The sequence below is a fragment of the Schistocerca gregaria genome, unplaced genomic scaffold, assembly GCF_023897955.1.
Source record: "Schistocerca gregaria isolate iqSchGreg1 unplaced genomic scaffold, iqSchGreg1.2 ptg000077l, whole genome shotgun sequence".
Classification (NCBI taxonomy): domain Eukaryota; kingdom Metazoa; phylum Arthropoda; class Insecta; order Orthoptera; family Acrididae; genus Schistocerca; species Schistocerca gregaria.
The window spans coordinates 6,130,569-6,707,284 of NW_026061710.1; positions in this window are offsets into that span (position 1 = coordinate 6,130,569).

The window sequence follows — 576,716 nt, forward strand, 5'->3', positions numbered from 1 at the left end:
ATGTCTGTGTTTCATCAACACTCTGATAAACCCCAGATTACAGAAAGCCTCCAGATGTGCATCGGAAACTACTACTGGTCTTCCAGGGAACGATCAAAGCGTACACTGTTACAGACATTACTCCCATGGAGGAAAGTGCGCATGGAGACTGTTGTATTCAATCCCGATGGAATTTCTGTGTTTCATCAAAACTCTGATAGTCCACAGATTACAGGATGCCACCTGATGTGCATCGGAAACTACTACTGGTCTTTCAGGGAACGATCAAAGCGTACACTGTTACAGACATTACTCCTATGGAGGAAAGTGCGCATGGTGACTGTTGTATTCAATCCCGATGCAATTTCTGTGTTTCATCAACACTCTGATAGTCCACAGATTACAGAATGCCTCCAGATGTGCATAGGAAATTACTCCTGGTCTTCCAGGGCACGATCAAAGCGTAGACTGTTTGAGAATTACTCCCACGGAGGAAAGAGGGAATGTTGACCGTTGTATTCAATCCCGATGCAATTTCTGTGTTTCAGCAACACTCTGATAGTCCACAGATAAAAGAGTGCCTCCAGATGTGCATCGGAAACTAGTACTGGTTTTCCAGAGAACGATCAAATCGTAGACTGTTTGAGACATTATTCCCATGGAGGAAAGTGCGCATGGTGACTGTCGTATTCAATCCCGATGCAATTTCAGTGTTTCATCAACACTCCGTTAGTCCACAGATTTCAGAATGCCTCCAGATGTGCATCGGAAACTACTTCTGGTCTTCCAGGGACGATCAAAGCGTAAAATGTTTGAGACACTACTCTCATAGAGAAAAGTGCGCATGGTGACTGTTGTATTCAATCCCGATGGAATTTCTGTAATTCATCAACATTCTGATAGTCCACAGATTACAGAATGCCACCTGATGTGCATCGGAAAATACTACTGGTCTTCCAGGGAACGATCAAAGCGTAGACTGTTTGAGACATACCTCCCGTGGAGGAAACTGCGAATGGTGACTGTTCTGTTCAATCCCGGTGCAATTTCTGTGTTTCATCAACACTCTGATAGTCCACAGATTACAGAATGCCACCAGATGTGCATCGGAAACTACTACTGGTCTTCCAGGGAACGATCAAAGCTTATACTGTTTGAGAATTACTCCTTTGGAGGGAAGTGAACATGATGTCTGTTGTATTCAATCCCTATTCAATTTCTGTATGTATTCAACACTCTGATAGTCCACAGATTACAGAATGCCTCCTGATGTGCATCAGAAACTACTACTGGTCTTCCAGGGAACGATCAAAACGTAGACTGTTTGAGACATTACTCCCGTGGAAAGCAGTGCGCATTGTGACTGTTGTATACAATCCCGATGCAATTTCTGTGTTTCATTAACACCCTGTTAGTCCACACATTACAGAATGCCACGAGATGTGCATCGGAAACTACTACTGGTCTTCCAGGGAACGATCAAAGCGTAGACTGTTTGAGACGTACCTCCCTTGGAGGAAAGGGCGCATGGTGAATGTTGTATACAATCCCGATGCAATTTCTGTGTTTCATCAACACTCTGATAGTCCACAGATTACAGAAAGCCTCAAGACGTGCATCGGAAACTACTACTGGTCTTGCAGGGAACGATCAAAGCGTAGACTGTTACAGACATAACTCCTATGGAGGAAAGTGCGCATGTTGACTGTTGTATTCAATCCCGATGCAATTTCTGTGTTTCATCAACACTCTGATAGTCCACAGATTACAGAATGCCACCAGATGCCCATCGGAAACTACTACTGGTCTTCCAGGGAACGATCAAAGCGTAGAATATTTGAGACATTACTCCAGTGGAGTAAAGTGCGCAAGGTGACTGTTGTATTCAATCCCGATGCAATTTCTGTGTTTCATCAACACTCTGATAGTCCACAAATCACAGAATGCCTCCTGATGTGCATCGGAAACTACTACTGGTCTTCCAGGGAATGATCAAAGCGGAGACTGTATGAGCTTTAATTCCATGGAGGAAAGTGCGCATGGTGACTGTTCTATTCAATCACGATGCAATTTCAGTGTTTCATCAACAATCTGATAGTCCACAGATTACAGAATGCCTCCAGATGTGCATCGGAAACTACTACTGGTCTTCCAGGGCACGATGAAAGCGTAGAGTGCTTGAGAATTACTCCCATGAAGGAAAGTGCACTTGGTGACTGTTGTATTCAATCCCGATGGTATTTCTGTAATTCATCAACACTCTGATAGTCCACAGATTACAGAATGCCACCTGCTGTGCATTAGAAACTACTACTGGTCTTCCAGGGAACGATCAAAGCGTAGACTGTTTGAGACATACCTCCCGTGGAGGAAACTGCGAATGGTGACTGTTGTGTTCAATCCCGATGCAATTTCTGTGTTTCATCAACACTCTGATAGTCCAGAGATTACAGAATGCCACCAGATGTGCATAGGAAACTACTACTGGTCTTCCAGGGAACGATCAAAGCGTATACTGTTTGAGAATTACTCCTTTGGAGGGAAGTGAACATGGTGTCTGTTGTATTCAATCCCGATTCAATTTCTGTATGTATTCAACACTCTGATAGTCCACAGATTACAGAATGCCTCCAGATGTTCATCGGAAACTACTACTGGTCTTCCTGGGAACAATCAAAGCGTAGACTCTTTTAGACATTACTCCAAAGGAGGAAAGTGCGCATGGTGACTGTTGTATTCAATCCCGAAGCAATTTCTGTGTTTCATCAACACTCAGTTAGTCCACAGATTTCAGAATGCCTCCAGATGTGCATCGGAAACTACTTCTGGTCTTCCAAGAAACGATCAAGGCGTAGACTGTTTGAGACACTACTCCCATGGAGGAAAACGCGCATGGTGACAGTTGTATTCATTCCCGATGCAATTTCTGTGTTTCATCAACACTCTGATAGTCCACAGATTACAGAATGCCTCCAGATGTTCATCGGAAACTACTACTGGTCTTCCTGGGAACGATCAAAGCGTAGACTCTTTGAGACATTACTCCAAAGGAGGAAAGTGCGCATGGTGACTGTTGTATTCAATCCCGATGGAATTTCTGTAATTCATCAACATTCTGATAGTCCACAGATTACAGAATGCCACCTGATGTGCGTCGGAAACTACTACTGGTCTTCCAGGGAACGATCAAAGCGTACACTGTTACAGACATTACTCCCATGGTATAAAGTGCGCATGGTGACTTTTGTATTCAATCCCGATGCAATTTCTGTGTTTCATCAACACTCTGATAGTCCACAGATTACAGAATGCCTCCAGATGTGCATAGGAAATTGCTACTGGTCTTCCAGGGCACGATCAAAGCGTAGACTGTTTGAGAATTACTCCCATGGAGGAAAGAGGGAATGGTGACTGTTGTATTCAATCCCGATGCAATTTCTGTGTTTCAGCAACACTCTGATAGTCCACAGATAACAGAGTGCCTCCAGATGTGCATCGGAAACTAGTACTGGTTTTCCAGAGAACGATCAAAGCGTAGACTGTTTGAGACATTATTCCCATGGAGGAAAGTGGGCATGGTGACTGTCGTATTCAATCCCGATGCAATTGCAGTGTTTCATCAACACTCCGTTAGTCCACAGATTTCAGAATGCCTCCAGATGTGCATCGGAAACTACTTCTGGTCTTCCAGGGACGATCAAAGCGTAGAATGTTTGAGACACTACTCTCATAGAGGAAAGTGCGCATGGTGACTGTTGTATTCAATCCCGATGGAATTTCTGTAATTCATCAACACTCTGATAGTCGACAGATTACCGAATGCCACCAGATGTGCATCGGAAACTACTTCTGGTCTTCCAGGGAACGATCAAAGCGTAGACTGTTTGAGACATACCTTCCGTGGAGGAAACTGCGAATGGTGACTGTTGTGTTCAATCCCGATGCAATTTCTGTGTTTCATCAACACTCTGATAGTCCACAGATTACAGAATGCCACCAGATGTGCATCGGAAACTACTACTGGTATTCCAGGGAACGATCAAAGCGTATACTGTTTGAGAATTACTCCTTTGGAGGGAAGTGAACATGGGGTCTGTTGTATTCAATCCCGATTCAATTTCTGTATGTATTCAACACTCTGATAGTCCACAGATTACAGAATGCCTCCTGATGTGCATCGGAAATTACTACTGGTCTTCCAGGGAACGATCAAAACGTAGACTGTTTGAGACATTACTCCCGTGGAAAGCAGTGCGCATTGTGACTGTTGTATTCAATCCCGATGCAATTTCTGTGTTTCATTAACACACTGTTAGTCCACACATTACAGAATGCCACGAGATGTGCATCGGAAACTACTACTGGTCTTCCAGGGAACGATCAAAGCGTAGACTGTTTGAGACGTACCTCCCGTGGAGGAAAGGGCGCATGGTGAATGTTGTATTCAATCCCGATGCAATTTCTGAGTTTCATCAACACTCTGATAGTCCACAGATTACAGAAAGCCTCAAGACGTGCATCGGAAATTACTACTGATATTCCAGGGAACGATCAAAGCGTAGAATGTTTGAGACATTACTCCAGTGGAGGAAAGTGCGCATGGTGACTGTTGTATTCAATCCCGATGCAATTTCTGTGTTTCATCAACACTCTGATAGTCCACAAATCACAGAATGCCTCCTGATGTGCATCGGAAACTACTACTGGTCTTCCAGGGAATGATCAAAGCGGAGACTGTTTGAGCTTTAATTCCATGGAGGAAAGTGCGCATGGTGAATGTTCTATTCAATCCCGATGCAATTTCAGTGTTTCATCAACAATCTGATAGTCCACAGATTACAGAATGCCTCCAGATGAGCATCGGAAACTACTACTGGTTTTCCAGGTATCGATCAAACCGTAGACTATTTGAGAATTACTACCATGCAGGAAAGTGCGCTTGGTGACTGTTGTATTCAATCCCGATGCAATTTCTGTGATTCATTAAGAGTCCGATAGCCAACAGATTACAGAATATCTCCAGATGTGCATCTAAAACTATTACTTGTCTTCCAGGGAATGATCAAAGCGTAGACGGTTTTAGAATTACTCTCATGGATAAAAGTGCGCATAGTGACCGTTGTATCCAATCCCGATGCAATTTCTGTGCTTCATCAACACTCTGATAGTCCACAGATTACAGAATGCCTCCAGATGTGCATCGTAAACCTCTACTGGCCTTCCAGGGCACGATCAAAGCGTAGAGTGTTTGAGAATTACTCCCATGCAGGAAAGTGCACTTGGTGACTGTTGTATTCAATCCCAATGCAGTTTCTGTTTTTCATTAACAGTCTGATAGCCTAAAGATTACAGAATATCTCCAGATGTGCATCGGAAACTACTACTGGCCTTCCAGGGAACGATCAAAGCGTGGACTGTTTGAGACGTACCTCCCATGGAGGAAAGTGCGCATGGTGAATGTTGTATTCAATCCCGATGCAATTTCTGTGTTTCATCAACACTCTGATAGTCCACAGATTACAGAAAGCCTCCAGATGTGCATCAGAAACTACAACTGGCCTTGCAGGGAACGATCAAAGCGTAGACTGTTAAAGACATTACTCCCATGGAGGAAAGTGTGCATGGTGACTGTTGAACTCAATCCCGATGCAATTTCTGTGTTTCATCAACACTCAGATAGTCCACAGATTACAGAATGCCACCATATGTTCATCGGAAACTACTACTGGTCTTCCTCGGAACGATCAAAGCGTAGACTCTTTGAGACATTACTCCCATGGAGGAAAGTGCGCATGGTCACTGTTGTATTCTATCCCGATGCAATTTCTGTGTTTCATCAACACTCAGTTAGCCCACAGATTTCAGAATGCCTCCAGATGTGCATCGGAAACTACTACTGGTCTTCCAGGGAACGATCAAAGCGTAAACTCTATGAGACATACTCCCATTGAGGAAAGTGCGCGTGGTGACTGTTGTATTCAATCCCGAAGAAATTTCTGTGTTTCATTAACAGTCTGATAGACCACAGAGTACAGAATAACTACAGATGTGCATCGGAAACTATTACTGGTTTTCCAGGGAACGATCAAAGCGTAGACTGTTTGAGACATTACTCCCATGTTGGAAAGTGCGCATGGTGACTGTTGTATTCAATCCCGAAGAAATTTCTGTGTTTCATCAACACTCTGATAGTCCACAGATTACAGAATGCCACCAGATGTCCATCGAAAACTACTACTGGTCTTGCAGAGAACGATCAAAACGTAGACTGTTAGTGACATTACTCCCACAGAGGAAAGTGCGCATGGTGAGTATTGTATTCAATCCCGATGCAATTTCAGTGTTCCATCAACACTCTGATAGCCCACAGATTACAGAATGCCACCAGATGTCCATCGAAAACTACTACTGGTCTTGCAGAGAACGATCAAGTCGTAGACTGTTTGAGACATTACTCCCATGGAGGAAAGTACGCATGGTGACTGTTGTATTCAATCCCGATGCAATTTCTGTGTTTCATCAACACTCTGATAAAAGACAGATTACAGATAGCCTCCAGATGTGTATCGGAAACTACTACTGGTCTTACAGGGAACGATCGAATCGTAGACTGTTTGAGACATTACTCCCATGGAGGAAAGTGCGCATGGTGACTGTTGTATTCAATCTCGATGCAATTTCAGTGTTTTATCAACACTCTGATAGTCCACAGATTACGTAAAGCCTCCAGATGTACATCGGAAACCACTACTGGTCTTCCAGGACACGATCAAAGCGTACACTGTTACAGACATTACTCCCATGGAGGAAAGTGCGGATGGTGACTGTTGTGTTCAATCCCGATGCAATTTCTGTGTTTCATCAACACTCTGATAGTCCACAGATTACAGAATGCCACCAGTTGTGCATCGGAAACTACTACTGGTCTTCCAGGGAAGGATCAAAACGTAGACTGTTTGAGACATTACTCCCATGGGGGAAATTGAGAAGGTCACTGTTGTATTCAATCCCGATGCAATTTCAGTGATTCATTAACACTCTGACAGTCCACAGATTACAGAATGCCTCCAGATGTGCATCGGAAACTACTACTGGTCTTCCAGCGAGCGATCAAAGCGTAGACTGTTTGAGACATTACTCCCATGGAGGAAAGTGCGCATGGTGACCGTTGTATTGAATCCCGGTGCAATTTCTATGTTTCATCAACACTCTGGTAGTCCACAGATTACGGAAAGCCTCCAGTTGTGCATCGGAAACTACTACTGGTCTTCCAGGGAACGATCAAAGCGTACACTGTTACAGACATTACACCCATGGAGGAAAGTGCGCATGCTGACTGTTGTATTCAATCCCGATGGAATTTCTGTGTTTCATCAAAACTCTGATAGTCCACAGATTACAAAATATCTCCAGATGTGCATCGGAAACTACTACTGGTTTTCCAGGGAACGATCAAAGCGTAGACTGTGTGAGACACTATTCCCATGGAGGAAGGTGCGCATGGTGACTGGTGTATTTAATCCCGATGCAATTTCTGTGTTTCATCAACACTGTGATAGTCCACAGATTACAGAATGCCTCCAGATGTGCGTAGGAAATTACTACTGGCCATCCAGGGCACGATCAAAGCGTAGACTGTTTGAGAATTACTCCCATGGAGGAAAGAGGGAATGGTGACTGTTGTATTCAATCCCGATGCAATTTCCGTGTTTCAGCAACACTCTGATAGTCCACAGATAACAGAGTGCCTCCAGGTGTGCATCGGAAACTAGTACTGGTTTTCCAGAGAACGATCAAAGCGTAGACTGTTTGAGACATTATTCCCATGGAGGAAAGTGCGCATGGTGACTGTTGTATTCAATTCAGATGGAATTTCTGTAATTCATCAACACTCTGATAGTCTACAGATTACAGAATGCCACCTGATGTGCATCGGAAACTACTACTGGTCTTCCAGGGAACGATCAAAGCGTAAACTGTTTGAGACATACCTCCCGTGGAGGAAACTGCGAATGGTGACTGTTGTGTTCAATCCCGATGCTATTTCTGTGTTTCATCAACACTCTGATCATCCACAGATTACAGAATGCCACCAGTTGTGCATCGGAAACTACTACCGGCCTTCCAGGGAAGGATAAAAGCGTAGACTGTTTGAGACATACCTCCCGTGGAGGAAAGTGCGCATGGTGAATGTTGTATTCAATCCCGATGCAATTTCTGTGTTTCATCAACAGTCTGATAGTCCACAGATTACAGAAAGCCTCAAGACGTGCATCGGAAACTACTACTGGTCTTGCAGGGAACGATCAAAGCGTAGACTGTTAGAGACATTACTCCTATGGAGGAAAGTGCGCATGTTGACTGTTGTATTTAATCCCGATGCAATTTCTGTGTTTCATCAACACTCTGATAGTCCACAGATTACAGAATGCCACCAGATGTCCACCGGAAACTACTACAGGTCTTCCAGGGAACGATCAAAGTTTAGAATGTTTGAGACATTACTCCAGTGGAGGAAAGTGCGCATGGTGACTTTTGTATTCAATCCCGATGGAATATCTGTGTTTTATCAACACTCTGTTAGTCCACATATTACAGAATGCCTCCAGATGTGCATCGGAAACTACTACTGGTCTTGCAGAGAACGATCAAATCGTAGACTGTTTGAGACATTACTCCCATGGAGGAAAGTGCGCATGGTGATGTTGTATTCAATCCCGATGCAATTTCTGTGTTTCATCAACACTCTGATAAACCCCAGATTACAGAAAGCCTTCAGATGTGCATCGAAAACTACTACTGGTCTTGCAGGGAACGTTCAAATCATAGACTGTTTGAGACAATACTCCAATGGAGGAAAGTGCGCATGGTGAATGTTGTATTCAATCCCGATACAATTTCTGTGTTTCATCAACACACTGATAGTCCACAGATTACAGAAAGCCTCCAGATGTGCATCGGAAACTACTACTGGTCTTGCAGAGAACGATCAAATCGTAGACTGTTTGAGACATTACTCCCATGGAGGAAAGTGCGCATGGTGATGTTGTATTCAATCCCGATGCAATTTCTGTGTTTCATCAACACTCTGATAAACCCCAGATTACAGAAAGCCTCCAGATGTGCATCGGAAACAACTACTGGTCTTACAGGGAACGATTAAATCGTAGACTGTTTGAGACATTACTCCCATGGAGGAAAGTGCGCATGGTGACTGTTGTATTCAATCCCGATGCAATTTCTGTGTTTCATCAACACTCTGATAAACCCCAGATTACAGAAAGGCTCCAGATGTGCATCGGAAACTACTACTGGTCGTACAGGGAACGATCAAAACGTAGACTGTTAGTGACATTACTCCCACAGAGGAAAGTGCGCATGGCCAGTATTGTAATCAATCCCGATGCTATTTCAGTGTTCCATCAACACTCTGATAGCCCACAGATTACAAAATCCCACCAGATGTCCATCGAAAACTACTACTGGTCTTGCAGAGAACGATCAAATCGTAGACTGTTTGAGACATTACTCCCATGGAGGAAAGTGCGCATGGTGACTGTTGTATTCAATCCCGATGCAATTTCTATGTTTCATCAACACTCTGATAAACCCCAGATTACAGAAAGCCTCCAGATGTGCATCGGAAACTACTACTGGTCTTACAGGGAACGATCAAATCGTAGACTGTATGAGACATTACCCCCATGGAGGAAAGTGCGCATGGTGACTGTTGTATTCAATCCCGATGCAATTTCTGTGTTTTATCAACACTCTGATAGTGCACAGATTACACAATGCATCCAGATGTGCATCGGAAACTACTACTGGTCTTCCAGGACACGATCAAAGCGTAGACTGTTTGAGACATTACTCCCAAAGCAGGAGAGTGCGCATGGTGACTGTTGTATTCAATCCCGATGCAATTTCTGTGTTTCATCAACAGTCTGATGGTCCACAGATTACAGAATATCTCCAGATGTGCATCGGATACTACTACTGGTCTTCCAGGGAACGATCAAAGCGTAGACTGTTTGAGACATTACTCCTATGGAGGAAAGTGCGCATGGTGACTTTTGTATTCAATCCCGATGCAATTTCTGTGATTCAGCAACACTCTGATGGTCCACAGATTACAGAATATCTCCAGATGTGCATCGGAAACTACTACTGGTCTTCCAGGGAACGATCAAAACGTAGACTGTTTGAGAGATTACTCCCATGGAGGAAAGTGCGCATGGTGACTGTTGTATTCAATCCCGATGCAATTTCTGTGTTTCATCAACACCCTGATAGTCCACAGATTACAGAATGCCTCCAGATGTGCGTCGGAAACTACTAATGGTCTTCCAGGGAACGATCAAAGCGTAGACTCTTTGATACATTACTCCCATGGGGGAAAGTGCGCATGGTGACTGTTGTATTTAATCCCGATTAAATTTCTGTGTTTCATCAACACTCTGATAGTCCACAGCTTACAGAATGCCACCTTATGTGCATAGGAGATTACTACTGGTCTTCCAGGAAACGATCAAAGCGTAGACTGTTTGAGACATACCTCCCCTGGAGGAAAGTGCGCATGGTGACTGTTGTCTTCAATCCCGATGCAATTTCTGTGTTTTATCAACACTCTAATAGTCCACAGATTACAGAATCCCACCATATGTGCATCGGGAACTGCTACTGGTCTTCCAGGGAACGATCAAAAGCGTATACTGTTTGAGAATTACTCCCATGGAGGGAAGTGAACATGGTGACTGTTGTATTGAATCGCGATTCAATTTTTGTATTTCATCAACACTCTGATAGTCCACAGATTACAGAATGCCTCCAGATTTTCATCGGAAACAACTACTGGTCTTCCTGGCAACGATCAAAACGTAGACTGTTTGAGACATTACTCCAAAGGAGGAAAGTGCGTATACTGTCTGTTGTATTCAATCCCGTGCAATTTCTGGGTTTCCTCATCTCTCAGTTAGGCCACAGATTTCAGAATGCCTCCAGATGTGCATGGGAAACTACTACTGGTCTTCCAGGGAACGATCAAAGCGTAAACTGTTTGAGACATTACTCCCAAAGCAGGAAAGTGCGCATGGTGTCTGTTGTATTCAATCCCGATGCAATTTCTGTGTTTCTTCAACAGTCTGATAGTCCACAGTTTACAGAATGCCTCCAGATGTGCATCGGAAACTACTACTGGCCTTCCAGGGAACGATCAAAGCGTAGAATATTTGAGACATTACTCCCATGGAGGAAAGTGCGCATGGTGACTGTTGTATTCAATCCCGATGCAATTTCTGTGTTTCATCAACACCCTGATAGTCCACAGATTACACAATGCATCCAGATGAGCATCGGAAACTACTACTGGTCTTCCAGGGCACGATCAAAGCGTAGACTGTTTGAGACATTACTCCCAAAGCAGGAAAGTGCGCATGGTGTCTGTTGTATTCAATCCCGATGCAATTTCTGTGTTTCTTCAACAGTCTGATAGTCCACAGTTTACAGAATGCCTCCAGATGTGCATCGGAAACTACTACTGGCCTTCCAGGGAACGATCAAAGCGTAGAATATTTGAGACATTACTCCCATGGAGGAAAGTGCGCATGGTGACTGTTGTATTGAATCCCGGTGCAATTTCTGTGTTTCATCAACACTCTGATAGTCCACAGATTACGTAAAGCCTCCAGATGTACATCGGAAACCACTACTGGTCTTCCAGGGAACGATCAAAGCGTACACTGTTACAGACATTACTCCCATGGAGGAAAGTGCGGATGGTGACTGTTGTGTTCAATCCCGATGCAATTTCTGTGTTTCATCAACACTCTGATAGTCCACAGATTACAGAATGCCACCAGTTGTGCATCGGAAACTACTACTGGTCTTCCAGGGAAGGATCAAAACGTAGACTGTTTGAGACATTACTCCCATGGGGGAAAGTGAGAAGGTCACTGTTGTATTCAATCCCGATGCAATTTCAGTGATTCATTAACACTCTGACAGTCCACAGATTACAGAATGCCTCCAGATGTGCATCGGAAACTACTACTGGTCTTCCAGCGAGCGATCAAAGCGTAGACTGTTTGAGACATTACTCCCATGGAGGAAAGTGCGCATGGTGACCGTTGTATTGAATCCCGGTGCAATTTCTATGTTTCATCAACACTCTGGTAGTCCACAGATTACGGAAAGCCTCCAGTTGTGCATCGGAAACTACTACTGGTCTTCCAGGGAACGATCAAAGCGTACACTGTTACAGACTTTACTCCCATGGAGGAAAATGCGCATGGTGACTGTTGTATTCAATCCCGATGGAATTTCTGTGTTTCATCAAAACTCTGATAGTCCACAGATTACAAAATGCCTCCAGATGTGCATCGGAAACTACTACTGGTTTTCCAGGGAACGATCAAAGCGTAGACTGTGTGAGACACTATTCCCATGGAGGAAGGTGCGCATGGTGACTGGTGTATTTAATCCCGATGCAATTTCTGTGTTTCATCAACACTCTGATAGTCCACAGATTACAGAATGCCTCCAGATGTGCGTAGGAAATTACTACTGGCCTTCCAGGGCACGATCAAAGCGTAGACTGTTTGAGAATTACTCCCATGGAGGAAAGAGGGAATGGTGACTGTTGTATTCAATCCCGATGCAATTTCCGTGTTTCAGCAACACTCTGATAGTCCACAGATAACAGAGTGCCTCCAGGTGTGCATCGGAAACTACTACTGGTCTTCCAGGGAAAGATCAAAGCGTAGACTGTTTGAGACATTATTCCCATGGAGGAAAGTGCGCATGGTGACTGTCGTATTCAATCCCGATGCAATTTCAGTGTTTCATCAACACTCCGTTAGTCCACAGATTTCAGAATGCCTCCAGATGTGCATCGGAAACTACTTCTGGTCTTCCATTGACGATCAAAGCGTAGAATGTTTGAGACACTACTCTCATAGAGGAAAGTGCGCATGGTGACTGTTGTATTCAATTCAGATGGAATTTCTGTAATTCATCAACACTCTGATAGTCTACAGATTACAGAATGCCACCTGATGTGCATCGGAAACTACTACTGGTCTTCCAGGGAACGATCAAAGCGTAAACTGTTTGAGACATACCTCCCGTGGAGGAAACTGCGAATGGTGACTGTTGTGTTCAATCCCGATGCTATTTCTGTGTTTCATCAACACTCTGATCATCCACAGATTACAGAATGCCACCAGTTGTGCATCGGAAACTACTACTGGCCTTCCAGGGAAGGATCAAAGCGTAGACTGTTTGAGACATACCTCCCGTGGAGGAAAGTGCGCATGGTGAATGTTGTATTCAATCCCGATGCAATTTCTGTGTTTCATCAATAGTCTGATAGTCCACAGATTACAGAAAGCCTCAAGACGTGCATCGGAAACTACTACTGGTCTTGCAGGGAACGATCAAAGCGTAGACTGTTAGAGACATTACTCCTATGGAGGAAAGTGCGCATGTTGACTGTTGTATTTAATCCCGATGCAATTTCTGTGTTTCATCAACACTCTGATAGTCCACAGATTACAGAATGCCACCAGATGTCCACCGGAAACTACTACAGGTCTTCCAGGGAACGATCAAAGTTTAGAATGTTTGAGAAATTACTCCAGTGGAGGAAAGTGCGCATGGTGACTTTTGTATTCAATCCCGATGGAATATCTGTGTTTTATCAACACTCTGTTAGTCCACATATTACAGAATGCCTCCAGATGTGCATCGGAAACTACTACTGGTCTTCCAGGGCACGATCAAAGCGTAGACTGTTTGAGACATTACTCCCATGGAGGAAAGTGCGCATGGTGACTGTTGTATTCAATCCCGATGCAATTTCTGTGTTTCATCAACACTCTGATAGTCCACAGATTACACAATGCATCCAGATGTGCATCGGAAACTACTACTGGTCTTCCAGGTCACGATCAAAGCGTAGACTGTTTGAGACATTACTCCCAAAGCAGGAAAGTGCGCATGGTGACTGTTGTATTCAATCCCGATGCAATTTCTGTGTTTCATCAACGCTCTGATAGTCCACAGATTACAGAATAGCTCCAGATGTGCATCGCAAACTACTACTGGTCTTCCAGGGCACGATCAAAGCGTAGACTATTTCAGACATTACTCTCAATGCAGGAAAGTGCGCATTGTGTCTGTTGTATTCAATCCCGATGCAATTTCTGTGTTTCATCAACACTCTGATAGTCCACAGATTACAGTATGGCACCAGATGTGCATCGGAAACTACTACTGGTCTTCCAGGGAACGATCATAGCGTATACTGTCTGAGAATTACTTCCATGGAGGGAAGTGAACATGGTGACTGTTGTATTCACTCCCGATGCAATTTCTGTGTTTCATCAACACTCTGATAGTCCACAGATTACAGAATGCCTCCAGGTATTCATCGGAAACTACTACTGGTCTTCCTCGGAACGATCAAAGCGTAGACTCTTTGAGATTTTACTCCCATGGAGGAAAGTGCGCATGGTCACTGTTGTATTCGATCCCGATGCAATTTCTGTGTTTCATCAACACTCAGTTAGCCCACAGATTTCAGAATGCCTCCAGATGTGCATCGGAAACTGCTACTGGTCTTCCAGGGAACGATCAAAGCGTAAACTCCATGAGACATACTCCGATTGATTAAAGTGCGCATGGTGACTGTTGTATTCAATTCCGATGCAATTTCTATGTTTCATCAACACTCTGATAGTCCACAGATTACAGAATGCCTCCAGATGTGCATCGGAAACTATTACTGGTCTTCCAGGAAACGATCAAAACGTAGACTGTTTGAGAGATTACTCCAATGGAGGAAAGTGCGCATGGTGACTGTTGTATTCAATCCCGATGCAATTTCTGTGTTTCATCAACAGTCTGATGGTCCACAGATTACAGAATATCTCCAGATGTGCATCGGATACTACTACTGGTCTTCCAGGGAACGATCAAAGCGTATACTGTTTGAGACATTACTCCCATGGAGGGAAGTGCGCATGGTGACTGTTTAATTCAATCCCGAAGCAATTTCTGTGTTTCATCAACACTCTGATAGTCCACAGATTACAGAAAGCCTCCAGATGTGCATCGGAAACTACTACTGGTCTTGATGGGTACGATCAAAGCGTAGACTGTTAGAGACATTACTCGCATGGAGGAAAGTGCGCATGGTGACTGTTGTATTCAATCCCGATGCAATTTCGGTGTTTCATCAACACTCTGATAAACCCCAGATTGCAGAAAGCCTCCAGATGTGCATCGGAAACTACTACTGGTCTTACAGGGAACGATCAAAACGTAGACTGTTAGTGACATTACTCCCACAGAGGAAAGTGCGCATGGTGAGTATTGTATTCAATCAAGATGCAATTTCAGTGTTCCATCAACACTCTGATAGCCCACAGATTACAGAATGCCACCAGATGTCCATCGAAAACTACTACTGGTCTTGCAGAGAACGATCAAATCGTAGACTGTTTGAGACATTACTCCCATGGAGGAAAGTGCGCATGGTGACTTTTGTATTCAATAACGATGCAATTTCTGTGTTTCACAACACTCTGATAGTCCTCAGATTACAGAATGCCTCCAGATGTGCATCGGAAACTACTAATGGTCTTCCAGGGAACGATCAAAGCGTTGACTCTTTGAGACATTACTCCCTGGGGGGAAAGTGCGCATGGTGACTGTTGTATTCAATCCCGATGCAATTTCTGTGTTTCATCAACAATCTGATAGTCCACAGATTACACAATGCACCCAGATGTGCATCGGGAACTACTACTGGTCTTCCAAGGCACGATCAAACCGTACTGTTTGAGACATTACTCCCAAAGCAGGAAAGTGCGCATGGTGACTGTTGTATTCAATCCCGATGCAATTTCTGTGTTTCATCAACAGTCTGATAGTCCACAGATTACAGAATATCTCCAGATGTGCATCGGATTCTACTACTGGTCTTCCAGGGAACGATCAAAGCGTAGACTGTTTGAGAATTACTCCCATGGAGGAAAGTGCGCATGGTGAGTGTTGTATTCAATCCCGATGCAATTTCTGTGATTCAGCAACACTCTGATAGTCCACAGATTACAGAATATCTCCAGATGTGCATTGGAAACTACTACTGGTCTTCCAGGGAACTATCAAAACGTAGACTGTTTGAGAGATTACTCCCATGGAGGAAAGTGCGCAAGGTGACTGTTGTATTCAATCCCGATGCAGTTTCTGTGTTTCATCAACACTCTGATGGTCCACAGATTACAGAATATCTCCAGATGTGCATCGGATACTACTACTTGTCTTCCAGGGAACGATCAAAGAGTAGACTCTTTGAGACATTACTCCCATGGAGGAAAGTGCGCATGGTGACATTTGTATTCAATCCCGATGCAATTTCTGTGTTTCATCAACACTCTGATAGTACACAGATTACCGAAAGCCTTCAGATGTGCATCGAAAACTATTACTGGTCTTGCAGGGAATGTTCAAATCGTAGACTGTTTGAGACATTACTCCCATGGAGGAATGTGCGCATGGTGACTGTTGTATTCAATCCCGATGCAATTTCTGTGTTTCATCAACACTCTGATAAACCCCAGATTACAGAAAGCCTCCAGATGTGCATCGGAAACTACTACTGGTCCTACAGGGAACGATCAAATCGTAGACTGTCTGAGACATTACTCCCATGGACGAAAGGGCGCATGGTGACTGTTGTATTCAATCCCGATGCAATTTCTGTGTTTTATCAACAGTCTGATAGTCCAGAGATTACAGAATGCCACCAGATGTCCATCGGAAACTACTACTGGTCTTCCAGGGAAAGATCAAAGCGTAGACTGTTTGAGACATTACTCCCGTGGAGGAAAGTGCGCATGGTGACTGTTGTATCAATTCCGATGCAATCCCTGTGTTTCACAACACTCTGATAGTCCACAGATTACAGAATGCCTCCAGATGTGCATCGGAAACTACTAATGGTCTTCCAGGGAACGATCAAATCGTAGACTGTTTGAGACATTACTCCCATGGGGGAAAGTGCGCATGGTGACTCTTGTATTTAATCCCGATTATATTTCTGTGTTTCATCAACACTCTGATAGTCCACAGATTACAGAATGCCACCTAATGTGCATAGGAGACTACTACAGGTCTTCCAGGGAACGATCAAAGCGTAGACTGTTTGAGACATACCTCCCGTGGAGGAAAGTGCGCATGGTGACTGTTGTCTTCAATCCCGATGCAATTTCTGTGTTTCATCAACACTCTGATAGTCCACAGATTACAGAATCCCACCATATGTGCATCGGAAACTGCTACTGGTCTTCCAGGGAACGATCAAAAGCGTATAGTGTTTGTGAATTACTCCCATTCAGGGAAGTGAACATGGTGACTGTTGTATTCAATCGCGATTCAATTTCTGTATTTCATCAACACCCTGATAGTCCACAGATTACAGAATCCCTCCAGATTTTCATCTTGAACAACTACTGGTCTTCCTGGGAACGATCAAAGCGTAGACTGTTTGAGACATTACTCCAAAGGAGGAAAGTGCGAATACTGTCTGTTGTATTCAATCCCGTGCAATTTCTGTGTTTCATCAACTCTCAGTTAGTCCACAGATATCAGAATGCCTCCAGATGTGCATCGGAAACTACTACTGGTCTTCCAGGGAACGATCAAAGCGTAGACTGTTTGAGACACTACTCCCATGGAGGAAAGTGCGCATGGTGACTGTTGTATTCAATCCCGATGCAATTTCTGTGTTTCATCAACACTCTGATAAACCCCAGATTACAGAAAGAATCCAGATGTGCATCGGAAACTACTACTGGTCTTACAGGGAACGATCAAAACGTAGACTGTTAGTGACATTACTCCCACAGAGGAAAGTGCGCATGGTGAGTATTGTATTCAATCCCGATGCAATTTCACTGTTCCATCAACACTCTGATAGCCCGCAGATTACAGACTGCCACCAGATGTCCATCGAAAACTACTACTGGTCTTGCAGAGAACGATCAAATCGTAGACTGTTTGAGACATTACTCCCATGGAGGAAAGTGCGCATGGTGACTGTTGTATTCAATCCCGATGCAATTTCTGTGTTTCATCAACACTCTGATAAACCCCAGATTACAAAAAGCCTCCAGATGTGCATCGGAAACTACTACTGGTCTTACAGGGAACGATCAAATCGTAGACTGTATGAGACATTACTCCCATGGAGGAAAGTGCGCATGGTGACTGTTGTATTCAATCCCGATGCAATTTCTGTGTTTTTAATCAACACTCTGATAGTCCACAGAATACAGAATGCCACCAGATGTCCATCGGAAACTACTACTGGCCTTCCAGGGAAAGATCAAAGCGTAGACTGTTGGAGACATTACTCAGGTGGAGGAAAGTGCGCATGGTGACTTTTGTATTCAATAACGATGCAATTTCTGTGTTTCACAACACTCTGATAGTCCTCAGATTACAGAATGCCTCCAGATGTGCATCGGAAACTACTAATGGTCTTCCAGGGAAAAATCAAAGCGTTGACTCTTTGAGACATTACTCCCGTGGGGGAAAGTGCGCATGGTGACTGTTGTATTCAATCCCGATGCAATTTCTGTGTTTCATCAACAGTCTGATAGTCCACAGATTACAGAATGCCTCCAGATGTGCATCGGAAACTACTACTGGTCTTCCAGGGAACGATCAAAGCGTAGACTGTTTGAGACATTACTCCCATGGAGGAATGCGCCCATGGTGACTGTTGTATTCAATCCCGATGCAATTTCTGTGTTTCATCAACACTCTGATAGTCCACAGATTACACAATGCATCCAGATGTGCATCGGATACTACTACTGGTCTTCCAGGGAACGATCAAAGCGTAGACTCTTTGAGACATTACTCCAATGGAGGAAAGTGCGCATGGTGACATTTGTATTCAATCCCGATGCAATTTCTGTGTTTCATCAACACTCTGATAGTACACATATTACCGAAAGCCTTCAGATGTGCATCGAAAACTACTACTGGTCATGCAGGGAACGTTCAAGTCGTAGACTGTTTGAGACAATACTCCCATGGAGGAAAGTGCGCATGGTGAATATTGTATTCAATCCCGATACAATTTCTGTGTTTCATCAACACACTGATAGTCCACAGATTACAGAAAGCCTCCAGATGTGCATCGGAAACTACTACTGGTCTTGCAGAGAACGATCAAATCGTAGACTGTTTGAGACATTACTCAAATGGAGGAAAGTGCGCATGGTGACTGTTGTATTCAATCCCGATGCAATTTCTGTGTTTCATCAACACTCTGATAAACCCCAGATTACAGAAAGCCTCCAGATGTGCATCGGAAACTACTACTGGTCTTACAGGGAACGATCAAATCGTAGACTGTTTGAGACATTACTCCCATGGACGAAAGGGCGCATGGTGACTGTTGTATTCCATCCCGATGCAATTTCTGTGTTTTATCAACAGTCTGATAGTCCAGAGATTACAGAATGCCACCAGATGTCCATCGGAAACTACTACTGGTCTTCCAGGGAAAGATCAAAGCGTAGACTGTTTGAGACATTACTCCCGTGGAGGAAAGTGCGCATGGTGACTCTTGTATCAATTCCGATGCAATCTCTGTGTTTCACAACACTCTTATAGTCCACAGATTACAGAATGCCTCCAGATGTGCATCGGAAACTACTAATGGTCTTCCAGGGAACGATCAAATCGTAGACTGTTTGAGACATTACTCCCATGGGGGAAAGTGCGCATGGTGACTCTTGTATTTAATCCCGATTATATTTCTGTGTTTCATCAACACTATGATAGTCCACAGATTACAGAATGCCACCTAATGTGCATAGGAGACTACTACAGGTCTTCCAGAGAACGATCAAAGCGTAGACTGTTTGAGACATACCTAACGTGGAGGAAAGTGCGCATGGTGACTGTTGTCTTCAATCCCGATGCAATTTCTGTGTTTCATCATCACTCTGATAGTCCACAGATTACAGAATCCCACCATATGTGCATCGGAAACTGCTACTGGTCTTCCTGGTAACGATCAAAAGCGTATACTGTTTGTGAATTACTCCCATTCAGGGAAGTGAACATGGTGACTGTTGTATTCAATCGCGATTCAATTTCTGTATTTCATCAACACCCTGATAGTCCACAGATTACAGAATGCCTCCAGATTTTCATCTTGAACAACTACTGGTCTTCCTGGGAACGATCAAAGCGTAGACTGTTTGAGACATTACTCCAAAGGAGGAAAGTGCGAATACTGTCAGTTGTATTCAATCCCGTGCAATTTCTATGTTTCATCAACTCTCAGTTAGTCCACAGATATCAGAATGCCTCCAGATGTGCATCGGAAACTACTTCTGGTCTTCCACGGAACGATCAAGGCGTAGACTGTTTTAGACACTACTCCCATGGAGGAATGTGCGCATGGTGACTGTTGTATTCAATCCCGATGCAATTTCTGTGTTTCATCAACACTCTGATAAACCCCAGATTCCAGAAAGAATCCAGATGTGCATCGGAAACTACTACTGGCCTTACAGGGAACGATCAAAACGTAGACTGTTAGTGACATTACTCCCACAGAGGAAAGTGCGCATGGTGAGTATTGTATTCAATCCCGATGCAATTTCACTGTTCCATCAACACTCTGATAGCCCGCAGATTACAGACCGCCACCAGATGTCCATCGAAAACTACTACTGGTCTTGCAGAGAACGATCAAATCGTAGACTGTTTGAGACATTACTCCCATGGAGGAAAGTGCGCATGGTGACTGTTGTATTCAATCCCGATGCAATTTCTGTGTTTCATCAACACTCTGATAAACCTCAGATTACAAATGCCTCCAGATGTGCATCGGAAACTACTACTGGTCTTACAGGGAACGATCAAATCGTAGACTGTATGAGACATTACTCCCATGGAGGAAAGTGCGCATGGTGACTGTTGTATTCAATCCCGATGCAATTTCTGTGTTTTTAATCAACACTCTGATAGTCCACAGAATACAGAATACCACCAGATGTCCATCGGAAACTACTACTGGTCTTCCAGGGAAAGATCAAAGCGTAGACTGTTGGAGACATTACTCCCGTGGAGGAAAGGGCGCATGGTGACTTTTGTATTCAATAACGATGCAATTTCTGTGTTTCACAACACTCTGATAGTCCTCAGATTACAGAATGCCTCCAGATGTGCATCGGAAACTACTAATGGTCTTCCGGGGAAAAATCAAAGCGTTGATTCTTTGAGACATTACTCCCGTGGGGGAAAGTGCGCATGGTGACTGTTGTATTCAATCCCGATGCAATTTCTGTGTTTCATCAACAGTCTGATAGTCCACAGATTACAGAATGCCTCCAGATGTGCATCGGAAACTACTACTGGTCTTCCAGGGAACGATCAAATCGTAGACTGTTTGAGACATTACTCCCATGAAGGAATGCGCGCATGGTGACTGTTCTATTCAATCCCGATGCAATTTCTGTGTTTCATCAACACTCTGATAGTCCACAGACTACACAATGCATCCAGATGTGCATCGGATACTACTACTGGTCTTCCAGGGAACGATCAAAGCGTAGACTCTTTGAGACATTACTCCAATGGAGGAAAGTGCGCATGGTGACATTTGTATTCAATCCCGATGCAATTTCTGTGTTTCATCAACACTCTGATAGTACACAGATTACCGAAAGCCTTCAGATGTGCATCGAAAACTACTACTGGTCTTGCAGGGAACGTTCAAGTCGTAGACTGTTTGAGAAAATACTCCCATGGAGGAAAGTGCGCATGGTGAATGTTGTGTTCAATCCCGATACAATTTCTGTGTTTCATCAACACACTGATAGTCCACAGATTACAGAGAGCCTCCAGATGTGCATCGGAAACTACTACTGGTCTTGCAGAGAACGATCAAATCGTAGACTGTTTGAGACATTACTCAAATGGAGGAAAGTGCGCATGGTGACTGTTGTATTCAATCCCGGTGCAATTTCTGTGTTTCATCAACACTCTTTAAACCCCAGATTACAGAAAGCCTCCAGATGTGAATCGGAAACTACTACTGGTCTTACAGGGAACGATCAAATCGTAGACTGTTTGAGACATTACTCCCATGGAGGAAAGTGCGCATGGTGACTGTTGTATTCAATCCCGATGCAATTTCTGTGTTTTATCAACACTCTGATAGTCCACAGATTACAGAATTCCACCATATGTGCATCGGAAACTGCTACTGGTCTTCCAGGGAACGAACAAAAGCGTATACTGTTTGAGAATTACTCCCATGGAGGGAAGTGAACATGGTGACTGTTGTATTCAATCGCGATTCAATTTCTGTATTTCATCAACACTCTGATAGTCCACAGATTACAGAATGCCTCCAGATTTTCATCGGGAACAACTACTGGTCTTCCTGAGAACGATCAAAGCGTAGACTGTTTGAGACATTACTCCAATGGAGGAAAGTGCGAATACTGTCTGTTTTATTCAATCCCGTGCAATTTCTGTGTTTCATCAACTCTCAGTTAGTCCACAGATTTCAGAATGCCTCCAGATGTGCATCGGAAACTACTTCTGGTCTTCCACGGAACGATCAAGGCGTAGACTGTTTGAGACACTACTCCCATGGAGGAAAGTACCCTTGGTGACTGTTGTATTCAATCCCGACGCAATTTCTGAGTTTCATCAACACTCTGATAATCCACAGATTACAGAATGTCTCCAGACCTGCACCGGAAACTACTACTGGTCTTCCAGGGAAAGATCAAAGCGTAGACTGTTTGAGACATTACTCCCATGGAGGAAAGTGCGCTTGGTGACTGTTGTATTAAATCCCGATGCAATTTCTGTGTTTCATCGACACTCTGATAGTCCACAGATTACACAATGCCTCCAGATGTGCATCGGAAACTACTACTGGTCTTCCAGGGATCGATCAAAGCGTAGACTGTTTGAGACATTACTCCCATGGAGTAAAGTGCGCATGGTGACTGTTGTATTCAATCCCGATGCAATTTCTGTGTTTCATCAACAGCCTGATAGTCCACAGATTACAGAATATCTCCAGATGTGCATCGGAAACTACTACTGGTCTTCCAAGGAACGATCAAACCGTAGACTGTTTGAGACATTACTCCCATGGAGGAAAGTGCGCATGGTGACAGTCGTATTCAATCCCGATGCAATTTCTGTGTTTCATCAACAGTCTGATAGTCCACAGATTACAGAATGCCACCAGATGTGCATCGGAAACTACTACTGGTCTTCCAGGGAACGATCAAAGCGTAAACTGTTTGAGACATTAGTCCCATGGAGGAAAGTGCGCATGGTGACTGTTGTATTCAATCCCGATGCAATTTCTGTGTTTCATCAACACCCTGATAGTCCACAGATTACAGAAAGCCTAAAGATGTGCATCGGAAACTACTACTGGTCTTCCAGGGAACGATGAAAAGCGTATACCGTTTGAGAATTACTCTCATGGATTGAAGTGAACATGGTGACTGTTGTATTCAATCGCGATTCAATTTCTGTATTTCATCAACACTCTGATAGTCCACAGATTACAGAATGCCTCCAGATTTTCATCGGAAACAACTACTGGTCTTCCTGGGAACGATCAAAGCGTAGACTGTTTGAGACATTACTCCAAAGGAGGAAAGTGGGAACGCTGTCTGTTGTATTCAATCCCGGGCAATTTCTGTTTTTCATCAACACTCTGATAGTCCACAGATTACTGAATGCCTCCAGATTTTCATCGGAAACAACTACTGGTCTTCTAGGAACGATCAAAGCGTAGACTGTTTGACACATTATTCCAAAGGAGGAAAGTGAGAATGCTGATTGTTGTATTCAATCCCGATGCAATTTCTGTGTTTCATCAACACTCAGTTACTCCACAGATTTCAGAATGCCTCCAGATGTGCATCGGAAACTACTTCTGGTCGTCCAAGGAACGATCATGGCGTAGTCTGATTGAGACACTACACCCATGGAGGAAAGTGCGCATGGTGACTGTTGTATTCAATCCCGATGCAATTTCTGAGTTTCATCAACACTCTGATACTCCACAGATTACAGAATGTCTCCAGATGTGCATCGGAAACTACTACTGGTCTTCCAGGGATCGATCAAAGCGTAGACTGTTTGAGACATTACTCCTATGGAGGAAAGTGCGCTTGGTGACTGTTGTATTCAATCCCGATGCAATTTCTGTGTTTCATCAACCGTCTGATAGTCCACAGATTACAGAATATCTCCAAATGTGCATCGGATACTACAACTGGTCTTCTAGGGAACGATCAAAGCGTAGACTGTTTGAGACATTACTAATATGGAGGAAAATGCGCATGGTGACTTTTGTATACAATCCCGATGCAATTTCTGTGTTTCATCAACACTCTGATAGTCCACAGATTACAGAAAGCCTCCAGATGTGCATCGGAAACTACTACTGGTCTTGCACGGAACGATCAAATCGTAGGCTGTTTGAGACATTACTCCCATCGAGGAAAGTGCGCATGGTGACTGTTGTATTCAATCCCGATGCAATTTCTGTGTTTCAGCAACACTCAGTTAGTCCACAGATTTCAGAATGTCTCCAGATGTGCATCGGAAACTACTTCTGGTCTTCCAAGGAACGATCAAGGTGTAGACAGTTTGAGAAACTACTCCCATGGAGGAAAGTGCGCATGGTGACTGTTGTTTTCAATCCCGATGCAATTTCTGAGTTTCATCAACACTCTGACACTCCACAGATTACAGAATGTCTCCAGATGTGCATCGAAAACTACTACTGGTCTTCCAGGGAACGATCAAAGCGTAGACTGTTTGAGACATTACTCCCATGTAGGAAAGTGCGCTTGGTGACTGTTATATTCAATCTCGATGCAATTTCTGTGTTTCATCAACACTATAATAGTCCACACATTACAGAATCCCCCCAGATGTGCATCGGAAACTACTACTGGACTTCCTGGGAACGATCAAAGCGTAAATGTTTGAGTCATTACCCCCATGGAGGGAATTGCGCATGGTGACTATTGTATTCAATCCCGATGCAATTTCTGTCTTTCATCAACAGTCTGATAGTCCACAGATTACAGAATGCCTCCAGATGTGCATCGGAAACTACTACTGGTCTTCCAGGGAACGATCAAAGCGTAGACTGTTTGAGACATTACTGCCATGGAGGAAAGAGCGCATGGTGACTGTTGTATTGAATACCGATGCAATTTCTGTGTTTCATCAACACTCTGATAGTCCACAGATTACACATGCATCCAGATGTGCATCGGAAACTACTACTGGTCTTGCAGGGAACCATCAAGGCGTAGACTGTTTGAGACACTACTCCCATGGAGGAAAGTGCGCATGGTGACTTTTGTATTCAATCCCGATGCAATTTGTGAGTTTCATCAACACTCTGATTCTCCACAGATTACAGAATGTCTCCAGATGTGCATCGGAAACTACTACTGGTCTTGCAGGGAACGATCAAATCGTAGACAGTTTGAGACATACTCCCATGGAGGAAAGTGCGCATTGTGACTTTTGTATTCAATCCCGATGCAATTTCTGTGTTTCATCAACACTCTGATAGTCCGCAGATTACAGAATGCCTTTAGATGTGCATCGGAAACTACTACTGGTCTTCCAGGGAACGATCAAAGCGTAGACTGTTTGAGACATTACTCCCATGTAGGAAAGTGCGCTTGGTGACTGTTGTATTCAATCCCGATGCAATTTCTGTGTTTCATCAACACTCTGATAGTCCACACATTACAGAATTCCCCCAGATGTGCATCGGAAACTACTACTGGACTTCCAGGGAACTATCAAAGCGTAAAAGTTTTAGTAATTACTCCCATGGAGGGAATTGCGCATGGTGACTGTTGTATTCAATCCCGATGCAATTTCTGTCTTTCATCAACAGTCTGATAGTCCACAGATTACAGAATGCCTCCAGATGTGCATCGAAAACTACTACTGGTCTTCCAGGGAACGATCAAAGCGTAGACTGTTTGAGACATTACTGCCATGGAGGAAAGAGCGCATTGTGACTGTTGTATTGAATACCGATGCAATTTCTGTGTTTCATCAACACTCTGATAGTCCACAGATTACACAATGCATCCAGATGTGCAACGGAAACTACTACTGGTCTTGCAGGGAACCATCAAATCGTAGACTGTTTGAGAAATTACTCCCATGGAGGAAAGTCCGCATGGTGACTGTTGTATTCAATCACGATGCAATTTCTGAGTTTCATCAACACTCAGTTAGTCCACAGATTTCAGAATGCCTCCAGATGTGCATCGGAAACTACTTCTGGTCTTCCAAGGAACGATCAAGGCGTAGACTGTTTGAGACACTACTCCCATGGAGGAAAGTGCGCATGGTGACTTTAGTATTCAATCCCGATGCAATTTGTGAGTTTCATCAACACTCTGATTCTCCACAGATTACAGAATGTCTCCAGATGTGCATCGGAAACTACTACTGGTCTTGCAGGGAACGATCAAATCGTAGACAGTTTGAGACATACTCCCATGGAGGAAAGTGCGCATGGTGACTGTTGTATTCAATCTCGATGCAATTTCTGTGTTTCATCAACACTCTGATAATCCACAGATTACAGAAAGCCTCCAGATGTTCATCGGAAACTACTACTGGTCTTGCAGGGAACGATCAAATCGTAGACTGTTTGAGAATTACTCCCATGGAGGGAAGTGAACATGGCGACTGTTGTATTCAATCCCGATGCAATTTCTGTGTTTCATAAACACCCTGATAGTCCACAGATTACAGACTGCCTTTAGATGTGCATCGGAAACTACTACTGGTCTTCCAGGGAACGATCAAAGCGTAGGCTGTTTGAGACATTACTCCCATGGAGGGAAGTGCTCTTGGTGACTGTTGTATTTAATCCCGATGCAATTTCTGTGTTTCATCAACAATCTGATAGTCCACAGATTACAGAATATCACCAAATGTGCATCGGATACTACAACTGGTCTTCCAGGGAACGATCAAAGCGTAGACTGTTTGAGACATTACTCCCATGGAGGAAAGTGCGCATGGTGACTTTTGTATTCAATCCCGATGCAATTTCTGTGTTTCATCAACACTCTGATAGTCCACAGATTACAGAAAGCCTCCAGATGTGCATCGGAAACTACTACTGGTCTTGCAGGGAACGATCAAATCGTAGACTGTTTGAGACATTACTCCCATGCAGGAAAGTGCGCATGGTGACTGTTTTATTCAATCCCGATGCAATTTCTGTGTTTCAGCAACACTCAGTTAGTCCACAGATATCAGAATGCCTCCAGATGTGCATCGGAAACTACTTCTGGTCTTCCAAGGAACGATCAAGGCGTAGACTGTTTGAGAAACTACTCCCATGGAGGAAAGTGCGCATGGTGACTGTTGTTTTCAATCCCGATGCAATTTCTGAGTTTCATCAACACTCTGATACTCCACAGATTACAGAATGTCCCCAGATGTGCATCGAAAACTACTACTGGTCTTGCAGGGAACGATCAAATCGTAGACTGTTTGAGACATACTCCCTTGGAGGAAAGTGCGCATGGTGACTTTTGTATTCAATCCCGATGCAATTTCTGTATTTCATCAACACTCTGATAGACCGCAGATTACAGAATGCCTTTAGATGTGCATCGGAAACTACTACTGGTCTTCCAGGGAACGATCAAAGCGTAGACTGTTTGAGACATTACTCCCATGGAGGAATGTGCGCATGCTGCCTGTTTTATACAATCCCGATGCAATTTCCGTATTTCATCAACACTCTGATAGTCCACAGATTACAGAAAGCCTCTAGATGTGCATCGGAAACTACTACTGGTCTTGCAGGGAACGATCAAATCGTAGACTATTTGAGACATTACTCCCATGGAGGAAAGTGCGCATGGTGACTGTTGTATTCAATCCCGATGCAATTTCTGAGTTTCATCAACACTCTGATAAACGCCAGATTACAGAAAGAATCCAGATGTGCATCGGAAACTACTACTGGTCTTACAGGGAACGATCAAAACGTAGACTGTTAGTGACATTACTCCCACAGAGGAAAGTGCGCATGGTGAGTATTGTATTCAATCCCGATGCAATTTCACTGTTCCATCAACACTCTGATAGCCCGCAGATTACAGACTGCCACCAGATGTCCATCGAAAACTACTACTGGTCTTGCAGAGAACGATCAAATCGTAGACTGTTTGAGACATTACTCCCATGGAGGAAAGTGCGCATGGTGACTGTTGTATTCAATCTCGATGCAATTTCTGTGTTTCATCAACACTCTGATAAACCTCAGATTACAAATGCCTCCAGATGTGCATCGGAAACTACTACTGGTCTTACAGGGAACGATCAAATCGTAGACTGTATGAGACATTACTCCCATGGAGGAAAGTGCGCATGGTGACTGTTGTATTCAATCCCGATGCAATTTCTGTGTTTTTAATCAACACTCTGATAGTCCACAGAATACAGAATACCACCAGATGTCCATCGGAAACTACTACTGGTCTTCCAGGGAAAGATCAAAGCGTAGACTGTTGGAGACATTACTCCCGTGGAGGAAAGGGCGCATGGTGACTTTTGTATTCAATAACGATGCAATTTCTGTGTTTCACAACACTCTGATAGTCCTCAGATTACAGAATGCCTCCAGATGTGCATCGGAAACTACTAATGGTCTTCCAGGGAAAAATCAAAGCGTTGACTCTTTGAGACATTACTCCCGTGGGGGAAAGTGCGCATGGTGACTGTTGTATTCAATCCCGATGCAATTTCTGTGTTTCATCAACAGTCTGATAGTCCACAGATTACAGAATGCCTCCAGATGTGCATCGGAAACTACTACTGGTCTTCCAGGGAACGATCAAATCGTAGACTGTTTGAGACATTACTCCCATGAAGGAATGCGCGCATGGTGACTGTTCTATTCAATCCCGATGCAATTTCTGTGTTTCATCAACACTCTGATAGTCCACAGACTACACAATGCATCCAGATGTGCATCGGATACTACTACTGGTCTTCCAGGGAACGATCAAAGCGTAGACTCTTTGAGACATTACTCCAATGGAGGAAAGTGCGCATGGTGACATTTGTATTCAATCCCGATGCAATTTCTGTGTTTCATCAACACTCTGATAGTACACAGATTACCGAAAGCCTTCAGATGTGCATCGAAAACTACTACTGGTCTTGCAGGGAACGTTCAAGTCGTAGACTGTTTGAGACAATACTCCCATGGAGGAAAGTGCGCATGGTGAATGTTGTATTCAATCCCGATACAATTTCTGTGTTTCATCAACACACTGATAGTCCACAGATTACAGAGAGCCTCCAGATGTGCATCGGAAACTACTACTGGTCTTGCAGAGAACGATCAAATCGTAGACTGTTTGAGACATTACTCAAATGGAGGAAAGAGCGCATGGTGACTGTTGTATTCAATCCCGGTGCAATTTCTGTGTTTCATCAACACTCTTTAAACCCCAGATTACAGAAAGCCTCCAGATGTGAATCGGAAACTACTACTGGTCTTACAGGGAACGATCAAATCGTAGACTGTTTGAGACATTACTCCCATGCAGGAAAGTGCGCATGGTGACTGTTGTATTCAATCCCGATGCAATTTCTGTGTTTTATCAACACTCTGATAGTCCACAGATTACAGGATTCCACCATATGTGCATCGGAAACTGCTACTGGTCTTCCAGGGAACGAACAAAAGCGTATACTGTTTGAGAATTACTCCCATGGAGGGAAGTGAACATAGTGACTGTTGTATTCAATCGCGATTCAATTTCTGTATTTCATCAACACTCTGATAGTCCACAGATTACAGAATGCCTCCAGATTTTCATCGGAAACAACTACTGGTCTTCCTGGGAACGATCAAAGCGTAGACTGTTTGAGACATTACTCCAATGGAGGAAAGTGCGAATACTGTCTGTTTTATTCAATCCCGTGCAATTTCTGTGTTTCATCAACTCTCAGTTAGTCCACAGATTTCAGAATGCCGCCAGATGTGCATCGGAAACTACTTCTGGTCTTCCACGGAACGATCAAGGCGTAGACTGTTTGAGACACTACTCCCATGGAGGAAAGTACCCTTGGTGACTGTTGTATTCAATCCCGACGCAATTTCTGAGTTTCATCAACACTCTGATAATCCACAGATTACAGAATGTCTCCAGACCTGCACCGGAAACTACTACTGGTCTTCCAGGGAACGATCAAAGCGTAGACTGTTTGAGACATTACTCCCATGGAGGAAAGTGCGCTTGGTGACTGTTGTATTAAATCCCGATGCAATTTCTGTGTTTCATCGACACTCTGATAGTCCACAGATTACACAATGCCTCCACATGTGCATCGGAAACTACTACTGGTCTTCCAGGGATCGATCAAAGCGTAGACTGTTTGAGACATTACTCCCATGGAGTAAAGTGCGCATGGTGACTGTTGTATTCAATCCCGATGCAATTTCTGTGTTTCATCAACAGCCTGATAGTCCACAGATTACAGAATATCTCCAGATGTGCATCGGAAACTACTACTGGTCTTCCAAGGAACGATCAAACCGTAGACTGTTTGAGACATTACTCCCATGGAGGAAAGTGCGCTTGGTGACTGTTCTATTCAATCCCGATGCAATTTCTGTGTTTCATCAACACTCTGATAGTCCACAGACTACACAATGCATCCAGATGTGCATCGGATACTACTACTGGTCTTCCAGGGAACGATCAAAGCGTAGACTCTTTGAGACATTACTCCAATGGAGGAAAGTGCGCATGGTGACATTTGTATTCAATCCCGATGCAATTTCTGTGTTTCATCAACACTCTGATAGTACACAGATTACCGAAAGCCTTCAGATGTGCATCGAAAACTACTACTGGTCTTGCAGGGAACGTTCAAGTCGTAGACTGTTTGAGAAAATACTCCCATGGAGGAAAGTGCGCATGGTGAATGTTGTATTCAATCCCGATACAATTTCTGTGTTTCATCAACACACTGATAGTCCACAGATTACAGAGAGCCTCCAGATGTGCATCGGAAACTACTACTGGTCTTGCAGAGAACGATCAAATCGTAGACTGTTTGAGACATTACTCAAATGGAGGAAAGTGCGCATGGTGACTGTTGTATTCAATCCCGGTGCAATTTCTGTGTTTCATCAACACTCTTTAAACCCCAGATTACAGAAAGCCTCCAGATGTGAATCGGAAACTACTACTGGTCTTACAGGGAACGATCAAATCGTAGACTGTTTGAGACATTACTCCCATGGAGGAAAGTGCGCATGGTGACTGTTGTATTCAATCCCGATGCAATTTCTGTGTTTTATCAACACTCTGATAGTCCACAGATTACAGAATTCCACCATATGTGCATCGGAAACTGCTACTGGTCTTCCAGGGAACGAACAAAAGCGTATACTGTTTGAGAATTACTCCCATGGAGGGAAGTGAACATGGTGACTGTTGTATTCAATCGCGATTCAATTTCTGTATTTCATCAACACTCTGATAGTCCACAGATTACAGAATGCCTCCAGATTTTCATCGGGAACAACTACTGGTCTTCCTGAGAACGATCAAAGCGTAGACTGTTTGAGACATTACTCCAATGGAGGAAAGTGCGAATACTGTCTGTTTTATTCAATCCCGTGCAATTTCTGTGTTTCATCAACTCTCAGTTAGTCCACAGATTTCAGAATGCCTCCAGATGTGCATCGGAAACTACTTCTGGTCTTCCACGGAACGATCAAGGCGTAGACTGTTTGAGACACTACTCCCATGGAGGAAAGTACCCTTGGTGACTGTTGTATTCAATCCCGACGCAATTTCTGAGTTTCATCAACACTCTGATAATCCACAGATTACAGAATGTCTCCAGACCTGCACCGGAAACTACTACTGGTCTTCCAGGGAAAGATCAAAGCGTAGACTGTTTGAGACATTACTCCCATGGAGGAAAGTGCGCTTGGTGACTGTTGTATTAAATCCCGATGCAATTTCTGTGTTTCATCGACACTCTGATAGTCCACAGATTACACAATGCCTCCAGATGTGCATCGGAAACTACTACTGGTCTTCCAGGGATCGATCAAAGCGTAGACTGTTTGAGACATTACTCCCATGGAGTAAAGTGCGCATGGTGACTGTTGTATTCAATCCCGATGCAATTTCTGTGTTTCATCAACAGCCTGATAGTCCACAGATTACAGAATATCTCCAGATGTGCATCGGAAACTACTACTGGTCTTCCAAGGAACGATCAAACCGTAGACTGTTTGAGACATTACTCCCATGGAGGAAAGTGCGCATGGTGACAGTCGTATTCAATCCCGATGCAATTTCTGTGTTTCATCAACAGTCTGATAGTCCACAGATTACAGAATGCCACCAGATGTGCATCGGAAACTACTACTGGTCTTCCAGGGAACGATCAAAGCGTAAACTGTTTGAGACATTAGTCCCATGGAGGAAAGTGCGCATGGTGACTGTTGTATTCAATCCCGATGCAATTTCTGTGTTTCATCAACACCCTGATAGTCCACAGATTACAGAAAGCCTAAAGATGTGCATCGGAAACTACTACTGGTCTTCCAGGGAACGATGAAAAGCGTATACCGTTTGAGAATTACTCCCATGGATTGAAGTGAACATGGTGACTGTTGTATTCAATCGCGATTCAATTTCTGTATTTCATCAACACTCTGATAGTCCACAGATTACAGAATGCCTCCAGATTTTCATCGGAAACAACTACTGGTCTTCCTGGGAACGATCAAAGCGTAGACTGTTTGAGACATTACTCCAAAGGAGGAAAGTGGGAACGCTGTCTGTTGTATTCAATCCCGGGCAATTTCTGTTTTTCATCAACACTCTGATAGTCCACAGATTACTGAATGCCTCCAGATTTTCATCGGAAACAACTACTGGTCTTCTAGGAACGATCAAAGCGTAGACTGTTTGACACATTATTCCAAAGGAGGAAAGTGAGAATGCTGATTGTTGTATTCAATCCCGATGCAATTTCTGTGTTTCATCAACACTCAGTTACTCCACAGATTTCAGAATGCCTCCAGATGTGCATCGGAAACTACTTCTGGTCGTCCAAGGAACGATCATGGCGTAGTCTGATTGAGACACTACACCCATGGAGGAAAGTGCGCATGGTGACTGTTGTATTCAATCCCGATGCAATTTCTGAGTTTCATCAACACTCTGATACTCCACAGATTACAGAATGTCTCCAGATGTGCATCGGAAACTACTACTGGTCTTCCAGGGATCGATCAAAGCGTAGACTGTTTGAGACATTACTCCTATGGAGGAAAGTGCGCTTGGTGACTGTTGTATTCAATCCCGATGCAATTTCTGTGTTTCATCAACCGTCTGATAGTCCACAGATTACAGAATATCTCCAAATGTGCATCGGATACTACAACTGGTCTTCTAGGGAACGATCAAAGCGTAGACTGTTTGAGACATTACTAATATGGAGGAAAATGCGCATGGTGACTTTTGTATACAATCCCGATGCAATTTCTGTGTTTCATCAACACTCTGATAGTCCACAGATTACAGAAAGCCTCCAGATGTGCATCGGAAACTACTACTGGTCTTGCACGGAACGATCAAATCGTAGGCTGTTTGAGACATTACTCCCATCGAGGAAAGTGCGCATGGTGACTGTTGTATTCAATCCCGATGCAATTTCTGTGTTTCAGCAACACTCAGTTAGTCCACAGATTTCAGAATGTCTCCAGATGTGCATCGGAAACTACTTCTGGTCTTCCAAGGAACGATCAAGGTGTAGACAGTTTGAGAAACTACTCCCATGGAGGAAAGTGCGCATGGTGACTGTTGTTTTCAATCCCGATGCAATTTCTGAGTTTCATCAACACTCTGACACTCCACAGATTACAGAATGTCTCCAGATGTGCATCGAAAACTACTACTGGTCTTCCAGGGAACGATCAAAGCGTAGACTGTTTGAGACATTACTCCCATGTAGGAAAGTGCGCTTGGTGACTGTTATATTCAATCTCGATGCAATTTCTGTGTTTCATCAACACTATAATAGTCCACACATTACAGAATCCCCCCAGATGTGCATCGGAAACTACTACTGGACTTCCTGGGAACGATCAAAGCGTAAATGTTTGAGTCATTACCCCCATGGAGGGAATTGCGCATGGTGACTATTGTATTCAATCCCGATGCAATTTCTGTCTTTCATCAACAGTCTGATAGTCCACAGATTACAGAATGCCTCCAGATGTGCATCGGAAACTACTACTGGTCTTCCAGGGAACGATCAAAGCGTAGACTGTTTGAGACATTACTGCCATGGAGGAAAGAGCGCATGGTGACTGTTGTATTGAATACCGATGCAATTTCTGTGTTTCATCAACACTCTGATAGTCCACAGATTACACATGCATCCAGATGTGCATCGGAAACTACTACTGGTCTTGCAGGGAACCATCAAGGCGTAGACTGTTTGAGACACTACTCCCATGGAGGAAAGTGCGCATGGTGACTTTTGTATTCAATCCCGATGCAATTTGTGAGTTTCATCAACACTCTGATTCTCCACAGATTACAGAATGTCTCCAGATGTGCATCGGAAACTACTACTGGTCTTGCAGGGAACGATCAAATCGTAGACAGTTTGAGACATACTCCCATGGAGGAAAGTGCGCATTGTGACTTTTGTATTCAATCCCGATGCAATTTCTGTGTTTCATCAACACTCTGATAGTCCGCAGATTACAGAATGCCTTTAGATGTGCATCGGAAACTACTACTGGTCTTCCAGGGAACGATCAAAGCGTAGACTGTTTGAGACATTACTCCCATGTAGGAAAGTGCGCTTGGTGACTGTTGTATTCAATCCCGATGCAATTTCTGTGTTTCATCAACACTCTGATAGTCCACACATTACAGAATTCCCCCAGATGTGCATCGGAAACTACTACTGGACTTCCAGGGAACTATCAAAGCGTAAAAGTTTTAGTAATTACTCCCATGGAGGGAATTGCGCATGGTGACTGTTGTATTCAATCCCGATGCAATTTCTGTCTTTCATCAACAGTCTGATAGTCCACAGATTACAGAATGCCTCCAGATGTGCATCGAAAACTACTACTGGTCTTCCAGGGAACGATCAAAGCGTAGACTGTTTGAGACATTACTGCCATGGAGGAAAGAGCGCATTGTGACTGTTGTATTGAATACCGATGCAATTTCTGTGTTTCATCAACACTCTGATAGTCCACAGATTACACAATGCATCCAGATGTGCAACGGAAACTACTACTGGTCTTGCAGGGAACCATCAAATCGTAGACTGTTTGAGAAATTACTCCCATGGAGGAAAGTCCGCATGGTGACTGTTGTATTCAATCACGATGCAATTTCTGAGTTTCATCAACACTCAGTTAGTCCACAGATTTCAGAATGCCTCCAGATGTGCATCGGAAACTACTTCTGGTCTTCCAAGGAACGATCAAGGCGTAGACTGTTTGAGACACTACTCCCATGGAGGAAAGTGCGCATGGTGACTTTAGTATTCAATCCCGATGCAATTTGTGAGTTTCATCAACACTCTGATTCTCCACAGATTACAGAATGTCTCCAGATGTGCATCGGAAACTACTACTGGTCTTGCAGGGAACGATCAAATCGTAGACAGTTTGAGACATACTCCCATGGAGGAAAGTGCGCATGGTGACTGTTGTATTCAATCTCGATGCAATTTCTGTGTTTCATCAACACTCTGATAATCCACAGATTACAGAAAGCCTCCAGATGTTCATCGGAAACTACTACTGGTCTTGCAGGGAACGATCAAATCGTAGACTGTTTGAGAATTACTCCCATGGAGGGAAGTGAACATGGCGACTGTTGTATTCAATCCCGATGCAATTTCTGTGTTTCATAAACACCCTGATAGTCCACAGATTACAGACTGCCTTTAGATGTGCATCGGAAACTACTACTGGTCTTCCAGGGAACGATCAAAGCGTAGGCTGTTTGAGACATTACTCCCATGGAGGGAAGTGCTCTTGGTGACTGTTGTATTTAATCCCGATGCAATTTCTGTGTTTCATCAACAATCTGATAGTCCACAGATTACAGAATATCACCAAATGTGCATCGGATACTACAACTGGTCTTCCAGGGAACGATCAAAGCGTAGACTGTTTGAGACATTACTCCCATGGAGGAAAGTGCGCATGGTGACTTTTGTATTCAATCCCGATGCAATTTCTGTGTTTCATCAACACTCTGATAGTCCACAGATTACAGAAAGCCTCCAGATGTGCATCGGAAACTACTACTGGTCTTGCAGGGAACGATCAAATCGTAGACTGTTTGAGACATTACTCCCATGCAGGAAAGTGCGCATGGTGACTGTTTTATTCAATCCCGATGCAATTTCTGTGTTTCAGCAACACTCAGTTAGTCCACAGATATCAGAATGCCTCCAGATGTGCATCGGAAACTACTTCTGGTCTTCCAAGGAACGATCAAGGCGTAGACTGTTTGAGAAACTACTCCCATGGAGGAAAGTGCGCATGGTGACTGTTGTTTTCAATCCCGATGCAATTTCTGAGTTTCATCAACACTCTGATACTCCACAGATTACAGAATGTCCCCAGATGTGCATCGAAAACTACTACTGGTCTTGCAGGGAACGATCAAATCGTAGACTGTTTGAGACATACTCCCTTGGAGGAAAGTGCGCATGGTGACTTTTGTATTCAATCCCGATGCAATTTCTGTATTTCATCAACACTCTGATAGACCGCAGATTACAGAATGCCTTTAGATGTGCATCGGAAACTACTACTGGTCTTCCAGGGAACGATCAAAGCGTAGACTGTTTGAGACATTACTAACATGGAGGAATGTGCGCATGCTGCCTGTTTTATACAATCCCGATGCAATTTCCGTATTTCATCAACACTCTGATAGTCCACAGATTACAGAAAGCCTCTAGATGTGCATCGGAAACTACTACTGGTCTTGCAGGGAACGATCAAATCGTAGACTATTTGAGACATTACTCCCATGGAGGAAAGTGCGCATGGTGACTGTTGTATTCAATCCCGATGCAATTTCTGAGTTTCATCAACACTCTGATAAACGCCAGATTACAGAAAGAATCCAGATGTGCATCGGAAACTACTACTGGTCTTACAGGGAACGATCAAAACGTAGACTGTTAGTGACATTACTCCCACAGAGGAAAGTGCGCATGGTGAGTATTGTATTCAATCCCGATGCAATTTCACTGTTCCATCAACACTCTGATAGCCCGCAGATTACAGACTGCCACCAGATGTCCATCGAAAACTACTACTGGTCTTGCAGAGAACGATCAAATCGTAGACTGTTTGAGACATTACTCCCATGGAGGAAAGTGCGCATGGTGACTGTTGTATTCAATCTCGATGCAATTTCTGTGTTTCATCAACACTCTGATAAACCTCAGATTACAAATGCCTCCAGATGTGCATCGGAAACTACTACTGGTCTTACAGGGAACGATCAAATCGTAGACTGTATGAGACATTACTCCCATGGAGGAAAGTGCGCATGGTGACTGTTGTATTCAATCCCGATGCAATTTCTGTGTTTTTAATCAACACTCTGATAGTCCACAGAATACAGAATACCACCAGATGTCCATCGGAAACTACTACTGGTCTTCCAGGGAAAGATCAAAGCGTAGACTGTTGGAGACATTACTCCCGTGGAGGAAAGGGCGCATGGTGACTTTTGTATTCAATAACGATGCAATTTCTGTGTTTCACAACACTCTGATAGTCCTCAGATTACAGAATGCCTCCAGATGTGCATCGGAAACTACTAATGGTCTTCCAGGGAAAAATCAAAGCGTTGACTCTTTGAGACATTACTCCCGTGGGGGAAAGTGCGCATGGTGACTGTTGTATTCAATCCCGATGCAATTTCTGTGTTTCATCAACAGTCTGATAGTCCACAGATTACAGAATGCCTCCAGATGTGCATCGGAAACTACTACTGGTCTTCCAGGGAACGATCAAATCGTAGACTGTTTGAGACATTACTCCCATGAAGGAATGCGCGCATGGTGACTGTTCTATTCAATCCCGATGCAATTTCTGTGTTTCATCAACACTCTGATAGTCCACAGACTACACAATGCATCCAGATGTGCATCGGATACTACTACTGGTCTTCCAGGGAACGATCAAAGCGTAGACTCTTTGAGACATTACTCCAATGGAGGAAAGTGCGCATGGTGACATTTGTATTCAATCCCGATGCAATTTCTGTGTTTCATCAACACTCTGATAGTACACAGATTACCGAAAGCCTTCAGATGTGCATCGAAAACTACTACTGGTCTTGCAGGGAACGTTCAAGTCGTAGACTGTTTGAGACAATACTCCCATGGAGGAAAGTGCGCATGGTGAATGTTGTATTCAATCCCGATACAATTTCTGTGTTTCATCAACACACTGATAGTCCACAGATTACAGAGAGCCTCCAGATGTGCATCGGAAACTACTACTGGTCTTGCAGAGAACGATCAAATCGTAGACTGTTTGAGACATTACTCAAATGGAGGAAAGAGCGCATGGTGACTGTTGTATTCAATCCCGGTGCAATTTCTGTGTTTCATCAACACTCTTTAAACCCCAGATTACAGAAAGCCTCCAGATGTGAATCGGAAACTACTACTGGTCTTACAGGGAACGATCAAATCGTAGACTGTTTGAGACATTACTCCCATGCAGGAAAGTGCGCATGGTGACTGTTGTATTCAATCCCGATGCAATTTCTGTGTTTTATCAACACTCTGATAGTCCACAGATTACAGGATTCCACCATATGTGCATCGGAAACTGCTACTGGTCTTCCAGGGAACGAACAAAAGCGTATACTGTTTGAGAATTACTCCCATGGAGGGAAGTGAACATGGTGACTGTTGTATTCAATCGCGATTCAATTTCTGTATTTCATCAACACTCTGATAGTCCACAGATTACAGAATGCCTCCAGATTTTCATCGGAAACAACTACTGGTCTTCCTGGGAACGATCAAAGCGTAGACTGTTTGAGACATTACTCCAATGGAGGAAAGTGCGAATACTGTCTGTTTTATTCAATCCCGTGCAATTTCTGTGTTTCATCAACTCTCAGTTAGTCCACAGATTTCAGAATGCCGCCAGATGTGCATCGGAAACTACTTCTGGTCTTCCACGGAACGATCAAGGCGTAGACTGTTTGAGACACTACTCCCATGGAGGAAAGTACCCTTGGTGACTGTTGTATTCAATCCCGACGCAATTTCTGAGTTTCATCAACACTCTGATAATCCACAGATTACAGAATGTCTCCAGACCTGCACCGGAAACTACTACTGGTCTTCCAGGGAACGATCAAAGCGTAGACTGTTTGAGACATTACTCCCATGGAGGAAAGTGCGCTTGGTGACTGTTGTATTAAATCCCGATGCAATTTCTGTGTTTCATCGACACTCTGATAGTCCACAGATTACACAATGCCTCCACATGTGCATCGGAAACTACTACTGGTCTTCCAGGGATCGATCAAAGCGTAGACTGTTTGAGACATTACTCCCATGGAGTAAAGTGCGCATGGTGACTGTTGTATTCAATCCGGATGCAATTTCTTTGTTTCATCAACAGCCTGATAGTCCACAGATTACAGAATATCTCCAGATGTGCATCGGAAACTACTACTGGTCTTCCAAGGAACGATCAAACCGTAGACTGTTTGAGACATTACTCCCATGGAGGAAAGTGCGCATGGTGACAGTCGTATTCAATCCCGATGCAATATCTGTGTTTCATCAACAGTCTGATAGTCCACAGATTACAGAATGCCACCAGATGTGCATCGGAAACTACTACTGGTCTTCCAGGGAACGATCAAAGCGTAAACTGTTTGAGACATTAGTCCCATGGAGGAAAGTGCGCATGGTGACTGTTGTATTCAATCCCGATGCAATTTCTGTGTTTCATCAACACCCTGATAGTCCACAGATTACAGAAAGCCTCCAGATGTGCATCGGAAACTACTACTGGTCTTCCAGGGAACGATGAAAAGCGTATACCGTTTGAGAATTACTCCCATGGATTGAAGTGAACATGGTGACTGTTGTATTCAATCGCGATTCAATTTCTGTATTTCATCAACACTCTGATAGTCCACAGATTACAGAATGCCTCCAGATTTTCATCGGAAACAACTACTGGTCTTCCTGGGAACGATCCAAGCGTAGACTGTTTGAGACATTACTCCAAAGGAGGAAAGTGTGAACGCTGTCTGTTGTATTCAATCCCGGGCAATTTCTGTTTCTCATCAACACTCTGATAGTCCACAGATTACACAATGCATCCAGATGTCAATCGGAAACTACTACTGGTCTTCCGGGGCACGATCAAAGCGTAAACTGTTTGAGACATTACTCCCATGGAGGAATGTGCGCATGGTGACCGTTGAATTCAATCCCGATGCAATTTCTGTGTTTCATCAACAGCCTGATAGTCCACAGATTACAGAATATCTCCAGATGTGCATCGGAAACTACTACGGGTCTTCCAAGGAACGATCAAAACGTAGACTGTTTGAGACATTACTCCCATGGAGGAAAGTGCGCATGGTGACAGTCGTATTCAATCCCGATGCATTTTCTGTGTTTCATCAACAGTCTGATAGCCCACAGATTACAGAATATCTCCAGATGTGCATTGGATACTACTACTGGTCTTCCAGGGAACGATCAAAGCGTAGACTGTTTGACACATTACTCCCATGGAGGAAAGTGCGCATGGTGACACTTGTATTCAATCCCGATGCAATTTCTGTGTTTCATCAACACTCTGATAGTCCACAGATTACAGAAAGCCTCCAGATGTGCATCGGAAAGTACTACTGGTCTTGCTGGGAACGATCAAATCGTAGACTGTTTGAGACATTACTCCCATGGAGGAAAGTGCGCATGGTGACTGTTGTCTTCAATTACGATTTAATTTCTGTGTTTCATCAACACTCTGATAGTCCACAGATTACAGAATGCCACCATATGTGCATCGGAAACTGCTACTGGTCTTCCAGGGAATGATCAAAAGCGTATACTGTTTGAGAATTACTCCCATGGAGGGAAGTGAACATGGTGACTGTTGTATCCAATCGCGATTCAATTTCTGTATTTCATCAACACTCAGATAGTCCACAGATTACTGAATGCCTCCAGATTTTCATCGGAAACAACTACAGGTCTTCTAGGAACGATCAAAGCGTAGACTGTTTGACACATTATTCCAAAGGAGGAAAGTGAGAATGCTGATTGTTGTATTCAAACCCGATGCAATTTCTGTGTTTCATCAACACTCAGTTACTCCACAGATTTCAGAATGCCTCCAGATGTGCGTCGGAAACTACTTCTGGTCGTCCAAGGAACGATCAAGGCGTAGTCTGATTGAGACACTACACCCATGGAGGAAAGTGCGCATGGTGACTGTTGTATTCAATCCCGATGCAATTTCTGAGTTTCATCAACACTCTGATACTCCACAGATTACAGAATGTCTCCAGATGTGCATCGGAAACTACTACTGGTTTTCCAGGGATCGATCAAAGCGTAGACTGTTTGAGACATTACTCCTATGGAGGAAAGTGCGCTTGGTGATTGTTGTATTCAATCCCGATGCAATTTCTGTGTTTCATCAACAGTCTGATAGTCCACAGGTTACAGAATATCTCCAAATGTGCATCGGATACTACAACTGGTCTTCTAGGGAACGATCAAAGCGTAGACTGTTTGAGACATTACTAATATGGAGGAAAGTGCGCATGGTGACTTTTGTATTCAATCCCGATGCAATTTCTGTGTTTCATCAACACTCTGATAGTACACAGATTACAGAAAGCCTCCAGATGTGCATCGGAAACTACTACTGGTCTTGCACGGAACGATCAAATCGTAGGCTGTTTGAGACATTACTCCCATCGAGGAAAGTGCGCATGGTGACTGTTGTATTCAATCCCGATGCAATTTCTGTATTTCAGCAACACTCAGTTAGTCCACAGATTTCAGAATGTCTCCAGATGTGCATCGGAAACTACTTCTGGTCTTCCAAGGAACGATCAAGGTGTAGACAGTTTGAGAAACTACTCCCATGGAGGAAAGTGCGCATGGTGACTGTTGTTTTCAATCCCGATGCAATTTCTGAGTTTCATCAACACTCTGACACTCCACAGATTACAGAATGTCTCCAGATGTGCATCGAAAACTACTACTGGTCTTCCAGGGAACGATCAAAGCGTAGACTGTTTGAGACATTACTCCCATGTAGGAAAGTGCTCTTGGTGACTGTTATATTCAATCTCGATGCAATTTCTGTGTTTCATCAACACTATAATAGTCCACACATTACAGAATTCCCCCAGATGTGCATCGGAAACTACTACTGGACTTCCTGGGAACGATCAAATCGTAAATGTTTGAGTCATTACCCCCATGGAGGGAATTGCGCATGGTGACTATTGTATTCAATCCCGATGCAATTTCTGTCTTTCATCAACAGTCTGATAGTCCACAGATTACAGAATGCCTCCAGATGTGCATCGGAAACTACTACTGGTCTTCCAGGGAACGATCAAAGCGTAGACTGTTTGAGACATTACTGCCATGGAGGAAAGAGCGCATGGTGACTGTTGTATTGAATACCGATGCAATTTCTGTGTTTCATCAACACTCTGATAGTCCACAGATTACACATGCATCCAGATGTGCATCAGAAACTACTACTGGTCTTGCAGGGAACCATCAAATCGTGGACTGTTTGAGACATTACTCACATGGAGGAAAGTCCGCATGGTGACTGTTGTATTCAATCCCGATGCAATTTCTGAGTTTCATCAACACTCAGTTAGTCCACAGATTTCAGAATGCTTCCAGATGTGCATCGGAAACTACTTCTGGTCTTCCAAGGAACGATCAAGGCGTAGACTGTTTGAGACACTACTCCCATGGAGGAAAGTGCGCATGGTGACTTTTGTATTCAATCCCGATGCAATTTGTGAGTTTCATCAACACTCTGATTCTCCACAGATTACAGAATGTCTCCAGATGTGCATCGGAAACTACTACTGGTCTTGCAGGGAACGATCAAATCGTAGACAGTTTGAGACATACTCCCATGGAGGAAAGTGCGCATTGTGACTTTTGTATTCAATCCCGATGCAATTTCTGTGTTTCATCAACACTCTGATAGTCCGCAGATTACAGAATGCCTTTAGATGTGCATCGGAAACTACTACTGGTCTTCCAGGGAACGATCAAAGCGTAGACTGTTTGAGACATTACTCCCATGTAGGAAAGTGCGCTTGGTGACTGTTGTATTCAATCCCGATGCAATTTCTGTCTTTCATCAACAGTCTGATAGTCCACAGATTACACAATGCATCCAGATGTGCAACGGAAACTACTACTGGTCTTGCAGGGAACCATCAAATCGTAGACAGTTTGAGACATACTCCCATGGAGCAAAGTGCGCATGGTGACTTTTGTATTCAATCCCGATGCAATTTCTGTGTTTCATCAACACTCTGATAGTCCACACATTACAGAATTCCCCCAGATGTGCATCGGAAACTACTACTGGACTTCCAGGGAACTATCAAAGCGTAAATGTTTTAGTAATTACTCCCATGGAGGGAATTGCGCATGGTGACTGTTGTATTCAATCCCGATGCAATTTCTGTCTTTCATCAACAGTCTGATAGTCCACAGATTACAGAATGCCTCCAGATGTGCATCGAAAACTACTACTGGTCTTCCAGGGAACGATCAAAGCGTAGACTGTTTGAGACATTACTGCCATGGAGGAAAGAGCGCATTGTGACTGTTGTATTGAATACCGATGCAATTTCTGTGTTTCATCAACACTCTGATAGTCCACAGATTACACAATGCATCCAGATGTGCAACGGAAACTACTACTGGTCTTGCAGGGAACCATCAAATCGTAGACTGTTTGAGAAATTACTCCCATGGAGGAAAGTCCGCATGGTGACTGTTGTATTCAATCACGATGCAATTTCTGAGTTTCATCAACACTCAGTTAGTCCACAGATTTCAGAATGCCTCCAGATGTGCATCGGAAACTACTTCTGGTCTTCCAAGGAACGATCAAGGCGTAGACTGTTTGAGACACTACTCCCATGGAGGAAAGTGCGCATGGTGACTTTAGTATTCAATCCCGATGCAATTTGTGAGTTTCATCAACACTCTGATTCTCCACAGATTACAGAATGTCTCCAGATGTGCATCGGAAACTACTACTGGTCTTGCAGGGAACGATCAAATCGTAGACAGTTTGAGACATACTCCCATGGAGCAAAGTGCGCATGGTGACTTTTGTATTCAATCCCGATGCAATTTCTGTGTTTCATCAACACTCTGATAGTCCGCAGATTACAGAATGCCTTTAGATGTGCATCGGAAACTACTACTGGTCTTCCAGGGCACGATAAAATCGTAGACTGTTTGTGACATTACTCCCAAAGCAGGATAGTGCGCATGCTGGCTGTTTTATACAATCCCGATGCAATTTCTGTGTTTCATCAACACTCTGATAGTCCACAGATTACAGAAAGCCTCCAGATGTGCATCGGAAACTACTACTGGTCTTGCAGGGAACGATCAAATCGTAGACTGTTTGAGACATTACTCCCATGGAGGAAAGTGCGCATGGTGACTGTTGTATTCAATCCCGATGCAATTTCTGAGTTTCATCAACACTCTGATACTCCACAGAGTACAGAATGTCTCCAGATGTGCATCGGAAACTACTACTGGTCTTGCAGGGAACGATCAAATCGTAGACTGTTTGAGACACTACTCCCATGGAGGAAAGTGCGCATGGTGACTGTTGTATTCAATCTCGATGCAATTTCTGTGTTTCATCAACACTCTGATAATCCACAGATTACAGAAAGCCTCCAGATGTTCATCGGAAACTACTACTGGTCTTGCAGGGAACGATCAAATCGTAGACTGTTTGAGAATTACTCCCATGGAGGGAAGTGAACATGGCGACTGTTGTATTCAATCCCGATGCAATTTCTGTGTTTCATAAACACCCTGATAGTCCACAGATTACAGAATGCCTTTAGATGTGCATCGGAAACTACTACTGGTCTTCCAGGGAACGATCAAAGCGTAGGCTGTTTGAGACATTACTCCCATGGAGGGAAGTGCTCTTGGTGACTGTTGTATTCAATCCCGATGCAATTTCTGTGTTTCATCAACAATCTGATAGTCCACAGATTACAGAATATCACCAAATGTGCATCGGATACTACAACTGGTCTTCCAGGGAACGATCAAAGCGTAGACTGTTTGAGACATTACTCCCATGGAGGAAAGTGCGCATGGTGACTTTTGTATTCAATCCCGATGCAATTTCTGTGTTTCATCAACACTCTGATAGTCCACAGATTACAGAAAGCCTCCAGATGTGCATCGGAAACTACTACTGGTCTTGCAGGGAACGATCAAATCGTAGACTGTTTGAGACATTACTCCCATGCAGGAAAGTGCGCATGGTGACTGTTTTATTCAATCCCGATGCAATTTCTGTGTTTCAGCAACACTCAGTTAGTCCACAGATATCAGAATGCCTCCAGATGTGCATCGGAAACTACTTCTGGTCTTCCAAGTAACGATCAAGGCGTAGATTGTTTGAGAAACTACTCCCATGGAGGAAAGTGCGCATGGTGACTGTTGTTTTCAATCCCGATGCAATTTCTGAGTTTCATCAACACTCTGATACTCCACAGACTACAGAATGTCCCCAGATGTGCATCGAAAACTACTACTGGTCTTGCAGGGAACGATCAAATCGTAGACTGTTTGAGACATACTCCCTTGGAGGAAAGTGCGCATGGTGACTTTTGTATTCAATCCCGATGCAATTTCTGTATTTCATCAACACTCTGATAGACCGCAGATTACAGAATGCCTTTAGATGTGCATCGGAAACTACTACTGGTCTTCCAGGGAACGATCAAAGCGTAGACTGTTTGAGACATTACTCCCATGGAGGAAAGTGCGCATGCTGCCTGTTTTATACAATCCCGATGCAATTTCCGTGTTTCATCAACACTCTGATAGTCCACAGATTACAGAAAGCCTCTAGATGTGCATCGGAAACTACTACTGGTCTTGCAGGGAACGATCAAATCGTAGACTGTTTGAGACATTACTCCCATGGAGGAAAGTGCGCATGGTGACTGTTGTATTCAATCCCGATGCAATTTCTGAGTTTCATCAACACTCTGATACTCCACAGATTACAGAATGTCTCCAGATGTGCATCGGAAACTACTACTGGACTTCCAGGGAACGATCAAAGCGTAAATGTTTGAGTCATTACTCCCATGGAGGGAATTGCGCATGGTGACTGTTGTATTCATTCCCGATGCAATTTCTGTGTTTCATCAACAGCCTGATAGTCCACAGTTTACAGAATATCTCCAGATGTGCATCGGAAACTACTAATGGTCTTCCAGGGAGCGATCAAAACGTAGACTGTTTGAGATATTACTCCCATGGAGGAAAGTGCGCATGGTGACTGTTGTATTCAATCCCGATGCAATTTCTGTGTTTCATCAACACTCTGATAGTCCACAGATTACAGAAAGCCTTCAGATGTGCATCGGAAACTACTACTGGTCTTGCAGGGAAGGATCAAATCGTAGACTGTTTGAGAATTACTCCCATGGAGGGAAGTGAACATGGCGACTGTTGTATTCAATCCCGATGCAATTTCTGTGTTTCATCAACACCCTGATAGTCCACAGATTACAGAATGCCTTTAGATGTGCATCGGAAACTAGTACTGGTCTTCCAGGGAACGATCAAAGCGTAGACTGTTTGAGACATTACTCCCATGGAGGAAAGTGCGCTTGGTGACTGTTGTATTCAATCCCGATGCAATTTCTGTGTTTCATCAACAGTCTGATAGTCCACAGATTACAGAATATCTCCAAATGTGCATCGGATACTACAACTGGTCTTCCAGGGAACGATCAAACCGTAGACTGTTTGAGACATTACTCCCATGGAGGAAAGTGCGCATGGTGACTGTTGTATTCAATCCCGATTCAATTTCTGTGTTTCATCAACAGTCTGATAGTCCACAGATTACAGAATGCCTCCAGATGTGCATCGGAAACTACTACTGGTCTTCCAGGAAACGATCAACGCGTAGACTGTTTGAGACATTACTGCCATGGAGGAAAGAGCGCATGGTGTCTGTTGTATTCAATCCCGAAGCAATTTCTGTGTTTCATCGACACTCTGATATTCCACAGATTACACAATGCATCCAGATGTGCATCGGAAACTACTACTTGTCTTCCAGGGCACGATCAAATCGTAGACTGTTTGAGACATTACTCGCAATGCAGGAAAGTGCGCATGGTGACTGTTGTATTCAATCCCGATGCAATTTCTGTGTTTCATCAACACTCTGAAAGTCCACAGATTACAGAATATCTCCAGATGTGCATCGGATACTACTACTGGTCCTCCAGGGAACGATCAAAGCGTAGACGGTTTGCGACATTACTCCCATAAATTAAAGTGCGCATGCTGGCTGTTTTGTACAATCCCGATGCAATTTCTGTGTTTCATCAACACTCTGAAAGTCCACAGATTACAGAAAGCCTCCAGATGTGCATCGGAAACTACTACTGGTCTTCCAGGAAACGATCAACGCGTAGACTGTTTGAGACATTACTGCCATGGAGGAAAGAGCGCATGGTGTCTGTTGTATTCAATCCCGAAGCAATTTCTGTGTTTCATCGACACTCTGATAGTCCACAGATTACACAATGCATCCAGATGTGCATCGGAAACTACTACTTGTCTTCCAGGGCACGATCAAATCGTAGACTGTTTGAGACATTACTCGCAATGCAGGAAAGTGCGCATGGTGACTGTTGTATTCATTCCCGATGCAATTTCTGTGTTTCATCAACAGCCTGATAGTCCACAGATTACAGAATATCTCCAGATGTGCTTCGGAAACTACTAATGGTCTTCCAGGGAGCGATCAAAACGTAGACTGTTTGAGATATTACTCCCATGGAGGAAAGTGCGCATGGTGACTGTTGTATTCAATCCCGATGCAATTTCTGTGTTTCATCAACACTCTGATAGTCCACAGATTACAGAAAGCCTTCAGATGTGCATCGGAAACTACTACTGGTCTTGCAGGGAACGATCAAATCGTAGACTGTTTGAGAATTACTCCCATGGAGGGAAGTGAACATGGCGACTGTTGTATTCAATCCCGATGCAATTTCTGTGTTTCATCAACACCCTGATAGTCCACAGATTACAGAATGCCTTTAGATGTGCATCGGAAACTAGTACTGGTCTTCCAGGGAACGATCAAAGCGTAGACTGTTTGAGACATTACTCCCATGGAGGAAAGTGCGCTTGGTGACTGTTGTATTCAATCCCGATGCAATTTCTGTGTTTCATCAACAGTCTGATAGTCCACAGATTACAGAATATCTCCAAATGTGCATCGGATACTACAAGTGGTCTTCCAGGGAACGATCAAACCGTAGACTGTTTGAGACATTACTCCCATGGAGGAAAGTGCGCATGGTGACTGTTGTATTCAATCCCGATTCAATTTCTGTGTTTCATCAACAGTCTGATAGTCCACAGATTACAGAATGCCTCCAGATGTGCATCGGAAACTACTACTGGTCTTCCAGGAAACGATCAACGCGTAGACTGTTTGAGACATTACTGCCATGGAGGAAAGAGCGCATGGTGTCTGTTGTATTCAATCCCGAAGCAATTTCTGTGTTTCATCGACACTCTGATATTCCACAGATTACACAATGCATCCAGATGTGCATCGGAAACTACTACTTGTCTTCCAGGGCACGATCAAATCGTAGACTGTTTGAGACATCACTCGCAATGCAGGAAAGTGCGCATGGTGACTGTTGTATTCAATCCCGATGCAATTTCTGTGTTTCATCAACACTCTGAAAGTCCACAGATTACAGAATATCTCCAGATGTGCATCGGATACTACTACTGGTCCTCCAGGGAACGATCAAAGCGTAGACGGTTTGCGACATTACTCCCATAAATTAAAGTGCGCATGCTGGCTGTTTTGTACAATCCCGATGCAATTTCTGTGTTTCATCAACACTCTGAAAGTCCACAGATTACAGAAAGCCTCCAGATGTGCATCGGAAACTACTACTGGTCTTCCAGGAAACGATCAACGCGTAGACTGTTTGAGACATTACTGCCATGGAGGAAAGAGCGCATGGTGTCTGTTGTATTCAATCCCGAAGCAATTTCTGTGTTTCATCGACACTCTGATAGTCCACAGATTACACAATGCATCCAGATGTGCATCGGAAACTACTACTTGTCTTCCAGGGCACGATCAAATCGTAGACTGTTTGAGACATTACTCGCAATGCAGGAAAGTGCGCATGGTGACTGTTGTATTCAATCCCGATGCAATTTCTGTGTTTCATCAACACTCTGAAAGTCCACAGATTACAGAATATCTCCAGATGTGCATCGGATACTACTACTGGTCCTCCAGGGAACGATCAAAGCGTAGACTGTTTGAGACATTACTCCCATGGAGGAAAGTGCGTTTGGTGACTGTTGTATTCAATCCCGATGCAATTTCTGTGTTTCATCGACACTCTGATAGTCCACAGATTACACAATGCCTCCAGATGTGCATCGGAAACTACTACTGGTCTTCCAGGGATCGATCAAAGCGTAGACTGTTTGAGACATTACTCCCATGGAGTAAAGTGCGCATGGTGACTGTTGTATTCAATCCCGATGCAATTTCTGTGTTTCATCAACAGCCTGATAGTCCACAGATTACAGAATATCTCCAGATGTGCATCGGAAACTACTACTGGTCTTCCAAGGAACGATCAAACCGTAGACTGTTTGAGACATTACTCCCATGGAGGAAAGTGCGCATGGTGACAGTCGTATTCAATCCCGATGCAATTTCTGTGTTTCATCAACAGTCTGATAGTCCACAGATTACAGAATGCCACCAGATGTGCATCGGAAACTACTACTGGTCTTCCAGGGAACGATCAAAGCGTAAACTGTTTGAGACATTAGTCCCATGGAGGAAAGTGCGCATGGTGACTGTTGTATTCAATCCCGATGCAATTTCTGTGTTTCATCAACACCCTGATAGTCCACAGATTACAGAAAGCCTCCAGATGTGCATCGGAAACTACTACTGGTCTTCCAGGGAACGATGAAAAGCGTATACCGTTTGAGAATTACTCCCATGGATTGAAGTGAACATGGTGACTGTTGTATTCAATCGCGATTCAATTTCTGTATTTCATCAACACTCTGATAGTCCACAGATTACAGAATGCCTCCAGATTTTCATCGGAAACAACTACTGGTCTTCCTGGGAACGATCAAAGCGTAGACTGTTTGAGACATTACTCCAAAGGAGGAAAGTGGGAACGCTGTCTGTTGTATTCAATCCCGGGCAATTTCTGTTTTTCATCAACACTCTGATAGTCCACAGATTACACAATGCATCCAGATGTCAATCGGAAACTACTACTGGTCTTCCGGGGCACGATCAAAGCGTAAACTGTTTGAGACATTACTCCCATGGAGGAATGTGCGCATGGTGACTGTTGAATTCAATCCCGATGCAATTTCTGTGTTTCATCAACAGCCTGATAGTCCACAGATTACAGAATATCTCCAGATGTGCATCGGAAACTACTACGGGTCTTCCAAGGAACGATCAAAACGTAGACTGTTTGAGACATTACTCCCATGGAGGAAAGTGCGCATGGTGACAGTCGTATTCAATCCCGATGCATTTTCTGTGTTTCATCAACAGTCTGTTAGCCCACAGATTACAGAATATCTCCAGATGTGCATTGGATACTACTACTGGTCTTCCAGGGAACGATCAAAGCGTAGACTGTTTGACACATTACTCCCATGGAGGAAAGTGCGCATGGTGACACTTGTATTCAATCCCGATGCAATTTCTGTGTTTCATCAACACTCTGATAGTCCACAGATTACAGAAAGCCTCCAGATGTGCATCGGAAACTACTACTGGTCTTGCTGGGAACGATCAAATCGTAGACTGTTTGAGACATTACTCCCATGGAGGAAAGTGCGCATGGTGACTGTTGTCTTCAATTACGATGCAATTTTTGTGTTTCATCAACACTCTGATAGTCCACAGATTACAGAATGCCACCATATGTGCATCGGAAACTGCTACTGGTCTTCCAGGGAATGATCAAAAGCGTATACTGTTTGAGAATTACTCCCATGGAGGGAAGTGAACATGGTGACTGTTGTATCCAATCGCGATTCAATTTCTGTATTTCATCAACACTCAGATAGTCCACAGATTACTGAATGCCTCCAGATTTTCATCGGAAACAACTACTGGTCTTCTAGGAACGATCAAAGCGTAGACTGTTTGACACATTATTCCAAAGGAGGAAAGTGAGAATGCTGATTGTTGTATTCAATCCCGATGCAATTTCTGTGTTTCATCAACACTCAGTTACTCCACAGATTTCAGAATGCCTCCAGATGTGCATCGGAAACTACTTCTGGTCGTCCAAGGAACGATCAAGGCGTAGTCTGATTGAGACACTACACCCATGGAGGAAAGTGCGCATGGTGACTGTTGTATTCAATCCCGATGCAATTTCTGAGTTTCATCAACACTCTGATACTCCACAGTTTACAGAATGTCTCCAGATGTGCATCGGAAACTACTACTGGTCTTCCAGGGACGATCAAAGCGTAGACTGTTTGAGACATTACTCCTATGGAGGAAAGTGCGCTTGGTGATTGTTGTATTCAATCCCGATGCAATTTCTGTGTTTCATCAACAGTCTGATAGTCCACAGATTACAGAATATCTCCAAATGTGCATCGGATACTACAACTGGTCTTCTAGGGAACGATCAAAGCGTAGACTGTTTGAGACATTACTCCTATGGAGGAAAGTGCGCATGGTGACTTTTGTATTCAATCCCGATGCAATTTCTGTGTTTCATCAACACTCTGATAGTCCACAGATTACAGAAAGCCTCCAGATGTGCATCGGAAACTACTACTGGTCTTGCACGGAACTATCAAATCGTAGGCTGTTTGAGACATTACTCCCATCGAGGAAAGTGCGCATGGTGACTGTTGTATTCAATCCCGATGCAATTTCTGTGTTTCAGCAACACTCAGTTAGTCCACAGATTTCAGAATGTCTCCAGATGTGCATCGGAAACTACTTCTGGTCTTCCAAGGAACGATAAAGGTGTAGACAGTTTGAGAAACTACTCCCATGGAGGAAAGTGCGCATGGTGACTGTTGTTTTCAATCCCGATGCAATTTCTGAGTTTCATCAACACTCTGACACTCCGCAGATTACAGAATGTCTCCAGATGTGCATCGAAAACTACTACTGGTCTTCCAGGGAACGATCAAAGCGTAGACTGTTTGAGACATTACTCCCATGTAGGAAAGTGCGCTTGGTGACTGTTATATTCAATCTCGATGCAATTTCTGTGTTTCATCAACACTCTAATAGTCCACACATTACAGAATTCCCCCAGATGTGCATCGGAAACTACTACTGGACTTCCTGGGAACGATCAAAGCGTAAATGTTTGAGTCATTACCCCCATGGAGGGAATTGCGCATGGTGACTATTGTATTCAATCCCGATGCAATTTCTGTCTTTCATCAACAGTCTGATAGTCCACAGATTACAGAATGCCTCCAGATGTGCATCGGAAACTACTACTGGTCTTCCAGGGAACGATCAAAGCGTAGACTGTTTGAGACATTACTGCCATGGAGGAAAGAGCGCATGGTGACTGTTGTATTGAATACCGATGCAATTTCTGTGTTTCATCAACACTCTGATAGTCCACAGATTACACATGCATCCAGATGTGCATCGGAAACTACTACTGGTCTCGCAGGGAACCATCAAATCGTGGACTGTTTGAGACATTACTCACATGGAGGAAAGTCCGCATGGTGACTGTTGTATTCAATCCCGATGCAATTTCTGAGTTTCATCAACACTCAGTTAGTCCACAGATTTCAGAATGCTTCCAGATGTGCATCGGAAACTACTTCTGGTCTTCCAAGGAACGATCAAGGCGTAGACTGTTTGAGACACTACTCCCATGGAGGAAAGTGCGCATGGTGACTTTTGTATTCAATCCCGATGCAATTTGTGAGTTTCATCAACACTCTGATTCTCCACAGATTACAGAATGTCTCCAGATGTGCATCGGAAACTACTACTGGTCTTGCAGGGAACGATCAAATCGTAGACAGTTTGAGACATACTCCCATGGAGGAAAGTGCGCATTGTGACTTTTGTATTCAATCCCGATGCAATTTCTGTGTTTCATCAACACTCTGATAGTCCGCAGATTACAGAATGCCTTTAGATGTGCATCGGAAACTACTACTGGTCTTCCAGGGAACGATCAAAGCGTAGACTGTTTGAGACATTACTCCCATGTAGGAAAGTGCGCTTGGTGACTGTTGTATTCAATCCCGATGCAATTTCTGTGTTTCATCAACACTCCGATAGTCCACACATTACAGAATTCCCCCAGATGTGCATCGGAAACTACTACTGGACTTCCAGGGAACTATCAAAGCGTAAATGTTTTAGTAATTACTCCCATGGAGGGAATTGCGCATGGTGACTGTTGTATTCAATCCCGATGCAATTTCTGTCTTTCATCAACAGTCTGATAGTCCACAGATTACAGAATGCCTCCAGATGTGCATCGAAAACTACTACTGGTCTTCCAGGGAACGATCAAAGCGTAGACTGTTTGAGACATTACTGCCATGGAGGAAAGAGCGCATGGTGACTGTTGTATTGAATACCGATGCAATTTCTGTGTTTCATCAACACTCTGATAGTCCACAGATTACACAATGCATCCAGATGTGCAACGGAAACTATTACTGGTCTTGCAGGGAACCATCAAATCGTAGACTGTTTGAGAAATTACTCCCATGGAGGAATGTCCGCATGGTGACTGTTGTATTCAATCACGATGCAATTTCTGAGTTTCATCAACACTCAGTTAGTCCGCAGATTTCAGAATGCCTCCAGATGTGCATCGGAAACTACTTCTGGTCTTCCAAGGAACGATTAAGACGTAGACTGTTTGAGACACTACTCCCATGGAGGAAAGTGCGCATGGTGACTTTTGTATTCAATCCCGATGCAATTTGTGAGTTTCATCAACACTCTGATTCTCCACAGATTACAGAATGTCTCCAGATGTGCATCGGAAACTACTACTGGTCTTGCAGGGAACGATCAAATCGTAGACAGTTTGAGACATTACTCCCATGGAGGAAAGTGCGCATGGTGACTGTTGTATTCAATCCCGATGCAATTTCTGAGTTTCATCAACACTCTGATACTCCACAGATTACAGAATGTCTCCAGATGTGCATCGGAAACTACTACTGGTCTTGCAGGGAACGATCAAATCGTAGACTGTTTGAGACACTACTCCCATGGAGGAAAGTGCGCATGGTGACTGTTGTATTCAATCTCGATGCAATTTCTGTGTTTCATCAACACTCTGATAGTCCACAGATTACAGAAAGCCTCCAGATGTTCATCGGAAACTACTACTGGTCTTGCGGGGAACGATCAAATCGTAGACTGTTTGAGAATTACTCCCATGGAGGGAAGTGAACATGGCGACTGTTGTATTCAATCCCGATGCAATTTCTGTGTTTCATAAACACCCTGATAGTCCACAGATTACAGAATGCCTTTAGATGTGCATCGGAAACTACTACTGGTTTTCCAGGGAACGATCAAAGCGTAGGCTGTTTGAGACATTACTCCCATGGAGGGAAGTGCTCTTGGTGACTGTTGTATTCAATCCCGATGCAATTTCTGTGTTTCATCAACAATCTGATAGTCCACAGATTACAGAATATCACCAAATGTGCATCGGATACTACAACTGGTCTTCCAGGGAACGATCAAAGCGTAGACTGTTTGAGACATTACTCCCATGGAGGAAAGTGCGCATGGTGACTTTTGTATTCAATCCCGATGCAATTTCTGTGTTTCATCAACACTCTGATAGTCCACAGATTACAGAAAGCCTCCAGATGTGCATCGGAATCTACTACTGGTCTTGCAGGGAACGATCAAATCGTAGACTGTTTGAGACATTACTCCCATGGAGGAAAGTGCGCATGGTGACTGTTTTATTCAATCCCGAGGCAATTTCTGTGTTTCAGCAACACTCAGTTAGTCCACAGATATCAGAATGCCTCCAGATGTGCATCGGAAACTACTTCTGGTCTTCCAAGGAACGATCAAGGCGTAGACTGTTTGAGAAACTACTCCCATGGAGGAAAGTTCGCATGGTGACTGTTGTTTTCAATCCCGATGCAATTTCTGAGTTTCATCAACACTCTGATACTCCACAGATTACAGAATGTCCCCAGATGTGCATCGAAAACTACTACTGGTCTTGCAGGGAACGATCAAATCGTAGACTGTTTGAGACATACTCCCTTGGAGGAAAGTGCGCATGGTGACTTTTGTATTCAATCCTGATGCAATTTCTGTATTTCATCAACACTCTGATAGACCGCAGATTACAGAATGCCTTTAGATGTGCATCGGAAACTACTACTGGTCTTCCAGGGAACGATCAAAGCGTAGACTGTTTGAGACATTACTCCCATGGAGGAAAGTGCGCATGCTGCCTGTTTTATACAATCCCGATGCAATTTCCGTGTTTCATCAACACTCTGATAGTCCACAGATTACAGAAAGCCTCTAGATGTGCATCGGAAACTACTACTGGTCTTGCAGGGAACGATCAAATCGTAGACTGTTTGAGACATTACTCCCATGGAGGAAAGTGCGCATGGTGACTGTTGTATTCAATCCCGATGCAATTTCTGAGTTTCATCAACACTCTGATACTCCACAGATTACAGAATGTCTCCAGATGTGTATCGGAAACTACTACTGGACTTCCAGGGAACGATCAAAGCGTAAATGTTTGAGTCATTACTCCCATGGAGGGAATTGCGCATGGTGACTGTTGTATTCATTCCAGATGCAATATCTGTGTTTCATCAACAGCCTGATAGTCCACAGATTACAGAATATCTCCAGATGTGCATCGGAAACTACTAATGGTCTTCCAGGGAGCGATCAAAACGTAGACTGTTTGAGATATTACTCCCATGGAGGAAAGTGCGCATGGTGACTGTTGTATTCAATCCCGATGCAATTTCTGTGTTTCATCAACACTCTGATAGTCCACAGATTACAGAAAGCCTTCAGATGTGCATCGGAAACTACTACTGGTCTTGCAGGGAACGATCAAATCGTAGACTGTTTGAGAATTACTACCATGGAGGGAAGTGAACATGGCGACTGTTGTATTCAATCCCGATGCAATTTCTGTGTTTCATCAACACCCTGATAGTCCACAGATTACAGAATGCCTTTAGATGTGCATCGGAAACTAGTACTGGTCTTCCAGGGAACGATCAAAGCGTAGACTGTTTGAGACATTACTCCCATGGAGGTAAGTGCGCTTGGTGACTGTTGTATTCAATCCCGATGCAATTTCTGTGTTTCATCAACAGTCTGATAGTCCACAGATTACAGAATATCTCCAAATGTGCATCGGATACTACAACTGGTCTTCCAGGGAACGATCAAACCGTAGACTGTTTGAGACATTACTCCCATGGAGGAAAGTGCGCATGGTGACTGTTGTATTCAATCCCGATTCAATTTCTGTGTTTCATCAACAGTCTGATAGTCCACAGATTACAGAATGCCTCCAGATGTGCATCGGAAACTACTACTGGTCTTCCAGGAAACGATCAACGCGTAGACTGTTTGAGACTTTACTGCCATGGAGGAAAGAGCGCATGGTGTCTGTTGTATTCAATCCCGAAGCAATTTCTGTGTTTCATCGACACTCTGATAGTCCACAGATTACACAATGCATCCAGATGTGCATCGGAAACTACTACTTGTCTTCCAGGGCACGATCAAATCGTAGACTGTTTGAGACATTACTCGCAATGCAGGAATGTGCGCATGGTGACTGTTGTATTCAATCCCGATGCAATTTCTGTGTTTCATCAACACTCTGAAAGTCCACAGATTACAGAATATCTCCAGATGTGCATCGGATACTACTACTGGTCCTCCAGGGAACGATCAAAGCGTAGACGGTTTGCGACATTACTCCCATAAATTAAAGTGCGCATGCTGGCTGTTTTGTACAATCCCGATGCAATTTCTGTGTTTCATCAACACTCTGAAAGTCCACAGATTACAGAAAGCCTCCAGATGTGCATCGGAAACTACTAATGGTCTTGCAGGTAACGATCAAAACGTAGTCTGTTTGAGACATTGCTCCCGTGGAGGAAAGTGCGCATGGTGTCTTTTGTATTCAATCCCGATGCAATTTCTGTGTTTCATCAACACTCTGATAGTCCACAGATTACAGAACACCTCCAGATGTGCATCGGAAACTACTACTGGTCTTGCAGGGAACCATCAAATCGTACACTGTTTGAGACATTACTCCCATGGAGGAAAGTCCGCATAGTGACTGTTGTATTCAATCCCGATGCAATTTCTGAGTTTCATCAACACTCAGTTAGTCCGCAGATTTCAGAATGTTTCCAGATGTGCATCGGAAACTACTTCTGGTCTTCCAAGGAACGATCAAGGCGTAGACTGTTTGAGACACTACTCCCATGGAGGAAAGTGCGCATCATGACTTTTGTATTTAATCCCGATGCAATTTGTGAGTTTCATCAACACTCTGATACTCCACAGATTACAGAATGTCTCCAGATGTGCATCGGAAACTACTACTGGTCTTGCAGAGAACGATCAAATCGTAGACTGTTTGAGACATACTCCCATGGAGGAAAGTGCGCATGGTGACTTTTGTATTCAATCCCGATGCAATTTCTGTGTTTCATCAACACTCTGATAGTCCGCAGATTACAGAATGCCTTTAGATTTGCATCGGAAACTACCACTGGTCTTCCAGGGAACGATCAAAGCGTAGACTGTTTGACACATTACTCCCATGTAGGAAAGTGCGCTTGGTGACTGTTGTATTCAATCCCGATGCAATATCTGTGTTTCATCAACACTCTGATAGTCCACACATTACAGAATTAACCCAGATGTGCATCGGAAACTACTACCTGACTTCCAGGGAACGATCAAAGCGTAAATGTTTGAGACATTACTCCCATGGAGGGAATTGCGCATGGTGACTGTTGAATTCAATCCCGATGCAAATTTCTGTGTTTCATCAACAGCCTGATTGTCCACAGATTACAGAATATCTCCAGATGTACATCGGAAACTACTACTGGTCTTCCAGGGAACGATCAAAGCGTAGAATGTTCAGATATTACTCCCATGGAGGGAAGTGCGCATGGTGACTGTTGTATTCGATCCCGATGAAATTTCTGTGTTTCATCAACAGTCTGTTAGTCCACAGATGACAGAATGCCACCACATGTGCATCGGAAACTACTACTGGTCTTCCAGGGAACAATCAAAGCGAAGACTGTTTGAGACATTACTCCCATGGAGGAAAGTGCGCTTGGTGACTGTTGTATTCAATCCCGATGCAATTTCTGTGTTTCATCAACACTCTGATAGTCCACAGATTACAGAATATCTCCAAATGTGCATCGGATACTACAACTGGTCTTCCAGGGAACGATCAAAGCGTAGACTGTTTGAGACATTACTCCCATGGAGGAAAGTGCGCATGGTGACTCTTGTATTCAATCCCGATGCAATTTCTGTGTTTCATCAACACTCTGATAGTCCACAGACTACAGAAAGCCTCCAGATGTGCATCGGAAACTACTACTGGTCTTGCAGGGAACGATCAAATCGTAGACTGTTTGAGACATTACTCCCATGGAGGAAAGTGCGCATGGTGACTCTTGTATTCAATCCCGATTCAATTTCTGAGTTTCATCAACACTCTGATACTCCACAGATTACAGAATGTCTCCAGATGTGCATCGAAAACTACTACTGGTCTTGCAGGGAACGATCAAATCGTAGACTCTTTGAGACATACTCCCTTGGAGGAAAGTGCGCATGGTGACTTTTGTATTCAATCCCGATGCAATTTCTGTATTTCATCAACACTCTGATAGTCCGCAGATTACAGAATGCCTTTAGATGTGCATCGGAAACTACTACTGGTCTTCAAAGGAACGATCAAAGCGTAGACTGTTTGAGACATTACTCCCATGTAGGAAAGTGCGCTTGGTGACTGTTGTATTCAATCCCGATGCAATTTCTGTGTTTCATCAACACTTTGATAGTCCACACATTACAGAATTCCCCCAGATGTGTTTCGGAAACTACTACTGGACTTCCAGGGATCGATCAAAGCGTAGACTGTTTGAGACATTACTCCCATGGAGGAAAGTGCGCATGGTAACTGTTGTATTCAATCACGATGCAATTTCTGTGTTTCATCAACACTCTGATAGTCCACAGATTACAGAAAGGCTCCAGATGTGCATTGGAAACTACTACTGCTCTTGCAGGTAACGATCAAAACGTAGACTGTTAGAGACATTACTCCCACGGAGGAAAGTGCGCATGGTGAGTATTGTATTCGATCCCGATGCAATTTCTGTGTTTCATCAACACTCTGATAGTCCACAGATTACAGAATGCCACCAGATGTCCATCGAAAACTACTACTGGTCTTCCAGGGAACGATCAAAACGTAGACTGTTTGAGACATTGCTCCCGTGGAGGAAAGTGCGCATGGTGACTGTTGTATTCAATCCCGATGCAATTTCTGTGTTTCATCGACACCCTGATAGTCCACAGGTTACAGAATGCCTTTAGATGTGCATCAGAAACTACTAATGGTCTTCCAGGGAACGATCAAAGCGTAGACTGTTTGAGACATTACTCCCATGGAGGAAAGTGACCTTGGTGACTGTTGTATTCAATCCCGATGCAATTTCTGTGTTTCATCAACAGTCTGATAGTCCACTGATTACAGATATCTAAAAACGTGCATCGGATACTACTACTGGTCATCCAGGGAACGATCAAAGCGTACACTGTTTGAGACATTACTTCCATGGATTAAAGTGCGCATGGTGACTTTTGTATTCAATCCCGATGCAATTTCTGTGTTTCACCAACACTCTGATAGTCCACAGAATACAGAATACCTCCAGATGTGCATCGGAAACTACTACTGGTCTTGCAGGGAACCATCAAATCGTAGACTGTTTGAGACATTACTCCCATGGAGGAAAGTCCGCATGGTGACTGTTGTATTCAATCCCGATGCAATTTCTGAGTTTCATCAACACTCAGTTAGTCCACAGATTTCAGAATGCCTCCAGATGTGCATCGGAAACTACTTCTGGTCTTCCAAGGAACGATCAAGGCGTAGACTGTTTGAGACACTACTCCCATGGAGGAAAGAGCGCATGGTGACTTTTGTATTCAATCCCGATGCCATTTGTGAGTTTCATCAACACTCTGATTCTCCACAGATTACAGAATGTCTCCAGATGTGCATCGGAAACTACTACTGGTCTTGCAGGGAACGATCAAATCGTAGACAGTTTGAGACATACTCCCATGGAGGAAAGTGCGCATGGTGACTTTTGTATTCAATCCCGATGCAATTTCTGTGTTTCATCAACACTCTGATAGTCCGCAGATTACAGAATGCCTTTAGATGTGCATCGGAAACTACTACTGGTCTTCCAGGGAACGATCAAAGCGTAGACTGTTTGAGACATTACTCCCATGTAGGAAAGTGCGCATGGTGACTGTTGTATTCAATCCCGATGCAATTTCTGTGTTTCATCAACACTCTGATAGTCCACATATTACAGAATTCCCCCAAATGTGCATCGGAAACTACTACTGGACTTCCAGGGAACGATCAAAGCGTAAATGTTTGAGTAATTACTCCCATGGAGGAAAGTGCGCATGGTGTCTGTTGTATTCAATCCCGATGCAATTTATGTGTTTCATCAACAGTCTGATAGTCCACAGATGACAGAGTGCCACCACATGTGCATCGGAAACTACTACTGGTCTTGCAGGGAACGATCAAATCGTAGACTGTTTGGGACATTACTCCCATGGAGGAAAGTGCGCATGGTGACTGTTGTATTCAACCCCGATGCAATTTCTGTGTTTCAGCAACACTCAGTTAGTCCACAGATTTCAGAATGCCTCCAGATGTGCATCGGAAACTACTTCTGGTCTTCCAAGGAACGATCAAGGCGTAGACTGTTTGAGAAACTACTCCCATGGAGGAAAGTGCGCATGGTGACTGTTGTTTTCAATCCCGATGCAATTTCTGAGTTTCATCAACGCTCTGATACTCCACAGATTACAGAATGTCTCCAGATGTGCATCTAAAACTACTACTGGTCTTGCAGGGAACGATCAAATCGTAGACTGTTTGAGACATACTCCCTTGGAGGAAAGTGCGCATGGTGACTTCTGTGTTCAATCCCGATGCAATTTCTGTATTTCAACAACACTCTGATAGTCCGCAGATTACAGAATGCCTTTAGATGTGCATCGGAAACTACTACTGGTCTTCCAGGGAACGATCAAAGCGTAGACTGTTTGAGACATTACTCCCATGTAGGAAAGTGCCCTTGGTGACTGTTGTATTCAATCCCGATGCAATTTCTGTGTTTCATCAACACTCTAATAGTCCACACATTACAGAATTCCCCCAGATGTGCATCGGAAACTACTACTGGACTTCCAGGGAACGATCAAAGCGTAAATGTTTGAGTCATTACTCCCAAGGAGGGAATTGCACATGGTGACTGTTGTATTCATTGCCGATGCAATTTCTGTGTTTCTTCAACAGCCTGATAGTCCACAGATTACAGAATATCTCCAGATGTGCATTGGAAACTATTACAGGTTTTGCAGGGAACGACCAAAGCGTAGACTGTTTGAGACGTTACTTCCATGGAGGAAAGTGCGCAAGGTGACTGTTGTATTCAATCCCGAAGCATTTTCTGTGTATCATCAACAATCTGATAGTCCACAGAATACAGAATGCCTCCAGATGTGCATCGGAAACTACTACTGGTTTCCAGGGAATGATCGAAGCGTAGACTGTTTGAGAATTACTCCCATGGAGGAAAGTGGGCATGGTGACTGTTGTATTCAATCCCGATGCAATTTCTGCGTTTCAGCAACACTCTGATAGTCCACAGATAACAGAATGCCTCCAGATGTGCATCGGAAACTAGTACTGGTCTTCCAGGGAACGATCAAAGCGTAGACTGTTTGAGACATTACTCCCATGGAGGAAAGTGCGCATGGTGACTCTTGTATTCAATCCCGATGCAATTTCTGTGTTTCATCAACACTCAGTTAGTCCACAGATTTCAGAATGCCTCCAGATGTGCATCGGAAACTACTTCTGGTCTTCCAGGGACGATCAAGGCGTAGAATGTTTGAGACACTACTCTCATGGAGGAAAGTTCGCATGGTGACAGTTGTATTCAATCCCGATGGAATTTCTGTGTTTCATCAACACTCTGATAGTCCACAGATAACAGAATGCCTCCAGATGTGCATCGGAAACTACTACTGGTCTTCCAGGGAACGATCAAAGCGTAAACTCTTTGAGACATTACTCCCATTAAAGGAAGGTGCGCATGGTGACTGTTGTATTCAATCCCGATGCAATTTCTGTGTTTCATCGACACCCTGATAGTCCACAGGTTACAGAATGCCTTTAGATGTGCATCAGAAACTACTAATGGTCTTCCAGGGAACGATCAAAGCGTAGACTGTTTGAGACATTACTCCCATGGAGGAAAGTGCCCTTCGTGACTGTTGTATTCAATCCCGATGCAATTTCTGTGTTTCATCAACAGTCTGATAGTCCACTGATTACAGATATCTAAAAACGTGCATCGGATACTACTACTGGTCTTCCAGGGAACGATCAAAGCGTACACTGTTTGAGACATTACTTCCATGGATTAAAGTGCGCATGGTGACTTTTGTATTCAATCCCGATGCAATTTCTGTGTTTCACCAACACTCTGATAGTCCACAGAATACAGAATACCTCCAGATGTGCATCGGAAGCTACTACTGGTCTTGCAGGGAACCATCAAATCGTAGACTGTTTGAGACATTACTCCCATGGAGGAAAGTCCGCATGGTGACTGTTGTATTCAATCCCGATGCAATTTCTGAGTTTCATCAACACTCAGTTAGTCCACAGATTTCAGAATGCCTCCAGATGTGCATCGGAAACTACTTCTGGTCTTCCAAGGAACGATCAAGGCGTAGACAGATTGAGACACTACTCCCATGGAGGAAAGAGCGCATGGTGACTTTTGTATTCAATCCCGATGCCATTTGTGAGGTTCATCAACACTCTGATTCTCCACAGATTACAGAATGTCTCCAGATGTGCATCGGAAACTACTACTGGTCTTGCAGGGAACGATCAAATCGTAGACAGTTTGAGACATACTCCCATGGAGGAAAGTGCGCATGGTGACTTTTGTATTCAATCCCGATGCAATTTCTGTGTTTCATCAACACTCTGATAGTCCGCAGATTACAGAATGCCTTTAGATGTGCATCGGAAACTACTACTGGTCTTCCAGGGAACGATCAAAGCGTAGACTGTTTGAGACATTACTCCCATGTAGGAAAGTGCGCTTGGTGACTGTTGTATTCAATCCCGATGCAATTTCTGTGTTTCATCAACACTCTGATAGTCCACACATTACAGAATTCCCCCAGATGTGCATCGGAAACTACTACTGGACTTCCAGGGAACGATCAAAGCGTAAATGTTTGAGTAATTACTCCCATGGAGGAAAGTGCGCATGGTGTCTGTTGTATTCAATCCCGATGCAATTTATGTGTTTCATCAACAGTCTGATAGTTCACAGATGACAGAGTGCCACCACATGTGCATCGGAAACTACTACTGGTCTTGCAGGGAACGATCAAATCGTAGACTGTTTGAGACATTACTCCCATGGAGGAAAGTGCGCATGGTGACTGTTGTATTCAACCCCGATGCAATTTCTGTGTTTCAGCAACACTCAGTTAGTCCACAGATTTCAGAATGCTTCCAGATGTGCATCGGAAACTACTTCTGGTCTTCCAAGGAACGATCAAGGCGTAGACTGTTTGAGAAACTACTCCCATGGAGGAAAGTGCGCATGGTGACTGTTGTTTTCAATCCCGATGCAATTTCTGAGTTTCATCAACACTCTGATACTCCACAGATTACAGAATGTCTCCAGATGTGCATCTGAAACTACTACTGGTCTTGCAGGGAACGATCAAATCGTAGACTGTTTGAGACATACTCCCTTGGAGGAAAGTGCGCATGGTGACTTCTGTATTCAATCCCGATGCAATTTCTGTATTTCAACAACACTCTGATAGTCCGCAGATTACAGAATGCCTTTAGATGTGCATCGGAAACTACTACTGGTCTTCCAGGGAACGATCAAAGCGTAGACTGTTTGAGACATTACTCCCATGTAGGAAAGTGCGCATGGTGACTGTTGTATTCAATCCCGATGCAATTTCTGTGTTTCATCAACAGTCTGATAGTCCACAGATTACAGAATGCCTCCAGATGTGCATCGGAAACTACTACTGCTCTTGCAGGTAACGATCAAAGCGTAGACTGTTAGTGACATTACTCCCACGGAGGAAAGTGCGCATGGTGAGTATTGTATTCAATCCCGATGCAATTTCTGTGTTTCATCAACACTCTGATAGTCCACAGATTACAGAATGCCACCAGATGTATATCGAAAACTACTACTGGTCTTCCAGGGAACGATCAAAACGTAGACTGTTTGAGACATTGCTCCCGTGGAGGAAAGTGCGCATGGTGACTGTTGAATTCAATCCCGATGCAGTATCTGTGTTTCATCGACACCCTGATAGTCCACAGATTACAGAATGCCTTTAGATGTGCATCAGAAACTATTAATGGTCTTCCAGGGAACGATCAAATCGTAGACTGTTTGAGACATTACTCCCATGGAGGAAAGTGCGCTTGGTGACTGTTGTATTCAATCCCGATGCAATTTCTGTGTTTCATCAACAGTCTGATAGTCCACTGATTACAGATATCTAAAAACGTGCATCGGATACTACTGCTGGACTTCCAGGGAACGATCAAAGCGTAGACTGTTTGAGACATTACTTCCATGGATTAAAGTGCGCATGGTGACTTTTGTATTCAATCCCGATGCAATTTCTGTGTTTCATCAACACTCTGATAGTCCACAGATTACAGAATACCTCCAGATGTGCATCGGAAACTACTACTGGTCTTGCAGGGAACCATCAAATCGTAGACTGTTTGAGACATTACTTCCATGGAGGAAAGTCCGCATGGTGACTGTTGTATTCAATCCCGATGCAATTTCTGAGTTTCATCAACACTCAGTTAGTCCACAGATTTCAGAATGCCTCCAGATGTGCATCGGAAACTACTTCTGGTCTTCCAAGGAACGATCAATGCGTAGACTATTTGAGACACTACTCACATGGAGGAAAGTGCGCATGGTGACTTTTGTATTCAATCCCGATGCAATTTGTGAGTTTCATCAACACTCTGATACTCCACAGATTACAGAATGTCTCCAGATGTGCATCGGAAACTACTACTGGTCTTGCAGGGAACGATCAAATCGTAGACAGTTTGAGACATACTCCCATGGAGGAAAGTGCGCATGGTGACTTTTGTATTCAATCCCGATGCAATATCTGTGTTTCATCAACACTCTGATAGTCCGCAGATTACAGAATGCCTTTAGATGTGCATCGGAAACTACCACTGGTCTTCCAGGGAACGATCAAAGCGTAGACTGTTTGAGACATTACTCCCATGTAGAAAGTGCGCTTGGTGACTGTTGTATTCAATCCCGATGCAATATCTGTGTGTCATCAACACTCTGATAGTCCACACATTACAGAATTACCCCAGATGTGCATCGGATACTACTACTGGACTTCCAGGGAACGATCAAAGCGTAAATGTTTGAGACATTACTCCCATGGAGGGAATTGCGCATGGTGACTGTTGTATTCAATCCCGATGCAAATTTCTGTGTTTCATCAACAGCCTGATTGTCCACAGATTACGGATTATCTCCAGATGTACATCGGAAACTACTACTGGTCTTCCAGGGAACGATCAAAACGTAGAATGTTTCAGATATTACTCCCATGGAGGAATGTGCGCATGGTGACTGTTGTATTCGATCCCGATGCAATATCTGTGTTTCATCAACAGTCTGTTAGTCCACAGATGACAGAATGCCACCACATGTGCATCGGAAACTACTACTGGTCTTCCAGGGAACGATCAAAGCGTAGACTGTTAGAGACATTACTCCCATGGAGGAAAGTGCGCATGGTGACTGTTATATTCAATCCCGATGCAATTTCTGTGTTTCATCAACAATCTGATAGTCCACAGATTACAGAATGCCTCCAGATGTGCATCGGAAACTACTACTGGTTTCCAGGGAATGATCGAAGCGTAGACTGTTTGAGAATTACTCCCATGGAGGAAAGTGGGCATGGTGACTGTTGTATTCAATCCCGATGCAATTTCTGCGTTTCAGCAACACTCTGATAGTCCACAGATAACAGAATGCCTCCAGATGTGCATCGGAAACTAGTACTGGTCTTCCAGGGAACGTTCAAAGCGTAGACTGTTTGAGACATTACTCCCATGGAGGAAAGTGCGCATGGTGACTGTTGTATTCAATCCCGATGCAATTTCTGTGTTTCATCACCACTCAGTTAGTCCACAGATTTCAGAATGCCTCCAGATGTGCATCGGAAACTACTTCTGGTCTTCCAGGGACGATCAAGGCGTAGAATGTTTGAGACACTACTCTCATGGAGGAAAGTTCGCATGGTGACTGTTGTATTCAATCCCGATGGAATTTCTGTGTTTCATCAACACTCTGATAGTCCACAGATAACAGAATGCCTCCAGATGTGCATCGGTAACTACTACTGGTCTTCCAGGGAACGATCAAAGCGTAAACTCTTTGAGACATTACTCCCATTAAAGGAAGGTGCGCATGGTGACTGTTGTATTCAATCCCGATTCAATTTCTGTGTTTCATCAACAGTCTGATAGTCCACAGATTACAGAATGTCTCCAGATGTGCATCGAAAGCTACTATTGGTCTTCCAGGTAACGATCGAACCGTAGACTGTTTGATACATTACTCCCATGGAGGAAAGTGCGTATGGGGACTTTTGTATTCAATCCCGATGCAATTTCTGTGTTCATCAACACTCTGATAGTCCACAGATTACAGAAAGCCTCCAGAGGTGCATCGGAAACTGCTACTGGTCTAGCAGGGAACGATCAAATCGTAGACTGTTTGAGACATTACTCCCATGGAGGGAAGTGCGCATGGTGACTGTTGTATTCAATCCCGATGCAATTTCTGTGTTTCATCAACACTCTGATAAACCACAGATTGCAGAAAGCCCTCAGATTTGCATCGGAAACTTCTACTGGTCTTGCAGGGAACGATCAAATCGTAGACTGTTTCAGACATTACTCCCATGGAGGAAAGTGCTCATGGTGACTGTTGTTTTCAATCCCGATGCAATTTCTGTGTTTCATCAACACTCTGATAGTCCACAGATTACAGAATATCTCCAGATGTGCATCGGAAACTATTACAGGTTTTGCAGGGAACGATCAAAGAGTAGACTGTTTGAGACGTTACTCCCATGGAGGAAAGTGCGCATGGTGACTGTTGTATTCAATCCCGAAGCATTTTCTGTGTATCATCAACACTCTGATAGTCCACAGATTTCAGAAAGACTCCAGATGTGCATCGGAAACTACTACTGGTCTAGCAGGGAACGATCAAATCGTAGACTGTTTGAGACATTACTCCCATGGAGGGAAGTGCGCATGGTGACTGTTGTATTCAATCCCGATGCAATTTCTGTGTTTCATCAACACTCTGATAAACCACAGATTGCCGAAAGCCTCCAGATGAGCATCGGAAACTACTACTGGTCTTGCATTGAACGATCAAAGCGTAGACTGTTAGAGACATTACTCCCATGGAGGAAAGTGCGCATGGTGACTGTTGTATTTAATCCCGATTAAATTTCTGTGTTTCATCAACACTCTGATAGTCCGCAGATTATTGAATGCCACCAGATGTGCATCGGAAACTAATACTGGTCTTCCAGGGAACGATCAAAGCGTATACTGTCTGAGAATTACTCCCATGGAGGGAAGTGTACATGGTGAATGTTGTATCCAATCACGATACAATTTCTGTATTTCATCAACACTCTGATAGTCCACAGATTACAGAATGCCACCAGATTTTCATCGGAAACAACTACTGGTCTTCCTGGGAACGATCAAAGCGTAGACTGTTTGAGACATTACTCCAAAGAAGGAAAGTGAGCATGGTGACTGTTGTATTCATTCCCGATGCAATATCTGTGTTTCATCAACAGTCTGATAGTCCACACATAACAGAATATATCCAGATGTGCATCGGAAACTACTACTGGTCTTCCAGGGACGATCAAAGCGTAGAATGTTTGAGACACTACTCTCATGGAGGAAAGTGCGCATGGTGATTGTTGTATTCAATCCCGATGGAATTTCTGTGTTTCATCAACACTCCGATAGTCCACAGATAACAGAATGCCTCCAGATGTGCATCGGAAACTACTACTGGTCTTCCAGTGAACGATCAAAGCGTAAACTCTTTGAGACATTACTCCCATTAAAGGATGGTGCGCATAGTGACTGTTGTATTCAATCCCGATTCAATTTCTGTGTTTCATCAACACTCTGATAGTCCGCAGATTACAGAATGTCTCCAGATGTGCATCGGAAGCTACTAGTGGTCTTCCAGGGAACGATCGAACCGTAGACTGTTTGATACATTACTCCCATAGAGGAAAGTGCGCATGGTCACTGTTGTATTCAATCCCGATGCAATTTCTGTGTTTCATCAACACTCTGATAGTCCACAGATTACAGAAAGCCTCCAGATGTGCATCGCAAACTACTACTGGTCTGGCAGGGAACGATCAAATCGTAGAATGTTTGAGACATTACTCCCATGGAGGAAAGTGCCCATGGTGACTGTTGTATTCAATCCCGATGCAATTTCTGTGTTTCATCAACACTCTGATAGACCACAGATTACAGAATGCCACCAGATGTCCATCGGAAACTATTACTCATCTTCCAGGGAACAATCAAAGCGTAGACTGTTTGAGACATTACTCCCGTGGAGGAAGGTGCGCATGGTGACTGTTGTATTCAATCCCGATGCAATTTCTGTGTTTCATCAACACTCTGATAGTCCACAGATTACAGGATGCCTCCAGATGTGCATCGGAAACTACTACTGGTTTCTAGGGAATGATCAAATCGTAGACTGTTTGAGAATTACTCCCATGGAGGAAAGTGCGCATGGTGACTGTTGTATTCAATCCCGATGAAATTTCTGTGTTTCAGCAACACTCTGATAGTCCACAGATAACAGAATGCCTCATGATGTGCATCGGAAACTAGTTCTGGTATTCCAGGGAACGATCAAAGCGTAGAAAGTTTGAGACACTACTCTCATGGAGGAAAGTGCGCATGGTGACTGTTGTATTCAATCCCAATGAAATTTCTGTGTTTCATCAACACTCTGATAGTCCACAGATTACAAAATGCATCCAAATGTGCATCGGAAACTACCACTGGTCTTCCAGGGAACGATCAAAGCGTAGACTGTTTAAGACATTACTCACAATGCAGGAAAGTGCGCATGATGAGTTTTGTATTCAATCCCGATGCAATATCTGTGTTTCATCAACAATCTGATAGTCCACAGATTACAGAATGTCTCCAGATTTGCATCGGAAGCTACTACTTGTCTTCCAGGGAACGATCGATCCGTAGACTGTTTGATACATTACTCCCATAGAGGAAAGAGCGCATGGTCACTGTTGTATTCAATCCCGATGCAATTTCAGTGTTTCATCAACACTCTGATAGTCCACAGATTACAGAATGCCTCCAGATGTGCATCGAAAACAACTACTGGCCTTCCAGGACACGATCAAAGCGTAGACTGTTTGAGACATTACTCCCAATGCAGGAGAGAGCTCATGGTGACAGTTGTATTCAATCCCGATGAAATTTCTGTGTTTCATCCACAGTTTGATAGTCCACAGATTGCAGAATATCTATATATGTGCATCGGAAACTACTACTGGTCTTCCAGGGAACGATCAAAGCGTAGACTGTTTGAGACAATACTCCCATGGAGGGAAGTGCGCATGGTGACTGTTGTATTCAATCCCGATGCAATTTCTGTGTTTCATCAAAACTCTGATAGTCCCCAGATTACAGAAAGCCTGCAGATGTGCATCGGAAACTACTACTGGTCTTGCAGGGAACGATCAAATCGTAGAATGTTTGAGACATTACTCCAATGGAGGAAAGTAAGCATGGTGACTTTTGTATTCAATCACGATGCAATTTCTGTGTTTCATCAACACTCTGATAGACCACAGACTACAGAATGCCACCAGATGTCCATCGGAAACTACTACTGGTCTTCCAGGGAACGATCAAAGCGTAGACTGTTTGAGAATTACTCCCATGCAGGCAAGTCGGCTTGGTGACTGGTGTATTCAATCCCGAAGCAATTTCTGTGTTTCACTAACAGTCTGATAACCCACAGATTACAGAATATCTCCAGATGTGCATCGGAAACTATTACTGGTTTTGCAGGGAACGATCAAAGCGTAGACTGTTTGAGACGTTACTCCCATGGAGGAAAGTGCGCATGGTGACTGTTGTATTCAATCCCGAAGCATTTTCTGTGTATCATCAACACTCTGATAGTCCACAGATTACAGAAAGCCTCCAGATATGCATCGGAGCTACTACTGGTCTTGCAGCGAACGATCAAAGCGTAGACTGTTAGAGATATTACTCCCATGAAGGAAAGTGCGCATGGTGACTGTTATATTCAATCCCGATGCAGTTTCTGTGTTTCATCAACACTCTGATAGTCCACAGATTACAGAATGCCACCACATGTCCATCGGAAACTACTACTGGTCTTCCAAGGAACGATCAAAGAGTAGACTGTTTGGGACATTACTCCCGTGGAGGAAGGTGCGCTTGGTGACTGTTGTATTCAATCCCGATGCAATTTCTGAGTTCATCAACACTCTGATAGTCCACAGATTACAGAATGCCTCCAGATGTGCATCGGAAACTACTACTGGTTTCCAGGGAATGATCGAAGCGTAGACTGTTTGAGAATTACTCCCATGGAGGAAAGTGGGCATGGTGACTGTTGTATTCAATCCCGATGCAATTTCTGCGTTTCACCAACACTCTGATAGTCCACAGATAACAGAATACCTCCAGATGTGCATCGGAAACTAGTACTGGTCGTCCAGGGAACGATCAAAGCGCAGACTGTTTGAGACTTTACTCCCATGGAGGAAAGTGCGCATGGTGACTGTTGTATTCAACCCCAATCAATTTCTGTGTTTCATCAACACTCAGGTAGTCCACAGATTTCAGAATGCCTCCAGATGTGCATCGGAAACTACTTCTGGTCTTCCAGGGACGATCAAGGCGTAAAATGTTTGAGACACTACTCTCATGGAGGAAAGTGCGCATGCTGACTGTTGTATTCAATCCCGATGGAATTTCTGTGTTTCATCAACACTCTGATAGTCCACAGATGACAGAATGCCTCCAGATGTGCATCGGAAACTACTACTGGTCCTCCAGGGAACGATCAAAGCGTAAACTCTTTGAGACATTACTCCCATTAAAGGAAGGTGCGCATGGTGACTGTTGTATTCAATCCCGATTCAATTTCTGTGTTTCATCAACAGTCTGATAGTCCACAGATTACAGAATGTCTCCAGATGTGCATCGAAAGCTACTACTGGTCTTCCAGGTAACGATCGAACCGTAGACTGTTTGATACATTACTCCCATAGAGGAAAGTGCGCATGGTCACTGTTGTATTCAATCCCGATGCAATTTCTGTGTTTCATCAACACTCTGATAGTCCACAGATTACAGAATGACTCCAGATGTGCATCGCAAACTACTACTGGTCTTCCAGGGCACGATCAAAGCGTAGACTTATTGAGACATTACTCCCATGGAGGAAAGTGCGCATGGAGACTGTTGTATTCAATCCCGATCCAATTTCTGTGTTTCATCAACACTCTAACAGTCCGCAGATTACTGAATGCCACCTGATGTGCATCGGAAACTACTACTGGTCTTCCAGGGAACGATCAAAGCGTATACTGTCTGAGAATTACTCCCATGGAGGGATGTGTACATGGTGAATGTTGTATTCAATCACGATTCAATTTCTGTATTTCATCAACACTCTGATAGTCCACAGATTACAGAATGCCACCAGATTTTCATCGGAAACAACTACTGGTCTTCCTGGGAACGATCAAAGCGTAGACTGCTTGAGACATTACTCCAAAGGAGGAAAGTGAGCATGGTGACTGTTGTATTCATTCCCGATGCAATTACTGTGTTTCATCAACAGTCTGATAGTCCACAGATTACAGAATACCTCCAGATGTGCATCGGAAACTACTACTGGTCTGCCAGGGACGATCAAAGCGTAGAATGTTTGAGCCACTACTCTCATGGAGGAAAGTGCGCATGGTGATAGTTGTATTCAATCCCGATGGAATTTCTGTGTTTCATCAACACTCCGATAGTCCACAGATAACAGAATGCCTCCAGATGTGCATCGGAAACTACTACTGGTCTTCCAGTGAACGATCAAAGCGTAAACTCTTTGAGACATTACTCCCATTAAAGGATGGTGCGCATGGTGACTGTTGTATTCAATCCCGATTCAATTTCTGTGTTTCATCAACACTCTGATAGTCCACAGATTATAGAATGTCTCCAGATGTGCATCGGAAGCTACTAGTGGTCTTCCAGGGAACGATCGTACCGTAGACTGTTTGATACATTACTCCCATAGAGGAAAGTGCGCATGGTCACTGTTGTATTCAATCGCGATGCAATTTCTGTGTTTCATCAACACTCTGATAGACCACAGATTACAGAATGCCACCAGATGTCCATCGGAAACTACTACTGATCTTCCAGGGAACAATCAAAGCGTAGACTGTTTGAGACATTACTCCCGTGAAGGAAAGTGAGCATGGTGACTGTTGTATTCAATCCCGATGCATTTTCTGTGTTTCACAACACTCTGATAGTCCACAGATTACAGAATGCCTCCAGATGTGCATCGGAAACTACTACTGGTCTTCCAGGGAATGATCAAATGGTAGACTGTTTGAGAATTACTCCCATTGAGGAAAGTGCGCATGGTGACTGTTGTATTCACTCCCGATGCAATTTCTGTGTTTCATCAACACTCTGATAGTCCACAGATTACAGAATGCCACCAGATGTCCATCGGAATCTACTACTGTTCTTCCAGGGAACGATCAAAGCGTAGACTGATTGAGACATTACTAACAATGCAGGAGAGAGCTCATGATGACTGTTGTATTCAATCCCGGTGACATTTCTGTGTTTCATCCACAGTTTGATAGTCCACAGATTGCAGAATATATATATATGTGCATCGGAACCTACTACTGGTCTTCCAGGGAACGATCAAAGCGTAGACTGATTGAGACATTAATCCCATGGAGGAAAGTGCGCATTGAGACTGTTGTATTCAATCCCGATCCAATTTCTGTGTTTCATCAACACTCTGATAGTCCACACATTACAGAATGCCACCTGATGTGCATCGGAAACTACTACTGGTCTTCCAGGGAACGATCAAAGCGTAGACTGTTTGAGACATTACTCCAAAGGAGGAAAGCGCGCATGGTGACTGTTGTATTCAATCCCGATGGAATTTCTGTGTTTCATCAACACTCTGATAGTCCACAGATGACAGAATGCCTCCAGATGTGCATCGGAAACTACTACTGGTCCTCCAGGGAACGATCAAAGCGTAAACTCTTTGAGACATTACTCCCATTAAAGGAAGGTGCGCATGGTGACTGTTGTATTCAATCCCGATTCAATTTCTGTGTTTCATCAACAGTCTGATAGTCCACAGATTACAGAATGTCTCCAGATGTGCATCGAAAGCTACTACTGGTCTTCCAGGTAACGATCGAACCGTAGACTGTTTGATACATTACTCCCATAGTGGAAAGTGCGCATGGTCACTGTTGTATTCAATCCCGATGCAATTTCTGTGTTTCATCAACACTCTGATAGTCCACAGATTACAGAATGACTCCAGATGTGCATCGCAAACTACTACTGGTCTTCCAGGGCACGATCAAAGCGTAGACTTATTGAGACATTACTCCCATGGAGGAAAGTGCGCATGGAGACTGTTGTATTCAATCCCGATCCAATTTCTGTGTTTCATCAACACTCTAACAGTCCGCAGATTACTGAATGCCACCTGATGTGCATCGGAAACTACTACTGGTCTTCCAGGGAACGATCAAAGCGTATACTGTCTGAGAATTACTCCCATGGAGGGATGTGTACATGGTGAATGTTGTATTCAATCACGATTCAATTTCTGTATTTCATCAACACTCTGATAGTCCACAGATTACAGAATGCCACCAGATTTTCATCGGAAACAACTACTGGTCTTCCTGGGAACGATCAAAGCGTAGACTGCTTGAGACATTACTCCAAAGGAGGAAAGTGAGCATGGTGACTGTTGTATTCATTCCCGATGCAATTTCTGTGTTTCATCAACAGTCTGATAGTCCACAGATTACAGAATACCTCCAGATGTGCATCGGAAACTACTACTGGTCTGCCAGGGACGATCAAAGCGTAGAATGTTTGAGCCACTACTCTCATGGAGGAAAGTGCGCATGGTGATTGTTGTATTCAATCCCGATGGAATTTCTGTGTTTCATCAACACTCCGATAGTCCACAGATAACAGAATGCCTCCAGATGTGCATCGGAAACTACTACTGGTCTTCCAGTGAACGATCAAAGCGTAAACTCTTTGAGACATTACTCCCATTAAAGGATGGTGCGCATGGTGACTGTTGTATTCAATCCCGATTCAATTTCTGTGTTTCATCAACACTCTGATAGTCCACAGATTATAGAATGTCTCCAGATGTGCATCGGAAGCTACTAGTGGTCTTCCAGGGAACGATCGTACCGTAGACTGTTTGATACATTACTCCCATAGAGGAAAGTGCGCATGGTCACTGTTGTATTCAATCGCGATGCAATTTCTGTGTTTCATCAACACCCTGATAGACCACAGATTACAGAATGCCACCAGATGTCCATCGGAAACTACTACTGATCTTCCAGGGAACAATCAAAGCGTAGACTGTTTGAGACATTACTCCCGTGAAGGAAAGTGAGCATGGTGACTGTTGTATTCAATCCCGATGCATTTTCTGTGTTTCACAACACTCTGATAGTCCACAGATTACAGAATGCCTCCAGATGTGCATCGGAAACTACTACTGGTCTTCCAGGGAATGATCAAATGGTAGACTGTTTGAGAATTACTCCCATTGAGGAAAGTGCGCATGGTGACTGTTGTATTCACTCCCGATGCAATTTCTGTGTTTCATCAACACTCTGATAGTCCACAGATTACAGAATGCCACCAGATGTCCATCGGAATCTACTACTGTTCTTCCAGGGAACGATCAAAGCGTAGACTGATTGAGACATTACTCCCATGGAGGAAGGTGCGCATGGTGACTGTTGTATTCAATCCCGATGCAATTTCTGTGTTTCATCAACACTCTGATAGTCCACAGATTACAGAATGCCTCCAGATGTGCATCGGAAACTACTACTGGTTTCTAGGGAATGATCAAATCGTAGACTGTTTGAGAATTACTCCCATGGAGGAAAGTGCGCATGGTGACTGTTGTATTCAATCCCGATGAAACTTCTGTGTTTCTGCAACACTCTGATGGTCCACAGATAACAGAATGCCTCCAGATGTGCATCGGAAACTAGTTCTGGTATTCCAGGGAACGATCAAAGCGTAGAAAGTTTGAGACACTACTCTCTTGGAGGAAAGTGCGCATGGTGACTGTTGTATTCAATCCCAATGGAATTTCTGTGTTTCATCAACACTCTGATAGTCCACAGATTACAAAATGCATCCAAATGTGCATCGGAAACTACTACTGGTCTTCCAGGGAACGATCAAAGCGTAGACTGTTTAAGACATTACTCACAATGCAGGAGAGTGCGCATGATGAGTTTTGTATTCAATCCCGATGCAATATCTGTGTTTCATCAACAATCTGATAGTCCACAGATTACAGAATGTCTCCAGATTTGCATCGGAAGCTACTACTTGTCTTCCAGGGAACGATCGATCCGTAGACTGTTTGATACATTACTCCCATAGAGGAAAGAGCGCATGGTCACTGTTGTATTCAATCCCGATGCAATTTCAGTGTTTCATCAACACTCTGATAGGCCACAGATTACAGAATGCCTCCAGATGTGCATCGAAAACAACTACTGGTCTTCCAGGGCACGATCAAAGCGTAGACTGTTTGAGACATTACTAACAATGCAGGAGAGAGCTCATGATGACTGTTGTATTCAATCCCGATGAAATTTCTGTGTTTCATCCACAGTTTGATAGTCCACAGATTGCAGAATATATATATATGTGCATCGGAACCTACTACTGGTCTTCCAGGGAACGATCAAAGCGTAGACTGATTGAGACATTAATCCCATGGAGGAAGGTGCGCATTGAGACTGTTGTATTCAATCCCGATCCAATTTCTGTGTTTCATCAACACTCTGATAGTCCACACATTACAGAATGCCACCTGATGTGCATCGGAAACTACTACTGGTCTTCCAGGGAACGATCAAAACGTAGACTGTTTGAGACATTACTCCAAAGGAGGAAAGCGCGCATGGTGACTGTTGTATTCAATCCCGATGCAATTTCTGTGTTTCATCAACAGTCTGATAGTCCACAGATTACAGAATATCTCCAGATGTGCATCGGAAACTACTACTGGTCTTCCAGTGTACGATCAAAGCGTAGACTGTTTGAGACATTAATCCCATGGAGGAAAGTGCGCATGGTGACTTTTGTATTCAATCCCGATGCAATTTCTGTGTTTCATCAACACTCCGATAGTCCACAGATAACAGAATGCCTCCAGATGTGCATCGGAAACTACTACTGGTCTTCCAGTGAACGATCAAATCGTAAACTCTTTGAGACATTACTCCCATTAAAGGATGGTGCGCATGGTGACTGTTGTATTCAATCCCGATTCAATTTCTGTGTTTCATCAACACTCTGATAGTCCACAGATTATAGAATGTCTCCAGATGTGCATCGGAAGCTACTAGTGGTCTTCCAGGGAACGATCGTACCGTAGACTGTTTGATACATTACTCCCATACAGGAAAGTGCGCATGGTCACTGTTGTATTGAATCCCGATGCAATTTCTGTGTTTCATCAACACTCTGATAGTCCACAGATTACAGAATGCCTCCAGATGTGCATCGGAAACTACTACTGGTCTTGCATTGAACGATCAAAGCGTAGACTGTTAGAGACATTACTGCCATGGAGGAAAGTGCGCATGGTGACTGTTGTATTTAATCCCGATTAAATTTCTGTGTTTCATCAGCACTCTGATAGTCCACAGATTACTGAATGCCACCTGAAGTGCATCGGAAACTACTACTGGTCTTCCAGGGAACGATCAAAGCGTATACTGTCTGAGAATTACTCCCATGGAGGGAAGTGTACATGGTGAATATTGTATTCAATCACGATTCAATTTCTGTATTTCATCAACCTCTGATAGTCCACAGATTACAGAATGCCACCAGATTTTCATCGGAAACAACTACTGGTATTCCTGGGAACGATCAAAGCATAGACTGTTTGAGACATTACTCCAAAGGAGGAAAGTGAGCATGGTGACAGTTGTATTCAATCCCGATGCAATTTCTGTGTTTCATCAACAGTCTGATATTCCACAGATTACAGAATATCTCCAGATGTGCATCGGAAACTACTACTGGTCTTCCAGGGAGCGATCAAATCGTAGACTGTTTGAGACATTACTCCCATGGAGGAAAGTGCGCATGGTGACTTTTGTATTCAATCCCGATGCAATTTCTGTGTTTCATCAACACTCTGATAGTCCACAGATTACAGAAAGCCTCCAGATGTGCATCGGAAACTACTACTGGTCTTGCAGGGAACGATCAAATCGTAGACTGTTTGAGACATTACTCCATGGAGGACGTGCGCATGGTGACTGTTGTATTCAATCCGGATGCAATTTCTGTGTTTCATCAAATCTCTGATAGTCCCCAGATTACAGAAAGCCTCCAGATGTGCATCGCACACTACTACTGGTCTTGCAGCTAACGATCAAATCGTAGAATGTTTGAGACATTACTCCCATGGAGGAAAGTGCCCATGGTTACTGTTGTATTCAATTCCGATGCAATTTCTGTGTTTCATCAACACTCTGATAGACCACAGATTACAGAATGCCACCAGATGTCCATCGGGAACTACTACTGGTCTTCCAGGGAACAATCAAAGCGTAGACTGTTTGAGACATTACTCCCGTGAAGGAAAGTGCGCATGGTGACTGTTGTATTCAATCCCGATGCAATTTCTGTGTTTCACAACACTCTGATAGTCCACAGATTACAGAATGCCTCCAGATGTGCATCGGAAACTACTACTGGCCTTCCGGGGAATGTTCAAAGGGTAGACTGTTTGAGAATTACTCCCATGGAGGAAAGTGCGCATGGTGACTGTTGTATTCACTCCCGATGCAATTTCTGTGTTTCATCAACACTCTGATAGTCCACAGATTACAGAATGCCTCCAGATGTGCATCGGAAACTACTACTGGTCTTACAGGGCACGATCAAAGCGTAGACTGTTTGAGAATTACTCCCATGCAGGAAAGTGGGCTTGGTGACTGTTGTATTCAATCCCGATGCTATTTCTGTGTTTCATTAACAGTCTGATAGCCCACAGATTACTGAATATCTCCAGATGTGCATCGGAAACTATTACTGGTTTTCCAGGGAACGATCAAAGCGTAGACTGTTTGAGACATTACTCCCATGGAGGAATGTGCGCATGGTGACTGTTGTATTCAATCCCGATGCAATTTCTGTGTATCAACAACACTCTGATTGTCCACAGATTACAGAAAGCCTCCAGATGTGCATCGGAAACTACTACTGGTCTTGCAGGGAACGATCAATGCGTAGACTGTTAGAGACATTACTCCCATGGAGGGAAGTGCGCATGGTGACTGTTATATTCAATCCCGATGAAATTTCTGTGTTTTAGCAACACTCTGATAGTCCACAGATAACAGAATGCCTCCAGATGTGCATCGGAAACTAGTTCTGGTATTCCAGGGAACGATCAAAGCGTAGAAAGTTTGAGACACTACTCTCATGGAGGAAAGTGCGCATGGTGACTGTTGTAAACAATCCCAATGGAATTTCTGTGTTTCATCAACACTCTGATAGTCCACAGATTACAAAATGCATCCAAATGTGCATCGGAAACTACTACTGGTCTTCCAGGGAACGATCAAAGCGTAGACTGTTTAAGACATTACTCACAATGCAGGAAAGTGCGCATGATGAGTTTTGTATTCAATCTCGATGCAATTTCTGTGTTTCATCAACAGTCTGATAGTCCACAGATTACAGAATGCCTCCAGATGTGCATCGAAAACAACTACTGGTCTTCCAGGGCACGATCAAAGCGTAGACTGTTTGAGACATTACTCCCAATGCACGAGAGAGCTCATGGTGACTGTTGTATTCAATCCCGATGCAATTTCTGTGTTTCATCCACAGTTTGATAGTCCACAGATTGCAGAATATCTATAGATGTGCATCGGAAACTACTACTGGTCTTCCAGGGAACGATCAAAGCGTAGACTGATTGAGACATTACTCCCATGGTTTAAAGTGCGCATGGAGACTGTTGTATTCAATCCCGATCAAATTTCTGTGTTTCATCAACACTCTGATAGTCCACAGATTACAGAATGCCACCTGATGTGCATCTGAAACTATTACTGTTCTTCCAGGGAACGATCAATGCGTTTACTGTCTGAGAATTACTCCCATTGAGGGAAGTGTACATGGTGACTGTTGTATTCAATCACGATTCAATTTCTGTATTTCATCAACACTCTGATAGTCCACAGATTACAGAATGCCTCCAGATTTTCATCGGAAACAACTACTGGTCTTCCTGGGAACGATCAAAGCGTAGACTGTTTGAGACATTGCTCCAAAGGAGGAAAGTGCGCATGGTGACTGTTGTATTCAATCCCGATGCAATTTCTGTGTTTCATCAACAGTCCGATAGTCCACAGATTACAGAATATCTCCAGATGTGCATCGGAAACTACTACTGGTCTTCCAGTGAACGATCAAAGCGTAGACTGTTTGAGACCTTAATCCCATGGAGGAAAATGCGCATGGTGACTTTTGTATTCAATCCCGATGCAATTTCTGTGTTTCATCGACACCCTGATAGTCCACAGATTACAGAAAGCCTCCAGATGTGCATCGGAAACTACTACTGGTCTTGCAGGGAACGATCAAATCGTAGACTGTTTGAGACAATACTCCCATGGAGGGAAGTGCGATGGTGACTGTTGTATTCAATCCCGATGCAATTTCTGTGTTTCATCAAAACTCTGATAGTCCCCAGATTACAGAAAGCCTGCAGATGTGCATCGGAAACTACTACTGGTCTTGCAGGGAACGATCAAATCGTAGAATGTTTGAGTCATTACTCCCATGGAGGAAAGTAAGCATGGTGACTGTTGTATTCAATCCCGATGCAATTTCTGTGTTTCATCAACACTCTGATAGACCACAGACTACAGAATGCCACCAGATGTCCATCGGAAACTACTACTGGTCTTCCAGGGAACGATCAAAGCGTAGACTGTTTGAGACATTACTCCCGTGTAGGAAAGTGCGCATGGTGACTGTTGTATTCAAGCCCGATGCAATTTCTGTGTTTCAAAACACTCTGATAGTCCACAGATTACAGAATGCCTCCATATGTGCATCGGAAACTACTACTGGTCTTCCAGGGAATGATCAAAGGGTAGGCTGTTTGTGAATTACTCCCATGGAGGAAGGTGCGCATGGTGACTGTTGTATTCAATCCCGATGCAATTTCTGTGTATCAACAACACTCTGATTGTCCACAGATTACAGAAAGCCTCCAGATGTGCATCGGAAACTACTACTGGTCTTGCAGGGAACGATCAATGTGTAGACTGTTAGAGACATTACTCCCATGGAGGAAAGTGCGCATGGTGACTGTTGTATTCAATCCCGATGAAATTTCTGTGTTTTAGCAACACTCTGATAGTCCACAGATAACAGAATGCCTCCAGATGTGCATCGGAAACTAGTTCTGGTATTCCAGGGAACGATCAAAGCGTAGAAAATTTGAGACACTACTCTCATGGAGGAAAGTGCGCATGGTGACTGTTGTAAACAATCCCAATGGAATTTCTGTGTTTCATCAACACTCTGATAGTCCACAGATTACAAAATGCATCCAAATGTGCATCGGAAACTACTACTGGTCTTCCAGGGAAGGATCAAAGCGTAGACTGTTTAAGACATTACTCACAATGCAGGAAAGTGCGCATGATGAGTTTTGTATTCAATCTCGATGCAATTTCTGTGTTTCATCAACAGTCTGATAGTCCACAGATTACAGAATGCCTCCAGATGTGCATCGAAAACAACTACTGGTCTTCCAGGGCACGATCAAAGCGTAGACTGTTTGAGACATTACTCCCAATGCACGAGAGAGCTCATGGTGACTGTTGTATTCAATCCCGATGCAATTTCTGTGTTTCATCCACAGTTTGATAGTCCACAGATTGCAGAATATCTATAGATGTGCATCGGAAACTACTACTGGTCTTCCAGGGAACGATCAAAGCGTAGACTGATTGAGACATTACTCCCATGGATTAAAGTGCGCATGGAGACTGTTGTATTCAATCCCGATCAAATTTCTGTGTTTCATCAACACTCTGATAGTCCACAGATTACAGAATGCCACCTGATGTGCATCTGAAACTACTACTGGTCTTCCAGGGAACGATCAATGCGTTTACTGTCTGAGAATTACTCCCATTGAGGGAAGTGTACATGGTGACTGTTGTATTCAATCACGATTCAATTTCTGTATTTCATCAACACTCTGATAGTCCACAGATTACAGAATGCCTCCAGATTTTCATCGGAAACAACTACTGGTCTTCCTGGGAACGATCAAAGCGTAGACTGTTTGAGACATTGCTCCAAAGGAGGAAAGTACGCATGGTGACTGTTGTATTCAATCCCGATGCAATTTCTGTGTTTCATCAACAGTCTGATAGTCCACAGATTACAGAATATCTCCAGATGTGCATCGGAAACTACTACTGGTCTTCCAGTGAACGATCAAAGCGTAGACTGTTTGAGACATTAATCCCATGGAGGAAAATGCGCATGGTGACTTTTGTATTCAATCCCGATGCAATTTCTGTGTTTCATCAACACTCTGATAGTCCACAGATTACAGAAAGCCTCCAGATGTGCATCGGAAACTACTACTGGTCTTGCAGGGAACGATCAAATCGTAGACTGTTTGAGACAATACTCCCATGGAGGGAAGTGCGCATGGTGACTGTTGTATTCAATCCCGATGCAATTTCTGTGTTTCATCAAAACTCTGATAGTCCCCAGATTACAGAAAGCCTGCAGATGTGCATCGGAAACTACTACTGGTCTTGCAGGGAACGATCAAATCGTAGAATGTTTGAGTCATTACTCCCATGCAGGAAAGTAAGCATGGTGACTGTTGTATTCAATCCCGATGCAATTTCTGTGTTTCATCAACACTCTGATAGACCACAGACTACAGAATGCCACGAGATGTCCATCGGAAACTACTACTGGTCTTCCAGGGAACGATCAAAGCGTAGACTGTTTGAGACATTACTCCCGTGTAGGAAAGTGCGCATGGTGACTGTTGTATTCAAGCCCGATGCAATTTCTGTGTTTCAAAACACTCTGATAGTCCACAGATTACAGAATGCCTCCATATGTGCATCGGAAACTACTACTGGTCTTCCAGGGAATGATCAAAGGGTAGGCTGTTTGTGAATTACTCCCATGGAGGAAGGTGCGCATGGTGACTGTTGTATTCAATCCCGATGCAATTTCTGTGTTTCATCAACACTCTGATAGTCCACAGATTACAGAATGCCTCCAGATGTGCATCGGAAACTACCACTGGTCTTCCAGGGCACGATCAAAGCGTAGACTGTTTGAGAATTACTCCCATGCAGGAAAGTGGGCTTGGTGACTGTTATATTCAATCCCGATGCAATTTCTGTGTTTCATTAACAGTCTGATAGCCCACAGATTACAGAATATCTCCAGATGTGCATCGGAAACTACTGCTGGTCTTCCATGGAATGATCAAAGCGTAGACTGTTTGAGAATTACTCCCATGGAGGAAAGTGGGCATGGTGACTGCTGTATTCAATCCCGATGCAATTTCTGTGTTTCAGCAACACTCTGATAGTCCACAGATAACAGAATGCCTCCAGATGTGCATCGGAAACTAGTACTGGTCTTCCAGGGAACGATCAAAGCGTAGACTGTTTGAGACATTACTCCCGTGTAGGAAAGTGCGCATGGTGACTGTTTAATTCAAGCCCGATGCAATTTCTGTGTTTCATCAACAGTCTGATAGTCCACAGATTACAGAATATCTCCAGATGTGCATCGGAAACTACTACTGGTCTTCCAGTGAACGATCAAAGCGTAGACTGTTTGAGACATTAATCCCATGGAGGAAAATGGGCATGGTGACTTTTGTATTCAATCCCGATGCAATTTCTGTGTTTCATCAACACTCTGATAGTCCACAGATTACAGAAAGCCTCCAGATGTGCATCGGAAACTACTACTGGTCTTGCAGGGAACGATCAAATCGTAGACTGTTTGAGACAATACTCCCATGGAGGGATGTGCGCATGGTGACTGTTGTATTCAATCCCGATGCAATTTCTGTGTTTCATCAAAACTCTGATAGTCCCCAGATTACAGAAAGCCTGCAGATGTGCATCGGAAACTACTACTGGTCTTGCAGGGAACGATCAAATCGTAGAATGTTTGAGTCATTACTCCCATGCAGGAAAGTAAGCATGGTGACTGTTGTATTCAATCCCGATGCAATTTCTGTGTTTCATCAACACTCTGATAGACCACAGACTACAGAATGCCACGAGATGTCCATCGGAAACTACTACTGGTCTTCCAGGGAACGATCAAAGCGTAGACTGTTTGAGACGTTACTCCCGTGTAGGAAAGTGCGCATGGTGACTGTTGTATTCAAGCCCGATGCAATTTCTGTGTTTCAAAACACTCTGATAGTCCACAGATTACAGAATGCCTCCATATGTGCATCGGAAACTACTACTGGTCTTCCAGGGAATGATCAAAGGGTAGGCTGTTTGTGAATTACTCCCATGGAGGAAGGTGGGCATGGTGACTGTTGTATTCAATCCCGATGCAATTTCTGTGTTTCATCAACACTCTGATAGTCCACAGATTACAGAATGCCTCCAGATGTGCATCGGAAACTACCACTGGTCTTCCAGGGCACGATCAAAGCGTAGACTGTTTGAGAATTACTCCCATGCAGGAAAGTGGGCTTGGTGACTGTTATATTCAATCCCGATGCAATTTCTGTGTTTCATTAACAGTCTGATAGCCCACAGATTACAGAATGCCTCCATATGTGCATCGGAAACTACTACTGGTCTTCCAGGGAATGATCAAAGGGTAGGCTGTTTGTGAATTACTCCCATGGAGGAAGGTGCGCATGGTGACTGTTGTATTCAATCCCGATGCAATTTCTGTGTTTCATTAACACTCTGATAGACCACAGATTACAGAATGCCACCAGATGTCCAACGGGAACTACTACTGGTCTTCCAGATAACGATCAAAGCGTAGACTTTTGAGACATTACTCCCATGAAGGAAAGTGCACATGGTGACTGTTGTATTCAATCCCAATGCAATTTCTGTGTTTCATCAACACTCTGATAGTCCACAGATTACAGAATGCCACCAGATGTGCATCAGAAACTACCACTGGTCTTCCAGGGCACGATCAAAGCGTAGACTGTTTGAGACATTACTCCCATGGAGGAAAGTACGCATGGTGTTTTTTGTATTCAATCCCGATGCAATTTCTGTGTATCATCAACACTCTGATAGTCCATAGATTACAGAAAGCCTCCAGATGTGCATCGGAAACTACCACTGGTCTTCCAGGGCACGATCAAAGCGTAGACTGTTTGAGAATTACTCCCATGCAGGAAAGTGGGCTTGGTGACTGTTATATTCAATCCCGATGCAATTTCTGTGTTTCATTAACAGTCTGATAGCCCACAGATTACAGAATGCCTCCATATGTGCATCGGAAACTACTACTGGTCTTCCAGGGAATGATCAAAGGGTAGGCTGTTTGTGAATTACTCCCATGGAGGAAGGTGCGCATGGTGACTGTTGTATTCAATCCCGATGCAATTTCTGTGTTTCATTAACACTCTGATAGACCACAGATTACAGAATGCCACCAGATGTCCAACGGGAACTACTACTGGTCTTCCAGATAACGATCAAAGCGTAGACTTTTGAGACATTACTCCCATGAAGGAAAGTGCACATGGTGACTGTTGTATTCAATCCCAATGCAATTTCTGTGTTTCATCAACACTCTGATAGTCCACAGATTACAGAATGCCACCAGATGTGCATCAGAAACTACCACTGGTCTTCCAGGGCACGATCAAAGCGTAGACTGTTTGAGACATTACTCCCATGGAGGAAAGTACGCATGGTGTTTTTTGTATTCAATCCCGATGCAATTTCTGTGTATCATCAACACTCTGATAGTCCATAGATTACAGAAAGCCTCCAGATGTGCATCGTAAACTACTACTGGTCTTGCAGGGAACGATCAAATCGTAGACTGTTTGAGACAATACTCCCATGGATGGATGTGCGCATGGTGACTGTTGTATTCAATCCCGATGCAATTTCTGTGTTTCATCAAAACTCTGATAGTCCCCAGATTACAGAAAGCCTGCAGATGTGCAATGGAAACTACTACTGGTCTTGCAGGGAACGATCAAATCGTAGAATGTTTGAGTCATTACTCCCATGCAGGAAAGTAAGCATGGTGACTGTTGTATTCAATCCCGATGCAATTTCTGTGTTTCATCAACACTCTGATAGACCACAGACTACAGAATGCCACGAGATGTCCATCGGAAACTACTACTGGTCTTCCAGGGAACGATCAAAGCGTAGACTGTTTGAGACATTACTCCCGTGTAGGAAAGTGCGCATGGTGACTGTTGTATTCAAGCCCAATGCAATTTCTGTGTTTCAAAACACTCTGATAGTCCACAGATTACAGAATGCCTCCATATGTGCATCGGAAACTACTACTGGTCTTCCAGGGAATGATCAAAGGGTAGGCTGTTTGTGAATTACTCCCATGGAGGAAGGTGCGCATGGTGACTGTTGTATTCAATCCCGATGCAATTTCTGTGTTTCATCAACACTCTGATAGTCCACAGATTACAGAATGCCTCCAGATGTGCATCGGAAACTACCACTGGTCTTCCAGGGCACGATCAAAGCGTAGACTGTTTGAGAATTACTCCCATGCAGGAAAGTGGGCTTGGTGACTGTTATATTCAATCCCGATGCAATTTCTGTGTTTCATTAACAGTCTGATAGCCCACAGATTACAGAATATCTCCAGATGTGCATCGGAAACTACTACTGGTCTTCCATGGAATGATCAAAGCGTAGACTGTTTGAGAATTACTCCCATGGAGGAAAGTGGGCATGGTGACTGCTGTATTCAATCCCGATGCAATTTCTGTGTTTAAGCAACACTCTGATAGTCCACAGATAACAGAATGCCTCCAGATGTGCATCGGAAACTAGTACTGGTCTTCCAGGGAACGATCAAAGCGTAGACTGTTTGAGACATTACTCCCGTGTAGGAAAGTGCGCATGGTGACTGTTTAATTCAAGCCCGATGCAATTTCTGTGTTTCAAAACACTCTGATAGTCCACAGATTACAGAATGCCTCCATATGTGCATCGGAAACTACTACTGGTCTTCCAGGGAATGATCAAAGGGTAGGCTGTTTGTGAATTACTCCCATGGAGGAAGGTGCGCATGGTGACTGTTGTATTCAATCCCGATGCAATTTCTGTGTTTCATTAACACTCTGATAGACCACAGATTACAGAATGCCACCAGATGTCCAACGGGAACTACTACTGGTCTTCCAGATAACGATCAAAGCGTAGACTTTTGAGACATTACTCCCATAAAGGAAAGTGCACATGGTGACTGTTGTATTCAATCCCAATGCAATTTCTGTGTTTCATCAACACTCTGATAGTCCACAGATTACAGAATGCCACCAGATGTGCATCAGAAACTACCACTGGTCTTCCAGGGCACTATCAAAGCGTAGACTGTTTGAGACATTACTCCCATGGAGGAAAGTACGCATGGTGTTTTTTGTATTCAATCCCGATGCAATTTCTGTGTATCATCAACACTCTGATAGTCCATAGATTACAGAAAGCCTCCAGATGTGCATCGTAAACTACTACTGGTCTTGCAGGGAACGATCAAAGCGTAGACTGTTAGAGACATTACTCCCATGTAGGAAAGTGCGCATGATGTTTGTTGTATTCAATCCCGATGCAATTTCTGTGTTTCAACAACACTCTAACAGTCCACAGATTACAGAATGCCACCATATGTCCATCGGAAACTACTACTGTTCTTCCAGGGAACGATCAAAGCGTAGACTGATTGAGACATTACTCCCGTGGAGGAAGGTGCGCATGGTGACTATTGTATTCAATCCCGATGCAAATTCTGTGTTTCATCAACACTCTGATAGTCCACAGATTACAGAATGCCTCCAGATGTGCATCGGAAACTACTACTGGTCTTCCATGGAATGATCAAAGCGTAGACTGTTTGACAATTACTCCGATGGAGGAAAGTGGGCATGGTGACTGTTGTATTCAATCCCGATGCAATATCTGTGTTTCAGCAACACTCAGATAGTCAACAGATAACAGAATGCCTCGAGATGTGCATCGGAACCTAGAACTGGTCTTCCAGAGATCGATCAAAGCGTAGACTGCTTGAGACATTACTCCCGTGGAGGGTAGTGCGCTTGGTGACTGTTGTATTCAATCCCGATGCAATTTCTGTGTTTCATCAACACTCAGTTAGTCCACAGATTTCAGAATGCCTCCAGATGTGCATCGGAAACTACTTCTGGTCTTCCAGGGACGATCAAAGCGTAGAATGTTTGAGATACTACTCTCATGGAGGAATGTGCGCATGGTGACTGCTGTATTCAATCCCGATGGAATATCTGTGTTTCATCAACACTCTGATAGTCCGCAGATAACAGAATGCCTCCAGATGTGCTTCGGAAACGAGTACTGGTCTTCCAGAGAACGATCTAATCGTAGACTGTTTGAGACATTACTCCCGTCGAGGAAAGTGCGCATGGTGACTGTTGTAATCAATCCCGATGCAATTTCTGTGTTTCATCAACACTCTGATAGTCCACAGATAACAGAATGCCTCCAGATGTGCATAGGAAACTACTACTGGTCCTCCAGGGCACGATCAAAGCGTAGACTGTTTGAGAATTACTCCCATGCAGGAAAGTGCACTTGGTGACTGTTGTATTCAATCCCGATGCAATTTCTGTGTTTCATTAACAGTCTGATAGGCCACAGATTACAGAATATCTCCAGATGTGCATCGGAAACTATTACTGGTCTTCCAGGGAACGATCAAAGCGTAGACTGTATGAGACATTACTCCCATGAAGGAAAGTGCGCATGGTGACTGTTGTATTTAATCCCGATGCAATTTCTGTGTTTCATCAACACTCTGATAGTTCACAGATTAGAGAAAGCCTCCAGATGTGCATCGCAAACTACTACTGGTCTTGCAGGGAACGATCAAAGCGTAGACTATTAGAGACATTACTCGCATGGGGGAAAGTGCGCATGGTGACTGTTGTAATCAATCCCGATGCAAATCAACACTCTGATAGTCCACAGATTACAGAATGCCGCCAGATGTGCATTGGAAACTACTACTGGTCTTCCAGGGAACGATCAAATCGTGGACTGTTTGAGACATTACTACCGTGGAGTAAAGTGAACATGGTGACTGTTGTATTCAATCCCGATGAAATTTCTGTGTTTCATCAACACTCTGATAGTCCACAGATTACAGAATGCCTCCAGATGTGCATCGGAAACTACTACTGGTCTTCCAGGGAATTATCAAAGCGTAGACTGTTTGAGAATTACTCCCATGGAGGAAAGTGATCATGGTGACTGTTGTATTCAATCCCGATGCAATTTCTGTGTTTCATCAACACTCTGATAGTCCACAGATAACAGAATGATTCCAGATGTGCATCGGAAACTAGTACTGGTCTTCCAGAGAACGATCTGAGCGTAGACTGTTTGAGACATTACTCCCATGGAGGAAAGTGCGCATGGTGACTGTTGTATTCAATCCCGATCCAATGTCTGTGTTTCATCAAAACTCAATTACTCCACAGATTTCCGAATGCCTCCACATGTGCATCGGAAACTACTACTGGTCTTCCAGGGACGATCAAAGCGTAGAATGTTTGAGACACTGCTCTCATGGAGGAAAGTGCGCATGGTGACTGTTGTATTGAATCCCGATGGAATTTCTGTGTTTCATCTATACTCTGATAGTCCACAGATTACAAAATGCCTCCAGATGTGCATCGGAAAATACTACTGGTCTTCCAGGGAACGATCAAAGCGTAAACACTTTGAGACATTACTCCCATTGAGGAAGGTGCGCATGGTGACTGTTGTATTCAATCCCGATGCAATTTCTGTGTTTCATCAACACTCTTATATTCCACAGATTAAAGAATGTCTCCAGATGTGCATCGGAAACTAGTACTGGTCTTCCAGAGAACGATCAAAGCGTAGACTGTTTGAGACATTACTCCCATGGAGGAAAGTGCGCATGGTGACTGTTGTATTCAATCCCGATCCAATGTCTGTGTTTCACCAACACTCAGTTAGTCCACAGATTTCGGAATGCCTCCACATGTGCATCGGAAACTACTTCTGGTCTTCCAGGGACGATCAAAGCGTAGAATGTTTGAGACACTACTCTCATGGAGGAAAGTGCACATGGTGTCCGTTGTATTGAATCCCGATGGAATTTCTGTGTTTCATCAATACTCTGATAGTCCACAGATTACAAAATGCCTCCAGATGTGCATCGGAAAATACTACTCGTCTTCCAGGGAACGATCAAAGCGTAAACTCTTTGAGACATTACTCCCATCGAGTAAGGTGCGCATGGTGACTGTTGTATTCAATCCCGATGCAATTTCTGTGTTTCATCAACACTCTGATACTCCACAGATTAAAGAATGTCTCCAGATGTGCATCGGAAACTACTAATGGTCTTCCAGGGAACGATCAAAAAGTAGACTGTTTGAGACATTACTCCCAATGCAGGAAAGTGCACATGGTGACTTTTGTATTTAATCCCGATGCAATTTCTGTGTTTCATCAACAGTCTGATAGCCCACAGATTACAGAATGAATCCAGATGTGCATCGGAAACTACTACTGGTCTTCCAGGGAATGATGAAATCGTAGACTCTTTGAGAATTACTCCCATGGAGGTATGTGCTCATGGTGACAGTTGTATTCAATCCCGATGCAATTTCTGTGTTTCATCAACACTCTGATAGTCCACAGATTACAGAATGCCTCCAGATGTGCATCGGAAACTACTACTGGTCTTGCAGGAAACGATCAAATCGTAGAATGTTTGAGACATTACTCCCATGGAGGAAAGTGCGCATGGTGACTGTTGTATTCAATCCCGATGCAATTTCTTTGTTTCATCAACACTCTGATAGACCACAGATTACAGATTGCTACCAGATGTCCATCGGAAACTACTACTGGTCTTCCAGGGAACGATCAAAGCGTAGACTGTTTGAGACATTACTCCCGTGAAGGAAAGTGCGCATGGTGACTGTTGTATTCAATCCCGATGCAATTTCTGTGTTTCACAACACTCTGATAGTCCACAGATTACAGAATGCCTCCAGATGTGCATCAGAAACTACTACTGGTCTTCCAGGGAATGATCAAAGGGTAGACTGTTTGAGAATTACTCCAATGGAGGAAAGTGCGCATGGTGATTGTTGTATTCAATCCCGATGCAATTTCTGTGTTTCATCAACACTCTGATAGTCCACAGATTACAGAATGCCTGGAGATGTGCATCGGAAACTACCACTGGTCTTCCAGGGCACGATCAAAGCGTAGACTTCTTGAGAATTACTACCATGCAGGAAAGTGGGCTTGGTGACTGTTGTATTCAATCCCGATGCAATTTCTGTGTTTCATTAAAAGTCTGATAGCCCACAGACTGCAGAATATCTCCAGATGTGCATCGGAAACTATTACTGGTTTTTAAGGGAACGATCAAAGCGTAAAATGTATGAGACATTACTCCCATGGAGGAAAGTGCGCATAGTGACTGTTGTATTCAATCCCGATGCAATTTCTGTGTATCATCAACACTCTGATAGTCCAAAGATTACAGAAAGCCTCCAGATGTGCATCGGAAACTACTACTGGTCTTGCAGGGAACGATCAAAGCGTAGACTGTTAGACACATTACTCACATGGAGGAAAGTGCGCATGGTGACTGTTGTATTCAATCCCGATGCAATTTCTGTGTTTCATCAACACTCCAACAGTACACAGATTACAGAATGCCACCAGATGTCCATCGGAAACTACTACTGTTCTTCCAGGAAACGATCAAAGTGTAGACTGATTGAGATATTACTCCCGTGGAGGAAGGTGCTCATGGTGACTACTGTATTCAATCCCGATGCAATTTCTGTGTTTCATCAACACTCTGATGGTCCCCAGATTACAGAATGCCTCCAGATGTGCATCGGAAACTACTACTGGTTTCCAGGGAATGATCAAAGCGTAGACTGTTTGCGAATTACTCCCATGGAGGAAAGTGCGCATAGTGACTGTTGTATTCAATCCCGATGCAATTTCTGTGTTTTATCAACACTCTGATAGTCCACAGATTACAGAATGCCACCAGATGTCCATTGGAAACTACTACTGGTCTTCCAGGGAACGAATCAAAGCGTAGACTGTTTGAGACATTACTACCGTGGAGGAAAGTGAACATGGTGACTGTTGTATTCAATCCCGAAGCAATTTCTGTGTTTCATCAACACTCTGATAGTCCACAGAGTACAGAATGCCTCCAGATGTCAATCGGAAACTACTACTTGTCTTCCATGGAACGATCTGAGCGTAGACTGTTTGAGACATTACTCCCATGGAGGAAAGTGCGCATGGTGACTGTTGTATTCAATACCGATCCAATGTCTGTGTTTCATCAAAACTCAATTACTCCACAGATTTCCGAATGCCTCCACATGTGCATCGGAAACTACTACTGGTCTTCCAGGGACGATCAAAGCGTAGAATGTTTGAGACACTGCTCTCATGGAGGAAAGTGCGCATGGTGACTGTTGTATTGAATCCCGATGGAATTTCTGTGTTTCATCTATACTCTGATAGTCCACAGATTACAAAATGCCTCCAGATGTGCATCGGAAAATACTACTGGTCTTCCAGGGAACGATCAAAGCGTAAACACTTTGAGACATTACTACCATTGAGGAAGGTGCGCATGGTGACTGTTGCATACAATCCCGATGCAATTTCTGTGTTTCATCAACACTCTTATATTCCACAGATTAAAGAATGTCTCCAGATGTGCATCGGAAACTAGTACTGGTCTTCCAGAGAACGATCAAAGCGTAGACTGTTTGAGACATTACTCCCATGGAGGAAAGTGCGCATGGTGACTGTTGTATTCAATCCCGATCCAATGTCTGTGTTTCACCAACACTCAGTTAGTCCACAGATTTCGGAATGCCTCCACATGTGCATCGGAAACTACTTCTGGTCTTCCAGGGACGATCAAAGCGTAGAATGTTTGAGACACTACTCTCATGGAGGAAAGTGCACATGGTGTCCGTTGTATTGAATCCCGATGGAATTTCTGTGTTTCATCAATACTCTGATAGTCCACAGATTACAAAATGCCTCCAGATGTGCATCGGAAAATACTACTCGTCTTCCAGGGAACGATCAAAGCGTAAACTCTTTGAGACATTACTCCCATCGAGTAAGGTGCGCATGGTGACTGTTGTATTCAATCCCGATGCAATTTCTGTGTTTCATCAACACTCTCATACTCCACAGATTAAAGAATGCCTCCAGATGTGCATCGGAAACTACTAATGGTCTTCCAGGGAACGATCAAAAAGTAGACTGTTTGAGACATTACTCCCAATGCAGGAAAGTGCACATGGTGACTTTTGTATTTAATCCCGATGCAATTTCTGTGTTTCATCAACAGTCTGATAGCCCACAGATTACAGAATGAATCCAGATGTGCATCGGAAACTACTACTGGTCTTCCAGGGAATGATGAAATCGTAGACTGTTTAAGAATTACTCCCATGGAGGTATGTGCTCATGGTGACAGTTGTATTCAATCCCGATGCAATTTCTGTGTTTCATCAACACTCTGATAGTCCACAGATTACAGAATGCCTCCAGATGTGCATCGGAAACTACTACTGGTCTTGCAGGAAACGATCAAATCGTAGAATGTTTGAGACATTACTCCCATGGAGGAAAGTGCGCATGGTGACTGTTGTATTCAATCCCGATGCAATTTCTTTGTTTCATCAACACTCTGATAGACCACAGATTACAGATTGCTACCAGATGTCCATCGGAAACTACTACTGGTCTTCCAGGGAACGATCAAAGCGTAGACTGTTTGAGACATTACTCCCGTGAAGGAAAGTGCGCATGGTGACTGTTGTATTCAATCCCGATGCAATTTCTGTGTTTCACAACACTCTGATAGTCCACAGATTACAGAATGCCTCCAGATGTGCATCAGAAACTACTACTGGTCTTCCAGGGAATGATCAAAGGGTAGACTGTTTGAGAATTACTCCCATGGAGGAAAGTGCGCATGGTGATTGTTGTATTCAATCCCGATGCAATTTCTGTGTTTCATCAACACTCTGATAGTCCACAGATTACAGAATGCCTGGAGATGTGCATCGGAAACTACCACTGGTCTTCCAGGGCACGATCAAAGCGTAGACTTTTTGAGAATTACTACCATGCAGGAAAGTGGGCTTGGTGACTGTTGTATTCAATCCCGATGCAATTTCTGTGTTTCATTAAAAGTCTGATAGCCCACAGACTGCAGAATATCTCCAGATGTGCATCGGAAACTATTACTGGTTTTTAAGGGAACGATCAAAGCGTAGACTGTATGAGACATTACTCCCATGGAGGAAAGTGAGCATAGTGACTGTTGTATTCAATCCCGATGCAATTTCTGTGTATCATCAACACTCTGATAGTCCAAAGATTACAGAAAGCCTCCAGATGTGCATCCGAAACTACTACTGGTCTTGCAGGGAACGATCAAAGCGTAGACTGTTAGACACATTACTCACATGGAGGAAAGTGCGCATGGTGACTGTTGTATTCAATCCCGATGCAATTTCTGTGTTTCATCAACACTCCAACAGTACACAGATTACAGAATGCCACCAGATGTCCATCGGAAACTACTACTGTTCTTCCAGGAAACGATCAAAGCGTAGACTGATTGAGATATTACTCCCGTGGAGGAAGGTGCTCATGGTGACTACTGTATTCAATCCCGATGCAATTTCTGTGTTTCATCAACACTCTGATGGTCCCCAGATTACAGAATGCCTCCAGATGTGCATCGGAAACTACTACTGGTTTCCAGGGAATGATCAAAGCGTAGACTGTTTGCGAATTACTCCCATGGAGGAAAGTGCGCATGGTGACTGTTGTATTCAATCCCGATGCAATTTCTGTGTTTCATCAACACTCTGATAGTCCACAGATTACAGAATGCCACCAGATGTCCATTGGAAAGTACTACTGGTCTTCCAGGGAACGAATCAAAGCGTAGACTGTTTGAGACATTACTACCGTGGAGGAAAGTGAACATGGTGACTGTTGTATTCAATCCCGATGCAATTTCTGTGTTTCATCAACACTCTGATAGTCCACAGAGTACAGAATGCCTCCAGATGTCAATCGGAAACTACTACTGGTCGTGCAGGGTACGATCAAAGTGTAGAATGTTTGGGAATTACTCCCATGGAGGAAAGTGCGCATGGTGACTGTTGTATTCAATCCCGATGGAATTTCTGTGTTTCATCAACACTCTGATAGTCCACAGATTACAAAATGCCTCCAGATGTGCATCGGAAACTACTACTGGTCTTGCAGGGAACGATCAAAGCGTAGACTGTTAGACACATTACTCACATGGAGGAAAGTGCGCATGGTGACTGTTGTATTTAATCCCGATGCAATTTCTGTGTTTCATCAACACTCCAACAGTACACAGATTACAGAATGCCACCAGATGTCCATCGGAAACTACTACTGGTCTTCCAGGGAACGATCAAAGCGTAGACTGTTTAAGACATTACTCACAATGCAGGAAAGTGCGCATGATGACTTTTGTATTCAATCCCGATGCAATTTCTGTGTTTCATCAACAGTGTGATAGCCCACAGATTACAGAATGAATCCAGATGTGCATCGGAAACTACTACTGGTCTTCCAGGGAATGATGAAATCGTAGACTGTTTGAGAATTACTCCCATGGAGGTATGTGCTCATGGTGACAGTTGTATTCAATCCCGATGCAATTTTTGTGTTTCATCAACACTCTGATAGACCACAGATTACAGAATGCCACCAGATGTCCATCGGAAACTACTACTGGTCTTCCAGGGAACGATCAAAGCGTAGACTGTTTGAGACATTACTCCCATGAAGGAAAGTGTGCATGGTGACTGTTGTATTCAATCCCGATGCAATCTCTGTGTTTCACAACACTCTGATAGTCCACAGATTACAGAATGCCTCCAGATGTGCATCAGAAACTACTACTGGTCTTCCAGGGAATGATCAAAGGGTAGACTGTTTGAGAATTACTCCCATGGAGGAAAGTGCGCATGGTGACTGTTGTATTCAATCCCGATGCAATTTCTGTGTTTCATCAACACTCTGATAGTCCACAGATTACAGAATGCCTGGAGATGTGCATCGGAAACTACCACTGGTCTTCCAGGGCACGATCAAAGCGTAGACTTTTTGAGAATTACTACCATGCAGGAAAGTGGGCTTGGTGACTGTTGTATTCAATCCCGATGCAATTTCTGTGTTTCATTAAAAGTCTGATAGCCCACAGACTGCAGAATATCTCCAGATGTGCATCGGAAACTATTACTGGTTTTTAAGGGAACGATCAAAGCGTAGACTGTATGAGACATTACTCCCATGGAGGAAAGTGCGCATGGTGACTGTTGTATTCAATCCCGATGCAAATTCTGTGTATCATCAACACTCTGATAGTCCACAGATTACAGAAAGCCTCCAGATGTGCATCGGAAACTACTACTGGTCTTGCAGGGAACGATCAAAGCGTAGACTGTTAGACACATTACTCACAATGAGGAAAGTGCGCATGGTGACTGTTGTATTCAATCCCGATGCAATTTCGGTGTTTTTTCAACACTCCAACAGTACACAGATTACAGAATGCCACTAGATGTGCATCGGAAACTACCACTGTTCTTCCAGGGAACGATCAAAGCGTAGACTGATTGAGATATTACTCCAGTGGAGGAAGGTGCTCATGGTGACTACTGTATTCAATCCCGATGCAATTTCTGTGTTTCATCAACACTCTGATGGTCCCCAGATTACTGAATGCCTCCAGATGTGCATCGGAAACTACTACTAGTTGCCTGGGAATGATCAAAGCGTAGACTGTTTGCGAATTACTCCCATGGCGGAAAGTGCGCATGGTGACTGTTGTATTCAATCCCGATGCAAATTCTGTGTTTCATCAACACTCTGATAGTCCACAGATTACAGAATGCCACCAGATATCCATTGGAAACTACTACTGGTCTTCCAGGGAACGAATCAAAGCGTACACTGTTTGAGACATTACTACCGTGGAGGAAAGTGAACATGGTGACTGTTGTATTCAATCCCGATGCAATTTCTGTGTTTCATCAACACTCTGATAGTCCACAGAGTACAGAATGCCTCTAGATGTCAATCGGAAACAACTACTGGTCGTGCAGGGAACGATCAAAGTGTAGACTGTTTGGGAATTACTCCCATGGAGGAAAGTGCGCATGGTGACTGTTGTATTCAATCCCGATGCAATTTCCATGTTTCATCAACACTCTGATAGTCCACAGATAACTGAATGCCTCCAGATGTGCATCGGAAACTAGTTCTGGTATTCCAGGGAACGATCAAAGCGTAGAATGTTTGAGACACTACTCTCATGGAGGAAAGTGCGCATGGTGACTGTTGTATTCAATCCCGATGGAATTTCTGTGTTTCATCAATACTCTGATAGTCCACAGATTACAAAATGCCTCCAGATGTGCATCGGAAACTACTACTGGTCTTCCAGGGAACGATCAAAGCGTAGACTGTTTAAGACATTACTCACAATGCAGGAAAGTGCGCATGATGACTTTTGTATTCAATCCCGATGCAATTTCTGTGTTTCATCAACAGTCTGATAGTCCACTGATTACAGAATGTCTCCAGATTTGCATCGGAAGCTACTACTGGTCTTCCAGGGAACGATCGATCCGTAGACTGTTTGATACATTACTCCCACAGAGGAAAGTGAGCATGGTCACTGTTGTATTCAATCCCGATGCAATTTCTGTGTTTCATCAACACTGTGATAGTCCACAGATAACAGCATGCCTCCAGATGTGCATCGGAAACAACTACTGGTCTTCCAGGGCACGATCAAAGCGTAGACTGTTTGAGACATTACTCCCAATGCAGGAGAGAGCTCATGGTGACTGTTGTATTCAATCCCGATGCAATTTCTGTGTTTCATCCACATTTTGATAGTCCACAGATTGCAGAATATCTATAAATGTGCATCGGAAACTACTACTGGTCGTGCACGGAACGATCAAAGCGTAGACTGTTAGAGACATTACTACCATGGAGGAAAGTGCGCATGCTGACTGTAGTATTCAATCCCGATGCAATTTCTGTGTTTCATCAACACTCTGATAGTCCACGGATTATAGAATGCCACCAGATGTCCATCGGAAACTACTACTGGTCTTCCAGGGAACGATCAAAGCGTAGACTCTTTGAGACATTACTCCCGTGAGGGAAAGTGCGCATGGTGACTGTTGTATTTAATCCCGATTAAATTTCTGTGTTTCATCAACACTCTGATAGTCCACAGATTACAGAATGCCACCTGATGTGCATCGGAAACTACTACTGGTCTTGCAGGGAAAGATCAAAGCGTAGACTGTTTGAGACATACCTCCCGTGGAGGAAAGTGCGCATGGCGACTGTTGTGTTCTATCCCGATGCAATTTCTGTGTTTCATCAACACTCTGATATTCCACAGATTACAGAATGCCACCAGATGTGCATCGGAAACTAGTACTGGTCTTCCAGGGAACGATCAAAGCGTATACTGTCTGAGAATTACTCCCATGGAGGGAAGTGTACATGGTGACTGTTGTATTCAATCACGATGCAATTTCTGTGTTTCATCAACACTCTGATAGTCCACAGCTTACAGAAAGCCCCCAGATGTGCATCGGAAACTACTACTGGTCTTGCAGGGAACGATCAAATCGTAGAATGTTTGAGACATTACTCCAATGGAGGAAGGTGCGCATGGTGACTGTTGTATTCAATCCCGATGCAATTTCTGTGTTTCATCAACACTCTGATAGACCACAGATTACAGAATGCCACCAGATGTGCCTCGGAAACTATTACTGGTTTTCCAGGGAACGATCAAAGCGTAGACTGTTTGAGACATTACTCCCATGGAGGAAAGTGTGCATGGTGACTGTTGTATTCAATACCGATGCAATTTCTGTGTATCATCAACACTCTGATAGTCCACAGATTACAGAAAGCCACCAGATGTAAATCGGAAACTACTACTGGTCTTGCAGGGAACGATCAAATCGTAGAACGTTTGAGACATTACTCCCATGCAGGAAAGTAAGCATGGTGACTGTTGTATTCAATCCCGATGCAATTTCTGTGTTTCATCAACACTCTGATAGACCACAGATTACAGAATGCCACCAGATGTCCATCGGAAACTACTACTGGTCTTCCAGATAACGATAAAAAGCGTAGACTGTTTGAGACATGACTCCCGTTAAGGAAAGTGCGCATGGTGACTGTTGTATTCAATCCCGATGCAATTTCTGTGTTTCATCAACACTCTGATAGTCCACAGATTACAGAATGCCTCCAGATGTGCATCGGAAACTACTACTGGTCTTCAATGGAATGATCAAAGCGTAGACTGTTTGACAATTACTCCCATGGAGGAAAGTGGGCATGGTGACTGTTGTATTCAATCCCGAGTCAATATCTGTGTTTCAGCAACACTCAGATAGTCAACAGATAACAGAATGCCTCCAGATGTGCATCGGAAACTAGTACTGGTCTTCCAGAGAACGATCAAAGCGTAGACTGCTTGAGACATTACTCCTGTGGAGGATAGTGCGCTTGGTGACTGTTGTATTCAATCCTGATGAAATTTCTGTGTTTCATCAACACTCAGTTAGTCCACAGATTTTAGAATGCCTCCAGATGTGCATCGGAAACTACTTCTGGTCTTCCAGGGACGATCAATGCGTAGAATGTTTGAGATACTACTCTCATGGAGGAAAGTGCGCATGGTGACTGCTGTATTCAATCCCGATGGAATTTCTGTGTTTCATCAACACTCTGATAGTCCGCAGATAACAGAATGCCTCCAGATGTGCTTCGGAAACGAGTACTGGTCTTCCAGAGAACGATCTAATCGTAGACTGTATGAGTCATTACTCCCATGGAGGAAAGTGCGCATGGTGACTGTTGTATTCAATCCCCATCCAATGTCTGTGTTTCATCAACACTCAGTTAGTCCACAGATTTCGGAATGCCTCCACATGTGCATCGGAAACTACTTCTGGTCTTCCAGGGACGATCAAAGCGTAGAATGTTTGCGACATTACTCCCATTGAGGAAGGTGCTCATGGTGACTGTTGTATTCAATCCCGATGCAATTTCTGTGTTTCATCAACACTCTGATACTCCACAGATTAAGGAATGTCTCCAGATGTGCATCGGAAACTAGTACTGGTCTTCCAGAGAACGATCAAATCGTAGACTGTTTGAGACATTACTCTCATGGAGGAAAGTGCGCATGGTGACTGTTGTATTCAATCCCGATGGAATTTCTGTGTTTCACCAACACTCTGATAGTCCACAGATTTCAAAATGCCTCCAGATGTGCATCGGAAACTACTACTGGTCTTCCAGGGATCGATCAAAGCGTAGACTTTTTAAGACATTACTCACAATGCAGGAAAGTGCGCATGATGACTTTTGTATTCAATCCCGATGCAATTTTTGTGTTTCATCAACACTCTGATAGTCCAAGGTTACATAATGTCTCCAGATTTGCATCGGAAGCTACTACTGGTCTTCCAGGGAACGATCGATCCGTAGACAGTTTGATACATTACCCCCACAGAGGAAAGTGCGCATGGTCACTGTTGTATTCAATCCCGATGCAATTTCTGTGTTTCATCAACACCCTGATAGTCCACAGATTACAGAATGCCTCCAGATGTGCATTGAAAACAACTACTGGTCTTCCAGGCACGATGAAAGCATAGACTGTTTGAGACATTACTCCCAATGTAGGAGAGAGCTCATGGTGACTGTTGTATTCAATCCCGATGCAATTTCTGTGTTTCATTCACAGTTTGATAGTCCACAGATTGCATAATATCTATGGATATGCATCGGAAACTACTACTGGTCTTGCAGGGAACGATCAAAGCGTAGACTGTTAGAGACGTTACTCCCATGGAGGAAAGTGCGCATGCTGACTGTTGTACTCAATCCCGATGCAATTTCTGTGTTTCATCAACACTCTGATAGTCCACAGATTATAGAATGCCACCAGATGTCCATCGGAAACTACTACTGGTCTTCCAGGCAACGATCAAAGCGTAGACTCTTTGAGACATTACTCCCGTGGGGGAAAGTGCGCATGGTGACTGTTGTATTTAATCCCGATTAAATTTCTGTGTTTCATCAACACTCTGATAGTCCACAGATTACAGAATGCCACCTGATGTGCATCGGAAACTACTACTGGTCTTCCAGGGAACGATCAAAGCGTATACTGTCTGAGAATTACTCCCATGGAGGGAAGTGTACATGGTGACTGTTGTATTCAATCACGATTCAATTTCTGTATTTCATCAACACTCTGATAGTCCACGGATTACAGAATTCCTCCAGATTTTCATCGGAAACAACTACTGGTCTTCCTGGGAACGGTCAAAGCGTAGACTGTTTGAGACATTACTCCAAAGAAGGAAAGTGCGTATGGTGACTGTTGTATTCAATCCCGATGCAATTTCTGTGTTTCATCAACAGTCTGATAGTCCACAGATTACAGAATATCTCCAGATGTGCATCGGAAACTAGTTCTGGTACTCCAGGGAAAGATCAAAGCGTAGACTGTTAGACACATTACTCCCATGGAGGAAAGTGCGCATGGTGACTGTTGTATTCAATCCCGATGCAATTTCTTTGTTTCATCAACACTCTGATAGTCCACAGATTATAGAATGCCACCAGATGTCCATCGGAAACTACTACTGGTCTTCCCGGGACCGATCAAAGCGTAGACTCTTTGAGACATTACTCCCGTGGGGGAAAGTGCGCATGGTGACTGTTGTATTTAATCCCGATTAACTTTCTGTGTTTCATCAACACTCTGATAGTCCACAGATTACAGAATGCCACCTGATGTGCATCGGAAACTACTACTGGTCTTGCAGGGAAAGATTAAAGCGTAGACTGTTTGAGACATACCTCCCGTGGAGGAATGTGCGCATTGCGACTGTTGTGTTCAATCCCGATGCAATTTCAGTGTTTCATCAACACTCTGATAGTCCACAGATTACAGAATGCCTAAAGATGTTCTTCGGAAACTACTACTGGTCTTCCATGGAATGATCAAAGCGTAGACAGTTTGACAATTACTCCCATGGAGGAACGTGGGCATGGTGACTGTTGTATTCAATCCCGATGCAATATCTGTGTTTCAGCAACACTCAGATAGTCAACAGATAACAGAATGCCTCCAGATGTGCATCGGAAACTAGTACTGGTCTTCCAGAGAACGATCAAAGCGTAGACTGCTTGAGACATTACTCCTGTGGTGGATAGAGCGCTTGGTGACTGTTGTATTCAATCCTGATGCAATTTCTGTATTTCATCAACACTCTGATAGTCCACGGATTACAGAATGCCTGAAGATTTTCATCGGAAACAACTACTGGTCTTCCTGGGAACGGTCAAAGCGTAGACTGTTTGAGACATTACTCCAAAGAAGAAAAGTGCGCATGGTGACTGTTGTATTCAATCCCGATGCAATTTCTGTGTTTCATCAACAGTCTGATAGTCCACAGATTACAGAATTTCTCCAGATGTGCATCGGAAACTAGTTCTGGTATTCCAGGGAACGATCAAAGCGTAGACTGTTGGACACATTACTCCCATGGAGGAAAGTGCGCATGGTGACTGTTGTATTCAATCCCGATGCAATTTCTGTGTTTCATCAACACTCTGATAGTCCACAGATTATAGAATGCCACCAGATGTCCATCGGAAACTACTACTGGTCTTCCCGGGAACGATCAAAGCGTAGACTCTTTGAGACATTACTCCCGTGGGGGAAAGTGCGCATGGTGACTGTTGTATTTAATCCCGATTAAATTTCTGTGTTTCATCAACACTCTGATAGTAAACAGATTACTGAATGCCACCTGATGTGCATCGGAAACTACTACTGGTCTTGCAGGGAAAGATCAAAGCGTAGACTGTTTGAGACATACCTCCCGTGGAGGAATGTGCGCATGGCGACTGTTGTGTTCAATCCCGATGCAATTTCTGTGTTTCATCAACACTCTGATAGTCCACAGATTACAGAATGCCTCCAGATGTGCTTCGGAAACTACTACTGGTATTGCAGGGAACGATCAAAGCGTAGACTGTTAGAGACATTAATCCCATGGAGGAAAGTGCGCATGCTGACTGTTGTATTCAATCCCGATGCAATTTCTGTGTTTCATCAACAGTCTGATAGTCCACAGATTACAGAATATCTCCAGATGTGCATCGGAAACTACTACTGGTCTTCCAGGGAACGATCAAAGCGTAGACTGTTTGAGACATTAATCCCATGGAGGAAAGTGCGCATGGTGACTTTTGTATTCAATCCCGATGCAATTTCTGTGTTCCATCAACACACTGATAGTCCACAGATTACAGAATGCCTCCAGATGTGCATCGGAAACTACTACTATTCTTGCAGGGAACGATCAAATCGTAGACTGTTTGAGACATTACTCCCATCGAGGGAAGTGAGCATGGTGACTGTTGTATTCAATCCCGATGCAATTTCTGTGTTTCATCAAAACTCTGATAGTCCCCAGATTACAGAAAGCCGCCAGATGTTCATCGGAAACTACTACTGGTCTTGCAGGGGACGATCAAATCGTAGAATGTTTGAGACATTACTCCCTCGGAGGAAAATACTCATGGTGACTGTTGTATTCAATCCCGAAGCAATTTCTGTGTTTTATCAATACTCTGATAGACCACAGATTACAGAATGCCGCCAGATGTCCATCGGAAACTACTACTGGTCTTCCAGGGAACGATCAAATCGTAGAATGTTTGAGACATTACTCCCGTGAAGGAAAGTGCGCATGGTGACTGTTGTATGCAATCCCGACGCAATTTCTGTGTTTCACAACACTCTGATAGTCCACAGATTACAGAAAGCCTCCAGATGTGCATTGGAAACTACTACTGGTCTTGCAGGGAACGATCAAAGCGTAGACTGTTAGAGACATTACTCCCATGGAGGAAAGTGCGCATGGTGACTGTCGTATTCAATCCCGATGCAATTTCTGTGTTTCATCAACACTCTAACAGTCCACAGATTACAGAATGCCACCAGATGTCCATCGGAAACTACTACTGTTCTTCCAGAGAACGATAAACGCGTAGACTGATTGAGACATTACTAGCGTGGAGGAAGGTGCGCATGGTGACTATTGTATTGAATCCCGATGCCATTTCTGTGTTTCATCAACACTCTGATGTTCCCCAGATTACAGAATGCCTCCAGATGTGCATCGGAAAGTACTACTGGTTTCCAGGGAATGATCAAAGCGTAGACTGTTTAAGAATTACTCCCATGGAGGAAAGTGGGCATGGTGACTGTTGTATTCAATCCCGATGCAATTTCTGTGTTTCAGCAACACTCTCATAGTCCACAGATAACAGAATGCCTCCAGATGTGCATCGGAAACTAGTACTGGTTTCCAGAGAACGATCAAGGCGTAGACTGTTAGAGACATTACTCCCGTGTAGGAAAGTTGCGCTTGGTGACTGTTGTCTTCAATCCCGATGCAATTTCTGTGTTTCATCAACACTCAGTAAGTCCACAGATTTCAGAATGCCTCCAGATGTGCATCGGAAACTACATCTGGTCTTCCAGGGACGATCAAAGCGTAGAATGTTTGAGACACTACTCTCATGGAGGAAAGTGCGCATGGTGACTGCTGTATTCAATCCCGATGGAATTTCTGTGTTTCATCAACACTCTGACAGTCCACAGATAACAGAATGCCTCCAGATGTGCATCGGAAACGAGTACTGGTCTTCCAGAGAACGATCAAAGCGTAGACTGTTTGAGACATTACTCCCGTCGAGGAAAGTGCGCATGGTGACTGTTGTAATCAATCCCGATGCAATTTCTGTGTTTCATCAACACTCTGATAATCCACAGATTACAGAATATCTCCAGATGTGCATCGGAAACTATTACTAATTTTCCAGGGAACGATCAAAGCGTAGACTGTATGAGACATTACTCCCATGGGTGAAAGTGCGCATGGTGACTGTTGTATTCAATCCCGATGCAATTTCTGTGTTTCATCAACACTCTGATAGTCCACAGATTGGAGAAAGCCTCCAGATGTGCATCGGAAACTACTACTGGTCTTGCAGGGAACGATCAAAGCGTAGACTGTTACAGACATTACTCGCATGGAGGAAAGTGGGCATGGTGACTGTTGTAATCAATCCCGATGCAATATCTGTGTTTCATCAACACTCTGATAGTCCACAGATTACAGAATGCCACCAGATGTGCATTGGAAACTACTACTGGTCTTCCAGGGAACAATCAAAGCGTAGACTGTTTGAGACATTACTACCGTGGAGGAAAGTGAACATGGTGACTGTTGTATTGAATCCCGATGAAATTTCTGTAATTCATCAACACTCTGATAGTCCACAGATTACAGAATGCCTCCAGATGTGCATCGGAAACTACTACTGGTCTTCCAGGGAATGATCAAAGCGTAGACTCTTTGAGAATTACGCCAATGGAGGAAAGGGGGCATGGTGACTGTTGTATTCAATCCCGATGCAATTTCTGTGTTTCATCAACACTCTGATAGTCCACAGATAACAGAATGCCTCCAGATGTGCATCAGAAACTAGTACTGGTTTTCCAGAGAACGATCAAAGCGTAGACTGTTTGAGACACTACTCTCATGGAGGAAAGTGCGCATGGTGACTGTTGTATTGAATCCCGATGGAATATCTGTGTTTCATCAATACTCTGATAGTCCACAGATTACAAAATGCCTCCAAATGTGCATCGGAAACTACTACTGGTCTTCCAGTGAACGATCAAAGCGTAAACTCTTTGAGACATTCCTCCCATTGAGGGAGGTGCACATGGTGACTGTTGTATTCAATCCCGATGCAATTACTGTGTTTCATCAACAGTCTGATAGTCCACAGATTACAGAATATCTCCAGATGTGCATCGGAAACTACTACTGGTCTTCCAGGGAACGATCAAAGCGTAGACTCTTTGAGACATTAATCCCATGGAGGAAAGTGCGCATGGTTACTTTTGTATTCAATCCCAATGCAATTTCTGTGTTTCATCAAAACTCTGATAGTCCCCAGATTACAGAAAGCCTCCAGAAGTGCATCGGAAACTACTACTGGTCTTGCAGGGAACGATCAAATCGTAGAATGTTTGAGACATTACTCCCATGGAGGAAAGTGCGCATGGTGAGTGTTGTAATCAATCCTGATGCAATTTCTGTGCTTCATCAACACTCTGATAGACCACAGATTACAGAATATCTCCAGATGTGCATCGGAAACTACTACTGGTCTTCCAGGGAACGATCAAATTGTAGACTGTTTGAGACATTAATCCCATGGAGGAAAGTGCGCATGGTTACTTTTGTATTCAATCCCGATGCAATTTCTGTGTTTCATCATCACTTTGATAGTCCACTGATTACAGAAAGCCTCCAGATGTGCATTGGAAACTACTACTGGTCTTGCAGGGAACGATCAAATCGTAGACTGTTTGAGACATTACTCCCATGGAGGGAAGTGCGCCTGGTGACTGTTGTATTCAATCCCAATGCAATTTCTGTGTTTCATCAATACTCTGATAGTCCACAGATTACAAAATGCCTCCAGATGTGCATCGGAAACTACTACTGGTCTTCCAGGGAACGATCAAAGCGTAAATACTTTGAGACATTACTCCCATTGAGGAAGGTGCACATGGTGACTGTTGTATTCAATCCCGATGCAATTTCTGTGTTTCATCAACAGTCTGATAGTCCACAGATTACAGAATATCTCCAGATGTGCATCGGAAACTACTACTGGTCTTCCAGGGGACGATCAAAGCGTAGACTGTTTGAGACATTACTCCCTCGGAGGAAAATACTCATGGTGACTGTTGTATTCAATCCCGAAGCAATTTCTGTGTTTTATCAATACTCTGATAGACCACAGATTACAGAATGCCGCCAGATGTCCATCGGAAACTACTACTGGTCTTCCAGGGAACGATCAAATCGTAGAATGTTTGAGACATTACTCCCGTGAAGGAAAGTGCGCATGGTGACTGTTGTATGCAATCCCGACGCAATTTCTGTGTTTCACAACACTCTGATAGTCCACAGATTACAGAAAGCCTCCAGATGTGCATTGGAAACTACTACTGGTCTTGCAGGGAACGATCAAAGCGTAGACTGTTAGAGACATTACTCCCATGGAGGAAAGTGCGCATGGTGACTGTCGTATTCAATCCCGATGCAATTTCTGTGTTTCATCAACACTCTAACAGTCCACAGATTACAGAATGCCACCAGATGTCCATCGGAAACTACTACTGTTCTTCCAGAGAACGATAAACGCGTAGACTGATTGAGACATTACTAGCGTGGAGGAAGGTGCGCATGGTGACTATTGTATTGAATCCCGATGCCATTTCTGTGTTTCATCAACACTCTGATGTTCCCCAGATTACAGAATGCCTCCAGATGTGCATCGGAAAGTACTACTGGTTTCCAGGGAATGATCAAAGCGTAGACTGTTTAAGAATTACTCCCATGGAGGAAAGTGGGCATGGTGACTGTTGTATTCAATCCCGATGCAATTTCTGTGTTTCAGCAACACTCTCATAGTCCACAGATAACAGAATGCCTCCAGATGTGCATCGGAAACTAGTACTGGTTTCCAGAGAACGATCAAGGCGTAGACTGTTAGAGACATTACTCCCGTGTAGGAAAGTTGCGCTTGGTGACTGTTGTCTTCAATCCCGATGCAATTTCTGTGTTTCATCAACACTCAGTAAGTCCACAGATTTCAGAATGCCTCCAGATGTGCATCGGAAACTACATCTGGTCTTCCAGGGACGATCAAAGCGTAGAATGTTTGAGACACTACTCTCATGGAGGAAAGTGCGCATGGTGACTGCTGTATTCAATCCCGATGGAATTTCTGTGTTTCATCAACACTCTGACAGTCCACAGATAACAGAATGCCTCCAGATGTGCATCGGAAACGAGTACTGGTCTTCCAGAGAACGATCAAAGCGTAGACTGTTTGAGACATTACTCCCGTCGAGGAAAGTGCGCATGGTGACTGTTGTAATCAATCCCGATGCAATTTCTGTGTTTCATCAACACTCTGATAATCCACAGATTACAGAATATCTCCAGATGTGCATCGGAAACTATTACTAATTTTCCAGGGAACGATCAAAGCGTAGACTGTATGAGACATTACTCCCATGGGTGAAAGTGCGCATGGTGACTGTTGTATTCAATCCCGATGCAATTTCTGTGTTTCATCAACACTCTGATAGTCCACAGATTGGAGAAAGCCTCCAGATGTGCATCGGAAACTACTACTGGTCTAGCAGGGAACGATCAAAGCGTAGACTGTTACAGACATTACTCGCATGGAGGAAAGTGGGCATGGTGACTGTTGTAATCAATCCCGATGCAATATCTGTGTTTCATCAACACTCTGATAGTCCACAGATTACAGAATGCCACCAGATGTGCATTGGAAACTACTACTGGTCTTCCAGGGAACAATCAAAGCGTAGACTGTTTGAGACATTACTACCGTGGAGGAAAGTGAACATGGTGACTGTTGTATTGAATCCCGATGAAATTTCTGTAATTCATCAACACTCTGATAGTCCACAGATTACAGAATGCCTCCAGATGTGCATCGGAAACTACTACTGGTCTTCCAGGGAATGATCAAAGCGTAGACTCTTTGAGAATTACGCCAATGGAGGAAAGGGGGCATGGTGACTGTTGTATTCAATCCCGATGCAATTTCTGTGTTTCATCAACACTCTGATAGTCCACAGATAACAGAATGCCTCCAGATGTGCATCAGAAACTAGTACTGGTTTTCCAGAGAACGATCAAAGCGTAGACTGTTTGAGACACTACTCTCATGGAGGAAAGTGCGCATGGTGACTGTTGTATTGAATCCCGATGGAATATCTGTGTTTCATCAATACTCTGATAGTCCACAGATTACAAAATGCCTCCAAATGTGCATCGGAAACTACTACTGGTCTTCCAGTGAACGATCAAAGCGTAAACTCTTTGAGACATTCCTCCCATTGAGGGAGGTGCACATGGTGACTGTTGTATTCAATCCCGATGCAATTACTGTGTTTCATCAACAGTCTGATAGTCCACAGATTACAGAATATCTCCAGATGTGCATCGGAAACTACTACTGGTCTTCCAGGGAACGATCAAAGCGTAGACTCTTTGAGACATTAATCCCATGGAGGAAAGTGCGCATGGTTACTTTTGTATTCAATCCCAATGCAATTTCTGTGTTTCATCAAAACTCTGATAGTCCCCAGATTACAGAAAGCCTCCAGAAGTGCATCGGAAACTACTACTGGTCTTGCAGGGAACGATCAAATCGTAGAATGTTTGAGACATTACTCCCATGGAGGAAAGTGCGCATGGTGACTGTTGTAATCAATCCTGATGCAATTTCTGTGCTTCATCAACACTCTGATAGACCACAGATTACAGAATATCTCCAGATGTGCATCGGAAACTACTACTGGTCTTCCAGGGAACGATCAAATTGTAGACTGTTTGAGACATTAATCCCATGGAGGAAAGTGCGCATGGTTACTTTTGTATTCAATCCCGACGCAATTTCTGTGTTTCATCATCACTTTGATAGTCCACTGATTACAGAAAGCCTCCAGATGTGCATTGGAAACTACTACTGGTCTTGCAGGGAACGATCAAATCGTAGACTGTTTGAGACATTACTCCCATGGAGGGAAGTGCGCCTGGTGACTGTTGTATTCAATCCCAATGCAATTTCTGTGTTTCATCAATACTCTGATAGTCCACAGATTACAAAATGCCTCCAGATGTGCATCGGAAACTACTACTGGTCTTCCAGGGAACGATCAAAGCGTAAATACTTTGAGACATTACTCCCATTGAGGAAGGTGCACATGGTGACTGTTGTATTCAATCCCGATGCAATTTCTGTGTTTCATCAACAGTCTGATAGTCCACAGATTACAGAATATCTCCAGATGTGCATCGGAAACTACTACTGGTCTTCCAGGGGACGATCAAAGCGTAGACTGTTTGAGACATTAATCACATGGAGGAAAGTATGCATGGTGACTTTTGTATTCAATCCCGATGCAATTTCTGTGTTCCATCAACACACTGATAGTCCACAGATTACAGAATGCCTCCAGAAGTGCATCGGAAACTACTACTGGTCTAGCAGGGAACGATCAAATCGTAGACTGTTTGAGACATTACTCCCATGGAGGGAAGTGCGCATGGTGACTGTTATATTCAATCCCGATGCAATTTCTGTGTTTCATCAAAACTCTGATAGTCCCCAGATTACAGAAAGCCGCCAGATGTTCATCGGAAACTACTACTGGTCTTGCAGGGGACGATCAAATCGTAGAATGTTTGAGACATTACTCCCGTGAAGGAAAGTGCGCATGGTGACTGTTGTATTCAATCCCGATGCAATTTCTGTGTTTCACAACACTCTGATAGTCCACAGATTACAGAAAGCCTCCAGATGTGCATCGGAAACTACTACTGGTCTTGCAGGGAACGATCAAAGCGTAGACTGTTAGAGACATTACTCCCATAGAGGAAAGTGCGCATGGTGACTATTGTATTCAATCCCGATGCAATTTCTGTGTTTCATCAACACTCTAACAGTCCACAGATTACAGAATGCCACCAGATGTCCATCGGAAACTACTACTGTTCTTCCAGAGAACGATCAACGCGTAGACTGATTGAGACATTCCTAGCGTGGAGGAAGGTGCGCATGGTGACTATTGTATTGAATCCCGATGCCATTTCTGTGTTTCATCAACACTCTGATGGTCCCCAGATTACAGAATGCCTCCAGATGTGCATCGGAAAGTAGTACTGGTTTCCAGGGAATGATCAAAGCGTAGACTGTTCGAGAATTACTCCCATGGATTAAAGTGGGCATGGTGACTGTTGTATTCAATCCCGATGCAATTTCTGTGTTTCAGCAACACTCTCATAGTCCACAGATAACTGAATGCCTCCAGATGTGCATCGGAAACTAGTACTGGTCTTCCAGAGAACGATCAAGGCGTAGACTGTTAGAGACATTACTCCCGTGTAGGAAAGTGCGCTTGGTGACTGTTGTCTTCAATACCGATGCAATTTCTGTGTTTCATCAACACTCAGTAAGTCCACAGATTTCAGAATGCCTCCAGATGTGCATCGGAAACTACTTCTGGTCTTCCAGGGACGATCAAAGCGTAGAATGTTTGAGACACTACTCTCATGGAGGAAAGTGCGCATGGTGACTGCTGTATTCAATCCCGATGGAATTTCTGTGTTTCATCAACACTCTGACAGTCCACAGATAACAGAATGCCTCCAGATGTGCATCGGAAACGAGTACTGGTCTTCCAGAGAACGATCAAAGCGTAGACTGTTTGAGACATTACTCCCGTCGAGGAAAGTGCCCTTGGTGACTGTTGTATTCAATCCCGATGCAATTTCTGTGTTTCACTAACAGTCTGATAGGCCACAGATTACAGAATATCTCCAGATGTGCATCGGAAATTATTACTAATTTTCCAGGGAACGATCAAAGCGTAGACTGTATGAGACATTACTCCCATGGGTGAAAGGGCGAATGGTGACTGTTGTATTCAATCCCGATGCAATTTCTGTGTTTCATCAACACTCTGATAGTCCACAGATTAGAGAAAGCCTCCAGATGTGCATCGGAAACTACTACTGGTCTTGCAGGGAACGATCAAAGCGTAGACTGTTACAGACATTACTCGCATGGAGGAAAGTGGGCATGGTGACTGTTGTAATCAATCCCGATGCAATATCTGTGTTTCATCAACACTCTGATAGTCCACAGATTACAGAATGCCACCAGATGTGCATTGGAAACTACTACTGGTCTTCCAGGGAACAATCAAAGCGTAGACTGTTTGAGACATTACTACCGTGGAGGAAAGTGAACATGGTGACTGTTGTATTGAATCCCGATGAAATTTCTGTGTTTCATCAACACTCTGATAGTCCACAGATTACAGAATGCCTCCAGATGTGCATCGGAAACTACTACTGGTCTTCCAGGGAATGATCAAAGCGTAGACTCTTTGAGAATTACGCCAATGGAGGAAAGTGGGCATGGTGACTGTTGTATTCAATCCCGATGCAATTTCTGTGTTTCATCAACACTCTGATAGTCCACAGATAACAGAATGCCTGCAGATGTGCATCAGAAACTAGTACTGGTTTTCCAGAGAACGATCAAAGCGTAGACTGTTTGAGACACTACTCTCATGGAGGAAAGTGCGCATGGTGACTGTTGTATTGAATCCCGATGGAATATCTGTGTTTCATCAATACTCTGATAGTCCACAGATTACAAAATGCCTCCAGATGTGCATCGGAAACTACTACTGGTCTTCCAGTGAACGATCAAAGCGTAAACTCTTTGAGACATTACTCCCATTGAGGAAGGTGCACATGGTGACTGTTGTATTCAATCCCGATGCAATTACTGTGTTTCATCAACAGTCTGATAGTCCATAGATTACAGAATATATCCAGATGTGCATCGGAAACTACTACTGGTCTTCCAGGGAACGATCAAAGCGTAGACTCTTTGAGACATTAATCCCATGGAGGAAAGTGCGCATGGTTACTTTTGTATTCAATCCCGATGCAATTTCTGTGTTTCATCATCACTCTGATAGTCCACTGATTACAGAAAGCCTCCAGATGTGCATTGGAAACTACTACTGGTCTTGCAGGGAACGATCAAATCGTAGACTGTTTGAGACATTACTCCCATGGAGGGAAGTGCGCCTGGTGACAGTTGTATTCAATCCCAAAGCAATTTCTGTGTTTCATCAAAGCTCTGATAGTCCCCAGATTACAGAAAGCCTCCAGAAGTGCATCGGAAACTACTACTGGTCTTGCAGGGAACGATCAAATCGTAGAATGTTTGAGACATTACTCCCATGGAGGAAAGTGCGCATGGTGACTGTTGTAATCAATCCTGATGCAATTTCTGTGCTTCATCAACACTCTGATAGACCACAGATTACAGAATATCTCCAGATGTGCATCGGAAACTACTACTGGTCTTCCAGGGAACGATCAAAGTGTAGACTGTTTGAGACATTAATCCCATGGAGGAAAGTGCGCATGGTTACTTTTGTATTCAATCCCGATGCAATTTCTGTGTTTCATCATCACTTTGATAGTCCACTGATTACAGAAAGCCTCCAGATGTGCATTGGAAACTACTACTGGTCTTGCAGGGAACGATCAAATCGTAGACTGTTTGAGACATTACTCCCATGGAGGGAAGTGCGCATGGTGACTGTTATATTCAATCCCGATGCAATTTCTGTGTTTCATCAAAACTCTGATAGTCCCCAGATTACAGAAAGCCGCCAGATGTTCATCGGAAACTACTACTGGTCTTGCAGGGGACGATCAAATCGTAGAATGTTTGAGACATTACTCCCGTGAAGGAAAGTGCGCATGGTGACTGTTGTATTCAATCCCGATGCAATTTCTGTGTTTCACAACACTCTGATAGTCCACAGATTACAGAAAGCCTCCAGATGTGCATCGGAAACTACTACTGGTCTTGCAGGGAACGATCAAAGCGTAGACTGTTAGAGACATTCCTCCCATAGAGGAAAGTGCGCATGGTGACTGTTGTATTCAATCCCGATGCAATTTCTGTGTTTCATCAACACTCTAACAGTCCACAGATTACAGAATGCCACCAGATGTCCATCGGAAACTACTACTGTTCTTCCAGAGAACGATCAACGCGTAGACTGATTGAGACATTACTAGCGTGGAGGAAGGTGCGCATGGTGACTATTGTATTGAATCCCTATGCCATTTCTGTGTTTCATCAACACTCTGATGGTCCCCAGATTACAGAATGCCTCCAGATGTGCATCGGAATGTAGTACTGGTTTCCAGGGAATGATCAAAGCGTAGACTGTTCGAGAATTACTCCCATGGATTAAAGTGGGCATGGTGACTGTTGTATTCAATCCCGATGCAATTTCTGTGTTTCAGCAACACTCTCATAGTCCACAGATAACAGAATGCCTCCAGATGTGCATCGGAAACTAGTACTGGTCTTCCAGAGAACGATCAAGGCGTAGACTGTTAGAGACATTACTCCCGTGTAGGAAAGTGCGCTTGGTGACTGTTGTCTTCAATACCGATGCAATTTCTGTGTTTCATCAACACTCAGTAAGTCCACAGATTTCAGAATGCCTCCAGATGTGCATCGGAAACTACTTCTGGTCTTCCAGGGACGATCAAAGCGTAGAATGTTTGAGACACTACTCTCATGGAGGAAAGTGCGCATGGTGACTGCTGTATTCAATCCCGATGGAATTTCTGTGTTTCATCAACACCCTGACAGTCCACAGATAACGGAATGCCTCCAGATGTGCATCGGAAACGAGTACTGGTCTTCCAGAGAACGATCAAAGCGTAGACTGTTTGAGACATTACTCCCGTCGAGGAAAGTGCCCTTGGTGACTGTTGTATTCAATCCCGATGCAATTTCTGTGTTTCATTAACGGTCTGATAGGCCACAGATTACAGAATATCCCCAGATGTGCATCGGAAATTATTACTAATTTTCCAGGGAGCGATCAAAGCGTAGACTGTATGAGACATTACTCCCATGGGTGAAAGGGCGCATGGTGACTGTTGTATTCAATCCCGATGCAATTTCTGTGTTTCATCAACACTCTGATAGTCCACAGATTAGAGAAAGCCTCCAGATGTGCGTCGGAAACTACTACTGGTCTTGCAGGGAACGATCAAAGCGTAGACTGTTACAGACATTACTCGCATGGAGGAAAGTGGGCATGGTGATTGTTGTAAACAATCCCGATGAAATATCTGTGTTTCATCAACACTCTGATAGTCCACAGATTACAGAATGCCACCAGATGTGCATTGGAAACTACTACTGGTCTTCCAGGGAACAATCAAAGCGTAGACTGTTTGAGACATTACTACCGTGGAGGAAAGTGAACATGGTGACTGTTGTATTGAATCCCGATGAAATTTCTGTGTTTCATCAACACTCTGATAGTCCACAGATTACAGAATGCCTCCAGATGTGCATCGGAAACTACTACTGGTCTTCCAGGGAATGATCAAAGCGTAGACTCTTTGAGAATTACGCCAATGGAGGAAAGTGGGCATGGTGACTGTTGTATTCAATCCCGATGCAATTTCTGTGTTTCATCAACACTCTGATAGTCCACAGATAACAGAATGCCTGCAGATGTGCATCAGAAACTAGTACTGGTTTTCCAGAGAACGATCAAAGCGTAGACTGTTTGAGACACTACTCTCATGGAGGAAAGTGCGCATGGTGACTGTTGTATTGAATCCCGATGGAATATCTGTGTTTAATCAATACTCTGATAGTCCACAGATTACAAAATGCCTCCAGATGTGCATCGGAAACTACTACTGGTCTTCCAGTGAACGATCAAAGCGTAAACTCTTTGAGACATTACTCCCATTGAGGCAGGTGCACATGGTGACTGTTGTATTCAATCCCGATGCAATTACTGTGTTTCATCAACAGTCTGATAGTCCACAGATTACAGAATATATCCAGATGTGCATCGGAAACTACTACTGGTCTTCCAGGGAACGATCAAAGCGTAGACTCTTTGAGACATTAATCCCATGGAGGAAAGTGCGCATGGTTACTTTTGTATTCAATCCCGATGCAATTTCTGTGTTTCATCATCACTCTGATAGTCCACTGATTACAGAAAGCCTCCAGATGTGCATTGGAAACTACTACTGGTCTTGCAGGGAACGATCAAATCGTAGACTGTTTGAGACATTACTCCCATGGAGGGAAGTGCGCCTGGTGACAGTTGTATTCAATCCCAATGCAATTTCTGTGTTTCATCAAAGCTCTGATAGTCCCCAGATTACAGAAAGCCTCCAGAAGTGCATCGGAAACTACTACTGGTCTTGCAGGGAACGATCAAATCGTAGAATGTTTGAGATATTACTCCCATGGAGGAAAGTGCGCATGGTGACTGTTGTAATCAATCCTGATGCAATTTCTGTGCTTCATCAACACTCTGATAGACCACAGATTACAGAATATCTCCAGATGTGCATCGGAAACTACTACTGGTCTTCCAGGGAACGATCAAAGTGTAGACTGTTTGAGACATTAATCCCATGGAGGAAAGTGCGCATGGTTACTTTTGTATTCAATCCCGATGCAATTTCTGTGCTTCATCATCACTCTGATAGTCCACTGATTACAGAAAGCCTCCAGATGTGCATTGGAAACTACTACTGGTCTTGCAGGGAACGATCAAATCGTAGACTGTTTGAGACATTACTCCCATGGAGGGAAGTGCGCCTGGTGACTGTTGTATTCAATCCCGATGAAATATCTGTGTTTCATCAACACTCTGATAGTCCACAGATTACAGAATGCCTCCAGATGTGCATCGAAAACTAGTACTGGTCTTCCAGGGAATGATCAAAGCGTAGACTCTTTGAGAATTACGCCCATGGAGGAAAGTGGGCATGGTGACTGTTGTATTCAATCCCGATGCAATTTCTGTGTTTCATCAACACTCTAACAGTCCACAGATTACAGAATGCCACTAGATGTGCAATGGAAACTACTACTGGTCTTCCAGGGAACGATCAAAGCGTAGACTGTTTGAGAATTACGCCCATGGAGGAAAGTGGGCATGGTGACTGTTGTATTCAATCCCGATGCCATTTCTGTGTTTCATCAACACTCTGATCGTCCAGAGATAACAGAATTCCTCCAGATGTGCATCAGAAACTACTACTGGTTTTCCAGAGAACGATCAAAGCGTAGACTGTTTGAGACACTACTCTCATGGAGGAAAGTGCGCATGGTGACTGTTGTATTGAATCCCGATGGAATATCTGGGTTTCATCAATACTCTGATAGTCCACAGATTACAACATGCCTCCAGAAGTGCATCGGAACCTACTACTGGTCTTCCAGGGAACGATCAAAGCGTAAACTCTTTGAGACATTACTCCCATTGAGGAAGGTGCACATGGTGACTGTTGTATTCAATCCCGATGCAATTACTGTGTTTCATCAACAGTCTGATAGTCCACAGATTACAGAATATCTCCAGATGTGCATCGGAAACTACTACTGGTCTTCCAGGGAACGATCAAAGCGTAGGCTGTTTGAGACATTAATCCCATGGAGGAAAGTGCGCATGGTTACTTTTGTATTCAATCCCGATGCAATCTCTGTGTTTCATCATCACTCTGATGGTCCACTGATTACAGAAGCCTCCAGATGTGCATTGTAAACTACTACTGGTCTTGCAGGGAACGATCAAATCGTAGACTGTTTGAGACATTACTCCCATGGAGGGAAGTGCGCCTGGTGACTGTTGTATTCAATCCCATTGCAATTTCTGTGTTTCATCAAAACTCTGATAGTCCCCAGATTACAGAAAGCCTCCAAAAGTGCATCGGAAACTAGTACTGGTCTTGCAGGGAACGAACAAATCGTAGCATGTTTGAGACATTACTCCCATGGAGGAAAGTGCGCATGGTGACTGTTGTATTCAATCCTGATGCAATTTCTGTGCTTCATCAACACTCTGATAGTCCACAGATTACAGAATGCCTCCAGATGTGCATCGGAAACTACTGCTGGTCTTCCAGGGAATGATCAAAGGGTAGACTGTTTGAGAATTACTCCCAAGGAGGAAAGTGCGCATGGTGACTGTTCTATTCAATCCCTATGCAATTTCTGTGTTTCATCAACACTTTGATAGTCCACAGATAACAGAATGCCTCCAGATGTGGATCGGAAACGAGTACTGGTCTTCCAGAGAACGATCAAAGCGTAGACTGTTTGAGACATTACTGCCGTCGAGGAAAGTGCGCATGGTGACGGTTGTAATCAATCCCGATGCAATTTCTGTGTTTCATCAACACTCTGATAGTCCACAGATTACACAATGCCTCCAGATGTGCATCGGAAACTACTACTGGTCTTCCAGGGCATGATCAAAGCGTAGACTGTTTGAGAATTACTCCCATGCAGGAAAGTGCCTTTGGTGACTTTTGTATTCAATCCCGATGCAATTTCTGTGTTTCATTAACAGTCTGATAGGCCACAGATTACAGAATATCTCCAGATGTGCTTCGGAAACTATTACTGGTTTTCCAGGGAACGATCAAAGCGTAGACTGTATGAGACATTACTCCCATGGAGGAAAGTGCGCATGGTGACTGTTGTATTCAATCCCGATACAATTTCTGTGTTTCATCAACACTCTGATAGTCCACAGATTAGAGAAAGCCTCCAGACGTGCATCGGAAACTACTACTGGTCTTGCATGGAACGATCAAAGCGTTGACTGTTAGAGACATTACTCGCATGGAGGAAAGTGCGCATGGTGACTGTTGTAATCATTCCCGATGCAATATCTGTGTTTCATCAACACTCTGATAGTCCATAGATTACAGAATGCCACCAGATGTGCATTGGAAACTACTACTGGTCTTCCAGGGAACAATCAAAGCGTAGACTGTTTGAGACATTACTACCGTGGAGGAAAGTGAACATGGTGACTCTTGTATTCAATCCCGATGCAATTTCTGAGTTTCATTAACACTCTGATAGTCCACAGATAACAGAATGCCTCCAGATGTGCATCAGAAACTAGTACTGGTCTTCCAGAGAACGATCAAAGCGTAGACTGTTTGAGACACTACTCTCATGGAGGAAAGTGCGCATGGTGACTGTTGTATTGAATCCCGATGGAATATCTGTGTTTCATCAATACTCTGATAGTCCACAGATTACAAAATGCTTCCAGATGTGCATCGGAAACTACTACTGGTCTTCCAGGGAACGATCAAAGCGTAAACTCTTTGAGACATTACTCCCATTGAGGAAGGTGCACATGGTGACTGTTGTATTCAATCCCGATGCAATTACTGTGTTTCATCAACACTCTAACAGTCCACAGATTACAGAATGCCACCAGATGTGCATTGGAAACTACTACTGGTCTTCCAGGGAACGATCAAAGCGTAGACTGTTTGAGACATTAATCCCATGGAGGAAAGTGCTCATGGTTACTTTTGTATTCAATCCCGATGCAATTTCTGTGTTTCATCATCACTCTGATAGTCCACTGATTACGGAAAGCCTCCAGATGTGCATTGGAAACTACTACTGTTCTTGCAGGGAACGATCAAATCGTAGACTTTTTGAGACATTACTCCCATGGAGGGAAGTGCGCCTGGTGACTGTTGTATTCAATCCCAATGCAATTTCTGTGTTTCATCAAAACGTTGATAGTCCCCAGATTACAGAAAGCCTCCAGAAGTGCATCGGAAACTACTACTGGTCTTGCAGGGAACGATCAAATCGTAGAATGTTTGAGACATTACTCCCATGGAGGAAAGTGCACATGGTGACTGTTGTATTCAATCCTGATGCAATTTCTGTGCTTCATCAACACTCTGATAGACCACAGATTACAGAATATCTCCATATGTGCATCGGAAACTACTACTGGTCTTCCAGGGAACGATCAAAGCGTAGACTGTATGAGACATTAATCCCATGGAGGAAAGTGCGCATGGTTACTTTTGTATTCAATCCCGATGCAATTTCTGTGTTTCATCATCACTCTGATAGTCCACTGATTACAGAAAGCCTCCAGATGTGCATTGGAAACTACTACTGGTCTTGCAGGGAACGATCAAATCGTGGACTGTTTGAGACATTACTCCCATGGAGGGAAGTGCGCCTGGTGACTGTTGTATTCAATCCCGATGCAATTTCTGTGTTTCATTAACACTCTGATAGTCCACAGATAACAGAATGCCTCCAGATGTGCATCAGAAACTAGTACTGGTCTTCCAGAGAACGATCAAAGCGTAGACTGTTTGAGACACTACTCTCATGGAGGAAAGTGCGCAAGGTGACTGTTGTATTGAATCCCGATGGAATATCTGTGTTTCATCAATACTCTGATAGTCCACAGATTACAAAATGCCTCCAGATGTGCATCGGAAAGTACTACTGGTCTTCCAGGGAACGATCAAAGCGTAAACCCTTTGAGACATTACTCCCATTGAGGAAGGTGCACATGGTGACTGTTGTATTCAATCCCGATGCAATTACTGTGTTTCATCAACAGTCTGATAGTCCACAGATTACAGAATATCTCCAGATGTGCATTGGAAACTACTACTGGTCTTCCAGGGAACAATCAAAGCGTAGACTGTTTGAGACATTACTACCGTGGAGGAAAGTGAACATGGTGACTGTTGTATTCAATCCCGATGCAATTTCTGTGTTTCATCATCATTCTGATAGTCCCCAGATTACAGAAAGCCTCCAGAAGTGCATCGGAAACTACTACTGGTCTTGCAGGGAACGATCAAATCGTAGAATGTTTGAGACATTACTCCCATGGAGGAAAGTGAACATGGTGACTGTTGTATTCAATCCTAATGCAATTTCTGTGCTTCATCAACACTCAGATAGACCACAGATTACAGAATGCCACCAGACGTCCATCGGAAACTACTACTGGTCTTCCAGGGAACGATCAAAGCGTAAACTGTTTGAGACATTACTTCCATGAAGGAAAGTGCGCATGGTGAATGTTGTATTCAATGCCGATGCAATTTCTGTGTTTCACAACTCTCTGATAGTCCACAGATTACAGAATGCCTCCAGATGTGCATCGGAAACTACTACTGGTCTTCCAGGGAATGGTCAAAGGGTAGACTGTTTGAGAATTACTCCCAAGGAGGAAAGTGCGCATGGTGACTGTTGTATTCAATCCCGATGCAATTTCTGTGTTTCATTAACAGTCTGATAGCCCACAGATTACAGAATATCTCCAGATGTGCATCGGAAACTATTACTGGTTTTCAAGGGAACGATCAAAGCGTAGAATGTTTGAGACATTACTCCCATGGAGGAAAGTGCGCATGGTGACTGTTGTATTCAATCCCGATGTAATTTCTGTGTTTCATCATCACTCTGATAGTCCACAGATTATAGATAGCCTCCAGATGTGCATTGGAATCTACTACTGGTCTTGCAGGGAACGATCAAATCGTAGACTGTTTGAGACATTACTCCCATAGGGGGAAGTGCGCCTGGTGACTGTTGTATTCAATCCCGATGCAATTTCTGTGTTTCATCAACACTCTGATAGTCCACAGATTACAGAATGCCACCAGATGTGCATTTGAAACTACTACTGGTCTTCCAGGGAACGATCAAAGCGTAGACTGTTTGAGACATTACTACCGTGGAGGAAAGTGAACATGGTGACTGTTGTATTCAATCCCGATGAAATTTCTGTGTTTCATCAACACTGTGATAGTCCACAGATTACAGAATGCCTCCAGATGTGCATCGGAAACTACTACTCGTCTTCCAGGGAATGATCAAAGCGTAGACTCTTTGAGAATTACTCACATGGAGGAAAGTGGGCATGGTGACTGTTGTATTTAATCCCGATCCAATTTCTGTGTTTCATCAACACTCTGATAGTCCACAGATAACAGAATGCCTCCAGATGTGCATAGGAAACTAGTACTGGTCTTCCAGAGAACGATCAAAGCGTAGACTGTTTGAGACATTACTCCCATGGAGGTAAGTGCACATGGTGACTGTTGTATTCAATCCCGATGCAATGACTTTGTTTCATCAACACTCAGTTAGTCCACAGATTGCAGAATGCCTCCAGATGTGCATCGGAAACTACTTCTGGTCTTCCAGGGACGATCAAAGCGTAGAATGTTTGAGATACTACTCTCATGGAGGAAACTGGGCATGGTGACAGTTGTATTGAATAACGATGGAATTTCTGTGTTTCATCAATACTCTGATAGTCCACTGATTACAAAATGCCTCCAGATGTGCATCGGAAACTACTACTGGTCTTCCAGGGAACGATCAAAGCGTAAACTCTTTGAGACATTACTCCCATTGAGGAAGGTGCACATGGTGACTGTTGTATTCAATCCCGATGGAATTTCTGTGTTTCATCAACACTCTGATACTCCACAGAATAAAGAATGTCTCCAGATGTGCATCGGAAACTACTAATGGTCTTCCAGGGAACGATCAAAGCGTAGACTGTTTGAGACATTACTCCCAATGCAAGAAAGTGCGCATGTTGACTTTTGTATTTAATCCCGAGGCAATTTCTGTGTTTCATCAACAGTCTGATAGCCCACAGATTACAGAATGTCTCCAGATGTGCATCGGAAACTACTACTGTTCTCCCAGGGAACGATCAAAGCGTAGACTGATTGAGACATTACTCCCATGGTGGAAGGTGCGCATGGTGACTATTGTATTCAATCCCGATGCAATTTCTGTGTTTCATCAACACTCTGATAGTCCACAGATTACAGAATGCCTCCAGATGTGCATCGGAAACTACTACTGGTGTCCAGGGAATGATCAAAGCGTAGACTGTTTGAGAATTACTCCTATGGAGGAAAGTGCGCATGGTGACTATTGTATTCAATCCCGATGCAATTTCTGTGTTTCATCAACACTCAGATAGTCCACAGATTACAGAATGCCACCAGATGTCCATTGGAAACTACTACAGGTCTTCCAGGGAACGATCAAAGCGTAGACTGTTTGAGACATTACTACCGTGGAGGAAAGTGAACATGGTGACTGTTGTATTCAATCCCGATGCAATTTCTGTGTTTCATCAACAATCTGATAGTGCACAGATTACAGAATGCCTCCAGATGTGCATCGGAAACTACTACTGGTCTTTCATGGAATGATCAAAGCGTAGACTGTTTGAGAATTACTCCCATGGAGGAAAGTGGGCATGGTGACTGTTGTATTCAATCCCGATGCAATTTCTGTGTTTCAGCAACACTCCGATAGTCCACAGATAACAGAATGCCTCCAGATGTGCATCGGAAACTACTACTGGTCTTCCAGAGAACGATCAAAGCATAGTCTGTTTGAGACATTACTACCGTGGAGGAAAGTGCCCTTGGTGACTGTTGTATTCAATCCCGATGCAATTTCTGTGTTTCATCAACACTCAGTTAGTCCACAGATTTCAGAATGCCTCCAGATGTGCATCGGAAACTACTTCTGGTCACCAGAGACGATCATAGCGTAGAATGTTTGAGACACTACTCTCATGGAGGAAAGTACGCATGGTGACTGCTGTATTCTATCCCGATGGAATTTCTGTGTTTCATCAACGCTCTGATAGTCCACAGATAACAGAATGCCTCCAGATGTGCATCGGAAACGAGTACTGGTCTTCCAGAGAACGATCAAAGCGTAGACTGTTTCAGACATTACTCCCGTCGAGGAAAGTGCGCATGGTGCCTGTTGTAATCAATCCCGATGCAATTTCTGTGTTTCATCAACACTCTGATAGTTCACAGATTACAGAATGCCTAGTGATGTGCATCGGAAACTACTACTGGTCTTCCAGGGCACGATCAAATCGTAGACTGTTTGAGAATTACACCCATGCAGGAAAGTGCGCTTGGAGACTGTTGTATTCAATCCCGATGCGATTTCTGTGTTCATTAACAGTCTGATAGGCCACAGATTACAGAATATCTCCAGATGTGCATCGGAAACTATTACTAGTTTTCCAGGGAACGATCAAATCGTAGACTGTATGAGACATTACTCCCATGGAGGAAAGTGCGCATGGTGACTGTTGTATTCAATCCCGATGCAATTTCTGTGTTTCATCAACACTATGATAGTCCACAGATTAGAGAAAGCCTCCAGATGTGCATCGGAAACTACTACTGGTCTTGCAGGGAACGATCAAATCGTAGAATGTTTGAGACATTACTCCCATGAAGGAAAGTGCGCATGGTGACTGTTGTATTCAATCCTGATGCAATTTCTGTGCTTCATCAACACTCTGATAGACCACAGATTACAGAATATCTCCATATGTGCATCGGAAACTACTACTGGTCTTCCAGGGATCGATCAAAGCGTAGACTGTATGAGACATTAATCCCATGGAGGAAAGTGCGCATGGTTACTTTTGTATTCAATCCCGATGCAATTTCTGTGTTTCATCATCACTCTGATAGTCCACTGATTACAAAATGCCTCCAGATGTGCATCGGAAAGTACTACTGGTCTTCCAGGGAACGATCAAAGCGTAAACCCTTTGAGACATTACTCCCATTGAGGAAGGTGCACATGGTGACTGTTGTATTCAATCCCGATGCAATTACTGTGTTTCATCAACAGTCTGATAGTCCACAGATTACAGAATATCTCCAGATGTGCATTGGAAACTACTACTGGTCTTCCAGGGAACAATCAAAGCGTAGACTGTTTGAGACATTACTACCGTGGAGGAAAGTGAACATGGTGACTGTTGTATTCAATCCCGATGCAATTTCTGTGTTTCATCATCATTCTGATAGTCCCCAGATTACAGAAAGCCTCCAGAAGTGCATCGGAAACTACTACTGGTCTTGCAGGGAACGATCAAATCGTAGAATGTTTGAGACATTACTTCCATGAAGGAAAGTGCGCATGGTGACTGTTGTATTCAATGCCGATGCAATTTCTGTGTTTCACAACACTCTGATAGTCCACAGATTACAGAATGCCTCCAGATGTGCATCGGAAACTACTACTGGTCTTCCAGGGAATGGTCAAAGGGTAGACTGTTTGAGAATTACTCCCAAGGAGGAAAGTGCGCATGGTGACTGTTGTATTCAATCCCGATGCAATTTCTGTGTTTCATTAACAGTCTGATAGCCCACAGATTACAGAATATCTCCAGATGTGCATCGGAAACTATTACTGGTTTTCAAGGGAACGATCAAAGCGTAGAATGTTTGAGACATTACTCCCATGGAGGAAAGTGCGCATGGTGACTGTTGTATTCAATCCCGATGCAATTTCTGTGTTTCATCATCACTCTGATAGTCCACAGATTATAGATAGCCTCCAGAAGTGCATTGGAATCTACTACTGGTCTTGCAGGGAACGATCAAATCGTAGACTGTTTGAGACATTACTCCCATGGAGGGAAGTGCGCCTGGTGACTGTTGTATTCAATCCCGATGCAATTTCTGTGTTTCATCAACACTCTGATAGTCCACAGATTACAGAATGCCACCAGATGTGCATTTGAAACTACTACTGGTCTTCCAGGGAACGATCAAAGCGTAGACTGTTTGAGACATTACTACCGTGGAGGAAAGTGAACATGGTGACTGTTGTATTCAATCCCGATGAAATTTCTGTGTTTCATCAACACTGTGATAGTCCACAGATTACAGAATGCCTCCAGATGTGCATCGGAAACTACTACTCGTCATCCAGGGAATGATCAAAGCGTAGACTCTTTGAGAATTACTCACATGGAGGAAAGTGGGCATGGTGACTGTTGTATTTAATCCCGATTCAATTTCTGTGTTTCATCAACACTCTGATAGTCCACAGATAACAGAATGCCTCCAGATGTGCATCGGAAACTAGTACTGATCTTCCAGAGAACGATCAAAGCGTAGACTGTTTGAGACATTACTCCCATGGAGGTAAGTGCTCATGGTGACTGTTGTATTCAATCCCGATGCAATGACTTTGTTTCATCAACACTCAGTTAGTCCACAGATTGCAGAATGCCTCCAGATGTGCATCGGAAACTACTTCTGGTCTTCCAGGGACGATCAAAGCGTAGAATGTTTGAGATACTACTCTCATGGAGGAAACTGGGCATGGTGACAGTTGTATTGAATAACGATAGAATTTCTGTGTTTCATCAATACTCTGATAGTCCACTGATTACAAAATGCCTCCAGATGTGCATCGGAAACTACTACTGGTCTTCCAGGGAACGATCAAATCGTAGACTGTTTGAGAATTACACCCATGCAGGAAAGTGCGCTTGGAGACTGTTGTATTCAATCCCGATGCGATTTCTGTGTTCATTAACAGTCTGATAGGCCACAGATTACAGAATATCTCCAGATGTGCATCGGAAACTATTACTGGTTTTCCAGGGAACGATCAAATCGTAGACTGTATGAGACATTACTCCCATGGAGGAAAGTGCGCATGGTGACTGTTGTATTCAATCCCGATGCAATTTCTGTGTTTCATCAACACTATGATAGTCCACAGATTAGAGAAAGCCTCCAGATGTGCATCGGAAACTACTACTGGTCTTGCAGGGAACGATCAAAGCGTAGACTGTTAGAGAAATTGTTCGCATGGAGGAAAGTGCCCATGGTGACCGTTGTAATCAATCCCGATGCAATATCTGTGTTTCATCAACACTCTGATAGTCCACAGATTACAGAATGCCACCAGATGTGCATTGGAAACTACTACTGGTCTTCCAGGGAACGATCAAAGCGTAGAATGTTTGAGACATTACTACCGTGGAGGAAAGGGAACATGGTTACTGTTGTATATTCAATCCCGATGCAATTTCTGTGTATCATTAAAATTCAGATAGTCCACAGATTAGAGAAAGCCTCCAGATGTGCATCGGAAACTACTACTGGTCTTGCAGGGAACGATCAAAGCGTAGACTCTTTGAGACATTACTCGCATGGAGGAAAGTGCGCATGGTGACTGCTGTGTTCAATCCCGATGCAATTTCTGTGTTTCATCAAGACTCTGATAGTCCACAGATTACAGAATGCCACCAGATGTGCATTGGAAACTACTACTGGTCTTCCAGGGAACGATCAAAGCGTATACTGTTAGAGAAATTGTTCGCATGGAGGAAAGTGCGCATGGTGACCGTTGTAATCAATCCCGATGCAATTTCTGTGTTTCATCAACAGTCTGATAGCCCACAGATTACAGAACGTCTCCAGATGTGCATCGGAAAGTACTACTGGTCTTCCAGGGACCGATCAAAGCGTAGACTCATTGAGACATTACTCCCGTGGTGGAAGGTGTGCATGGTGACTATTGTATTCAATCCCGATGCAATTTCTGTGTTTCATCAACACTCTGATAGTCCACAGATTACAGAATGCCTCCAGATGTGCATCGGAAACTACTACTGGTCTTCCAGGGAACGATCACAGCGTAAACTCTTTGAGACATTACTCCCATTGAGGAAGGTGCGCATGGTGACTGTTGTATTCAATCCCGATGCAATATCTGTGTTTCATCAACACTCCGATACTCCACAGATTAAAGAATGTCTCCAGATGTGCATCGGAAACTACTAATGGTCATCCAGGGAACGATCAAAGCGTAGACTGTTTGAGACATTACTCCCATGGAGGGAAGTGGGCATGGTGACTGTTGTATTCAATCCCGATGCAATTTCTGTGTTTCATCAGCACTCTGATAGTCCACAGATTACAGAATGCCTCCAGATGTGTATCGGAAACTACTACTGGTTTCCAGGGAATGATCAAAGCGTAGACTGTTTGAGAATTACTCCCATGGAGGAAAGTGCGCATGGTGACTGTTGTATTCAATCCCGATGCAATTTCTGTGTTTCATCAACACTCTGATAGTCCACAGATTACTGAATGCCACCAGATGTCCATTGGAAACTACTACTGGTCTTCCAGGGAACGATCAAAGCGTAGACTGTTTGAGACATTACTACCGTGGAGGAAAGTGAACATGGTGACTGTTGTATTCAATCCCGATGCAATTTCTGTGTTTCATCAACACTCTGATAGTCCACAGATTACAGAATGGCACCAGATGTGCATCGGAAACTACTACTGGTCTTCCAGGAAGTGATCAAAGCGTAGACTGTTAGAGTCATTACTCCCATGGAGGAAAGTGAGCATGGTGACTGATGTATTCAATCCCATTGGAATTTCTGTGTTTCATCAACACTCTGATAGTCCACAGATAACAGAATGCCTCCTGATGTGCATCGGAAAAAGTACTGGTCTTCCAGAGAACGAACAAAGCGTAAACTCTTTGAGACATTACTCCCATTGAGGAAGGTGCGCATGGTGACTGTTGTATTCAATCCCGATGCAATTTCTGTGTTTCATCAACACTCCGATACTCCACAGATTAAAGAATGTCTCCAGATGTGCATCGTAAACTACTAATGGTCATCCAGGGAACGATCAAAGCGTAGACTGTTTGAGACATTACTCTCAATGCAGGGAAGTGCGCATGGTGACTGTTGTATTCAATCCCGATGCAATTTCTGTGTTTCATCAGCACTCTGATAGCCCACAGATTACAGAATGACTCAAGATGTGCATCGGAATCTACTACTGGTTTCCAGGGAATGTTCAAAGCGTAGACTGTTTGAGAATTACTCCCATGGAGGAAAGTGCGCATGGTGACTGTTGTATTCAATCCCGATGCAATTTCTGTGTTTCATCAACACTCTGATAGTCCACAGATTACTGAATGCCACCAGATGTCCATTGGAAACTACTACTGGTCTTCCAGGGAACGATCAAAGCGTAGACTGTTTGAGACATTACTACCATGGAGGAAAGTGAACATGGTGACTGTTGTATTCAATCGCGATGCAATTTCTGTGTTTCATCAACACTCTGATAGTCCACAGATTACAGAATGCCTCCAGATGTGCATCGGAAACTACTACTGGTCTTCCATGGAATGATCAAAGCGTAGACTGTTTGAGAATTACTCCCATGCAGGAAAGTGGGCATGGTGACTGTTGTATTCAATCCCGATGCAATTTCTTTGTTTCAGCAACACTCTGATAGTCCACAGATAACAGAATGCCTCCAGATGTGCATCGGAAACTAGTACTGGTCTTCCAGAGATCGATCAAAGCGTAGACTGTTAGAGACATTACTCCCGTGGAGGAAAGTGCGCTTGGTGACTGTTGTATTCAATCCCGATGCAATTTATGTGTTTCATCAACACTCAGTTAGTCCACAGATTTCAAAATGCCTCCAGATGTGCATCGGAAACTACTACTGGACTTCCAGGGCACGATCAAAGCGTAGACTGTTTGAGAATTACTCCCATGCAGGAAAGTGCGCTTGGTGACTGTTGTATGCAATCCCGATGCAATTTCTGTGTTTCATTAACAGTCTGATAGGCCACAGATTACCGAACATCTCCAGATGTGCATCGGAAACTATTACTGGTTTTCCAGGGAACGATCAAAGCGTAGACTGTATGAGACATTAATCCCATGGAGGAAAGTGCGCATGGTGACTGTTGTATTCAATCCCGATGCAATTTCTGTGTATCATTAAAACTCTGATAGTCCACAGATTAGAGAAAGCCTCCAGATGTGAATCGGAAACTACTACTGGTCTTGCAGGGAACGATCAAAGCGTAGATTGTTAGAGACATTACTCGCATGGAGGAAAGTGCGCATGGTGACTGTTGTGTTCAATCCCGATGCAATTTCTGTGTTTCATCAAGACTCTGATAGTCCACAGATTACAGAAAGCCTAGAGATGTGCATTGGAAACTACTACTGGTCTTGCAGGTAAGAATCAAATCTTAGACTGTTAGAGACATTACTCCCATGGAGGAAAGTACACATGGTGACTGTTGTATTCAATCCCGATGCAATGTCTGTGTTTCATCAACACTCAGTTAGTCCACAGATTTCAGAATTCCTCCAGATGTGCATCGGAAACTACTACTGGTCTTCCAGGGAACGATCAAACTGTAGACTGTTTGAAACATAACTCCCATGGAGGAAAGTGCGCATGGTTACTGTTGTATTCAATCCCGATGCAATTTCTGTGTTTCATCAACACTCTGATACTCCACAGATTAAAGAATGTCTCCAGATGTGCATCGGAAACTACTACTGGTCCTCCAGGGCACGATCAAATGGTAGACTGTTTGAGACATTAATCCCAATGCAGGAAAGTGCGCATGGTGACTTTTGTATTTAATCCCGATGCAATATCTGTGTTTCATCACAGTCTGATAGTCCACAGATTACAGAATGTCTCCAGATGTGCATCGGAAACTACTACTGGTCTTCCAGGGAACGATCAAACCGTAGACTGTTTGAAACATTACTCCCATGGAGGAAAGTGCGCATGGTCACTGTTGTATTCAATCCCGATGCAATTTCTGTATTTCATCAACACTCTGAGAGTCCACAGATTAAAGAATGCCAACAGATGTGCATCGGAAACTACTACTGGTCTTAAAGGGAACGATCAAACGTAGACTGTTTGAGACATACCTCCCGTGGAGGAAAGTGCGCATGGTGACTGTTGTATTCAATCCAGATGCAATTTCTGTGTTTCATCAACACTCTGATAGTCCACAGATTACAGAATGGCACCAGATGCGCATCGGAAACTACTACTGGTCTTCCAGGAAGTGATCAAAGCGTAGACTGTTAGAGTCGTTACTCCCATGGAGGAAAGTGAGCATGGTGACTGATGTATTCAATCCCATTGGAATTTCTGTGTTTCATCAACACTCTGATAGTCCACAGATAACAGAATGCCTCCTGATGTGCATCGGAAAAAGTACTGGTCTTCCAGAGAACGATCAAAGCGTAGACTCTTTGAGACATTACTCCCGTGAAGGAAAGTGCGCATGGTGACTGTTGTAATCAATCTGGATGCAATTTCTGTGTTTCATCAACACCCTGATAGTCCACAGATTACAGAATGCCTCCAGTTGTGCATCAAAAACTAGTACTGGTCTTCCAGGGCACGATCAAAGCGTAGACTGTTTGAGAATTACTCCCATGGCGGAAAGTGCGCTTGGTGACAGTTGTATTCAATCCCGATGCAATTCCTGTGTTTCATTAACAGTCTGATAGGCCACAGATTACAGAGTATCTCCAGATGTGCATCGGAAACTATTACTGGTTTTCAAGGGAACGATCAAACGTAGACTGTTTGAGACATACCTCCCGTGGAGGAAAGTACGCATGGTGACTGTTGTATTCAATCCCGATGAAATATCTGTGTTTCATCAATACTCTATTAGTCCACAGATTACAAAATGCCTCCAGATTTGCATCGGGAACTACTACTGGTCTTCCAGGGAACGATCAAAGCGTAAACTCTTTGAGACATTACTCCCATTGAGAAAGGTGCGCATGGTGACTGTTGTATTCAATGCCGATGGAATTTCTGTGTTTCATCAACACTCTGATACTCCACAGATTTAAGAATGTCTCCAGGTGTGCATCGGAAACTACTAATGGTCTTCCAGGGAACGATCAAAGCGTAGACTGTTTGAGACATTACTCCCAATGCAAGAAATTGCGCATGTTGACTTTTGTATTTAGTCCCGAGGCAATTTCTGTGTTTCATCAACAGTCTGATAGCCCACAGATTACAGAATGTCTCCAGATGTGCATCGGAAACTACTACTGGTCTTCCAGGAAACGATCAAAGCGTAGACTGATTGAGACATTAATCCCATGGTGGAAGTTGCGCATGGTGACTATTGAATTCAATCCCGATGCAATTTCTGTGTTTCATCAACACTCTGATAGTCCACAGATTACAGAATGCTTCCAGATGTGCATCGGAAACGAGTACTGGTCTTCCAGAGAACGATCAAAGCGTAGACTGTTTGAGACATTACTCCCGTCGAGGAAAGTGCGCATGGTGACTGTTGTAATCAATCCCGATGCAATTTCTGTGTTTCATCAACACTCAGATAGTCCACAGATTACAGAATGCCCCCACATGTCCATTGGAAACTACTACTGGTCTTCCAGGGATCGATCGAAGCGTAGACTGTTTGAGAATTACTCCCATGCACGAAAGTGCGCTTGGTGACTGTTGTATTCAATCCCGATGCAATTTCTGTGTTTCATTAACAGTCTGATAGTCCACAGATTAGAGAAAGCCTCCAGATGTGCATCGGAAACTACTACTGGTCTTGCAGGGAACGATAAAAGCGTAGACTGTTAGAGACATTACTCGCATGGAGGAAAGTGCGCATCGTGACTGTTGTAATCAATCCCGATGCAATATCTGTGTTTCATCAACACTCTGATAGTCCACAGATTACAGAATGCCACCAGATGTGCATTGGAAACTACTACTGGTCTTCCAGGGAACGATCGAAGCGTAGACTGTTTGAGACATTACTACCGTGGAGGAAAGGGAACATGGTGACTGTTGTATTCAATCCCGATGAAATTTCTGTGTTTCATCAACACTCTGATAGTCCACAGATTACAGAATGCTTCCAGATGTGCATCGGAAACTACTACTGATCTTCCAGGGAATGATCAAAGCGTAGACTGTTTGAGAATTACTCCCATGGAGGAAAGTGGGCATGGTGACTGTTGTATTCAATCCCGATGCAATTTCTGTGTTTCATCAACACTCTGATAGTCCACAGATAACAGAATGCCTCCAGGTGTGCATCGGAATGTAGTACTGGTCTTCCAGAGAACGATCAAAGCGTAGACTGTTTGAGACATTACTCGCATTGAGGAAGGTGCGCATTTTGACTGTTGTATTCAATCCCGATGCAATTTCTGTGTTTCATCAACACTCCGATAGTCCACAGATTAAAGAATGTCTCGAGATGTGCATCGGAAAATTTTAATGATCATCCAGGGAACGATCAAAGCGTAGACTGTTTGAGACATTACTCCCAATGCAGGAAAGTGCGCATGGTGACTGTTGTATTCAATCCCGATGCAATTTCTGTGTTTCATCAGCACTCGGATAGTCCACAGATTACAGAATGCCTCCAGATGTGCATCGGAAACTACTACTGGTCCTCCAGGGAACGATCAAAGCGTAAACTTTTTGAGACATTACTCCCATTGAGGAAGGTGCGCATGGTGACTGTTGTATTCAATCCCGATGCAATTTCTGTGTTTCATCAACACTCTGATAGCCCACAGATTACAGAATGTCTCCAGATGTGCATCGGAAACTAGTACTGGTCTTCCAGAGAACGATCAAAGCGTAGACTGATAGAGACATTACTCCCGTGGAGGAAAGTGCGCTTGGTGACTGTTGTATTTAATCCAGATGCAATTTCTGTGTTTTATTAAAAGTCTGATAGGCCACAGATTACAGAACATCTCCAGATGTGCATCGGAAACTATTACTGGTTTTCCAGGGAACGATCAAAGCGTAGACTGTATGAGACATTACTCCCATGGAGGAAAGTGCGCATGGTCACTGTTGTATTCAATCCCGATGCAATTTCTGTGTATCATTAAAACTCTGATAGTCCACAGATTAGAGAGAGCCTCCAGATGTGCATCGGAAACTACTACTGGTCTTGCAGGGAACGATCAAAGCGTAGAATGTTAGAGACATTACTCGCATGGAGGTAAGTGCGCATGGTGACTGTTGTGTTCAATCCCGATGCAATTTCTGTGTTTCATCAACACTCTGATAGTCCACAGATTACAGAAAGCCTCCAGATGTGCACTGGAAAATACTACTGGTCTTGCAGGTAAGGATCAAATCCTAGACTGTTAGAGACATTACTCCCATGGAGGAAAGTACGCATGGTGACTGTTGTATTCAATCCCGATGCAATTTCTGTGTTTCATCAACACTCTGATAGTATACAGATTACAGAATGTCTCCAGATGTGAATCGGAAACTACTACTGGTCTTCCATGGAATGATCAAAGCGTAGACTGTTTGAGAATTACTCCCATGGAGGGAAGTGGGCATGGTGACTGTTGTATTCAATCCCGATGCAATGTCTGTGTTTCATCAACACTCAGTTAGTCCACAGATTTCAGAATGCCTCCAGATGTGCATCGGATACTACTACTGGTTTCCAGGGAATGATCAAAGCGTAGACTGTTTGAGAATTACTCCCATGGAGGAAAGTGCGCATGGTGACAGTTGTATTCAATCCCGATGCAATTTCTGTGTTTCATCAACACTCTGATAGTCCACAGATTACTGAATGCCACCAGATGTCCATTGGAAACTACTACTGGTCTTCCAGGGAACGATCAAAGCGTAGACTGTTTGAGATATTACTACCGTGGAGGAAAGTGAACATGGTGACTGTTGTATTCAATCCCGATGCAATTTCTGAGTTTCATCAACACTCTGATAGTCCACAGATTACAGAATGAATCCAGATGTGCATCGGAAACTACAACTGGTCTTCCATGGAATGATCAAAGCGTAGACTGTTTGAGAATTACTCTCATGAAGGGAAGTGGGCATGGTGACTGTTGTATTCAATCCCGATGCAATTTCTGTGTTTCAGCAACACTCTGATAGTCCACAGATAACAGAATGCCTCCAGATGTGCATCGGAAACTAGTACTGGTCTTCCAGAGAACGATCAAAGCGTAGACTGTTAGAGACATTACTCGCGTGGAGGTAAGTGCGCTTGGTGACTGTTGTATTCAATCCCGATGCAATTTCTGTGTTTCATCAACACTCAGTTAGTCCACAGATTTCAGAATGCCTCCAGATGTGCATCGGAAACTACTACTGGTCTTCCAGGGCACGATCAAAGCGTAGACTGTTTGAGAATTACTCCCATGCAGGAAAGTGCGCTTGGTGAATGTTGTATTCAATCCCGATGCAATTTCTGTGTTTCATTAACAGTCTGATAGGCCACAGATTACAGAACATCTCCAGATGTGCATCGGAAACTATTACTGGTTTTCCAGGGAACGATCAAAGCGTAGACTGTATGAGACATTACTCCCATGGAGGAAAGTGCGCATGGTGACTGTTGTATTCAATCCCGATGCAATTTCTGTGTATCGTTAAAACTCTGATAGTCCACAGATTAGAGAAAGCCTCCAGATGTGCATCGGAAACTACTACTGGTCTTGCAGGGAAAGATCAAAGCCTAGAATGTTAGAGACATTACTCGCATGGAGGAAAGTTCGCATGGTGACTATTGTGTTCATTCCCGATGCAATTTCTGTGTTTCATCAACACTCTGATAGTCCACAGATTACAGAAAGCCTCCAGATGTGCATTGGAAACTACTACTGGTCTTGCAGGTAAGGATCAAATCGTAGACTGTTAGAGACATTACTCCCATGGAGGAAAGTGCGCATGGTGACTGTTGTATTCAATCCCGATGCAATTGGGGTGTTTCATAAACACTATGATAGTCTACAGATTACAGAATGCCTCCAGATGTGCATCGGAAACTACTACTGGTCTTCCATGGAATGATCAAAGCGTAGACTGTTTGAGAATTACTCCCATGTAGGGAAGTGGGCATGGTGACTGTTGTATTCAATCCCGATGCAATGTCTGTGTTTCATCAACACTCAGTTAGTCCACAGATTTCAGAATGCCTCCAGCTGTGCATCGGAAACTACTAATGGTCTTCCAGGGAACGATCAAACTGTAGACTGTTTGAAACATTACTCCCATGGAGGAAAATGCGCATGGTGACTGTTGTATTCAATCCCGATGCAATTTCTCTGTTTCAGCAACACTCTGATAGTCCACAGATTACAAAATGCCTCCAGATGTGCATCGGAAACTACTACTGGTCTTCCAGTTAAGGATCAATGCGTAAACTCTTTGAGACATTACTCCCATTGAGGAAGGTGCGCATGGTGACTGTTGTATTCAATCCCATTGCAATATCTGTGTTTCATCAACACTCTGATACTCCACAGATTAAAGAATGTCTCCAGATGTGCATCGGAAACTACTACTGGTCTTCCAGGGCACGATCAAAGGGTAGACTGTTTGAGACATTACTCCCAATGCAGGAAAGTGCGCATGGTGACTTTTGTATTTAATCCAGATGCAATATCTGTGTTTCATCACAGTCTGATAGTCCACAGAGTACAGAATGTCTCCAGATGTGCATCGGAAACTACTACTGGTCTTCCAGGGAACGATCAAACCGTAGACTGTTTGAAACATTACTCCCATGGAGGAAAGTGCGCATGGTCACTGTTGTACTCAATCCTGATGCAATTTCTGTGTTTCATCAACACTCTGAGAGTCCACAGATTACAGAATGCCACCAGATGTGCATCGAAAACTACTACTGGTCTTAAAGGGCACGATCAAATGTAGACTGTTTGAGACATACCTCCCGTGGAGGAAAGTGCGCATGGTGACTGTTGTATTCAATCACGATGCAATTTCTGTGTTTCATCAGCACTCTGATACTCCACAGGTTACAGAATGGCACCAGATGTGCATCGGAAACTACTACTGGTCTTCCAGGAAGTGATCAAAGCGTAGACTGTTAGAGACATTACTCAGATGGAGGTAAGAGAGCATGGTGACTGATGTATTCAATGCCGATGCAATTTCTGTGTTTCATCAACACTCTGATACTCCACAGATTACAGAATGTCTCCAGATGAGCACCGGAAACTACTCTTGGTCTTAAAGGGAACGATCAAACGTAGACTGTTTGAGACATACCTCCTGTGGAGGAAAGTGCGCATGGTGACTGTTGTATTCAATCCCGATGCAATTTCTGTGTTTCATCGTCACTCTGATAGTCCACAGATTACAGAATGCCACCAGATGTCCATCGGAAACTACTACTGGTCTTCCAGGGAACGATCAAAGCGTAGAATCTTTGAGACATTACTCACGTGGGGGAAAGTGCGCATGGTGACTGTTGTATTTAATCCCGTTTAAATTTCTGTGTTTCATCAACACTCTGATAGTCCACAGATTACAGAATGCCACCTGAGGTGCATCGGAAACAACTACTGGTCTTCGAGGGAACGATCAAAGCGTAGACTGTTTGCGACATTAGTCCCAATGCAGGAAAGTTCCCATGGTGACTGTTGTATTCAATCCCGATGCAATTTCTGTGTAACATCAACAGTCTGATAGTCCACAGATTACAGATTATCTCCAGATATGCATCGGAAACTACTACTGGTCTTCCAGGGAACGATCAAAGCGTAGACTGTTTGAGACATTACTCCCATGAAGGAAAGTGCGCATGATGACTGTTGTATTCAATCCCGATGCAATTTCTGTGTTTCATCAACACTCTGATAGTCCACAGATTAGAGAAAACCTCCAGATGTGCATCGGAAACTACTACTGGTCTTGGAGGGGAGGATCAAAGCGTAGACTGTTAGAGACATTACTCGCATGGAGGAAAGTGCGCATGGTGACTGTTGTAATCAATCCCGATGCAATATCTGTGTTTCATCAACACTCTGATAGTCCACAGATAACAGAATGCCACCAGATGTGCATTGGAAACTACTACTGGTCTTCCAGGGAACGATCAAAGCGTAGACTGTTTGAGACATTACTACCGTGGAGTAAAGTGAACATGGTGACTGTTGTATTCAATCCCGATGCAATTTCTGTGTTTCATCAACACTCTGATAGTCCACAGATTACAGAATGCCTCCAGATCTGCATCGGAAACTACTACTGGTCTTCAAGTGAATGATCAAAGCATAGACTGTTTGAGAATTACTCCAATGGAGGAAAGTGCGCATGGTGACTCTTGTATTCAATCCCGATGCAATGTCTGTGTTTCGTGAACACTCAGTTAGTCCACAGATTTCAGAATGCCTCCAGATGTGCATCGGAAACTACTACTGGTCTTCCAGGGAATGATCAAAGCGTAGACTGTTTGAGAATTACTCCCATGGAAGGAAGTGGGCATGGTGACTGTTGTATTCAATCCCGATGCAATGTCTGTGTTTCATCAACACTCAGTTAGTCCACAGATTTCAGAATTCCTCCAGATGTGCATCGGAAACTACTACTGGTCTTCCAGGGAACGATCAAACTGTAGACTGTTTGAAACATAACTCCCATGGAAGAAAGTGCGCATGGTCACTGTTGTATTCAATCCCCATGCAATTTCTGTGTTTCATCAACACTCTGATACTCCACAGATTAAAGAATGTCTCCAGATGTGCATCGGAAACTACTACTGGTCTTCCAGGGCACGATCAAATGGTAGACTGTTTGAGACATTAATCCCAATGCAGGAAAGTGCGCATGGTGACTTTTGTATTTAATCCCGATGCAATATCTGTGTTTCATCACAGTCTGATAGTCCACAGATAACAGAATGTCTCCAGATGTGCATCGGAAACTACTACTGGTCTTCCAGGGAACGATCAAACCGTAGACTGTTTGAAACATTACTCCCATGGAGGAAAGTGCGCATGGTCACTGTTGTATTCAATTGCGTTGCAATTTCTGTATTTCATCAACACTCTGAGAGTCTACAGATTAAAGAATGCCACCAGATGTGCATCGGAAACTACTATTGGTCTTAAAGGGAACGATCAAACGTAGACTGTTTGAGACATACCTCCCGTGGAGGAAAGTGCGCATGGTGACTGTTGTATTCAATCCCGATGCAATTTCTGTGTTTCATCAACACTCTGATAGTCCACAGATTACAGAATGGCACCAGATGTGCATCGGAAACTACTACTGGTCTTCCAGGAAGTGATCAAAGCGTAGACTGTTAGAGTCGTTACTCCCATGGAGGAAAGTGAGCATGGTGACTGATGTATTCAATCCCATTGGAATTTCTGTGTTTCATTGCCACTCTGATAGTCCACAGATAACAGAATGCCTCCTGATGTGCATCGGAAAAAGTACTGGTCTTCCAGAGAACGATCAAAGCGTAGACTCTTTGAGACATTACTCCCGTGAAGGAAAGTGCGCATGGTGACTGTTGTAATCAATCTGGATGCAATTTCTGTGTTTCATCAACACCCTGATAGTCCACAGATTACAGAATGCCTCCAGTTGTGCATCGAAAACTAGTACTGGTCTTCCAGGGCACGATCAAAGCGTAGACTGTTTGAGAATTACTCCCATGGCGGAAAGTGCGCTTGGTGACAGTTGTATTCAATCCCGATGCAATTCCTGTGTCTCATTAACAGTCTGATAGGCCACAGATTACAGAGTATCTCCAGATGTGCATCGGAAACTATTACTGGTTTTCAAGGGAACGATCAAACGTAGACTGTTTGAGACATACCTCCCGTGGAGGAAAGTGCGCATGGTGACTGTTGTATTCAATCCCGATGCAATTTCTGTGTTTCATCAATACTCTGATAGTCCACAGATTACAAAATGCCTCCAGATTTGCATCGGGAACTACTACTGGTCTTCCAGGGAACGATCAAAGCGTAAACTCTTTGAGACATTACTCCCATTGAGAAAGGTGCGCATGGTGACTGTTGTATTCAATGCCGATGGAATTTCTGTGTTTCATCAACACTCTGATACTCCACTGATTTAAGAATGTCTCCAGATGTGCATCGGAAACTAGTAATGGTCTTCCAGGGAACGATCAAAGCGTAGACTGTTTGAGACATTACTCCCAATGCAAGAAATTGCGCATGTTGACTTTTGTATTTAATCCCGAGGCAATTTCTGTGTTTCATCAACAGTCTGATAGCCTACAGATTACAGAATGTCTCCAGATGTGCATCGGAAACTACTACTGGTCTTCCAGGGAACGATCAAAGCGTAGAGTGATTGAGACATTACTCCCATGGTGGAAGTTGCGCATGGTGACTATTGTATTCAATCACGATGCAATTTCTGTGTTTCATCAACACTCTGATAGTCCACAGATTACAGAATGCTTCCAGATGTGCATCGGAAACGAGTACTGGTCTTCCAGAGAACGATCAAAGCGTAGACTGTTTGAGACATTACTCCCGTCGAGGAAAGTGCGCATGGTGACTGTTGTAATCAATCCCGATGCAATTTCTGTGTTTCATCAACACTCAGATAGTCCACAGATTACAGAATGCCACCACATGTCCATTGGAAACTACTACTGGTCTTCCAGGGATCGATCGAAGCGTAGACTGTTTGAGAATTACTCCCATGCAGGAAAGTGCGCTTGGTGACTGTTGTATTCAATCCCGATGCAATTTCTGTGTTTCATTAACAGTCTGATAGTCCACAGATTAGAGAAAGCCTCCAGATGTGCATCGGAAACTACTACTGGTCTTGCAGGGAACGATAAAAGCTTAGACTGTTGGAGACATTACTCGCATGGAGGAAAGTGCGCATCGTGACTGTTGTAATCAATCCCGATGCAATATCTGTGTTTCATCAACACTCTGATAGTCCACAGATTACAGAATGCCACCAGATGTGCATTGGAAACTACTACTGGTCTTCCAGGGAACGATCGAAGCGTAGACTGTTTGAGACATTACTACCGTGGAGGAAAGGGAACATGGTGACTGTTGTATTCAATCCCGATGAAATTTCTGTGTTTCATCAACACTCTGATAGTCCACAGATTACAGAATGCTTCCAGATGTGCATCGGAAACTACTACTGGTCTTCCAGGGAATGATCAAAGCGTAGACTGTTTGAGAATTACTTCCATGGAGGAAAGTGGGCATGGTGACTGTTGTATTCAATCCCGATGCAATTTCTGTGTTTCATCAACACTCTGATAGTCCACAGATAACAGAATGCCTCCAGGTGTGCATCGGAATGTAGTACTGGTCTTCCAGAGAACGATCAAAGCGTAGACTGTTTGAGACATTACTCGCATTGAGGAAGGTGCGCATTTTGACTGTTGTATTCAATCCCGATGCAATTTCTGTGTTTCATCAACACTCCGATAGTCCACAGATTAAAGAATGTCTCCAGATGTGCATCGGAAAATTTTAATGGTCATCCAGGAACGATCAAAGCGTAGACTGTTTGAGACATTACTCCCATTGAGGAAGGTGCGCATGGTGACTGTTGTATTCAATCCCGATGCAATTTCTGTGTTTCATCAACACTCTGATAGCCCACAGATTACAGAATGTCTCCAGATGTGCATCGGAAACTAGTACTGGTCTTCCAGAGAACGATCAAAGCGTAGACTGATAGAGACATTACTCCCGTGGAGGAAAGTGCGCTTGGTGACTGTTGTATTTAATCCAGATGCAATTTCTGTGTTTCATTAAAAGTCTGATAGGCCACAGATTACAGAACATCTCCAGATGTGCATCGGAAACTATTACTGGTTTTCCAGGGAACGATCAAAGCGTAGACTGTATGAGACATTACTCCCATGGAGGAAAGTGCGCATGGTCACTGTTGTATTCAATCCCGATGCAATTTCTGTGTATCATTAAATCTCTGATAGTCCACAGATTAGAGAAAGCCACCAGATGTGCATCGGAAACTACTACTGGTCTTGCAGGGAACGATCAAAGCGTAGAATGTTAGAGACATTACTCGCATGGAGGAAAGTGCGCATGGTGACTGTTGTGTTCTATCCCGATGCAATTTCTGTGTTTCATCAACACTCTGATAGTCCACAGATTACAGAAAGCCTCCAGATGTGCATTGGAAACTACTACTGGTCTTGCAGGTAAGGATCAAATCCTAGTCTGTTAGAGACATTACTCCCATGGAGGAAAGTACGCATGGTGACTGTTGTATTCAATCCTGATGCAATTTCTGTGTTTCATCAACACTCTGATAGTCTACAGATTACAGAATGCCTCCAGATGTGAATCGGAAACTACTACTGGTCTTCCATGGAATGATCAAAGCGTAGACTGTTTGAGAATTACTCCCATGGAGGGAAGTGGGCATGGTGACTGTTGTATTCAATCCCGATGCAATGTCTGTGTTTCATCAACACTCAGTTAGTCCACAGATTTCAGAATGCCTCCAGATGTGCATCGGATACTACTACTGGTTTCCAGGGAATGATCAAAGCGTAGACTGTTTGAGAATTACTCCCATGGAGGAAAGTGCGCATGGTGTCTGTTGTATTCAATCCCGATGCAATTTCTGTGTTTCATCAACACTCTGATAGTTCACAGATTAATGAATGCCACCAGATGTCCATTGGAAACTACTACTGGTCTTCCAGGGAACGATCAAAGCGTAGACTGTTTGAGATATTACTACCGTGGAGGAAAGTGAACATGGTGACTGTTGTATTCAATCCCGATGCAATCTCTGAGTTTCATCAACACTCTGATAGTCCACAGATTACAGAATGCCTCCAGATGTGCATCGGAAACTACAACTGGTCTTCCATGGAATGATCAAAGCGTAGACTGTTTGAGAATTACTCTCATGAAGCGAAGTGGGCATGGTGACTGTTGTATTCAATCCCGATGCAATTTCTGTGTTTCAGCAACACTCTGATAGTCCACAGATAACAGAATGCCTCCAGATGTGCATCGGAAACTAGTACTGGTCTTCCAGAGAACGATCAAAGCGTAGACTGTTAGAGACATTACTCCCGTGGAGGTAAGTGCGCTTGGTGACTGTTGTATTCAATCCCGATGCAATTTCTGTGTTTCATCAACACTCAGTTAGTCCACAGATTTCAGAATGCCTCCAGATGTGCATCGGAAACTACTACTGGTCTTCCAGGGCACGATCAAAGCGTAGACTGTTTGAGAATTACTCCCATTCAGAAAAGTGTTCTTGGTGACTGTTGTATTCAATCCCGATGCAATTTCTGTGTTTCATTAACAGTCTGATAGGCCACAGATTACAGAAAGCCTCCAGATGTGCATTGGAAACTACTACAGGTCTTGCAGGTAAGGATCAAGTCGTAGACTGTTAGAGACATTACTCCCATGGAGGAAAGTGCGCATGGTGACTGTTGTATTCAATCCCGATGCAATTTCTGTGTTTCATAAACAATATGATAGTCTACAGATTACAGAATGCCTCCAGATGTGCATCGGAAACTACTACTGGTCTTCCATGGAATGATCAAAGCGTAGACTGTTTGAGAATTACTCCCATGGAGGGAAGTGGGCATGGTGACTGTTGTATTCAATCCCGATGCAATGTCTGTGTTTCATCAACACTCAGTTAGTCCACAGATTTCAGAATGCCTCCAGCTGTGCATCGGAAACTACTAATGGTCTTCCAGGGAACGATCAAAGTGTAGACTGTTTGAAACATTACTCCCATGGAGGAAAATGCGCATGGTCACTGTTGTATTCAATCTCGATGCAATTTCTGTGTTTCATCAACACTCTGATAGTCCACAGATTACAAAATGCCTCCAGATGTGCATCGGAAACTACTACTGGTCTTCCAGTTAAGGATCAATGCGTAAACTCTTTGAGACATTACTCCCATTGAGGAAGGTGCGCATGGTGACTGTTGTATTCAGTCCCATTGCAATATCTGTGTTTCATCAACACTCTGATACTCCACAGATTAAAGAATGTCTCCAGATGTGCATCGGAAACTACTACTGGTCTTCCAGGGCACGATCAAAGGGTAGACTGTTTGAGACATTACTCCCAATGCAGGAAAGTGCGCATGGTGACTTTTGTATTTAATCCAGATGCAATATCTGTGTTTCATCACAGTCTGATAGTCCACAGATTACAGAATGTCTCCAGATGTGCATCGGAAACTACTACTGGTCTTCCAGGGAACGATCAAACCGTAGACTGTTTGAAACATTACTCCCATGGAGGAAAGTGCGCATGGTCACTGTTGTATTCAATCCTGATGCAATTTCTGTATTTCATCAACACTCTGAGAGTCCACAGATTACAGAATGCCACCAGATGTGCATCGAAAACTACTACTGGTCTTCCAGGGAACGATCAAAGCGTAGAATCTTTGAGACATTACTCACGTGGGGGAAAGTGCGCATGGTGACTGTTGTATTCAATCCCGATGCAATTTCTGTGTTTCATCAACACTCTGATGGTCCACAGATTAGAGAAAACCTCCAGATGTGCATCGGAAACTACTACTGGTCTTGGAGGGGAGGATCAAAGCGTAGACTGATAGAGACATTACTCGCATGGAGGAAAGTGCGCATGGTGACTGTTGTAATCAATCCCGATGCAATATCTGTGTTTCATCAACACTCTGATAGTCCACAGATAACAGAATGCCACCAGATGTGCATTGGAAACTACTACTGGTCTTCCAGGGAACGATCAAAGCGTAGAATCTTTGAGACATTACTCACGTGGGGGAAAGTGCGCATGGTGACTGTTGTATTTAATCCCGTTTAAATTTCTGTGTTTCATCTACACTCTGATAGTCCACAGATTACAGAATGCCACCTGAGGTGCATCGGAAACAACTACTGGTCTTCGAGGGAACGATCAAAGCGTAGACTGTTTGCGACATTAGTCCCAATGCAGGAAAGTGCCCATGGTGACTGTTGTATTCAATCCCGATGCAATTTCTGTGTTACATCAACAGTCTGATAGTCCACAGATTACAGATTATCTCCAGATATGCATCGGAAACTACTACTGGTCTTCCAGGGAACGATCAAAGCGTAGACTGTTTGAGACATTACTCCCATGAAGGAAAGTGCGCATGGTGACTGTTGTATTCAATCCCGATGCAATTTCTGTGTTTCATCAACACTCTGATAGTCCACAGATTAGAGAAAACCTCCAGATGTGCATCGGAAACTACTACTGGTCTTGGAGGGGAGGATCAAAGCGTAGACTGTTAGAGACATTACTCGCATGGAGGAAAGTGCGCATGGTGACTGTTGTAATCAATCCCGATGCAATATCTGTGTTTCATCAACACTCTGATAGTCCACAGATAACAGAATGCCACCAGATGTGCATTGGAAACTACCACTGGTCTTCCAGGGAACGATCAAAGCGTAGACTGTTTGAGACATTACTACCGTGGAGTAAAGTGAACATGGTGACTGTTGTATTCAATCCCGATGCAATTTCTGTGTTTCATCAACACTCTGATAGTCCACAGATTACAGAATGCCTCCAGATGTGCATCGGAAACTACTACTGGTCTTCAAGGGAATGATCAAAGCATAGACTGTTTGAGAATTACTCCCATGGAGGAAAGTGCGCATGGTGACTCTTGTATTCAATCCCGATGCAATGTCTGTGTTTCGTGAACACTCAGTTAGTCCACAGATTTCAGAATGCCTCCAGATGTGCATCGGAAACTACTACTGGTCTTCCAGGGAACGATCAAACCGTAGACTGTTTGAAACATTACTCCCATGGAGGAAAGTGCTCATGGTCACTGTTGTATTCAATCCCGATGCACTTTCTGTGTTTCATCAACACTCTGATAGTCCACAGATTACAAAATGCCTCCAGATTTGCATCGGAAACTACTACTGGTCTTCCAGTTAACGATCAAAGCGTAAACTCTCTGAGACATTACTCCCATTGAGGAAGGTGCGCATGGTGACTGTTGTATTCAATCCCGATGCAATTTCTGTTTTTCATCAACAGTCGGATAGTCCACAGATTACAGAATGTCTCCAGATGTGCATCGGAAACTACTACTGGTCTTCCAGGGAACGATCAAACCGTAGACTGTTTGAGACATACCTCCCGTGGAGGAAAGTGCGCATGGTGACTGTTGTATTCAATCCCGATGCAATTTCTGTGTTTCATCAACACTCTGATAGTCCACAGATTACAGAATGGCACCAGATGTGCATCGGAAACTACTACTGGTCTTCCAGGAAGTGATCAAAGCGTAGACTGTTAGAGTCGTTACTCCCATGGAGGAAAGTGAGCATGGTGACTGATGTATTCAATCCCATTGGAATTTCTGTGTTTCATCAACACCCTGATAGTCCACAGATTACAGAATGCCTCCAGTTGTGCATCGAAAACTAGTACTGGTCTTCCAGGGCACGATCAAAGCGTAGACTGTTTGAGAATTACTCCCATGGCGGAAAGTGCGCTTGGTGACAGTTGTATTCAATCCCGATGCAATTCCTGTGTTTCATTAACAGTCTGATAGGCCACAGATTACAGAGTATCTCCAGATGTGCATCGGAAACTATTACTGGTTTTCAAGGGAACGATCAAACGTAGACTGTTTGAGACATACCTCCCGTGGAGGAAAGTGCGCATGGTGACTGTTGTATTCAATCCCGACGCAATTTCTGTGTTTCATCAATACTCTGATAGTCCACAGATTACAAAATGCCTCCAGATTTGCATCGGGAACTACTACTGGTCTTCCAGGGAACGATCAAAGCGTAAACTCTTTGAGACATTACTCCCATTGAGAAAGGTGCGCATGGTGACTGTTGTATTCAATGCCGATGGAATTTCTGTGTTTCATCAACACTCTGATACTCCACAGATTTAAGAATGTCTCCAGATGTGCATCGGAAACTAGTAATGGTCTTCCAGGGAACGATCAAAGCGTAGACTGTTTGAGACATTACTCCCAATGCAAGAAATTGCGCATGTTGACTTTTGTATTTAATCCCGAGGCAATTTCTGTGTTTCATCAACAGTCTGATAGCCCACAGACTACAGAATGTCTCCAGATGTGCATCGGTTACTACTGCTGGTCTTCCAGGGAACGATCAAAGCGTAGAGTGATTGAGACATTACTCCCATGGTGGAAGTAGCGCATGGTGACTATTGTATTCAATCACGATGCAATTTCTGTGTTTCATCAACACTCTGATAGTCCACAGATTACAGAATGCTTCCAGATGTGCATCGGAAACGAGTACTGGTCTTCCAGAGAACGATCAAAGCGTAGACTGTTTGAGACATTACTCCCGTCGAGGAAAGTGCGCATGGTGACTGTTGTAATCAATCCCGATGCAATTTCTGTGTTTCATCAACACTCAGATAGTCCACAGATTACAGAATGCCACCACATGTCCATTGGAAACTACTACTGGTCTTCCAGGGATCGATCGAAGCGTAGACTGTTTGAGAATTACTCCCATGCAGGAAAGTGCGCTTGGTGACTGTTGTATTCAATCCCGATGCAACTTCTGTGTTTCATTAACAGTCTGATAGTCCACAGATTAGAGAAAGCCTCCAGATGTGCATCGGAAACTACTACTGGTCTTGCAGGGAACGATAAAAGCGTAGACTGTTAGAGACATTACTCGCATGGAGGAAAGTGGGCATCGTGACTGTTGTAATCAATCCCGATGCAATATCTGTGTTTCATCAACACTCTGATAGTCCACAGATTACAGAATGCCACCAGATGTGCATTGGAAACTACTACTGGTCTTCCAGGGAACGGTCGAAGCGTAGACTGTTTGAGACATTACTACCGTGGAGGAAAGGGAACATGGTGACTGTTGTATTCAATCCCGATGAAATTTCTGTGTTTCATCAACACTCTGATAGTCCACAGATTACAGAATGCTTCCAGATGTGCATCGGAAACTACTACTGGTCTTCCATTGAATGATCAAAGCGTAGACTGTTTGAGAATTACTTCCATGGAGGAAATTGGGCATGGTGACTGTTGTATTCAATCCCGATGCAATTTCTGTGTTTCATCAACACTCTGATAGTCCACAGATAACAGAATGCCTCCAGGTGTGCATCGGAATGTAGTACTGGTCTTCCAGAGAACGATCAAAGCGTAGACTGTTTGAGACATTACTCGCATTGAGGAAGGTGCGCATTTTGACTGTTGTATTCAATCCCGATGCAATTTCTGTGTTTCATCAACACTCCGATAGTCCACAGATTAAAGAATGTCTCCAGATGTGCATCGGAAAATTTTAATGGTCATCCAGGTAACGATCAAAGCGTAGACTGTTTGAGACATTACTCCCAATGCAGGAAAGTGCGCATGGTGACTGTTGTATTCAATCGCGATGCAATTTCTGTATTTCATCAGCACTCTGATAGTCCACAGATTACAGAATGCCTCCAGATGTGCATCGGAAACTACTACTGGTCCTCCAGGGAACGATTAAAGCGTAAACTTTTTGAGACATTACTCCCATTGAGGAAGGTGCGCATGGTGACTGTTGTATTCAATCCCGATGCAATTTCTGTGTTTCATCAACACTCTGATAGCCCACAGATTACAGAATGTCTCCAGATGTGCATCGGAAACTAGTACTGGTCTTCCAGAGAACGATCAAGGCGTAGACTGATAGAGACATTACTCCCGTGGAGGAAAGTGCGCTTGGTGACTGTTGTATTTAATCCAGATGCAATTTCTGTGTTTCATTAAAAGTCTGATAGGCCACAGATTACAGAACATCTCCAGATGTGCATCGGAAACTATTACTGGTTTTCCAGGGAACGATCAAAGCGTAGACTGTATGAGACATTACTCCCATGGAGGAAAGTGCGCATGGTCACTGTTGTATTCAATCCCGATGCAATTTCTGTGTTTCATCAGCACTCTGATACTCCACAGGTTACAGAATGGCACCAGATGTGCATCGGAAACTACTACTGGTCTTCCAGGAAGTGATCAAAGCGTAGACTGTTAGAGACATTACTCAGATGGAGGTAAGAGAGCATGGTGACTGATGTATTCAATGCCGATGCAATTTCTGTGTTTCATCAACACTCTGATACTCCACAGATTACAGAATGTCTCCAGATGAGCACCGGAAACTACTCTTGGTCTTAAAGGGAACGATCAAACGTAGACTGTTTGAGACATACCTCCTGTGGAGGAAAGTGCGCATGGTGACTGTTGTATTCAATCCCGATGCAATTTCTGTGTTTCATCGTCACTCTGATAGTCCACAGATTACAGAATGCCACCAGATGTCCATCGGAAACTACTACTGGTCTTCCAGGGAACGATCAAAGCGTAGAATCTTTGAGACATTACTCACGTGGGGGAAAGTGCGCATGGTGACTGTTGTATTTAATCCCGTTTAAATTTCTGTGTTTCATCAACACTCTGATAGTCCACAGATTACAGAATGCCACCTGAGGTGCATCGGAAACAACTACTGGTCTTCGAGGGAACGATCAAAGCGTAGACTGTTTGCGACATTAGTCCCAATGCAGGAAAGAGCCCATGGTGACTGTTGTATTCAATCCCGATGCAATTTCTGTGTTACATCAACAGTCTGATAGTCCACAGATTACAGATTATCTCCAGATATGCATCGGAAACTACTACTGGTCTTCCAGGGAACGATCAAAGCGTAGACTGTTTGAGACATTACTCCCATGAAGGAAAGTGCGCATGGTGACTGTTGTATTCAATCCCGATGCAATTTCTGTGTTTCATCAACACTCTGATAGTCCACAGATTAGAGAAAACCTCCAGATGTGCATCGGAAACTACTACTAATCTTGGAGGGGAGGATCAAAGCGTAGACTGTTAGAGACATTACTACCGTGGAGTAAAGTGAACATGGTGACTGTTGTATTCAATCCCGATGCTATTTCTGTGTTTCATCAACACTCTGATAGTCCACAGATTACAGAATGCCTCCAGATGTGCATCGGAAACTACTACTGGTCTTCAAGGGAATGATCAAAGCATAGACTGTTTGAGAATTACTCCCATGGAGGAAAGTGCGCATGGTGACTCTTGTATTCAATCCCGATGCAATGTCTGTGTTTCGTGAACACTCAGTTAGTCCACAGATTTCAGAATGCCTCCAGATGTGCATCGGAAACTACTACTGGTCTTCCAGGGAACGATCAAACCGTAGACTGTTTGAAACATTACTCCCATGGAGGAAAGTGCTCATGGTCACTGTTGTATTCAATCCCGATGCACTTTCTGTGTTTCATCAACACTCTGATAGTCCACAGATTACAAAATGCCTCCAGATTTGCATCGGAAACTACTACTGGTCTTCCAGTTAACGATCAAAGCGTAAACTCTCTGAGACATTACTCCCATTGAGGAAGGTGCGCATGGTGACTGTTGTATTCAATCCCGATGCAATTTCTGTTTTTCATCAACAGTCGGATAGTCCACAGGTTACAGAATGTCTCCAGATGTGCATCGGAAACTACTACTGGTCTTCCAGGGAACGATCAAACCGTAGACTGTTTGAAACATTACTCCCATGGAGGAAAGAGCGCATGGTCACTGTTGTATTCAAACCTGATGCAATTTCTGTGTTTCACCAACACTCTGAGAGTCCACAGATTACAGAATGCCACCAGATGTGCATCGAAAACTACTACTGGTCTTAAAGGGAACGATCAAATGTAAACTGTTTGAGACATACCTCCCGCGGAGGAAAGTGCGCATGGTGACTGTTGTATTCAATCCCGATGCAATTTCTGTGTTTCATCAGCACTCTGATACTCCACAGGTTACAGAATGGCACCAGATGTGCATCGGAAACTACTACTGGTCTTCCAGGAAGTGATCAAAACGTAGACTGTTAGAGACATACTCAGATGGAGGTAAGTGAGCATGGTGACTGATGTATTCAATGCTGATGCAATTTCAGTGTTTCATCAACACTCTGATACTCCACAGATTACAGAATGTCTCCAGATGAGCACCGGAAACTACTCTTGGTCCTAAAGGGAACGATCAAACGTAGACTGTTTGAGACATACCTCCTGTGGAGGAAAGTGCGCATGGTGACTGTTGTATTCAATCCCGATGCAATTTCTGTGTTTCATCGTCACTCTGATAGTCCACAGATTACAGAATGCCACCAGATGTCCATCGGAAACTACTACTGGTCTTCCAGGGAACGATCAAAGCGTAGAATCTTTGAGACATTACTCACGTGGGGGAAAGTGCGCATGGTGACTGTTGTATTTAATCCCGTTTAAATTTCTGTGTTTCATCAACACTCTGATATTCCACAGATTACAGAATGCCACCTGAGGTGCATCGGAAACAACTACTGGTCTTCGAGGGAACGATCAAAGCGTAGACTGTTTGAGACATACCTCCCGTGGAGGAAAGTGCGCATGGTGATAGTTGTGTTCAATCCCGATGCAATTTCTGTGTTTCAACAACAATCTGATAGTCCACTGTTTACAGAATGCCTCCAGATGTGCATCGGAAACTACTACTGGTCTTCCAGGGAGCGATCAAATCGTAGACTGTTTGAGACATTACTCCCGTGGAGGAAGGTGCGCATGGTGGCTGCTGTATTCAATCCCGATGCAATTTATGTGTACCATCAACACTCTGATAGTCCACAGATTACAGAATGCCTCCAGATGTGCTTCGGAAACTACTACTGGTTTCCAGGGAATGAGAAAAGCGTAGACCGTTTGAGAATTACTCCCATGGAAGAAAGTGTGCATGGTGACTGTTGTATTCAATCCCGATGCAATTTCTGTGTTTCATCAACACTCTGATAGTCCACAGCTTACAAAATGCCTCCAGATGTGCTTCGGAAACTACTACTGGTCTTCCAGGGAACGATCAAAGCGAAAACTCTTTGAGACATTACTCCCAATGAGGAAGGTGGGCATGGTGACTGTTGTATTCAATCCCGATGCAATTTCTGTGTTTCACAAACACTCTGATACTATACAGATTACAGAATGCCTCCAGATGTGCATCGGAAACTACTACTGGTCTTCCAGTGAACGATTAAGACGTAGACTGTTTGAAACATTACTCCCATGGAGGAAAGTGCGCTTGGTGACTGTTGTATTCAATCCCGATGCAATTCCTGTGTTTCATCAACACTCTCATAGTCCACGGATTACACAATGCCTCCAGATGTGCATCGGAAACTACTACTGGTCTTCCAGGGCACGATCAAATCGTAGACTGTTTGAGACATTACTCCCAATGCAGGAAAGTGCGCATGGTGACTGTTGTATTCAATCCCGATGCAATTTCTGTGTTTCATCAACACTCTGATAGTCCACAGTTTACAGAATGCCACCAGATGTGCACCGGAAACTACTACTGGTCTTCCATGGAACGATCAAGGCGTAGACTGTTTGAGACATTACTCCCACGGAGGAAAGTGCGCATGGTGACTGTTGTATTCAATCCCGATGCAATTTCTGTGTTTCATCGTCACTCTGATAGTCCACAGATTACAGAATGCCATCAGATGTCCATCGGAAACTACTACTGGTCTTCCAGGGAACGATCAAAGCGTAGACTCTTTGAGACATTACTCCCTTGGGGAAAGTGCGCATGGTGCCTCTTGTATTCAATCCCGATGCAATGTCTGTGTTTCGTGAACACTCAGTTAGTCCACAGATTTCAGAATGCCTCCAGATGTGCATCGGAAACTACTACTGGTCTTCCAGGGAACGATCAAACCGTAGACTGTTTGAAACATTACTCCCATGGAGGAAAGTGCTCACGGTCACTGTTGTATTCATTCCCGATGCACTTTCTGTGTTTCATCAACACTCTGATAGTCCACAGATTACAAAATGCCTCCAGATTTGCATCGGAAACTACTACTGGTCTTCCAGTTAACGATCAAAGCGTAAACTCTCTGAGACATTACTCCCATTGAGGAAGGTGCGCATGGTGACTGTTGTATTCAATCCCGATGCAATTTCTGTTTTTCATCAACAGTCGGATAGTCCACAGATTACAGAATGTCTCCAGATGTGCATCGGAAACTACTACTGGTCTTCCAGGGAACGATCAAACCGTAGACTGTTTGAAACATTACTCCCATGGAGGAAAGAGCGCATGGTCACTGTTGTATTCAAACCTGATGCAATTTCTGTGTTTCAATAACACTCTGAGAGTCCACAGATTACAGAATGCCACCAGATGTGCATCGAAAACTACTACTGGTCTTAAAGGGAACGATCAAATGTAGACTGTTTGAGACATACCTCCCGCGGAGGAAAGTGCGCATGGTGACTGTTCTATTCAATCCCGATGCAATTTCTGTGTTTCATCAGCACTCTGACACTCCACAGGTTACAGAATGGCACCAGATGTGCATCGGAAACTACTACTGGTCTTCCAGGAAGTGATCAAAGCGTAGACTGTTAGAGACATTACTCAGATGGAGGTAAGTGAGCATGGTGACTGATGTATTCAATGCCGATGCAATTTCAGTGTTTCATCAACACTCTGATACTCCACAGATTACAGAATGTCTCCAGATGAGCACCGGAAACTACTCTTGGTCCTAAAGGGAACGATCAAACGTAGACTGTTTGAGACATACCTCCTGTGGAGGAAAGTGCGCATGGTGACTGTTGTATTCAATCCCGATGCAATTTCTGTGTTTCATCGTCACTCTGATAGTCCACAGATTACAGAATGCCACCAGATGTCCATCGGAAACTACTACTGGTCTTCCAGGGAACGATCAAAGCGTAGAATCTTTGAGACATTACTCACGTGGGGGAAAGTGCGCATGGTGACTGTTGTATTTAATCCCGTTTAAATTTCTGTGTTTCATCAACACTCTGATATTCCACAGATTACAGAATGCCACCTGAGGTGCATCGGAAACAACTACTGGTCTTCGAGGGAACGATCAAAGCGTAGACTGTTTGAGACATACCTCCCGTGGAGGAAAGTGCGCATGGTGACAGTTGTGTTCAATCCCGATGCAATTTCTGTGTTTCAACAACAATCTGATAGTCCACTGATTACAGAATGCCTCCAGATGTGCATCGGAAACTACTACTGGTCTTCCAAGGAGCGATCAAATCGTAGACTGTTTGAGACATTACTCCCGTGGAGTAAGGTGCGCATGGTGGCTGCTGTATTCAATCCCGATGCAATTTATGTGTACCATCAACACTCTGATAGTCCACAGATTACAGAATGCCTCCAGATGTGCTTCGGAAACTACTACTGGTCTTCCAGGGAACGATCAAAGCGAAAACTCTTTGAGACATTACTCCCAATGAGGAAGGTGGGCATGGTGACTGTTGTATTCAATCCCGATGCAATTTCTGTGTTTCACAAACACTCTGATACTCCACAGATTACAGAATGCCTCCAGATGTGCATCGGAAACTACTACTGGTCTTCCAGTGAACGATTAAGACGTAGACTGTTTGAAACATTACTCCCATGGAGGAAAGTGCGCTTGGTGACTGTTGTATTCAATCCCGATGCAATTCCTGTGTTTCATCAACACTCTCATAGTCCACAGATTACACAATGCCTCCAGATGTGCATCGGAAACTACTACTGGTCTTCCAGGGCACGATCAAATCGTAGACTGTTTGAGACATTACTCCCAATGCAGGAAAGTGCGCATGGTGACTGTTGTATTCAATCCCGATGCAATTTCTGTGTTTCATCAACACTCTGATAGTCCACAGTTTACAGAATGCCACCAGATGTGCACCGGAAACTACTACTGGTCTTCCATGGAACGATCAAGGCGTAGACTGTTTGAAACATACCTCCCGTGGAGGAAAGTGCGCATGGTGACTGTTGTGTTCAATCCCGATGCAATTTCTGTGTTTCATCAACACCCTGATAGTCCACAGATTACAGAATGCCTCCAGATGTCAATCGGAAACTACTACTGGTCTTCCAGGGAACAATCAAAGCGTAGAATGTTTGAGACATTACTCCCGTGGAGGAAGGTGTGCATGGTGACTGTTGTATTCAATCCCAATGCAATTTATGTGTATCATCAACACTCTGATAGTCCGCAGATTACAGAATGCCTCCAGATGAGCATCGAAACTACTACTGGTTTCCAGGGAATGACCAAAGCGTAGACCGTTTGAGAATTACTCCCATGGAGGAAAGTGCGCATGGTGACTGTTGTTTTCAATCCCGATGCAATTTCTGTGTTTTAGCAACACTCTGATAGTCCACATATAACAGAATGCCTCCATATGTGCATCGGAAACTAGTTCTGGTCTTCCAGGGAACGATCAAAGCGTACAATGTTTGAGACGCTACTCTCATGGAGGAAAGTGCGCATGGTGACTGTTGTATTCAATCCTGATACAATTTCTGTGTTTCATCAACACTCTGCTAGTCCACAGCTTACAAAATGCAACCAGATGTGCTTCGGAAACTACTACTGGTCTTCCAGGGAACGATCAAAGCGTAAACTCTTTGAGACATTACTCCCAATGAGGAAGGTGGGCATGGTGTCTGTTGTATTCAATCCCGATGCAATTTCTGTGTTTCATCAACACTCTGATACTCCGCAGATTACAGAATGCCTCCAGATGTGCATCGGAAACTACTACTGGTCTTCCAGGAAACGATCAAGGCGTAGACTGTTTGAGACATTACTCCCATGGTGGAAAGTGCGCATGGTGATTGTTGTATTCAATCCCGATGCAATTTCTGTGTTTCATCAACACTCTGATAGTCCTCAGATTACAGACTGTCTCCAGATGTGCACCGGAAACTACTACTGGTCTTCAAGGGAACGATCAAACGTAGACTGTTTGAGACATACCTCCTGTGGAGGAAAGTGCGCATGGTGACTGTTGTATTCAATCCCGATGCAATTTCTGTGTTTCATCGTCACTCTGATAACCCACAGATTACAGAATGCCACCAGATGTCCATCGGAAACTACTACTGGTCTTCCAGGGAACGATCAAAGCGTAGACTCTTTGAGACATTACTCCCGTGGGGGAAAGTGCGCATGGTGATTGTTGTATTTAATCCCATTTATATATCTGTGTTTCATCAACACTCTGATAGTCCACAGAATACAGAATGCCACCTGATGTGCATCGGAAACTACTACTGGTCTTCCAGGGAACGATCAAAGCGTAGACTGTTTGAGACAAACCTCCCGTGGCGGAAAGTGGGCATGGTGACTGTTGTGTTCAATCGCGACGCAATTTCTGTGTTTCATCAACAGTCTGATAGTCCACAGATTACAGAATGCCTCCAGATGTGCATCGGATACTACTACTGGTCTTCCAGGGAACGATCAAAGCGTAGACTGTTTGAGACATTACTCACATGGAGGAAACTGCGCATGGTGACTGTTGTATTCAATCCCGATGCAATTTCTGTGTTTCATAAACAGTCTGATAGTCCACGGATTACAAAATGCCTCCAGATGTGCATCGGAAACTACTACTGGTCTTCCAGGGAACGATCAAGGCGTAGACTGTTTGAGACATTACTCCCATGGAGGAAACTGCGCATGGTGACTGTTGTATTCAATCCCGATGCAATTTCTGTGTTTCATCAACACCCTGATAGTCCACAGATTACAGAATGCCTCCAGATGTCAATCGGAAACTACTACTGGTCTTCCAGGGAACAATCAAAGCGTAGACTGTTTGAGACATTACTCCCGTGGAGGAAGGTGTGCATGGTGACTGCTGTATTCAATCCCGATGCAATTTATGTGTATCATCAACACTCTGATAGTCCGCAGATTACAGAATGCCTCCAGATGAGCATCGAAACTACTACGTGTTTCCAGGGAATGACCAAAGCGTAGACCGTTTGATAATTACTCCCATGGAGGGAAGTGCGCATGGTGACTGTTGTATTCAATCCCGATGCAATTTCTGTGTTTCAGCAATACTCTGATAGTCCACATATAACAGAATGCCTCCAGATGTGCATCGGAAACTAGTTCTGGTCTTCCAGGGAACGATCAAAGCGTACAATGTTTGAGACACTACTCTCATGGAGGAAAGTGCGCATGGTGACTGTTGTATTCAATCCCGATGCAATTTCTGTGTTTCATCAACACTCTGATCGTCCACAGATTACACAATGCCTCCAGATGTGCATCGGAAACTAGTACAGGTCTTCCAGGGAACGATTAAAGCGTAGACTGTTTGAGACATTACTCCCATGGAGGAAAGTGCGCATGGTGATTGTTGTATTCAATCCCGATGCAATTTCTGTGTTTCATCAACACTCTGATAGTCCTCAGATTACAGACTGTCTCCAGATGTGCACCGGTAACTGCTACTGGTCTTAAAGGGAACGATCAAACGTAGACTGTTTGAGACATACCTCCTGTGGAGGAAAGTGCGCATGGTGACTGTTGTATTCAATCCCGATGCAATTTCTGTGTTTCATCAACACTCTGATAGTCCACAGATTACAGAAAGCCTCCAGATGTGCATCGGAAACTACTACTGGTCTTCCAGGGAACGATCAAAGCGTAGACTCTTTGAGACATTACTCCCGTGGGGGAAAATGCGCATGGTGATTGTTGTATTTAATCCCATTTAAATATCTGTGTTTCATCAACACTCTGATAGTCCACTGATTACAGAATGCCACCTGATGTGCATCGGAAACTACTACTGGTCTTCCAGGGAACGATCAAAGCGTAGACTGTTTGAGACAAACCTCCCGTGGAGGAAAGTGGGCATGGTGACTGTTGTGTTCAATCGCCACGCAATTTCTGTGTTTCATCAACAGTCTGATAGTCCACAGATTACAGAATGCCTCCAGATGTGCATCGGAAACTACTAGTGGTCTTCCAGGGAACGATCAAGGCGTAGACTGTTTGAGACATTACTCCCATGGAGGAAACTACGCATGGTGACTGTTGTATTCAATCCCGGTGCAATTTCTGTGTTTCATCAACAGTCTGATAGTCCACAGATTACAGAATGCCTCCAGATGTGCATCGGAAACTACTACTGGTCTTCCAGGGAACGATCAAGGCGTAGACTGTTTGAGACATTACTCCCATGGAGGAAACTGCGCATGGTGACTGTTGTATTCAATCCCGATGCAATTTCTGTGTTTCATCAACAGTCTGATAGTCCACAGATTACAGAATGCCTCCTGATGTGCATCGGAAACTACTACTGGTCTTCCAGGGAACGATCAAAGCGTAGACTGTTTGAGACATTACTCCCATGGAGGAAACTGCGCATGGTGACTGTTGTATTCAATCCCGATGCAATTTCTGTGTTTCATCAACACTCTGATAGTCCACAGATTACACAATGCCTCCAGATGTGCATCGGAAACTAGTACTGGTCTTCCAGGGAACGATTAAAGCGTAGACTGTTTGAGACATTACTCCCATGGAGGAAAGTGGGCATGGTGATTGTTCTATTCAATCCCGATGCAATTTCTGTGTTTCATCAACACTCTGATAGTCCACAGATTACAGAAAGCCTCCAGATGTCCATCGGAAACTACTACTGGTCTTCCAGATAACGATCAAAGCGTAGACTCTTTGAGACATTACTCCCATGGAGGAAAGTGCGCATGGTGACTGTAGTATTCAATCCGTATGCAATTTCTGTGTTTCATCAACAGTCTGATAGTCGACAGATTACAAATGCCTCCAGATGTGCAACGGAAACTACTACTGGTCTTCCAGGGGACGGTCAAAGCGTAGACTGTTTGAGACATCACTCCCATGGAGGAAAGTGCGCATGGTGACTGTTGTATTCAATCCCGCTGCAATTTCTGTGTTTCATCAACACTCTTATAGTCCACAGATTACAGAAAGCCTCCAGATGTGCATCGGAAATACTACCGGTCTTGCAGGGAACGATCAAAGCTTAGACTGTTAGAGACATTACTCCCATGGAGGAAAGTGCGCATGGTGACTGTTGTATTCAATCCCGATGCAATTTCTGTGTTTCATCAACACTCTGATAGTCCACAGATTACAGAATGCCACCTGATGTGCATCGGAAACTACTACTGGTCTTCCAGGGAAAGATCAAAGCGTAGACTCTTTGAGACATTACTCCCACGGAGGGAAGTGCGCATGGTGACTGTTGTATTCATTCCCGATGCAATTTGAGTTTCTTCAACACTCTGATAGTCCACAGATTACAGAAAGCCTCCAGATGTGCATCGGAAACTACTACTGGTCTTCCAGGGAACGATCAAACCGTGGACTGTTAGAGACATTACTTCCATGGAGGAAAGTGTGCATGGTGACTGTTGTATTCAATCCCGATGCAATTTCTGTGTTTCAGCAACACTGTGATAGTCCACAGATTTCAGAATGCCTCCAGATGTGCATCGGAAACTACTACTGGTCTTGCAGGGAACGATCAAACCGTGGACTGTTAGAGACATTACTCCCATGGAGGAAAGTGCGTATGGTGACTGTTGTATTCAATCCCGATGCAATTTCTGTGTTTCATCAACACTCTGATAGTCCACAGATTACAGAATGCCTCCAGATGTCCATCGGAAACTACTACTGGTCTTCCAGGGAACGATCAAAGCGTAGACCGTTTGAGAATTACTCCCATGGAGGGAAGTGCGCAAGGTGACTGTTGTATTCAATCCCGATGCAATTTCTGTGTTTCAGCAATACTCTGATAGTCCACATATAACAGAATGCCTCCAGATGTGTTTCGGAAACTAGTTCTGGTCTTCCAGGGAACGATCAAAGCGTACAATGTTTGAGACACTACTCTCATGGAGGAAATTGCGGATGGTGACTGTTGTATTCAATCTCGATACAATTTCTGTGTTTCATCAACACTCTGATAGTCCACAGCTTACAAAATGCAACCAGATGTGCTTCGGAAACTACTACTGGTCTTCCAGGGAACGATCAAAGCGTAAACTCTTTGAGACATTACTCCCAATGAGGAAGGTGGGCATGGTGTCTGTTGTATTCAATCCCGATGCAATTTCTGTGTTTCATCAACACTCTGATACTCCACAGATCACAGTATGCCTCCAGATGTGCATCGGAAACTACTACTGGTCTTCCAGGGAACGATCAAGGCGTAGACTGTTTGAGACATTACTCCCATGGAAGAAACTGCGCATGGTGACTGTTGTATTCAATCCCGATGCAATTTCTGTGTTTCATCAACAGTCTGATAGTCCACAGATTACAGAATGCCTCCAGATGTGCATCGGAAACTACTACTGGTCTTCCAGGGAACGATCAAAGCGTAGACTGTTTGAGACATTACTCCCATGGAGGAAACTGCGCATGGTGACTGTTGTATTCAATCCCGATGCAATTTCTGTGTTTCATCAACACTCTGATAGTCCACAGATTACACAATGCCTCCAGATGTGCATCGGAAACTAGTACTGGTCTTCCAGGGAACGATTAAAGCGTAGACTGTTTGAGACATTACTCCCATGGAGGAAAGTGCGCATGGTGATTGTTGTATTCAATCCCGATGCAATTTCTGTGTTTCATCAACACTCTGATAGTCCTCAGATTACAGACTGTCTCCAGATGTGCACCGGAAACTACTACTGGTCTTAAAGGGAACGATCAAAGGTAGACTGTTTGAGACATACCTCCTGTGGAGGAAAGTGTGCATGGTGACTGTTGTATTCAATCCCGATGCAATTTCTGTGTTTCATCGTCACTCTGATAACTAACAGATTACAGAATGCCACCAGATGTCCATCGGAAACTACTACTGGTCTTCCAGGGAACGATCAAAGCGTAGACTCTTTGAGACATTACTCCCGTGGGGGAAAGTGCGCATGTTGATTGTTGTATTTAATCCCATTTAAATATCTGTGTTTCATCAACACTCTGATAGTCCACAGATTACAGAATGCCACCTGATGTGCATCGGAAACTACTACTGGTCTTCCAGGGAAGGATCAAAGCGTAGACTGTTTGAGACAAACCTCCCGTGGAGGAAAGTGGGCATGGTGACTGTTGTGTTCAATCGCGACGCAATTTCTGTGTTTCATCAACAGTCTGATTGTCCACAGATTACAGAATGCCTCCAGATGTGCATCGGAAACTACTACTGGTCTTCCAGGGAACGATCAAGGCGTAGACTGTTTGAGACATTACTCCCATGGAGGAAACTACGCATGGTGACTGTTGTATTCAATCCCGATGCAATTTCTGTGTTTCATCAACAGTCTGATAGTCCACAGATTACAGAATGCCTCCAGATGTGCATCGGAAACTACTACTGGTCTTCCAGGGAACGATCAAGGCGTAGACTGTTTGAGACATTACTCCCATGGAGGAAACTGCGCATGGTGACTGTTGTATTCAATCCCGATGCAATTTCTGTGTTTCATCAACAGTCTGATAGTCCACAGATTACAGAATGCCTCCAGATGTGCATCGGAAACTACTACTGGTCTTCCAGGGAACGATCAAAGCGTAGACTGTTTGAGACATTACTCCCATGGAGGAAACTGCGCATGGTGACTGTTGTATTCAATCCCGATGCAATTTCTGTGTTTCATCAACACTCTGATAGTCCACAGATTACACAATGCCTCCAGATGTGCATCGGAAACTAGTACTGGTCTTCCAGGGAACGATTAAAGCGTAGACTGTTTGAGACATTACTCCCATGGAGGAAAGTGGGCATGGTGATTGTTGTATTCAATCCCGATGCAATTTCTGTGTTTCATAAACACTCTGATAGTCCACAGATTACAGAAAGCCTCCAGATGTCCATCAGAAACTACTACTGGTCTTGCAGGGAACGATCAAATCGTAGACTGTTTGAGACATTTCTCCCATGGAGGAAAGTGCGCATGGTGACTGTTGTATTCAATCCCGATGCAATTTCTGTGTTTCATCAACACTCTGATAGTCCAGAGATTACAGAAAGCCTCCAGATGTGCATCGGAAACTACTACTGGTCTTCCAGGGAACGATCAAACCGTGGACTGTTAGAGACATTACTCCCATGGAGAAAAGTGCGTATGGTGACAGTTGTATTCAATCTCGAGGCAATTTCTATGTTTCATCAACATTCTGATAGTCCACAGATTACAGAATGCCTCCAGATGTGCTTCGGAAACTACTACTGGTCTTCCAGATAACGATCAAAGCGTAGACTCTTTGAGACATTACTCCCATTGAGGAAGGTGGGCATGGTGACTGTTGTATTCAATCCCGATGCAATTTCTGTGTTTCATCAACAGTCTGATAGTCCACAGATTACAGAATGCCTCCAGATGTGCAACGGAAACTACTACTGGTCTTCCAGGGGACGGTCAAAGCGTAGACTGTTTGAGACATCACTCCCATGGAGGAAAGTGCGCATGGTGACTGTTGTATTCAATCCCGCTGCAATTTCTGTGTTTCATCAACACTCTGATAGTCCACAGATTACAGAATGCCACCTGATGTGCATCGGAAACTACTACTGGTCTTCCAGGGAAAGATCAAAGCGTAGACTCTTTGAGACATTACTCCCACGGAGGAAAGTGCGCATGGTGACTGTTGTATTCATTCCCGATGCAATTTCTGTGTTTCATCAACACTCTGATAGTCCACAGATTACACAATGCCTCCAGATGTGCATCGGAAACTACTACTGGTCTTCCAGGGCAAGATCAAATCGTAGACTGTTTGAGACATTACTCCCAATGCAGGAAAGTGCGCATGGTGACTGTTGTATTCAATCCCGATGCAAGTTCTGTGTTTCATCAACAGTCTGATAGTCCACAGATTGCAGAATGCCTCCAGATGTGCATCGCAAACTAGTTCTGGTTTCCAGGGAATGACAAAAGCGTAGACCGTTTAGAATTACTCCCATGGAGGAAAGTGCGTATGGTGACTGTTGTATTCAATCTCGATGCAATTTCTATGTTTCATCAACACTCTGATAGTCCACAGATTACAGAATGCCTCCACATGTGCATCGGAAACTACTACTGGTCTTCCAGATAACGATCAAATTGTAGACTGTTTGAGACAAACCTCCCGTGGAGGAAAGTGCGCATGGTGACTGTTGTGTTCAATCGCGATGCAATTTCTGTGTTTCAACAACACTCTGATAGTATACAGATTACAGAATATCTCCAGATGTGCATCGGAAACTACTACTGGTCTTCCAGGGAAAGATCAAAGCGTAGACTCTTTGAGACATTACTCCCAAGGAGGAAAGTGCACATGGTGACTCTTGTATTCAATCCCGATGCAATTTCTGTGTTTCATCAACACTCTGATAGTCCACAGATTACAGAATGCCTCCAGATGTCCATCGGAAACTACTACTGGTCTTCCAGGGAACGATCAAAGCGTAGACTGTTTGAGACATTACTCCCGTGGAGGAAGGTGCGCATGGTGACTGCTGTATTCAATCCCGATGCAATTTCTGTGTATCATCAACACTCTGACAGTCCACAGATAACAGAATGCCTCCAGATGTGCATCGGAAACTACTACAGGTTTCCAGGGAATGACAAAAGCGTAGACCGTTTGAGAATTACTCCCATGGAGGAAAGTGCGCATGGTGACTGTTGTATTCAATGCCGATGCACTTTCTGTGTTTCCGCAACACTCTGATAGTCCACAGATAACATAATGCCTCCAGATGTGCATCGGAAACTAGTTGTGGTCTTCCAGGGAACGATCAAAGCGTAGAATATTTGAGACGCTACTCTCATGGAGGAAAGTGCACATGGTGACTGTTGTATTCAATCCCGACACAATTTCTATGTTTCATCAACACTCTGATAGTCCACAGATTACAAAATGCCTCCAGATGTGCATCGGAAACTACTACTGGTCTTCCAGGGAACGATCAAAGCGTAAACTCTTTGAGACATTACTCCCATTGAGGAAGGTGGGCATGGTGACTGTTGTATTCATTCCCGATGCAATTTCTGTGTTTCATCAACACTCCGATACTCCACACAGTACAGAATGTCTCCAGATGTGCATCGGAAACTACTACTGGTCTTCCAGGGAACGATCAAAGCGTAGACTGTTTCAGACATTACTCCCATGGAGGAAAGTGCGCATGGTGACTGTTGTATTCAATCCCGATGCAATTTCTGTGTTTCATCAACAGTCTGATACTCCACAGATTGCAGAATGCCTCCAGATGTGCATCGGAAACTACTACTGGTCTTCCAGGGAACGATCAAAGCGTAGACTGTTAGAGACATTACTCCCATGGAGAAAAGTGCGCATGGTGACTGTTGTATTCAATTCCGATGCAATTTCTATGTTTCATCAACACTCTGATAGTCCACAGATTACAGAATGCCTCCAGATGTGCATCGGAAGCTACAACAGGTCTTCCAGGGAACGATCAAAGCGTAGACTGTTTGAGACATTACTCCCATGGAGGAAAGTGCGCTTTTGACTGTTGTTTTCAATCCCGATGCAATTTCTGTGTTTCATCAACACTCTGATAGTCCACAGATTACACAATGCCTCCAGATGTGCATCGGAAACTACTACTGGTCTTCCAGGGCAAGATCAAATCGTAGACTGTTTGAGACATTACTCCCAATGCAGGAAAGTGCGCATGGTGACTGTTGTATTCAATCCCGATGCAATTTCTGTGTTTCATCGACAGTCTGATAGTCCACAGATTACAGAATATCTCCAGATGTGCATCGGAAACTACTACTGGTCTTCCAGGGAACGATCAAAGCATAGACTGTTTGAGACATTACTCCCATGGAGGAAAGTGCGCATGGTGACTGTTGTATTCAATCCCGAAGCAATTTCTGTGTTTCATCAACACTGTTATAGTCAACAGATTACAGAAAGCCTCCAGATGTGCATCGGAAACTACTACTGGTCTTGCAGGGGACGATCAAAGCTTAGACTGTTAGAGACATTACTCCCATGGAGGAAAGTGCGCATGGTGACTGTTGTATTCAATCCCGATGCAATTTCTGTGTTTCATCAATACTCTGATAGTCCACAGATTACAGAATGCCACCAGATGTCCATCGGAAACTACTACTGGTCTTCCAGAGAACGATCAAAGCGTAGACTGTTTGAGACATTACTCCCGTGGAGGAAGGTGCGCATGGTGACTGTTGTATTCAATCCCGATGCAATATCTGTGTTTCATCAACACCCTGATAGTCGACAGATTACAGAATGCCTCCAGATTTGCATCGGAAACTACTACTGGTTTCCAGGGAATGATCAAAGCGTAGACTGTTTGAGATTTACTCCCATGGAGGAAAGTGCGCATGGTGACAGTTGTATTCAATCCCGATGCAATTTCTATGTTTCATTAACACTCTGATTGTCCACAGATTACAGAATGCCTCCAGATGTGCATCGGAAACTACTACTGGTCTTCCATGGAACGATCAAAGCGTAGACTGATTGAGACATTACTCCCATGGAGGAAAGTGTGCTTGGTGACTGTTGTATTCAATCCCGATGCAATTTCTGTGTTTCATCAACACTCTGATAGTCCACAGATTACACAATGCCTCCAGATGTGCATCGGAAATTACTACTGGTCTTCCAGGGCACGATCAAATCGTAGACTGTTTGAGACATTACTCCCAATGCAGGAAAGTGCCCATGGTGACTGTTGTATTCAATCCCGATGCAATTTCTGTGTTTCATCAACAGTCTGATAGTCGACAGATTACAGAATATCTCCAGATGTGCATCGGAAACTACTACTGGTCTTCCAGGGAACGATCAAAGCGTAGACTGTTTGAGTCATTATTCCCATGGAGAAAAGTGCGCATGGTGACTGTTGTATTCATTCCCGATGCAATTTGAGTTTCATCAACACTCTGATACTCCACAGATTGCAGAATGCCTCCAGATGTGCATCGGAAACTACTACTGGTCTTCCAGGGAACGATCAAAGCGTAGACTGTTAGAGACATTACTCCCATGGAGAAAAGTGCGCATGGTGACTGTTGTATTCAATGCCGATGCAATTTCTGTGTTTCAGCAACACTCTGATAGTCCACAGATAACAGAATGCCTCCAGATGTGCATCGGAAACTAGTTCTGGTCTTCCAGGGAACGATCAAAGCGTAGAATATTTGAGACACTACTCTCATGGAGGAAAGTGCGCATGGTGACTGTTGTATTCATTCCCGATGCAATTTGAGTTTCATCAACACTCTGATACTCCACAGATTGCAGAATGCCTCCAGATGTGCATCGGAAACTACTACTGGTCTTCCAGGGAACGATCAAAGCGTAGACTGTTAGAGACATTACTCCCATGGAGAAAAGTGCGCATGGTGACTGTTGTATTCAATGCCGATGCAATTTCTGTGTTTCAGCAACACTCTGATAGTCCACAGATTACACAATGCCTCCAGATGTGCATCGGAAACTACTACTGGTCTTCCAGGGCAAGATCAAATCGTAGACTGTTTGAGACATTACTCCCAATGCAGGAAAGTGCGCATGGTGACTGTTGTATTCAATCCCGATGCAATTTCTGTGTTTCATCAACAGTCTGATAGTCCACAGAGTACAGAATGTCTCCAGATGTTCATCGGAAACTACTACTGGTCTTCCAGGGAACGATCAAAGCGTAGACTGTTTGAGACATTACTCCCATGGAGGAAAGTGCCCTTGGTGACTGTTGTATTCAATCCCGAGGCAATTTCTGTGTTTCATGAACAGTCTGATATTCCACAGATTGCAGAATGCCTCCAGATGTGCATCGCAAACTAGTTCTGGTTTCCAGGGAATGACAAAAGCGTAGACCGTTTGAGAATTACTCCCATGGAGGAAAGTGCGTATGGTGACTGTTGTATTCAATCTCGATGCAATTTCTATGTTTCATCAACACTCTGATAGTCCACAGATTACAGAATGCCTCCAGATGTGCATCGGAAACTACTACTGGTCTTCCAGATAACGATCAAATTGTAGACTGTTTGAGACAAACCTCCCGTGGAGGAAAGTGCGCATGGTGACTGTTGTGTTCAATCGCGATGCAATTTCTGTGTTTCAACAACACTATGATAGTATACAGATTACAGAATATCTCCAGATGTGCATCGGAAACTACTACTGGTCTTCCAGGGAAAGATCAAAGCGTAGACTCTTTGAGACATTACTCCCAAGGAGGAAAGTGCACATGGTGACTCTTGTATTCAATCCCGATGCAATTTCTGTGTTTCATCAACACTCTGATAGTCCACAGATTACAGAATGCCTCCAGATGTCCATCGGAAACTACTACTGGTCTTCCAGGGAACGATCAAAGCGTAGACTGTTTGAGACATTACTCCCGTGGAGGAAGGTGCGCATGGTGACTGCTGTATTCAATCCCGATGCAATTTCTGTGTATCATCAACACTCTGACAGTCCACAGATAACAGAATGCCTCCAGATGTGCATCGGAAACTACTACTGGTTTCCAGGGAATGACAAAAGCGTAGACCGTTTGAGATTTACTCCCATGGAGGAAAGTGCGCATGGTGACTGTTGTATTCAATGCCGATGCAATTTCTGTGTTTCCGCAACACTCTGATAGTCCACAGATAACATAATGCCTCCAGATGTGCATCGGAAACTAGTTGTGGTCTTCCAGGGAAAGATCAAAGCGTAGAATATTTGAGACACTACTCTCATGGAGGAAAGTGCACATGGTGACTGTTGTATTCAATCCCGACACAATTTCTATGTTTCATCAACACTCTGATAGTCCACAGATTACAAAATGCCTCCAGATGTGCATCGGAAACTACTACTGGTCTTCCAGGGAACGATCAAAGCGTAAACTCTTTGAGACATTACTCCCATTGAGGAAGGTGGGCATGGTGACTGTTGTATTCATTCCCGATGCAATTTCTGTGTTTCATCAACACTCTGATACTCCACAGAGTACAGAATGTCTCCAGATGTGCATCGGAAACTACTACTGGTCTTCCAGGGAACGATCAAAGCGTAGACTGTTTCAGACATTACTCCCATGGAGGAAAGTGCGCGTGGTGACTGTTGTATTCAATCCCGATGCAATTTCTGTGTTTCATCAACAGTCTGATACTCCACAGATTGCAGAATGCCTCCAGATGTGCATCGGAAACTACTACTGGTCTTCCAGGGAACGATCAAAGCGTAGACTGTTAGAAACATTACTCCCATGGAGAAAAGTGCGCATGGTGACTGTTGTATTCAATTCCGATGCAATTTCTATGTTTCATCAACACTCTGATAGTCCACAGATTACAGAATGCCTCCAGATGTGCATCGGAAGCTACTACTGGTCTTCCAGGGAACGATCAAAGCGTAGACTGTTTGAGACATTACTCCCATGGAGGAAAGTGCGCTTTTGACTGTTGTTTTCAATCCCGATGCAATTTCTGTGTTTCATCAACACTCTGATAGTCCACAGATTACACAATGCCTCCAGATGTGCATCGGAAACTACTACTGGTCTTCCAGGGCAAGATCAAATCGTAGACTGTTTGAGACATTACTCCCAATGCAGGAAAGTGCGCATGGTGACTGTTGTATTCAATCCCGATGCAATTTCTGTGTTTCATCGACAGTCTGATAGTCCACAGATTACAGAATATCTCCAGATGTGCATCGGAAACTACTACTGGTCTTCCAGGGAACGATCAAAGCATAGACTGTTTGAGACATTACTCCCATGGAGGAAAGTGCGCATGGTGACTGTTGTATTCAATCCCGAAGCAATTTCTGTGTTTCATCAACACTGTTATAGTCAACAGATTACAGAAAGCCTCCAGATGTGCATCGGAAACTACTACTGGTCTTGCAGGGGACGATCAAAGCTTAGACTGTTAGAGACATTACTCCCATGGAGGAAAGTGCGCATGGTGACTGTTGTATTCAATCCCGATGCAATTTCTGTGTTTCATCAATACTCTGATAGTCCACAGATTACAGAATGCCACCAGATGTCCATCGGAAACTACTACTGGTCTTCCAGAGAACGATCAAAGCGTAGACTGTTTGAGACATTACTCCCGTGGAGGAAGGTGCACATGGTGACTGTTGTATTCAATCCCGATGCAATATCTGTGTTTCATCAACACCCTGATAGTCGACAGATTACAGAATGCCTCCAGATTTGCATCGGAAACTACTACTGGTTTCCAGGGAATGATCAAAGCGTAGACTGTTTGAGATTTACTCCCATGGAGGAAAGTGCGCATGGTGACAGTTGTATTCAATCCCTATGCAATTTCTATGTTTCATTAACACTCTGATTGTCCACAGATTACAGAATGCCTCCAGATGTGCATCGGAAACTACTACTGGTCTTCCAGGGAACGATCAAAGCGTAGACTGATTGAGACATTACTCCCATGGAGGAAAGTGCGCTTGGTGACTGTTGTATTCAATCCCGATGCAATTTCTGTGTTTCATCAACACTCTGATAGTCCACAGATTACACAATGCCTCCAGATGTGCATCGGAAATTACTACTGGTCTTCCAGGGCACGATCAAATCGTAGACTGTTTGAGACATTACTCCCAATGCAGGAAAGTGCCCATGGTGACTGTTGTATTCAATCCCGATGCAATTTCTGTGTTTCATCAACAGTCTGATAGTCGACAGATTACAGAATATCTCCAGATGTGCATCGGAAACTACTACTGGTCTTCCAGGGAACGATCAAAGCGTAGACTGTTTGAGTCATTACTCCCATGGAGAAAAGTGCGCATGGTGACTGTTGTATTCATTCCCGATGCAATTTGAGTTTCATCAACACTCTGATATTCCACAGATTGCAGAATGCCTCCAGATGTGCATCGGAAACTACTACTGGTCTTCCAGGGAACGATCAAAGCGTAGACTGTTAGAGTCATTACTCCCATGGAGAAAAGTGCGCATGGTGACTGTTGTATTCAATTCCGATGCAATTTCTATGTTTCATGAACACTCTGATAGTCCACAGATTACAGAATGCCTCCAGATGTGCATCGGAAACTACTACTGGTCTTCCAGGGAAAAATCAAAGCGTAGACTGTTTGAGACATTACTCCCATTGAGGAAAGTGCGCTTTTGACTGTTGTATTCAATCCCGATGCAATTTCTGTGTTTCATCAACACTCTGATAGTCCACAGATTACAGAAAGCCTCCAGATGTCCATCGGAAACTACTACTGGTCTTGCAGGGAACGATCAAATCGTAGACTGTTTGAGACATTTCTCCCATGGAGGAAAGTGCGCATGGTGACTGTTGTATTCAATCCCGATGCAATTTCTGTGTTTCTTCAACACTCTGATAGTCCACAGATTACAGAAAGCCTCCAGATGTGCATCGGAAACTACTACTGGTCTTCCAGGGAACGATCAAACCGTGGACTGTTAGAGACATTACTTCCATGGAGGAAAGTGTGCATGGTGACTGTTGTATTCAATCCCCATGCAATTTCTGTGTTTCATCAACACTCTGATAGTCCACAGATTACAGAGAGCCTCCAGATGTCCATCGGAAACTACTACTGGTCTTCCAGGGAACGATCGAAGCGTAGACTGTTAGAGACATTACTCCCATGGAGAAAAGTGCGTATGGTGACAGTTGTATTCAATCTCGATGCAATTTCTATGTTTCATCAACACTCTGATAGTCCACAGATTACAGAATGCCTCCAGATGTGCATCGGAAACTACTACTGGTCTTCCAGATAACGATCAAAGCGTAGACTCTTTGAGACATTACTCCCATTGAGGAAGGTGGGCATGGTGACTGTTGTATTCAATCCCGATGCAATTTCTGTGTTTCATCAACAGTCTGATAGTCCACAGATTACAGAAAATCTCCAGATGTGCATCGGAAACTAGTAATGGTCTTCCAGGGAATGATCAAAGCGTAGATTGTTTGAGACATTACTCCCATATAGGAAAGTGCGCATGGTGAATGTAGTATTCAATCCGGATGCAATTTCTGTGTTTCATCAACAGTCTGATAGTCCACAGATTACAGAATGCCTCCAGATGTGCAACGGAAACTACTACTGGTCTTCCAGGGGACGGTCAAAGCGTAGACTGTTTGAGACATCACTCCCATGGAGGAAAGTGCGCATAGTGACTGTTGTATTCAATCCCGCTGCAATTTCTGTGTTTCATCAACACTCTTATAGTCCACAGATTACAGAAAGCCTCCAGATGTGCATCGGAAATACTACCGGTCTTGCAGGGAACGATCAAAGCTTAGACTGTTAGAGACATTACTCCCATGGAGGAAAGTGCGCATGGTGACTGTTGTATTCAATCCCGATGCAATTTCTGTGTTTCATCCACACTCTGATAGTCCACAGATTACAGAATGCCTCCAGATGTCCATCGGAAACTACTACTGGTCTTCCAGGGAACGATCAAAGCGTAGACTGTTTGAGACATTACTCCCGTGGAGGAAGGTGCGCATGGTGACTGCTGTATTCAATCCCGATGCAATTTCTGTGTATCATCAACACTCTGATAGTCCACAGATAACAGAATGCCTCCAGATGTGCATCGGAAACTACTACTGGTTTCCAGGGAATGACAAAAGCGTAGACCGTTTGAGAATTACTCCCATGGAGGAAAGTGCGCATGGTGACTGTTGTATTCAATGCCGATGCAATTTCTGTGTTTCAGCAACACTCTGATAGTCCACAGATAACAGAATGCCTCCAGATGTGCATCGGAAACTAGTTCTGGTCTTCCAGGGAACGATCAAAGCGTAGAATATTTGAGACACTACTCTCATGGAGGAAAGTGCGCATGGTGACTGTTGTATTCAATCCCGATGCAATTTCTGTGTTTCATCAACACTCTGATACTCCACAGAGTACAGAATGTCTCCAGATGTGCATCGGAAACTACTACTGGTCTTCCAGGGAACGATCAAAGCGTAGACTGATTGAGACATTACTCCCATGGAGGAAAGTGCGCTTGGTGACTGTTGTATTCAATCCCGATGCAATTTCTGTGTTTCATCAACACTCTGATAGTCCACAGATTACACAATGCCTCCAGATGTGCATCGGAAATTACTACTGGTCTTCCAGGGCACGATCAAATCGTAGACTGTTTGAGACATTACTCCCAATGCAGGAAAGTGCCCATGGTGACTGTTGTATTCAATCCCGATGCAATTTCTGTGTTTCATCAACAGTCTGATAGTCGACAGATTACAGAATATCTCCAGATGTGCATCGGAAACTACTACTGGTCTTCCAGGGAACGATCAAAGCGTAGACAGTTTGAGTCATTACTCCCATGGAGAAAAGTGCGCATGGTGACTGTTGTATTCATTCCCGATGCAATTTGAGTTTCATCAACACTCTGATACTCCACAGATTGCAGAATGCCTCCAGATGTGCATCGGAAACTACTACTGGTCTTCCAGGGAACGATCAAAGCGTAGACTGTTAGAGTCATTACTCCCATGGAGAAAAGTGCGCATGGTGACTGTTGTATTCAATTCCGATGCAATTTCTATGTTTCATGAACACTCTGATAGTCCACAGATTACAGAATGCCTCCAGATGTGCATCGGAAACTACTACTGGTCTTCCAGGGAAAGATCAAAGCGTAGACTGTTTGAGACATTACTCCCATTGAGGAAAGTGCGCTTTTGACTGTTGTATTCAATCCCGATGCAATTTCTGTGTTTCATCAACACTCTGATAGTCCACAGATTACAGAAAGCCTCCAGATGTCCATCGGAAACTACTACTGGTCTTGCAGGGAACGATCAAATCGTAGACTGTTTGAGACATTTCTCCCATGGAGGAAAGTGCGCATGGTGACTGTTGTATTCAATCCCGATGCAATTTCTGTGTTTCTTCAACACTCTGATAGACCACAGATTACAGAAAGCCTCCAGATGTGCATCGGAAACTACTACTGGTCTTCCAGGGAACGATCAAACCGTGGACTGTTAGAGACATTACTTCCATGGAGGAAAGTGTGCATGGTGACTGTTGTATTCAATCCCCATGCAATTTCTGTGTTTCATCAACACTCTGATAGTCCACAGATTACAGAAAGCCTCCAGATGTCCATCGGAAACTACTACTGGTCTTCCAGGGAACGATCGAAGCGTAGACTGTTAGAGACATTACTCCCATGGAGAAAAGTGCGTATGGTGACAGTTGTATTCAATCTCGATGCAATTTCTATGTTTCATCAACACTCTGATAGTCCACAGATTACAGAATGCCTCCAGATGTGCATCGGAAACTACTACTGGTCTTCCAGATAACGATCAAAGCGTAGACTCTTTGAGACATTACTCCCATTGAGGAAGGTGGGCATGGTGACTGTTGTATTCAATCCCGATGCAATTTCTGTGTTTCATCAACAGTCTGATAGTCCACAGATTACAGAAAATCTCCAGATGTGCATCGGAAACTAGTAATGGTCTTCCAGGGAATGATCAAAGCGTAGATTGTTTGAGACATTACTCCCATATAGGAAAGTGCGCATGGTGACTGTAGTATTCAATCCGGATGCAATTTCTGTGTTTCATCAACAGTCTGATAGTCCACAGATTACAGAATGCCTCCAGATGTGCAACGGAAACTACTACTGGTCTTCCAGGGGACGGTCAAAGCGTAGACTGTTTGAGACATCACTCCCATGGAGGAAAGTGCGCATGGTGACTGTTGTATTCAATCCCGCTGCAATTTCTGTGTTTCATCAACACTCTTATAGTCCACAGATTACAGAAAGCCTCCAGATGTGCATCGGAAATACTACCGGTCTTGCAGGGAACGATCAAAGCTTAGACTGTTAGAGACATTACTCCCATGGAGGAAAGTGCGCATGGTGACTGTTGTATTCAATCCCGATGCAATTTCTGTGTTTCATCCACACTCTGATAGTCCACAGATTACAGAATGCCTCCAGATGTCCATCGGAAACTACTACTGGTCTTCCAGGGAACGATCAAAGCGTAGACTGTTTGAGACATTACTCCCGTAGAGGAAGGTGCGCATGGTGACTGCTGTATTCAATCCCGATGCAATTTCTGTGTATCATCAACACTCTGATAGTCCACAGATAACAGAATGCCTCCAGATGTGCATCGGAAACTACTACTGGTTTCCAGGGAATGACAAAAGCGTAGACCGTTTGAGAATTACTCCCATGGAGGAAAGTGCGCATGGTGACTGTTGTATTCAATGCCGATGCAATTTCTGTGTTTCAGCAACACTCTGATAGTCCACAGATAACAGAATGCCTCCAGATGTGCATCGGAAACTAGTTCTGGTCTTCCAGGGAACGATCAAAGCGTAGAATATTTGAGACACTACTCTCATGGAGGAAAGTGCGCATGGTGACTGTTGTATTCAATCCCGATGCAATTTCTGTGTTTCATCAACACTCTGATACTCCACAGAGTACAGAATGTCTCCAGATGTGCATCGGAAACTACTACTGGTCTTCCAGGGAACGATCAAAGCGTAGACTGTTTGAGACATTACTCCCATGGAGGAAAGTGCGCTTTTGACTGTTGTATTCAATCCCGATGCAATTTCTGTGTTTCATCAACACTCTGATAGTCCACAGATTACACAATGCCTCCAGATGTGCATCGGAAACTACTACTGGTCTTCCAGGGCAAGATCAAATCGTAGACTGTTTGAGACATTACTCGCAATGCAGGAAAGTGCGCATGGTGACTGTTGTATTGAATCCCGATGCAATTTCTGTGTTTCATCAACAGTCTGATAGTCCACAGAGTACAGAATGTCTCCAGATGTTCATCGGAAACTACTACTGGTCTTCCAGGAAACGATCAAAGCGTAGACTGTTTGAGACATTAATCCCATGGAGGAAAGTGCCCTTGGTGACTGTTGTATTCAATCCCGAGGCAATTTCTGTGTTTCATCAACAGTCTGATAGTCCACAGATTACAGAATGCCTCCAGATGTATATCGGAAACTACTACTGGTCTTCCAGGAAACGATCAAAGCGTAGACTGTTTGAGACACTACTCCCATGGAGGAAAGAGCGCATGGTGACTGTTGTATTCCATCCCTATGCAATTTCTGTGTTTCATCAACATACTGATACTCCACAGATTACAGAATGCCTCCAGATGTGCATCGCAAACTACTACTGGTTTTCCAGGAAACGATCAAATTGTAGACTGTTTGAGACAAACCTCCCGTGGAGGAAAGTGCGCATGGTGACTGTTGTGTTCAATCGCGATGCAATTTCTGTGTTTCAACAACACTCTGATAGTATATAGATTACAGAATATCTCCAGATGTGCATCAGAAACTACTACTGGTCTTCCAGGGAAAGATCAAAGCGTAGACTCTTTGAGACATTACTCCCAAGGAGGAAAGTGCACATGGTGACTCTTGTATTCATTCCCGATGTAATTTCTGTGTTTCATCATCACTCTGATAGTCCACAGATTTCAGAATGCCTCCAGATGTGCATCGGAAACTACTACTGGTCTTGCAGGGAACGATCAAACCGTGGACTGTTAGAGACATTACTCCCATGGAGGAAAGTGCGCATGGTGACTGTTGTATTCAATCCCGATGCAATTTCTGTGTTTCATCAACACTCTGATAGTCCACAGATTACAGAATGCCTCCAGATGTCCATCGGAAACTACTACTGGTCTTCCAGGGAACGATCAAAGCGTAGACTGTTTGAGACATTACTCCCGTGGAGGGAGGTGCGCATGGTGACTGCTGTATTCAATCCCGATGCAATTTCTGTGTATCATCAACACTCTGACAGTCCACAGATAACAGAATGCCTCCAGATGTGCATCGGAAACTACTACTGGTTTCCAGGGAATGACAAAAGCGTAGACCGTTTGAGAATTACTCCCATGGAGGAAAGTGCGCATGGTGACTGTTGTATTCAATGCCGATGCAATTTCTGTGTTTCCGCAACACTCTGATAGTCCACAGATAACATAATGCCTCCAGATGTGCATCGGAAACTAGTTGTGGTCTTCCAGGGAACGATCAAAGCGTAGAATATTTGAGACACTACTCTCATGGAGGAAAGTGCGCATGGTGACTGTTGTATTCAATCCCGACACAATTTCTATGTTTCATCAACACTCTGATAGTCCACAGATTACAAAATGCCTCCAGATGTGCATCTGAAACTACTACTGGTCTTCCAGGGAACGATCAAAGCGTAAACTCTTTGAGACATTACTCCCATTGAGGAAGGTGGGCATGGTGACTGTTGTATTCATTCCCGATGCAATTTCTGTGTTTCATCAACACTCTGATACTCCACAGAGTACAGAATGTCTCCAGATGTGCATCGGAAACTACTACTGGTCTTCCAGGGAACGATCAAAGCGTAGACTGTTTCAGACATTACTCCCATGGAGGAAAGTGCGCATGGTGACTGTTGTATTCAATCCCGATGCAATTTCTGTGTTTCATCAACAGTCTGATACTCCACAGATTGCAGAATGCCTCCAGATGTGCATCGGAAACTACTACTGGTCTTCCAGGGAACGATCAAAGCGTAGACAGTTAGAGACATTACTCCCATGGAGAAAAGTGCGCATGGTGACTGTTGTATTCAATTCCGAAGCAATTTCTATGTTTCATCAACACTCTGATAGTCCACAGATTACAGAATGCCTCCAGATGTGCATCGGAAGCTACTACTGGTCTTCCAGGGAACGATCAAAGCGTAGACTGTTTGAGACATTACTCCCATGGAGGAAAGTGCGCTTTTGACTGTTGTTTTCAATCCCGATGCAATTTCTGTGTTTCATCAACACTCTGATAGTCCACAGATTACACAATGCCTCCAGATGTGCATCGGAAACTACTACTGGTCTTCCAGGGCAAGATCAAGTCGTAGACTGTTTGAGACATTACTCCCAATGCAGGAAAGTGCGCATGGTGACTGTTGTATTCAATCCCGATGCAATTTCTGTGTTTCATCGACAGTCTGATAGTCCACAGATTACAGAATATCTCCAGATGTGCATCGGAAACTACTACTGGTCTTCCAGGGAACGATCAAAGCATAGACTGTTTGAGACATTACTCCCATGGAGGAAAGTGCGCATGGTGACTGTTGTATGCAATCCCGAAGCAATTTCTGTGTTTCATCAACACTGTTATAGTCAACAGATTACAGAAAGCCTCCAGATATGCATCGGAAACTACTACTGGTCTTGCAGGGGACGATCAAAGCTTAGACTGTTAGAGACATTACTCCCATGGAGGAAAGTGCGCATGGTGACTGTTGTATTCAATCCCGATGCAATTTCTGTGTTTCATCAATACTCTGATAGTCCACAGATTACAGAATGCCACCAGATGTCCATCGGAAACTACTACTGGTCTTCCAGAGAACGATCAAAGCGTAGACTGTTTGAGACATTACTCCCGTGGAGGAAGTTGCGCATGGTGACTGTTGTATTCAATCCCGATGCAATATCTGTGTTTCATCAACACCCTGATAGTCGACAGATTACAGAATGCCTCCAGATTTGCATCGGAAACTACTACTGGTTTCCAGGGAATGATCAAAGCGTAGACTGTTTGAGATTTACTCCCATGGAGGAAAGTGCGCATGGTGACTGTTGTATTCAATCCCGATGCAATTTCTATGTTTCATTAACACTCTGATTGTCCACAGATTACAGAATGCCTCCAGATGTGCATCGGAAACTACTACTGGTCTTCCAGGGAACGATCAATGCGTAGACTGATTGAGACATTACTCCCATGGAGGAAAGTGCGCTTGGTGACTGTTGTATTCAATCCCGATGCAATTTCTGTGTTTCATCAACATTCTGATAGTCCACAGATTACACAATGCCTCCAGATGTGCATCGGAAATTACTACTGGTCTTCCAGGGCACGATCAAATCGTAGACTGTTTGAGACATTACTCCCAATGCAGGAAAGTGCCCATGGTGACTGTTGTATTCAATCCCGATGCAATTTCTGTGTTTCATCAACTGTCTGATAGTCGACAGATTACAGAATATCTCCAGATGTGCATCGGAAACTACTACTGGTCTTCCAGGGAACGATCAAAGCGTAGACTGTTTGAGTCATTACTCCCATGGAGAAAAGTGCGCATGGTGACTGTTGTATTCATTCCCGATGCAATTTGAGTTTCATCAACACTCTGATAGTCCACAGATTGCAGAATGCCTCCAGATGTGCATCGGAAATTACTACTGGTCTTCCAGGGCACGATCAAATCGTAGACTGTTTGAGACATTACTCCCAATGCAGGAAAGTGCCCATGGTGGCTGTTGTATTCAATCCCGATGCAATTTCTGTGTTTCATCAACACTCTGATAGTCCACAGATTACAGAATGCCACCTTATGTGCATCGGAAACTACTACTGGTCTTCCAGGGAACGATCAAAGCGTAGACTGTTTGAGACAAACCTCCCGTGGAGGAAAGTGCGCATGGTGTCTGTTGTGTTCAATCGCGATGCAATTTCTGTGTTTCAACAACACTCTGATAGTATACAGATTACAGAATATCTCCAGATGTGCATCGGAAACTACTACTGGTCTTCCAGGGAAAGATCAAAGCGTAGACTCTTTGAGACATTACTCCCACGGAGGAAAGTGCGCATGGTGACTGTTGTATTCATTCCCGATACAATTTGAGTTTCATCAACACTCTGATAGTCCACAGATTACAGAAAGCCTCCAGATGTGCATCGGAAACTACTACTGGTTTCCAGGGAATGACAAAAACGTAGACCGTTTGAGAATTACTCCCATGGAGGAAAGTGCGCATGGTGACTGTTGTATTCAATGCCGATGCAATTTCTGTGTTTCATCAACACTCTGATACTCCACAGAGTACAGAATGTCTCCAGATGTGCATCGGAAACTACTACTGGTCTTCCAGGGAACGATCAAAGCGTAGACTGTTTGAGACATTACTCCCATGGAGGAAAGTGCGCATGGTGACTGTTGTATTCAATACCGATGCAATTTCTGTGTTTCATCAACACTCTTATAGTCAACAGATTACAGAAAGCCTCCAGATGTGCATCGGAAACTACTACTGGTCTTCCAGGGAACGATCAAAGCGTAGACTGTTAGAGACATTACTCCCATGGAGAAAAGTGCGCATGGTAACTGTTGTATTCATTTCCGATGCAATTTCTATGTTTCATCAACACTCTGATAGTCCACAGATTACAGAATGCCTCCAGATGTGCATCGGAAACTACTACTGGTCTTCCAGGGAACGATCAAAGCGTAGACTGTTTGAGACATTACTCCCATGGAGGAAAGTGCGCTTTTGACTGTTGTATTCAATCCCGATGCAATTTCTGTGTTTCATCAACACTCTGATAGTCCACAGATTACACAATGCCTCCAGATGTGCATCGGAAACTACTACTGGTCTTTGAGGGCAAGATCAAATCGTAGACTGTTTGAGACATTACTCCCATGGAGGAAAGTGCGCTTGGTGACTGTTGTATTCAATCGCGATGCAATTTCTGTGTTTCATCAACACTCTGCTAGTCCACCGATTACACAATGCCTCCAGATGTGCATCGGAAACTACTACTGGTCTTCCAGGCCACGATCAAATCGTAGACTGTTTGAGACATTACTCCCAATGCAGGATAGTGCCCATGGTGACTGTTGTATTCAATCCCGATGCAATTTCTGTGTTTCATCAACAGTGTGATAGTCGACAGATTACAGAATATCTCCAGATGTGCATCGGAAACTACTACTGGTCTTCCAGGGAACGATCAAACCGTAGACTGTTTGAGGCATTACTCCCATGGAGAAAAGTGCGCATGGTGACTGTTGTATTGAATCCCGATGCAATTTCTATGTTTCATTAACACTCGGATAGTGCACAGATTACAGAATGCCTCCAGATGTGCATCGGAAACAATTACTGGTCTTCCAGGGAACGATCAAAGCGTAGACTGTTTGAGACATTACTACCATGGAGGAAAGTGCGCTTGGTGACTGTTGTATTCAATCCCGATACAATTTCTGTGTTTCATCAACTCTCTGATAGTCCACAGATTACACAATGCTTCCAGATGTGCATCGGAAACTACTACTGGCATCCAGGGCACGATCAAATCGTAGACCGTTTGAGACATTACTCCCAATGCAGGAAAGTGCGCATGGTGACTGTTGTATTCAATCCCGATGCAATTTTTGTGTTTCATCAACAGTTTGATAGTCCACAGATTACAGAATGACTCCAGATGTGCATCGGAAACTACTACTGGTCTTCCAGGGAACGATCAAAGCGTAGACTGTTTGAGACGTTACTCCCATGGAGGAAATTGCGCATGGTGACTGTTGTATTCAATCCCGATGCAATTTCTGTGTTTCATCAACACTCTTATAGTCCACAGATTACAGGAAGCCTCCAGATGTGCATCGGAAACTACTACTGGTCTTGCAGGGCACGATCAAATCTTAGAATGTTAGAGACATTACTCCCATGGAGGAAATTGCGCATGCTGACTGTTGTATTCAACCCCGATGCAATTTATGTGTTTCATCAACACTCTGATAGTCCACAGATTACAGAATGCCACCTGATGTGCATCGGAAACTACTACTGGTCTTCCAGGGAACGATCAAAGCGTAGACTGTTTGAGACAAACCTCCCGTTTGAGGAAAGTGCGCATGGTGACTGTTGTGTTCAATCGCGATGCAATTTCTGTGTTTCAACAACACTCTGATAGTCCACAGATTACAGAAAATCTCCAGATGTGCATCGGAAACTACTACTGGTCTTCCAGGGAACGATCAAAGCGTAGACTGTTTGAGACATTACTCCCATGGAGGAAAGTACGCATGGTGACTGTTGTATTCAATCCCGATGCAATTTCTGTGTTTCATCAACAGTCTGATAGTCCACAGATTACAGAATGCCTCCAGATGTGCATCGGAAACTAATACTGGTCTTCCAGGGAACGATCAAAGCGTAGACTGTTTGAGACATTACTCCCATGGAGGAAAGTGCGCTTGGTGACTGTTGTATTCAATCCCGATGAAATTTCTGTGTTTCAACAACACTCTGATAGTCCACAGATTACACAATGCCTCCAGATGTGCATCGGAAACTACTACTGGTCTTCCAGGGCACGATCAAATCGTAGACTGTTTGAGACATTACTCCCAATGCAGGAAAGTGACCATGGTGTCTGTTGTATTCAATCCCGATGCAATTTCTGTGTTTCATCAACACTCTGATAGTCCACAGATTACAGAATGCCACCTGATGTGCATCGGAAACTACTACTGGTCTTCCAGGGAACGATCAAAGCGTAGACTGTTTGAGACAAACCTCCCGTGGAGGAAAGTGCGCATGGTGACTGTTGTGTTCAATCGCGATGCAATTTCTGTTTCAACAACACTCTGATAGTATACAGATTACAGAATATCTCCAGATGTGCATCGGAAACTACTACTGGTCTTCCAGGGAAAGATCAAAGCGTAGACTCTTTGAGACATTACTCCCATGGAAGAAAGTGCGCATGGTGACTGTTGTATTCAATACCGATGCAATTTCTGTGTTTCATCAACACTCTTATAGTCAACAGATTACAGAAAGCCTCCAGATGTGCATCGGAAACTACTACTGGTTTCCAGGGAATGACAAAAGCGTAGACCGTTTGAGAATTACTCCCATGGAGGAAAGTGCGCATGGTGACTGTTGTATTCAATGCCGATGCAATTTCTGTGTTTCATCAACACTCTGATTCTCCACAGAGTACAGAATGTCTCCAGATGTGCATCGGAAACTACTACAGGTCTTCCAGGGAACGATCAAAGCGTAGACTGTTTGAGACATTACTCCCATGGAAGAAAGTGCGCATGGTGACTGTTGTATTCAATACCGATGCAATTTCTGTGTTTCATCAACAGTCTGATAGTCGACAGATTACAGAATATCTCCAGATGTGCATCGGAAACTACTACTGGTCTTCCAGGCCACGATCAAATCGTAGACTGTTTGAGACATTACTCCCAATGCAGGAAATTGCCCATGGTGACTGTTGTATTCAATCCCGATGCAATTTCTGTGTTTCATCAACAGTCTGATAGTCGACAGATTACAGAATATCTCCAGATGTGCATCGGAAACTACTACAGGTCTTCCAGGGAACGATCAAAGCGTAGACTTTTTGAGTCATTACTCCCATGGAGAAAAGTGCGCATGGTGACTGTTGTATTCAATCCCGATGCAATTTCTATGTTTCATCAACACTCTGATAGTGCACAGATTACGGAATGCCTCCAGATGTGCATCGGAAACTACTACTGGTCTTCCAGGGAACGATCAAAGCGTAGACTGTTTGAGACATTACTCCCATGGAGGAAAGTGCGCTTGGTGACTGTTGTATTCAATCCCGATGCAATTTCTGTGTTTCATCAACTCTCTGATAGTCCACAGATTACACAATGCTTCCAGATGTGCATCGGAAACTACTACTGGCTTCCAGGGCACGATCAAATCGTAGACTGTTTGAGACATTACTCCCAATGCAGGAAAGTGCGCATGGTGACTGTTGTATTCAATCCCGATGCAATTTCTGTGTTTCATCAACAGTTTTATAGTCCACAGATTACAGAATGACTCCAGATGTGCATCGGAAACTACTACTGGTCTTCCAGGGAACGATCAAAGCGTAGACTGTTTGAGACATTACTCCCATGAAGGAAAGTGCGCATGGTGACTGTTGTATTCAATCCCGATGGAATTTCTGTGTTTCATCAACACTCTTATAGTCCACAGATTACAGGAAGCCTCCAGATGTGCATCGGAAACTTCTACTGGTCTTGCAGGGCACGATCAAATCTTAGAATGTTAGAGACATTACTCCCATGGAGGAAATTGCGCATGGTGACTGTTGTATTCAATCCCGATGCAATTTCTGTGTTTCCTCAACACTCTGATAGTCCACAGATTACAGAATGCCACCTGATGTGCATCGGAAACTACTACTGGTCTTCCAGGGAACGATCAAAGCGTAGACTGTTTGAGACAAACCTCCCGTTTGAGGAAAGTGCGCATGGTGACTGTTGTGTTCAATCGCGATGCAATTTCTGTGTTTCAACAACACTCTGATAGTCCACAGATTACAGAAAATCTCCAGATGTGCATCGGAAACTACTACTGGTCTTCCAGGGAACGATCAAAACGTAGACTGTTTGAGACATTACTCCCATGGAGGAAAGAGCGCATGGTGATTGTTCTATTCAATCCCGATGCAATTTCTGTGTTTCATCAACACTCTGACAGTCCACAGATTAGAGAATGATTCCAGATGTGCATCGGTAACTACTACTGGTTTCCAGGGAATGACCAAAGCGTAGCCCGTTTGAGAATTACTCCCATGGAGGAAAGTGCGCATGGTGACTGTTGTATTCAATACCGATGCAATTTCTGTGTTTCAGCAACACTCTGATAGTCCATAGATAACTGAATGCCTCCAGATGTGCATCGGAAACTAGTTCTGGTCTTCCAGGGAACGATCAAAGCGTAGACTGTTTGAGACATTACTCCCATGGAGGAAAGTACGCATGGTGACTGTTGTATTCAATCCCGATGCAATTTCTGTGTTTCATCAACAGTCTGATAGTCCACAGATTACAGAATGCCTCCAGATGTGCATCGGAAACTACTACTGGTCTTCCAGGGAACGATCAAAGCGTAGACTGTTTGAGATATTACTCCCATGGAGGAAAGTGCGCATGGTGACTGTTGTATTCAATCCCGATGCAATTTCTGTGTTTCATCAACACTCTTATAGTCCACAGATTACAGAAAGCCTCCAGATGTGCATCGGAAACTACTACTGGTCTTGCAGGGCACGATCAAATCTTAGAATGTTAGAGACATTACTCCCATGGAGGAAAGTGCGCATGGTGACTGTTGTATTCAATCTCGATGCAATTTCTGTGTTTCATCAACACTCTGATAGTCCACAGATTACAGAATGCCACCTGATGTGCATCAGAAACTACTACTGGTCTTGCAGGGAACGATCAAAGCGTAGACTGTTTGAGACAAACCTCCCGTGGAGGAAAGTGCGCATGGTGACTGTTGTGTTCAATCGCGATGCAATTTCTGTGTTTCAACAACTCTCTGATAGTCCACAGATTACAGAATATCTCCAGATGTGCATCGGAAACTACTACTGGTCTTCCAGGGAACGATCAAAGCGTAGAATCTTTGAGACATTACTCCCACGGAGGAAAGTGCGCATGGTGACTGTTGTATTCAATCCCGATGCAATTTGTGTTTCATCAACACTCTAATAGTCCACAGATTACAGAAAGCCTCCAGATGTGCATCGGAAACTACTACTGGTCTTCCAGGGAACGATCAAAGCGTAGACTGTTAGAAACATTACTCCCATGGAGAAAAGTGCGCATGGCGACTGTTGTATTCAATTCCGATGCAATTTCTATGTTTCATCAACACTCTGATAGTCCAAAGATTACAGAATGCCTCCAGATGTGCATCGGAAACTACTACTGGTCTTCCAGGGAACGATCAAAGCGTAGACTGTTTGAGACATTACTCCCATGGAGGAAAGTGCGCTTTTGACTGTTGTATTCAATCCCGATGCAATTTCTGTGTTTCATCAACACTCTGATAGTCCACAGATTACACAATGCCTCCAGATGTGCATCGGAAACTACTACTGGTCTTCCAGGGCAAGATCAAATCGTAGACTGTTTGAGACATTACTCCCAATGCAGGAAAGTGCGCATGGTGACTGTTGTATTCAATCCCGATGCAATTTCTGTGTTTCATCAACAGTCTGATAGTCCACAGATTACAGAATATCTCCAGATGTGCATCGGAAACTACTACTGGTCTTCCAGGTAACGATCAAAGCGTAGACTGTTTGAGACATTACTCGCATTGAGGAAAGTGCGCATGGTGACTGTTGTATTCAATCCCGATGCAATTTCTGTGTTTCATCAACACTCTGATAGTCCACAGATTACAGAATGCCTCCAGATGTGCATCGGAAACTACTACTGGTCTTCCAGGGAACGATCAAAGCGTAGACTGTTTGAGACATTACTCCCATGGAGGAAAGTGCGCATGGTGACAGTTGTATTCAATCACGATGCAATTACTGTGATTCATCAACACTCTTATAGTCAACAGATTACAGAAAGCCTCCAGATGTGCATCGGAAACTACTACTGGTCTTGCAGGGGACGATCAAAGCTTTGACTGTTAGAGACATTACTCCCATGGAGGAAAGTGCGCATGGTGACTGTTGTATTCAATCCCAATGCAATTTCTGTGTTTCATCAACACTCTGATAGTCCACAGATTACTGAATGCCACCAGATGTCCATCGGAAACTACTACTGGTCTTCCAGAGAACGATCAAAGCGTAGACTGTTTGAGACAGTACTCCCGTGGAGGAAGGTGCGCATGGTGACTGTTGTATTCAATCCCGATGCAATATCTGTGTTTCATCAACACCCTGATAGTCGACAGATTACAGAATGCCTCCAGATGTGCATCGGAAACTAATACTGGTCTTCCAGGGAACGATCAAAGCGTAGACTGTTTGAGACATTACTCCCATGGAGGAAGTGCGCTTGGTGACTGTTGTATTCAATCCCGATGAAATTTCTGTGTTTCAACAACACTCTGATAGTCCACAGATTACACAATGCCTCCAGATGTGCATCGGAAACTACTACTGGTCTTCCAGGGCACGATCAAATCGTAGACTGTTTGAGACATTACTCCCAATGCAGGAAAGTGCCCATGGTGGCTGTTGTATTCAATCCCGATGCAATATCTGTGTTTCATCAACACTCTGATAGTACACAGATTACAGAATGCCACCTGATGTGCATCGGAAACTACTACTGGTCTTCCAGGGAACGATCAAAGCGTAGACTGTTTGAGACAAACCTCCCGTGGAGGAAAGTGCGCATGGTGACTGTTGTGTTCAATCGCGATGCAATTTCTGTGTTTCAACAACACTCTGATAGTATACAGATTACAGAATATCTCCAGATGTGCATCGGAAACTACTACTGGTCTTCCAGGGAAAGATCAAAGCGTAGACTCTTTGAGACATCACTCCCACGGAGGAAAGTGCGCATGGTGACTGTTGTATTCATTCCCGATACAATTTGAGTTTCATCAACACTCTGATAGTCCACAGATTACAGAAAGCCTCCAGATGTGCATCGGAAACTACTACTGGTTTCCAGGGAATGACAAAAGCGTAGAACGTTTGAGAATTACTCCCATGGAGGAAAGTGCGCATGGTGACTGTTGTATTCAATGCCGATGCAATTTCTGTGTTTCAGCAACACTCTGATAGTCCACAGATAACAGAATGCCTCCAGATGTGCATCGGAAACCAGTTCTGGTCTTCCAGGGAACGATCAAAGCGTAGAATATTTGAGACACTACTCTCATGGAGGAAAGTGCGCATGGTGACTGTTGTATTAATCCCGACACAATTTCTATGTTTCATCAACACTCTGATAGTCCACAGATTACAAAATGCCTCCAGATGTGCATGGGAAACTACTACTGGTCTTCCAGGGAACGATCAAAGCGTAGACTGTTTGAGACATTACTCCCATGGAGGAAAGTGCGCTTTTGACTGTTGTATTCAATCCCGATGCAATTTCTGTGTTTCATCAACACTCTGATAGTCCACAGATTACACAATGCCTCCAGATGTGCATCGGAAACTACTACTGGTCTTCCAGGGCGAGATCAAATCGTAGACTGTTTGAGACATTACTCCCAATGCAGGAAAGTGCGCATGGTGACTGTTGTATTCAATCCCGATGCAATTTCTGTGTTTCATCAACAGTCTGATAGTCCACAGATTACAGAATATCTCCAGATGTGCATCGGAAACTACTACTGGTCTTCCAGGTAACGATCAAAGCGTAGACTGTTTGAGACATTACTCGCATTGAGGAATGTGCGCATGGTGACTGTTGTATTCAATCCCGATGCAATTTCTGTGTTTCATCAACAGTCTGATAGTCCACAGATTACAGAATGCCTCCAGATGTGCATCGGAAACTACTACTGGTCTTCCAGGGAACGATCAAAGCGTAGACTGTTTGAGACATTACTCCCATGTAGGAAAATGCGCATGGTGACTGTTGTATTCAATCCCGATGCAATTTCTGTGTTTCATCAACACTCTTATAGTCAACAGATTACAGAAAGCCTCCAGATGTGCATCGGAAACTACTACTGGTCTTGCAGGGGACGATCAAAGCTTAGACTGTTAGAGACATTACTCCCATGGAGGAAAGTGCGCATGGTAACTGTTGTATTCAATCCCAATGCAATTTCTGTGTTTCATCAACACTCTGATAGTCCACAGATTACTGAATGCCTCCAGATGTCCATCGGAAACTACTACTGGTCTTCCAGAGAACGATCAAAGCGTAGACTGTTTGAGACATTACTACCGTGGAGGAAGGTGCGCATGGTGACTGTTGTATTCAATCCCGATGCAATATCTGTGTTTCATCAACACCCTGATAGTCGACAGATTACAGAATGCCTCCAGATGTGCATCGGAAACTAATTCTGGTCTTCCAGGGAACGATCAAAGCGTAGACTGTTTGAGACATTACTCCCAATGCAGGAAAGTGCCCATGGTGGCTGTTGTATTCAATCCCGATGCAATTTCTGTGTTTCATCAACACTCTGATAGTCCACAGATTACAGAATGCCACCTGATGTGCATCGGAAACTACCACTGGTCTTCCAGGGAACGATCAAAGCGTAGACTGTTTGAGACAAACCTCCCGTGGAGGAAAGTGCGCATGGTGACTGTTGTGTTCAATCGCGATGCAATTTCTGTGTTTCAACATCACTCTGATAGTATACAGATTACAGAATATCTCCAGATGTGCATCGGAAACTACTACTGGTCTTCCAGGGAAAGATCAAAGCGTAGACTCTTTGAGACATTACTCCCACGGAGGAAAGTGCGCATGGTGACTGTTGTATTCATTCCCGATACAATTTGAGTTTCATCAACACTCTGATAGTCCACAGATTACAGAAAGCCTCCAGATGTGCATCGGAAACTACTACTGGTTTCCAGGGAATGACAAAAGCGTAGACCGTTTGAGAATTACTCCCATGGAGGAAAGTGCGCATGGTGACTGTTGTATTCAATGCCGATGCAATTTCTGTGTATCAGCAACACTCTGATAGTCCACAGATAACAGAATGCCTCCAGATGTGCATCGGAAACCAGATCTGGTCTTCCAGGGAACGATCAAAGCGTAGACTGTTAGAGACATTACCCCCATGGAGAAAAGTGCGCATGGTGACTGTTGTATTCAATTCCGATGCAATTTCTATGTTTCATCAACACTCAGATAGTCCACAGATTACAGAATGCCTCCAGATGTGCATCGGAAACTACTACTGGTCTTCCAGGGAACGATCAAAGCGTAAACTGTTTGAGACATTACTCCCATGGAGGAAAGTGCGCTTTTGACTGTTGTATTCAATCCCGATGCAATTTCTGTGTTTCATCAACACTCTGATAGTCCACAGATTAAACAATGCCTCCAGATGTGCATCGGAAACTACTACTGGTCTTTGAGGGCAAGATCAAATCGTAGACTGTTTGAGACATTAATCCCAATGCAGGAATGTGCGCATGGTGACTGTTGTATTCAATCCCGATGCAATATCTGTGTTTCAACAACTCTCTGATAGTCCACAGATTACACAATGCCTCCAGATGTGCATCGGAAACTACTACTGGTCTTCCAGGGCACGATCAAATCGTAGACTGTTTGAGACATTACCCCCAATGCAGGAAAGTCCCCATGGTGGCTGTTGTATTCATTCCCGATACAATTTGAGTTTCATCAACACTCTGATAGTCCACAGATTACAGAAAGCCTCCAGATGTGCATCGGAAACTACTACTGGTTTCCAGGGAATGACAAAAGCGTAGACCGTTTGAGAATTACTCCCATGGAGGAAAGTGCGCATGGTGACTGTTGTATTCAATGCCGATGCAATTTCTGTGTTTCAGCAACACTCTGATAGTCCACAGATAACAGAATGCCTCCAGATGTGCATCGGAAACCAGTTCTGGTCTTCCAGGGAACGATCAAAGCGTAGAATATTTGAGACACTACTCTCATGGAGGAAAGTGCGCATGGTGACTGTTGTATTCAATCCCGACACAATTTCTATGTTTCATCAACACTCTGATAGTCCACAGATTACAAAATGCCTCCAGATGTGCATCGGAAACAACTACTGGTCAGGGAACGATCAAAGCGTAGACTGTTAGAGGCATTACTCCCATGGAGAAAAGTGCGCATCGTGACTGTTGTATTCAATTCCGATGCAATTTCTATGTTTCATCAACACTCAGATAGTCCACAGATTACAGAATGCCTCCAGATGTGCATCGGAAACTACTACTGGTCTTCCAGGAACGATCAAAGCGTAGACTGTTTGAGACATTACTCCCATGGAGGAAAGTGCGCTGTTGACTGTTGTATTCAATCCCGATGCAATTTCTGTGTTTCATCAACACTCTGATAGTCCACAGATTACACAATGCCTCCAGATGTGCATCGGAAACTACTACTGGTCTTTGAGGGCAAGATCAAATCGTAGACTGTTTGAGACATTACTCCCATGGAGGAAAGTGCGCATGGTGACTGTTGTATTCAATCCCTATGCAATTTCTGTGTTTCATCAACAGTCTGATAGTCCACAGATTACAGAATATCTCTAGATGTGCATCGGAAACTACTACTGGTCTTCCAGGGAACGATCAAAGCGTAGACTGTTTGAGACATTACTCGCATTGAGGAAAGTGCGCATGGTGACTGTCGTATTCAATCCCCATGCAATTTCTGTGTTTCATCAACAGTCTGATAGTCCACAGATTACAGAATGCCTCCAGATGTGCATCGGAAACTACTACTGGTCTTCCAGGGAACGATCAAAGCGTAGACTGTTTGAGACATTACTCCCATGGAGGAAAGTGCGCATGGTGACTGTTGTATTCAATCCTGATGCAATTTCTGTGTTTCATCAACACTCTTATAGTCAACAGATTACAGAAAGCCTCCAGATGTGCATCGGAAACTACTACTGGTCTTGCAGGGGACGATCAAAGCTTAGACTGTTAGAGACATTACTCCCATGGAGGAAAGTGCGCATGGTGACGTATTCAATCCCGATGCAATTTCTGTGTTTCATCAACAATCTGATAGTCCACAGATTACAGAATGCCACCAAATGTCCATCGGATACTACTACTGGTCTTCCAGAGAACGATCAAAGCGTAGACTGTTTGAGACATTACTCCCGTGGAGGAAGGTGCGCATGGTGACTGTTGTATTCAATCCCGATGCAATATCTGTGTTTCATCAACACCCTGATAGTCGACAGATTACAGAATGCCTCCAGATTGGCATCGGAAACTACTACTGGTTTCCAGGGAATGATCAAAGCGTAGACTGTTTGAGATTTACTCCCATGGAGGAAAGTGCGCATGGGGACTGTTGTATTCAATCCCGATGCAATTTCTATGTTTCATTAACACTCTGATAGTCCACAGATTACAGAATGCCTCCAAATGTGCATCGGAAACTACTACTGGTCTTTCAGGGAACGATCAAAGCGTAGACTGTTTGAGACATTACTCCCATGGAGGGAAGTGCGCTTGGTGACTGTTGTATTCAATCGCGATGCAATTTCTGTGTTTCATCAACACTCTGACAGTCCACAGATTACACAATGCCTCCAGATGTGCATCGGAAACTACTACTGGTCTTCCAGGCCACGATCAAATCGTAGACTGTTTGAGACATTACTCCCAATGCAGGAAAGTGCCGATGGTGACTGTTGTATTCAATCCCGATGCAACTTCTGTGTTTCATCAACAGTCTGATAGTCGACAGATTACAGAATATCTCCAGATGTGCATCGGAAACTACTACTGGTCTTCCAGGGAACGATCAAAGCGTAGACTGTTTGAGTCATTACTCCCATGGAGAAAAGTGCGCATCGTGACTGTTGTATTCAATCCCGATGCAATTTCTATGTTTCATTAACACTCTGATAGTGCACAGAATACAGAATGCCTCCAGATGTGCATCGGAAACTACTACTGGTCTTCCAGGGAACGATCAAAGCGTAGACTGTTTGAGACATTACTCCCACGGAGGAAAGTGCGCTTGGTGACTGTTGTATTCAATCCCGATGCAATTTCTGTGTTTCATCAACTCTCTGATAGTCCACAGATTACACAATGCTTCCAGATGTGCATCGGAAACTACTACTGGCTTCCAGGGCACGATCAAATCGTAGACTGTTTGAGACATTACTCCCAATGCAGGAAAGTGCGCATGGTGACTGTTGTATTCAATCCCGATGCAATTTCTGTGTTTCATCAACAGTTTGATAGTCCACAGATTACAGAATGACTCCAGATGTGCATCGGAAACTACTACTGGTCTTCCAGGGAACGATCAAAGCGTAGACTGTTTGAGTCATTACTCCCATGGAGAAAAGTGCGCATGGTGACTGTTGTATTCAATCCCGATGCAATTTCTATGTTTCATCAACACTCTGATAGTGCACAGATTACGGAATGCCTCCAGATGTGCATCGGAAACTACTACTGGTCTTCCACGGAACGATCAAAGCGTAGACTGTTTGTGACATTACTCCCATGGAGGAAAGTGCGCTTGGTGACTGTTGTATTCAATCCCGATGCAATTTCTGTGTTTCATCAACTCTCTGATAGTCCACAGATTACACAATGCTTCCAGATGTGCATCGGAAACTACTACTGGCTTCCAGGGCACGATCAAATCGTAGACTGTTTGAGACATTACTCCCAATGCAGGAATGTGCGCATGGTGACTGTTGTATTCAATCCCGATGCAATTTCTGTGTTTCATCAACAGTTTGATAGTCCACAGATTACAGAATGACTCCAGATGTGCATCGGAAACTACTACTGGTCTTCCAGGGAACGATCAAAGCGTAGACTGTTTGAGACATTACTCCCATGGAGGAAAGTGCGCATGGTGACTGTTGTATTCAATCCCGATGCAATTTCTGTGTTTCATCAACACTCTTATAGTCCACAGATTACAGGAAGCCTCCAGATGTGCATCGGAAACTACTACTGGTCTTGCAGGGCACGATCAAATCTTAGAATGTTAGAGACATTACTCCCATGGAGGAAATTGCGCATGGTGACTGTTGTATTCAATCGCGATGCAATTTCTGTGTTTCATCAACACTCTGATAGTCCACAGATTACAGAATGCCACCTGATGTGCATCGGAAACTACTACTGGTCTTCCAGGGAACGATCAAAGCGTAGACTGTTTGAGACAAACCTCCCGTTTGAGGAAAGTGCGCATGGTGACTGTTGTGTTCAATCGCGATGCAATTTCTGTGTTTCAACAACACTCTGATAGTCCACAGATTACAGAAAATCTCCAGATGTGCATCGGAAACTACTACTGGTCTTCCAGGGAACGATCAAAACGTAGGCTGTTTGAGACATTACTCCCATGGAGGAATGCGCGCATGGTGACTGTTCTATTCAATCCCGATGCAATTTCTGTGTTTCATCAACACTCTGATACTCCACAGAGTACAGAATGTCTCCAGATGTGCATCGGAAACTACTACTGGTCTTCCAGGGAACGATCAAAGCGTAGACTGTTTGAGACATTACTCCCATGGAGGAAAGTGCGCATGGTGACTGTTGTATTCAATACCGATGCAATTTCTGTGTTTCATCAACACTCTTATAGTCAACAGATTACAGAAAGCCTCCAGATGTGCATCGGAAACTACTACTGGTCTTCCAGGGAACGATCAAAGCGTAGACTGTTAGAGACATTACTCCCATGGAGAAAAGTGCGCATGGTGACTGTTGTATTCAATTCCGATGCAATTTCTATGTTTCATCAACACTCAGACAGTCCACAGATTACAGAATGCCTCCAGATGTGCATCGGAAACTGCTACTGGTCTTCCAGGGAACGATCAAAGCGTAGACTGTTTGAGACATTACTCCCATGGAGGAAAGTGCGCTTTTGACTGTTGTATTCAATCCCGATGCAATTTCTGTGTTTCATCAACACTCTGATAGTCCACAGATTACACAATGCCTCCAGATGTGCATCGGAAACTACTACTGGTCTTTGAGGGCACGATCAAATCGTAGACTGTTTGAGACATTACTCCCAATGCAGGAATGTGCGCATGGTGACTGTTGTATTCAATCCCGATGCAATTTCTGTGTTTCATCAACAGTCTGATAGCCCACAGATTACAGAATATCTCTAGATGTGCATCGGAAAGTACTACTGGTCTTCCAGGGAACGATCAAAGCGTAGACTGTTTGAGACATTACTACCGTGGAGGAAGGTGCGCATGGTGACTGTTGTATTCAATCCCGATGCAATATCTGTGTTTCATCAACACCCTGATAGTCGACAGATTACAGAATGCCTCCAGATGTGCATCGGAAACTAATTCTGGTCTTCCAGGGAACGATCAAAGCGTAGACTGTTTGAGACATTACTCCCAATGCAGGAAAGTGCCCATGGTGGCTGTTGTATTCAATCCCGATGCAATTTCTGTGTTTCATCAACACTCTGATAGTCCACAGATTACAGAATGCCACCTGATGTGCATCGGAAACTACCACTGGTCTTCCAGGGAACGATCAAAGCGTAGACTGTTTGAGACAAACCTCCCGTGGAGGAAAGTGCGCATGGTGACTGTTGTTTTCAATCGCGATGCAATTTCTGTGTTTCAACATCACTCTGATAGTATACAGATTACAGAATATCTCCAGATGTGCATCGGAAACTACTACTGGTCTTCCAGGGAAAGATCAAAGCGTAGACTCTTTGAGACATTACTCCCACGGAGGAAAGTGCGCATGGTGACTGTTGTATTCATTCCCGATACAATTTGAGTTTCATCAACACTCTGATAGTCCACAGATTACAGAAAGCCTCCAGATGTGCATCGGAAACTACTACTGGTTTCCAGGTAATGACAAAAGCGTAGACCGTTTGAGAATTACTCCCATGGAGGAAAGTGCGCATGGTGACTGTTGTATTCAATGCCGATGCAATTTCTGTGTATCAGCAACACTCTGATAGTCCACAGACAACAGAATGCCTCCAGATGTGCATCGGAAACCAGATCTGGTCTTCCAGGGAACGATCAAAGCGTAGACTGTTAGAGACATTACTCCCATGGAGAAAAGTGCGCATGGTGACTGTTGTATTCAATTCCGATGCAATTTCTATGTTTCATCAACACTCAGATAGTCCACAGATTACAGAATGCCTCCAGATGTGCATCAGAAACTACTACTGGTCTTCCAGGGAACGATCAAAGCGTAAACTGTTTGAGACATTACTCCCATGGAGGAAAGTGCGCTTTTGACTGTTGTATTCAATCCCGATGCAATTTCTGTGTTTCATCAACACTCTGATAGTCCACAGATTAAACAATGCCTCCAGATGTGCATCGGAAACTACTACTGGTCTTTGAGGGCAAGATCAAATCGTAGACTGTTTGAGACATTAATCCCAATGCAGGAATGTGCGCATGGTGACTGTTGTATTCAATCCCGATGCAATATCTGTGTTTCAACAACTCTCTGATAGTCCACAGATTACACAATGCCTCCAGATGTGCATCGGAAACTACTACTGGTCTTCCAGGGCACGATCAAATCGTAGACTGTTTGAGACATTACCCCCAATGCAGGAAAGTCCCCATGGTGGCTGTTGTATTCAATCCCGATGCAATTTCTGTGTTTCATCAACACTCTGATAGTCCACAGATTACAGAATGCCACCTGATGTGCATCGGAAACTACTACTGGTCTTCCAGGGAACGATCAAAGCGTAGACTGTTTGAGACAAACCTCCCGTGGAGGAAAGTGCGCATGGTGACTGTTGTGTTCAATCGCGATGCAATTATTGTGTTTCAACAACACTCTGATAGTATACAGATTACAGAATATCTCCAGATGTGCATCGGAAACTACTACTGGTCTTCCAGGGAAAGATCAAAGCGTAGACTCTTTGAGACATTACTCCCACGGAGGAAAGTGCGCATGGTGACTGTTGTATTCATTCCCGATACAATTTGAGTTTCATCAACACTCTGATAGTCCACAGATTACAGAAAGCCTCCAGATGTGCATCGGAAACTACTACTGGTTTCCAGGGAATGACAAAAGCGTAGACCGTTTGAGAATTACTCCCATGGAGGAAAGTGCGCATGGTGACTGTTGTATTCAATGCCGATGCAATTTCTGTGTTTCAGCAACACTCTGATAGTCCACAGATAACAGAATGCCTCCAGATGTGCATCGGAAACCAGTTCTGGTCTTCCAGGGAACGATCAAAGCGTAGAATATTTGAGACACTACTCTCATGGAGGAAAGTGCGCATGGTGACTGTTGTATTCAATCCCGACACAATTTCTATGTTTCATCAACACTCTGATAGTCCACAGATTACAAAATGCCTCCAGATGTGCATCGGAAACAACTACTGGTCTTCCAGGGAACGATCAAAGCGTAGACTGTTAGAGGCATTACTCCCATGGAGAAAAGTGCGCATGGTGACTGTTGTATTCAATTCCGATGCAATTTCTATGTTTCATCAACACTCAGATAGTCCACAGATTACAGAATGCCTCCAGATGTGCATCGGAAACTACTACTGGTCTTCCAGGAACGATCAAAGCGTAGACTGTTTGAGACATTACTCCCATGGAGGAAAGTGCGCTTTTGACTGTTGTATTCAATCCCGATGCAATTTCTGTGTTTCATCAACACTCTGATAGTCCACAGATTACACAATGCCTCCAGATGTGCATCGGAAACTACTACTGGTCTTTGAGGGCAAGATCAAATCGTAGACTGTTTGAGACATTACTCCCATGGAGGAAAGTGCGCATGGTGACTGTTGTATTCAATCCCTATGCAATTTCTGTGTTTCATCAACAGTCTGATAGTCCACAGATTACAGAATATCTCTAGATGTGCATCGGAAACTACTACTGGTCTTCCAGGGAACGATCAAAGCGTAGACTGTTTGAGACATTACTCGCATTGAGGAAAGTGCGCATGGTGACTGTCGTATTCAATCCCCATGCAATTTCTGTGTTTCATCAACAGTCTGATAGTCCACAGATTACAGAATGCCTCCAGATGTGCATCGGAAACTACTACTGGTCTTCCAGGGAACGATCAAAGCGTAGACTGTTTGAGACATTACTCCCATGGAGGAAAGTGCGCATGGTGACTGTTGTATTCAATCCTGATGCAATTTCTGTGTTTCATCAACACTCTTATAGTCAACAGATTACAGAAAGCCTCCAGATGTGCATCGGAAACTACTACTGGTCTTGCAGGGGACGATCAAAGCTTAGACTGTTAGAGACATTACTCCCATGGAGGAAAGTGCGCATGGTGACATATTCAATCCCGATGCAATTTCTGTGTTTCATCAACAATCTGATAGTCCACAGATTACAGAATGCCACCAAATGTCCATCGGAAACTACTACTGGTCTTCCAGAGAACGATCAAAGCGTAGACTGTTTGAGACATTACTCCCGTGGAGGAAGGTGCGCATGGTGACTGTTGTATTCAATCCCGATGCAATATCTGTGTTTCATCAACACCCTGATAGTCGACAGATTACAGAATGCCTCCAGATTGGCATCGGAAACTACTACTGGTTTCCAGGGAATGATCAAAGCGTAGACTGTTTGAGATTTACTCCCATGGAGGAAAGTGCGCATGGGGACTGTTGTATTCAATCCCGATGCAATTTCTATGTTTCATTAACACTCTGATAGTCCACAGATTACAGAATGCCTCCAAATGTGCATCGGAAACTACTACTGGTCTTTCAGGGAACGATCAAAGCGTAGACTGTTTGAGACATTACTCCCATGGAGGGAAGTGCGCTTGGTGACTGTTGTATTCAATCGCGATGCAATTTCTGTGTTTCATCAACACTCTGACAGTCCACAGATTACACAATGCCTCCAGATGTGCATCGGAAACTACTACTGGTCTTCCAGGCCACGATCAAATCGTAGACTGTTTGAGACATTACTCCCAATGCAGGAAAGTGCCGATGGTGACTGTTGTATTCAATCCCGATGCAACTTCTGTGTTTCATCAACAGTCTGATAGTCGACAGATTACAGAATATCTCCAGATGTGCATCGGAAACTACTACTGGTCTTCCAGGGAACGATCAAAGCGTAGACTGTTTGAGTCATTACTCCCATGGAGAAAAGTGCGCATCGTGACTGTTGTATTCAATCCCGATGCAATTTCTATGTTTCATTAACACTCTGATAGTGCACAGAATACAGAATGCCTCCAGATGTGCATCGGAAACTACTACTGGTCTTCCAGGGAACGATCAAAGAGTAGACTGTTTGAGACATTACTCCCACGGAGGAAAGTGCGCTTGGTGACTGTTGTATTCAATCCCGATGCAATTTCTGTGTTTCATCAACTCTCTGATAGTCCACAGATTACACAATGCTTCCAGATGTGCATCGGAAACTACTACTGGCTTCCAGGGCACGATCAAATCGTAGACTGTTTGAGACATTACTCCCAATGCAGGAAAGTGCGCATGGTGACTGTTGTATTCAATCCCGATGCAATTTCTGTGTTTCATCAACAGTTTGATAGTCCACAGATTACAGAATGACTCCAGATGTGCATCGGAAACTACTACTGGTCTTCCAGGGAACGATCAAAGCGTAGACTGTTTGAGTCATTACTCCCATGGAGAAAAGTGCGCATGGTGACTGTTGTATTCAATCCCGATGCAATTTCTATGTTTCATCAACACTCTGATAGTGCACAGATTACGGAATGCCTCCAGATGTGCATCGGAAACTACTACTGGTCTTCCACGGAACGATCAAAGTGTAGACTGTTTGTGACATTACTCCCATGGAGGAAAGTGCGCTTGGTGACTGTTGTATTCAATCCCGATGCAATTTCTGTGTTTCATCAACTCTCTGATAGTCCACAGATTACACAATGCTTCCAGATGTGCATCGGAAACTACTACTGGCTTCCAGGGCACGATCAAATCGTAGACTGTTTGAGACATTACTCCCAATGCAGGAATGTGCGCATGGTGACTGTTGTATTCAATCCCGATGCAATTTCTGTGTTTCATCAACAGTTTGATAGTCCACAGATTACAGAATGACTCCAGATGTGCATCGGAAACTACTACTGGTCTTCCAGGGAACGATCAAAGCGTAGACTGTTTGAGACATTACTCCCATGGAGGAAAGTGCGCATGGTGACTGTTGTATTCAATCCCGATGCAATTTCTGTGTTTCATCAACACTCTTATAGTCCACAGATTACAGGAAGCCTCCAGATGTGCATCGGAAACTACTACTGGTCTTGCAGGGCACGATCAAATCTTAGAATGTTAGAGACATTACTCCCATGGAGGAAATTGCGCATGGTGACTGTTGTATTCAATCGCGATGCAATTTCTGTGTTTCATCAACACTCTGATAGTCCACAGATTACAGAATGCCACCTGATGTGCATCGGAAACTACTACTGGTCTTCCAGGGAACGATCAAAGCGTAGACTGTTTGAGACAAACCTCCCGTTTGAGGAAAGTGCGCATGGTGACTGTTGTGTTCAATCGCGATGCAATTTCTGTGTTTCAACAACACTCTGATAGTCCACAGATTACAGAAAATCTCCAGATGTGCATCGGAAACTACTACTGGTCTTCCAGGGAACGATCAAAACGTAGGCTGTTTGAGACATTACTCCCATGGAGGAATGCGCGCATGGTGACTGTTCTATTCAATCCCGATGCAATTTCTGTGTTTCATCAACACTCTGATACTCCACAGAGTACAGAATGTCTCCAGATGTGCATCGGAAACTACTACTGGTCTTCCAGGGAACGATCAAAGCGTAGACTGTTTGAGACATTACTCCCATGGAGGAAAGTGCGCATGGTGACTGTTGTATTCAATACCGATGCAATTTCTGTGTTTCATCAACACTCTTATAGTCAACAGATTACAGAAGGCCTCCAGATGTGCATCGGAAACTACTACTGGTCTTCCAGGGAACGATCAAAGCGTAGACTGTTAGAGACATTAATCCCATGGAGAAAAGTGCGCATGGTGACTGTTGTATTCAATTCCGATGCAATTTCTATGTTTCATCAACACTCAGACAGTCAACAGATTACAGAATGCCTCCAGATGTGCATCGGAAACTGCTACTGGTCTTCCAGGGAACGATCAAAGCGTAGACTGTTTGAGACATTACTCCCATGGAGGAAAGTGCGCTTTTGACTGTTGTATTCAATCCCGATGCAATTTCTGTGTTTCATCAACACTCTGATAGTCCACAGATTACACAATGCCTCCAGATGTGCATCGGAAACTACTACTGGTCTTTGAGGGCACGATCAAATCGTAGACTGTTTGAGACATTACTCCCAATGCAGGAATGTGCGCATGGTGACTGTTGTATTCAATCCCGATGCAATTTCTGTGTTTCATCAACAGTCTGATAGTCCACAGATTACAGAATATCTCTAGATGTGCATCGGAAACTACTACTGGTCTTCCAGGGAACGATCAAAGCGTAGACTGTTTGAGACATTACTCGCATTGAGGAAAGTGCGCTTGGTGACTGTTGTATTCAATCCCCATGCAATTTCTGTGTTTCATCAACAGTCTGATAGTCCACAGATTACAGAATGCCTCCAGATGTGCATCGGAAACTACTACTGGTCTTCCAGGGAACGATCAAAGCGTAGACTGTTTGAGACATTACTCCCATGGAGGAAAGTGCGCATGGTGACTGTTGTATTCAATTCCGATGCAATTTCTATGTTTCATCAACACTCAGATAGTCCACAGATTACAGAATGCCTCCAGATATGCATCGGAAACTACTACTGGTCTTCCAGGGAACGATCAAAGCGTAGACCGTTTGAGACATTACTCCCATGGAGGAAAGTGCGCATGGTGACTGTTGTATTCAATACCGATGCAATTTCTATGTTTCATTAACACTCTGATTGTGCACAGATTACAGAATGCCTCCAGATGTGCATCGGAAACTACTACTGGTCTTCCAGGGAACGATCAAAGCGTAGACTGTTTGAGACATTACTCATATGGAGGAAAGTGCGCTTGGTGACTGTTGTATTCAATCCCGATGCAATTTCTGTGTTTCATCAACAGTCTGATAGTCGACAGATTACAGAATATCTCCAGATGTGCATCGGAAACTACTACTGGTCTTCCAGGGAACGATCAAAGCGTAGACTGTTTGAGTCATTACTCCCATGGAGAAAAGTGCGCATGGTGACTGTTGTATTCAATCCCGATGCAATTTCTATGTTTCATTAACACTCTGATAGTGCACAGATTACAGAATGCCTCCAGATGTGCATCGGAAACTACTACTGGTCTTCCAGGGAACGATCAAAGCGTAGACTGTTTGAGACATTACTCCCATGGAGTAAAGTGCGCTTGGTGACTGTTGTATTCAATCCCGATGCAATTTCTGTGTTTCATCAACTCTCTGATAGTCCACAGATTACACAATGCTTCCAGATGTGCATCGGAAACTACTACTGGCTTCCAGGGCACGATCAAATCGTAGACTGTTTGAGACATTACTCCCAATGCAGGAAAGTGCCCATGGTGACTGTTGTATTCAATCCCGATGCAATTTCTGTGTTTCATCAACAGTTTGATAGTCCACAGATTACAGAATATCTCCAGATGTGCATCGGAAACTACTACTGGTCTTCCAGGGAACGATCAAAGCGTAGACTGTTAGAAACATTACTCCCATGGAGAAAAGTGCGCATGGCGACTGTTGTATTCAATTCCGATGCAATTTCTGTGTTTCATCAACACTCTGATAGTCCAAAGATTACAGAATGCCTCCAGATGTGCATCGGAAACTACTACTGGTCTTCCAGGGAACGATCAAAGCGTAGACTGTTTGAGACATTACTCCCATGGAGGAAAGTGCGCTTTTGACTGTTGTATTCAATCCCGATGCAATTTCTGTGTTTCATCAACACTCTGATAGTCCACAGATTACACAATGCCTCCAGATGTGCATCGGAAACTACTACTGGTCTTCCAGGGCAAGATCAAATCGTAGACTGTTTGAGACATTACTCCCAATGCAGGAAAGTGCGCATGGTGACTGTTGTATTCAATCCCGATGCAATTTCTGTGTTTCATCAACAGTCTGATAGTCCACAGATTACAGAATATCTCCAGATGTGCATCGGAAACTACTACTGGTCTTCCAGGTAACGATCAAAGCGTAGACTGTTTGAGACATTACTCGCATTGAGGAAAGTGCGCATGGTGACTGTTGTATTCAATCCCGATGCAATTTCTGTGTTTCATCAACACTCTGATAGTCCACAGATTACAGAATGCCTCCAGATGTGCATCGGAAACTACTACTGGTCTTCCAGGGAACGATCAAAGCGTAGACTGTTTGAGACATTACTCCCATGGAGGAAAGTGCGCATGGTGACAGTTGTATTCAATCACGATGCAATTACTGTGATTCATCAACACTCTTATAGTCAACAGATTACAGAAAGCCTCCAGATGTGCATCGGAAACTACTACTGGTCTTGCAGGGGACGATCAAAGCTTTGACTGTTAGAGACATTACTCCCATGGAGGAAAGTGCGCATGGTGACTGTTGTATTCAATCCCAATGCAATTTCTGTGTTTTATCAACACTCTGATAGTCCACAGATTACTGAATGCCACCAGATGTCCATCGGAAACTACTACTGGTCTTCCAGAGAACGATCAAAGCGTAGACTGTTTGAGACAGTACTCCCGTGGAGGAAGGTGCGCATGGTGACTGTTGTATTCAATCCCGATGCAATATCTGTGTTTCATCAACACCCTGATAGTCGACAGATTACAGAATGCCTCCAGATGTGCATCGGAAACTAATACTGGTCTTCCAGGGAACGATCAAAGCGTAGACTGTTTGAGACATTACTCCCATGGAGGAAGTGCGCTTGGTGACTGTTGTATTCAATCCCGATGAAATTTCTGTGTTTCAACAACACTCTGATAGTCCACAGATTACACAATGCCTCCAGATGTGCATCGGAAACTACTACTGGTCTTCCAGGGCACGATCAAATCGTAGACTGTTTGAGACATTACTCCCAATGCAGGAAAGTGCCCATGGTGGCTGTTGTATTCAATCCCGATGCAATATCTGTGTTTCATCAACACTCTGATAGTACACAGATTACAGAATGCCACCTGATGTGCATCGGAAACTACTACTGGTCTTCCAGGGAACGATCAAAGCGTAGACTGTTTGAGACAAACCTCCCGTGGAGGAAAGTGCGCATGGTGACTGTTGTGTTCAATCGCGATGCAATTTCTGTGTATCAACAACACTCTGATAGTATACAGATTACAGAATATCTCCAGATGTGCATCGGAAACTACTACTGGTCTTCCAGGGAAAGATCAAAGCGTAGACTCTTTGAGACATCACTCCCACGGAGGAAAGTGCGCATGGTGACTGTTGTATTCATTCCCGATACAATTTGAGTTTCATCAACACTCTGATAGTCCAAGGATTACAGAAAGCCTCCAGATGTGCATCGGAAACTACTACTGGTTTCCAGGGAATGACAAAAGCGTAGAACGTTTGAGAATTACTCCCATGGAGGAAAGTGCGCATGGTGACTGTTGTATTCAATGCCGATGCAATTTCTGTGTTTCAGCAACACTCTGATAGTCCACAGATAACAGAATGCCTCCAGATGTGCATCGGAAACCAGTTCTGGTCTTCCAGGGAACGATCAAAGCGTAGAATATTTGAGACACTACTCTCATGGATTAAAGTGCGCATGGTGACTGTTGTATTAATCCCGACACAATTTCTATGTTTCATCAACACTCTGATAGTCCACAGATTACAAAATGCCTCCAGATGTGCATGGGAAACTACTACTGGTCTTCCAGGGAACGATCAAAGCGTAGACTGTTTGAGACATTACTCCCATGGAGGAAAGTGCGCTTTTGACTGTTGTATTCAATCCCGATGCAATTTCTGTGTTTCATCAACACTCTGATAGTCCACAGATTACACAATGCCTCCAGATGTGCATCGGAAACTACTACTGGTCTTCCAGGGCGAGATCAAATCGTAGACTGTTTGAGACATTACTCCCAATGCAGGAAAGTGCGCATGGTGACTGTTGTATTCAATCCCGATGCAATTTCTGTGTTTCATCAACAGTCTGATAGTCCACAGATTACAGAATATCTCCAGATGTGCATCGGAAACTACTACTGGTCTTCCAGGTAACGATCAAAGCGTAGACTGTTTGAGACATTACTCGCATTGAGGAATGTGCGCATGGTGACTGTTGTATTCAATCCCGATGCAATTTCTGTGTTTCATCAACAGTCTGATAGTCCACAGATTACAGAATGCCTCCAGATGTGCATCGGAAACTACTACTGGTCTTCCAGGGAACGATCAAAGCGTAGACTGTTTGAGACATTACTCCCATGTAGGAAAATGCGCATGGTGACTGTTGTATTCAATCCCGATGCAATTTCTGTGTTTCATCAACACTCTTATAGTCAACAGATTACAGAAAGCCTCCAGATGTGCATCGGAAACTACTACTGGTCTTGCAGGGGACGATCAAAGCTTAGACTGTTAGAGACATTACTCCCATGGAGGAAAGGGCGCATGGTGACTGTTGTATTCAATCCCAATGCAATTTCTGTGTTTCATCAACACTCTGATAGTCCACAGATTACTGAATGCCTCCAGATGTCCATCGGAAACTACTACTGGTCTTCCAGAGAACGATCAAAGCGTAGACTGTTTGAGACATTACTACCGTGGAGGAAGGTGCGCATGGTGACTGTTGTATTCAATCCCGATGCAATATCTGTGTTTCATCAACACCCTGATAGTCGACAGATTACAGAATGCCTCCAGATGTGCATCGGAAACTAATTCTGGTCTTCCAGGGAACGATCAAAGCGTAGACTGTTTGAGACATTACTCCCAATGCAGGAAAGTGCCCATGGTGGCTGTTGTATTCAATCCCGATGCAATTTCTGTGTTTCATCAACACTCTGATAGTCCACAGATTACAGAATGCCACCTGATGTGCATCGGAAACTACCACTGGTCTTCCAGGGAACGATCAAAGCGTAGACTGTTTGAGACAAACCTCCCGTGGAGGAAAGTGCGCATGGTGACTGTTGTGTTCAATCGCGATGCAATTTCTGTGTTTCAACATCACTCTGATAGTATACAGATTACAGAATATCTCCAGATGTGCATCGGAAACTACTACTGGTCTTCCAGGGAAAGATCAAAGCGTAGACTCTTTGAGACATTACTCCCACGGAGGAAAGTGCGCATGGTGACTGTTGTATTCATTCCCGATACAATTTGAGTTTCATCAACACTCTGATAGTCCACAGATTACAGAAAGCCTCCAGATGTGCATCGGAAACTACTACTGGTTTCCAGGGAATGACAAAAGCGTAGACCGTTTGAGAATTACTCCCATGGAGGAAAGTGCGCATGGTGACTGTTGTATTCAATGCCGATGCAATTTCTGTGTTTCAGCAACACTCTGATAGTCCACAGATAACAGAATGCCTCCAGATGTGCATCGGAAACCAGTTCTGGTCTTCCAGGGAACGATCAAAGCGTAGAATATTTGAGACACTACTCTCATGGAGGAAAGTGCGCATGGTGACTGTTGTATTCAATCCCGACACAATTTCTATGTTTCATCAACACTCTGATAGTCCACAGATTACAAAATGCCTCCAGATGTGCATCGGAAACAACTACTGGTCTTCCAGGGAACGATCAAAGCGTAGACTGTTAGAGGCATTACTCCCATGGAGAAAAGTGCGCATGGTGACTGTTGTATTCAATTCCGATGCAATTTCTATGTTTCATCAACACTCAGATAGTCCACAGATTACAGAATGCCTCCAGATGTGCATCGGAAACTACTACTGGTCTTCCAGGAACGATCAAAGCGTAGACTGTTTGAGACATTACTCCCATGGAGGAAAGTGCGCTTTTGACTGTTGTATTCAATCCCGATGCAATTTCTGTGTTTCATCAACACTCTGATAGTCCACAGATTACACAATGCCTCCAGATGTGCATCGGAAACTACTACTGGTCTTTGAGGGCAAGATCAAATCGTAGACTGTTTGAGACATTACTCCCATGGAGGAAAGTGCGCATGGTGACTGTTGTATTCAATCCCTATGCAATTTCTGTGTTCATCAACAGTCTGATAGTCCACAGATTACAGAATATCTCTAGATGTGCATCGGAAACTACTACTGGTCTTCCAGGGAACGATCAAAGCGTAGACTGTTTGAGACATTACTCGCATTGAGGAAAGTGCGCATGGTGACTGTCGTATTCAATCCCCATGCAATTTCTGTGTTTCATCAACAGTCTGATAGTCCACAGATTACAGAATGCCTCCAGATGTGCATCGGAAACTACTACTGGTCTTCCAGGGAACGATCAAAGCGTAGACTGTTTGAGACATTACTCCCATGGAGGAAAGTGCGCATGGTGACTGTTGTATTCAATCCTGATGCAATTTCTGTGTTTCATCAACACTCTTATAGTCAACAGATTACAGAAAGCCTCCAGATGTGCATCGGAAACTACTACTGGTCTTGCAGGGGACGATCAAAGCTTAGACTGTTAGAGACATTACTCCCATGGAGGAAAGTGCGCATGGTGACGTATTCAATCCCGATGCAATTTCTGTGTTTCATCAACAATCTGATAGTCCACAGATTACAGAATGCCACCAAATGTCCATCGGAAACTACTACTGGTCTTCCAGAGAACGATCAAAGCGTAGACTGTTTGAGACATTACTCCCGTGGAGGAAGGTGCGCATGGTGACTGTTGTATTCAATCCCGATGCAATATCTGTGTTTCATCAACACCCTGATAGTCGACAGATTACAGAATGCCTCCAGATTGGCATCGGAAACTACTACTGGTTTCCAGGGAATGATCAAAGCGTAGACTGTTTGAGATTTACTCCCATGGAGGAAAGTGCGCATGGGGACTGTTGTATTCAATCCCGATGCAATTTCTATGTTTCATTAACACTCTGATAGTGCACAGAATACAGAATGCCTCCAGATGTGCATCGGAAACTACTACTGGTCTTCCAGGGAACGATCAAAGCGTAGACTGTTTGAGTCATTACTCCCATGGAGAAAAGTGCGCATCGTGACTGTTGTATTCAATCCCGATGCAATTTCTATGTTTCATTAACACTCTGATAGTGCACAGAATACAGAATGCCTCCAGATGTGCATCGGAAACTACTACTGGTCTTCCAGGGAACGATCAAAGCGTAGACTGTTTGAGACATTACTCCCACGGAGGAAAGTGCGCTTGGTGACTGTTGTATTCAATCCCGATGCAATTTCTGTGTTTCATCAACTCTCTGATAGTCCACAGATTACACAATGCTTCCAGATGTGCATCGGAAACTACTACTGGCTTCCAGGGCACGATCAAATCGTAGACTGTTTGAGACATTACTCCCAATGCAGGAAAGTGCGCATGGTGACTGTTGTATTCAATCCCGATGCAATTTCTGTGTTTCATCAACAGTTTGATAGTCCACAGATTACAGAATGACTCCAGATGTGCATCGGAAACTACTACTGGTCTTCCAGGGAACGATCAAAGCGTAGACTGTTTGAGTCATTACTCCCATGGAGAAAAGTGCGCATGGTGACTGTTGTATTCAATCCCGATGCAATTTCTATGTTTCATCAACACTCTGATAGTGCACAGATTACGGAATGCCTCCAGATGTGCATCGGAAACTACTACTGGTCTTCCACGGAACGATCAAAGCGTAGACTGTTTGTGACATTACTCCCATGGAGGAAAGTGCGCTTGGTGACTGTTGTATTCAATCCCGATGCAATTTCTGTGTTTCATCAACTCTCTGATAGTCCACAGATTACACAATGCTTCCAGATGTGCATCGGAAACTACTACTGGCTTCCAGGGCACGATCAAATCGTAGACTGTTTGAGACATTACTCCCAATGCAGGAATGTGCGCATGGTGACTGTTGTATTCAATCCCGATGCAATTTCTGTGTTTCATCAACAGTTTGATAGTCCACAGATTACAGAATGACTCCAGATGTGCATCGGAAACTACTACTGGTCTTCCAGGGAACGATCAAAGCGTAGACTGTTTGAGACATTACTCCCATGGAGGAAAGTGCGCATGGTGACTGTTGTATTCAATCCCGATGCAATTTCTGTGTTTCATCAACACTCTTATAGTCCACAGATTACAGGAAGCCTCCAGATGTGCATCGGAAACTACTACTGGTCTTGCAGGGCACGATCAAATCTTAGAATGTTAGAGACATTACTCCCATGGAGGAAATTGCGCATGGTGACTGTTGTATTCAATCGCGATGCAATTTCTGTGTTTCATCAACACTCTGATAGTCCACAGATTACAGAATGCCACCTGATGTGCATCGGAAACTACTACTGGTCTTCCAGGGAACGATCAAAGCGTAGACTGTTTGAGACAAACCTCCCGTTTGAGGAAAGTGCGCATGGTGACTGTTGTGTTCAATCGCGATGCAATTTCTGTGTTTCAACAACACTCTGATGGTCCACAGATTACAGAAAATCTCCAGATGTGCATCGGAAACTACTACTGGTCTTCCAGGGAACGATCAAAACGTAGGCTGTTTGAGACATTACTCCCATGGAGGAATGCGCGCATGGTGACTGTTCTATTCAATCCCGATGCAATTTCTGTGTTTCATCAACACTCTGATACTCCACAGAGTACAGAATGTCTCCAGATGTGCATCGGAAACTACTACTGGTCTTCCAGGGAACGATCAAAGCGTAGACTGTTTGAGACATTACTCCCATTGAGGAAAGTGCGCATGGTGACTGTTGTATTCAATACCGATGCAATTTCTGTGTTTCATCAACACTCTTATAGTCAACAGATTACAGAAAGCCTCCAGATGTGCATCGGAAACTACTACTGGTCTTCCAGGGAACGATCAAAGCGTAGACTGTTAGAGACATTACTCCCATGGAGAAAAGTGCGCATGGTGACTGTTGTATTCAATTCCGATGCAATTTCTATGTTTCATCAACACTCAGACAGTCCACAGATTACAGAATGCCTCCAGATGTGCATCGGAAACTGCTACTGGTCTTCCAGGGAACGATCAAAGCGTAGACTGTTTGAGACATTACTCCCATGGAGGAAAGTGCGCTTTTGACTGTTGTATTCAATCCCGATGCAATTTCTGTGTTTCATCAACACTCTGATAGTCCACAGATTACACAATGCCTCCAGATGTGCATCGGAAACTACTACTGGTCTTTGAGGGCACGATCAAATCGTAGACTGTTTGAGTCATTACTCCCAATGCAGGAATGTGCGCATGGTGACTGTTGTATTCAATCCCGATGCAATTTCTGTGTTTCATCAACAGTCTGATAGTCCACAGATTACAGAATATCTCTAGATGTGCATCGGAAACTACTACTGGTCTTCCAGGGAACGATCAAAGCGTAGACTGTTTGAGACATTACTACCGTGGAGGAAGGTGCGCATGGTGACTGTTGTATTCAATCCCGATGCAATATCTGTGTTTCATCAACACCCTGATAGTCGACAGATTACAGAATGCCTCCAGATGTGCATCGGAAACTAATTCTGGTCTTCCAGGGAACGATCAAAGCGTAGACTGTTTGAGACATTACTCCCAATGCAGGAAAGTGCCCATGGTGGCTGTTGTATTCAATCCCGATGCAATTTCTGTGTTTCATCAACACTCTGATAGTCCACAGATTACAGAATGCCACCTGATGTGCATCGGAAACTACCACTGGTCTTCCAGGGAACGATCAAAGCGTAGACTGTTTGAGACAAACCTCCCGTGGAGGAAAGTGCGCATGGTGACTGTTGTTTTCAATCGCGATGCAATTTCTGTGTTTCAACATCACTCTGATAGTATACAGATTACAGAATATCTCCAGATGTGCATCGGAAACTACTACTCGTCTTCCAGGGAAAGATCAAAGCGTAGACTCTTTGAGACATTACTCCCACGGAGGAAAGTGCGCATGGTGACTGTTGTATTCATTCCCGATACAATTTGAGTTTCATCAACACTCTGATAGTCCACAGATTACAGAAAGCCTCCAGATGTGCATCGGAAACTACTACTGGTTTCCAGGTAATGACAAAAGCGTAGACCGTTTGAGAATTACTCCCATGGAGGAAAGTGCGCATGGTGACTGTTGTATTCAATGCCGATGCAATTTCTGTGTATCAGCAACACTCTGATAGTCCACAGACAACAGAATGCCTCCAGATGTGCATCGGAAACCAGATCTGGTCTTCCAGGGAACGATCAAAGCGTAGACTGTTAGAGACATTACTCCCATGGAGAAAAGTGCGCATGGTGACTGTTGTATTCAATTCCGATGCAATTTCTATGTTTCATCAACACTCAGATAGTCCACAGATTACAGAATGCCTCCAGATGTGCATCGGAAACTACTACTGGTCTTCCAGGGAACGATCAAAGCGTAAACTGTTTGAGACATTACTCCCATGGAGGAAAGTGCGCTTTTGACTGTTGTATTCAATCCCGATGCAATTTCTGTGTTTCATCAACACTCTGATAGTCCACAGATTAAACAATGCCTCCAGATGTGCATCGGAAACTACTACTGGTCTTTGAGGGCAAGATCAAATCGTAGACTGTTTGAGACATTAATCCCAATGCAGGAATGTGCGCATGGTGACTGTTGTATTCAATCCCGATGCAATATCTGTGTTTCAACAACTCTCTGATAGTCCACAGATTACACAATGCCTCCAGATGTGCATCGGAAACTACTACTGGTCTTCCAGGGCACGATCAAATCGTAGACTGTTTGAGACATTACCCCCAATGCAGGAAAGTCCCCATGGTGGCTGTTGTATTCAATCCCGATGCAATTTCTGTGTTTCATCAACACTCTGATAGTCCACAGATTACAGAATGCCACCTGATGTGCATCGGAAACTACTACTGGTCTTCCAGGGAACGATCAAAGCGTAGACTGTTTGAGACAAACCTCCCGTGGAGGAAAGTGCGCATGGTGACTGTTGTGTTCAATCGCGATGCAATTATTGTGTTTCAACAACACTCTGATAGTATACAGATTACAGAATATCTCCAGATGTGCATCGGAAACTACTACTGGTCTTCCAGGGAAAGATCAAAGCGTAGACTCTTTGAGACATTACTCCCACGGAGGAAAGTGCGCATGGTGACTGTTGTATTCATTCCCGATACAATTTGAGTTTCATCAACACTCTGATAGTCCACAGATTACAGAAAGCCTCCAGATGTGCATCGGAAACTACTACTGGTTTCCAGGGAATGACAAAAGCGTAGACCGTTTGAGAATTACTCCCATGGAGGAAAGTGCGCATGGTGACTGTTGTATTCAATGCCGATGCAATTTCTGTGTTTCAGCAACACTCTGATAGTCCACAGATAACAGAATGCCTCCAGATGTGCATCGGAAACCAGTTCTGGTCTTCCAGGGAACGATCAAAGCGTAGAATATTTGAGACACTACTCTCATGGAGGAAAGTGCGCATGGTGACTGTTGTATTCAATCCCGACACAATTTCTATGTTTCATCAACACTCTGATAGTCCACAGATTACAAAATGCCTCCAGATGTGCATCGGAAACAACTACTGGTCTTCCAGGGAACGATCAAAGCGTAGACTGTTAGAGGCATTACTCCCATGGAGAAAAGTGCGCATGGTGACTGTTGTATTCAATTCCGATGCAATTTCTATGTTTCATCAACACTCAGATAGTCCACAGATTACAGAATGCCTCCAGATGTGCATCGGAAACTACTACTGGTCTTCCAGGAACGATCAAAGCGTAGACTGTTTGAGACATTACTCCCATGGAGGAAAGTGCGCTTTTGACTGTTGTATTCAATCCCGATGCAATTTCTGTGTTTCATCAACACTCTGATAGTCCACAGATTACACAATGCCTCCAGATGTGCATCGGAAACTACTACTGGTCTTTGAGGGCAACATCAAATCGTAGACTGTTTGAGACATTACTCCCATGGAGGAAAGTGCGCATGGTGACTGTTGTATTCAATCCCTATGCAATTTCTGTGTTTCATCAACAGTCTGATAGTCCACAGATTACAGAATATCTCTAGATGTGCATCGGAAACTACTACTGGTCTTCCAGGGAACGATCAAAGCGTAGACTGTTTGAGACATTACTCGCATTGAGGAAAGTGCGCATGGTGACTGTCGTATTCAATCCCCATGCAATTTCTGTGTTTCATCAACAGTCTGATAGTCCACAGATTACAGAATGCCTCCAGATGTGCATCGGAAACTACTACTGGTCTTCCAGGGAACGATCAAAGCGTAGACTGTTTGAGACATTACTCCCATGGAGGAAAGTGCGCATGGTGACTGTTGTATTCAATCCTGATGCAATTTCTGTGTTTCATCAACACTCTTATAGTCAACAGATTACAGAAAGCCTCCAGATGTGCATCGGAAACTACTACTGGTCTTGCAGGGGACGATCAAAGCTTAGACTGTTAGAGACATTACTCCCATGGAGGAAAGTGCGCATGGTGACATATTGAATCCCGATGCAATTTCTGTGTTTCATCAACAATCTGATAGTCCACAGATTACAGAATGCCACCAAATGTCCATCGGAAACTACTACTGGTCTTCCAGAGAACGATCAAAGCGTAGACTGTTTGAGACATTACTCCCGTGGAGGAAGGTGCGCATGGTGACTGTTGTATTCAATCCCGATGCAATATCTGTGTTTCATCAACATCCTGATAGTCGACAGATTACAGAATGCCTCCAGATTGGCATCGGAAACTACTACTGGTTTCCAGGGAATGATCAAAGCGTAGACTGTTTGAGATTTACTCCCATGGAGGAAAGTGCGCATGGGGACTGTTGTATTCAATCCCGATGCAATTTCTATGTTTCATTAACACTCTGATAGTCCACAGATTACAGAATGCCTCCAAATGTGCATCGGAAACTACTACTGGTCTTTCAGGGAACGATCAAAGCGTAGACTGTTTGAGACATTACTCCCATGGAGGGAAGTGCGCTTGGTGACTGTTGTATTCAATCGCGATGCAATTTCTGTGTTTCATCAACACTCTGACAGTCCACAGATTACACAATGCCTCCAGATGTGCATCGGAAACTACTACTGGTCTTCCAGGCCACGATCAAATCGTAGACTGTTTGAGACATTACTCCCAATGCAGGAAAGTGCCGATGGTGACTGTTGTATTCAATCCCGATGCAACTTCTGTGTTTCATCAACAGTCTGATAGTCGACAGATTACAGAATATCTCCAGATGTGCATCGGAAACTACTACTGGTCTTCCAGGGAACGATCAAAGCGTAGACTGTTTGAGTCATTACTCCCATGGAGAAAAGTGCGCATCGTGACTGTTGTATTCAATCCCGATGCAATTTCTATGTTTCATTAACACTCTGATAGTGCACAGAATACAGAATGCCTCCAGATGTGCATCGGAAACTACTACTGGTCTTCCAGGGAACGATCAAAGCGTAGACTGTTTGAGACATTACTCCCACGGAGGAAAGTGCGCTTGGTGACTGTTGTATTCAATCCCGATGCAATTTCTGTGTTTCATCAACTCTCTGATAGTCCACAGATTACACAATGCTTCCAGATGTGCATCGGAAACTACTACTGGCTTCCAGGGCACGATCAAATCGTAGACTGTTTGAGACATTACTCCCAATGCAGGAAAGTGCGCATGGTGACTGTTGTATTCAATCCCGATGCAATTTCTGTGTTTCATCAACAGTTTGATAGTCCACAGATTACAGAATGACTCCAGATGTGCATCGGAAACTACTACTGGTCTTCCAGGGAACGATCAAAGCGTAGACTGTTTGAGTCATTACTCCCATGGAGAAAAGTGCGCATGGTGACTGTTGTATTCAATCCCGATGCAATTTCTATGTTTCATCAACACTCTGATAGTGCACAGATTACGGAATGCCTCCAGATGTGCATCGGAAACTACTACTGGTCTTCCACGGAACGATCAAAGCGTAGACTGTTTGTGACATTACTCCCATGGAGGAAAGTGCGCTTGGTGACTGTTGTATTCAATCCCGATGCAATTTCTGTGTTTCATCAACTCTCTGATAGTCCACAGATTACACAATGCTTCCAGATGTGCATCGGAAACTACTACTGGCTTCCAGGGCACGATCAAATCGTAGACTGTTTGAGACATTACTCCCAGTGCAGGAATGTGCGCATGGTGACTGTTGTATTCAATCCCGATGCAATTTCTGTGTTTCATCAACAGTTTGATAGTCCACAGATTACAGAATGACTCCAGATGTGCATCGGAAACTACTACTGGTCTTCCAGGGAACGATCAAAGCGTAGACTGTTTGAGACATTACTCCCATGGAGGAAAGTGCGCATGGTGACTGTTGTATTCAATCCCGATGCAATTTCTGTGTTTCATCAACACTCTTATAGTCCACAGATTACAGGAAGCCTCCAGATGTGCATCGGAAACTACTACTGGTCTTGCAGGGCACGATCAAATCTTAGAATGTTAGAGACATTACTCCCATGGAGGAAATTGCGCATGGTGACTGTTGTATTCAATCGCGATGCAATTTCTGTGTTTCATCAACACTCTGATAGTCCACAGATTACAGAATGCCACCTGATGTGCATCGGAAACTACTACTGGTCTTCCAGGGAACGATCAAAGCGTAGACTGTTTGAGACAAACCTCCCGTTTGAGGAAAGTGCGCATGGTGACTGTTGTGTTCAATCGCGATGCAATTTCTGTGTTTCAACAACACTCTGATAGTCCACAGATTACAGAAAATCTCCAGATGTGCATCGGAAACTACTACTGGTCTTCCAGGGAACGATCAAAACGTAGGCTGTTTGAGACATTACTCCCATGGAGGAATGCGCGCATGGTGACTGTTCTATTCAATCCCGATGCAATTTCTGTGTTTCATCAACACTCTGATACTCCACAGAGTACAGAATGTCTCCAGATGTGCATCGGAAACTACTACTGGTCTTCCAGGGAACGATCAAAGCGTAGAGTGTTTGAGACATTACTCCCATGGAGGAAAGTGCGCATGGTGACTGTTGTATTCAATACCGATGCAATTTCTGTGTTTCATCAACACTCTTATAGTCAACAGATTACAGAAAGCCTCCAGATGTGCATCGGAAACTACTACTGGTCTTCCAGGGAACGATCAAAGCGTAGACTGTTAGAGACATTACTCCCATGGAGAAAAGTGCGCATGGTGACTGTTGTATTCAATTCCGATGCAATTTCTATGTTTCATCAACACTCAGACAGTCAACAGATTACAGAATGCCTCCAGATGTGCATCGGAAACTGCTACTGGTCTTCCAGGGAACGATCAATGCGTAGACTGTTTGAGACATTACTCCCATGGAGGAAAGTGCGCTTTTGACTGTTGTATTCAATCCCGATGCAATTTCTGTGTTTCATCAACACTCTGATAGTCCACAGATTACACAATGCCTCCAGATGTGCATCGGAAACTACTACTGGTCTTTGAGGGCACGATCAAATCGTAGACTGTTTGAGACATTACTCCCAATGCAGGAATGTGCGCATGGTGACTGTTGTATTCAATCCCGATGCAATTTCTGTGTTTCATCAACAGTCTGATAGTCCACAGATTACAGAATATCTCTAGATGTGCATCGGAAACTACTACTGGTCTTCCAGGGAACGATCAAAGCGTAGACTGTTTGAGACATTACTCGCATTGAGGAAAGTGCGCTTGGTGACTGTTGTATTCAATCCCCATGCAATTTCTGTGTTTCATCAACAGTCTGATAGTCCACAGATTACAGAATGCCTCCAGATGTGCATCGGAAACTACTACTGGTCTTCCAGGGAACGATCAAAGCGTAGACTGTTTGAGACATTACTCCCATGGAGGAAAGTGCGCATGGTGACTGTTGTATTCAATTCCGAGGCAATTTCTATGTTTCATCAACACTCAGATAGTCCACAGATTACAGAATGCCTCCAGATATGCATCGGAAACTACTACTGGTCTTCCAGGGAACGATCAAAGCGTAGACTGTTTGAGACATTACTCCCATGGAGGAAAGTGCGCATGGTGACTGTTGTATTCAATACCGATGCAATTTCTATGTTTCATTAACACTCTGATAGTGCACAGATTACAGAATGCCTCCAGATGTGCATCGGAAACTACTACTGGTCTTCCAGGGAACGATCAAAGCGTAGACTGTTTGAGACATTACTCATATGGAGGAAAGTGCGCTTGGTGACTGTTGTATTCAATCCCGATGCAATTTCTGTGTTTCATCAACAGTCTGATAGTCCACAGATTACAGAATGCCACCAGATGTGCATCGGAAACTACTACTGGTCTTCCAGGGAACGATCAAAGCGTAGACTGTTTGAGTCATTACTCCCATGGAGAAAAGTGCGCATGGTGACTGTTGTATTCAATCCCGATGCAATTTCTATGTTTCATTAACACTCTGATAGTGCACAGATTACAGAATGCCTCCAGATGTGCATCGGAAACTACTACTGGTCTTCCAGGGAGCGATCAAAGCGTAGACTGTTTGAGACATTACTCCCATGGAGTAAAGTGCGCTTGGTGACTGTTGTATTCAATCCCGATGCAATTTCTGTGTTTCATCAACTCTCTGATAGTCCACAGATTACACAATGCTTCCAGATGTGCATCGGAAACTACTACTGGCTTCCAGGGCACGATCAAATCGTAGACTGTTTGAGACATTACTCCCAATGCAGGAAAGTGCCCATGGTGACTGTTGTATTCAATCCCGATGCAATTTCTGTGTTTCATCAACAGTTTGATAGTCCACAGATTACAGAATGACTCCAGATGTGCATCGGAAACTACTACTGGTCTTCCAGGGAACGATCAAACCGTAGACTGTTTGAGTCATTACTCCCATGGAGAAAAGTGCGCATGGTGACTGTTGTATTCAATCCCGATGCAATTTCTATGTTTCATCAACACTCTGATAGTGCACAGATTACGGAATGCCTCCAGATGTGCATCGGAAACTACTACTGGTCTTCCACGGAACGATCAAAGCGTAGACTGTTTGAGACATTACTCCCATGGAGGAAAGTGCGCTTGGTGACTGTTGTATTCAATCCCGATGCAATTTCTGTGTTTCATCAACTCTCTGATAGTCCACAGATTACACAATGCTTCCAGATGTGCATCGGAAACTACTACTGGCTTCCAGGGCACGATCAAATCGTAGACTGTTTGAGACATTACTCCCAATGCAGGAAAGTGCGCACGGTGACTATTGTATTCAATCCCGATGCAATTTCTGTGTTTCATCAACAGTTTGATAGTCCACAGATTACAGAATGACTCCAGATGTGCATCGGAAACTACTACTGGTCTTCCAGGGAACGATCAAAGCGTAGACTGTTTGAGACATTACTCCCACGGAGGAAAGTGCGCATAGTGACTGTTGTATTCAATCCCGATGCAATTTCTGTGTTTCATCAACACTCTTATAGTCCACAGATTACAGGAAGCCTCCAGATGTGCATCGGAAACTACTGCTGGTCTTGCAGGGCATGATCAAATCTTAGAATGTTAGAGACATTACTCCCATGGAGGAAATTGCGCATGGTGACTGTTGTATTCAATCCCGATGCAATTTCTGTGTTTCATCAATACTCTGATAGTCCACAGATTACAGAATGCCACCTGATGTGCATCGGAAACTACTACTGGTCTTCCAGGGAACGATCAAAGCGTAGACTGTTTGAGACAAACCTCCCGTTTGAGGAAAGTGCGCATGGTGACTGTTGTGTTCAATCGCGATGCAATTTCTGTGTTTCAACAACACTCTGATAGTCCACAGATTACAGAAAATCTCCAGATGTGCATCGGAAACTATTACTGGTCTTCCAGGGAACGATCAAAACGTAGACTGTTTGTGACATTACTCCCATGGAGGAAAGTGCGCATGGTGACTGTTCTATTCAATCCCGATGCAATTTCTGCGTTTCATCAACACTCTGACAGTCCACAGATTAGAGAATGATTCCAGATGTGCATCGGAAACTACTACTGGTTTCCAGGGAATGACCAAAGCGTAGACCGTTTGAGAATTACTCCCACGGAGGAAAGTGCGCATGGTGACTGTTGTATTCAATCCCGATGCAATTTCTGTGTTTCAGCAACACTCTGATAGTCCATAGATAACTGAATGCCTCCAGATGTGCATCGGAAACTAGTTCTGGTCTTCCAGGGAACGATCAAAGCGTAGACTGTTTGAGACATTACTCCCATGGAGGAAAGTACGCATGGTGACTGTTGTATTCAATCCCGATGCAATTTCTGTGTTTCATCAACAGTCTGATAGTCCACAGATTACAGAATGCCTCCAGATGTGCATCGGAAACTACTACTGGTCGTGCAGGGCACGATCAAATCTTAGAATGTTAGAGACATTACTCCCATGGAGGAAAGTGCGCATGGTGACTGTTGTATTCAATCTCGATGCAATTTCTGTGTTTCATCAACACTCTGATAGTCCACAGATTACAGAATGCCACCTGATGTGCATCAGAAACTACTACTGGTCTTCCAGGGAACGATCAAAGCGTAGACTGTTTGAGACAAACCTCCCGTGGAGGAAAGTGCGCATGGTGACTGTTGTGTTCAATCGCGATGCAATTTCTTTGTTTCAACAACTCTCTGATAGTCCACAGATTACAGAATATCTCCAGATGTGCATCGGAAACTACTACTGGTCTTCCAGGGAACGATCAAAGCGTAGACTCTTTGAGACATTACTAACACTGAGGAAAGTGCGCATGGTGACTGTTGTATTCAATCCCGATGCAATTTGTGTTTCATCAACACTCTAATAGTCCACAGATTACAGAAAGCCTCCAGATGTCCATCGGAAACTACTACTGGTCTTGCAGGGAACGATCAAATCGTAGACCGTTTGAGACATTACTCCCATGGAGGAAAGTGCGCATGGTGACTGTTGTATTCAATCCCGATGCAATTTCTGTGTTTCAGCAACACTCTGATAGTCCATAGATAACTGAATGCATCCAGATGTGCATCGGAAACTAATTCTGGTCTTCCAGCGAACGGTCAAAGCGTAGAATGTTTGAGACACTACTCTCATGGAGGAAAGTGCGCATGGTGACTGTTGTATTCAATCCCGATACAATTTCTGTGTTTTATCAACACTCTGATAGTCCACAGATTACAAAATGCCTCCAGATGTGCATCGGAAACTAGTTCTGGTCTTCCAGGGAACGATCAAAGCGTAAACTTTTTGAGACATTACTCCCATTGAGGAAGGTGGGCATGGTGACTGTTGTATTCAATCCCGATGCAATTTCTGTGTTTCATCAACACTCTGATACTCCACAGAGTACAGAATGTCTCCAGATGTGCATCGGAAATTACTACTGGTCTTCCAGGGAACGATCAAAGCGTTGACTGTTTGAGACATTACTCCCATGGAGGAAAGTGCGCATGGTGACTGTTGTATTCAATCCCGATGCAATTTCTGTGTTTCATCAACAGTCTGATACTCCACAGATTGCAGAATGCCTCCAGATGTGCATCGGAAACTACTACTGGTCTTCCAGGGAACGATCAAAGCGTAGACTGTTAGTGACATTACTCCCATGGAGAAAAGTGCGCATGGTGACTGTTGTATTCAATCCCGATGCAATTTCTATGTTTCATCAACACTCTGATAGTCCACAGATAATAGAATGCCACCAGATGTATATCGGAAACTACTACTGGTCTTCCAGGGAACGATCAAAGCGTAGACTGTTTGAGACATTACTCCCATGGAGGAAAGTGCGCTTGGTGACTGTTGTATTCAATCCCGATGCAACTTCTGTGTTTCATCAACACTCTGATAGTCCAGAGATTACACAATGCCTCCAGATGTGAATCGGAAACTACTACTGGTCTTCCAGGGCACGATCAAAGCGTAGACTGTTTCAGACATTACTCCCAATGCAGGAAAGAGCGCATGATGACTGTTGTATTCAATCCCGATGCAATTTCTGTGTTTCATCAACAGTCTGATAGTCCACAGATTACAGAATATCTCCAGATGTGCATCGGAAACTACTACTGGTCTTCCAGGGAACGATCAAAGCCTAGACTGTTAGAGACATTACTCCCATGGAGGAAAGTGCGCATGGTGACTGTTGTAATGAATCCCGCTGCAATTTCTGTGTTTCATCAACAGTCTGATAGTCCACAGATTACAGAATGCCTCCAGATGTGCTTCGGAAACTACTACTGGTCTTCCAAGGAACAATCAAATCGTAGACTGTTTGAGACATTACTCCCATGGAGGAAAGTGCGCATGGTGACTGTTGTATTCAATCCCGATGCAATTTCTGTGTTTCATCAACACTCTTATAGTCCACAGATTACAGAAAGCCTCCAGATGTGCATCAGAAAATTCTACTGGTCTTGCAGGGAACGTTCAAAGCTTAGACTAATAGAGACATTACTCCCATGGAGGAAAGTGCGCATGGTGACTGTTGTATTCAATCCCGATACAATTTCTGTGTTTTATCAACACTCTGATAGTCCACAGATTACAAAATGCCTCCACATGTGCATCGGAAACTACCACTGGTCTTCCAGGGAACGATCAAAGCGTAAACCCTTTGAGACATTACTCCCATTGAGGAAGGTGGGCATGGTGACTGTTGTATTCAATCCCGATGCAATTTCTGTATTTCATCAACACTCTGATACTCCACAGAGTACAGAATGTCTCCTGATGTGCATCGGAAACTACTACTGGTCTTCCAGGGAACGATCATAGGTAGACTGTTTGAGACATTACTCCCATGGAGGAAAGTGCGCATGGTGTCTGTTGTATTCAATCCCGATGCAATTTCTGTGTTTCATCAACACTCTGACAGTCCACAGATTACAGAATGATTCCAGATGTGCATCGGAAACTACTACTGGTTTCCAGGGAATGACCAAAGCGTAGACCGTTTGAGAATTACTCCCATGGAGGAAAGTGCGCATGGTGACTGTTGTATTCAATCCCGATGCAATTTCTGTGTTTCATCAACACTCTGATAGTCCATAGATAACTGAATGCCTCCAGATGTGCATCGGAAACTAGTTCTGGTCTTCCAGGGAACGATCAAAGCGTAGAATGTTTGAGACACTACTCTCATGGAGGAAAGTGCGCATGGTGACTGTTGTATTCAATCCCGATACAATTTCTGTGTTTTATCAACACTCTGATAGTCCACAGATTACAAAATGCCTCCACATGTGCATCGGAAACTACTACTGGTCTTCCAGGGAACGATCAAAGCGTAGACTGTTTGAGACAAACCTCCCGTGGAGGAAAGTGCGCATGGTGACTGTTGTGTTCAATCGCGATGCAATTTCTTTGTTTCAACAACTCTCTGATAGTCCACAGATTACAGAATATCTCCAGATGTGCATCGGAAACTACTACTGGTCTTCCAGGGAACGATCAAAGCGTAGACTCTTTGAGACATTACTAACACGGAGGAAAGTGCGCATGGTGACTGTTGTATTCAATCCCGATGCAATTTGTGTTTCATCAACACTCTAATAGTCCACAGATTACAGAAAGCCTCCAGATGTCCATCGGAAACTACTACTGGTCTTGCAGGGAACGATCAAATCGTAGACCGTTTGAGACATTACTCCCATGGAGGAAAGTGCGCATGGTGACTGTTGTATTCAATCCCGATGCAATTTCTGTGTTTCAGCAACACTCTGATAGTCCATAGATAACTGAATGCATCCAGATGTGCATCGGAAACTAATTCTGGTCTTCCAGGGAACGATCAAAGCGTAGACTGTTTGAGACAAACCTCCCGTGGAGGAAAGTGCGCATGGTGACTGTTGTGTTCAATCGCGATGCAATTTCTTTGTTTCAACAACTCTCTGATAGTCCACAGATTACAGAATATCTCCAGATGTGCATCGGAAACTACTACTGGTCTTCCAGGGAACGGTCAAAGCGTAGAATGTTTGAGACACTACTCTCATGGAGGAAAGTGCGCATGGTGACTGTTGTATTCAATCCCGATACAATTTCTGTGTTTTATCAACACTCTGATAGTCCACAGATTACAAAATGCCTCCAGATGTGCATCGGAAACTACTACTGGTCTTCCAGGGAACGATCAAAGCGTAAACTTTTTGAGACATTACTCCCATTGAGGAAGGTGGGCATGGTGACTGTTGTATTCAATCCCGATGCAATTTCTGTGTTTCATCAACACTCTGATACTCCACAGAGTACAGAATGTCTCCAGATGTGCATCGGAAATTACTACTGGTCTTCCAGGGAACGATCAAAGCGTTGACTGTTTGAGACATTACTCCCATGGAGGAAAGTGCGCATGGTGACTGTTGTATTCAATCCCGATGCAATTTCTGTGTTTCATCAACACTCTTATAGTCCACAGATTACAGAAAGCCTCCAGATGTGCATCGGAAACTACTACTGGTCGTGCAGGGCACGATCAAATCTTAGAATGTTAGAGACATTACTCCCATGGAGGAAAGTGCGCATGGTGACTGTTGTATTCAATCTCGATGCAATTTCTGTGTTTCATCAACACTCTGATAGTCCACAGATTACAGAATGCCACCTGATGTGCATCGGAAACTACTACTGGTCTTCCAGGGAACGATCAAAGCGTAGACTGTTTGAGACAAACCCCCCGTGGAGGAAAGTGCGCATGGTGACTGTTGTGTTCAATCGCGATGCAATTTCTTTGTTTCAACAACTCTCTGATAGTCCACAGATTACAGAATATCTCCAGATGTGCATCGGAAACTACTACTGGTCTTCCAGGGAACGATCAAAGCGTAGACTCTTTGAGACATTACTAACACTGAGGAAAGTGCGCATGGTGACTGTTGTATTCAATCCCGATGCAATTTGTGTTTCATCAACACTGTAATAGTCCACAGATTACAGAAAGCCTCCAGATGTCCATCGGAAACTACTACTGGTCTTGCAGGGAACGATCAAATCGTAGACCGTTTGAGACATTACTCCCATGGAGGAAAGTGCGCATGGTGACTGTTGTATTCAATCCCGATGCAATTTCTGTGTTTCAGCAACACTCTGATAGTCCATAGATAACTGAATGCATCCAGATGTGCATCGGAAACTAATTCTGGTCTTCCAGCGAACGGTCAAAGCGTAGAATGTTTGAGACACTACTCTCATGGAGGAAAGTGCGCATGGTGACTGTTGTATTCAATCCCGATACAATTTCTGTGTTTTATCAACACTCTGATAGTCCACAGATTACAAAATGCCTCCACATGTGCATCGGAAACTACTACTGGTCTTCCAGGGAACGATCAAAGCGTAAACTTTTTGAGACATTACTCCCATTGAGGAAGGTGCGCATGGTGACTGTTGTATTCAATCCCGATGCAATTTCTGTGTTTCATCAACACTCTGATACTCCACAGAGTACAGAATGTCTCCAGATGTGCATCGGAAATTACTACTGGTCTTCCAGGGAACGATCAAAGCGTTGACTGTTTGAGACATTACTCCCATGGAGGAAAGTGCGCATGGTGACTGTTGTATTCAATCCCGATGCAATTTCTGTGTTTCATCAACAGTCTGATACTCCACAGATTGCAGAATGCCTCCAGATGTGCATCGGAAACTACTACTGGTCTTCCAGGTAACGATCAAAGCGTAGACTGTTAGAGACATTACTCCCATGGAGAAAAGTGCGCATGGTGACTGTTGTATTCAATCCCGATGCAATTTCTATGTTTCATCAACACTCTGATAGTCCACGGATAATAGAATGCCACCAGATGTATATCGGAAACTACTACTGGTCTTCCAGGGAACGATCAAAGCGTAGACTGTTTGAGACATTACTCCCATGGAGGAAAGTGCGCTTGGTGACTGTTGTATTCAATCCCGATGCAACTTCTGTGTTTCATCAACACTCTGATAGTCCACAGATTACACAATGCCTCCAGATGTGAATCGGAAACTACTACTGGTCTTCCAGGGCACGATCAAAGCGTAGACTGTTTCAGACATTACTCCCAATGCAGGAAAGAGCGCATGATGACTGTTGTATTCAATCCCGATGCAATTTCTGCGTTTCATCAACAGTCTGATAGTCCACAGATTACAGAATATCTCCAGATGTGCATCGGAAACTACTACTGGTCTTCCAGGGAACGATCAAAGCCTAGACTGTTAGAGACATTACTCCCATGGAGGAAAGTGCGCATGGTGACTGTTGTAATGAATCCCGCTGCAATTTCTGTGTTTCATCAACAGTCTGATAGTCCACAGATTACAGAATGCCTCCAGATGTGCTTCGGAAACTACTACTGGTCTTCCAAGGAACAATCAAATCGTAGACTGTTTGAGACATTACTCCCATGGTGACTGTTGTATTCAATCCCGATGCAATTTCTGTGTTTCATCAACACTCTTATAGTCCACAGATTACAGAAAGCCTCCAGATGTGCATCGGAAAATTCTACTGGTCTTGCAGGGAACGTTCAAAGCTTAGACTAATAGAGACATTACTCCCATGGAGGAAAGTGCGCATGGTGACTGTTGTATTCAATCCCGATACAATTTCTGTGTTTTATCAACACTCTGATAGTCCACAGATTACAAAATGCCTCCACATGTGCATCGGAAACTACTACTGGTCTTCCAGGGAACGATCAAAGCGTAAACTCTTTGAGACATTACTCCCATTGAGGAAGGTGGGCATGGTGACTGTTGTATTCAATCCCGATGCAATTTCTGTATTTCATCAACACTCTGATACTCCACAGAGTACAGAATGTCTCCTGATGTGCATCGGAAACTACTACTGGTCTTCCAGGGAACGATCATACGTAGACTGTTTGAGACATTACTCCCATGGAGGAAAGTGCGCATGGTGACTGTTGTATTCAATCCCGATGCAATTTCTGTGTTTCATCAACACTCTGACAGTCCACAGATTACAGAATGATTCCAGATGTGCATCGGAAACTACTACTGGTTTCCAGGGAATGACCAAAGCGTAGACCGTTTGAGAATTACTGCCATGGAGGAAAGTGCGCATGGTGACTGTTGTATTCAATCCCGATGCAATTTCTGTGTTTCATCAACACTCTGATAGTCCATAGATAACTGAATGCCTCCAGATGTGCATCGGAAACTAGTTCTGGTCTTCCAGGGAACGATCAAAGCGTAGAATGTTTGAGACACTACTCTCATGGAGGAAAGTGCGCATGGTGACTGTTGTATTCAATCCCGATACAATTTCTGTGTTTTATCAACACTCTGATAGTCCACAGATTACAAAATGCCTCCACATGTGCATCGGAAACTACTACTGGTCTTCCAGGGAACGATCAAAGCGTAGACTGTTTGAGACAAACCTCCCGTGGAGGAAAGTGCGCATGGTGACTGTTGTGTTCAATCGCGATGCAATTTCTTTGTTTCAACAACTCTCTGATAGTCCACAGATTACAGAATACCTCCAGATGTGCATCGGAAACTACTACTGGTCTTCCAGGGAACGATCAAAGCGTAGACTCTTTGAGACATTACTAACACGGAGGAAAGTGCGCATGGTGACTGTTGTATTCAATCCCGATGCAATTTGTGTTTCATCAACACTCTAATAGTCCACAGATTACAGAAAGCCTCCAGATGTCCATCGGAAACTACTACTGGTCTTGCAGGGAACGATCAAATCGTAGACCGTTTGAGACATTACTCCCATGGAGGAATGTGCGCATGGTGACTGTTGTATTCAATCCCGATGCAATTTCTGTGTTTCAGCAACACTCTGATAGTCCATAGATAACTGAATGCATCCAGATGTGCATCGGAAACTAATTCTGGTCTTCCAGGGAACGATCAAAGCGTAGACTGTTTGAGACAAACCTCCCGTGGAGGAAAGTGCGCATGGTGACTGTTGTGTTCAATCGCGATGCAATTTCTTTGTTTCAACAACTCTCTGATAGTCCACAGATTACAGAATATCTCCAGATGTGCATCGGAAACTACTACTGGTCTTCCAGGGAACGGTCAAAGCGTAGAATGTTTGAGACACTACTCTCATGGAGGAAAGTGCGCATGGTGACTGTTGTATTCAATCCCGATACAATTTCTGTGTTTTATCAACACTCTGATAGTCCACAGATTACAAAATGCCTCCAGATGTGCATCGGAAACTACTACTGGTCTTCCAGGGAACGATCAAAGCGTAAACTTTTTGAGACATTACTCCCATTGAGGAAGGTGGGCATGGTGACTGTTGTATTCAATCCCGATGCAATTTCTGTGTTTCATCAACACTCTGATACTCCACAGAGTACAGAATGTCTCCAGATGTGCATCGGAAATTACTACTGGTCTTCCAGGGAACGATCAAAGCGTTGACTGTTTGAGACATTACTCCCATGGAGGAAAGTGCGCATGGTGACTGTTGTATTCAATCCCGATGCAATTTCTGTGTTTCATCAACAGTCTGATACACCACAGATTGCAGAATGCCTCCAGATGTGCATCGGAAACTACTACTGGTCTTCCAGGGAACGATCAAAGCGTAGACTGTTAGAGACATTACTCCCATGGAGAAAAGTGCGCATGGTGACTGTTGTATTCAATCCCGATGCAATTTCTATGTTTCATCAACACTCTGATAGTCCACAGATAATAGAATGCCACCAGATGTATATCGGAAACTACTACTGGTCTTCCAGGGAACGATCAAAGCGTAGACTGTTTGAGACATTAATCCCATGGAGGAAAGTGCGCTTGGTGACTGTTGTATTCAATCCCGATGCAACTTCTGTGTTTCATCAACACTCTGATAGTCCACAGATTACACAATGCCTCCAGATGTGAATCGGAAACTACTACTGGTCTTCCAGGGCACGATCAAAGCGTAGACTGTTTCAGACATTACTCCCAATGCAGGAAAGAGCGCATGATGACTGTTGTATTCAATCCCGATGCAATTTCTGCGTTTCATCAACAGTCTGATAGTCCACAGATTACAGAATATCTCCAGATGTGCATCGGAAACTACTACTGGTCTTCCAGGGAACGATCAAAGCCTAGACTGTTAGAGACATTACTCCCATGGAGGAAAGTGCGCATGGTGACTGTTGTAATGAATCCCGCTGCAATTTCTGTGTTTCATCAACAGTCTGATAGTCCACAGATTACAGAATGCCTCCAGATGTGCTTCGGAAACTACTACTGGTCTTCCAAGGAACAATCAAATCGTAGACTGTTTGAGACATTACTCCCATGGTGACTGTTGTATTCAATCCCGATGCAATTTCTGTGTTTCATCAACACTCTTATAGTCCACAGATTACAGAAAGCCTCCAGATGTGCATCGGAAAATTCTACTGGTCTTGCAGGGAACGTTCAAAGCTTAGACTAATAGAGACATTACTCCCATGGAGGAAAGTGCGCATGGTGACTGTTGTATTCAATCCCGATACAATTTCTGTGTTTTATCAACACTCTGATAGTCCACAGATTACAAAATGCCTCCACATGTGCATCGGAAACTACTACTGGTCTTCCAGGGAACGATCAAAGCGTAAACTCTTTGAGACATTACTCCCATTGAGGAAGGTGGGCATGGTGACTGTTGTATTCAATCCCGATGCAATTTCTGTATTTCATCAACACTCTGATACTCCACAGAGTACAGAATGTCTCCTGATGTGCATCGGAAACTACTACTGGTCTTCCAGGGAACGATCATACGTAGACTGTTTGAGACATTACTCCCATGGAGGAAAGTGCGCATGGTGACTGTTGTATTCAATCCCGATGCAATTTCTGTGTTTCATCAACACTCTGACAGTCCACAGATTACAGAATGATTCCAGATGTGCATCGGAAACTACTACTGGTTTCCAGGGAATGACCAAAGCGTAGACCGTTTGAGAATTACTGCCATGGAGGAAAGTGCGCATGGTGACTGTTGTATTCAATCCCGATGCAATTTCTGTGTTTCATCAACACTCTGATAGTCCATAGATAACTGAATGCCTCCAGATGTGCATCGGAAACTAGTTCTGGTCTTCCAGGGAACGATCAAAGCGTAGAATGTTTGAGACACTACTCTCGTGGAGGAAAGTGCGCATGGTGACTGTTGTATTCAATCCCGATACAATTTCTGTGTTTTATCAACACTCTGATAGTCCACAGATTACAAAATGCCTCCACATGTGCATCGGAAACTACTACTGGTCTTCCAGGGAACGATCAAAGCGTAGACTGTTTGAGACAAACCTCCCGTGGAGGAAAGTGCGCATGGTGACTGTTGTGTTCAATCGCGATGCAATTTCTTTGTTTCAACAACTCTCTGATAGTCCACAGATTACAGAATACCTCCAGATGTGCATCGGAAACTACTACTGGTCTTCCAGGGAACGATCAAAGCGTAGACTCTTTGAGACATTACTAACACGGAGGAAAGTGCGCATGGTGACTGTTGTATTCAATCCCGATGCAATTTGTGTTTCATCAACACTCTAATAGTCCACAGATTACAGAAAGCCTCCAGATGTCCATTGGAAACTACTACTGGTCTTGCAGGGAACGATCAAATCGTAGACCGTTTGAGACATTACTCCCATGGAGGAATGTGCGCATGGTGACTGTTGTATTCAATCCCGATGCAATTTCTGTGTTTCAGCAACACTCTGATAGTCCATAGAAAACTGAATGCATCCAGATGTGCATCGGAAACTAATTCTGGTCTTCCAGGGAACGATCAAAGCGTAGACTGTTTGAGACAAACCTCCCGTGGAGGAAAGTGCGCATGGTGACTGTTGTGTTCAATCGCGATGCAATTTCTTTGTTTCAACAACTCTCTGATAGTCCACAGATTACAGAATATCTCCAGATGTGCATCGGAAACTACTACTGGTCTTCCAGGGAACGGTCAAAGCGTAGAATGTTTGAGACACTACTCTCATGGAGGAAAGTGCGCATGGTGACTGTTGTATTCAATCCCGATACAATTTCTGTGTTTTATCAACACTCTGATAGTCCACAGATTACAAAATGCCTCCAGATGTGCATCGGAAACTACTACTGGTCTTCCAGGGAACGATCAAAGCGTAAACTTTTTGAGACATTACTCCCATTGAGGAAGGTGGGCATGGTGACTGTTGTATTCAATCCCGATGCAATTTCTGTGTTTCATCAACACTCTGATACTCCACGGAGTACAGAATGTCTCCAGATGTGCATCGGAAATTACTACTGGTCTTCCAGGGAACGATCAAAGCGTTGACTGTTTGAGACATTACTCCCATGGAGGAAAGTGCGCATGGTGACTGTTGTATTCAATCCCGATGCAATTTCTGTGTTTCATCAACAGTCTGATACACCACAGATTGCAGAATGCCTCCAGATGTGCATCGGAAACTACTACTGGTCTTCCAGGGAACGATCAAAGCGTAGACTGTTAGAGACATTACTCCCATGGAGAAAAGTGCGCATGGTGACTGTTGTATTCAATCCCGATGCAATTTCTATGTTTCATCAACACTCTGATAGTCCACAGATAATAGAATGCCACCAGATGTATATCGGAAACTACTACTGGTCTTCCAGGGAACGATCAAAGCGTAGACTGTTTGAGACATTAATCCCATGGAGGAAAGTGCGCTTGGTGACTGTTGTATTCAATCCCGATGCAACTTCTGTGTTTCATCAACACTCTGATAGTCCACAGATTACACAATGCCTCCAGATGTGAATCGGAAACTACTACTGGTCTTTCAGGGCACGATCAAAGCGTAGACTGTTTCAGACATTACTCCCAATGCAGGAAAGAGCGCATGATGACTGTTGTATTCAATCCCGATGCAATTTCTGTGTTTCATCAACAGTCTGATAGTCCACAGATTACAGAATATCTCCAGATGTGCATCGGAAACTACTACTGGTCTTCCAGGGTACGATCAAAGCCTAGACTGTTAGAGACATTACTCCCATGGAGGAAAGTGCGCATGGTGACTGTTGTAATGAATCCCGCTGCAATTTCTGTGTTTCATCAACAGTCTGATAGTCCACAGATTACAGAATGCCTCCAGATGTGCATCGGAAACTACTACTGGTCTTCCAAGGAACAATCAAATCGTAGACTGTTTGAGACATTACTCCCATGGAGGAAAGTGCGCATAGTGACTGTTGTATTCAATCCCGATGCAATTTCTGTGTTTCATCAACACTCTTATAGTCCACAGATTACAGAAAGCCTCCAGATGTGCATCGGAAAATTCTACTGGTCTTGCAGGGAACGTTCAAAGCTTAGACTAATAGAGACATTACTCCCATGGAGGAAAGTGCGCATGGTGACTGTTGTATTCAATCCCTATACAATTTCTGTGTTTTATCAACACTCTGATAGTCCACAGATTACAAAATGCCTCCACATGTGCATCGGAAACTACTACTGGTCTTCCAGGGAACGATCAAAGCGTAAACTCTTTGAGACATTACTCCCATTTAGGAAAGTACGCATGGTGACTGTTGTATTCAATCCCGATGCAATTTCTGTGTTTCATCAACAGTCTGATAGTCCACAGATTACAGAATGCCTCCAGATGTGCATCGGTAACTACTACTGGTCTTCCAGGGAACGATCAAAGCGTAGACTGTTTGAGATATTACTCCCATGGAGGAAAGTGCGCATGGTGACTGTTGTATTCAATCCCCATGCAATTTCTGTGTTTCATCAACAGTCTGATAGTCCACAGATTACAGAATGCCTCCAGATGTGCATCGGAAACTACTACTGGTCTTCCAGGGAACGATCAAAACGTAGACTGTTTGAGACATTACTCTCATGGAGGAAAGTGCGCATGGTGACTGTTGTATTCAATCCCGATGCAATTTCTGTGTTTCATCAACACTCTTATAGTCAACAGATTACAGAAAGCCTCCAGATGTGCATCGGAAACTACTACTGGTCTTGCAGGGGACGATCAAAGCTTAGACTGTTAGAGACATTACTCCCATGGAGGAAAGTGCGCATGGTGACTGTTGTATTCAATCCCGATGCATTTTCTGTGTTTCATCAACACTCTGATAGTCCACAGATTACAGAATGCCACCAGATGTCCATCGGAAACTACTACTGGTCTTCCAGAGAACGATCAAAGCGTAGACTGTTTGAGACATTACTCCCGTGGAGGAAGGTGCGCATGGTGACTGTTGTATTCAATCCCGATGCAATATCTGTGTTTCATCAACACCCTGATAGTCGACAGATTACAGAATGCCTCCAGATTTGCATCGGTAACTACTACTGGTTTCCAGGGAATGATCAAAGCATAGACTGTTTGAGATTTACTCCCATGGAGGAAAGTGCGCATGGTGACTGTTGTATTCAATCCCGATGCAATTTCTATGTTTTATTAACACTCTGATAGTCCACAGATTACAGAATGCCTCCAGATGTGCATCGAAAACTACTGCTGGTCTTCCAGGGAACGATCAAAGCGTAGACTGTTTGAGACATTACTCCCATGGAGGAAAGTGCGCTTGGTGACTGTTGTATTCAATCGCGATGCAATATCTGTGTTTCATCAACACTCTGATAATCCACAGATTACACAATGAATCCAGATGTGCATCGGAAACTACTACTGGTCTTCCAGGCCACGATCAAATCGTAGACTGTTTGAGACATTACTCCCAATGCAGGAAAGTGCCCATGGTGACTGTTGTATTCAATCCCGATGCAATTTCTGTGTTTCATCAACAGTCTGATAGTCGACAGATTACAGAATATCTCCAGATGTTCATCGGAAACTACTACTGGTCTTCCAGGGAACGATCAAAGCGTAGACTGTTTGAGTCATTACTCCCATGGAGAAAAGTGCGCATGGTGACTGTTGTATTCAATCCCGATGCAATTTCTATGTTTCATCAACACTCTGATAGTGCACAGATTACGGAATGCCTCAGATGTGCATCGGAAACTACTACTGGTCTTCCAGGGAACGATAAAAGCGTAGACTGTTTGAGACATTACTCCCATGGAGGAAAGTGCGCTTGGTGACTGTTGTATTCAATCCCGATGCAATTTCTGTGTTTCATCAACTCTCTGATAGTCCACAGATTACACAATGCTTCCAGATGTGCATCGGAAACTACTACTGGCTTCCAGGGCACGATCAAATCGTAGACTGTTTGAGACATTACTCCCAATGCCGGAAAGTGCGCATGGTGACTGTTGTATTCAATCCCGATGCAATTTCTGTGTTTCATCAACAGTTTGATAGTCCACAGATTACAGAATGACTCCAGATGTGCATCGGAAACTACTACTGGTCTTCCATTGAACGATCAAAGCGTAGACTGTTTGAGACATTACTCCCATGGAGGAAAGTGCGCATGGTGACTGTTGTATTCAATCCCAATGCAATTTCTGTGTTTCATCAACACTCTTATAGTCCACAGATTACAGGAAGCCTCCAGATGTGCATCGGAAACTACTACTGGTCTTGCAGGGCACGATCAAATCTTAGAATGTTAGAGATATTACTCCCATGGAGGAAATTGCGCATGGTGACTGTTGTATTCAATCCCGATGCAATTTCTGTGTTTCATCAACACTCTGATAGTCCACAGATTACAGAATGCCACCTGATGTGCATCGGAAACTACTACTGGTCTTCCAGGGAACGATCAAAGCGTAGACTGTTTCAGACAAACCTCCTGTTTGAGGAAAGTGCGCATGGTGACTGTTGTGTTCAATCGCGATGCAGTTTCTGTGTTTCAACAACACTCTGATAGTCCACAGATTACAGAAAATCTCCAGATGTGCATCGGAAGCTACTACTGGTCTTCCAGGCAACGATCAAAGCGTAGACTGTTTGAGAAATTACTCCCATGGAGGAAAGTACGCATGGTGACTGTTGTATTCAATCCCGATGCAATTTCTGTGTTTCATCAACACTCTGATAGTCCACAGATTACAGAATGCCTCCAGATGTGCATCGGAAACTACTACTGGTCTTTCAGGGAACGATCAAAGCGTAGACTGTTTGAGATATTACTCCCATGGAGGAAAGTGCGCATGGTGACTGTTGTATTTAATCCCTATGCAATTTCTGTGTTTCATCAACAGTCTGATAGTCCACAGATTACAGAATGCCTCCAGATGTGCATCGGAAACTACTACTGGTCTTCCAGGGAACGATCAAAGCGTAGACTGTTTGAGACATTACTCCCATGGAGGAAAGTGCGCATGGTGACTGTTGTATTCAATCCCGATGCAATTTCTGTGTTTCATCAACACTCTGATAGTCCACAGATTACAGAATGCCACCAGATGTCCATCGGAAACTACTACTGGTCTTCCAGAGAACGATCAAAGCGTAGACTGTTTGAGACATTACTCCCGTGGAGGAAGGTGCGCATGGTGACTGTTGTATTCAATCCCGATGCAATATCTGTGTTTCATCAACACTCTGATAGTCCACAGATTACAGAATGCCACCAGATGTCCATCGGAAACTACTACTGGTCTTCCAGAGAACGATCAAAGCGTAGACTGTTTGAGACATTACTCCCGTGGAGGAAGGTGCGCATGGTGACTGTTGTATTCAATCCCGATGCAATATCTGTGTTTCATCAACACCCTGATAGTCGACAGATTACAGAATGCCTCCAGATTTGCATCGGAAACTACTACTGGTCTTGCAGGGGACGATCAAAGCTTAGACTGTTAGAGACATTACTCCCATGGAGGAAAGTGCGCATGGTGACTGTTGTAATGAATCCCGATGCAATTTCTGTGTTTCATCAACAGTCTGATAGTCCACAGATTACAGAATGCCTCCAGATGTGCTTCGGAAACTACTACTGGTCTTCCAAGGAACAATCAAAGCGTAGACGGTTTGAGACATTACTCCCATGGAGGAGAGTGCGCATGGTGACTGTTGTATTCAATCCCGATGCAATTTCTGTGTTTCATCAACACTCTTATAGTCCACAGATTACAGAAAGCCTCCAGATGTGCATCGGAAAATTCTACTGGTCTTGCAGGGAACGTTCAAAGCTTAGACTAATAGAGACATTACTCCCATGGAGGAAAGTGCGCATGGTGACTGTTGTATTCAATCCCGATGCAATTTCTGTGTTTCATCAACACTCTGATAGTCCATAGATAACTGAATGCCTCCAGATGTGCATCGGAAACTAGTTCTGGTCTTCCAGGGAACGATCAAAGCGTAGAATGTTTGAGACACTACTCTCATGGAGGAAAGTGCGCATGGTGACTGTTGTATTCAATCCCGATACAATTTCTGTGTTTTATCAACACTCTGATAGTCCACAGATTACAAAATGCCTCCACATGTGCATAGGAAACTACTACTGGTCTTCCAGGGAACGATCAAAGCGTAAACTCTTTGAGACATTACTCCCATTGAGGAAGGTGTGCATGGTGACTGTTGTATTCAATCCCGATGCAATTTCTGTATTTCATCAACACTCTGATACTCTACAGAGTACAGAATGTCTCCTGATGTGCATCGGAAACTACTACTGGTCTTCCAGGGAACGATCAAAACGTAGACTGTTTGAGACATTACTCCCATGGAGGAAAGTGCGCATGGTGACTGTTGTATTCAATCCCGATGCAATTTCTGTGTTTCATCAACACTCTGATAGTCCACAGATTACAGAAAGCCTCCAGATGTGCATCGGAAACTACTACTGGACTTGCAGGGGACGATCAAAGCGTAGACTGTTTGAGTCATTACTCCCATGGAGAAAAGTGCGCATGGTGACTGTTGTATTCAATCCCGATGCAATTTCTGTGTTTCATCAACACTCTGATAGTCCACAGATTACAGAAAGCCTCCAGATGTGCATCGGAAACTACTACTGGTCTTGCAGGGGACGATCAAAGCGTAGACTGTTTGAGTCATTACTCCCATGGAGATAAGTGCGCATGGTGACTGTTGTATTCAATCCCGATGCAATTTCTATGTTTCATCAACACTCTGATAGTGCACAGATTACGGAAAGCCTCCAGATGTGCATCGGAAACTACTACTGGTCTTCCAGGGAACGATCAAATCGTAGACTGTTTGAGACATTACTCCCATGGAGGAAAGTGCGCATGGTGACTGTTGTATTCAATCCCGATGCAATTTCTGTGTTTCATCAACACTCTTATAGTCCACAGATTACAGGAAGCCTCCAGATGTGCATCGGAAACTACTACTGGTCTTGCAGGGCACGATCAAATCTTAGAATGTTAGAGACATTACTCCCATGGAGGAAATTGCGCATGGTGACTGTTGTATTCAGTCCCGATGCAATTTCTGTGTTTCATCAACACTCTAATAGTCCACAGATTACAGAATGCCACCTGATGTGCATCGGAAACTACTACTGGTCTTCCAGGGAACGATCAAAGCGTAGACTGTTTGAGACAAACCTCCCGTTTGAGGAAAGTGCGCATGGTGACTGTTGTGTTCAATCGCGATGCAATTTCTGTGTTTCAACAACACTCTGATAGTCCACAGATTACAGAAAATCTCCAGATGTGCATCGGAAACTACTACTGGTCTTCCAGGGAACGATCAAAACGTAGACTGTTTGAGACATTACTCCCATGGAGGAAAGTGCGCATGGTGACTGTTGTATTCAATCCCGATGCAATTTCTGTGTTTCATCAACACTCTGACAGTCCACAGATTAGAGAATGATTCCAGATGTGCATCGGAAACTACTACTGGTTTCCAGGGAATGACCAAAGCGTAGACCGTTTGAGAATTACTCCCATGGAGGAAAGTGCGCATGGTGACTGTTGTATTCAATCCCGATGCAATTTCTGTGTTTCAGCAACACTCTGATAGTCCATAGATAACTGAATGCCTCCAGATGTGCATCGGAAACTAGGTCTGGTCTTCCAGGGAACGATCAAAGCGTAGACTGTTTGAGACATTACTCCCATGGAGGAAAGTACGCATGGTGACTGTTGTATTCAATCCCGATGCAATTTCTGTGTTTCATCAACAGTCTGATAGTCCACAGATTACAGAATGCCTCCAGATGTGCATCGGAAACTACTACTGGTCTTCCAGGGAACGATCAAAGCGTAGACTGTTTGAGACAAACCTCCCGTGGAGGAAAGTGCGCATGGTGACTGTTGTGTTCAATCGCGATGCAATTTCTTTGTTTCAACAACTCTCTGATAGTCCACAGATTACAGAATATCTCCAGATGTACATCGGAAACTACTACTGGTCTTCCAGGGAACGATCAAAGCGTAGACTCTTTGAGACATTACTAATACGGAGGAAAGTGCGCATGGTGACTGTTGTATTCAATCCCGATGCAATTTGTGTTTCATCAACACTCTAATAGTCCACAGATTACAGAAAGCCTCCAGATGTCCATCGGAAACTACTACTGGTCTTGCAGGGAACGATCAAATCGTAGACCGTTTGAGACATGACTCCCATGGAGGAAAGTGCGCATGGTGACTGTTGTATTCAATCCCGATGCAATTTCTGTGTTTCAGCAACACTCTGATAGTCCATAGATAACTGAATGCATCCAGATATGCATCGGAAACTAATTCTGGTCTTCAAGGGAACGATCAAAGCGTAGAATGTTTGAGACACTACTCTCATGGAGGAAAGTGCGCATGGTGACTGTTGTATTCAATCCCGATACAATTTCTGTGTTTTATCAACACTCTGATAGTCCACAGATTACAAAATGCCTCCAGATGTGCATCGGAAACTACTACTGGTCTTCCAGGGAACGATCAAAGCGTAAACTTTTTGAGACATTACTCCCATTGAGGAAGGTGGGCATGGTGACTGTTGTATTCAATCCCGATGCAATTTCTGTGTTTCATTAACACTCTGATACTCCACAGAGTACAGAATGTCTCCAGATGTGCATCGGAAATTACTACTGGTCTTCCAGGGAACGATCAAAGCGTAGACTGTTTGAGACATTACTCCCATGGAGGAAAGTGCGCATGGTGACTGTTGTATTCAGTCCCGATGCAATTTCTGTGTTTCATCAACAGTCTGATACTCCACAGATTGCAGAATGCCTCCAGATGTGCATCGGAAACTACTACTGGTCTTCCAGGGAACGATCAAAGCGTAGACTGTTAGAGACATTACTCCCATGGAGAAAAGTACGCATGGTGACTGTTGTATTCAATCCCGATGTAATTTCTATGTTTCATCAACTCTCTGATAGTCCACAGATAATAGAATGCCACCAGATGTATATCGGAAACTACTACTGGTCTTCCAGGGAACGATCAAAGCGTAGACTGTTTGAGACATTACTCCCATGGAGGAAAGTGCGCTTGGTGACTGTTGTATTCAATCCCGATGCAATTTCTGTGTTTCATCAACAGTCTGATAGTCCACTGATTACAGAATATCTCCAGATGTGCATCGGAAACTACTACTGGACTTCCAGGGAACGATCAAAGCCTAGACTGTTAGTGACATTACTCCCATGGAGGAAAGTGCGCATGGTGACTGTTGTAATGAATCCCGATGCAATTTCTGTATTTCATCAACAGTCTGATAGTCCACAGATTACAGAATGCCTCCAGATGTGCTTCGGAAACTACTACTGGTCTTCCAAGGAACAATCAAAGCGTAGACGGTTTGAGACATTACTCCCATGGAGGAGAGTGCGCATGGTGACTGTTGTATTCAATCCCGATGCAATTTCTGTGTTTCATCAACACTCTTATAGTCCACAGATTACAGAAAGCCTCCAGATGTGCATCGGAAAATTCTACTGGTCTTGCAGGGAACGTTCAAAGCTTAGACTAATAGAGACATTACTCCCATGGAGGAAAGTGCGCATGGTGACTGTTGTATTCAATCCCGATGCAATTTCTGTGTTTCATCAACACTCTGATAGTCCATAGATAACTGAATGCCTCCAGATGTGCATCGGAAACTAGTTCTGGTCTTCCAGGGAACGATCAAAGCGTAGAATGTTTGAGACACTACTCTCATGGAGGAAAGTGCGCATGGTGACTGTTGTATTCAATCCCGATACAATTTCTGTGTTTTATCAACACTCTGATAGTCCACAGATTACAAAATGCCTCCACATGTGCATAGGAAACTACTACTGGTCTTCCAGGGAACGATCAAAGCGTAAACTCTTTGAGACATTACTCCCATTGAGGAAGGTGTGCATGGTGACTGTTGTATTCAATCCCGATGCAATTTCTGTATTTCATCAACACTCTGATACTCTACAGAGTACAGAATGTCTCCTGATGTGCATCGGAAACTACTACTGGTCTTCCAGGGAACGATCAAAACGTAGACTGTTTGAGACATTACTCCCATGGAGGAAAGTGCGCATGGTGACTGTTGTATTCAATCCCGATGCAATTTCTGTGTTTCAGCAACACTCTGACAGTCCACAGATTACAGAATGATTCCAGATGTGCATCGGAAACTATTACTGGTTTCCAGGGAATGACCAAAGCGTAGACCATTTGAGAATTACTCCCATGGAGGAAAGTGCGCATGGTGACTGTTGTATTCAATCCCGATGCAATTTCTGTGTTTCATCAACACTCTGATAGTCCATAGATAACTGAATGCCTCCAGATGTGCATCGGAAACTAGTTCTGGTCTTCCAGGGAACGATCAAAGCGTAGAATGTTTGAGACACTACTCTCATGGAGGAAAGTGCGCATGGTGACTGTTGTATTCAATCCCGATGCAATTTGTGTTTCATCAACACTCTAATAGTCCACAGATTACAGAAAGCCTCCAGATGTCCATCGGAAACTACTACTGGTCTTGCAGGGAACGATCAAATCGTAGACCGTTTGAGACATGACTCCCATGGAGGAAAGTGCGCATGGTGACTGTTGTATTCAATCCCGATGCAATTTCTGTGTTTCAGCAACACTCTGATAGTCCATAGATAACTGAATGCATCCAGATATGCATCGGAAACTAATTCTGGTCTTCCAGGGAACGATCAAAGCGTAGAATGTTTGAGACACTACTCTCATGGAGGAAAGTGCGCATGGTGACTGTTGTATTCAATCCCGATACAATTTCTGTGTTTTATCAACACTCTGATAGTCCACAGATTACAAAATGCCTCCAGATGTGCATCGGAAACTACTACTGGTCTTCCAGGAAACGATCAAAGCGTAAACTTTTTGAGACATTACTCCCATTGAGGAAGGTGGGCATGGTGACTGTTGTATTCAATCCCGATGCAATTTCTGTGTTTCATTAACACTCTGATACTCCACAGAGTACAGAATGTCTCCAGATGTGCATCGGAAATTACTACTGGTCTTCCAGGGAACGATCAAAGCGTAGACTGTTTGAGACATTACTCCCATGGAGGAAAGTGCGCATGGTGACTGTTGTATTCAGTCCCGATGCAATTTCTGTGTTTCATCAACAGTCTGATACTCCACAGATTGCAGAATGCCTCCAGATGTGCATCGGAAACTACTACTGGTCTTCCAGGGAACGATCAAAGCGTAGACTGTTAGAGACATTACTCCCATGGAGAAAAGTACGCATGGTGACTGTTGTATTCAATCCCGATGTAATTTCTATGTTTCATCAACTCTCTGATAGTCCACAGATAATAGAATGCCACCAGATGTATATCGGAAACTACTACTGGTCTTCCAGGGAACGATCAAAGCGTAGACTGTTTGAGACATTACTCCCATGGAGGAAAGTGCGCTTGGTGACTGTTGTATTCAATCCCGATGCAATTTCTGTGTTTCATCAACAGTCTGATAGTCCACTGATTACAGAATATCTCCAGATGTGCATCGGAAACTACTACTGGTCTTCCAGGGAACGATCAAAGCCTAGACTGTTAGAGACATTACTCCCATGGAGGAAAGTGCGCATGGTGACTGTTGTAATGAATCCCGATGCAATTTCTGTATTTCATCAACAGTCTGATAGTCCACAGATTACAGAATGCCTCCAGATGTGCTTCGGAAACTACTACTGGTCTTCCAAGGAACAATCAAAGCGTAGACGGTTTGAGACATTACTCCCATGGAGGAGAGTGCGCATGGTGACTGTTGTATTCAATCCCGATGCAATTTCTGTGTTTCATCAACACTCTTATAGTCCACAGATTACAGAAAGCCTCCAGATGTGCATCGGAAAATTCTACTGGTCTTGCAGGGAACGTTCAAAGCTTAGACTAATAGAGACATTACTCCCATGGAGGAAAGTGCGCATGGTGACTGTTGTATTCAATCCCGATGCAATTTCTGTGTTTCATCAACACTCTGATAGTCCATAGATAACTGAATGCCTCCAGATGTGCATCGGAAACTAGTTCTGGTCTTCCAGGGAACGATCAAAGCGTAGAATGTTTGAGACACTACTCTCATGGAGGAAAGTGCGCATGGTGACTGTTGTATTCAATCCCGATACAATTTCTGTGTTTTATCAACACTCTGATAGTCCACAGATTACAAAATGCCTCCACATGTGCATAGGAAACTACTACTGGTCTTCCAGGGAACGATCAAAGCGTAAACTCTTTGAGACATTACTCCCATTGAGGAAGGTGTGCATGGTGACTGTTGTATTCAATCCCGATGCAATTTCTGTATTTCATCAACACTCTGATACTCTACAGAGTACAGAATGTCTCCTGATGTGCATCGGAAACTACTACTGGTCTTCCAGGGAACGATCAAAACGTAGACTGTTTGAGACATTACTCCCATGGAGGAAAGTGCGCATGGTGACTGTTGTATTCAATCCCGATGCAATTTCTGTGTTTCAGCAACACTCTGACAGTCCACAGATTACAGAATGATTCCAGATGTGCATCGGAAACTATTACTGGTTTCCAGGGAATGACCAAAGCGTAGACCATTTGAGAATTACTCCCATGGAGGAAAGTGCGCATGGTGACTGTTGTATTCAATCCCGATGCAATTTCTGTGTTTCATCAACACTCTGATAGTCCATAGATAACTGAATGCCTCCAGATGTGCATCGGAAACTAGTTCTGGTCTTTCAGGGAACGATCAAAGCGTAGAATGTTTGAGACACTACTCTCATGGAGGAAAGTGCGCATGGTGACTGTTGTATTCAATCCCGATACAATTTCTGTGTTTTATCAACACTCTGATAGTCCACAGATTACAAAATGCCTCCACATGTGCATCGGAAACTACTACTGGTCTTCCAGGGAACGATCAAAGCGTAAACTCTTTGAGACATTACTCCCATTGAGGAAGGTGGGCATGGTGACTGTTGTATTCAATCCCGATGCAATTTCTGTATTTCATCAACACTCTGATACTCCACAGAGTACAGAATGTCTCCAGATGTGCATCGGAAACTACTACTGGTCTTCCAGGGAACGATCAAAGCGTAGACAGTATTGAGACATTACTCCCATGGAGGAAAGTACGCATGGTGACTGTTGTATTCAATCCCGATGCAATTTCTGTGTTTCATCAACAGTCTGATAGTCCACAGATTACAGAATGCCTCCAGATGTGCATCGGAAACTACTACTGGTCTTCCAGGAAACGATCAAAGCGTAAACTCTATGAGACATTACTCCCATGGAGGAAAGTGCGCTTGGTGACTGTTGTATTCAATCCCGATGCAATTTCTGTGTTTCATCAACTCTCTGATAGTCCACAGATTACACAATGCTTCCAGATGTGCATCGTAAACTACTACTTGCTTCCAGGGCACGATCAAATCGTAGACTGTTTGAGACATTACTCCCAATGCAGGAAAGTGCGCATGGTGACTGTTGTATTCAATCCCGATGCTATTTCTGTGTTTCATCAACAGCTTGATAGTCCACAGATTACAGAATGACTCCAGATGTGCATCGGAAACTACTACTGGTCTTCCAGGGAACGATCAAAGCGTAGATTGTTTGAGACATTACTCCCATGGAGGAAAGTGCGCATGGTGACTGTTGTATTCAATCCCGATGCAATTTCTGTGTTTCATCAACACTCTTATAGTCAACAGATTACAGAAAGCCTCCAGATGTGCATCGGAAACTACTACTGGTCTTGCAGGGGACGATCAAAGCTTAGACTGTTAGAGACATTACTCCCATGGAGGAAAGTGCGCATGGTGACTGTTGTATTCAATCCCGATGCATTTTCTGTGTTTCATCAACACTCTGATAGTCCACAGATTACAGAATGCCACCAGATGTCCATCGGAAACTACTACTGGTCTTCCAGAGAACGATCAAAGCGTAGACTGTTTGAGACATTACTCCCGTGGAGGAAGGTGCGCATGGTGACTGTTGTATTCAATCCCGATGCAATATCTGTGTTTCATCAACACCCTGATAGTCGACAGATTACAGAATGCCTCCAGATTTGCATCGGAAACTACTACTGGTTTCCAGGGAATGATCAAAGCGTAGACTGTTTGAGATTTACTCCCATGGAGGAAAGTGCGCATGGTGACTGTTGTATTCAATCCCGATGCAATTTCTATGTTTCATTAACACTCTGATAGTCCACAGTTTACACAATGCCTCCAGATGTGCATCGAAAACTACTGCTGGTCTTCCAGGGAACGATCAAAGCGTAGACTGTTTGAGACATTACTCCCATGGAGGAAAGTGCGCTTGGTGACTGTTGTATTCATCGCGATGCAATATCTGTGTTTCATCAACACTCTGATAGTCCACAGATTACACAATGAATCCAGATGTGCATTGGAAACTACTACTGGTCTTCCAGGCCACGATCAAATCGTAGACTGTTTGAGACATTACTCCCAATGCAGGAAAGTGCCCATGGTGACTGTTGTATTCAATCCCGATGCAATTTCTGTGTTTCATCAACAGTCTGATAGTCGACAGATTACAGAATATTTCCAGATGTGCATCGGAAACTACTACTGGTCTTCCAGGGAACGATCAAAGCGTAGACTCTTTGAGACATTACTCCCATGGAGGAAAGTGCGCTTGGTGACTGTTGTATTCAATCCCGATGCAATTTCTGTGTTTCATCAACTCTCTGATAGTCCACAGATTACACAATGCTTCCAGATGTGCATCGGAAACTACTACTGGCTTCCAGGGCACGATCAAATCGTAGACTGTTTGAGACATTACTCCCAATGCCGGAAAGTGCGCATGGTGACAGTTGTATTCAATCCCGATGCAATTTCTGTGTTTCATCAACAGTTTGATAGTCCACAGATTACAGAATGACTCCAGATGTGCATCGGAAACTACTACTGGTCTTCCAGGGAACGATCAAAGCGTAGACTGTTTGAGACATTACTCCCATGGAGGAAAGTGCGCATGGTGACTGTTGTATTCAATCCCAATGCAATTTCTGTGTTTCATCAACACTCTTATAGTCCACAGATTACAGGAAGCCTCCAGATGTGCATCGGAAACTACTACTGGTCTTGCAGGGCACGATCAAATCTTAGAATGTTAGAGACATTACTCCCATGGAGGAAATTGCGCATGGTGACTGTTGTATTCAATCCCGATGCAATTTCTGTGTTTCATCAACACTCTGATAGTCCACAGAGTACAGAATGCCACCTGATGTGCATCGGAAACTACTACTGGTCTTCCAGGGAACGATCAAAGCGTAGACTGTTTGAGACATTACTCCCATGGAGGAAAGTGCGCATGGTGACTGTTGTATTCAATCCCGATGCAATTTCTGTGTTTCATCAACAGTCTGATAGTCCACAGATTACAGAATGCCACCAGATGTCCATCGGAAACTACTACTGGTCTTCCAGAGAACGATCAAAGCGTAGACTGTTTGAGACATTACTCCCGTGGAGGAAGGTGCGCATGGTGACTGTTGTATTCAATCCCGATGCAATATCTGTGTTTCATCAACACCCTGATAGTCCACAGATTACAGAAAGCCTCCAGATGTGCATCGGAAACTACTACTGGTCTTGCAGGGGACGATCAAAGCGTAGACTGTTTGAGTCATTACTCCCATGGAGAAAAGTGCGCATGGTGACTGTTGTATTCAATCCCGATGCAATTTCTATGTTTCATCAACACTCTGATAGTGCACAGATTACGGAATGCCTCCAGATGCGCATCGGAAACTACTACTGGTCTTCCAGGGAACGATCAAAGCGTAGACTGTTTGAGACATTACTCCCATGGAGGAAAGTGCGCATGGTGACTGTTGTATTCAATCGCGATGCAATTTCTGTGTTTCATCAACACTCTTATAGTCCACAGATTACAGGAAGCCTCCAGATGTGCATCGGAAACTACTACTGGTCTTGCAGGGCACGATCAAATCTTAGAATGTTAGAGACATTACTCCCATGGAGGAAATTGCGCATGGTGACTGTTGTATTCAATCCCGATGCAATTTCTGTGTTTCATCAACAGTCTGATAGTCCACAGATTACAGAATGCCACCAGATGTCCATCGGAAACTACTACTGGTCTTCCAGAGAACGATCAAAGCGTAGACTGTTTGAGACATTACTCCCGTGGAGGAAGGTGCGCATGGTGACTGTTGTATTCAATCCCGATGCAATATCTGTGTTTCATCAACACTCTGATAGTCGACAGATTACAGAATGCCTCCAGATTTGCATCGGAAACTACTACTGGTTTCCAGGGAATGATCAAAGCGTAGACTGTTTGAGATTTACTCCCATGGAGGAAAGTGCGCATGGTGACTGTTGTATTCAATCCCGATGCAATTTCTATGTTTCATTAACACTCTGATAGTCCACAGATTACAGAATGCCTCCAGATGTGCATCGGAAACTACTGCTGGTCTTCCAGGGAACGATCAAACCGTAGACTGTTTGAGACATTACTCCCATGAAGGAAAGTGCGCTTGGTGACTGTTGTATTCAATCGCGATGCAATATCTGTGTTTCATCAACACTCTGATAGTCCACAGATTACACAATGAATCCAGATGTGCATCGGAAACTACTACTGGTCTTCCAGGCCACGATCAAATCGTAGACTGTTTGAGACATTACTCCCAATGCAGGAAAGTGCCCATGGTGACTGTTGTAAGCAATCACGATGCAATTTCTGTGTTTCATCAACAGTCTGATAGTCGACAGATTACAGAATATCTCCAGATGTGCATCGGAAACTGCTACTGGTCTTCCAGGGAACGATCAAAGCGTAGACTGTTTAAGTCATTACTCCCATGGAGAAAAGTGCGCATGGTGACTGTTGTATTCAATCCCGATGCAATTTCTATGTTTCATCAACACTCTGATAGTGCACAGATTACGGAATGCCTCCAGATGTGCATCGGAAACTACTACTGGTCATCCAGGGAACGATCAAAACGTAGACTGTTTGAGACATTACTCCCATGGAGGAAAGTGCGCTTGGTGACTGTTGTATTCAATCCCGATGCAATTTCTGTGTTTCATCAACTCTCTGATAGTCCACAGATTACACAATGCTTCCAGATGTGCATCGGAAACTACTACTGGCTTCCAGGGCACGATCAAATCGTAGACTGTTTGAGACATTACTCCCAATGCCGGAAAGTGCGCATGGTGACTGTTGTATTCAATCCCGATGCAATTTCTGTGTTTCATCAACAGTTTGATAGTCCAAAGATTACAGAATGACTCCAGATGTGCATCGGAAACTACTACTGCTCTTCCAGGGAACGATCAAAGCGTAGACTGTTTGAGACATTACTCCCATGGAGGAAAGTGCGCATGGTGACTGTTGTATTCAATCCCGATGCAATTTCTGTGTTTCATCAACACTCTTATAGTCCACAGATTACAGGAAGCCTCCAGATGTGCATCGGAAACTACTACTGGTCTTGCAGGGCACGATCAAATCTTAGAATGTTAGAGACATTACTCCCATGGAGGAAATTGCGCATGGTGACTGTTGTATTCAATCCCGATGCAATTTCTGTGTTTCATCAACACTCTGATAGTCCACAGATTACAGAATGCCACTTGATGTGCATCGGAAACTAGTACTGGTCTTCCAGGGAACGATCAAAGCGTAGACTGTTTGAGACAAACCTCCCGTTTGAGGAAAGTGCGCATGGTGACTGTTGTGTTCAATCGCGATGCAATTTCTGTGTTTCAACAACACTCTGATAGTCCACAGATTACAGAAAATCTCCAGATGTGCATCGGAAGCTACTACTGGTCTTCCAGGGAACGATCAAAGCGTAGACTGTTTGAGACATTACTCCCATGGAGGAAAGTACGCATGGTGACTGTTGTATTCAATCCCGATGCAATTTCTGTGTTTCATCAACAGTCTGATAGTCCACAGATTACAGAATGCCTCCAGATATGCATCGGAAACTACTACTGGCTTCCAGGGCACGATCAAATCGTAGACTGTTTGAGATATTACTCCCATGGAGGAAAGTGCGCATGGTGACTGTTGTATTCAATCCCTATGCAATTTCTGTGTTTCATCAACAGTCTGATAGTCCACAGATTACAGAATGCCTCCAGATGTGCATCGGAAACTACTACTGGTCTTCCAGGGAACGATCAAAGCGTAGACTGTTTGAGACATTACTCCCATGGAGGAAAGTGCGCATGGTGACTGTTGTATTCAATCCCGATACAATTTCTGTGTTTCATCAACACTCTGATAGTCCACAGATTACAGAATGCCACCAGATGTCCATCAGAAACTACTACTGGTCTTCCAGAGAACGATCAAAGCGTAGACTGTTTGAGACATTACTCCCGTGGAGGAAGGTGCGCATGGTGACTGTTGTATTCAATCCCGATGCAATATCTGTGTTTCATGTACACTCTGATAGTCCACAGATTACAGAATGCCACCAGATGTCCATCGGAAACTACTACTGGTCTTCCAGAGAACGATCAAAGCGTAGACTGTTTGAGACATTACTCCCGTGGAGGAAGGTGCGCATGGTGACTGTTGTATTCAATCCCGATGCAATATCTGTGTTTCATCAACACCCTGATAGTCGACAGATTACAGAATGCCTCCAGATTTGCATCGGAAACTACTACTGGTCTTGCAGGGGACGATCAAAGCTTAGACTGTTAGAGACATTACTCCCATGGAGGAAAGTGCGCATGGTGACTGTTGTATTCAATCCCGATGCAATTTCTGTGTTTCATCAACACTCTGATAGTCCACAGATTACAGAAAGCCTCCAGATGTGCATCGGAAACTACTACTGGTCTTGCAGGGGACGATCAAAGCGTAGACTGTTTGATTCATTACTCCCATGGAGAAAAGTGCGCATGGTGACTGTTGTATTCAATCCCGATGCAATTTCTATGTTACATCAACACTCTGATAGTGCACAGATTACGGAATGCCTCCAGATGTGCATCGGAAACTACTACTGGTCTTCCAGGGAACGATCAAAGCGTAGACTGTTTGAGACATAACTCCCATGGAGGAAAGTGCGCTTGGTGACTGTTGTATTCAATCCCGATGCAATTTCTGTGTTTCATGTACACTCTGATAGTCCACAGATTACAGAATGACTCCAGATGTGCATCGGAAACTACTACTGGTCTTCCAGGGAACGATCAAAGCGTAGACTGTTTGAGACATTACTCCCATGGAGGAAAGTGCGCATGGTGACTGTTGTATTCAATCCCGATGCAATTTCTGTGTTTCATCAACACTCTTATAGTCCACAGATTACAGGAAGCCTCCAGATGTGCATCGGAAACTACTACTGGTCTTGCAGGCCACGATCAAATCTTAGAATGTTAGAGACATTACTCCCATGGAGGAAATTGCGCATGGTGACTGTTGTATTCAATCCCGATGCAATATCTGTGTTTCATCAACACTCTGATAGTCCACAGATTACAGAATGCCACCTGATGTGCATCGGAAACTACTACTGGTCTTCCAGAGAACGATCAAAGCGTAGACTGTTTGAGACAAACCTCCCGTTTGAGGAAAGTGCGCATGGTGACTGTTGTGTTCAATCGCGATGCAATTTCTGTGTTTCAACAACTCTCTGATAGTCCACAGATTACAGAAAATCTCCAGATGTGCATCGGAAGCTACTACTGGTCTTCCAGGGAACGATCAAAGCGTAGACTGTTTGAGACATTACTCCCATGGAGGAAAGTACGCATGGTGACTGTTGTATTCAATCCCGATGCAATTTCTGTGTTTCATCAACAGTCTGATAGTCCATAGATTACAGAATGCCCCCAGATGTGCATCGGAAACTACTACTGGTCTTCCAGGGAACGATCAAAGCGTAGACTGTTTGAGATATTACTCCCATGGAGGAAAGTGCGCATGGTGACTGTTGTATTCAATCCCCATGCAATTTCTGTGTTTCATCAACAGTCTGATAGTCCACAGATTACAGAATGCCTCCAGATGTGCATCGGAAACTACTACTGGTCTTCCAGGGAACGATCAAAGCGTAGACTGTTTGAGACATTACTCCCATGGAGGAAAGTGCGCATGGTGACTGTTGTATTCAATCCCGATGCAATTTCTGTGTTTCATCAACTCTCTGATAGTCCACAGATTACACAATGCTTCCAGATGTGCATCGGAAACTACTACTGGCTTCCAGGGCACGATCAAATCGTAGACTGTTTGAGACATTACTCCCAATGCCGGAAAGTGCGCATGGTGACTGTTGTATTCAATCCCGATGCAATTTCTGTGTTTCATCAACAGTTTGATAGTCCACAGATTACAGAATGACTCCAGATGTGCATCGGAAACTACTACTGCTCTTCCAGGGAACGATCAAAGCGTAGACTGTTTGAGACATTACTCCCATGGAGGAAAGTGCGCATGGTGACTGTTGTATTCAATCCCGATGCAATTTCTGTGTTTCATCAACACTCTTATAGTCCACAGATTACAGGAAGCCTCCAGATGTGCATCGGAAACTACTACTGGTCTTGCAGGGCACGATCAAATCTTAGAATGTTAGAGACATTACTCGCATGGAGGAAATTGCGCATGGTGACTGTTGTATTCAATCCCGATGCAATTTCTGTGTTTCATCAACACTCTGATAGTCCACAGATTACAGAATGCCACCTGATGTGCATCGGAAACTAGTACTGGTCTTCCAGGGAACGATCAAAGCGTAGACTGTTTGAGACAAACCTCCCGTTTGAGGAAAGTGCGCATGGTGACTGTTGTGTTCAATCGCGATGCAATTTCTGTGTTTCAACAACACTCTGATAGTCCACAGATTACAGAAAATCTCCAGATGTGCATCGGAAGCTACTACTGGTCTTCCAGGGAACGATCAAAGCGTAGACTGTTTGAGACATTACTCCCTTGGAGGAAGGTGCGCATGGTGACTGTTGTATTCAATCCCGATGCAATATCTGTGTTTCATCAACACCCTGATAGTCGACAGATTACAGAATGCCTCCAGATTTGCATCGGAAACTACTACTGGTCTTGCAGGGGACGATCAAAACTTAGACTGTTAGAGACATTACTCCCATGGAGGTAAGTGCGCATGGTGACTATTGTATTCAATCCCGATGCAATTTCTGTGTTTCATCAACACTCTGATAGTCCACAGATTACAGAAAGCCTCCAGATGTGCATCGGAAACTACTACTGGTCTTGCAGGGGACGATCAAAGCGTAGACTGTTTGAGTCATTACTCCCATGGAGAAAAGTGCGCATGGTGACTGTTGTATTCAATCCCGATGCAATTTCTATGTTACATCAACACTCTGATAGTGCACAGATTACGGAATGCCTCCAGATGTGCATCGGAAACTACTACTGGTCTTCCAGGGAACGATCAAAGCGTAGACTGTTTGAGACATTACTCCCATGGAGGAAAGTGCGCTTGGTGACTGTTGTATTCAATCCCGATGCAATTTCTGTGTTTCATCAACTCTCTGATAGTCCACAGATTACACAATGCTTCCAGATGTGCATCGGAAACTACTACTGGCTTCCAGGGCACGATCAAATCGTAGACTGTTTGAGACATTACTCCCAATGCCGGAAAGTGCGCATGGTGACTGTTGTATTCAATCCCGATGCAATATCTGTGTTTCATCAACAGTTTGATAGTCCACAGACTACAGAATGACTCCAGATGTGCATCGGAAACTACTACTGGTCTTCCAGGGAACGATCAAAGCGTAGACTGTTTGAGACATTACTCCCATGGAGGAAAGTGCGCATGGTGACTGTTGTATTCAATCCCGATGCAATTTCTGTGTTTCATCAACACTCTTATAGTCCACAGATTACAGGAAGCCTCCAGATGTGCATCGGAAACTACTACTGGTCTTGCAGGCCACGATCAAATCTTAGAATGTTAGAGACATTACTCCCATGGAGGAAATTGCGCATGGTGACTGTTGTATTCAATCCCGATGCAATATCTGTGTTTCATCAACACTCTGATAGTCCACAGATTACAGAATGCCACCTGATGTGCATCGGAAACTACTACTGGTCTTCCAGAGAACGATCAAAGCGTAGACTGTTTGAGACAAACCTCCCGTTTGAGGAAAGTGCGCATGGTGACTGTTGTGTTCAATCGCGATGCAATTTCTGTGTTTCAACAACTCTCTGATAGTCCACAGATTACAGAAAATCTCCAGATGTGCATCGGAAGCTACTACTGGTCTTCCAGGGAACGATCAAAGCGTAGACTGTTTGAGACATTACTCCCATGGAGGAAAGTACGCATGGTGACTGTTGTATTCAATCCCCATGCAATTTCTGTGTTTCATCAACAGTCTGATAGTCCACAGATTACAGAATGCCTCCAGATGTGCATCGGAAACTACTACTGGTCTTCCAGGGAACGATCAAAGCGTAGACTGTTTGAGACATTACTCCCATGGAGGAAAGTGCGCATGGTGACTGTTGTAATCAATCCCGATGCAATTTCTGTGTTTCATCAACACTCTGATAGTCCACAGATTACAAAATGCCTCCAGATGTGCATCGGAAACTACTACTAGTCTTCCAGGGAACGATCAAAGCGTAGACTGTTTGAGACATTACTCCCATGGAGGAAAGTACGCATGGTGACTGTTGTATTCAATCCCGATGCAATTTCTGTGTTTCATCAACAGTCTGATAGTCAACAGATTACAGAAAGCCTCCAGATGTGCATCGGAAACTACTACTGGTCTTGCAGGGGACGATCAAAGCTTAGACTATTAGAGACATTACTTCCATGGTGGAAAGTGCGCATGGTGACTGTTGTATTCAATCCCGATGCAATTTCTGTGTTTCATCAACACTCTGATAGTCCACATAGTACAGAATGCCACCAGATGTCCATCGGAAACTACTACTGGTCTTCCAGAGAACGATCAAAGCGTAGACTGTTTGAGACATTACTCCCGTGGAGGAAGGTGCGCATGGTGACTGTTGTATTCAATCCCGATGCAATATCTGTGTTTCATCAACACCCTGATAGTCGACAGATTACAGAATGCCTCCAGATTTGCATCGGAAACTACTACTGGTTTCCAGGGAATGATCAAAGCGTAGACTGTTTGAGATTTACTCCCATGGAGGAAAGTGCGCATGGTGACTGTTGTATTCAATCCCGATGCAATTTCTATGTTTCATTAACACTCTGATAGTCCACAGATTACAGAATGCCTCCAGATGTGCATCGGAAACTACTACTGGTCTTCCAGGGAACGATCAAAGCGTAGACTGTTTGAGACATTACTCCTATGGAGGAAAGTGCGCTTGGTGACTGTTGTATTCAATCGCGATGCAATTTCTGTGTTTCATCAACACTCTGATAGTCCACAGATTACACAATGAATCCAGATGTGCATCGGAAACTACTACTGGTCTTCCAGGCCACGATCAAATCGTAGACTGTTTGAGACATTACTCCCAATGCAGGAAAGTGCCCATGGTGACTGTTGTATTCAATCCCGATGCAATTTCTGTGTTTCATCAACAGTCTGATAGTCGACAGATTACAGAATATCTCCAGATGTGCATCGGAAACTACTACTGGTCTTCCAGGGAACGATCAAAGCGTAGACTGTTTGAGACAAACCTCCCGTTTGAGGAAAGTGCGCATTGTGACTGTTGTGTTCAATCGCGATGCAATTTCTGTGTTTCAACAACACTCTGATAGTCCACAGATTACAGAAAATCTCCAGATGTGCATCGGAAGCTACTACTGGTCTTCCAGGGAACGATCAAAGCGTAGACTGTTTGAGACATTACTCCCTTGGAGGAAGGTGCGCATGGTGACTGTTGTATTCAATCCCGATGCAATATCTGTGTTTCATCAACACCCTGATAGTCGACAGATTACAGAATGCCTCCAGATTTGCATCGGAAACTACTACTGGTCTTGCAGGGGACGATCAAAACTTAGACTGTTAGAGACATTACTCCCATGGAGGTAAGTGCGCATGGTGACTATTGTATTCAATCCCGATGCAATTTCTGTGTTTCATCAACACTCTGATAGTCCACAGATTACAGAAAGCCTCCAGATGTGCATCGGAAACTACTACTGGTCTTGCAGGGGACGATCAAAGCGTAGACTGTTTGAGTCATTACTCCCATGGAGAAAAGTGCGCATGGTGACTGTTGTATTCAATCCCGATGCAATTTCTATGTTACATCAACACTCTGATAGTGCACAGATTACGGAATGCCTCCAGATGTGCATCGGAAACTACTACTGGTCTTCCAGGGAACGATCAAAGCGTAGACTGTTTGAGACATTACTCCCATGGAGGAAAGTGCGCTTGGTGACTGTTGTATTCAATCCCGATGCAATTTCTGTGTTTCATCAACTCTCTGATAGTCCACAGATTACACAATGCTTCCAGATGTGCATCGGAAACTACTACTGGCTTCCAGGGCACGATCAAATCGTAGACTGTTTGAGACATTACTCCCAATGCCGGAAAGTGCGCATGGTGACTGTTGTATTCAATCCCGATGCAATATCTGTGTTTCATCAACAGTTTGATAGTCCACAGACTACAGAATGACTCCAGATGTGCATCGGAAACTACTACTGGTCTTCCAGGGAACGATCAAAGCGTAGACTGTTTGAGACATTACTCCCATGGAGGAAAGTGCGCATGGTGACTGTTGTATTCAATCCCGATGCAATTTCTGTGTTTCATCAACACTCTTATAGTCCACAGATTACAGGAAGCCTCCAGATGTGCATCGGAAACTACTACTGGTCTTGCAGGCCACGATCAAATCTTAGAATGTTAGAGACATTACTCCCATGGAGGAAATTGCGCATGGTGACTGTTGTATTCAATCCCGATGCAATATCTGTGTTTCATCAACACTCTGATAGTCCACAGATTACAGAATGCCACCTGATGTGCATCGGAAACTACTACTGGTCTTCCAGAGAACGATCAAAGCGTAGACTGTTTGAGACAAACCTCCCGTTTGAGGAAAGTGCGCATGGTGACTGTTGTGTTCAATCGCGATGCAATTTCTGTGTTTCAACAACTCTCTGATAGTCCACAGATTACAGAAAATCTCCAGATGTGCATCGGAAGCTACTACTGGTCTTCCAGGGAACGATCAAAGCGTAGACTGTTTGAGACATTACTCCCATGGAGGAAAGTACGCATGGTGACTGTTGTATTCAATCCCCATGCAATTTCTGTGTTTCATCAACAGTCTGATAGTCCACAGATTACAGAATGCCTCCAGATGTGCATCGGAAACTACTACTGGTCTTCCAGGGAACGATCAAAGCGTAGACTGTTTGAGACATTACTCCCATGGAGGAAAGTGCGCATGGTGACTGTTGTAATCAATCCCGATGCAATTTCTGTGTTTCATCAACACTCTGATAGTCCACAGATTACAAAATGCCTCCAGATGTGCATCGGAAACTACTACTAGTCTTCCAGGGAACGATCAAAGCGTAGACTGTTTGAGACATTACTCCCATGGAGGAAAGTACGCATGGTGACTGTTGTATTCAATCCCGATGCAATTTCTGTGTTTCATCAACAGTCTGATAGTCAACAGATTACAGAAAGCCTCCAGATGTGCATCGGAAACTACTACTGGTCTTGCAGGGGACGATCAAAGCTTAGACTATTAGAGACATTACTTCCATGGTGGAAAGTGCGCATGGTGACTGTTGTATTCAATCCCGATGCAATTTCTGTGTTTCATCAACACTCTGATAGTCCACATAGTACAGAATGCCACCAGATGTCCATCGGAAACTACTACTGGTCTTCCAGAGAACGATCAAAGCGTAGACTGTTTGAGACATTACTCCCGTGGAGGAAGGTGCGCATGGTGACTGTTGCATTCAATCCCGATGCAATATCTGTGTTTCATCAACACCCTGATAGTCGACAGATTACAGAATGCCTCCAGATTTGCATCGGAAACTACTACTGGTTTCCAGGGAATGATCAAAGCGTAGACTGTTTGAGATTTACTCCCATGGAGGAAAGTGCGCATGGTGACTGTTGTATTCAATCCCGATGCAATTTCTATGTTTCATTAACACTCTGATAGTCCACAGATTACAGAATGCCTCCAGATGTGCATCGGAAACTACTACTGGTCTTCCAGGGAACGATCAAAGCGTAGACTGTTTGAGACATTACTCCTATGGAGGAAAGTGCGCTTGGTGACTGTTGTATTCAATCGCGATGCAATTTCTGTGTTTCATCAACACTCTGATAGTCCACAGATTACACAATGAATCCAGATGTGCATCGGAAACTACTACTGGTCTTCCAGGCCACGATCAAATCGTAGACTGTTTGAGACATTACTCCCAATGCAGGAAAGTGCCCATGGTGACTGTTGTATTCAATCCCGATGCAATTTCTGTGTTTCATCAACAGTCTGATAGTCGACAGATTACAGAATATCTCCAGATGTGCATCGGAAACTACTACTGGTCTTCCAGGGAACGATCAAAGCGTAGACTGTTTGAGACAAACCTCCCGTTTGAGGAAAGTGCGCATTGTGACTGTTGTGTTCAATCGCGATGCAATTTCTGTGTTTCAACAACACTCTGATAGTCCACAGATTACAGAAAATCTCCAGATGTGCATCGGAAGCTACTACTGGTCTTCCAGGGAACGATCAAAGCGTAGACTGTTTGAGACATTACTCCCTTGGAGGAAGGTGCGCATGGTGACTGTTGTATTCAATCCCGATGCAATATCTGTGTTTCATCAACACCCTGATAGTCGACAGATTACAGAATGCCTCCAGATTTGCATCGGAAACTACTACTGGTCTTGCAGGGGACGATCAAAACTTAGACTGTTAGAGACATTACTCCCATGGAGGTAAGTGCGCATGGTGACTATTGTATTCAATCCCGATGCAATTTCTGTGTTTCATCAACACTCTGATAGTCCACAGATTACAGAAAGCCTCCAGATGTGCATCGGAAACTACTACTGGTCTTGCAGGGGACGATCAAAGCGTAGACTGTTTGAGTCATTACTCCCATGGAGAAAAGTGCGCATGGTGACTGTTGTATTCAATCCCGATGCAATTTCTGTGTTTTATCAACACTCTGATAGTCCACAGATTACAAAATGCCTCCAGATGTGCATCGGAAACTACTACTGGTCTTCCAGGGAACGATCAAAGCGTAAACTCTTTGAGACATTACTCCCATTGAGGAAGGTGGGCATGGTGACTGTTGTATTCAATCCCGATGCAATTTCTGTGTTTCATCAACACTCTGATAGTCCACAGATTACAGAAAATCTCCAGATGTGCATTTGAAGCTACTACTGGTCTTCCAGGGAACGATCAAAGCGTAGACTGTGTGAGACATTACTCCCATGGAGGAAAGTACGCATGGTGACTGTTGTATTCAATCCCGATGCAATTTCTGTGTTTCATCAACAGTCTGATAGTCAACAGATTACAGAAAGCCTCCAGATGTGCATCGGAAACTACTACTGGTCTTGCAGGGGACGATCAAAGCTTAGACTGTTAGAGACATTACTCCCATGGAGGAAAGTGCGCATGGTGACTGTTGTATTCAGTCCCGATGCAATTTCTGTGTTTCATCAACACTCTGATAGTCCACATATTACAGAATGCCACCAGATGTCCATCGGAAACTACTACTGGTCTTCCAGAGAACGATCAAAGCGTAGACTGTTTGAGACATTACTCCCGTGGAGGAAGGTGCGCATGGTGACTGTTGTATTCAATCCCGATGCAATATCTGTGTTTCATCAACACCCTGATAGTCGACAGATTACAGAATGCCTCCAGATTTGCATCGGAAACTACTACTGGTTTCCAGGGAATGATCAAAGCGTAGACTGTTTGAGATTTACTCCCATGGAGGAAAGTGTGCATGGTGACTGTTGTATTCAATCCCGATGCAATTTCTATGTTTCATTAACACACTGATAGTCCACAGATTACAGAATGCCTCCAGATGTGCATCGGAAACTACTACTGGTCTTCCAGGGAACGATCAAAGCGTAGACTGTTTGAGACATTACTCCTATGGAGGAAAGTGCGCTTAGTGACTGTTGTATTCAATCGCGATGCAATTTCTGTGTTTCATCAACACTCTGATAGTCCACAGATTACACAATGAATCCAGATGTGCATCGGAAACTACTACTGGTCTTCCAGGCCACGATCAAATCGTAGACTGTTTGAGACATTACTCCCAATGCAGGAAAGTGCCCATGGTGACTGTTGTATTCAATCCCGATGCAATTTCTGTGTTTCATCAACAGTCTGATAGTCGACAGATTACAGAATATCTCCAGATGTGCATCGGAAACTACTACTGGTCTTCCAGGGAACGATCAAAGCGTAGACTGTTTGAGACAAACCTCCCGTTTGAGGAAAGTGCGCATGGTGACTGTTGTGTTCAATCGCGATGCAATTTCTGTGTTTCAACAACACTCTGATAGTCCACAGATTACAGAAAATCTCCAGATGTGCATCGGAAACTACTACTGGTCTTCCAGGGAACGATCAAAACGTAGGCTGTTTGAGACATTACTCCCATGGAGGAAAGTGCGCATGGTGACTGTTCTATTCAATCCCGATGCAATTTCTGTGTTTCATCAACACTCTGACAGTCCACAGATTACAGAATGATTCCAGATGTGCATCGGAAACTACTACAGGTTTCCAGGGAATGACCAAAGCGTAGACCGTTTGAGAATTACTCCCATGGAGGAAAGTGCGCATGGTGACTGTTGTATTCAATCCCGATGCAATTTCTGTGTTTCAGCAACACTCTGATAGTCCATAGATAACTGAATGCCTCCAGATGTGCATCGGAAACTAGTTCTGGTCTTCCAGGGAACGATCAAAGCGTAGAATGTTTGAGACACTACTCTCATAGAGGAAAGTGCACATGGTGACTGTTGTATTCAATCCCGATACAATTTCTGTGTTTTATCAACACTCTGATAGTCCACAGATTACAAAATGCCTCCAGATGTGCATCGGAAACTACTACTGGTCTTCCAGGGAACGATCAAAGCGTAAACTCTTTGAGACATTACTCCCATTGAGGAAGGTGGGCATGGTGACTGTTGTATTCAATCCCGATGCAATTTCTGTATTTCATCAACACTCTGATACTCCACAGAGTACAGAATGTCTCCAGATGTGCATCGGAAACTACTACTGGTCTTCCAGGGAACGATCAAATCGTAGACTGTTTGAGACATTACTCCCATGGAGGAAACTACGCATGGTGACTGTTGTATTCAATCCCGATGCAATTTCTGTGTTTCATTAACAGTCTGATAGTCCACAGATTACAGAATGCCTCCAGATGTGCATCGGAAACTACTACTGGTCTTCCAGGGAACGATCAAAGCGTAGACTGTTTGAGATATCACTCCCATGGAGGAAAGTGCGCATGGTGACTGTTGTATTCAATCCCGATGCAATTTCTGTGTTTCATCAACACTCTTATAGTCCACAGATTACAGAAAGCCTCCAGATGTGCATCGGAAACTACTACTGGTCTTGCAGGGCACGATCAAATCTTAGAATGTTAGAGACATTACTCCCATGGAGGAAAGTGCGCATGGTGACTGTTGTATTCAATCTCGATGCAATTTCTGTGTTTCATCAACACTCTGATAGTCCACAGATTACAGAATGCCACCTGATGTGCATCAGAAACTACTACTGGTCTTCCAGGGAACGATCAAAGCGTAGACTGTTTGAGACAAACCTCCCGTGGAGGAAAGTGCACATGGTGACTGTTGTGTTCAATCGCGATGCAATTTCTGTGTTTCAACAACACTCTGATAGTCCACAGATTACAGAATATCTCCAGATGTGCATCAGGAACTACTACTGGTCTTCCAGGGAACGATCAAAGCGTAGACTCTTTGAGACATTACTCCCACGGGGGAAAGTGCGCATGGTGACTGTTGTATTCAATCCCGATGCAATTTGTGTTTCATCAACACTCTAATAGTCCACAGATTACAGAAAGCCTCCAGATGTCCATCGGAAACTACTACTGGTCTTCCAGGGAATGACAAAAGCGTAGAACGTTTGAGAATTACTCCCATGGAGGAAAGTGCGCATGGTGACTGTTGTATTCAATGCCGATGCAATTTCTGTGTTTCAGCAACACTCTGATAGTCCACAGATAACAGAATGCCTCCAGATGTGCATCGGAAACCACTTGTGGTCTTCCAGGGAACGATCAAAGCGTAGAATATTTGAGACACTACTCTCATGGAGGAAAGTGCGCATGGTGACTGTTGTATTCAATCCCGACACAATTTCTATGTTTCATCAACACTCTGATAGTCCACAGATTACAAAATGCCTCCAGATGTGCATCGGAAACTACTACTGGTCTTCCAGGGAACGATCAAAGCGTAAACTCTTTGAGACATTACTCCCATTGAGGAAGGTGGGCATGGTGACTGTTGTATTCAATCCCGATGCAATTTCTGTGTTTCATCAACACTCTGATACTCCACAGAGTACAGAATATCTCCAGATGTGCATCAGGAACTACTACTGGTCTTCCAGGGAACGATCAAAGCGTAGACTCTTTGAGACATTACTCCCACGGAGGAAAGTGCGCATGGTGACTGTTGTATTCAATGCCGATGCAATTTGTGTTTCATCAACACTCTAATAGTCCACAGATTACAGAAAGCCTCCAGATGTCCATCGGAAACTACTACTGGTCTTCCAGGGAACGATCAAATCGTAGACTGTTTGAGACATTACTCCCATGGAGGAAAGTGCGCATGGTGACTGTTGTATTCAATCCCGACGCAATTTCTTTGTTTCAGCAACACTCTGATAGTCCATAGATAACTGAATGCATCCAGATGTGCATCGGAAACTAATTCTGGTCTTCCAGGGAACGATCAAAGCGTAGAATGTTTGAGACACTACTCTCGAGAAGGAAAGAGCGCATGGTGACTGTTGTATTCAATCCCGATGCAATTTCTGTGTTTCATCAACAGTCTGATAGTCCACAGATTACAGAATGCCTCCAGATGTGCATCGGAAACTACTACTGGTCTTCCAGGGAACGATCAAAGCGTAGACTGTTTGAGATATTACTCCCATGGAGGAAAGTGCGCATGGTGACTGTTGTATTCAATCCCCATGCAATTTCTGTGTTCATCAACAGTCTGATACTCCACAGATTACAGAATGCCTCCAGATGTGCATCGGAAACTACTACTGGTCTTCCAGGGAACGATCAAAGAGTAGACTGTTTGAGACATTACTCCCATTGAGGAAAGTGCGCATGGTGACTGTTGTATTCAATCCCGATGCAATTTCTGTGTTTCATCAACACTCTTATAGTCAACAGATTACAGAAAGCCTCCAGATGTGCATCGGAAACTACTACTGTTCTTGCAGGGGATGATCAAAGCTTAGACTGTTAGAGACATTACTCTCATGGAGGAAAGTGCGCATGGTGACTGTTGTATTCAATCCCGATGCAATTTCTGTGTTTCATCAACACTCTGATAGTCCACAGATTACTGAATGCCACCAGATGTCCATCGGAAACTACTACTGGTCTTCCAGAGAACGATCAAAGCGTAGACTGTTTGAGACATTACTCCCGTGGAGTAAGGTGCGCATGGTGACTGTTGCATTTAATTCCGATGCAATATCAGTGTTTCATCAACACCCTGATAGTCGACAGATTACAGAATGCCTACAGATTTGCATCGGAAACTACTACTGGTTTCCATTGAATGATCAAAGCGTAGACTGTTTGAGATTTACTCCCATGGAGGAAAGTGCGCATGGTGACTGTTGTATTCAATCCCGATGCAATTTCTACGTTTCATTAACTCTCTGATAGTCCACAGATTACAGAATGCCTCCAGATGTGCATCGGAAACTACTACTGGTCTTCCAGGGAACGATCAAAGCGTAGACTGTTTGAGACATTACTCACATGGAGGAAAGTGCGCTTGGTGACTGTTGTATTCAATCGCGATGCAATTTCTGTGTTTCATCAACACTCTGATAGTCCACAGATTACACAATGAATCCAGATGTGCATCGGAAACTACTACTGGTCTTCCAGGCCACGATCAAATCGTAGACTGCTTGAGACATTACTCCCAATGCAGGAAAGTGCCCATGGTGACTGTTGTATTCAATCCCGATGCAATTTCTGTGTTTCATCAACAGTCTGATAGCCGACAGATTACAGAATATCTCCAGATGTGCATCGGAAACTACTACTGGTCTTCCAGGGAACGATCAAAGCGTAGACTGTTTGAGTCATTACTCCCATGGAGAAAAGTGCGCATGGTGACTGTTGTATTCAATCCCGATGCAATTTCTATGTTTCATCAACACTCTGATAGTGCACAGATTACGGAATGCCTCCAGATGTGCATCGGAAACTACTACTGGTCTTCCAGGGAACGATCAAAGCGTAGACTGTTTGAGACATTACTCCCATGGAGGAAAGTGCGCTTGGTGACTGTTGTATTCAATCCCGATGCAATTTCTGTGTTTCATCAACTCTCTGATAGTCCACAGATTACACAATGCTTCCAGATGTGCATCGGAAACTACTACTGGCTTCCAGGGCACGATCAAATCTTAGACTGTTTGAGACATTACTCCCATGGTGAAAAGTGCGCATGGTGACTGTTGTATTCAATCCCGATGCAATTTCTGTGTTTCATCAACAGTTTGATAGTCCACAGATTACAGAATGACTCCAGATGTGCATCGGAAACTACTACTGGTCTTCCAGGGAACGATCAAAGCGTAGACTGTTTGAGACATTACTCCCATGGAGGAAAGTGCGCATGGTGACTCTTGTATTCAATCCCGATGCAATTTCTGTGTTTCATCAACACTCTTATAGTCCACAGATTACAGGAAGCCTCCAGATGTGCATCGGAAACTACTACTGGTCTTGCAGGGCACGATCAAATCTTAGAATGTTAGAGACATTACTCCCATGGAGGTAATTGCGCATGGTGAATGTTGTATTCAATCCCGATGCAATTTCTGTGTTTCATCAACACTCTGATAGTCCACAGATTACAGAATGCCACCTGATGTGCATCGGAAACTACTACTGGTCTTCCAGGCAACGATCAAAGCGTAGACTGTTTGAGACAAACCTCCCGTTTGAGGAAAGTGCGCATGGTGACTGTTGTGTTCAATCGCGATGCCATTTCTGTGTTTCAACAACACTCTGATAGTCCACAGATTACAGAAAATCTCCAGATGTGCATCGGAAACTACTACTGGTCTTCCAGGGAACGATCAAAACGTAGACTGTTTGAGACATTACTCCCATGGAGGAAAGTGCGCATGGTGACTGTTCTATTCAATCCCGATGCAATTTCTGTGTTTCATCAATACTCTGACAGTCCACAGATTACAGAATGATTCCAGATGTGCATCGGAAACTACTACCGGTTTCCAGGGAATGACCAAAGCGTAGACCGTTTGAGAATTACTCCCATGGAGGAAAGTGCGCATGGTGACTGTTGTATTCAATCCCGATGCAATTTCTGTGTTTCAGCAACACTCTGATAGTCCATAGATAACTGAATGCCTCCAGATGTGCATCGGAAACTAGTTCTGGTCTTCCAGGGAACGATCAAATCGTAGAATGTTTGAGACACTACTCTCATGGAGGAAAGTGCGCATGGTGACTGTTGTATTCAATCCCGATACAATTTCTGTGTTTTATCAACACTCTGATAGTCCACAGATTACAAAATGCCTCCAGATGTGCATCGGAAACTACTACTGGTCTTCCAGGGAACGATCAAAGCGTAAACTCTTTGAGACATTACTCCCATTGAGGAAGGTGGGCATGGTGACTGTTGTATTCAATCCCGATGCAATTTCTGTATTCCATCAAAACTCTGATACTCCACAGAGTACAGAATGTCTCCAGATGTGCATCGGAAACTACTACTGGTCTTCCAGGGAACGATCAAAGCGTAGACTGTTTGAGACATTACTCCCATGGAGGAAAGTACGCATGGTGACTGTTGTATTCAATCCCGATGCAATTTCTGTGTTTCATCAACAGTCTGATAGTCCACAGATTACAGAATGCCTCCAGATGTGCATCGGAAACTACTACTGGTCTTCCAGGGAACGATCAAAGCGTAGACTGTTTGGGATATTACTCCCATGGAGGAAAGTGCGCATGGTGACTGTTGTATTCAATCCCGATGCAATTTCTGTGTTTCATCAACACTCATATAGTCCACAGATTACAGAAAGCCTCCAGATGTGCATCGGAAACTACTACTGGTCTTGCAGGGCACGATCAAATCTTAGAATGTTAGAGACATTACTCCCATGGAGGAAAGTGCGCATGGTGACTGTTGTATTCAATCTCGATGCAATTTCTGTGTTTCATCAACACTCTGATAGTCCACAGATTACAGAATGCCACCTGATGTGCATCAGAAACTACTACTGGTCTTCCAGGGAACGATCAAAGCGTAGACTGTTTAAGACAAACCTCCCGTGGAGGAAAGTGCGCATGGTGACTGTTGTGTTCAATCGCGATGCAATTTCTGTGTTTCAACAACACTCTGATAGTCCACAGATTACAGAATATCTCCAGATGTGCATCGGAAACTACTACTGGTCTTCCAGGGAACGATCAAAGCGTAGACTCTTTGAGACATTACTCCCACGGAGGAAAGTGCGCATGGTGACTGTTGTATTCAATCCCGATGCAATTTGTGTTTCATCAACACTCTAATAGTCCACAGATTACAGAAAGCCTCCAGATGTCCATCGGAAACTACTACTGGTCTTGCAGGGAACGATCAAATCGTACACTGTTTGAGACATTACTCCCATGGAGGAAAGTGCGCATGGTGACTGTTGTATTCAATCCCGATGCAATTTCTATGTTTCAGCAACACTCTGATAGTCCATAGATAACTGAATGCATCCAGATGTGCATCGGAAACTAATTCTGGTCTTCCAGGGAACGATCAAAGCGTAGAATGTTTGAGACACTACTCTCGTGAAGGAAAGTGCGCATGGTGATTGTTGTATTCAATCCCGATACAATTTTTGTGTTTTATCAACACTCTGATAGTCCACAGATTACAAAATGCCTCCAGATGTGCATCGGAAACTACTACTGGTCTTCCAGGGAACGATCAAAGCGTAAACTTTTTGAGACATTACTCCCATTGAGGAAGGTGGGCATGGTGACTGTTGTATTCAATCCCGATGCAATTTCTGTGTTTCATCAACACTCTGATACTCCACAGAGTACAGAATGTCTCCAGATGTGCATCGGAAACTACTACTGGTCTTCCAGGGAACGTTCAAAGCTTAGACTAATAGAGACATTACTCCCATGGAGGAAAGTGCGCATGGTGACTGTTGTATTCAATCCCGATGCAATTTCTGTGTTTCATCAACACTCTGATAGCCCATAGATAACTGAATGCCTCCAGATGTGCATCGGAAACTAGTTCTGGTCTTCCAGGGAACGATCAAAGCGTAGAATGTTTGAGACACTACTCTCATGGAGGAAAGTGCGCGTGGTGACTGTTTTATTCAATCCCGATACAATTTCTGTGTTTTATCAACACTCTGATAGTCCACAGATTACAAAATGCCTCCAGATGTGCATCGGAAACTACTACTGGTCATCCAGGGAACGATCAAAGCGTAAACTCTTTGAGACATTACTCCCATTGAGGAAGGTGGCCATGGTGACTGTTGTATTCAATCCCGATGCAATTTCTGTATTTCATCAACACTCTGATACTCCACAGAGTACAGAATGTCTCCAGATGTGCATCGGAAACTACTACTGGTCTTCCAGGGAACGATCAAAACGTAGACTGTTTGAGACATTACTCCCATGGAGGAAAGTGCGCATGGTGACTGTTGTATTCAATCCCGATGCAATTTCTGTGTTTCATCAACACTCTGACAGTCCACAGATTACAGAATGATTCCAGATGTGCATCGGAAACTACTACTGGTTTCCAGGGAATGACCAAAGCGTAGACCGTTTGAGAATTACTTCCATGGAGGAAAGTGCGCATGGTGACTGTTGTATTCAATCCCGATGCAATTTCTGTGTTTCAGCAACACCCTGATAGTCCATAGATAACTGAATATCTCCAGATGTGCATCGGAAACTAGTTCTGGTCTTCCAGGGAACGATCAAAGCGTAGAATGTTTGAGACACTACTCTCATGGAGGAAAGTGCGCATGGTGACTGTTGTATTCAATCCCGATACAATTTCTGTGTTTTATCAACACTCTGATAGTCCACAGATTACAAAATGCCTCCAGATGTGCATCGGAAACTACTACTGGTCTTCCAGGGAACGATCAAAGCGTAAACTCTTTGAGACATTACTCCCATTGAGGAAGGTGGGCATGGTGACTGTTGTATTCAATCCCGATGCAATTTCTGTATTTCATCAACACTCTGATACTCCACAGAGTACAGAATGTCTCCAGATGTGCATCGAAAACTACTACTGGTCTTCCAGGGAGCGATCAAAGCGTAGACTGTTTGAGACATTACTCCCATGGAGGAAAGTACGCATGGTGACTGTTGTATTCAATCCCGATGCAATTTCTGTGTTTCATCAACACTCTGATAGTCCACAGATTACAGAAAGCCTCCAGAAGTGCATCGGAAACTACTACTGGTCTTCCAGGGAACGATCAAAGCGTAAACTCTTTGAGACATTACTCCCATTGAGGAAGGTGGGCATGGTGACTGTTGTATTCAATCCCGATGCAATTTCTGTATTTCATCAACACTCTGATACTCCACAGAGTACAGAATGTCTCCAGATGTGCATCGAAAACTACTACTGGTCTTCCAGGGAACGATCAAAGCGTAGACTGTTTGAGACATTACTCCCATGGAGGAAAGTACGCATGGTGACTGTTGTATTCAATCCCGATGCAATTTCTGTGTTTCATCAACAGTCTGATAGTCCACAGATTACAGAATGCCTCCAGATGTGCATCGGAAACTACTACTGGTCTTCCATTGAACGATCAAAGCGTAGACTGTTTGAGATATTACTCCCATGGAGGAAAGTGCGCATGGTGACTGTTGTATTCAATCCCGATGCAATTTCTGTGTTTCATCAACACTCTGATGGTCCACAGATTACAGAAAGCCTCCAGAAGTGCATCGGAAACTACTACTGGTCTTCCAGGGAACGATCAAAGCGAAGACTGTTTGAGACAAACCTCCCGTGGAGGAAAGTGCGCATGGTGACTGTTGTGTTCAATCGCGATGCAATTTCTGTGTTTCAACAACACTCTGATAGTCCACAGATTACAGAATATCTCCAGATGTGCATCGGAAACTACTACTGGTCTTCCAGGGAACGATCAAAGCGTAGACTCTTTGAGACATTACTCCCACGGAGGAAAGTGCGCATGGTGACTGTTGAATTCAATCCCGATGCAATTTCTGCGTTTCAGCAACACTCTGATAGTCAGTAGATAACTGAATGCATCCAGGTGTGCATCGGAAACTAATTCTGGTCTTCCAGGGAACGATCAAAGCGTAGAATGTTTGAGACACTACTCTCATGGAGGAAAGTGCGCATGGTGACTGTTGTATACAATCCCGATGCAATTTCTGTGTTTCATCAACATTCTGATACTCCACAGAGTACAGAATGTCTCCAGATGTGCATCGGAAACTACTACTGGTCTTCCAGGGAACGATCAAAGCGTAGACCGTTTGAGACATTACTCCCATGGAGGAAAGTGCGCATGGTGACTGTTGTATTCAATCCCGATGCAATTTCTGTGTTTCATCAACAGTCTGATACTCCACAGATTGCAGAATGCCTCCAGATGTGCATCGGAAACTACTACTGGTCTTCCAGGGGACGATCAAAGCGTAGACTGTTAGAGACATTACTCCCATGGAGAAAAGTGCGCATGGTGACAGTTGTATTCAATCCCGATGCAATTTCTATGTTTCATCAACACTCTGATAGTCCACAGATAATAGAATGCCACAAGATGTATATTGGAAACTACTACTGGTCTTCCAGGGAACGATCAAAGCGTAGACTGTTTGAGACATTACTCCCATGGAGGAATGTGCGCTTGGTGACTGTTGTATTCAATCCCGATGCAACTTCTGTGTTTCATCAACACTCTGATAGTCCACAGATTACACAATGTCTCCAGATGTGCATCGGAAACTACTACTGGTCTTCCAGGGCACGATCAAAGCGTAGACTGTTTGAGACATTACTCCCAATGCAGGAAAGTGCGCATGATGACTGTTGTATTCAATCCCGATGCAATTTCTGTGTTTCATCAACAGTCTGATAGTCCACAGATTACAGAATATCTCAAGATGTGCATCGGAAACTACTACTGGTCTTCCAGGGAACGATCAAAGCGTAGACTGTTTGAGACATTACTCCCATGGAGGAAAGTGCGCATGGTGACTGTTGTAATGAATCCCGATGCAATTTCTGTGTTTCATCAACAGTCTGATAGTCCACAGATTACAGAATGCCTCCTGATGTGCATCGGAAACTACTACTGGTCTTCCAAGGAACAATCAAAGCGTAGACTGCTTCAGACATTACTCCCATGGAGGAAAGTGCGCATGGTGACTGTTGTATTCAATCCCGATGCAATTTCTGTGTTTCATCAACACTCTTATAGTCCACAGATTACAGAAAGCCTCCAGATGTGCATCGGAAAACACTACTGGACTTGTAGGGAACGTTCAAAGCTTAGACTAATAGAGACATTACACCCATGGAGGAAAGTGCGCATGGTGACTGTTGTATTCAATCCCGAAGCAATTTCTGTGTTTCATCAACACTCTGATAGTCCACAGATTACAGAATGCCACCAGATGTCAATCGGAAACTACCACTGGCCTTCCAGGGAACGATCAAAGCGTAGACTGTTTGAGACATTACTCCCGTGGAGGTAAGTGCGCACGGTGACTGTTGTATTCAATCCCGATGCAATATCTGTGTTTCATCAACACCCTGATAAACCACAGATTACAGAATGCCTCCAGATTTGCATCGGAAACTAGTACTGGTTTCCAGGGAATGATCAAAGCGTAGACTGTTTGAGATTTACTCCCATGGAGGAAAGTGCGCATGGTGACTGTTGTATTCAATCCCGATGCAATTTCTGTGTTTCATCAACACTCTGATAGTCCACAGATTACAGAATGCCTCCAGATGTGCATCGGAAACTACAACTGGTCTTCCAGGGAACGGTCAAAGCGTAGACTGTTTGAGACATTACTCCCATGGAGGAAAGTGCGAATTGTGACTGTTGTATTCAATCCCGATGCAATCTGTGTTTCATCAACACTCTAATAGTCCACAGATTACAGAAAGCCTCCAGATGTCCATCGGAAACTGCTACTGGTCTTGCAGGGAACGATCAAATCGTAGACTGTTTGAGACATTACTCCCATGGAGGAACGTGCGCATGGTGACTGTTGCATTCAATCCCGATGCTATTTCTGTGTTTCATCAACACTCTTATAGTCCACAGATTACAGAAAGCCTCCAGATGTGCATCGGAAAATACTGCTGGACTTGCAGGGAACGTTCAAAGCTTAGACTAATAGAGACATTACTCCCATGGAGGAAAGTGCGCATGGTGACTGTTGTATTCAATCCCGATGCAATATCTGTGTTTCATCAACACCCTGATAGTCCACAGATTACAGAATGCCTCCAGATTTGCATCGGAAACTAGTACTGGTTTCTAGGGAATGATCTAAGCGTAGACTGTTTGAGATTTACTCCCATGGAGGAAAGTGCGCATGGTGACTGTTGTATTCAATCCCGATGCAATTTCTGTGTTTCATCAACACTCTGATAGTCCACAGATTACAGAATGCCTCCAGATGTGCATCGGAAACTATTACTGGTTTCCAGGGAATGACCAAAGCGTAGACCGTTTGAGAATTACTCCCATGGAGGAAAGTGCGCATGGTGACTGTTGTATTCAATCCCGATGCAATTTCTGTGTTACAGCAACACTCTGATAGTCCATAGATAACTGAATGCCTCCAGATGTGCATCGGAAACTAGTTCTGGTCTTCCAGGGAACGATCAAAGCGTAGAATGTTTGAGACACTACTCTCATGGAGGAAAGTGCGCATGGTGACTGTTATATTCAATCCCGATACAATTTCTGTGTTTCATCAACACTCTGATAGTCCACAGATTACAGAATGCCTCCAGATGTGCATCGGAAACTACTACTGGTCTTCCAAGGAACAATCAAAGCGTAGACTGTTTCAGACATTACTCCCATGGAGGAAAGTGCGCATGGTGACTGTTGTATTCAATCCCGATGCAATTTCTGTGTTTCATCAACACTCTTATAGTCCACAGATTACAGAAAGCCTCCAGATGTGCATCGGAAAATACTACTGGACTTGCAGGGAACGTTCAAAGCTTAGACTAATAGAGACATTACTCCCATGGAGGAAAGTGCGCATGGTGACTGTTGTATTCAATCCCGATGCAATTTCTGTGTTTCATCAACACTCTGACAGTCCACAGATTACAGAATGCCACCAGATGTCAATCGGAAACTACTACTGGTCTTCCAGGGAACGATCAAAGCGTACACTGTTTGAGACATTACTCCCGTGGAGGTAAGTGCGCATGGTGACTGTTGTATTCAATCCCGATTCAATATCTGTGTTTCATCAACACCCTGATAGTCCACAGATTACAGAATGCCTCCAGATTTGCATCGGAAACTAGTACTGGTTTCCAGGGAATGATCAAAGCGTAGACTGTTTGAGATTTACTCCCATGGAGGAAAGTGCGCATGGTGACTGTTGTATTCAATCCCGATGCAATTTCTGTGTTTCATCAACACTCTGATAGTCCACAGATTACAGAATGCCTCCAGATGTGCATCGGAAACTACTACTGGTTTCCAGGGAATGACCAAAGCGTAGACCGTTTGAGAATTACTCCCATGGAGGAAAGTGCGCATGGTGACTGTTGTATTCAATCCCGATGCAATTTCTGTGTTTCAGCAACACTCTGATAGTCCATAGATAACTGAATGCCTCCAGATGTGCATCGGAAACTAGTTCTGGTCTTCCAGGGAACGATCAAAGCGTAGAATGTTTGAGACACTACTCTCATGGAGGAAAGTGCGCATGGTGACTGTTGTATTCAATCCCGATACAATTTCTGTGTTTTATCAACACTCTGATAGTCCACAGATTACAAAATGCCTCCAGATGTGCATCGGAAACTACTACTGGTCTTCCAGGGAACGATCAAAGCGTAAACTCTTTGAGACAATACTCCCATTGAGGAAGGTGGGCATGGTGACTGTTGTATTCAATCCCGATGCAATTTCTGTGTTTCATCAACACTCTGATACTCCACAGAGTACAGAATGTCTCCAGATGTGGATCGGAAACTACTACTGGTCTTCCAGGGCACGATCAGAGCGTAGACTGTTTCAGACATTACTCCCAATGCAGGAAAGTGTGCATGATGACTGTTGTATTCAGTCCCGATGCAATTTAGGTGTTTCATCAACAGTTTGATAGTCCACAGATTACAGAATATCTCCAGATGTGCATCGGAAACTACTACTGGTCTTCCAGGGAACGATCAAAGCGTAGACTGTTTGAGACATTACTCCCATGGAGGAAAGTGCGCATGGTGACTGTTGTAATAAATCCCGATGCAATTTCTGTGTTTCATCAACAGTCTGATAGTCCACAGATTACAGAATGCCTCCAGATGTGCATCGGAAACTACTACTGGTCTTCCAAGGAACAATCAAAGCGTAGACTGTTTGAGACATTACTCCCATGGAGGAAAGTGGGCATGGTGACTGTTGTATTCAATCCCGATGCAATTTCTATGTTTCATCAACACTCTGATAGTCCACAGATAGTAGAATGCCACCAGATGTAGATCGGAAACTACTACTGGTCTTCCAGGGAACGATCAAAGCGTAGACTGTTTGGGACATTACTCCCATGGAGGAAAGTGCGCTTGGTGACTGTTGTATTCAATCCCGATGCAACTTCTGTGTTTCATCAACACTCTGATAGTCCACAGATTACACAATGCCTCCAGATGTGCATCGGAAACTACTACTGGTCTTCCAGGGCACGATCAAAGCGTAGACTGTTTTGAGACATTACTCCCAATGCAGGTAAGTGCGCATCATGACTGTTGTATTCAATCCCGATGCAATTTCTGTGTTTCATCAACAGTCTGATAGTCCATAGATAACTGAATGCCTCCAGATGTGCATCGGAAATTAGTTCTGGTCTTCCAGGGAACGATCAAAGCGTAGACTGTTTGAGACATTACTCCCATGGAGGAAAGTGCGCATGGTGACTGTTGTAATAAATCCCGATGCAATTTCTGTGTTTCATCAACAGTCTGATAGTCCACAGATTACAGAATGCCTCCAGATGTGCATCGGAAACTACTACTGGTCTTCCAAGGAACAATCAAAGCGTAGACTGTTTCAGACATTACTCCCATGGAGGAAAGTGCGCATGGTGACTGTTGTATTCAATCCCGATGCAATTTCTGTGTTTCATCAACACTCTTATAGTCCACAGATTACAGAAAGCATCCAGATGTGCATCGGAAAATACTACTGGACTTGCAGGGAACGTTCAAAGCTTAGACTAATAGAGACATTACTCCCATGGAGGTAAGTGCGCATGGTGACTGTTGTATTCAATCCCGATGCAATATTTGTGTTTCATCAACACCCTGATAGTCCACAGATTACAGAATGCCTCCAGATTTGCATCGGAAACTAGTACTGGTTTCCAGGGAATGATCAAAGCGTAGACTGTTTGAGATTTACTCCCATGGAGGAAAGTGCGAATTGTGACTGTTGTATTCAATCCCGATGCAATATCTGTGTTTCATCAACACAATGATAGTCCACAGATGACAGAATGCCTCCAGATTTGCATCGGAAACTAGTACTGGTTTCCAGGGAATGATCAAAGCGTAGACTGTTTGAGATTTACTCCCATGGAGGAAAGTGCGCATGGTGACTGTTGTATTCAATCCCGATGCAATTTCTGTGTTTCATCAACACTCTGATAGTCCACAGATTACAGAATGCCTCCAGATGTGCATCGGAAACTACTACTGGTTTCCAGGGAATGACCAAAGCGTAGACCGTTTGAGAATTACTCCCATGGAGGAAAGTGCGCATGGTGACTGTTGTATTCAATCCCGATGCAATTTCTGTGTTTCAGCAACACTCTGATAGTCCATAGATAACTGAATGCCTCCAGATGTGCATCGGAAACTTGTTCTGGTCTTCCAGGGAACGATCAAAGCGTAGAATGTTTGAGACACTACTCTCATGGAGGAAAGTGCGCATGGTGACTGTTGTATTCAATCCCGATACAATTTCTGTGTTTTATCAACACTCTGACAGTCCACAGATTACAAAATGCCTCCAGATGTGCATCGGAAACTACTACTGGTCTTCCAGGGAACGATCAAAGCGTAAACTCTTTGAGACATAACTCCCATTGAGGAAGGTGGGCATGGTGACTGTTGTATTCAATCCCGATGCAATTTCTGTGTTTCATCAACACTCTGATACTCCACAGAGTACAGAATGTCTCCAGATGTGCATCGGAAACTACTACTGGTCTTCCAGGGCACGATCAGTGCGTAGACTGTTTGAGACATTACTCCCAATGCAGGAAAGTGTGCATGATGACTGTTGTATTCAATCCCGATGCAATTTAGGTTTTTCATCAACAGTCTGATAGTCCACAGATTACAGAATATCTCCAGATGTGCATCGGAAACTACTACTGGTCTTCCAAGAAACGATCAAAGCGTAGACCGTTTGAGACATTACTCCCATGGAGGAAAGTGCGCATGGTGACTGTTGTAATGAATCCCGATGCAATTTCTGTGTTTCATCAACAGTCTGATAGTCCACAGATTACAGAATGCCTCCAGATGTGCATCGGAAACTACTACTGGTCTTCCAAGGAACAATCAAAGCGTAGACTGTTTGAGACATTACTCCCATGGAGGAAAGTGGGCATGGTGACTGTTGTATTCAATCCCGATGGAATTTCTGTGTTTCATGAACACTCTTATAGTCCACAGATTACAGAAAGCCTCCAGATGTGCATCGGAAAATACTACTGGTCTTGCAGGGAACGTTCAAAGCTTAGACTGTTAGAGACATTACTCCCATGGAGGAAAGTGCGCATGGTGACTGTTGTATTCAATCCCGATGCAATTTCTGTGTTTCATCAACACTCTGATAGTCCACAGATTACAGAATGCCTCCAGATGTGCATCGGAAACTACTACTGGTCTTCCAGGGAACGATCAAAGCGTAGACTGTTTGAGACATTACTCCCATGGAGAAAAGTGCGCATGGTGACTGTTGTATTCAATCCCGATGCAATTTCTATGTTTCATCAACACCCTGATGGTCCACAGATAATAGAATGCCACCAGATGTATATCGGAAACTACTACTGGTCTTCCAGGGAACGATCAAAGCGTAGACTGTTTGAGACATTACTCCCATGGAGGAAAGTGCGCTTGGTGACTGTTGTATTCAATCCCGATGCAACTTCTGTGTTTCATCAACACTCTGATAGTCCACAGATTACACAATGCCTCCAGATGTGCATCGGAAACTACTACTGGTCTTCCAGGGCACGATCAAAGCGTAGACTGTTTGAGACATTACTCCTAATGCAGGAAAGTGCGCATGATGTCTGTTGTATTCAATCCCGATGCAATTTCTGTGTTTCATCAACAGTCGGATAGTCCATAGATAACTGAATGCCTCCAGATGTGCATCGGAAACTAGTTCTGGTCTTCCAGGGAACGATCAAAGCGTAGACTGTTTGAGACATTACTCCCATGGAGGAAAGTGCGCATGGTGACTGTTGTAATAAATCCCGATGCAATTTCTGTGTTTCATCAACAGTCTGATAGTCCACAGATTACAGAATGCCTCCAGATGTGCATCGGAAACTACTACTGGTCTTCCAAGGAACAATCAAAGCGTAGACTGTTTCAGACATTACTCCCATGGAGGAAAGTGCGCATGGTGACTGTTGTATTCAATCCCGATGCAATTTCTGTGTTTCATCAACACTCTTATAGTCCACAGATTACAGAAAGCATCCAGATGTGCATCGGAAAATACTACTGGACTTGCAGGGAACGTTCAAAGCTTAGACTAATAGAGACATTACTCCCATGGAGGAAAGTGCGCATGGTGACTGTTGTATTCAATCCCGATGCAATTTCTGTGTTTCATCAACACTCTGATAGTCCACAGATTACAGAATGCGACCAGATGTCAATCGGAAACTACTACTGGTCTTCCAGGGAACGATCAAAACGTAGACTGTTTGAGACATTACTCCCGTGGAGGTAAGTGCGCATGGTGACTGTTGTATTCAATCCCGATGCAATATTTGTGTTTCATCAACACCCTGATAGTCCACAGATTACAGAATGCCTCCAGATTTGCATCGGAAACTAGTACTGGTTTCCAGGGAATGATCAAAGCGTAGACTGTTTGAGATTTACTCCCATGGAGGAAAGTGCGAATTGTGACTGTTGTATTCAATCCCGATGCAATATCTGTGTTTCATCAACACAATGATAGTCCACAGATGACAGAATGCCTCCAGATTTGCATCGGAAACTAGTACTGGTTTCCAGGGAATGATCAAAGCGTAGACTGTTTGAGATTTACTCCCATGGAGGAAAGTGCGCATGGTGACTGTTGTATTCAATCCCGATGCAATTTCTGTGTTTCATCAACACTCTGATAGTCCACAGATTACAGAATGCCTCCAGATGTGCATCGGAAACTACTACTGGTTTCCAGGGAATGACCAAAGCGTAGACCGTTTGAGAATTACTCCCATGGAGGAAAGTGCGCATGGTGACTGTTGTATTCAATCCCGATGCAATTTCTGTGTTTCAGCAACACTCTGATAGTCCATAGATAACTGAATGCCTCCAGATGTGCATCGGAAACTAGTTCTGGTCTTCCAGGGAACGATCAAAGCGTAGAATGTTTGAGACACTACTCTCATGGAGGAAAGTGCGCATGGTGACTGTTGTATTCAATCCCGATACAATTTCTGTGTTTTATCAACACTCTGACAGTCCACAGATTACAAAATGCCTCCAGATGTGCATCGGAAACTACTACTGGTCTTCCAGGGCACGATCAAAGCGTAGACTGTTTTGAGACATTACTCCCAATGCAGGTAAGTGCGCATCATGACTGTTGTATTCAATCCCGATGCAATTTCTGTGTTTCATCAACAGTCTGATAGTCCATAGATAACTGAATGCCTCCAGATGTGCATCGGAAATTAGTTCTGGTCTTCCAGGGAACGATCAAAGCGTAGACTGTTTGAGACATTACTCCCATGGAGGAAAGTGCGCATGGTGACTGTTGTAATAAATCCCGATGCAATTTCTGTGTTTCATCAACAGTCTGATAGTCCACAGATTACAGAATGCCTCCAGATGTGCATCGGAAACTACTACTGGTCTTCCAAGGAACAATCAAAGCGTAGACTGTTTCAGACATTACTCCCATGGAGGAAAGTGCGCATGGTGACTGTTGTATTCAATCCCGATGCAATTTCTGTGTTTCATCAACACTCTTACAGTCCACAGATTACAGAAAGCATCCAGATGAGCATCGGAAAATACTACTGGACTTGCAGGGAACGTTCAAAGCTTAGACTAATAGAGACATTACTCCCATGGAGGAAAGTGCGCATGGTGACTGTTGTATTCAATCCCGATGCAATTTCTGTGTTTCATCAACACTCTGATAGTCCACAGATTACAGAATGCGACCAGATGTCAATCGGAAACTACTACTGGTCTTCCAGGGAACGATCAAAACGTAGACTGTTTGAGACATTACTCCCATGGAGGTAAGTGCGCATGGTGACTGTTGTATTCAATCCCGATGCAATATTTGTGTTTCATCAACACCCTGATAGTCCACAGATTACAGAATGCCTCCAGATTTGCATCGGAAACTAGTACTGGTTTCCAGGGAATGATCAAAGCGTAGACTGTTTGAGATTTACTCCCATGGAGGAAAGTGCGAATTGTGACTGTTGTATTCAATCCCGCTGCAATATCTGTGTTTCATCAACACAATGATAGTCCACAGATGACAGAATGCCTCCAGATTTGCATCGGAAACTAGTACTGGTTTCCAGGGAATGATCAAAGCGTAGACTGTTTGAGATTTACTCCCATGGAGGAAAGTGCGCATGGTGACTGTTGTATTCAATCCCGATGCAATTTCTGTGTTTCATCAACACTCTGATAGTCCACAGATTACAGAATGCCTCCAGATGTGCATCGGAAACTACTACTGGTTTCCAGGGAATGACCAAAGCGTAGACCGTTTGAGAAGTACTCCCATGGAGGAAAGTGCGCATGGTGACTGTTGTATTCAATCCCGATGCAATTTCTGTGTTTCAGCAACACTCTGATAGTCCATAAATAACTGAATGCCTCCAGATGTGCATCGGAAACTAGTTCTGGTCTTCCAGGGAACGATCAAAGCGTAGAATGTTTGAGACACTACTCTCATGGAGGAAAGTGCGCATGGTGACTGTTGTATTCAATCCCGATACAATTTCTGTGTTTTATCAACACTCTGACAGTCCACAGATTACAAAATGCCTCCAGATGTGCATCGGAAACTACTACTGGTCTTCCAGGGAACGATCAAAGCGTAAACTCTTTGAGACATTACTCCCATTGACGAAGGTGGGCATGGTGACTGTTGTATTCAATCCCGATGCAATTTCTGAGTTTCATCAACACTCTGATACTCCACAGAGTACAGAATGTCTCCAGATGTGCATCGGAAACTACTACTGGTCTTCCAGGGCACGATCAGTGCGTAGACTGTTTGAGACATTACTCCCAATGCAGGAAAGTGTGCATGATGACTGTTGTATTCAATCCCGATGCAATTTAGGTTTTTCATCAACAGTCTGATAGTCCACAGATTACAGAATATCTCCAGATGTGCATCGGAAACTACTACTGGTCTTCCAAGGAACGATCAAAGCGTAGACCGTTTGAGACATTACTCCCATGGAGGAAAGTGCGCATGGTGACTGTTGTAATGAATCCCGATGCAATTTCTGTGTTTCATCAACAGTCTGATAGTCCACAGATTACAGAATGCCTCCAGATGTGCATCGGAAACTACTACTGGTCTTCCAAGGAACAATCAAAGCGTAGACTGTTTGAGACATTACTCCCATGGAGGAAAGTAGGCATGGTGACTGTTGTATTCAATCCCGATGCAATTTCTGTGTTTCATGAACACTCTTATAGTCCACAGATTACAGAAAGCCTCCAGATGTGCATCGGAAAATACTACTGGTCTTGCAGGGAACGTTCAAAGCTTAGACTGTTAGAGACATTACTCCCATGGAGGAAAGTGCGCATGGTAACTGTTGTATTCAATCCCGATGCAATTTCTGTGTTTCATCAACACTCTGATAGTCCACAGATTACAGAATGCCTCCAGATGTGCATCGGAAACTACTACTGGTCTTCCAGGGAACGATCAAAGCGTAGACTGTTTGAGACATTACTCCCATGGAGAAAAGTGCGCATGGTGACTGTTGTATTCAATCCCGATGCAATTTCTATGTTTCATCAACACCCTGATGGTCCACAGATAATAGAATGCCACCAGATGTATATCGGAAACTACTACTGGTCTTCCAGGGAACGATCAAAGCGTAGACTGTTTGAGACATTACTCCCATGAAGGAAAGTGCGCTTGGTGACTGTTGTATTCAATCCCGATGCAACTTCTGTGTTTCATCAACACTCATCATGCCTCCAGATGTGCATCGGAAACTACTACTGGTCTTCCAGGGCACGATCAAAGCGTAGACTGTTTGAGACATTACTCCTAATGCAGGAAAGTGCGCATGATGTCTGTTGTATTCAATCCCGATGCAATTTCTGTGTTTCATCAACAGTCTGATAGTCCATAGATAACTGAATGCTTCCAGATGTGCATCGGAAACTAGTTCTGGTCTTCCAGGGAACGATCAAAGCGTAGACTGTTTGAGACATTACTCCCATGGAGGAAAGTGCGCATGGTGACTGTTGTATTCAATCCCGATGCAATTTCTGTGTTTCATCAACACTCTGATAGTCCACAGATTACAGAATGCGACCAGATGTCAATCGGAAACTACTACTGGTCTTCCAAGGAACGATCAAAGCGTAGACTGTTTGAGACATTACTCCCATGGAGAAAAGTGCGAATTGTGACTGTTGTATTCAATCCCGATGCAATTTGTGTTTCATCAACACTCTAATAGTCCACAGATTACAGAAAGCCTCCAGATGTCCATCGGAAACTACTACTGGTCTTGCAGGGAACGATCAAATCGTAGACTGTTTGAGACATTACTCCCATGGAGGAAAGTGCGCATGGTGACTGTTGTATTCAATCCCGATGCAATTTCTGTGTTTCATCAACACTCTGATAGTCCACAGATTACAGAATGCCTCCAGATGTGCATCGGAAACTACTACTGGTTTCCAGGGAATGACCAAAGCGTAGACCGTTTGAGAATTACTCCCATGGAGGAAAGTGCGCATGGTGACTGTTGTATTCAATCCCGATGCAATTTCTGTGTTTCAGCAACACTCTGATAGTCCATAGATAACTGAATGCCTGCAGATGTGCATCGGAAACTAGTTCTGGTCTTCCAGGGAACGATCAAAACGTAGAATGTTTGAGACACTACTCTCATGGAGGAAAGTGCGCATGGTGACTGTTGTATTCAATCCCGATACAATTTCTGTGTTTTATCAACACTTTGATAGTCCACAGATTACAAAATGCCTCCAGATGTGCATCGGAAACTACTACTGGTCTTCCAGGGAACGATCAAAGCGTAAACTCTTTGAGACATTGCTCCCATTGAGGAAGGTGGGCATGGTGACTGTTGTATTCAATCCCGATGCAACTTCTGTGTTTCATCAACACTTTGATAGTCCACAGATTATAGAATGCCTCCAGATGTGCATCGGAAACTACTACTGGTCTTCCAGGGCACGATCAAAGCGTAGACTGTTTGAGACATTACTCCCATGGAGGAAAGTGCGCATGGTAACTGTTGTATTCAATCCCGATGCAATTTCTGTGTTTCATCAACACTCTGATAGTCCACAGATTACAGAATGCCTCCAGATGTGCATCGGAAACTACTACTGGTCTTCCAGGGAACGATCAAAGCGTAGACTGTTTGAGACATTACTCCCATGGAGAAAAGTGCGCATGGTGACTGTTGTATTCAATCCCGATGCAATTTCTATGTTTCATCAACACCCTGATGGTCCACAGATAATAGAATGCCACCAGATGTATATCGGAAACTACTACTGGTCTTCCAGGGAACGATCAAAGCGTAGACTGTTTGAGACATTACTCCCATGAAGGAAAGTGCGCTTGGTGACTGTTGTATTCAATCCCGATGCAACTTCTGTGTTTCATCAACACTCATCATGCCTCCAGATGTGCATCGGAAACTACTACTGGTCTTCCAGGGCACGATCAAAGCGTAGACTGTTTGAGACATTACTCCTAATGCAGGAAAGTGCGCATGATGTCTGTTGTATTCAATCCCGATGCAATTTCTGTGTTTCATCAACAGTCTGATAGTCCATAGATAACTGAATGCTTCCAGATGTGCATCGGAAACTAGTTCTGGTCTTCCAGGGAACGATCAAAGCGTAGACTGTTTGAGACATTACTCCCATGGAGGAAAGTGCGCATGGTGACTGTTGTATTCAATCCCGATGCAATTTCTGTGTTTCATCAACACTCTGATAGTCCACAGATTACAGAATGCGACCAGATGTCAATCGGAAACTACTACTGGTCTTCCAAGGAACGATCAAAGCGTAGACTGTTTGAGACATTACTCCCATGGAGAAAAGTGCGAATTGTGACTGTTGTATTCAATCCCGATGCAATTTGTGTTTCATCAACACTCTAATAGTCCACAGATTACAGAAAGCCTCCAGATGTCCATCGGAAACTACTACTGGTCTTGCAGGGAACGATCAAATCGTAGACTGTTTGAGACATTACTCCCATGGAGGAAAGTGCGCATGGTGACTGTTGTATTCAATCCCGATGCAATTTCTGTGTTTCATCAACACTCTGATAGTCCACAGATTACAGAATGCCTCCAGATGTGCATCGGAAACTACTACTGGTTTCCAGGGAATGACCAAAGCGTAGACCGTTTGAGAATTACTCCCATGGAGGAAAGTGCGCATGGTGACTGTTGTATTCAATCCCGATGCAATTTCTGTGTTTCAGCAACACTCTGATAGTCCATAGATAACTGAATGCCTCCAGATGTGCATCGGAAACTAGTTCTGGTCTTCCAGGGAACGATCAAAACGTAGAATGTTTGAGACACTACTCTCATGGAGGAAAGTGCGCATGGTGACTGTTGTATTCAATCCCGATACAATTTCTGTGTTTTATCAACACTTTGATAGTCCACAGATTACAAAATGCCTCCAGATGTGCATCGGAAACTACTACTGGTCTTCCAGGGAACGATCAAAGCGTAAACTCTTTGAGACATTGCTCCCATTGAGGAAGGTGGGCATGGTGACTGTTGTATTCAATCCCGATGCAACTTCTGTGTTTCATCAACACTTTGATAGTCCACAGATTATAGAATGCCTCCAGATGTGCATCGGAAACTACTACTGGTCTTCCAGGGCACGATCAAAGCGTAGACTGTTTGAGACATTACTCCCAATGCAGGAAAGTGCGCATGATGTCTGTTGTATTCAATCCCGATGCAATTTCTGTGTTTCATCAACAGTCTGATAGTCCATAGATAACTGAATGCCTCCAGATGTGCATCGGAAACTAGTTCTGGTTTTCCAGGGAACGATCAAAGCGTAGACTGTTTGAGACATTACTCCCATGGAGGAAAGTGCGCATGGTGACTGTTGTAATAAATCCCGATGCAATTTCTGTGTTTCATCAACAGTCTGATAGTCCACAGATTACAGAATGCCTCCAGATGTGCATCGGAAACTACTACTGGTCTTCCAAGGAACAATCAAAGCGTAGACTGTTTCAGACATTACTCCCATGGAGGAAAGTGCGCATGGTGACTGTTGTATTCAATCCCGATGCAATTTCTGTGTTTCATCAACACTCTTATAGTCCACAGATTACAGAAAGCCTCCAGATGTGCATCGGAAAATACTACTGGACTTGCAGGGAACGTTCAAAGCTTAGACTAATAGAGACATTACTCCCATGGAGGAAAGTGCGCATGGTGACTGTTGTATTCAATCCCGATGCAATTTCTGTGTTTCATCAACACTCTGATAGTCCACAGATTACAGAATGCGACCAGATGTCAATCGGAAACTACTACTGGTCTTCCAGGGAACGATCAAAGCGTAGACTGTTTGAGACATTACTCCCGTGGAGGTAAGTGCGCATGGTGACTGTTGTATTCAATCCCGATGCAATATCTGTGTTTCATCAACACCCTGATAGTCCACAGATTACAGAATGCCTCCAGATTTGCATCGGAAACTAGTACTGGTATCCAGGGAATGATCAAAGCGTAGACTGTTTGAGATTTACTCCCATGGAGGAAAGTGCGCATGGTGACTGTTGTATTCAATCCCGATGCAATTTCTGTGTTTCATCAACACTCTGATAGTCCACAGATTACAGAATGCCTCCAGATGTGCATCGGAAACTACTACTGGTCTTCCAGGGAACGATCAAAGCGTAGACTGTTTGAGACATTACTCCCATGGAGGAAACAGCGAATTGTGACTGTTGTATTCAATCCCGATGCAATTTGTGTGTCATCAACACTCTAATAGTCCACAGATTACAGAAAGCCTCCAGATGTCCATCGGAAACTACTACTGGTCTTGCAGGGAACGATCAAATCGTAGACTGTTTGAGAGATTACTCCCATGGAGGAAAGTGCGCATGGTGACCGTTGTATTCAATCCCGATGCAATTTCTGTGTTTCATCAACACTCTGATAGTCCACAGATTACAGAATATCTCCAGACGTGCATCGGAAACTACTACTGGTCTTCCAAGGAACAATCAAAGCGTAGACTGTTTCAGACATTACTCCCATGGAGGAAAGTGCGCATGGTGACTGTTGTATTCAATCCCGATGCAATTTCTGTGTTTCATCAACACTCTTATAGTCCACAGATTACAGTAAGCCTCCAGATGTGCATCGGAAAATACTACTGGACTTGCAGGGAACGTTCAAAGCTTAGACTAATAGAGACATTACTCCCATGGAGGAAAGTGCGCATGGTGACTGTTGTATTCAATCCCGATGCAATTTCTGTGTTTCATCAACACTCTGATAGTCCACAGATTACAGAATGCGACCAGATGTCAATCGGAAACTACTACTGGTCTTCCAGGGAACGATCAAAGCGTAGACTGTTTGAGACATTACTCCCGTGGAGGTAAGTGCGCATGGTGACTGTTGTATTCAATCCCGATGCAATATCTGTGTTTCATCAACACCCTGATAGTCCACAGATTACAGAATGCCTCCAGATTTGCATCGGAAACTAGTACTGGTATCCAGGGAATGATCAACGCGTAGACTGTTTGAGATTTACTCCCATGGAGGAAAGTGCGCATGGTGACTGTTGTATTCAATCCCGATGCAATTTCTGTGTTTCATCAACACTCTGATAGTCCACAGATTACAGAATGCCTCCAGATGTGCATCGGAAACTACTACTGGTCTTCCACGGCACGATCAGAGCGTAGACTGTTTGAGACATTACTCCCAATGCAGGAAAGTGTGCATGATGACTGTTGTATACAATCCCGATGCAATTTAGGTGTTTCATCAACAGTCTGATAGTCCACAGATTACAGAATATCTCCAGATGTGCATCAGAAACTACTACTGGTCTTCCAGGGAACGATCAAAGCGTAGACTGTTTGAGACATTACTCCCATGGAGGAAAGTGCGCATGGTGACTGTTGTAATGAATCCCGATGCAATTTCTGTGTTTCATCAACACTCTGATAGTCCACAGATTACGGAATGCCACCAGATGTCAATCGGAAACTACTACTGGTCTTCCAGGGAACGATCAAAGCGTAGACTGTTTGAGACATTACTCCCGTAGAGGTAGGTGCGCATGGTGACTGTTGTATTCAATCCCGATGCAATATCTGTGTTTCATCAACACCCTGATAGTCCACAGATTACAGAATGCCTCCAGATTTGCATCGGAAACTAGTACTGGTTTCCAGCGAATGATCAAAGCGTAGACTGTTTAGATTTACTCCCATGGAGGAAAGTGCGCATGGTGACTGTTGTATTCAATCCCGATGCAATTTCTGTGTTTCATCAACACTCTGATAGTCCACAGATTACAGAATGCCTCCAGATGTGCATCGGAAACTACTACTGGTCTTCCAGGGAACGATCAAAGCGCTGACTGTTTGAGACATTACTCCCATGGAGAAAAGTGGGCATGGTGACTGTTGTATTCAATCCCGATGCAATTTCTATGTTTCATCAACACTCTGATAGTCCACAGATAATAGAATGCCACCAGATGTATATCGGAAACTACTACTGGTCTTCCAGGGAACGATCAAAGCGTAGACTGTTTGAGACATTACTCCCATGGAGGAAAGTGCGCTTGGTGACTGTTGTATTCAATCCCGATGCAACTTCTGTGTTTCATCAACACTCTGATAGTCCACAGATTACACAATGCCTCCAGATGTGCATCGGAAACTACTACTGGTCTTCCAGGGCACGATCAAATCGTAGACTGTTTGAGACATTACTCCAAATGCAGGAAAGTGCGCATGATGACTGTTGTATTCAATCCCGATGCAATTTCTGTGTTTCATCAACAGTCTGATAGTCCACAGATTACAGAATATCTCAAGATGTGCATCGGAAACTACTACTGGTCTTCCAGGGAACGATCAAAGCGTAGACTGTTTGAGACATTACTCCCATGGAGGAAAGTGCGCATGGTGACTGTTGTAATGAATCCCGATGCAATTTCTGTGTTTCATCAACAGTCTGATAGTCCGCAGATTACAGAATGCCTCCAGATGTGCATCGGAAACTACTACTGGTCTTCCAAGGAACAATCAAAGCGTAGACTGTTTCAGACATTACTCCCATGGAGGAAAGTGCGCATGGTGACTGTTGTATTCAATCCCGATGCAATTTCTGTGTTTCATCAACACTCTTATAGTCCACAGATTACAGAAAGCCTCCAGATGTGCATCGGAAAATACTACTGGTCTTGCAGGGAACGTTCAAAGCTTAGACTAATAGAGACATTACTCCCATGGAGGAAAGTGCGCATGGTGACTGTTGTATTCAATCCCGATGCAATTTCTGTGTTTCATCACCACACTGATAGTCCACAGATTACAGAATGCCACCAGATGTCAATCGGAAACTACTACTGGTCTTCCAGGGAACGATCAAAGCGTAGACTGTTTGAGACATTACTCCCGTGGAGGTAAGTGCGCATGGTGACTGTTGTATTCAATCCCGATGCAATATCTGTGTTTCATCAACACCCTGATAGTCCACAGATTACAGAATGCCTCCAGATTTGCATCGGAAACTAGTACTGGTTTCCAGGGAATGATCAAAGCGTAGACTGTTTGAGATTTACTCCCATGGAGGAAAGTGCGCATGGTGACTGTTGTATTCAATCCCGATGCAATTTCTGTGTTTCATCAACACTCTGATAGTCCACAGATTACAGAATGCCTCCAGATGTGCATCGGAAACTACTACTGGTCTTCCAGGGAACGATCAAAGCGTAGACTGTTTGCGACATTACTCCCATGGAGGAAAGTGCGAATTGTGACTGTTGTATTCAATCCCGATGCAATTTGTGTTTCATCAACACTCTAATAGTCCACAGATTACAGAAAGCCTCCAGATGTCCATCGTAAACTACTACTGGTCTTGCAGGGAACGATCAAATCGTAGACTGTTTGAGACATTACTCCCATGGAGGAAAGTGCGCATGGTGACTGTTGTATTAAATCCCGATGCAATTTCTGTGTTTCATCAACACTCTGAAAGTCCACAGATTACAGAATGCCTCCAGATGTGCATCGGAAACTACTACTGGTTTCCAGGGAATGACCAAAGCGTAGACCGTTTGAGAATTACTCCCATGGAGGAAAGTGCGCATGGTGACTGTTGTATTCAATCCAGATGCAATTTCTGTGTTTCAGCAACACTCTGATAGTCCATAGATAACTGAATGCCTCCAGATGTGCATCGGAAACTAGTTCTGGTCTTCCAGGGAACGATCAAAGCGTAGAATGTTTGAGACACTACTCACATGGAGGAAAGTGCGCATGGTGACTGTTGTATTCAATCCCGATACAATTTCTGTATTTTATCAACACTCTGATAGTCCACAGATTACAAAATGCCTCCAGATGTGCATCGGAAACTACTACTGGTCTTCCAGGGAACGATCAAAGCGCAAACTCTTTGAGACATTACTCCCATTGAGGAAGGTGGGCATGGTGACTGTTGTATTCAATCCCGATGCAATTTCTGTGTTTCATCAACACTCTGATACTCCACAGAGTACAGAATGTCTCCAGATGTGCATCGGAAACTACTACTGGTCTTCCAGGGCACGATCAAAGCGTAGACTGTTTGAGACATTACTCCCAATGCAGGAAAGTGTGCATGATGACTGTTGTATTCAATCCCGATGCAATTTAGGTGTTTCATCAACAGTCTGATAGTCCACAGATTACAGAATATCTCCAGATGTGCATCGGAAACTACTACTGGTCTTCCAGGGAACGATCAAAGCGTAGACTGTTTGAGACATTACTCCCATGGAGGAAAGTGCTCATGGTGACTGTTGTAATGAATCCCGATGCAATTTCTGTGTTTCATCAACAGTCTGATAGTCCACAGATTACAGAATGCCTCCAGATGTGCATCGGAAACTACCACTGGTCTTCCAAGGAACAATCAAAGCGTAGACAGTTTGAGACATTACTCCCATGGAGGAAAGTGCGCATGGTGACTGTTGTATTCAATCCCGATGCAATTTCTGTGTTTCATGAACACTCTTATAGTCCACAGATTACAGAAAGCCTCCAGATGTGCATCGGAAAATACTACTGGTCTTGCAGGGAACGTTCAAAGCTTAGACTGTTAGAGACATTACTCCCATGGAGGAAAGTGCGCATGGTGACTGTTGTATTCAATCCCGATGCAATTTCTGTGTTTCATCAACACTCTGATAGTCCACAGATTACAGAATGCCACCAGATGTCAATCGGAAACTACTACTGGTCTTCCAGGGAACGATCAAAGCGTAGACTGTTTGAGACATTACTCCCGTGGAGGAAGGTGCGCATGGTGACAGTTGTATTCAATCCCGATGCAATATCTGTGTTTCATCAACACCCTGATAGTCCACAGATTACAGAATGCCTCCAGATTTGCATCGGAAACTAGTACTGGTTTCCAGGGAATGATCAAAGCGTAGACTGTTTGAGATTTACTCCCATGGAGGAAAGTGCGCATGGTGACTGTTGTATTCAATCCCGATGCAATTTCTGTGTTTCATCAACAGTCTGATAGTCCACAGATTACAGAATGCCTCCAGATTTGCATCGGAAACTAGTACTGGTTTCCAGGGAATGATCAAAGCGTAGACTGTTTGAGATTTACTCCCATGGAGGAAAGTGCGCATGGTGACTGTTGTATTCAATCCCGATGCAATTTCTGTGTTTCAGCAACACTCTGATAGTCCATAGATAACTGAATGCCTCCAGATGTGCATCGGAAACTACTTCTGGTCTTCCAGGGAACGATCAAAGCGTAGAATGTTTGAGACACTACTCTCATGGAGGAAAGTGCGCATGGTGACTGTTGTATTCAATCCCGATACAATTTCTGTGTTTTATCAACACTCTGATAGTCCACAGATTACAAAATGCCTCCAGATGTGCTTCGGAAACTTCTACTGGTCTTCCAGGGAACGATCAAAGCGTAAACTCTTTGAGACATTACTCCCATTGAGGAAGGTGGGCATGGTGACTGTTGTATTCAATCCCGATGCAATTTCTGTGTTTCATCAACACTCTGATACTCCACAGAGTACAGAATGTCTCCTGATGTGCATTGGAAACTACTACTGGTCTTCCAGGGCACGATCAAAGCGTAGACTCTTTGAGACATTACTCCCAATGCAGGAAAGTGTGCATGATGACTGTTGTATTCAATCCCGATGCAATTTAGGTGTTTCATCAACAGTCTGATAGTCCACAGATTACAGAATATCTCCAGATGTGCATCGGAAACTACTACTGGTCTTCCAGGGAACGATCAAAGCGTAGACTGTTTGAGACATTACTCCCATGGAGGAAAGTGCGCATGGTGACTGTTGTAATGAATCCCGATGCAATTTCTGTGTTTCATCAACAGTCTGATAGTCCGCAGATTACAGAATGCCTCCAGATGTGCATCGGAAACTACTACTGGTCTTCCAAGGAACAATCAAAGCGTAGACTGTTTCAGACATTACTCCCATGGAGGAAAGTGCGCATGGTGACTGTTGTATTCAATCCCGATGCAATTTCTGTGATTCATCAACACTCTTATAGTCCACAGATTACAGAAAGCCTCCAGATGTGCATCGGAAAATACTACTGGTCTTGCAGGGAACGTTCAAAGCTTAGACTAATAGAGACATTACTCCCATGGAGGAAAGTGCGCATGGTGACTGTTGTATTCAATCCCGATGCAATTTCTGTGTTTCATCACCACACTGATAGTCCACAGATTACAGAATGCCACCAGATGTCAATCGGAAACTACTACTGGTCTTCCAGGGAACGATCAAAGCGTAGACTGTTTGAGACATTACTCCCGTGGAGGTAAGTGCGCATGGTGACTGTTGTATTCAATCCCGATGCAATATCTGTGTTTCATCAACACCCTGATAGTCCACAGATTACAGAATGCCTCCAGATTTGCATCGGAAACTAGTACTGGTTTCGAGGGAATGATCAAAGCGTAGACTGTTTGAGATTTACTCCCATGGAGGAAAGTGCGCATGGTGACTGTTGTATTCAATCCCGATGCAATTTCTGTGTTTCATCAACACTCTGATAGTCCACAGATTACAGAATGCCTCCAGATGTGCATCGGAAACTACTACTGGTCTTCCAGGGAACGATCAAAGCGTAGACTGTTTGCGACATTACTCCCATGGAGGAAAGTGCGAATTGTGACTGTTGTATTCAATCCCGATGCAATTTGTGTTTCATCAACACTCTAATAGTCCACAGATTACAGAAAGCCTCCAGATGTCCATCGTAAACTACTACTGGTCTTGCAGGGAACGATCAAATCGTAGACTGTTTGAGACATTACTCCCATGGAGGAAAGTGCGCATGGTGACTGTTGTATTAAATCCCGATGCAATTTCTGTGTTTCATCAACACTCTGAAAGTCCACAGATTACAGAATGCCTCCAGATGTGCATCGGAAACTACTACTGGTTTCCAGGGAATGACCAAAGCGTAGACCGTTTGAGAATTACTCCCATGGAGGAAAGTGCGCATGGTGACTGTTGTATTCAATCCAGATGCAATTTCTGTGTTTCAGCAACACTCTGATAGTCCATAGATAACTGAATGCCTCCAGATGTGCATCGGAAACTAGTTCTGGTCTTCCAGGGAACGATCAAAGCGTAGAATGTTTCAGACACTACTCACATGGAGGAAAGTGCGCATGGTGACTGTTGTATTCAATCCCGATACAATTTCTGTATTTTATCAACACTCTGATAGTCCACAGATTACAAAATGCCTCCAGATGTGCATCGGAAACTACTACTGGTCTTCCAGGGAACGATCAAAGCGCAAACTCTTTGAGACATTACTCCCATTGAGGAAGGTGGGCATGGTGACTGTTGTATTCAATCCCGATGCAATTTCTGTGTTTCATCAACACTCTGATACTCCACAGAGTACAGAATGTCTCCAGATGTGCATCGGAAACTACTACTGGTCTTCCAGGGCACGATCAAAGCGTAGACTGTTTGAGACATTACTCCCAATGCAGGAAAGTGTGCATGATGACTGTTGTATTCAATCCCGATGCAATTTAGGTGTTTCATCAACAGTCTGATAGTCCACAGATTACAGAATATCTCCAGATGTGCATCGGAAACTACTACTGGTCTTCCAGGGAACGATCAAAGCGTAGACTGTTTGAGACATTACTCCCATGGAGGAAAGTGCTCATGGTGACTGTTGTAATGAATCCCGATGCAATTTCTGTGTTTCATCAACAGTCTGATAGTCCACAGATTACAGAATGCCTCCAGATGTGCATCGGAAACTACCACTGGTCTTCCAAGGAACAATCAAAGCGTAGACAGTTTGAGACATTACTCCCATGGAGGAAAGTGCGCATGGTGACTGTTGTATTCAATCCCGATGCAATTTCTGTGTTTCATGAACACTCTTATAGTCCACAGATTACAGAAAGCCTCCAGATGTGCATCGGAAAATACTACTGGTCTTGCAGGGAACGTTCAAAGCTAAGACTGTTAGAGACATTACTCCCATGGAGGAAAGTGCGCATGGTGACTGTTGTATTCAATCCCGATGCAATTTCTGTGTTTCATCAACACTCTGATAGTCCACAGATTACAGAATGCCACCAGATGTCAATCGGAAACTACTACTGGTCTTCCAGGGAACGATCAAAGCGTAGACTGTTTGAGACATTACTCCCGTGGAGGAAGGTGCGCATGGTGACAGTTGTATTCAATCCCGATGCAATATCTGTGTTTCATCAACACCCTGATAGTCCACACATTACAGAATGCCTCCAGATTTGCATCGGAAACTAGTACTGGTTTCCAGGGAATGATCAAAGCGTAGACTGTTTGAGATTTACTCCCATGGAGGAAAGTGCGCATGGTGACTGTTGTATTCAATCCCGATGCAATTTCTGTGTTTCATCAACAGTCTGATAGTCCACAGATTACAGAATGCCTCCAGATTTGCATCGGAAACTAGTACTGGTTTCCAGGGAATGATCAAAGCGTAGACTGTTTGAGATTTACTCCCATGGAGGAAAGTGCGCATGGTGACTGTTGTATTCAATCCCGATGCAATTTCTGTGTTTCAGCAACACTCTGATAGTCCATAGATAACTGAATGCCTCCAGATGTGCATCGGAAACTAGTTCTGGTCTTCCAGGGAACGATCAAAGCGTAGAATGTTTGAGACACTACTCTCATGGAGGAAAGTGCGCATGGTGGCTGTTGTATTCAATCCCGATACAATTTCTGTGTTTTATCAACACTCTGATAGTCCACAGATTACAAAATGCCTCCAGATGTGCTTCGGAAACTTCTACTGGTCTTCCAGGGAACGATCAAAGCGTAAACTCTTTGAGACATTACTCCCATTGAGGAAGGTGGGCATGGTGACTGTTGTATTCAATCCCGATGCAATTTCTGTGTTTCATCAACACTCTGATACTCCACAGAGTACAGAATGTCTCCTGATGTGCATTGGAAACTACTACTGGTCTTCCAGGGCACGATCAAAGCGTAGACTCTTTGAGACATTACTCCCAATGCAGGAAAGTGTGCATGATGACTGTTGTATTCAATCCCGATGCAATTTAGGTGTTTCATCAACAGTCTGATAGTCCACAGATTACAGAATATCTCCAGATGTGCATCGGAAACTACTACTGGTCTTCCAGGGAACGATCAAAGCGTAGACTGTTTGAGACATTACTCCCATGGAGGAAAGTGCGCATGGTGACTGTTGTAATGAATCCCGATGCAATTTCTGTGTTTCATCAACAGTCTGATAGTCCACAGATTACAGAATGCCTCCAGATGTGCATCGGAAACTACTACTGGTCTTCCAAGGAACAATCAAAGCGTAGACTGTTTGAGACATTACTCCCATGGTGGAATGTGCGCATGGTGACTGTTGTATTCAATTCCGATGCAATTTCTGTGTTTCATGAACACTCTTATAGTCCACAGATTACAGAAAGCCTCCAGATGTGCATCTGAAAATACTACTGGTCTTGCAGGGAACGTTCAAATCTTAGACTGTTAGAGACATTACTCCCATGGAGGAAAGTGCGCATGGTGACTGTTGTATTCAATCCCGATGCAATTTCTGTGTTTCATCAACACTCTGATAGTCCACAGATTACAGAATGCCACCAGATGTCAATCGGAAACTACTACTGGTCTTCCAGGGAACGATCAAAGCGTAGACTGTTTGAGACATTACTCTCGTGGAGGAAGGTGCGCATGGTGACTGTTGTATTCAATCCCGATGCAATATCTGTGTTTCATCAACAACCTGAAAGTCCACAGATTACAGAATGCCTCCAGATTTGCATCGGAAACTACTACTGGTCTTCCACTGAACGATCAAAGCCTAGACTGTTTGAGACATTACTCCCGTGGAGGAAGGTGCGCATGGTGACTGTTGTATTCAATCCCGATGCAATTTCTGTGTTTCATCAACACTCTGATAGTCCACAGATTACAGAATGCCTCCAGATGTGCATCGGAAACTACTACTGGTTTCCAGGGAATGACCAAAGCGTAGACCGTTTGAGAATTACTCCCATGGAGGAAAGTGCGCATGGTGACTGTTGTATTCAATCCCGATGCAATTTCTGTGTTTCAGCAACACTCTGATAGTCCATAGATAACTGAATGCCTCCAGATGTGCATCGGAAACTAGTTCTGGTCTTCCAGGGAACGATCAAAGCGTAGAATGTTTGAGACACTACTCTCATGGAGGAAAGTGCGCATGGTGACTGTTGTATTCAATCCCGATACAATTTCTGTGTTTTATCAACACTCTGATAGTCCACAGATTACAAAATGCTTCCAGATGTGCATCGGAAACTACTACTGGTCTTCCAGGGAACGATCAAAGCGTAAACTCTTTGAGACATTACTCCCATTGAGGAAGGTGGGCATGGTGACTGTTGTATTCAATCCCGATGCAATTTCTGTGTTTCATCAACACTCTGATACTCCACAGAGTACAGAATGGCTCCAGATGTGCATCGGAAACTACTACTGGTCTTCCAGGCACGATCAAAGCGTAGACTGTTTGAGACATTACTCCCAATGCAGGAAAGTGCGCATGATGACTGTTGTATTCAATCCCGATGCAATTTAGGTGTTTCATCAACAGTCTGATAGTCCACAGATTACAGAATATCACCAGATGTGAATTGGAAACTACTACTGGTCTTCCAGGGAACGATCAAAGCGTAGACTGTTTGAGACATTACTCCCATGGAGGAAAGTGCGCATGGTGACTGTTCTAATGAATCCCGATGCAATTTCTGTGTTTCATCAACAGTCTGATAGTCCACAGATTACAGAATGCCTCCAGATGTGCATCGGAAACTACTACTGGTCTTGCAGGGAACGTTCAAATCTTAGACTGTTAGAGACATTACTCCCATGGAGGAAAGTGCGCATGGTGACTGTTGTATTCAATCCCGATGCAATTTCTGTGTTTCATCAACACTCTGATAGTCAACAGATTACAGAATGCCACCAGATGTCAATCGGAAGCTACTACTGGTCTTCCAGGGAACGATCAAAGCGTAGACTGTTTGAGACATTACTCTCGTGGACTAAGGTGCGCATGGTGACTGTCGTATTCAATCCCGATGCAATATCTGTGTTTCATCAACACCCTGAAAGTCCACAGATTACAGAATGCCTCCAGATTTGCATCGGAAACTAGTACTGGTTTCCAGGGAATGATCAAAGCGTAGACTGTTTGAGATTTACTCACATGGAGGAAAGTGTGCATGGTGACTGTTGTATTCAATCCCGATGCAATTTCTGTGTTTCATCAACACTCTGATAGTCCACAGATTACAGGATGCCACCTGATGTGCTTCGGAAACTACTACTGGTCTTCCAGGGATCGATCAAAGCGTAGACCGTTTGAGACGTTACTAAAGTGGAGGAAAGTGCGCGTGGTGACTGTTGTATTCAATCCCGATGCAATTTCTGTGTTTCATCAACACTCTGATCCTCCACATATTACAGAATGCCTACAGATTTGCATCAGAAACTACTATTGGTCTTATAGGAAACGATCAAAGCGTAGACTGTTTGAGACATTACTCCCAATGCAGGAAAGTGCGCATGATGACTGTTGTATTCAATCCCGATGCAATTTCTGTGTTTCATCAACAGTCTGATAGTCCACAGATTACAGAATGCCTCCAGATGTGCATCGGAAACTACTACTGGTCTTCCAGGGAACGATCAAAGCGTAGACTGTTTCAGACATTACTCCCATGGAGGAAAGTGCGCATGGTGACTGTTGTATTCAATCCCGATGCAATTTCTGTGTTTCATCAACACTCTTATAGTCCACAGATTACAGAATGCCTCCAGATTTGCATCGGAAACTAGTACTGGTTTCCAGGGAATGATCAAAGCGTAGACTGTTTGAGATTTACTCCCCGTGGAGGAAAGTGCGCATGGTGACTGTTGTATTCAATCCCGATGCAATTTCTGTGTTTCATCAACACTCTGATAGTCCACAGATTACAGAATGCCTCCAGATGTGCATCGGAAACTACTACTGGTCTTCCAGGGAACGATCAAAGCGTAGACTGTTTGCGACATTACTCCCATGGAGGAAAGTGCGAATTGTGACTGTTGTATTCAATCCCGATGCAATTTGTGTTTCATCAACACTCTAATAGTCCACAGATTACAGAAAGCCTCCAGATGTCCATCGGAAACTACTACTGGTCTTGCAGGGAACGATCAAATCGTAGACTGTTTGAGACATTACTCCCATGGAGGAAAGTGCACATGGTGACTGTTGTATTAAATCCCGATGCAATTTCTGTGTTTCATCAACACTCTGATAGTCCACAGATTACAGAATGCCTCCAGATGTGCATCGGAAACTACTACTGGTTTCCATGGAATGACGAAAGCGTAGACCGTTTGAGAATTACTCCCATGGAGGGAAGTGCGCATGGTGACTGTTGTATTCAATCCCGATGCAATTTCTGTGTTTCAGCAACACTATGATAGTCCATAGATAACTGAATGCCTCCAGATGTGCATCGGAAACTAGTTCTGGTCTTCCAGGGAACGATCAAAGCGTAGAAAGTTTGAGACACTACTCTCATGGAGGAAAGTGCGCATGGTGACTGTTGTATTCAATCCCGATACAATTTCTGTGTTTTATCAGCACTCTGATAGTCCACAGATTACAAAATGCCTCCAGATGTGCATCGGAAACTACTACTGGTCTTCCAGGGAACGATCAAAGCGTAAACTCTTTGAGACATTACTCCCATTGAGGAAGGTGGGCATGGTGACTGTTGTATTCAATCCCGATGCAATTTCTGTGTTTCATCAACACTCTGATACTCCACAGAGTACAGAATGTCTCCAGATGTGCATCGAAAACTACTACTGGTCTTCCAGGACACGATCAAAGCGTAGACTGTTTGAGACATTACTCCCAATGCAGGAAAGTGTGCATGATGACTGTTGTATTCAATCCCGATGCAATTTAGGTTTTTCATCAACAGTCTGATAGTCCACAGATTACAGAATATCTCCAGATGTGCATCGGAAACTACTACTGGTCTTCCAGTTAACGATCAAAGCGTAGACTGTTTGAGACATTACTCCCATGGAGGAAAGTGCGCATGGTGACTGTTGTAATGAATCCCGATGCAATTTCTGTGTTTCATCAACAGTCTGATAGTCCACAGATTACAGAATGCCTCCAGATGTGCATCGGAAACTACTACTGGTCTTCCAAGGAACAATCAAAGCGTAGACTGTTTGAGACATTACTCCCATGGTGGAAAGTGCGCATGGTGACTGTTGTATTCAATCCCGATGCAATTTCTGTGTTTCATGAACACTCTTATAGTCCACAGATTACAGAAAGCCTCCAGATGTGCATCGCAAAATACTACTGGTCTTGCAGGGAACGTTCAAAGCTTAGACTGTTAGAGACATTACTCCCATGGAGGAAAGTGCGCATGGTGACTGTTGTATTCAATCGCGATGTAATTTCTGTAAGTCATCAACACTCTGATAGTCCACAGATTACAGAATGCCACCAGATGTCAATCGGAAACTACTACTGGTCTTCCAGGGAACGATCAAAGCGTAGACTGTTTGAGACATTACTCCCGTGGAGGAAGATGCGCATGGTGACTGTTGTATTCAATCCCGATGCAATATCTGTGTTTCATCAACACCCTGATAGTCCACAGATTACAGAATGCCTCCAGATTTGCATCGGAAACTAGTACTGGTTTCCAGGGAATGATCAAAGCGTAGACTGTTTGAGATTTACTCCCATGGAGGAAAGTGCGCATGGTGACTGTTGTATTCAATCCCGATGCAATTTCTGTGTTTCATCAACTCTCTGATCCTCCACATATTACAGAATGCCTACAGATTTGCATCAGAAACTACTACTGGTCTTATAGGAAACGATCAAAGCGTAGACTCTTTGAGACATTACTCCCATTGAGGAAGGAGCGCATGGTGACTGTTGTATTCAATCCCGATGCAATTTCTGCGTTTCATCAACACTCTGATACTCCATAGTTTACAGAATGTCTCCAGATGTGCATCGGAAACTACTACTGGTCTTACAGGGAACAATCAGAGCGGAGACTGTTTGAGACATTACTCCCATTGAGGAAAGTGCGCATGGTGACTGTTGTATTCAATCCCGATGCAATTTCTGAGTTTCATCAACACTCTGATAGTCCACAGATAACAGAATGCCTCCAGATGTGCATCGGAAACTACTACTGGTCTTCCAGGGGACGATCAAAGCGTAAACTCTTTGAGACGTTACTCCCATTGAGGAAAGTGCGCATGGTGACTGTTGTATTCAATCCCGATGCAATTTCTGTGTTTCATCAACACTCTGATAGTACACAGATTACAGAATGCCTCCAGATGTGCATCGGAAACTACTACTGGTCTTCCAGGGAACGATCAAAGCGTAGACTGTTTGAGACATTACTCCCATGGAGGAAAGTGCGCATGGTGACTGTTGTATTCAATCCCGATGCAATTTCTGTGTTTCATCAACACTCTGATAGTCCACAGATTACACAATGCTTCCAGATGTGCATCGCAAAATACTACTGGTCTTCCAGGGTACGATAAAAGCGTAGACTGTTTTAGACATTACTCCCAAGGCAGGAAAGTGCGCATGGTGACTGTTGTATTCAATACCGATGCAATTTCTGTGTTTCATCAACGGTCTGATAGTCCACAGATTACAGAATATCTCCAGATGTGCATCGGAAACTACTACTGGTCTTCCAGGGAACGATCAAAGCGTAGACTGTTTGAGACATTACTCGCATGGAGGAAAGTGCGCATGGTGACTGTTGTATTCAATCCTGATACAATTTCTGTGTTTTATCAACACTCTGATAGTCCACAGATTACAAAATGCCTCCAGATGTGCATCGGAAACTACTACTGGTCTTCCAGGGAACGATCAAAGCGTAAACTCTTTGAGACATTACTCCCATTGAGGAAGGTTGGCATGGTGACTGTTGTATTCAATCCCGATGCAATTTCTGTGTTTCATCAACACTCTGATACTCCACAGAGTACAGAATGTCTCCAGATGTGCATCGGAAACTACTACTGGTCTTCCAGGGCACGATCAAAGCGTAGACTGTTTGAGACATTACTCCCAATGCAGGAAAGTGTGCATGATGACTGTTGTATTCAATCCCGATGCAATTTAGGTGTTTCATCAACAGTCAGATAGTCCACAGATTACAGAATATCTCCAGATGTGCATCGGAAACTACTACTGGTCTTCCAGGGAACGATCAAAGCGTAGACTCTTTGAGACATTACTCCCATGGAGGAAAGTGCGCATGGTGACTGTTGTAATGAATCCCGATGCAATTTCTGTGTTTCATCAACAGTCTGATAGTCCACAGATTACAGAATGCCTCCAGATGTGCATCGGAAACTACTACTGATCTTCCAAGGAACAATCAAAGCGTAGACTGTTTGAGACATTACTCCCATGGAGGAAAGTGCGCATGGTGACTGTTGTATTCAATCCTGATGCAATTTCTGTGTTTCGTGAACACTCTTATAGTCCACAGATTACAGAAAGCCTCCAGATGTGCATCGGAAAATACTACTGGTCTTGCAGGGAACGTTCAAAGCTTAGACTGTTAGAGACATTACTCCCATGGAGGAAAGTGCGCATGGTGACTGTTGTATTCAATCCCGATGCAATTTCTGTGTTTCATCAACACTCTGATAGTCCACAGATTACAGAATACCACCAGATGTCAATCGGAAACTACTACTGGTCTTCCAGGGAACGATCAAAGCGTAGACTGTTTGAGACATTACTCCCGTGGAGGAAGGTGCGCATGGTGACTGTTGTATTCAATCCCGATGCAATATCTGTGTTTCATCTACACCCTGAAAGTCCACAGATTACAGAATGCCTCCAGATTTGCATCGGTAACTAGTACTGGTTTCCAGGGAATGATCAAAGCGTAGACTGTTTGAGATTTACTCCCATGGAGGAAAGTGCGCATGGTGACTGTTGTATTCAATCCCGATGCAATTTCTGTGTTTCATCAACACTCTGATAGTCCACAGATTACAGGATGCCACCTGATGTGCTTCGGAAACTACTACTGGTCTTCCAGGGATCGATCAAAGCGTAGACGGTTTGAGACGTTACTAACGTGGAGGAAAGTGCGCTTGGTGACTGTTGTATTCAATCCCGATGCAATTTCTGTGTTTCATCAACACTCTGATCCTCCACATATTACAGAATGCCTACAGATTTGCATCAGAAACTACTACCGGTCTTATAGGAAACGATCAAAGCGTAGACTGTTTGAGACATTACTCCCAATGCAGGAAAGTGCGCATGATGACTGTTGTATTCAATCCCGATGCAATTTCTGTGTTTCATCAACAGTCTGATAGTCCACAGATTACAGAATATCTCAAGATGTGCATCGGAAACTACTACTGGTCTTCCAGGGAACGATCAAAGCGTAGACTGTTTGAGACATTACTCCCATGGAGGAAAGTGCGCATGGTGACTGTTGTAATGAATCCCGATGCAATTTCTGTGTTTCATCAACAGTCTGATAGTTCACAGATTACAGAATGCTTCCAGATGTGCATCGGAAACTACTACTGGTCTTCCAAGGAACAATCAAAGCGTAGACTGTTTCAGACATTACTCCCATGGAGGAAAGTGCGCATGGTGACTGTTGTATTCAATCCCGATGCAATTTCTGTGTTTCATCAACACTCTTATAGTCCACAGATTACAGAATGCCTCCAGATTTGCATCGGAAACTAGTACTGGTTTCCAGGGAATGATCAAAGCGTAGACTGTTTGAGATTTACTCCCCGTGGAGGAAAGTGCGCATGGTGACTGTTGTATTCAATCCCGATGCAATTTCTGTGTTTCATCAACACTCTGATAGTCCACAGATTACAGAATGCCTCCAGATGTGCATCGGAAACTACTACTGGTCTTCCAGGGAACGATCAAAGCGTAGACTGTTTGCGACATTACTCCCATGGAGGAAAGTGCGAATTGTGACTGTTGTATTCAATCCCGATGCAATTTCTGTGTTTCAGCAACACTCTGTTCTGGTCTTCCAGGGAACGATCAAAGCGTAGAAAGTTTGAGACACTACTCTCATGTAGGAAAGTGCGCATGGTGACTGTTGTTTTCAATCCCGATACAATTTCTGTGTTTTATCAATACTCTGATAGTCCACAGATTACAAAATGCCTCCAGATGTGCATCGGAAACTACTACTGGTCTTCCAGGGAACGATCAAAGCGTAAACTCTTTGAGACATTACTAGCATTGAGCAAGGTGGGCATGGTGACTGTTGTATTCAATCCCGATGCAATTTCTGTGTTTCATCAACACTCTGATACTCCACAGAGTACAGAATGTCTCCAGATGTGCATCGGAAACTACTACTGGTCTTCCAAGGAACAATCAAAGCATAGACTGTTTGAGACATTACTCCCATGGTGGAAAGTGCGCATGGTGACTGTTGTATTCAATCCCGATGCAATTTCTGTGTTTCATGAACACTCTTATAGTCCACAGATTACAGAAAGCCTCCAGATGTGCATCGGAAAATACTACTGGTCTTGCAGGGAACGTTCAAAGCTTAGACTGTTAGAGACATTACTCCCATGGAGGAAAGTGCGCATGGTGACTGTTGTATTCAATCGCGATGTAATTTCTGTGTGTCATCAACACTCTGATAGTCCACAGATTACAGAATGCCACCAGATGTCAATCGGAAACTACTACTGGTCTTCCAGGGAACGATCAAAGCGTAGACTGTTTGACACATTACTCCCATGGAGGAAAGTGCGCATGGTAACTGTTGTAATGAATCCCGATGCAATTTCTGTGTTTCATCAACAGTCTGATAGTCCACAGATTACAGAATGCCTCCAGATGTGCATCGGAAACTACTACTGGTCTTCCAAGGAACAATCAAAACGTAGACTCTTTGAGACATTACTCCCATGGAGGAAAGTGCGCATGGTGACTGTTGTATTCAATCCCGATGCAATTTCTGTGTTTCATGAACACTCTTATAGTTCACAGATTACAGAAAGCCTACAGATGTGCATCGGAAAATACTACTGGTCTTGCAGGGAACGTTCAAAACTTAGACTGTTAGAGACATTACTCCCATGGTGGAAAGTGCGCATGGTGACTGTTGTATTCAATCCCGATGCAATTTCCGTGTTTCATCAACACTCTGATAGTCCACAGATTACAGAATGCCACCAGATGTCAATCGGAAACTACTACTGGTCTTCCAGGGAACGATCAAAGCGTAGACTGTTTGAGACATTACTCCCGTGGAGGAAGGTGCGCATGGTGACTGTTGTATTCAATCCCGATGCAATATCTGTGTTTCATCAACACCCTGAAAGTCCACAGATTACAGAATGCCTCCAGATTTGCATCGGAAACTAGTACTGGTTTCCAGGGAATGATCAAAGCGTAGACTGTTTGAGATTTACTCCCATGGAGGAAAGTGCGCATGGTGACTGTTGTATTCAATCCCGATGCAATTTCTGTGTTTCATCAACACTCTGATAGTCCACAGATTACAGGATGCCACCTGATGTGCTTCGGAAACTACTACTGGTCTTCCAGGGATCGATCAAAGCGTAGACCGTTTGAGACGTTACTAACGTGGAGGAAAGTGCGCTTGGTGACTGTTGTATTCAATCCCGATGCAATTTCTGTGTTTCATCAACTCTCTGATCCTCCACATATTACAGAATGCCTACAGATTTGCATCAGAAACTACTACTGGTCTTATAGGAAACGATCAAAGCGTAGACTCTTTGAGACATAACTCCCATTGAGGAAGGAGCGCATGGTGACTGTTGTATTCAATCCCGATGCAATTTCTGCGTTTCATCAACACTCTGATACTCCATAGTTTACAGAATGTCTCCAGATGTGCATCGGAAACTACTACTGGTCTTACAGGGAACAATCAGAGCGGAGACTGTTTGAGACATTACTCCCATTGAGGAAAGTGCGCTTGGTGACTGTTGTATTCAATCCCGATGCAATTTCTGAGTTTCATCAACACTCTGATAGTCCACAGATAACAGAATGCCTCCAGATGTGCATCGGAAACTACTACTGGTCTTCCAGGGGACGATCAAAGCGTAAACTCTTTGAGACGTTACTCCCATTGAGGAAAGTGCGCATGGTGACTGTTGTATTCAATCCCGATGCAATTTCTGTGTTTCATCAACACTCTGATAGTACACAGATTACAGAATGCCTCCAGATGTGCATCGGAAACTACTACTGGTCTTCCAGGGAACGATCAAAGCGTAGACTGTTTGAGACATTACTCCCATGGAGGAAAGTGCGCATGGTGACTGTTGTATTCAATCCCGATGCAATTTCTGTGTTTCATCAACACTCTGATAGTCCACAGATTACACAATGCTTCCAGATGTGCATCGCAAAATACTACTGGTCTTCCAGGGTACGATAAAAGCGTAGACTGTTTTAGACATTACTCCCAAGGCAGGAAAGTGCGCATGGTGACTGTTGTATTCAATACCGATGCAATTTCTGTGTTTCATCAACGGTCTGATAGTCCACAGATTACAGAATATCTCCAGATGTGCATCGGAAACTACTACTGGTCTTCCAGGGAACGATCAAAGCGTAGACTGTTTGAGACATTACTCGCATGGAGGAAAGTGCGCATGGTGACTGTTGTATTCAATCCTGATACAATTTCTGTGTTTTATCAACACTCTGATAGTCCACAGATTACAAAATGACTCCAGATGTGCATCGGAAACTACTACTGGTCTTCCAGGGAACGATCAAAGCGTAAACTCTTTGAGACATTACTCCCATTGAGGAAGGTGGGCATGGTGACTGTTGTATTCAATCCCGATGCAATTTCTGTGTTTCATCAACACTCTGATACTCCACAGAGTACAGAATGTCTCCAGATGTGCATCGGAAACTACTACTGGTCTTCCAGGGCACGATCAAAGCGTAGACTGTTTGAGACATTACTCCCAATGCAGGAAAGTGTGCATGATGACTGTTGTATTCAATCCCGATGCAATTTAGGTGTTTCATCAATAGTCAGATAGTCCACAGATTACAGAATATCTCCAGATGTGCATCGGAAACTACTACTGGTCTTCCAGGGAACGATCAAAGCGTAGACTCTTTGAGACATTACTCCCATGGAGGAAAGTGTGCATGGTGACTGTTGTAATGAATCCCGATGCAATTTCTGTGTTTCATCAACAGTCTGATAGTCCACAGATTACAGAATGCCTCCAGATGTGCATCGGAAACTACTACTGGTCTTCCAAGGAACAATCAAAGCGTAGACTGTTTGAGACATTACTCCCATGGAGGAAAGTGCGCATGGTGACTGTTGTATTCAATCCTGATGCAATTTCTGTGTTTCATGAACACTCTTATAGTCCACAGATTACAGAAAGCCTCCAGATGTGCATCGGAAAATACTACTGGTCTTGCAGGGAACGTTCAAAGCTTAGACTGTTAGAGACATTACTCCAATGGAGGAAAGTGCGCATGGTGACTGTTGTATTCAATCCCGATGCAATTTCTGTGTTTCATCAACACTCTGATAGTCCACAGATTACAGAATACCACCAGATGTCAATCGGAAACTACTACTGGTCTTCCAGGGAACGATCAAAGCGTAGACTGTTTGAGACATTACTCCCGTGGAGGAAGGTGCGCATGGTGACTGTTGTATTCAATCCCGATGCAATATCTGTGTTTCATCTACACCCTGAAAGTCCACAGATTACAGAATGCCTCCAGATTTGCATCGGTAACTAGTACTGGTTTCCAGGGAATGATCAAAGCGTAGACTGTTTGAGATTTACTCCCATGGAGGAAAGTGCGCATGGTGACTGTTGTATTCAATCCCGATGCAATTTCTGTGTTTCATCAACACTCTGATAGTCCACAGATTACAGGATGCCACCTGATGTGCTTCGGAAACTACTACTGGTCTTCCAGGGATCGATCAAAGCGTAGACGGTTTGAGACGTTACTAACGTGGAGGAAAGTGCGCTTGGTGACTGTTGTATTCAATCCCGATGCAATTTCTGTGTTTCATCAACACTCTGATCCTCCACATATTACAGAATGCCTGCAGATTTGCATCAGAAACTACTATTGGTCTTATAGGAAACGATCAAAGCGTAGACTCTTTGAGACATTACTCCCATTGAGGAAGGAGCGCATGGTGACTGTTGTATTCAATCCCGATGCAATTTCTGCGTTTCATCAACACTCTGATACTCCACAGTTTACAGAATGTCTCCAGATGTGCATCGGAAACTACCACTGGTCTTACAGGGAACAATCAGAGCGTAGACTGTTTGAGACATTACTCTCATTGAGGAAAGTGCGCATGGTGACTGTTGTATTCAATCCCGATGCAATTTCTGAGTTTCATCAACACTCTGATAGTACACAGACTACAGAATGCCTCCAGATGTGCATCGGAAACTACAACTGGTCTTCCAGGGAACGATCAAAGCGTAGACTGTTTGAGACATTACTCCCATGGAGGAAAGTGCGCATGGTGACTGTTGTATTCAACCCTGATGCAATTTCTGTGTTTCATCAACACTCTGATAGTCCACAGATTACACAATGCTTCCAGATGTGCATCGCAAAATACTACTGGTCTTCCAGGGTACGATAAAAGCGTAGACTGTTTTAGACATTACTCCCAAGGCAGGAAAGTGCGCATGGTGACTGTTGTATTCAATACCGATGCAATTTCTGTGTTTCATCAACGGTCTGATAGTCCACAGATTACAGAATATCTCCAGATGTGCATCGGAAACTACTAATGGTCTTCCAGGGAACGATCAAAGCGTAGACTGTTTGAGACATTACTCCCATGGAGGAAAGTGCGCATGGTGACTGTTGTATTCAATCCCGATGCAATTTCTGTGTTTCATCAACAGTCTGATAGTCCACAGATTACAGAATGCCTCCAAATGTGCATCGGAAACTACGACTGGTGTTCCAGGGAACGATCAGAGCGGAGACTGTTTGAGACATTACTCCCATGGAGGAAAGTTCGCATGGTGACTGTTGTATTCAATCCCAATGCAATTTCTGTGTTTCATCAACACTCTGATAGGCCAACCATTATAGAATGCCCCACGATGTGCATCGGAAACTACTACTGGTCTTCCAGGGAACGATCAAAACGTAAACTGTTTGAAACATTACTCCCATGGAGGAAAGTGCGCATGGTAACTGTTGTATTCAATCCCGATGCAATTTCTGTGTTTCATCAACACTCTGATAGGCCGCAGATTACAGAAAGCCTCCAGATGTGCATCGAAAACCTCTACTGGTCTCGCAGAGAACGATCAAAGCGTAGACTGTTAGAGACATTACTCCCATGGAGGAAACTGCGCATGGTGACTATTGTATTCATTCCCGATGCAATTTCTGTGTTTAATCAGCACTCTAATAGTCCACAGATTACAGAATGCCACCAGATGTAGATCGGAATTTACTACTGGTCTTCCAGGAACGATCAAAGCGTAGACTGTTTGAGACATTACTCCCGTGGAGGAAGGTGCGCATGGTGACTATTGTATTCAATCCCAATGATATTTCTGTGTTTCATCAACACTCTGATAGTCCACAGATTACAAAATGCCTCCAGATGTGCATCGGAAACTACTACTGGTCTTCCAGGGAACGGTCAAAGCGTAAACTCTTTGAGACATTACTCCCATTGAGGAAAGTGAGCATGGTGACTGTTGTATTCAATCCCGATGCAATTTCTGTATTTCATCAACACTCTGATACTCCACAGATTACAGAATGTCTCCAGATGAGCATCGGATACTACTACTGGTATTCCAGGGAACGATCAAAGGGTAGCCTCTTAGAGACATTACTCCCATGGAGGAAAGTGCGCATGGTGACTGTTGTATTCAATCCCGATGCAATTTCTGTGTTTCATCAACAGTCTGATAGTACACAGATTACAGAATGCTTCCAGATGTGCATCGGAAACTACTACTGGTCTTCCAGGGAACGATCAAAGCGTAGACTGTTTGAGACATTACTCGCATGGAGGGAAGTGCGCATGGTGACTGTTGTATTCAATCCCGATGCAATTTCTGTGTTTCAGCAACACTCTGATAGTCCATAGATAACTGAATGCCTCCAGATGTGCATCGGAAACTAGTTCTGGTCTTCCAGGGAACGATCAAAGCGTAGAATGTTTGAGACACTACTCTCATGGAGGAAAGTGCGCATGGTGACTGTTGTATTCAATCCCGATACAATTTCTGTGTTTTATCAACACTCTGATAGTCCACAGATTACAAAATGCCTCCAGATGTGCATCGGAAACTACTACTGGTCTTCCAGGAAACGATCAAAGCGTAAACTCTTTGAGACATTACTCCCATTGAGGAAGGTGGGCATGGTGACTGTTGTATTCAATCCCGATGCAATTTCTGTGTTTCATCAACACTCTGATACTCCACAGAGTACAGAATGTCTCCAGATGTGCATCGGAAACTACTACTGGTCTTCCAGGGCACGATCAAAGCGTAGACTGTTTGAGACATTACTCCCAATGCAGGAAGTGTGCATGATGACTGTTGTATTCAATCTCGATGCAATTTAGGTGTTTCATCAACAGTCAGATAGTCCACAGATTACAGAATATCTCCAGATGTGCATCGGAAACTACTACTGGTCTTCCAAGGAACAATCAAAGCGTAGACTGTTTGAGACATTACTCCCATGGAGGAAAGTGCGCATGGTGACTGTTGTATTCAATCCAGATGCAATTTCTGTGTTTCATGAACACTCTTATAGTCCACAGATTACACAAAACCTCCAGATGTGCATCGGAAAATACTACTGGTTTTGCAGGGAACGTTCAAAGCTTAGACTGTTAAAGACATTACTCCCATGGAGGAAAGTGCGCATGGTGACTGTTGTATTCAATCCCGATGCAATTTCTGTGTTTCATCAACACTCTGATAGTCCACAGATAACAGAATGCCTCCAGATGTGCATCGGAAACTACTACTGGTCTTCCAGGGGACGATCTAAGCGTAAACTCTTTGAGACGTTACTCCCATTGAGGAAAGTGCGCATGGTGACTGTTGTATTCAATCCCGATGCAATTTCTGTGTTTCATCAACACTCTGATAGTACACAGATTACAGAATGCCTCCAGATGTGCATCGGAAACTACTACTGGTCTTCCAGGGAACGATCAAAGCGTAGACTGTTTGAGACATTACTCCCATGGAGGAAAGTGCGCATGGTGACTGTTGTATTCAATCCCGATGCAATTTCTGTGTTTCATCAACAATCTGATAGTCCACAGATTACACAATGCTTCCAGATGTGCATCGCAAAATACTACTGGTCTTCCAGGGTACGATAAAGCGTAGACTGTTTTAGACATTACTCCCAAGGCAGGAAAGTGCGCATGGTGACTGTTGTATTCAATACCGATGCAATTTCTGTGTTTCATCAACGGTCTGATAGTCCACAGATTACAGAATATCTCCAGATGTGCATCGGAAACTACTACTGGTCTTCCAGGGAACGATCAAAGCGTAGACTGTTTGAGACATTACTCGCATGGAGGAAAGTGCGCATGGTGACTGTTGTATTCAATCCCGATGCAATTTCTGTGTTTCATCAACAGTCTGATAGTCCACAGATTACAGAATGCCTCCAGATGTGCATCGGAAACTACTACTGGTGTTCCAGGGAACGATCAGAGCGGAGACTGTTTGAGACATTACTCCCATGGAGGAAAGTTCGCATGGTGACTGTTGTATTCAATCCCGATGCAATTTCTGTGTTTCATCAACACTCTGATAGGCCAACCATTATAGAATGCCCCACGATGTGCATCGGAAACTACTACTGGTCTTCCAGGGAACGATCAAAACGTAAACTGTTTGAAACATTACTCCCATGGAGGAAAGTGCGCATGGTAACTGTTGTATTCAATCCCGATGCAATTTCTGTGTTTCATCAACAATCTGATAGGCCGCAGATTACAGAAAGCCTCCAGATGTGCATCGAAAACCTCTACTGGTCTCGCAGAGAACGATCAAAGCGTAGACTGTTAGAGACATTACTCCCATGGAGGAAACTGCGCATGGTGACTGTTGTATTCAATCCCGATGCAATTTCTGTGTTTCATCAACACTCTAATAGTCCACAGATTACAGAATGCCACCAGATGTAGATCGGAATCTACTACTGGTCTTCCAGGAACGATCAAAGCGTAGACTGTTCGAGACATTACTCCCGTGGAGGAAGGTGCGCATGGTGACTATTGTATTCAATCCCAATGATATTTCTGTGTTTCATCAACACTCTGATAGTCCACAGTTTACAAAATGCCTCCAGATGTGCATCGGAAACTACTACTGGTCTTCCAGGGAACGATCAAAGCGTAAACTCTTTGAGACACTACTCCCATTGGGGAAAGTGCGCATGGTGACTGTTGTATTCAATCCCGATGCAATTTCTGTATTTCATCAACACTCTGATACTCCACAGATTACAGAATGTCTCCAGATGAGCATCGGATACTACTACTGGTATTCCAGGGAACGATCAAAGGGTAGACTCTTAGAGACATTACTCCCATGGAGGAAAGTGCGCATGGTGACTGTTGTATTCAATCCCGATGCAATTTCTGTGTTTCATCAACAGTCTGATAGTACACAGATTACAGAATGCCTCCAGATGTGCATCGGAAACTACTACTGGTCTTCCAGGGAACGATCAAAGCGTAGACTGTTTGAGACATTACTCCCATGGAGGAAAGTGCGCATGGTGACTGTTGTATTCAATCCAGATGCAATTTCTGTGTTTCATGAACACTCTTATAGTCCACAGATTACACAAAACCTCCAGATGTGCATCGGAAAATACTACTGGTTTTGCAGGGAACGTTCAAAGCTTAGACTGTTAGAGACATTACTCCCATGGAGGAAAGTGCGCATGGTGACTGTTGTATTCAATCCCGATGCAATTTCTGTGTTTCATCAACACTCTGATAGTCCACAGATAACAGAATGCCTCCAGATGTGCATCGGAAACTACTACTGGTCTTCCAGGGGACGATCTAAGCGTAAACTCTTTGAGACGTTACTCCCATTGAGGAAAGTGCGCATGGTGACTGTTGTATTCAATCCCGATGCAATTTCTGTGTTTCATCAACACTCTGATAGTACACAGATTACAGAATGCCTCCAGATGTGCATCGGAAACTACTACTGGTCTTCCAGGGAACGATCAAAGCGTAGACTGTTTGAGACATTACTCCCATGGAGGAAAGTGCGCATGGTGACTGTTGTATTCAATCCCGATGCAATTTCTGTGTTTCATCAACAATCTGATAGTCCACAGATTACACAATGCTTCCAGATGTGCATCGCAAAATACTACTGGTCTTCCAGGGTACGATCAGAGCGGAGACTGTTTGAGACATTACTCCCATGGAGGAAAGTTCGCATGGTGACTGTTGTATTCAATCCCGATGCAATTTCTGTGTTTCATCAACACTCTGATAGGCCAACCATTATAGAATGCCCCATGATGTGCATCGGAAACTACTACTGGTCTTCCAGGGAACGATCAAAACGTAAACTGTTTGAAACATTACTCCCATGGAGGAAAGTGCGCATGGTAACTGTTGTATTCAATCCCGATGCAATTTCTGTGTTTCATCAACAATCTGATAGGCCGCAGATTACAGAAAGCCTCCAGATGTGCATCGAAAACCTCTACTGGTCTCGCAGAGAACGATCAAAGCGTAGACTGTTAGAGACATAACTCCCATGGAGGAAACTGCGCATGGTGACTGTTGTATTCAATCCCGATGCAATTTCTGTGTTTCATCAACACTCTAATAGTCCACAGATTACAGAATGCCACCAGATGTAGATCGGAATCTACTACTGGTCTTCCAGGAACGATCAAAGCGTAGACTGTTCGAGACATTACTCCCGTGGAGGAAGGTGCGCATGGTGACTATTGTATTCAATCCCAATGATATTTCTGTGTTTCATCAACACTCTGATAGTCCACAGTTTACAAAATGCCTCCAGATGTGCATCGGAAACTACTACTGGTCTTCCAGGGAACGATCAAAGCGTAAACTCTTTGAGACACTACTCCCATTGGGGAAAGTGCGCATGGTGACTGTTGTATTCAATCCCGATGCAATTTCTGTATTTCATCAACACTCTGATACTCCACAGATTACAGAATGTCTCCAGATGAGCATCGGATACTACTACTGGTATTCCAGGGAACGATCAAAGGGTAGACTCTTAGAGACATTACTCCCATGGAGGAAAGTGCGCATGGTGACTGTTGTATTCAATCCCGATGCAATTTCTGTGTTTCATCAACAGTCTGATAGTACACAGATTACAGAATGCCTCCAGATGTGCATCGGAAACTACTACTGGTCTTCCAGGGAACGATCAAAGCGTAGACAGTTTGAGACATTACTCCCATGGAGGAAAGTGCGCATGGTGACTGTTGTATTCAATCCAGATGCAATTTCTGTGTTTCATGAACACTCTTATAGTCCACAGATTACACAAAACCTCCAGATGTGCATCGGAAAATACTACTGGTTTTGCAGGGAACGTTCAAAGCTTAGACTGTTAGAGACATTACTCCCATGGAGGAAAGTGCGCATGGTGACTGTTGTATTCAATCCCGATGCAATTTCTGTGTTTCATCAACACTCTGATAGTCCACAGATAACAGAATGCCTCCAGATGTGCATCGGAAACTACTACTGGTCTTCCAGGGGACGATCTAAGCGTAAACTCTTTGAGACGTTACTCCCATTGAGGAAAGTGCGCATGGTGACTGTTGTATTCAATCCCGATGCAATTTCTGTGTTTCATCAACACTCTGATAGTACACAGATTACAGAATGCCTCCAGATGTGCATCGGAAACTACTACTGGTCTTCCAGGGAACGATCAAAGCGTAGACTGTTTGAGACATTACTCCCATGGAGGAAAGTGCGCATGGTGACTGTTGTATTCAATCCCGATGCAATTTCTGTGTTTCATCAACAATCTGATAGTCCACAGATTACACAATGCTTCCAGATGTGCATCGCAAAATACTACTGGTCTTCCAGGGTACGATAAAGCGTAGACTGTTTTAGACATTACTCCCAAGGCAGGAAAGTGCGCATGGTGACTGTTGTATTCAATACCGATGCAATTTCTGTGTTTCATCAACGGTCTGATAGTCCACAGATTACAGAATATCTCCAGATGTGCATCGGAAACTACTACTGGTGTTCCAGGGAACGATCAGAGCGGAGACTGTTTGAGACATTACTCCCATGGAGGAAAGTTCGCATGGTGACTGTTGTATTCAATCCCGATGCAATTTCTGTGTTTCATCAACAATCTGATAGGCCGCAGATTACAGAAAGCCTCCAGATGTGCATCGAAAACCTCTACTGGTCTCGCAGAGAACGATCAAAGCGTAGACTGTTAGAGACATTACTCCCATGGAGGAAACTGCGCATGGTGACTGTTGTATTCAATCCCGATGCAATTTCTGTGTTTCATCAACACTCTAATAGTCCACAGATTACAGAATGCCACCAGATGTAGATCGGAATCTACTACTGGTCTTCCAGGAACGATCAAAGCGTAGACTGTTCGAGACATTACTCCCGTGGAGGAAGGTGCGCATGGTGACTATTGTATTCAATCCCAATGATATTTCTGTGTTTCATCAACACTCTGATAGTCCACAGTTTACAAAATGCCTCCAGATGTGCATCGGAAACTACTACTGGTCTTCCAGGGAACGATCAAAGCGTAAACTCTTTGAGACACTACTCCCATTGGGGAAAGTGCGCATGGTGACTGTTGTATTCAATCCCGATGCAATTTCTGTATTTCATCAACACTCTGATACTCCACAGATTACAGAATGTCTCCAGATGAGCATCGGATACTACTACTGGTATTCCAGGGAACGATCAAAGGGTAGACTCTTAGAGACATTACTCCCATGGAGGAAAGTGCGCATGGTGACTGTTGTATTCAATCCCGATGCAATTTCTGTGTTTCATCAACAGTCTGATAGTACACAGATTACAGAATGCCTCCAGATGTGCATCGGAAACTACTACTGGTCTTCCAGGGAACGATCAAAGCGTAGACTGTTTGAGACATTACTCCCATGGAGGAAAGTGCGCATGGTGACTGTTGTATTCAATCCAGATGCAATTTCTGTGTTTCATGAACACTCTTATAGTCCACAGATTACACAAAACCTCCAGATGTGCATCGGAAAATACTACTGGTTTTGCAGGGAACGTTCAAAGCTTAGACTGTTAGAGACATTACTCCCATGGAGGAAAGTGCGCATGGTGACTGTTGTATTCAATCCCGATGCAATTTCTGTGTTTCATCAACACTCTGATAGTCCACAGATAACAGAATGCCTCCAGATGTGCATCGGAAACTACTACTGGTCTTCCAGGGGACGATCTAAGCGTAAACTCTTTGAGACGTTACTCCCATTGAGGAAAGTGCGCATGGTGACTGTTGTATTCAATCCCGATGCAATTTCTGTGTTTCATCAACACTCTAATAGTCCACAGATTACAGAATGCCACCAGATGTAGATCGGAATCTACTACTGGTCTTCCAGGAACGATCAAAGCGTAGACTGTTCGAGACATTACTCCCGTGGAGGAAGGTGCGCATGGTGACTATTGTATTCAATCTATAATATTTCTGTGTTTCATCACCACTCTGATAGTCCACAGTTTACAAAATGCCTCCAGATGTGCATCGGAAACTACTACTGGTCTTCCAGGGAACGATCAAAGCGTAAACTCTTTGAGACACTACTCCCATTGGGGAAAGTGCGCATGGTGACTGTTGTATTCAATCCCGATGCAATTTCTGTATTTCATCAACACTCTGATACTCCACAGATTACAGAATGTCTCCAGATGAGCATCGGATACTACTACTGGTATTCCAGGGAACGATCAAAGGGTAGACTCTTAGAGACATTACTCCCATGGAGGAAAGTGCGCATGGTGACTGTTGTATTCAATCCCGATGCAATTTCTGTGTTTCATCAACAGTCTGATAGTACACAGATTACAGAATGCCTCCAGATGTGCATCGGAAACTACTACTGGTCTTCCAGGGAACGATCAAAGCGTAGACTGTTTGAGACATTACTCCCATGGAGGAAAGTGCGCATGGTGACTGTTGTATTCAATCCCGATGCAATTTCTGTGTTTCTTTAACACTCTGATAGGCCACAGATTACAGAAAGCCTCCAGATGTGCATCGGAAACTACTACTGGTCTTGCAGGGAACGATCAAAGCGTGGACTGTTAGAGACATTAGTCCCATGGAGGAAAGTTCGCATGGTGACTGTTGTATTCAATCCCGATGCAATTTCTGTGTTTCATCAACTCTCTGATAGTCCACAGATTACACAATGCTTCCAGATGTGCATCGGAAAATACTACTGGTCTTCCGGGGTACGATCAAAGCATAGACTGTTTGAGACATTACTCCCAAGGCAGGAAAGTGTGCATGGTGACTTTTGTATTCAATCCCGATGCAATTTCTGTGTTTCATCAACGGTCTGATAGTCCACAGATTACAGAATATCTCCAGACGTGCATCGGAAACTACTACTGGTCCTCCAGGGAACGATCAAATCGTAGACTGTTTGAGACATTACTCACATGGAGGAAAGTGCGCATGGTGACTGTTGTATTCCATCCCGATGCAATTTCTGTGTTTCATCAACAGTCTGATAGTCCACAGATTACAGAATGCCTCCAGATGTGCATCGGAAACTACTATTGGTGTTCCAGGGAACGATCAGAGCGGAGACTGTTTGTGACATTACTCCCATGGAGGAAAGTTCGCATGGTGACTGTTGTATTCAATCCCGATGCAATTTCTGTGTTTCATCAACACTCTGATAGGCCACACATTATAGAATGCCCCAAGATGTGCATCGGAAACTACTACTGGTCTTCCATTGCACGATCAAAACGAAAACTGTTTGAAACATTACTCCCATGGAGGAAAGTGCGCATTGTACCTGTTGTATTCAATCCCGATGCAATTTCTGTGTTTCATCAACACTCTGATAGGCCGCAGATTACAGAAAGCCTCCAGATGTGCATCGAAAACCTCTACTGGTCTCGCAGAGAACGATCAAAGCGTAGACTGTTAGAGACACTACTCCCATGGAGGGAATTGCGCATGGTGACTGTTGTATTCAATCCCGATGCAATTTCTGTGTTTCATCAAGACTCTAATAGTCCACAGATTACAGAATGCCACCAGATGTAGATCGGAATCTAGTACTGGTCTTCTAGGAACGATCAAAGCGTAGACTGTTTGAGACATTTCTCCTGTGGAGGGAGGTGCGCATGGTGACTATTGTATTCAATCCCAATGCAATATCTGTGTTTCATCAACACTCTGATAGTCCACAGATTACAGAATGCCTCCAGATGTGCATCGGACACTAGTTCTGGTCTTCCATGGAACGATCAAAGCGTAGACTCTTTGAGAATTACTCCCATGGAGGAAAGTGCGTATGGTGAATGTTGTATTCAGTCCCGATGCAATTTCTGTGTTTCAGCAACACTCTGATAGTCCACAGATAACAGAATGCCTCCAGATGTGCATCGGAAACTAGTTCTGGTCTCCAGGGAACGATCAAAGCGTAGAATATTTGAGACAGTACTCTCATGGAAGAATGTGCGCATGGTGACTGTTGTATTCAATCCCCGATGGAATTTCTGTGTTTTATCAACACTCTGATAGTCCACAGATTACAAAATGCCTCCAGATGTGCATCGGAGAATACTACTGGTCTTCCAGGGAACGATCAAAGCGTAAACTCTCTGAGACATTACTCCCATTGAGGAAGGTGCGCATGGTGGCTGTTGTAATCAATCCCGATGCAATCTCTGAGTTTGATCAACACTCTGATCCTCTACAGATTACAGAATTTCTCCAGGTGTGCATCGGAAACTACTACTGGTCTTCCAGGGGACAATCAAAGCGTAGACTGTTTGAGACATTACTCCCATGGAAGAAAGTGCGCATGGTGACTGTTGTATTCAATCCCGATGCAATTTCTGTGTTTCATCAACAGTCTGATAGTCCACAGATTACAGAAAGCCTCCAGATGTGCATTGGAAACTACTACTGGTCTTGCAGGTAACGATCAAAGCGTAGACTGTTAGAGACATTACACCCACGAAGGAAAGTGCGCATGGTGACTGTTGTATTCAATCCCGATGCAATTTCTGTGTTTCAATAACACTCTGATAGTCCACAGATTACGGAATGCCACCAGATGTCCATCGGAAACTACTACTGGTCTTCCAGGGAACGATCAAAGCGTAGACTGTTTGAGACATTACTCCCATGGAGAAAGGTGCGCATTGTGACTGTTGTATTCAATCCCGATGCAATTTCTGTGTTTCATCAACAGTCTGATAGTCCACAGATTACAGAATGCCTCCAGATGTGCATCGGAAACTACTACTGGTCTTCCAGGGAACGATCAAAGCGTAGACTGTTTGAGACATTACTCCCATGGAGGAAAGTGCGCATGGTGACTGTTGTATTCAATCCCGCTGCCATTTCTGTGTTTCATCAAAACTCTGATAGTCCACAGGTTACAGAATGCCACCAGATATGCATCGGAAACTACTACTGGTCTTCCAGGGAACGATCAAAGCGTAGACTGTTTGAGACATTACTCCCATGGAGGAAAGTGCGCATGGTGACTGTTGTATTCAATCCCGACGAAATTTCTGTGTTTCATCAACAGTCTGATAGTCCACAGATTACAGAATGCCTCCAGATGTGCATCGGAAACTACTACTGGTCTTCCAGGGAACGATCAAAGCGTAGACTGTTTGAGACAATACTACCCATGGAGGAAAGTGCGCATGGTGACTGTTGTATTCAATCCCGATGCAATTTCTGTGTTTCATCAACACTCTGATTTGCCAAACATTATAGAATGCCCCAAGATGTGCATCGGAAACTACTACTGGTCTTCCAGGGAACGATCAAAGCGTAAACTGTTTGAGACATTACTCGCATGTACGAAAGTCCGCGTAGTGACTGTTGTATTCAATCCCAATGCAATATCTGTGTTTCAGCAACACTCTGATAGTCCACAGATAACAGAATGCCTCCAGATGTGCATCGGAAACTACTACTGGTCTTCCAGGGCACGATCAAAGCGTAGACTGTTTGAGACATTATTCCCATGGAGGAAAGTGCGCTTGGTGACTGTTGTATTCATTCCCGATGCAATTTCTGTGTTTCATCAACCGTCTGATAGCCCAAAGATTACACAAAGCCTCCAGATGTGCATCGGAAACTACTACTGGTCTTCCAGGGCACGATCAAAGCGTAGAATGTTTGAGACATTACTCCCAATGCAGGAAAGTGCGCATGGTGACTGTTGTATTCAATCCCGATGCAATTTCTGTGTTTCATCAACAGTCTGATAGTCCACAGGTTACAGAATGCCACCAGATATGCATCGGAAACTACTACTGGTCTTCCAGGGAACGATCAAAGCGTAGACTGTTTGAGACATTACTCCCATGGAGGAAAGTGCGTATGGTGAATGTTGTATTCAGTCCCGATGCAATTTCTGTGTTTCAGCAACACTCTGATAGTCCACAGATAACAGAATGCCTCCAGATGTGCATCGGAAACTAGTTCTGGTCTCCAGGGAACGATCAAAGCGTAGAATATTTGAGACAGTACTCTCATGGAGGAAAGTGCGCATGGTGACTGTTGTATTCAATCCCCGATGGAATTTCTGTGTTTTATCAACACTCTGATAGTCCACAGATTACAAAATGCCTCCAGATGTGCATCGGAAAATACTACTGGTCTTCCAGGGAACGATCAAAGCGTAAACTCTCTGAGACATTACTCCCATTGAGGAAGGTGCGCATGGTGGCTGTTGTAATCAATCCCGATGCAATCTCTGTGTTTGATCAACACTCTGATCCTCTACAGATTACAGAATGTCTCCAGGTGTGCATCGGAAACTACTACTGGTCTTCCAGGGGACAATCAAAGCGTAGACTGTTTGAGACATTACTCCCACGGAAGAAAGTGCGCATGGTGACTGTTGTATTCAATCCCGATGCAATTTCTGTGTTTCATCAACAGTCTGATAGTCCACAGATTACAGAAAGCCTCCAGATGTGCATTGGAAACTACTACTGGTCTTGCAGGTAACGATCAAAGCGTAGACTGTTAGAGACATTACACCCACGAAGGAAAGTGCGCATGGTGACTGTTGTATTCAATCCCGATGCAATTTCTGTGTTTCAATAACACTCTGATAGTCCACAGATTACGGAATGCCACCAGATGTCCATCGGAAACTACTACTGGTCTTCCAGGGAACGATCAAAGCGTAGACTGTTTGAGACATTACTCCCATGGAGAAAGGTGCGCATTGTGACTGTTGTATTCAATCCCGATGCAATTTCTGTGTTTCATCAACAGTCTGATAGTCCACAGATTACAGAATGCCTCCAGATGTGCATCGGAAACTACTACTGGTCTTCCAGGGGACGATCAAAGCGTAAACTCTTTGAGACGTTACTCCCATTGAGGAAAGTGCGCATGGTGACTGTTGTATTCAATCCCAATGCAATTTCTGTGTTTCATCTACACTCTGATAGTACACAGATTACAGAATGCCTCCAGATGTGCATCGGAAACTACTACTGGTCTTCCACGGAACGATCAAAGCGTAGACTGTTTGAGACATTACTCCCATGGAGGAAAGTGCGCATGGTGACTGTTGTATTCAATCCCGATGCAATTTCTGTGTTTCATCAACAGTCTGATAGTCCACAGATTACAGAATGCCTCCAGATGTGCATCGGAAACTACTACTGGTCTTCCAGGGAACGATCAAAGCGTAGACTGTTAGAGACATTACTCCCATGGAGGAAAGTGCGCATGGTGACTGTTGTATTCAATCCCGCTGCCATTTCTGTGTTTCATCAAAACTCTGATAGTCCACAGGTTACAGAATGCCACCAGATATGCATCGGAAACTACTACTGGTCTTCCAGGGAACGATCAAAGCGTAGACTGTTTGAGACATTACTCCCATGGAGGAAAGTGCGCATGGTGACTGTTGTATTCAATCCCGACGAAATTTCTGTGTTTCATCAACTGTCTGATAGTCCACAGATTACAGAATGCCTCCAGATGTGCATCGGAAACTACTACTGGTCTTCCAGGGAACGATCAAAGCGTAGACTGTTTGAGACAATACTACCCATGGAGGAAAGTGCGCATGGTGACTGTTGTATTCAATCCCGATGCAATTTCTGTGTTTCATCAACACTCTGATTTGCCAAACATTATAGAATGCCCCAAGGTGTGCATCGGAAACTACTACTGGTCTTCCAGGGAACGATCAAAGCGTAAACTGTTTGAGACATTACTCGCATGTACGAAAGTCCGCGTGGTGACTGTTGTATTCAATCCCAATGCAATATCTGTGTTTCAGCAACACTCTGATAGTCCACAGATAACAGAATGCCTCCAGATGTGCATCGGAAACTACTACTGGTCTTCCAGGGCACGATCAAAGCGTAGACTGTTTGAGACATTATTCCCATGGAGGAAAGTGCGCTTGGTGACTGTTGTATTCATTCCCGATGCAATTTCTGTGTTTCATCAACCGTCTGATAGCCCAAAGATTACACAAAGCCTCCAGATGTGCATCGGAAACTACTACTGGTCTTCCAGGGCACGATCAAAGCGTAGAATGTTTGAGACATTACTCCCAATGCAGGAAAGTGCGCATGGTGACTGTTGTATTCAATCCCGATGCAATTTCTGTGTTTCATCAACAGTCTGATAGTCCACAGATTACAGAATATCTCTAGATGTGCATCGGAAACTACTACTGATCTTCCAGGGAACGATCAAAGCGTAGACTGTTTGAGACATTACTCCCATGGAGGAAAGTGCGCATGGTGACTGTTGTATTCAATCCCGATGCAATTTCTGTGTTTCATCAACTGTCTGATAGTCCACAGATTACAGAATGCCTCCAGATGTGCATCGGAAACTACTATTGGTCTTCCAGGGAACAATCAAAGCGTAGACTGTTTGAGAGATTACTCCCATGGAGGAAAGTGCGCATGGTGACTGTTGTATTCAATCCCGATGCAATTTCTGTGTTTCATCAACACTCTTATAGTCCACAGATTACAGAAACCCTCCAGATGTGCATCGGAAACTACTACTGGTCTTGCAGGGAACGATCAAAGCTTAGACTGTTAGAGACATTACTCCCATGGAGGAAAGTGCGCATGGTGACTGTTGTATTCTATCCCGATGCAATATCTGTGTTTCATCAACACTCTGATAGTCCACAGATTACAGAATGCCACCAGATGTCCATCGGAAACTACTACTGGTCTTCAAGGGAACGATCAAAGCGTAGACTGTTGGAGACATTACTCCCATGGAGGAAGGTGCGCATGGTGACTGTTGTATTCAATCCCGATGCAATATCTGTGTTTCATCAATACCCTGATAGTCCACTGATTACAGAATGCCTCCAGATTTGCATCGGAAACTAGTACTGGTTTCCAGGGAATGATCAAAGCGTAGACTGTTTGAGATTTACTCCCATCGAGGAAAGTGCGCATGGTGACTGTTGTATTCAATCCCAATGCAATTTCTGTGTTTCAGCAACACTCTGATAGTCCACAGATAACAGAATGCCTCCAGATGTGCATCGGAAACTAGTTCTGGTCTTCCAGGGAACGATCAAAGCGTAGAATGTTTGAGACACTACTCTGATGGAGGAAAGTGCGCATGGTGACTGTGGTATTCAATCCCGATGCAATATCTGTGTTTCATCAACACTCTGATAGTCCACAGATTACGAAATGCCTCCAGATGTGCATCGGAAACTACTACTGGACTTCCAGGGAACGATTTAAGCGTAAACTCTTTGAGACATTACTCCCATTGAGGGAGGAGCGCATGGTGACTGTTGTATTCAATCCCGATGCAATTTCTGCGTTTCATCAACACTCTGATACTCCACAGATTACAGAATGTCTGAAGATGTGCATCGGAAACTACTATTGGTCTTACATGGAACAATCAAAGCGTAGACTGTTTGAGACATTACTCCCATGGACGAAAGTGCGCATGGTGACGGTTGTATTCAATCCCGATGCAATTTCTGTGTTTCATCAACACTCTGATAGTCCACAGATTACAGAATGCCTCCAGATGTGCGTCGGAAACTACTACTGGTCTTCCAGGGAACGATCAAAGCGTAGACTGTTTGAGACATTACTCCCATGGAGGAAAGTGCGCATGGTGACTGTTGTATTCAATCCCGATGCAATTTCTGTGTTTCATCAACACTCTAATAGTCCACAGATTACACAATGCATCCAGATGTGCATCGGAAACTACTACTGGTCTTCCAGGGAATGAACAAAGCGTAAACTATTGGAGACATTACTGCCATGGAGGAAGGTGCGCATGGTGACTGTTGTATTCTATCCCGATGTAATTTCTGTGTTTCATCAACACTCTGATAGTCCACAGATTACAGAATGCCACCAGATGTCCATCGGAAACTACTAATGGTCTTCCAGGGAACGATCAAAGCGTAGACAGTTTGAGATTTACTCCCATGGAGGAAAGTGCGCATGGTGACTGTTGTATTCAATCCCAATGCAATTTCTGTGTTTCAGCAACACTCTCATAGTCCACAGATAACAGAATGCCTCCAGATGTGCATCGGAAAGTAGTTCTGGTCTTCCAGGGAACGATCAAAGCGTAGAATGTTTGAGACACTACTCTGATGGAGGAAAGTGCGCATGGTGACTGTGGTATTCAATCCCGATGCAATATCTGTGTTTCATCAACACTCTGATAGTCCACAGATTACGAAATGCCTCCAGATGTGCATCGGAAACTACTACTGGTCTTCCAGGGAACGATCAAAACGTAAACTGTTTGAAACATTACTCCCATGGAGGAAATTGCGCATAGTGACTGTTGTATTCAATCCCGATGCAATTTCTGTGTTTCATCAACACTCTAATAGTCCACAGATTACAGAATACCACCAGATGTAGATCGGAATCTACTACTGGTCTTCCAGGAACGATCAAAGCGTAGACTGTTTGAGACATTACTCCCGTGGAGGAAGGTGCGCATGGTGACTATTGTATTCAATCCCAATGCAATTTCTGTGTTTCATCAACACTCTGATAGTCCACAGATTACAGAATGCCTCCGGATGTGCATCGGAAACTACTGCTGGTTTCCAGGGAATGATCAAAGCGTAGACTGTTTGAGAATTACTCCCATGGAGGAAAGTGCGCATGGTGACTGTTGTATTCAATCCCGATGCAATTTCTGTGTTTCAGCAACACTCTGATAGTCCATAGATAACACAATGCCTCCAGATGTGCATCGGAAACTAGTTCTGGTCTTCCAGTGAACGATCAAAGCGTAGAATGTTTGAGACAGTACTCTCATGGAGGAAAGTGCGCATGATGACTGTTGTATTCAACCCCGATGCTATTTCTGTGTTTCGTCAATAGTCGGATAGTTCACAGATTTGAGAAAGCCTCCAGATGTGCATTGGAAATTACTACCGGTATGCAGGTAACGATCAAAGCGTAGACTGTTAGAGACATTACTCCCACGAAGGAAAGTGCGCATGGTGACTGTTGTATTCAATCCCGATGCAATTTCTGTGTTTCAATAACACTCTGATAGTCCACAGATTACAGAATGCCACCAGATGTCCATCGGAAACTACTACTGGTCTTCCAGGGAACGATCAAAGCGTAGACTGTTTGAGACATTACTCCCATGGAGGAAAGTGCGCATGGTGACTGTTGTATTCAATCCCGATGCAATTTCTGTGTTTCATCAACACTCTGATAGTCCACAGATTACAGAATGACACGGATGTGCGTCGGAAACTACTACTGGTGTTCCAGGAAACGATCAAAGCGTAGACTGTTTGAGACATTACTCCCATGGAGGAAAGTGCGCATGGTGACTATTGTATTCAATCCCGATGCAATTTCTGTGTTTCATCAACACTCTGATAGTCCACAGATTACTGAATGCCTCCAGATGTGCATCGGAAACTACTACTGGTCTTCCAGGGAACGATCAAAGCGTAGACTGTTTGAGACATTACTCCCATGGAGGAAAGTGCGCATGGTGACTGTTGTATTCAATCCCGATGCAATTTCTGTCTTTCATCAACACTCTGATAGTCCACAGATTACAGGATGCCACCTGATGTGCATCGGAAACTACTACTGGTCATTCAGGGATCGATCAAAGCGTAGACCGTTTGAGACGTTACTAACGTGGAGGAAAGTGCGCTTGGTGACTGTTGTATTCAATCCCGATACAATTTCTGTGTTTCATCAACATTCTGATCCTCCACATATTACACAATGCATCCAGATGTGCATCGGAAACTACTACTGGTCTTCCAGGGAATGAACAAAGCGTAAACTATTGGAGACATTACTGCCATGGAGGAAAGTGCGCATGGTGACTGTTGTATTCAATCCCGATGCAATTTCTGTGTTTCAATAACACTCTGATAGTCCACAGATTACAGAATGCCACCAGATGTCCATCGGAAACTACTACTGGTCTTCCAGGGAACGATCAAAGCGTAGACTGTTTGAGACATTACTCCCATGGAGGAAAGTGCGCATGGTGACTGTTGTATTCAATCCCGATGCAATTTCTGTGTTTCATCAACACTCTGATAGTCCACAGATTACAGAATGACACGGATGTGCGTCGGAAACTACTACTGGTGTCCCAGGGAACGATCAAAGCGAAGACTGTTTGAGACATTACTCCCATGGAGGAAAGTGCGCATGGTGACTATTGTATTCAATCCCGATGCAATTTCTGTGTTTCATCAACACTCTGATAGTCCACAGATTACTGAATGCCTCCAGATGTGCATCGGAAACTACTACTGGTCTTCCAGGGAACGATCAAAGCGTAGACTGTTTGAGACATTACTCCCATGGAGGAAAGTGCGCATGGTGACTGTTGTATTCAATCCCGATGCAATTTCTGTCTTTCATCAACACTCTGATAGTCCACAGATTACAGGATGCCACCTGATGTGCATCGGAAACTACTACTGGTCATTCAGGGATCGATCAAAGCGTAGACCGTTTGAGACGTTACTAACGTGGAGGAAAGTGCGCATGGTGACTGTTGTTTTCAATCCCGATGGAATTTCTGTGTTTCATCAACACTCTGATAGTCCACAGATAACAGAATGTCTCCAGATGAGCATCGGAAACTACTACTGGTTTTCCAGGGAACGATCAAAGGGTAGACTCTTTGAGAAATTACTCGCATGAAGGAAAGTGCGCATGGTGACTGTTGTATTCAATCCCGATGCAATTTCTATGTTTCATCAACAGTCTGATAGTACACAGATTACAGAATGCCTCCAGATGTGCATCGGTAACTACTACTGGTCTTCCAGGGAACGATCAAAGCGTAGACTGTTTGAGACATTACTCCCATGGAGGAAAGTGCGCATGATGACTGTTGTATACAATCCCGATGCAATTTCTGTGTTTCATCAACACTATGATTTGCCACACATTATAGAATGCCCCAAGATGTGCATCGGAAACTACTACTGGTCTTCCAGAGAACGATCAAAGCGTAAACTGTTTGAGACATTACTCCCATGTAGGAAAGTCCGCGTGGTGACTGTTGTATTCATTCCCGATGCAATTTCTGTGTTTCATCAACACTCTGATAGGCCACAGGTTACTGAAAGCCTCCAGATGTGCATCGGAAACTACTACTGGTCTTGCAGGGAACGATCAAAGCGTGGACTGTTAGAGACATTACTCCCATGAAAGAAAGTGCGCATGGTGACTGTTGTATTCAATCCCGATGCAATTTCTGTGTTTTATCAACACTCTGATAGTACACAGATTACAAAATGCCTCCAGATGTGCATCGGAAACTTCTACTGGTCTTCCAGTGTACGATCAAAGCGTAGACTGTTTGAGACATTACTCCCATGGAGGAAAGTGCGCTTTGTGACTGTTGTATTCAATCCCGATGCAATTTCTGTGTTTCATCAACACTCTGATTGTCCACAGATTACACATTGCTTCCAGATGTGCATCGGAAAATACTACTGGTCTTCCAGGGTACGATCAAAGCGTAGAGTGTTTGAGACATTACTCCCAAGGCAGGAAAGTGCGCATGGTGACTGTTGTATTCAATCCCGATGCAATTTCTGTGTTTCATCAACGGTCTGACAGTCCACAGATTACAGAATATCTCCAGATGTGCTTCGGAAACTACTACTGGTCTTCCAGGGAACGATCAAAGCGTAGACTGTTTGAGACATTACTCCCATGGAGGAAAGTGCGCATGGTGACTGTTATATTCAATCCCGATGCAATTTCTGTGTTTCAGCAACACTCTGATAGTCCATAGATAACACAATGCCTCCAGATGTGCATCGGAAACTAGTTCTGGTCTTCCAGTGAACGATCAAAGCGTAGAATGTTTGAGACAGTACTCTCATGGAGGAAAGTGCGCATGGTGACTGTTGTATTCAACCCCGATGCAATTTCTGTGTTTCGTCAACAGTCGGATAGTTCACAGATTACAGAAAGCCTCCAGATGTGCATTGGAAACTACTACTGGTATGCAGGTAACGATCAAAGCGTAGACTGTAGGAGACATTACTCCCACGAAGGAAAGTGCGCATGGTGACTGTTGTATTCAATCCCGATGCAATTTCTGTGTTTCAATAACACTCTGATAGTCCACAGATTACAGAATGCCACCAGATGTCCATCGGAAACTATTACTGGTCTTCCAGGGAACGATCAAAGCGTAGACTGTTTGAGACATTACTCCCATGGAGGAAAGTGCGCATGGTGACTGTTGTATTCAATCCCGATGCAATTTCTGTGTTTCATCAACACTCTGATAGTCCACAGATTACAGGATGCCACCTGATGTGCATCGGAAACTACTACTGGTCTTCCAGGGATCGATCAAAGCGTAGACCGTTTGAGACGTTACTAACGTGGAGGAAAGTGCGCTTGGTGACTGTTGTATTCAATCCCGATACAATTTCTGTGTTTCATCAACACTCTGATCCTCCACATATTACAGAATGCCACCAGATGTGCATTAGAAACTACTATTGGTCTTATAGGAAACGATCAAAGCGTAGACTCTTTGAGACATTACTCCCATGGAGGAAAGTGCGCATGGTGACTGTTGTATTCAATCCCGATGCATTCTCTGTGTTTCATCAACACTCTGATAGTCCACAGACTACAGAATGCCTCCAGATGTGCTTCGGAAACTACTACTGGTCTTGCAGGTAACGATCAAAGCGTAGACTGTTAGAGACATTACTCCCATGGAGGAAAGTGCGCATGGTGACTGTTGTGTTCAATCCCGATGCAATTTCTGTGTTTCATCCACACTCTGATAGTTCAAAGATTACAGAATGCCACCAGATGTCCATCGGAAACTACTACTGGTCTTCCAGGGAACGATCAAATCGTAGACTGTTAGAGACATTACTTCCGTGGAGGAAAGTGCTCATGGTGACTGTTGTATTCAATCCCTATGCAATCTCTGTGTTTCATCAACACTCTGATAGGCCGCAGATTACAGAAAGCCTCCAGATGTGCATCGAAAACCTCTACTGGTCTCGCAGAGAACGATCAAAGCGTAGAGTGGTAGAGACATTACTCCCATGGAGGAAATTGCGCATAGTGACTGTTGTATTCAATCCCGATGCAATTTCTGTGTTTCATCAACACTCTGTTAGTCCACAGATTACAGAATGCCTCCAGATGTGCATCGGAAACTACTACTGGTCTTCCAGTTCACGATCAAAGCGTAGACTGTTTGAGAATTACTCCCAGGCCGGAAAGTGGGCTTGGTGACTGTTGTATTCAATCCCGATGCAATTTCTGTGTTTCATTAACAGTCTGATAGCCCACAGATTACAGAATATCTCCAGATGTGCATCGGAAACTATTACTGGTTTTCCAGGGAACGATCAAAGCGTAGACTCTTTGAGACGTTAGTCCCATGGAGGAAATTGCGCATGGTGACTGTTGTATTCATTCCCGATGCAATTTCTGTGTTTCATCAACACTCTGATAGTCCACAGATTACGAAATGCCTCCAGATGTGCATCGGAAACTACTACTGGTCTTCCAGTGAACGATCAAAGCGTAAACTCTTTGAGACATTACTCCCATTGAGGAAAGTGCGCATGGTGACTGTTGTATTCAATCCCGATGCAATTTCTGTGTTTCATCAACACTCTGATAATCCACAGATTACAGAATGTCTACAGATGAGCATCGGAATCTACTACTGGTCTTCCAGGGAACGATCAAAGGGTAGACTCTTTGAGATATTACTCCCATGGTTGAAAGTGCGCATGGTGACTGTTGTATTCAATCCCGATGCAATTTCTGTGTTTCATCAACAGTCTGATAGTACACAGATTACAGAATGTCTACAGATGAGCATCGGAAACTACTACTGGTCTTCCAGGGATCAATCAAAGGGTAGACTCTTTGAGACATTACTCCCATGGTTGAAAGTGAGCATGGTGACTGTTGTATTCAATCCCGATGCAATTTCTGTGTTTCATCAACAGTCTGATAGTACACAGATTACAGAATGCTTCCAGATGTGCATCGGAAACTACTACTGGTCTTCCAGGGTACGATCAAAGCGTAAACTGTTTTAGACATTAGTCCCAAGGCAGGATAGTGCGCATGGTGACTGTTGTATTCAATCCCGATGCAATTTCTGTGTTTCATCAACACTCTGATGGGCCGCAGATTACAGAAGCCTCCAGATGTGCATCGAAAACCTCTACTGGTCTCGCAGAGAACGATCAAAGCGTAGACTGTTAGAGACATTACTCCCATGGAGGAAATTGCGCATGGTGGCTGTTGTATTCAATCCCGATGCAATTTCTGTGTTCCATCAACTCTCTAATAGTCCACAGATTACAGAATGCTACCAGATGTAGATCGGAATCTACTACTGGTCTTCCAGGAACGATCAAAGCGTAGAATGTTTGAGACATTACTCCCGTGGAGGAAGGTGCGCATGGTGACTATTGTATTCAATCCCAATGCAATTTCTGTGTTTCATCAACACTCTGATAGTCCACAGATTACAAAATGCCTCCAGATGTGCATCGGAAACTACTACTTGTCTTCCAGGGAACGATCAAAGCGTAGACTGTTTGAGACATTACTCCCATGGAGGAAAGTGGGCATGGTGACTGTTGTATTCAATCCCGATGCAATTTCTGTGTTTCATCAACACTCTGATAGTCCACAGATTACAGGATGCCACCTGATGTGCATCGGAAACTACTACTGGTCTTCCAGGGATCGATCAAAGCGTAGACCGTTTGAGACGTTACTAACGTGGAGGAAAGTGCGCTTGGTGACTGTTGTATTCAATCCCGATACAATTTCTGTGTTTCATCAACACTCTGATCCTCCACATATTACAGAATGCCACTAGATGTGCATTAGAAACTACTACTGGTCTTATAGGAAACGATCAAAGCGTAGACTCTTTGAGACATTACTCCCATGGAGGAAAGTGCGCATGGTGACTGTTGTATTCAATCCCGATGCATTCTCTGTGTTTCATCAACACTCTGATAGTCCACAGACTACAGAATGCCTCCAGATGTGCTTCGGAAACTACTACTGGTCTTGCAGGTAACGATCAAAGCGTAGACTGTTAGAGACATTACTCCCATGGAGGAAAGTGCGCATGGTGACTGTTGTGTTCAATCCCGATGCAATTTCTGTGTTTCATCCACACTCTGATAGTTCAAAGATTACAGAATGCCACCAGATGTCCATCGGAAACTACTACTGGTCTTCCAGGGAACGATCAAATCGTAGACTGTTAGAGACATTACTTCCGTGGAGGAAAGTGCTCATGGTGACTGTTGTATTCAATCCCTATGCAATCTCTGTGTTTTATCAACACTCTGATAGGCCGCAGATTACAGAAAGCCTCCAGATGTGCATCGAAAACCTCTACTGGTCTCGCAGAGAACGATCAAAGCGTAGAGTGGTAGAGACATTACTCCCATGGAGGAAATTGCGCATAGTGACTGTTGTATTCAATCCCGATGCAATTTCTGTGTTTCATCAACACTCTGTTAGTCCACAGATTACAGAATGCCTCCAGATGTGCATCGGAAACTACTACTGGTCTTCCAGTTCACGATCAAAGCGTAGACTGTTTGAGAATTACTCCCAGGCCGGAAAGTGGGCTTGGTGACTGTTGTATTCAATCCCGATGCAATTTCTGTGCTTCATTAACAGTCTGATAGCCCACAGATTACAGAATATCTCCAGATGTGCATCGGAAACTATTACTGGTTTTCCAGGGAACGATCAAAGCGTAGACTCTTTGAGACATTAGTCCCATGGAGGAAATTGCGCATGGTGACTGTTGTATTCATTCCCGATGCAATTTCTGTGTTTCATCAACACTCTGATAGTCCACAGATTACGAAATGCCTCCAGATGTGCATCGGAAACTACTACTGGTCTTCCAGTGAACGATCAAAGCGTAAACTCTTTGAGACATTACTCCCATTGAGGAAAGTGCGCATGGTGACTGTTGTATTCAATCCCGATGCAATTTCTGTGTTTCATCAACACTCTGATACTCCACAGATTACAGAATGTCTACAGATGAGCATCGGAATCTACTACTGGTCTTCCAGGGAACGATCAAAGGGTAGACTCTTTGAGATATTACTCCCATGGTTGAAAGTGCGCATGGTGACTGTTGTATTCAATCCCGATGCAATTTCTGTGTTTCATCAACAGTCTGATAGTACACAGATTACAGAATGTCTACAGATGAGCATCGGAAACTACTACTGGTCTTCCAGGGATCAATCAAAGGGTAGACTCTTTGAGACATTACTCGCATGGTTGAAAGTGAGCATGGTGACTGTTGTATTCAATCCCGATGCAATTTCTGTGTTTCATCAACAGTCTGATAGTACACAGATTACAGAATGCTTCCAGATGTGCATCGGAAACTACTACTGGTCTTCCAGGGAACGATCAAAGCGTAGACTATTTGAGACATTACTCCCATGGAGGAAAGTGCGCATGGTGACTTTTGTATTCAATCCCGATGCAATTTCTGTGTTTCATCAACACTCTGATTTGCCAAACATTATAGAATGCCCCAAGATGTGCATCGGAAACTACTACTGGTCTTACAGGGAACAATCAGAGCGAAGACTGTTTGAGACATTACTCCCATTGAGGAATGTGCGCATGGTGACTGTTGTATTCAATCCCGATGCAATTTCTGTGTTTCATCAACACTCTGATACTCCACAAATTACAGAATGTCTACAGATGAGCATCGGAAACCACTACTGGTCTTCCAGGGAACGATCAAAGGGTAGACTCTTTGAGACATTACTCACATGGTTGAAAGTGCGCATGGTGACTGTTGTATTCAATCCCGATGCAATTTCTGTGTTTCATCAACAGTCTGATAGTACACAGATTACAGAATGCCTCCAGATGTGCATCGGAAACTACTACTGGTCTTCCAGGGAACGATCAAATCGTAGACTGTTTGAGACATTACTCCCATGGAGGAAAGTGCGCATGGTGACTGTTGCATTCAATCCCGATGCAATTTCTGTGTTTCATCAACACTCTGATTTGCCAAACATTATAGAATGCCCCAAGATGTGCATCGGAAACTACTACTGGTCTTCCAGGGAACGATCAAAGCGTAAACTGTTTGAGACATTACTCGCATGTACAAAAGTCCGCGTGGTGACTGTTGTATTCAATCCCGATGCAATTTCTGTGTTTCATCAACACTCTGATAGGTCACAGATTACAGAAAGCCACCAGATTTGCAATGGAAATTACTACTGGTCTTGCAGGGAACGATCAAAGCGTGGACTGTTAGAGACATTACTCCCATGGAGGAAAGTGCGCATGGTGACTGTTGTATTTAATCCCGATGCAATTTCTGTGTTTCATCAACACTCTGATAGTCCACAGATTACACAATGCTTCCAGATGTGCATCGGAAAATACTACTGGTCTTCCAGGGTACGATCAAAGCGTAGACTGTTTGAGACATTACTCCCATGGAGGAAAGTGCGCTTGGTGACTGTTGTATTCAATCCCGATACAATATCTGTGTTTCATCAACACTCTGATAGTCCACAGATTACACAATGCTTCCAGATGTGCATCGGAAAATACTACTGGTCTTCCAGGGTACGATCAAAGCGTAAACTGTTTGAGACATTACTCCCATGTAGGAAAGTCCGCGTGGTGACTGTTGTATTCATTCCCGATGCAATTTCTGTGTTTCATCAACACTCTGATGGGCCGCAGATTACAGAAGCCTCCAGATGTGCATCGAAAACCTCTACTGGTCTCGCAGAGAACGATCAAAGCGTAGACTGTTAGAGACATTACTCCCATGGAGGAAATTGCGCATGGTGGCTGTTGTATTCAATCCCGATGGAATTTCTGTGTTCCATCAACTCTCTAATAGTCCACAGATTACAGAATGCTACCAGATGTAGATCGGAATCTACTACTGGTCTTCCAGGAACGATCAAAGCGTAGAATGTTTGAGACATTACTCCCGTGGAGGAAGGTGCGCATGGTGACTATTGTATTCAATCCCAATGCAATTTCTGTGTTTCATCAACACTCTGATAGTCCACAGATTACAAAATGCCTCCAGATGTGCATCGGAAACTACTACTTGTCTTCCAGGGAACGATCAAAGCGTAGACTGTTTGAGACATTACTCCCATGGAGGAAAGTGGGCATGGTGACTGTTGTATTCAATCCCGATGCAATTTCTGTGTTTCATCAACACTCTGATTTGCCACACATTATAGAATGCCCCAAGATGTGCATCGGAAACTACTACTGGTCTTACAGAGAACGATCAAAGCGTAAACTGTTTGAGACATTACTCCCATGTAGGAAAGTCCGCGTGGTGACTGTTGTATTCAATCCCGATGCAATTTCTGTGTTTCATCAACACTCTGATAGGCCACAGAATACAGAAAGCCTCCAGATGTGCATCGGAAACTACTACTGGTCTTGCAGGGAACGATCAAACTGTGGACTGTTAGAGACATTACTCCCATGGGGGAAAGTGCGCATGGTGACTGTTGTATTCAATCCCGATGTAATTTCTGTGTTTCACCAACACTCTGATAGTCCACAGATTACACAATGCCTCCAGATGTGCATCGGAAACTTCTACTGGTCTTCCAGGGTACGATCAAAGCGTAGACTGTTTGAGACATTACTCGCATGGAGGAAAGTGCGCTTGGTGACTTTCTTTAATCAATCCCAAGGCAATTTCTGTGTTTCATCAACACTCTGATAGTCCACAGATTACACAATGCTTCCAGATGTGCATCGGAAAATACTACTGGTCGTCCAGGGTACGATCAAAGCTTAGACTGTTTGAGACATTACTCCCAAGGCCGGAAAGTGTGCATGGTGACTGTTGTATTCAATCCCGATGTAATTTCTGTGTTTCATCAACGGTCTGATAGCCAAAGATTACAGAATATCTCCAGACGTGCATCGGAAACTACTACTGGTCTTCCAGGGAACGATCAAAGCGTAGACTGTTTGAGACATTACTCGCATGGAGGAAAGTGCGCATGGTGACTGTTGTATTAAATCCCGATGCAATTCCTGGGTTTCATCAACACTCTGATAGTCCACAGATTACAGAGTGCCACCAGATATCCATCGGAAACTACTACTGGTCTTCCAGGGAACGATCAAAGCCTAAACTCTTTGAGACATTACTCCCATGGAGGAAAGTGCGCATGGTGACTGTTGTATTCAATCCCGATGCAATTTTTGTGTTTCATCAACACTCTGATACTCCACAGATTACAGAATGTCTACAGATGAGCATTGGAAACCACTAATGGTCTTCCAGGGAACGATCAAAGGGTAGACTCTTTGAGACATTACTCCCATGGAGGAAAGTGCGCATGGTGACTGATGTATTCAATCCCGATGCAATTTCTGTGTTTCATCAACAGTCTGATAGTACACAGATTACAGAATGCCTCCAGATGTGCATCGGAAACTACTACTGGTCTTCCAGGGAACGATCAAAGCGTAGACTGTTTGAGACATTACTCCCATGGAGGAAAGTGCGCATGGTGACTGTTGTATTCAATCACGATGCAATTTCTGTGTTTCATCAACACTGTGATAGGCCACAGATTACAAAATGCCTCCAGATGTGCATCGGAAACTTCTACTTGTCTTCCAGGGTACGATCAAAGCGTAGACTGTTTGAGACATTACTCCCATGGAGGAAAGTGCGCTTGGTGACTGTTGTATTCAATCCCGATGCAATTTCTGTGTTTCATCAACACTCTGATAGTCCACAGATTACACAATGCTTCTTGACGTGCATCGGAAAATACTACTGGTCCTCCAGGGTACGATCAAAGCGTAGACTGTTTTAGACATTAGTCTCAAGGCAGGAAAGTGCGCATGGTGACTGTTGTATTCAATCCCGATGCAATATCTGTGTTTCATCAGCACTCTGATAGGCCGCAGATTACAGAAAGCCTCCAGATGTGCATCGAAAACCTCTACTGGTCTCGCAGAGAACGATCAAAGCGTAGACTGTTAGAGACATTACTCCCATGGAGGAAATTGCGCATGGTGATTGTTGTATTCAATCCCGATGCAATTTCTGTGTTCCATCAACACTCTAATAGTCCACAGATTACAGAATGCCACCAGATGTAGATAGGAATCTACTACTGGTCTTCCAGGAACGATCAAAGCGTATACTGTTTGAGACATTACTCCCGTGGAGGAAGGTGGGCATGGTGACTATTGTATTCAATCCCAATGCAATTTCTGTGTTTCATCAACACTCTGATAGTCCACAGATTACAAAATGCCTCCAGATGTGCATCGGAAACTAATACTGGTATTCCAGGGAACGATCAAAGGGTAGACTCTTTGAGACATTACTCCCATGGAAGAAAGTGCGCATGGTGACTGTTGTATTCAATCCCGATGCAATTTCTGTGTTTCATCAATAGTCTGATAGTACACAGATTACAGAATGCCTCCAGATGTGCATCGGAAACTACTACTGGTCTTCCAGGGAACGATCAAAGCGTAGACTGTTTGAGACATTACTCCCATGGAGGAAAGTGGGCATGGTGACTGTTGTATTCAATCCCGATGCAATTTCTGTGTTTCATCAACACTCTGATTTGCCACACATTATACAATGCCCCAAGATGTGCATCGGAAACTACTACTGGTCTTACAGAGAACGATCAAAGCGTAAACTGTTTGAGACATTACTCCCATGTAGGAAAGTCCGCGTGGTGACTGTTGTATTCAATCCCGATGCAATTTCTGTGTTTCATCAACACTCTGATAGTCCACAGATTACACAATGCCTCCAGATGTGCATCGGAAACTTCTACTGGTCTTCCAGGGTACGATCAAAGCGTAGACTGTTTGAGACATTACTCCCATGGAGGAAAGTGCGCTTGGTGACTTTTTTATTCAATCCCAAAGCAATTTCTGTGTTTCATCAACACTCTGATTGTCCACAGATTACACAATGCTTCCAGATGTGCATCGGAAAATACTACTGCTCTTCCAGGGTACGATCAAAGCGTAGACTGTTTGAGACATTACTCCCAAGTCGGAAAGTGTGCATGGTGACTGTTGTATTCAATCCCGTTGCAATTTCTGTGTTTCATCAACGGTCTGATAGCCAAAGATTACAGAATATCTCCAGACGTGCATCGGAAACTACTACTGGTCTTCCAGGGAACGATCAAAGCGTAGACTGTTTGAGACATTACTCGCATGGAGGAAAGTGCGCATGGTGACTGTTGTATTTAATCCCGATGCAATTTCTGTGTTTCATCAACACTCTGATAGGCCACACATTATAGAATGCCCCACGATGTGCATCGGAAACTACTACTGGTCTTCCAAGGAACGATCAAAACGTAAACTGTTTGAAACATTACTCCCATGGAGGAAAGTGCGCATGGTAACTGTTGTATTCAATCCCGATGCAATTTCTGTGTTTCATCAACACTCTGATAGGCCGCAGATTACAGAAAGCCTCCAGATGTGCATCGAAAACCTCTACTAGTCTCGCAGAGAAAAATCAAAGCGTAGACTGTTAGAGACATTACTCCCATGGAGGAAATTGCGCATGGTGACTGTTGTATTCAATCCCGATGCAATTTCTGTGTTTCATCAACACTCTGATAGTCCACAGATTACAGAATGCCTCCGGATGTGCATCGGAAACTACTGCTGGTTTCCAGGGAATGATCAAAGCGTAGAGTGTTTGAGAATTACTCCCATGGAGGAAAGTGCGCATGGTTACTGTTGTATTCAATCCCGATGCAATTTCTGTGTTTCAGCAACACTCTGATAGTCCACAGATAACACAATGCCTCCAGATGTGCATCGGAAACTAGTTCTGGTCTTCCAGGGAACGATCAAAGCGTAGAATGTTTGAGACATTACTCCCATGGATGAAAGTGCGGATGGTGACTGTTGTATTCAATCCCGATGCCATTTCTGTGTTTCATCAACACTCTGTTAGTCCACAGATTATAGAATGCCTCCAGATGTGCATCGGAAACTACTACTGGTCTTCCAGGGAATGATCAAAGGGTAGAATGTTTGAGAATCACTCCCATAGAGGAAAGTGCGCATGGTGATTGTTGTATTCAATCCCGATGCAATTTCTGTGTTTCATCAACACTCTGATAGTCCACAGATTACAGAGTGCCACCAGATGTCCATCGGAAACTACTAATGGTCTTCCAGGGAACAATCAAATCGTAGACTGTTTGAGACATTACTCCCATGGAGGAAAGTGGGCATGGTGACTGTTGTATTCAATCCCGATGCAATTTCTGTGTTTCACCAACAGTCGGATAGTCCACAGATTACAGAATGCCTCCAGATTTGCATCGGAAACTGGTACTGGTTTCCAGGGAATGATCAAAGCGTAGACTGTTTGAGATTTACTCCCATGGAGGAAAGTGCGCATGGTGACTGTTGTATTCAATCCCAATGCAATTTCTTTGTTTCAGCACCACTCTGATAGTTCACAGATAACAGAATGCCTCCAGATGTGCATCGGAAAGTAGTTCTGGTCTTCCAGGGAACGATCAAAGCGTAGAATGTTTGAGACACTACTCTGATGGAGTAAAGTGCGCATGGTGACTGTGGTATTCAATCCCGATGCAATATCTGTGTTTCATCAACACTCTGATAGTCCACAGATTACGAAATGCCTCCAGATGTGCATCGAAAACTACTACTGGACTTCCAGGGAGCGATCAAAGCGTAAACTCTTTGAGACATTACTCCCATTGAGGAAGGAGCGCATGGTGACTGTTGTATTCAATCCCGATGCAATTTCTGCGTTTCATCAACACTCTGATACTCCACAGATTACAGAATGTCTCCAGATGTGCATCGGAAACTACTACTGGTCTTACATGGAACAATCAGAGCGTAGACTGTTTGAGACATTACTCCCATCGAGGAAAGTGCGCATGGTGACTGTTGTATTCAATCCCGATGCAATTTCTGAGTTTCATCAACACTCTGATAGTCCATAGATAGCAGAATGCCTCCAGATGTGCATCGGAAACTACTACTGGTCTTCCAGGGAACGATGAAAGCTTAAACTCTTTGAGACATTACTCCCATTGAGGAAAGTGCGCATGGTGACTGTTGTATTCAATCCCGATGCAATTTCTGTCTTTCATCAACACTCTGATACTCCACAGATTAAAGAATGTCTCCAGATGATCATCGGAAACTACTACTGGTCTTCCAGGGAACGATCAAAGGGTAGACTCTTTGAGACATTACTCCCATGGAGGAAAGTGCGCATGGTGACTGTTGTATTCAATCCCGATGCAATTTCTGTGTTTCGTCAACAGTCTGATAGTACACAGATTACAGAATGCCTCCAGATGTGCATCGGAAACTACTACTGGTCTTCCAGGGAACGATCAAAGCGTAGACTGTTTGAGACATTACTCCCATGGAAGAAAGTGCGCATGGTGACTGTTGTATTCAATCCCGATGCAATTTCTGTGTTTCATCAACACTCTGATTTGCCACACATTATAGAATGCCCCAAGATGTGCATCGGAAACTACTACTGGTCGTCCAGACAACGATCAAAGCGTAAACTGTTTGAGACATTACTCCCATGTACGAAAGTCCGCGTGGTGACTGTTGTATTCCATCCCGATGCAATTTCTGTGTTTCATCAACACTCTGATAGGCCACAGATTACAGAAAGCCACCAGATGTGCATCGGAAACTACTACTGGTCTTGCAGGGAACGATCAAAGCGTGGACTGTTAGAGACATTACTCCCATGGAGGAAAGTGCGCATGGTGACTGTTGTATTCAATCCCGATGCAATTTCTGTGTTTCATCAACACTCTGATAGTCCACAGATTACAAAATGCCTCCAGATGTGCATCTGAAACTTCTACTGGTCTTCCAGGGTACGATCAAAGCGTAGAGTGTTTGAGACATTACTCCCATGGAGGAAAGTGCGTTTGGTGAATGTTGTATTCAATCCCGATGCAATTTCTGTGTTTCATCAACACTCTGATAGTCCACAGATTACACAATGCTTCCAGATGTGCATCGGAAAATACTATTGGTCTTCCAGGGTACGATCAAAGCGTAGACTGTTTTAGACATTACTCCCAAGGCAGGAAAGTGCGCATGGTGACTGTTGTATTCAATCCCGATGCCATTTCTGTGTTTCATCAAAACTCTGTTAGTCCACAGATTATAGAATATTTCCAGATGTGCATCGGAAAATACTATTGGTCTTCCAGGGTACGATCAAAGCGTAGACTGTTTGAGACATTACTCCCGTGGTGGAAGGTGCGCATGTCGACTGTTGTATTCAATCCCGATGCAATATCTGTGTTTCATCAACACCCTGATAGTCCACAGATTACAGAATGCCTACAAATTTGCATCGGAAACTAGTACTGGTTTCCAGGGAATGATCAAAGCGTAGACTGTTTGAGATTTACTCCCATGGAGGAAAGTGCGCATGGTGACTGTTGTATTCAATCCCAATGCAATTTCTTTGTTTCAGCAACACTCTGATAGTCCACAGATAACAGAATGCCTCCAGATGTGCATCGGAAACTAGTTCTGGTCTTCCAGGGAACGATCAAAGCGTAGAATGTTTGAGACACTACTCTGATGGAGGAAAGTGCGCATGGTGACTGTGGTATTCAATCCCGATGCAATATCTGTGTTTCATCAACACTCTGATAGTCCACAGATTACGAAATGCCTCCAGATGTGCATCGGAAACTACTACTGGACTTCCAGGGAACGATCAAAGCGTAAACTCTTTGAGACTTTACTCCCATTGAGGAAGGAGCGCATGGTGACTGTTGTATTCAATCCCGATGCAATTTCTGTGTTTCATCAACACTCTGATAGGCCACACATTATAGAATGCCCCACGATGTGCATCAGAAACTACTACTGGTCTTCCAGGGAACGATCAAAACGTAAACTGTTTGAAACATTACTCCCATGGAGGAAAGTGCGCATGGTAACTGTTGTATTCAATCCCGATGCAATTTCTGTGTTTCATCAACACTCTGATAGGCCGCAGATTACAGAAAGCCTCCAGATGTGCATCGAAAACCTCTACTGGTCTCGCAGAGAACGATCAAAGCGTAGACTGTTAGAGACATTACTCCCATGGAGGAAATTGCACATGGTGACTGTTGAATTCAATCCCGATGCAATTTCTGTGTTTCATCAACACTGTAATAGTCCACAGATTACAGAATGCCACCAGATGTAGATCGGAATCTACTACTGGTCTTCCAGGAACGATCAAAGCGTAGACTGTTTGAGACATTACTCCCGTGGACGAAGGTGCGCATGGTGACTATTGTATTCAATCCCAATGCAATTTCTGTGTTTCATCAACACTCTAATAGTCCACAGATTACAGAATGCCTCGAGATGTGCATCGGAAACTACTACTGGTCTTCCAGGGAACGATCAAAGCGTAAACTCTTTGAGACGTTACTCCCATTGAGGAAAGTGCGCATGGTGACTGTTGTATTCAATCCCGATGCAATTTCTGTGTTTCATCAACACTCTGATACTCCACAGATTACAGAATGTCTCCAGATGAGCATCGGAAACTACTACTGGTATTCCAGGGAACGATCAAAGGGTAGACTCTTTGAGACATTACTCCCATGGGGTAAAGTGCGCATGGTGACTGTAGTATTCAATCCCGATGCAATTTCTGTGTTTCATCAACAGTCTGATAGTACACAGATTACAGAATGCCTCCAGATGTGCATCGGAAACTACTACTGGTCTTCCGGGGAACGATCAAAGCGTAGAATGTTTGAGACATTACTCCCATGGAGGAAAGTCCCCGTGGTGACTGTTGTATTCAATCCCGATACAATTTCTGTATTTCATCAACACTCTGATAGGCCACAGATTACAGAAAGCCTCCAGATGTGCATGGGAAACTACTACTGGTCTTGCAGGGAACGATCAAAGCGTAGACTGTTAGAGACATAACTCCCATGGAGGAAAGTGCGTATGGTGACTGTTGTATTCAATCCCGATTCAATTTCTGTGGTTCACCAACACTCTGATAGTCCACAGATAACAGAATGCATCCAGATGTGCATCGAAAACTAGTTTTGGTCTTCCAGGGAACGATCAAAGCGTAGAATGTTTGAGACATTACTCTCATGGATGAAAGTGCGGATGGTGACTGTTGTATTCAATCCCGATGCCATTTCTGTGTTTCATCAACACTCTGTTAGTCCACAGATTATAGAATGCCTCCAGATGTGCATCGGAAACTACTACTGGTCTTCCAGGGAATGATCAAAGGGTAGACTGTTTGAGAATCACTCCCATAGAGGAAAGTGCGCATGGTGATTGTTGTATTCAATCCCGATGCAATTTCTGTGTTTCATCAACACTCTGATTTGCCACACATTATAGAATGCCCCAAGATGTGCATCGGAAACTACTACTGGTCTTCCAGAGAACGATCAAAGCGTAAACTGTTTGAGACATAACTCCCATGTAGGAAAGTCCCCATGGTGACTGTTGTATTCAATCCCGATGCAATTTCTGTGTTTCATCAACACTCTGATAGGCCACAGATTACAGAAAGCCTCCAGATGTGCATCGGAATCTACTACTGGTCTTGCAGGGAACGATCAAACGTGGACTGTTAGAGACTTTTCTCCCATGGAGGAAAGTGCGCATGGTGACTGTTGTATTCAATCCCGATGCAATTTCTGTGTTTCATCAACACTCTGATAGTCCACAGATTACAAAATGCCTCCAGATGTGCATCGGAAACTTCTACTGGTCTTCCAGGGCACGATCAAAGCGTAGACTGTTTGAGACATTACTCCCATGGAGGAAAGTGCGCTTGGTGACTGTTTTATTCAATCCCGATGCAATTTCTGTGTTTCATCTACACTCTGATTGTCCACAGATTACACAATGCTTCCAGATGTGCATCGGAAAATACTACTGGTCTTCCAGGGTACGATCAAAGCGTAGACTGTTTGAGACATTACTCCCAAGGCAGGAAAGTGTGCATGGTGACTGTTGTTTTCAATCCCGATGCAATTTCTGTGTTTCATCAACGGTCTGATAGTCCACAGATTACAGAATATCTCCAGACGTGCATCGGAAACTTTTACTGGTCTTCCACGGAACGATCAAAGCGTAGATTGTTTGAGACATTACTCGCATGGAGGAAAGTGCGAATGGTGACTGGTGTATTCAATCACGATGCAATTTCTGTGCTTCATCAACACTCTGATTGGCCGCAGATTACAGAAAGCCTCCAGATGTGCATCGAAAACCTCTACTGGTCTCGCAGAGAACGATCAAAGCGTAGACTGTTAGAGACATTACTCCCATGGAGGAAATTGCGCATGGTGACTGTTGTATTCAATCCCGATGCAATTTCTGTGTTTCATCAACACTCTAATAGTCCACAGATTACAGAATGCCACCAGATGTAGATCGGAATCTACTACTGGTCTTCTAGGAACGATCAAAGCGTAGACTGTTTGAGACATTACTCCCGTGGAGGAAGGTGCGCATGGTGACTATTGTATTCAATCCCAATGCAATTTCTGTGTTTCATCAACACTCTGATAGTCCACAGATTACAGAATGCCTCCGGATGTGCATCGGAAACTACTACTGGTTTCCAGGGAATGATCAAAGCGTAGACTGTTTGAGAATTACTCCCATGGAGAAAAGTGCGCCTGGTGACTGTTGTATTCAATCCCGATGCAATTTCTGTGTTTCAGCAACACTCTGATAGTCCGCAGTTAAAATAATGCCTCCAGATGTGCATCGGAAGCTACTACTGGTCTTCCAGGGAACGATCAAATCGTAAACTCTTTGAGACATTACTCCCATTGAGGAAGGTGCGCATGGTGGCTGTTGTAATCAATCCCGATGCAATTTCTGTGTTTGATAAACACTCTGATCCTCTACAGATTACAGAATGTCTCCAGATGTGCATCGGAAACTACTACTGGTCTTCCAGGGAACGATCAAAGCGTAGACTGTTTGAGACATTACTCCCATGGAGGTAAGTTCGCATGGTGACTGTTGTATTTAATCCCGCTGCCATTTCTGTGTTTCATCAAAACTCTGATAGTCCACAGGTTACAGAATGCCACCAGATATGCATCGGAAACTACTACTGGTCTTCCAGGGAACGATCAAAGCGTAGACTGTTTGAGACATTACTCTAATGGTGGAAAGTGCGCATGGTGACTGTTGTATTCAATCCCGATGAAATTTCTGTGTTTCATCAACACTCTGATAGTCCACAGATTACAGAATGCCCCGGATGTGCGTGGGAAACTACTACTGGTGTTCCAGGGAACGATCAAAGCGTAGACTGTTTGAGACATTACTCCCATTGAGGAAGGTGCGCATGGTGGCTGTTGTAATCAATCCCGATGCAATTTCTGTGTTTGATAAACACTCTGATCCTCTACAGATTACAGAATGTCTCCAGATGTGCATCGGAAACTACTACTGGTCTTCCAGGGAACGATCAAAGCGTAGACTGTTTGAGACATTACTCCCATGGAGGTAAGTTCGCATGGTGACTGTTGTATTTAATCCCGCTGCCATTTCTGTGTTTCATCAAAACTCTGATAGTCCACAGATTACAGAATGCCTCCAGATTTGCATAGGAAACTAGTACTGGTTTCCAGGGAATGATCAAAGCGTAGACTGTGTGAGATTTACTCCCATGGAGGAAAGTGCGCATGGTGACTGTTGTATTCAATCCCAATGCAATTTCTGTGTTTCAGCAACACTCTGATAGTCCACAGATAACAGAATGCCTCCAGATGTGCATCGGAAACTAGTTCTGGCCTTCCAGGGAACGATCAAAGCGTAGAATGTTTGAGACAGTACTCTCATGAAAGAAAGTGCGCATGGTGACTGTTGTATTCAACCCCGATGGAATATCTGTGTTTCATCAATACTCTGATAGTCCACAGATTACAAAATGCCTCCAGATGTGCATCGGAAACTACTACTGGTCTTCCAGGGAACGATCAAAGCGTATACTCTCTGAGACATTACTCCCATTGAGGAAGGTGCGCATGGTGGCCGTTGTAATCAATCCCGATGCAATTTCTGTGTTTGATAAACACTCTGATCCTCTACAGATTACAGAATGTCTCGAGATGTGCATCGGAAACTACTACTGGTCTTCCAGGGAACAATCAAAGCGTAGACTGTTTGAGACATTATTCCCATGGAGGAAAGTGCGCATGGTGACTGTTGTATTCAATCCCGATGCAATTTCTGTGTTTCATCAACAGTCTGATAGTCCACAGATTACAGAATGCCACCAGATGTCCATCGGAATCTACTACTGTTCTTCCAGCGAACGATCAAAGCGTAGACTGTTTGAGACATTACTCCCATGGAGGAAAGTGCGCATTGTGACTGTTGTATTCAATCCCGATGCAATTTCTGTGGTTCATCAACAGTCTGATAGTCCACAGATTACAGAATACCTCCAGATGTGCATCGGAAACTACTACTGGTCTTCCAGGGAACGATCAAAGCGTAGACTGTTTGAGACATTACTCCCATGGAGGAAAGTGCGCATGGTGACTGTTGTATTCAATCGCGATGAAATTTCTGTGTTTCATCAACACTCTGATAGTCCACAGATTACAGAATGCCCCGGATGTGCGTCGGAAACTACTACTGGTGTTCCAGGGAACGATCAAAGCGTAGACTGTTTGACACATTACTCCCATGGAGGAAAGTGCGCATGGTGACTGTTGTATTCAATCCCGATGCATTTTCTGTGTTTCATCAACACTCTGATAGTCCACAGATTACAGAATGCCTCCAGATGTGCTTCGGAAACTACTTCTGGTCTTCCAGGGACGATCAAAGCGTAGAATGTTTGAGACACTACTCTCATAGAGGAAAGTGCGCATGGTGACTGTTGTATTCATTCCCGATGGAATTTCTGTGTTTCATCAACACTCTGATAGTCCACAGTTTACAGAATGCCACCTGATGTGCATCGGAAACTACTACTGGTCTTCCAGGGAACGATCAAAGCGTAGACTGTTAGAGACATTACTCCCATGGAGAAAAGTGCGCATGGTGATTGTTGTATTCAATCCCGATGCAATTTCTATGTTTCATCAACACTCTGATAGTCCACAGATTACAGAATGTCACCAGATGTATATCGGAAACTACTACTGGTCTTCCAGGGAGAGATCAAAGCGTAGACTGTTTGAGACATTACTCCTATGGAGGAAAGTGCGCATGGTGACTGCTGTATAGAATCCTGATGCAATTTCTGTGTTTCATCAACAGTCTGATAGTCCACAGATTACAGAATACCTCCAGATGTGCATCGGAAACTACTACTGGTCTTCCAGGGAACAATCAAAGCGTAGACTGTTTGAGACATTACTCCCATGGAGGAAAGTGCGCATGGTGACTGTTGTATTCAATCCCGATGCAATTTCTGTGTTTCAGCAACACTCTGATAGTCCACAGATAACAGAATGCCTCCAGATGTGCATCGGAAACTAGTTCTGGTCTTCCAGGGAACTATCAAAGCGTAGAATGTTTGAGACACTACTCTGATGGAGGAAAGTGCGCATGGTGACTGTGGTATTCAATCCCGATGGAATTTCTGTAATTCATCAACACTCTGATAGTCCACAGATTACAGAATGCCACCAGATGTCCATCGGAAGCTACTACTGGACTTCCAGGGAACGATCAAAGCGTAGACTGTATGAGACATTACTCCCGTGGAGGAAGGGGAGCATGGTGACTGTTGTATTCAATCCCGATGCAATATCTGTGTTTCATCAACACCCTGATAGTCCACAGATAACAGAATGCCTCCAGATGTGCATCGGAAACTAGTTCTGGTATTCCAGGGAACGATCAAAGGGTAGACTCTTTGAGACATTACTCCCATGGAAGAAAGTGCGCATGGTGACTGTGGTATTCAATCCCGATGGAATTTCTGTAATTCATCAACACTCTGATAGTCCACAGATTACAGAATGCCACCAGATGTCCATCGGAAGCTACTACTGGTCTTCCAGGGAACGATCAAAGCGTAGACTGTATGACACATTACTCCCGTGGAGGAAGGGGAGCATGGTGACTGTTGTATTCAATCCCGATGCAATATCTGTGTTTCATCAACACCCTGATAGTCCACAGATTACAGAATGCCTCCAGATTTGCATCGGAAACTAGTACTGGTTTCCAGGGAATGATCAAAGCGTAGACTATTTGAGATTTACTCCCATGGAGGAAAGTGCGCATGGTGACTGTTGTATTCAATCCCAATGCAATTTCTGTGTTTCAGCAACACTCTGATAGTCCACAGATAACAGAATGCCTCCAGATGTGCATCGGAAACTAGTTCTGGTCTTCCAGGGGACGATCAAAGCGTAGAATGTTTGAGACACTACTCTGATGGAGGAAAGTGCGCATGGTGACTGTGGTATTCAATCCCGATGCAATTTCTGTGTTTCATCAACAGTCTGATAGTCCACAGATTACAGAATGCCACCAGATGTCCATCGGAAACTACAACTGGTCTTCCAGGGAACGATCAAAGCGTAGACTGTTTGAGACATTACTCCCATGGAGGAAAGTGCGCATTGTGACTGTTGTATTCAATCCCGATGCAATTTCTGTGGTTTATCAACAGTCTGATAGGCCACAGATTACAGAATGCCTCCAGATGTGCATCGGAAACTACTACTGGTCTTCCAGGAACGATCAAAGCGTAGACTAATTGAGACATTACTCCCACTGAGGAAAGTGCGCATAGTGACTGTTGTATTCAATCCCGATGCAATTTCTGTGTTTCAGCAACACTCTGATAGACCACAGATAACAGAATGCCTCCAGATGTGCATCGGAAACTAGTTCTGGCCTTCCAGGGAACGTTCAAAGCGTAGAATGTTTGAGACAGTACTCTCATGGAGGTAAGTGCGCATGGTGACTGTTGTATTCAACCCCGATGGAATATCTGTGTTTCATCAACACTCTGATAGTCCACAGATTACAAAATGCCTCCAGATGTGCTTCGGAAACTACTACTGGTCTTCCAGGGAACGATCAAAGCGTAGACTGTTTGAGACATTACTCCCACTGAGGAAAGTGCGCATGGTGACTGTTGTATTCAATCCCGATGCAATTTCTGTGTTTGATAAACACTCTGATCCTCTACAGATTACAGAATGTCTCCAGATGTGCATCGGAAACTACTACTGGTCTTCAAGGGGAACAATCAAAGCGTAGACTGTTTGAGACATTACTCCCATGGAGGAAAGTGCGCATGGTGACTGTTGTATTCAATCCCGATGCAATTTCTGTGTTTCATCAACAGTCTGATAGTCCACAGAATACAGAGTGCCACCAGATGTATATCTGAAACTACTACTGGTCTTCCAGGGAACGATCAAAGCGTAGACTGTTTGAGACATTACTCCCATGGAGGAAAGTGCGCATGGTGACTGTTGTATAGAATCCTGATGCAATTTCTGTGTTTCATCAACAGTCTGATAGTCCACAGATTACAGAATGCCTCCAGATGTGCATCGGAAACTACTACTGGTCTTCCAGGGAACAATCAAAGCGTAGACTGTTTGAGACATTACTCCCATGGAGGAAAGTGCGCATGGTGACTGTTGTATTCAATCCCGATGCAATTTCTGTGTTTCATCAACACTCTGATTTGCCACACATTATAGGATGCCCCAAGATGTGCATCGGAAACTACTACTGGTCGTCCAGACAATGATCAAAGCGTAAACTGTTTGAGACATTACTCCCATGTACGAAAGTCCGCGTGGTGACTGTTGTATTCAATCCCGATGCAATTTCTGTGTTTCATCAACACTCTGATAGGCCACAGATTACAGAAAGCCACCAGATGTGCATCGGAAACTACTACTGGTCTTGCAGGGAACGATCAAAGCGTGGACTGTTAGAGACATTACTCCCATGGAGGAAAGTGCGCATGGTGACTGTTGTATTCAATCCCGATGCAATTTCTGTGTTTCATCAACACTCTGATAGTCCACAGATTACAAAATGCCTCCAGATGTGCATCTGAAACTTCTACTGGTCTTCCAGGGTACAATCAAAGTGTAGAGTGTTTGAGACATTACTCCCATGGAGGAAAGTGCGTTTGGTGAATGTTGTATTCAATCCCGATGCAATTCTGTGTCTCATCAACACTCTGATAGTCCACAGATTACACAATGCTTCCAGATGTGCATCGGAAAATACTATTGGTCTTCCAGGGTACGATCAAAGCGTAGACTGTTTTAGACATTACTCCCTAGGCAGGAAAGTGCGCATGGTGACTGTTGTATTCAATCCCGATGCTATTTCTGTGTTTCATCAACACTCTGTTAGTCCACAGATTATAGAATATTTCCAGATGTGCGTCGGAAACTACTACTGGTCTTCCAGGGAATGATCAAAGGGTAGAGTGTTTGAGAATCACTCCCATAGAGGAAAGTGCGCATGGTGATTGTTGTATTCAATCCCGACGCAATTTCTGTGTTTCATCAACACTCTGATAGTCCTCAGATTACAGAATGCCACCAGATGTCCATCGGAAACTACTACTGGTCTTCCAGGGAACGATCAAAGCGTAGACTGTTTGAGACATTACTCCCGTGGTGGAAGGTGCGCATGTCGACTGTTGTATTCAATCCCGATGCAATATCTGTGTTTCATCAACACCCTGATAGTCCACAGATTACAGAATGCCTACAGATTTGCATCGGAAACTAGTACTGGTTTCCAGGGAATGATCAAAGCGTAGACTGTTTGAGATTTACTCCCATGGAGGAAAGTGCGCATGGTGACTGTTGTATTCAATCCCAATGCAATTTCTTTGTTTCAGCAACACTCTGATAGTCCACAGATAACAGAATGCCTCCAGATGTGCATCGGAAACTAGTTCTGGTCTTCCAGGGAACGAACAAAGCGTAGAATGTTTGAGACACTACTCTGATGGAGGAAAGTGCGCATGGTGACTGTGGTATTCAATCCCGATGCAATATCTGTGTTTCATCAACACTCTGATAGTCCACAGATTACGAAATGCCTCCAGATGTGCATCGGAAACTACTACTGGACTTCCAGGGAACGATCAAAGCGTAAACTCTTTGAGACATTACTCCCATTGAGGAAGGAGCGCATGGTGACAGTTGTATTCAATCCCGATGCAATTTCTGTGTTTCATCAACACTCTGATAGGCCACACATTATAGAATGCCCCACGATGTGCATCGGAAACTACTACTGGTCTTCCAGGGAACGATCAAAACGTAAACTGTTTGAAACATTACTCCCATGGAGGAAAGTGCGCATGGTAACTGTTGTATTCAATCCCGATGCAATTTCTGTGTTTCATCAACACTCTGATAGGCCGCAGATTACAGAAAGCCTCCAGATGTGCATCGAAAACCTCTACTGGTTTCGCAGAGAACGATCAAAGCGTAGACTGTTAGAGACATTACTCCCATGGAGGAAATTGCGCATGGTGACTGTTGTATTCAATCCCGATGCAATTTCTGTGTTTCATCAACACTCTAATAGTCCACAGATTACAGAATGCCACCAGATGTAGATCGGAATCTACTACTGGTCTTCCAGGAACGATCAAAGCGTAGACTGTTTGAGACATTACTCCCGTGGACGAAGGTGCGCATGGTGACTATTGTATTCAATCCCAATGCAATTTCTGTGTTTCATCAACACTCTAATAGTCCACAGATTACAGAATGCCTCGAGATGTGCATCGGAAACTACTACTGGTCTTCCAGGGAACGATCAAAGCGTAAACTCTTTGAGTCATTACTCCCATTGAGGAAAGTGCGCATGGTGACTGTTGTATTCAATCCCGATGCAATTTCTGTGTTTCATCAACACTCTGATACTCCACAGATTACAGAATGTCTCCAGATGAGCATCGGAAACTACTACTGGTATTCCAGGGAACGATCAAAGGGTAGACTCTTTGAGACATTACTCCCATGGAGTAAAGTGCGCATGGTGACTGTACTATTCAATCCCGATGCAATTTCTGTGTTTCATCAACAGTCTGATAGTACACAGATTACAGAATGCCTCCAGATGTGCATCGGAAACTACTACTGGTCTTCCAGGGAACGATCAAAGCGTAGAATGTTTGAGACATTACTCCCATGGAGGAAAGTCCCCGTGGTGACTGTTGTATTCAATCCCGATGCAATTTCTGTGTTTCATCAACACGCTGATAGGCCACAGATTACAGAAAGCCTCCAGATGTGCATCGGAAACTACTACTGGTCTTGCAGGGAACGATCAAAGCGTAGACTGTTAGAGACATAACTCCCATGGAGGAAAGTGCGTATGGTGACTGTTGTACTCAATCCCGATTCAATTTCTGTGGTTCACCAACACTCTGATAGTCCACAGATAACAGAATGCATCCAGATGTGCATCGAAAACTAGTTTTGGTCTTCCAGGGAACGATCAAAGCGTAGAATGTTTGAGACATTACTCCCATGGATGAAAGTGCGGATGGTGACTGTTGTATTCAATCCCGATGCCATTTCTGTGTTTCATCAACACTCTGTTAGTCCACAGATTATAGAATGCCTCCAGATGTGCATCGGAAACTACTACTGGTCTTCCAGGGAATGATCAAAGGGTAGACTGTTTGAGAATCACTCCCATAGAGGAAAGTGCGCATGATGATTGTTGTATTCAATCCCGATGCAATTTCTGTGTTTCATCAACACTCTGATTTGCCACACATTATAGAATGCCCCAAGATGTGCATCGGAAACTACTACTGGTCTTCCAGAGAACGATCAAAGCGTAGACTGTTTGAGACACTACTCTGATGGAGGAAAGTGCGCATGGTGACTGTGGTATTCAATCCCGATGCAATATCCTTGTTTCATCAACACTATGATAGTCCACAGATTACAGAAAGCCTCCAGATGTGCATCGGAAACAACTACTGGTCTTCCAGGGAACGATCAAAGCGTAGAATGTTTGAGACATTACTCCCGTGGAGGAAGGTGCGCATGTCGACTGTTGTATTCAATCCCGATGCAATATCTGTGTTTCATCAACACCCTGATAGTCCACAGATTACAGAATGCCTCCAGATTTGCATTGGAAACTACTACTGGTCTTCCAGGGAATGATCAAAACGTAGACTGTTAGAGATATTACTCACATGGAGGAAAGTGCGCATGGTGATTGTTGTATTCAATCCCGATGCAATTTCTGTGTTTCATCAACACTCTGATTTGCCACACATTATAGAATGCCCCAAGATGTGCATCGGAAACTACTACTGGTCTTCCAGAGAACGATCAAAGCGTAAACTGTTTGAGACATTACTCCCATGTAGGAAAGTCCCCATGGTGACTGTTGTATTCAATCCCGATGCAATTTCTGTGTTTCATCAACACTCTGATAGGCCACAGATTACAGAAAGCCTCCAGATGTGCATCGGAAACTACTACTGGTCTTGCAGAGAACGATCAAAGCGTGGACTGTTAGAGACTTTACTCCCATGGAGGAAAGTGCGCATGGTGACTGTTGTATTCAATCCCGATGCAATTTCTGTGTTTCATCAACACTCTGATAGTCCACAGATTACAAAATGCCTCCAGATGTGCATCGGAAACTTCTACTGGTCTTCCAGGGTACGATCAAAGCGTCGACTGTTTGAGACATTACTCCCATGGAGGAAAGTGCGCTTGGTGACTATTTTATTCAATCCCGATGCAATTTCTGTGTTTCATCTACACTCTGATTGTCCACAGATTACACAATGCTTCCAGATGTGCATCGGAAAATACTACTGGTCTTCCAGGGTACGATCAAAGCGTAGACTGTTTGAGACATTACTCCCAAGGCAGGAAAGTGTGCATGGTGACTGTTGTTTTCAATCCCGATGCAATTTCTGTGTTTCATCAACGGTCTGATAGTCCACAGATTACAGAATATCTCCAGACGTGCATCGGAAACTTTTACTGGTCTTCCAGGGAACGATCAAAGCGTAGATTGTTTGAGACATTACTCGCATGGAGGAAAGTGCGAATGGTGACTGTTGTATTCAATCCCGATGCAATTTCTGTGCTTCATCAACACTCTGATTGGCCGCAGATTACAGAAAGCCTCCAGATGTGCATCGAAAACCTCTACTGGTCTCGCAGAGAACGATCAAAGCGTAGACTGTTAGAGACATTACTCCCATGGAGGAAATTGCGCATGGTGACTGTTGTATTCAATGCCGATGCAATTTCTGTGTTTCATCAACACTCTAATAGTCCACAGATTACAGAATGCCACCAGATGTAGATCGGAATCTACTACTGGTCTTCTAGGAACGATCAAAGCGTAGACTGTTTGAGACATTACTCCCGTGGAGGAAGGTGCGCATCGTGACTATTGTATTCAATCCCAATGCAATTTCTGTGTTTCATCAACACTCCGATAGTCCACAGATTACAGAATGCCTCCGGATGTGCATCGGAAACTACTACTGGTTTCCAGGGAATGATCAAAGCGTAGACTGTTTGAGAATTACTCCCATGGAGGAAAGTGCGCATGGTGACTGTTGTATTCAATCCCGATGCAATTTCTGTGTTTCAGCAACACTCTGATAGTCCACAGATAAAAGAATGCCTCCAGATGTGCATCGGAAACTAGTTCTGGCCTTCCAGGGAACGATCAAAGCGTAGAATGTTTGAGACAGTACTCTCATGGAGGAAAGTGCGCATGGTGACTGTTGTATTCAACCCCGTTGGAATATCTGTGTTTCATCAACACTCTGATAGTCCACAGATTACAAAATGCCTCAAGATGTGCATCGGAAACTACTACTGGTCTTCCAGGGAACGATCAAAGCGTAGAATGTTTGAGACAGTACTCTCATGAAAGAAAGTGCGCATGGTGACTGTTGTATTCAACCCCGATGGAATATCTGTGTTTCATCAATACTCTGATAGTCCACAGATTACAAAATGCCACCAGATGTGCATCGGAAACTACTACTGGTCTTCCAGGGAACGATCAAAGCGTATACTCTCTGAGACATTACTCCCATTGAGGAAGGTGCGCATGGTGGCCGTTGTAATCAATCCCGATGCAATTTCTGTGTTTGATAAACACTCTGATCCTCTACAGATTACAGAATGTCTCCAGATGTGCATCGGAAACTACTACTGGTCTTCCAGGGAACAATCAAAGCGTAGACTGTTTGAGACATTATTCCCATGGAGGAAAGTGCGCATGGTGACTGTTGTATTCAATCCCGATGCAATTTCTGTGTTTCATCAACAGTCTGATAGTCCACAGATTACAGAATGCCACCAGATGTCCATCGGAATCCACTACTGTTCTTCCAGGGAACGATCAAAGCGTAGACTGTTTGAGACATTACTCCCATGGAGGAAAGTGCGCATTGTGACTGTTGTATTCAATCCCGATGCAATTTCTGTGGTTCATCAACAGTCTGATAGTCCACAGATTACAGAATACCTCCAGATGTGCATCGGAAACTACTACTGGTCTTGCAGGGAACGATCAAAGCGTAGACTGTTAGAGACATAACTCCCATGGAGGAAAGTGCGTATGGTGACTGTTGTACTCAATCCCGATTCAATTTCTGTGGTTCACCAACACTCTGATAGTCCACAGATAACAGAATGCATCCAGATGTGCATCGAAAACTAGTTTTGGTCTTCCAGGGAACGATCAAAGCGTAGAATGTTTGAGACATTACTCCCATGGATGAAAGTGCGGATGGTGACTGTTGTATTCAATCCCGATGCCATTTCTGTGTTTCATCAACACTCTGTTAGTCCACAGATTATAGAATGCCTCCAGATGTGCATCGGAAACTACTACTGGTCTTCCAGGGAATGATCAAAGGGTAGACTGTTTGAGAATCACTCCCATAGAGGAAAGTGCGCATGGTGATTGTTGTATTCAATCCCGATGCAATTTCTGTGTTTCATCAACACTCTGATTTGCCACACATTATAGAATGCCCCAAGATGTGCATCGGAAACTACTACTGGTCTTCCAGAGAACGATCAAAGCGTAGACTGTTTGAGACACTACTCTGATGGAGGAAAGTGCGCATGGTGACTGTGGTATTCAATCCCGATGCAATATCTGTGTTTCATCAACACTATGATAGTCCACAGATTACAGAAAGCCTCCAGATGTGCATCGAAACTAGTTCTGGTCTTCCAGGGAACGATCAAAGCGTAGAATGTTTGAGACACTACTCTGATGGAGGAAAGTGCGCATGGTGACTGTGGTATTCAATCCCGATGCAATATCTGTGTTTCATCAACACTATGATAGTCCACAGATTACAGAAAGCCTCCAGATGTGCATCGGAAACAACTACTGGTCTTCCAGGGAACGATCAAAGCGTAGAATGTTTGAGACATTACTCCCGTGGAGGAAGGTGCGCATGTCGACTGTTGTATTCAATCCCGATGCAATATCTGTGTTTCATCAACACCCTGATAGTCCACAGATTACAGAATGCCTCCAGATTTGCATTGGAAACTACTACTGGTCTTCCAGGGAATGATCAAAACGTAGACTGTTAGAGATATTACTCACATGGAGGAAAGTGCGCATGGTGATTGTTGTATTCAATCCCGATGCAATTTCTGTGTTTCATCAACACTCTGATTTGCCACACATTATAGAATGCCCCAAGATGTGCATCGGAAACTACTACTGGTCTTCCAGAGAACGATCAAAGCGTAAACTGTTTGAGACATAACTCCCATGTAGGAAAGTCCCCATGGTGACTGTTGTATTCAATCCCGATGCAATTTCTGTGTTTCATCAACACTCTGATAGGCCACAGATTACAGAAAGCCTCCAGATGTGCATCGGAAACTACTACTGGTCTTGCAGAGAACGATCAAAGCGTGGACTGTTAGAGACTTTACTCCCATGGAGGAAAGTGCGCATGGTGACTGTTGTATTCAATCCCGATGCAATTTCTGTGTTTCTGCAACACTCTGATAGTCCACAGATAAAAGAATGCCTCCAGATGTGCATCGGAAACTAGTTCTGGCCTTAAAGGGAACGATCAAAGCGTAGAATGTTTGAGACAGTACTCTCATGGAGGAAAGTGCGCATGGTGACTGTTGTATTCAACCCCGTTGGAATATCTGTGTTTCATCAACACTCTGATAGTCCACAGATTACAAAATGCCTCAAGATGTGCATCGGAAACTACTACTGGTCTTCCAGGGAACGATCAAAGCGTAGAATGTTTGAGACAGTACTCTCATGAAAGAAAGTGCGCATGGTGACTGTTGTATTCAACCCCGATGGAATATCTGTGTTTCATCAATACTCTGATAGTCCACAGATTACAAAATGCCACCAGATGTGCATCAGAAACTACTACTGGTCTTCCAGGGAACGATCAAAGCGTATACTCTCTGAGACATTACTCCCATTGAGGAAGGTGCGCATGGTGGCCGTTGTAATCAATCCCGATGCAATTTCTGTGTTTGATAAACACTCTGATCCTCTACAGATTACAGAATGTCTCCAGATGTGCATCGGAAACTACTACTGGTCTTCCAGGGAACAATCAAAGCGTAGACTGTTTGAGACATTATTCCCATGGAGGAAAGTGCGCATGGTGACTGTTGTATTCAATCCCGATGCAATTTCTGTGTTTCATCAACAGTCTGATAGTCCACAGATTACAGAATGCCACCAGATGTCCATCGGAATCCACTACTGTTCTTCCAGGGAACGATCAAAGCGTAGACTGTTTGAGACATTACTCCCATGGAGGAAAGTGCGCATTGTGACTGTTGTATTCAATCCCGATGCAATTTCTGTGGTTCATCAACAGTCTGATAGTCCACAGATTACAGAATACCTCCACATGTGCATCGGAAACTACTACTGGTCTTGCAGGGAACGATCAAAGCGTAGACTGTTAGAGACATAACTCCCATGGAGGAAAGTGCGTATGGTGACTGTTGTACTCAATCCCGATTCAATTTCTGTGGTTCACCAACACTCTGATAGTCCACAGATAACAGAATGCATCCAGATGTGCATCGAAAACTAGTTTTGGTCTTCCAGGGAACGATCAAAGCGTAGAATGTTTGAGACATTACTCCCATGGATGAAAGTGCGGATGGTGACTGTTGTATTCAATCCCGATGCCATTTCTGTGTTTCATCAACACTCTGTTAGTCCACAGATTATAGAATGCCTCCAGATGTGCATCGGAAACTACTACTGGTCTTCCAGGGAATGATCAAAGGGTAGACTGTTTGAGAATCACTCCCATAGAGGAAAGTGCGCATGGTGATTGTTGTATTCAATCCCGATGCAATTTCTGTGTTTCATCAACACTCTGATTTGCCACACATTATAGAATGCCCCAAGATGTGCATCGGAAACTACTACTGGTCTTCCAGAGAACGATCAAAGCGTAGACTGTTTGAGACACTACTCTGATGGAGGAAAGTGCGCATGGTGACTGTGGTATTCAATCCCGATGCAATATCTGTGTTTCATCAACACTATGATAGTCCACAGATTACAGAAAGCCTCCAGATGTGCATCGAAACTAGTTCTGGTCTTCCAGGGAACGATCAAAGCGTAGAATGTTTGAGACACTACTCTGATGGAGGAAAGTGCGCATGGTGACTGTGGTATTCAATCCCGATGCAATATCTGTGTTTCATCAACACTATGATAGTCCACAGATTACAGAAAGCCTCCAGATGTGCATCGGAAACAACTACTGGTCTTCCAGGGAACGATCAAAGCGTAGAATGTTTGAGACATTACTCCCGTGGAGGAAGGTGCGCATGTCGACTGTTGTATTCAATCCCGATGCAATATCTGTGTTTCATCAACACCCTGATAGTCCACAGATTACAGAATGCCTCCAGATTTGCATTGGAAACTACTACTGGTCTTCCAGGGAATGATCAAAACGTAGACTGTTAGAGATATTACTCACATGGAGGAAAGTGCGCATGGTGATTGTTGTATTCAATCCCGATGCAATTTCTGTGTTTCATCAACACTCTGATTTGCCACACATTATGGAATGCCCCAAGATGTGCATCGGAAACTACTACTGGTCTTCCAGAGAACGATCAAAGCGTAAACTGTTTGAGACATAACTCCCATGTAGGAAAGTCCCCATGGTGACTGTTGTATTCAATCCCGATGCAATTTCTGTGTTTCATCAACACTCTGATAGGCCACAGATTACAGAAAGCCTCCAGATGTGCATCGGAAACTACTACTGGTCTTGCAGAGAACGATCAAAGCGTGGACTGTTAGAGACTTTACTCCCATGGAGGAAAGTGCGCATGGTGTCTGTTGTATTCAATCCCGATGCAATTTCTGTGTTTCATCAACACTCTGATAGTCCACAGATTACAAAATGCCTCCAGATGTGCATCGGAAACTTCTACTGGTCTTCCAGGGTACGATCAAAGCGTAGACTGTTTGAGACATTACTCCCATGGAGGAAAGTGCGCTTGGTGACTGTTTTATTCAATCCCGATGCAATTTCTGTGTTTCATCTACACTCTGATTGTCCACAGATTACACAATGCTTCCAGATGTGCATCGGAAAATACTACTGGTCTTCCAGGGTACGATTAAAGCGTAGACTGTTAGAGACATTACTCCCAAGGCAGGAAAGTGTGCATGGTGACTGTTGTTTTCAATCCCGATGCAATTTCTGTGTTTCATCAACGGTCTGATAGTCCACAGATTACAGAATATCTCCAGACGTGCATCGGAAACTTTTACTGGTCTTCCAGGGAACGATCAAAGCGTAGATTGTTTGAGACATTACTCGCATGGAGGAAAGTGCGAATGGTGACTGTTGTATTCAATCCCGATGCAATTTGTGTGCTTCATCAACACTCTGATTGGCCGCAGATTACAGAAAGCCTCCAGATGTGCATCGAAAACCTCTACTGGTCTCGCAGAGAACGATCAAAGCGTAGACTGTTAGAGACATTACTCCCATGGAGGAAATTGCGCATGGTGACTGTTGTATTCAATGCCGATGCAATTTCTGTGTTTCATCAACACTCTAATAGTCCACAGATTACAGAATGCCTCCGGATGTGCATCGGAAACTACTACTGGTTTCCAGGGAATGATCAAAGCGTAGACTGTTTGAGAATTACTCCCATGGAGGAAAGTGCGCATGGTGACTGTTGTATTCAATCCCGATGCAATTTCTGTGTTTCAGCAACACTCTGATAGTCCACAGATAAAAGAATGCCTCCAGATGTGCATCGGAAACTAGTTCTGGCCTTCCAGGGAACGATCAAAGCGTAGAATGTTTGAGACAGTACTCTCATGGAGGAAAGTGCGCATGGTGACTGTTGTATTCAACCCCGTTGGAATATCTGTGTTTCATCAACACTCTGATAGTCCACAGATTACAAAATGCCTCAAGATGTGCATCGGAAACTACTACTGGTCTTCCAGGGAACGATCAAAGCGTAGAATGTTTGAGACAGTACTCTCATGAAAGAAAGTGCGCATGGTGACTGTTGTATTCAACCCCGATGGAATATCTGTGTTTCATCAATACTCTGATAGTCCACAGATTACAAAATGCCACCAGATGTGCATCGGAAACTACTACTGGTCTTCCAGGGAACGATCAAAGCGTATACTCTCTGAGACATTACTCCCATTGAGGAAGGTGCGCATGGTGGCCGTTGTAATCAATCCCGATGCAATTTCTGTGTTTGATAAACACTCTGATCCTCTACAGATTACAGAATGTCTCCAGATGTGCATCGGAAACTACTACTGGTCTTCCAGGGAACAATCAAAGCGTAGACTGTTTGAGACATTATTCCCATGGAGGAAAGTGCGCATGGTGACTGTTGTATTCAATCCCGATGCAATTTCTGTGTTTCATCAACAGTCTGATAGTCCACAGATTACAGAATGCCACCAGATGTCCATCGGAATCCACTACTGTTCTTCCAGGGAACGATCAAAGCGTAGACTGTTTGAGACATTACTCCCATGGAGGAAAGTGCGCATTGTGACTGTTGTATTCAATCCCGATGCAATTTCTGTGGTTCATCAACACTCTGATAGTCCACAGATTACAGAATGCCACCAGATGTCCATCGGAAACTACTACTGGTCTTCCAGGGAACGATCAAAGCGTAGACTGTTTGAGACATTACTCCCATGGAGGAAAGTGCGCATGGTGACTGTTGTATTCAATCGCGATGAAATTTCTGTGTTTCATCAACACTCTGATAGTCCACAGATTACAGAATGCCCCGGATGTGCGTCGGAAACTACTACTGGTTTTCCAGGGAACGATCAAAGCGTAGACTGTTTGAGACATTACTCGCATGGAGGAAAGTGCGTATGGTGACTGTTGTATTCAATCCCGATGCATTTTCTGTGTTTCATCAACACTCTGATAGTCCACAGATTACAGAATGCCCCCAAGTGTGCTTCGGAAACTACTTCTGGTCTTCCAGGGACGATCAAAGCGTAGAATGTTTGAGACACTACTCTCATAGAGGAAAGTGCGCATGGTGACTGTTGTATTCAATCCCGATGGAATTTCTGTGTTTCATCAACACTCTGATAGTCCACAGATTACAAAATGCCTCCAGATGTGCATCGGAAACTACTACTGGTCTTCCAGGGAACGATCAAAGCGTAAACTCTCTGAGACATTACTCCCATTGAGGAAGGTGCGCACGGTGGCTGTTGTAATCAATCCCGATGCAATTTCTGTGTTTGATAAACACTCTGATCCTCTACAGATTACAGAATGTCTCCAGATGTGCATCGGAAACTACTACTGGTCTTCCAGGGAACAATCAAAGCGTAGACTGTTTGAGACATTACTCCCATGGAGGAAAGTGCGCATGGTGACTGTTGTATTCAATCCCGATGCAATTTCTGTGTTTCATCAACAGTCTGATAGTCCACAGAATACAGAGTGCCACCAGATGTATATCGGAAACTACTACTGTTCTTCCAGGGAACGATCAAAGCGTAGACTGTTTGAGACATTACTCCCATGGAGGAAAGTGCGCATGGTGACTGTTGTATAGAATCCTGATGCAATTTCTGTGTTTCATAAACAGTCTGATAGTCCACAGATTACAGAATGCCTCCAGATGTGCATCGGAAACTACTACTGGTCTTCCAGGGAACAATCAAAGCGTAGACTGTTTGAGACATTACTCCCATGGAGGAAAGTGCGCATGGTGACTGTTGTATTCAATCCCGATGCAATTTCTGTGTTTCATCAACACTCTTATAGTCCACAGGTTACAGAAAGCCTCCATATGTGCATCGGAAACTACTACTGGTCTTGCAGGGAACGATCAAAACTTAGACAGTTACAGACATTACCCCCATGGAGGAAAGTGCGCATGGTGACTGTTGTATTCAATCCCGATGCAATTTCTGTGTTTCATCAACACTCTGATAGTCCACAGATTACAGAATGCCACCAGATGTCCATCGGAAACTACTACTGGTCTGCCAGGGAACGATCAAAGCGTAGACTGTTTGAGACATTACTCCCGTGGAGGAAGGTGCGCATGGTGACTGTTGTATTCAATCCCGATGCAATATCTGTGTTTCATCAACACCCTGATAGTCCACAGATTACAGAATGCCTCCAGATTTGCATCGGAAACTAGTACCGGTTTCCAGGGAATGATCAAAGCGTAGACTGTTTGAGATTTTCTCCCATGGAGGAAAGTGCGCATGGTGACTGCTGTATTCAAACCCAATGCAATTTCTGTGTTTCAGCAACACTCTGATAGTCCACAGATAACAGAATGCCTCCAGATGTGCATCGGAAACTATTTCTGGTCTTCCAGGGAACGATCAAAGCGTAGAATGTTTGAGACACTACTCTGACGGAGGAAAGTGCGCATGGTGATTGTGGTATTCAATCCCGATGCAATTTCTGTGTTTCATCAACAGTCTGATAGTCCGCAGATTACAGAATGCCACCAGATGTGCATCGGAAACTACTACTGGTCTTCCAGGGAACGATCAAAGCGTAGACTGTTTGAGACATTACTCCCATGGAGGAAAGTGCGCATTGTGACTGATGTATTCAATCCCGATGCAATTTCTGTGGTTTATCAACATTCTGATAGTCCACAGGTTACAGAATGCCACCAGATGTGCATCGGAAACTACTACTGGTCTTCCAGAGAACGATCAAAGCGTATACTGTTTGAGACATTACTCCCATGGAGGACGGTGCGCATGTTGACTGTTGTATTCAATCCCGATGAAATTTCTGTGTTTCATCAACACTCTGATAGTCCACAGATTACAGAATGCCCCGGATGTGCGTCGGAAACTACTACTGGTGTTCCAGGGAACGATCAAAGCGTAGACTGTTTGAGACATTACTCCCATGGAGGAAAGTGCGCATGGTGACTGTTGTATTCAATCCCGATGCATTTTCTGTGTTTCATCAACACTCTGATAGTCCACAGATTACAGAATGCCTCCAGATGTGCTTCGGAAACTACTTCTGGTCTTCCAGGGACGATCAAAGCGTAGAATGTTTGAGACACTACTCTCATAGAGGAAAGTGCGCATGGTGACTGTTGTATTCAATCCCGATGGAATTTCTGTAATTCATCAACACTCTGATAGTCCACAGATTACAGAATGCCACCTGATGTGCATCGGAAACTACTACTGGTCTTCCAGGGAACGATCAAAGCGTAGACTGTTAGAGACATTACTCCCATGGAGAAAAGTGCGCATGGTGACTGTTGTATTCAATCCCGATGCAATTTCTATGTTTCATCAACACTCTGATAGTCCACAGATTACAGAATGTCACCAGATGTATATCGGAAACTACTACTTGTCTTCCAGGGAACGATCAAAGCGTAGACTGTTTGAGACATTACTCCCATGGAGGAAAGTGCGCATGGTGACTGTTGTATAGAATCCTGATGCAATTTCTGTGTTTCATCAACAGTCTGATAGTCCACAGATTACAGAATGCCTCCAGATGTGCATCGGAAACTTCTACTGGTCTTCCAGGGAACAATCAAAGCGTAGACTGTTTGAGACATTACTCCCATGGAGGAAAGTACGCATGGTGACTGTTGTATTCAATCCCGATGCAATTTCTGTGTTTCATCAACACTCTTATAGTACACAGATTACAGAAAGCCTCCAGATGTGCATCGGAAACTACTACTGGTCTTGCAGGGAACGATCAAAGCTTAGACTGTTACAGACATTACTCCCATGGAGTAAAGTGCGCATGGTGACTGTTGTATTCAATCCCGATGCAATTTCTGTATTTCATCAACACTCTGATAGTCCACAGATTACAGAATGCCACCAGATGTCCATCGGTAACTACTACTGGTCTTCCAGGGAATGATCAAAGCGTAGACTGTTTGAGACATTACTCCCATGGAGGAAGGTGCGCATGGTGACTGTTGTATTCAATCCCGATGCAATATCTGTGTTTCATCAACACCCTGATAGTCCACATATTACAGAATTCCTCCAGATTTGCATCGGAAACTAGTACTGGTTTCCAGGGAATGATCAAAGCGTAGACTGTTTGAGATTTACTCCCATGGAGGAAAGTGCGCATGGTGACTGTTGTATTCAATCCCAATGCAATTTCTGTGTTTCAGCAACACTCTGATAGTCCACAGATAACATAATGCCTCCAGATGTGCATCGGAAAGTAGTTCTGGTCTTCCAGGGAACGATCAAAGCGTAGAATGTTTGAGACACTACTCGGATGGAGGAAAGTGCGCATGGGGACTGTGGTATTCAATCCGATGCAATTTCTGTGTTTCATCAACACTCTGATAATCCACAGATTACGAAATGCCTCCAGATGTGCATCGGAAACTACTACTGGACTTCCAGGGAACGATCAAAGCGTAAACTCTTTGAGACATTACTCGCATTGAGGAAGGAGCGCATGGTGACTGTTGTATTCAATCCCGATGCAATTTCTGCGTTTCATCAACACTCTGATACCCCACAGCTTACAGAATGTCTCCAGATGTGCATCGGAAACTACTACTGGTCTTACAGGGAACAATCAAAGCGTAGACAGTTTGAGACATTATTCCCATGGAGGAAAGTGCGCATGGTGACGGTTGTATTCAGTCCCGATGCAATTTCTGTGTTTCATCAACACTCTGACAGTCCACAGATTACAGAATGTCTCCAGATGTGCGTCGGAAACTACTACTGGTCTTCCAGGGAACGATCAAAGCGTAGCCTGTTTCAGACATTACTCCCATGGAGGAAAGTGCGCATGGTGACTGTTGTATTCAATCCCGATGCAATTTCTGTGTTTCATCAACACTCCGATAGTCCACAGATTACACAAAGCAACCAGATGTGCATCGGAAACTACTACTGGTCTTCCAGGGAACGAACTAAGCGTAAACTATTGGAGACATTACTCCCATCTAGGAAGGTGCGCATGGTGACTGTTGTATTCTATCCCGATGTAATTTCTGTGTTTCATCAACACTCTGATAGTCCACAGATTACAGAATGCCACTAGATGTCCATCGGAAACTACTACTGGTCTTCCAGGGAACGATCAAAGCTTAGACTGTTTGAGACATTACTCCCATGGAGGAAAGTGCGCATGGTGACTGTTGTATTCAATCCCGATGCAATTTCTGTGTTTCATCAACACTCTGATAGTCCACAGATTACAAAATGCCTCCAGATGTGCATCGGAAACTTCTACTGGTCTTCCAGTGTACGATCAATGCGTAGACTGTTTGAGACATTACTCCCATGGAGGGAAGTGCGCTTGCTGACTGTTGTATTCAATCCCGATGCAATTTCTGTGTTTCATCAACACTCTGATAGTCCACAGTTTACACAATGCTTCCAGATGTGCATCGGAAAAAAATATTGGTCTTCCAGGGTACGATCAAAGCGTAGACTATTTGAGACATTACTCCCAAGGCAGGAGAGTGCGCATGGTGACTGTTGTATTCAATCCCGATGCAATTTCTGTGTTTCATCAACGGTCTGATAGTCCACAGATTACAGAATGTCTCCAGATGTGCATCGGAAACTACTACTGGTCTTCCAGGGAACGATCAAAGCGTAGACTGTTTGAGACATTACTCGCATGGAGGAAAGTGCGCATGGTGACTGTTGCATTCAATCCCGATGCAATTTCTGTGTTTCATCAACAGTCTGTTAGTCCACAGATTACAGAATGCCTCCAGATGTGCATCGGAAACTACTACTGGTGTTCCAGGGAACGATCAGAGCGGAGACTGTTTGAGACATTACTCCCGTTTAGGAAAGTTCGCATGGTGACTGTGGTATTAACTCCCGATGCAATTTCTGTGTTTCATCAACACTCTGATAGGCCACACATTATAGATTGCCCCACGATGTGCATCGGAAACTACTACTGGTCTTCCAGGGAACGATCAAAACGTAAACTGTTTGAAACATTACTCCCATGGAGGAAAGTGCGCATGGTGACTGTTGTATTCAATCCCGATGCAATTTCTGTGTTTCAACAACAGTCTGATAGTCCACAGATTACAGAGTGCCACCAGATGTCCATCGGAAACTACTACTGGTCTTCCAGGGAACGATCAAAGCGTAGACTGTTTGAGACATTACTCCCATGGAGGAAAGTGCGCATTGTGACTGTTGTATTCAATCCCGATGCAATTTCTGTGGTTCATCAACAGTCTGATAGTCCACAGATTACAGAATGCCTCCAGATGTGCATCGGAAACTACTACTGGTCTTCCAGGGAACGATCAAAGCGTAGACTGTTTGAGACATTACTCCCATGGAGGAAAGTGCGCATGGTGACTGTTGTATTCAATCCCGATGCAATTTCTGTGTTTCAACAACAGTCTGATAGTCCACAGATTACAGAGTGCCACCAGATGTCCATCGGAAACTACTACTGGTCTTCCAGGGAACGATCAAAGCGTAGACTGTTTGAGACATTACTCCCATGGAGGAAAGTGCGCATTGTGACTGTTGTATTCAATCCCGATGCAATTTCTGTGGTTCATCAACAGTCTGATAGTCCAAAGATTACAGAATGCCTCCAGATGTACATCGGAAACTACTACTGGTCTTCCAGGGAACGATCAAAGCGTAGACTGTTTGAGACATTACTCCCATGGAGGAAAGTGCGCATGGTGACTGTTGTATTTAATCCCGCTGCCATATCTGTGTCTCATCAAAACTCTGATAGTCCACAGGTTACAGAATGCCACCAGATGTGCATCGGAAACTACTACTGGTCTTCCAGGGAACGATCAAAGCGCAGACTGTTTGAGACATTACTCCCATGGAGGAAAGTGCGCATGGTGACTGTTGTATTCAATCCCGATGCATTTTCTGTGTTTCATCAACACTCTGATAGTCCACAGATTACAGAATGCCTACAGATGTGCTTCGGAAACTACTTCTGGTCTTCTAGGGACGATCAAAGCGTAGAATGTTTGAGACACTACTCTCATAGTGGAAAGTGCGCATGGTGACTGTTGTATTCAATCCCGATGGAATTTCTGTAATTCATCAACACTCTGATAGTCCACAGATCACAGAATGCTACCTGATGTGCATCAGAAACTACTACTGGTCTTCCAGGGAACGATCAAAGCGTAGACTGTTAGAGACATAACTCCCATGGAGAAAAGTGCGCATGGTGACTGTTGTATTCAATCCCGATGCAATTTCTATGTTTCATCAACACTCTGATAGTCCACAGATTACAGAATGTCACCAGATGTATATCGGAAACTACTACTGGTCTTCCAGGGAACGATCAAAGCGTAGACTGTTTGAGACATTACTCCCATGGAGGAAAGTGCGCATGGTGACTGTTGTATAGAATCCTGATGCAATTTCTGTGTTTCATCAACAGTCTGATAGTCCACAGATTGCAGAATGCCTCCAGATGTGCATCGGAAACTACTACTAGTCTTCCAGAGAACAATAAAAGCGTAGACTGTTTGGGACATTACTCCCATGGAGGAAAGTGCGCATGGTGACTGTTGTATTCAATCCCGATGCAATTTCTGTGTTTCATCAACACTCTTATAGTCCACAGATTAGAGAACGCCTCCAGATTTGCATCGGAAACTAGTACTGGTTTCCAGGGAATGATTAAAGCGTAGACTGTTTGAGATTTACTCCCATGGAGGAAAGTGCGCATGGTGACTGTTGTATTCAATCCCAATGCAATTTCTGTGTTTCAGCAACACTCTGATAGTCCACAGATAACAGAATGCCTCCAGATGTGCATCGGAAACTAGTTCTGGTCTTCCAGGGAACGATCAAAGCGTAGAATGTTTGAGACACTACTCTGATGGAGGAAAGTGCGCATGGTGACTGTGGTATTCAATCCCAAAGCAATTTCTGTGTTTCATCAACAGTCTGATAGTCCACAGATTACAGAATGCCACCAGATGTCCATCGGAAACTACTACTGGTCTTCCAGGGAACGATCAAAGCGTAGACTGTTTGAGACATTACTCCCATGGAGGAAAGTGCGCATTGTGACTGATGTATTCAATCGCGATGCAATTTCTGTGGTTTATCAACATTCTGATAGTCCACAGGTTACAGAATGCCACCAGATGTGCATCGGAAACTACTACTGGTCTTGCAGGGAACGATCAAAGCGTAGACTGTTTGAGACATTACTCCCATGGAGGAAAGTGCGCATGGTGATTGTTGTATTTAATCCCGCTGCCATTTCTGTGTCTCATAAAAACTCTGATAGTCCACAGGTTACAGAATGCCACCAGATGTGCATCGGAAACTACTACTGGTCTTCCAGGGAACGATCAAAGCGTAGACTGTTTGAGACATTACTCCCATGGAGGAAAGTGCGCATGGTGACTGTTGTATAGAATCCTGATGCAATTTCTGTGTTTCATCAACAGTCTGATAGTCCACAGATTGCAGAATGCCTCCAGATGTGCATCGGAAACTACTACTGGTCTTCCAGGGAACAATAAAAGCGTAGACTGTTTGAGACATTACTCCCATGGAGGAAGGTGCGCATGGTGACTGTTGTATTCAATCCCGATGCAATATCTGTGTTTCATCAACACCCAAGTAGTCCACATATTACAGAATGCCTCCAGATTTGCATCGGAAACTAGTACTGGTTTCCAGGGAATGATCAAAGCGTAGACTGTTTGAGATTTACTCCCATGGAGGAAAGTGCGCATGGTGACTGTTGTATTCAATCCCAATGCAATTTCTGTGTTTCAGCAACACTCTGATAGTCCACAGATAACATAATGCCTCCAGATGTGCATCGGAAAGTAGTTCTGGTCTTCCAGGGAACGATCAAAGCGTAGAATGTTTGAGACACTACTCGGATGGAGGAAAGTGCGCATGGGGACTGTGGTATTCAATCCCGATGCAATTTCTGTGTTTCATCAACACTCTGATAGTCCACAGATTACGAAATGCCTCCAGATGTGCATCGGAAACTACTACTGGTCTTCCAGGGAACGATCAAAGCGTAAACTCTTTGAGACATTACTCGCATTGAGGAAGGAGCGCATGGTGACTGTTGTATTCAATCCCGATGCAATTTCTGCGTTTCATCAACACTCTGATACCCCACAGCTTACAGAATGTCTCCAGATGTGCATCGGAAACTACTACTGGTCTTACAGGGAACAATCAAAGCGTAGACAGTTTGAGACATTATTCCCATGGAGGAAAGTGCGCATGGTGACGGTTGTATTCAGTCCCGATGCAATTTCTGTGTTTCATCAACACTCTGACAGTCCACAGATTACAGAATGTCTCCAGATGTGCGTCGGAAACTACTACTGGTCTTCCAGGGAACGATCAAAGCGTAGCCTGTTTGAGACATTACTCCCATGGAGGAAAGTGCGCATGGTGACTGTTGTATTCAATCCCGATGCAATTTCTGTGTTTCATCAACACTCCGATAGTCCACAGATTACACAAAGCAACCAGATGTGCATCGGAAACTACTACTGGTCTTCCAGGGAACGAACTAAGCGTAAACTATTGGAGACATTACTCCCATCTAGGAAGGTGCGCATGGTGACTGTTGTATTCTATCCCGATGTAATTTCTGTGTTTCATCAACACTCTGATAGTCCACAGATTACAGAATGCCACTAGATGTCCATCGGAAACTACTACTGGTCTTCCAGGGAACGATCAAAGCGTAGACTGTTTGAGACATTACTCCCATGGAGGAAAGTGCGCATGGTGACTGTTGTATTCAATCCCGATGCAATTTCTGTGTTTCATCAACACTCTGATAGTCCACAGATTACAAAATGCCTCCAGATGTGCATCGGAAACTTCTACTGGTCTTCCAGTGTACGATCAATGCGTAGACTGTTTGAGACATTACTCCCATGGAGGGAAGTGCGCTTGCTGACTGTTGTATTCAATCCCGATGCAATTTCTGTGTTTCATCAACACTCTGATAGTCCACAGTTTACACAATGCTTCCAGATGTGCATCGGAAAAAAATAATGGTCTTCCAGGGTACGATCAAAGCGTAGACTATTTGAGACATTACTCCCAAGGCAGGAGAGGGCGCATGGTGACTGTTGTATTCAATCCCGATGCAATTTCTGTGTTTCATCAACGGTCTGATAGTCCACAGATTACAGAATGTCTCCAGATGTGCATCGGAAACTACTACTGGTCTTCCAGGGAACGATCAAAGCGTAGACTGTTTGAGACATTACTCACATGGAGGAAAGTGCGCATGGTGACTGTTGTATTCAATCCCGATGCAATTTCTGTGTTTCATCAACAGTCTGTTAGTCCACAGATTACAGAATGCCTCCAGATGTGCATCGGAAACTACTACTGGTGTTCCAGGGAACGATCAGAGCGGAGACTGTTTGAGACATTACTCCCGTTTAGGAAAGTTCGCATGGTGACTGTGGTATTAACTCCCGATGCAATTTCTGTGTTTCATCAACACTCTGATAGGCCACACATTATAGATTGCCCCACGATGTGCATCGGAAACTACTACTGGTCTTCCAGGGAACGATCAAAACGTAAACTGTTTGAAACATTACTCCCATGGAGGAAAGTGCGCATGGTGACTGTTGTATTCAATCCCGATGCAATTTCTGTGTTTCAACAACAGTCTGATAGTCCACAGATTACAGAGTGCCACCAGATGTCCATCGGAAACTACTACTGGTCTTCCAGGGAACGATCAAAGCGTAGACTGTTTGAGACATTACTCCCATGGAGGAAAGTGCGCATTGTGACTGTTGTATTCAATCCCGATGCAATTTCTGTGGTTCATCAACAGTCTGATAGTCCACAGATTACAGAATGCCTCCAGATGTGCATCGGAAACTACTACTGGTCTTCCAGGGAACGATCAAAGCGTAGACTGTTTGAGACATTACTCCCATGGAGGAAAGTGCGCATGGTGACTGTTGTATTCAATCCCGATGCAATTTCTGTGTTTCAACAACAGTCTGATAGTCCACAGATTACAGAGTGCCACCAGATGTCCATCGGAAACTACTACTGGTCTTCCAGGGAACGATCAAAGCGTAGACTGTTTGAGACATTACTCCCATGGAGGAAAGTGCGCATTGTGACTGTTGTATTCAATCCCGATGCAATTTCTGTGGTTCATCAACAGTCTGATAGTCCAAAGATTACAGAATGCCTCCAGATGTGCATCGGAAACTACTACTGGTCTTCCAGGGAACGATCAAAGCGTAGACTGTTTGAGACATTACTCCCATGGAGGAAAGTGCGCATGGTGACTGTTGTATTTAATCCCGCTGCCATTTCTGTGTCTCATCAAAACTCTGGTAGTCCACAGGTTACAGAATGCCACCAGATGTGCATCGGAAACTACTACTGGTCTTCCAGGGAACGATCAAAGCGCAGACTGTTTGAGACATTACTCCCATGGAGGAAAGTGCGCATGGTGACTGTTGTATTCAATCCCGATGCATTTTCTGTGTTTCATCAACACTCTGATAGTCCACAGATTACAGAATGCCTACAGATGTGCTTCGGAAACTACTTCTGGTCTTCTAGGGACGATCAAAGCGTAGAATGTTTGAGACACTACTCTCATAGTGGAAAGTGCGCATGGTGACTGTTGTATTCAATCCCGATGGAATTTCTGTAATTCATCAACACTCTGATAGTCCACAGATCACAGAATGCCACCTGATGTGCATCAGAAACTACTACTGGTCTTCCAGGGAACGATCAAAGCGTAGACTGTTAGAGACATAACTCCCATGGAGAAAAGTGCGCATGGTGACTGTTGTATTCAATCCCGATGCAATTTCTATGTTTCATCAACACTCTGATAGTCCACAGATTACAGAATGTCACCAGATGTATATCGGAAACTACTACTGGTCTTCCAGGGAACGATCAAAGCGTAGACTGTTTGAGACATTACTCCCATGGAGGAAAGTGCGCATTGGTGACTGTTGTATAGAATCCTGATGCAATTTCTGTGTTTCATCAACAGTCTGATAGTCCACAGATTGCAGAATGCCTCCAGATGTGCATCGGAAACTACTACTGGTCTTCCAGGGAACAATAAAAGCGTAGACTGTTTGAGACATTACTCCCATGGAGGAAAGTGCGCATGGTGACTGTTGTATTCAAGACCGATGCAATTTCTGTGTTTCATCAACACTCTTATAGTCCACAGATTAGAGAACGCCTCCAGATTTGCATCGGAAACTAATACTGGTTTCCAGGGAATGATTAAAGCGTAGACTGTTTGAGATTTACTCCTATGGAGGAAAGTGCGCATGGTGACTGTTGTATTCAATCCCAATGCAATTTCTGTGTTTCAGCAACACTCTGATAGTCCACAGATAACAGAATGCCTCCAGATGTGCATCGGAAACTAGTTCTGGTCTTCCAGGGAACGATCAAAGCGTAGAATGTTTGAGACACTACTCTGATGGAGGAAAGTGCGCATGGTGACTGTGGTATTCAATCCCAAAGCAATTTCTGTGTTTCATCAACAGTCTGATAGTCCACTGATTACAGAATGCCACCAGATGTCCATCGGAAACTACTACTGGTCTTCCAGGGAACGATCAAAGCGTAGACTGTTTGAGACATTACTCCCATGGAGGAAAGTGCGCATTGTGACTGATGTATTCAATCGCGATGCAATTTCTGTGGTTTATCAACATTCTGATAGTCCACAGGTTACAGAATGCCACCAGATGTGCATCGGAAACTACTACTGGTCTTGCAGGGAACGATCAAAGCGTAGACTGTTTGAGACATTACTCCCATGGAGGAAAGTGCGCATGGTGATTGTTGTATTTAATCCCGCTGCCATTTCTGTGTCTCATAAAAACTCTGATAGTCCACAGGTTACAGAATGCCACCAGATGTGCATCGGAAACTACTACTGGTCTTCCAGGGAACGATCAAAGCGTAGACTGTTTGAGACATTACTCCCATGGAGGAAAGTGCGCATGGTGACTGTTGTATAGAATCCTGATGCAATTTCTGTGTTTCATCAACAGTCTGATAGTCCACAGATTGCAGAATGCCTCCAGATGTGCATCGGAAACTACTACTGGTCTTCCAGGGAACAATAAAAGCGTAGACTGTTTGAGACATTACTCCCATGGAGGAAAGTGCGCATGGTGACTGTTGTATTCAATCCCGATGCAATTTCTGTGTTTCATCAACACTCTTATAGTCCACAGATTAGAGGACGCCTCCAAATGTGCATCGGAAACTACTACTGGTCTTGCAGGGAACGATCAAAACTTAGACTGTTACAGACATTACTCCCATGGAGGAAAGTGCGCATTGTGACTGTTGTATTCAATCCCGATGCAATTTCTGTGTTTCATCAACACTCTGATAGTCCACAGATTACAGAATGCCAAAAGATGTCCATCGGAAACTACTACTGGTCTTGCAGGGAACGATCAAAGCGTAGACTGTTTGAGACATTACTCCCGTGGAGGAAGGTGCGCATGGTGACTGTTGTATTCAATCCCGATGCAATATCTGTGTTTCATCAACACCCTGATAGTCCACAGATTACAGAATGCCTCCAGATTTGCATCGGAAACTAGTACTGGTTTCCAGGGAATGATTGAAGCGTAGACTGTTTGAGATTTACTCCCATGGAGGAAAGTGCGCATGGTGACTGTTGTATTCAATCCCAATGCAATTTCTGTGTTTCAGCAACACTCTGATAGTCCACAGATAACAGAATGTCTCCAGATGTGCATCGGAAACTAGTTCTGGTCTTCCAGGGAACGATCAAAGCGTAGAATGTTTGAGACACTACTCTGATGGAGGAAAGTGCGCATGGTGACTGTGGTATTCAATCCCAAAGCAATTTCTGTGTTTCATCAACAGTCTGATAGTCCACAGATTACAGAATGCCACCAGATGTCCATCGGAAACTACTACTGGTCTTCCAGGGAACGATCAAAGCGTAGACTGTTTGAGACATTACTCCCATGGAGGAAAGTGCGCATTGTGACTGATGTATTCAATCGCGATGCAATTTCTGTGGTTTATCAACATTCTGATAGTCCACAGGTTACAGAATGCCACCAGATGTGCATCGGAAACTACTACTGGTCTTGCAGGGAACGATCAAAGCTTAGACTGTTACAGACATTACTCCCATGGAGGAAAGTGCGCATTGTGACTGTTGTATTCAATCCCGATGCAATTTCTGTGTTTCATCAACACTCTGATAGTCCACAGATTACAGAATGCCACCAGATGTATATCGGAAACTACTACTGGTGTTCCAGGGAACGATCAAAGCGTAGACTGTTTGAGACATTACTCCCGTGGAGGAAGGTGCGCATGGTGACTGTTGTATTCAATCCCGATGCAATATCTGTGTTTCATCAACACCCTGATAGTCCACAGATTACAGAATGCCTCCAGATTTGCATCGGAAACTAGTACTGGTTTCCAGGGAATGATCAAAGCGTAGACTGTTTGAGATTTACTCCCATGGAGGAAAGTGCGCATGGTGACTGTTGTATTCAATCCCAATGCAATTTCTGTGTTTCAGCAACACTGTGATAGTCCACAGATAACAGAATGCCTCCGGATGTGCATCGGAAACTAGTTCTGGTCTTCCAGGGAACGATCAAAGCGTAGAATGTTTGAGACACTACTCTGATGGAGGAAAGTGCGCATGGGGACTGTGGTATTCAATCCCGATGCAATTTCTGTGTTGTATCAACACTCTGATAGTCCACAGATTACGAAATGCCTCCAGATGTGCATCGGAAACTACTACTGGACTTCCAGGGAACGATCAAAGCGTAAACTCTTTGAGACATTACTCGCATTGAGGAAGGAGCGCATGGTGACTGTTGTATTCAATCCCGATGCAATTTCTGCGTTTCATCAACACTCTGATACCCCACAGCTTACAGAATGTCTCCAGATGTGCATCGGAAACTACTACTGGTCTTACAGGGTACAATCAAAGCGTAGACTGTTTGAGACATTATTCCCATGGAGGAAAGTGCGCATGGTGACTGTTGTATTCAATCCCGATGCAATTTCTGTGTTTCATCAACACTCTGATAGTCCACAGATTACAGAATGCCTCCAGATGTGCGTCGGAAACTACTACTGGTCTTCCAGGGAACGATCAAAGCGTAGACTGTTTGAGACATTACTCCCATGGAGGAAAGTGCGCATGGTGACAGTTGTATTCAATCCCGATGCAATTTCTGTGTTTCATCAACACACCGATAGTCCACAGATTACACAAAGCATCCAGATGTGCATCGGAAACTACTACTGGTCTTCCAGGGAACGAACAATGCGTAAACTATTGGAGACCTTACTCCCATGGAGGAATGTGCGCATGGTGACTGTTGTATTCTATTCCGATGTAATTTCTGTGTTTCATCAACACTCTGATAGTCCACAGATTACAGAATGCCACTAGATGTCCATCGGAAACTACTACTGGTCTTCCAGGGAACGATCAAAGCGTAGACTGTTTGAGACATTACTCCCATGGAGGAAAGTGCGCATGGTGACTGTTGTATTCAATCCCGATGCAATTTCTGTGTTTCATCAACACTCTGATAGTCCACAGATTACAAAATGCCTCCAGATGTGCATCGGAAACTTCTACTGGTCTTCCAGTGTACGATCAAAGCGTAGACTGTTTGAGACATTACTCCCATGGAGGAAAGTGCGCTTGGTGACTGTTGTATTCAATCCCGATGCAATTTCTGTGTTTCATCAACACTCTGATAGTCCACAGATTACACAATGCTTCCAGATGTGCATCGGAAAAAAATATTGGTCTTCCACGGTACGATCAAAGCGTAGACTATTTGAGACATTACTCCCAAGGCAGGAAAGTGCGCATGGTGACTGTTGTATTCAATCCCGATGCAATTTCTGTGTTTCATCAACGGTCTGATAGTCCACAGATTACAGAATATCTCCAGATGTGCATCGGACACTACTACTGGTCTTCCAGGGAACGATCAAAGCGTAGACTGTTTGAGACATTACTCGCATGGAGGAAAGTGCGCATGGTGACTGTTGTATTCAATCCCGATGCAATTTCTGTGTTTCATCAACAGTCTGATAGTCCACAGATTACAGAATGCCTCCAGATACGCATCGGAAACTACTACTGGTGTTCCAGGGAACGATCAGAGCGGAGACTGTTTGAGACATTACTCCCATGGAGGAAAGTTCGCATGGTGACTGTTGTATTAAATCCCGATGCAATTTCTGTGTTTCATCAACACTCTGATAGGCCACACATTATAGATTGCCCCACGATGTGCATCGGAAACTACTACTGGTCTTCCAGGGAACGATCAAAACGTAAACTGTTTGAAACATTACTCCCATGGAGGAAAGTGCGCATGGTGACTGTTGTATTCAATCCCGATGCAATTTCTGTGTTTCAACAACAGCCTGATAGTACACAGATTACAGAGTGCCACCAGATGTCTATCGGAAACTACTACTGGTCTTCCAGGGAACGATCGAAGCTTAGACTGTTTGAGACATTACTCCCATGGAGGAAAGTGCGCATTGTGACTGTTGTATTCAATCCCGATGCAATTTCTGTGGTTCATCAACAGTCTGATAGTCCACAGATTACAGAATGCCTCCAGATGTGCATCGGAAACTACTACTGGTCTTCCAGGGAACGATCAAAGCGTAGACTGTTTGAGACATTACTCCCATGGAGGAAAGTGCGCATGGTGACTGTTGTATTTAATCCCGCTGCCATTTCTGTGTTTCATCAAAACTCTGATAGTCCACAGGTTACAGAATGCCACCAGATGTGCATCGGAAACTACTACTGGTCTTCCAGGGAACGATCAAAGCGTAGACTGTTTGAGACATTACTCCCATGGAGGAAAGTGCGCATGGTGACTGTTGTATTCAATCCCGATGAAATTTCTTTGTTTCATCAACACTCTGATAGTCCACAGATTACAGAATGCCCCGGATGTGCGTCGGAAACTACTACTGGTGTTCCAGGGAACGATCAAAGCGTAGACTGTTTGAGACATTACTCCCATGGAGGAAAGTGCGCATGGTGACTGTTGTATTCAATCCCGATGCATTTTCTGTGTTTCATCAACACTCTGATAGTCCACAGATTACAGAATGCCTACAGATGTGCTTCGGAAACTACTTCTGGTCTTCCAGGGACGATCAAAGCGTAGAATGTTTGAGACACTACTCTCATAGAGGAAAGTGCGCATGGTGACTGTTGTATTCAATCCCGATGGAATTTCTGTAATTCATCAACACTCTGATAGTCCACAGATTACAGAATGCCTCCAGATGTGCATCGGAAACTACTACTGGTCTTCCAGGGAACAATCAAAGCGTAGACTGTTTGAGACATTACTCCCATGGAGGAAAGTGCGCATGGTGACTGTTGTATTCAATCCCGATGCAATTTCTGTGTTTCATCAACACTCGTATAGTCCACAGATTACAGAAAGCCTCCAAATGTGCATCGGAAACTACTACTGGTCTTGCAGGGAACGATCAAAACTTAGACAGTTACAGACATTACTCCCATGGAGGAAAGTGCGCATGGTGACTGTTGTATTCAATCCCGATGCAATTTCTGTGTTTCATCAACACTCTGATAGTCCACAGATTACAGAATGCCACCAGATGTCCATCGGAAACTTCTACTGGTCTTCCAGGGAAGGATCAAAGCGTAGACTGTTTGAGACATTACTCCCGTGGAGGAAGGTGCGCATGGTGACTGTTGTATTCAATCCCGATGCAATATCTGTGTTTCATCAACACCCTGATAGTCCACAGATTACAGAATGCCTCCAGATTTGCATCGGAAACTAGTACTGGTTTCCAGGGAATGATTGAAGCGTAGACTGTTTGAGATTTACTCCCATGGAGGAAAGTGCGCATGGTGACTGTTGTATTCAATCCCGATGCAATTTCTGTGTTTCATCAACAGTCTGATAGTCCACAGATTGCAGAATGCCTCCAGATGTGCATCGGAAACTACTACTGGTCTTCCAGGGAACAATAAAAGCGTAGACTGTTTGAGACATTACAACCCATGGAGGAAAGTGCGCATGGTGACTGTTGTATTCAATCCCGATGCAATTTCTGTGTTTCATCAACACCCTTATAGTCCACAGATTAGAGGACGCCTCCAAATGTGCATCGGAAACTACTACTGGTCTTGCAGGGAACGATCAAAACTTAGACTGTTACAGACATTACTCCCATGGAGGAAAGTGCGCATTGTGACTGTTGTATTCAATCCCGATGCAATTTCTGTGTTTCATCAACACTCTGATAGTCCACAGATTACAGAATGCCAAAAGATGTCCATCGGAAACTACTACTGGTCTTCCAGGGAACGATCAAAGCGTAGACTGTTTGAGACATTACTCCCGTGGAGGAAGGTGCGCATGGTGACTGTTGTATTCAATCCCGATGCAATATCTGTGTTTCATCAACACCCTGATAGTCCACAGATTACAGAATGCCTCCAGATTTGCATCGGAAACTAGTACTGGTTTCCAGGGAATGATTGAAGCGTAGACTGTTTGAGATTTACTCCCATGGAGGAAAGTGCGCATGGTGACTGTTGTATTCAATCCCAATGCAATTTCTGTGTTTCAGCAACACTCTGATAGTCCACAGATAACAGAATGTCTCCAGATGTGCATCGGAAACTAGTTCTGGTCTTCCAGGGAACGATCAAAGCGTAGAATGTTTGAGACACTACTCTGATGGAGGAAAGTGCGCATGGTGACTGTGGTATTCAATCCCAAAGCAATTTCTGTGTTTCATCAACAGTCTGATAGTCCACAGATTACAGAATGCCACCAGATGTCCATCGGAAACTACTACTGGTCTTCCAGGGAACGATCAAAGCGTAGACTGTTTGAGACATTACTCCCATGGAGGAAAGTGCGCATTGTGACTGATGTATTCAATCGCGATGCAATTTCTGTGGTTTATCAACATTCTGATAGTCCACAGGTTACAGAATGCCACCAGATGTGCATCGGAAACTACTACTGGTCTTGCAGGGAACGATCAAAGCTTAGACTGTTACAGACATTACTCCCATGGAGGAAAGTGCGCATTGTGACTGTTGTATTCAATCCCGATGCAATTTCTGTGTTTCATCAACACTCTGATAGTCCACAGATTACAGAATGCCACCAGATGTATATCGGAAACTACTACTGGTGTTCCAGGGAACGATCAAAGCGTAGACTGTTTGAGACATTACTCCCGTGGAGGAAGGTGCGCATGGTGACTGTTGTATTCAATCCCGATGCAATATCTGTGTTTCATCAACACCCTGATAGTCCACAGATTACAGAATGCCTCCAGATTTGCATCGGAAACTAGTACTGGTTTCCAGGGAATGATCAAAGCGTAGACTGTTTGAGATTTACTCCCATGGAGGAAAGTGCGCATGGTGACTGTTGTATTCAATCCCAATGCAATTTCTGTGTTTCAGCAACACTGTGATAGTCCACAGATAACAGAATGCCTCCGGATGTGCATCGGAAACTAGTTCTGGTCTTCCAGGGAACGATCAAAGCGTAGAATGTTTGAGACACTACTCTGATGGAGGAAAGTGCGCATGGGGACTGTGGTATTCAATCCCGATGCAATTTCTGTGTTGTATCAACACTCTGATAGTCCACAGATTACGAAATGCCTCCAGATGTGCATCGGAAACTACTACTGGACTTCCAGGGAACGATCAAAGCGTAAACTCTTTGAGACATTACTCGCATTGAGGAAGGAGCGCATGGTGACTGTTGTATTCAATCCCGATGCAATTTCTGCGTTTCATCAACACTCTGATACCCCACAGCTTACAGAATGTCTCCAGATGTGCATCGGAAACTACTACTGGTCTTACAGGGTACAATCAAAGCGTAGACTGTTTGAGACATTATTCCCATGGAGGAAAGTGCGCATGGTGACTGTTGTATTCAATCCCGATGCAATTTCTGTGTTTCATCAACACTCTGATAGTCCACAGATTACAGAATGCCTCCAGATGTGCGTCGGAAACTACTACTGGTCTTCCAGGGAACGATCAAAGCGTAGACTGTTTGAGACATTACTCCCATGGAGGAAAGTGCGCATGGTGACAGTTGTATTCAATCCCGATGCAATTTCTGTGTTTCATCAACACACCGATAGTCCACAGATTACACAAAGCATCCAGATGTGCATCGGAAACTACTACTGGTCTTCCAGGGAACGAACAATGCGTAAACTATTGGAGACCTTACTCCCATGGAGGAATGTGCGCATGGTGACTGTTGTATTCTATTCCGATGTAATTTCTGTGTTTCATCAACACTCTGATAGTCCACAGATTACAGAATGCCACTAGATGTCCATCGGAAACTACTACTGGTCTTCCAGGGAACGATCAAAGCGTAGACTGTTTGAGACATTACTCCCATGGAGGAAAGTGCGCATGGTGACTGTTGTATTCAATCCCGATGCAATTTCTGTGTTTCATCAACACTCTGATAGTCCACAGATTACAAAATGCCTCCAGATGTGCATCGGAAACTTCTACTGGTCTTCCAGTGTACGATCAAAGCGTAGACTGTTTGAGACATTACTCCCATGGAGGAAAGTGCGCTTGGTGACTGTTGTATTCAATCCCGATGCAATTTCTGTGTTTTATCAACACTCTGATAGTCCACAGATTACACAATGCTTCCAGATGTGCATCGGAAAAAAATATTGGTCTTCCACGGTACGATCAAAGCGTAGACTATTTGAGACATTACTCCCAAGGCAGGAAAGTGCGCATGGTGACTGTTGTATTCAATCCCGATGCAATTTCTGTGTTTCATCAACGGTCTGATAGTCCACAGATTACAGAATATCTCCAGATGTGCATCGGACACTACTACTGGTCTTCCAGGGAACGATCAAAGCGTAGACTGTTTGAGACATTACTCGCATGGAGGAAAGTGCGCATGGTGACTGTTGTATTCAATCCCGATGCAATTTCTGTGTTTCATCAACAGTCTGATAGTCCACAGATTACAGAATGCCTCCAGATACGCATCGGAAACTACTACTGGTGTTCCAGGGAACGATCAGAGCGGAGACTGTTTGAGACATTACTCCCATGGAGGAAAGTTCGCATGGTGACTGTTGTATTAAATCCCGATGCAATTTCTGTGTTTCATCAACACTCTGATAGGCCACACATTATAGATTGCCCCACGATGTGCATCGGAAACTACTACTGGTCTTCCAGGGAACGATCAAAACGTAAACTGTTTGAAACATTACTCCCATGGAGGAAAGTGCGCATGGTGACTGTTGTATTCAATCCCGATGCAATTTCTGTGTTTCAACAACAGCCTGATAGTACACAGATTACAGAGTGCCACCAGATGTCTATCGGAAACTACTACTGGTCTTCCAGGGAACGATCGAAGCTTAGACTGTTTGAGACATTACTCCCATGGAGGAAAGTGCGCATTGTGACTGTTGTATTCAATCCCGATGCAATTTCTGTGGTTCATCAACAGTCTGATAGTCCACAGATTACAGAATGCCTCCAGATGTGCATCGGAAACTACTACTGGTCTTCCAGGGAACGATCAAAGCGTAGACTGTTTGAGACATTACTCCCATGGAGGAAAGTGCGCATGGTGACTGTTGTATTTAATCCCGCTGCCGTTTCTGTGTTTCATCAAAACTCTGATAGTCCACAGGTTACAGAATGCCACCAGATGTGCATCGGAAACTACTACTGGTCTTCCAGGGAACGATCAAAGCGTAGACTGTTTGAGACATTACTCCCATGGAGGAAAGTGCGCATGGTGACTGTTGTATTCAATCCCGATGAAATTTCTTTGTTTCATCAACACTCTGATAGTCCACAGATTACAGAATGCCCCGGATGTGCGTCGGAAACTACTACTGGTGTTCCAGGGAACGATCAAAGCGTAGACTGTTTGAGACATTACTCCCATGGAGGAAAGTGCGCATGGTGACTGTTGTATTCAATCCCGATGCATTTTCTGTGTTTCATCAACACTCTGATAGTCCACAGATTACAGAATGCCTACAGATGTGCTTCGGAAACTACTTCTGGTCTTCCAGGGACGATCAAAGCGTAGAATGTTTGAGACACTACTCTCATAGAGGAAAGTGCGCATGGTGACTGTTGTATTCAATCCCGATGGAATTTCTGTAATTCATCAACACTCTGATAGTCCACAGATTACAGAATGCCTCCAGATGTGCATCGGAAACTACTACTGGTCTTCCAGGGAACAATCAAAGCGTAGACTGTTTGAGACATTACTCCCATGGAGGAAAGTGCGCATGGTGACTGTTGTATTCAATCCCGATGCAATTTCTGTGTTTCATCAACACTCGTATAGTCCACAGATTACAGAAAGCCTCCAAATGTGCATCGGAAACTACTACTGGTCTTGCAGGGAACGATCAAAACTTAGACAGTTACAGACATTACTCCCATGGAGGAAAGTGCGCATGGTGACTGTTGTATTCAATCACGATGCAATTTCTGTGTTTCATCAACACTCTGATAGTCCACAGATTACAGAATGCCACCAGATGTCCATCGGAAACTTCTACTGGTCTTCCAGGGAAGGATCAAAGCGTAGACTGTTTGAGACATTACTCCCGTGGAGGAAGGTGCGCATGGTGACTGTTGTATTCAATCCCGATGCAATATCTGTGCTTCATCAACACCATGATAGTCCACAGATTACAGAATGCCTCCAGATCTGCATCGGAAACTAGTACTGGTTTCCAGGGAATGATTAAAGCGTAGACTGTTTGAGATTTACTCCCATGGAGGAACGTGCGCATGGTGACTGTTGTATTCAATCCCAATGCAATTTCTGTGCTTCAGCAACACTCTGATTGTCCACAGATAACAGAATGCCTCCAGATGTGCATCGGAAACTAGTTTTGGTCTTCCACGGAACGATCAAAGCGTAGAATGTTTGAGACACTACTCTGATGGAGGAAAGTGCGCATGGTGACTGTGGTATTCAATCCCGATGCAATTTCTGTGTTTCATCAACAGTCTGATAGTCCACAGATTACAGAATGCCACCAGATGTCCATCGGAAACTACTACTGGCCTTCCAGGGAACGATCAAAGCGTAGACTGCTTGAGACATAACTCCCATGGAGGAAAGTGCGCATTGTGACTGATGTATTCAATCCCGATGCAATTTCTGTGGTTTATCAACATTCTGATAGTCCACAGGTTACAGAATGCCACCAGATGTGCATCGGAAACTACTACTGGTCTTCCAGGGAACGATCAAAGCGTAGACTGTTTGAGACATTACTCCCATGGAGGACGGTGCGCATGTTGACTGTTGTATTCAATCCCGATGAAATTTCTGTGTTTCATCAACACTCTGATAGCCCACAGATTACAGAATGCCCCGGATGTGCGTCGGAAACTACTACTGGTGTTCCAGGGAACGATCAAAGCGTAGACTGTTTGAGACATTACTCCCATGGAGGAAAGTGCGCATGGTGACTGTTGTATTCAATCCCGATGCATTTTCTGTGTTTCATCAACACTCTGATAGTCCACAGATTACAGAATGCCTCCAGATGTGCTTCGGAAACTACTTCTGGTCTTCCAGGGACGATCAAAGCGTAGAATGTTTGAAACACTACTCTCATAGAGGAAAGTGCGCATGGTGACTGTTGTATTCAATCCCGATGGAATTTCCTGTAATTCATCAACACTCTGACAGTCCACAGATTACAGAATGCCACCTGATGTGCATCGGAAACTACTACTGGTCTTCCAGGGAACGATCAAAGCGTAGACTGTTAGAGACATTACTCCCATGGAGAAAAGTGCGCATGGTGACTGTTGTATTCAATCCCGATGCAATTTCTATGTTTCATCAACACTCTGATAGTCCACAGATTACAGAATGTCACCAGATGTATATCGGAAACTACTACTGGTCTTCCAGGGAACGATCAAAGCGTAGACTGTTTGAGACATTACTCCCATGGAGGAAAGTGCGCATGGTGACTGTTGTATAGAATCCTGATGCAATTTCTGTGTTTTATCAACAGTCTGATAGTCCACAGATTACAGAATGCCTCCAGATGTGCATCGGAAACAACTACTGGTCTTCCAGGGAACAATCAAAGCGTAGACTGTTTGAGACATTACTCCCATTGAGGAAAGTGCGCATGGTGACTGTTGTATTCAATCCCGATGCAATTTCTGTGTTTCATCAACACTCTTATAGTCCACAGATTACAGAATGCCTCCAAATGTGCATCGGAAACTACTACTGGTCTTGCAGGGAACGATCAAAACTTAGACTGTTACAGACATTACTCCCATGGAGGAAAGTGCGCATGGTGACTGTTGTATTCAATCCCGATGCAATTTCTGTGTTTCATCAACACTCTGATAGTCCACAGATTACAGAATATCACCAGATGTCCATCGGAAACTACTACTGGTCTTCCAGGGAACGATCAAAGCGTAGACTGTTTGAGACATTACTCCCGTGGAGGAAGGTGCGCATGGTGACTGTTGTATTCAATCCCGATGCAATATCTGTGCTTCATCAACACCCTGATAGTCCACAGATTACAGAATGCCTCCAGATTTGCATCGGAAACTAGTACTGGTTTCCAGGGAATGATTAAAGCGTAGACTGTTTGAGATTTACTCCCATGGAGGAAAGTGCGCATGGTGACTGTTGTATTCAATCCCAATGCAATTTCTGTGTTTCAGCAACACTCTGATAGTCCACAGATAACAGAATGCCTCCAGATGTGCATCGGAAACTAGTTCTGGTCTTCCAGGGAACGATCAAAGCGTAGAATATTTGAGACACTACTCTGATGGAGGAAAGTGCGCATGGTGACTGTGGTATTCAATCCCGATGCAATTTCTGTGTTTCATCAACAGTCTGATAGTCCACAGATTACAGAATGCCACCAGATGTCCATCGAAAACTACTGCTGGTCTTCCAGGGAACGATCAAAGCGTAGACTGTTTGAGACATTACTCCCATGGAGGAAAGTGCGCATTGTGACTGATGTATTCAATCCCGATGCAATTTCTGTGGTTTATCAACATTCTGATAGTGCACAGGTTACAGAATGCCACCAGATGTGCATCGGAAACTACTACTGGTTTTCCAGGGAACGATCAAAGCGTAGACTACTTGAGACATTACTCCCATGGAGGACGGTGCGCATGTTGACTGTTGTATTCAATCCCGATGAATTTTCTGTGTTTCATCAACACTCTGATAGCCCACAGATTACAGAATGCCCCGGATGTGCGTCGGAAACTACTACTGGTGTTCCAGGGAACGATCAAAGCGTAGACTGTTTGAGTCATAACTCCCATGGAGGAAAGTGCGCATGGTGACTGTTGTATTCAATCCCGATGCAATATCTGTGTTTCATCAACACTCTGATAGTCCACAGATTACAGAATGCCTCCAGATGTGCATCGGAAACTACTACTGGTCTTCCAGGGAACGATCAAAGCGTAGACTGTTTGAGACATTACTCCCATGGAGGAAAGTGCGCATGGTGACTGTTGTATTCAATCCCGATGCAATTTCTGTGTTTCATCAACACTCTGATAGTCCACAGATTACAGGATGCCACCTGATGTGCATCGGAAACTACTACTGGTCTTCCAGGGATCGATCAAAGCGTAGACCGTTTGAGACGTTACTAACGTGGAGGAAAGTGCGCTTGGTGACTGTTGTATTCAATGCCGATGCAATTTCTGTGTTTCATCAACACTCTGATCCTCCACATATTACAGAATGCCACCAGATGTGCATCAGAAACTACTACTGGTCTTATAGGAAACGATCAAAGCGTAGACTCTTTGAGACATTACTCCCGTGGAAGAAAGTCCGCATGGTGACTGTTGTATTCAATCCCGATGCATTTTCTGTGTTTCATGAACACTCTGACAGTCCACAGATTACAGAATGCCTCCAGATTAGCATCGAAACTACTACTGGTTTCCAGGGAATGACCAAAGCGTAGACTGTTAGAGACATTACTCCCATGCAGGAAAGTGCGCATGGTGACTTGAATTCAATCCCTATGCAATTTCTGTGTTTCACAACACTCTGATAGTCCACGGATTATAGAATGTATCCAGATGTGCATCGGAAACTACTACTGGTCTTCCAGGGAATGATCAAAGGGTAGACTGTTTGAGAATCACTCCCATAGAGGAAAGTGCGCACGGTGACGGTTGTATTCAATCCCGATGAAATTTCTGTGTTTCGTCAACACTCTGTTAGTCCACAGATTACAGAATGCCTCCAGATGTGCATCGGAAACTACTACTCGTCTTCCAGTTCACGATCAATGCGTAGACTGTTTGAGAATTACTCCCAGGCCGGAAAGTGGGCTTGGTGACTGTTGTATTCAATCCCGATGCAATTTCTGTGCTTCATTAACAGTCTGATAGCCCACAGTTTACAGAATATCTCCAGATGTGCATTTGAAACTATTACTGGTTTTCCAGGGAACGATCAAAGCGTAGACTCCTTGAGACATTACTCCCATGGAGGAAAGTGCGCATGGTGACTGTTGTATTCAATCCCGGTTCTATTTCTGTTTTTCAGCAACACTCTGATAGTCCACAGATAACAGAATGCCTCCAAATGTGCATCGCAAACTAGTTTTGGTCTTCCAGGGAACGATCAAAGCGTAGAATGTTTGAGACACTACTCTCTTGGAGGAAAGTGCGCATGATGACTGTTGTATTCAATACCGATGGAATTTCTGTGTTTCATCAACACTCTGATATTCCACAGATTACAAAATGATACCAGCTGTGCATTGGAAACTACTACTGGTCTTGCAGGTAACGATCAAAGCGTAGACCGTTAGAGACATTACTCCCACGAAGGAAAGTGCGCATGGTGACTGTTGTATTCAATCCCGATGCAATTTCTGTGATTCATCAACACTCTGATAGTCCACAGATTCAGAATGCCTCCAGATGTGCGTCGGAAACTACTACTGGTCTTCCAGGGAACGATCAAAGCGTAGACTGTTTGAGACATTACTCCCATGGAGGAAAGTGCGCATGGTGACTGTTGTATTCAATCCCGATGCAATTTCTGTGTTTCATCAACACACCGATAGTCCACAGATTACACAAAGCATCCAGATGTGCATCGGAAACTACTACTGGTCTTCCAGGGAACGAACAAAGCGTAAACTATTGGAGACATTACTCCCATGGAGGAAGGTGCGCATGGTGACTGTTGTATTCTATCCCGATGTAATTTCTGTGTTTCATCAACACTCTGATAGTCCACAGATTACAGAATGCCACTAGATGTCCGTCGGAAACTACTACTGGTCTTCCAGGGAACGATGAAAGCGTAGACTGTTTGAGACATTACTCCCATGGAGGAAAGTGCGCATGGTGACTGTTGTATTCAATCCCGATGCAATTTCTGTGTTTCATCAACACTCTGATAGTCCACAGATTACAAAATGCCACCAGATGTGCATCGGAAACTACTACTGGTGATCCAGGGAACGATCAGAGCGGAGACTGTTTGAGACATTACTCCCATGGAGGAAAGTTCGCATGCTGACTGTTGTATTAAATCCCGATGCAATTTCTGTGTTTCATCAACACTCTGATAGGCCGCAGATTACAGAAAGCCTGCAGATGTGCATCGAGAACCTCTACTGGTCTCGCAGAGAACGATCAAAGCGTAGACTGTTAGAGACATTACTCCCATGGAGGAAATTGCGCATGGTGAATGTTGTATTCAATCCCGATGCAATTTCTGTGTTTCATCAACACTCTAATAGTCCACAGATTACAGAATGCCACCAGATGTAGATCGGAATCTACTACCGGTCTTCCAGGAACGATCAAAGCGTAGACTGTTTGAGACATTACTCCCGTGGAGGAAGGTGCGCATGGTGACTATTGTATTTAATCCCAATGCAATTTCTGTGTTTCATCAACACTCTGATAGTCCACAGATTACAGAATGCCTCCGGATGTGCATCGGAAACTACTGCTGGTTTCCAGGGAATGATCAAAGCGTAGACTGTTTGAGAATTTCTCCCATGGAGGTAAGTGCGCATGGTGACTGTTGTATTCAATCCCGATGCAATTTCTGTGTTTCAGCAACACTCTGATAGTCCACAGATAACACAATGACTCCAGATGTGCATCGGAAACTAGTTCTGGTCTTCCAGGGAACGATCAAAGCGTAGAATGTTTGAGACAGTACTCTCATGGAGGAAAGTGCGCATGGTGCCTGTTGTATTCAACCCCGATGGAATTTCTGTGTTTCATCAACACTCTGATAGTCCACAGATTACAAAATGCATCCAGATGTGCATCGGAAACTACTACTGGTCTTCCAGGGAATGATCAAAGGGTAGACTGTTTGAGAATCACTCCCAGAGAGAAAGAGCGCACGGTGACAGTTGTATTCAATCCCAATGCAATTTCTGTGTTTCATCAACACTCTGTTAGTCCACAGATTACAGAAAGCCTCCAGATGTGCATCGGAAACTACTATTCGTCTTCCAGTTCACGATCAATGCGTAGACTGTTTGAGAATTACTCCCAGGCCGGAAAGTGGGCTTGGTGACTGTTGTATTCAATCCCGATGCAATTTCTGTGCTTCATTAACAGTCTGATAGCCCACAGATTACAGAATATCTCCAGATGTGCATCTGAAACTATGACTGGTTTTCCAGGGAACGATCAAAGCGTAGACTCTTTGAGACATTAGTCCCATGGGGGAAAGTGCGCATGGTGACTGTTGTATTCATTCCTGATGCAATTTCTGTGTTTCATCAAAACTCTGATAGTCCACAGATTACAGAAAACCTCCAGATGTCCATCGGAAACTACTACTGGTCTTCCAGGGAACGGTCAAAGCGAAGACTCTTTGAGACAATATTCCCGTGGAGGAAAGTGCGCATGGTGACTGTTGTATTTAATCCCGATTCAATTTCTGTGTTTCATCAAAACTCTGATAGTCCACAGATTACAGAAAGCCTCCAGCTGTGCATCGGAAACTATGACTGGTCTTGGAGGGAACGATCAAAGCGTAGACTGTTAGAGACATTACTCCCATGGAGAAAAGTGCGCATGGTGACTGTTGTATTCAATCCCGATTCAATTTCTGTGTTTCAGCAACACTCTGATAGTCCACAGATAACATAATGCCTCCAAATGTGCATCGGAAACTAGTTTTGGTCTTCCAGGGAACGATCAAAGCGTAGAATGTTTGAGACACTACTCTCATGGAGGAAAGTGCGCATGATGACTGTTGTATTCAATACCGATGGAATTTCTGTGTTTCATCAACACTCTGATATTCCACAGATTACAAAATGATACCAGCTGTGCATTGGAAACTACTACTGGTCTTGCAGGTAACGATCAAAGCGTAGACCGTTAGAGACATTACTCCCACGAAGAAAAGTGCGCATGGTGACTGTTGTATTCAATCCCGATGCAATTTCCGTGTTTCATCAACACTCTGATAGTCCACAGATTACAGAATGCCCCGGATGTGCGTCGGAAACTACTACTGGTGTTCCAGGGAACGATCAAAGCGTAGACTGTTTGAGACATTACTCTCATGGAGGGAAGTGCGCATGGTGACTGTTGTATTCAATCCCGATGGAATTTCTGTGTTTCATCAACACTCTGATAGTCCACAGATTACATGATGCCACCTGATGTGCATCGGAAACTACTACTGGTCTTCCAGGGATCGATCAAAGCGTAGACCGTTTGAGACGTTACTAACGTGAAGGAAAGTGCGCTTGGTGACTGTTGTATTCAATCCCGATGCAATTTCTGCTTTTCATCAACACTCTGATCCTCCACATATTACAGAATGCCACCAGATGTGCATCAGAAACTACTACTGGTTTTATAGGAAACGATCAAAGCGTAGACTCTTTGAGACATTACTCCCATGGAGAAAAGTGCGCATGGTGACTGTTGTACTCAATCCCGATGCAATTTCTGTGTTTCATCAACACTCTGATAGTCCACAGATTACAGAAAGCCTCCAGATGTGCATCGGAAACTACTACTGGTCTTCCAGGGAACGATCAAAGCGTAGACTGTTTGAGACATTACTCCCATGGAGGAAAGTGCGCATGTTGACTGTTGTATTCAATCCCGATGCAATTTCTGTGTTTCATCAACACTCTGATAGTCCACAGATTACAGAAAGCCTCCAGATGTCCATCGGAAACTACTACTGGTCTTCCAGGGAACGGTCAAATCGAAGACTCTTTGAGACAATATTCCCGTGGAGGAAAGTGCGCTTGGTGACTGTTGTATTTAATCCCGATTTAATTTCTGTGTTTCATCATCACTCTGATAGTCCACAGATTACAGAATGCCACCTGATGTGCATCGGAAACTACTACTGGTCTTCCAGGGAACGATCAAAGCGTAGACTGTTTGAAACATACCTCCCGTGGAGGAAAGTGCGCATGGTGACTGTTGTGTTTAATCCCGATGCAATTTCTGTGTTTCATCAAAACTCTGGTAGTCCACAGATTACAGAATGCCACCAGATGTGCATCGGACACTACTACTGGTCTTCCAGAGAAAGATCAAAGCGTATAATGTTTAAGAATTACTCCCATGGAGGGAAGTGAATATGGTGACTGTTGTATTCAATCCCGATTCAATTTCTGTATTTCATCAACACTCTGATAGTCCACAGATTACAGAATGCCTCCAGATGTGCATCGGAAACTACTACTGGTGTTCCAGGGAACGATCAAAGCGTAGACTGTTTGAGACATTACTCCCATGGAGGAAAGTGCGCATGGTGACTGTTGTATTCAATCCCGATGCAATTTCTGTGTATCAATAACACTCTGATAGTCCACAGATTACAGAATGCCACCAGATGTCCATCGGAAACTACTACTGGTCTTCCAGGGAACGATCAAAGCGTAGACTGTTTGAGACATTACTCCCATGGAGGAAAGTGCGCATTGTGATTGTTGTATTCAATGCCGATGCAATTTCTGTGTTTCATCAACAGTCTTATAGTCCACAGATTACAGAATGCCTCCAGATGTGCATCGGAAACTACTACTGGTCTTCCAGGGAACGATCAAAGCGTAGACTGTTTGAGACATTACTCCCATGGTGGAAAGTGCGCATGGTGACTCTTGTATTCAATCCCGCTGCCAATTCTGTGTTTCATCAAAACTCTGGTAGTCCACAGGTTACAGAATGCCACCAGATGTGCATCGGAAGCAACTACTGGTCTTCCAGGGAACGATCAAAGCGTAGACTGTTTGAGACATTACTCCCATGGAGGAAAGTGCGCATGGTGACTGTTGTATTCAATCCCGATGCAATTTCTGTGTTTCATCAACACTCTGATAGTCCACAGATTACAGAATGCCCCGGATGTGCATCGGAAACTACTCTTGGTGTTCCAGAGAACGATCAAAGCGTAGACTGTTTGAGACATTACTCCCATGGAGGAAAGTGCGCATGGTGACTGTTGTATTCAATCCCGATGGAATTTCTGTGTTTCATCAACACTCTGATAGTCCACAGATTACATGATGCCACCTGATGTGCATCGGAAACTAGTTTTGGTCTTCCAGGGAACGATCAAAGCGTAGAATGTTTGAGACACTACTCTCATGGAGGAAAGTGCGCATGATGACTGTTGAATTCAATACCGATGGAATTTCTGTGTTTCATCAACACTCTGATATTCCACGGATTACAAAATGATACCAGCTGTGCATTGGAAACTACTACTGGTCTTCCAGGGAACGATCAAATCGTAGACTGTTAGAGACATTACTCCCATGGAGGAAAGTGCGCATGGTGACTGTTGTATTCAATCCCGATGGAATTTCTGTGTTTCATCAACACTCTGATAGTCCACAGATTACATGATGCCACCTGATGTGCATCGGAAGCTACTACTGGTCTTCCATTGATCGATCAAATCGTAGACCGTTTGAGACGTTACTAACGTGGAGGAAAGTGCGCTTGGTGACTGTTGTATTCAATCCCGATGCAATTTCTGTGTTTCATCAACACTCTGATCCTCCACATATTACAGAATGCCACCAGATGTGCATCAGAAACTACTACTGGTTTTATAGGAAACGATCAAAGCGTAGACTGTTTGAGAAATTGCTCCCATGGAGGAAAGTGCGCATTGTGATTGTTGTATTCAATGCCGATGCAATTTCTGTGTTTCATCAACACTCTAATAGTCCACAGATTACAGAAAGCCTCCAGATGTGCATCGGAAACTACTACTGGTCTTCCAGGGAACGATCAAAGCGTAGACTGTTTGAGACATACCTCCCGTGGAGGAAAGTGCGCATGGTGACTGTTGTGTTCAATCCCGATGCAATTTCTGTGTTTCATCAAAACTCTGGTAGTCCACAGATTACAGAATGCCACCAGATGTGCATCGAAAACTACTACTGGTCTTCCAGAGAAAGATCAAAGCGTATAATATTTGAGAATTACTCCCATGGAGGGAAGTGAATATGGTGACTGTTGTATTCAATCCCGATTCAATTTCTGTATTTCATCAACACTCTGATAGTCCACAGATTACAGAATGCCTCAAGATGTGCATCGGAAACTACTACTGGTGTTCCAGGGAACGATCAAAGCGTAGACTGTTTGAGAAATTGCTCCCATGGAGGAAAGTGCGCATTGTGATTGTTGTATTCAATGCCGATGCAATTTCTGTGTTTCATCAACAGTCAGATAGTCCACAGACTACAGAATGCCTCCAGATGTGCATCGGAAACTACTACTGGTCTTCCAGGGAACGATCAAAGCGTAGACTGTTTGAGACATTACTCCCATGGAGGAAAGTGCGAATGGTGACTGTTGTATTTAATCCCGCTGCCATTTCTGTGTTTCATCAAAACTCTGGTAGTCCACAGGTTACAGAATGCCACCAGATGTGCATCGGAAGCAACTACTGGTCTTCCAGGGAACGATCAAAGCGTAGACTGTTTGAGACATTACTCCCATGGAGGAAAGTGCGCATGGTGACTGTTGTATTCAATCCCGATGCAATTTTTGTGTTTCATCAACACTCTGATAGTCCACAGATTACAGAATGCCCCGGATGTGCATCGGAAACTACTACTGGTGTTCCAGGGAACGATCAAAGCGTAGACTGTTTGAGACATTACTCCCATGGAGGAAAGTGCGCATGGTGACTGTTGTATTCAACCCCGATGCAATTTCTGTGTTTCATCAACACTCTGATAGTCCACAGAATACAGAATGCCTCCAGATGTGCATCGGAAACTACTACTGGTCTTCCAGGGAACGATCAAAGCGTAGATTGTTTGAGTCATTACTCCCATGGAGGAATGTGCGCATGGTGAGTGTTGTATTCAATCCCGATACAATTTCTGTGTTTCATCAACACTCTGATAGTCCACAGATTACAGGATGCCACCTGATGTGCATCGGAAACTACTACTGGTCTTCCAGGGATCGATCAAAGCGTAGACTGTTTGAGACATACCTCCCGTGGAGGATAGTGCGCATGGTGACTGTTGTGTTCAATCCCGATGCAATTTCTGTGTTTCATCAAAACTCTGGTAGTCCACAGATTACAGAATGCCACCAGATGTGCATCGAAAACTACTACTGATCTTCCAGAGAAAGATCAAAGCGTATAATGTTTGAGAATTACTCCCATGGAGGGAAGTGAATATGGTGACTGTTGTAATCAATCCCGATTCAATTTCTGTATTTCATCAACACTCAGATAGTCCGCAGATTACAGAATGCCTCCAGATGTGCATCGGAAACTACTACTGGTGTTCCAGGGAACGATCAAAGCGTAGACTGTTTGAGACATTACTCCCATGGAGGAAAGTGCGCATTGTGATTGTTGTATTCAATGCCGATGCAATTTCTGTGTTTCTTAAACAGTCTGATAGTCCACAGACTACAGAATGCCTCCAGATGTGCATCGGAAAATACTACTGGTCTTCCAGGGAAAGATCAAAGCGTAGACTGTTTGAGACATTACTCCCATGGAGGAAAGTGCGCATGGTGACTGTTGTATTTAATCCCGCTGCCATTTCTGTGTTTCATCAAAACTCTGGTAGTCCACAGGTTACAGAATGCCACCAGATGTGCATCGGAAGCAACTACTGGTCTTCCAGGGAACGATCAAAGCGTAGACTGTTTGAGACATTACTCCCATGGAGGAAAGTGCGCATGGTGACTGTTGTATTCAATCCCGATGCAATTTCTGTGTTTCATCAACACTCTGATAGTCCACAGATTACAGAATGCCCCGGATGTGCATCGGAAACTACTACTGGTGTTCCAGGGAACGATCAATGCGTAGACTGTTTGAGACATTACTCCCATGGAGGAAAGTGCGCATGGTGACTGTTGTATTCAACCCCGATGCAATTTCTGTGTTTCATCAACACTCTGATAGTCCACAGATTACAGAATGCCTCCAGATGTGCATCGGAAACTACTACTGGTCTTCCAGGGAACGATCAAAGCGTAGACTGTTTGAGACATTACTCCCATGGAGGAATGTGCGCATGGTGAGTGTTGTATTCAATCCCGATACAATTTCTGTGTTTCATCAACACTCTGATAGTCCACAGATTACAGGATGCCACCTGATGTGCATCGGAAACTACTACTGGTCTTCCAGGGATCGATCAAAGCGTAGACCGTTTCAGACGTTACTAACGTGGAGGAAAGTGCGCTTGGTAACTGTTGTATTCAATCCCGATGCAATTTCTGTGTTTCACAACACTCTGATAGTCCACAGATTATAGAATGCCTCCAGATGTGCATCGGAAACTACTACTGGTCTTCCAGGGAATGATCAAAGGGTAGACTGTTTGAGAATCACTCCCATAGAGGAAAGTGCGCATGGTGACTGTTGTATTCAATCCCGATGCAATTTCTGTGTTTCATCAACACTCTGCTAGTCCACAGATTACAGAATATCTCCAGATGTGCATCGGAAACTATTACTGGTTTTCCAGGGAACGATCAAATCGTAGACTCTTTGAGACATTAGTCCCATGGAGGAAAGTGCGCATGGTGACTGTTGTATTCATTCCCGATGCAATTTCTGTGTTTCATCAACACTCTGATACTCCACAGATTACAGAAAGCCTCCAGATGTGCATCGGAAACTACTACTGGTCTTGCAGGGAACGATCAAAGCGTAGACTGTTAGAGACATTACTCCCATGGAGGAAAGTGCGCATGGTGACTGTTGTATTCAATCCCGATTCAATTTCTGTGTTTCAGCAACACTCTGATAGTCCACAGATAACAGAATGCCTCCAGATGTGCATCGGAAACTAGTTGTGGTCTTCCAGGGAACGATCTAAGCGTAGACTGTTTGAGACATTACTCTCATGGAGGGAAGTGCGCATGGTGACTGTTGTATTCAATCCCGATGGAATTTCTGTGTTTCATCAACACTCTGATAGTCCACAGATTACATGATGCCACCTGATGTGCATCGGAAACTACTACTGGTCTTCCAGGGATCGATCAAAGCGTAGACCGTTTGAGACGTTACTAACGTGAAGGAAAGTGCGCTTGGTGGCTGTTGTATTCAATCCCGATGCAATTTCTGCTTTTCATCAACACTCTGATCCTCCACATATTACAGAATGCCACCAGATGTGCATCAGAAACTACTACTGGTTTTATAGGAAACGATCAAAGCGTAGACTCTTTGAGACATTACTCCCATGGAGAAAAGTGCGCATGGTGACTGTTGTACTCAATCCCGATGCAATTTCTGTGTTTCATCAACACTCTGATAGTCCATAGATTACAGAAAGCCTCCAGATGTGCATCGGAAACTACTACTGGTCTTCCAGGGAACGATCAAAGCGTAGACTGTTTGAGACATTACTCCCATGGAGGAAAGTGCGCATGTTGACTGTTGTATTCAATCCCGATGCAATTTCTGTGTTTCATCAACACTCTGATAGTCCACAGATTACAGAAAGCCTCCAGATGTCCATCGGAAACTACTACTGGTCTTCCAGGGAACGGTCAAATCGAAGACTCTTTGAGACAATATTCCCGTGGAGGAAAGTGCGCATGGTGACTGTTGTATTTAATCCCGATTCAATTTCTGTGTTTCATCATCACTCTGATAGTCCACAGATTACAGAATGCCACCTGATGTGCATCGGAAACTACTACTGGTCTTCCAGGGAACGATCAAAGCGTAGACTGTTTGAAACATACCTCCCGTGGAGGAAAGTGCGCATGGTGACTGTTGTGTTTAATCCCGATGCAATTTCTGTGTTTCATCAAAACTCTGGTAGTCCACAGATTACAGAATGCCACCAGATGTGCATCGGACACTACTACTGGTCTTCCAGAGAAAGATCAAAGCGTATAATGTTTAAGAATTACTCCCATGGAGGGAAGTGAATATGGTGACTGTTGTATTCAATCCCGATTCAATTTCTGTATTTCATCAACACTCTGATAGTCCACAGATTACTGAATGCCTCCAGATGTGCATCGGAAACTACTACTGGTGTTCCAGGGAACGATCAAAGCGTAGACTGTTTGAGACATTACTCCCATGGAGGAAAGTGCGCATGGTGACTGTTGTATTCAATCCCGATGCAATTTCTGTGTATCAATAACACTCTGATAGTCCACAGATTACAGAATGCCACCAGATGTCCATCGGAAACTACTACTGGTCTTCCAGGGAACGATCAAAGCGTAGACTGTTTGAGACATTACTCCCATGGAGGAAAGTGCGCATTGTGATTGTTGTATTCAATGCCGATGCAATTTCTGTGTTTCATCAACAGTCTTATAGTCCACAGATTACAGAATGCCTCCAGATGTGCATCGGAAACTACTACTGGTCTTCCAGGGAACGATCAAAGCGTAGACTGTTTGAGACATTACTCCCATGGTGGAAAGTGCGCATGGTGACTCTTGTATTCAATCCCGCTGCCAATTCTGTGTTTCATCAAAACTCTGGTAGTCCACAGGTTACAGAATGCCACCAGATGTGCATCGGAAGCAACTACTGGTCTTCCAGGGAACGATCAAAGCGTAGACTGTTTGAGACATTACTCCCATGGAGGAAAGTGCGCATGGTGACTGTTGTATTCAATCCCGATGCAATTTCTGTGTTTCATCAACACTCTGATAGTCCACAGATTACAGAATGCCCCGGATGTGCATCGGAAACTACTCTTGGTGTTCCAGGGAACGATCAAAGCGTAGACTGTTTGAGACATTACTCCCATGGAGGAAAGTGCGCGTGGTGACTGTTGTATTCAATCCCGATGCAATTTCTGTGTTTCATCAACACTCTGATAGTCCACAGATTACAGAATGCCTCCAGATGTGCATCGGAAACTACTACTGGTCTTCCAGGCAACGATCAAAGCGTAGACTGTTTGAGACATTACTCGCATGGTGGAAAGTGCGCATGGTGACTGTTGTATTCAATCCCGATGCAATTTCTGTGTTTCATCAACACTCTGATAGCCCACAGATTACAGAATATCTCCAGATGTGCATCTGAAACTATTACCGGTTTTCCAGGGAACGATCAAAACGTAGACTCTTTGAGACATTATTCCCATGGAGGAAAGTGCGCATGGTGACTGTTGTATTCATTCCCGATGCAATTTCTGTGTTTCATCAAAACTCTGATAGTCCACAGATTACAGAAAGCCTCCAGATATGCATCGGAAACTACTACTGGTCTTGCAGGGAACGATCAAATCGTAGACTGTTAGAGACATTACTCCCATGGAGGAAAGTGCGCATGGTGACTGTTGTATTCAATCCCGATTCAATTTCTGTGTTTCAGCAACACTCTGATAGTCCACAGATAACAGAATGCCTCCAAATGTGCATCGGAAACTAGTTTTGGTCTTCCAGGGAACGATCAAAGCGTAGAATGTTTGAGACACTACTCTCATGGAGGAAAGTGCGCATGATGACTGTTGAATTCAATACCGATGGAATTTCTGTGTTTCATCAACACTCTGATATTCCACGGATTACAAAATGATACCAGCTGTGCATTGGAAACTACTACTGGTCTTGCAGGTAACGATCAAAGCGTAGACCGTTAGAGACATTACTCCCACGAAGGAAAGTGCGCATGGTGACTGTTGTATTCAATCCCGATGCAATTTCTGTGTTTCATCAGCTCTCTGATAGTCCACAGATTACAGAATGCCCCGGATGTGGGTCGGAAACTACTACTGGTGTTCCAGGGAACGATCAAAGCGTAGACTGTTTGAGACATTACTCCCATGGAGGAAAGTGCGCATGGTGACTGTTGTATTCAATCCCGATGCAATTTCTGTGTTTCATCAACACTCTGATAGTCCACAGATTACAGAATGCCTCCAGATGTGCATCGAAAACTACTACTGGTCTTCCAGTTAACGATCAAAGCGTAGACTGTTTGAGACATTACTCCCATGGAGGAAAGTGCGCATGGTGACTGTTGTATTCAATCCCGATGCAATTTCTGTGTTTCATCAGCACTCTAATAGTCCACAGATTACAGAAAGCCTCCAGATGTGCATCGGAAACTACTACTGGTCTTCCAGGGAACGATCAAAGCGTAGACTGTTTGAGACATACCTCCCGTGGAGGAAAGTGCGCATGGTGACTGTTGTGTTCAATCCCGATGCAATTTCTGTGTTTCATCAAAACTCTGGTAGTCCACAGATTACAGAATGCCACCAGATGTGCATCGAAAACTACTACTGGTCTTCCAGAGAAAGATCAAAGCGTATAATATTTGAGAATTACTCCCATGGAGGGAAGTGAATATGGTGACTGTTGTATTCAATCCCGATTCAATTTCTGTATTTCATCAACACTCTGATAGTCCACAGATTACAGAATGCCTCAAGATGTGCATCGGAAACTACTACTGGTCTTCCAGGCAACGATCAAAGCGTAGACTGTTTGAGAAATTGCTCCCATGGAGGAAAGTGCGCATTGTGATTGTTGTATTCAATGCCGATGCAATTTCTGTGTTTCATCAACAGTCAGATAGTCCACAGACTACAGAATGCCTCCAGATGTGCATCGGAAACTACTACTGGTCTTCCAGGGAACGATCAAGGCGTAGACTGTTTGAGACATTACTCCCATGGAGGAAAGTGCGAATGGTGACTGTTGTATTTAATCCCGCTGCCATTTCTGTGTTTCATCAAAACTCTGGTAGTCCACAGGTTACAGAATGCCACCAGATGTGCATCGGAAGCAACTACTGGTCTTCCAGGGAACGATCAAAGCGTAGACTGTTTGAGACATTACTCCCATGGAGGAAAGTGCGCATGGTGACTGTTGTATTCAATCCCGATGCAATTTCTGTGTTTCATCAACACTCTGATAGTCCACAGATTACAGAATGCCCCGGATGTGCATCGGAAACTACTACTGGTGATCCAGGGAACGATCAAAGCGTAGACTGTTTGAGACATTACTCCCATCGAGGAAAGTGCGCATGGTGACTGTTGTATTCAACCCCGATGCAATTTCTGTGTTTCATCAACACTCTGATAGTCCACAGAATACAGAATGCCTCCAGATGTGCATCGGAAACTACTACTGGTCTTCCAGGGAACGATCAAAGCGTAGATTGTTTGAGTCATTACTCCCATGGAGGAATGTGCGCATGGTGAGTGTTGTATTCAATCCCGATACAATTTCTGTGTTTCATCAACACTCTGATAGTCCACAGATTACAGGATGCCACCTGATGTGCATCGGAAACTACTACTGGTCTTCCAGGGATCGATCAAAGCGTAGACTGTTTGAGACATACCTCCCGTGGAGGAAAGTGCGCATGGTGACTGTTGTGTTCAATCCCGATGCAATTTCTGTGTTTCATCAAAACTCTGGTAGTCCACAGATTACAGAATGCCACCAGATGTGCATCGAAAACTACTACTGATCTTCCAGAGAAAGATCAAAGCGTATAATGTTTGAGAATTACTCCCATGGAGGGAAGTGAATATGGTGACTGTTGTAATCAATCCCGATTCAATTTCTGTATTTCATCAACACTCTGATAGTCCACAGATTACAGAATGCCTCCAGATGTGCATCGGAAACTACTACTGGTGTTCCAGGGAACGATCAAAGCGTAGACTGTTTGAGACATTACTCCCATGGAGGAAAGTGCGCATTGTGATTGTTGTATTCAATGCCGATGCAATTTCTGTGTTTCTTCAACAGTCTGATAGTCCACAGACTACAGAATGCCTCCAGATGTGCATCGGAAACTACTACTGGTCTTCCAGGGAAAGATCAAAGCGTAGACTGTTTGAGACATTACTCCCATGGAGGAAAGTGCGCATGGTGACTGTTGTATTTAATCCCGCTGCCATTTCTGTGTTTCATCAAAACTCTGGTAGTCCACAGGTTACAGAATGCCACCAGATGTGCATCGGAAGCAACTACTGGTCTTCCAGGGAACGATCAAAGCGTAGACTGTTTGAGACATTACTCCAATGGAGGAAAGTGCGCATGGTGACTGTTGTATTCAATCCCGATGCAATTTCTGTGTTTCATCAACACTCTGATAGTCCACAGATTACAGAATGCCCCGGATGTGCATCGGAAACTACTACTGGTGTTCCAGGGAACGATCAATGCGTAGACTGTTTGAGACATTACTCCCATGGAGGAAAGTGCGCATGGTGACTGTTGTATTCAACCCCGATGCAATTTCTGTGTTTCATCAACACTCTGATAGTCCACAGATTACAGAATGCCTCCAGATGTGCATCGGAAACTACTACTGGTCTTCCAGGGAACGATCAAAGCGTAGACTGTTTGAGACATTACTCCCATGGAGGAATGTGCGCATGGTGAGTGTTGTATTCAATCCCGATACAATCTCTGTGTTTCATCAACACTCTGATAGTCCACAGATTACAGGATGCCACCTGATGTGCATCGGAAACTACTACTGGTCTTCCAGGGATCGATCAAAGCGTAGACCGTTTGAGACGTTACTAACGTGGAGGAAAGTGCGCTTGGTAACTGTTGTATTCAATCCCGATGCAATTTCTGTGTTTCACAACACTCTGATAGTCCACAGATTATAGAATGCCTCCAGATGTGCATCGGAAACTACTACTGGTCTTCCAGGGAATGATCAAAGGGTAGACTGTTTGAGAATCACTCCCATAGAGGAAAGTGCGCATGGTGACTGTTGTATTCAATCCCGATGCAATTTCTGTGTTTCATCAACACCTTGCTAGTCCACAGATTACAGAATATCTCCAGATGTGCATCGGAAACTATTACTGGTTTTCCAGGGAACGATCAAATCGTAGACTCTTTGAGACATTAGTCCCATGGAGGAAAGTGCGCATGGTGACTGTTGTATTCATTCCCGATGCAATTTCTGTGTTTCATCAACACTCTGATAGTCCACAGATTACAGAAAGCCTCCAGATGTGCATCGGAAACTACTACTGGTCTTGCAGGGAACGATCAAAGCGTAGACTGTTAGAGACATTACTCCCATGGAGGAAAGTGCGCATGGTGACTGTTGTATTCAATCCCGATTCAATTTCTGTGTTTCAGCAACACTCTGATAGTCCACAGATAACAGAATGCCTCCAGATGTGCATCGGAAACTAGTTGTGGTCTTCCAGGGAACGATCTAAGCGTAGAATGTTTGAGACACTACTCTCATGGAGGAAAGTGCGCATGGTGACTGTTGTATTCAATACCGATGGAATTTCTGTGTTTCATCAACACTCTGATAGTCCACAGATTACAAAATGATACCAGCTGTGCATCGGAAACTACTACTGGTCTTCCAGGGAACGGCCAAAGCGTAAACTCTTTGAGACATTACTCCCATTGAGGAAGGTGACGCATGGTGACTGTTGTATTCAATCCCGATGCAATTTCTGTGTTTCGTCAACACTCTGATACTCCACAGATTACAGAAGGTCTCCAGATGTGCATCGGAAACTACTACTGGTCTTCCAGGGAACGATCAAAACGTAGACTCTTTGAGACATTACTCCCAATGCAGGAGAGTGCGCATGGTGTCTGTTGCATTCAATTCCGATTCAATTTCTGTGTTTCATCAACAGTCTGATGGTCCACAGATTACAGAATGACACCAGATGTGCATCGGAAACTACTACTGGTTTCCAGGGAATGACCAATGCGTAGACCATTTGAGAATTTCTCCCATGGAGGAAAGTGCGCATGGTGACTGTTGTGTTCAATCCCGATGCAATTTCTGTGTTTCATCAACACTCTGATAGTCCACAGATTACAGAATGCCAGCAGATGTCCATCGGAAACTACTACTGGTCTTCCAGGGAACGATCAAAGCGTAGACTGTTAGAGACATTACTCCCGTGGAGGAAAGTGCGCATGGTGTCTTGTATTCAATCCCTATGCAATTTCTGTGTTTCACAACACTCTGATAGTCCACAGATTATAGAATGCATGCAGATGTGCATCGGAAACTACTACTGGTCTTCCAGGGAATGATCAAAGGGTAGACTGTTTGAGAATCACTCCCATAGAGGAAAGTGCCAACGGTGACGGTTGTATTCATTCCCGATGCAATTTCTGTGTTTCATCAACACTCTGTTAGTCCACAGATTACAGAATGCCTCCACATGTGCATCGGAAACTACTACTCGTCTTCCAGTTCACGATCAATGCGTAGACTCTTTGAGAATTACTCCCAGGCCGGAAAGTGGGATTGGTTACTGTTGTATTCAATCCCGATGCAATTTCAGTGCTTCATTAACAGTCTGATAGCCCACAGATTACAGAATATCTCCAGATGTGCATCTGAAACTATTACTGGTTTTCCAGGGAACGATCAAAGCGTAGACTCTTTGAGACATTAGTCCCATGGAGGAAAGTGCGCATGGTGACTGTTGTAATCATTCCCGATGCAATTTCTGTGTTTCATCAAAACTCTGATAGTCCACAGATTACAGAAAGCCTCCAGATGTGCATCGGAAACTACTACTGGTCTTGCAGGGAACGATCAAAGCGTAGACTCTTAGAGACATTACTCCCATGGAGGAAAGTGGACATGGTGACTGTTGTATTCAATCAAGATTCAATTTCTGTGTTTCAGCAACACTCTGATAGTCCACAGATTACAGAATGCCCCGGATGTGCGTCGGAAACTACTACTGGTGTTCCAGGGAACGATCAAAGCGTAGACTGTTTGAGACATTACTCCCATTTAGGAAAGTGCGCATGGTGACTGTTGTATTCAATCCCGATGCAATATCTGTGTTTCATCAACACTCTGATAGTCCACAGATTACAGAATGCCTCCAGATGTGCATCGAAAACTACTACTGGTCTTCCAGGGAACGATCAAAGTGTAGACTGTTTGAGACATTACTCCCATGGAGGTAAGTGCGCATGGTGACTGTTGTATTCAATCCCGATGGAATTTCTGTGTTTCATCAACACTCTGATAGTCCACAGATTACATGATGCCACCTGATGTGCATCGGAAACTACTACTGGTCTTCCAGGGATCGATCAAATCGTAGACCGTTTGAGACGTTACTAACGTGGAGGAAAGTGCGCTTGGTGACTGTTGTATTCAATCCCGATGCAATTTCTGTGTTTCATCAACACTCTGATCCTCCACATATTACAGAATGCCACCAGATGTGCATCAGAAACTACTACTGGTTTTATAGGAAACGATCAAAGCGTAGACTCTTTTAGACATTACTCCCATGGAGGAAAGTGCGCATGGTGACTGTTGTATTCAATCCCGATGCAATTTCTGTGTTTCATCAACACTCTGATAGTCCACAGATTACAGAAAGCCTCCAGATGTGCATCGGAAACTACTACTGGTCTTCCAGGGAACGATCAAAGCGTAGACTGTTTGAGACATTACTGCCGTGGAGGAAAGTGCGCATGTTGACTGTTGTATTCAATCCCGATGCAATTTCTGTGTTTCATCAACACTCTGATAGTCCACAGATTACAGAATGCCTCCAGATGTGCATCGGAAACTACTACTGGTCTACCAGGGAACTATCAAAGCGTAGACTGTTTGAGACATTACTCCCATGGAGGAATGTGCGCATGGTGAGTGTTGTATTCAATCCCGATACAATTTCTGTGTTTCATCAACACTCTGATAGTCCACAGATTACAGGATGCCACCTGATGTGCATCGGAAACTACTACTGGTCTTCCAGGGATCGATCAAAGCGTAGACCGTTTGAGACGTTACTAACGTGGAGGAAAGTGCGCTTGGTAACTGTTGTATTCAATCCCGATGCAATTTTTGTGTTTCACAACACTCTGATAGTCCACAGATTATAGAATGCCTCCAGATGTGCATCGGAAACTACTACTGGTCTTCCAGGGAATGATCAAAGGGTAGACTGTTTGAGAATCACTCCCATAGAGGAAAGTGCGCATGGTGACTGTTGTATTCAATCCCGATGCAATTTCTGTGTTTCATCAACATTCTGCTAGTCCACAGATTACAGAATATCTCCAGATGTGCATCGGAAACTATTACTGGTTTTCCAGGGAACGATCAAATCGTAGACTCTTTGAGACATTAGTCCCATGGAGGAAAGTGCGCATGGTGACTGTTGTATTCATTCCCGATGCAATTTCTGTGTTTCATCAACACTCTGATAGTCCACAGATTACAGAAAGCCTCCAGATGTGCATCGGAAACTACTACTGGTCTTGCAGGGAACGATCAAAGCGTAGACTGTTAGAGACATTACTCCCATGGAGGAAAGTGCGCATGGTGACTGTTGTATTCAATCCCGATTCAATTTCTGTGTTTCAGCAACACTCTGATAGTCCACAGATAACAGAATGCCTCCAGATGTGCATCGGAAACTAGTTGTGGTCTTCCAGGGAACGATCTAAGCGTAGAATGTTTGAGACACTACTCTCATGGAGGAAAGTGCGCATGGTGACTGTTGTATTCAATACCGATGGAATTTCTGTGTTTCATCAACACTCTGATAGTCCACAGATTACAAAATGATACCAGCTGTGCATCGGAAACTACTACTGGTCTTCCAGGGAACGGCCAAAGCGTAAACTCTTTGAGACATTACTCCCATTGAGGAAGGTGACGGATGGTGACTGTTGTCTTCAATCCCGATGCAATTTCTGTGTTTCGTCAACACTCTGATACTCCACAGATTACAGAAGGTCTCCAGATGTGCATCGGAAACTACTACTGGTCTTCCAGGGAACGATCAAAACGTAGACTGTTTGAGACATTACTCCCAATGCAGGAAAGTGCGCATGGTGTCTGTTGCATTCAATTCCGATTCAATTTCTGTGTTTCATCAACAGTCTGATGGTCCACAGATTACAGAATGACACCAGATGTGCATCGGAAACTACTACTGGTTTCCAGGGAATGACCAATGCGTAGACCGTTTGAGAATTTCTCCCATGGAGGAAAGTGCGCATGGTGACTGTTGTGTTCAATCCCAATGCAATTTCTGTGTTTCATCAACACTCTGATAGTCCACAGATTACAGAATGCCACCAGATGTCCATCGGAAACTACTACTGGTCTTCCAGGGAACGATCAAAGCGTAGACTGTTAGAGACATTACTCCCGTGGAGGAAAGTGCGCATGGTGTCTTGTATTCAATCCCTATGCAATTTCTGTGTTTCACAACACTCTGATAGTCCACAGATTATAGAATGCATGCAGATGTGCATCGGAAACTACTACTGGTCTTCCAGGGAATGATCAAAGGGTAGACTGTTTGAGAATCACTCCCATAGAGGAAAGTGCGCACGGTGACGGTTGTATTCATTCCCGATGCAATTTCTGTGTTTCATCAACACTCTGTTAGTCCACCGATTACAGAATGCCTCCACATGTGCATCGGAAACTACTACTCGTCTTCCAGTTCACGATCAATGCGTAGACTCTTTGAGAATTACTCCCAGGCCGGAAAGTGGGATTGGTTACTGTTGTATTCAATCCCGATGCAATTTCAGTGCTTCATTAACAGTCTGATAGCCCACAGATTACAGAATATCTCCAGATGTGCATCTGAAACTATTACTGGTTTTCCAGGGAACGATCAAAGCGTAGACTCTTTGAGACATTAGTCCCATGGAGGAAAGTGCGCATGGTGACTGTTGTAATCATTCCCGATGCAATTTCTGTGTTTCATCAAAACTCTGATAGTCCACAGATTACAGAAAGCCTCCAGATGTGAATCGGAAACTACTACTGGTCTTGCAGGGAACGATCAAAGCGTAGACTCTTAGAGACTTTACTCCCATGGAGGAAAGTGGACATGGTGACTGTTGTATTCAATCCCGATTCAATTTCTGTGTTTGAGCAACACTCTGATAGTCCACAGATAACAGAATGCCACCAGATGTGCATCGGAAACCGGTTTTGGTCTTCCAGGGAACGATCAAAGCGTAGAATGTTTGAGACACTACTCTCATGGAGGGAAGTGCGCATGGTGACTGTTGTATTCAATACCGATGGAATTTCTGTGTTTCATCAACACTCTGATATTCCACAGATTACAAAATGATACCAGCTGTGCATTGGAAACTACTACTGGTCTTGCAGGTAACGATCAAAGCGTAGACTGTTAGAGACATTACTCCCACGAAGGAAAGTGCGCATGGTGACTGTTGTACTCAATCCCGATGCAATTTCTGTGTTTCACCAACACTCTGATAGTCCACAGATTACAGAATGCCCCGGATGTGCGTCGGAAACTACTACTGGTGTTCCAGGGAACGATCAAAGCGTAGACTGTTTGAGACATTACTCCCATGGAGGAATGTGCGCATGGTGACTGTTGTATTCAATCCCGATGCAATATCTGTGTTTCATCAACACTCTGATAGTCCACAGATTACAGAATGCCTCCAGATGTGCATCGAAAACTACTACTGGTCTTCCAGGGAACGATCAAAGTGTAGACTCTTAGAGATATTACTCCTATGGAGGTAAGTGCGCATGGTGACTGTTGTATTCAATCCCGATGGAATTTCTGTGTTTCATCAACACTCTGATAGTCCACAGATTACATGATGCCACCTGATGTGCATCGGAAACTACTACTGGTCTTCCAGGGATCGATCAAATCGTAGACCGTTTGAGACGTTACTAACGTGGAGGAAAGTGCGCTTGGTGACTGTTGTATTCAATCCCGATGCAATTTCTGTGTTTCATCAACACTCTGATCCTCCACATATTACAGAATGCCACCAGATGTGCATCAGAAACTACTACTGGTTTTATAGGAAACGATCAAAGCGTAGACTCTTTTAGACATTACTCCCATGGAGGAAAGTGCGCATGGTGACTGTTGTATTCAATCCCGATGCAATTTCTGTGTTTCATCAACACTCTGATAGTCCACAGATTACAGAAAGCCTCCAGATGTGCATCGGAAACTACTACTGGTCTTCCAGGGAACGATCAAAGCGTAGACTGTTTGAGACATTACTGCCGTGGAGGAAAGTGCGCATGTTGACTGTTGTATTCAATCCCGATGCAATTTCTGTGTTTCATCAACACTCTGATAGTCCACAGATTACAGAATGCCTCCAGATGTGCATCGGAAACTACTACTGGTCTACCAGGGAACTATCAAAGCGTAGACTGTTTGAGACATTACTCCCATGGAGGAATGTGCGCATGGTGACTGTTGTATTCAATCCCGATACAATTTCTGTGTTTCATCAACACTCTGATAGTCCACAGATTACAGGATGCCACCTGATGTGCATCGGAAACTACTACTGGTCTTCCAGGGATCGATCAAAGCGTAGACCGTTTGAGACGTTACTAACGTGGAGGAAAGTGCGCTTGGTAACTGTTGTATTCAATCCCGATGCAATTTTTGTGTTTCACAACACTCTGATAGTCCACAGATTATAGAATGCCTCCAGATGTGCATCGGAAACTACTACTGGTCTTCCAGGGAATGATCAAAGGGTAGACTGTTTGAGAATCACTCCCATAGAGGAAAGTGCGCATGGTGACTGTTGTATTCAATCCCGATGCAATTTCTGTGTTTCATCAACATTCTGCTAGTCCACAGATTACAGAATATCTCCAGATGTGCATCGGAAACTATTACTGGTTTTCCAGGGAACGATCAAATCGTAGACTCTTTGAGACATTAGTCCCATGGAGGAAAGTGCGCATGGTGACTGTTGTATTCATTCCCGATGCAATTTCTGTGTTTCATCAACACTCTGATAGTCCACAGATTACAGAAAGCCTCCAGATGTGCATCGGAAACTACTACTGGTCTTGCAGGGAACGATCAAAGCGTAGACTGTTAGAGACATTACTCCCATGGAGGAAAGTGCGCATGGTGACTGTTGTATTCAATCCCGATTCAATTTCTGTGTTTCAGCAACACTCTGATAGTCCACAGATAGCAGAATGCCTCCAGATGTGCATCGGAAACTAGTTGTGGTCTTCCAGGGAACGATCTAAGCGTAGAATGTTTGAGACACTACTCTCATGGAGGAAAGTGCGCATGGTGACTGTTGTATTCAATACCGATGGAATTTCTGTGTTTCATCAACACTCTGATAGTCCACAGATTACAAAATGATACCAGCTGTGCATCGGAAACTACTACTGGTCTTCCAGGGAACGGCCAAAGCGTAAACTCTTTGAGACATTACTCCCATTGAGGAAGGTGACGGATGGTGACTGTTGTCTTCAATCCCGATGCAATTTCTGTGTTTCGTCAACACTCTGATACTCCACAGATTACAGAAGGTCTCCAGATGTGCATCGGAAACTACTACTGGTCTTCCAGGGAACGATCAAAACGTAGACTGTTTGAGACATTACTCCCAATGCAGGAAAGTGCGCATGGTGTCTGTTGCATTCAATTCCGATTCAATTTCTGTGTTTCATCAACAGTCTGATGGTCCACAGATTACAGAATGACACCAGATGTGCATCGGAAACTACTACTGGTTTCCAGGGAATGACCAATGCGTAGACCGTTTGAGAATTTCTCCCATGGAGGAAAGTGCGCATGGTGACTGTTGTGTTCAATCCCAATGCAATTTCTGTGTTTCATCAACACTCTGATAGTCCACAGATTACAGAATGCCACCAGATGTCCATCGGAAACTACTACTGGTCTTCCAGGGAACGATCAAAGCGTAGACTGTTAGAGACATTACTCCCGTGGAGGAAAGTGCGCATGGTGTCTTGTATTCAATCCCTATGCAATTTCTGTGTTTCACAACACTCTGATAGTCCACAGATTATAGAATGCATGCAGATGTGCATCGGAAACTACTACTGGTCTTCCAGGGAATGATCAAAGGGTAGACTGTTTGAGAATCACTCCCATAGAGGAAAGTGCGCACGGTGACGGTTGTATTCATTCCCGATGCAATTTCTGTGTTTCATCAACACTCTGTTAGTCCACCGATTACAGAATGCCTCCACATGTGCATCGGAAACTACTACTCGTCTTCCAGTTCACGATCAATGCGTAGACTCTTTGAGAATTACTCCCAGGCCGGAAAGTGGGATTGGTTACTGTTGTATTCAATCCCGATCCAATTTCAGTGCTTCATTAACAGTCTGATAGCCCACAGATTACAGAATATCTCCAGATGTGCATCTGAAACTATTACTGGTTTTCCAGGGAACGATCAAAGCGTAGACTCTTTGAGACATTAGTCCCATGGAGGAAAGTGCGCATGGTGACTGTTGTAATCATTCCCGATGCAATTTCTGTGTTTCATCAAAACTCTGATAGTCCACAGATTACAGAAAGCCTCCAGATGTGAATCGGAAACTACTACTGGTCTTGCAGGGAACGATCAAAGCGTAGACTCTTAGAGACATTACTCCCATGGAGGAAAGTGGACATGGTGACTGTTGTATTCAATCCCGATTCAATTTCTGTGTTTGAGCAACACTCTGATAGTCCACAGATAACAGAATGCCACCAGATGTGCATCGGAAACCGGTTTTGGTCTTCCAGGGAACGATCAAAGCGTAGAATGTTTGAGACACTACTCTCATGGAGGGAAGTGCGCATGGTGACTGTTGTATTCAATACCGATGGAATTTCTGTGTTTCATCAACACTCTGATATTCCACAGATTACAAAATGATACCAGCTGTGCATTGGAAACTACTACTGGTCTTGCAGGTAACGATCAAAGCGTAGACTGTTAGAGACATTACTCCCACGAAGGAAAGTGCGCATGGTGACTGTTGTACTCAATCCCGATGCAATTTCTGTGTTTCACCAACACTCTGATAGTCCACAGATTACAGAATGCCCCGGATGTGCGTCGGAAACTACTACTGGTGTTCCAGGGAACGATCAAAGCGTAGACTGTTTGAGACATTACTCCCATGGAGGAAAGTGCGCATGGTGACTGTTGTATTCAATCCCGATGCAATATCTGTGTTTCATCAACACTCTGATAGTCCACAGATTACAGAATGCCTCCAGATGTGCATCGAAAACTACTACTGGTCTTCCAGGGAACGATCAAAGTGTAGACTGTTAGAGATATTACTCCCATGGAGGTAAGTGCGCATGGTGACTGTTGTATTCAATCCCGATGGAATTTCTGTGTTTCATCAACACTCTGATAGTCCACAGATTACATGATGCCACCTGATGTGCATCGGAAACTACTACTGGTCTTCCAGGGATCGATCAAATCGTAGACCGTTTGAGACGTTACTAACGTGGAGGAAAGTGCGCTTGGTGACTGTTGTATTCAATCCCGATGCAATTTCTGTGTTTCATCAACACTCTGATCCTCCACATATTACAGAATGCCACCAGATGTGCATCAGAAACTACTACTGGTTTTATAGGAAACGATCAAAGCGTAGACTCTTTTAGACATTACTCCCATGGAGGAAAGTGCGCATGGTGACTGTTGTATTCAATCCCGATGCAATTTCTGTGTTTCATCAACACTCTGATAGTCCACAGATTACAGAAAGCCTCCAGATGTGCATCGGAAACTACTACTGGTCTTCCAGGGAACGATCAAAGCGTAGACTGTTTGAGACATTACTCCCGTGGAGGAAAGTGCTCATGTTGACTGTTGTATTCAATCCCGATGCAATTTCTGTGTTTCATCAACACTCTGATAGTCCACAGATTACAGAAAGCCTCCAGATGTCCATCGGAAACTACTACTGGTCTTCCAGGGAACGATCAAAGCGAAGACTCTTTGAGACAATATTCCCGTGGGGGAAAGTGCGCATGGTGTCTGTTGTATTTAATCCCGATTCAATTTCTGTGTTTCATCATCACTCTGATAGTCCACAGATTACAGAATGCCACCTGATGTGCATCGGAAACTACTACTGGTCTTCCAGGGAGCGATCAAAGCGTAGACTGTTTGAGACATACCTCCCGTGGAGGAAAGTGCACATGGTGACTGTTGTGTTCAATCCCGATGCAATTTCTGTGTTTCATCAAAACTCTGGTAGTCCACAGTTTACAGAATGCCACCAGATGTGCATCGTAAACTACTACTGGTCTTCCAGAGAAAGATCAAAGCGTATAATGTTTGAGAATTACTCCCATGGAGGGAAGTGAATATGGTGACTGTTGTATTCAATCCCGATTCAATTTCTGTATTTCATCAACACTCTGATAGTCCACAGATTACAGAATGCCTCCAGATGTGCATCGGAAACTACTACTGGTGTTCCAGGGAACGATCAAAGCGTAGACTGTTTGAGGCATTACTCCCATGGAGGAAAGTGCGCATGGTGACTGTTGTATTCAATCCCGATGCAATTTCTGTGTTTCAATAACACTCTGATAGTCCACAGATTACAGAATGCCCTCAGATGCCCATCGGAAACTACTACTGGTCTTCCAGGGAACGATCAAAGCGTAGACTGTTTGAGACATTACTCCCATGGAGGAAAGTGCGCATTGTGACTGTTGTATTCAGTCCCGATGCAATTTCTGTGTTTCATCAACAGTCTGATAGTCCACAGATTACAGAATGCCTCCAGATGTGCATCGGAAACTACTACTGGTCTTCCAGGGAACGATCAAAGCGTAGACTGTTTGAGACATTACTCCCATGGAGGAAAGTTCTTATGGTGACTGTTGTATTCAATCCCGCTGCCATTTCTGTGTTTCATCAAAACTCTGGTAGTCCACAGGTTACAGAATGCCACCAGATGTGCATCGGAAGCAACTACTGGTCTTCCAGGGAACGATCAAAGCGTAGACTGTTTGAGACATTACTTCCATGGAGGAAAGTGCGCATGGTGACTTTTGTATTCAATCCCGATGCAATGTCTGTGTTTCATCAACACTCTGATAGTCCACAGATTACAGAATGCCCCGGATGTGCATCGGAAACTACTACTGGTGTTCCAGGGAACGATCAAAGCGTAGACTGTTTGAGACATTACTCCCATGGAGGAAAGTGCGCATGGTGACTTTTGTATTCAATCCCGATGCAATTTCTGTGTTTCATCAACACTCTGATAGTCCACAGATTACAGAATGCCTCCAGATGTGCATCGGAAACTACTACTGGTCTTCCAGGGAACGATCAAAGCGTAGACTGTTTGAGACATTACTCCCATGGAGGAAAGTGCGCATGGTGACTGTTGTATTCAATCCCGATGCAATTTCTGTGTTTCATCAACACTCTGATAGTCCACAGATTACAGGATGCCACCTGATGTGCAACGGAAACTACTACTGGTCTTCCAGGGATCGATCAAAGCGTAGACCGTTTGAGACGTTACTAACGTGGAGGAAAGTGCGCTTGGTAACTGTTGTATTCAATCCCGATGCAATTTCTGTGTTTCATCAACACCCTGATCCTCCACATATTACAGAATGCCACCAGATGTGCATCAGAAACTACTACTGGTCTTATAGGAAACGATCAAAGCGTAGACTCTTTGAGACATTACTCCCATGGAGGAAAGTGCGCGTGGAGACTGTTGTATTCTATCCCGATGCAATTTCTGTGTTTCATCAACACTGATAGTCCACAGATTACAGAATGCCTCCAGATGTGCTTCGGAAACTACTACTTGTCTTGCAGGTAACGATCAAAGCGTAGACTGTTAGAGACATTACTCCCATGGAGGAAAGTGCGCATGGTGACTGTTTTGTTCAATCCCGATGCAATTTCTGTGTTTCATCAACACTCTGATAGTCCACAGATTACAGAATGCCACCAGATGTCCATCGGAAACTACTACTGGTCTTCCAGGGAATGATCAAAGCGTAGACTGTTAGAGACATTACTCCCGTGGAGGAAAGTGCGCATGGTGACTGTTGTATTCAATCCCTATGCAATTTCTGTGTTTCACAACACTCTGATAGTCCACAGATTATAGAATGCCACCTGATGTGCATCGGAAACTACTACTGGTCTTCCAGGGAGCGATCAAAGCGTAGACTGTTTGAGACATACCTCCCGTGGAGGAAAGTGCACATGGTGACTGTTGTGTTCAATCCCGATGCAATTTCTGTGTTTCATCAAAACTCTGGTAGTCCACAGTTTACAGAATGCCACCAGATGTGCATCGTAAACTACTACTGGTCTTCCAGAGAAAGATCAAAGCGTATAATGTTTGAGAATTACTCCCATGGAGGGAAGTGAATATGGTGACTGTTGTATTCAATCCCGATTCAATTTCTGTATTTCATCAACACTCTGATAGTCCACAGATTACAGAATGCCTCCAGATGTGCATCGGAAACTACTACTGGTGTTCCAGGGAACGATCAAAGCGTAGACTGTTTGAGGCATTACTCCCATGGAGGAAAGTGCGCATGGTGACTGTTGTATTCAATCCCGATGCAATTTCTGTGTTTCAATAACACTCTGATAGTCCACAGATTACAGAATGCCCTCAGATGCCCATCGGAAACTACTACTGGTCTTCCAGGGAACGATCAAGGCGTAGACTGTTTGAGACATTACTCCCATGGAGGAAAGTGCGCATTGTGACTGTTGTATTCAGTCCCGATGCAATTTCTGTGTTTCATCAACAGTCTGATAGTCCACAGATTACAGAATGCCTCCAGATGTGCATCGGAAACTACTACTGGTCTTCCAGGGAACGATCAAAGCGTAGACTGTTTGAGACATTACTCCCATGGAGGAAAGTTCTTATGGTGACTGTTGTATTCAATCCCGCTGCCATTTCTGTGTTTCATCAAAACTCTGGTAGTCCACAGGTTACAGAATGCCACCAGATGTGCATCGGAAGCAACTACTGGTCTTCCAGGGAACGATCAAAGCGTAGACTGTTTGAGACATTACTTCCATGGAGGAAAGTGCGCATGGTGACTTTTGTATTCAATCCCGATACAATGTCTGTGTTTCATCAACACTCTGATAGTCCACAGATTACAGAATGCCCCGGATGTGCATCGGAAACTACTACTGGTGTTCCAGGGAACGATCAAAGCGTAGACTGTTTGAGACATTACTCCCATGGAGGAAAGTGCGCATGGTGACTTTTGTATTCAATCCCGATGCAATTTCTGTGTTTCATCAACACTCTGATAGTCCACAGATTACAGAATGCCTCCAGATGTGCATCGGAAACTACTACTGGTCTTCCAGGGAACGATCAAAGCGTAGACTGTTTGAGACATTACTCCCATGGAGGAAAGTGCGCATGGTGACTGTTGTATTCAATCCCGATGCAATTTCTGTGTTTCATCAACACTCTGATAGTCCACAGATTACAGGATGCCACCTGATGTGCAACGGAAACTACTACTGGTCTTCCAGGGATCGATCAAAGCGTAGACCGTTTGAGACGTTACTAACGTGGAGGAAAGTGCGCTTGGTAACTGTTGTATTCAATCCCGATGCAATTTCTGTGTTTCATCAACACCCTGATCCTCCACATATTACAGAATGCCACCAGATGTGCATCAGAAACTACTACTGGTCTTATAGGAAACGATCAAAGCGTAGACTCTTTGAGACATTACTCCCATGGAGGAAAGTGCGCGTGGAGACTGTTGTATTCTATCCCGATGCAATTTCTGTGTTTCATCAACACTGATAGTCCACAGATTACAGAATGCCTCCAGATGTGCTTCGGAAACTACTACTTGTCTTGCAGGTAACGATCAAAGCGTAGACTGTTAGAGACATTACTCCCATGGAGGAAAGTGCGCATGGTGACTGTTTTGTTCAATCCCGATGCAATTTCTGTGTTTCATCAACACTCTGATAGTCCACAGATTACAGAATGCCACCAGATGTCCATCGGAAACTACTACTGGTCTTCCAGGGAACGATCAAAGCGTAGACTGTTAGAGACATTACTCCCGTGGAGGAAAGTGCGCATGGTGACTGTTGTATTCAATCCCTATGCAATTTCTGTGTTTCACAACACTCTGATAGTCCACAGATTATAGAATGCCTCCAGATGTGCATCGGAAACTACTACTGGTCTTCCAGGGAATGATCAAAGGGTAGACTGTTTGAGAATCACTCCCATAGAGGAAAGTGCGCATGGTGACTGTTGTATTCAATCCCGATGCAATTTCTGTGTTTCATCAACACTCTGTTAGTCCACAGATTACAGAATGCGTCCAGATGTGCATCGGAAATTACTACTGGCCTTCCAGTTCACGATCAAAGCGTAGACTGTTTGAGAATTACTCCCAGGCCGGAAAGTGGGCTTAGTGACTGTTGTATTCAATCCCGATGCAATTTCTGTGCTTCATTAACAGTCTGATAGCCCACAGATTACAGAATATCTCCAGATGTGCATCGGAAACTATTACTGGTTTTCCAGGGTACGATCAAATCGTAGACACTTTGAGACATTAGTCCCATGGAGGAAAGTGCGCATGGTGACTGTTGTATTCATTCCCGATGCAATTTCTGTGTTTCATCAACACTCTGATAGTCCACAGATTACAGAAAGCCTCCAGATGTGCATCGGAAACTACTACTGGTCTTGCAGGGAACGATCAAAGCGTAGACTGTTAGAGACATTACTCCCATGGAGGAAAGTGCGCATGGTGACTGTTGTATTCAATCCCGATTCAATTTCTGTGTTTCAGCAACACTCTGATAGTCCACAGATAACAGAATGCCTCCAGATGTGCATCGGAAACTAGTTTTGGTCTTCCAGGGAACGATCAAAGCGTAGAATGTTTGAGACACTGCTCTCATGGAGGAAAGTGCGCATGGTGACTGTTGTATTTAATACCGATGGAATTTCTGTGTTTCATCAACACTCTGATAGTCCATAGATTACAAAATGATACCAGCTGTGCATCGGAAACTACTACTGGTCTTCCAGGGAACGGTCAAAGCGCAAACTCTTTGAGACATTACTCCCATTGAGGAAGGTGACGCATGGTGACTGTTGTATTCAATCCCGATGCAATTTCTCTGTTTCGTCAACACTCTGATACTCCACAGATTACAGAAGGTCTCCAGATGTGCATCGGAAACTACTACTGGTCTTCCAGGGAACGATCAAAACGTAGACTGTTTGAGACATTACTCCCAATGCAAGAAAGTGCGCATGGTGTCTGTTGCATTCAATTACGTTTCACTTTCTGTGTTTCATCAACAGTCTGATGGTCCACAGATTACAGAATGACACCAGATGTGCATCGGAAACTACTACTGGTCTTCCAGGGAACGATCAAAGCGTAGACTGTTTGAGACATTACTCCCATGGAGGAAAGTGCGCATGGTTTCTGTTGTATTCAATCCCGATGCAATTTCTGTGTTTCATCAACACTCTGATAGTCCAAAGATTACAGAAAGCCTCCAGATGTGCATCGGAAACTACTACTGGTCTTGCAGGGAACGATCAAAACATAGACTGTTAGAGACATTACTCCCAAGGAGGAAAGTGCGGATGATGACTGTTGTATTCAACCCTGATGCAATTTCTGTGTTTCATCAACACTCTGATAGTCCACAGATTACACAATGCATCCATATGTGCATCGGAACCTACTACTGGTCTTCCAGGGCACGATCAAAGCGTAGACTGTTTGAGACATTACTCCCAATGCAGGAAAGAGCGCATGGTGACTGTTGTTTTCAATCCTGATGAAATATCTGTGTTTCATCAACAATCTGATAGTCCACAGATTACAGAATATCTCCAGATGAGCATCGGTAACTACTACTGGTCTTCCAGGGAACGATCAAAGCGTAGACTGTTTGAGACATTACTCGCGTGGAGGAAAGTGCGCATGGTGACTGTTGTATTTAATCCCGATGCAATTTCTGTGTTTCACAACACTCTGATAGTCCACAGATTACAGAATGCCTCCAGATGTGCATCGGAAACTACTATTGGTCTTCCAGGGAATGATCAAAGCGTAGACTGTTAGAGAATTACTCCATGGAGGAAAGTGCGCATGGTGACTGTTGTATTCAATCTCGATGCAATTTCTGTGTTTCATCAATCTCTGATAGTGCACAGATTACAGAAAGCCTATAGATGTCCATCGGAAACTACTACTGGTCTTCCAGGGAACGATCAAAGCGTAGACTCTTTGAGACATTATTCCCATGCAGGAAAGTGCGCATGGTGACTGTTGTATTTAATCCCGATTCAATTTCTGTGTTTCATCAACACTCTGATAGTCCACAGATTACAGAATGCCTCGAGATGTTCATCGGAAACTACTACTGGTCTTCCTGGGAACGATAAAAGCGTAGACTATTTGAGACATTACTCCAAAGGAGGAAAGTGCGCATGGTGACTGTTGTATTCAATCCCGATGCAATTCCTGTGTTTCATCAACACTCAGTTAGTCCACAGATTTCAGAATGCCTCCAGATGTGCATCGGAAACTACTTCTGGTTTTCCAAGGAACGATCAAGACGTAGACTGTTTGAGACACTACTCCCATGGAAGAAAGTGTGCATGGTGACTGTTGTATTCAACCCCGATGCAATTTCTGTGTTTCACCAAAACTCTGATAGTCCACAGATTACAGAATGCCTCCAGATGTCCATCGGAAATTACTACTGGTCTTCCAAGGAACGATGAAAACGTAAACTCTTGGAGACATTTCTCACATGGAGGAATGTGCGCATGGTGACTGTTGTATTCAATCCCGATGCAATTTCTGTGCTTCATCAACACTCTGACACTCCACAGATTACAGAATGCCTCCAGATGTGCATCGGAAACTACTACTGGTCTTCCTGGGAACGATCAAAGCGTAGACTGTTTGAGACATTACTCCCGTGGAGGAAAGTGCGCATGTTGACTCTTCTATTCAATCCCGATGCAATTTCTGTGTTTCATCAACACTCTCATAGTCCACAGATTTCAGAATGCCTCCAGATGTGCATCGGAAACTACAACTAGTCTTCCAGGGAACGATCAAAGCGTAGACTGTTTGAGACATTACTGCCATGGAGGAAAGTGCGCATGGTGACTCTTGTATTCAATCCCGATGCAATATCTGTGTTTCATTAACAGTCTGATAGTCCACAGATTACAGAATATCTCCAGATGTGCATCGGAAACTACTATTGGTCTTCCAGGTAATGATCAAAGCTTAGACTGTTTAAGAATTACTTCATGGAAGAAAGTGCGCATGGTGACTGTTGTATTCAATCTCGATGCAATTTCTGTGTTTCATCAATCTCTGATAGTCCACAGATTACAGAATGCCTCCAGATGTGAATCGGAAACTACTACTGGTCTTCCAGGGCACGATCGAAGCGTAGAATGTTTGAGAATTACTCCCATGCAGGAAAGTGGGCTTGGTGACTGTTGTATTCAATCCAGATGCAATATCTGTGTTTCATTAACAGTCTGATAGTCCACAGACTACAGAATATCTCCAGATGTGCATCGGAAACTATTACTGGTTTTCCAGGGAACGATCAAAGCGTAGACTGTTTGAGACATTACTCCCATTGAGGAAAGTGCGCATGGTGATTGTTGTATTCAATCCCGATGCAATTTCTGTGTCTCATCAACACTCTGATAGTCCACAGATTACAGAAAACCTCCAGATGTGCATCGGAAACTACTACTAGTCTTCCAGGGAACGATCAAAGCGTAGACTGTTTGAGACATTACTCCCGTGGAGGAAAGTGCGCATGTTGACTGTTGTATTCAATCCCGATGCAATTTCTGTGTTTCATCAACACTCTGATAGTCCACAGATTACAGAAAGCCTATTGATGACCATCGGAAACTACTACTGGTCTTCCAGGGAACGATCAAAGCGTAGACTCTTTGAGACATTATTCCCGTGGAGGTAAGTGCGCATGGTGACTGCTGTATTTAATCCCGATTCAATTTCTGTGTTTCATCAACACTCTGATAGTCCACAGATTACAGAACGCCACCTGATGTGCATCGGAAACTACTACTGGTCTTCCAGGGAACGATCAAAGCGTAGACTCTTTGAGACATTATTCCTGTGGAGGAAAGTGCGCATGGTGACTGTTGTATTTAATCCCGATTCAATTTCTGTGTTTCATCAACACTCTGACACTCCACAGATTACAGAATGCCTCCAGATGTGCATCGGAAACTACTACTGGTCTTCCAGGGAACGATCAAAGCGTAGACTGTTTGAGACCTTACTCCCATGGAGGAAGGTGCACATGGGGAATGTTGTATTCAATCCCGATGCAATTTCTATGTTTCATCAACACTCTGATGGTCCACAGATTACAGAATGACACCAGATGTGAATCGGAAACTACTACTGGACTTCCAGGGAACGATCAAAGCGTAGACTGTTTGAGACATTACTCCCATGGAGGAAAGTGCGCATGGTGACTGTTGTATTCAATCCCGATGCAATTTCTGTGTTTCGTCAACACTCTGATAGTCCACAGATTACAGAAAGCCACCAGATGTCCATCGGAAACTATTACTGGTCTTAAAGGGAACGATCAAAGCGTAGACTGTTTGAGACATTACTCCCGTGGAGGAAAGTGCGCATGGTGACTGTTGTATTTAATCCCGATGCAATTTCTGTGTTTCACAACACTCTGATAGTCCACAGATTACAGAATGCCTCCAGATGTGCATCGGAAACTACTGTTGGTCTTCCAGGTAATGATCAAAGCGTAGACTGTTTGAGAATTACTTCATGGAGGAAAGTGCGCATGGTGACTGTTGTATTCAATCTCGATGCAATTTCTGTGTTTCATCAATCTCTGATAGTCCACAGATTACAGAATGCCTCCAGATGTTAATCGGAAAATACTACTGGTCTTCCAGGGAACGATCAAATCGAAGACTGTTTGAGACATACCGCCCGTGGAGGAAAGTGCGCATGGTGACTGTTGTGTTCAATCCCGATGCAATTTCTGTTTTTCATCAACACTCTGGTAGTCCACAGATTACAGAATGCCAGCAGATGTGCATCGGAAACTACTACTGGTCTTCCAGAGAACGATGAAAGCGTATAATGTTTCAGAATTACTCCCATGGAGGGAAGTGAATATGGTGACTGTTGTATTCAATCCCGATTCAATTTCTGTATTTCATCAACACTCTGATAGTCCACAGATTACAGAATGCCTCCAGATGTTCATCGGAAACTACTACTGGTCTTCCTGGGAACGATCAAAGCGTAGACTGTTTGAGACATTACTCCAAAGGACGAAAGTGCGCATGGTGACAGTTGTATTCAATCCCGATGCAATTCCTGTGTTTCATCAACACTCATTTAGTCCACAGATTTCAGAATGCCTCCAGATGTGCATCGGAAACTACTTCTGGTCTTCCAAGGAACGATCAAGACGTAGACTGTATGAGACACTACTCCCATGGAAGAAAGTGCGCATGGTGACTGTTGTATTCAATCCCGATGCAATTTCTGTGTATCACCAAAACTCTGATAGTCCACAGATTACAGAATGCCTCCAGATGTCCATCGGATATTACTACTGGTTTTCCAAGGAACGATGAAATCGTAAACTCTTGGAGACATTTCTCACATGGAGGAATGTGCGCATGGTGACTGTTGTATTCCATCCCGATGCAATTTCTGTGCTTCATCAACACTCTGACACTCCACAGATTACAGAATGCCTCCAGATGTGCATCGGAAACTACTACTGGTCTTCCAGGGAACGATCAAAGCGTAGACTGTTTGAGACCTTACTCCCGTGGAGGAAAGTGCACATGGTGAATGTTGTATTCAAGCCAGATGCAATTTCTGTGTTTCATCAACACTCTCATAGTCCACAGATTACAGAATGCCACCAAATGTCCATCGGAAACTACTACTGGTCATCCAGGGAACGATCAAAGCGTAGACTGTTTGAGACATTACTCCCGTGGATGAAAGTGCGCATGTTGACTCTTGTATTCAATCCCGATGCAATTTCTGTGTTTCATCAACACTCTCATAGTCCACAGATTTCAGAATGCCTCCAGATGTGCATCGGAAACTACTACTAGTCTTCCAGGGAACGATCAAAGCGTAGACTGTTTGAGACATTACTGCCATGGAGGAAAGTGCGCATGGTGACTCTTGTATTCAATCCCGATGCAATTTCTGTGTTTCTACTACACTCTGATAGTCCACAGATTTCAGAATGCCTCCAGATGTGCATCGGAAACTACTACTGGTCTTCCAGGGAACGATCGAAACGTAGACTGTTTGAGACCTTACTCCCATGGAGGAAAGTGCACATGGTGACTGATGTATTCAATCCCGATGCAATTTCTGTGTTTCATCAACCCTCTGATGGTCCACAGATTACAGAATGACACCAGATGTGCATCGGAAACTACTACTGGTCTTCCAGGGAACGATCAAAGCGTAGACTGTTTGAGACATTACTCCCATGGAGGAAAGTGCGCATGGTGACTGTTGTATTCAATCCCGATGCAATTTCTGTGTTTCATCAACATTCTGCTAGTCCACAGATTACAGAATATCTCCAGATGTGCATCGGAAACTATTACTGGTTTTCCAGGGAACGATCAAATCGTAGACTCTTTGAGACATTAGTCCCATGGAGGAAAGTGCGCATGGTGACTGTTGTATTCATTCCCGATGCAATTTCTGTGTTTCATCAACACTCTGATAGTCCACAGATTACAGAAAGCCTCCAGATGTGCATCGGAAACTACTACTGGTCTTCCAGGGACTGATCAAAGCGTAGACTCTTTGAGACATTACTTCCATGGAGGAAAGTGCGCATGGTGACTGTTGTATTCAATCCCGATGCAATTTCTGTGTTTCATTAACACTCTGATAGTCCACAGATTACAGAAAGCCTCCAGATGTCCATCGGAAACTACTACTGGTCTTCCAGGGAACGATCAAAGCGAAGACTCTTTGAGACATTATTCCCGTGGAGGAAAGTGCGCATGGTGACTGTTGTATTTAATCCCGATTCAATTTCTGTGTTTCATCAACACTCTGACACTCCACAGATTACAGAATGATTCCAGATGTGCATCGGCAACTACTACTGGTCTTCCAGGGAACGATCAAAGCGTAGACTGTTTGAGACCTTACTCCCATGGAGGAAAGTGCACATGGTGACTGATGTATTCAATCCCGATGCAATTTCTGTGTTTCATCAACACTCTGATGGTCCACAGATTACAGAATAACACCAGATGTGCATCGGAAACTACTACTGGTCTTCCAGGGAACGATCAAAGCGTAGACTGTTTGAGACATTACTCCCATGGAGGAAAGTGCGCATGGTGACTGTTGTATTCAATCCCGATGCAATTTCTGTGTTTCGTTAACACTCTGATAGTCCACAGATTACAGAATGCCACCAGATGTCCATCGGAAACTTCTACTGGTCTTAAAGGGAACGATCAAAGCGTAGACTGTTTGAGACATTACTCCCGTGGAGGAAAGTGCGCATGGTGACTGTTGTATTTAATCCCGATGCAATCTCTGTGTTTCACAACACTCTGATAGTCCACAGATTACAGAATGCCTCCAGATGTGCATCGGAAACTACTATTGGTCTTCCAGGTAATGATCAAAGTGTAGACTGTTTGAGAATTACTTCATGGAGGAAAGTGCGCATGGTGACTGTTGTATTCAATCTCGATGCAATTTCTGTGTTTCATCAATCTCTGATAGTCCACAGATTACAGAATGCCTCCAGATGTGAATCGGAAACTACTACTGGTCTTCCAGGGCACGATCGAAGCGTAGAATGTTTGAGAATTACTCCCATGCAGGAAAGTGGGCTTGGTGACTGTTGTATTCAATCCAGATGCAATATCTGTGTTTCATTAACAGTCTGATAGTCCACAGATTACAGAATGCCACCTGATGTGCATCGGAAACTACTACTGGTCTTCCAGGGAACGATCAAAGCGTAGACTGTTTGAGACTTACCTCCCGTGGAGGAAAGTGCGCATGGTGACTGTTGTGTTCAATCCCGATGCAATTTCTGTTTTTCATCAACACTCTGGTAGTCCACAGATTACAGAATGCCACCAGATGTGCATCGGAAACTACTACTGGTCTTCCAGAGAACGATCAAAGCGTATAATGTTTCAGAATTACTCCCATGGAGGGAAGTGAATATGGTGACTGTTGTATTCAATCCCGATTCAATTTCTGTATTTCATCAACACTCATTTAGTCCACAGATTTCAGAATGCCTCCAGATGTGCATCGGAAACTACTTCTGGTCTTCCAAGGAACGATCAAGACGTAGACTGTTTGAGACATTACTCCAAAGTAGGAAAGTGCACATGGTGACTGTTGTATTCAATCCCGATGCAATTCCTGTGTTTCATCAACACTCATTTAGTCCACAGATTTCAGAATGCCTCCAGATGTGCATCGGAAACTACTTCTGGTCTTCCAAGGAAAGATCAAGACGTAGACTGTTTGATACACTACTCCCATGGAAGAAAGTGCGCATGGTGACTGTTGTATTCAATCCCGATGCAATTTCTGTGTATCACCAAAACTCTGTTAGTCCACAGATTACAGAATGCCTCCAGATGTCCATCGGATATTACTACTGGTCTTCCAAGGAACGATGAAATCGTTAACTCTTGGAGACATTTCTCACATGGAGGAATGTGCGCATGGTGACTGTTGTATTCAATCCCGATGCAATTTCTGTGTTTCTACTACACTCTGATAGTCCACAGATTTCAGAATGCCTCCAGATGTGCATCGGAAACTACTACTGGTCTTCCAGGGAACGATCGAAACGTAGACTGTTTGAGACATTACTCCCATGGAGGAAAGTGCGCATGGTGACTGTTATATTCAATCCCGATGCAATTTCTGTGTTTCATCAACACTCTCATAGTCCACAGATTACAGAATTCCACTAGATGTCCATCGGAAACTACTACTGGCCATCCAGGGAACGATCAAAGCGTAGACTGTTTGAGACATTACTCCCGTGGAGGAAAGTGCGCATGTTGACTGTTGTATTCAATCCCGATGCAATTTCTGTGTTTCTTCAACACTCTGATAGTCCACAGATTGCAGAATATCTATAGATGTGCATCGGAAACTACTACTGGTCTTCCAGGGATCGATCAAAGCGTAGACTCTTTGAGACATTACTCCCATGGAGGAAAGTGCGCATGGTGACTGTTGTATTCAATCCCGATGCAATTTCTGTGTTTCATCAACACTCTGATAGTCCACAGATTACAGAAAGCCTCCAGATGTCCATCGGAAACTACTACTGGTCTTCCAGGGAACGATCAAAGCGAAGACTCTTTGAGACATTATTCCCGTGGAGGAAAGTGCGCATGGTGCCTGTTGTATTTAAAACCCGATTCAATTTCTGTGTTTCATCAACACTCTGACACTCCACAGATTACAGAATGCCTCCAGATATGCATCGGCAACTACTAATGGTCTTCCAGGGAACGATCAAAGCGTAGACTGTTTGAGACCTTACTCCCATGGAGGAAAGTGCACATGGTGACTGATGTATTCAATCCCGATGCAATTTCTGTGTTTCATCAACACTCTGATGGTCCACAGATTACAGAATGACACCAGATGTGCATCGGAAACTACTACTGGTCTTCCAGGGAACGATCAAATCGTAGACTGTTTGAGACATTACTCCAATGAAGGAATGTGCGCATGGTGACTGTTGTATTCATTCCCGATGCAATTTCTGTGTTTCATCAACACTCTGATAGTCCACAGATTACAGAATGCCACCAGATGTCCATCGGAAACTACTACTGGTCATCCTGGGAACGATCAAAGCGTAGACTCTTTGAGACATTATTCCTGTGGAGGAAAGTGCGCATGGTGACTGTTGTAATTAATCCCGATTCCTCCCATGGAGGAAAGTGCACATGGGGACTGTTGTATTCAATCCCGATGCAATATCTATGTTTCATCAACACTCTGATGGTCCACAGATTACAGAATGACACCAGATGTGCATCGGAAACTACTACTGGTCTTCCAGGGAACGATCAAAGCGTAGACTGTTTGAGACATTACTCTCATGGAGGAAAGTGCTCATGGTGACTGTTGTATTCAATCCCGATGCAATTTCTGTGTTTCGTCAACACTCTGATAGTCCACAGATTACAGAATGCCACCAGATGTCCATCGGAAACTACTACTGGTCTTAAAGGGAACGATCAAAGCGTAGACTGTTTGAGACATTACTCCCGTGGAGGAAAGTGCGCATGGTGACTGTTGTATTTAATCCCGATGCAATTTCTGTGTTTCACAACACTCTGATAGTCCACAGATTACAGAATGCCTCCAGATGTGCATCGGAAACTACTATTGGTCTTCCAGGGAATGATCAAAGCGTAGACTGTTTGAGAATTACTCCATGGAGGAAAGTGCGCATGGTGACTGTTGTATTCAATCTCGTTGCAATTTCTGTGTTTCATCAATCTCTGATAGTCCACAGATTACAGAATATCTCCAGATGTGCATCGGAAACTATTACTGGTTTTCCAGGGAACGATCAAAGCGTAGACTGTTTGAGACATTACTCCCATTGAGGAAAGTGCGCATGGTGACTGTTGTATTCAATCCCGATGCAATTTCTGTGTTTCATCAACACTCTGATAGTCCACAGATTACAGAAAGCCTCCAGATGTGCATCGGAAACTACTACTGGCCTTCCAGGGATCGATCAAAGCGTAGACTGTTTGAGACATTACTCCCGTGGAGGAAAGTGCGCATGTTGACTGTTGTATTCAATCCCGATGCAATTTCTGTGTTTCATCAACACTCTGATAGTCCACAGATTACAGAAAGCCTATAGATGTCCATCGGAAACTACTACTGGTGTTCCAGGGAACGATCAAAGCGTAGACTCTTTGAGACATTATTCCCGTGGAGGAAAGTGCGCATGGTGACTGTTGTATGTAATCCCGATTCAATTTCTGTGTTTCATCAACACTCTGATAGTCCACAGATTACAGAATGCCACCTGATGTGCATCGGAAACTACTACTGGTCTTCCAGGGAACGATCAAAGCGTAGACTGTTTGAGACATACCTCCCGTGGAGGAAAGTGCGCATGGTGACTGTTGTGTTCAATCCCGATGCAATTTCTGTTTTTCATCAACACTCTGGTAGTCCACAGATTACAGAATGCCACCAGATGTGCATCGGAAACTACTACTGGTCTTCCAGAGAACGATCAAAGCGTATAATGTTTCAGAATTACTCCCATGGAGGGAAGTGAATATGGTGACTGTTGTATTCAATCCCGATTCAATTTCTGTATTTCATCAACACTCTGATAGTCCACAGATTACAGAATGCCTCCAGATGTTCATCGGAAACTACTACTGGTCTTCCTGGGAACGATCAAAGCGTAGACTGTTTGAGACATTACTCCAAAGGAGGAAAGTGCGCATGGTGACTGTTGTATTCAATCCCGATGCAATTACTGTGTTTCATCAACACTCAGTTAGTCCACAGATTTCAGAATGCCTCCAGATGTGCATCGGAAACTACTTCTGGTCTTCCAAGGAACGATCATGACGTAGACTGTTTGAGACACTACTCCCATGGAAGAAAGTGCGCATGGTGACTGTTGTATTCAATCCCGATGCAGTTTCTGTGTTTCACCAAAACTCTGATAGTCCACAGATTACAGAATGCCTCCAGATGTCCATCGGAAATTACTACTGGTCTTCCAAGGAACGATGAAATCGTAAACTCTTGGAGACATTTCTCACATGGAGGAATGTGCGCATGGTGACTGTTGTATTCAATCCCGATGCAATTTCTGTGTTACATCAACACTCTCATAGTCCACAGATTACAGAATGCCACCAAATGTCCATCGGAAACTACTACTGGTCATCCAGGGAACGATCAAAGCGTAGACTGTTTGAGAATTACTCCCATGCAGGAATGTGCGCTTGGTGACTGTTGTATTATATCCCGATGCAATTTCTGTTTTTCATTAAAAGTCTGATAGTCCACAGATTACAGAATGCCTCCAGATGTCCATCGGAAATTACTACTGGTCTTCCAAGGAACGATGAAATCGTAAACTCTTGGAGACATTTCTCACATGGAGGAAAGTGCGCATGTTGACTGTTGTATTCAATCCCGATGCAATTTCTGTGTTTCTTCAACACTCTGATAGTCCACAGATTGCAGAATATCTATAGATGTGCATCAGAAACTACTACTGGTCTTCCAGGGATCGATCAAAGCGTAGACTCTTTGAGACATTACTCCCATGGAGGAAACTGCGCATGGTGACTGTTGTATTCAATCCCGATGCAATTTCTATGTTTCATCAACACTCTGATGGTCCGCAGATTACAGAATGACACCAGATGTGCATCGGAAACTACTACTGGTCTTCCAGGGAACGATCAAAGCTTAGACTGTTTGAGACATTACTCCCATGGAGGAAAGTGCGCATGGTGACTGTTGTATTCAATCCCGATGCAATTTCAGTGTTTCGTCAACACTCTGATTGTCCACAGATTACAGAATGCCACCAGATGTCCATCTAAAACTACTACTGGTCTTAAAGGGAACGATCAAAGCGTAGACTGTTTGAGACATTACTCCCGTGGAGGAAAGTGCGCATGGTGACTGTTGTATTTAATCCCGATGCAATTTCTGTGTTTCACAACACTCTGATAGTCCACAGATTACAGAATGCCTCCAGATGTGCATCGGAAACTACAATTGGTCTTCCAGGGAAAGATCAAAGCGTAGACTGTTTGAGACATTACTCCCATGGAGGAAAGTGCGCATGGTGACTGTTGTATTCAATCCCGATGCAATTTCTGTGTTTCATCAACACTCTGATAGTCCACAGATTACAGAATGCCTCCTGATGTGAATCGGAAACTACTACTGGTCTTCCAGGGCACGATCGAAGCGTAGAATGTTTGAGAATTACTCCCATGCAGGAAAGTGTGCTTGGTGACTGTTGTATTCAATCCAGATGCAATATCTGTGTTTCATTAACAGTCTGATAGTCCACAGATTACAGAATATCTCCAGATGTGCATCGGAAACTATTACTGGTTTTCCAGGGAACGATCAAAGCGTAGACTGTTTGAGACATTACTCCCATTGAGGAAAGTGAACATGGTGACTGTTGTATTCAATCCCGATGCAATTTCTGTGTTTCATCAACACTCTGATAGTCCACAGATTACAGAAAGCCTCCAGATGTGCATCGGAAACTACTACTGGTCTTCCAGGGAACGATCAAAGCGTAGACTGTTTGAGACATTACTCCCGTGGAGAATAGTGCGCATGTTGACTGTTGTATTCAATCCCGATGCAATTTCTGTGTTTCATCAACACTCTGATAGTCCACAGATTACAGAAAGCCTATAGATGTCCATCCGAAACTACTACTGGTCTTCCAGGGAACGATGAAAGCGTAGACTCTTTGAGACATTATTCCCGTGGAGGAAAGTGCGCATGTTGACTCTTGTATTCAATCCTCATGCAATTTCTGTGTTTCATCAACACTCTCATAGTCCACAGATTTCAGAATGCCTCCAGATGTGCATCGGAAACTACTACTAGTCTTCCAGGGAACGATCAAAGCGTAGACTGTTTGAGACATTACTGCCATGGAGGAAAGTGCGCATGGTGACTCTTGTATTCAATCCCGATGCAATTTCTGTGTTTCTTCAACACTCTGATAGTCCACAGATTGCAGAATATCTATGGATGTGCATCAGAAACTACTACTGGTCTTCCAGGGATCGATCAAAGCGTAGACTCTTTGAGACATTACTCCCATGGAGGAAACTGCGCTTGGTGACTGTTGTATTCAATCCCGATGCAATTTCTGTGTTTCGTCATCACTCTGATAGTCCACAGATTACAGAATGCCACCAGATGTCCATCTAAAACTACTACTGGTCTTAAAGGGAACGATCAAAGCGTAGACTGTTTGAGACATTACTCCCGTGGAGGGAAGTGCGCATGGTGACTGTTGTATTTAATCCCGATGAAATTTCTGTGTTTCACAACACTCTGATAGTCCACAGATTACAGAATGCCGCCAGATGTGCATCGGAAACTACAGTTGGTCTTCCAGGGAATGATCAAAGCGTAGACTGTTTGAGAATTACTCCATGGAGGAAAGTGCGCATGGTGACTGTTGTATTCAATCTCGATGCAATTTCTGTGTTTCATCAATCTCTGATAGTCCACAGATTACAGAATGCCTCCAGATGTGAATCGGAAACTACTACTGGTCCTCCAGGGCACGATCGAAGCGTAGAATGTTTAAGAATTACTCCCATGCAGGAAAGTGGGCTTGGTGACTGTTGTATTCAATCTAGATGCAATATCTGTGTTTCATTAACAGTCTGATAGTCCACAGATTACAGAATATCTCCAGATGTGCATCGGAAACTATTACTGGTTTTCCAGGGAACGATCAAAGCGTAGACTGTTTGAGACATTACTCCCATTGAGGAAAGTGCGCATGGTGACTGTTGTATTCAATCCCGATGCAATTTCTGTGTTTCATCAACACTCTGATAGTCCACAGATTACAGAAAGCCTCCAGATGTGCATCGGAAACTACTACTGGTCTCCCAGGGAACGATCAAAGCGTAGACTGTTTGAGACATTACTCCCGTGGAGAAAAGTGCGCATGTTGACTGTTCTATTCAATCCCGATTCAATTTCTGTGTTTCATCAACACTCTGATAGTCCACAGATTACAGTATGCCACCTGATGTGCATCGGAAACTACTACTGGTCTTCCAGGGAACGATCAAAGCGTAGACTGTTTGAGACATACCTCCCGTGGAGGAAAGTGCGCATGGTGACTGTTGTGTTCAATCCCGATGCAATTTCTGTTTTTCATCAACACTCTGGTAGACCACAGATTACAGAATGCCACCAGATGTGCATCGGAAATTACAACTGGTCTTCCAGAGAACGATCAAAGCGTATAATGTTTGAGAATTACTCCCATGGAGGGAAGTGAATATGGTGACTGTTGTATTCAATCCCAATTCAATTTCTGTATTTCATCAACACTCTGATAGTCCACAGATTACAGAATGCCTCCAGCTGTTCATCGGAAACTACTACTGGTCTTCCTGGGAACGATCAAAGCGTAGACTGTTTGAGACATTACTCCAAAGGAGGAAAGTGCGCATGGTGACTGTTGTATTCAATCCCGATGCAATTCCTGTGATTCATCAACACTCAGTTAGTCCACAGATTTCAGAATGCCTCCAGATGTGCATCGGAAACTACTTCTGGTCTTCCAAGGAACGATCAAGATGTAGACTGTTTGAGACACTACTCCCATGGAAGAAAGTGCGCATGGTGACTGTTGTATTCAATCCCGATGCAATTTCTGTGTTTCACCAAATCTCTGATAGTCCACAGATTACAGAATGCCTCCAGATGTCCATCGGAAATTACTACTGGTCTTCCAAGGAACGATGAAATCGTAAACTCTTGGAGACATTTCTCACATGGAGGAATGTGCGCATGGTGACTGTTGTATTCAATCCCGATGCAATTTCTGTGCTTCATCAACACTCTGACACTCCACAGATTACAGAATGCCTCCAGATGTGCATCGGAAACTACTACTGGTCTTCCAGGGAACGATCAAAGCGTAGACTGTTTGAGACCTTACTCCCATGGAGGAAAGTGCACATGGTGAAAGTTGTATTCAATCCAGATGCTATTTCTGTGTTTCATCAACACTCTCATAGTCCACAGATTACAGAATGCCACCAAATGTCCATCGGAAACTACTACTGGTCATCCAGGGAACGATCAAAGCTAGACTGTTTGAGACATTACTCCCGTGGAGGAAAGTGCGCATGTTGACTCTTGTATTCAATCCCGATGCAATTTCTGTGTTTCATCAACACTCTCATAGTCCACAGATTTCAGAATGCCTCCAGATGTGCATCGGAAACTACTACTAGTCTTCCAGGGAACGATCAAAGCGTAGACTGTTTGAGACATTACTGCCATGGAGGAAAGTGGGCATGGTGACTCTTGTATTCAATCCCGATGCAATTTCTGTGTTTCTACAACACTCTGATAGTCCACAGATTTCAGAATGCCTCCAGATGTGCATCGGAAACTACTACTGGTCTTCCAGGGAACGATCGAAACGTAGACTGTTTGAGACATTACTCCCATGGAGGAAACTGCGCATGGTGACTGTTGTATTCAATCCCGATGCAATTTCTGTGTTTCATCAATCTCTGATAGTCCACAGATTACAGAATGCCTCCAGATGTGCATCGGAAACTACTACTGTTCTTCCAGGACACGATCGAAGCGTAGAATGTTTGCGAATTACTCCCATGCAGGAAAGTGGGCTTGGTGACTGTTGTATTCAATCCCGATGCAATATCTGTGTTTCATTAACAGTCTGATAGTCCACAGATTACAGAATATCTCCAGATGTGCATCGGAAACTACTTCTGGTCTTCCAAGGAACGATCAAGACGTAGACTGTTTGAGACACTACTCCCATGGAAGAAAGTGCGCATGGTGACTGTTGTATTCATTCCCGATGCAATTTCTGTGTTTCACCAAAACTCTGATAGTCCACAGATTACAGAATGCCTCCAGATATCCATCGGAAATTACTACTGGTCTTCCAAGGAACGATGAAATCGTAAACTCTTGGAGACATTTCTCACATGGAGGAATGTGCGCATGGTGACTGTTGTATTCAATCCCGATGCAATTTCTGTGCTTCATCAACACTCTGACACTCCACAGATTACAGAATGCCTCCAGATGTTCATCGGAAACTACTACTGGTCTTCCAGGGAACGATCAAAGCGTAGACTGTTTGAGACCTTACTCCCATGGAGGAAAGTGCACATGGTGAATGTTGTATTCAATCCAGATGCAATTTCTGTGTTTCATCAACACTCTCATAGTCCACAGATTACAGAATGCCACCAAATGTCCATCGGAAACTACTACTGGTCATCCAGGGAACGATCAAAGCGTAGACTGTTTGAGACATTACTCCCGTGGAGGAAAGTGCGCATGTTGACTCTTGTATTCAATCCCGGTGCAATTTCTGTGTTTCATCAACACTGTCATAGTCCACAGATTTCAGAACGCCTCCAGATGTGCATCGGAAACTACTACTAGTCTTCCAGGGAACGATCAAAGCGTAGACTGTTTGAGACATTACTGCCATGGAGGAAAGTGCGCATGGTGAATCTTGTATTCAATCCCGATGCAATTTCTGTGTTTCTACAACACTCTGATAGTCCACAGATTTCAGAATGCCTCCAGATGTGCATCGGAAACTACTACTGGTCTTCCAGGGAACGATCGAAACGTAGACTGTTTGAGACATTACTCCCATGGAGGAAACTGCGCATGGTGACTGTTGTATTCAATCCCGATGCAATTTCTGTGTTTCATCAACACTCTGATAGTCCACAGATTACAGAAAGCCTCCAGATGTCCATCGGAAACTACTACTGGTCTTCCAGGGAACGATCAAAGCGAAGACACTTTAAGACATTATTCCCGTGGAGGAAAGTGCGCATGGTGACTGTTGTATTTAATCCCGATTCAATTTCTGTGTTTCATCAACACTCTGACACTCCACAGATTACAGAATGCCTCCAGATGTGCATCGGAAACTACTACGGGTCTTCCAGGGAACGATCAAAGCGTAGACTGTTTGAGACCTTACTCCCATGGAGGAAAGTGCACATGGTGACTGTTGTATTCAATCCCGATTCAATTACTGTGTTTCATCAACACTCTGACACTCCACAGATTACAGAATGCCTCCAGATGTGCATCGGAAACTACTACTGGTCTTCCAGGGAACGATCAAAGCGTAGACTGTTTGAGACCTTACTCCCATGGAGGAAAGTGCACATGGGGACTGTTGTATTCAATCCCGATGCAATTTCTATGTTTCATCAACACTCTGATGGTCCACAGATTACAGAATGACACCAGATGTGCATCGGAAACTACTACTGGTCTTGAAGGGAACGATCAAATCGTAGACTGTTTGAGACATTACTCCCATGGAGGAAAGTGCGCATCGTGACTGTTGAATTCAATCCCGATGCAATTTCTGTGTTTCATCAATCTCAGATGGTCCACAGATTACAGAATGCCTCCAGATGTGCATCGGAAACAACTACTGGTCTTCCACGGCACTATCGAAGCGTAGAATGTTTGAGAATTACTCGCATGCAGGAAAGCGGATGCAATTTCTGTGTTTCATCAACACTCTCATAGTCCACAGATTTCAGAATGCCACCAGATGTCCATCGGAAACTACTACTGGTCATCCAGGGAACGATCAAATCGTAGACTGTTTGAGACATTACTCCCAATGCAGAAAGTGCGCATGGTGACTGTTGTGTTCAATCCCAATGCAAATTCTGTGTTTCATCAACAGTCTGATGGGCCACGAATTACAGAATGACACCAGATGTGCATTGGAAACTACTACTGGTCTTCCAGGGAACGATCAAAGCGTAGACTGTTTGAGACATTACTGCCATGAAGGAAAGTGCGCATGGTGACTCTTGTATTCAATCCCGATGCAATTTCTGTGTTCCTACAACACTCTAATAGTCCACAGATTTCAGAATGCCTCCAGATGTGCATCGGAAACTACTACTGGTCTTCCAGGGAACGATCGAAACGCAGACTGTTTGAGACATTACTCCCATGGAGGAAAGTGCGCATGGTGACTGTTGTATTCAATCCCGATGCAATTTCTGTGTTTCTACAACACTCTGATAGTCCACAGATTTCAGAATGCCTCCAGATGTGCATCGGAAACTACTACTGGTCTTCCAGGGAACGATCGAAACGTAGACTGTTTGAGACATTACTCCCATTGAGGAAAGTGCGCATGGTGACTGTTGTATTCAATCCCGATGCAATTTCTGTGTTTCATCAACACTCTCATAGTCCACAGATTACAGAATGCCACTAGATGTCCATCGGAAACTACTGGTGGTCATCCAGGGAACGATCAAAGCGTAGACTGTTTGAGACATTACTCCCGTGGAGGAAAGTGCGCATGTTGACTCTTGTATTCAATCCCGATTCAATTTCTGTGTTTCATCAACACTCTCATAGTCCACAGATTTCAGAATGCCTCCAGATGTGCATCGGAAACTACTACTAGTCTTCCAGGGAACGATCAAAGCGTAGACTGTTTGAGACCTTACTCCCATGGAGGAAAGTGCACATGGGGACTGTTGTATTCAATCCCGATGCAATTTCTATGTTTCGTCAACACTCTGATGGTCCACAGATTACAGAATGACACCAGATGTGCATCGGAAACTACTACTGGTCTCCCAGGGAACGATCAAAGCGTAGACTGTTTGAGACATTACTCCCGTGGAGGAAAGTGCGCATGGTGACTGTTGTATTAAATCCCGATTCAAAATCTGTGTTTCATCAACAGTCTGATGGGCCACAGATTACAGAATGCCTCCAGACGTGCATCGGAAACTACTACTGATCTTCCAGGGCACGATCAAATCGTAGACTGTTTGAGACATTACTCCCAATGCAGGAAAGTGCGCATGGTGACTGTTGTGTTCAATCCCGATGCAAATTCTGTGTTTCATCAACAGTCTGATGGGCCACAAATTACAGAATGACACCAGATGTGCATTGGAAACTACTACTGGTCTTCCAGGGAACGATGAAAGCGTAGACTGTTTGACACATTACTCCCATGGAGGAAAGTGCGCTTGGTGACTGTTGTATTCAATGCCGATGCAATTTCTGTGTTTCATCAACACTCTGAAAGTCCACAGATTACAGAATGCCTCCAGATGTGCATCGGAAACTACTACTGGTCTTCCAGAGAACGATCAAAGCGTAGACTGTTTGAGACATTATTCCCAAGGAGGAAAGTGCGCATGGTGACAGTTGTATTCAATCCCGATGCAATTTCTGTGTTTCATCAACACTCTGATAGTCCACAGATTACAGAATGCCTCCAGACGTGCATCGGAAACTACTACTGTTCTCCAGGGAACAATCAAAACGTAGACTGTTTGAGACATTACTCCCGTGGAGGAATGTGCACATGTTGTCTGTTGTATTCAATCCCCATGCAATTTCTGTGTTTCTTCAACATTCTGATAGTCCACAGATTGCAGAATATCTATAGATGTGCATCGGAAACTACTACTGGTCTTCCAGGGAACGATCAAAGCGTAGACTGTTTGAGACATTACTCCCATGGAGGAAACTGCGCTTGGTGACTGTTGTATTCAATCGCGATGCAATTTCTGTGTTTCACCAACACTCTGATAGTCCACAGATTACAGAATGCCTCCAGATGTCCATTGGAAATTACTACTCGTCTTCCAGGGAACGATCAAATCGTAAACTCTTGGAGACATTACTCCCATGGAGGTATGTGCGCATGGTGACTGTTGTATTCAATCCCGATGCAATTTCTGTGTTTCGTCAACACTCTGATACTCCAAAGATTACAGAATGCCTCCAGATGTGCATCGGAAACTACTACTGGTCTTCCAGGAAACGATCAAAGCGTAGAGGGTTTGAGACATTACTCCCATGGAGGAAAGTGCGCATGGTGACTGTTGTATTCAATCCCGATGCAATTTCTGTGTTTCATCAACACTCTCATAGTCCACAGATTACAGAATGCCTCCAGATGTGCATCGGAAACTACTACTGGTCTTCCAGGGCACGATCAAAACGTAGACTGTTTGAGGCATTACTCCCAATGCAGGAAAGTGCGCATGGTGACTGTTGTATTCAATCCCGATTCAATTGCCGTATTTCATCAACACTCTGATAGTCCACAGATTACAGAATGCCACCTGATGTGCATCGCAAACTACTACTGGTCTTCCAGGGAACGATCAAAGCGTAGACTGTTTGAGACATACCTCCCGTGGAGGAATGAGCGCATGGTGACTGTTGTATTCAATCCCGATGCAATTTCTGTATTTCATCAACACTCTGACACTCCACAGATTACAGAATGCCTCCAGATGTGCATCGGAAACTACTACTGGTCTTCCAGGGAACGATCAAAGCGTAGACTGTTTGAGACATTACTCCAATGGAGGAATGGGCGCATGGCGACTGTTGTATTCAATCCCGATGCAATATCTGTGTTTCATCAACACTCTGATAGTCCACAGATTACAGAATGCCACCAGATGTCCATCGGAAACTACTACTGGTCTTCCAGGGAACGATCAAAGCGTAGACTCTTTGAGACATTACTCCCATGGAGGAAACTGCGCATGGTGACTGTTGTATTCAATCCCGACGCAATTTCTGTGTTTCACCAACACTCTGATTGTCCACAGATTACAGAATGCCTCCAGATGTCCATCGGAAAATACTACTGGTCTTCCAGGGAACGATCAAATCGTAAACTCTTGGAGACATTACTCCCATGTCGCAATGTGCGCTGGTGGCTGTTGTATTCAATCCCGATGCAATTTCTGTGTTTTATCAATCTCTGATGGTCCACAGATTACAGAATGCCTCCAGATGTGCATCGGAAACAACTACTGGTCTTCCACGGCACGATCGAAGCGTAGAATGTTTGAGAATTACTCGCATGCAGGAAAGTGGGCTTAATGACTGTTGTATTCAATCCCGATGCAATATCTGTGTTTCATTAACAGACTGATTGTCCACAGATTACAGAATATCTCCAAATGTGCATCGGAAACTATTACTGGTTTTCCAGGGAACGATCAAAGAGTAGACTGTTTGAGACATTACTCCCATGGAGGAAAGTGCGCATGGTGACTGTTGTATTCAATCCCGATTCAATTGCCGTATTTCATCAACACTCTGATAGTCCACAGATTACAGAATGCCACCTGATGTGCATCGCAAACTACTACTGGTCTTCCAGGGAACGATCAAAGCGTAGACTGTTTGAGACATACCTCCCGTGGAGGAATGAGCGCATGGTGACTGTTGTATTCAATCCCGATGCAATTTCTGTATTTCATCAACACTCTGACACTCCACAGATTACAGAATGCCTCCAGATGTGCATCGGAAACTACTACTGGTCTTCCAGGGAACGATCAAAGCGTAGACTGTTTGAGACCTTACTCCCATGGAGGAAAGTGCACATGGTGACTGTTGTATTCAATCCCGATGCAATTTCTGTGTTTCATCAACACTCTGATGGTCCACAGATTACAGAATGACACCAGATGTGCATCGGAAACTACTACTGGTCTTCCAGGGAACGATCAAAGCGTAGACTGTTTGAGACATTACTCCCATGGAGGAAAGTGCACATGGTGACTGTTGTATTCAATCCGGATGCAATTTCTGTGTTTCATCATCACTCTCATAGTCCACAGATTACAGAATGCCACCAGCTGTCCATCGGAAACTACTACTGGTCATCCAGGAAAGATCAAAGCGAAGACTGTTTGAGACATTACTCCCGTGGAGGAAAGTGCGCATGTTGACTGTTGTATTCAATCCCGATGCAATTTCTGTGTTTCATCAACACTCTGATAGTCCACAGATTACAGAATGCCTCCAGACGTGCATTGGAAACTACTACTGGTCTTCCAGGGAACGATCAAAACGTAGACTGTTTGAGACATTACTCCCATGGAGGAAACTGCGCTTGGTGACTGTTGTATTCAATCCCGATGCAATTTCTGTATTTCACCAACACTCTGATAGTCCACAGATTACAGAATGCCTCCAGATGTCCATTGGAAACTACTACTCGTCTTCCAGGGAACGATCAAATCGTAAACTCTAGGAGACATTACTCCCATGGAGGAATGTGCGCATGGTGACTGTTGTATTCAATCCCGATGCAATTTCTGTGTTTCATCAACACTCTGATACTCCACAGATTACAGAATGAATCCAGATGTGCATCGGAAACTACTACTGGTCTTCCAGGAAACGATCAAAGCGTAGACGGTCTGAGACATTACTCCCTTGGAGGAAAGAGCGCATGGTGACTGTTGTATTCAATCCCGATGCAATTTCTGTGTTTCATCAACACTCTGACACTCCACAGATTACAGAATGCCTCCAGATGTGCATCGGAAACTACTACTGGTCTTCCAGGGAACGATCAAAGCGTAGACTGTTTGAGACCTTACTCCCATGGAGGAAAGTGCACATGGTGACTGTTGTATTCAATCCCGATGCAATTTCTGTGTTTCATCAACACTCTGATAGTCCACATGTTACAGAATGCCACCACATGCCCATCGGAAACTACTACTGGTCTTCCAGGGAACGATCTAAGCGTAGACTGTTTGAGACATTACTCCCGTGGAGGAAAGTGCGCATGTTGACTGTTGTATTCAATCCCGATGCAATTTCTGTTTTTCTTCAACACTCTGATAGTCTACAGATTGCAGAATATCTATAGATGTGCATCGGAAACTACTACTGGTCTTCCAGGTAACGATCAAAGCGTAGACTGTTTGAGACATTACTCCCATGGAGGAAACTGCGCATGGTGACTGTTGTATTTAATCCCGATGCAATTTCTGTGTTTCGTCAACACTCTGATAGTCCACAGTTTACAGAAAGCCTCCAGATGTGCATTGGAAACTACTACTGGTCTTGCAGGGAACGATCAAATCGTAGACTGTTTGAGACATTACTCCCATGGAGGAAAGTGCGCATGATAACTGATGTATTCAATCCCGAGGCAATTTCTGTGTTGCATCAACACTCTGATCGTCCCCAGATTACAGAAAGCCTCCAGATATGCATTGGAAACTACTACTGGTCTTGCAGGTAACGATCAAAGCGTAGACTGTTAGATACATTACTCCCATGGAGGAAAGTGCGCGTGGTGACTGTTGTATTCAATCACGATGCAATTTCTGTGTTTCTTCAACACTCTGATAGTCCACAGATTACAGAATGCCACCAGATGTGCATCGGAAACTACTACTGGTCATCCAGGGAACGATCAAAGCGTAGACTGTTTGAGACATTACTCCCGTGGAGGAAAGTGCGCATGTTGACTCTTCTATTCAATCCCGATGCAATTTCTGTGTTTCATCAACACTCTCATAGTCCACAGATTTCAGAATGCCTCCAGATGTGCATCGGAAACTACTACTAGTCTTCCAGGGAACGATCAAAGCGTAGACTGTTTGAGACATTACTGCCATGGAGGAAAGTGCGCATGGTGACTCTTGTATTCAATCCCGATGCAATTTCTGTGTTTCTACAACACTCTGATAGTCCACAGATTTCAGAATGCCTCCAGATGTGCATCGGAAACTACTACTGGTCTTCCAGAGAACGATCGAAACGTAGACTGTTTGAGACATTACTCCCATGGAGGAAAGTGCTCATGGTAACTGTTGTATTCAATCCCGATGCAATTTCTGTGTTTCATCAACACTCTCATAGTCCACAGATTACAGAATGCCACTAGATGTCCATCGGAAACTACTACTGGTCATCCAGGGAACGATCAAAGCGTAGACTGTTTGAGACATTACTCCCGTGGAGGAAAGTGTGCATGTTGACTGTTGTATTCAATCCCGATGCAATTTCTGTGTTTCTTCAACACTCTGATAGTCCACAGATTGCAGAATATCTATAGATGTGCATCAGAAACTACTACTGGTCTTCCAGGGATCGATCAAAGCGTAGACTCTTTGAGACATTACTCCCATGGAGGAAACTGCGCATGGTGACTGTTGTATTCAATCCCGATGCAATTTCTGTGTTTCATCAATCTCTGATAGTCCACAGATTACAGAATGCCTCCAGATGTGCATCGGAAACTACTACTGTTCTTCCAGGGCATGATCGAAGCGTAGAATGTTTGCGAATTACTCCCATGCAGGAAAGTGGGCTTGGTGACTGTTGTATTCATTCCCTATGCAATATCTGTGTTTCATTAACAGTCTGATAGTCCACAGATTACAGAATATCTCCAGATGTGCATCGGAAACTATTACTGGTTTTCCAGGGAACGATCAAAGCGTAGACTGTTTGAGACATTACTCCCATGGAGGAAAGTGCGCATGGTGACTGTTGTATTCAATCCCGATGCAATTACTGTGTTTCATCAACACTCTGATAGTCCACAGATTACAGAAAGCCTCCAGATGTCCATCGGAAACTATTACTGGTCTTCTAGGGAACGATCAAAGCGAAGACACTTTAAGACATTATTCCCGCGGAGGAAAGTGCGCATGGTGACTGTTGCATTTAATCCCGATTCAATTTCTGTGTTTCATCAACACTCTGACACTCCACAGATTACAGAAAGCCTCCAGATGTGCATCGGAAACTACTACTGGTCTTCCAGGGAACGATCAAAGCGTAGACTGTTTGAGACCTTACTCCCATGGAGGAAAGTGCACATGGTGACTGTTGTATTCAATTCCGATGCAATTTCTGTGTTTCATCAACACTCTGATGGTCCACAGATTACAGAATGACACCAGATGTGCATCGGAAACTACTACTGGTCTTCCAGGGAACGATCAAATCGTAGAATGTTTGAGACATTACTCCAATGGAGGAATGTGCGCATGGTGACTGTTGTATTCAATCCCGATGCAATTTCTGTGTTTCATCAACACTCTGATAGTCCACAGATCACAGAATGCCACCAGATGTCCATCGGAAACTACTACTGGTCTTCCAGGGAACGATCAAAGCGTAGACTCTTTGAGACATTATTCCTGTGGAGGAAAGTGCGCATGGTGACTGTTGTATTTAATCCCGATTCAATTTCTGTGTTTCATCAACACTCTGACACTCCACAGATTACAGAATGCCTCCAGATGTGCATCGGAAACTACTACTGGTCTTCCAGGGAACGATCAAAGCGTAGACTGTTAGAGACCTTACTCCCATGGAGGAAAGTGCACATGGGGACTGTTGTATTCAATCCCGATGCAATTTCTATGTTTCATCAACACTCTGATGGTCCACAGATTACAGAATGACACCAGATGTGCATCGGAAACTACTACTGGTCTTCCAGGGAACGATCAAAGCGTAGACTGTTTGAGACATTACTAACGTGGAAGAAACTGCGCATGGTGACTGTTGAATTCAATCCCGATGCAATTTCTGTGTTTCATCAACAGTCTGATAGTCCACAGATTACAGAATGCCTAAAGATGTGCATCGGAAACTACTAATGATCTTACACGGCACGATCGAAGCGTAGAATGTTTGAGAATTACTCGCATGCAGGAAAGTGGGCTTGGTGACTGTTGTATTCAATCCGGATGCAATTTCTGTGTTTCATCAACACTCTCATAGTCCACAGATTACAGAATGCCTCCAGATATCCATCGGAAATTACTACTGGTCTTCCAGGGAACGATCAAATCGTAAACTCTTGGAGACATTACTCCCATGGAGGAATGTGCGCATGGATACTGTTGTATTCAATCCCGATACAATTTATGTGTTTCATCAATCTCAGATGGTCCACAGATTACAGAATGCCTCCAGATGTGCATCGGAAACAACTACTGGTCTTCCACGGCACGATCGAAGCGTAGAATGTTTGAGAATTACTCGCATGCTGGAAAGCGGATGCAATTTCTGTGTTTCATCAACACTCTCATAGTCCACAGATTGCAGAATGCCACCAGATGTCCATCGGAAACTACTACTGGTTATCCAGGGAACGATCTAAGCGTAGACTGTTTGAGACATTACCCCCAATGCAGGAAAGTGCGCATGGTGACTGTTGTATTCAATCCCGATGCAAAATCTGTGTTTCATCAACAGTCTGATGGGCCACAGATTACAGAATGCCTCCAGACGTGCATCGGAAACTTCTACTGATCTTCCAGGGCACGATCAAATCGTAGACTGTTTGAGACATTACTCCCAATGCAGGAAAGTGCGCATGGTGACTGTTGTGTTCAATCCCGATGCAAATTCTGTGTTTCATCAACAGTCTGATGGGCCACAAATTACAGAATGACACCAGATGTGCATTGGAAACTACTACTGGTCTTCCAGGGAACGATCAAAGCGTAGACTGTTTGAGACATTACTCCCATGGAGGAAATTGCGCTTGGTGACTGTTGTATTCAATCCCGATGCAATTTCTGTGTTTCATCAACACTCTGATAGTCCACAGATTACAGAATGCCTCCAGATGTGCATCGGAAACTACTACTGGTCTTCCAGAGAACGATCAAAGCGTAGACTGTTTGAGACATTACTCCCAAGGAGGAAAGTGCGCATGGTAACTGTTGTATTCAATCCCGATGCAATTTCTGTGTTTCATCAACACTCTGATAGTCCACAGATTACAGAATGCCTCCAGACGTGCATCGGAAACTACTACTGTTCTCCAGGGAACGATCAAAACGTAGACTGTTTGAGACATTACTCCCGTGGAGGAATGTGCGCATGTTGTCTGTTGTATTCAATCCCCATGCAATTTCTGTGTTTCTTCAACACTCTGATAGTCCACAGATTGCAGAATATCTATAGATGTGCATCGGAAACTACTACTGGTCTTCCAGAGAACGATCAAAGCGTAGACTGTTTGAGACATTACTCCCATGGAGGAAACTGCGCTTGGTGACTGTTGTATTCAATCCCGATGCAATTTCTGTGTTTCACATACACTCTGATAGTCCACAGACTACTGAATGCCTCCAGATGTCCATTGGAAATTACTACTCGTCATCCAGGGAACGATCAAATCGTAAACTCTTGGAGACATTACTCCCATGGAGGTATGTGCGCATGGTGGCTATTGTATTCAATCCCGATGCAATTTCTGTGTTTCATCAACACTCTGATGCTCCACAGATTACAGAATGCCTCCAGATGTGCATCGGAAACTACTACTGGTCTTCCAGGAAACGATCAAAGCGTAGACGGTTTGAGACATTACTCCCATGGAGGAAAGTGCGCATGGTGACTGTTGTATTCAATCCCGATGCAATTTCTGTGTTTCATCAACACTCTCATAGTCCACAGATTACAGAATGCCTCCAGATGTGCATCGGAAACTACTACTGGTCTTCCAGGGCACGATCAAAACGTAGACTGTTTGAGACATTACTCCCAATGCAGGAAAGTGCGCATGGTGACTGTTGTATTCAATCCCGATGCAATTTCTGTGTTTCATCAACAGTCTGATGGTCCACATATTACAGAATGACACCAGATGTGCATCGGAAACTACTACTGGTCTTCCAGGGAACGATCAAAGCGTAGACTGTTTGAGACATTACTCCAATGGAGGAATGGGCGCATGGTGACTGTTGTATTCAATCCCGATGCAATATCTGTGTTTCATCAACACTCTGATAGTCCACAGATTACAGAATGCCACCAGATGTCCATCGGAAACTACTACTGGTCTTCCAGGGAACGATCAAAGCGTAGACTCTTTGAGACATTACTCCCATGGAGGAAACTGCGCTTGGTGACTGTTGTATTCAATCCCGATGCAATTTCTGTATTTCACCAACACTCTGATAGTCCACAGATTACAGAATGCCTCCAGATGTCCATTGGAAACTACTACTCGTCTTCCAGGGAACGATCAAATCGTTAACTCTAGGAGACATTACTCCCATGGAGGAATGTGCGCATGGTGACTGTTGTATTCAATCCCGATGCAATTTCTGTGTTTCATCAACACTCTGATACTCCACAGATTACAGAATGAATCCAGATGTGCATCGGAAACTACTACTGGTCTTCCAGGAAACGATCAAAGCGTAGACGGTCTGAGACATTACTCCCATGGAGGAAAGAGCGCATGGTGACTGTTGTATTCAATCCCGATGCAATTACTGTGTTTCATCAACACTCTGATAGTCCACAGATTACAGAATGCCATCAGATGTCCATCGGAAACTACTACTGGTCTTCCAGGGAATGATCTAAGCGTAGACTGTTTGTGACATTACTCCCGTGGAGGAAAGTGCGCATGTTGACTGTTGTATTCAATCCCGATGCAATTTCTGTTTTTCTTCAACACTCTGATAGTCTACAGATTGCAGAATATCTATAGATGTGCATCGGAAACTACTACTGGTCTTCCAGGTAACGATCAAAGCGTAGACTGTTTGAGACATTACTCCCATGGAGGAAACTGCGCATGGTGACTGTTGTATTTAATCCCGATGCAATTTCTGTGTTTCGTCAACACTCTGATAGTCCACAGTTTACAGAAAGCCTCCAGATGTGCATTGGAAACTACTACTGGTCTTGCAGGGAACGATCAAATCGTAGACTGTTTGAGACATTACTCCCATGGAGGAAAGTGCGCATGGTAACTGTTGTATTCAATCCCGAGGCAATTTCTGTGTTGCATCAACACTCTGATCGTCCCCAGATTACAGAAAGCCTCCAGATGTGCATTGGAAACTACTACTGGTCTTGCAGGTAACGATCAAAGCGTAGACTGTTAGATACATTACTCCCATGGAGGAAAGTGCGCGTGGTGACTGTTGTATTCAATCACGATGCAATTTCTGTGTTTCATCAACACTCTGATAGTCCACAGATTACAGAATGCCACCAGATGTGCATCGGAAACTACTACTGGTCATCCAGGGAACGATCAAAGCGTAGACTGTTTGAGACATTACTCCCGTGGAGGAAAGTGCGCATGTTGACTCTTGTATTCAATCCCGATGCTATTTCTGTGTTTCTACAACACTCTGATAGTCCACAGATTTCAGAATGCCTCCAGATGTGCATCGGAAACTACTACTGGTCTTCCAGAGAACGATCGAAACGTAGACTGTTTGATACATTACTCCCATGGAGGAAAGTGCTCATGGTAACTGTTGTATTCAATCCCGATGCAATTTCTGTGTTTCATCAACACTCTCATAGTCCACAGATTACAGAATGCCACTAGATGTCCATCGGAAACTACTACTGGTCATCCAGGGAACGATCAAAGCGTTGACTGTTTGAGACATTACTCCCGTGGAGGAAAGTGCGCATGTTGACTGTTGTATTCAATCCCGATGCAATTTCTGTGTTTCTTCAACACTCTGATAGTCCACAGATTGCAGAATATCTATAGATGTGCATCAGAAACTACTACTGGTCTTCCAGGGATCGATCAAAGCGTAGACTCTTTGAGACATTACTCCCATGGAGGAAACTGCGCATGGTGACTGTTGTATTCAATCCCGATGCAATTTCTGTGTTTCATCAATCTCTGATAGTCCACAGATTACAGAATGCCTCCAGATGTGCATCGGAAACTACTACTGTTCTTCCAGGGCATGATCGAAGCGTAGAATGTTTGCGAATTACTCCCATGCAGGAAAGTGGGCTTGGTGACTGTTGTATTCAATCCCTATGCAATATCTGTGTTTCATTAACAGTCTGATAGTCCACAGATTACAGAATATCTCCAGATGTGCATCGGAAACTATCACTGGTTTTCCAGGGAACGATCAAAGCGTAGACTGTTTGAGACATTACTCCCATGGAGGAAAGTGCGCATGGTGACTGTTGTATTCAATCCCGATGCAATTTCTGTGTTTCATCAACACTCTGATAGTCCACAGATTACAGAAAGCCTCCAGATGTCCATCGGAAACTATTACTGGTCTTCCAGGGAACGATCAAAGCGAAGACACTTTAAGACATTATTCCCGCGGAGGAAAGTGCGCATGGTGACTGTTGTATTTAATCCCGATTCAATTTCTGTGTTTCATCAACACTCTGACACTCCACAGATTACAGAAAGCCTCCAGATGTGCATCGGAAACTACTACTGGTCTTCCATAGAACGATCAAAGCGTAGACTCTTTGAGACCTTACTCCCATTGAGGAAAGTGCACATGGTGACTGTTGTATTCAATTCCGATGCAATTTCTGTGTTTCATCAACACTCTGATGGTCCACAGATTACAGAATGACACCAGATGTGCATCGGAAACTACTACTGGTCTTCCAGGGAACGATCAAATCGTAGAATGTTTGAGACATTACTCCCATGGAGGAAACTGCGCATGGTGACTGTTGTATTTAATCCCGATGCAATTTCTGTGTTTCGTCAACACTCTGATAGTCCACAGTTTACAGAAAGCCTCCAGATGTGCATTGGAAACTACTACTGGTCTTGCAGGGAACGATCAAATCGTAGACTGTTTGAGACATTACTCCCATGGAGGAAAGTGCGCATGGTAACTGTTGTATTCAATCCCGAGGCAATTTCTGTGTTGCATCAACACTCTGATCGTCCCCAGATTACAGAAAGCCTCCAGATGTGCATTGGAAACTACTACTGGTCTTGCAGGTAACGATCAAAGCGTAGACTGTTAGATACATTACTCCCATGGAGGAAAGTGCGCGTGGTGACTGTTGTATTCAATCACGATGCAATTTCTGTGTTTCATCAACACTCTGATAGTCCACAGATTACAGAATGCCACCAGATGTGCATCGGAAACTACTACTGGTCATCCAGGGAACGATCAAAGCGTTGACTGTTTGAGACATTACTCCCGTGGAGGAAAGTGCGCATGTTGACTGTTGTATTCAATCCCGATGCAATTTCTGTGTTTCTTCAACACTCTGATAGTCCACAGATTGCAGAATATCTATAGATGTGCATCAGAAACTACTACTGGTCTTCCAGGGATCAATCAAAGCGTAGACTCTTTGAGACATTACTCCCATGGAGGAAACTGCGCATGGTGACTGTTGTATTCAATCCCGATGCAATTTCTGTGTTTCATCAATCTCTGATAGTCCACAGATTACAGAATGCCTCCAGATGTGCATCGGAAACTACTACTGTTCTTCCAGGGCATGATCGAAGCGTAGAATGTTTGCGAATTACTCCCATGCAGGAAAGTGGGCTTGGTGACTGTTGTATTCAATCCCTATGCAATATCTGTGTTTCATTAACAGTCTGATAGTCCACAGATTACAGAATATCTCCAGATGTGCATCGGAAACTATTACTGGTTTTCCAGGGAACGATCAAAGCGTAGACTGTTTGAGACATTACTCCCACGGAGGAAAGTGCGCATGGTGACTGTTGTATTCAATCCCGATGCAATTTCTGTGTTTCATCAACACTCTGATAGTCCACAGATTACAGAAAGCCTCCAGATGTCCATCGGAAACTATTACTGGTCTTGCAGGTAACGATCAAAGCGTAGACTGTTAGATACATTACTCCCATGGAGGAAAGTGCGCGTGGTGACTGTTGTATTCAATCCAGATGCAATTTCTGTGTTTCATCAACACTCTGATAGTCCACAGATTACAGAAAGCCTCCAGATGTCCATCGGAAACTATTACTGGTCTTCCAGGGAACGATCAAAGCGAAGACACTTTAAGACATTATTCCCGTGGAGGAAAGTGCGCATGGTGACTGTTGTATTTAATCCCGATTCAATTTCTGTGTTTCATCAACACTCTGACACTCCACAGATTACAGAAAGCCTCCAGATGTGCATCGGAAACTACTACTGGTCTTCCAGGGAACGATCAAATCGTAAACTCTTGGAGACATTACTCCCATGGAGGAATGTGCGCATGGTGACTGTTGTATTCAATCCCGATACAATTTCTGTGTTTCATCAATCTCAGATGGTCCACAGATTACAGAATGTCTCCAGATGTGCATCGGAAACAACTACTGGTCTTCCACGGCACGATCGAAGCGTAGAATGTTTGAGAATTACTCGCATGCAGGAAAGCGGATGCAATTTCTGTGTTTCATCAACACTCTCATAGTCCACAGATTACAGAATGCCACCAGATGTCCATCGGAGACTACTACTGGTTATCCAGGGAACGATCTAAGCGTAGACTGTTTGAGACATTACCCCCAATGCAGGAAAGTGCGCATGGTGACTGTTGTATTCAATCCCGATGCAAAATCTGTGTTTCATCAACAGTCTGATGGGCCACAGATTACAGAATGCCTCCAGACGTGCATCGGAAACTTCTACTGATCTTCCAGGGCACGATCAAATCGTAGACTGTTTGAGACATTACTCCCAATGCAGGAAAGTGCGCATGGTGACTGTTGTGTTCAATCCCGATGCAAATTCTGTGTTTCATCAACAGTCTGATGGGCCACAAATTACAGAATGACACCAGATGTGCATTGGAAACTACTACTGGTCTTCCAGGGAACGATCAAAGCGTAGACTGTTTGAGACATTACTCCCATGGAGGAAATTGCGCTTGGTGACTGTTGTATTCAATCCCGATGCAATTTCTGTGTTTCATCAACACTCTGATAGTCCACAGATTACAGAATGCCTCCAGACGTGTATCGGAAACTACTACTGTTCTCCAGGGAACGATCAAAACGTAGACTGTTTGAGACATTACTCCCGTGGAGGAATGTGCGCATGTTGTCTGTTGTATTCAATCCCCATGCAATTTCTGTGTTTCTTCAACACTCTGATAGTCCACAGATTGCAGAATATCTATAGATGTGCATCGGAAACTACTACTGGTCTTCCAGTAACGATCAAAGCGTAGACTGTTTGAGACATTACTCCCATGGAGGAAACTGCGCTTGGTGACTGTTGTATTCAATCCCGATGCAATTTCTGTGTTTCACATACACTCTGATAGTCCACAGACTACTGAATGCCTCCAGATGTCCATTGGAAATTACTACTCGTCATCCAGGGAACGATCAAATCGTAAACTCTTGGAGACATTACTCCCATGGAGGTATGTGCGCATGGTGACTATTGTATTCAATCCCGATGCAATTTCTGTGTTTCATCAACACTCTGATACTCCACAGATTACAGAATGCCTCCAGATGTGCATCGGAAACTACTACTGGTCTTCCAGGGAACGATCAAAGCGTAGACTGTTTGAGACATTACTCCAATGGAGGAATGGGCGCATGGTGACTGTTGTATTCAATCCCGATGCAATATCTGTGTTTCATCAACACTCTGATAGTCCACAGATTACAGAATGCCACCAGATGTCCATCGGAAACTACTACTGGTCTTCCAGGGAACGATCAAAGCGTAGACTCTTTGAGACATTACTCCCATGGAGGAAACTGCGCATGGTGACTGTTGTATTCAATCCCGATGCAATTTCTGTGTTTCACCAACACTCTGATAGTCCACAGATTACAGAATGCCTCCAGATGTCCATCGGAAAATACTACTTGTCTTCCAGGGAACGATCAAATCGTAAACTCTTGGAGACATTACTCCCATGTCGCAATGTGCGCTGGTGACTGTTGTATTCAATGCCGATGCAATTTCTGTGTTTCATCAATCTCTGATGGTCCACAGATTACAGAATGCCTCCAGATGTGCATCGGAAACAACTACTGGTCTTCCACGGCACGATCGAAGCGTAGAATGTTTGAGAATTACTCGCATGCAGGAAAGTGGGCTTAATGACTGTTGTATTCAATCCCGATGCAATATCTGTGTTTCATTAACAGTCTGATAGTCCACAGATTACAGAATATCTCCAAATGTGCATCGGAAACTATTACTGGTTTTCCAGGGAACGATCAAAGAGTAGACTGTTTGAGACATTACTCCCATGGAGGAAAGTGCGCATGGTGACTGTTGTAATCAATCCCGATTCAATTTCTGTATTTCATCAACACTCTGATAGTCCACAGATTACAGAATGCAACCTGATGTGCATCGGAAACTACTACTGGTCTTCCAGGGAACGATCAAAGCGTAGACTGTTTGAGACATACCTCCCGTGGAGGAATGAGCGCATGGTGACTGTTGTATTCAATCCCGATGCAATTTCTGTATTTCATCAACACTCTGACACTCCACAGATTACAGAATGCCTCCAGATGTGCATCGGAAACTACTACTGGTCTTCCAGGGAACGATCAAAGCGTAGACTGTTTGAGACCTTACTCCCATGGAGGAAAGTGCACATGGTGACTGTTGTATTCAATCCCGATGCAATTTCTGTGTTTCATCAACACTCTGATGGTCCACAGATTACAGAATGACACCAGATGTGCATCGGAAACTACTACTGGTCTTCCAGGGAACGATCAAAGCGTAGACTCTTTGAGACATTACTCCCATGGAGGAAAGTGCGCATGGTGACTGTTGTATTCAATCCGGATGCAATTTCTGTGTTTCATCATCACTCTCATAGTCCACAGATTGCAGAATATCTATAGATGTGCATCGGAAACTACTACTGGTCATCCAGGGAACGATCAAAGCGTAGACTGTTTGAGACATTACTCCCGTGGAGGAAAGTGCGCATGTTGACTGTTGTATTCAATCCCGATGCAATTTCTGTGTTTCATCAACACTCTGATAGTCCACAGATTACAGAATGCCTACAGATGTGCATCGGAAACTACTACTGGGCTTCCAGAGAACGATCAAAGCCTAGACTGTTTGAGACATTACTCCCATGGAGGAAAGTGCGCATGGTGACTGTTGTATTCAATCCCGATGCAATTTCTGTGTTTCATCAACACTCTGATAGTCCACAGATTACAGAATGCCTCCAGACGTGCATCGGAAACTACTACTGGTCTTCCAGGGCACGATCAAAACGTAGACTGTTTGAGACATTACTCCCAATGCAGGAAAGTGCGCATGGTGACTGTTGTATTCAATCTCGATGCAAATTCTGTGTTTCATCAACACTCTGATGGTCCACAAATTACAGAATGACACCAGATGTGCATCGGAAACTACTACTGGTCTTCCAGGGAACGATCAAAACGTAGACTGTTTGAGACATTACTCCCATGGAGGAAAGTGCGCATGGTGACTGTTGTATTCAATCCCTGATGCAATTTCTGTGTTTCATCAACACTCTGATAGTCCACAGATTACAGAATGCCTCCAGATGTGCATCGGAAACTACTACTGGTCTTCCAGACAACGATCTAAGCGTAGACTGTTTGAGACATTACTCCCATGGAGCAAAGTGCGCATGGTGACTGTTGTATTCAATCCCGATGCAATTTCTGTGTTTCATCAACACTCTGATAGTCCACAGATTGCAGAATATCTATAGATGTGCATCGGAAACTACTACTGGTCTTCAAGGGAACGATCAAAGCGTAGACTGTTTGAGTCATTACTCCCATGGAGGAAAGTGCGCTTGGTGACTGTTGTATTCAATCCCGATGCAATTTCTGTATTTTACCAACACTCTGATAGTCCACAGATTACAGAATGCCTCCAGATGTCCATTGGAAACTACTACTCGTATTCCAGGGAACGATCAAATCGTAAACTCTTGGAGACATTACTCCCATGGAGGAATGTGCGCATGGTGACTGTTGTATTCAATCCCGATGCAATTTCTGTGTTTCATTAACACTCTGATACTCCACAGATTACAGAATGAATCCAGATGTGCATCGGAATCTACTACTGGTCTTCCAGGAAACGATCAAAGCGTAGACGGTCTGAGACATTACTCCCATGGAGGAAAGAGCGCATGGTGACTGTTGTATTCAATCCCGATGCAATTTCTGTGTTTCATCAACACTCTCATAGTCCACAGATTACAGAATGCCACCAGATGTCCATCGGAAACTACTACTTGTCATTCAGGGACGAATCAAAGCGTAGACTGTTTGAGACATTACTCCCGTGGAGGAAAGTGCGCATGTTGACTGTTGTATTCAATCCCTATGCAATTTCTGTGTTTCATCAACACTCTGATAGTCCACAGATTGCAGAATGCCTACAGATGTGCATCGGAAACTACTACTGGTCTTCCAGAGAACGGTCAAAGCGTAGACTGTTTGAGACATTACTCCCATGGAGGAAAGTGCGCATGGTGACTGTTGTATTCAATCCCGATGCAATTTCTGTGTTTCATCAACACTCTGATAGTTCACAGATTACAGAATGCCTCCAGACGTGCATCGGAAACTACTACTGGTCTTCCAGGGCACGATCAAAACGTAGACTGTTTGAGACATTACTCCCAATGCAGGAAAGTGCGCATGGTGACTGTTGTATTCAATCTCGATGCAAATTCTGTGTTTCATCAACACTCTGATGGTCCACAAATTACAGAATGACACCAGATGTGCATCGGAAACTACTACTGGTCTTCCAGGGAACGATCAAAGCGTAGACTGTTTGAGACATTACTCCCATGGAGGAAAGTGCGCATGGTGACTGTTGTATTCAATCCCTGATGCAATTTCTGTGTTTCATCAACACTCTGATAGTCCACAGATTACAGAATGCCTCCAGATGTGCATCGGAAACTACTACTGGTCTTCCAGAGAACGATCAAAGCGTAGACTGTTTGAGACATTACTCCCATGGAGCAAAGTGCGCATGGTGACTGTTGTATTCAATCCCGATGCAATTTCTGTGTTTCATCAACACTCTGATAGTCCACAGATTGCAGAATATCTATAGATGTGCATCGGAAACTACTACTGGTCTTCCAGGGAACGATCAAAGCGTAGACTGTTTGAGACATTACTCCCATGGAGGAAACTGCGCTTGGTGACTGTTGTATTCAATCCCGATGCAATTTCTGTATTTTACCAACACTCTGATAGTCCACAGATTACAGAATGCCTCCAGATGTCCATCGGAAACTACTACTCGTCTTCCAGGGAACGATCAAATCGTAAACTCTTGGAGACATTACTCCCATGGAGGAATGTGCGCATGGTGACTGTTGTATTCAATCCCGATGCAATTTCTGTGTTTCATTAACACTCTGATACTCCACAGATTACAGAATGAATCCAGATGTGCATCGGAAACTACTACTGGTCTTCCAGGAAACGATCAAAGCGTAGACGGTCTGAGACATTACTCCCATGGAGGAAAGAGCGCATGGTGACTGTTGTATTCCATCCCGATGCAATTTCTTTGTTTCATCAACACTCTCGAGGTCCAGAGATTACAGAATGCCACCAGAGGTCCATCGGAAACTACTACTGGTCATTCAGGGACGAATCAAAGCGTAGACTGTTTGAGACATTACTCCCGTGGAGGAAAGTGCGCATGTTGACTGTTGTATTCAATCCCTATGCAATTTCTGTGTTTCATCAACACTCTGATAGTCCACATGTTACAGAATGCCACCACATGTCCATCGGAAACTACTACTGGTCTTCCAGGGAACGAACTAAGCGTAGACTGTTTGAGACATTACTCCCGTGGAGGAAGGTGCGCATGTTGACTGTTGTATTCAATCCCGATGCAATTTCTGTTTTTCTTCAACACTCTGATAGTCCACAGATTGCAGAATATCTATAGATGTGCATCGGAAACTACTACTGGTCTTCCAGGTAACGATCAAAGCGTAGACTGTTTGAGACATTACTCCCATGGAGGAAACTGCGCATGGTGACTGTTGTATTTAATCCCGATGCAATTTCTGTGTTTCGTCAACACTCTGATAGTCCACAGTTTACAGAAAGCCTCCAGATGTGCATTGGAAACTACAATTGGTCTTGCAGGGAACGATCAAATCGTAGACTGTTTGAGACATTACTCCCATGGAGGAAAGTGCGCATGGTAACTGTTGTATTCAATCCCGAGGCAATTTCTGTGTTGCATCAACACTCTGATCGTCCCCAGATTACAGAAAGCCTCCAGATGTGCATTGGAAACTACTACTGGTCTTGCAGGTAACCATCAAAGCGTAGACTGTTAGATACATTACTCCCATGGAGGAAAGTGCGCGTGGTGACTGTTGTATTCAATCACGATGCAATTTCTGTGTTTCATCAACACTCTGATAGTCCACAGATTACAGAATGCCACCAGATGTGCATCGGAAACTACTACTGGTCTTCCAGGGCACGATCAAAGCGTAGACTCCCATGCAGGAGAGTGGGCTTGGTGACTGTTGTATTCAATTGCGATGCAATTTCTGTGTTTCATTAACAGTCTGATAGCCCACAGATTACAGATTACATCCAGATGTGCATCGGAAACTATTACTGGTCTTCCAGGGAACGATCAAAGCGTAGACTCTTTGAGACATTACTCCCATGGAGGAAAGTGCGCATGGTGACTGTTGTATTCAATCGCGATGCAATTTCTGTGTTTCATCAAAACTCTGATAGTCCACAGATTACAGAATGCCACCAGATGTCCATCGGAAACTACTACTGGTCTTCCAGGGAACGATCAAAGCCTACACTGTTTGAGAAATTACTCCCGTGGAGGAAGGTGCGCATTTTGACGGTTGTATTCAATCCCGATGCAATTTCTGTGTTTCTTCAACACACTGATAGTCCACAGATTACAGAATGCTTCCAGATGTGCATTGGAAACTACTACTGGTCTTCCAGGGAATTATCAAAGCGTAGACTGTTTGAGAATTACTCCCATGGAGGAAAGTGCGCTTGGTGACAGTTGTATTCATTCACGATGCAATTTCTGTGTTTCAGCAACACTCTGATAGTCCATAGATAACAGAATGCCTCAGGATGTGCATCGGAAACTAGTTCTGGTCTTCCAGGGAACGATCAAAGCGTAGACTGTTTGAGACATTACTCCCATGGAGGAAAGTGCGCATGGTGACTGTTGTATTCAATCCCGATGCAATTTCTGTGTTTCATCAACACTCTGATAGTCCACAGATTACAGAATGCCTCCAGATGTGCATCGGAAACTACTACTGGTCTTCCAGAGAACGATCAAAGCGTAGACTGTTTGAGACATTACTCCCATGGAGGAAAGTGCGCATGGTGACTGTTGTATTCAATCCCGATGCAATTTCTGTGTTTCATCAACACTCTGATTGTCCACAGATTGCAGAATATCTATAGATGTGCATCGGAAACTACTACTGGTCGTCCAGGGAACGATCAAAGCGTAGACTGTTTGAGACATTACTCCCATGGAGGAAACTGTGCTTGGTGACTGTTGTATTCAATCCCGATGCAATTTCTGTATTTCACCAACACTCTGATAGTCCACAGATTACAGAATGCCTCCAGATGTCCATTGGAAACTACTACTCGTCTTCCAGGGAACGATCAAATCGTAAACTCTTGGAGACATTACTCCCATGGAGGAATGTGCGCATGGTGACTGTTGTATTCAATCCCGATGCAATTTCTGTGTTTCATCAACACTCTGATACTCCACAGATTACAGAATGAATCCAGATGTGCATCGGAAACTACTACTGGTCTTCCAGGAAACAATCAAAGCGTAGACGGTCTGAGACATTACTCCCATGGAGGAAAGAGCGCATGGTGACTGTTGTATTCAATCCCGATGCAATTTCTGTGTATCATCAACACTCTCATAGTCCACAGATTACAGAATGCCACCAGATGTCCATCGGAAACTACTACTGGTCATTCAGAGACGAATCAAAGCGTAGACTGTTTGAGACATTACTCCCGTGGAGGAAAGTGCGCATGTTGACTGTTGTATTCAATCCCTATGCAATTTCTGTGTTTCATCAACACTCTGATAGTCCACATGTTACAGAATGCCACCACATGTCCATTGGAAACTACTACTGGTCTTCCAGGGAACGAACTAAGCGTAGACTGTTTGAGACATTACTCCCTTGGAGGAAAGTGCGCATGTTGACTGTTGTATTCAATCCCGATGCAATTTCTGTTTTTCTTCAACACTCTGATAGTCCACAGATTGCAGAATACCTATAGATGTGCATCGGAAACTACTACTGGTCTTCCAGGGAATTATCAAAGCGTAGACTGTTTGAGAATTACTCCCATGGAGGAAAGTGCGCTTGGTGACAGTTGTATTCATTCACGATGCAATTTCTGTGTTTCAGCAACACTCTGATAGTCCATAGATAACAGAATGCCTCAGGATGTGCATCGGAAACTAGTTCTGGTCTTCCAGGGAACGATCAAAGCGTAGACTGTTTGAGACATTACTCCCATGGAGGAAAGTGCGCATGGTGACTGTTGTATTCAATCCCGATGCAATTTCTGTGTTTCATCAACACTCTGATAGTCCACAGATTACAGAATGCCTCCAGATGTGCATCGGAAACTACTACTGGTCTTCCAGAGAACGATCAAAGCGTAGACTGTTTGAGACATTACTCCCATGGAGGAAAGTGCGCATGGTGACTGTTGTATTCAATCCCGATGCAATTTCTGTGTTTCATCAACACTCTGATAGTCCACAGATTGCAGAATATCTATAGATGTGCATCGGAAACTACTACTGGTCGTCCAGGGAACGATCAAAGCGTAGACTGTTTGAGACATTACTCCCATGGAGGAAACTGCGCTTGGTGACTGTTGTATTCGATCCCGATGCAATTTCTGTATTTCACCAACACTCTGATAGTCCACAGATTACAGAATGCCTCCAGATGTCCATTGGAAACTACTACTCGTCTTCCAGGGAACGATCAAATCGTAAACTCTTGGAGACATTACTCCCATGGAGGAATGTGCGCATGGTGACTGTTGTATTCAATCCCGATGCAATTTCTGTGTTTCATCAACACTCTGATACTCCACAGATTACAGAATGAATCCAGATGTGCATCGGAAACTATTACTGGTCTTCCAGGAAACGATCAAAGCGTAGACGGTCTGAGACATTACTCCCATGGAGGAAAGAGCGCATGGTGACTGTTGTATTCAATCCCGATGCAATTTCTGTGTTTCATCAACACTCTCATAGTCCACAGATTACAGAATGCCACCAGATGTCCATCGGAAACTACTACTGGTCATTCAGAGACGAATCAAAGCGTAGACTGTTTGAGACATTACTCCCGTGGAGGAAAGTGCGCATGTTGACTGTTGTATTCAATCCCTATGCAATTTCTGTGTTTCATCAACACTCTGATAGTCCACATGTTACAGAATGCCACCACATGTCCATCGGAAACTACTACTGGTCTTCCAGGGAACGAACTAAGCGTAGACTGTTTGAGACATTACCCTCGTGGAGGAAAGTGCGCATGTTGACTGTTGTATTCAATCCCGATGCAATTTCTGTTTTTCTTCAACACTCTGATAGTCCACAGATTGCAGAATATCTATAGATGTGCATCGGAAACTACTACTGGTCTTCCAGGTAACGATCAAAGCGTAGACTGTTTGAGACATTACTCCCATGGAGGAAACTGCGCTTGGTGGCTGTTGTATTTAATCCCGATGCAATTTCTGTGTTTCGTCAACACTCTGATAGTCCACAGTTTACAGAAAGCCTCCAGATGTGCATTGGAAACTACTACTGGTCTTGCAGGGAACGATCAAATCGTAGACTGTTTGAGACATTACTCCCATGGAGGAAAGTGCGCATGGTAACTGTTGTATTCAATCCCGAGGCAATTTCTGTGTTGCATCAACACTCTGATCGTCCCCAGATCACAGAAAGCCACCAGATGTGCATTGGAAACTACTACTGGTCTTGCAGGTAACGATCAAAGCGTAGACTGTTAGATACATTACTCCCATGGAGGAAAGTACGCGTGGTGACTGTTGTATTCAATCCCGATGCAATTTCTGTGTTTCATCAACACTCTGATAGTCCACAGATTACAGAATGCCACCAGATGTGCATCGGAAACTACTACTGGTCTTCCAGGGCACGATCAAAGCGTAGACTCCCATGCAGGAAAGTGGGCTTGGTGACTGTTGTATTCAATTGCGATGCAATTTCTGTGTTTCATTAACAGTCTGATAGCCCACAGATTACAGATTACATCCAGATGTGCATCGGAAACTATTACTGGTTTTCCAGGGAACGATTAAAGCGTAGACTCTTTGAGACATTACTCCCATGGAGGAAAGTGCGCATGGTGACTGTTGTATTCAATCGCGATGCAATTTCTGTGTTTCATCAAAACTCTGATAGTCCACAGATTACAGAATGCCACCAGATGTCCATCGGAAACTACTACTGGTCTTCCAGGGAACGATCAAAACCTACACTGTTTGAGAAATTACTCCCGTGGAGGAAGGTGCGCATTTGGCGGTTGTATTCAATCCCGATGCAATTTCTGTGTTTCTTCAACACTCTGATAGTCCACAGATTACAGAATGCCTCCAGATGTGCATTGGAAACTACTACTGGTCTTCCAGGGAATTATCAAAGCGTAGACTGTTTGAGAATTACTCCCATGGAGGAAAGTGCGCATGGTGACAGTTGTATTCATTCACGATGCAATTTCTGTGTTTCAGCAACACTCTGATAGTCCATAGATAACAGAATGCCTCAGGATGTGCATCGGAAACTAGTTCTGGTCTTCCAGGGAACGATCAAAGCGTAGACTGTTTGAGACATTACTCCCATGGAGGAAAGTGCGCATGGTGACTGTTGTATTCAATCCCGATGCAATTTCTGTGTTTCATCAACACTCTGATAGTCCACAGAATACAGAATGCCTCCAGATGTGCATCGGAAACTACTACTGGTCTTCCAGAGAACGATCAATGCGTAGACTGTTTGAGACATTACTCCCAAGGAGGAAACTGCGCTTGGTGACTGTTGTATTCAATCCCGATGCAATTTCTGTGTTTCACCAACACTCTGATAGTCCACAGATTACAGAATGCCTCCAGATGTCCATTGGAAATTACTACTCGTCTTCCAGGGAACGATCAAATCGTAAACTCTTGGAGACATTACTCCCATGGGGAATGTGCGCATGGTGACTGTTGTATTCAATCCCTATGCAATTTCTGTGTTTCATCAACACTCTGATAGTCCACATGTTACAGAATGCCACCACATGTCCATCGGAAACTACTACTGGTCTTCCAGGGAACGAACTAAGCGTAGACTGTTTGAGACATTACCCTCGTGGAGGAAAGTGCGCATGTTGACTGTTGTATTCAATCCCGATGCAATTTCTGTTTTTCTTCAACACTCTGATAGTCCACAGATTGCAGAATATCTATAGATGTGCATCGGAAACTACTACTGGTCTTCCAGGTAACGATCAAAGCGTAGACTGTTTGAGACATTACTCCCATGGAGGAAACTGCGCATGGTGGCTGTTGTATTTAATCCCGATGCAATTTCTGTGTTTCGTCAACACTCTGATAGTCCACAGTTTACAGAAAGCCTCCAGATGTGCATTGGAAACTACTACTGGTCTTGCAGGGAACGATCAAATCGTAGACTGTTTGAGACATTACTCCCATGGAGGAAAGTGCGCATGGTAACTGTTGTATTCAATCCCGAGGCAATTTCTGTGTTGCATCAACACTCTGATCGTCCCCAGATCACAGAAAGCCACCAGATGTGCATTGGAAACTACTACTGGTCTTGCAGGTAACGATCAAAGCGTAGACTGTTAGATACATTACTCCCATGGAGGAAAGTACGCGTGGTGACTGTTGTATTCAATCCCGATGCAATTTCTGTGTTTCATCAACACTCTGATAGTCCACAGATTACAGAATGCCACCAGATGTGCATCGGAAACTACTACTGGTCTTCCAGGGCACGATCAAAGCGTAGACTCCCATGCAGGAAAGTGGGCTTGGTGACTGTTGTATTCAATTGCGATGCAATTTCTGTGTTTCATTAACAGTCTGATAGCCCACAGATTACAGATTACATCCAGATGTGCATCGGAAACTATTACTGGTTTTCCAGGGAACGATTAAAGCGTAGACTCTTTGAGACATTACTCCCATGGAGGAAAGTGCGCATGGTGACTGTTGTATTCAATCGCGATGCAATTTCTGTGTTTCATCAAAACTCTGATAGTCCACAGATTACAGAATGCCACCAGATGTCCATCGGAAACTACTACTGGTCTTCCAGGGAACGATCAAAACCTACACTGTTTGAGAAATTACTCCCGTGGAGGAAGGTGCGCATTTGGCGGTTGTATTCAATCCCGATGCAATTTCTGTGTTTCTTCAACACTCTGATAGTCCACAGATTACAGAATGCCTCCAGATGTGCATTGGAAACTACTACTGGTCTTCCAGGGAATTATCAAAGCGTAGACTGTTTGAGAATTACTCCCATGGAGGAAAGTGCGCATGGTGACAGTTGTATTCATTCACGATGCAATTTCTGTGTTTCAGCAACACTCTGATAGTCCATAGATAACAGAATGCCTCAGGATGTGCATCGGAAACTAGTTCTGGTCTTCCAGGGAACGATCAAAGCGTAGACTGTTTGAGACATTACTCCCATGGAGGAAAGTGCGCATGGTGACTGTTGTATTCAATCCCGATGCAATTTCTGTGTTTCATCAACACTCTGATAGTCCACAGAATACAGAATGCCTCCAGATGTGCATCGGAAACTACTACTGGTCTTCCAGAGAACGATCAATGCGTAGACTGTTTGAGACATTACTCCCAAGGAGGAAACTGCGCTTGGTGACTGTTGTATTCAATCCCGATGCAATTTCTGTGTTTCACCAACACTCTGATAGTCCACAGATTACAGAATGCCTCCAGATGTCCATTGGAAATTACTACTCGTCTTCCAGGGAACGATCAAATCGTAAACTCTTGGAGACATTACTCCCATGGGGAATGTGCGCATGGTGACTGTTGTATTCAATCCCGATGCAATTTCTGTGTTTCATCAACACTCTCATTGTCCACAGATTACAGAATGCCACCAGATGTCCATCGGAAACTACTACTGGTCATTCAGGGACGAATCAAAGCGTAGACTGTTTGAGACATTACTCCCGTGGAGGAAAGTGCGCATGTTGACTGTTGTATTCAATCCCGATGCAATTTCTGTGTTTCATCAACACTCTGATAGTCCACATATTACAGAATGCCTCCAGATATGCATCGGAAGCTACTACTGGTCTTCCAGGGCACGATCAAAGCGTAGACTGTTTGAGACATTACTCCCAATGCAGGAAAGTGCGCATGGTGACTGTTGTATTCAATCCCGATGCAATATCTGTGTTTCATCAACAGTCTGATGGGCCACAGATTACAGAATGACAGCAGATGTGCATCGGAAACTACTACTGGTCTTCCAGGGAACGATCAAAGCGTAGACTGTTTGAGACATTACTCCCATGGAGGAAAGTGCGCATGGTGACTGTTGTATTCAATACCGATGCAATTTCTGTGTTTCATCAACACTCTGATAGTACACAGGTTACAGAATGCCACCAGATGTCCATCGGAAACTACTACTGGTCTTCCAGGGAACGATCTAAGCGTAGACTGTTGAGACATTACTCCCGTGGAGGAAAGTGCGCATGTTGACTGTTGTATTCAATCCCGATGCAATTTCTGTTTTTCTTCAACACTCTGATATTCCACTGATTGCAGAATATCTATAGATGTGCATCGGAAACTACTACTGGTCTTCCAGGGAACGATCAAAGCGTAGACAGTTTGAGACATTACTCCCGTGGAGAAAAGTGCGCATGTTGCCTGTTGTATTTAATCCCGATGCAATTTCTGTGTTTCGTCAACACTCTGATAGTCCACAGTTTACAGAAAGCCTCCAGATATGCATTGGAAACTACTACTGGTCTTGCAGGAACGATCAAATCGTAGACTGTTTGAGACATTACTCCCATGGAGGAAAGTGCGCGTGGTGACTGTTGTATTCAATCGCGATGCAATTTCTGTGTTTCATCAACACTCTGATAGTCAACAGATTACAGAATGCCACCAGATGTGCATCGGAAACTACTACTGGTCTTCCAGGGAATGATCAAATGGTAGACTGTTTGAGAATTACTCCCATAGAGGAAAGTGCGCATGGTGACGGTTGTATTCAATCCCGATGCAATTTCTGTGTTTCATCAACACTTTGTTAGTCAACAGATTACAGAATGCCTCCATATGTGCAACGGAAAATACTACTGGTCTTCCAGGGCACGATCAAAGCGTAGACTGTTTGAGAATTACTCCAATGCAGGAAAGTGGGCTTGGTGACTGTTGTATTCAATTGCGATGCAATTTCTGTGTTTCAGCAACACTCTAATAGTCCATAGATAACAGAATGCCTCCGGATTTGCATCGGAAACTAGTTCTCGTCTTCCAGGGAACGATCGAAGCGTAAACTCTTTGAGATATTACACCCATTGAGGAAGGTGCCCATGGTGACTGTTGTATTCAATCCCGATGCAATTTCTGTGTTCCGTCAACAATCTGATAGTCCACAGATTACAGAATGCCTCCAGATGTGCATCGGAATCTACTACTGGTCTTCCAGAGAACGATCAAAGCGTAGACTGTATGAGACATGACTCCCAATGCAGGAAAGTTCGCATGGTGACTGTTGTATTCAATCCCGATGCAATTTCTGTGTTTCATCAACAGTCTGATGGTCCACACATTACAGAATGTCGCCAGATGTGCATCCGAAACTGCTACTGGTCTTCCAGGGAACGATCAAAGCGTAGACTGTTTGAGACATTATTCCCATGGAGGAAAGTGCGCATGGTGACTGTTGTATTCAATCCCGATGCAATTTCTATGTTTCATCAACACTCTGATAGTCCACAGATTACAGAAAGCCTCCAGATGTGCATCTTAAACTACTACTGGTCTCTCAGGGAACGATCAAAGCGTAGACTGTTAGAGACATTACTCCCATGGAGGAAAGTGCGCATGGTGACTGTTGTATTCAATCCCGATGCAATTTCGATGTTTCATCAACACTCTGATAGTCCACAGATTACACAATGCATCCAGATGTGCATCGCAAACTACAACTGGTCTTCCAGGGCACGATCAAAGCGTAGACTGTTTGAGACATTACTCCCGTGGAGGAAAGCGCGCATGATGACTGTTGTATTCAATCCCGATGCAATTTCTGTGTTTCACAACACTCTGATAGTCCACAGATTACAGGAAGCCTCCAGATGTGCATCGGAAACTACTACTGGTCTTGCAGGTAACGATCAAAGCGTAGACTGTTAGAGACATTACTCCCATGGAGGAAAGTGCGCGTGGTGACTGTTGTATTCAATCACGATGGAATTTCTGTGTTTCATCAACACTCTGATAATCCACAGATTACAGAATGCCACCAGATGTGCATCGGAAACTTCTACTGGTCTTCCAGGGAATGATCAAATGGTAGACTGTTTGAGAATTACTCCCATAGAGGAAAGTGCGCATGGTGACGGTTGTATTCAATCCCGATGCAATTTCTGTGTTTCATCAACACTTTGATAGTCAACAGATTACAGAATGCCTCCATATGTGCAACGGAAACTACTACTGGTCTTCCAGGGCACGATCAAAGCGTAGACTGTTTGAGAATTACTCCCATGCAGGAAAGTGGGCTTGGTGACTGTTGTATTCAATTGCGATGCAATTTCTGTGTTTCATTAACAGTGTGATAGCCCACAGATTACAGATTACATCCAGATGTGCATCGGAAACTATTACTGGTTTTCCAGGAAACGATCAAAGCGTAGACTCTTTGAGACATTACTCCCATGGAGGAAAGTGCGCATGGTGACTGTTGTATTCAATCGCGATGCAATTTCTGTGTTTCATCAAAACTCTGATAGTCCACAGACTACAGAATGCCACCAGATGTCCATCGGAAACTACTACTGGTCTTCCAGGGAACGATCAAAGAATACACTGTTTGAGAAATTACTCCCGTGGAGGAAGGTGCGCATTTTGACGGTTGTATTCAATCCCGATGCAATTTCTGTGTTTCTTCAACACTCTGATAGTCCACAGATTACAGAATGCCTCCAGATGTGCAATGGAAACTACTACTGGTCTTCCAGGGAATGATCAAAGCGTAGACTGTTTGAGAATTACTCCCATGGAGGAAAGTGCGCATGGTGACAGTTGTATTCAATCACGATGCAATTTCTGTGTTTCAGCAACACTCTGATAGTCCATAGATAACAGAATGCCTCCGGATGTGCATCGGAAAATAGTTCTGGTCTTCCAGGGAACGATCAAAGCGTAGACTGTTTGAGACATTACTCCCATGGAGGAAAGTGCGCATGGTGACTGTTGTATTCAATCCCGATGCAATTTCTGTGTTTCATCAACACTCTGATAGTCCACAGATTACAGAATGCCTCCAGATGTGCATCGGAAACTACTACTGGTCTTCCAGAGAATGATCAAAGCGTAGACTGTTTCAGACATTACTCTCATGGAGGAAAGTGCGCATGGTGACTGTTGTATTCAATCCCGATGCAATTTCTGTGTTTCATCAACACTCTGATAGTCCACAGATTGCAGAATATCTATAGATGTGCATCGGAAACTACTACTGGTCTTCCAGGGAACGATCAAAGCGTAGACTGTTTGAGACATTACTCCCATGGAGGAAACTGCGCTTGGTGACTGTTGTATTCCATCCCGATGCAATTTCTGACTTTCACCAACACTCTGATAGTCCACAGATTACAGAATGCCTCCATATGTCCATTGGAAATTACTACTCGTCTTCCAGGGAACGATCAAATCGTAAACTCTTGGAGACATTACTCCCATGGAGGAATGTGCCCATGGTGACTGTTGTATTCAATCCCGATGCAATTTCTGTGTTTCATCAACACTCTGATACTCCACAGATTACAGAATGAATCCAGATTTGCATCGGAAACTACTACTGGTCTTCCAGGAAACGATCAAAGCGTAGACGGTTTGAGACATTACTCCCATGGAGGAAAGTGCGCATGGTGACTGTTGTATTCAATCCCGATGCAATTTCTGTGTTTCATCAACACTCTCATAGTCCACAGATTACAGAATGCCACCAGATGTCCATCGGAAACTACTACTGGTCATTCAGGGACGAATCAAAGCGTAGACTGTTTGAGACATTTCTCCCGTGGAGGAAAGTGCGCATGTTGACTGTTGTATTCAATCCCGATGCAATTTCTGTGTTTCATCAACAGTCTGATGGGCCACAGATTACAGAATGACACCAGATGTGCATCGGAAACTACTACTGGTCTTCCAGGGAACGATCAAAGCGTAGACTGTTTGAGACATTACTCCCATGGAGGAAAGTGCGCATGGTGACTGTTGTATTCAATCCCGATGCAATTTCTGTGTTTCATCAACACTCTGATAGTCCACAGGTTACAGAATGCCACCAGATGTCCATCGGAAACTACTACTGGTCTTCCAGGGAACGATCTAAGCGTAGACTGTTTGAGACATTACTCCCGTGGAGGAAAGTGCGCATGGTGACTGTTGTATTCAATCCCGATGCAATTTCTGTGTTTCATCAACACTCTCATAGTCCACAGATTACAGAATGCCACCAGATGTCCATCGGAAACTACTACTGGTCATTCAGGGACGAATCAAAGCGTAGACTGTTTGAGACATTACTCCCGTGGAGGAAAGTGCGCATGTTGACTGTTGTATTCGATCCCGATGCAATTTCTGTGTTTCATCAACAGTCTGATGGGCCACAGATTACAGAATGACACCAGATGTGCATCGGAAACTACTACTGGTTTTGCAGGTAACGATCAAAGCGTAGACTGTTTGAGACATTACTCCCATGGAGGAAAGTGCGCGTGGTGACTGTTGTATTCAATCAAGATGCAATTTCTGTGTTTCATCAACACTCTAATAGTCCACAGATTACAGAATGCCACCAGATGTGAATCGGAAACTACTACTGGTCTTCCAGGGAATGATCAAATGGTAGACTGTTTGAGAATTACTCCCACAGAGGAAAGTGCGCATGGTGACGGTTGTATTCAATCCCGATGCAATTTCTGTGTTTCATCATCACTTTGTTAGTCAACAGATTACAGAATGCCTCCATATGTGCAACGGAAACTACTACTGGTCTTCCAGGGCACGATCAAAGCGTAGACTGTTTGAGAATTACTCCCATGCACGAAAGTAGGCTTGGTGACTGTTGTATTCAATTGCGATGCAATTTCTGTGTTTCATTAACAGTCTGATAGCCCACAGATTACAGATTACATAAAGATGTGCATCGGAAACTATTACTGGTTTTCCAGGGAACGATCAAAGCGTAGACTGTTTGAGACACAACTCCCATGGAGGAAAGTGCGCATGGTGACTGTTGTATTCAATCGCGATGCAATTCCTGTGTTTCATCAAAACTCTGATAGTCCACAGATTACAGAATGCCACCAGATGTTCATCGGAAACTACTACTGGTCTTCCAGGGAACGATCAAAGCCTACACTGTTTGAGAAATTACTCCCGTGGAGGAAGGTGCGCATTTTGACGGTTGTATTCAATCCCGATGCAATTTCTGTGTTTCTTCAACACTCTGATAGTCCACAGATTACAGAATGCCTCCAGATGTGCATTGGAAACTACTACTGGTCTTCCAGGGAATGATCAAAGCATAGACTGTTTGAGAATTACTCCCATGGAGGAAAGTGCGCATGGTGACAGTTGTATTCAATCACGATGCAATTCCTGTGTTTCATCAAAACTCTGATAGTCCACAGATTACAGAATGCCACCAGATGTTCATCGGAAACTACTACTGGTCTTCCAGGGAACGATCAAAGCCTACACTGTTTGAGAAATTACTCCCGTGGAGGAAGGTGCGCATTTTGACGGTTGTATTCAATCCCGATGCAATTTCTGTGTTTCATCAACACTCTGATAGTCCACAGATTACTGAAAGCCTCCAGATGTGCATTGGAAACTACTACTGGTCTTGCAGGGAACGATCAAATCGTAGACTGTTTGAGACATTACTCCCACGGAGGAAAGTGCGCATGGTAACTGTTGTATTCAATCCCGAGGCAATTTCTGTGTTTCATCAACACTGTGATCGTCCCCAGATTACAGAAAGCCTCCAGATGTGCATCGGAAACTACTACTGGTCTTGCAGGTAACGATCAAAGCGTAGACAGTTACAGACATTACTCCCATGGAGGAAAGTGCGCGTGGTGACTGTTGTATTCAATCACCATGCAATTTCTGTGTTTCATCAACACTCTGATAGTCCACAGATTACAGAATGCCACCAGATGAAAATCGGAAACTACTACTGGTCTTACAGGGAATGATCAAATGGTAGACTGTTTGAGAATTACTCCCATAGAGGAAAGTGCGCATGGTGACGGTTGTATTCAATCCCGATGCAATTTCTGTGTTTCATCAACACTTTGTTAGTCAACAGATTACAGAATGCCTCCATATGTGCAACGGAAACTACTACTGGCCTTCCAGGGCACGATCAAAGCGTAGACTGTTTGAGAATTACTCCCATGCAGGAAAGTGGGCTTGGTGACTGTTGTATTCAATTGCGATTCAATTTCTGTGTTTCATTAACAGTCTGATAGCCCACAGATTACAGATTACATAAAGATGTGCATCGGAAATAATTACTGGTTTTCCAGGGAACGATCAAAGCGTAGACTCTTCGAGACATTACTCCCATGGAGGAAAGTGCGCATGGTGACTGTTGTATTCAATCGCGATGCAATTCCTGTGTTTCATCAAAACTCTGATAGTCCACAGATTACAGAATGCCACCAGATGTTCATCGGAAACTACTACTGGTCTTCCAGGGAACGGTCAAAGCCTACACTGTTTGAGAAATTACTCCCGTGGAGGAAGGTGCGCATTTTGACGGTTGTATTCAATCCCGATGCAATTTCTGTGTTTCTTCAACACTCTGATAGTCCACAGATTACAGAATGCCTCCAGATGTGCATTGGAAACTACTACTGGTCTTCCAGGGAATGATCAAAGCATAGACTGTTTGAGAATTACTCCCATGGAGGAAAGTGCGCATGGTAACAGTTGTATTCAATCACGATGCAATTTCTGTGTTTCAGCAACACTCTGATAGTCCATAGATAACAGAATGCCTCCGGATGTGCATCGGAAACTAGTTCTGGTCTTCCAGGGAACGATCGAAGCGTAAACTCTTTGAGACATTACACCCATTGAGGAAGGTGCCCATGGTGACTGTTGTATTCAATCCCGATGCTATTTCTGTGTTTCGTCAACACTCTGACACTCCACAGATTACAGAATGTCTCCAGAGGTGCATCGGAAGCTACTACTGGTCTTCCAGTTAACGATCAAAGCGTAGACTGTTTGAGACATGACTCCCAATGCAGGAAAGTGCGCATGGTGACTGTTGTATTCAATCCCGATGCAATTTCTGTGTTTCATCAACAGTCTGATGGTCCACAGATTACAGAATGTCGCCAGATGTGCATCGGAAACTGCTACTGGTCTTCCAGGGAACGATCAAAGCGTAGACTGTTTGAGACACTACTCCCAATGCAGGAATGAGCGCATGGTGACTGTTGTATTCAATCCCGATGCAATTACTGTGTTTCATCAACAGTCAGATAGTCCACAGAATACAGAATATCTCCAGATGAGCATCGGAAACTACTACTGGTCTTCCAGGGAACGATCAAAGGGTAGACTGTTTGTGACATTACTCCCGTGGAGGAAAGCGCGCATGATGACTGTTGTATTCAATCCCGATGCAATTTCTATGTTTCATCAACACTCTGATAGTCCACAGATTACAGAAAGCCTCCAGATGTGCATCTTAAACTACTACTGGTCTCTCAGGGAACGATCAAAGCGTAGACTGTTTGAGACACTACTCCCAATGCAGGAATGAGCGCATGTTGACTGTTGTATTCAATCCCGATGCAATTACTGTGTTTCATCAACAGTCAGATAGTCCACAGAATACAGAATATCTCCAGATGTGCATCGGAAACTACTACTGGTCTTCCAGGGAACGATCAAAGGGTAGACTGTTTGAGACATTACTCCCGTGGAGGAAAGCGCGCATGATGACTGTTGTATTCAATCCCAATGCAATTTCTTTGTTTCAAAACACTCTGATAGTCCACAGATTACAGAAAGCCTCCAGATGTGCATCGGAAACTACTACTGGTCTTCCAGGGAACGATCAAAGCGTAGACTGTTTGAGACATTACTCCCGTGGAGGAAAGCGCGCATGATGAGTGTTGTATTCAATCCCGATGCAATTTCTGTGTTTCACAACACTCTGATAGTCCACAGATTACAGAAAGCCTCCAGATGTGCATCGGAAACTACTACTGGTCTTGCAGGGAACGATTAAAGCGTAGACTGTTAGAGACATTACTCCCATGGAAGAAAGTGCGCATGGTGACTGTTAAGTTCAATCCCGATGCAATTTCTGTGTTTCATCAACACTCTGATAGTCTACAGATTACAGAATGCCACCAGATGTCCATCGGAAACTGCTACTGGTCTTCCAGGGAACGATCAAAGGGTACACTGTTTGAGAATTACGCCCATGGAGGAAAGTGCGCATGGTGACTGTTGTATTCAACCCCGATGGAATTTCTGTGTTTCATCAACACTCTGATAGTCCACAGATTACAGAATGCCTCCAGATGTGCATCGGAAACTACTACTGGTCTTCCAGGGCACGATCAAAGCGTAGTCTGTTTGAGACATTACTCCCAATGCAGGAAAGTGCGCATGGTGACTGTTGTATTCAATCCCGATGCAATTTCTGTGTTTCATCAACAGTCTGATGGGCCACAGATTACAGAATGACACCAGATGTGCATCGGAAACTACTACTGGTCTTCCAGGGAACGATCAAAGCGTAGACTGTTTGAGAATTACTCCCATAGAGGAAAGTGCGCATGGTGCCGGTTGTATTCAATCCCGATGCAATTTCTGTGTTTCATCAACACTTTGTTAGTCAACAGATTACAGAATGCCTCCATATGTGCAAAGGAAACTACTACTGGTCTTCCAGGGCACGATCAAAGCGTAGACTGTTTGAGAATTACTCCCATGCAGGAAAGTGGGCTTGGTGACTGTTGTATTCAATTGCGATGCAATTTCTGTGTTTCATTAACAGTCTGATAGCCCACAGATTACAGATTACGTCCAGATGTGCATCGGAAACTACTACTGGTCTTCCAGGGAACGATCAAAGCGTAGACTGTTTGAGAAATTACTCCCGTGGAGGAAAGTGCGCATGGTGACTGTTGTATTTAATCCCGATTGAATTTCTGTGTTTCATCAACACTCTGATAGTCCACAGACTACAGAATGCCACCTGATGTGCATCGGAAACTACTACTGGTCTTCCAGGGAACGATCAAAGCCTAGACTGTTTGAGACATTACTCCCATGGAGGAAAGTGCGCATGGTGGCTGTTGTATTCAATCCCGATGCAATTTCTATGTTTCATCAACACTCTGATAGTCCACAGATTACACAATGCATCCAGATGTGCATCGCAAACTACTACTGGTCTTCCAGGGCACGATCAAAGCGTAGACTGTTTGAGACATTACTCCCGTGGAGGAAGGTGCGCATGGTGACTGTTGTATTTAATCCCGATGCAATTTCTGTGTTTCGTCAACACTCTGATAGTCCACAGTTTACCGAAAGCCTCCAGATGTGCATTGGAAACTACTACTGGTCTTGCAGGGAACGATCAAAGCGTAGAATGTTTGAGACACTACTCTCATGGAGGAAAGTGCGCATGGTGACTGTTGTATTCAATCCCGATGCAATTTCTGTGTTTAATCAACACTCTGATAGTCCACAGATTACAAAATGCCACCAGATGTGCATCGGGAACTACTACTGGTCTTCCAGGGCACGATCAAAGCGTAGACTGTTTGAGACATTACTCCCAATGCAGGAAAGTGCGCATGGTGACTGTTGTATTCAATCCCGATGCAATTTCTGTGTTTCATCAACACTCTGATAGTCCACAGGTTACAGAATGCCACCAGATGTCCATCGGAAACTACTACTGGTCTTTCAGGGAACGATCTAAGCGTAGACTGTTTGAGACATTACTCCCGTGGAGGAAAGTGCGCATGTTGACTGTTGTATTCAATCCCGATGCAATTTCTGTTTTTCTTCAACACTCTGATAGTCCACAGATTGCAGAATATCTATAGATGTGCATCGGAAACTACTACTGGTCTTCCAGGGAACGATCAAAGCGTAGACTGTTTGAGACATTACTCCCATGGAGGAAACTGCGCATGGTGACTGTTGTATTTAATCCTGATGCAATTTCTGTGTTTCGTCAACACTCTGATAGTCCACAGTTTACAGAAAGCCTCCAGATGTGCATTGGAAACTACTACTGGTCTTGCAGGGAACGATCAAATCGTAGACTGTTTGAGACATTAGTCCCATGGAGGTAAGTGCGCATGGTGACTGTTGTATTCAATCACGATGCAATTTCTGTGTTTCATCAACACTCTGATAGTCCACAGATTACAGAATGCCACCAGATGTGCATCGGAAACTACTACTGGTCTTGCAGGGAACGATCAAAGCGTAGACTGTTAGAGACATTACTCCCATGGAGGAAAGTGTGCATGCTGACTGTTGTATTCAATCCCGATGCAATTTCTGTATTTCATCAACACTCTGAGAGTCCACAGATTACAGAATACCACCAGGTGTACAATGGGAAACTACTACTGGTCTTCCAGGGAACGATCAAAGCGAAGACTCTTTGAGACATTACTCCCGTGGAGGAAAGTGCGCATGGTGACTGTTGTATTTAATCCCGATTGAATATCTGTGTTGCGTCAACACTCTGATAGTCCACAGTTTACAGAAAGCCTCCAGATGTGCATTGGAAACTACTACTGGTCTTGCAGGGAACGATCAAATCGTAGACTGTTTGAGACATTAGTCCCATGGAGGTAAGTGCGCATGGTGACTGTTGTATTCAATCACGATGCAATTTCTGTGTTTCATCAACACTCTGATAGTCCACAGATTACACAATGCATCCAGATGTGCATCGCAAACTACTACTGGTCTTCCAGGGCACGATCAAAGCGTAGACTGTTTGAGACACAACTCCCATGGAGGAAAGTGCGCATGGTGACTGTTGTATTCAATCCCGATGCAATTTCTGTGTGTCATCAACACTCTGATAGTCCACAGATTACAGAATGCCACCAGATGTCCATCGGAAACTACTACTGGTCTTCCAGGGAACGATCAAAGCGTAGACTGTTTGACACATTACTCCCGTGGAGGAAAGTGCGCATGCTGACTGTTGTATTCAATCCCGATGCAATTTCTGTATTTCATCAACACTCTTAGAGTCCACAGATTACAGAATACCACCAGAAGTACAATGGGAAACTACTACTGGTCTTCCAGGGAACGATCAAAACGTAGACTATTAGGGACATTACTCCCATGGAGGAAAGTGCGCTTGTTGACTTTTGTATTCAATCCCGATGCAATTTCTGTGTTTCATCAACACTCTGATAGTCTACAGATTACAGAATGCCACCAGATGTCCATCGGAAACTACTACTGGTCTTCCAGGGAACGATCAAAGCGTAGACTGTTTGACACATTACTCCCATGGAGGAAAGTGCGCATGGTGACTGTTGTATTCAATCCCGATGCAATTACTGTGTTTCATCAACAGTCTTATACTCCACAGATTACAGAATATCTCCAGATGAGCATCGGAAACTACTACTGGTCTTCCAGGGAACGATCAAATGGTAGACTCTTTGAGACATTACTCCCATGGAGGAAAGTGCGCATGGTGACTGTTGTATTCAATCCCGAAGCAATTTCTGTGTTTCATCAACACTCTGATAGTCCACAGATTACAGAATGCCACCAGATGTCCATCGGAAACTTCTACTGGTCTTCCAGGGAACGATCAAAGCGTAGACTGCTTGAGACATTACTCCCGTGGAGGAAAGTGCGCATGGTGACTGTTGTATTCAACCCCGATGCAATTTCTGTGCTTCACAACACTCTGATAGTCCACAGATTACAGAATGCCTCCAGATGTGCATCGGAAACTACTACTGGTCTTCCAGGGAAAGATAAAAGGGTAGACTGTTTGAGAATTACGCCCATTTAGGAAAGTGCGCATGGTGGCTCTTGTATTCAAACCCGATGCAATTTCTATGTTTCATCAACACTCTGATAGTCCACAGATTACACAATGCATCCAGATGTGCATCGCAAACTACTACTGGTCTTCCAGGGCACGATCAAAGCGTAGACTGTTTGAGACATTACTCCCGTGGAGGAAGGTGCGCATGGTGACTGTTGTATTTAATCCCGATGCAATTTCTGTGTTTCGTCAACACTCTGATAGTCCACAGTTTACCGAAAGCCTCCAGATGTGCATTGGAAACTACTACTGGTCTTGCAGGGAACGATCAAAGCGTAGAATGTTTGAGACACTACTCTCATGGAGGAAAGTGCGTATGGTGACAGTTGTATTCAATCCCGATGCAATAGCTGTGTTTAATCAACACTCTGATAGTCCACAGATTACAAAATGCCACCAGATGTGCATCGGGAACTACTACTGGTCTTCCAGGGCACGATCAAAGCGTAGACTGTTTGAGACATTACTCCCAATGCAGGAAAGTGCGCATGGTGACTGTTGTATTCAATCCCGATGCAATTTCTGTGTTTCATCAACAGTCTGATGGGCCACAGATTACAGAATGACACCAGATGTGCATCGGAAACTACTACTGGTCTTCCAGGGAACGATCAAAGCGTAGACTGTTTCAGACATTACTCCCATGGAGGAAAGTGCGCATGGTGACTGTTGTATTCAATCCCGATGCAATTTCTGTGTTTCATCAACACTCTGATAGTCCACAGGTTACAGAATGCCACCAGATGTCCATCGGAAACTACTACTGGTCTTCCAGGGAACGATCTAAGCGTAGACTGTTTGAGACATTACTCCCGTGGAGGAAAGTGCGCATGTTGACTGTTGTATTCAATCCCGATGCAATTTCTGTTTTTCTTCAACACTCTGATAGTCCACAGATTGCAGAATATCTATAGATGTGCATCGGAAACTACTACTGGTCTTCCAGGGAACGATCAAAGCGTAGACTGTTAGAGACATTACTCCCATGGAGGAAACTGCGCATGGTGACTGTTGTATTTAATCCCGATGCAATTTCTGTGTTTCGTCAACACTCTGATAGTCCACAGTTTACAGAAAGCCTCCAGATGTGCATTGGAAACTACTACTGGTCTTGCAGGGAACGATCAAATCGTAGACTGTTTGAGACATTAGTCCCATGGAGGAAAGTGCGCATGGTAACTGTTGTATTCAATCCCGAGCCAATTTCTCTGTTTCATCAACACTCTGATCGTCCCCAGATTACAGAAAGCCTCCAGATGTGCATCGGAAACTACTACTGGTCTTGCAGGTAACGATCAAAGCGTAGACTGTTAGAGACATTACTCCCATGGAGGTAAGTGCGCATGGTGACTGTTGTATTCAATCACGATGCAATTTCTGTGTTTCATCAACATTCTGATAGTCCACAGATTACAGAATGCCACCAGATGTGCATCGGAAACTAATACTGGTCTTGCAGGGAACGATCAAAGCGTAGACTGTTAGAGACATTACTCCCATGGAGGAAAGTGTGCATGGTGACTGTTGTATTTAATCCCGATTGAATATCTGTGTTTCATCAACATTCTGATAGTCCACAGATTACAGAATGTCACCTGATGTGCATCGGAAACTGCTACTGGTATTCCAGGGTACGATCAAAGCGTAGACTGTTTGAGAAATTACTCCCATGGAGAAAAGTGCGTATGGTGGCTGTTGTATTCAATCCCGATGCAATTTCTATGTTTCATCAACACTCTGATAGTCCACAGATTACACAATGCATCCAGATGTCCATCGCAAACTACTACTGGTCTTCCAGGGCACGATCAAAGCGTAGACTGTTTGAGACACAACTCCCATGGAGGGAAGTGCGCATGGTGACTGTTGTATTCAATCCCGATGCAATTTCTGTGTTTCATCAACACTCTGATAGTCCACAGATTACAGAATGCTACCAGATGTCCATCGGAAACTACTACTGGTCTTCCAGGGAACGATCAAAGCGTAGACTGTTTGACACATTAATCCCGTGGAGGAAAGTACGCATGCTGACTGTTGTATTCAATCCCGATGCAATTTCTGTATTTCATCAACACTCTGAGAGTCCACAGATTACAGAATACCACCAGATGTACAATGGGAAACTACTACTGGTCTTCCAGGGAACGATCAAAACGTAGACTATTAGGGACATTACTCCCATGGAGGAAAGTGCGCTTGTTGACTTTTGTATTCAATCCCGATGCAATTTCTGTGTTTCATCAACACTCTGATAGTCTACAGATTACAGAATGCCACCAGATGTCCATCGGAAACTACTACTGGTCTTCCAGGGAACGATCAAAGCGTAGACTGTTTGAGAAATTACTCCCGTGGAGGAAAGTGCGCATGGTGACTGTTGTATTTAATCCCGATTGAATTTCTGTGTTTCATCAACACTCTGATAGTCCACAGATTACAGAATGCCACCTGATGTGCATCGCAAACTACTACTGGTCTTCCAGGGCACGATCAAAGCGTAGACTGTTTGAGACATTACTCCCAATGCAGGAAAGAACGCATGGTGACTGTTGTATTCATCCCGATGCAATTACTGTGTTTCATCAACAGTCGCACACTCCACAGATTACAGAATATCTCCAGATGAGCATCGGAAACTACTACTGGTCTTCCAGGGAACGATCAAAGGCTAGACTCTTTGAGACATTACTCCCATGGAGGAAAGTGCGCATGGTGACTGTTGTATTCAATCCCGATTCAATTTCTGTGTTTCATCAACACTCTGATAGTCCACAGATTACAGAATGCCACCAGATGTCCATCGGAAACTTCTACTGGTCTTCCAGGGAACGATCAAAGCGTAGACTGCTTGAGACATTACTCCCGTGGAGGAAAGTGCGCATGGTGACTGTTGTATTCAACCCCGATGCAATTTCTGTGTTTCACAACACTCTGATAGTCCACAGGTTACAGAATGCCTCCAGATGTGCATCGGAAACTACTACTGGTCTTCCAGGGAAAGATAAAAGGGTAGACTGTTTGAGAATTACGCCCATGGAGGAAAGTGCGCATGGTGACTGTTGTATTCAATCCCGATGCAATTTTTGTGTTTCATCAACACTCTGATAGTCCACAGATTACAGAAAGCCTCCAGATGTGCATCGGAAACTACTACTGGTCTTGCAGGGAACGATCAAAGCGTAGACTGTTAGAGACATTACTCCCATGGAGGAAACTGCGCATGGTGACTGTTGTATTTAATCCCGATGCAATTTCTGTGTTTCGTCAACACTCTGATAGTCCACAGTTTACAGAAAGCCTCCAGATGTGCATTGGAAACTACTACTGGTCTTGCAGGGAACGATCAAATCGTAGACTGTTTGAGACATTAGTCCCATGGAGGAAAGTGCGCATGGTAACTGTTGTATTCAATCCCGAGCCAATTTCTCTGTTTCATCAACACTCTGATCGTCCCCAGATTACAGAAAGCCTCCAGATGTGCATCGGAAACTACTACTGGTCTTGCAGGTAACGATCAAAGCGTAGACTGTTAGAGACATTACTCCCATGGAGGTAAGTGCGCATGGTGACTGTTGTATTCAATCACGATGCAATTTCTGTGTTTCATCAACATTCTGATAGTCCACAGATTACAGAATGCCACCAGATGTGCATCGGAAACTAATTCTGGTCTTGCAGGGAACGATCAAAGCGTAGACTGTTAGAGACATTACTCCCATGGAGGAAAGTATGCATGGTGACTGTTGTATTTAATCCCGATTGAATATCTGTGTTTCATCAACATTCTGATAGTCCACAGATTACAGAATGTCACCTGATGTGCATCGGAAACTGCTACTGGTATTCCAGGGTACGATCAAAGCGTAGACTGTTTGAGAAATTACTCCCATGGAGAAAAGTGCGTATGGTGGCTGTTGTATTCAATCCCGATGCAATTTCTATGTTTCATCAACACTCTGATAGTCCACAGATTACACAATGCATCCAGATGTCCATCGCAAACTACTACTGGTCTTCCAGGGCACGATCAAAGCGTAGACTGTTTGAGACACAACTCCCATGGAGGGAAGTGCGCATGGTGACTGTTGTATTCAATCCCGATGCAATTTCTGTGTTTCATCAACACTCTGATAGTCCACAGATTACAGAATGCTACCAGATGTCCATCGGAAACTACTACTGGTCTTCCAGGGAACGATCAAAGCGTAGACTGTTTGACACATTAATCCCGTGGAGGAAAGTACGCATGCTGACTGTTGTATTCAATCCCGATGCAATTTCTGTATTTCATCAACACTCTGAGAGTCCACAGATTACAGAATACCACCAGATGTACAATGGGAAACTACTACTGGTCTTCCAGGGAACGATCAAAACGTAGACTATTAGGGACATTACTCCCATGGAGGAAAGTGCGCTTGTTGACTTTTGTATTCAATCCCGATGCAATTTCTGTGTTTCATCAACACTCTGATAGTCTACAGATTACAGAATGCCACCAGATGTCCATCGGAAACTACTACTGGTCTTCCAGGGAACGATCAAAGCGTAGACTGTTTGAGAAATTACTCCCGTGGAGGAAAGTGCGCATGGTGACTGTTGTATTTAATCCCGATTGAATTTCTGTGTTTCATCAACACTCTGATAGTCCACAGATTACAGAATGCCACCTGATGTGCATCGCAAACTACTACTGGTCTTCCAGGGCACGATCAAAGCGTAGACTGTTTGAGACATTACTCCCAATGCAGGAAAGAACGCATGGTGACTGTTGTATTCATCCCGATGCAATTACTGTGTTTCATCAACAGTCGTACACTCCACAGATTACAGAATATCTCCAGATGAGCATCGGAAACTACTACTGGTCTTCCAGGGAACGATCAAAGGCTAGACTCTTTGAGACATTACTCCCATGGAGGAAAGTGCGCATGGTGACTGTTGTATTCAATCCCGATTCAATTTCTGTGTTTCATCAACACTCTGATAGTCCACAGATTACAGAATGCCACCAGATGTCCATCGGAAACTTCTACTGGTCTTCCAGGGAACGATCAAAGCGTAGACTGCTTGAGACATTACTCCCGTGGAGGAAAGTGCGCATGGTGACTGTTGTATTCAACCCCGATGCAATTTCTGTGTTTCACAACACTCTGATAGTCCACAGGTTACAGAATGCCTCCAGATGTGCATCGGAAACTACTACTGGTCTTCCAGGGAAAGATAAAAGGGTAGACTGTTTGAGAATTACGCCCATGGAGGAAAGTGCGCATGGTGACTGTTGTATTCAATCCCGATGCAATTTTTGTGTTTCATCAACACTCTGATAGTCCACAGATTACAGAAAGCCTCCAGATGTGCATCGGAAACTACTACTGGTCTTGCAGGGAACGATCAAAGCGTAGACTGTTAGAGACATTACTCCCATGGAGGAAAGTGCGCATGGTGGGTGTTGTATTCGATCCCGATGCAATATCTGTGTTTCATCAACACTCTGATAGTCCACAGATTACAGAATGAGACCAGATGTCCATCGGAAACTACTACTGGTCTTCCAGGGAACGATTAAAGCGTAGACTCTTTGAGAAATTACTTCCGTGCAGGAAGGTGCGTATGGTGACTGTTGTATTCAATCCCGATGCAATTTCAGTGTTTCATCAACACTCTGATAGTCCACAGATTACAGAATGCCTCCAGATGTGCATCGGAAACTACTACTGGTCTTACAGGGAATGATCAAAGCGTAGACAGTTTGAGAATTACTCCCATGGAGGAAAGTGAGCACTGTGGCTGTTGTATTCAATACCGATGCAATTTCTGTGTTTCAGCAACACTCTGATAGTCCACAGATAACAGAATGCCTCCAGATGTGCATCGGAAACTAGTTCTGGTCTTCCAGGGAACGATCAAAGCGTAGAATGTTTCAGACACAACTCCCGTGGAGGAAAGTGCGCATGGTGACTGTTGTATTCAATCCCGACGCAATTTCTGTGTTTCATCAACATTCTGATAGTCCACAGATTACAGAATGCCACCGGATGTACATCGGAAACTACTACTGGTCTTCCAGGGAACGATCAAAGCGTAGACTGTTTGAGACATACCTCCCGTGGAGGAAAGTGCGCATGGTGACTGTTGTGTTCAATTCCGATGCAATTTCTGTGTTTCATCTACACTCTGGTAGTCCACAGATTACAGAATGAGACCAGATGTCCATCGGAAACTAATACTGGTCTTCCACGGAACGATCAAAGCGTATACTGTTTGAGAATTACTCCCATGGAGGGAAGTGAACATGGTGACTGTTGTATTCAATCCCGATTCAATTTCTGTGTTTCATCAACACTCTGATAGTCCACAGATTACAGAATGCCTCCAGATGTTCATCGGAAACTACTACTCGTCTTCCAGGGCACGATCAAAGCGTAAACTGTTTGAGACATTACTCCCAATGCAGGAAAGAGCGCATAGTGTCTGTTGTATTCAATCCCGAAGCAATTACTGTGTTTCATCAACAGTCTGATAGTCTACAGATTATAGAATATCTCCAGATGAGCATCGGAAACTACTACTGGTCTTCCAGGGAACGATCAAAGGGTAGACTGTTTGAGACATTACTCCCATGGAGGAAAGTGCGCATGGTGACTGTTGTAATCAATCCCGATGCAATTTCTGTGTTTCATCAACACTCTGATAGTCCACAGATTACAGAATGAGACCAGATGTCCATCGGAAACTACTACTGGTCTTCCAGGGAACGATCAAAGCGTAGACTGTTTGAGACATTACTCCCGTGGAGGTAGGTGGGCATGGTGACTGTTGTATTCAATCCCGATGCAATTTTAGTGTTTCATCAACACTCTGATAGTCCACAGATTACAGAATGCCTCCAGATGTGCATCGGAAACTACTACTGGTCTTACAGGGAATGATCAAATCGTAGACTGTTTGAGAATTACTCCCATGGAGGAAAGTGCGCATGGTGGCTGTTGTATTCAATCCTGATGCAATTTCTGTGTTTCAGCAACACTCTGATAGTCCACAGATAACAGAATGCCTCCAGATGTGCATCGGAAACTACTACTGGTCTTACAGGGAATGATCAAAACGTAGACTGTTTGAGAATTACTCCCATGGAGGAAAGTGCGCATGGTGGCTGTTGTATTCAATCCCGATGCAATTTCTGTGTTTCAGCAACACTCTGTAGTGTCCACAGATAACAGAATGCCTGCAGATGTGCATCGGACTCTAGTTCTGGTCTTTCAGTGAACGATCAAAGCGTAGAATGTATGAGACACTACTCCCGTGGAGGAAAGTGCACATGGTGACTGTTGTATTCAATCCCGATGCAATTTCTGTGTTTCATCAAAACTCTGATAGTCCACAGATTTCAGAATGCCACCGGATGTCCATCGGAAACTACTACTGGTCTTCCAGGGAACGATTAAAGCGTAGACTGCTTGTGACATTACTCCCGTGGAGGAAAGTGCGCATGGTGACTGTTGTATTCAACCCCGATGCAATTTCTGTGTTTCACAACACTCTGTTAGTCCACACATTACAGAATGCCGCCAGATGTGCATCGGAAACTACTACTGGTCTTCCAGGGAATGATCAAAGGGTAGACTGTTTGAGAATTACGCCCATGGAGGAAAGTGCGCATGGTGACTGTTTTATTCAATCCCGATGCAATTTCTGTGTTTCATCAACACTCTGATAGTCAACAGATTACAGAAAGCCTCCAGATGTGCATCGGAAACCACTACTGGTCTTGCAGGGAACGATCAAAGCGTAGACTGTTAGAGACATTACTCCCATGGAGGAAAGTGCGCATGGTGAGTGTTGTATTCAATCCCGATGCAATTTCTGTTGTTTCATCAACACTCTGATAGTCCACAGATTACAGAATGCCTCCAGATGTGCATCGCAAACTACTACTGGTCTTCCAGGGAACGATCAAAGCGTAGACTGTTTGAGACATACCTCCCGTGGAGGAAAGTGCGCATGGTGACTGTTGTGTTCAATCCCGATGCAATTTCTGTGTTTCATCAACACTCTGATAGTCCACAGATTACAGAATGCCTCCAGATGAGCATCGGAAACTACTACTGGTCTTCCAGGGAACAATCAAAGGGTAGAATGTTTGAGACATTATCCCCATGGAGGAAAGTGCGCATGGTGACTGATGTATTCAACCCTGATGCAATTTCTGTGTTTCATCAACACTCTGATAGTCCACAGATTACAGAAAGCCTCCAGATGTGCATCGGAAACTACTACTGGTCTTGCAGGGAACGATCAAAGCGTAGACTGTTAGAGACATTACTCCCATGGAGGAAAGGGCGCATGGTGAGTGTTGTATTCAATCCCGATGCAATTTCTTTTTTTCATCAACACTCTGATAGTCCACAGATTACAGAATGCCTCCAGATGTGCATCGGAAACTACTACTGGTCTTCCAGGGAATGATCAAAGGGTAGAATGTTTGAGAATTACGCCCATGGAGGAAAGTGCGCATGGTGACTGTTGTATTCAATCCCGATGCAATTTCTGTGTTTCATCGACACTCTGATAGTCCACAGATTACAGAAAGCCTCCAGATGTGCATCGGAAACCACTACTGGTCTTGCAGGGAACGATCAAAGCGTAGACTGTTAGAGACATTACTCCCATGGAGGAAAGTGCGCATGGTGAGTGTTGTATTCAATCCCGATGCAATTTCTGTTGTTTCATCTACACTCTGATAGTCCACAGATTACAGAATGCCTCCAGATGTGCATCGCAAACTACTACTGGTCTTCCAGGGAACGATCAAAGCGTAGACTGTTTGAGACATACCTCCCGTGGAGGAAAGTGCGCATGGTGACTGTTGTGTTCAATTCTGATGCAATTTCTGTGTTTCATCAACACTATGGTAGTCCACAGATTACAGAATGCCACCAGATGTGCATCGGAAACTACTACTGGTCTTCCAGTGAACGATCAAAGCGTATACTGTTTGAGAATTACTCCCATGGAGGGAAGTGAACATGGTGACTGTTGTATTCAATCCCGATTCAATTTCTGTGTTTCATCAACACTCTGATAGTCCACAGATTACTGAATGCCTCCAGATGTTCATCGGAAACTACTACTCGGCTACCAGGGCACGATCAAAGCGTAGACTGTTTGAGACATTACTATCAATGCAGGAAAGAGCGCATGGTGACTGTTGTATTCAATCCCGATGCAATTACTGTGTTTCATCAACAGTCTGATAGTCCACAGATTACAGAATATCTCCAGATGAGCATCGGAAACTACTACTGGTCTTCCAGGGAACAATCAAATGGTAGAATGTTTGAGACATTACCCCCATGGAGGAATGTGCGCATGGTGACTGATGTATTCAACCCTGATTCAATTTCTGTGTTTCATCAACACTCTGATAGTCCACAGATTACAGAAAGCCTCCAGATGTGCATCGGAAACTACTACTGGTCTTGCAGGGAACGATCAAAGCGTAGACTGTTAGAGACATTACTCCCATGGAGGAAAGGGCGCATGGTGAGTGTTGTATTCAATCCAGATGCAATTTCTTTTTTTCATCAACACTCTGATAGTCCACAGATTACGGAATGAGACCAGATGTCCATCGGAAACTACTACTGGTCTTCCAGGGAACGATCAAAGCGTAGACTGTTTGAGACATTACTCCCGTGGAGGAAGGTGCGCATGGTGACTGTTGTATTCAATCCCGATGCAATTTCAGTGTTTCATCAACACTCTGATAGTCCACAGATAACAGAATGCCTCCAGATGTGCATCGGAAACTAGTTCTGGTCTTCCAGGGAACGATCAAAGCGTAGAATGTTTGAGACACTACTCACGTGGAGGAAAGTGCGCATGGTGACTGTTGTATTCAATCCCGATGCAATTTCTGTTTTTCTTCAACACTCTGATAGTCCACAGATTGCAGAATATCTATAGATGTGCATCGGAAACTACTACTGGTCTTCCAGGGAACGATCAAAGCGTAGACTGTTTGAGACATTACTCCCATGGAGGAAACTGCGCATGGTGACTGTTGTATTTAATCCTGATGCAATTTCTGTGTTTCGTCAACACTCTGATAGTCCACAGTTTACAGAAAGCCTCCCGATGTGCATTGGAAACTACTACTGGTCTTGCAGGGAACGATCAAATCGTAGACTGTTTGAGACATTAGTCCCATGGAGGTAAGTGCGCATGGTGACTGTTGTGTTCAATCCCGATGCAATTTCTGTGTTTCATCAACACTCTGGTAGTCCACAGATTACTGAATGCCACCAGATGTGCATCGGAAACTACTACTGGTCTTCCAGGGAACGATCAAAGCGTAGACTGTTGAGATATTACTCCAGTGGAGGAAAGTGCGCATGGTGACTGTTGTATTCAATCCCGATGCAATTTCTGTATTTCATCAACACTCTGATACTCCACAGAGTACAGAATGTCTCCTGATGTGCATCGGAAACTACTACTGGTCTTCCAGGGAACGATCATACGTAGACTGTTTGAGACATTACTCCCATGGAGGAAAGTGCGCATGGTGGCTGTTGTATTCAATCCCGATGCAATTTCTATGTTTCATCAACACTCTGATAGTCCACAGATTACACAATGCATCCAGATGTGCATCGCAAACTACTACTGGTCTTCCAGGGCACGATCAAAGCGTAGACTGTTTGAGACATTACTCCCGTGGAGGAAGGTGCGCATGGTGACTGTTGTCTTTAATCCCGATGCAATTTCTGTGTTTCGTCAACACTCTGATAGTCCACAGTTTACCGAAAGCCTCCAGATGTGCATTGGAAACTACTACTGGTCTTGCAGGGAACGATCAAAGCGTAGAATGTTTGAGACACTACTCTCATGGAGGAAAGTGCGCATGGTGACTGTTGTATTCAATCCCGATGCAATTTCTGTGTTTAATCAACACTCTGATAGTCCACAGATTACAAAATGCCACCAGATGTGCATCGGGAACTACTACTGGTCTTCCAGGGCACGATCAAAGCGTAGACTGTTTGAGACATTACTCCCAATGCAGGAAAGTGCGCATGGTGACTGTTGTATTCAATCCCGATGCAATTTCTGTGTTTCATCAACACTCTGATAGTCCACAGGTTACAGAATGCCACCAGATGTCCATCGGAAACTACTACTGGTCTTTCAGGGAACGATCTAAGCGTAGACTGTTTGAGACATTACTCCCGTGGAGGAAAGTGCGCATGTTGACTGTTGTATTCAATCCCGATGCAATTTCTGTTTTTCTTCAACACTCTGATAGTCCACAGATTGCAGAATATCTATAGATGTGCATCGGAAACTACTACTGGTCTTCCAGGGAACGATCAAAGCGTAGACTGTTTGAGACATTACTCCCATGGAGGAAACTGCGCATGGTGACTGTTGTATTTAATCCTGATGCAATTTCTGTGTTTCGTCAACACTCTGATAGTCCACAGATTACAGAATATCTCCAGATGAGCATCGGAAACTACTACTGGTCTTCCAGGGAACAATCAAATGGTAGAATGTTTGAGACATTACCCCCATGGAGGAATGTGCGAATGGTGACTGATGTATTCAACCCTGATTCAATTTCTGTGTTTCATCAACACTCTGATAGTCCACAGATTACAGAAAGCCTCCAGATGTGCATCGGAAACTACTACTGGTCTTGCAGGGAACGATCAAAGCGTAGACTGTTAGAGACATTACTCCCATGGAGGAAAGGGCGCATGGTGAGTGTTGTATTCAATCCAGATGCAATTTCTTTTTTTCATCAACACTCTGATAGTCCACAGATTACGGAATGAGACCAGATGTCCATCGGAAACTACTACTGGTCTTCCAGGGAACGATCAAAGCGTAGACTGTTTGAGACATTACTCCCGTGGAGGAAGGTGCGCATGGTGACTGTTGTATTCAATCCCGATGCAATTTCAGTGTTTCATCAACACTCTGATAGTCCACAGATAACAGAATGCCTCCAGATGTGCATCGGAAACTAGTTCTGGTCTTCCAGGGAACGATCAAAGCGTAGAATGTTTGAGACACTACTCACGTGGAGGAAAGTGCGCATGGTGACTGTTGTATTCAATCCCGATGCAATTTCTGTTTTTCTTCAACACTCTGATAGTCCACAGATTGCAGAATATCTATAGATGTGCATCGGAAACTACTACTGGTCTTCCAGGGAACGATCAAAGCGTAGACTGTTTGAGACATTACTCCCATGGAGGAAACTGCGCATGGTGACTGTTGTATTTAATCCTGATGCAATTTCTGTGTTTCGTCAACACTCTGATAGTCCACAGTTTACAGAAAGCCTCCCGATGTGCATTGGAAACTACTACTGGTCTTGCAGGGAACGATCAAATCGTAGACTGTTTGAGACATTAGTCCCATGGAGGTAAGTGCGCATGGTGACTGTTGTGTTCAATCCCGATGCAATTTCTGTGTTTCATCAACACTCTGGTAGTCCACAGATTACTGAATGCCACCAGATGTGCATCGGAAACTACTACTGGTCTTCCAGGGAACGATCAAAGCGTAGACTGTTGAGATATTACTCCAGTGGAGGAAAGTGCGCATGGTGACTGTTGTATTCAATCCCGATGCAATTTCTGTATTTCATCAACACTCTGATACTCCACAGAGTACAGAATGTCTCCTGATGTGCATCGGAAACTACTACTGGTCTTCCAGGGAACGATCATACGTAGACTGTTTGAGACATTACTCCCATGGAGGAAAGTGCGCATGGTGGCTGTTGTATTCAATCCCGATGCAATTTCTATGTTTCATCAACACTCTGATAGTCCACAGATTACACAATGCATCCAGATGTGCATCGCAAACTACTACTGGTCTTCCAGGGCACGATCAAAGCGTAGACTGTTTGAGACATTACTCCCGTGGAGGAAGGTGCGCATGGTGACTGTTGTCTTTAATCCCGATGCAATTTCTGTGTTTCGTCAACACTCTGATAGTCCACAGTTTACCGAAAGCCTCCAGATGTGCATTGGAAACTACTACTGGTCTTGCAGGGAACGATCAAAGCGTAGAATGTTTGAGACACTACTCTCATGGAGGAAAGTGCGCATGGTGACTGTTGTATTCAATCCCGATGCAATTTCTGTGTTTAATCAACACTCTGATAGTCCACAGATTACAAAATGCCACCAGATGTGCATCGGGAACTACTACTGGTCTTCCAGGGCACGATCAAAGCGTAGACTGTTTGAGACATTACTCCCAATGCAGGAAAGTGCGCATGGTGACTGTTGTATTCAATCCCGATGCAATTTCTGTGTTTCATCAACACTCTGATAGTCCACAGGTTACAGAATGCCACCAGATGTCCATCGGAAACTACTACTGGTCTTTCAGGGAACGATCTAAGCGTAGACTGTTTGAGACATTACTCCCGTGGAGGAAAGTGCGCATGTTGACTGTTGTATTCAATCCCGATGCAATTTCTGTTTTTCTTCAACACTCTGATAGTCCACAGATTGCAGAATATCTATAGATGTGCATCGGAAACTACTACTGGTCTTCCAGGGAACGATCAAAGCGTAGACTGTTTGAGACATTACTCCCATGGAGGAAACTGCGCATGGTGACTGTTGTATTTAATCCTGATGCAATTTCTGTGTTTCGTCAACACTCTGATAGTCCACAGTTTACAGAAAGCCTCCAGATGTGCATTGGAAACTACTACTGGTCTTGCAGGGAACGATCAAATCGTAGACTGTTTGAGACATTAGTCCCATGGAGGTAAGTGCGCATGGTGACTGTTGTATTCAATCTCGATGCAATTTCTGTGTTTCATCAACACTCTGATAGTCCACAGATTACAGAATGCCACCAGATGTGCATCGGAAACTACTACTGGTCTTGCAGGGAACGATCAAAGCGTAGACTGTTAGAGACATTACTCCCATGGAGGAAAGTGTGCATGCTGACTGTTGTATTCAATCCCGATGCAATTTCTGTATTTCATCAACACTCTGAGAGTCCACAGATTACAGAATACCACCAGGTGTACAATGGGAAACTACTACTGGTCTTCCAGGGAACGCTCAAAGCGAAGACTCTTTGAGACATTACTCCCGTGGAGGAAAGTGCGCATGGTGACTGTTGTATTTAATCCCGATTGAATATCTGTGTTTCGTCAACACTCTGATAGTTTACAGTTTACAGAAAGCCTCCAGATGTGCATTGGAAACTACTACTGGTCTTGCAGGGAACGATCAAATCGTAGACTGTTTGAGACATTAGTCCCATGGAGGTAAGTGCGCATGGTGACTGTTGTATTCAATCACGATGCAATTTCTGTGTTTCATCAACACTCTGATAGTCCACAGATTACACAATGCATCCAGATGTGCATCGCAAACTACTACTGGTCTTCCAGGGCACGATCAAAGCGTAGACTGTTTGAGACACAACTCCCATGGAGGAAAGTGCGCATGGTGACTGTTGTATTCAATCCCGATGCAATTTCTGTGTGTCATCAACACTCTGATAGTCCACAGATTACAGAATGCCACCAGATGTCCATCGGAAACTACTACTGGTCTTCCAGGGAACGATCAAAGCGTAGACTGTTTGACACATTACTCCCGTGGAGGAAAGTGCGCATGCTGACTGTTGTATTCAATCCCGATGCAATTTCTGTATTTCATCAACACTCTGAGAGTCCACAGATTACACAATGCATCCAGATGTGCATCGCAAACTACTACTGGTCTTCCAGGGCACGATCAAAGCGTAGACTGTTTGAGACATTACTCCCGTGGAGGAAGGTGCGCATGGTGACTGTTGTATTTAATCCCGATGCAATTTCTGTGTTTCGTCAACACTCTGATAGTCCACAGTTTACCGAAAGCCTCCAGATGTGCATTGGAAACTACTACTGGTCTTGCAGGGAACGATCAAAGCGTAGAATGTTTGAGACACTACTCTCATGGAGGAAAGTGCGTATGGTGACTGTTGTATTCAATCCCGATGCAATAGCTGTGTTTAATCAACACTCTGATAGTCCACAGATTACAAAATGCCACCAGATGTGCATCGGGAACTACTACTGGTCTTCCAGGGCACGATCAAAGCGTAGACTGTTTGAGACATTACTCCCAATGCAGGAAAGTGCGCATGGTGACTGTTGTATTCAATCCCGATGCAATTTCTGTGTTTCATCAACAGTCTGATGGGCCACAGATTACAGAATGACACCAGATGTGCATCGGAAACTACTACTGGTCTTCCAGGGAACGATCAAAGCGTAGACTGTTTCAGACATTACTCCCATGGAGGAAAGTGCGCATGGTGACTGTTGTATTCAATCCCGATGCAATTTCTGTGTTTCATCAACACTCTGATAGTCCACAGGTTACAGAATGCCACCAGATGTCCATCGGAAACTACTACTGGTCTTCCAGGGAACGATCTAAGCGTAGACTGTTTGAGACATTACTCCCGTGGAGGAAAGTGCGCATGTTGACTGTTGTATTCAATCCCGATGCAATTTCTGTTTTTCTTCAACACTCTGATAGTCCACAGATTGCAGAATATCTATAGATGTGCATCGGAAACTACTACTGGTCTTCCAGGGAACGATCAAAGCGTAGACTGTTAGAGACATTACTCCCATGGAGGAAACTGCGCATGGTGACTGTTGTATTTAATCCCGATGCAATTTCTGTGTTTCGTCAACACTCTGATAGTCCACAGTTTACAGAAAGCCTCCAGATGTGCATTGGAAACTACTACTGGTCTTGCAGGGAACGATCAAATCGTAGACTGTTTGAGACATTAGTCCCATGGAGGAAAGTGCGCATGGTAACTGTTGTATTCAATCCCGAGCCAATCTCTCTGTTTCATCAACACTCTGATCGTCCCCAGATTACAGAAAGCCTCCAGATGTGCATCGGAAACTACTACTGGTCTTGCAGGTAACGATCAAAGCGTAGACTGTTAGAGACATTACTCCCATGGAGGTAAGTGCGCATGGTGACTGTTGTATTCAATCACGATGCAATTTCTGTGTTTCATCAACATTCTGATAGTCCACAGATTACAGAATGCCACCAGATGTGCATCGGAAACTAATACTGGTCTTGCAGGGAACGATCAAAGCGTAGACTGTTAGAGACATTACTCCCATGGAGGAAAGTGTGCATGGTGACTGTTGTATTTAATCCCGATTGAATATCTGTGTTTCATCAACATTCTGATAGTCCACAGATTACAGAATGTCACCTGATGTGCATCGGAAACTGCTACTGGTCTTCCAGGGTACGATCAAAGCGTAGACTGTTTGAGAAATTACTCCCATGGAGAAAAGTGCGTATGGTGGCTGTTGTATTCAATCCCGATGCAATTTCTATGTTTCATCAACACTCTGATAGTCCACAGATTACACAATGCATCCAGATGTCCATCGCAAACTACTACTGGTCTTCCAGGGCACGATCAAAGCGTAGACTGTTTGAGACACAACTCCCATGGAGGGAAGTGCGCATGGTGACTGTTGTATTCAATCCCGATGCAATTTCTGTGTTTCATCAACACTCTGATAGTCCACAGATTACAGAATGCTACCAGATGTCCATCGGAAACTACTACTGGTCTTCCAGGGATCGATCAAAGCGTAGACTGTTTGACACATTAATCCCGTGGAGGAAAGTACGCATGCTGACTGTTGTATTCAATCCCGATGCAATTTCTGTATTTCATCAACACTCTGAGAGTCCACAGATTACAGAATACCAACAGATGTACAATGGGAAACTACTACTGGTCTTCCAGGGAACGATCAAAACGTAGACTATTAGGGACATTACTCCCATGGAGGAAAGTGCGCTTGTTGACTTTTGTATTCAATCCCGATGCAATTTCTGTGTTTCATCAACACTCTGATAGTCTACAGATTACAGAATGCCACCAGATGTCCATCGGAAACTACTACTGGTCTTCCAGGGAACGATCAAAGCGTAGACTGTTTGAGAAATTACTCCCGTGGAGGAAAGTGCGCATGGTGACTGTTGTATTTAATCCCGATTGAATTTCTGTGTTTCATCAACACTCTGATAGTCCACAGATTACAGAATGCCACCTGATGTGCATCGCAAACTACTACTGGTCTTCCAGGGCACGATCAAAGCGTAGACTGTTTGAGACATTACTCCCAATGCAGGAAAGAGCGCATGGTGACTGTTGTATTCATCCCGATGCAATTACTGTGTTTCATCAACAGTCGTACACTCCACAGATTACAGAATATCTCCAGATGAGCATCGGAAACTACTACTGGTCTTCCAGGGAACGATCAAAGGCTAGACTCTTTGAGACATTACTCCCATGGAGGAAAGTGCGCATGGTGACTGTTGTATTCAATCCCGATTCAATTTCTGTGTTTCATCAACACTCTGATAGTCCACAGATTACAGAATGCCACCAGATGTCCATCGGAAACTTCTACTGGTCTTCCAGGGAACGATCAAAGCGTAGACTGCTTGAGACATTACTCCTGTGGAGGAAAGTGCGCATGGTGACTGTTGTATTCAACCCCGATGCAATTTCTGTGTTTCACAACACTCTGATAGTCCACAGGTTACAGAATGCCTCCAGATGTGCATCGGAAACTACTACTGGTCTTCCAGGGAAAGATAAAAGGGTAGACTGTTTGAGAATTACGCCCATGGAGGAAAGTGCGCATGGTGACTGTTGTATTCAATCCCGATGCAATTTTTGTGTTTCATCAACACTCTGATAGTCCACAGATTACAGAAAGCCTCCAGATGTGCATCGGAAACTACTACTGGTCTTGCAGGGAACGATCAAAGCGTAGACTGTTAGAGACATTACTCCCATGGAGGAAAGTGCGCATGGTGGGTGTTGTATTCGATCCCGATGCAATATCTGTGTTTCATCAACACTCTGATAGTCCACAGATTACAGAATGAGACCAGATGTCCATCGGAAACTACTACTGGTCTTCCAGGGAACGATTAAAGCGTAGACTCTTTGAGAAATTACTTCCGTGCAGGAAGGTGCGTATGGTGACTGTTGTATTCAATCCCGATGCAATTTCAGTGTTTCATCAACACTCTGATAGTCCACAGATTACAGAATGCCTCCAGATGTGCATCGGAAACTACTACTGGTCTTACAGGGAATGATCAAAGCGTAGACAGTTTGAGAATTACTCCCATGGAGGAAAGTGAGCACTGTGGCTGTTGTATTCAATACCGATGCAATTTCTGTGTTTCAGCAACACTCTGATAGTCCACAGATAACAGAATGCCTCCAGATGTGCATCGGAAACTAGTTCTGGTCTTCCAGGGAACGATCAAAGCGTAGAATGTTTCAGACACAACTCCCGTGGAGGAAAGTGCGCATGGTGACTGTTGTATTCAATCCCGACGCAATTTCTGTGTTTCATCAACATTCTGATAGTCCACAGATTACAGAATGCCACCGGATGTACATCGGAAACTACTACTGGTCTTCCAGGGAACGATCAAAGCGTAGACTGTTTGAGACATACCTCCCGTGGAGGAAAGTGCGCATGGTGACTGTTGTGTTCAATTCCGATGCAATTTCTGTGTTTCATCTACACTCTGGTAGTCCACAGATTACAGAATGAGACCAGATGTCCATCGGAAACTAATACTGGTCTTCCACGGAACGATCAAAGCGTATACTGTTTGAGAATTACTCCCATGGAGGGAAGTGAACATGGTGACTGTTGTATTCAATCCCGATTCAATTTCTGTGTTTCATCAACACTCTGATAGTCCACAGATTACAGAATGCCTCCAGATGTTCATCGGAAACTACTACTCGTCTTCCAGGGCACGATCAAAGCGTAAACTGTTTGAGACATTACTCCCAATGCAGGAAAGAGCGCATAGTGACTGTTGTATTCAATCCCGAAGCAATTACTGTGTTTCATCAACAGTCTGATAGTCTACAGATTATAGAATATCTCCAGATGAGCATCGGAAACTACTACTGGTCTTCCAGGGAACGATCAAAGGGTAGACTGTTTGAGACATTACTCCCATGGAGGAAAGTGCGCATGGTGACTGTTGTAATCAATCCCGATGCAATTTCTGTGTTTCATCAACACTCTGATAGTCCACAGATTACAGAATGAGACCAGATGTCCATCGGAAACTACTACTGGTCTTCCAGGGAACGATCAAAGCGTAGACTGTTTGAGACATTACTCCCGTGGAGGTAGGTGGGCATGGTGACTGTTGTATTCAATCCCGATGCAATTTCAGTGTTTCATCAACACTCTGATAGTCCACAGATTACAGAATGCCTCCAGATGTGCATCGGAAACTACTACTGGTCTTACAGGGAATGATCAAATCGTAGACTGTTTGAGAATTACTCCCATGGAGGAAAGTGCGCATGGTGGCTGTTGTATTCAATCCCGATGCAATTTCTGTGTTTCAGCAACACTCTGATAGTCCACAGATAACAGAATGCCTCCAGATGTGCATCGGAAACTACTACTGGTCTTACAGGGAATGATCAAAACGTAGACTGTTTGAGAATTACTCCCATGGAGGAAAGTGCGCATGGTGGCTGTTGTATTCAATCCCGATGCAATTTCTGTGTTTCAGCAACACTCTGTTAGTCCACAGATAACAGAATGCCTGCAGATGTGCATCGGACTCTAGTTATGGTCTTTCAGGGAACGATCAAAGCGTAGAATGTATGAGACACTACTCCCGTGGAGGAAAGTGCACATGGTGACTGTTGTATTCAATCCCGATGCAATTTCTGTGTTTCATCAACACTCTGATAGTCCACAGATTTCAGAATGCCACCGGATGTCCATCGGAAACTACTACTGGTCTTCCAGGGAACGATTAAAGCGTAGACTGCTTGTGACATTACTCCCGTGGAGGAAAGTGCGCATGGTGACTGTTGTATTCAACCCCGATGCAATTTCTGTGTTTCACAACACTCTGATAGTCCACACATTACAGAATGCCTCCAGATGTGCATCGGAAACTACTACTGGTCTTCCAGGGAATGATCAAAGGGTAGACTGTTTGAGAATTACGCCCATGGAGGAAAGTGCGCATGGTGACTCTTTTATTCAATCCCGATGCAATTTCTGTGTTTCATCAACACTCTGATAGTCCACAGATTACAGAAAGCCTCCAGATGTGCATCGGAAACTACTACTGGTCTTGCAGGGAACGATCAAAGCGTAGACTGTTAGAGACATTACTCCCATGGAGGAAAGTGCGCATGGTGACTGTTGTATTCAATCCCGATGCAATTTCTGTTGTTTCATCAACACTCTGATAGTCCACAGATTACAGAATGCCTCCAGATGTGCATCGCAAACTACTACTGGTCTTCCAGGGAACGATCAAAGCGTAGACTGTTTGAGACATACCTCCCGTGGAGGAAAGTGCGCATGGTGACTGTTGTGTTCAATCCCGATGCAATTTCTGTGTTTCATCAACACTCTGATAGTCCACAGATTACAGAATGCCTCCAGATGAGCATCGGAAACTACTACTGGTCTTCCAGGGAACAATCAAAGGGTAGAATGTTTGAGACATTATCCCCATGGAGGAAAGTGCGCATGGTGACTGATGTATTCAACCCTGATGCAATTTCTGTGTTTCATCAACACTCTGATAGTCCACAGATTACAGAAAGCCTCCAGATGTGCATCGGAAACTACTACTGGTCTTGCAGGGAACGATCAAAGCGTAGACTGTTAGAGACATTACTCCCATGGAGGAAAGGGCGCATGGTGAGTGTTGTATTCAATCCCGATGCAATTTCTTTTTTTCATCAACACTCTGATAGTCCACAGATTACAGATGGCTCCAGATGTGCATCGGAAACTACTACTGGTCTTCCAGGGAATGATCAAAGGGTAGAATGTTTGAGAATTACGCCCATGGAGGAAAGTGCGCATGGTGACTGTTGTATTCAATCCCGATGCAATTTCTGTGTTTCATCGACACTCTGATAGTCCACAGATTACAGAAAGCCTCCAGATGTGCATCGGAAACCACTACTGGTCTTGCAGGGAACGATCAAAGCGTAGACTGTTAGAGACATTACTCCCATGGAGGAAAGTGCGCATGGTGAGTGTTGTATTCAATCCCGATGCAATTTCTGTTGTTTCATCTACACTCTGATAGTCCACAGATTACAGAATGCCTCCAGATGTGCATCGCAAACTACTACTGGTCTTCCAGGGAACGATCAAAGCGTAGACTGTTTGAGACATACCTCCCGTGGAGGAAAGTGCGCATGGTGACTGTTGTGTTCAATTCTGATGCAATTTCTGTGTTTCATCAACACTCTGGTAGTCCACAGATTACAGAATGCCACCAGATGTGCATCGGAAACTACTACTGGTCTTCCAGTGAACGATCAAAGCGTATACTGTTTGAGAATTACTCCCATGGAGGGAAGTGAACATGGTGACTGTTGTATTCAATCCCGATTCAATTTCTGTGTTTCATCAACACTCTGATAGTCCACAGATTACAGAATGCCTCCAGATGTTCATCGGAAACTACTACTCGGCTACCAGGGCACGATCAAAGCGTAGACTGTTTGAGACATTACTCCCAATGCAGGAAAGAGCGCATGGTGACTGTTGTATTCAATCCCGATGCAATTACTGTGTTTCATCAACAGTCTGATAGTCCACAGATTACAGAATATCTAAAGATGAGCATCGGAAACTACTACTGGTCTTCCAGGGAACAATCAAATGGTAGAATGTTTGAGACATTACCCCCATGGAGGAATGTGCGCATGGTGACTGATGTATTCAACCCTGATTCAATTTCTGTGTTTGATCAACACTCTGATAGTCCACAGATTACAGAAAGCCTCCAGATGTGCATCGGAAACTACTACTGGTCTTGCAGGGAACGATCAAAGCGTAGACTGTTTGAGACATTACTCCCGTGGAGGAAGGTGCGCATGGTGACTGTTGTATTCAATCCCGATGCAATTTCAGTGTTTCATCAACACTCTGATAGTCCACAGATAACAGAATGCCTCCAGATGTGCATCGGAAACTAGTTCTGGTCTTCCAGGGAACGATCAAAGCGTAGAATGTTTGAGACACTACTCACGTGGAGGAAAGTGCGCATGGTGACTGTTGTATTCAATCCCGATGCAATTTCTGTTTTTCATCAACACTCTGATAGTCCACAGATTACACAATGCCACCGGATGTACATCGGAAACTACTACTGGTCTTCCAGGGAACGATCAAAGCGTAGACTGTTTGAGACATACCTCCCGTGGAGGAAAGTGCGCATGGTGACTGTTGTGTTCAATCCCGATGCAATTTCTGTGTTTCATCAACACTCTGGTAGTCCACAGATTACTGAATGCCACCAGATGTGCATCGGAAACTACTACTGGTCTTCCAGGGAACGATCAAAGCGTATACTGTTTGAGAATTACTCCCATGGAGGGAAGTGAACAAGGTGACTGTTGTATTCAATCCCGATTTAATTTCTGTGTTTCATCAACACTCTGATAGTCCACAGATTACAGAATGCCTCCAGATGTTCATCGGAAACTACTACTCGTTTTCCTGTGAACGATCAAAGCGTTGACTGTTTGAGACAATACTCCAAAGGAGGAAAGTGCGCATGGTGACTGTTTTATTCAATCCCGATGCAATTCCTGTGTTTCATCAACACTCAGTTAGTCCACAGATTTCAGAATGCCTCCAGATCGGAAACTACTTATGGTCTTCCAAGGAACGATCAAGACGAAGACTGTTTGAGACACTACTCCCATGGAGGAAAGTGCGCATGGTGACTGTTGTATTCAATCCCGATGCAATTTCTGTGTTTCATCAACACTCTGATAGCCCACAGATTACAGAATGCCTCCAGATGTGCATCGGAAACTACTACTGGTCTTCCAGGGAACGTTCAAAGCCTAGACTGTTTGAGACCTTACTCCTATGGAGGAAAGTGCGCATGGTGACTGTTGTATTCAATCCCGATGCAATTTCTGTGTTTCATCAACACTCTGATAGACCACAGATTAAAGAATGCCTCCAGATGTGCATCGGAAACTACTACTGGTCTTCCAGGGAACGATCAAAGCGTAGACTGTTTGAGACCTTATTCCCATGGAGGAAAGTGCGCATGGTGACTGTTGTATTCAATCCCGATGCAATTTCTGTGTTTCATCAACACTCTGATAGTCCACAGATTACAGAATGCCACCAGATGTCCATCGGAAACTACTACTGGTCTTACAGGGAACGATCAAAGCGTAGACTGTTTGAGAATTACTCCCATGGAGGAAAGTGCGCATTGTGGCTGTTGTATTCAATCCCGATGCAATTTCTGTGTTTCAGCAACACTCTGATAGTCCACAGATAACAGAATGCCTCCAGATGTGCATCGGAAACTAGTTCTGGTCTTCCAGCGAACGATCAAAGCGTAGAATGTTTGAGACACAACTCCCGTGGAGGAAAGTGCGCATGGAGACTGTTGTATTCAATCCCGATGCAATTTCTGTGTTTCATCAACACTCTGATAGTCCACAGATTACAGAATGCCACCGGATGTACATCGGAAACTACTACTGGTCTTCCAGGGAACGATCAAAGCGTAGACTGTTTGAGACATACCTCCCGTGGAGGAAAGTGCGCATGGTGACTGTTGTGTTCCATCCCGATGCAATTTCTGTGTTTCATCAACACTCTGGTAGTCCACAGATTATAGAATGCCACCAGATGTGCATCGGAAACTACTACTGGTGTTCCAGGGAACGATCAAAGCGTATACTGTTTGAGAATTACTCCCATGGAGGGAAGTGAACATGGTGACGGTTGTATTCAATCCCGATTCAATTTCTGTGTTTCATCAACACTCTGATAGTCCACAGATTACAGAATGCCTCCAGATGTGCATCGGAAACTACTACTGGTTTTTTTAGGGAATGATCAAAGGGTAGACTGTTTGAGAATTACCCCCATGGAGGAAAGTGCGCATGGTGACTGTTGTATTCAATCCCGATGCAATTTCTATGTTTCATCAACACTCTGATAGTCCACAGATTACAGAATGCCACCAGAATCCCATCGGAAACTACTACTGGTCTACCAGGGAACGATCAAAACGTAGACTGCTTGAGACATTACTCCCGTGGAAGAAAGTGCGCATGGTGACTGTTGTATTCAACCCTGATGCAATTTCTGTGTTTCATCAACACTCAGATAGTCCACAGATTACGGAAAGCCTCCAGATGTGCATCGGAAACTACTACTGGTCTTGCAGGGAACGATCAAAGCGTAGACTGTTAGAGACATTACTCCCATGGAGGAAAGTGCGCATGGTGAGTGTTGTATTTAATCCCGATGCAATTTCTGTATTTCATCAACACTCTGATAGTCCACAGATTACGGAATGAGACCAGATGTCCATCGGAAACTACTACTGGTCTTCCAGGGAACGATCAAAGCGTAGACTGTTTGAGACATTACTCCCGTGGAGGAAGGTGCGCATGGTGACTGTTGTATTCAATCCAAATGAAATTTCAGTGTTTCATCAACACTCTGATAGTCCACAGATAACAGAATGCCTCCAGATGTGCATCGGAAACTCGTTCTGGTCTTACAGGGAACGATCAAAGCGTAGAATGTTTGAGACACTACTCCCGTGGAGGAAAGTGCGCATGGTGACTGTTGTGTTCAATCCCGATGCCATTTCTGTGTTTCATCAACACTCTGGTAGTCCACAGATTACAGAATGCCAACAGATGTGCATCGGAAACTACTACTGGTCTTCCAGGGAACGATCAAAGCGTATACTGTTTGAGAATTACTCCCATGGAGGGAAGTGAACATGGTGACTGTTGTATTCAATCGCGATTCAATTTTTGTGTTTCATCAACACTCTGATAGTCCACAGATTACAGAATGCCTCCAGATGTTCATCGGAAACTACTACTCGTTTTCCTGTGAACGATCAAAGCGTAGACTGTTTGAGACAATATTCCAAAGGAGGAAAGTGCGCATTGTGACCGTTTTATTCAATCCCGACGCAATTCCTGTGTTTCTTCAACCATCAGTTAGTCCACAGATTTCAGAATGCCTCCAGATGTGCATCGGAAACTACTTATGGTCTTCCAAGGAACGATCAAGACGTAGACTGTTTGAGACACTACTCCCATGGAGGAAAGTGCGCATGGTGACTGTTGTATTCAATCCCGATGCAATTTCTGTGTTTCATCAACACTCTGATAGTCCACAGATTACAGAATGCCTCCAGATGTGCATCGGAAACTACTACTGGTCTTCCAGGGAACGATCAAAGCGTAGACTGTTTGAGACCTTACTCCCATGGAGGAAAGTGCGCATGGTGACTGTTGTATTCAATCCCGATGCAATTTCTGTGTTTCATCAACACTCTGATAGACCACAGATTACAGAATGCCTCCAGATGTGCATCGGAAACTACTACTGGTCTTCCAGGGAACGATCAAAGCGTAGACTGTTTGAGACCTTACTCCCATGGAGGAAAGTGCGCATGGTGACTGTCGTATTCAATCCCGATGCAATTTCTGTGTTTCATCAACACTCTGATAGTCCACAGATTACAGAATGCCACCAGATGTCCATCGGAAACTACTACTATTCTTACAGGGAACGATCAAAGCGTAGACTGTTTGAGGATTACTCCCATGGAGGAAAGTGCGCATTGTGGCTGTTGTATTCAATCCCGATGCAATTTCTGTGTTTCAGCAACACTCTGATAGTCCACAGATAACAGAATGCCTCCAGATGTGCATCGTAAACTAGTTCTGGTTTTCCAGGGAACGATCAAAGCGTAGAATGTTTGAGACACAACTCCTGTGGAGGAAAGTGCGCATGGTGACTGTTGTATTCAATCCCGATGCAATTTCTGTGTTTCATCAACACTCTGATAGTCCACAGATTACAGAATGCCACCGGATGTACATCGGAAACTACTACTGGTCTTCCAGGGAACGATCAAAGCGTAGACTGTTTGAGACATACCTCCCGTGGAGGAAAGTGCGCATGGTGACTGTTGTATTCAATCCCGATGCAATTTCTGTGTTTCATCAACACTCTGATAGTCCACAGATTACAGAATGCCACCGGATGTACATCGGAAACTACTACTGGTCTTCCAGGGAACGATCAAAGCGTAGACTGTTTGAGACATACCTCCCGTGGAGGAAAGTGCGCATGGTGACTGTTGTGTTCCATCCCGATGCAATTTCTGTGTTTCATCAACACTCTGGTAGTCCACAGATTATAGAATGCCACCAGATGTGCATCGGAAACTACTACTGGTGTTCCAGGGAACGATCAAAGCGTATACTGTTTGAGAATTACTCCCATGGAGGGAAGTGAACATGGTGACGGTTGTATTCAATCCCGATTCAATTTCTGTGTTTCATCAACACTCTGATAGTCCACAGATTACAGAATGCCTCCAGATGTGCATCGGAAACTACTACTGGTTTTTTTAGGGAATGATCAAAGGGTAGACTGTTTGAGAATTACCCCCATGGAGGAAAGTGCGCATGGTGACTGTTGTATTCAATCCCGATGCAATTTCTATGTTTCATCAACACTCTGATAGTCCACAGATTACAGAATGCCACCAGAATCCCATCGGAAACTACTACTGGTCTACCAGGGAACGATCAAAACGTAGACTGCTTGAGACATTACTCCCGTGGAAGAAAGTGCGCATGGTGACTGTTGTATTCAACCCTGATGCAATTTCTGTGTTTCATCAACACTCAGATAGTCCACAGATTACGGAAAGCCTCCAGATGTGCATCGGAAACTACTACTGGTCTTGCAGGGAACGATCAAAGCGTAGACTGTTAGAGACATTACTCCCATGGAGGAAAGTGCGCATGGTGAGTGTTGTATTTAATCCCGATGCAATTTCTGTATTTCATCAACACTCTGATAGTCCACAGATTACGGAATGAGACCAGATGTCCATCGGAAACTACTACTGGTCTTCCAGGGAACGATCAAAGCGTAGACTGTTTGAGACATTACTCCCGTGGAGGAAGGTGCGCATGGTGACTGTTGTATTCAATCCAAATGAAATTTCAGTGTTTCATCAACACTCTGATAGTCCACAGATAACAGAATGCCTCCAGATGTGCATCGGAAACTCGTTCTGGTCTTACAGGGAACGATCAAAGCGTAGAATGTTTGAGACACTACTCCCGTGGAGGAAAGTGCGCATGGTGACTGTTGTGTTCAATCCCGATGCCATTTCTGTGTTTCATCAACACTCTGGTAGTCCACAGATTACAGAATGCCAACAGATGTGCATCGGAAACTACTACTGGTCTTCCAGGGAACGATCAAAGCGTATACTGTTTGAGAATTACTCCCATGGAGGGAAGTGAACATGGTGACTGTTGTATTCAATCGCGATTCAATTTTTGTGTTTCATCAACACTCTGATAGTCCACAGATTACAGAATGCCTCCAGATGTTCATCGGAAACTACTACTCGTTTTCCTGTGAACGATCAAAGCGTAGACTGTTTGAGACAATATTCCAAAGGAGGAAAGTGCGCATTGTGACCGTTTTATTCAATCCCGACGCAATTCCTGTGTTTCTTCAACCATCAGTTAGTCCACAGATTTCAGAATGCCTCCAGATGTGCATCGGAAACTACTTATGGTCTTCCAAGGAACGATCAAGACGTAGACTGTTTGAGACACTACTCCCATGGAGGAAAGTGCGCATGGTGACTGTTGTATTCAATCCCGATGCAATTTCTGTGTTTCATCAACACTCTGATAGTCCACAGATTACAGAATGCCTCCAGATGTGCATCGGAAACTACTACTGGTCTTCCAGGGAACGATCAAAGCGTAGACTGTTTGAGACCTTACTCCCATGGAGGAAAGTGCGCATGGTGACTGTTGTATTCAATCCCGATGCAATTTCTGTGTTTCATCAACACTCTGATAGACCACAGATTACAGAATGCCTCCAGATGTGCATCGGAAACTACTACTGGTCTTCCAGGGAACGATCAAAGCGTAGACTGTTTGAGACCTTACTCCCATGGAGGAAAGTGCGCATGGTGACTGTCGTATTCAATCCCGATGCAATTTCTGTGTTTCATCAACACTCTGATAGTCCACAGATTACAGAATGCCACCAGATGTCCATCGGAAACTACTACTATTCTTACAGGGAACGATCAAAGCGTAGACTGTTTGAGGATTACTCCCATGGAGGAAAGTGCGCATTGTGGCTGTTGTATTCAATCCCGATGCAATTTCTGTGTTTCAGCAACACTCTGATAGTCCACAGATAACAGAATGCCTCCAGATGTGCATCGTAAACTAGTTCTGGTTTTCCAGGGAACGATCAAAGCGTAGAATGTTTGAGACACAACTCCTGTGGAGGAAAGTGCGCATGGTGACTGTTGTATTCAATCCCGATGCAATTTCTGTGTTTCATCAACACTCTGATAGTCCACAGATTACAGAATGCCACCGGATGTACATCGGAAACTACTACTGGTCTTCCAGGGAACGATCAAAGCGTAGACTGTTTGAGACATACCTCCCGTGGAGGAAAGTGCGCATGGTGACTGTTGTGTTCAATCCCGATGCAATTTCTGTGTTTCATCAACACTCTGGTAGTCCACAGATTACAGAATGCCACCAGATGTGCATCGGAAACTACTACTGGTGTTCCAGGGAACGATCAAAGCGTAGACTGTTTGAGACATACCTCCCGTGGAGGCAAGTGCGCATGGTGACTGTTGTGTTCAATCCCGATACAATTTCTGTGTTTCATCAACACTCTGGTAGTCCACAGATTACAGAATGCCACCAGATGTGCACCGGAAACTACTACTGGTCTTCCAGTGAACGATCAAAGCGTATACTGTTTGAGAATTACTCCCATGGAGGGAAGTGAACATGGTGACTGTTGTATTCAATCCCGATTCAATTTCTGTGTTTCATCAACACTCTGATAGTCCACAGATTACAGAATGCCTCCAGATGTTCATCGGAAACTACTACTCGTCTCCAGGGCACGATCAAAGCGTAGACTGTTTGAAACATTACTTCCAATGCAGGAAAGAGCGCATGGTGACTGTTGTATTCAATCCCGATGCAATTACTGTGTTTAATCAACAGTCTGATAGTCCACAGATTGCTGAATATCTCCAGATGAGCATCGGAAACTACTACTGGTCTTCCAGGGAACAATCAAAGGGTAGAATGTTTGAGACATTACCCCCATGGAGGAAAGTGCGCATGGTGACTGTTGTATTCAATCCCGATGCAATTTCTATGGTTCATCAACACTCTGATTGTCCACAGATTACAGAATGCCACCAGAATCCCATCGGAAACTACTACTGGTCTTCCAGGGAACGATCAAAACGTAGACTGCTTGAGACATTACTCCCGTGGAGGAAAGTGCGCATGGTGACTGTTGTATTCAACCCTGATGCAATTTCTGTGTTTCATCAACACTCTGATAGTCCACAGATTACAGAAAGCCTCCAGATGTGCATCGGAAACTACTACTAGTCTTGCAGGGAACGATCAAAGCGTAGACTGTTAGAGACATTACTCCCATGGAGGAAAGTGCGCATGGTGAGTGTTGTACTCAATCCCGATGCAATTTCTGTATTTCATCAACACTCTGATAGTCCACAGATTACGGAATGAGACCAGATGTCCATCGGAAACTACTACTGGTCTTCCAGGGAACGATCAAAGCGTAGACTGTTTGAGACATTACTCCCGTGGAGGAAGGTGCGCATGGTGACTGTTGTATTCAATCCAAATGCAATTTCAGTGTTTCATCAACACTCTGATAGTCCACAGATAACAGAATGCCTCCAGATGTGCATCGGAAACTCGTTCTGGTCTTACAGGGAACGATCAAAGCGTGGAATGTTTGAGACACTACTCCCGTGGAGGAAAGTGCCCATGGTGACTGTTGCATTCAATCCCGATGCAATTTCTGTGTTTCATCAACACTCTGATAGTCCACAGAATACACATTGCCACCGGATGTACATCGGAAACTACTACTGGTCTTCCAGGGAACGATCAAAGCGTAGACTGTTTGAGACATAACTCCCGTGGAGGAAAGTGCGCATGGTGACTGTTGTGTTCAATCCCGATGCCATTTCTGTGTTTCATCAACACTCTGGTAGTCCACAGATTACAGAATGCCACCAGATGTGCATCGGAAACTACTACTGGTCTTCCAGGGAACGATCAAAGCGTATACTGTTTGAGAATTACTCCCATGGATGGAAGTGAACATGGTGACTGTTGTATTCAATCGCGATTCAATTTCTGTGTTTCATCAACACTCTGATAGTCCACAGATTACAGAATGCCTCCAGATGTTCATCGGAAACTACTACTCGTTTTCCTGTGAACGATCAAAGCGTAGACTGTTTGAGACAATACTCCAAAGGAGGAAAGTGCGCATGGTGACCGTTTTATTCAATCCCGATGCAATTCCTGTGTTTCTTCAACCATCAGTTAGTCCACAGATTTCAGAATGCCTCCAGATGTGCATCGGAAACTACTTATGGTCTTCCAAGGAACGATCAAGACGTAGACTGTTTGAGACACTACTCCCATGGAGGAAAGTGCGCATGGTGACTGTTGGATTCAATCCCGATGCAGTTTCTGTGTTTCATCAACACTCTGATAGTCCACAGATTACAGAATGCCTCCAGATGTGCATCGGAAACTACTACTGGTCTTCCAGGGAACGATCAAAGCGTAGACTGTTTGAGACCTTACTCCCATGGAGGAAAGTGCGCATGGTGACTGTTGTATTCAATCCCAATGCAATTTCTGTGTTTCATCAACACTCTGATAGACCACAGATTACAGAATGCCTCCAGATGTGCATCGGAAACTACTACTGGTCTTCCAGGGAACGATCAAAGCGTAGACTGTTTGAGACCTTACTCCCATCGAGGAAAGTGCGCATGGTGACTGTCGTATTCTATCCCGATGCAATTTCTGTGTTTCAGCAACACTCTGATAGTCCACAGATAACAGAATGCCTCCAGATGTGCATCGTAAACTAGTTCTGGTCTTCCAGGGAACGATCAAAGCGTAGAATGTTTGAGACACAACTCCCGTGGAGGAAAGTGCGCATGGTGACTGTTGTATTCAATCCCGATGCAATTTCTGTGTTTCATCAACACTCTGATAGTCCACAGATTACAGAATGCCACCGGATGTACATCGGAAACTACTACTGGTCTTCAGGGGAACGATCAAAGCGTAGACTGTTTGAGACATACCTCCCGTGGAGGAAAGTGCGCATGGTGACTGTTGTGTTCAATCCCAATGCAATTTCTGTGTTTCATCAACACTCTGGTAGTCCACAGATTACAGAATGCCACCAGATGTGCATCGGAAACTACTACTGGTGTTCCAGGGAACGATCAAAGCGTTAACTGTTTGAGAATTACTCCCATGGAGGGAAGTGAACATGGTGACTGTTGTATTCAATCCCGATTCAATTTCTGTGTTTCATCAACACTCTGATAGTCCACAGATTACAGAATGCCACCCGATGTCCATCGGAAACTACTACTGGTCTTCCAGGGAACGATCAAAGCGTAGACTGCTTGAGACATTACTCCCGTGGAGGAAAGTGCGCATGGTGACTGTTGTATTCAACCCCGATGCAATTTCTATTTTTCACAACACTCTGATAGTCCACAGATTACAGAATGCCTCCAGATGTGCATCGGAAACTACTACTGGTCTTCCAGGGAATGATCAAAGGGTAGACTGTTTGAGAATTACGCCCATGGAGGAAAGTGCGCATGGTGACTGTTGTATTCAACCCCGATGCAATTTCTGTGTTTCACAACACTCTGATAGTCCACAGATTACAGAATGCCTCCAGATGTTCATCGGAAACTACTACTCGTCTTCCAGGGCACGATCAAAGCGTAGACTGTTTGAGACATTACTTCCAATGCAGGAAAGAGCGCATGGTGACTGTTGTATTCAATCCCGATGCAATTACTGTGTTTCATCAACAGTCTGATAGTCCACAGATTACTGAATATCTCCAGATGAGCATCGGAAACTACTACTGGTCTTCCAGGGAACAATCAAAGGGTAGAATGTTTGAGACATTACCCCCATGGAGGAAAGTGCGCATGGTGACTGTTGTATTCAATCCCGATGCAATTTCTATGTTTCATCAACACCCTGATAGTCCACAGATTACAGAATGCCACCAGAATCCCATCGGAAACTACTACTGGTCTTCCAGGGAACGATCAAAACGTAGACTGCTTGAGACATTACTCCCGTGGAGGAAAGTGCGCATGGTGACTGTTGTATTCAACCCTGATGCAATTTCTGTGTTTCATCAACACTCTGATAGTCCACAGATTACAGAAAGCCTCCAGATGTGCATCGGAAACTACTACTGGTCTTGCAGGGAACGATCAAAGCGTAGACTCTTAGAGACATTACTCCCATGGAGGAAAGTGCGCATGGCGAGTGTTGTATTCAATCCCGATGCAATTTCTGTATTTCATCAACACTCTGATAGTCCACAGATTACGGAATGAGACCAGATGTCCATCGGAAACTACAACTGGTCTTCCAGGGAACGATCAAAGCGTAGACTGTTTGAGACACTACTCCCGTGGAGGAAGGTGCGCATGGTGACTGTTCTATTCAATCCAAATGCAATTTCAGTGTTTCATCAACACTCTGATAGTCCACAGATAACAGAATGCCTCCAGATGAGCATCGGAAACTCGTTCTGGTCTTACAGGGAATGATCAAAGCGTAGACTGTTTGAGACAATACTCCAAAGGAGGAAAGTGCGCATGGTGACCGTTTTATTCAATCCCGATGCAATTCCTGTGTTTCTTCAACCATCAGTTAGTCCACAGATTTCAGAATGCCTCCAGATGTGCATCGGAAACTACTTATGGTCTTCCAAGGAACGATCAAGACGTAGACTGTTTGAGACACTACCTCCATGGAGGAAAGTGCGCATGGTGACTGTTGTATTCAATCCCGATGCAATTTCTGTGTTTCATCAACACTCTGATGGTCCACAGATTACAGAATGCCTCCAGATGTGCATCGGAAACTACTACTGGTCTTCCAGGGAACGATCAAAGCGTAGACTGTTTGAGACCTTACTCCCATGGAGGAAAGTGCGCATGGTGACTGTTGTATTCAATTCCGATGCAATTTCTGTGTTTCATCAACACTCTGATAGACCACAGATTACAGAATGCCTCCAGATGTGCATCGGAAACTACTACTGGTCTTCCAGGGAACGATCAAAGCGTAGACTGTTTGAGACCTTACTCCCATGGAGGAAAGTGCGCATGGTGACTGTCGTATTCAATCCCGATGCAATTTCTGTGTTTCATCAACACTCTGATAGTCCACAGATTACAGAATGCCACCAGATGTCCATCGGAAACTACTACTGGTCTTACAGGGAACGATCAAAGCGTAGACTGATTGAGAATTACTCCCATGGAGGAAAGTGCGCATTGTGGCTGTTGTATTCATTCCGATGCAATTTCTGTGTTTCAGCAACACTCTGATAGTCCACAGATAACAGAATGCCTCCAGATGTGCATCGTAAACTACTTCTGGTCTTCCAGGGAACGATCAAAGCGTAGACTGTTTGAGACATTCCTCCCGTGGAGGAAAGTGCGCATGGTGACTGTTGTGTTCAATCCCGATGCAATTTCTGTGTTTCATCAACACTCTGGTAGTCCACAGATTACAGAATGCCACCAGATGTGCATTGGAAACTACTACTGGTCTTCCAGGGAACGATCAAAGCGTAGACTGCTTGAGACATTACTCCCGTGGAGGAAAGTGCGCATGGTGACTGTTGTATTCAACCCCGATGCAATTTCTGTGTTTCACAACACTCTGATAGTCCACAGATTACAGAATGCCTCCAGATGTGCATCGGAAACTACTACTGGTCTTCCAGGGAATGATCAAAGGGTAGACTTTGAGAATTACGCCCATGGAGGAAAGTGCGCATGCTGACTGTTGTATTCAACCCTGATGCAATTTCTGTGTTTCACAACACTCTGATAGTCCACAGATTACAGAATGCCTCCAGATGTACATCGGAAACTACTACTGGTCTTCCAGGGAACGATCAAACCGTAGACTGTTTGAGACATACCTCCCGTGGAGGAAAGTGCGCATGGTGACTGTTGTGTTCAATCCCGATGCAATTTCTGTGTTTCATCAACACTCTGGTAGTCCACAGATTACAGAATGCCACCAGATGTGCATCGGAAACTACTACTGGTCTTCCAGTGAACGATCAAAGCGTATACTGTTTGAGAATTACTCCCATGGAGGGAAGTGAACATGGTGACTGTTGTATTCAATCCCGATTCAATTTCTGTGTTTCATCAACACTCTGATAGTCCACAGATTACAGAATGCCTCCAGATGTTCATCGAAAACTACTACTTGTCTTCCAGGGCACGATCAAAGCGTAGACTGTTTGAGACATTACTTCCAATGCAGGAAAGAGCGCATGGTGACTGTTGTATTCAATCCCGATGCAATTACTGTGTTTCATCAACAGTCTGATAGTCCACAGATTACTGAATATCTCCAGATGAGCATCGGAAACTACTACTGGTCTTCCAGGGAACAATCAAAGGGTAGAATGTTTGAGACATTACCCCCATGGAGGAAAGTGCGCATGGTGACTGTTGTATTCAATCCCGATGCAATTTCTATGTTTCATCAACACCCTGATAGTCCACAGATTACAGAATGCCACCAGAATCCCATCGGAAACTACTACTGGTCTTCCAGGGAACGATCAAAACGTAGACTGCTTGAGACATTACTCCCGTGGAGGAAAGTGCGCATGGTGACTGTTGTATTCAACCCTGATGCAATTTCTGTGTTTCATCAACACTCTGATAGTCCACAGATTACAGAAAGCCTCCAGATGTGCATCGGAAACTACTACTGGTCTTGCAGGGAACGATCAAAGCGTAGACTCTTAGAGACATTACTCCCATGGAGGAAAGTGCGCATGGTGAGTGTTGTATTCAATCCCGATGCAATTTCTGTATTTCATCAACACTCTGATAGTCCACAGATTACGGAATGAGACCAGATGTCCATCGGAAACTACAACTGGTCTTCCAGGGAACGATCAAAGCGTAGACTGTTTGAGACATTACTCCCGTGGAGGAAGGTGCGCATGGTGACTGTTCTATTCAATCCAAATGCAATTTCAGTGTTTCATCAACACTCTGATAGTCCACAGATAACAGAATGCCTCCAGATGAGCATCGGAAACTCGTTCTGGTCTTACAGGGAACGATCAAAGCGTAGACTGTTTGAGACAATACTCCAAAGGAGGAAAGTGCGCATGGTGACCGTTTTATTCAATCCCGATGCAATTCCTGTGTTTCTTCAACCATCAGTTAGTCCACAGATTTCAGAATGCCTCCAGATGTGCATCGGAAACTACTTATGGTCTTCCAAGGAACGATCAAGACGTAGACTGTTTGAGACACTACCTCCATGGAGGAAAGTGCGCATGGTGACTGTTGTATTCAATCCCGATGCAATTTCTGTGTTTCATCAACACTCTGATGGTCCACAGATTACAGAATGCCTCCAGATGTGCATCGGAAACTACTACTGGTCTTCCAGGCAACGATCAAAGCGTAGACTATTTGAGACCTTACTCCCATGGAGGAAAGTGCGCATGGTGACTGTTGTATTCAATCCCGATGCAATTTCTGTGTTTCATCAACACTCTGATAGACCACAGATTACAGAATGCCTCCAGATGTGCATCGGAATCTACTACTGGTCTTCCAGGGAACGATCAAAGCGTAGACTGTTTGAGACCTTACTCCCATGGAGGAAAGAACGCATGGTGACTGTCGTATTCAATCCCGATGCAATTTCTGTGTTTCATCAAAACTCTGATAGTCCACAGATTACACAATGCCACCAGATGTCCATCGGAAACTACTACTGGTATTACAGGGAACGATCAAAGCGTAGACTGATTGAGAATTACTCCCATGGAGGAAAGTGCGCATTGTGGCTGTTGTATTCATTCCGATGCAATTTCTGTGTTTCAGCAACACTCTGATAGTCCACAGATAACAGAATGCCTCCAGATGTGCATCGTAAACTAGTTCTGGTCTTCCAGGGAACGATCAAAGCGTAGACTGTTTGAGACATACCTCCCGTGGAGGAAAGTGCGCATGGTGACTGTTGTGTTCAATCCCGATGCAATTTCTGTGTTTCATCAACACTCTGGTACTCCACAGATTACAGAATGCCACCAGATGTGCATTGGAAACTACTACTGGTGTTCCAGGGAACGATCAAAGCGTTAACTGTTTGAGAATTACTCCCATGGGGGGAAGTGAACATGGTGACTGTTGTATTCAATCCCGATTCAATTTCTGTGTTTCATCAACACTCTGATAGTCCACACATTACAGAATGCCACCGGATGTCCATCGGAAACTACTACTGGTCTTCCAGGGAACGATCAAAGCGTAGACTGCTTGAGACATTACTCCCGTGGAGGAAAGTGCGCATGGTGACTGTTGTATTCAACCCCGATGCAATTTCTGTGTTTCACAACACTCTGATAGTCCACAGATTACAGAATGCATCCAGATGTGCATCGGAAACTACTACTGGTCTTCCAGGGAATGATCAAAGGGTAGACTGTTTGAGAATTACGCCAATGGAGGAAAGTGCGCATGCTGACTGTTGTATTCAACCCTGATGCAATTTCTGTGTTTCACAACACTCTGATAGTCCACAGATTACAGAATGCCTCCAGATGTACATCGGAAACTACTACTGGTCTTCCAGGGAACGATCAAACCGTAGACTGTTTGAGACATACCTCCCGTGGAGGAAAGTGCGCATGGTGACTGTTGTGTTCAATCCCGATGCAATTTCTGTGTTTCATCAACACTCTGGTAGTCCACAGATTACAGAATGCCACCAGATGTGCATCGGAAACTACTACTGGTCTTCCAGTGAACGATCAAAGCGTATACTGTTTGAGAATTACTCCCATGGAGGGAAGTGAACATGGTGACTGTTGTATTCAATCCCGATTCAATTTCTGTGTTTCATCAACACTCTGATAGTCCACAGATTACAGAATGCCTCCAGATGTTCATCGGAAACTACTACTTGTCTTCCAGGGCACGATCAAAGCGTAGACTGTTTGAGACATTACTTCCAATGCAGGAAAGAGCGCTTGGTGACTGTTGTATTCAATCCCGATGCAATTACTGTGCTTCATCAACAGTCTGATAGTCCACAGATTACTGAATATCTCCAGATGAGCATCGGAAACTACTACTGGTCTTCCAGGGAACAATCAAAGGGTAGAATGTTTGAGACATTACCCCCATGGAGGAAAGTGCGCATGGTGACTGTTGTATTCAATCCCGATGCAATTTCTGTGTTTCATCAACACTCTGATAGTCCACAGATTACAGAATGCCACCAGAATCCCATCGGAAACTACTACTGGTCTTCCAGGGAACGATCAAAACGTAGACTGCTTGAGACATTACTCCTGTGGAGGATAGTGCGCATGGTGACTGTTGTATTCAACCCTGATGCAATTTCTGTGTTTCATCAACACTCTGATAGTCCACAGATTACAGAAAGCCTCCAGATGTGCATCGGAAACTACTACTGGTCTTGCAGGGAACGATCAAAGCGTAGACTGTTAGAGACATTACTCCCGTGGAGGAAAGTGCGCATGGTGAGTGTTGTATTCATTCCCTATGCAATTTCTGTATTTCATCAACACTCTGATAGTCCACAGATTACGGAATGAGACCAGATGTCCATCGGAAACTACTACTGGTCTTCCAGGGAACGGTCAAAGCGTAGACTGTCTGAGACATTACTCCCGTGGAGGAAGGTGCGCATGGTGACTGTTGTATTCAATCCAAATGCAATTTCAGTGTTTCATCAACACTCTGATAGTACACAGATAACAGAATGCCTCCAGATGTGCATCGGAAACTCGTTCTGGTCTTACAGGGAACGATCAAAGCGTAGTATGTTTGAGACACTACTCCCGTGGAGGAAAGTGCGCATGGTGACTGTTGCATTCAATCCCGATGCAACTTCTGTGTTTCATCAACACTCTGATAGTCCACAGATTACACAATGCCACCGGATGTACATCGGAAACTACTACTGGGCTTCCAGGGAACGATCAAAGCGTAGACTGTTTGAGACATACCTCCCGTGGAGGAAAGTGCGCATGGTGACTGTTGTGTTCAATCCCGATGCCATTTCTGTGTTTCATCAACACTCTGGTAGTCCACAGATTACAGAATGCCACCAGATGTGCATCGGAAACTACTACTGGTCTTCCAGGGAACGATCAAAGCGTATACTGTTTGAGAATTACTCCTATGGAGGGAAGTGAACATGGTGACTGTTGTATTCAATCGCGATTCAATTTCTGTGTTTCATCAACACTCTGATAGTCCACAGATTACAGAATGTCTCCAGATGTTCATCGGAAACTACTACTCGTTTTCCTGTGAACGATCAAAGCGTAGACTGTTTGAGACCTTACTCCCATGGAGGAAAGTGCGCATGGTGACTGTTGTATTCAATCCCGATGCAATTTCTGTGTTTCATCAACACTCTGATAGACCACAGATTACAGAATGCCTACTGATGTGCATCGGAAACTACTACTGGTCTTCCAGGGAACGATCAAAGCGTAGACTGTTTGAGACATTACTCCCATGGAGGAAAGTGCGCATGGTGAGTGTTGTACTCAATCCCGATGCAATTTCTGTATTTCATCAACACTCTGATAGTCCACAGATTACGGAATGAGACCAGATGTCCATCGGAAACTACTACTGGTCTTCCAGGGAACGATCAAAGCGTAGACTGTTTGAGACATTACTCCCGTGGAGGAAGGTGCGCATGGTGACTGTTTTATTCAATCCAAATGCAATTTCTGTGTTTCATCAACACTCTGATAGTCCACAGATAACAGAATGCCTCCAGATGTGCATCGGAAACTCGTTCTGGTCTTACAGGGAACGATCAAAGCGTGGAATGTTTGAGACACTACTCCCGTGGAGGAAAGTGCGCATGGTGACTGTTGCATTCAATCCCGATGCAATTTCTGTGTTTCATCAACACTCTGATAGTCCACAGATTACACATTGCCACCGGATGTACATCGGAAACTACTACTGGTCTTCCAGGGAACGATCAAAGCGTAGACTGTTTGAGACATAACTCCCGTGGAGGAAAGTGCGCATGGTGACTGTTGTGTTCAATCCCGATGCCATTTCTGTGTTTCATCAACACTCTGGTAGTCCACAGATTACAGAATGCCACCAGATGTGCAGCGGAAACTATTACTGGTCTTCCAGGGAACGATCAAAGCGTATACTGTTTGAAAATTACTCCCATGGAGGGAAGTGAACATGGTGACTGTTGTATTCAATCGCGATTCAATTTCTGTGTTTCATCAATACTCTGACAGACCACAGATTACAGAATGCCTCCAGATGTTCATCGGAAACTACTACTCGTTTTCCTGTGAACGATCAAAGCGTAGACTGTTTGAGACAATACTCCAAAGGAGGAAAGTGCGCATGGTGACCGTTTTATTCAATCCCGATGCAATTCCTGTGTTTCTTCAACCATCAGTTAGTCCACAGATTTCAGAATGCCTCCAGATGTGCATCGGAAACTACTTATGGTCTTCCAAGGAACGATCAAGACGTAGACTGTTTGAGACACTACTTTCATGGAGGAAAGTGCGCATGGTGACTGTTGTATTCAATCCCGATGCAATTTCTGTGTTTCATCAACACTCTGATAGTCCACAGATTACAGAATGCCTCCAGATGTGCATCGGAAACTACTACTGGTCTTCCAGGGAACGATCAAAGCGTAGACTGTTTGAGACATTACTCCCATGGAGGAAAGTGCGCATGGTGAGTGTTGTACTCAATCCCGATGCAATTTCTGTATTTCATCAACACTCTGATAGTCCACAGATTACGGAATGAGACCAGATGTCCATCGGAAACTACTACTGGTCTTCCAGGGAACGATCAAAGCGTAGACTGTTTGAGACATTACTCCCGTGGAGGAAGGTGCGCATGGTGACTGTTTTATTCAATCCAAATGCAATTTCTGTGTTTCATCAACACTCTGATAGTCCACAGATAACAGAATGCCTCCAGATGTGCATCGGAAACTCGTTCTGGTCTTACAGGGAACGATCAAATCGTGGAATGTTTGAGACACTACTCCCGTGGAGGAAAGTGCGCATGGTGACTGTTGCATTCAATCCCGATGCAATTTCTGTGTTTCATCAACACTCTGATAGTCCACAGATTACACATTGCCACCGGATGTACATCGGAAACTACTACTGGTCTTCCAGGGAACGATCAAAGCGTAGACTGTTTGAGACATAACTCCCGTGGAGGAAAGTGCGCATGGTGACTGTTGTGTTCAATCCCAATGCAATTTCTGTGTTTCATCAACACTCTGGTAGTCCACAGATTACAGAATGCCACCAAATGTGCATCGGAAACTACTACTGGTGTTCCAGGGAACGATCAAAGCGTTAACTGTTTGAGAATTACTCCCATGGAGGGAAGTGAACATGGTGACTGTTGTATTCAATCCCCATTCAATTTCTGTGTTTCATCAACACTCTGATAGTCCACAGATTACAGAATGCCACCCGATGTCCATCGGAAACTACTACTGGTCTTCCAGGGAACGATCAAAGCGTAGACTGCTTGAGACATTACTCCCATGGAGGAAAGTGCGCATGGTGACTGTTGTATTCAACCCCGATGCAATTTCTATGTTTCACAACACTCTGATAGTCCACAGATTACAGAATGCCTCCAGATGTGCATCGGAAACTACTACTGGTCTTCCAGGGAATGATCAAAGGGTAGACTGTTTGAGAATTACGCCCATGGAGGAAAGTGCGCATGGTGACTGTTGTATTCAACCCCGATGCAATTTCTGTATTTCACAACACTCTGATAGTCCACAGATTACAGAATGCCTCCAGATGTTCATCGGAAACTACTACTCGTCTTCCAGGGCACGATCAAAGCGTAGACTGTTTGAGACATTACTTCCAATGCAGGAAAGAGCGCATGGTGACTGTTGTATTCAATCCCGATGCAATTACTGTGTTTCATCAACAGTCTGATAGTCCACAGATTACTGAATATCTCCAGATGAGCATCGGAAACTACTACTGGTCTTCCAGGCAACAATCAAAGGGTAGAATGTTTGAGACATTACCCCCATGGAGGAAAGTGCGCATGGTGACTGTTGTATTCAATCCCGATGCAATTTCTATGTTTCATCAACAGTCTGATAGTCCACAGATTACAGAATGCCACCAGAATCCCATCGAAAACTACTACTGGTCTTCCAGGGAACGATCAAAACGTAGACTGCTTGAGACATTACTCCCGTGGAGGAAAGTGCGCATGGTGACTGTTGTATTCAACCCTGATGCAATTTCTGTGTTTCATCAACACTCTGATAGTCCACAGATTACAGAAAGCCTCCAGATGTGCATCGGAAACTACTACTGGTCTTGCAGGGAACGATCAAAGCGTAGACTGTTAGAGACATTACTCCCATGGAGGAAAGTGCGCATGGTGAGTGTTGTATTCAATCCCGATGCAATTTCTGTATTTCATTAACACTCTGATAGTCCACAGATTACGGAATGAGACCAGATGTCCATCGGAAACTACAACTGGTCTTCCAGGGAACGATCAAAGCGTAGACTGTTTGAGACATTACTCCCGTGGAGGAAGGTGCGCATGGTGACTGTTGTATTCAATCCAAATGCAATTTCAGTGTTTCATCAACACTCTGATAGACCACAGATTACAGAATGCCTCCAGATGTGCATCGGAAACTACTACTGGTCTTCCAGGGGACGATCAAAGCGTAGACTGTTTGAGACCTTACTCCCATAGAGGAAAGTGCGCATGGTGACTGTCGTATTCAATCCCGATGCAATTTCTGTGTTTCATCAACACTCTGATAGTCCACAGATTACAGAATGCCACCGGATGTCCATCGGAAACTACTACTGGTCTTACAGGGAACGATCAAAGCGTAGACTGTTTGAGAATTACTCCCATGGAGGAAAGTGCGCATTGTGGCTGTTGTATTCATTCCGATGCAATTTCTGTGTTTCAGCAACACTCTGATAGTCCACAGATAACAGAATGCCTCCAGATGTGCATCGTAAACTAGTTCTGGTCTTCCAGGGAACGATCAAAGCGTAGAATGTTTGAGACACAACTCCCGTGGAGGAAAGTGCGCATTGTGGCTGTTGTATTCATTCCGATGCAATTTCTGTGTTTCAGCAACACTCTGATAGTCCACAGATAACAGAATGCCTCCAGATGTGCATCGTAAACTAGTTCTGGTCTTCCAGGGAACGATCAAAGCGTAGAATGTTTGAGACACAACTCCCGTGGAGGAAAGTGCGCATGGTGGCTGTTGTGTTCAATCCCGATGAAATTTCTGTGTTTCATCAACACTCTGATAGTCCACAGATTACAGAATGCCTCCAGATGTGCATCGTAAACTAGTTCTGGTCTTCCAGGGAACGATCAAAGCGTAGAATGTTTGAGACACAACTCCCGTGGAGGAAAGTGCGCATGGTGACTGTTGTGTTCAATCACGATGCAACTTCTGTGTTTCACAACACTCTGATAGTCCACAGATTACAGAATGCCTCCAGATGTGCATCGGAAACTACTACTGGTCTTCCAGGGAATGATCAAAGGGTAGACTGTTTGAGAATTACGCCCATGGAGGAAAGTGCGCATGCTGACTGTTGTATTCAACCCTGATGCAATTTCTGTGTTTCACAACACTCTGATAGTCCACAGATTACAGAATGCCTCCAGATGTACATCGGAAACTACTACTGGTCTTCCAGGGAACGATCAAACCGTAGACTGTTTGAGACATACCTCCCGTGGAGGAAAGTGCGCATGGTGACTGTTGTGTTCAATCCCGATACAATTTCTGTGTTTCATCAACACTCTGGTAGTCCACAGAGTACAGAATGCCACCAGATGTGCATCGGAAACTACTACTGGTCTTCCAGTGAACGATCAAAGCGTATACTGTTTGAGAATTACTCCCATGGAGGGAAGTGAACATGGTGACTGTTGTATTCAATCCCGATTCAATTTCTGTGTTTCATCAACACTCTGATAGTCCACAGATTACAGAATGCCTCCAGATGTTCATCGGAAACTACTACTCGTCTTCCAGGGCACGATCAAAGCGTAGACTGTTTGAGACATTACTTCCAATGCAGGAAAGAGCGCATGGTGACTGTTGTATTCAATCCCGATGCAATTACTGTGTTTCATCAACAGTCTGATAATCCACAGATTACTGAATATCTCCAGATGAGCATCGGAAACTACTACTGGTCTTCCAGGGAACGATCAAAGCGTATACTGTTTGAGAATTACTCCCATGGAGGGAAGTGAACATGGTGACTGTTGTATTCAATCGCGATTCAATTTCTGTGTTTCATCAACACTCTTATAGTCCACAGATTACAGAATGCCTCCAGATGTTCATCGGAAACTACTACTCGTTTTCCTGTGAACGATCAAAGCGTAGACTGTTTGAGACAACACTTCAAAGGAGGAAAGTGCGCATGGTGACTGTTTTATTCAATCCCGATGCAATTCCTGTGTTTCTTCAACACTCAGTTAGTCCACAGATTTCAGAATGCCTCCAGATGTGCATCGGAAACTACTTATGGTCTTCCAAGGAACGATCAAGACGTAGACTGTTTGAGACACTACTCCCATGGAGGAAAGTGCGCATGGTGACTGTTGTATTCAATCCCGATGCAATTTCTGTGTTTCATCAACACTCTGATAGTCCACAGATTACAGAATGCCTCCAGATGTGCATCGGAAACTACTACTGGTCTTCCAGGGAACGACCAAAGCGTAGACTGTTTGAGACCTTACTCCCATGGAGGAAAGTGCGCATGGTGACTGTTGTATTCAATCCCGATGCAATTTCTGTGTTTCATCAACACTCTGATAGACCACAGATTACAGAATGCCTACTGATGTGCATCGGAAACTACTACTGGTCTTCCAGGGAACGATCAAAGCGTAGACTGTTTGAGACCTTACTCCCATGGAGGAAAGTGCGCATGGTGACTGTCGTATTCAATCCCGATGCAATTTCTGTGTTTCATCAACACTCTGATAGTCCACAGATTACAGAATGCCACCAGATGTCCATCGGAAACTACTACTGGTCTTACAGGGAACGATCAAAGCGTAGACTGTTTGAGAATTACTCCCATGGAGGAAAGTGCGCATTGTGGCTGTTGTATTCAATCCCGATGCAATTTCTGTGTTTCAGCAACACTCTGATAGTCCACAGATAACAGAATGCCTTTAGATGTGCATCGGAAACTAGTTCTGGTCTTCCAGGGAACGATCAAAGCGTAGAATGTTTGAGACACAACTCCCGTGGAGGAAAGTGCGCATGGTGACTGTTGTATTCAATCCCGATGCAATTTCTGTGTTTCATCAACACTCTGATAGTCCACAGATTACAGAATGCCACCGGATGTACATCGGAAACTACTACTTGTCTTCCAGGGAACGATCAAAGCGTAGACTGTTTGAGACATACCTCCCGTGGATGAAAGTGCGCATGGTGACTGTTGTGTTCAATAACGATCTAATTTCTGTGTTTCATCAACACTCTGGTAGTCCACAGATTACAGAATGCCACCAGATGTGCATCGGAAACTACTACTGGTGTTCCAGGAAACGATCAAAGCGTATACTATTTGAGAATTACTCTCATGGAGGGAAGTGAACATGGTGACTGTTGTATTCAATCCCGATTCAATTTCTGTGTTTCATCAACACTCTGATAGTCCACAGATTACAGAATGCTCCAGATGTTCATCGGAAACTACTACTCGTCTTCCAGGGCACGATCAAAGCGTAGACTGTTTGAGACATTACTCCCAATGCAGGAAAGAGCGCATGGTGACTGTTGTATTCAATCCCGATGCAATTACTGTGTTTCATCAACAGTCTGATAGTATACAGATTACAGAATATCTCCAGATGAGCATCGGAAACTACTACTGGTCTTCCAGGGAACGATCAAAGGGTAGACTGTTTGAGACATTACTCCCATGGAGGAAAGTGCGCATGGTGACTGTTGTATTCAATCCCGATGCAATTTATGTGTTTCATCAACACTCTGATAGTCCACAGATTACAGAATGAGACCAGATGTCCATCGGAAACTACTACCGGTCTTACAGGGAACGATCAAAGCGTAGACTGTTTGAGACGTTACTCCCGTGGAGGAAGGTGGGCATGGTGACTGTTGTATTCAATCCCGATGCAATTTCAGTGTTTCATCAACACTCTGATAGTCCACAGATTACAGAATGCCTAAAGATGTGCATCGGAAACTACCACTGGTCTTACAGGGAATGATCAAATCGTATATTGTTTGAGAATTACTCCCATTGAGGAAAGTGCGCATGGTGGCTGTTGTATTCAATCCCGATGCAATTTCTGTGTTTCAGCAACACTCTGATAGTCCACAAATAACATATTGCCTCCAGATGTGCATCGGAAACTACTACTGGTCTTCCAGGGAATGATCAAAGGGTAGACTGTTTGAGAATTACGCCCATGGAGTAAAGTGCGCATGGTGACTGTTGTATTCAATCCCGATGCAATTTCTGTGTTTCATCAACAATCTGATAGTCCACAGATTACAGAAAGCCTCCAGATGTGCATCGGAAACTACTACTGGTCTTGCAGGGAACGATCAAAGCGTAGATTGTTAGAGACATTACTCCCATGGAGGAAAGTTCGCATGGTGCGTGTTGTATTCAATCCCGATGCAATTTCTGTTGTTTCATCAACACTCTGATAGTCCACAGATTACATAATGCCTCCAGATGTGCATCGGAAACTACTACTGGTCTTCCAGGGAACGATCAAAGCGTAGACTGTTTGAGACATACCTCCCGTGGAGGAAAGTGCGCATGGTGACTGTTGTGTTCAATCCCGATGCAATTTCTGTGTTTCATCAACACTCTGGTAGTCCACAGATTACAGAATGCCACCAGATGTGCATCGGAAACTACTACTGGTCTTCCAGTGAACGATCAAAGCGTATACTGTTTGAGAATTATACCCATGGAGGGAAGTGAACATGGTGACTGTTGTATTCAGTCCCGATTCATTTTTTGTGTTTCATGAACACTCTGATTGTCCACAGATTACAGAATGCCTCCAGATGTTCATCGGAAACTACTACTCGTCTTCCAGGGCACGATCAAAGCGTAGACTGTTTGAGACATTACTCTCAATGCAGGAAAGAGCGCATGGTGACTGTTGTATTCAATCCCGATGCAATTACTGTGTTTCATCAACAGTCTGATAGTCCACAGATTACAGAATATCTCCAGATGAGCATCGGAAACTACTACTGGTCTTCCAGGGAACTATCAAAGGGTAGAATGTTTGAGACATTACTCCCATGGAGGAAAGTGCGCATGGTGACTGTTGTATTGAATCCCGATGCAATTTCTGTGTTTCATCAACATTCTGATAGTCCACAGCTTACAGAATGCCACCAGAATTCCATCGGAAACTTCTACTGGTCTTCCAGGGAACGATCAAAGTGTAGACTGCTTGAGACATTACTCCCGTGGAGGAAAGTGCGCATGGTGACTGTTTTATTCAACCCTGATGCAATTTCTGTGTTTCATCAACACTCTGATAGTCCACAGACTACAGAAAGCCTCCAGATGCGCTTCGGAAACTACTACTGGTCTTGGAGGGAACGATCAAAACGTAGACTGTTAGAGACATTACTCCCATGGAGGAAAGTGCGCATGGTGAGTGATGTATTTAATCCCGATGCAATTTCTGTATTTCATCAACACGCTGATAGTCCACAGATTACGGAATGAGACCAGATGTCCATCGGAAACTACTACTGGTCTTCCAGGGAACGATCAAAGCGTAGACTGTTTGAGACATTACTCCCGTGGAGGAAGGTGCGCATGGTGACTGTTGTATTCAATCCCGATGCAATTTCAGTGTTTCATCAACACTCTGATAGTCCACAGATTACAGAATGCCTCCAGATGTTAATCGGAAACTACTACTCATTTTCCTGTGAACGATCAAAGCGTAGACTGTTTGAGACAATACTCCAAAGGAGGAAAGTGCGCATGGTGACTGTTTTATTCAATCCCGATGCAATTCCTGTGTTTCATCAACACTCAGTTAGTCCACAGATTTCAGAATGCCTCCATATGTGCATCGGAAACTACTTATGGTCTTCCAAGGGACGATCAAGACGTAGACTGTTTGGACACTACTCCCATGGAGGAAAGTGCGCATGGTGACTGTTGTATTCAATCCCGATGCAATTTCTGTGTTTCATCAACACTCTGATAGTCCACAAATTACAGAATGCCTCCAGATGTGAATCGGAAACTACTACTGGTCTTCCAGGGGACGATCAAAGCGTAGACTGTTTGAGACCTTACTCCCATTTAGGAAAGTGCGAATGGTGACTGTTGTATTCAATCCCGATGCAATTTCTGTGTTTCATCAACACTCTGATAGACCACAGATTACAGAATGCATCCAGATGTGCATCGGAAACTACTACTGGTCTTCCAGGGAACGATCAAAGCGTAGTCTGTTTGAGACCTTACTCCCATGGAGGAAAGTGTGTATGGTGACTGTTGTATTCAATCCCGATGCAATTTCTGTGTTTCATCAACACTCTGATAGACCACAGTTTACAGAATGCCTCCAGATGTGCATCAAAAGTACTACTGGTCTTGCAGGTAACGATGAAAGCGTAGACTGTTAGAGACATTACTCCCATGGAGGAAAGTGCGCATGGTGACTGTCGTATTCAATCCCCATGCAATTTCTGTGTTTCATCAACACTCTGATAGTCCACAGATTACAGAATGCCACCAGATGTGCATCGGAAACTACTACTGGTCTTCCAGTGAACGATCAAAGCGTATACTGTTTGAGAATTACACCCATGGAGGGAAGTGAACATGGTGACTGTTGTATTCAGTCCCGATTCAATTTCTGTGTTTCATCAACACTCTGATTGTCCACAGATTACAGAATGCCTCCAGATGTTCATCGGAAACTACTACTCGTCTTCCAGGGCACGATCAAAGCGTAGATTGTTTGAGACATTACTCTCAATGCAGGAAAGAGCGCATGGTGACTGTTGTATTCAATCCCGATGCAATTACTGTGATTCATCAACAGTCTGATAGTCCACAGATTACAGAATATCTCCAGATGAGCATCGGAAACTACTACTGGTCTTCCAGGGAACTATCAAAGGGTAGAATGTTTGAGACATTACTCCCATGGAGGAAAGTGCGCATGGTGACTGTTGTATTCAATCCCGATGCAATTTCTGTGTTTCATCAACATTCTGACAGTCCACAGCTTACAGAATGCCACCAGAATTCCATCGGAAACTTCTACTGGTCTTCCAGGGAACGATCAAAGTGTAGACTGCTTGAGACATTACTCCCGTGGAGGAAAGTGCGCATGGTGACTGTTGTATTCAACCCTGATGCAATTTCTGTGTTTCATCAACACTCTGATAGTCCACAGACTACAGAAAGCCTCCAGATGCGCTTCGGAAACTACTACTGGTCTTGCAGGGAACGATCAAAACGTAGACTGTTAGAGACATTACTCCCATGGAGGAAAGTGCGCATGGTGAGTGATGTATTCAATCCCGATGCAATTTCTGTATTTCATCAACACTCTGATAGTCCACAGTTTACGGAATGAGACCAGATGTCCATCGGAAACTACTACTGGTCTTCCAGGGACCGATCAAAGCGTAGACTGTTTGAGACATTACTCCCGTGGAGGAAGGTGCGCATGGTGACTGTTGTATTCAATCCCGATGCAATTTCAGTGTTTCATCAACACTCTGATAGTCCACAGATTACAGAATGCCTCCAGATGTTCATCGGAAACTACTACTCATTTTCCTGTGAACGATCAAAGCGTAGACTGTTTGAGACAATACTCCAAAGGAGGAAAGTGCGCATGGTGACTGTTTTATTCAATCCCGATTCAATTCCTGTGTTTCATCAACACTCAGTTAGTCCACAGATTTCAGAATGCCTCCATATGTGCATCGGAAACTACTTATGGTCTTCCAAGGGACGATCAAGACGTAGACTGTTTGGACACTATTCCCATGGAGGAAAGTGCGCATGGTGACTGTTGTATTCAATCCCGATGCAATTTCTGTGTTTCATCAACACTCTGATAGTCCACAAATTACAGAATGCCTCCAGATGTGAATCGGAAACTACTACTGGTCTTCCAGGGGACGATCAAAGCGTAGACTGTTTGAGACCTTACTCCCATGGAGGAAAGTGCGAATGGTGACTGTTGTATTCAATCCCGATGCAATTTCTGTGTTTCATCAACACTCTGATAGACCACAGATTACAGAATGCATCCAGATGTGCATCGGAAACTACTACTGGTCTTCCAGGGAACGATCAAAGCGTAGTCTGTTTGAGACCTTACTCCCATGGAGGAAAGTGTGTATGGTGACTGTTGTATTCAATCCCGATGCAATTTCTGTGTTTCATCAACACTCTGATAGACCACAGTTTACAGAATGCCTCCAGATGTGCATCAAAAGTACTACTGGTCTTGCAGGTAACGATGAAAGCGTAGACTGTTAGAGACATTACTCCCATGGAGGAAAGTGCGCATGGTGACTGTTGTATTCAATCCCGATGCAATTTCTGTGTTTCATCAACACTCTGATAGTCCACAGATTACAGAAAGCCTCCAGATGTGCATCGGAAACTACTACTGGTCTTGCAGGGAACGATCAAAGCGTAGATTGTTAGAGACATTACTCCCATGGAGGAAAGTTCGCATGGTGCGTGTTGTATTCAATCCCGATGCAATTTCTGTTGTTTCATCAACACTCTGATAGTCCACAGATTACATAATGCCTCCAGATGTGCATCGGAAACTACTACTGGTCTTCCAGGGAACGATCAAAGCGTAGACTGTTTGAGACATACCTCCCGTGGAGGAAAGTGCGCATGGTGACTGTTGTGTTCAATCCCGATGCAATTTCTGTGTTTCATCAACACTCTGGCAGTCCACAGATTACAGAATGCCACCAGATGTGCATCGGAAACTACTACTGGTCTTCCAGTGAACGATCAAAGCGTATACTGTTTGAGAATTACACCCATGGAGGGAAGTGAACATGGTGACTGTTGTATTCAGTCCCGATTCAATTTCTGTGTTTCATCAACACTCTGATTGTCCACAGATTACAGAATGCCTCCAGATGTTCATCGGAAACTACTACTCGTCTTCCAGGGCACGATCAAAGCGTAGACTGTTTGAGACATTACTCTCAATGCAGGAAAGAGCGCATGGTGACTGTTGTATTCAATCCCGATGCAATTACTGTGTTTCATCAACAGTCTGATAGTCCACAGATTACAGAATATCTCCAGATGAGCATCGGAAACTACTACTGGTCTTCCAGGGAACTATCAAAGGGTAGAATGTTTGAGACATTACTCCCATGGAGGAAAGTGCGCATGGTGACTGTTGTATTCAATCCCGATGCAATTTCTGTGTTTCATCAACATTCTGATAATCCACAGCTTACAGAATGCCACCAGAATTCCATCGGAAACTTCTACTGGTCTTCCAGGGAACGATCAAAGTGTAGACTGCTTGAGACATTACTCCCGTGGAGGAAAGTGCGCATGGTGACTGTTGTATTCAACCCTGATGCAATTTCTGTGTTTCATCAACACTCTGATAGTCCACAGACTACAGAAAGCCTCCAGATGCGCTTCGGAAACTACTACTGGTCTTGCAGGGAACGATCAAAACGTAGACTGTTAGAGACATTACTCCCATGGAGGAAAGTGCGCATGGTGAGTGATGTATTCAATCCCGATGCAATTTCTGTATTTCATCAACACTCTGATAGTCCACAGATTACGGAATGAGACCAGTTGTCCATCGGAAACTACTACTGGTCTTCCAGGGAACGATCAAAGCGTAGACTGTTTGAGACATTACTCCCGTGGAGGAAGGTGCGCATGGTGACTGTTGTATTCAATCCCGATGCAATTTCAGTGTTTCATCAACACTCTGATAGTCCACAGATTACAGAATGCCTCCAGATGTTCATCGGAAACTACTACTCATTTTCCTGTGAACGATCAAAGCGTAGACTGTTTGAGACAATACTCCAAAGGAGGAAAGTGCGCATGGTGACTGTTTTATTCAATCCCGATGCAATTCCTGTGTTTCATCAACACTCAGTTAGTCCACAGATTTCAGAATGCCTCCATATGTGCATCGGAAACTACTTATGGTCATCCAAGGGACGATCAAGACGTAGACTGTTTGGACACTACTCCCATGGAGGAAAGTGCGCATGGTGACTGTTGTATTCAATCCCGATGCAATTTCTGTGTTTCATCAACACTCTGATAGTCCACAAATTACAGAATGCCTCCAGATGTGAATCGGAAACTACTACTGGTCTTCCAGGGGACGATCAAAGCGTAGACTGTTTGAGACCTTACTCCCATGGAGGAAAGTGCGAATGGTGACTGTTGTATTCAATCCCGATGCAATTTCTGTGTTTCATCAACACTCTGATAGACCACAGATTACAGAATGCATCCAGATGTGCATCGGAAACTACTACTGGTCTTCCAGGGAACGATCAAAGCGTAGTCTGTTTGAGACCTTACTCCCATGGAGGAAAGTGTGTATGGTGACTGTTGTATTCAATCCCGATGCAATTTCTGTGTTTCATCAACACTCTGATAGACCACAGTTTACAGAATGCCTCCAGATGTGCATCAAAAGTACTACTGGTCTTGCAGGTAACGATGAAAGCGTAGACTGTTAGAGACATTACTCCCATGGAGGAAAGTGCGCATGGTGACTGTTGTATTCAATCCCCATGCAATTTCTGTGTTTCATCAACACTCTGATAGTCCACAGATTACAGAATGCCACCAGATGTCCATCGGAAACTACTACTGGTCTTCCAGGGAACGATCAAAGCGTAGACTGTTTGAGACATTACTCCCGTGGAGGAAAGAGCGCATGGAGACTGTTGTATTCAATCCCGATGCAATTTCTGTGTTTCACCAACACTCTGATAGTCCACAAATTACACAATGGCTCCAGATGTGCATCTGAAACTACTACAGGACTTCCAGGGCACGATCAAAGCGTAGACTGTTTGAGACATTACTCCCAATGCAGGAAAGTGCGCCTGGTGAATGTTGTATTCAATCCCGATGCAATTTCTGTGTTTCATCATCACTCTGATAGTCCACAGATTACAGAATATCTCCAGATGTGCATCGGAAACTACTACTGGTCTTCCAGGGAACGATCAAAGCGTAGACTGTTTGAGACACTACTCCCATGGAGGAAAGTGCGCATGGTGACTGTTGTATTCAATCCCGATGCAATTTCTGTGTTTCATCAACAGTCTGACAGTCCACAGGTTACAGAATGCCTCCAGATGTGCATCTTAAACTACTACTGGTCTTAAAGGGAACGATCAAAGCGTAGACTGTTTGAGACATTACTCCCATGGAGGAAAGTGCGCATGGTGACTGTTGTATTAAATCCCGATGCAATTTCTGTGTTTCATCATCACTCTGATAGTCCACAGATTACATAGTGCCACCAGATGTCCATCGGAAACTACTACTGGTCTTCCAGGGAACGATCAAAGAGTGTGTGAGACATTAATCCCGTGCAGGAAAGTGTGCATGGTGACTGTTGTATTCAATCCCGAAGCTATTTCTGTGTTTCATCAACACTCTGACAAACCACAGATTACAGAATGCCTCCAGATGTGCATCGCAAACTACTACTGATCTTCCATTGAATGATGAAAGCGTAGACTGTTTGAGAATTACTCCCATGGAGGAAAGTGCGCATGGAGACTGTTGTATTCAATCCCGATGCAATTTCTTTGTTTCATCAAAATTCTGATAGTCCACACTTTACAAAATGCCTCCAGATGTGCATCGGAAATTACCACTGGTCTTCCAGGGAACGATCAAAGCGTAAACTCTTTGAGACATTACTCCCATGGAGGAAGGTGCGCATGGTGACTGTTGTATTCAATCCCGATGCAATTTCTGTGTTTCATCAACACTCTGACAGTCCACAGATTACAGACTGCCTCCAGATGTGCATCGAAAACTACTACTGGTCTTCCAGGGAACGATCAAAGCGTAAACTCTTGGAGACATTACTCCCATGGAGGAAGGTGCGCATGGTGACTGTTGTATTCAATCCCGATGCAATTTCTGTGTTTCATCAACACTCTGATAGTCCACAGATTACAGAAAGCCTCCAGATGTGCATCGGAAACTACTACTGGTCTACCAGGGAACGATCAAAGCGTAGACTGTTTGAGACACTACTCCCATGCAGGTATGTGCGCATGGTGACTGTTGTATTCAATCCCGATGCAATTTCTTTGTTTCACCAACACTCTGATAGTCCACAGATTACAGAATGCCTCCAGATGTGCATCGGAAACTACTGCTGGTCTTCCAGGGAACGATCAAAGCGTAGACTGTTGGAGACATTACTCCCGTGGAGGAAAGTGCGCATGGTTACTGTTGTATTCAATCCCGAAGAAATTTCTGTGTTTCATCAACACTCTGATAGTCCACAAATTACACAATGGCTCCAGATGTGCATCTGAAACTACTACAGGTCTTCCAGGGCACGATCAAAGCGTAGACTGTTTGAGACATTACTCCCAATGCAGGAAAGTGCGCCTGGTGAATGTTGTATTCAATCCCGATGCAATTTCTGTGTTTCATCATCACTCTGATAGTCCACAGGTTACAGAATATCTCCAGATGTCCATCGGAAACTACTACTGGTCTTCCAGGGAACGATCAAAGCGTAGACTGTTTGAGACACTACTCCCATGGAGGAAAGTGCGCATGGTGACTGTTGTATTCTATCCCGATGCAATTTCTGTGTTTCATCAACAGTCTGACAGTCCACAGGTTCCACAATGCCTCCAGATGTGCATCGGAAACTACTACTGGTCTTAAAGGGAACGATCAAAGCGTAGACAGTTTGAGACATTACTCCCATGGAGGAAAGTGCGCATGGTGACTGTTGTATTCAATCCCGATGCAATTTCTGTGTTTCATCAACACTCTGATAGTCCACAGATTACAGAAAGCCTCCAGATGTGCATCGGAAACTACTACTGGTCTTGCAGGGAACGATCAAATCGTAGACTGTTTGAGACGTTACTCCCATGGAGGAAAGTGCGCATGGTGACTGTTGTATTAAATCCCGATGCCATTTCTGTGTTTCATCAACACTCTGCTAGTCCACAGATTACAGAATGCCACCAGATGTCCATCGGAAACTACTACTAGTCTTCCAGGGAACGATCAAAGCCTAGACTGTTTGAGATATTACTCCCTATGCAGGAAAGTGCGCATGGTGACTGTTGTATTCAATCCCGATGCAATTTCTGTGTTTCATCAAGAGTCTGATAGTCCACAGATTACATAATATCTCCAGATGTGCATCGGAAACTATTACTGGTTTTCCAGGGAACGATCAAAGCGTAGACTGTTTGAGAATTACTCTCGTGGAGGAAGGTGCGCATGGTGACTGTTGTATTCAATCCCGATGCAATTTCTTTGTTTTGTCAAAACTCTGATAGTCCACACTTTACAAAATGCCTCCAGATGTGCATTGGAAATTACTACTGGTCTTCCAGGGAACGATCAAAACGTAAACTCTTTGAAACATTACTCCCATGGAGGAAAGTGCGCATGGTGAGTGTTGTATTCAATCCCGATGCAATTTCTGTGTTTCATCAACAGTCTGACAGTCCACAGGTTCCAGAATGCCTCCAGATGTGCATCGGAAACTACTACTGGTCTTAAAGGGAACGATCAAAGCGTAGACTGTTTGAGACATTACTCCCATGGAGGAAAGTGCGCATGGTGACTGTTGTATTCAATCCCGATGCAATTTCTGTGTTTCATCAACACTCTGATAGTCCGCGGATTACAGAAAGCCTCCAGATGTGCATCGGCAACTACTACTGGTCTACCAGGGAACGATCGAAGCGTAGACTGTTTGAGACACTACTCCCATGGAGGAAAGTGCGCATGGTGACTGTTGTATTCAATCCCGATGCAATTTCTGTGTTTCATCAACAGTCTGATAGTCCACAGGTTACAGAATGCCTCCATATGTACATCAGAAACTACTACTGGTCTTCCAGGGAACGATCAAAGCGTAGACTGTTTGAGACATTACTCCCATGGAGGAAAGTGCGCATGGTGACTGTTGTATTAAATCCCGATGCAATTTCTGTGTTTCATCAACACTCTGATAGTCCACAGATTACAGAGTGCCACCAGATGTGCATCGGAAACTACTACTGGTTTTCGAGGGAATGATCAAAGCCTAGACTGTTTGAGACATTACTCCCATGGAGGAAAGTACGCATGGTGACTGTTGTATTCAATCCAGATGCAAATTCTGTGTTTCTTCAACACTCTGATAGTCCACAGATTACAGAATGCCTCCAGATGTTCATCGGAAACTACTACTGGTCTTCCAGGGCACAATCAAAGCGTAGACTGTTTGAGAATTACTCCCATGCAGGAATGTGCGCTTGGTGACTGTTGTATTATATCCCGATGCAATTTCTGTTTTTCATTAAGAGTCTGATAGCCCACAGATTACAGAATATCTCCAGATGTGCATCGGAAACTATTACTGGTTTTCCAGGGAACGATCAAAGCGTAGACTGTTTGAGACATTACTCCCATGGAGGAAAGTGCGCATGGTGACTGTTGTATTCAATCCCGATGCAATTTCTGTGTTTCATCAACACTCTGATAGTCCACAGATTACAGAATGCCACCAGATGTCCATCGGAAACTACTACTGGTCTTCCAGGGAACGATCAAAGCGTTGACTGTTTGATATATTACTCCCGTGGACGAAAGTGCGCATGGTGACTGTTGTATTCAATCCCGATGCAATTTCTGTGTTTTATCAACACTCTGATAGTCCACAGATTACAGAATGCCTCCAGATGTGCATCGCAAACTACTACTGGTCTTCCAGGGAATGATCAAAGCGTAGACTGTTTGAGAATTACTCCCATGGAGGAAAGTGCGCATGGAGACTGTTGTATTCAATCCCGATGCAATTTCTTTGTTTCATCAAAATTCTGATAGTCCACACTTTACAAAATGCCTCTAGATGTGCATCGGAAATTACTACTGGTCTTCCAGGGAACGATCAAAGCGTAAACTCTTTGAGACATTACTCCCATGGAGGAAGGTGCGCATGGTGACTGTTGTATTCAATCCCGATGCAATTTCTGTGTTTCATCAACACTCTGACAGTCCACAGATTACAGACTGCCTCCAGATGAGCATCGAAAACTACTACTGGTCTTCCAGGGAACGATCAAAGCGTAAACTCTTGGAGACATTACTCCCATGGAGGAAGGTGCGCATGGTGACTGTTGTATTCAATCCCGATGCAATTTCTGTGTTTCATCAACACTCTGATAGTCCACAGATTACAGAAAGCCTCCAGATGTGCATCGGAAACTACTACTGGTCTACCAGGGAACGATCAAAGCGTAGACTGTTTGAGACACTACTCCCATGGAGGAATGTGCGCATGGTGACTGTTGTATTTAATCCCGATGCAATTTCTTTGTTTCACCAACACTCTGATAGTCCACAGATTACAGAATGCCTCCAGATGTGCATCGGAAACTACTGCTGGTCTTCCAGGGAACGATCAAAGCGTAGACTGTTGGAGACATTACTCCCGTGGAGGAAAGTGCGCATGGTTACTGTTGTATTCAATCCCGAAGAAATTTCTGTGTTTCATCAACACTCTGATAGTCCACAAATTACACAATGGCTCCAGATGTGCATCTGAAACTACTACAGGTCTTCCAGGGCACGATCAAAGCGTAGACTGTTTGAGACATTACTCCCAATGCAGGAAAGTGCGCCTGGTGAATGTTGTATTCAATCCCGATGCAATTTCTGTGTTTCATCATCACTCTGATAGTCCACAGGTTACAGAATATCTCCAGATGTGCATCGGAAACTACTACTGGTCTTCCAGGGAACGATCAAAGCGTAGACTGTTTGAGACACTACTCCCATGGAGGAAAGTGCGCATGGTGAGTGTTGTATTCTATCCCGATGCAATTTCTGTGTTTCATCAACAGTCTGACAGTCCACAGGTTCCACAATGCCTCCAGATGTGCATCGGAAACTACTACTGGTCTTAAAGGGAACGATCAAAGCGTAGACTGTTTGAGACATTACTCCCATGGAGGAAAGTGCGCATGGTGACTGTTGTATTCAATCCCGATGCAATTTCTGTGTTTCATCAACACTCTGATAGTCCACAGATTACAGAAAGCCTCCAGATGTGCATCGGAAACTACTACTGGTCTACCAGGGAAAGATCAAAGCGTAGACTATTTGAGACACTACTCCCATGGAGTAAAGTGCGCATGGTGACTGTTGTATTAAATCCCGATGCAATTTCTGTGTTTCATCAACACTCTGATAGTCCACAGATTACAGAGTGCCACCAGATGTGCATCGGAAACTACTACTGGTTTTCGAGGGAATGATCAAAGCCTAGACTGTTTGAGACATTACTCCCATGGAGGAAAGTACGCATGGTGACTGTTGTATTCAATCCAGATGCAAATTCTGTGTTTCTTCAACACTCTGATAGTCCACAGATTACAGAATGCCTCCAGATGTTCATCGGAAACTACTACTGGTCTTCCAGGGCACAATCAAAGCGTAGACTGTTTGAGAATTACTCCCATGCAGGAATGTGCGCTTGGTGACTGTTGTATTATATCCCGATGCAATTTCTGTTTTTCATTAAAAGTCTGATAGCCCACAGATTACAGAATATCTCCAGATGTGCATCGGAAACTATTACTGGTTTTCCAGGGAACGATCAAAGCGTAGACTGTTTGAGACATTACTCCCATGGAGGAAAGTGCGCATGGTGACTGTTGTATTCAATCCCGATGCAATTTCTGTGTTTCATCAACACTCTGATAGTCCACAGATTACAGAATGCCACCAGATGTCCATCGGAAACTACTACTGGTCTTCCAGGGAACGATCAAAGCGTTGACTGTTTGATATATTACTCCCGTGGACGAAAGTGCGCATGGTGACTGTTGTATTCAATCCCGATGCAATTTCTGTGTTTTATCAACACTCTGATAGTCCACAGATTACAGAATGCCTCCAGATGTGCATCGCAAACTACTACTGGTCTTCCAGGGAAGGATCAAAGCGTAGACTGTTTGAGAATTACTCCCATGGAGGAAAGTGCGCATGGAGACTGTTGTATTCAATCCCGATGCAATTTCTTTGTTTCATCAAAATTCTGATAGTCCACACTTTACAAAATGCCTCCAGATGTGCATCGGAAATTACTACTGGTCTTCCAGGGAACGATCAAAGCGTAAACTCTTTGAGACATTACTCCCATGGAGGAAGGTGCGCATGGTGACTGTAGTATTCAATCCCGATGCAATTTCTGTGTTTCATCAACACTCTGACAGTCCACAGATTACAGACTGCCTCCAGATGTGCATCGAAAACTACTACTGGTCTTCCAGGGAACGATCAAAGCGTAAACTCTTGGAGACATTACTCCCATGGAGGAAGGTGCGCATGGTGACTGTTGTATTGAAATCCCGATGCAATTTCTGTGTTTCATCAACACTCTGATAGTCCACAGATTACAGAAAGCCTCCAGATGTGCATCGGAAACTACTACTGGTCTACCAGGGAACGATCATGCGTAGACTGTTTGAGACACTACTCCCATGGAGGAATGTGCGCATGGTGACTGTTGTATTCAATCCCGATGCAATTTCTTTGTTTCACCAACACTCTGATAGTCCACAGATTACAGAATGCCTCCAGATGTGCATCGGAAACTACTGCTGGTCTTCCAGGGAACGATCAAAGCGTAGACTGTTGGAGACATTACTCCCGTGGAGGAAAGTGCGCATGGTTACTGTTGTATTCAATCCCGAAGAAATTTCTGTGTTTCATCAACACTCTGATAGTCCACAAATTACACAATGGCTCCAGATGTGCATCTGAAACTACTACAGGTCTTCCAGGGCACGATCAAAGCGTAGACTGTTTGAGACATTACTCCCAATGCAGGAAAGTGCACCTGGTGAATGTTGTATTCAATCCCGATGCAATTTCTGTGTTTCATCATCACTCTGATAGTCCACAGGTTACAGAATATCTCCAGATGTGCATCGGAAACTACTACTGGTCTTCCAGGGAACGATCAAAGCGTAGACTGTTTGAGACACTACTCCCATGGAGGAAAGTGCGCATGGTGACTGTTGTATTCTATCCCGATGCAATTTCTGTGTTTCATCAACAGTCTGACAGTCCACAGGTTCCACAATGCCTCCAGATGTGCATCGGAAACTACTACTGGTCTTAAAGGGAACGATCAAAGCGTAGACAGTTTGAGACATTACTCCCATGGAGGAAAGTGCGCATGGTGACTGTTGTATTCAATCCCGATGCAATTTCTGTGTTTCATCAAGAGTCTGATAGTCCACAGATTACATAATATCTCCAGATGTGCATCGGAAACTATTACTGGTTTTCCAGGGAACGATCAAAGCGTAGACTGTTTGAGAATTACTCTCGTGGAGGAAGGTGCGCATGGTGACTGTTGTATTCAATCCCGATGCAATTTCTTTGTTTTGTCAAAACTCTGATAGTCCACACTTTACAAAATGCCTCCAGATGTGCATTGGAAATTACTACTGGTCTTCCAGGGAACGATCAAAACGTAAACTCTTTGAAACATTACTCCCATGGAGGAAAGTGCGCATGGTGAGTGTTGTATTCAATCCCGATGCAATTTCTGTGTTTCATCAACAGTCTGACAGTCCACAGGTTCCAGAATGCCTCCAGATGTGCATCGGAAACTACTACTGGTCTTAAAGGGAACGATCAAAGCGTAGACTGTTTGAGACATTACTCCCATGGAGGAAAGTGCGCATGGTGACTGTTGTATTCAATCCCGATGCAATTTCTGTGTTTCATCAACACTCTGATAGTCCGCGGATTACAGAAAGCCTCCAGATGTGCATCGGAAACTACTACTGGTCTACCAGGGAACGATCGAAGCGTAGACTGTTTGAGACACTACTCCCATGGAGGAAAGTGCGCATGGTGACTGTTGTATTCAATCCCGATGCAATTTCTGTGTTTCATCAACAGTCTGATAGTCCACAGGTTACAGAATGCCTCCATATGTACATCAGAAACTACTACTGGTCTTCCAGGGAACGATCAAAGCGTAGACTGTTTGAGACATTACTCCCATGGAGGAAAGTGCGCATGGTGACTGTTGTATTAAATCCCGATGCAATTTCTGTGTTTCATCAACACTCTGATAGTCCACAGATTACAGAGTGCCACCAGATGTGCATCGGAAACTACTACTGGTTTTCGAGGGAATGATCAAAGCCTAGACTGTTTGAGACATTACTCCCATGGAGGAAAGTACGCATGGTGACTGTTGTATTCAATCCAGATGCAAATTCTGTGTTTCTTCAACACTCTGATAGTCCACAGATTACAGAATGCCTCCAGATGTTCATCGGAAACTACTACTGGTCTTCCAGGGCACAATCAAAGCGTAGACTGTTTGAGAATTACTCCCATGCAGGAATGTGCGCTTGGTGACTGTTGTATTATATCCCGATGCAATTTCTGTTTTTCATTAAAAGTCTGATAGCCCACAGATTACAGAATATCTCCAGATGTGCATCGGAAACTATTACTGGTTTTCCAGGGAACAATCAAAGCGTAGACTGTTTGAGACATTACTCCCATGGAGGAAAGTGCGCATGGTGACTGTTGTATTCAATCCCGATGCAATTTCTGTGTTTCATCAACACTCTGATAGTCCACAGATTACAGAATGCCACCAGATGTCCATCGGAAACTACTACTGGTCTTCCAGGGAACGATCAAAGCGTTGACTGTTTGATATATTACTCCCGTGGACGAAAGTGCGCATGGTGACTGTTGTATTCAATCCCGATGCAATTTCTGTGTTTTATCAACACTCTGATAGTCCACAGATTACAGAATGCCTCCAGATGTGCATCGCAAACTACTACTGGTCTTCCAGGGAATGATCAAAGCGTAGACTGTTTGAGAATTACTCCCATGGAGGAAAGTGCGCATGGAGACTGTTGTATTCAATCCCGATGCAATTTCTTTGTTTCATCAAAATTCTGATAGTCCACACTTTACAAAATGCCTCTAGATGTGCATCGGAAATTACTACTGGTCTTCCAGGGAACGATCAAAGCGTAAACTCTTTGAGACATTACTCCCATGGAGGAAGGTGCGCATGGTGACTGTTGTATTCAATCCCGATGCAATTTCTGTGTTTCATCAACACTCTGACAGTCCACAGATTACAGACTGCCTCCAGATGAGCATCGAAAACTACTACTGGTCTTCCAGGGAACGATCAAAGCGTAAACTCTTGGAGACATTACTCCCATGGAGGAAGGTGCGCATGGTGACTGTTGTATTCAATCCCGATGCAATTTCTGTGTTTCATCAACACTCTGATAGTCCACAGATTACAGAAAGCCTCCAGATGTGCATCGGAAACTACTACTGGTCTACCAGGGAACGATCAAAGCGTAGACTGTTTGAGACACCACTCCCATGGAGGAATGTGCGCATGGTGACTGTTGTATTCAATCCCGATGCAATTTCTTTGTTTCACCAACACTCTGATAGTCCACAGATTACAGAATGCCTCCAGATGTGCATCGGAAACTACTGCTGGTCTTCCAGGGAACGATCAAAGCGTAGACTGTTGGAGACATTACTCCCGTGGAGGAAAGTGCGCATGGTTACTGTTGTATTCAATCCCGAAGAAATTTCTGTGTTTCATCAACACTCTGATAGTCCACAAATTACACAATGGCTCCAGATGTGCATCTGAAACTACTACAGGTCTTCCAGGGCACGATCAAAGCGTAGACTGTTTGAGACATTACTCCCAATGCAGGAAAGTGCGCCTGGTGAATGTTGTATTCAATCCCGATGCAATTTCTGTGTTTCATCATCACTCTGATAGTCCACAGGTTACAGAATATCTCCAGATGTGCATCGGAAACTACTACTGGTCTTCCAGGGAACGATCAAAGCGTAGACTGTTTGAGACACTACTCCCATGGAGGAAAGTGCGCATGGTGAGTGTTGTATTCTATCCCGATGCAATTTCTGTGTTTCATCAACAGTCTGACAGTCCACAGGTTCCACAATGCCTCCAGATGTGCATCGGAAACTACTACTGGTCTTAAAGGGAACGATCAAAGCGTAGACAGTTTGAGACATTACTCCCATGGAGGAAAGTGCGCATGGTGACTGTTGTATTCAATCCCGATGCAATTTCTGTGTTTCATCAACACTCTGATAGTCCACAGATTACAGAAAGCCTCCAGATGTGCATCGGAAACTACTACTGGTCTACCAGGGAAAGATCAAAGCGTAGACTATTTGAGACACTACTCCCATGGAGTAAAGTGCGCATGGTGACTGTTGTATTAAATCCCGATGCAATTTCTGTGTTTCATCAACACTCTGATAGTCCACAGATTACAGAGTGCCACCAGATGTGCATCGGAAACTACTACTGGTTTTCGAGGGAATGATCAAAGCCTAGACTGTTTGAGACATTACTCCCATGGAGGAAAGTACGCATGGTGACTGTTGTATTCAATCCAGATGCAAATTCTGTGTTTCTTCAACACTCTGATAGTCCACAGATTACAGAATGCCTCCAGATGTTCATCGGAAACTACTACTGGTCTTCCAGGGCACAATCAAAGCGTAGACTGTTTGAGAATTACTCCCATGCAGGAATGTGCGCTTGGTGACTGTTGTATTATATCCCGATGCAATTTCTGTTTTTCATTAAAAGTCTGATAGCCCACAGATTACAGAATATCTCCAGATGTGCATCGGAAACTATTACTGGTTTTCCAGGGAACGATCAAAGCGTAGACTGTTTGAGACATTACTCCCATGGAGGAAAGTGCGCATGGTGACTGTTGTATTCAATCCCGATGCAATTTCTGTGTTTCATCAACACTCTGATAGTCCACAGATTACAGAATGCCACCAGATGTCCATCGGAAACTACTACTGGTCTTCCAGGGAACGATCAAAGCGTTGACTGTTTGATATATTACTCCCGTGGACGAAAGTGCGCATGGTGACTGTTGTATTCAATCCCGATGCAATTTCTGTGTTTTATCAACACTCTGATAGTCCACAGATTACAGAATGCCTCCAGATGTGCATCGCAAACTACTACTGGTCTTCCAGGGAAGGATCAAAGCGTAGACTGTTTGAGAATTACTCCCATGGAGGAAAGTGCGCATGGAGACTGTTGTATTCAATCCCGATGCAATTTCTTTGTTTCATCAAAATTCTGATAGTCCACACTTTACAAAATGCCTCCAGATGTGCATCGGAAATTACTACTGGTCTTCCAGGGAACGATCAAAGCGTAAACTCTTTGAGACATTACTCCCATGGAGGAAGGTGCGCATGGTGACTGTAGTATTCAATCCCGATGCAATTTCTGTGTTTCATCAACACTCTGACAGTCCACAGATTACAGACTGCCTCCAGATGTGCATCGAAAACTACTACTGGTCTTCCAGGGAACGATCAAAGCGTAAACTCTTGGAGACATTACTCCCATGGAGGAAGGTGCGCATGGTGACTGTTGTATTCAATCCCGATGCAATTTCTGTGTTTCATCAACACTCTGATAGTCCACAGATTACAGAAAGCCTCCAGATGTGCATCGGAAACTACTACTGGTCTACCAGGGAACGATCAAAGCGTAGACTGTTTGAGACACTACTCCCATGGAGGAATGTGCGCATGGTGACTGTTGTATTCAATCCCGATGCAATTTCTTTGTTTCACCAACACTCTGATAGTCCACAGATTACAGAATGCCTCCAGATGTGCATCGGAAACTACTGCTGGTCTTCCAGGGAACGATCAAAGCGTAGACTGTTGGAGACATTACTCCCGTGGAGGAAAGTGCGCATGGTTACTGTTGTATTCAATCCCGAAGAAATTTCTGTGTTTCATCAACACTCTGATAGTCCACAAATTACACAATGGCTCCAGATGTGCATCTGAAACTACTACAGGTCTTCCAGGGCACGATCAAAGCGTAGACTGTTTGAGACATTACTCCCAATGCAGGAAAGTGCGCCTGGTGAATGTTGTATTCAATCCCGATGCAATTTCTGTGTTTCATCATCACTCTGATAGTCCACAGGTTACAGAATATCTCCAGATGTGCATCGGAAACTACTACTGGTCTTCCAGGGAACGATCAAAGCGTAGACTGTTTGAGACACTACTCCCATGGAGGAAAGTGCGCATGGTGACTGTTGTATTCTATCCCGATGCAATTTCTGTGTTTCATCAACAGTCTGACAGTCCACAGGTTCCACAATGCCTCCAGATGTGCATCGGAAACTACTACTGGTCTTAAAGGGAACGATCAAAGCGTAGACAGTTTGAGACATTACTCCCATGGAGGAAAGTGCGCATGGTGACTGTTGTATTCAATCCCGATGCAATTTCTGTGTTTCATCAACACTCTGATAGACCACAGATTACAGAAAGCCTCCAGATGTGCATCGGAAACTGCTACTGGTCTACCAGGGAAAGATCAAAGCGTAGACTGTTTGAGACACTACTCCCATGGAGTAAAGTGCGCATGGTGACTGTTGTATTCAATCCCGATGCAATTTCTGTGTTTCATCAACAGTCTGATAGTCCACAAGTTACAGAATGCCTCCATATGTACATCAGAAACTACTACTGGTCTTCCAGGGAACGATCAAAGCGTAGACTGTTTGAGACATTACTCCCATGGAGGAAAGTGCGCATGATGACTGTTGTATTCAATCCCGATGCAATTTCTGTGTTTCATCAACACTCTGATAGTCCACAGATTACAGAGTGCCACCAGATGTGCATCGGAAACTACTACTGGTTTTCGAGGGAATGATCAAAGCCTAGACTGTTTGAGACATTACTCCCATGGAGGAAAGTACGCATGGTGACTGTTGTATTCAATCCAGATGCAAATTCTGTGTTTCTTCAACACTCTGATAGTCCACAGATTACAGAATGCCTCCAGATGTTCATCGGAAACTACTACTGGTCTTCCAGGGCACAATCAAAGCGTAGACTGTTTGAGAATTACTCCCATGCAGGAATGTGCGCTTGGTGACTGTTGTATTATATCCCGATGCAATTTCTGTTTTCCATTAAAAGTCTGATAGCCCACAGATTACAGAATATCTCCAGATGTGCATCGGAAACTATTACTGGTTTTCCAGGGAACGATCAAAGCGTAGACTGTTTGAGACATTACTCCCATGGAGGAAAGTGCGCATGGTGACTGTTGTATTCAATCCCGATGCAATTTCTGTGTTTCATCAACACTCTGATAGTCCACAGATTACAGAATGCCACCAGATGTCCATCGGAAACTACTACTGGTCTTCCAGGGAACGATCAAAGCGTAGACTGTTTGATATATTACTCCCGTGGACGAAAGTGCGCATGGTGACTGTTGTATTCAATCCCTATGCAATTTCTGTGTTTTATCAACACTCTGATAGTCCACAGATTACAGAATGCCTCCAGATGTGCATCGCAAACTACTACTGGTCTTCCAGGGAATGATCAAAGCGTAGACTGTTTGAGAATTACTCCCATGGAGGAAAGTGCGCATGGTGACTGTTGTATTCAATCCCGATGCAATTTCTTTGTTTCATCAAAACTCTGATAGTCCACACTTTACAAAATGCCTCCAGATGTGCATCGGAAATTACTACTGGTCTTTCAGGGAACGATCAAAGCGTAAACTCTTTTAGACATTACTCCCATGGAGGAAGGTGCGCATGGTGACTGTTGTATTCAATCCAGATGCAATGTCTGTGTTTCATCAACACTCTGACAGTCCACAGATTACAGACTGCCTCCAGATGTGCATCGAAAACTACTACTGGTCTACCAGGGAACGATCAAAGCGTAGACTGTTTGAGACATTACTCCCATGGAGGAAAGTGTGCATGGTGACTGTTGTATTCAATCCCGATGCAATTTCTGTGTTTCGTCAACAGTGTGATAGTCCACAGATTACAGAATGCCTTCAGATGTGCATCGGAAACAACTACTGGTCTTCCAGGGAACGATCAAAGCGTAGACTGTTTGAGACATTACTCCCATGGTGGAAAGTGCGCATGGTGACTGTTGTATTCAATCCCGATTCAATTTCTGTGTTTCATCAACACTCTGATAGTCCACAGATTACACAATGCATCCAGATGTGCATCGGAAACTACTACTGGTCTTCCAGGGCACGAGCAATGCGTAGACTGTTTGAGACATTACTCCCAATGCAGGAAAGTGCGCAGGGTGACTGTTGTATTCAATCCCGATGCAATTTCTGCGTTTCATCAACAGTCTGATAGTCCACAGATTACAGAATATCTCCAGATGTGCATCGGAAACTACAACTGGTCGTCCAGGGAACGATCGAAGCGTAGACTGTTTGAAACATTACTCCCACGGAGGAAAGTGCGATTGGTGAGTGTTGTATTCAATCCTGATGCAATTTCTGTGTTTCATCAACACTCTGATAGTCCACAGATTACAGAAAGCCTCCAGATGTGCATCGGAAACTACTATTGGTCTTGCAGGGAACGATCAAATCGTAGACTGTTTGAGACGTTACTCCCATGGAGGAAAGTGCGCATGGTGACTGTTGTATTAAATCCCGATGCCATTTCTGTGTTTCATCAACACTCTGCTAGTCCACAGATTACAGAATGCCACCAGATGTCCATCGGAAACTATTACTGGTTTTCCAGGGAACGATCAAAGCGTAGACTGTTTGAGAATTACTCTCATGGAGGAAGGTGCGCATGGTGACTGTTGTATTCAATCCCGATGCAATTTCTTTGTTTTGTCAAAACTCTGATAGTCCACACTTTACAAAATGCCTCCAGATGTGCATTGGAAATTACTACTGGTCTTCCAGGGAACGATCAAAACGTAAACTCTTTGAAACATTACTCCCATGGAGGAAAGTGCGCATGGTGAGTGTTGTATTCAATCCCGATGCAATTTCTGTGTTTCATCAACAGTCTGACAGTCCACAGGTTCCAGAATGCCTCCAGATGTGCATCGGAAACTACTACTGGTCTTAAAGGGAACGATCAAAGCGTAGACTGTTTGAGACATTACTCCCATGGAGGAAAGTGCGCATGGTGACTGTTGTATTCAATCCCGATGCAATTTCTGTGTTTCATCAACACTCTGATAGTCCGCGGATTACAGAAAGCCTCCAGATGTGCATCGGAAACTACTACTGGTCTACCAGGGAACGATCGAAGCGTAGACTGTTTGAGACACTACTCCCATGGAGGAAAGTGCGCATGGTGACTGTTGTATTCAATCCCGATGCAATTTCTGTGTTTCATCAACAGTCTGATAGTCCACAGGTTACAGAATGCCTCCATATGTACATCAGAAACTACTACTGGTCTTCCAGGGAACGATCAAAGCGTAGACTGTTTGAGACATTACTCCCATGGAGGAAAGTGCGCATGGTGACTGTTGTATTAAATCCCGATGCAATTTCTGTGTTTCATCAACACTCTGATAGTCCACAGATTACAGAGTGCCACCAGATGTGCATCGGAAACTACTACTGGTTTTCGAGGGAATGATCAAAGCCTAGACTGTTTGAGACATTACTCCCATGGAGGAAAGTACGCATGGTGACTGTTGTATTCAATCCAGATGCAAATTCTGTGTTTCTTCAACACTCTGATAGTCCACAGATTACAGAATGCCTCCAGATGTTCATCGGAAACTACTACTGGTCTTCCAGGGCACAATCAAAGCGTAGACTGTTTGAGAATTACTCCCATGCAGGAATGTGCGCTTGGTGACTGTTGTATTATATCCCGATGCAATTTCTGTTTTTCATTAAAAGTCTGATAGCCCACAGATTACAGAATATCTCCAGATGTGCATCGGAAACTATTACTGGTTTTCCAGGGAACGATCAAAGCGTAGACTGTTTGAGACATTACTCCCATGGAGGAAAGTGCGCATGGTGACTGTTGTATTCAATCCCGATGCAATTTCTGTGTTTCATCAACACTCTGATAGTCCACAGATTACAGAATGCCACCAGATGTCCATCGGAAACTACTACTGGTCTTCCAGGGAACGATCAAAGCGTTGACTGTTTGATATATTACTCCCGTGGACGAAAGTGCGCATGGTGACTGTTGTATTCAATCCCGATGCAATTTCTGTGTTTTATCAACACTCTGATAGTCCACAGATTACAGAATGCCTCCAGATGTGCATCGCAAACTACTACTGGTCTTCCAGGGAATGATCAAAGCGTAGACTGTTTGAGAATTACTCCCATGGAGGAAAGTGCGCATGGTGACTGTTGTATTCAATCCCGATGCAATTTCTTTGTTTCATCAAAACTCTGATAGTCCACACTTTACAAAATGCCTCCAGATGTGCATCGGAAATTACTACTGGTCTTTCAGGGAACGATCAAAGCGTAAACTCTTTTAGACATTACTCCCATGGAGGAAGGTGCGCATGGTGACTGTTGTATTCAATCCAGATGCAATTTCTGTGTTTCATCGACACTCTGACAGTCCACAGATTACAGACTGCCTCCAGATGTGCATCGAAAACTACTACTGGTCTACCAGGGAACGATCAAAGCGTAGACTGTTTGAGACATTACTCCCAATGCAGGAAAGTGCGCATGGTGACTGTTGTATTCAATCCCGATGCAAATTCTGTGTTTCATCAACACTCTGATAGACCACAGTTTACATATTATCTCCAGATGTGCATCGGAAACTACTACTGGTCTTCCAGGGAACGATCAAAGCGTAGACTGTTAGAGACATTACTCCCATGGAGGAAAGTGTGCATGGTGACTGTTGTTTTCAATCCCGATGCAATTTATGTGTTTCATCAACAGTCTGATAGTCCACAGATTACAGAATGCCTTCAGATGTGCATCGGAAACTACTACTGGTCTTCCAGGGAACGATCAAAGCGTAGACTGTTTGAGACATTACTCCCATGGAGGAAAGTGCGCATGGTGACTGTTGTATTCAATCCCGATTCAATTTCTGTGTTTCATCAACACTCTGATAGTCCACAGATTACACAATGCATCCAGATGTGCATCGGAAACTACTACTGGTCTTCCAGGGCACGAGCAAAGCGTAGACTGTTTGAGACATTACTCCCAATGCAGGAAAGTGCGCAGGGTGACTGTTGTATTCAATCCCGATGCAATTTCTGCGTTTCATCAACAGTCTGATAGTCCACAGATTACAGAATATCTCCAGATGTGCATCGGAAACTACAACTGGTCGTCCAGGGAACGATCGAAGCGTAGACTGTTTGAAACATTACTCCCATGGAGGAAAGTGCGATTGGTGAGTGTTGTATTCAATCCTGATGCAATTTCTGTGTTTCATCAACACTCTGCTAGTCCACAGATTACAGAAAGCCTCCAGATGTGCATCGGAAACTACTACTGGTCTTGCAGGGAACGATCAAATCGTAGACTGTTTGAGACGTTACTCCCATGGAGGAAAGTGCGCATGGTGACTGTTGTATTAAATCCCGATGCCATTTCTGTGTTTCATCAACACTCTGCTAGTCCACAGATTACAGAATGCCACCAGATGTCCATCAGAAACTACTACTAGTCATCCAGGGAACGATCAAAGCCTAGACTGTTTGCGATATTACTCCCTATGCAGGAAAGTGCGCATGGTGACTGTTGTATTCAATCCCGATGCAATTTCTGTGTTTCATCAACAGTCTGATAGTCCACAGATTACATAATATCTCCAGATGTGCATCGGAAACTATTACTGGTTTTCCAGGGAACGATCAAAGCGTAGACTGTTTGAGAATTACTCTCATTGAGGAAGGTGCGCATGGTGACTGTTGTATTCAATCCCGATGCAATTTCTTTGTTTTGTCAAAACTCTGATAGTCCACACTTTACAAAATGCCTCCAGATGTGCATTGGAAATTACTACTGGTCTTCCAGGGAACGATCAAAACGTAAACTCTTTGAGACATTACTTCCATGGAGGAAGGTGCGCATGGTGACTGTTGTATTCAATCCCGATGCTATTTCTGTGTTTCAGGAACACTCTGACGGTCCACAGATTACAGACTGCCTCCAGATGTGCATCGAAAACTACTACTGGTCTTCCAGGGAACGATCAAAGCGTAAACTCTTGGAGACATTACTCCCATGGAGGATGGTGCGCATGGTGACTGTTGTATTCAATACCGATGCAATTTCTGTGTTTCATCAACACTCTGATAGTCCACAGATTACAGAAAGCCTCCAGATGTGCATCGGAAACTACTACTGGACTACCAGGGAACGATCAAAGCGTAGACGGTTTGAGACATAACTCCCAATGCAGGAAAGTGCGCATGGTGACTGTTGTATTCAATCCCGATGCAATTTCTGTGTTTCATCAACACTCTGATAGTCCACAGATTACAGAATGCCTCCAGATGTGCATCGGAAACTACTACTGGTCTTCCAGGCAACGATCAAAGCGTAGACTGTTTGAGACATTACTCCCATGGAGGAAAGTGCGCATGGTGACTGTTGTATTAAATCCCGATGCAAATTCTGTGTTTCATCAACACTCTGATAGTCCACAGATTACAGAGTGCCACCAGATGTGCATCGGAAACTACTACTGGTTTTCGAGGGAATGATCAAAGCCTAGACTGTTTGAGACATTACTCCCATGGAGGAAAGTACGCATGGTGACTGTTGTATTCAATCCAGATGCAAATTCTGTGTTTCTTCAACACTCTGATAGTCCACAGATTACAGAATGCCTCCAGATGTTCATCGGAAACTACTACTGGTCTTCCAGGGCACAATCAAAGCGTAGACTGTTTGAGAATTACTCCCATGCAGGAATGTGCGCATGGTGATTGTTGTATTATATCCCGATGCAATTTCTGTTTTTCATTAAAAGTCTGATAGCCCACAGATTACAGAATATCTCCAGATGTGCTTCGGAAACTATTTCTGGTTTTCCAGGGAACGATCAAAGCGTAGACTGTTTGAGACATTACTCCCATGGAGGAAAGTGCGCATGGTGACTGTTGTATTCAATCCCGATGCAATTTCTGTGTTTCATCAACACTCTGATAGTCCACAGATTACAGAATGCCACCAGATGTCCATCGGAAACTACTACTGGTCTTCCAGGGAACGATCAAAGCGTAGACTGTTTGATATATTACTCCCGTGGACGAAAGTGCGCATGGTGACTGTCGTATTCAATCCCGATGCAATTTCTGTGTTTTATCAACACTCTGATAGTCCACAGATTACAGAATGCCTCCAGATGTGCATCGGAAACTACTACTGGTCTTCCAGGCAACGATCAAAGCGTAAACTGTTTGAGACATTACTCCCATGGAGGAAAGTGCGCATGGTGACTGTTGTATTAAATCCGGATGCAATTTCTGTGTTTCATCAACAGTCTGATAGTATACAGGTTACAGAATGCCTCCATATGTACATCAGAAACTACTACTGGTCTTCCAGGGAACGATCAAAGCGTAGACTGTTTGAGACATTACTCCCATGGAGGAAAGTGCGCATGGTGACTGTTGTATTAAATCCCGATGCAATTTCTCTGTTTCATCAACACTCTGATAGTCCACAGATTACAGAGTGCCACCAGATGTGCATCGGAAACTACTACTGGTTTTCGAGGGAATGATCAAAGCCTTGACTGTTTGAGACATTACTCCCATGGAGGAAAGTACGCATGGTGACTGTTGTATTCAATCCAGATGCAAATTCTGTGTTTCTTCAACACTCTGATAGTCCACAGATTACAGAATGCCTCCAGATGTTCATCGGAAACTACTACTGGTCATCCAGGGCACAATCAAAGCGTAGACTGTTTGAGAATTACTCCCATGCAGGAATGTGCGCTTGGTGATTGTTGTATTATATCCCGATGCAATTTCTGTTTTTCATTAAAAGTCTGATAGCCCACAGATTACAGAGTATCTCCAGATGTGCATCGGAAACTATTACTGGTTTTCCAGGGAACGATCAAAGCGTAGACTGTTTGAGACATTACTCCCATGGAGGAAAGTGCGCATGGTGACTGTTGTATTCAATCCCGATGCAATTTCTGTGTTTCATCAACACTCTGATAGTCCACAGATTACAGAATGCCACCAGATGTCCATCGGAAACTACTACTGGTCTTCCAGGGAACGATCAAAGCGTAGACTGTTTGATATATTACTCCCGTGGACGAAAGTGCGCATGGTGACTGTTGTATTCAATCCCGATGCAATTTCTGTGTTTTATCAACACTCTGATAGTCCACAGATTACAGAATGCCTCCAGATGTGCATCGGAAACTACTACTGGACTACCAGGGAACGATCAAAGCGTAGACTGTTTGAGACATAACTCCCAATGCAGGAAAGTGCGCATGGTGACTGTTGTATTCAATCCCGATGCAATATCTGTGTTTCATCAACACTCTGATAGTCCACAGATTACAGAATGCCTCCAGATGTGCATCGGAAACTACTACTGGTCTTCCAGGCAACGATCAAAGCGTAAACTGTTTGAGACAGTACTCCCATGGAGGAAAGTGCGCATTTTGACTGTTGTATTAAATCCGGATGCAATTTCTGTGTTTCATCAACAGTCTGATAGTATACAGGTTACAGAATGCCTCCATATGTACATCAGAAACTACTACTGGTCTTCCAGGGAACGATCAAAGCGTAGACTGTTTGAGACATTACTCCCATGGAGGAAAGTGCGCATGGTGACTGTTGTATTAAATCCCGATGCAATTTCTGTGTTTCATCAACACTCTGATAGTCCACAGATTACAGAGTGCCACCAGATGTGCATCGGAAACTACTACTGGTTTTCGAGGGAATGATCAAAGCCTAGACTGTTTGAGACATTACTCCCATGGAGGAAAGTACGCATGGTGACTGTTGTATTCAATCCAGATGCAAATTCTGTGTTTCTTCAACACTCTGATAGTCCACAGATTACAGAATGCCTCCAGATGTTCATCGGAAACTACTACTGGTCTTCCAGGGCACAATCAAAGCGTAGACTGTTTGAGAATTACTCCCATGCAGGAATGTGCGCTTGGTGATTGTTGTATTATATCCCGATGCAATTTCTGTTTTTCATTAAAAGTCTGATAGCCCACAGATTACAGAATATCTCCAGATGTGCTTCGGAAACTATTACTGGTTTTCCAGGGAACGATCAAAGCGTAGACTGTTTGAGACATTACTCCCATGGAGGAAAGTGCGCATGGTGACTGTTGTATTCAATCCCGATGCAATTTCTGTGTTTCATCAACACTCTGATAGTCCACAGATTACAGAATGCCACCAGATGTCCATCGGAAACTACTACTGGTCTTCCAGGGAACGATCAAAGCGTAGACTGTTTGATATATTACTCCCGTGGACGAAAGTGCGCATGGTGACTGTTGTATTCAATCCCGATGCAATTTCTGTGTTTTATCAACACTCTGATAGTCCACAGATTACAGAATGCCTCCAGATGTGCATCGGAAACTACTACTGGTCTTCCAGGCAACGATCAAAGCGTAAACTGTTTGAGACATTACTCCCATGGAGGAAAGTGCGCATGGTGACTGTTGTATTAAATCCGGATGCAATTTCTGTGTTTCATCAACAGTCTGATAGTATACAGGTTACAGAATGCCTCCATATGTACATCAGAAACTACTACTGGTCTTCCAGGGAACGATCAAAGCGTAGACTGTTTGAGACATTACTCCCATGGAGGAAAGTGCGCATGGTGACTGTTGTATTAAATCCCGATGCAATTTCTGTGTTTCATCAACACTCTGATAGTCCACAGATTACAGAGTGCCACCAGATGTGCATCGGAAACTACTACTGGTTTTCGAGGGAATGATCAAAGCCTAGACTCTTTGAGACATTACTCCCATGGAGGAAAGTACGCATGGTGACTGTTGTATTCAATCCAGATGCAAATTCTGTGTTTCTTCAACACTCTGATAGTCCACAGATTACAGAATGCCTCCAGATGTTCATCGGAAACTACTACTGGTCTTCCAGGGCACAATCAAAGCGTAGACTGTTTGAGAATTACTCCCATGCAGGAATGTGCGCTTGGTGATTGTTGTATTATATCCCGATGCAATTTCTGTTTTTCATTAAAAGTCTGATAGCCCACAGATTACAGAATATCTCCAGATGTGCATCGGAAACTATTACTGGTTTTCCAGGGAACGATCAAAGCGTAGACTGTTTGAGACATTACTCCCATGGAGGAAAGTGCGCATGGTGACTGTTGTATTCAATCCCGATGCAATTTCTGTGTTTCATCAACACTCTGATAGTCCACAGATTACAGAATGCCACCAGATGTCCATCGGAAACTACTACTGGTCTTCCAGGGAACGATCAAAGCGTAGACTGTTTGATATATTACTCCCGTGGACGAAAGTGCGCATGGTGACTGTTGTATTCAATCCCGATGCAATTTCTGTGTTTTATCAACACTCTGATAGTCCACAGATTACAGAATGCCTCCAGATGTGCATCGGAAACTACTACTGGACTACCAGGGAACGATCAAAGCGTAGACTGTTTGAGACATAACTCCCAATGCAGGAAAGTGCGCATGGTGACTGTTGTATTCAATCCCGATGCAATATCTGTGTTTCATCAACACTCTGATAGTCCACAGATTACAGAATGCCTCCAGATGTGCATCGGAAACTACTACTGGTCTTCCAGGCAACGATCAAAGCGTAAACTGTTTGAGACAGTACTCCCATGGAGGAAAGTGCGCATGGTGACTGTTGTATTAAATCCGGATGCAATTTCTGTGTTTCATCAACAGTCTGATAGTATACAGGTTACAGAATGCCTCCATATGTACATCAGAAACTACTACTGGTCTTCCAGGGAACGATCAAAGCGTAGACTGTTTGAGACATTACTCCCATGGAGGAAAGTGCGCATGGTGACTGTTGTATTAAATCCCGATGCAATTTCTGTGTTTCATCAACACTCTGATAGTCCACAGATTACAGAGTGCCACCAGATGTGCATCGGAAACTACTACTGGTTTTCGAGGGAATGATCAAAGCCTAGACTGTTTGAGACATTACTCCCATGGAGGAAAGTACGCATGGTGACTGTTGTATTCAATCCAGATGCAAATTCTGTGTTTCTTCAACACTCTGATAGTCCACAGATTACAGAATGCCTCCAGATGTTCATCGGAAACTACTACTGGTCTTCCAGGGCACAATCAAAGCGTAGACTGTTTGAGAATTACTCCCATGCAGGAATGTGCGCTTGGTGATTGTTGTATTATATCCCGATGCAATTTCTGTTTTTCATTAAAAGTCTGATAGCCCACAGATTACAGAATATCTCCAGATGTGCTTCGGAAACTATTACTGGTTTTCCAGGGAACGATCAAAGCGTAGACTGTTTGAGACATTACTCCCATGGAGGAAAGTGCGCATGGTGACTGTTGTATTCAATCCCGATGCAATTTCTGTGTTTCATCAACACTCTGATAGTCCACAGATTACAGAATGCCACCAGATGTCCATCGGAAACTACTACTGGTCTTCCAGGGAACGATCAAAGCGTAGACTGTTTGATATATTACTCCCGTGGACGAAAGTGCGCATGGTGACTGTTGTATTCAATCCCGATGCAATTTCTGTGTTTTATGAACACTCTGATAGTCCACAGATTACAGAATGCCTCCAGATGTGCATCGGAAACTACTACTGGTCTTCCAGGCAACGATCAAAGCGTAAACTGTTTGAGACGTTACTCCCATGGAGGAAAGTGCGGATGGTGACTGTTGTATTAAATCCGGATGCAATTTCTGTGTTTCATCAACAGTCTGATAGTATACTGGTTACAGAATGCCTCCATATGTACATCAGAAACTACTACTGGTCTTCCAGGGAACGATCAAAGCGTAGACTGTTTGAGACATTACTCCCATGGAGGAAAGTGCGCATGGTGACTGTTGTATTAAATCCCGATGCAATTTCTGTGTTTCATCAACACTCTGATAGTCCACAGATTACAGAGTGCCACCAGATGTGCATCGGAAACTACTACTGGTTTTCGAGGGAATGATCAAAGCCTAGACTGTTTGAGACATTACTCCCATGGAGGAAAGTACGCATGGTGACTGTTGTATTCAATCCAGATGCAAATTCTGTGTTTCTTCAACACTCTGATAGTCCACAGATTACAGAATGCCTCCAGATGTTCATCGGAAACTACTACTGGTCTTCCAGGGCACAATCAAAGCGTAGACTGTTTGAGAATTACTCCCATGCAGGAATGTGCGCTTGGTGATTGTTGTATTATATCCCGATGCAATTTCTGTTTTTCATTAAAAGTCTGATAGCCCACAGATTACAGAATATCTCCAGATGTGCATCGGAAACTATTACTGGTTTTCCAGGGAACGATCAAAGCGTAGACTGTTTGAGACATTACTCCCATGGAGGAAAGTGCGCATGGTGACTGTTGTATTCAATCCCGATGCAATTTCTGTGTTTCATCAACACTCTGATAGTCCACAGATTACAGAATGCCACCAGATGTCCATCGGAAACTACTACTGGTCTTCCAGGGAACGATCAAAGCGTAGACTGTTTGATATATTACTCCCGTGGACGAAAGTGCGCATGGTGACTGTTGTATTCAATCCCGATGCAATTTCTGTGTTTTATCAACACTCTGATAGTCCACAGATTACAGAATGCCTCCAGATGTGCATCGGAAACTACTACTGGACTACCAGGGAACGATCAAAGCGTAGACTGTTTGAGACATAACTCCCAATGCAGGAAAGTGCGCATGGTGACTGTTGTATTCTATCCCGATGCAATATCTGTGTTTCATCAACACTCTGATAGTCCACAGATTACAGAATGCCTCCAGATGTGCATCGGAAACTACTACTGGTCTTCCAGGCAACGATCAAAGCGTAAACTGTTTGAGACATTACTCCCATGGAGGAAAGTGCGCATGGTGACTGTTGTATTAAATCCGGATGCAATTTCTGTGTTTCATCAACAGTCTGATAGTATACAGGTTACAGAATGCCTCCATATGTACATCAGAAACTACTACTGGTCTTCCAGGGAACGATCAAAGCGTAGACTGTTTGAGACATTACTCCCATGGAGGAAAGTGCGCATGGTGACTGTTGTATTAAATCCCGATGCAATTTCTGTGTTTCATCAACACTCTGATAGTCCACAGATTACAGAGTGCCACCAGATGTGCATCGGAAACTACTACTGGTTTTCGAGGGAATGATCAAAGCCTAGACTGTTTGAGACATTACTCCCATGGAGGAAAGTACGCATGGTGACTGTTGTATTCAATCCAGATGCAAATTCTGTGTTTCTTCAACACTCTGATAGTCCACAGATTACAGAATGCCTCCAGATGTTCATCGGAAACTACTACTGGTCTTCCAGGGCACAATCAAAGCGTAGACTGTTTGAGAATTACTCCCATGCAGGAATGTGCGCTTGGTGATTGTTGTATTATATCCCGATGCAATTTCTGTTTTTCATTAAAAGTCTGATAGCCCACAGATTACAGAATATCTCCAGATGTGCATCGGAAACTATTACTGGTTTTCCAGGGAACGATCAAAGCATAGACTGTTTGAGACATTACTCCCATGGAGGAAAGTGCGCATGGTGACTGTTGTATTCAATCCCGATGCAATTTCTGTGTTTCATCAACACTCTGATAGTCCACAGATTACAGAATTCCACCAGATGTCCATCGGAAACTACTACTGGTCTTCCAGGGAACGATCAAAGCGTAGACTGTTTGATATATTACTCCCGTGGACGAAAGTGCGCATGGTGACTGTTGTATTCAATCCCGATGCAATTTCTGTGTTTTATCAACACTCTGATAGTCCACAGATTACAGAATGCCTCCAGATGTGCATCGCAAACTACTACTTGTCATCCAGGGAATGATCAAAGCGTAGACTGTTTGAGAATTACTCCCATGGAGGAAAGTGCGCATGGTGACTGTTGTATTCAATCCCGATGCAATTTCTTGGTTTCATCAAAACTCTGATAGTCCACACTTTACAAAATGCCTCCAGATGTGCATCGGAAATTACTACTGGTCTTTCAGGGAACGATCAAAGCGTAAACTCTTTTAGACATTACTCCCATGGAGGAAGGTGCGCATGGTGACTGTTGTATTCAATCCAGACGCAATTTCTGTGTTTCATCGACACTCTGACAGTCCACAGATTACAGACTGCCTCCAGATGTGCATCGAAAACTACTACTGGTCTACCAGGGAACGATCAAAGCGTAGACTGTTTGAGACATTACTCCCAATGCAGGAAAGTGCGCAGTGTGACTGTTGTATTCAATCCCGATGCAATTTCTGTGTTTCATCAACACTCTGATAGACCACAGTTTACATAATATCTCCACATGTTCATCGGAAACTACTACTGGTCTTCCAGGGAACGATCAAATCGTAGACTGTTTGAGACATTACTCCCATGGAGGAAAGTGTGCATGGTGACTGTTGTATTCAATCCCGATGCAATTTCTGTGTTTCATCAACAGTCTGATAGTCCACAGATTACAGAATGCCTTCAGATGTGCATCGGAAACTACTACTGGTCTTCCAGGGAACGATCAAAGCGTAGACTGTTTGAGACATTACTCCCATGGAGGAAAGTGCGCATGGTGACTGTTGTATTCAATCCCGATTCAATTTCTGTGTTTCATCAACACTCTGATAGTCCACAGATTACACAATGCATCCAGATGTGCATCGGAAACTACTACTGGTCTTCCAGGGCACGAGCAAAGCGTAGACTGTTTGAGACATTACTCCCAATGCAGGAAAGTGCGCAGGGTGACTGTTGTATTCAATCCCGATGCAATTTCTGCGTTTCATCAACAGTCTGATAGTCCACAGATTACAGAATATCTCCAGATGTGCATCGGAAACTACAACTGGTCGTCCAGGGAACGATCGAAGCGTAGACTGTTTGAAACATTACTCCCATGGAGGAAAGTGCGATTGGTGAGTGTTGTATTCAATCCTGATGCAATTTCTGTGTTTCATCAACACTCTGCTAGTCCACAGATTACAGAAAGCCTCCAGATGTGCATCGGAAACTACTACTGGTCTTGCAGGGAACGATCAAATCGTAGACTGTTTGAGACGTTACTCCCATGGAGGAAAGTGCGCATGGTGACTGTTGTATTAAATCCCGATGCCATTTCTGTGTTTCATCAACACTCTGCTAGTCCACAGATTACAGAATGCCACCAGATGTCTATCGGAAACTACTACTAGTCTTCCAGGGAACGATCAAAGCCTAGACTGTTTGAGATATTACTCCCTATGCAGGAAAGTGCGCATGGTGACTGTTGTATTCAATCCCGATGCAATTTCTGTGTTTCATCAACAGTCTGATAGTCCACAGATTACATAATATCTCCAGATGTGCATCGGAAACTATTACTGGTTTTCCAGGGAACGATCAAAACGTAGACTGTTTGAGAATTACTCTCATGGAGGAAGGTGCGCATGGTGACTGTTGTAATCAATCCCGATGCAATATCTTTGTTTTGTCAAAACTCTGATAGTCCACACTTTACAAAATGCCTCCAGATGTGCATTGGAAATTACTACTGGTCTTCCAGGGAACGATCAAAACGTAAACTCTTTGAGACATTACTTCCATGGAAGAAGGTGCGCATGGTGACTGTTGTATTCAATCCCGATGCAATTTCTGTGTTTCAGGAACACTCTGACGGTCCACAGATTACAGACTGCCTCCAGATGTGCATCGAAAACTACTACTGGTCTTCCAGGGAACGATCAAAGCGTAAACTCTTGGAGACATTACTCCCATGGAGGAAGGTGCGCATGGTGACTGTTGTATTCAATCCCGATGCAATTTCTGTGTTTCATCAACACTCTGATAGTCCACAGATTACAGAAAGCCTCCAGATGTGCATCGGAAACTACTACTGGACTACCAGGGAACGATCAAAGCGTAGACTGTTTGAGACATAACTCCCAATGCAGGAAAATGCGCATGGTGACTGTTGTATTAAATCCCGATGCAATTTCTGTTTTTCATCAACACTCTGATAGTCCACAGATTACAGAGTGCCACCAGATGTCCATCGGAAACTACTAGTGGTCTTCCAGGGAACGATCAAAGCGTAGACTGTTTGAGACATTACTCCCGTGGAGGAAAGTTCGCATGATGACTGTTGTATTCAATCCCGATGCATTTTCTGTGTTTCATCAACACTCTGATAGTCCACAGATAACAGAATGCCTCCTGATGTTCATCGGAAATTACTACTGGTCTTCCAGGGAACGATCAAAGCGTAAACTCTTGGAGACATTACTCTCATGGAGGAAGGTGCGCATGGTGACTGTTGTATTTAATCACAATGCAATTTCTGTGTTTCATCAACACTCTGATAGTCCACAGATTACAGAATGCAACCAGATGTCCATCGGAAACTACTACTAGTCTTCCAGGGAAAGATCAAAGCCTAGACTGTTTGAGATATTACTCCCTATGCAGGAAAGTGCGCACGGTGACTGTTGTATTCAATCCCGATGCCATTTCTGTGTTTCATCAACTCTCTGATAGTCCACAGATTACAGAATACCTTCAGATGTCCATCGCAAACTACTACTGGTCTTCCAGGGAACGAGCAAAGCCTAGACTGTTTTAGATATTACCCCCAATGCAGGAAAGTGCGCATGGTGACTTTTGTATTCAATCCCGATGCAATTTCTGTGTTTCATCAACAGTCTGATAGTCCACAGATTACATAATATCTCCAGATGTGCATCGGAAACTCTTACTGGTTTTCCAGGGAACGATCAAAGTGTAGACTGTTTGAGACATTACTCCCATGGAGGAAAGTGCGGATGGTGACTGTTGTATTCAATCCCGATGCAATTTCTGTGTTTCATCAACACTCTGATAGTCCACAGATTACAGAAAACCACCAGATGTCCATCGGAAACTACTACTGGTCTTCCAGTTGACGATCAAAGCGTAAACTCTTTGAGACATTACTCCCATGGTGGAAGGTGCGCATTATGACTGTTGTATTCAATCCCGATGCAATTTCTGTATTTCATGAACACTCTGACAGTCCACAGATTACAGACTGCCTCCAGATGTGCATCGAAAACTACTACTGGTCTTCCAGGGAACGATCAAAGCGTAAACTCTTGGAGACATTACTCCCATTGAGGAAGGTGCGCATGGTGACTGTTGTATTCAATCCCGATGCAATTTCTGTGTTTCATCAACACTCTGATAGTCCACAGATTACAGAAAGCCTCCAGATGTGCATCGGAAACTACTACTGGACTACCAGGGAACGATCAAAGCGTAGACTGTTTGAGACATAACTCCCAATGCAGGAAAGTGCGCATGGTGACTGTTGTATTCAATCCCGATGCAATTTCTGTGTTTCATCAACAGTCTGATAGTCCACAGATTATATAATATCTCCAGATGTGCATCGGAAACAACTACTGGTCTTCCAGGGCACGAGCAAAGCGTAGACTGTTTGAGACATTACTCCCTTGGAGGAAAGTGCGCATGATGAGTTTTGTATTCAATCCCGATGCAATTTCTGTGTTTCATCAACACTCTGATAGTCCACAGATTACAGAATGCCTCCAGATGTACATCGGAAACTACTACTGGTCTTCCAGGGTATGATCAAATCGTAGACTGTTTGAGAATTACTCCCAAGGAGGAAAGTGCGCATTGTGACTGTTATATTCAATACCGATGCAATTTCTGTGTTTCAGCAACACTCTTATAGTCCACAGTTAACAGAATGCCTCCAGATGTGCATCGGAAACTAGTACTGGTCTTCCAGAGAACGATCAAAGCGTAGAATATTTGAGGCACTACTCCCGTGGAGGAAAGTGCGCATGGTGACTGTTGTATTCAATCCCGATGCAATTTCTGTGTTTCATCAACACTCTGATAGTCCACAGATTATATAATATCTCCAGATGTGCATCGGAAACAACTACTGGTCTTCCAGGGCACGAGCAAAGCGTAGACTGTTTGAGACATTACTCCCAATGCAGGAAAGTGCGCATGGTTACTGTTGTATTCAATCCCGATGCAATTTCTGAGTTTCATCAACAGTCTGATAGTCCACAGATTACAGAATATCTCCAGATGTGCAATTGAAACTACAACTGGTCTTCCAGGGAACGATCAAAGCGTAGACTGTTTGAGACATTACTCGCATGGAGGAAAGTGCGCATGGTGACTGTTGTATTCAATCCCGATGCAATTTCTGTGTTTCATCAACACTCTGATAGTCCACAGATTACAGAAAACCACCAGATGACCATCGGAAACTACTACTGGTCTTCCAGTAGACGATCAAAGCGTAGACTGTTTGAGACATTACTCCCGTGGAGGAAAGTGCGCATGGATACTGTTGTATTCCATCCCGATGCAATTTCTGTGTTTCATCAACGCTCTGATAGTCCACAGATTACAGAATGCCTCCAGATGTGGATCGGAAACTACTACTGGTCTTCCAGGGAATGATCAAAGCGTAGACTGTTTGAGAATTACTCCCATGGAGGTAAGTGGCATGGTGACTGTTGTATTCAATCCCGATGCAATTTCTTTGTTTCGTCAAAACTCTGATAGTCCACACTTTACAAAATGCCTCCAGATGTGCATCGGAAATTACTACTGGTCTTCCAGGGAACGATCAAATTGTAAACTCTTTGAGACATTACTCCCATGGAGGAAGGTGCGCATGGTGACTGTTGTATTCAATCTCGATGCAATTTCTGTATTTCATGAACACTCTGACAGTCCACAGATTACAGACTGCCTCCAGATGTGCATCGAAAACTACTACTGGTCTTCCAGGGAACGATCAAAGCGTAAACTCTTGGAGACATTACTCCCATGGAGGAAGGTGCGCATGGTGACTGTTGTATTCAATCCCGATGCAATTTCTGTGTTTCATCAAAACTCTGATAGTCCACAGATTAAAGAAAGCTTCCAGATGTGCATCGGAAACTACTACTGGACTACCAGGGAACGATCAAAGCGTAGACTGTTTGAGACATAACTCCCAATTCAGGAAAGTGCGCATGGTGACTGTTGTATTCAATCCCGATGCAATTTCTGTGTGTCATCAACAGTCTGATATTCCACAGATTATATAATATCTACAGATGTGCATCAGAAGCAAGTACTGGTCTTCCAGGGCACGAGCAAATCGTAGACTGTTTGAGACATTAATCCCAATGCAGGAAAGTGCGCATGGTTACTGTTGTATTCAATCCCGATGCAATTTCTGCGTTTCATCAACAGGCTGATATTACACAGATTACAGAATATCTCCAGATGTGCAACGGAAACTACAACTGGTCTTCCACGGGACGATCAATGCGTAGACTGTTTGAAACATTACTCCCATGGAGGAAAGTGCGCATGGTGAGTGTTGTATTCAATCCCGATGCAATTTCTGTGTTTCATCAACACTCTGATAGTCCACAGATTACAGAATGCCTCCAGATGTCCATCGGAAACTACTACTGGTCGTCCAGGGAACGATCAAAGCCTAGACTTTTTGAGATATTACTCCCAATGCAGGAAAGTGCGCAAGGTGACTTTTGTATTCAATCCCGATGCAATTTCTGTGTTTCATCAACAGTCCGATAGTCCACAGATTACATAATATCTCCAGATGTGCATCGGAAACTATAACTGGTCTTCCAGGGAATGATCAAAGCGTAGACTGTTTGAGAATTACTCCCATGGATGTAACTGGCATGGTGACTGTTGTATTCAATGCCGATGCAATTTCTTTGTTTCGTCAAAACTCTGATAGTCCACACTTTACAAAATGCCTCCTGATGTGCATCGGAAATTACTACTGGTCTTCCAGGGAACGATCAATTTGTAAACTCTTTGAGACATTACTCCCATGGAGGAAGGTGCGCATGGTGACTGTTGTATTCAATCCCGATGCAATTTCTGTTATTCATGAACACTCTGACAGTCCACAGATTACAGACTGCCTCCAGATGTGCATCGAAAACTACTACTGGTCTTCCAGGGAACGATCAAAGCGTAAACTCTTGGAGACATTACTCCCATGGAGGAAGGTGCGCATGGTGACTGTTGTATTCAATCCCGATGCAATTCCTGTGTTTCATCAAAACTCTGATAGTCCACAGATTACAGAAAGCCTCCAGATGTGCATCGGAAACTACTACTGGACTACCAGGGAACGATCAAAGCGTAGACTGTTTGAGACATTACTCCCAAAGCAGGAAAGTGCGCATGGTTACTGTTGTATTCAATCCCGACGCAATTTCTGCGTTTCATCAACAGTCTGATTGTCCACAGATTACAGAATATCTCCAGATGTGCAACGGAAACTACAACTGGTCTTCCAGGGAACGATCAAAGCGTAGACTGTTTGAAACAGTACTCCCATGGAGGAAAGTGCGCATGGTGAGTGTTGTATTCAATCCCGATGCAATTTCTGTGTTTCATCAACACTATGATAGTCCACAGATTACAGAATGCCTCCAGATGTACATCGGAAACTACTACTGGTCTTCCAGGGAATGATCAAATCGTAGACTGTTTGAGAATTACTCCCAAGGAGGAAAGTGCGGATGGTGACTGTTGTATTCAATCCCGATGCAATTTCTGTGTTTCATCAACACTCTAATAGTCCACAGATTACATAATATCTCAAGATGTGCATCGGAAACTATTACTGGTCTTCCAGGGAATGATCAAAGCGTAGACTGTTTGAGAATTACTCCCATGGAGGTAAGTGGCATTGTGACTGTTGTATTCAATCCCGATGCAATTTCTTTGTTTCGTCAAAACTCTGATAGTCCACACTTTACAAAATGCCTCCAGATGTGCATCGGAAATTACTACTGGTCTTCCAGGGAACGATCAAATTGTAAACTCTTTGAGACATTACTCCCATGGAGGAAGGTGCGCATGGTGACTGTTGTATTCAATCCCGATGCTATTTCCGTATTTCATGAACACTCTGACAGTCCACAGATTACAGACTGCCTGCAGATGTGCAACGAAAACTACAACTGGTCTTCCAGGGCACGAGCAAAGCGTAGACTGTTTGAGACATTACTCCCATGCAGGAATGTGCGCTTGGTGATTGTTGTATTATATCCCGATGCAATTTCTGTTTTTCATTAAAAGTCTGATAGCCCACAGATTACAGAACATCTCCAGATGTGCATCGGAAACTATTACTGGTTTTCCAGGGAACGATCAAAGCGTAGACTGTTTGAGACATTACTCCCATGGAGGAAAGTGCGCATGGTGACTGTTGTATTCAATCCCGATGCAATTTCTGTGTTTCATCAACACTCTGATAGTCCACAGATTACAGAATGCCACCAGATGTCCATCGGAAACTACTACTGGTCTTCCAGGGAACGATCAAAGCGTAGACTGTTTGATATATTACTCCCGTGGACGAAAGTGCGCATGGTGACTGTTGTATTCAATCCCGATGCAATTTCTGTGTTTTATCAACACTCTGATAGTCCACAGATTACAGAATGCCTCCAGATGTGCATCGGAAACTACTACTGGACTACCAGGGAACGATCAAAGCGTAGACTGTTTGAGACATAACTCCCAATGCAGGAAAGTGCGCATGGTGACTGTTGTATTCTATCCCGATGCAATATCTGTGTTTCATCAACACTCTGATAGTCCACAGATTACAGAATGCCTCCAGATGTGCATCGGAAACTACTACTGGTCTTCCAGGCAACGATCAAAGCGTAAACTGTTTGAGACATTACTCCCATGGAGGAAAGTGCGCATGGTGACTGTTGTATTAAATCCGGATGCAATTTCTGTGTTTCATCAACAGTCTGATAGTATACAGGTTACAGAATGCCTCCATATGTACATCAGAAACTACTACTGGTCTTCCAGGGAACGATCAAAGCGTAGACTGTTTGAGACATTACTCCCATGGAGGAAAGTGCGCATGGTGACTGTTGTATTAAATCCCGATGCAATTTCTGTGTTTCATCAACACTCTGATAGTCCACAGATTACAGAGTGCCACCAGATGTGCATCGGAAACTACTACTGGTTTTCGAGGGAATGATCAAAGCCTAGACTGTTTGAGACATTACTCCCATGGAGGAAAGTACGCATGGTGACTGTTGTATTCAATCCAGATGCAAATTCTGTGTTTCTTCAACACTCTGATAGTCCACAGATTACAGAATGCCTCCAGATGTTCATCGGAAACTACTACTGGTCTTCCAGGGCACAATCAAAGCGTAGACTGTTTGAGAATTACTCCCATGCAGGAATGTGCGCTTGGTGATTGTTGTATTATATCCCGATGCAATTTCTGTTTTTCATTAAAAGTCTGATAGCCCACAGATTACAGAATATCTCCAGATGTGCATCGGAAACTATTACTGGTTTTCCAGGGAACGATCAAAGCATAGACTGTTTGAGACATTACTCCCATGGAGGAAAGTGCGCATGGTGACTGTTGTATTCAATCCCGATGCAATTTCTGTGTTTCATCAACACTCTGATAGTCCACAGATTACAGAATTCCACCAGATGTCCATCGGAAACTACTACTGGTCTTCCAGGGAACGATCAAAGCGTAGACTGTTTGATATATTACTCCCGTGGTCGAAAGTGCGCATGGTGACTGTTGTATTCAATCCCGATGCAATTTCTGTGTTTTATCAACACTCTGATAGTCCACAGATTACAGAATGCCTCCAGATGTGCATCGCAAACTACTACTTGTCATCCAGGGAATGATCAAAGCGTAGACTGTTTGAGAATTACTCCCATGGAGGAAAGTGCGCATGGTGACTGTTGTATTCAATCCCGATGCAATTTCTTGGTTTCATCAAAACTCTGATAGTCCACACTTTACAAAATGCCTCCAGATGTGCATCGGAAATTACTACTGGTCTTTCAGGGAACGATCAAAGCGTAAACTCTTTTAGACATTACTCCCATGGAGGAAGGTGCGCATGGTGACTGTTGTATTCAATCCAGACGCAATTTCTGTGTTTCATCGACACTCTGACAGTCCACAGATTACAGACTGCCTCCAGATGTGCATCGAAAACTACTACTGGTCTACCAGGGAACGATCAAAGCGTAGACTGTTTGAGACATTACTCCCAATGCAGGAAAGTGCGCAGTGTGACTGTTGTATTCAATCCCGATGCAATTTCTGTGTTTCATCAACACTCTGATAGACCACAGTTTACATAATATCTCCACATGTTCATCGGAAACTACTACTGGTCTTCCAGGGAACGATCAAATCGTAGACTGTTTGAGACATTACTCCCATGGAGGAAAGTGTGCATGGTGACTGTTGTATTCAATCCCGATGCAATTTCTGTGTTTCATCAACAGTCTGATAGTCCACAGATTACAGAATGCCTTCAGATGTGCATCGGAAACTACTACTGGTCTTCCAGGGAACGATCAAAGCGTAGACTGTTTGAGACATTACTCCCATGGAGGAAAGTGCGCATGGTGACTGTTGTATTCAATCCCGATTCAATTTCTGTGTTTCATCAACACTCTGATAGTCCACAGATTACACAATGCATCCAGATGTGCATCGGAAACTACTACTGGTCTTCCAGGGCACGAGCAAAGCGTAGACTGTTTGAGACATTACTCCCAATGCAGGAAAGTGCGCAGGGTGACTGTTGTATTCAATCCCGATGCAATTTCTGCGTTTCATCAACAGTCTGATAGTCCACAGATTACAGAATATCTCCAGATGTGCATCGGAAACTACAACTGGTCGTCCAGGGAACGATCGAAGCGTAGACTGTTTGAAACATTACTCCCATGGAGGAAAGTGCGATTGGTGAGTGTTGTATTCAATCCTGATGCAATTTCTGTGTTTCATCAACACTCTGCTAGTCCACAGATTACAGAAAGCCTCCAGATGTGCATCGGAAACTACTACTGGTCTTGCAGGGAACGATCAAATCGTAGACTGTTTGAGACGTTACTCCCATGGAGGAAAGTGCGCATGGTGACTGTTGTATTAAATCCCGATGCCATTTCTGTGTTTCATCAACACTCTGCTAGTCCACAGATTACAGAATGCCACCAGATGTCTATCGGAAACTACTACTAGTCTTCCAGGGAACGATCAAAGCCTAGACTGTTTGAGATATTACTCCCTATGCAGGAAAGTGCGCATGGTGACTGTTGTATTCAATCCCGATGCAATTTCTGTGTTTCATCAACAGTCTGATAGTCCACAGATTACATAATATCTCCAGATGTGCATCGGAAACTATTACTGGTTTTCCAGGGAACGATCAAAACGTAGACTGTTTGAGAATTACTCTCATGGAGGAAGGTGCGCATGGTGACTGTTGTAATCAATCCCGATGCAATATCTTTGTTTTGTCAAAACTCTGATAGTCCACACTTTACAAAATGCCTCCAGATGTGCATTGGAAATTACTACTGGTCTTCCAGGGAACGATCAAAACGTAAACTCTTTGAGACATTACTTCCATGGAAGAAGGTGCGCATGGTGACTGTTGTATTCAATCCCGATGCAATTTCTGTGTTTCAGGAACACTCTGACGGTCCACAGATTACAGACTGCCTCCAGATGTGCATCGAAAACTACTACTGGTCTTCCAGGGAACGATCAAAGCGTAAACTCTTGGAGACATTACTCCCATGGAGGAAGGTGCGCATGGTGACTGTTGTATTCAATCCCGATGCAATTTCTGTGTTTCATCAACACTCTGATAGTCCACAGATTACAGAAAGCCTCCAGATGTGCATCGGAAACTACTACTGGACTACCAGGGAACGATCAAAGCGTAGACTGTTTGAGACATAACTCCCAATGCAGGAAAATGCGCATGGTGACTGTTGTATTAAATCCCGATGCAATTTCTGTTTTTCATCAACACTCTGATAGTCCACAGATTACAGAGTGCCACCAGATGTCCATCGGAAACTACTAGTGGTCTTCCAGGGAACGATCAAAGCGTAGACTGTTTGAGACATTACTCCCGTGGAGGAAAGTTCGCATGATGACTGTTGTATTCAATCCCGATGCATTTTCTGTGTTTCATCAACACTCTGATAGTCCACAGATAACAGAATGCCTCCTGATGTTCATCGGAAATTACTACTGGTCTTCCAGGGAACGATCAAAGCGTAAACTCTTGGAGACATTACTCTCATGGAGGAAGGTGCGCATGGTGACTGTTGTATTTAATCACAATGCAATTTCTGTGTTTCATCAACACTCTGATAGTCCACAGATTACAGAATGCAACCAGATGTCCATCGGAAACTACTACTAGTCTTCCAGGGAAAGATCAAAGCCTAGACTGTTTGAGATATTACTCCCTATGCAGGAAAGTGCGCACGGTGACTGTTGTATTCAATCCCGATGCCATTTCTGTGTTTCATCAACTCTCTGATAGTCCACAGATTACAGAATACCTTCAGATGTCCATCGCAAACTACTACTGGTCTTCCAGGGAACGAGCAAAGCCTAGACTGTTTTAGATATTACCCCCAATGCAGGAAAGTGCGCATGGTGACTTTTGTATTCAATCCCGATGCAATTTCTGTTTTTCATCAACAGTCTGATAGTCCACAGATTACATAATATCTCCAGATGTGCATCGGAAACTCTTACTGGTTTTCCAGGGAACGATCAAAGTGTAGACTGTTTGAGACATTACTCCCATGGAGGAAAGTGCGAATGGTGACTGTTGTATTCAATCCCGATGCAATTTCTGTGTTTCATCAACACTCTGATAGTCCACAGATTACAGAAAACCACCAGATGTCCATCGGAAACTACTACTGGTCTTCCAGTTGACGATCAAAGCGTAAACTCTTTGAGACATTACTCCCATGGTGGAAGGTGCGCATTATGACTGTTGTATTCAATCCCGATGCAATTTCTGTATTTCATGAACACTCTGACAGTCCACAGATTACAGACTGCCTCCAGATGTGCATCGAAAACTACTACTGGTCTTCCAGGGAACGATCAAAGCGTAAACTCTTGGAGACATTACTCCCATTGAGGAAGGTGCGCATGGTGACTGTTGTATTCAATCCCGATGCAATTTCTGTGTTTCATCAACACTCTGATAGTCCACAGATTACAGAAAGACTCCAGATGTGCATCGGAAACTACTACTGGACTACCAGGGAACGATCAAAGCGTAGACTGTTTGAGACATAACTCCCAATGCAGGAAAGTGCGCATGGTGACTGTTGTATTCAATCCCGATGCAATTTCTGTGTTTCATCAACAGTCTGATAGTCCACAGATTATATAATATCTCCAGATGTGCATCGGAAACAACTACTGGTCTTCCAGGGCACGAGCAAAGCGTAGACTGTTTGAGACATTACTCCCTTGGAGGAAAGTGCGCATGATGAGTTTTGTATTCAATCCCGATGCAATTTCTGTGTTTCATCAACACTCTTATAGTCCACAGTTAACAGAATGCCTCCAGATGTGCATCGGAAACTAGTACTGGTCTTCCAGAGAACGATCAAAGCGTAGAATATTTGAGGCACTACTCCCGTGGAGGAAAGTGCGCATGGTGACTGTTGTATTCAATCCCGATGCAATTTCTGTGTTTCATCAACACTCTGATAGTCCACAGATTATATAATATCTCCAGATGTGCATCGGAAACAACTACTGGTCTTCCAGGGCACGAGCAAAGCGTAGACTGTTTGAGACATTACTCCCAATGCAGGAAAGTGCGCATGGTTACTGTTGTATTCAATCCCGATGCAATTTCTGAGTTTCATCAACAGTCTGATAGTCCACAGATTACAGAATATCTCCAGATGTGCAACGGAAACTACAACTGGTCTTCCAGGGAACGATCAAAGCGTAGACTGTTTGAGACATTACTCGCATGGAGGAAAGTGCGCATGGTGACTGTTGTATTCAATCCCGATGCAATTTCTGTGTTTCATCAACACTCTGATAGTCCACAGATTACAGAAAACCACCAGATGACCATCGGAAACTACTACTGGTCTTCCAGTAGACGATCAAAGCGTAGACTGTTTGAGACATTACTCCCGTGGAGGAAAGTGCGCATGGATACTGTTGTATTCCATCCCGATGCAATTTCTGTGTTTCATCAACGCTCTGATAGTCCACAGATTACAGAATGCCTCCAGATGTGGATCGGAAACTACTACTGGTCTTCCAGGGAATGATCAAAGCGTAGACTGTTTGAGAATTACTCCCATGGAGGTAAGTGGCATGGTGACTGTTGTATTCAATCCCGATGCAATTTCTTTGTTTCGTCAAAACTCTGATAGTCCACACTTTACAAAATGCCTCCAGATGTGCATCGGAAATTACTACTGGTCTTCCAGGGAACGATCAAATTGTAAACTCTTTGAGACATTACTCCCATGGAGGAAGGTGCGCATGGTGACTGTTGTATTCAATCTCGATGCAATTTCTGTATTTCATGAACACTCTGACAGTCCACAGATTACAGACTGCCTCCAGATGTGCATCGAAAACTACTACTGGTCTTCCAGGGAACGATCAAAGCGTAAACTCTTGGAGACATTACTCCCATGGAGGAAGGTGCGCATGGTGACTGTTGTATTCAATCCCGATGCAATTTCTGTGTTTCATCAAAACTCTGATAGTCCACAGATTAAAGAAAGCTTCCAGATGTGCATCGGAAACTACTACTGGACTACCAGGGAACGATCAAAGCGTAGACTGTTTGAGACATAACTCCCAATGCAGGAAAGTGCGCATGGTGACTGTTGTATTCAATCCCGATGCAATTTCTGTGTGTCATCAACAGTCTGATATTCCACAGATTATATAATATCTACAGATGTGCATCAGAAGCAAGTACTGGTCTTCCAGGGCACGAGCAAATCGTAGACTGTTTGAGACATTAATCCCAATGCAGGAAAGTGCGCATGGTTACTGTTGTATTCAATCCCGATGCAATTTCTGCGTTTCATCAACAGGCTGATAGTACACAGATTACAGAATATCTCCAGATGTGCAACGGAAACTACAACTGGTCTTCCACGGGACGATCAATGCGTAGACTGTTTGAAACATTACTCCCATGGAGGAAAGTGCGCATGGTGAGTGTTGTATTCAATCCCGATGCAATTTCTGTGTTTCATCAACACTCTGATAGTCCACAGATTACAGAATGCCTCCAGATGTCCATCGGAAACTACTACTGGTCGTCCAGGGAACGATCAAAGCCTAGACTATTTGAGATATTACTCCCAATGCAGGAAAGTGCGCAAGGTGACTTTTGTATTCAATCCCGATGCAATTTCTGTGTTTCATCAACAGTCCGATAGTCCACAGATTACATAATATCTCCAGATGTGCATCGGAAACTATTACTGGTCTTCCAGGGAATGATCAAAGCGTAGACTGTTTGAGAATTACTCCCATGGATGTAACTGGCATGGTGACTGTTGTATTCAATGCCGATGCAATTTCTTTGTTTCGTCAAAACTCTGATAGTCCACACTTTACAAAATGCCTCCTGATGTGCATCGGAAATTACTACTGGTCTTCCAGGGAACGATCAATTTGTAAACTCTTTGAGACATTACTCCCATGGAGGAAGGTGCGCATGGTGACTGTTGTATTCAATCCCGATGCAATTTCTGTTATTCATGAACACTCTGACAGTCCACAGATTACAGACTGCCTCCAGATGTGCATCGAAAACTACTACTGGTCTTCCAGGGAACGATCAAAGCGTAAACTCTTGGAGACATTACTCCCATGGAGGAAGGTGCGCATGGTTACTGTTGTATTCAATCCCGATGCAATTCCTGTGTTTCATCAAAACTCTGATAGTCCACAGATTACAGAAAGCCTCCAGATGTGCATCGGAAACTACTACTGGACTACCAGGGAACGATCAAAGCGTAGACTGTTTGAGACATTACTCCCAAAGCAGGAAAGTGCGCATGGTTACTGTTGTATTCAATCCCGACGCAATTTCTGCGTTTCATCAACAGTCTGATTGTCCACAGATTACAGAATATCTCCAGATGTGCAACGGAAACTACAACTGGTCTTCCAGGGAACGATCAAAGCGTAGACTGTTTGAAACAGTACTCCCATGGAGGAAAGTGCGCATGGTGAGTGTTGTATTCAATCCCGATGCTATTTCCGTATTTCATGAACACTCTGACAGTCCACAGATTACAGACTGCCTGCAGATGTGCAACGAAAACTACAACTGGTCTTCCAGGGCACGAGCAAAGCGTAGACTGTTTGAGACATTACTCCCAATGCAGGAAAGTGCGCATGGTTACTGTTGTATTCAATCCCGATGCAATTTCTGCGTTTCATCAACAGTCTGATAGTCCACAGATTACAGAGTATCTCCAGATGTGCAACAGAAACTACAACTGGTCTTCCAGGGAACGATTAAAGCGCAGACTGTTTGAAACATTACTCCCAAGGAGGAAAGTGCGCATTGTGACTGTTATATTCAATCCCGATGCAATTTCTGTGTTTCAGCAACACTCTTATAGTCCACAGATAACAGAATGCCTCCAGATGTGCATCGGAAACTAGTACTGGTCTTCCAGAGAACGATCAAAGCGTAGAATGTTTGAGACACTACTCCCGTGGAGGAAAGTGCGCATGGTGACTGTTGTATTCAATCCCGATGCAATTTCTGTGTTTCACCAACACTCTGATAGTCCACAGATTACAGAATGCCACTAGATGTCCATCGGAAACTACTACTGGTCTTCCAGGGAACGATCAGAGCCTAGACCGTTTGAGATATTACTCCCAATGCAGGAAAGTGCGCATGGTGACTTTTGTATTCAATCCCGATGCAATTTCTGTGTTTCATCAACAGTCCGATAGTCCACAGATTACATAATATCTCCAGATGTTTATCGGAAACTATTACTGGTTTTCCAGGGAACGATCAAAGCGTAGACTGTTTGAGACATTACTCCCATGGAGGAAAGTGCGGATGGTGACTGTTGTATTCAATCCCGATGCAATTTCTGTGTTTCATCAACACTCTGATAGTCCACAGATTACAGAAAACCACCAGATGTCCATCGGAAACTACTATTGGTCTTCCAGTTGACGATGAAAGCGTAGACTGTTTGAGACATTACTCCCGTGGAGGAAGGTGCGCATGGTGACTGTTGTATTCAATCCCGATGCAATTTCTGTGTTTCATCAACGCTCTGATAGTCCACAGATTACAGAATGCCTCCAGATGTGGATCGGAAACTACTACTGGTCTTCCAGGGAATGATCAAAGCGTAGACTGTTTGAGAATTACTCCCATGGAGGTAAGTGGCATGGTGACTGTTGTATTCAATCCCGATGCAATTTCTTTGTTTCGTCAAAACTCTGATAGTCCACACTTTACAAAATGCCTCCAGATGTGCATTGGAAATTACTACTGGTCTTCCAGGGAACGATCAAAGCGTAAACTCTTTGAGACATTACTCCCATGGAGGAAGGTGCGCATGGTGACTGTTGTATTCAATTCCGATGCAATTTCTGTATTTCATGAACACTCTGACAGTCCACAGATTACAGACTGCCTCCAGATGTGCATCGAAAACTACTACTGGTCTTCCAGGGAACGATCAAAGCGTAAACTCTTGGAGACATTACTCCCATGGAGGAAGGTGCGCATGGTGAGTGTTGTATTCAATCCCGATGGAATTTCTGTGTTTCATCAAAACTCTGATAGTCCACAGATTACAGAAAGCCTCCAGATGTGCATCGGAAACTATTACTGGACTACCAGGGAACGATCAAAGCGTAGACTGTTTGATACATAACTCGCAATGCAGGAAAGTGCGCATGGTGACTGTTGTATTCAATCCCGATGCAATTTCTGCGTTTCATCAACAGTCTGATAGTCCACAGATTACAGAATATCTCCAGATGTGCAACGGAAACTACAACTGGTCTTCCAGGGAACGATCAAAGCGTAGACTGTTTGAAACATTACTCCCATTGAGAAAAGTGCGCATGGTGAGTGTTGTATTCAATCCCGATGCAATTTCTGTGTTTCATCAACACTCTGATAGTCCACAGATTACAGAATGCCTCCAGATGTACATCGGAAACTACTACTGGTCTTCCAGGGAATGATCAAATCGTAGACTGTTTGAGAACTACTCCCAAGGAGGAAAGTGCACATTGTGACTATTATATTCAATCCCGATGCAATTTCTGTGTTTCAGCAACACTCTTATAGTCCACAAATAACAGAATGCCTCCAGATGTGCATCGGAAACTAGTACTGGTCTTCCAGAGAACGATCAAAGCGTAGAATGTTTGAGACACTACACCCGTGGAGGAAAGTGCGCATTGTGACTGTTGTATTCAATCCCGATGCAAATACTGTGTTTCATCAACACACTGATAGTCCACAGATTACAGAATGCCACCTGATGTGCATCGGAAACTACTACTGATCTTCCAGGGAACGATCAAAGCGCAAACTCTTTGAGACATTACTCCCATTGCGAAAGGTGCGCATGGTGAGTGTTGTATTCAATCCCGATGCAATTTCTGTGTTTCATCAACACTCTGATAGTCCACAGATTACAGAATGCCACCAGATGTCCATCGGAAACTACTACTGGTCTTCCAGGGAACGATCAAAGCGTAGACTGTTTGAGACATTTCTCCCATGGAGGAACATGCGCATGGTGACTGTTGCATTCAATCCCGATGCAATTTCTATGTTTCATCAACACTCTGATAGTCCACAGATTACAGAATGCCTCCAGATGTGAATCGGAAACTACTACTGGTCTTCCAGGGAACGATCAAAGCGTAGACTGTTTCAGACATCACTCCCATGGAGGAAAGTGCGCATTGTGACTGTTGAATTCAATCCCGATGCAAATACTGTGTATCATCAACACTCTGATAGTCCACAGATTACAGAATGCCTCCAGATGTGCATCGGAAACTACTACTGGACTTCCAGGGCACGATCAAAGCGTAGACTGTTTGAGACATTACTCCCAATGCAGAAAGGTGCGCATAGTGACTTTTGTATTCAATCCCGATGCAATTTCTGTGTTTCATCAACACTCAGTTAGTCCACAGATTTAAGAATTCCTCCAGATGTGCATCGGAAACTACTTCTGGTATTCCAAAGAAGAATCAAGGCGTAGACTGTTTGAGACACTACTCCCGTGGAGGAAAGTGCGCATGGTGACTGTTGTATTCAATTCCGATTCAACTTCTGTGTTTCATCAACACTCTGATAGTCACAGATTACAGAATGGCTCCAGATGTCCATCGGAAATTACTACTGGTCTTCGAGGGAACGATCAAAGCGTAAACTCTTGGACACATTACTCCCATGGAGGAAGGTGCGCATGGTGACTGTTGTATTAAATCCCGATGGAATTTCTGTGTTTCATCAACACTCTGACACTCCACAGATTATAGAATGCCTCCATATGTGCATCGGAAACTACTACTGGTCTTCCAGTGAACGATCAAAGCGTAAACTCTTTGAGACATTACTCCCATGGAGGAAAGTGCGCATGGTGACTGTTGTATTCAATCCCGTTGCAATTTCTGTGTTTCATCAACACTCTGATAGTCCACAGATTACAGAGAGCCTCCAGATGTGCATCGGAAACTACTACTGGACTACCAGGGAACCATCAAAGCGTAGACTGTTTGAGACATAACTCCCAATGCAGGAAAGTGCGCATGGTGACTGTTGTATTCAATCCCGATGCAATTTCTGTGTTTCATCAACAGTCTGATGGTCCACAGATTATATAATATCTCCAGATGTGCATCGGAAACAACTACTGGTCTTCCAGGGCACGAGCAAAGCGTAGACTGTTTGAGACATTACTCCCAATGCAGGAAAGTGCGCATGGTTACTGTTGTATTCAATCCCGATGCAATTTCTGCGTTTCATCAACAGTCTGATAGTCCACAGATTACAGAATATCTCCAGATGTGCAACGGAAACTGCAACTGGTCTTCCAGGGAACGATCAACCCGTAGACTGTTTGAAACATTATTCCCATGGAGGAAAGTGCGCATGGTGAGTGTTGTATTCAATCCCGATGCAATTTCTCTGTTTCATCAACACTCTGATAATCCACAGATTACAGAATGCCTCCAGATGTACATCGGAAACTACTACTGGTCTTCCAGGGAATGATCAAATCGTAGACTGTTTGAGAATTACTCCCAAGGAGGAAAGTGCGCATTGTGACTGTTATATTCAATCCCGATGCAATTTCTGTGTTTCAGCAACACTCTTATTGTCCACAGATAACAGAATGCCTCCAGATGTGCATCGGAAACTAGTACTGGTCTTCCAGAGAACGATCAAAGCGTAGAATGTTTGAGACACTACTCCCGTGGAGGAAAGTGCGCATGGTGACTGTTGTATTCAATCCCGATGCAATTTCTGTGTTTCATCAACACTCTGATAGTCCACAGATTACAGAAAACCACCAGATGTACATCGGAAACTACTACTTGTCTTCCAGTTGACGATCAAAGCGTAGACTGTTTGAGACATTACTCCCGTGGAGGAAAGTGCGCATGGTGACTGTTGTATTCAGTCCCGATGCAATTTTTGTGTTTCATCAACGCTCTGATAGTCCACAGATTACAGAATGCCTCCAGATGTGGATCGGAAACTACTACTGGTCTTCCAGGGAACGATCAAAGCGTATACTGATTGAGAATTACTCCCATGGAGGTAAGTGGCATGGTGACTGTTATATTCAATCCCGATGCAATTTCTTTGTTTCGTCAAAACTCTGATAGTCCACACTTTACAAAATGCCTCCAGATGTGCATCGGAAATTACTACTGGTCTTCCAGGGCACGAGCAAAGCGTAGACTGTTTGAGACATAACTCCCAATGCAGGAAAGTGCGCATGGTGACTGTTGTATTCAATCCCGATGCAATTTCTGTGTTTCATCAACAGTCTGATGGTCCACAGATTATATAATATCTCCAGATGTGCATCGGAAACAACTACTGGTCTTCCAGGGCACGAGCAATGCGTAGACTGTTTGAGACATTACTCCCAATGCAGGAAAGTGCGCATGGTTACTGTTGTATTCAATCCCGATGCAATTTCTGCGTTTCATCAACAGTCTGATAGTCCACAGATTACAGAATATCTCCAGATGTGCAACGGAAACTACAACTGGTCTTCCAGGGAACGATCAACGCGTAGACTGTTTGAAACATTACTCCCATGGAGGAAAGTGCGCATGGTGAGTGTTGTATTCAATCCCGATGCAATTTCTCTGTTTCATCAACACTCTGATAGTCCACAGATTACAGAATGCCTCCAGATGTACATCGGAAACTACTACTGGTCTTCCAGGGAATGATCAAAGCGTAAACTCTTTGAGACATTACTCCCATGGAGGAAGGTGCGCATGGTGACTGTTGTATTCAATCCCGATGCAATTTCTGTGTTTCATCAACACTCTGACAGTCCACAGATTACAGACTGCCTCCAGATGTGCATCGAAAACTACTACTGGTCTTCCAGGGAACGATCAAAGCGTAAACTCTTGGAGACATTACTCCCATGGAGGAAGGTGCGCATGGTGACTGTTGTATTCAATCCCGATGCAATTTCTGTGTTTCATCAACACTCTGATAGTCCACAGATTACAGAAAACCACCAGATGTACATCGGAAACTACTACTTGTCTTCCAGTTGACGATCAAAGCGTAGACTGTTTGAGACATTACTCCCGTGGAGGAAAGTGCGCATGGTGACTGTTGTATTCAATCCCGATGCAATTTCTGTGTTTCATCAACGCTCTGATAGTCCACAGATTACAGAATGCCTCCAGATGTGGATCGGAAACTACTACTGGTCTTCCAGGGAACGATCAAAGCGTATACTGATTGAGAATTACTCCCATGGAGGTAAGTGGCATGGTGACTGTTGTATTCAATCCCGATGCAATTTCTTTGTTTCGTCAAAACTCTGATAGTCCACACTTTACAAAATGCCTCCAGATGTGCATCGGAAATTACTACTGGTCTTCCAGGGAACGATCAAATTGTAAACTCTTTGAGACATTACTCCCATGGAGGAAGGTGCGCATGGTGACTGTTGTATTCAATCCCGATGCAATTACTGTATTTCATGAACACTCTGACAGTCCACAGATTACAGACTGCCTCCAGATGTGCATCGAAAACTACTACTGGTCTTCCAGGGACCGATCAAAGCGTAAACTCTTGGAGACATTACTCCCATGGAGGAAGGTGCGCATGGTGACTATTGTATTCAATCCCGATGCAATTTCTGTGTTTCATCAAAACTCTGATAGTCCACAGATTACAGAAAGCCTCCAGATGTGCATCGGAAACTACTACTGGACGACCAGGCAACGATCAAAGCGTAGACTGTTTGAGACATAACTCGCAATGCAGGAAAGTGCGCATGGTGACTGTTTTATTCAATCCCGATGCAATTTCTGTGTTTCATCAACACTCTGATAGTCCACAGATTACAGAAAACCACCAGATGTCCATCGGAAACTACTACTAGTCTTCCAGTTGACGATCAAAGCGTAGACTGTTTGAGACATTACTCCCGTGGAGGAAAGTGCGCATGGTGACTGTTGTATTCAATCCCGATGCAATTTCTGTGTTTCATCAACGCTCTGATAGTCCACAGATTACAGAATGCCTCCAGATGTGGATCGGAAACTACTACTGGTCTTCCAGGGAATTATCAAAGCGTAGACTGTTTGAGAATTACTCCCATGGAGGTAAGTGGCATGGTGACTGTTGTATTCAATCCCGACGCAATTTCTGTATTTCATGAACACTCTGACAGTCCACAGATTACAGACTGCCTCCAGATGTGCATCGAAAACTACTACTGGTCTTGCAGGGAACGATTAAAGCGTAAACTCTTGGAGACATTACTCCCATTGGGGAAGGTGCGCATGGTGATTGTTGTATTCAATCCCGATGCAATTTCTGTGTTTCATCAAAACTCTGATAGTCCACAGATTACAGAATGCCTCCAGATGTACATCGGAAACTACTACTGGTCTTCCAGGGAATGATCAAATCGTAGACTGTTTGAGAATTACTCCCAAGGAGGAAAGTGCGCATTGTGACTGTTATACTCAATCCCGATGCAATTGCTGTGTTTCAGCAACACTCTTATAGTCCACAGATAACAGAATGCCTCCAGATGTGCATCGAAAACTGGTACTGGTCTTCCAGAGAACGATCAAAGCGTAGAATGTTTGAGACACTACTCCCATTGAGGAAAGTGCGCATGGTGAGTGTTGTATTCAATCCCGATGGAATTTCTGTGCTTCATCAACACTCTGATAGTCCACAGATTACAGAATGCCACCAGATGTCCATCGGAAACTACGACTGGTCATCCAGGGAACGATCAAAGCGGAGACTGTATGAGACATTACTCCCGTGGAGGAAAGTGCGCATGGTGACTGTTGTATTCAATCCCGATGCAAATACTGTGTTTCTTCAACACTCTGATAGTCATCAGATTACAGAATGCCTCCAGATGTGCATCGGAAACTACTACTGGACTTCCAGAGCACGATCAAAGCGTAGACTGTTTGAGACATTACTCCCAATGCAGAAAAGTGCGCATAGTGACTGTTGTATTCAATCCCGATGCAATTTCTGTGTTTCATCAACAGTCTGATAGTCCACAGATTACAGAATGCCTCCAGATGTGCATCGGAAAGTACTACTGGTCTTCCAGAGAACGATCAAAGCGTAGAATGTTTGAGACACTACACCCGTGGAGGAAAGTGCGCATTGTGACTGTTGTATTCAATCCCGATGCAAATACTGTGTTTCATCAACACACTGATAGTCCACAGATTACAGAATGCCACCTGATGTGCATCGGAAACTACTACTGATCTTCCAGGGAACGATCAAAGCGCAAACTCTTTGAGACATTACTCCCATTGCGAAAGGTGCGCATGGTGAGTGTTGTATTCAATCCCGATGCAATTTCTGTGTTTCATCAACACTCTGATAGTCCACAGATTACAGAATGCCACCAGATGTCCATCGGAAACTACTACTGGTCTTCCAGGGAACGATCAAAGCGTAGACTGTTTGAGACATTTCTCCCATGGAGGAACATGCGCATGGTGACTGTTGCATTCAATCCCGATGCAATTTCTATGTTTCATCAACACTCTGATAGTCCACAGATTACAGAATGCCTCCAGATGTGAATCGGAAACTACTACTGGTCTTCCAGGGAACGATCAAAGCGTAGACTGTTTCAGACATCACTCCCATGGAGGAAAGTGCGCATTGTGACTGTTGAATTCAATCCCGATGCAAATACTGTGTATCATCAACACTCTGATAGTCCACAGATTACAGAATGCCTCCAGATGTGCATCGGAAACTACTACTGGACTTCCAGGGCACGATCAAAGCGTAGACTGTTTGAGACATTACTCCCAATGCAGAAAGGTGCGCATAGTGACTTTTGTATTCAATCCCGATGCAATTTCTGTGTTTCATCAACACTCAGTTAGTCCACAGATTTAAGAATTCCTCCAGATGTGCATCGGAAACTACTTCTGGTATTCCAAAGAAGAATCAAGGCGTAGACTGTTTGAGACACTACTCCCGTGGAGGAAAGTGCGCATGGTGACTGTTGTATTCAATTCCGATTCAACTTCTGTGTTTCATCAACACTCTGATAGTCACAGATTACAGAATGGCTCCAGATGTCCATCGGAAATTACTACTGGTCTTCGAGGGAACGATCAAAGCGTAAACTCTTGGACACATTACTCCCATGGAGGAAGGTGCGCATGGTGACTGTTGTATTAAATCCCGATGGAATTTCTGTGTTTCATCAACACTCTGACACTCCACAGATTATAGAATGCCTCCATATGTGCATCGGAAACTACTACTGGTCTTCCAGTGAACGATCAAAGCGTAAACTCTTTGAGACATTACTCCCATGGAGGAAAGTGCGCATGGTGACTGTTGTATTCAATCCCGTTGCAATTTCTGTGTTTCATCAACACTCTGATAGTCCACAGATTACAGAGAGCCTCCAGATGTGCATCGGAAACTACTACTGGACTACCAGGGAACCATCAAAGCGTAGACTGTTTGAGACATAACTCCCAACGCAGGAAAGTGCGCATGGTGACTGTTGTATTCAATCCCGATGCAATTTCTGTGTTTCATCAACAGTCTGATGGTCCACAGATTATATAATATCTCCAGATGTGCATCGGAAACAACTACTGGTCTTCCAGGGCACGTGCAAAGCGTAGACTGTTTGAGACATTACTCCCAATGCAGGAAAGTGCGCATGGTTACTGTTGTATTCAATCCCGATGCAATTTCTGCGTTTCATCAACAGTCTGATAGTCCACAGATTACAGAATATCTCCAGATGTGCAACGGAAACTGCAACTGGTCTTCCAGGGAACGATCAACCCGTAGACTGTTTGAAACATTATTCCCATGGAGGAAAGTGCGCATGGTGAGTGTTGTATTCAATCCCGATGCAATTTCTCTGTTTCATCAACACTCTGATAATCCACAGATTACAGAATGCCTCCAGATGTACATCGGAAACTACTACTGGTCTTCCAGGGAATGATCAAATCGTAGACTGTTTGAGAATTACTCCCAAGGAGGAAAGTGCGCATTGTGACTGTTATATTCAATCCCGATGCAATTTCTGTGTTTCAGCAACACTCTTATTGTCCACAGATAACAGAATGCCTCCAGATGTGCATCGGAAACTAGTACTGGTCTTCCAGAGAACGATCAAAGCGTAGAATGTTTGAGACACTACTCCCGTGGAGGAAAGTGCGCATGGTGACTGTTGTATTCAATCCCGATGCAATTTCTGTGTTTCATCAACACTCTGATAGTCCACAGATTACAGAAAACCACCAGATGTACATCGGAAACTACTACTTGTCTTCCAGTTGACGATCAAAGCGTAGACTGTTTGAGACATTACTCCCGTGGAGGAAAGTGCGCATGGTGACTGTTGTATTCAGTCCCGATGCAATTTTTGTGTTTCATCAACGCTCTGATAGTCCACAGATTACAGAATGCCTCCAGATGTGGATCGGAAACTACTACTGGTCTTCCAGGGAACGATCAAAGCGTATACTGATTGAGAATTACTCCCATGGAGGTAAGTGGCATGGTGACTGTTATATTCAATCCCGATGCAATTTCTTTGTTTCGTCAAAACTCTGATAGTCCACACTTTACAAAATGCCTCCAGATGTGCATCGGAAATTACTACTGGTCTTCCAGGGCACGAGCAAAGCGTAGACTGTTTGAGACATAACTCCCAATGCAGGAAAGTGCGCATGGTGACTGTTGTATTCAATCCCGATGCAATTTCTGTGTTTCATCAACAGTCTGATGGTCCACAGATTATATAATATCTCCAGATGTGCATCGGAAACAACTACTGGTCTTCCAGGGCACGAGCAATGCGTAGACTGTTTGAGACATTACTCCCAATGCAGGAAAGTGCGCATGGTTACTGTTGTATTCAATCCCGATGCAATTTCTGCGTTTCATCAACAGTCTGATAGTCCACAGATTACAGAATATCTCCAGATGTGCAACGGAAACTACAACTGGTCTTCCAGGGAACGATCAACGCGTAGACTGTTTGAAACATTACTCCCATGGAGGAAAGTGCGCATGGTGAGTGTTGTATTCAATCCCGATGCAATTTCTCTGTTTCATCAACACTCTGATAGTCCACAGATTACAGAATGCCTCCAGATGTACATCGGAAACTACTACTGGTCTTCCAGGGAATGATCAAAGCGTAAACTCTTTGAGACATTACTCCCATGGAGGAAGGTGCGCATGGTGACTGTTGTATTCAATCCCGATGCAATTTCTGTGTTTCATCAACACTCTGACAGTCCACAGATTACAGACTGCCTCCAGATGTGCATCGAAAACTACTACTGGTCTTCCAGGGAACGATCAAAGCGTAAACTCTTGGAGACATTACTCCCATGGAGGAAGGTGCGCATGGTGACTGTTGTATTCAATCCCGATGCAATTTCTGTGTTTCATCAACACTCTGATAGTCCACAGATTACAGAAAACCACCAGATGTACATCGGAAACTACTACTTGTCTTCCAGTTGACGATCAAAGCGTAGACTGTTTGAGACATTACTCCCGTGGAGGAAAGTGCGCATGGTGACTGTTGTATTCAATCCCGATGCAATTTCTGTGTTTCATCAACGCTCTGATAGTCCACAGATTACAGAATGCCTCCAGATGTGGATCGGAAACTACTACTGGTCTTCCAGGGAACGATCAAAGCGTATACTGATTGAGAATTACTCCCATGGAGGTAAGTGGCATGGTGACTGTTGTATTCAATCCCGATGCAATTTCTTTGTTTCGTCAAAACTCTGATAGTCCACACTTTACAAAATGCCTCCAGATGTGCATCGGAAATTACTACTGGTCTTCCAGGGAACGATCAAATTGTAAACTCTTTGAGACATTACTCCCATGGAGGAAGGTGCGCATGGTGACTGTTGTATTCAATCCCGATGCAATTACTGTATTTCATGAACACTCTGACAGTCCACAGATTACAGACTGCCTCCAGATGTGCATCGAAAACTACTACTGGTCTTCCAGGGACCGATCAAAGCGTAAACTCTTGGAGACATTACTCCCATGGAGGAAGGTGCGCATGGTGACTATTGTATTCAATCCCGATGCAATTTCTGTGTTTCATCAAAACTCTGATAGTCCACAGATTACAGAAAGCCTCCAGATGTGCATCGGAAACTACTACTGGACGACCAGGCAACGATCAAAGCGTAGACTGTTTGAGACATAACTCGCAATGCAGGAAAGTGCGCATGGTGACTGTTTTATTCAATCCCGATGCAATTTCTGTGTTTCATCAACACTCTGATAGTCCACAGATTACAGAAAACCACCAGATGTCCATCGGAAACTACTACTAGTCTTCCAGTTGACGATCAAAGCGTAGACTGTTTGAGACATTACTCCCGTGGAGGAAAGTGCGCATGGTGACTGTTGTATTCAATCCCGATGCAATTTCTGTGTTTCATCAACGCTCTGATAGTCCACAGATTACAGAATGCCTCCAGATGTGGATCGGAAACTACTACTGGTCTTCCAGGGAATTATCAAAGCGTAGACTGTTTGAGAATTACTCCCATGGAGGTAAGTGGCATGGTGACTGTTGTATTCAATCCCGACGCAATTTCTGTATTTCATGAACACTCTGACAGTCCACAGATTACAGACTGCCTCCAGATGTGCATCGAAAACTACTACTGGTCTTGCAGGGAACGATTAAAGCGTAAACTCTTGGAGACATTACTCCCATTGGGGAAGGTGCGCATGGTGATTGTTGTATTCAATCCCGATGCAATTTCTGTGTTTCATCAAAACTCTGATAGTCCACAGATTACAGAATGCCTCCAGATGTACATCGGAAACTACTACTGGTTTTCCAGGGAATGATCAAATCGTAGACTGTTTGAGAATTACTCCCAAGGAGGAAAGTGCGCATTGTGACTGTTATACTCAATCCCGATGCAATTGCTGTGTTTCAGCAACACTCTTATAGTCCACAGATAACAGAATGCCTCCAGATGTGCATCGAAAACTGGTACTGGTCTTCCAGAGAACGATCAAAGCGTAGAATGTTTGAGACACTACTCCCATTGAGGAAAGTGCGCATGGTGAGTGTTGTATTCAATCCCGATGGAATTTCTGTGCTTCATCAACACTCTGATAGTCCACAGATTACAGAATGCCACCAGATGTCCATCGGAAACTACGACTGGTCATCCAGGGAACGATCAAAGCGGAGACTGTATGAGACATTACTCCCGTGGAGGAAAGTGCGCATGGTGACTGTTGTATTCAATCCCGATGCAAATACTGTGTTTCTTCAACACTCTGATAGTCATCAGATTACAGAATGCCTCCAGATGTGCATCGGAAACTACTACTGGACTTCCAGAGCACGATCAAAGCGTAGACTGTTTGAGACATTACTCCCAATGCAGAAAAGTGCGCATAGTGACTGTTGTATTCAATCCCGATGCAATTTCTGTGTTTCATCAACAGTCTGATAGTCCACAGATTACAGAATGCCTCCAGATGTGCATCGGAAAGTACTACTGGTCTTGCAGGGAACGATCAAAGCGTAGACTGTTAGAGACATTACTCCCATGGAGGAAGGTGCGCATGCTGACTGTTGTATTCAATCCCGATGCAATTTCTGTGTTTCATCAATACTCTGATAATCCACAGATTACAGAATGCCACCAGATGTCCATCGGAACCTACTACTGGTCTTCCAGGGACGATAAACGCGTAGACTATTTGAGACATTACTCCCGTTTAGGTAAGTGCGCATGGTGACTGTTGTAATTAATCCCGATTCAATTTATGTTTTTCATCAACACTCTGATAGTCCACAGATTACAGAATGCCACCTGATGTGCATCGGAAACTACTACTAATCTTCCAGGGAACGATCAAATCGTAGACTGTTTGAGACATACCTCCCGTGGAGGAAAGTGCGCATGGTGACTGTTGTATTCAATCCCGATGCAATTTCTGTGTTTCATCAACACACTGATAGTCCACAGATTACAGAATGCCACCAGATGTGCATTGGAAGCTAATACTGGTCTTCCAGGAAACGATCAAAGCGTATACTGATTGAGAATTACTCCCATGGAGGGAGGTGAACATGGTGACTGCTGTATTCAATCCCGATTCAATTTCTGTATTTCATCAACACTCTGATAGTCCACAGATTACAGAATGCCACCAGATGTTCATCGCAAACTACTACTGGTCTTCCTGGGAACGATCAAAGCGTAGACTGTTTGAGACATTACTCGAAAGGAGGAAAGTGCGCATGGTGACTGTTGTATTCAATCCCGATGCAATTTCTGTGTTTCATCAACACTCAGTTAGTCCACAGATTTCAGAATGCCTCCAGATGTGCATCGGGAACTACATCTGGTCTTCCAAAGAACGATCAAGGCGTAGACTGTTTGAGACACTACTCCCATGGAGGAAAGTGCGCATGGTGACTGTTGTATTCAATCCCGATGCAGTTTCTGTGTTTCATTAACACACTGATAGTCCACAGATTACAGAATGCCTCCAGATGTGAATCGGAAACTACTACTGGTCTTCCAGGGAACGATCAAAGCGTAGACTGTTTGAGACATTACTCCCATGGAGGAAAGTGCGCATTGTGACTGTTGTATTCAATCCCGATGCAAATACTGTGTTTCATCAACACTCTGATAGTCCACAGATTACAGAATGCCACCTGATGTGCATCGGAAACCACTACTGGTCTTCCAGGGAACGATCAAAGCGTAGACTGTTTGAGACATACCTCCCGTGGAGGAAAGTGTGCATGGTGACTGTTGTATTCAATCCCGATGCAGTTTCTGTGTTTCATTAACACACTGATAGTCCACAGATTACAGAATGCCTCCAGATGTGAATCGGAAACTACTACTGGTCTTCCAGGGAACGATCAAAGCGTAGACTGTTTGAGACATACCTCCCGTGGAGGAAAGTGTGCATGGTGACTGTTGTATTCAATCCCGATTCAATTTCTGTGTTTCACCAACACTCTGATAGTCCACAGATTACAGAAAGCCTCCAGATGTGCATCGGAAACTACTACTGGACTACCAGGGAACCATCAAAGCGTAGACTGTTTGAGACATAACACCCAATGCAGGAAAGTGCGCATGGTGACTGTTGTATTCAATCCCGATGCAATTTCTGTGTTTCATCAACACTCTGACACTCCACAGATTATAGAATGCCTCCATATGTGCATCGAAAACTACTACTGGTCTTCCAGTGAACGATCAAAGCGTAAACTCTTTGAGACATTACTCCCATGGAGGAAAGTGCGCATGGTGACTGTTGTATTCAATCCCGATGCAATTTCTGTGTTTCATCAACACTCTGATAGTCCACAGATTACAGAAAGCCTCCAGATGTGCATCGGAAACTACTACTGGACTACCAGGGAACCATCAAAGCGTAGACTGTTTGAGACATAACTCCCAATGCAGGAAAGTGCGCATGGTGACTGTTGTATTCAATCCCGATGCAATTTCTGTGTTTCATCAACAGTCTGATAGTCCACAGATTATATAATATCTCCAGATGTGCATCGGAAACAACTACTGGTCTTCCAGGGCACGAGCAAAGCGTAGACTGTTTGAGACATTACTCCCAATGCAGGAAAGTGCGCATGGTTACTGTTGTATTCAATCCCGATGCAATT